Raw genomic sequence first — 576,716 nt, 5'->3', positions numbered from 1 at the left:
CACTCAGTAGTGTGTCCATGATGTTGACACTGGGGACAGTCCTCCTGTGAAGCACAAAATGTGACTGACAGGGTCAAAGCTTGCTTCAAGGAGGAAGTCTCCAAGATGTTACAGCTAGGGGTGATTGAGTCCTCAGACAGCCCTTGTGGCAGCCCAGGGGTCTTGGTCCAGAAAGCTGCCGCACCCGGTGCCACGCCAGAACTCCGGTTCTGTGTGGACTACTGAGGGCTCAATTCAGTCAGCAGGACTGATGCACACCCCATCCCCACAGCTGATGAGCTCATAGATTGGTTGGGAGCTGCCCAGTACCTCAGTACATTTGACTTAATCACTTGGTACTGGTAGATTGCCTTAACTAATGGGGCAAAGGAGAGGTCAGCATTTTCAACACCAGTGGGGCACTACCAATTCTGGGTGATGCCCTTTGGTTTGAAGAATGCCCATGCCACCTTTCAGAGGTTGGTCAACCGTGTGTTGGCTGGACTGGAGGATTTCAGTGCCTCCTACCTGGATGACATCACTGTCTTCAGTGCCACTTGGGAAGAACATCTGCACCACCTATGGGAATTGTTGGAGGCGATGCAGAGGGCAGGCCTCACGATCAAGGCAAGCAAGATAGGGCAGGGTTCAGTGGTGTACTTGGGACACCAGGTAGGGAGCGGCCAGATGGCGCCCCTACAGCCCAAGATTGATACTATTCTGGCTTGGGAACCCCCCAAGACCCAGACAGAGGTGAGAGCCTTTTTAGGCCTCACTGGATACTACACGAGATTTGTCAAGGGGTATAGCACTATTGTTGCCCCCTTGACAGAGCTGACTTCCAGGAAGCAGCCTAGGAAGGTGAACTGGACTGAAGCCTGCCAAAAAGCTTTTGATGCCCTGAAATCTGCCATGTGCACGACGCCTGTGCTCAAGGCACCCAACTTCTCACAGGAATTTGTGGTGCATACAGATGCTTCAGAGCATGGTGTGGGGGCTGTGCTCTCACAGCTAAATGAGGAGGGCCTAGACCAACCTGTAGCCTTCATTAGTAGGAGGTTACTTCCATAGGAACAGAGGTGGAGTGCGATTGAGCGTGAGGCTTTTGCTGTGATCTTGGCACTGAAGAAGCTGAGGGACTCACTTCCTGGTTCAGAACAACCACAGGCCCCTCAGATGGTTGATGCGGATAAGGGGTGAGAACCCAAAGTTGTTGAGGTGGTCCATTTCCCTACAGGGGACGGACTTCAAAGTGGAACACCGCCCTGGTACAGAACATGCCAATGCTGATGGTCTGTCCAGATTTTTCCGCCTTAGTGAAGAAAACTCCCAAAAGGGTGGGTAGTTCTCCCCACATTTCAGCTGGAGGGAACACGGGTTAGACCTGGCATCATTGGCTTGGATTTCCCCTGAATTTTTTGCCTTTGCCTCCTGTGTTTTGCCGTGTGTTGGACTTTGTTTTGCTGGTCTAGATGCTTTGGGTACTTTGTCACTGCTGTTCAGTGCTAAAGTGCAAGTGCTCCCTTTGTAAATTATTGTTATGGATTGGTGATTCCATGATTGGCATATTTGATTTACTAGTCAGTCTCTAGTACAGTGCACTGTGTGTGCCCAGGGCCCATAAATCAAATGCTACTAGTTGGCCTGCAGCACGGATTGTGCCACCCACCTAAGCAGCCTGTAAATATAACTCAGGCCTGCTATTGCAGAGCCTGTGTGCAGTCTGGTACTGCCATGTCGACCTGGCAAGTGCACCCACTTGGCAGGCCCTAACCTTCCCTTTTCTTACATGTTAGTCACCCCTAAGGTAGGCCCAAGGTACCCCTGTGGGCAGTGTGCGGTGTATGTGAAAGGTAGGACATGCCCTGATGTGTGAGGCATGTCCTGATAGTGAAATACTGCCAAATTCGTTTTTCACTATTGTAAGGCTATCTGTCCCCATAGGATAGAATGGGGAGTTTGCCCATAACATCTTATGAGCATTACTGCCCATGGGAAAAAGATAGGAAAATAAAGTTTGATATGCCTGAGCTCACAATGTTAAGATGTATCTTTTAGAGAGGGTGGTTTTTACATTCTGGGTTTGAAATACCACTTTTAGAAAGTAGGTATTTTCTTGCTTAGCCATCCAGTGTGCCTCTGCTAGGTTGTGTATTGACTGTCTAGTTTTGGAGTGACAGGAGTTGGGGATGTGCATTCTGTTCAGACAGCCACTTGGGGGGTTGAGGTGTGTCCTGCCTTTCCAGGGTGAGTCAGGGCTGGTATGAATAGAACTGTCTGCATTTAGAGTAGGGGGTGGAGATTCCTTTCACACCTGAATGGGCCTGGTTTGCCAAGGACAATGCTGTCTCCACCCCCTGCCAGGAAGCAGCACCAGAGAGGACAGAACTGGTTTTGGCTTGGTACAGGGCTTTTCTGCCACCAGAGAACAAATGATTTTTGCTGTATAAATAGTGGAGCCCAGACCCCAGAACTTTAGACTAATTCTGGAAATCAAGAGGAATCTCTGCCAAAGAGAAGAGCTGGGAGAAACTGGAGGAGGAGTACTGCCCCTTTTCCCTGTGCTGCCTGAGGCTGGCCTGCAGTGGCTGTTTCTGGCAAGGAGAGGAACTGTGTGTGTATCCTGCTTGCAAAGTGTCTCCAAGGGCTTGAAGTAGAGCTTGCCCTCTGTTCAAGAGGTCTCAGGAACAGCAAAGACCTCACCGCCCTTCTGGGCACCATCTCTGGAACCGCTGGTTTCAGTTGCTGCAGAAGAAAAGGGCAACCAACACTGTCAACGAGTCAGTCACAGGATTCTGTGTCCTGAAGGCACTGTAGAGAGCACCGCCTTGTTTTGCAACGTAACCCTGCTCTCACTGACTCCGTCAATGAGCCGCTTCTTGCACCACGTCCTGTGAGAACCACACTCCGCACCGCTTCGCTACACGCTGCACAGACGTCACTGACTCTGTCGCTGCCTGACCGGTATATCGACCGGCTCCATCGCCTGCACAGCAGCCTGCCAGCACCGCATCGAGCACCGCCTTACCTTGCATCGTAAGCCTTGGCCTCACCGATGCCATCTGGATGATCATCACCGAGCCGCTGCCTGCACTGCATCGAGAGGGCACCGCACCCTGCACCGCTTCCATTTTTGCTACACAACCGCGGCAGCTGCCCCGACCGGCTCGTACCAACGTGTCGGCCGCAACGAGAAAGGTACTATTTTTGAGTCTGTCTTTGCTTTAGCTGATCCAGCACCAACGCGGTCAGCTAGGATTGTTAGACTCTATCGTTTTCAGCGTCAAGGTCGCCCCATACGGAGCTACCGACTCAAGAGAACTGTGTTCTTCAGCTATTTCTGCAATTTAAGGGTTATTTTACACAGTAACTATTTTGACAAAATTGTATTTTGGCTTTTTGTCGTTTTTGGTCTTGTTTGGTTTAGATACAGTTTTACTTATTTTTCTAAACTGGTGTGGTGTCCATTTGTAGTGTTTTCACTGTGTTACTGTGTGCATGCAAAAATGCTTTACACACTGCCTCTGAGATAAGCCTGTCCGCTCGCGCCAAGCTACCAAGGGGGTGAGCAGGGGTTACTTTAGAAGTGTATCCCCCTTACCCTGGCTAGGAAGAAGGTTCCCTACTTGGACAACGGTGCAACCCATTGTCAACCAGAGACCCCCATTTCTAACACTCATTGACACCGGTGCTACCTGCTCTACTGTGAAAACAGCAAAGGCTCAGAATCTACTCCTCTCAGAACAAAGAATCCGAGTTTTAGGAGTTGCAAATAAACAAATGACTAATCCAGTTTCTGAAGTGGTTCCTGTCAAAATAGTGTCCTTTGAGGAGAGTCACTGATTCGTGGTGTATGATTTGAGTGCCGTCCATCTGCTTGGAGGAGATCTCTTGTGCAAGCTTAATTGCTCTATTTATTGTACCTCAAATGGAACTGAGTTTCAAACTCATAATGAAGGCATTGCCTAATGCTGAGTACCTGTGAATCCCACAAAACAACCTGACCTAAAGTCATTGGTTGGATTACTCCTGTGATTGACACGATGATTGAGCAATGTATTCTGAAAGAGATCATCGGCGGTCTATATAACTCACCTATTATGGGGTTGCAGAAACTCAGTGGAAATTACTGCATCATACAAGAGTTGAGAAAGGTTAATTCTATTGTTGTTCCTTGTTGTCCTGTGATACTGAATCCAGCTGTGATTTTATTTCAGATTCCATGTGAGGCCAAGTAGTTCTCCGTCATTGATTTTTGCCAAGCCTTCTTTTCTATATCCTTGCATGAGGATAGCCAGTTCTTTTTCACTTTTAGTTTTGGCAGCCATGTTTTGGCATGATTCCGAGTCCCACAAGGGTATGCGGAGAGTCCATCAATATTCATTCAGATACTCAAAGAATCTGAAGTCCCTGGAGATGCCCTATCACTCAGTCCTAGTCCAATACGTTAATGACCTATTGGTGGCATCTGTGAGAGGCTAGCTTAGTTTATGGTCCTCACTTATGTAAGTTTAGCACCCTGCACTAATCCAGACAATCCTTATGGTGAGTTTAGTTAGACAACCTTAGAAAGCTCTGTAAGTGCTGTGGAGAGTAGTCTTCAGGTTTAGTCTAAAAGGAGTGTAAAGCAGCTTGTTTTACCAGTGCCACTACCTGAATCAGATTTTGTGATCTTTGTTGATGGCTCCTGCTTACGAGACCATGATGGAAACCTGAGCCCACGCAGTTTGTACTGTCTCAGGTGTGGTTGAAGCATCCTGGCTTCTAGGAGTGTTTTCAGCACAAGTGGCCGAATTGATTGCTCTTACTAGAGTATGCTGTGTTGCAGACCAGCTGAGAGTGCCAATTTTCACTGATTGTATTGCTTTGGTGTTGTTCACGACTTTGGACAGTTGTGGTCACAACTTGGATTTATGACCTCTTTGGAGTCACCCATAATGAATGGTGAGAGTGTTCATAACCTCTTGCAGGCTTTACAGTTACCTGCCCAGATTGCAGTTGTAAATAAGGGTGGGATGCAAACTCTGCGGAGCTTTGCCCACTCCGTGCTCCGTTTGGAATGTGGAGTTCGCAAAACTCCACCCTCTGCCGGCAGAGCAGAGTTTCCCGACTCGCTCACTGCTGCTCACCCCGTTTTGTGCACTCTGAATATGCCCCCTCTGCCTGTTTCTATGCGGCAGAAGGGCCCATGGAGCGCCAACCCCCTTTGACCCTGCCCCTGACTCTAAAGTCATGCCCGCGTTGTACGAACTCTGACGAGTCTCCCCCCTCCTTTCCTTCGGGAAGTCACTCGCTGTACGCCGGAGAGGGCCTGGATGCTGCTGTTCTCACATAGGGTATGTTCCCTATCTTTGGGATCCCAGGGATGAATAGCGGATAGATCCTGGACCCTGGACCTGCAACCCTGCTGGACACTGATCTAATATGGAGCTGCAGGCAGGCTGAGGTAATCCAGAGGCTGGCTGCAGGAGGCAACCTCTAGGAGCTGCAGCCTAGGGAGAAGGTCTTCAAGCCACTCTACTGCCCAGACTCATTCCCAGGGGAAGTCTGGACGCAATCAGAGGCAGGAACGTCCCTTGGGCGCTGTAAGGGATAATACATGGAGAAGATGTGTGTCAGAGACAAGTTAGGAAGCACGGGAATTGCCACCTTATAAGTGGCAAACAAGAAAGGAGTGGGAATGGGGCCCCACAGGTGCCATACATCAGTTAACTGCGCTCGGAACAAGAATGTCTGTTGTTATGTAACGCGTGTGACCTAGCATGCACTGTGAGGTAACGTGTGACATGACTGTAGCTTTTTACGTTACACAACCCATTTTCATCCGCATCCTGTCGTCCACTCATCAGTTCAACACGCATTAATAAATGTTACTGCTTAATCACGTTGACACTGTCTCGGTGGTCGCTGCTTTTATTCCCCTTGGGTACTCATGTCCATTCACTTGTTTAAATAACAAAATGCAGGCTTACAGTGCGCTTTTGAAGCACCCCAGTAAACTGGGCAAAAAGTGGCAGCTGTGTGGCCTATGGCTGCTTGTTCTCATTCCCCAAGGATGGGTTAGGTTTTTGTTCAAAGTAGTGCGGAGCGGAACTCCGCAGAATTCCACTGAGTTTTTAAGCAATTCCGCGTAGTGCAACTCCATGTACTCTGCCCACCCTTAGTTGTGAAACGGCACTGACTATGTGACAGTGGGCAATAGGTATGCTGATGAAACAGCGAGATACTGTGCTCTGAATACTTACACCTTTAATGGGGAGTACCAGAAAGAAAAATCGGATGGCCCAAATTGCAATCTATTGTTGACTGTAGTTGATACTTGGTAGGAGGTTAAGAGCTTGCAAGAAGAAGTGTCAGAAGTAGAACAGCAAGGCTGGATTAGAGCAGGTTGTGTCAAAAGACATGACAATGACATTTGGGTTACAGGAGATGGAAGACCTGTGTTACCAGATAGCTTGTTACCTCCAATGACGAGATATTATCATGGACCTACAAATGTAGGAAGAGATGCCATGGTGTGCTTGCTTAGGCAAACATGGCTTAACCTAAGACTGATGGCTGAAGAACTGTGTCAAAAAAGTGTTGTGTGTTAACAGCAGAAGGTAGGTAGAAGAACAGTAGTAACACTGAGTCACATAGGGAGATCAAGAGGTCCCTTCAACAGGATGCAACTGGATTTATCGTGATGCCTGTGTGCAATGGGTTGAGATATGTCCTAGTGATTGCGTGCATTTTCTCACTCTGGGTTGAGCTTGCCCGAATAGGAGAAATGATAATCTCACAGTGGCTAAGTTGTTCTTGAGGGAGTTTATACCAAGGTTCAATTTCTTGACTTCTCTGGAATCTAAAAGATGAACTCAATTCAATACTGAGGTCCTGAAGATGTTATGTGCAGCGATGCAAGCCAAACAGAGGATCCACTGCAGTTACCGAACTGAAGCCTCTGGGATTGTGGAGCAGATCAATGGCACTTTGAAATTCAGATTGGCTAAACTGTGTGCTTGAACAGCACTAAAATGGCATAATGCTTGGCCTTTTGCGTTCATGAGTCTACCTAGTACTCCAGATAGGTGGAAAGGATTGTCATCTCATGAGATCATCATGGGAAGGGATGTGAGACTGCCAGCAGTGTCTGCAAATGCGCTTGTGAACATTACAGATGAAATTATTCTTGATTACTGCAGAGGACTGGCTGATGTGGTGCGTTGTGTGTCTCACCAGGTTGGAGAGGCTACAGCCTCGCCGCTACAGGAGTAGTGCCATGATTTCAGTCCCAGGGACTGGGTTATGGTGAAAAAGCACATGCGGAAGTCGTGTTTGGAGCCTCAGTGGTGTAGTCCCTACCAAGTGTTTCTGGTCACCACAACAGCTGTGAAGTGAGGCGGTCTCCCTGGCTGGGTTAACTATGCTCATACTCGTAGAGTGCCTTGTCCCCTTAATGATATAACAGCACCTGTTCCTGATGTGCCGGTGGTTACAGTGAGACAGAAGGAGCAGGTTACTCAAGCTGTTGGGGAATAACAAGAAGCTGGGACAGCACTTGTTCAGCCTGAGGGCGGTCTGAGAGAGTAAACAGTTGAAGTTGATACAGTAAGGTCCCATCCAGTATTATTGACTGCACCAGATTCAGACCCTGGCGAAGGGCCAATTGCAGTAGTAACACAAGTTGTCCCTGGAGACCAGTGGCCAAGAAGTTTGGAGACAGGGAGACACTGTTTATCTGAAGTGCAAGTGCGACACAATATGCCAGAAAATACTGAAGAATCTGGCCTAAGTGACAGTGATGAAAACGGTCCAACATGAGACGATCAAAGAGAGCTAGAGTACGCTGTCTGAGGTATAATTCACCTAAATGGACATACCTAACTGTCATTGACTGGGAGAGAGCATTTTGCACCTTTTGCTATAACAATTCGCATCCAACTGAGCCTCCTTGAAATTAATTTTGTGGCTGAACTGAGTTTTGATATTTCTTTGCCACTAAACAAATTGAGTCAATTTATTCTGAAAGTGATCATTAGCGAGTATGTTCTGAGCATTTATTAGAGAGAAAACTTAATAGATTTGTTCAAACTACAAAGAAGAGTACCAAGGAATAAGTCTACTAAAGGAACGTAAGGTTGTCACTTAGAACAGTGGTTCCCAAACATTTGACTCCTGAGGACCCCCATTGAGTCATCACTGGAATAGGGACCCCCAAGCAATTTGTATGATTTAAATTTCAAACATTAAAACAGTAATTCGAAAACAATAAACACACATGTGCACACAAAACAAATACTCAAATTACTAAGGATTTTAGTATATTATATTGAAAGAATTTGCAAAAAAATGGAAGGTTAGTGCTGCATCTTCGTGACTAACTTTTAAATGGTTTGTTTTATTTCGCAGTACAAGGCTCCTGCCAGGGCCAGACTGGAAACCCAAAGCAGCCCTGGCAAATGTTTTCAGACCAGTCCCCATACAGTGCACACCAAGTGCAGTGAGTGAGCCTGGCCACTACAAAGGGGGCTTTTGGAGCCCCCCCCTCCCCCAAGACAATTTAGGAAACAATGGTGCATGCATTCTACAACAAATGTATCATTATATATTGAATTGTATCAGCTTTTACAGAATAGTGAATGATGACCTTACTATGCACCAGTATACGACAATCTTTGTTTGGGTTCTTCAATGATTCCCTTATTATCACCCTCCAACAGTGCCTCTCATCTCTCCATAGCCCCTCTGTCACATGTATTTAATTTGTTTTATAGCATCTATCATACCATTGTAGGATGTCAGAGCACTTTACTTCACACACATATAGGGGCAGATTTACAAGCCCCTTGTGCCATGGGTGTGTCACAAAAAGTGACGCACTGGTGGCGCATTTTAGTGCTCATATTTCCAAGGACAGGAAAAGCCACCCTGAGTGACTTTTCCTGGTCTCGTAGATATGGCCCATTTGCACACAGCACTTTGCGAGAAAGGGGAGTTCCATGGGTGTTGCTGTGGGTGTTCCCAAGCAACACCCATGAAACCAGATTTACTAGAAATCATAAATCTGGAAATGTATCTGAATGATACTCCTCCCCAGCGGAGGCATAGAGAGGCGCAACAAGGAGAAATGTATTTATTTCTCCTAGTTTTTTTCTTCTTTCTATGCGTGTTGCGTTCTGCAGCACGCATAGAAGGAGAAAATCACCTCTGGTGATTGTTTATGTACAGGAAGGTGTCCCTTCCTGCACATAAACAATCAGTAAAACAATGACGTTTTGCAAGTTCTATGTGTGCTAATGCAGCACACTAAGAAGTTGAAAAAATGCCATTTCTGATTGTTTATGTGCAGGAAGGGAACCCTAAACAATCTCCCCACGACGCAGGCATCCTTGCACCATGGTGCAAGGGTGCCTGTGCAGGCGCATGGCAGCAGTTTGTGCCCCAACGCAGGGGGAAGCACAGAGATGCATATTGTTGTAAATATGTCGCATCCCTGTGCTTTGAAAGTGACTCAGTGCGGTGCAACCAAATGCCTTGTGGCACACACTGAGTCACTTTCCTTGTAAATCTGCCCCATAGAGACATGATTCATATGTGTAAATCAGTGTATAGAAAATGTTACATAAGGCAAAAGCGACTACAAGGTGTAGGATTCACATGTCATTCATACTGGTAGACATTTTTAAAGAATGCTTGGTCTGGAGAAGCACAAACTCAGGATTCAAAACATAACACAGTGGTTAGCATTGACTTTAACAATAAAAATGTATTTCCACCCAAATAAACCTTTTTAGCAGCATCAGGATAATGAAAAACATATGTTTCTAACTTGTATCATGCAGTTTGCAAGCAGCTCTTTGATGACAGTTAATAGGTCACTGTGCTAGATTACGATTGTCTCTTATGAACTGCACAGTAATAAAATAATCTCTGTGACAAAAGCAGTAACCTATTAACCTATGCACATAAAACACTTTTTTTAAATGCATGGTACACGTTCTTTGCAGCAGGCATATTAACCCTCTGTGCTACATTAGATAAGTCAAAGCTGCCACTGGACAAAACTCTCATCTCTCTCCAGAAGGTACATTAATCACTGACGTTATCTTGACACTTTTATTGTTGCTGGAAAACTGCTAATTCTACAAGGAACTTTGCTTTTAAAATTGCAGCCTGAGGACCCCTTGGGAAGGTGTCACGGACCCCTGGGGGTCCGCGGACCACAGTTTGGGAAAGACTGCCTTAGAAGAATACTACAGAGTAGGGCTAAGGAAATCTAATAAAAATCATTGTACATATTTTACTGGAGGAGATATTTGAACTTTGCTTTGCTGTTTGCTCAAGAGGAATCTAACTGAGAGGAGAGTGATGCAATCTTCTAGTTAAAAGGTCTGTCATCAGAGAACTCATGGAGCCTATCCCTAACACTAGTAGACGTCGACACTTATGTGTAGGAGTTTTTGTTGTTGTGACAGTAGTACTAATTGCTTTACTTGTAATTTTGAGTTTACATGGTCCTTCACATGTAGAGGAGCTTAGGTCTACAAGTGCCCCTAAAACACCACTTCCTACTGCCAATAGTTTACCTGCAATAGATGAGAGATGTTTACATGTAGATGCTTCTAGAGGAGATTATTAATTGACTGTTCGTTTAGAATTGCTTTATGACTATGTTGACATCATGGATGCTAGGGATTGCTACATTTGCATGCAAAAGCTGCTTAGGGGATTACATATCATCATCTCCCCTTGACATTTGGAGTTACTTGTAGCTTATTGTTGAGCTTATTCTATGGAAATGGTCATTTTGAGAATACTATTACTCGAATTGTGACTTGTTTATTTCAGAAGTTTCTGTGCTGAAGCACTTGAATCGTCAGCCTTATGCAAAAAACTCTGAGATAGTGGAACATTTCTTTACTCCTGCAATGACATTAGACACAGCTTATGCACATAGAAAACTTGTTCCTTAACAGGAGTAGAAAGGAAATTCATAGACTTAGTAGAAGACAGACGACGAGACATATTAGCTAAAGCAACAAATAATTCAAAAGTGCAACAATGGGCTAAAGATGAAAGTGAGCGTAGGTTAGTAGAAAATATGGCAGCATTGGCTTTAGATTGGCAACATAAAGGGAAATTGTGTATATTTATTAGAAAATCCACAACTGACACACATTTCGTAGGTAATAGTGAGTATGATCATACTTTTGAAGTTTGAGGAAATTGGAGATTATACGTAGATGGAGCAGATCCTGTTTTTCCTGGACTTTTTTTTACGTCTGTGGGAAAAATGCATTTTACAGGTTACCCAACAAATGGTATGGAACATGTTATATGGGGATAGTTTTTCCAAAGATTTATCAGGTGGGACAACTTGATGATTCAACAGGGGAACAATATGGAACAAAAAGAGGTGCTAGTTCTAGTGAAATTGTAGGAGACAATTTTGGTGCTTTGATACCATCTGTAGGAGTGCTATTCAACTCACATAAGATTAGAAAGCTTTCACCTGTAGTTGATAAGTTATCTACTAGTACAGCTAGAGGACTTCTAGTTATAGATACTGAAAGGGTTGCCATAAGATCCATGGTTTTGCTGAATCAACTTGCCTTAAATGTCCTTTTTGCAAAAGAGGGTGGAGTCGGCCAGATGTTAAAAGTTCAACAATGTTGCACTTACATTCCAGACAAGAGTGAGGATTTGAGGAAATACATAAAGAATATTACTGACTTGAAGAATGATTTGAAAGGCTATAGGCAGATGGTTTGGAAACGTAGGCAGTGGAATTGTTGGAAGCATTTTGAAATCCCTAGTGATAATTGCTCTTTGTGGATTATTCTAGTTTTTAATCTATAAAAACGTGCACAAATGAAAAAGGGAGTGAAAAGAAAGAGAGCAGATATGGAACTAGAAGATAGACAGAGCAAATACTATGGAGACAAGAACATTTTGAGGGGTTTCAGGGGAAAGATGATTAAAACAACCAGATTGTGATTTGTCTATCTGATAAGACATTGATGTCATAGCTTGATTCACCATCAGAGGGGGGATTGGTGCAGTACAACTTTGACCACTCCTTATACATCTAAAATTTCCGCAAATTTCATAACAGATACATGACATGAATGTGCATTTAGCATGTGAGTCTCCTACGGTCTAACATTTTTAAAATCAGTGTTGCACTTGGCATTATTACTAAAGTGCATTTAATGTAAGACTAGTGAACTTACACACACTATGTGCTGAACTGTATTAAATGATAAATTAATAAACCATCCTTACTTACTAGACATATATTCACTATAGAAATGAAATTCGACTTTCATAATGTGCGCCTTAATACATTGAATGACATTTACTGTTTAGATAATTGAACAGAAACCATCCTCATATATATAGAATGTGATTATTTTAGAAATGACAAAGGTTTATGTAATGTGTGCACTAATGTTTCATATATTGCATTTAACTGTATTTCTTAGTCATCCTTACACATGATTATACAAAGAATTTTCTGTATGCCAGATATAATATGAATCCAGTGTACTGACTTTTCATATTCTTTGTGTTTAAATGTGCACACACATTAAATACGCACGACTGAGTAATACTAAGTTGTCTTTAGTAGGCCTGATTAATCTACTGCATAAAATACTGTTTCCATTTTCTGCTAACCCAACATTTCTTGCAGGTATTCACAATTGTTAGTTTAAGAATAGATACATTACAGTACTAGTGATAGAGAGGTAGAGCCAGAGAAGAAAACCTTGACGAAAGAACATGGAGAGCCAGAGCGTTAACTGGAAGGCCTGTTCAGCAATGTTACAACCTAGCCTGTGTGTGAGAAGAGAATGTCGTTCCCATGTCCAGGGTGGTATACTTTGCAGATGTTGCAGTCTACAACGTGAGAAGCAGAGAAAGACAATGGACCTTTGATGATGCGAACAGAGGGGTATTACCTGAACCAGTTTGGTGTGAACACCTGGAGACTACACTGTCTGATGAAAAAGCACTTTCCCTTGGACTTTGAAAGGTTTAGGCCTCTATGCTTTCCTTGATTCTTTTGCTGGGTGTAGCTTAGGCTAACACTTATTCCTTGCCCCAAGAAGACTCTTGACCAAGCTTCTGAAATGCTGAAACCTTCCTACTTATTTTTCTGGCCAGTTCTATTTTCCTTAATGGATTGCCCTGATTTTTCAGATCTTTTAGACTTTATTACCAACTTTTTAGCTTGGACTTTATTTTAGGTGACTTAGGTTTACCCATGTATAGACAAGAAAACCTGAGATTCTTCTCTGAGCATCACATTATTTTGTTAATCTTTTGTATTGCTGTGACTGAACTTCTTGTTTGCCTAATATTGGTCCGCCTCAATTTCTTCCGGAGGTTGGTTTTGCTGTTGTTATTCTGTATTTTTATAGCATGGTGTTAAGAGTCATGGATCTTAACTTGATTCTTAATTTGTAATAAACTTTCTTGACCTTAGTTACTGACTCCTGGTCCTTATTGTGTAGACAAATGGTTTACACTGTTAATTGAATGATTGATGTAAATGTTATCTCCCATCATCTCTCAGGTTGGAGGACCAATAGTAAGAAAGTGGGCCCAGAAAATGCTGGATCAAAGACAGATGAATGACTTTATAAAGGGTAAAGAATAGAAAGACACAACAAGATGATGAACGTAGTGTTTTAACTTTTCAAACACTCACCCCGGTCAAGAGCTCTGAGTAAAATCCATTATTCTTCTGCTCACCATGCTGCACCAGTTTGGACCCAGCCATAAGCACTTCAGTCTTGACCATAGTCCCCATGGGAACAATCCAGCCCGAAATGCCAGGCCAGGTACTCCCTGTACTGGAAAACAATCATCCTGGGACCGGTTTCGGAGTATCACCCCTCATCAGCCAGGCTAGCTTGAATCCATTGGCTCAGCAAGCAAGGGATCCATGTCTGGGTATACCCTTGCCACTTAGGGCGAACACAGCAAACACAACAAGATGATGGACTCAGTGCTGAAACTTTCAAATACTCACTCCCAGTCTAGAGATCTGGCTTAAACCCATTGTTCTTTTGCTCACCATGCCGCCCCAGTTTGGACCCAACCATATGTAAATCAGGAAGGAAATTAGATTGTGTACGTTTGATGTGAGATATACAAAAGAAACAACCCAGATCTGTTACTGGGGGTGTGTCTGAAAAGTTTCAGCACTCCGTCCATCATCCTATTATGTTTGCTTCGTTTGATGTGAGAGCCAAGATTGGTGATATTGAAATGTGTAACTGTGAAGAGGTGCAAAAGAGACTGGGGAAGATTATATACGGATAGATTGTCCACATAAAGGCAATAAAGATGGGATTAGCCAGATCAGAGGTAACGATGAAAGTGGCCTGAAGATGACGTTATGATGATTCGAAGTTGGATGAGGCAAGTGGATTGTGCAGATTGGAAGCTGAGGCTTACATTTGAGCACTTTGGATAGGGAGCTATGAATTGTGCAAATTAAGTTCAGTAAAAATGCTACTGAGCAAATTAATTGTGCATGCTCTATCTGTGGACTTGCTACAATCTTTATTTTTATTGGCCAGTATGAGCTCTGGTATCCTCCCACTAGACCGTTTTAGATTTAGCCCAAACCAACTGATACCATACCTGTTGGTTGTGACTAAAAAGAGTCTTATTAGTTTGCTACATTAACAAAGTAGGTCGCACACTGCTCGTCATACCCGCAAATAGCCCCATAGAACTCTGGATAATGTAGTAGCAACGGTGAGTACGCCTATGCCACGAGTATGTCACTATAATGCCATCCCTGGACACGTGTTTCGAGGTAATTGCCTCTCGTCAGCAGGGAGCAGGTAGGTATGTGGGGTGCCAAGTAGACTGCCAAAATATTAAAGGTAAAATACCTCTACCGGCGCGCAGGTGCGGAACCAAGGCTCGTCAGCCCAAATCGCTCGAAGGAGCTTAAATACATTAACAAAGTAGGTCGCACACTGCTCGTCATACCTGCAAATAGCCCCATAGAACTCTGGATAATGTAGTAGCAACGGTGAGTACGCCTATGCCACGAGTATGTCACTATAATGCCATCCCTGGACACGTGTTTCGAGGTAATTGCCTCTCGTCAGCAGGGAGCAGGTAGGTATGTGGGGTGCCAAGTAGACTGCCAAAATATTAAAGGTAAAATACCTCTACCGGCGCGCAGGTGCGGAACCAAGGCTCGTCAGCCCAAATCGCTCGAAGGAGCTTAAATACATTAACAAAGTAGGTCGCACACTGCTCGTCATACCCGCAAATAGCCCCATAGAACTCTGGATAATGTAGTAGCAACGGTGAGTACGCCTATGCCACGAGTATGTCACTATAATGCCATCCCTGGACACGTGTTTCGAGGTAATTGCCTCTCGTCAGCAGGGAGCAGGTAGGTATGTGGGGTGCCAAGTAGACTGCCAAAATATTAAAGGTAAAATACCTCTACCGGCGCGCAGGTGCGGAACCAAGGCTCGTCAGCCCAAATCGCTCGAAGGAGCTTAAATACATTAACAAAGTAGGTCGCACACTGCTCGTCATACCCACAAATAGCCCCATAGAACTCTGGATAATGTAGTAGCAACGGTGAGTACGCCTATGCCACGAGTATGTCACTATAATGCCATCATGCGATTTGGGCTGACGAGGCTGGCAAGACCACGATCCGTGGAGTCGCCAAGGGGCAACTCAAGATCCAGCGGCGTGTGCAGCTAGACCAGATCACCTCATGTGAGGCTTCTTATACACATCCGCGAAGAGATTCGGCAATTGTCGATGGACGCGGCCAAACTCCTTTGGCGCTCCTCCGTCGCCAGGGTGTACGGATGGGGAGACAAGAATGGTTCACTCCTCCCCACCCACCCCAGAGCGAACCGCATAATACCCGCGATCATAGATCGGGACGGTTTGATATGTAACTCCTCAGCCGCCATGGCCCGGGCCGTTGCTCTGTATCACTACCAGCTATACACGGCCGGAACTCCCTCCCTGTCTCTCTCTGACATGTTACGGGCTGAAGCCAGCCAACTCTCCCGCCCAGACTCAGTCGTTCAGGAAGACCTGGACCGTCCCATCACCCAAGAAGAAATTGGGGTAGCGATTACCCTTACTTCGTCCGGCAAGACACCAGGTTCAGATGGTCTTCCTCAGGAATACTATGCCCTATACCGCGAAACGCTCACCCCTCACCTTGCTCAGCTATTCAGTGAGGCAGTGGAGAAGGGATCCTTTCCTTCCGAGACTGACATGGCCACCATCGTGGTCCTTCCTAAATCCCAGCCACCCTCCCTCCGGTGCGCGGACTACTGTCCCATCTCCCTCATAAATACGGAACTAAAATTGTACGCTATGGTACTTGCTCAGCGCCTTAAACCACACTTGCACACGCTGGTCCATCCAGACCAATGTGGGTTCATGCCATTGCATGGTACCTGACATTGTCTGCGGAGGCTTCATTCAGCCCTGGCCCACCGTAACTCGATCACTCCCTACCTCGCACTCCTCCTGGTAGATTTTGAGAAAGCTTTTGACTCGGTAGACTGGGGGTTCTTAGAAGACGTACTGACGGAGATGGGCTTCAGGCCCCGCCTTCGTGGTTTCATCCGTGTACTGTACGCACGCCCGAGGGCACATGTTCCGGTGAATGGGGTCCTATCAGAACCCTTTCCGATCTGCAGGGGGACAAGGCAGGGGTGCCCCCTCTCTCCCCTGCTCTTTGCTCTGGTGATGGAGCCCCTGGCGGCCCTGATACGCTTGAGTGGACAGGTGCAGGGTTGGGAATGGCCCACTACAGACACAGAAAAAATTGCTCTCTAAGCGGACGATGTCCTGATTTACTTGGTGGACCCCGTGAACTCAGGCCCCCACTGCCTCCGGATACTCCGGTCCTTCGAACAGGCTTCCGGCCTCCTGGCTTAATCCTGATAAATCGGTCTTGGTCCCCCTTCACGTATCCAGAGAATGCTTCGACTGGCAGTCCACCATACCGCTCCGCCGCCAATCATTCAAGTACCTAGAGATATGGGTGACTCTACTCCCTGAACTCAGCTGGGCTCTTAATGTCACTCCACTGGTGAAGCGGGCTCGGGCGGACCTGTCAAAATGGCAGTCTCTGCCACTGAATCCCATGGAAAGAGTTGCACTCTTCAAAAAGATGATTCTTCCCAGATTCCTCTACATGCTTCAAAATACCCCCCTCAATTTCCCAAGAGCATGGTTCCAGGAGCTCGACAGTCTGGCTTCCAAATTCCTCTGGGGGAAGGGTAGGTCCTGATTGGCCCTGGGCGTTTGTCGGATCCCTTCCTTTGATGGGGGCTTAGGGATGTCCCACTTATATCTATATTACTTGGCTACGGGTTTGCTCTCCCTACATGTTTTGTTTAATGGAGGATGGTCTGATCTGGCGTATAGGTTGGAACTCAGTGAGTTGGGCCTGTCCAATATCCAGTCGATGATGTATGGGGCACCGGTCCCATCCCATCTGCTGGAGGTGACGCGTTCTGTGTTCCTGGCCTGGCGGGCCGCATTGCGTCACACCAAGTTGACCCACACACTGACCCAGTGCACTCCCTTGTGGCAAGGTACCTGGCTCAGAGAGGTCAATGGGCTACAAGGCTATCGGTCTTGGGACCTTATGGGCATTTTACAACTTGGTGACGTTTGGGTGGGTGATCACATGCATTCCTTTCAAGACCTTCAGACTAGGTTTTCCATGCACTTCAAGCGCACCTCACATCCGGTACAAGACTCCCGGACCACAGCCATCCTGAGGCACAAATCATGCTGGGGGACCTGGGGGGGGGGGCATTTCCTGCATTTACCAGACACTCATTAACAATACCCCAACTTCACTTGATCGAATCCGGACTGAATGGCAGGGCTGGGTGGGCACCTTGGAGGAGGAGGACTGGCGCGATGCCCTTGTGGCCCCCAGGACAGTCACTGCTTCCGCCAGATTGCGCTTTATTTCTTATATGCCGCCTACCTGACACCGGCGCGCCTGCATCGCGCGGGGCTCAAGTCGACCCCTGCCTGCGCTAGATGCGGTCACGAGTCGGCCGACTTTCTCCACATTGTTTGGACATACCCGCGCTTGGCACGATTCTGGGGGGACATTGAGGAGGAACTCACTGAGATACTGGGGTGGGAGATCCCACACGACCCGAAACATGCGATCTTAGGCATCACAGATGGGCTGGATGGGTCCAGAAATAAAAAACTATTTTATACCATGGCGATGGTGGTGGTGGTGGCTAAGAGGGACATAGCGACTGCTTGGAAATGCCCTGATCCCCCCACCGTTGGGAAATGGCGGGCTGGGGTTGACTGGTGTGCCGCACAGGAGAAGACAATGTATGCAGTGTGTGGCTGCCCCAAGAAGTTCCGTAGGGTCTGGGGGAAGTGGTTGGGGGGCATGGTTTAATTTTGCTGAGGATGATCTTATATTTGCCCTTCTGATTTTGTACATTCTTGTCTTTTGGGTTGTCCAGATTACTGAATTCATTCATATGTTATCTTGGTATCTTGATGATTTGCTGGTGCTTTCTGTGAAATCAATAAAAATGTGTTTATCAAAAATAAAAAGGTGCATATAATTAAGACAATGTGCATGGTATATTTTTGCAAACACTAAAGCTAGATGACATAAATTTGTCCATCCTTGCAAAAGCGTAAAATAAGCTGTCTTCAGGGGCCATGGCCAAGCGGTCCGACATGGCAGACACGCCTTAGACGAGCTCCAGAGGCCCGTTTCAATAACCCTCGCACTGCGCCTAACCGGTGGGACTCATTATCCAGCCCCCCGCCCCACTGGCGACCCCAAGAAACTTAGCCAACAAGGATGGTACAGTTGTGGTCGTTGTTGGCCGCAGATTTTATCATGGTTACATACATATTGGCATGACTTAGGTCATATTGGGTTATTTGCGAACTGCCATATCTTTGGACACAAAGCCGTGCCCCCCCATTCGTAGTTTGTTGTACCTCCAGTTCGTAAATGACCCGACCCCCCCAACCAGTTCTGTTGTTGGTCCTTGGTAGTCCTTCTTTGGTCCTGTTACCACCGGGACCACCATTTGGTTGGTCACCCACGCTCTCTGCGTGTAGGGAGGGGTAGCTTTTTCTCCCCGGAGTTAGGCCCCAACTCGCTACATTTTGTGCCCTGCCGACAGGCCGGGTCTGGGCCGCGAGCGCCGTCTCCGTTTGCTACCCCCCTTTGTTGGCCAGGCCACATCACCCTGCCGTGCGGCATCCCAAGGTGAGCGGCCCTCCTCCTACACACCGCCCTGTCGGTGTGTCTCGTTAGCCAACCATCGTACAGTTTTCCGCCAACGCTCGTGTTGCTGTCCAGCACTGCGACACTGCTGCTTCGTAGGTGTGGGTGGGTGGGTTTGCAGGAATCCACGCCGGTGCGCCCCTCTCCCCGCTCCACGAAGTTAGGAGCTGCTTGGGAGAGCGGTTCCTTATATTCCCCTTTTTGCTTCCCGCCGTTCCTGCCACGCACCCCCATTGGGGGGTTGGTACCCTGCATCGCCCCCCATTGGACGAGGGGGGGGTTAGTCGCCACCAGGCTGGCCTGTGGGCGGGAGGGGCTACCGCTTGCCGCTTCCGGTCGCCGGAGGCGCCCAGAACCGGTTTTTCTACCACCTTTGGCGCGGCGCGGGTTATGGCGCCGGCCCCTGAGCCTCTCCCCCCCTTCGGGGAGGAACGGCGGCCTCTGCAATAACCCTCGCACTGCGCCTAACCGGTGGGACTCATTATCCAGCCCCCCGCCCCACTGGCGACCCCAAGAAACTTAGCCAACAAGGATGGTACAGTTGTGGTCGTTGTTGGCCGCAGATTTCATTATGGTTACATACATATTGGCATGACTTAGGTCATATTGGGTTATTTGCGAACTGCCATATCTTTGGACACAAAGCCGTGCCCCCCCATTCGTAGTTTGTTGTACCTCCAGTTCGTAAATGACCCGACCCCCCCCAACCAGTTCTGTTGTTGGTCCTTGGTAGTCCTTCTTTGGTCCTGTTACCACCGGGACCACCATTTGGTTGGTCACCCACGCTCTCTGCGTGTAGGGAGGGGTAGCTTTTTCTCCCCGGAGTTAGGCCCCAACTCGCTACCTTTTGTGCCCTGCCGACAGGCCGGGTCTGGGCCGTGAGCGCCGTCTCCGTTTGCTACCCCCCTTTGTTGGCCAGGCCACATCACCCTGCCGTGCGGCATCCCAAGGTGAGCGGCCCTCCTCCTACACACCGCCCTGTCGGTGTGTCTCGTTAGCCAACCATCGTACAGTTTTCCGCCACGCCGCAGGGAGGCTCACGTCTTCCTGCGGCTCCCCCCCTACGCTCTTGTGGCCCCCCAGCTTTTTTATTATTTTTTTTTTTTTTTTTTTTATCTGCAACCTGCCACGGCCATAGCGCCCCATAGGTTGTCCCAGAAGACCTTCATCCCTTCCTCTGATAGATGCACCCCGTCCTTGCCATATAGTTCTTGGCGCCCAGGGTGTATCAAACCATGTCTGATTGACTCCATGCCGTTGGTGCTGCAGAATTTGTGCATAGCGATGTTCAGTTTCCTTCTGGTGTTTTCAACCGCTTTATGCGACTCCGCACCCCTCCAGTGCCCCCTGCTGATCATTTCGGACCATATGATGGTCGTTCCCCTGAAAGCTGCAGATGCCTTTGTGAGGTCCTCCTGGATGGCGTGACTTAAGGCTTTCCTTCCCATTGTTGTCAAGTCATTGCCCCCGAGGTGGATGATCAGTAAGTCTGGGTGCCAGGCTGCATCTGCCAGGAGATTTCCAAGTGTCGTCGTCAGCCTGCTCCATTTCATCCCTGGTTGTCCCAGCCACCGGATACACGTGCCTCTGGGCTTGCCTGCCAGCTTGTGGCCCGTCTGCTGCCACCAGGTTCCCATCCTGGCAACAAATGAATGGCCCACTACCCACACCAGCCGGGGGCGCTCTCCTGTTGAACAATGGATTGCATATCAGACAGTCAGACAGTCATCTTAGCAGCGCTTTGTTTTTTTTTTTTTTTTTTTTTTGGGTTTTCGGTGTGCCACCCTGCCGTGCAGCATTCCAAGGTGGCATGTTGCGCCCACTCACCCTGCCGTGCGGCATCCCAAGGTGAGTGGCACGACCCTTCCCGTGGGGTTCAAAGCAGCTGTGGCCTGATGTATGTTTTGTACGCCCTGGACCCATTTCCTGAATTCTTGCCTCTGGCATTCCGTGTTGTGATGCCGCTGTCGCTGCGCCGATCCTGAACGAGTGAGGAGCGAATGCTCGCGAGGGCAACCCCGCTTTGTCAAGGGCCTGGCGCATCAATGTAGTAAATTGAAATCTGCTCAGGTTACTTCCGTCCTGATGCTTGAACAATGCTCCCCCGCCTGTTGGGCGAGCTTCCATATATCTGTGCAAGCAGCATACTGCGCATGACCTGTCGCTCTGGATGCACCTCAGCTGTACTACTGCGCCCTTTCCCTCCTGGTCCGTTTTTGACCTTCGCAGCTTTATTTCCACTGAGGCCGGCCCGGGTCTGACGTCCCCCGCTTGGATGCAGAGCTCTGCCGGCCCCTGCCTCCTGGGAGCCACTAGCTCGCTAATGCGAAAAGCACCAAAGAATGCTATGGAGAAAGCTGCTTGAAACAGGAGGAGCTCAAAGTTATCCCTTGTACACCACGCCAAGGCTTCCAACAGCCTGCCAAGTTTCTCAAAGTCTATGGGCCTCCTGCCATCAACCTTTTTCCCTTCGGCCCGCCTCCACCCTTTCATGGCTGCTTTGATGTACAGGGATGCTGTTGGGTCCTCCCCTGTATGGATCTTCGCATAATGGGCCATGGCTGCCAGGTGGACCTGTGCCCAGGACCTAGTCTTTTTGTTGGCGAATGCCCACTGTATAAAGCGCTCCGCCGCCCTTCTTGTCCCATCCCTGTCAGTCAGGGACCGGACGCCACCTATCTCCATCACTGTTGAGGCGTATTTATTGTAGCGCCTAGCCGCCTCGGGCATGAGGGCCTGGTTCACCAATATGGAGAGATCTACCCCCCCAGGTCCCACAGTTGCGCTGGGAAAGGTGTCATGTTTTCGTCCGCCCCAGGTGCCAGCTCCCTGAAACGGTCCATCTGTGACCTGGACAAGGCGTCTGCTACCGTGTTGTCTACCCCCGGGACGTGGCGGGCCTTCACATCCTGATTCCCTTCCAGCTGTAATTCAACCAACTGACGCATTAGTCTTAAGATGTTGGGGCACCTTGCCGCACCCCTGTTAATGGCTTGCACCACCCCCTTATTGTCAGACCACAGTGTTAGCTTCATGTCTTTTAGCTTACGTTTCCATATCGTCATGGCCACTACAATGGAAAACAGCTCCAAAAATGTTATGTTGCCTGTGAGACCTATTCTGTGCCATTTCTCAGGCCACTTCCTAGCACACCACCTCCTGCCGAGAATTGCCCCGAATCCTGCGCTACCCGCTGCATCCGTGAATAGGGCTATCTGTTTGGCTGTTATCCAGCCCTCCCTCCATATGAGGACGCCGTTGAAGTCTGCGAGGAACTTGTCCCACATTAGTAGGTCTTGCTTGACCCCCGTTCCCAGCCGTACGTGATGATGCTGGTGTGTGAGGCCTGAGGTCAAATGTGTGAGTCGCCTTGCGAAAACCCTACCCACCGGTATGACCCTGGCAGCGAAGTTGAGCTTCCCAATTAGCCTCTGTAGCTCCCTGAGCGTTGCTTTGTTCCTGCCGCATAGGCCTCGCACCTCCGCCCTAAAGTCCTCTACCTTGTCTTGTGGGAGCCTGGCTGTTCCAGACACGGAGTCCAGCTCTATGCCTAAGAATGTGAGTTGTGTGGAGGGGCCCACCGTTTTATCCGGAGCCAGGGGAATCCCTAGTGCCCCCGCCAGCTCTTCAAACGCCGCCAATGTGCTCCCACAGATTGGTGACTGGGGGGGACCCGTAAACATGAAGTCATCCAGGTAATGGAGTTTCCCCCCTTTCGGGTGTCTGTTGTGTAGGGCCCATTCTACAAAGGTGGCGAACAGCTCAAAGTATGCGCAAGATATGGCGCAGCCCATAGGCATGGCTTTATCAATATAAATGTCCCCTTCCCACTGGAATCCCAATAGATGAAAGCTGGAGGGGTGGACAGGTAACAGACGAAAAGCAGACTCGATGTCTGCTTTGGCCATGAGTGCCCCCCGCCCTGCCGCCTTTACCATGTCAATTGCATCGTCCACGGATGCATAGTTCACCGAGCAGGCCTCTGAGCTTAGCCCGTCGTTTACTGAAGACCCTTCGGGGAAAGAGAGATGGTGTATGAGCCTGAATTGTCCTGGCTCCCTCTTGGGAACGACCCCCAGGGGGGAAATCACCAGGCCGCTTTGCAGATGCGGTGGTAGGGGGCCCTCTATCCTGCCTAGGGACTTCTCCTTCGCCAATTTCCTGGTTACCACCCCTGGGTGCTGCCTTGTGGATTTCAAGTTCTCTGCCCCCCCCAGGGGTGGTGTGCCACTGAATGGTATCACAAAACCCTCCTCAAAACCTTTTACCAGTGTCGCTGCGTCTGCTCTGTTATGGTATTTGTTTGCTAACTTGCGCAGCTGATGTACGTTAATTGGGGACCTGGCTAGCTGGCAATCGTCCAGATCCCGCACTGCCGCCTTAGTGCTTCCTTTTCTTGTCCTTTTTGTGCCTCTTCTGCTCTTGCTTGCCTCGACACCCAGCTGACGGGTGCCCGCCCCCGCAATTGGAACATGCGTGCAGGAACTTGCATGCTGCACCCCACGTGCATTCCCCGGCATCAAATCTCCAGCAAATTGCAGGGGGGCCATTAGATGAGGATGGATTTCCCGAGCTGAACTTGGGCCTATGAAATGCCTTCCCCTTCCCTCTATAGGAGCTCCGAAAGGACTGGTCATTCCTCCCCGCCCAGGCTTTCACCTCTTTTGCCACTAGCATTTTGTGTATGAACCCAGAGACGTCTTCCTCGTTCCACTCCATCTCTGGATGTCTCTGCATCTTCAGCCTAAAACCTTTGTCATATTCCAGCCATGCGTCGCCTGGAAATTGTCTCTGAGCCCAATGAATATTAGATTCGTAAAGCCATAAATCTGCTGCACAGCGCGGGAACTTTTCTACAATGATGCACGCCATAATTCTAAATGCATCCAACCAATTGTCAAAGTTTCGCTCCTTCCTGGCGCCGCGCCTCTCCCTCTTGTCTTCCTCTTTCCTATCGCAGGCTGTGAGGTCCAACCCTTCCATCTGTACCTCTAGCAAGGAGAAAATGTCTATAAACTCCTTGCGCCATATCCTTTCTTTGACCGCCACAGGGATAAGGCTTGCCAAGCCCGTAGCTCTTGTTGTCAGGGACGCAGGGCCAGGGGATGGCCTGCTGTAGCCCTCTGCAGCTGGTGCCTCGCTCGTTGGGCCGCTTACACCGCCCGTGTACCCCCATGCCGCTAGAGGGGACACTGAATTGATCCTCGCGGTCACGGGGGCAGAAGCGTGTCTCGGTCGAAACGTTCCGGCGGTGGCGGGAGGCACACAACGTCATACGGGTGGCCCGAGGGGGCACTGGTGCCGTTGCTGCGATGCCCTGTCCTCGGCTGACCCTCGATATGTGCTCCGGCAGGAGCGGGAGCGTGAAAGTCTTCGCCAGGAGGCCGATGCTGGGGCTGGGGCTGGGGCTGCTCCACGCCGCTCGAGTTTGATGAGGGGCGCCTGGGTCGACGGAACCTCTCTGCACCTGGCAACGGCCCGAGACCCTGGATCCTTCGGGGTCGCTGCACCAACTCGGAGAGGGGCGCACCTGGTTACCGCAGTCTTGACCTTCGCCTGGTTGCCGATTTTTCACGCAGCACTTCGTCGTACAAGCAGCACTTCGTCCTTCGGCCAGGCAGAACTTCGTCCTTTCTTCTTTGCAGGAATCCACGCCGGTGCACCGCTCTCCCCGCTCCACGAAGTTAGGAGCTGCTTGGGAGAGCGGTTCCTTATATTCCCCTTTTTGCTTCCCGCCGTTCCGGGCACACACCCCCATTGGGGGGTTGGTACCCTGCATCGCCCCCCCATTGGACGAGGGGGGGGGTTAGTCGCCACCAGGCTGGCCTGTGGGCGGGAGGGGCTACCGCTTGCCGCTTCCGGTCGCCGGAGGCGCCCAGAACCGGTTTTTCTACCACCTTTGGCGCGGCGCGGGTTATGGCGCCAGCCCCTGAGCCTCTCCCCCCCCCCTTCGGGGAGGAACGGCGGCCTCTGCAATATCCGACTACCATCCTGTGCCATTAGCGTTTTTCTTTCACCCCAGGCTTCCCTGCACTGCGCCTTACTGTGCCATCCATCTTGTGGTGGTGTTTGGCGGCCGAATTGAAGTCACTGCAGCTGGCCGGTGGAGCCATCTGCTGGATTAGTGCCTGTCGCCTGGGCCCTCGCGCCCTGCGCCCCGGCTCTGCTGGCGTGTGGTGCCCTATCTGTGGCGAGAGTCCGTAGACGACCTCCCTCCCTGGTGACGACCTGGAGGGGGAGCGTGCTAATCTGGCACTGAGGACTGCCTGGGGCTGCGCAAGAGTTGCACTGTTGTTCTCCGGCACCGTGTGGCGGGGGGCTCGGGGACAGGCACGTGTCCTCCCTGCTGCTTGCCTTTGTGCTGCTTCCCGATTTGGCGGCTCAAATGACTCGGGCGGATGTGAACTGTACCCCGCCGCCCCCCCCCCCCCCTGCCGCTGGCTCTCTGTGGACACCGGAGGGAGGCGCAGAAATCCTGGGCTGACCGCGGCCAGGCCGGGCCTCAGCATGCTGCGGCCAGCAGGCTTGAAGATTGGTGACGTCGAGACCTGTGGCCTGAGCGGGACTGCAGAGGACTTTGCCTAAGGTCAGTGTGTGGTCCCCTGACCTCGGTTCTTTCCCGGGGGCCTTTGGCTCTCCCTGCATTCTGTGCTCCTGCCCACACCTCCCCCCACCTGCACTGATCGTTGGACCCCTCGAGGTCCATGTGGGGGCCTTCTTCTGCACTGTGGCCCGTTGGTGCAGTACAGCTGGCGCTACATGGGCTCAGGCATGGAGCTGCCCCCCTGCGGCCTCATTCCTAAATCGAGACCCTCTATATACATCAATACTGAGGCTGGTTGTGGCTCCTGCAGCCTGGACTCATTTCCAATTCCGTGGCCTGGCTGTAGTGTCGGGGTGGCTTATTGGCCAGCGCTGTGCAGTCGCCTCCTACCGATGACCCTGCAAGGGACCTGGCCCTTCCTCCCATCGAGTGTGGCGTGAAGAGGGGCTGCCGCTGGTGAATGCCAGGGGGCACAACCTTCTAATCACAGTTGCTGTGCAGTGCCCACCCCCACCTACAATCCTCGCGGCGCAACAGTGTTCTGGCCAGCGGTGACACCCACTAGAGGGCCGGGGAGTCGCCTACGGATGGAGGCGGCCGGACTAGGCATCAGTGCGGCTTGTGTGTGGGTTGGCTCCGCACCTGCTTCCCTGCCCGCTGGGGAGCCGCATGATACCTGCACTGCCTAATTGCTGTGGAGAGCCCTGCCCCTTCTCTGCCTCTGCTTTCGAGACAGCGCATTTGGCTACGGACATACCACCTGCTGGCCCCTACCAGACTTGACTGGCGCTGTGAAGGTTTCTTTGCCACCACCAATCATGACTCGTGCCAAAATACAGAACACTAAGCAGAGCACGCTTGATCACTATGCCGGCTCTGGGGCGCGGTCAGCGGATCCGCAGAGCCAGGTCCCTCCTGGTCCGGACAATGCTGCATTGATGGCGGCGATTACAGAGTTGCGAGACGCCCTGGAGGCCAAAATTGGAGCAGTGGGGTTGGAAGTGATGTTGATCTGCCAGGATCTCCGCAAGGCGGTGGACAGGATTACGGAGACCCGTATCTAAACCGCGGAAGATACGGTCGCATCCCTCCAGAACAAGGTATCTACTCTGGAAACTATCACTAAGGGTCTGGTGCTTAGGACAGAGGATGCCGAAGGCAGGGCCCGGAGAAACAACCTCTGATTTGTTGGCTTTCCCGAGGTGGAGCAATTTCTTACTACGTGGATCATGGGCTGGATCCCGGGCTGGATCCCTCAAGCATCTCTATCTAAGTGCTTTGTTGTTGAGCGAGCACACCGTGCCTTGACGCAAACACCTCCACCAGGGGCCAGGCCTCGACCCATTATAGCCCGGTTTCTGAACTTTCATGACTGTGATGTGATCCTCACACAGGCCAGATTGATAGGTAGGCTCCAACATGACTCCCATCACATCTTAATCTTTCCTGACTATACAAGACTGGTACAGCAGCGACGACAATCATTTACGGCTGTGTGATCTCAGACTACAATATGCACGGCTCTTTCCGGCCCGGCTGAGAGTCATCAACAACTCACGTACACTTTTCTTTGATTCTCCCGAGGAGGTCTTTGCCTGGGCGGACGAAAGACAGAAACTCAAACCACACACCCCACCACGCTTTGATTCGGAGGCATCCTCTGGGGAGGCCGGGCGACAGCTTCCCAAGCCTAAAGGGAAACCAAATCGCAGATCGCGCTCACGGCGCCGCTCACACTCTCATGGCGCTCACAGCTCCTGGACAGCCAGAAATCCGCGACACCTATCACAGTCGTGTCCTGGAGACTGAGGACCACAGACAACGTCCATATGCAGACCGGTTGGGCCGGTGAACTTTGCCTCACCGTCTTTGTTCTCTTTTCTTTCAACTATATGATGCTGTAGTGGGGCTTAAGAATGGAGACATGTTTATTAATTATGCTGATGTCACTATGTATGGGCCTACGTGAGGCCTACCGCCCTGTTCCGCTTTTCTCAGTATTTGAGGAATCTGCTATTTGTTTTGGGGACAGTTCTATGGGGAACCGTTGGTGTGGGGATGTGCCTTGCCCTCGTTGGGGCGATTGTACGACACTCAAACGACAGATACTTCTATTGTTTTGAGGTATTGGGTGGGGGAAGGGTTTTTTTTTTAAATTGTTTGCTGTTATTTGTCGTTGCTACTAGTCTCTCCGTCTTCTATACTCCTAGGGATGCCACTGTCAATCATCTTGTTAGCTCTTTCCATACATGTCACTACCGTCTATGCAGCAGACCCTAGCAGGGGCCGTGAATAGAGAACTCCGAACCCGTAGTTGGAATGTCAATGGTCTACTTGATAAGATTAAACGTGGAGCAGTGCTGAGCCAAGCGAAGAGACACAGGGCGGATGTCCTCCTCCTACAGGAGACCCACTTAGCGGGCACTAAGACGCCTTGTTTGGGTCGCTTTGCCTTTGCTCATTCGTATCACGCTGGCTTTACTAGGGGTTCCCGGGGAGTTGCAATCCTCATACATCACAGGGTACCTTTCATTCACAGCCGTATGTGGTCAGACCCACAGGGTAGGTTTATTGTGATACACAGGATTGACCCTAGTTGTGGGGTTTGGAATGATGTTATGTTCCCATTACAAGACAGGTGGCGTGCAATGCCCTGAGCCGTGCAGCCTTCAGACTCCAAGTTACTACCCCTGGCTCAGGGTCTAGGGTGGATTGACTCGTGGCGAACTGTACACCAAGACGCACGTGCCTACACATATTTCTCTAGAGCCCATTCATCCTTTTCTCGTATGGACTACATCTTCCTCTCTGAGGCCCACACCCATATGCTACTAGAAGCTGTGATCCTCTCTAACCATTCGCCGGTGTCCGTCCTCCTGTCCCTAGATCCTAGGCGCTCTCAGTTTCGGTGGCGTTTGTCACCGTGGTTGCAGCGGGATGACGACTATAGGGCACATATCCATAAATCCTTGGCGGACTACCTATTACTCAATACAGACACTGTAGAGTCTCCGGTGACCCTGTGGGAGGCAATGAAACCCACTCTGAGGGGAGCGGATATCGCCTTTTGCACCACACGACGCAGACAGAAACGTGCTGCGCTGGTTAGACTTGAGGCCCAATTGCTTGAGCTAGAGCGTGCTAGCAGGGACACCATGGGACAAGTTGCGCGCAGACAGTTGTTACATATACAACAGACATACGCCAGTGAACTCCTGAATGAAGCTCGACTCTACTGGCATGCCACGCGTAGCCGGGTACAACAGTGGGGGGACGAACTGCTAACCGCGTTGCTAACTATGCGTACCAGAAAAGCACCGGGCCCGAACGGATATCCATGTGAGTTTTTTCAGAAATATCACCTGCAACTTTTAAAACCCTATTTAGTGGCGTTGAAAGCTGCCTGGGAGAGTGGCGGTCTCCCGCCACATTGGGGACATGCCGAGATTGTTGTATTCCTGAAGCTGGGTCATCCGCCGGAGCACTTCTCGTCCTATCGCCCGATCTCTCTACTTAATGTAGAAGCTAAGCTACTGGCGAAGGTGACTGCAAACCGCCTAGTCCCTCATATTGCGGAGCTGATCCATCCAGATCAGGCAGGATTCATGCCTAACCATGCTACATGACACAATCTCAGATGTGCCCACAATGCTATCGCCGCAGTGGATAAGCTTAATACCCCCGCCGCACTCCTGTTGGCAGACATGAATAAAGCTTTTAATTCCCTAAGCTGGACATATCTCTTTGCCCTGCTTAATCGTCTCAATATTGGTCCCCGGTTTTTGAGCCTTATTCACTTGCTCTACACTGACCTAACCGCCGCCGTCCGTATAGCCGACTCGGTTTCTCGAAGCATTTCTATTGGGCGGGGCAACGTTCTAGGGTTGCCCGCTCCCCCCATATCTCTTTGCTCTTGCTATGGAGCAGCTCGTGGCTTGGATAGGCATAGACGCACAGCTGCTCAGTTTCTAGTGGGCACCCGGCCTGTCTGACCCCATAGAGCTTTATGCGGATGATGTCCTGTTTATCCTCACAGACCTCAACCAAACTGGTCAGCGCCTTCTCCGCATCAAGCAGATCTTTTGCGAAATGTCCGGCATTTATATGAACCGGGGAAAATCCTATTTGTGGCTGCTGCGGGTGGAGACCGACTAGGGGACTGGTCGCGGGATGTGGTAGTGGCCCCAGACAGCTTTAAATATCTGGGTGCATATCTTGTCTCCGACATTGGCGTGGAATAAGAACCTCACCCCCCTATGGGCGCAAGTGGGTGACGCGAATATGGTCCCATCTCCCCTTGTCTCTCTTTGGTAGATCCGCCATTTTCAAAATGATTTCCCTACCTCGCCTCCTTTATCAACACCAAAATCATCTCTATCCGATAAAACCCACATGGTTTCGCCAGCTGAATGCAATCCTGGCCCGGTTTCTTTGGGGGGAGGTGCATCGCGAGTAGCCCTGAAGACCTGTTTTCAGTCCACCCACTCCGGCGGAGTGGCCACTCCGGATGTCCAGGCATATTACATGGTCTCTCATTTATTTGTCCTTAATGACCGGTGTTATGGTGACCGCGGGGATCCGGCGTATGCTGTGGAACATTGGTTACTGGGAGACGACACTCTCCATACAGTTCTCTACTCAGGGGAGCTACTTCGAGAATTACCCCTCGCCACTAGCACAGTCTTTAAGCTCTAGAGATCGGCACTCCGACAGATGGGTTGGTGGGGGAGACTCACTAGGGAAACTCCACTGTGGGATAAAAGACAACTACCACAGCTTATGCAACTGCCAGGTTTTCAACGCTGGGGGACCATTGGAATAGACACAGTGGAGACAGTGGTATGCGGATGCACTCTTAAGTCCTTTCTCGATATCCAGACAGAATATGGTATGCCCCGCACACAAGTTTATCATTATATCCAATTCCGACACGCCTTTACCCAGTATACCTCTCATCTAATGGAGATTCCTGAATTTAATCCCATTGAGGCAAACGTTTTTATGGGTAACCTGTGGGATCATCAAATTACAAAATATATATCGCACACTTATTAAAAATACCCCTACTACATTGCACAAAACCAGGGAGGCATGGCAGCAGGACTTAGGGTCTTTGGAAGAGGATAACTCGGTGGAGGCTCTGGAATCCCCGCGCAGTGCAGCTATCGCCGCCCACCTGCGCCTTATCCAATTTAAATACCTACAAAGAGTCGACTATACCAGACATAGGCTGTGGCGTGCTGGGCTTATTGCGTCCCCACATTGTTTACGCTGTAAATCTATAGAGGGTACCTTCCTGCATACTGTCTAGTCCTGCTTAACATTATCTGGGTTCTGGAGGGGGGTATTCATATGTTTGTCTGAACTTTTAGGGTGGGACGTTACGCTCTCACCGAGGCTCGCCTTGTTGCATAATACAGAGGATATAGGTGGGAATAGATATAAGCGCCATCTTCTATTCCTTGGTCCTACTCTGGCAAAACGAGATGTCGCCCATCACTGGAAAGATGAGGCACCACCGTCACTAAGGGTATGGAAAAAAGGGCTAGACTTTTGTATGTGCCTGGAACTCCCGGTCTTTGTAGCGAGGGGATGCCCTCGTAAACATTACAAGATTTGGAAAAGGTGGGTTGATTATCGGGGGATATATCTAGAGCCTCCTCTCCCCTGACAGATGCTGAGGAACCACTGCTATGATGCTAACAAATCGATATCTACGTTGTGCTATTATTCGAAGTAATTATGGGTGGCAAGTGTTCTCCCTATTTTCAGAATTGTAGTATTTACTGAACTAAGGTAATGTGGCACTGTTGTTTTCTATTTCTTTTTCTTTCTTCCTTTTTCTTTGTTTCTTCTTTTTTCCTGTAATCTATTTTCTATGTAATCTATCCTGCACTATTGCTGAAAATGTTGACTTTCATGTAACTTACTCTGTATACATACCCTGGGTGCCCTACAAGGCCCTTGTATTGTACTGGCTGTCAACAATAAAATTCTGTTGTGAAAAAAAAAAATAAGCTGTCTTGCTGCAATGGTGATAACCACCTATAAGCATATGAGTAACACTACCTATCATTTAGAACCTATCTTTAATGTAATTATAAACACATACACATTATTCCCTACCATAACTGGTTCCTCATACATTCACATCAGACACACACTCCCTTCTTTCTCTTTCCAAATTCTAAGACTAGGATGTGTTTGTAAATTTTTAATCAGTCTCTTCCCACAAATCAAATCTCCTTTTTTCTGCATGTATCAACTTATCTTTTGATGTTATCCTGTGCTATTCTCTAATAAAATCATGCTCAACTTGAGCCATTTAACGCACATTCCGTATGTTAGTACTTCCAGTGTTAGTACTATGACATTTTAAAGGATTTCTAAAAAGTCCAGATACTCGTCAAGTATTTAAGTGCAAGTGACGGTCGACATGACATGTTTCATGCCCTATATTGTCAAAAATGATTGTGGCATTTCTTCAGGACCTAAAACAACTACTAACTATTCGGAAAAAAGGGTGGTACATATCTATATAGTAGAGTCTGTTCACCATCCCTTTCTAATTACACCATCCGTAGTCAGTACGTCATCAACAAGCAGGTTCCTCTTCTGTGGCACCAAAATCAGAAGGTACAGGGAGTCAAACAACTCCGGAGTCCTGAGACGCGCAGTGGCGTCATGACCGACTCTGCCCGTCGGTGCCTGGAGTGCGACCAACCTACACTCTGGACTCACGGACAATATTGGGCATGAAACATGTCATGTCAACCATCACTTGCACTTAAATACTTGATGAGACTATTAGCGTCTCCATATTCGAGGATAATCATGACATGGAACCCACTAATTAAAGTTAGTTCAGCGGGCTTTCATAGTTATTTTTAATCCACACACTTCCTACACTCTACTCACCTGTTAAATACACCACACGTCCCACACACACCCACTTCATCTACGGCGAGAACTACGGTCTATAAAACATCTCCGGCAAAGAGAGCCCCTGCAGGGCCTGTTGGGCATTGCAGCGCTGGCCCAACGAGGAGATGACCTATGATGAAGCATGACACATTTTGGGGGGTGTGAGGGCCCTTGCTCCTTATAGGAGCCATATCCCCCTTTTTCTTTCTCACTAGTAGGAACAGCATACCTCTTTATTCATAATTCATATGTTGTGGCGTGTATGCTGGACCTTTATTGCCCTGGGGCCACCTTTTGATGCATATAAATAGTTTGGACATCTCTAAATTGCTTTTAGAGTAATCTCTTCTTGTAATTCGTGTTCTAATTTTATATTCCAAAAGGGAAAATAACAGCATTGTTGATCTTTCCAATCTTTTACTGTCACCAACACTGAAATAATAGCCAGACTGGAAAACTCCTGGCCAGATGACAACCCCGTAGGCTGAGGGGAGAGCGTGAAGACTGGGAGAGCAAAGTTCTCAAGTTTCCAAGGTCCATATGCGAGTAGCTCCTCCAGTCCAGGTTTTTATCTTTTCAACTTGTAGTCCTGATTTATTCATGGGTCAAACTTGGCTAAAATGCCAGAATGCAAATAATAAAACCTAGTCCAAATGAGCTACTCACATATAGATGAGAGAAACCTGAGGTTTCTGGGGGAGAGGAGACAACGAGCAAGCAGAGAGTGGGTCAACCTATGAACAACCACAACAGCCATCACCCTTCAGCATCCACTATGCTGAAGGAGCTCTGAGTTTAATGAACATCTGCAACCATACAACTGCCTCTGCTCTCCAAGTCAACAGGTGCCTGGGAGAGAGGCAATAAACAAAATCCATTGCTAGTTCAGCTGACTTTCGATTATTACTTTTGCAGAACATTGTGCATGTGAAGATCCATCAGAAATTATTTATCCCGGGGCTGCCATGGAAGATCATGGGTCCTGAACCCCTTTTGGGGGTTTCATTCCTTAAAACCCAACTGTAAATTTTATCTTTATTCCCCTTAAAATATATATTTCATCAGACATTGATTTTATCAAGGGCGATTGCAGTGTCGTGTCTGAGTTGCAATCCCTCGACCACTTCTTAAAGTTAGCCTTGACTGCTCTTTACGGCTACCCTCGGAGGGTTGAGAGTACAAAGAAAGTAGTGTTGTTATTGAATTGAATTTAAATAGTATTTTAGAGTTTAGGATCACCATTGGTAAACCACAGTATCCACTATTGATACTGGACAATAGCATCCTACTGCCTGAAGTCCAACCAAGAGGGAGGCCTCTCATTCTCCTGCCTTTAGTTTATAACCAATCGCACAACCACACACATGCCAGTACTGATAACAGTTATTCTTCACTACGAAAGATCACACGACACTTGATGAGACCATTAGTTTTCATTTTATTTGTTTAACTTTCAATTTTCTTTTTTGGAAATTTGTATAGGTTTGTTTCTCTAATCAACCATCAATTTTCAATAATCAAAGAACTAAAAAATATCATACAAAACTCCACAGAGGGACACAACAATATGGTGAATTTAATTACAAATTTCACAACATCGCAAAATACACTGTTAGACACAACATTAACAATTTGACACCACAAAACACAAATAAGGTAAGCTCTAGTTCTGGTTGTTTGTGAAACAGAAAGAAAAAGCAAACCAAGCCCTGTAGGTTAGCGTTTGACTGCTTACAAAAAAAATCCTTTTGCCAGGTTAAACCCAAACAGTGAACTATTGCGGCTCACAAAAAAACTTTTTAAATGAATAATTTTAAACAAATTGCACATCTTGAACCAACATAGTACATCTTTCTTTAAAACACTTATTTGGTGAAACACCAGTCGACGAGTTTCGAACCCAGTAATGTGTTTTAACAGGGTTCTCCTCAGGACACAGAGAGCGGAAAAATTAAATGAAAAAACACACTTGTGTTAGCACTCATATTTGAACATTTATAAAATTGCATTTGTTCTGCACCATCTGTAATGATGCACACTGACCAAACAGGTCAGGCACTAGGACCAGCCTGAATGGGGACCAGGGCGGGCGGAAAGGGAGGAGCAGAGGGCTAGGGACGGCAGTTAGCCGTTAGCCCTGGACGAAGCAGGAGGTGAATAAAGGACTTGATTAAAGCTAACCCCGTGTCCGTGTCTCCTCTGTCCACGGCGATCCTACAACTGGCGACGAAGGTGTCAAGAGCCTTCACGTGTGCGTGAAGCCACCTGAGTAAGAAAAAAAAGGACCGGAGCTCGCCCTGCGTGTGGGGCTAGAGCGCGACGACAGAAGTACACACCGGGAGCCCACCCCGGCGGAAACATATCCGGAGCTCGCCCCGCGTGTGGAGGTTTGAGCGTGAAGCCCAAAGAGCCAACCGGGAGCCCACCCCGGTGGCGTCTGGCCCGGAGAAGCTCACCCTGCGTGTGGGGCTCGAGCGCGCTATCAAACGAGCCTACCGGGAGCCCACCCCAGCGGAATCTGGCCCGGAGAAGCTCGCCCTGCGTGTGGGGCTGGAGCGCGATATCAAAAGAGCCTACCGGGACCCCACCCCAGCGGCATCTGGCCCGGAGAAGATCGCCCTGCGTGTGGGGCTGGAGCGCGATATCAAAGGAGCCTACCGGGAGCCCACCCCGGTGGCAATAGTGAAAGGGGCCCAAGAAAGAAGTAAAGAACCTCACCTGGCGTGGCAGCGGTGCCCAAAAGCAGAGCCCTGGTGAGTGAGTTCAAGCGCTGTTGATCGCGGTGTCTCCGGTGATTTGAAAGACAAAATCTCGTTGCACACGAGATTCTCGCGGCGGCCATTTTGAAGTAAGGCGCGAGATTTGCCCAATCCCCTGTCAGGGACCATCGGCGGCCATCTTTAAGTCAGGCGGATGAGCCAAACAGCAAACAAACATTGGTAAATGAAACGAAAGTAACAAAAAAGCATTAGTAAATGCAATACAAGCAACAAACAAGCATTGGTAAATGCAACAGAAGTAACAAATAAGCATTGGCAAAGGAAACAGGAGTAGCAAACAAACACCGGTAAATGCAACAGAAGCAACAAACAAGCATTGGTAAAGGCAACAGAAGTAACAAACAAGCATTGGTAAATGCAACAGAAGGAACAAACAAGCACTGGCGAGTGCAACAAAACCAACAAACAAGCACTGGTGAGTGCAACAGGTGCAACAAACAAGCACTGGCGATTGCAACAAATAGTATAAACAAGCACTGGTGAGTGTAATGGAGAGCAAACAAAGTTTGTAAAAGCAATCAGCAATAACAGTTGAACAATGCCCGACCCAGCTCCCGCAAGTATGTTTGGAGCCTCATTCCTGCGCCGCCCCGAGCCCCTCGTTCTTGAATTGGGTGGGGGAATGGGTCCGCGATGGCAAGAATGGATAGAAGATTTCGAGGACTTCATGAAAGTGTCCAAGGTGACGGACCTTGAAGAACAACTGTTTGCCCTCAAGAACCTGATTGGCAAGGAAGTTGGACGAATCATAAAAGAACTGCCTGCTGAGTCCTCTGGTGCCTATGACAAAGTTCGCGAAGCACTAAATAGCAAGTTCCTCCACAAAAGGAACGTTGACTACGAGCGGTACACATTCAATCTGGCCGCGCAAGAGAAAGGTGAGCAAATGGGGGTGTTCGTCACACGTCTGAGATGACTGGCGAGATACTGTGACTTTGACAAGTTCTCAACTGAAGACGCCCTTCGGCTGAGAGTCATAGAAGGTTGCCTCTCTGAACCACTGAGACGCAAATTGCTTAAGAGAAGCTACTCGCTGGAAGAGATAGAAGAGATGACGAGAGTAGATGAACAAGCCGATGAACATGCGAAGAAAATAGAAGCCGGGAAAGGTGAGAAACGGGAACAAGAATTCAGGATGCAGTCTCGGCAAATGCATGGAAGATCACCACCACAGGTACGTTCCTCCAGATCCAAGAGGCACCATCACCAGTCAAGCAAAGGACACAAAGGCAGAACCCACACCAAGGAACGATCAGACAGACAACTCAAATGTTACAGGTGCGGCTTGACTTCCCACATGCTGACGCATGCCCAGCACTAGGACAACAATGCCGGAAGTGTGGTAGAGACAACCACTTTGAAAGCATGTGCGGGGCGGTACCCAAAGGTGATCAAAAGGTAAGGCACCGGCAACATCAGCCTTCAAGCAGTCGTCACCATGTCAGAGCAGTCCAGGATAGACGAGACTCATCCACTGGGTCGTCACAATCCAGCTGCCACTCTTGCAGGACATATCAATCTCGACGGTCGTCATCAGGAGAATCCCGATCCACATCACCAATTTCTCAAGACCGAAAGGAATATATTTATTGTGTAGCCGACCCTGATCGGCTGAAAGAGTACCCGCGATTGGACATCAGAATTGGGGCTCACCCCACCAAGTTGTGCTAGACAGTGGGGCATCACTAAACTACTTGCCCGTCACGGAATATCAAAGAATGAAATCACCTCCCAAGCTGGATAACGCACATGTACGAGTATACACGAGGATGTCCAAAAAGCCACTAACATGTCTTGGGAAATTTGCAACCGAACTGTCGCACCAATATCGCACAATATCAGCCTACATCCATGTCATCGAGGGGCCTGAGGCCGACTGCCTCCTGAGCCTGGCCACCGCAGAAGGACTGAAACTGGTTGATATCTTATACCGAGTGGCTGACAAACCAGCTATCATCCAAAAGTTCCCCAAACTCTTTCAAGGCCTGGGAAAAATGAAGGACTGCCAAATAAGACTGCACATAAACGAACAAATCACACCGGTAGCGCAGCATCACCGGAAAATCCTGTTTCACCTGCAGGAAGCCGTGGAGAAGGAGCTCCAGGATCTACTGGAAACAGGCATCATAGAAAGAACAGATGGACCGACCCCCTGGGTCTCCCCGGTGGTGGTAGTCCCGAAGAAAGGGGAAACCAGCCGAGTCCGCCTATGTGTGGATATGAGGGCGCCCAACATGGCGATAGAGAGAGAAAGACATCCAGGCCCTTACATCAGTGACATGATCACTTCACTCAACGGAGCGAAGATATTTTCAAAACTAGATCTCAACAAAGGGTACCACCAGCTAGAATTGCATGAAAGGTCAAGATATATCACGACATTCTCGACACACCTCGGGCTATTCAGATACAAAAGACTACGTTTCTGAGTGTCATCAGCAGCGGAAATATTCCAAGAGGCAATCAGGAGAACAATACATCATATTCCGCATGTCCTAAACTACAGCGACGACATCCTCGTATATGGAGCAACGACCCAAGAACACGACAAAGCACTAGATCAGGTCTGTCATGCACTCATGGAAGCCAACCTCACACTCAACAAAGACAAGTGTGAATTTCACAAACCAATGTTGAAATTTTTTGGCCACATATTCTCTGGAAGTGGCATGAAACCAGACCCAGAAAAGGTAGCAGCGCTAAACGACACACCAAGCCCAGATGACGTGGGCGACGTACGATCGTTCCTAGGAATGGCCAGCTACTGTTCCAGATACATACCGGACTACGCCACGTTAAGTTACCCTCTGAGGATGCTCACCAAGCAAGGACAACCTTTTCAGTGGTCCACCCAATGTGAAGGGGCGTTCAGAGAAATCAAAAGAACTGTAGAGTCGGCCAAAAATCTGGCCTACTTCAATCCAAATAAGAAAACAGAGATAACAGTGGACGCCAGCCCCGTAGGACTAGGAGCTATCCTAGCACAATATGAGAGAGAAGAAGATCAGCGACACATAGTAGCATACGCCAGCAGAAGTCTAACAGACACGGAGAGAGCATATTCACAGCCAGATAAAGAAAGCCTGGCCGTTGTCTGGGCGTGTGAACACTTCCACATCTTCATCTTTGGGAAACACTTTACACTAGTGACTGACCATCAAGCATTGACCACAATTTTTGGAAACCCGCGGGCAAAAATGCCACCAAGAACAGAGCGATGGGGCCTTCGGCTCCAGGAATACACCTACACCATCATCCACAAGCCAGGAAAAGCTGCAAACCCTGCAGATTACATGTCCCGGCACCCCATCAGATCCAGCAAATCAGAACAATCAATCGCGGACGAATACGTTCACTTCGTAGTAGACCAAGCGAGACCTCCGGCTGTTCCACTGGAAGCCATTTGTGAAGCGACGCAAACAGATGCCACCCTGCAAGAGGTGAAACGTCGGATTCAAACAAACAGCTGGAGACACACGCAAAGCAGTGAACAAAACAACCAAGAAATGGCGGCATTCAAACATGTCCACGAGGAACTGTCAATAGCGGCAAATGGTCTCGTCCTACGAGACACCAGAATAGTGATCCCACGACAACTCAGACAAGGGGTCATTAATTTAGCTCATGAAGGACACCGGGGCATAGTAGCCACAAAAAGAGCACTCCGTGAAAGAGTCCGGTTTCCGACACTAGACATGATGGTAGAGACAACTCTGAAAGACTGCCCGCAATGTCAGCTGGTGAGCCGTCCGGATCCTCCTGTACCACTACGAATGTCTCCACTACCGGAGGGTGTTTGGCAACACATTGCCATTGACTTCTTTGGGCCAATAAAATCGAGCCAATATGTCCTGGTCATCATGGACGAGTACTCCAGATTCCCCATAGCCCAACTATGTTCATCAACGAAAGCATCCATACCATACCGATATTAGAGGAGGTCTTTGCAGCATGGGGCATTCCCCTAGTGGTGAAGTCAGATAACGGGCCTTCATTCAACAGCCATGACTTTGCTGAGTTTGCTCAACACCTCAATTTCAAGCACTGCAAGATCACACCATTATGGCCTCAGGCCAACGGAATGGTCGAACGCTTCATGGCCACGATCAAGAAAGCCATTCAGCAAGCAGAACTCACCGGAAAGAAAATTCAAATGGCACTCAACGAGGCACTACGAGCGTACCAATACATGCCTCATTCCACCACAGGCAAATGTCATGCCACTCTCATGCTGGGACGCCCAGTGCGCACCAGACTACCAATGATGACTATGGCAGCGAACAAACAGTATCCCGACTCTGACCATGAGGAGCTGGCAGCCAGAGACAAGATAAAGAAAGAAAAGATGAAGGACTATGCTGATGAACGGCGACATGCTACGCCCCCTCAAATACAAGAAGGAGACTGGGTGCTTGCGCGACAAGAGCAGCCCCGGAAGACTGATAGCAAGTACCATGAGGTTCCGCTGAAGGTGATACAACAAAACGGAACTATGATCACTGCAGAGACTGACGGAAGAAGACTCACCAGGAATGTGACGTACTTTAAAAAGTGCGGATCCAACATTAAGGAACTACTGACTGAACTGAAAATGGAGAAGAGAGAACCAGAGACACTACCCCACCACAGTCAGGCATTGATGGAAATGGCTGACGAGAACGAGCGTGACAATCCTGAACTCCAGTCACGCCCCAGACGGGTCATCACAAAACCGTCTCGCCTTATTGAGGAACTTTAAAAAAAAAAAAAAAAAAAAAAAAGAGACAGTTGCTGTGTTGTTCATATTTTGTCTTTATTTACAGAGGGGGAGATGTAATGATGCACACTGACCAAACAGGTCAGGCACTAGGACCGGCCTGAAGGGGGACCAGGGCGGGCGGAAAGGGAGGAGCAGAGGGCTAGGGACGGCAGTTAGCCTTTAGCCCTGGACGAAGCAGGAGGTGAATAAAGGACCGGATTAAAGCTAACCTCGTGTCCGTGTCTCCTCTGTCCACGGCGATCCTACACCATCCACACATAAATTACCTCTTTTCTTGAAAGCAGATGACCTCTCCTTGACCTAACTCAGCCTCAATAATGTTAGTGTTCCGACACTAAAAAGAAGAAGCAAACTAAGGATCAAGTCTATACTACGTCGAACAAATCTCTAGAGTGACTAAGCTTATCCAACCGCGAGACAAATTGTTCAAAAAACCGAAAGAGAGAGAAAAGCACTCACTTCGTTCAAGGGACGTGCTCGCATCCCCGTGAAATCCGTCATGCAATGGGCGCATATGTCAGTCCACTGTGATTTCTTTTTAACTAAAAATAGAAAATCGGAGTTCAACATTCAATGGTTCAAAGAATTACACTGTTAGAGAGCCAAGCGCGATATGAGAAACTGATCTAAACGTACCTTTAAACCGGCGCGTGTGTGTGTCCACAGAGATTCCTAGAACTGCAGAGCGAGACATCGATTTAAACACTCAGCGGTTCTAAAAACAAGCATTTGCAATGCAATAGGTCTCGCATTTATAGGAGTTTGAGCTATTGGCATTGTAAATGACAAAGCTTTTTATTTAATTTTGTTTTTTTTAAAACATAAATAAAAGGCACAGTCATTTATAATGCCAATAGCTCAAACTCGTATAACTGCGAGACCTATTGCATTGCAAATGCTTGTTCGAAGCGCTGCGAGATTTAAATGATATAGCGCTACATACCCCCGAATAGCGCCAAGAAGCGTGTGTTTTTGACTCCCTCTGCCCCAATTATAGAACTTGCCAACATCGGAGGATTTAGAATGTAAAATTAGTAAGTATGCAATGTACGTAAAAAGAAAAAAAAAAGAGCTTGTCCCGAGGAGAAGCGCCTAAAAGCGATTCCAGGTGCAAACAAGTGTCAAATGTATTCCCTATGGACTGCTGGGGTAGTACTGTGCCCTTCAGAAGAGTGCCATAGCAGGCGCAGGGGAAAGGCTATATTGAAATAAGGCTGGGCAAAAAAATGTGTGTATTAAGGACCTGCGTTGGTAAAACAAACTGTCGGTGATCTGCTCCCTCCCCCAACAAAGTCCTCATCACACACTAAATGTGCCATGCTTGCATCTCGTTGCCTCTCAGACCCCCAGCCTCAGCACATTGTACGGTCAAAGAACCCCGTTAGGTGCTGCTCAGCTACGGCTGGTCTGCACGCACGTGAACAACAGAATGCACTCCACTTCCGTTGCACGATTCTAGGGGTGGCAAGATACGGTACAAGGTACAAGGGACGATTTTCATCAGAAAGGGGAAGGCTTGCATCACCCTTCGCCCCCATCCTCCCCCCACCCCACTCACAGAGTGTGAACAGTTCCCCCCTGTATGTCACAAAGCTCCTCCTGCGAGTATTCTTGCTTCTGTGTACTTCTTGACTCCTGCGATGGATATCGGGTGGTTTGTGTGTGTGTATTAGCACGAGTGCACACCGACTTTGGCCCAGAAGCGATAATAACTCGCTTCAGTTGCAGGATTTTTCACAGCAGGGGGCGGGGGGAGGGGGGGTCAGTGCTCAACAATTAATCTGTAAAACAGACTATTGCTGCGAACTGACCCGGGAGGGCATCCCGTGGCCATGTGAACGGAACGGCTTGAGCTGTAACAGACCCAAAGATTGCCTTTTCTCGTTGTGGCCTTAGAATCAAGGATTTATGCGAACTGAATTAATACTCGGCAGGATAACAAAACGGAGTAGGACTTCTGCGTGCGCCTGTTTGTGTAAGAGAAAGAGAATTAATAGAACCAGGAGGACATGGAGAAGAGGGGGAGAGAGATGTGGAGAATGAAAGAAATGAAGGGGGAGAGGAAAGAGGTTGAGAAGGGAGACAGAGAAGGGAGAGAGACAACAATGAGACAGAAAGGAGACGCTAGAAACTAGAAAGAAAACAAGAAGAGAAAGGGGGATATTAAGACGATGATGACAGAAAAGAGGAAAAAAATAGGAGCGAGAAAAACGAGAGAGACAAAGAGAGCGAAAGGGAGAAAGAACGCGAGCCAGTAAGACAAACTGGGAGAGTGAAACATGGGGGCAAAAGAGAACAGAGAAGACAGAGACAAAGAGGAAAAAGAAAGGGAGGCAGGAATACAGGGAAAGAAAGTGAACCTCGATTCTTATCATATTTAGCACTGGACTCAACAAACTTTCATCTATTGAATCGGTCTATACGCTATACGTTGTATTTCTAATAATAGAAAACGTGGAAATACATCGAGGTGCGCACACGGCATTTGTGCTGGCTTCTGTTTCCTTTCGGCTTAAGGGAATAAATGCTTAAATTGAGCAAAAAGAGGGTGCTAACGTCTGCAGAGATCATACAAGCAGGAAGGGGGTGGCAAATGGTGTGCACTTTCACGGACGCTTTGATGTCCTCAGTGGCCGCGCGGCTCACTGAGGACATCAAAGCGGCCGTGAAAGTGATCAGGCAGTGCTTTTCAGGCTGCCAAATTGTGCGCGCGCCCGGCGCACATGCACTGTATTTGGAGGCCTGAAAAGCACTCGTTTGCACTTCCAGATCCCCCTTTAACAAAAGCTCTCGCGAGAGCAGCGCTAAAGTGCTGTCTCAGGCGAGACCTAAAAACACCGCTGTTTGTGAGCAAGGTAGATGTCAGAAACTAATCCAAACCTACCTTACTGAAGAATCGGCATCGCACTAGGTGCACGAGACGAAGGCTTCTTGCTCTAGTGTAATGCCGGTGTCTTACCAGTAGATGTTAAGCATGAATTTCCGGTATGTTGGGGTTATGCGTATGTGGTTTGGCAAGTTACCCGAACTTCTGGGAGATGTAGTCACGTTGTGGCGGTTGTAAAAACTAACTTTAATAGAGTTGTGTTTCTTTGCTGGTTATTATTAGCAGAAATTATGGATCTTCAGTCACACTTTGGTAGTTTTGATTTATATATTTGACTTGCACATCGTGTTGTTACAAAAAATGAAGTTCAAACTTTTCTTTAAACCATCGGCTGTTTGTTAAAATTAACAAGGTCTGTATAAGTCTCCTCCACAGGACTTCCGGGAGATGTAGTCGCGTTGTTTTCATCACAGTGTTGGAGTAGTAACTCAAAACTGGCCCATCATTATCTTACAAATTGTAAAGTAATGACATTTCATTTAGTCCGTCAACTGCTGTGTTGAAGTGGACAATTAACATAGCCTCTCTCTGAGTTAATCATCTATCCAGATCTCCTCCACGGGGTCTGCTTCAGCTTGTGATATTACAGTCCACCGTAATTAATTCTCTACATGATTGTAGCCAATCCAATGGCTAATCAATGGGGCAGTAAGTATCTTTTTACGAATCCTGGATTTGTGTTGTGTAATCAGCTGTCTCACTTCTTGGTTTGTTTTCCCGATATACAATTTTGGGCAAGGGCACAATATTCCATAGACCACATTTTTTGTTTTGCAATTTGAAAAAGAATTGTGTTTACAATTAATATTGTTATGTGTGAACAAAGATTCTTCAATAGTTAAGTTACAGCATACACACATGCCACACCTATGATTGCCAACAATAGGCGGTAGATGCAGTTGTTCTTGCAATGTATATTTTAGCGATGTCTTGGGTAGTGCTGGGCTTATCACCTGGTTGCCAATACTACTTTCTTTTTTGAGTGCAAAAAGAGGTTTGGTAAATGACGTGTCTAAATTTTGTATCAAATGCCAATTATGGCTGATAACTTTTTTCAGTTGATTTGTCCGAGGACAAAATGTAGTCACACAAATTAGACACTCAGTTTTGGGTTTTTCTTCTTGTGTAAAAGTTCTTCAAGTAGTATCCACCACGCTCGCTTCATGGCATGTTTCAAAAGTTTTTTAGGATACCCTTGTGCTTTTAATTTTTCAATTAAATTTGTTGCATGAAAGGTGTAGTCCATTTTATATGAACAATTCCGTTTAATCCTTAGAAATTGTCCAAAAACGAAATTATCGCGGAGACTCCGCGGATGGTGACTGGTGTAGTGCTGTGCTTTGTTCCTGTCTGTAGGTTTTGTGTGAAGCGTGGTCATTAATCCGCCTTCAGAGGCATAGATGTCAACATCCAGAAATGTCATTCTCCAAGGATTGTGGTTTAAACTAAATTTGATATCTGCTGTTCTTTCGTTCAATCAACCGTGAAATTCAATGAGATTGTCAACTTGGCCTGACCATATAAAAAATATATTGTCTATGTGCCGGACCCAATTAGAGATATATTGGTGGAAGGGATTTTTACTGTATGTATACTTATCCTCAAATTTGGTCATTTACAATACTGCTAGCTCCAGCACAAAAGGACAACCCATTGCAGTCCCTTTGGTCTGAAAACAAAACTCATCTCCAAATTTAAAATAGTTTTTCCTCAGTGCAAAGCTTGCTAACTTCATGATACATTGTGTAGGAACTCTTTGTGGTTTTGGCCTTGTGTCTAAAAAAGTTTCAAAGGCTGATAACCCGTCTTCTTTAGTTCAATATCTGCAGACATTGGGACTTCTTGGAAACAAGCTCAACTCAGAAAGTGAGTGCCATTAGAAGCAAAACTTGAAAGGACCCCCAAAAAGGTAGGAAGGTCTGTGGGCGTGTTGACAGCACCATCCCCACAACCCAGTGTGGGGATAGTCTTTGCTATAGAGCTATGAAATATTGAATTCCATCTTTACCAGAATAAACTGTAATAAACTCTTTTAAAAATCTGGACAGTGCGTCTGACACGGTTATATTTTCATGAGAAAGCAGTCCTTAGCCCTTGACATCAGAATCACCTGGACTCCAGTTGTAACGTCCTGGCTTTCTCGGGGTTGGGACAAACAGACAACGGACCAGAGAAAGGGAGGTTAAGGAGGATTTAATAAACAGATAAACAACTACAGACAACAAAGAATACCGGTACTGGAATCACCAGTTAAAGTACGATACCCATTCACAGCTCTTCTAACCGTCCTCCGCATGCACACCGGTCCCGGTATGCTCCAACGGAGGGCACAGTGCTAAGCAGTGGCCGACAATGCCACTTGACCGCTGTGAAGGGTAGTTCCAAGGTTGTGGAATATACGGGGGGCACGTGGGAGTCACCCGGCCGGGCTCTCTACCACCTGGGAACAGCCGCTCTACCAGTTTCCCCCAGAGTACTGCCACAACACAAAGACGCTGGGAACACCTCCTAGTGTGCGTCTCTTGTATCCGGGTTTAAGTGATGATACCCAAGGTGGTGCAGAGAATGGATGGGAGCAGCCGCTCTACCTATCCCAGTTCTCCTACGAGTGTCGATGGCTAAGACGCAGAAACACCTCCTGGATAGCGTCTTAGCTCTAAGCGTGTGTTCACCCAAGTAACGAGGGTTGGGAGCTTCGGCTCGCACCAACCTCGATTTCTCCAAATTGTCAGGCCGTTGGGAGCTTCGGCTCTACCAACGGTACTTATGCCCAATGACGTTGAATACGGCTCTCAGAACGGGACAGGACACGGGCAGGAAGCACACGCCAGCACCTCTCCTCCGCTCCTTAGAATGTTCCTTCCGCCGCTCCACTCTCCAACGGGTCCGTGTACCTCAACCAGGTACTCCGGCAAAGATCAGAATATCCGACGCCGAGTCCCAGTGATCTTCTCCTTAAGTAGTACTCTCGGCGTTGTATAACATGAAAACTAGGCGTTACCCTTGGTGTTATGCAACCAGAACTCTTGAGTTGCATAACATGAAAACTAGGCGTTACCCTTGGTGTTATGTAACCAGAACTCTTGAGTTCCATGAGGCAATTGTTGCCGGAGGGCATTCTGGGAGTTGTAGTCCGCTCTCCTCCAAGCGCACCAGGTTCACGGAAGTGGCATCGTGGGAGGGAATCCATGTGCGGGAGGGGATTCCTGACAGTACATCCCCCTCCCATCAGCGCCCCCCATCAGGACCAGCACAGGAAGGATATCGACGATGGAACGACGATACCAGACGAGGAGCGTGAACCCCCGCCGCAGGTTCCCATGACTGCTCCTCGGGTCCGTACCCCTTCCATGCCACCAGATACCATAGTTTTCCCCTGCGCCACGTGGAATCCAAGATACCAGCCACCTCGTACTCCACCTCCGAATCCACAGTCACCGACACCGGCGTACGAGGCCTCACCGCGTTCGCGGGTTTCAAGAGGGAAACGTGGAACACGGGATGGATCCGCAGGGACTGGGGCAGGCACACTTTCACGTTCACCGGGCTGATGCATCGAAGGATCCTATATGGGCCCATGAAGCGGGGATGGAACACGCTACTTTTCTTGAATCTCATGTGCCGTGTAGAGACCCAGACGTAATCTCCAGGTTTGTAGACCGGTCCAGGCCTTCTCCTCCTATCAGAAAAGGCTTTATACGTGGCTTTAGCCCCCTCCAGGGCAACTCGAGAACTCATCAAGGCCTCCTTGATGCGGGCCACCCTCTTGGCTGTTGTCGGCAATCTGTCTTCCCTGACCGGGTGCAGAAACGGCAAGAACTGGGGATGATGGCCGTAGTTACTATAAAAAGGGGAGGCCTTGGTGGAACAATGTGTGGCGTTGTTGTACGCGATTTCCGCGATCCAAAGTAGGTCCACCCACTCATCCTTCCCTTGCTCTACAAAACAACGTAGATATTGTTTGAGCGACTGGTTCAGGCGCTCCGTCTGGCCATCCGTCTGCGGGTGATAACTCGTGGACATGGCAGACTTGACGTGTAACGCCGAACACCAAGTTTTCCAGAAGTGCGACGTGAACTGAGACCCCCTGTCCGACACGATCACGTTGGGTAGGCCATGTAGTCTCACTACATTCTTCAATAACAACGACGCCAGCTCTCCTGCCGAAGGTACCTGTTTGCAAGCGAGGAAGTGCCCCATCTTCGTGAGATAGTCCACCACCACCAGTATGGCCGTCTTTCCTTGATCCTTTGGTAGCCCGACAATGAAGTCCAAGGATATGTTTTCCCAGGGTTTGGTCGGTGTAGGAAGGGGTTGGAGGAGTCCTTGCGCTCTTCTGTGGTCCGATTTCATGGATGCGCAAACGGTACATGATGAACACCAATTCCGGACGTCTGTTCTCATGGCAGGCCACCAGAACTGCCGTCCTAGGCTCGCTACTGTCTTTTCGACACCCAGATGGCCGGCACAGGGAGACACGTGGCACCAGGTGAAGGCCTGTTTTCGAAGCCTAGGCGTGGGTAACAACATACATCGTCCTTTCACCGGAATCCCGTCCTTCATCTGCCACTCCTTGTGACTGTGAAGCCACCTCCGCCACATGAAGGTATGGGTCCCCTTCTGGACCCCCCTGAGGAACGTCTGTGGTTGAATCACCCCTATCACAACTCCTGGAGGGATGATGGAATGTTCGGCAACCGGCTGCGGATCCCTGGCATTCGATTGCCTCGAAAGCGCGTCCGCTTTCCTGTTCTCCGTACCGGGTCGGTATGTGATGTGGAAATTGAAACCGGAGAAAAAGATCATCCACCTCATTTGACGGGGAGATAAATGCCGCGCCGCCGTCAGAAACTGGAGGTTTCTGTGGTCCGTATACACTGTAACCACGTGTCTGGCCCCCATTAACAAATGCCTCCACTCAGCAAATGCGTCCTTTATTGCGAGTAGTTCCTTCTCCGCAATATGGTAATTGCGTTCCGCGTCGTTCAATTTACGAGACATGTACGCCACAGGATGGAGCAAACCCGACACCTCATTCCTCTGAGATAAAATGGCACCCAGCGCCACATCAGAGGCGTCCGCTTCTACCACATAGGGTAATTCCGGATTCGAGTGAGCTAGCACCGGGGCGGTGCTGAAGGCCTTCTTGAGGGCCACAAATGCTTTTTGTGCTTCCGGTCCCCACACGAACTCCTGAGACTTCCTTAGTAGTTGCGTGATCGGGGCAACCAAGCCAGAAAACCCCTCAATAAAACGCCTATAAAAGTTGGCGAAGCCTATGAAGCTCTGGACTTCCTTTACTCCTCGGGGCACCGGCCACTCCTCCACCGCTCTGATCTTGCGTTCCGCCATCTCCTGTCCGTTGGGGCTCAGCATCACCCCAAGGAATTCCACTGATGTGACGTGGAAGTCACATTTGCTGAGTTTGCAGTATAGCATGTTTTCCCTCAGTTTTTTGAGAACCGCGGATACGTGCTGTACGTGTTCTTCCTCTGAGTTGGAGTAGATGAGTATGTCGTCTATATAAACGACCACGTAGATATCCAATACCTCCCGGAACACCTCATTGAGGAAGTATTGGAAGGCGGCTGGGGCGTTGCATAGTCCGAACGGCATGACGAGGTACTCAAAGAGCCCGAACCTGGTCTTAAAGGCGGTTTTCCATTCGTCGCCGTCCCTCATGCGCACTAGATGGTATGCCCCCTTGAGATCAAGCTTTGTGTATATTTGGGCCTTTTTTACCTGTTCCAGGAGAACGCTTATGAGAGGCAAGGGGTACCGGTTTTTTATGGTTATCGCGTTCAAGGCCCTAAAGTCCACGCAGGCCCTCAATTCGCCATTTGCTTTTGGGATGAAAAAGAGAGGCGATGCGGCAGGGGATTTCGACGGCCTGATGAACCCCAGCCCTAGTAACTTATCCAAATATCCCCGTAGATGTACATTTTCGGGTTCTGTGAGCGCATACAGTCTGCCGCTTGGAACGCTAGCCCCTGGAACCAGGTCGATTTGGCAGTCGAACGGTCTATGTGGAGGGAGCACCTCCGCTCGGATTTCATCGAAGACGTCCCCGAAACTGTGATACACTCTGGGCAGCTTTACGGCCTTTTCTGCTGCCGTGGCGACCGTGTGCCCTTCGCCTACCTCACCTACGTGGGGGTCCTGCCGCATGCCGCACCATTGTTCACAAAACGGGGAAGTCATCTCAATGTGATGCGTAGGCCAATCCACCGTTGGGTTATGTTTTTGGAGCCAGGGTAGACCCAATATGACCCCGTACTGCGGGGCTCTGATTATGCTAAAATCGATACGTTCGTTATGCAGTTTTCCGAACCTCACCGGTACTTCTCCTGTGTGCTGTCCGATAGGTCCGGTCACCAGACTTCTCCCATCCACTGCATACACCTCCTCTGGTATCTGTTTGGGAAGGAGAGTGAGACCCAGTCTCCGTGCTTCATTGTAGTCCATGAACATGCCCGTGGCTCCTGAATCAACCATGGCTACCACAGGTATCCACTGGTCCTGCACTCCTACGTGTAAGGTAATAAACAAATGTCTTCGCCCTTTTTGATTCGGGCTCAACATGGAAGGGATGTGGGTGTGACTCCAAGATGCCCCTTCCCTAGACCCGGAGTCCCTCAGTTTTCCGCCGGTGCGTCCACCACTGCTGTCACCGTTTTGTTCGCTCGGTATCGTGAGGTCTTTGGCTTGGCTGGACACTCGCGTACATAGTGCCCCTTTTTTCCGCAGTAAAGGCAAAGGCCTTGCTTGCGGCGTGATTCTTTTTCAGTGGCTGTAAGGCTCGCCCTTATAGCTCCTATGTCCATGGGTTCTGTCCTGGTGGAGGAGTTGGTCTCAGGGCCACCCATCGAAACATACGATGGCAGCGCTTTCCCTTTCCTCTTGTGATCGCCCTTTCTTTCGTTCAATCTATGGTCCAGCCGTAGCACCAGGTTGATCAAGCCCTCACATGTCTTGGGTTGGGGGTCGATTTGTGCTACCACATCTTTGAGCTCTTCGCTCAAGCCCTGGTGAAACAGCGCGGTTTGTTTGGCTATGGGCCACTTGGTTTCGGCCACTAACCGTCGAAAAGCATTAAGGTACTGCACCAGATCATTGTTGCCTTGCCTCAGCTCCAACATATCTCGATCGGCAGTATACGAGTCCGCCCTTCGATCAAACACCCTCAAGAATTCCTCGCGGAAGGCTCCCCAATCACATAGGATAGGGTCGTCCCTGCTCACCAGTGGGACTGCCCATTGCGCCGCGTTCCCAGCAAGATACGAGATCAGAAAGGCCACTCTGGCTTGGCTGGTCGGAAAGGCCTTTGGTTTGCAGGACAGATGCAGTGCTACTTGAGTGAGGAATACCTGCACTGTGTTGGGGTCTCCGCTGTACCTCTCTGGTGTCGCCAAAGGAATGGCTACGGGCATCTCTACCACAACCGCAGGAGCCGTGGCCGTGTGAGAGGCACCCGCCTGTAGCGGATCGTTCTGCAGAGCGTCCAGTCTAGCCTTAACGTCTGCTGTTTCCTTTCTGGAAGCGGTGAGCTCGATTTGCATCGCGGCTAAGACGGCCAACACATCCTCAATCGTGGCCATGTCGTTCGCCCAACCAGGAGATAGTTATGGAAGAGGTCGGATATTATGTAACGTCCTGGCTTTCTCGGGGTTGGGACAAACAGACAACGGACCAGAGAAAGGGAGGTTAAGGAGGATTTAATAAACAGATAAACAACTACAGACAACAAAGAATACCGGTACTGGAATCACCAGTTAAAGTACGATACCCATTCACAGCTCTTCTAACCGTCCTCCGCATGCACACCGGTCCCGGTATGCTCCAACGGAGGGCACAGTGCTAAGCAGTGGCCGACAATGCCACTCGACCGCTGTGAAGGGTAGTTCCAAGGTTGTGGAATATACGGGGGGCACGTGGGAGTCACCCGGCCGGGCTCTCTACCACCTGGGAACAGCCGCTCTACCAGTTTCCCCCAGAGTACTGCCACAACACAAAGACGCTGGGAACACCTCCTAGTGTGCGTCTCTTGTATCCGGGTTTAAGTGATGATACCCAAGGTGGTGCAGAGAATGGATGGGAGCAGCCACTCTACCTATCCCAGTTCTCCTACGAGTGTCGATGGCTAAGACGCAGAAACACCTCCTGGATAGCGTCTTAGCTCTAAGCGTGTGTTCACCCAAGTAACGAGGGTTGGGAGCTTCGGCTCGCACCAACCTCGATTTCTCCAAATTGTCAGGCCGTTGAGAGCTTCGGCTCTACCAACGGTACTTATGCCCAATGACGTTGAATACGGCTCTCAGAACGGGACAGGACATGGGCAGGAAGCACACGCCAGCACCTCTCCTCCGCTCCTTAGAATGTTCCTTCCGCCGCTCCACTCTCCAACGGGTCCGTGTACCTCAACCAGGTACTCCGGCAAAAATCAGAATATCCGACGCCGAGTCCCAGTGATCTTCTCCTTAAGTAGTACTCTCGGCGTTGTATAACATGAAAACTAGGCGTTACCCTTGGTGTTATGCAACCAGAACTCTTGAGTTGCATAACATGAAAACTAGGCGTTACCCTTGGTGTTATGTAACCAGAACTCTTGAGTTCCATGAGGCAATTGTTGCCGGAGGGCATTCTGGGAGTTGTAGTCCGCTCTCCTCCAAGCGCACCAGGTTCACGGAAGTGGCATCGTGGGAGGGAATCCATGTGCGGGAGGGGATTCCTGACACCAGTTCTGGTATATTGGACAAAATGGAAACTGTGAAAGCAGGAAGCTTGGGGCCTCATTTATTATTTTTGTGACGTTCCCGTGGTGCAGGAGCCTGCTCCATATTTAGGGGGCAGCACTATGCCACTTTTTTGGGCTTATTGCTACCTCGTAAATATTGTTCCATTTAACTCAGTTTACTGAGTTAAACGGGCATGCAATGGATGTTGCTGGGGGCGTTCCCAGCAAGATCCATGGCTTTTTCACACTCCCCCAAATTTACAAGAAATTGCGACTCTGAGGCAGCGCCAAAAACGTATACCTCCCCAAGGGAGGCGTAAGGGAGGCACAACGAAGAGAAATATCTTTAGTTCTCATCGTTTTCCTTTTACTATGTGTGTTGCATTCTGCAGCACACATTGAATGAGGAAAAAGCTCTTGTGACTGTTTTTGTGCAGTAAGGTTTCCCTTCCTGCACAAAAATAATCATCCCTGCAACGCAGGCACCCTTGCACCATGAAGCAAAGGTGCCTGCATTGGCTCACGGCACCCATCCTGTACCGGTGCAGGTGGAAAGGACAGGAATGTGCCATATCTGATAGATACGGCGCATACTGTGGTTCCGTGAATTCTGAACCCATTCAATGAAGGTTGTCGTATCGTGATGATTTTGGTATCAGCGAACCGCGACTGACAAGTGCGGTATGCATAAGCGTTTTCGTCATGCTACACCGATGGATTCACTGTGTATTTGACGATCTAGTCTGCACCCGTGGGTTCCATTTTGTGCATAACCGCCATTTTGTGGTTGCCCTCACATAGGCTAATGACTACAGGATGACTGTGGCCAAGCGAGCCTCTAGGGACGCATACACTTTAGTTCGAGTGCGTGTTGACTTCAGTTTGACCTGAGTCAACTGACCCTGTTGCCCGAGGCTAAACTTGTTGAGCCAGTACCTTGTTAAGCAGCTGGTCAGATAGAGATCAAAGAGCAGGGCATTATTGATTCTATGGCACACGCACACACCCCTCTATCTTTCCCTATATCTGTTTCTGCTCCTTCCTTTTATGGCCTTATGGCCTAATTATTGATTTGGGTTGAGGTTTTTTATGATGGGCCCGTCCGGCCTGTTCGAACAAGAATGCTGGATTTTTGCCTTGTCATTGTGAGTAATTGATGCTAGCCAGGAACGTGGTTTTTGGCATAAAAGACGATGCTCCGCTCTATTATGTTGAGCAGTCTCCTGAGAACATACACCGTGTTGTACTTCTAGGACCTCTGTTACTGGCTGCAGCTAATAAAATTGATCTTTGATGTCAACAGAGGAATCCCGTGTCTCTGTACTCTAGGACAGGTGAACCCGAAGACTTCGGGCGTGTCCCCTGCGCCGCTGGGATTAAATCCCGGTTCTTCAGTTGGCGCCCAACGTGGGGCGACTTCAGCGGTACTGGCCCAAGCCTGAAGATCGTGAGGAGCTTCGTGTGAAAATTCTGGAGGGAGGCCTACCACTTCATCGACCCCTGTATGTCGTTGTGGTCCGAAAGTCTTTGCTGCGAAGTTCCCCGCATTCCGACGGCTACGAAGGACTGCTACCCTGACTGTCGCCCTGTCTTGGAGCCCTTTGATGACTTGTAAAGCGAGACGATAGACGGATCTTCTGGCGACGTCATCGATATTTCAGTTAAGTATGAGTGGAGCGTCTCCCAGTCCTTAGTTTGTTTTGGTATCCTTCGGGATCGCTTTGATTTGGTACCTGCAGGCCCCAAAGCCGAGGGACTCGTGTATTCACGAGGCTATCGTTTTGATATTCCCTTGAAGTTTGAAGCTAGACTAGTGAGCGAGGATGCCTGGTCTTAGCAGACTTGGAAAGATATTTTGTTATGGTTATAATAGGGATTCCCGATTGGAGGACTCGTGTCCGGTACCTCCGATTGGAACTCCGACCTATGAGCTCTATTTAAAACACGGCGTGGGCCCCATCACGTATAATGATGTATGGATTAGGTATACTAGGAAGGATGGTGTCCTAAAGTGGCCCCAATATGGTAGTTACGACACAGAAATTTTAGATAATTTAGAAGTCAGACTCTTCAAAAAGAAAGCCCGGCCGGCAATGTTTGACTCTTTCCGCCTTTGGCGAAAGGAAGCCAAACAAAAGGAAATTAAGTTAGCGAAACGAAATAAGCGTGCACGAGGTATGTCGATGGTGCAGGCTGCTATACAGTTTAAGGATAATGAGGAAGAGCAAGAAAGCGAACAGATGTTTAGGCAACGTAAATTAGCGGTAGACAAATGTTACCCAACTTTGCCGCCTCAACAGCAAGAAGAAAAGAAAGATCTTGCGAAAGATCCTTTAATGTCACATCTATTAAGTTCACCACCCCCTTATGATCAGAGTGCTACCGCACCTCCGCCACTTGTAGTTGCGCAACCCCCGGTTGTTTTACCTCCAGTGGTTCCTCAACAGCCAGCTCTCCCTCTACTGGCTACTACTGCCTCGGCGCAGCCTTCTCAAGGGCCGCAGTCTTTGCTACCTCCTTCGTCTGCTACTCCTATACCTGTGTTGTCTGTTCCCTCTGTCACTGTTCCGACTTCGGTTCCTTCTCATTCTGCTTTGTCTCCTGTTCTTTTGTCACCTTCTCCTTCTGCTCGACGGAGGATGACTGATGTGGTTGCCAGTCTTTTTTTCTCCTCTAATGGGTTCATTTGGTATGTCTCCTGTTGTAGAGCGTAAGCAATTGCGTAGTCAATTGCCTGGTCCTGATGAACGGACAGTGTTAGATCACTTGGCGCGTAAATGGGTTACCTTTCCTTCGCACTATGATCTTGAGGGTGTTATGGATGTTTTCCATCAATGGGAAGCACCGAAACAGAGATACGTATTTGATGTGATGTGTTCTTTCCTTCGTGAACCGTGGGAAGATAGCGAGGTAGGGCAGACTCCGCATGAGTTGTTCCGTGTGCGGTCCGAGTTTGCGAAAGGAACTATAGTGGGTCTTGATGTTGAAAGAGCAGTCGCGACATTGTTGTCATTTAGGAGTGAGTTTCCTTCTAGGTCATTGTTTGAGCCTGATTCTTCAGTTAGGAGAAAGGCACGTCAATACCCGATGCGTGAGGTTCCTCCCGTTTGGAGACCTGGTGATGCGAATGCTAATCCACCTGTTCTGGCACATTTCCAGCGCGTTTGGGTACATGTTCCATGGAAGCGTGCCGAAGTCCTAGCTCTAAAGCAGACTCTGCCTGATTCACGTAAAAATCCTGCTGGGTTTTATAAGGAGCTATCTCAAACTGCGGGTTCATGTATTATGAATTTGGCTGATATAGATATGTTATTTGGGAATGTGGTTCCACAGCCTATATGGAGTAAGATTCGTCATATGGATCATGCGCAGGAATTAGGAGATACATGGAATAACCTTAGAACTGCAGATGAACGACAAATAGGTGGTGCTAAACCCGAGAATGTGATTGCTGATCTCCCTGGTAGAATTATTGATTATATGAAGACTTTGATGCCTGCTATGCGTGTCAATTGGGACAAGTTGTCTGCATGCAAGCAGAAGAAAGATGAAACTGTGTCCGACTTTTTCACTCGATTTGAAGAGACATTTGCAGACCACAGTGGTCAAGACATGAGTACGGAAGGTGGTCAAAGGTTGTTCGTTGACAAGTTTGTGCATAATTTGCTTCCCGAGTTGTGCAATAGGTTGAAGGATTCTAAAAGTGCCTGGGTTGTTTCTTCGTCGGCACAGATATTAGCTACTGCCCAGTACTATGAGAATAGAAATAAGGATGAGATAGAGAAAGCGGACAAAAAGACTAAAGAACTGAAGACTAAGGTTCTTTTGCAGCAAGCATACCCGCCTCGCAATACCCAGCGTGATTATCAGCAACCCCAACAATATCAGAGAAACTCGCAAAGGTTCGAGTCTTCTCAACAGCGTTTTTCTGTAGGTCCTAATCAGTGTGCATATTGCAAAGAAGAGGGTCACTTCAAGAATAGTTTCCCCAATTTATTACAGTGCACGAATGGTGTTTCTGGTATGAGAGGTCGAGGTGTTCAACAAGCTCCACGAGGTCGAGGACGTGGTATGTCTCCGATTGCGCGTTCCTTGCCTCCGCAGAATTCGATGAATTGTTTTGATCAACAGAATGGTGCGTCTGGTAGAACGGCTCAATACTATGCGGATGATTATTACGTTGAAGGTGAGAATATGGAAGGTAACGATTGCTAGGACAGCCACAGACAAAGAGAGGGAGTCGTTTCAGTTCCAGTAGATCAGAGTGGACCTTATGTTGAAGTGATTGCATCAGGTGTGTCAGAGCCTTTTCTGTTGGATACTGGTGCCGCGAAGAGTTCTATCATACACTCTAAACTCCCTGGCGCACCTTTGTCTGGCTCAACAAATGTTTCAGTAGGTTTTTCTGGCGCCCCGGTTAGAAATCAGATTTCTAGTCCTTTGTCTCTTTCTGTCGGACCTTGTGAATTCGAAGCACCCCTCATTCTGACGACAGGTTGTGGTGAGAACTTGTTGGGATTGGACTTGTTGAAGAGATTGTATGCAACGCTTTATTGTTCTCCTTCAGGAGTACAGCTTACATTGGGAAAGAGAGTGATCTCTCCGATGTATTTGGCTAAAGACCAACTTCCAGCTGAATTGTATTCTCTTCCTGATTCTCTTTGGGCTACTGGTCCTAATGATGTGGGTCTTTTGGAGATTCCGCCTTATGTTGTGACATTGAAGGCGAATGCTAGATTTCCACGCATTCCACAGTATCGTATCTCAAGTGATGGTGAAAGAGCACTCTTGGCGATCATCTCTGATCTGATTGAGAAAGGTGTGATTGAGGAAACGAGAGGTAATGTGTGCAATAGTCCGGTGTTGCCTGTTCCAAAAAGAACCGACTCTTCATAACCTCCTGTATATAGGTTTGTGATCGATCTTCGCGAGGTGAATAAGATCGTTGTTCCACAATTCCCTGTTGTGCCTGATATCACCGCTTTACTGACTTTGATTCCGGCTACAGCCACGTGGTTTTCGGTGATTGATCTGAAGAATGCTTTCTTCAGCATCCCAATTGCCGTGGAGAGTAGAGATATTTTTGGCTTCTCTTTAGGAGGCTGAAGTTTCCGGTTTAAACGCGCTCCTCAAGGCTATTGTGAGAGTCCATCGATCTATAGTCAAGCCTTGAAGACGCAACTTGATTTGTTGGTTTTACCTGATGGTGCTGCCCTTATTCAGTATGTTGATGATCTTTTAGTTGCTGCTGACAATGAAGAGACTTGTAGAGAGGCTACTCTGTCGTTGTTACGTCACTTGTCTGATTTCCATCATAAGGTTTCTCTTTCAAAGTTGCAATACTGCCGACAAGAAGTTACCTACTTAGGTCACCTCTTATCGAAGGAGGGAAGAAGATTGACCCCAGAAAGAATTCAAGCGATTGCGAAAATAAGTGTGCCTACGACACAGAGAGAAGTGCGTGCGTTTCTAGGTATTACATCGTACTGTAGACAGTGGATTGCTAATTTTTCGTTGCTTGCAAAACCTTTGATAGCTCTTACTGTTAAGGATACTCCGAATCCTATTCCTTGGACTGACGAATGTCAGAAGAGTTTTTCAGAATTGCGTGATGCGCTGTGTTTGCCTCCTGTGTTGGGTACTCCCGATTACGGTAAACCCTTCACATTGTATGTCCACGAGAGAGAGGGATGTGCATTGTCAGTTTTGACTCAACAGTTTGGTGATAAGCAACGTCCATGTGCTTATTTTTCGTCGACTTTGGATCCGGTAGCTAGAGCGTTGCCGAGTTGTTTGAGAGCTACAGCGGCAGCGGCTGTTTCAATCCGACAGTCTGCTGGTTTGGTGATGGACAATACACTGATCGTGATGGTTCCACATGCAGTGGATACCTTGTTGAACCGTACCAAGACACAGCACTTAACTAGTGCTCGGTTGTCAGGTTACGAATTGACATTGTTAGCAAGTCATGTACATATAAAGAGATGCAACACGTTGAATCCAGCCACGTTGTTGCCAATCTCAACTGAGACAGATGATACCGAACAGCATGATTGTTTTCTTAGGACTGAGGAAGAAACGAAAGGGAGGATAGACCTTAGGGACACTCCTCTTGTGGAATGTGATGGTACTTTATGGGTTGATGGTTCGTGCTTCAAGCTTCCGAATGGTGATACGACTGCGGCATATGCGGTTACGACTTTGCATACGATTGTTGAAGCTGCTCGTATCCCACATAATTCAGCACAAGCGGCAGAGTTGGTTGCATTGACAAGAGCGTGTGTGTTGTCGAAAGGGAAAAGAGTGACTGTGTACACTGACAGCCAGTATGTGTTCGGTGTTGCTCTTAGCTTTGGACGATTGTGGAGAGAACGTGGGTTTCTGACTTCGCATGGGACCAAGATCCAACATGGTCAATTGGTGAATGAACTTCTTGAATCCCTTACTCTGCCGTTGCAAGTTGCGATCGTGAAATGCAGTGCGCATAAGAAAGTCACGGATGATGTTGGTCGTGGTAATGCGTTTGCAGACGAAGTTGCGAAAGAGACTGCGAGAGATGTGATGAATCGAATGTACTTTGCGGGTCCGGCAAGATGGGTTCCAGATAGAAGTATGTGTGAAGATACGATTGAGAGTGTGAAATCCATCCAAGCTGAAGCTACAGAGAAAGAGTTGAATGAATGGAGAGAAAGCAAGGGTAAATTGGACTCGAATGGTTGTTGGGTTGAGTTGTCAGAGCATCAGCGATGGTTGTTGCCTGATGCGTATGTACTTCCAGTGGTTACGATGGCACATGGAATGGCCCATATCAGCGTGAAAGGAATTTGTAAGTTGTTGGCCCCAGTATGGCAAAATGCTGGAATTCCTAAGTGTGCAGAGAATTTGGTCAAGAACTGTATGGTTTGTTTGATGTACAATCCTGGTAAGGGAACTCCAACCCCAGCTGGTCATTTTGCTCCTTCCACGTATCCGTTTGAGGCTTTGCAGCTAGATTTCATCCACATGGAGAGGTGCAACAATCTGAAGTATGTCTTAGTGGTTGTTTGCTCCTTTTCTAGATGGGTGGAAGCCTACCCTTTGAAGGACAATACTGCCTTGTCCACAGCTAAAGCCCTTATTAAGGAATTTTTCCCTAGGTATGGGTTGCCGAGAATGGTCTGGAGTGACAATGGGAGTGAATTTGTGGGTCAAGTGATGAGGAGAGTGTGTGATGGGTTAGGAATCCGGCAGAAGTTCCACGCTGCCAATCATCCCCAGTCAGCTGGTCTAGTTGAGTGCTACAATGGCACGTTAAAATTGAAATTGGCCAAAATTCAAGCGAGCTCTGGTCTACAATGGCCTGATGCTTTGCCGTTAGCCCTTCTGTCCACAAGAATGACTGTGCATTCGCAAATGGGTCTGAGTCCTTATGAGGTTGTGTTTGGTCGCCCGGCAAATATTTGGGGAGTGCCGCGTCCGACAAAATTTAGTGAGATAGAACACCCTGTATTGCTTGACTACCTGTACGAATTGACGGCTAAATTGCGTGTTCTGCATCAACAGGTTCATGATACTTTGCCACAGGTTTCTGAAGATCCAGGGCACCCCATTGAACCTGGTGCGTGGGTGCTCGTGAAGAATTTTCAGCGAACCAAAAACGAGCAGCCCCGCTGGACAGGACCGTATCTGGTGTTATTATCCACCCGTTCTGCGGTACGAGTGCACGGTAAAAAGAACTGTATTCACGGCGTACATTGTGAGAGGGCCCCTTTGCCTCTGCCGTATAACCGGTGGGTCCAAAAAGGACTTCCTGATTCTGAGACTGAGACCGTGCCTCGTTTTCTGTCTTTCAGCGATGCCCATTTGATTGGAACAAACACTGAGCCAGAAAGCGATAATCTTCTTCAAGAAGCTGTGCCTCCATCGAACCGTTTGAACACTGTTAAACCTGAGCTACTTTTCCAAGAACAGACATTGCCTGGCAAAGAGCGTTACAATTTGCGACCAAGAGTCGCGGGACAAATAACAAATTAAGTTCCTTCTTTGCTATTTTTTTAAGGTCAGCTCCCCTCCGAGAAACTATTTTTGATTTTTGTTTTTCGAACCACCATCCGGGTTCAGCTGTAGGGTCGCGGTGCCAAGTCCTTGGAGTGCAAGCCGAAGACGTTAGGTCGACGGTTCTGGTTGGTCTAAAGCCATTCCCTGGACCAACAGGCGCATTCCTTAGCACGGAACACCCATCCGCCGCGAGCAGCACGGTTAGATGGAGTTTTTCGGGATGGAGAGACCTACTAAAAGAATGAGCTTCAAGAGCGAAATGTGTATAATAATGAGTAGAAAACCATTTTTAATATTATGTCTGTTTATACTGTTCAGTTTAATGATGTTTTTAATTGGATATGTGACATTCTCTATTCAAGTGACATTCATGCCCACTGCACAACCCATGCCTCCTCCTACTGTCTCTTCGCATTCTTTTCACCCCCTGCCCGAACATGAGTCCATTAGGAGAATGGAATTCGCTAATAATTCCTTTGTTCAGCTTCTGCACCAACACCAGCTAGTAGTGAACACAACTAATTGTTGGGTGTGTGGCCTTATGCCCCATACTACCGATAAAGGTATTCCTTACCTGGTCCTGCCATTTAGCTACAATGGTTCTGTGTGGGCATACAGAACAATGTTCATTTATGCCCGTGAAGTTAACCCCCTACGTTCTGTGAAGGATAATCCGAAGAATAGTGCTCTGGTCAAGGGAATAGTCGACATGATTAGAGGAATAGGTTCTTATGAGACTATCCCGAGAGATGAGACGCTAGCGTATATTGGATGGAACGTTACTGGATATGGAACTAGTCTGAGTGGGAACCAGCGAGCGAAGAGATCCTCCCCGATTTGGATAGTACCCCATCAGGGTCATTACTGTCTGCAGGGCAATGACAAGAATCCTAGAGCTCAGTTAGGGAAGAGTGTTTGCATTGAGACATATGTTTTTGCATCCGAGACTTCCCCACCGTTTCTAGCAGCTAAGGGTACCTACTTCATTTGCCATGATAGAGCGTATACATGGTTGCCCCCTGATTTCTCGGGCACATGTTTTGTCTCGTTCTTGTTACCCCCTACATTTACAGCTGCGGCAGATTACCACAAGATGAGAGTCGTTAGAGGTGTCTTCAGAAAGGAAGATACCGCAGGACAAGAATTGGGAGATTTCTCGAAGGGTTTTCTGCCGTTTTGGGGACCTATGGTTAACAGCAGGAACATACGGCAATTGACGAGAGTAGTTGAGTCCACCATAGTCGAGACTGCCGGCGCCCTTAGTAACTTGACTGCTGAGCTCCAGTCGGATCGCCTTATGACTCTTCAGAACAGAGTTGCGTTAGATGTAATACTTGCAGATAGAGGAGGGGTCGGTAAATTGATCCAATCAAGCTGTTGTGTTTTCATTCCAGACAACGCTCCGACAGTTTTCCAAGCCATCTCCAAGCTACATAAGCTCTCCGAGTCCCTACATGTGGACGAAGGAGATTGGTCGTTAATGGGATGGTTCTGGGGATTGTTATCAACCTGGGGATGGAAGATTCTGATGGTCATTGGGATGGTATTAGATATCCTTTTCCTGTTCTGTCTTTGTATACAGTGTGCTCCTGCTATCTGTGCCCTTTTTGCTACCTCGTGTTCGAGGAGACCTGTCCAGAGAGAGTTACTAAGTACCAGGATGATGCTACAGCAACATCTCAATGATCTGATGAATATAGACCTGGACTCAGATTGACGTGAGTTTAGGTTATTGCCTATGTAAGGGCAAAAGGAGGGTCTGTGGTTCCGTGAATTCTGAACCCATTCAATGAAGGTTGTCGTATCGTGATGATTTTGGTATCAGCGAACCGCGACTGACAAGTGCGGTATGCATAAGCGTTTTCGCCATGCTACACCGATGGATTCACTGTGTATTTGACGATCTAGTCTGCACCCGTGGGTTCCATTTTGTGCATAACCGCCATTTTGTGGTTGCCCTCACATAGGCTAATGACTACAGGATGACTGTGGCCAAGCGAGCCTCTAGGGACGCATACACTTTAGTTCGAGTTCGTGTTGACTTCAGTTTGACCTGAGTCAACTGACCCTGTTGCCTGAGGCTAAACTTGTTGAGCCAGTACCTTGTTAAGCAGCTGGTCAGATAGAGATCAAAGAGCAGGGCATTATTGATTCTATGGCACACGCACACACCCCTCTATCTTTCCCTTCATCTGTTTCTGCTCCTTCCTTCTATGGCCTTATGGCCTAATTATTGATTTGGGTTGAGGTCTTTTATGATGGGCCCGTCCGGCCTGTTCGAACAAGAATGCTGGATTTTTGCCTTGTCATTGGCGATGGGTTGGATAACTGAAAGTGGGTTTGTCGTTATGTGATGCCTCTGTAAATATCATCCTCTGATTGGTCAAATTTGTGAGTAATTGATGCTAGCCAGGAACGTGGTTTTTGGCATAAAAGACGATGCTCCGCTCTATTATGTTGAGCAGTCTCCTGAGAACATACACCGTGTTGTACTTCTAGGTCCTCTGTTACTGGCTGCAGCTAATAAAATTGATCTTTGATGTCAACAGAAGAATCCTGTGTCTCTGTACTCTAGGACAGGTGAACCCGAAGACTTCGGGCGTGTCCCCTGCGCCGCTGGGATTAAATCCAGGTTCTTCAATACCTGCCTCTTTCTTTTGCCGTAGGGCAGCGCAGAAGGAAGACCTGCAGCCCTGCCCTACAGGAAAACCTCATAAATGAAGCCCTTGGTTTTAAATCCCAACCTCCCCATGCACTCAAAATGTGTATTTGTAAACCTTTTGATTACATTCCTCTGCTCTCCCTTTATGCAATATAGAAAGTGCAGCACATACTTTTACACTATAAATATTGAAGTTAAGCAAATATTTGGTCTTAAGCTCTTCATGTTCTTGTGCCTTTGTCATTTTATCTACCATGATGCAAGAAGGTGGAAACAGGCGGCTCAGTACAAAAAATTAGCACCAAAGAAACATTCCCAGGATAGACACCTAGCACAGTTTTATTAATGTAGGATTAGGACTTCATATTTTTTGTATCTAAATGGAGGCTAGTTGACAGGTAATATTCACCTGTCCCGCACCTGTCCCTGCTTAATACAACTTCTTAATAATATTTGGTCAGAAATTATGTCTTTGCTCTTACATTATTGGTCCAAAAAAGATGTGCAGAAATATCAAACTTCCAACAACATCACATAGTGGTAAGAAATAAGTGTTGAAAGTCCTTCAAGCCATAACATTGAATTTTCTATTTTTTAAAGACAGTACATTGGTCAATTTCAATGCTCTGCATAACAAAGGAGTCTCTTGATAGTTAGGGGTCTATTCACAAAGGTACATTTACACATGTAGATACACTAGTAGGAAATTTCTCCTACAACTTTGAGTAATTTTGCTACTTTGGGCTATTGATAAAACCTGAGTGCAAAGTTTACTGATAAGTGTGGACTTACACATACCCGCCCCCTGAAACAGGGGGTGTAGTCAGTAAAACATCATCTAGTAGTGAATTTACAGACATATTTGATGTACTGCACACTTTGCTGGACCGCTGGAATGAGGGTGAGGGGGCAGGGCTTGAAGAAGGTCTCTGTATGGAAAAGTATAGGGAAAATTAATTCGAGGTAATACAAATTTAAAAAATGTAAGTTAAATATGAATGTTTAAGAATGTTATATATTTAATTCAAATGTAGAGTAAAATAATAAAAGTGCTACTGCATTTTTAACTCAAATAATAATTATTAGAATAATTTTAAATATTAAATTATTAGCTACAAAAATACTGATAGTCATGTTCAGAATTATTTTAAAATAAAGAAAATGCTATTAATAAAAATGTTAAGTTAAAATTAATTTTAAAATAAAAGAAGGTAAATAAAATATTTGAGAATATATTAGGAATTACTATTTATTCAAATATTAATATTTGAACATTACATTTAATTTATGTATATCTGAAAGAAATGACTTTCTAAACATGGTCCAAGATCTCCATATCCCATATCGTAAAGCGTAGAGAAAAGTTTAAAAGTTTTTGAAACTTTAAAAAAATTACCAAAAATATGTCATGATTAAATATTTATGAAAATGAATTTTATGGATTTATTTTAAATGTAGCAAAAAATTAAAATATGGTACAGTACAATTAACTTTATTTATAAGCAAATAATTTAATTAAATACATTAAATGAAATGTTATTTTGAAAAGATTTTTAATACAAAAAATCCCACCTAAAGTACAAAGTTTTTTAATGAATTACAAATTACAAAACATATGCATATACATTATTTAAATTAAATTAATTGTTTTCATTTTTTTGCACTTTCAAAAAAACCAATCACTGCTTATTGTGCAGGTCTTCCTTCTTGACTTTGGGAAGAGAGTTTCTTTTATCGTCTAACTGATGAAGATGATGGATGCATAGTGAAATAGTAAGGGAAACATTCAATCCTATAAAACTCGTTTTCTGTGTCCGAGGGCAATAATATCTTGTCATCCATGTCATCTTTTACTTTACAGAGGACAAGCAATAAAAGTCTCAAGTGATTCCTGGAGGATAAACCGGGGACAAAACTGACCTGACAGTCTTGTGTAAGTCCTGTGAGGACTTTTTAAAATCTAGTGCCTAGCACTTTGGCCAATATTGTCATGTCCGTAGTGTATTGGGTCTTTATTGGGCTTCAAGATGAGGCTAATAAGAGCCCAGTTAAATTCTGTGTGGTTTCCGCCTCTTTGCAGACTTGGTAGAGAAGTGGTACCAGTATAGATTTGTTTAATTTATAAAATTCAGCAATAAAGCCATGCATACCCAGTGCTTTGTGGCAAGACATGGTTGAAATTGCAGTACAGTCTACTCTTCATTAATCTCACCCACTAATAATTGCCTACGAACATCCGACAGAGTTGGTAGCGGAATCTTTGCCACAAGCATATTTGCAGAAAGTGGATTGGCTACTGTTTCTACACTAGATAAATTCCCTAGGAATTGAGCAATGGTCTTGGCAATAGCAGTCGGATGTGTGATCAGTTTACCTTGCCGGTCTCTAATTGCACGCAAAAAACAGCTCAGCCATGCTAAAAGGCTTTCCACTCAAGTACTCCTACACCAGTACTCCTGCACAAATATTCCATATGCTCAAATTCAAGGAGTGGAGATAGAGTAATACCAAACATGGATAGCAGATTAGGTTTAATTCTAGCTGCACACAAGTGTCTGACACCTCCATCGGTTGCGCCTCTGGACGTGGATGTATTGCTGGACCATTTAAAGGCCACTTAGTACAGTGTCCTCAGCGTATTCTCATGCTCCTGTTGGATTGGACACCGGCTCTACTGCAGGGACACAGGCTTTGGATGTTTCAAATGCTTCCTCAGCAACAGCTGTGGGGACTGAAGAAGATCAGCTTTGACCGATTTACCTGATCTGAGAGATGTTACAGGGACCTTTGTCTGCAAAGGCAAGCAGCAGTGATGTTGCGTCTCCCACAAAAGATACATAAACATTTGGCTCTCCGTGTGCTGGGAAGAATTCAGCCTTTTTTCCAAAACAACCAAAATTGGAATTTTAAAACAATTTATTTTACTTTCTCACTCCTACTGAGCACCATGGCTTTCAGGCGTATTCAGATCTGTGACTGGTGGTGAGTGTCTGAAAAGTTTCAGCGCTCCGTCCATCAACTCCTTGTGTTTGCTTTGTTCGCCCTAAATTGGCAGGGTATGCCCAGATGTGAGTCCCTTGCTCACCTTGCCACTAGATTCAAGCTAGCCTGGCTGATGAGGGGTGTTACCCCAAAACCGATCCCAGGATGCCTGTTTCCAGTCCAGGGAAGACCTGTCTTGGCAGTTCAGGCTGGACTGTTCCCATGAGGGACAGGGTCAAGACTGATTTGCATATGGCTATGTCTGAACTGGGGTGGCGAATTGAGCTAAAGAATGATGATGGATTCAACCCAGATCTGTGACTGGGGGTGAGTGTCTGAAAAGTTTCAGTGCTCCGTCCATCCTCTCCGTGTGTTTGCTTTATGTATTGTCTATTCAGATATTTTGATTCTTTTAAAAGCTGTAACAACCAAGTCTGAGATTTTAGGCATGCATGATGGGGATTATTAGTCAGATTGCATCAAATTATTCTTAACTCCATCTTGTTAATGTGTTAAGAGAGAGTTCATATATAAAGGATCTATTGAATTAAGTTTATAGAAATCAATCAAATTGATTAGACTCTGGCAATAAAATGTCAACTGTAGCGACCCCACTGGTGCTCTGGGTCTTCTTTGGACGTTTGTGTAACCACTGAACGGCAAAGAAATTTATGTTGGGCTTTAGTGAGGTGCTCAAATTTTACGCATCCCAAAAAATAATCTCACCTCAATGTTCTGGATTAACAGCACTTTAGAAAACAACTTTGCAGACAGGCCTATGTAGCAAGCATTCACATAATCCAGCCTAGAGAGGATAATAGCGGCCACCAAAGTCTCTCAGTGTTATTGGGAAAATCACCATTAAGCTTGTCCTTAAAAAACTACATTTGATTGAAACATGCGGACACAACAGAATTGACTCTCACTTCAAGTAGAAGCTCCTTGTCCAGTTTGAACCCAAGACCTTTTACCATGTTGGCAGTGAAATAGGGGCCCACAGTTTACTGGAGCACAAAGCAGCACTACAAAAATAATTATGCCCACAGATAAGCATCTCTTTTTTTGTCAGGGTTCAGTTTTAGCATATTTCAGCTCTTCCAAGATTAAATTACTATTCAGGATTTGTTTGATCCCCATGGCACAGTCGATTTGAAAAAGAGCTGCATGTTGTATGCATAGGCAGTACAATCCAGATCAAGGGATTGAATACAATTAACAAAAGGTCGCATATCGATGTTGATTAAGATTATGGAGGATTCAGCAATCCCTTCATTAAATATAGATGAAAAGGAGGCCCTAATTAAGCATTAACAACAATCTGTCTAAAAAGAGGAGGACCATACCAGAGCAGTGCCTCCAAGTCCCAAGGTGTCAACTAAGATGGAGTGATCAGCAATATTAAAGGCAGCAGAGAGGTCAAGGAAAATGAGACCCATGAAATGGCCACTGTCAAGGCTCACTCTAAGCTCTCTGAGACAGCTACCACTGCAGTCTCTTTGCCTGTTACCAGGGCAAAACCCAGCGTGAACTATAGCCACTATATTATAGTAGACACAGTGATTTGATAGCCAGATAGTTTCCTCTATTTTCGTAATGGATGGATGGATGGAAGCAGTGAATTAAAATTTCATTCCAAACATGGATCGAGATGGAGTGTCTGCAGTACAGGCTCCACAACACTTAAAAGAGAATGAGTTATTTAAGGAGAACTTAAGTGCAGAAGTAACCACAGTGGCTAAATCATGTTAATTCTGACAGGGCAAATACTTTTGGGAGCTCATGACTTAATTGACAGTTGCAAAGTAAGAGTCTTGAACATAGTGAATAGTTTCAACTATGGGCACTTTCTGAAGAACACTAGCTGGATCTACTAAGTCTTCTTACTGTCCAAAGTTATTTTTGACATTATCATATGATAATTGGACTTTATCAATAAACCAAGCAGAAAGCCTATCAGTTAGGACATGGGAGACTAAATAGTGCACAAAGTAGTGAGAGACGAAAGAGTGCATTGTTCAAGTTTTATCCTGAGCACAAGGTTCGTGCTTTCTGACAGCATTGTATCCTTTCTTGTCAAGCCTTGCGCTTCTCTTCAGCTGATATACTGGTTATCCCCAGATCTGGTAAGATCAGTAAAGGCAAAAGCAGATTTTCTCTGTAGGATGCCACAGGAGTGAAAGGGTTACCCATTGTGTTGAGATCCACTGAATGTCTGAGTGTGTTTAGGAGTCTTTAAAACCTGACATGCTAGTTAGGCCTTTCAACAAGTGGTTTATTTGCCATCTAATCTAGCATAGGAGTTTGATTGCCAGCTCTTCTATTTGTTGTCCTAGTGCCAAGAAAACATTGGTAATCATGGGCCAGATGTAAGACCGTTTTTTGCGGTCGTAAACAGGAAATCGGCACGTTTGTGACCACAAAATACGTCTGCCCTATTTACAAACCCTATTTTGCGAGTCGATAACCGATTACTGACTCTCAAAACCGGGTTTGCGACTCGCCAATAGGAAGGGCCGTGCATAGGGCATCCCTTCCTAATAGCGACTCACACTTCACTTCGCAGTTTACCACCCATTTCAAATGGGTGGTAAGCCACTCGCAAATGGGAAAGGGTCCATAGGGCAACCCTTACCCTTTGTGACTGGCATTGAAAATATTTTTTAAGAGCAGGCCGTGGTCCCACCGACCACTGCCTACTCTTCAAAAATGAAACAGTAACGTTTAATTTTTCTTTATTAAATGCATCCCGTTTTCCTTTAAGGAAAACGGGATGCATTAAAAAAAAGTGCTTTATTCAAAAAGCAGTCTCACAATATGGTTGTCTGCTGACCCCAGCAGGCCACCATCCCTTGTAGTGCTAGCCATTCCCGATGGGGTTGCAAATTGCACCTGCCTCATGAATATTAATGAGGCAGGCAATTTGCGAACACATTAGGAATAGCAGACAGTGTCTGAGACACTGCTGTAAATTCCAATTTGCGAGTTGCAAATTGTGAGTCGCAAAACGAGGCAATTTGCGACTTGCAAATTGGAAGGGTCATACATCTGGTCCCAAGTCCTTTACGAGAGACCAAAACATAACTTAAAATGTCTTCAGCTAAAAAGATATACTCAACTATTGTTAGGGAGGATTGGATTCGAAGTTTGGATTGGATTCTTTAGGCCTGACTTTGGACACAAACCTAAATATGCTGGACCACATTAGTGCAACAACTAGAGGAGCCAATCACCAACTCAATACATTAAGGAAACTCAAACCTTTCCTGCCGCCTGATGACATGCAGCTAGTAGTCCAATCCCTAGTCATTTCCCGCCTAGACTATGGAATTGGGACCCTGGCAGGGCTACCTAAAGTCAATCTGGCCCCCCTACGGGCTACGCTGAACTCAGCCGCCAGACTCATAACGGTATCAAGAAAACGCAATCACATTAAACCAGATCTAACTCAACTAAATTGTCTCTCTCTCGAAGCTAGGATCCGGTTCAAGAAAGTCAGCCTGACGAACAAAGCACTTCATTAAAACACTCCAACTTACCAGGCAAAAAAACTCGAACTATCTGGTCTGAATCGGACCCTAAGAAGCTCTAACACTCTATTATTGAAACTACAAAAATTTAAGAAGAAGAAAACTTACAACTACGCCTTCTTCGGTCTTGCTCCAAGAATTTGGAATACTCTTCGAAATCAGAGCTAAACCTTCGACCGCCGCATTTAGAAACCAAGATAAAGGTCTATTCCTGAAAAACTTCCTGCAACTATAGATCTGAAGTCACCAAACTAACTTTTGCCTCTTGTTCAGCATTGATCCACCTCTCAACTGTGTAATGCTTTGACTCAATAAACCTAATTAGATCATCCTATGTGTGCTTAACTTCCTCTACGGTTTTGTCTATATATACAGCTCTCTGATACCCGATCAGGTCTTGTTCGCGCTTTATAAAACTTTTCAAATAAATAAATAAACCACCTGAATTCATAACTTTGCTTTTAAGTGAAAAGAGCACAGCCGTCACCACTCAAACTCCGCAGGCTACATCTGAAACATAATTCTCAGTGTTGGAAGTATAAAAAAAGAAATGCTGGGTATTGCTACATATTTGTTAAATTGTGTACATTAGAATCCGGAAGAAAACGATCATTTATATAGAGGCACAGCTTTGTCCTCCTACCTTAATGCTGAAAGACCTCTCCTAGGTTACCAATGATTATAAATTTTGTATTGCTAAATTGTCAAAAGTCTGGTTGAGGTAAGACAATTATCTTAAGAATATGGAAAACATTATAACAGTTGCATGTAGATGATTAGGCTAATGATTAACCAAAGAAGTAGCTTTAGAGAGAATATCCTATGGCCTCAAAGATGGTGAATCCCCATTAAACACCACATGGCCCAAATACATGAATCTGCATTAGATTGTGCACTTAACCCTTGTGCTTGAATTGTAGTGGTATTTAACATATTCTGTTTTGTATACACACCAGCCAAAAACATGTTTTTATACCCATCTCTGTGTTTTTCTGTGAACTATACGTTTACGTTGTTGTGTTCCCACGTAATCTTTCCTGCTTTTATTATTGTATGCTTAATCTATTGTATGTATTGTTTTGTTCTGTTTTCCCTGCTTTAACAAACTTTATTTGTTAAAAAGTTGCCTGTGCCATAAGAAATTTCACCCAATATCCCGTAAACCATTTCCAAATAAAATACCCTTTTTCTATTCCACAGACCTCTCCCTTTCACACTGAATTAACATTCCCAATGATCACCTGAGCATCTGGTGAGATTAGGATAACTACATAACTGACTAAACAGGGCAGCCATTTTTACTTGTCAATTTGTTTGCTATTACCATTGCTCTGGCTAGTGTTATGAGCAAATCAAAGTAGTAAAGTACATTTAACATTCACTGCACAACTTTATATGCGATTCGAAACATTTATGAAATGTTTATATTCTCAGATGTTAATTTTATGTATAAATGCAGTCTATATACTTTTACAGTTTGTCAAAAATATTTGACAAATATGTCCCAGTAATCGGTGTATCAAACATGTTTGTTTAAGTATTCCTGCTTGAAGTCAATTTACAGATTTTTAACATAATGTGAAGATTTCCCTTTCATTCTGCTCTCTGTGTGGCATATAGGCGACTCGTCTTTAAATAGGTACATCATCTTTTTTGCCATTCTATGTCTGATTTCGGGCACCATGTTTGTGAGGATGAACCAGAGAAAAGGACAAAGACACTCACTACAAGTGGCCCGATTATTTCCAAAACGTTTGGTTACCCCTGTTAGTGCATATATTGGAATTATACATTGTGAGGTCCTTATCACACCTGGTACACACACTGTGATAAAAACCCCATCCCTCATTAAAATTTGGCAGGTCAAACCTGCCAGAATTTAAAGACAGAAAAAAGCCCCGGTAATACAGGGACGTGTGCATGTTGGTGCTACAAGCATCAAACTCCACGTTATGCACTATTTTAGGGTAAAAACTTGTAATAGGTGATATTTATCGCACCTGATAAATAACTCCCCTGTGGTATAATATATCAAGCGCGATAAATATCGCATCGCACACTGGGCTATTTGTTATTTGGGCCAACTACTAATGGTGATGGCATCTATTATACCATACACAAACATAGTAGCTAGGGATTTGACGCAAAAAAGGGAGGCGACCCCAGGGGCAATAAGTATGTGACTACTTTGACTTCATGCAAAGAAATGTGGACTAACTGTAGTGACACAATAGGACACACCTGGACCCTGCACTCCATTGAGGAGGCAAATGCACTACTGTACCTTTAAGCAACATGTTAAACAGCACTCCCAAAAAACGAGGTGATAAAACAAAACCCAGCACTCTCTTAAGGCGAGGCAAGAAGACAAATTCAGGTGCATTTAAAGTGACACACACGTTTATTAATTCAATATTTTAGAAAGGAAGGCAAAATATATCAGTTAATGCAGACTCCCAAATATCAAATGAATCAAGTGCAAAACCAGAATAAAATTTAGCATGTATACATGTGGCAAAGCGCAAAGAAACTTAGAAATTATGTACATAAAGTAAGAAACACCTCACCGATCGATTATGCAACATCCTTGCCAACTCAAGCTGGAGAAGCCCTTCGACAGCCCAGGAAGGAATTTGATCGGGATCCAAGTTCCGTCTCTTTCACAGCAGTACGACTACTCTGTGATGAGCTTCTACCTGCCCCACTGAAGACCTCCAGCATAAATACCTTTACTCAACGTGAGGCGAATATTCTACAAACCTCGCCCCCTTCTATTGGAAAAAACCGAGATGGCAGTACTGGTCTGTGTCAAGGTCAAGACGGAGGCTGGCTAGGCTCCCGTATTTTGAGACAGAGCTGTACATTCCATACATTTTCTGAAAGGTACCAAGCATGCATCCCACACAACATGTTCTAGTTCACTCTGATCGGTGAGGAGCAAAAAACAAGTGAAGAACGAAAACATGCCCTCCCCACTTTGCAGCTACATCCGAGCACAGGAAATGGAATCTGTTGCACAAGATGGAATCTGCACAGAAAATGGAGTCAATTATGCCAAATGGAGCCAATGGTCAATATATCTTAATATCAATACATTGCACCCTTTGACCATTAGCTTTCATAACATAGCAGTCTAAGGCAGAGATCTTCAAACTTTTTTGCTCTGATCCCCCCCTAAGCAAAATGTTTTGAGGTCGGGCCCCCCTCCAAAACTTTACAGCAAGGATTGAGAGAGCAGGACGGACATGGCTGCGTGCAGAAGGCGTGGCTTATGAGATGATTTCAGGAGTAATTTTTCTATAGTTCATAAACCAGACTAAATTTGAGACTTATAGAACAGCAAATGCATCAAACAAAAACATGTATTGTCCCAAAAACTGCTCCCCAGAATTGGGTTTGTTTGTGAGCCCCTCACACCCTAAAGCAACTACACCTACTGTACTAATGATAACTGCAGTTCTGAGTAGCAGGCTATCTCCTCTCCATCTTTCACCTCGTCCCCATCATGCCTGACCATCACTCCAATCTTGAAACAGGCTCTCTGACCTGTTCGAAAAAAAGAGCTCCCATGTTGTATCCCTTTTTTCTGTGAGGGTGCCCTTGGTCGTAATGCTAGAAAGGAAAATAATCTCCCATGACCCTTTTTTAAAGGTAGACAGTCATAACAGTGATGCAGTGGGCCCCTCAAACCCCTGGGCCCCAGCCCTGCTGAATATGCTTCGTTAATGATAACCAACAGTGGCCACTTACACACCTGGCAGCAGTACCTGCTGCACTGATGATAAAAAAAAAAGGAAAAGGCCACTTATATTGTCCCCTTCTTTGGGGTATTGCTCTGAAGAAGCTATCTGTGGCCATTTGTAAATATAAATATTAGTCCCCATACAGTGCTCTCTATTCTGGGCCATCTATTTGACAATATCCATGAATCTCGCTCCTTTCTTCTTTCTCCTGGACCATTACTCTGAGGCCCCAGGGGTCGAGAGGATTAGGGCTCTGCATCTGAATGCAACCAAGCTGGCCTTCTACCTGCCTCCCCATGGACAACGTTATCACAGTAAAAACTGTCCCTGAACAGTTAATGCTGACTTTGAGGTGCCTCTGCCTGAAAGTGAAGGGTGTGGTGGTAGTGCAGAAAGTTAGAGAAGAAACCAGCCTTCTTACCAGCCTTATTGATTGAGTCACTTAAAGCCAGGGTCACCAGAATTATGAGTTTCTGCAGCTGCAGCGTTTTCCACATAATTATGAGTTTACCGCATTTGCTACATAATCCATCATCTGCTGCGAAATCTGCAGAATTTAGCCCCAAAAAATTGATTCTAGCTCAAATGGAACTAAAGTTACTTAAAACTTGACAGTGTTCAGGAGCAGTGGAAGGCCTTTTGCAAAGATTGACTGGTAATCTTATAGCTGCTTATTGCTGTATTTGGGTGTTAAACTGGTACTGATGAGGTGAAATATTGTTCCTAACAGCATAACCATGTGTTAAAATGTCAAATTAATGAAGTAATGCTAACCACAAAATGTGCTGCATTGTGCCTCATAATTTATTTTTTCTTGCTGCATAATTTATTCAACCATGCCACATAATGCGGTCCTCTCCTGCTGAATAATTCCAGTAGCTCTGCTTAAAGCTTCATGGTGGCAAATATTTATTCTGTTTGAGATGTAATGTTGGGGTGTTATCAGCTGAGTTCTGGAATAAGGCGAATTATGCTGAATAATGCTGAACATTTTGTGATAGCATTACTGAATGATTTTGCCGTTTTTACACTTGTTTACACTGTCCTGGCATATTTCCATTCAAAAGTACCAGTTTAATTTCCACATATAGCAATAATGCACTTAAATTACTGTGAATACACAAAACAAAGACTTTGTTTTTAGCAACATCTTTGACCCTGCCAGCGCACCCAATGACCTCTGACCCCAAGGCACTCCAATCACAGTTTTGACTTCAAGGGCACTGAGTAAATGAAGACAGCCTGGAAATGCAGCTTCCAGGGAACTTCATTTACATGTGTTTGCAGAGGCATTTGCGCCCCCATGGGAACCCATCCACGCCCCACAGTTTGAAGACCTCTGGTCTAAGGCCAACTGCTTTAGGTCGAAGCATAGATAAGAGATTAGGCACACACTGGATACAACAACATAATGATATCAAGATACATATTGCTAATGCTATCCCACCTACAACAGAGCGAAGTTTACCAAAATCCAGCAGCCACCCAAACAACCAATCCCACCTCCCTTTTTCTACATCCTGCTTGACATCTTTAGCTAACTTATGTAAAGCGTCGATGTGGGATTGAATTGACTTCGAATGATCTGAAAGATTAAAGCAACACATTCCCTCAAAGTCTGAACATTTATGATCATGTTTTAAAAGTAAATAATCAATTGCGACTCTGTTCTGTAATATAGCTTTTCTTGCCCCTCGCACATCTAATAATAATTCTGCTAAAGCAACTGATGTATGATTAATATTTTTCACCATCAAACATGCTAATTCACTAACAGCTCTAGAATTATAAATGGTTAGGCCCGGAATTCCTACTATTGAAGCAGCTAAACTAATATATTCAGACTTCGATAATAAATGAATCTCAGAATCACAATGTTCACTGAGTTGAACTGCTTCTCTCGTATTCCGGACATGTGATGATGGATCTAATGGGAACATCATGAGGTCTAATCTAGTAAAGGCACACGGTCCACCTGTAATATTGTCTGGAATATACGTAGATGTAACATTACCACATGACAATAACCATCCTATAGGCAATTTGACATGCCTGAAATGACTGGCAGCAGATACTATATTTTTGCACATCATGTGGTTTTGCATATTTCTGCATGTACTTTCATTTCTATTTCTGCATAGAGTTTGTTGATCCCATGTCATTCGGCATTTACTTCTTTCAAGTCGTATTTGAGCACATTTACCAATGATAATGGGGTCACAACTCAAATTATAGCAAATGTCGCCTTCAGAGATGTTGAACGTTATCACTTGTGTTACTTTTTTGCAATCATCATCAGTAGTTTCTGGACAAAATCGGAAAAACTCATAAGGTGACAAGTGAGTTTTCACATCTTGTTCCTCCACTGCCTCGTCTGCATTTGTGACATTGAATGTCTGCGACAGCACATCAACAGGGGTAGGTATAGCTACAAGGCACATGGAAATAATATCCATGGTGCTTTTCATGTTTGTCATGCAAAAGTACGAACTGTTGAGGACTGTCTGTGCAAGATAGGACCACACATACAGGTATTATTCATTCTCGCAAGTAACATTTATCAGCAGGCCCATGTTCCCATTTTTCCTGCCCTGGCTTTATGACTAACAGGACGTTGTCCTTTCCTGTTGCAATAACCTCTGCCTGTTCGGGGGGACCATTTGGAGATTCTACCCACACTTTGGCTCCCGGATTCTTGTCAGTAGAGCCAAACCCTCCTTCCCCACGCACGGTGAGAAGGGCTGGGACAGTCCCATTCTTGACTATTCCTCCGTATACTGGCATGATCACTATTTGAGTCACTCTGTCTCCAGATTGTATTATCAAATCAGCGTCTCCACTATTAAGTAGGATGACCTTGATTTCACCTTGATAGTCTGCATCAATGACCCGTCCAGCACTTGAATGCCCTTTAGAGACAATCCAGATCGAGGGGCAATCAAGCCAAAGTGCTCTGGTGGAAAAAACTAGTTACTTACCTGTACACTATGGTTCTCCAGTATTATCTTTCATAGATTCACATGCTTGTATCTTCCCCGTCGTCATGGTGGGAGTCTCACGGTAACAGAATGACCATAGAAGTTCTAGAAAAACTGCATAGAAAAATCCCATAGGGAATCACATTATTTGGTAACCAAACCTCATCATTATTTGGTCCAAAACTCAGCCAATCAGCTGCTAGCCCTGACATCACACTCCCCAGCAGAGCCATCATACCTCAGATTTCCAGCCCCAAGTGAGAGACAAGGAAATATCTAGAGATAAAAAGGTTCTACCTGAGAAACGGGGAGGTGGGCGGGCCGCAAGTGAATCTATGAAAGAGAATACTGGAGAACCATAGTGTACAGGTAAGTAACTAGATTTTTCTCCAGTATTGAATCTTTCATAGATTTACATGCTTGTATCAGAATAGCGAGCAGTACATGTACCTGTCATGATTCAGGGGCCGACGGCGCTGCTCCGAGGATAGGACTCCAAATCCCAGCAGCTCCCGCGACCACCCGCCGGACGAAACGTCATCGCACCCCGGGCAAGTATAAAAGGCGCGGCAACCTGGTAGGCGGGGCCAATGATTCCCGTTCGAACTAGTGAATCCTATCGGCTACGAAGAAACCCCCGAATCATCCCGCGACTCCTTGTCTTCCATCCAGCCGGTGACCCGACGTGGATATCTCGACCTCTGATCTCTCGACGACTCTGAGGAGGTAAGCAGGCTGCGGTTTCTCCGGCGCGCCTCAGCAGATCCTGAGGCACTCTCGGCTCCTCCAGACTTCCCGGCGCTCCTCCGCCCCTGGATTTCCCGGGCGTGAGTGGCAGCGCCACCTACTTCTACAGACCTCCCGGCGCTCCTCCGCCTCCCGGATTCCCAGGCGTGAGTGGCAGCGCCCCCCCGACACTTTCAAGCAGCAGCGGCTCCTGCGCTCCCGGAGTTCCTGGGCGTGAGTGGCAGCGCTTGAGTCCGCAGGCTGTCTCAAGCCTTTCCTGGCGCCTCCCCGTGAATGAACGAGGAGCGCGAGCGAGACCTTCTCTCTCTCTTCGTCCCATCCGTGAAGTAACGGAGAGGGACTCGCAGAGAGCTGCCATAGGGAAGACAGAAACCCCAGGTAGGGGGAAGAACGAAGTGGGGGTGTGGGGGAGGTAGAGAGGAGCCTGTGGCTTAACCCGTCTTCTTGTTTCTTCCAGGTCTCTCCCCTGCTGTCCCTTCCCGACCTTCCCTCGCCCACCTGTCTCCTCGTCCGAGGGTATTTCACGTGCACCGGACAGGGGTCGGATGGGCGGGGGGCCCACACATAGCATCAACGCGATCCTGAGGAGAAGAAGCACTGGGACCACGACAGAATCATTGGCCCACGAATATTTCTCCTCCTGATCTCGTTGACGCAAAAACATGGCATCACTAGACAATGTAATGGCCTTGTTGACCCAGATCCAGCTAGAATTAACGGCATCCAGAGCGGACTCAGTCGCCTTGCACGGCCGTTTGGATCGCCTGCAACGCAATCCCTTCGACGCAGGGATGCCCTCTCCTGTGACCACTCCACAGGTAGTGGTGGAGATGCCAGCTCACGTCCCCTTGGCCCCTCCGGAGAGGTTCCACGGGGATATCCAGAAAGTACAGGTCTTCCTCACCCAAGTTCAACTCAATTTTCACTGCAAACCTAAACTGTTTGCCACGAACCAGGCCCGAGTAGCATTTCTGATCTCTTACTTAACCGGGGAAGCAGCACAATGGGCGGTCCCCTTAGTAAGGCGAGACGATGCCCTTCTCTACGATTGGGACTCCTTTCGGCAGGAATTTGAGCGAACTTTCGACCGTAGAGCGGACACCTTTTCAGCCGACCATGATCTTCTCGACCTACGGCAGATCCCCTCCGATTTCCTAGGGTACATCAACAGCTTTCGCCGTCTGGTGGCAGAAACCGATTGGCCAGAGACGAAGCAGACAGCGATCTTTTATAGAGGGCTCACGGAGGAGCTAAAGGACGTGATCGCCCAGATCGACCCCCAGCCACTCACCTGCTCGGCCATGATGGAATTGGCGTCCAGGCTCGAATATCGCCTCCGGGTACGGAAAGGCGATCATAAACGAAAGGACAAGCCACCCTCGCCATACGAGCCACCCCGCTTGTCGGACGCTACAGCATCCGGGCCCGTCCCCATGGAGGTAGGGACGGTGAGAGCTTCTCTGACCCTTTCGGAGCGGGACCACCGACGAAAGCAGGGCCTCTGCCTATACTGCGGGAAGAAGGGCCATTTCCTGCGCGAATGCCCGGTGCGCCCGAAGACCGGTAGGCCCCGAACGGGTCAAACAACGGCCAGTCTCGTTGAGGGACCGGCGGAAAACCCCCGTGCTTGAAGGAAAGAGGAGGGACGCCTTCAAGCTGTCAGTTCATCCCTTCGCTGGAAGCCGATGTCACCCAGGAACCCGACCATGTGTTTATCACCGCTCAAGTGACGGTTGATGACTGCACGCTGGAGGTTAGAGCCATGATCGACTCCGGGGCCACAGGATGTTTCATGGATATCGAGGAAGCAGAGAGGCTGCGAATCCCCCTCCGTTCCAAAGACGTCCCCGAAACGGTGTATGCTGTCGACGGCAAGGAGTTAGAATCCGGTCCCATTCGACAGGTCACTCCGCCCCTGTGGGTTACAATAGGGAAAGAACACGGAGAGTGGCTCACCCTGAATATCATACAAGCCCCTCGATGCAGGATCATCCTAGGGTTGCCTTGGTTACGGCTGCATGAACCACATATACATTGGGCGACGAACACGGTTACGTTCGTTTCTCCGTTTTGTCAAACCCGTTGCCGTCTCATGAAGGAACCTCTGGGGACGGGCGACGGAACCACGCACCATGTGGCCACTGCAGCGGAGAAGGAGGTGGTCCTCCCCGACTGCTATGCACCCTATATCGGGGTCTTCGATAAGCAGCAAGCCGAAGAACTACCACCCCATCGGGAATTCGATTGCCGCATCGACCTGGTCCCAGGAGCCAGCGTTCCGTGCAGCCGGGTGTATGCTCTTACCGGTCCAGAAACCTGTCATCTCAAAGAGTACATAGACAAGTACTTGAAGCTGGGATTTATACGCCCCTCCAGCTCTCCGGCGGCGTCCCCCCTGTTTTTTATTCCGAAGGCCAACGGGGAGCTACGGTGCTGCATCGACTACCGTTCCCTCAATGCAATAACCATCAGGAATCAGTATCCCCTACCACTCATTCCCGTCCTCTTGGAACAAGTCCGGGGAGCACGGATTTACACTAAGTTGGACCTTCGAGGGGCGTACCATTTGGTTCGGGTACGCGCGGGGGATGAGTGGAAAACAGCGTTCAAGACCCGATTCGGCCTATTCGAGTACTTAGTGATGCCGTTCGGCCTCTGCAACGCCCCGGCCGCTTTCCAATACTTCCTCAACGAAGTATTGAGGGACTATCTGGACAAATACGTCGTGGTCTATATCGACGATATTTTGATCTTTTCGTCGGATCCCAAGGACCACGAAGAGCACGTACGATCCGTGCTGGGAGCCCTGGAACGACACCGACTATTCTGCAAACTCACAAAATGTGAGTTTCACGTAACCACCGTTGAGTTCCTTGGCGTCCTGCTCACCCCCGAAGGGCAGATCATGACCGACCAGAAGGTCAAAGCCGTGGCCGATTGGCCACAACCGACCTCAGTGAAAGACGTGCAGAGCTTCCTCGGCTTCGCGAACTTTTACCGGAGGTTTATCCAACATTTTTCCCAAACGGTAACCCCGTTAACCAAGCTAACCCGTAAGGGAACGCCTTTCCTGTGGTCACCAGAAGCCCAGACGGCCTTCGAGCAGCTCAAGACAGCGTTTACCTCCGCGCCCGTCCTTCGCCATGCCCAACCAGAGCTTCCGTTCCTGGTGGAAGCCGACGCGTCAGACGAAGCAGTGGGAGCTGTTCTTTCCCAGCGCCAGCAGGAGACAGGGCTGCTCCATCCAGTGGCCTTCATGTCCAGGAAACTGAGCCCGGCCGAGCTCAACTACACCATCGCGGAGAAAGAACTGCTCGCTATACGCGAAGCCTTCTTGGAGTGGCGGCATTGGTTGATGGGGGCTCGTCACCAGGTGACCGTTTACACGGACCATCGCAATCTGCAATTCTTACGGTCAGCCCGCCACCTGTCGCAAAGGCAAAAGAGATGGACGCTCTTTTTTGCTGAATATCATTTCGTGGTGACTTATCGTCCCGGGGCATTGAACAGAAAAGCCGACGCTCTCTCACGCCAAAATCCTCCATGTCTCCCTACGGTGTCTCCCGAGCAATCCATTCTCGCTCCGAATCAGGTCATAGGTAGTCTGAAGACCGAATCCTTCCTGCAGGGGGTAAAGAAAGGAATCCAAACCTTCACCTGGTCATCGTGGTTACGAAGCCACAAGGAATGGCGTCTTTTCCAGGGTATCCCCTTGTGGGGGTCCCGGGTATTAGTCCCCACGTTACGACTCCGAAAGCTCGTCTTCTCATGGTGCCATGAAGTGCCCAGCGCGGGGCACATGGGAGGGACAAAAACCCTGGAGAGGGTGTTGAGACAGTTTTGGTGGCCTACTGTCCGACCTGATGTGTTGCTATGGGTGAAGAGATGTGCGGTTTGTGCCCAGATGAAACCCGACCATCAGCGACAACAAGGACTGCTGATGCCACTTCCTACCCCGATGAATCCCTGGGAACGGATTTCCATAGACTTCGTGGTGGGGCTGCCGAAGGACCAGGGATGTACCGCCATTATTGTTGTAGTTGACTATCTTACTAAGATGGGCCACTTCATCGCCTGTAAACAAGTCCCCTCGGCAGGGGTATTGGCGTCCCTCCTGTTGAGACACGTGGTGCGACTTCATGGACTCCCGATGGGGATCGTCTCGGATAGGGGATCGCAGTTTACTGCCCGGTTCTGGAGGGTGTGGTGTGAGCAGCTTGGCATCCATTCCTCCTTGTCCACGAGCTTCCACCCCCAGACGGATGGGCAGACAGAGCGACTCAACCAAACCCTGAAACAATACCTGCGTTGCTACGCCGCTAAAGCGGCGGACTCTTGGGTTGATTTGCTCTGGGTGGCCGAGGTGGCGTATAATAATGCACAACATTCATCAACACACCACACTCCATTCTTTCTTGCTTCCGGGTTCCACCCCCGATTTGTCCCCTTCATTCTCCCCAGGGAGGCGGTGTCCCTTCCTGATTTGCAGACAAGACTCAGCACCATTCACACTGCTCTCAAACAGGCCAGGGCCAGCTTGAGGGTAGCGAAGACTCGCTATAAAGCCCAAGCCGACAAACGGCGGAGACCCGCACCAGTGTATCGCAAGGGGGAGAAGGTATGGTTGTCCACGAAAAACATCCGCTTCCGCTATCCCAGTGTTTTTCACCCGAAGTACATTGGACCGTACCCGGTGGTGCGACATGTGAACCCGGTGGCGGTGCTACTGCGGTTGCCCCCGCATCTGCGCATCCATCCTGTGTTCCACGTGTCGTTGCTGAAACCCTCTCTGTGCCCGGTGAAGAAGCCTCCTGCGCCTGTCTGGGTACACCACGAGCAGGAGTACGTCGTTCACCGTGTTCTGGATTCCAAACTGGTGAGGGGCAAGCTCTGGTATCTTTTGGCCTGGAAGGGATACGGCCCCGAGGAGAACTCATGGGAACCGGCGACGGCGGTACACGCGGCCCGACTGGTGGCGGCCTTCCACCGCCGTTCGCCCTCCAAGCCCGGAGGCTCCGGCGGTCGGGTGGCCGGGGTGAAGAGGGGTGTGCTGTCATGATTCAGGGGCCGACGGCGCTGCTCCGAGGATAGGACTCCAAATCCCAGCAGCCCCCGCGACCACCCGCCGGACGAAACGTCATCGCACCCCGGGCAAGTATAAAAGGCGCGGCAACCTGGTAGGCGGGGCCAATGATTCCCGTTCGAACTAGTGAATCCTATCGGCTACGAAGAAACCCCCGAATCGTCCCGCGACTCCTTGTCTTCCATCCAGCCGGTGACCCGACGTGGATATCTCGACCTCTGATCTCTCGACGACTCTGAGGAGGTAAGCAGGCTGCGGTTTCTCCGGCGCGCCTCAGCAGATCCTGAGGCACTCTCGGCTCCTCCAAACTTCCCGGCGCTCCTCCGCCCCTGGATTTCCCGGGCGTGAGTGGCAGCGCCACCTACTTCTACAGACCTCCCGGCGCTCCTCCGCCTCCCGGATTCCCAGGCGTGAGTGGCAGCGCCCCCCCGACACTTTCAAGCAGCAGCGGCTCCTGCGCTCCTCCGCCCCCGGAGTTCCTGGGCGTGAGTGGCAGCGCTTGAGTCCGCAGGCTGTCTCAAGCCTTTCCTGGCGCCTCCCCGTGAATGAACGAGGAGCGCGAGCGAGACCTTCTCTCTCTCTTCGTCCCATCCGTGAAGTAACGGAGAGGGACTCGCAGAGAGCTGCCATAGGGAAGACAGAAACCCCAGGTAGGGGGAAGAACGAAGTGGGGGAGGTAGAGAGGAGCCTGTGGCTTAACCCGTCTTCTTGTTTCTTCCAGGTCTCTCCCCTGCTGTCCCTTCCCGACCTTCCCTCGCCCACCTGTCTCCTCGTCCGAGGGTATTTCACGTGCACCGGACAGGGGTCGGATGGGCGGGGGGCCCACACATAGCATCAACGCGATCCTGAGGAGAAGAAGCACTGGGACCACGACAGTACCAAACTGCGTTTCCAGGATAGAACCCCATATTCTCTGCGGGCTCTGCTCCTATTTCCAGGATATTAATAATCTTATAAGTATACTTATGCCAAGATAGTTTTCAAATATTGCAAGAAAATAAATGGTTAAATAGACATAGATATATTTGCAATATGTATACAAGAACAAATATACATATCTTGATAAATACCTTATTGAAATAAATGGCGTAGAACTGCTTGTCCCACTGCTGCATGCTCTTTCCATGCTGTGTCTAGATAATAGTGTCTAGTGAAGGTGTGCGCATTTTTCCACGTAGCTGCCCTGCAAATGTCTGGCAGAGACACTCCTGCAAACAGAGCCGTAGAAGTTGCCATCTTTCTCGTAGAATGCGCGTGCACCCTGGATTGTAGAGGTTTTCCAGCTTTGACATGACAGAAAGAAATGGCCGAAGTTATCTATCTCGAAATGCTAGATCTGGACAGCGTCAAACCTTTTCTGGGACCAGAAAAAGCCACAAAAAGTTGGTTTGTTTTCCTGAAAGATTTCGTTTTGTCAGTGTAGAAATTTAAAATGTCTAGAGAGTGTATGGCTTTTTCCGCAGATGAAGAAGGATCTCTAAAGAATGTAGGTAACACTACAGGCTCATTGAGATGAAAAATGGACGGGACCTTAGGAATGAACTTTGGATTTGTTCTAAGGATAACTCTATCCTGTCGGAATTGGAGAAAAGGTTCTGCAATTGAGAAGGCTTGAATTTCACTGACCCTTCTTGCTGACGTGAGAGCTAACAGCAAGTCTGTCTTGCATGAAATAAACTGTAAATCCGCTTTATGTACTGGTTCAAACGGCGGTTTCATGAGCTGCGTAAGAACAGTATTAAGCTGCCAAGAGACTATTGGGCATTGCACCGGGGTCAACACTCTGAAGAGCCCTTTGAGAAATTATTTTATTACTCTTTGTGACCAAAGAGATGGATGATTAGGAACCCTCCTATATCTTGAGATAGCGGCCAAATGCACTTTAATAGACGTATGTGAAAATCCTGATTTAGCAAAATACAAAAGATACGGCAGAATTTGCTCTGAAGAGGCGTTAAAGGGATGCAGATTTTTAGATGCGCACCATTGACAAAATCTCTTCCATTTTGCCGTATATGTCTTATTCGTAGAGATTGCCCGAGATCGTGAAAGAATATCTCGCCATTCCTGAGAGATATTTAAAGATTGGAATTCATGTTCGTGAGGTTCCATGCTGACAAGGTTAGCGATTTCAGATTTGGGTGGAGAATTTGACCTTCGTTCATAGTAATCAGGTCCTGCAATAATGGGAACTGTATTCTGGGTGCCACTGATAACTTGAGAAGTTCTGAGAACCAAGCTTGTCTCGGCTATGCCGGGACTATGAGAATTAAGTGGCACGGTTCCGATTTCATCTTCCCTAACACTCTCGGTATCAGAGGAAATGGAGGGAATGTGTACGTGAGATGTTGTGAAGCAGTAACCACCTCCAAATCTCTTGCGCTTGTTTCAACAGGAGTTTTGACTTTGTACCCCCTTGTTTTAATAGGTAAAACAACGATGTTGTACTGACTGTTTTGAATAGAACTGTCGAATCGTGAATTCTGGGGAGAAATGCTTGTAATCCCAAGAAAATTGCCTTTAGCTCTAGCAGGTTGATGTGAAGTTGAGCTTCGCGCTCTGACCAATGACCCTGTATTTCGAGGTCTTGGAGATGTGCTCCCCAACCTTGTAGCGATGCATCTGTCATCATAACATAGCTGTGATGTTGAGGATCGAAGAGTAGACCTTCTGTCAAATGTTTTCTGATTTTCCACCATGACAGGGCCTTTTGGATCTGAGAAGTGATCAAAATCCGATCTTCGAAGGACCCTTGAGATTGAATCCATTGTTTGTCTAGAAGCTCTTGTAGAGGCCTCATGTGCAGTCTGCAATTGGGAAGTAAGGGGATACAAGAAGACATCACTAGGCTTATGATTTTCTGATTACGCTCTTCTGAAGGATAAGCTTTTGCTTCCTTTGTGCGAAGTATGGCTCCCAGAAATTGAAGGGACTGAGATGGCATGAGGGACGACTTTTCTAGATTGATCCTTAGACCCAGACGACTGAAGAGATCCATGCAACATTGCAGAGAGCGCTGGGTTTCCTGGAACGAAGTGCCTTTTATGAGCCAATCGTCCAGATATGGGAACATTTGGTGACCTTGAAGTCTCAGGTTTGCTGCTACTGGCGCCATACATTTTGTAAAGACCCTTGGCGCCGACTTCAGGCCGAATGGCAAGACTTTGAACTGGTAGTGGCGCCCCGCTACCATGAAACGTAGAAACTTTCTGTGATTTATATGAATCGGGATATGAAAATAAGCATCTAAAAGGTCTAGGGATGCCATGTAATCTCCTTTGCAGAGAAGAAGGAGTATTTCTTGCAGGGATAGCATACGAAAAGATATCTTTTTGATGAATTTGTTCAAACCTCTCAGGTCCATTACTTGCCTCCATTTCGATGTGTCTTTTTTCTTTATTAGAAAGAAATGTGAATAAAAGCCTTTCCCTCCTTGTAGACGCGGAACCTCTTCTATTGCCTCTTTTTGTAAAAGGGATACAATTTCCGCCTTGAGGGCTGACAGGTGTTCTTGCTTCCTGTGAACAAGAGGATGATTCGGAGGCTTCTGTATAAATTCCAGGATATTGCCTTGATGTATCACTTCCAGTACCCATCTGTCTGTTGTTATCGACAGCCATTCCTGATAAAAGAGAGAAAGGTAATGATCCTTGAGGTCTGAGCATGTGGCGGGCGCTTTGACAGAGGCACTGTCTTCTATTAGATTGTTGCGATTTACCTTTCGCAACAGACTTCCCTTTGGACTGCTGATGATACGGGATGTTGGAGGATCGAAATTGTTGGTGGCTTGAAAACTGACGAAACCCCTGCTGACTTTATGGCTGGTATCTGCTGGACTGATACGAGGATCTTTGATTGTATTGTCCTCTAGTTCCTCTCTTCCGAAAGGACTGGCATCTGCCCTGCTGCAGAGAGCCCAACGCTTGCACAGTGTCTGTGTCAGCTTTGATACCTTGGAGAGCATCATCAACATGTTTTCCGAAGAGATTTTCTCCGTCGAACGGCATGTCAACTATTTTCGCTTTGACTTCCAGTCTAAAAGAAGTGGTTTTAAGCCATCCTTGCCTTTGGAGAGCCACTGCACCCGCCATTTGCCTGAATGCTACAGAAGACATATCCATCGCAATATCTATGGATTCAGATGCCGCCCTAGCCCCATCTTGTAAAATGGTGGCCGCTTCTTTCTTCTTATCCTCAGGCAGATGGGCCAACAATGGTGCTATATCTGACCACATCTGCCTATTATACCCACTGATGAGGGCTAAAGCATTTGCAGCTCTAATGGATTCTTGATTCCGCTTTAAAATCGTAGAGAAAAGACTCAGTTTCTTGAACTGGAAGTGGGAGTTCAAATCTCTTTGCGGCTTTTTCCATATCATGGAATCCTCCAATATCCTGTGGAGGAGAGTTTGCTGGTGACGGCGATGGAGACGGCGTAGTAGGTAGAATATATTGATCCCATTCTATCCCAACTGGATTTTCCTGAAGAAGTTCTCCTTCTTCTGGTTGCTCTGCATCACTCTCCGTTAAATCATCCCTGATTGTAATAATTGGAGGAGATTGAACCTTTTGCACTGAAAAAGGAGGTGGAGGTTGAGTTACTTGAACTTGAGTAGGACCAGCTGAAGACTTCGAGGCTGGGGCGTTAGCTTCAGGAAAATGACGGTAATAGTCGTTGATCATGAGACGTAAGTCAGTCACCAGAGAAACTGGCATTGAGACAGACTCTTCTCTCACATCTGGCTGTGCTTCTTCCTCATCCTCATAATCATATGATTACCGAAAAGACTCAAATCTTTTCGATTCGGCACTGGACGATCTTGGAATGAGAACACCTCTTGAACCTCCTGCTATTCATCATCATCCATGTCCCGACTCTTTATTTGAAGCTGGGAAGGGCTATAAGCCACTCCCGACGACTCTTCATCCTCTGACTGCAATTCTAGCAGATTTGATGGAGGAAGCGGAGAAACTTTTGTCCATCCTGTGAAATCTGTAGATTTCTTCACCGTCGACGGTGGAAGGGACTTCAATGAAATCGATTATTTTGCCTTTGGGGTCTTAAAAGATGTCGTCGACTGAGTTCTCGTCGACGAAGAAATACTTATTATCGTCAGCGAGGTCGACGCCGCTCTTCCCGTCGACAGGGTCGTCGACGAACCCTTCTTCGATGACGTTGTTTTAGTTGTCGACATCGATGCAGCTATCGTCGAGATTGTAGTCGTCGATGAAGTCGACGGAGCTGTCGACGTTGTCACAGAGATCAGTGCCGGAGACGCCCCAACCTTCATAGACGGAGCTGAAGACACCTCCCTTGACTCTGAGGATTTCTTCAGAGGAGTGTGAGGAAGAGAAGACGAAGAAGCCTCTTTGTCTTTGGTTTTCTGCTTTTTAGGTTCCACTTTTTCCTCAGGAACAGAAGATTTCCTCTTCTTAGAAGACTGAATATTAACCTCCTCTTCAGAGTCAGAATCTGAAGTGACCTTCTTTTTTTGAAGCCACAGCAGTAAACGTGCCTCCCTGTCTCTTAGAGTTTTTGCAGAAAAGGTTCTGCAGTGTTTGCAGTCTTCTGGCACATGTTAAGGATGAAGACAGTACAAGCAGTCCTTGCAGGGCCTGAAGAGCCTCTTTTTAGAGCTTTCAGCCATAGTAGGTATAAGATGTAAAACAGTACCTTAAATCCAGAAGAAAGAACTTTCAGTTTGAAAGGTCAAAAGTTCACTCAGGAACAAAACTGAGCAAGGCTCAGGAAGACTACTTCTCACACGAAGGTGGTTGGAAATCTGAGGTATGATGGCTATGCTGGGGAGTGTGATGTCAGGGCTAGGAGCTGATTGGCTGAGTTTTGGACCAAATAATGATGAGGTTTGGTTACCAAATAATGTGATTCCCTATGGGATTTTTCTATGCAGTTTTTCTAGTACTGCTATGGTCATTCTGTTACCGTGAGACTCCCACCATGACGACGGGGAAGATACAAACATGTGAATCTATGAAAGATTCAATACTGGAGAATCTGGATTCCCATTCCTGTCTCAATGAGTGCTATATCCCTTGGTTTGAGTCTGTACAGTTTCAAAGCATGCAGATCAAGACCTGCAGCCTCCGGTGTCGCCCGGTACGGAGCCAGAGCTCCAGAAGCTGTCTCCCAGTAGAGAATGGTATTGGTGCCTACATGAGGCTGAATCTGCAAGGCTGGGGTTAGCATTCGCATCAAAGGGGTTTCTGCATTTGCTAAGGGTCTATTATTCAGTATTTGCAGTGCTTCATTTAAATGATCTCTCCAATTTTTCAATGACCCATCAGATAACTTTCTTAATTGTTCTTTCAACAATCCATTCATGCGCTCAGTCAGACCCGCAGCCTGTGGGTAATACGTAATATGAAAGACCCACTTAATGTTGTGTTGTACACAATAATCCTGCACCAATTTGCCTTTGAAATGAGACCCATTGTCACTTTGAATCTGTGATGGAATTCCATAATACAAAATCAGCAAGTCTACGTTTTCAATGTGTTCAACTGAGTAGCACGTTTACATGGACATGCTATCAAATATCCAGAGTATGTGTCTACAGCCATGCACACATTTTGACATCCTTGACTAGTTGGCAGGGGCCCAATCTAATCCATCTGTCAGATCTGTGCTGGTAATTTTCCTCTGCCTAACTGGCCTCTCACAATCTGTGGGACTGGTCTATGTCGGGTATGCTGACAAACAGGACATTGTAAGGTCGCAGTTTTAATCAGATCTAGGGGAATGTGTATCCCTCTATTCTCTGCCCACCTGCTAGTAATCATTTCTCCAAAGTGTCAGCACTTCTGATGTGCCCACTTCGCAATCCCAGCCAGGTCAGAATCTTGCGTTGCCACCTCAGCCTCCGAAATCTTAGCTTTTTCATCAGTGAGGGAATTAAACCAGCGGTCGAGTGAGTCGGTGGAACAGTGAGCATCTACATGATACACTGTAACTGTGCTTTGTGGCAACATGGTCCAGATCTCTTTCCACACTTCCTTACCCCACACTTCCTTTGTATTTATCATCCAGTTGTGGGCATGCCACATGGGAAGCCAAGTGGTTAACCCATTGGCAGTGGACCACGAGTCAGTGTATATATGACATTTTCCTGGCAATTCTTGTTTCAAAGCTTGATACACAGCATATAGTTATGCAAACTGGCTACTCTTTCCCTCTCCAGTAGTGCTCAACAATTTCTTGCTCACAGGATTGCATGACACCGCTTTCCAGTGCCCCTACATACCTGTCTGAACCATCAGTAAACCACACATGCTCCCTGTCCTCAAAGGACATTTCTTCAAATGGCTTACCCCACTTCACAGGAGACTCTTGTATCTCAGGTACATCATGCAACACCTCTGGATCTCCCATTTGGGCTTGCGCCACCTGCTCATGCAACACCACAGTGCCTTTGGGACCTACTCGGGCCCTATCCTGTATGTACCACTTCCATTTGATTATGCTGGCCTCTTGTGCATGTCCTATTCTGTGAGTCTTAAGGGAACTCATCACCCATTGTATTATAGGAATCTAAGGTCTCAAAATCACATTGTGCCCTACGGTCAATTGCTCAGTATCCACCAGGGCCCATTAACTTGCAAGCAACTGTTTTTCAAAGGGAGTGTACCGCTCTCCAGCATCTGGCAATTTCTTTGTCCAAAATCCCAAAGGCACCCTCATTTTTCCTTGCTTCTGCCACAGACTCCAATTAGCATACAGTCCTTGCACTGTCACAATCAGCTCAACATCCCCCTCACGCACTGGCCACAAATCCAAAGCGTGCTGTATAGCCTCTTTTTCTAATTCAAATGCAATTTGCTGTTGCTCTCCCATTCAACTGCATTTTTCTTTCGCGTAACTTTGTACAAAGGGGCCAAAATGTGACTCAAATGAGGGATGTGCTGTCTCCAAAAACCAAACAATCCAATGAACCTCTGGGCTTCCTTCCTATTTCGTGGCACAGCAAATTCTTTGATCTTTTATTTCACCTGGGACACCACCTCTCTGTGTCCCTGATGCCACTGAATACCCAAAAACTTCACACTTTGAGAGGGTCCTTGTGCTTTGGTGGGATTTATCTCCCACCCTTTGCTTTGCCAATGCTCCACAATCCTTTCCAGCTGAATCTGCACCTGCTCTTATGTCTCTCCCTGTATCATCACATCATCAATGTAATGGCAAAGCTGTACCCCAGGAATAACTGGTACCTCATCTAAATGCTCTGCCACCAGTCGGTGACAGATAGTAGCACTGTGTAAGTACCCTATAGGAAGACTTCTAAATGTTAATTGTCTACCATTCCATGAGAATGAGAATTGCTCTTGGCATTCAGGGGCTATTGGTATAGAAAAGAAAGCATTGGCAATATCAATAGTCACATACAAGTCCCAGGATGCTTCTGTATTCTCTCAATTAAAGTAACAGTATCTGAGACAGCGGCAGTCAAAGGAGGTGTGTGCTTGTTCAATTCGCGATAATCAACTGTCATGCGCCAAGTATTGTCACTTTTGCACACAGGCCACACAGGGTTATTCCAGGCGGTAGTGATTGGAGTCACCACCCCTGCCTCAATCAAGTCCTGTATGGTTGCACTGATCTCCTCATGCCCTCCTGGGATTCTGTACTGTTTCAAATGAATTACCTTAGTAGCCTGGGGCACATTCACTGGAGAAATCTTCCAGTGATCCACCCTTACGGCGACAATTTAAATGTACTTCTTTGATCCAAATTGATAGTACCCATCCTCCAAATAAAGTCATTCCCTTCAAAATATCAATTCCAAAACTATATTCAGAGAGGGGCACAATCAATACAGTGTACTCTCGTTTTGGTATTCTCCCTATTTTTATTTGAACCCTTGTCTGCACTGCTGGTGTCTCTTTTCCGCCTAAGCCTGTGATTGTGAAATACTGTCCTTTAAACTTTTTGGGATTTCCATATATCAAAGTGGCCTCCACTCCGGTGTCTACTAGGGCTCGGGCCTTCTGAACATTACAATGTTTCCAATGAATTTCTATGTCAACATAAGGTCTATTGTCTTTGCGAGCCCATCTCTGTAGTGGAGCTTGACCTATTTCCTAATCTGCTTTAAATCTGTCAACCTTTGCCCAGGTCACGGTTGGAGCAGCCGTGGCAGGCTGTCGCGTGATACAGATCGTACAGCCATTGCGGAGCAAACAAACCAACAGGAGCACACCAGCAGTCAAGGCGAGGATTAACGGAAGCCCGACGAAGATGCTGGAAAAAATAGAATGAAAAAATGCCGGTATCACACCAAATATTGTTTGGAACAAGGTCATAAGGCCGGAGCCCACAACTTTGAAAAAATGCGCCAAGCCAGTTGTTGACGAGGCATTGAATATAGTGTGAATCAAAGCATCGAAATGAAGTGGGAGATCAGTATTTAAAAGAGCATGCACCTTGGTGCGGGTGTTGGCTACGTGAAGAACAAATGTTTCACGAGAGGAAGTTATGGCGACTTCTTTTTGAGACAATAGAGCCCTTATTCTGCTCATCTTGTTGAATTCTGCTTTCAAGGTTGGTATGGAAGGCCAGATGGATACACTGAGTCTCCCATGCAGGGGTGGGAAAAGCACATTCTTACAACAGACTACTCGTTGAGAGACAGTTACAATGTACGGAATCCCTGCTAGCATCCCGCAACACACCTCATTATTTAAAAGCAAATAGCTACCGTTAGCTAATAACTTGAAAGTTGGTGTAATCGCTGGCACAGGATTTACCTTCAAAATGCAAGCTAAATTTGGGGCGTGAACGTTGCAAGCGCCATGCAATTGGATGTTCCTGCAAACTACTGAGTGATCAGGTGTGGAAGTGCATTCCTCTCCTTTTAAATAAACCTCTTTACCCTCTCTCAGGCACCTGTATGTAAATGGGAGTGACCGGACTTCATGTAGGAAAGCGGTACCTAGTGGTTCATATCTGCCTAAGGCATAGTGTTTCATACATGAACTGAACTTAAACAATGGAAAAGGAAGAGTGATTAACCCATGGATAAGCCACACAGCTGAATTTGTTTCGGCTACAGAGAATGGTAGGGGTTCCAACTTTTCAATATGCAATAGTGAATATGTCACATCCTTCATGGACATGAACTGTTGTTTATCAGTCAGATTAAACGGCAGGAATAAAGATGATGTATTCATGTAGTCCCAGGGAACTTTCCCAGCCTTCAATGTTTGTAAAGTTCAAGTAAACTGCATTATAGAACGCAATTGATTTTGACCATGGTATAAGACAGACATGTCATCCTGTACAATATCCACAACAGATGAAACAATATTATCTAATGTGTAAATTCTGGAAGAAAAAGTGTTAATACTATTATCAATGACAGCAAGCACTTATTCCAAATGTGCTTGATCAATAGCTCTTAATCTAGAAGCAGCCTCAATTTGAGATAATTTCCAAACTTCGTTGTAAATAGCATATACCCATCTTTTGGACCTGCCACGCACAGGACCCTTTCTTAACTTGTGTATAACCGGGGAGCAGACCCAGAAAACGATGTTGACAGGAATCTGAACTTTTCTGCCATAATAACCATCTTTGAGGATCCAGGGTGGAAATATTAATGGATGTATTAGTAATTAGGGTCTGTAGTTCATCAAGGGACATAGCTGTGTGATTATCCCAGGTTGGATAAGTGCCCAGTTCAGGAATAGTAGGGGCATTCATCTTTTTAGAAGTAGTCAATCCAAAACAGGTGGTCTTAAAAATAGTAGAATTCAAAAATGTGGTTCGGGATAAGGCACGCACGATGCAAAGCCTCGGTGCCTTGCACCTGCCATGCTTTAGAACCCCAAACAGCTTTAAGATCAATGGTATCTTTCCACAGCTCATATTCCACTATAGCTAATTCATCCATAAAGGACTTTGAATACAGTAATTTAGTATGTGTCAGTCTAACTTTGAAAGCTGACTCAGCAGACATTTTAAAATAAAAGGCTTCAGGTTTAGATACACTGAAATTGGTAAAATATGTAAATTATTTCACTAGAGTTTTGGAGCTGCCTTCAATGGGAGCTGGGCAATGTTCCCATTGTGTATAATTAACGACATTTCTAAATGTATTCGCTTTATGCAGGAAATGATTGCCATAATGTTGGTAGCAAAACAACTCTCCATAATTTGCTGAGTCTAAATACAAATCTTCAGCATCAAAAGCAGCATAATATTTCAAATCGGAAAAACTAACCTCAACGGATTGGACATCTGTGATCTTTGGGATTTGGCGGGCTGGAAAAGCAGGCAAGGAGGCCGTATATAGTGTGCAATAGTCTACTTTATTGAGTCCAAGGTACGGTGTGCAACAGGATAGAATGCGGGTCTTCTGCAGGAGGGGGTGGAAGCGATGTGGGATCCCGTCGGTTGAGGTCGTCGTCACCGAAGGTCTTCTGCTGTCCAAGTCGCCGACGTTGGTCCCAGGAAGGGGGAAGGAAGGACACCTCGGAGGGCAGTGAGACAAAAACACAGAAGGAGCCGTTAGACCTGCGGACAGTCTATGTCGCTGCCGTAACCTTCACCGGGGAGTGATAAAGAGGAGGGGGTGTGAGGAGAAGGGACAAGGAGAAAGAGGGATAAGTCGAGGAAAGATGGGTGCTTGGAAAGGGGGTTGAGTGGGTTACTATGTACAAAGCGTGAGGTGCTGTACAATGGATACCTAGAGATCCTACTAGTGTGCAGGGGTGCTAACAGGAGAGAGACTACATACATCTATGTACAAAGAACCCAAGATACACACGGGTGCTTTAGAGTGCTATACTGGAAGAAAACTGGTACTCACGGGCTCCGCCGTAACTCTCATCCGAGTTACGGCCGCTCTTCAGCCTCCTCCGGGGGACTCCACCAGTCTTCCGACCACTCTTCTGGTTCGCCGCTCTCGTCCTCTCCTTTCGTCGTATCTCCTGCCGGACTCTCCTTCCACGATCCTTCGACCACCTCTGCTTCCTGTCTTCCGGCTTTTCTGTCCCCGGCGGGGAACGGGTAGGAGGGACTTCCGGGAATCAGGGGTTGTCCTTCCGGTGGGTCGCTGTTCGGGATTGGCTCCTGTAAGAGAAAGAGGGGCGGGGTTCCTGGGGTCACCGAGGCTGTGGATGAAAGCTTGGATGGACTGTCCGAACAGGGAGGATTGAGCGGAAAGGATTCTCTGGACAGGGTAAGGAAGGGGGGCCCGACCCGAGGTAGGGGGTCTCCGTTACATTCCCTTTCCCTAGCTGTCTTTCTTGTATCCGGTGTGGATAGGGGATAGCGAGAGAGGAAGTCCGCGTTACCCTGTTCTGTGCCTTTTCGGTGTACTGTTTTGAAGCGGTATGGTTGGAGGGCCAGGAACCACCGCAGGACACGGTCATTGTGACCCTTGTTCCGGGCCATCCACTCAAGGGGGGCGTGGTCGGTGAAGATGGTAAAGTCACGTCCTTCTAGGTAGTAACGGAGACTGTCCACTGCCCATTTAATCGCCAAAGCTTCTTTCTCCACGACGGCATAATTCCGTTCTCGAGGAAACAGTTTCCTGCTGAGGTACAGGATGGGTCTTTCGTTCCCCTCGTGGTCCCTCTGTGACAGTACTGCCCCTAAACCTTGTTCTGAAGCATCTGTCTGAAGGAGGAAGGGTTGTGTGTAATCCGGACTAACTAGTACGGGATCGGAGGTCAAGGCATTCTTCAGATCGTTAAATGCATGCCACAATAGGGGAGTCGGGTTTTTCAGAATGGCCTCTGTTTTCGTGGCTTTCTTCAATAGGTCAGTGAGCGGGGCGGCCCTTTGGGAAAAATTGGGCACAAACCTGCGATAGTAACCAAGGAGGCCCAGAAAGGCCCTCAAGTCTTTTCTGGTCTGGGGGAAGGGGAGGGAATGGATGGCTTCTGTTTTGCTGCTCTGGGGCCGTATGAGGCCCTCACCCAGGAGGTATCCCAGATATTTAACGGTTTGGGCTGCCAGGGTGGTTTTGGCGGGATTAATCGTGAACCCATAGGAGCCCAAAGAGGAAATGACGTTATGGAGATGCTCCAAGTGTTGTGACCAGGTGTCGCTGTAGATAACTATATCGTCGAGGTAGGCCCCTGCATACTGAGTGTGGGGACGTAAGATATGATTCATGGCCCGTTGGAATGTGGCGGGCGCGCCATGGAGGCCAAAGGGGAGGACGAGGAACTGATATAAACCTTCAGGGGTAGAAAATGCCGTTTTCTTTCGGTCTTCTTTTCTGAGGGGTATCTGCCAGTACCCCTTACAAAGGTCCAGAGTGGATATGTACTGGGCTTTCCCTATACGCTCTACCATCTCGTCTACTCGGGGTAACGGGTATGTGTCAAAGGTTGATATCTTATTGACCTCCCGGAAGTCAATACAAAATCTAACAGACCCATCAGGTTTGGGTACAAGCACTATTGGGGAATTCCAGTCACTTACAGAGGGTTCTATAATGCCCAGTTTTAACATTTGTTCGACTTCCTGGTGTATGATCGCTCTACGGGCTTCAGGGACCCTATAAGGCCTTTGTCGGACCACTTTCCCCGGACTCGTCTGTATGGCGTGCTCAGTAATGGAGGTGTGACCAGGCAAAGAGGAAAACACCTGTTGTAAAGGGGAGAGACGATGTTGGAGGGCTACACTCAGGGACGGAGGTAGGGCGGGGTCTATGCAAGGGGAGAAAGAAAGGGGTTCCAGACCCACAGAGCCGGTCAGGACGGGACGAGGACCTTCCCATTTTTTTAGTAGGTTGACGTGGTAAATCTGGGTGGTACCCCGTGTGGGGTCTAGTTGTATTTCGTAGGTGACAGGGGTTATTTGTCGGAGTATGGTGTAGGGACCTTGCCATTGTCCAAGGAGCTTTTGATCGGAAGAGGGCATCATTAAGAGAACTAGGTCTCCCACTGAGAAGACCCGGTGTTTTGTGCCTCTGTCATACTGACCCTTCTGTTTCTCTTGTGCCTGTGTAAGATTCTGATGTACTATGTCCCTTATTAGAGACAAGTGGTTTTTGAGGTTCTCCATATATTCCGGGAGGGGGCGGGTGCGATCTGGTTCTGCCTCCCAGGCTTCCTGAGCCATATCTAATAGAGAACGAGGGGGTCGGCCATACAACAGTTCGTAGGGCGAATATCCTGTGCTGCTCTGCGTCTTGCAACGTATCGCAAATAAGGCAAGGGGTAACATCTCCTCCCACCTCTTCGCCTCCAACCCTAATAGTTTCTTTAGGGTTTGTTTTATGGTGGCATTGTATCGTTCCACTAACCCATCGGTTTGTGGATGATACGCCGAGGTGCGTATCTGTTTAATCCCTAGTTGGGAGCAGACCTGTTTCATAAGGGAGGAGACGAAGGGAGTGCCTTGATCCGTCAGGATCTCCCGGGGAAATCCTACCCTTGAGAACACAGTGATGAGAGCTTTCGCAACGTTTTGGGTGGTGGGTTGTCGTAGGGGAAGGGCTTCGGGAAAGCGGGTGGCGTAATCCACGATAACTAGGGCGTATCGGCAACCACTTCGGGAAGGTAGCAAGGGCCCTATGATGTCCATGCCTACCCTGCTGAAAGGGACGTCAATGAGGGGCAGGGGTTGTAGGGGTACCCTTGGAGGTTGGTATCTACTGTGTTTCTGGCAGACCGGACACTCTCTGCAGTATGTTTTGATGGCTTGGTGTACCCCTGGCCAATAGAACCTGTCTAAGATCGCTTGGCTGGTTTTCTCGTCTCCGAAATGTCCCCCCAGAAGGTGGCTGTGGGCCAGAAAGAGTACCTTCTCCCGAAAGGGACCGGGTATGAGTAATTGTGGTTTTTGGTGGGTCCCTCCCTTCCGATATAGCAACCCATGTTTCTTAAAGAAGTAGGGACCTACTATAAGAGGATCCTCGTGGTCTACTGCCTTGGCCCATGCTTCCTGCAGCACCGGATCCTCTCGCTGGGCTGCCCTGAATTCTCTGTCGGTCTGCCACGGGTGTTCTTCGAGGGTCACTGGGAAGACACCGGTGTATTCACGTCTCTCCTTCTTTTTCTGGGCTTTGGGTTTCGGTGGCTTGGGATCAGTCCTAGGGGAAACAGGTCCTTGAGGGAACGGGGCTTCTCCCCACCAACGAGTCAGGGAATCAGTGGTTTCTTGCAGAAGTCCTGGTAGTCCCATATAGTCGCTTCCTAGAATAGCCTGTTACGGTAGAGTGGGGACAAGACCAACAGAGAGGGTGGTTCCAGGATCTTTGGGGTGTTGGACCCGAACTTGAGTAGTGGGGTACTGTTTTGTGTCTCCATGGACACATTGAATGGCGACCGTACCTGACGTCGGCCCCAAAGGTTGAGGCAAGAGCTGGGGTCGGAGAACGCTCTGACGACACCCCGAGTCAGCCAAGGCCATAAGTGGTTGCCCATCAAAGCTTACCGGGCAGCGGAACGACGGAGGTGACGTGCCTGGGACCGAACACACATAATTCCTGGCGAGTCCCACCTCCATCGGTTCCTCCTTCTGGGGGCACAACCGAGCAATATGACCAAAACCCCCGCAATGGTAACACTGGGGTCCAGGATTATTAGGTCGGGGAGGTACGGGGTATGGGAGCAGGGGGATTGGTTCCGGTCGCCTTTGGAAAGACGGACGGGGAGGTCGGAGGTTTGTGGAGGGATGTGGTTTGGGGGGCGGATCTTCCTTACTTCGTTGGATCTCTTGTGCCCGACTATAGGCACTCGCAATTTCCACCGCAGTGTCTAGGGTAAGGTGGGCATGTTGTCGTACCCACCTTTGGGTGCCGGGCAACAAGGACATCAGAAATTGTTCTAGGTAGATTTTTTGTAACACGTCGTCCATGGTGGAGGATTCTGGTCTCAACCACCTATTAGCCAGGTCCTTAATCCTAAAGGATAGAGCTCTCGGGGTTTCCTGGGGTCCTTCCTTGATTTGCCGTAGTTTCCTGCGATAAGTTTCGTCGTCGATACCCAACCGTTCAAGGATGCATTTCTTTATGTCCCCATACGGTGTGGTACCCTGTACGTTCGCCTGTTGGTACGCCGCCTGTAATTCGCCGGTCAATAAGGGACCCAGGTAATGACCCCAGCGGTCGGCAGGCCATGCTGCAGCCTGTGCCAATCTCTCAAAATTGGTAAAGAAAAAATCGGGATCCTCCCCGGGCACGTATTTTTGCAGCACCACTGAGGGTAGGGAGGTGGTTGGTCTCTGGTGCTCCAACACAGTGGTCAGTTTTCCCATAGCTTGTTCATGGGTGGTCCCCTGACCCTTTAACACATCGTGTAGTTGGCCGCGATCGTCCTCGGCCGTCTTCAAGAATCGCTCCATCATTATCCCCATCTGCTCCTGATTCTCCGCCATTTTCTTTATTACGGCCTCCATGCTTCCAGCTAATCCCACTTCTGACACCACCTGGGATCTTTGGGATTTGGCGGGCTGGAAAAGCAGGCAAGGAGGCCGTATATAGTGTGCAATAGTCTACTTTATTGAGTCCAAGGTACGGTGTGCAACAGGATAGAATGCGGGTCTTCTGCAGGAGGGGGTGGAAGCGATGTGGGATCCCGTCGGTTGAGGTCGTCGTCACCGAAGGTCTTCTGCTGTCCAAGTCGCCGACGTTGGTCCCAGGAAGGGGGAAGGACGGACACCTCGGAGGGCAGTGAGACAAAAACACAGAAGGAGCCGTTAGACCTGCGGACAGTCTATGTCGCTGCCGTAACCTTCACCGGGGAGTGATAAAGAGGAGGGGGTGTGAGGAGAAGGGACAAGGAGAAAGAGGGATAAGTCGAGGAAAGATGGGTGTTTGGAAAGGGGGTTGAGTGGGTTACTATGTACAAAGCGTGAGGTGCTGTACAATGGATACCTAGAGATCCTACTAGTGTGCAGGGGTGCTAACAGGAGAGAGACTATATACATCTATGTACAAAGAACCCAAGATACACACGGGTGCTTTAGAGTGCTATACTGGAAGAAAACTGGTACTCACGGGCTCCGCCGTAACTCTCATCCGAGTTACGGCCGCTCTTCAGCCTCCTCCGGGGGACTCCACCAGTCTTCCGACCACTCTTCTGGTTCGCCGCTCTCGTCCTCTCCTTTCGTCGTATCTCCTGCCGGACTCTCCTTCCACGATCCTTCGACCACCTCTGCTTCCTGTCTTCCGGCTTTTCTGTCGCCGGCGGGGAACGGGTAGGAGGGACTTCCGGGAATCAGGGGTTGTCCTTCCGGTGGGTCGCTGTTCGGGATTGGCTCCTGTAAGAGAAAGAGGGGCGGGGTTCCTGGGGTCACCGAGGCTGTGGATGAAAGCTTGGATGGACTGTCCGAACAGGGAGGATTGAGCGGAAAGGATTCTCTGGACAGGGTAAGGAAGGGGGGCCCGACCCGAGGTAGGGGGTCTCCGTTACAACATCCCAATCTTCAGATCGTATGTTTTGTACATCCCCCATAGAAACACGAAGTACATTGGGGACATTAATCACCTCTGTAGGGCCATGAATTTCAAATTTTACAGCATCCCATACAATCCCATTTAACACAGGCCAGGCAGTAATATTAACAAAAGTCTGGTCCCTCTTCATGATGTGGGATGAGGAGTGGGGTGCCAAAGTTCCATCAATAAATCTAATTGCAAATCTTTCAGTTAGATAATGTCCATTCACTAGACGAAAAAAGACAACTACAAATCCAATCGATATGAACAAAAAAATAGATATAAGCACCAGCCAAATGTAAGTCCAAGGGGGAATTAAAAAATGTCTTTTAAACCAAACAGCAAAAATTAAAATTTTCGATGGGGCACTCGATGTTGTAAAGTTAGTGTCAAATGAAAAACGTGACTGGTCAACTGAACTTGATTGCAAACCAGGCAATAACACATCTGTGGGATAGGTATACTCAGTATCTTCATGGGGATCACCAGCCGGTGGAGTCAATAAAGGATTAGTAACTGTATGCATCTCGATGGCAATGTCAGGCCCTGTTATCCTTGCGACTAGGAAGTGGAGGTAAAATTACTGCTCTTGTACCCTGCACGCCAAGTACTGGAACAGGTGCACGATAAGAGGGGCCAAACTCCTTCTTGTTCTCCTCCTTCTCACAGACAAGGTCACCAACTCGAGGTAGCCAGCCAACTACCGGAATCTGAAGTGCAGCATCAGTTGTGGAGGGCAAGTGTTCCTTTGCAAGACTGTCTCGAGTCTCTTGTAGATTCTGTAACACAACAGAATGATCAACTACATCAAAGGGTGCGGCCGATGCCACCATGTCTAGACCATCAAGGTCCGGGACAAAATTTTTATGCCAAAGAGCATTTCGTATGGGGTCCGCCCACCCAGACCCCTTCTAAGGAGATTTTTAAGTGCAGGTTGCATGCTATACAATTGGCCAACCAGTTCCTGCTAGTACCTAAAACCCTAGCTGTCAAGGATTGCTTTAAGTCACGGTTCATTCGCTCCACAACAGAATTGCCCTCAGGCCTATATGGAGACGAAAATTTGACCTGGACCCCCAAAGATCTCATGGCATCCTTGTATGCCTTAGAGGTGAACGCTGGACCCAGGGCCGAATGGAGGGTACCACATGCAAAAATTCCCACAAAGACACGCAAATCCCTCATGACAGTTCGAGCATCAGCATTCCTTTGTGGCCAGACCCATAGAAAACGTGTGCACGAATCCACTGCAACTGAGATGTACTTATACGCAGTATCAGAGGAGAATGGACCGCAGTGATCCAAATAGACACACCCAAGTGGTTTATTAGATATGTACAACTGTGTTTGAGGTGGAAGCGCAGCAGTCAAAGGTTTAATCTGCTGGCAAATGTCACAAGTAAGGACAGTCTGTTTATACAATCCGCGCCACCAGTAACGTTGTAAGATAGTAACAGTCGCTGAGAGCCTGCATTGGCCGATGCCATACCTTCGTGAGCGGCTGTTATCAAGGCAAGTCTGCGGTCCGCGTTGGGAATCAACCTGTCACCGTCGTCGTTAATTCTCACATAGGGAACTTTATCAGGACTTAAATGATATGAGTATTTAGAAGGGAAACCCCGAGGGTAATTAGCACCCTTCTCTGTTGCAGCAATGGCTGCCAAGATGTCATCATCAATCTTACTTTTGGATCTTGTAACAGCTGATACCAGATATGTTGCCACTGCTGTTTTCACTGCTTTGTCAGCTAAACTGTTGCCAACAGCGTGTACACCTAGCGGCTGGTGACCAAGAGTATGAATTACATTCACGAGCGGCAGACGTTGTTTAAGTTCTGCTACTCGCACCCAAAGCATTTTATGTTTGATTGTGCTACCTTTGGAATCACGATATTCATTTTGAGACCAAAAGAATAAATTGTCGTTGAAAGATTGAACACAGTAGTATGATTCATTCACAATAAGAGTAGTCACTCGAGGATCAGCAAACTCTAGTGCAAGCACCAGAGCACGTAGCTCTGCCAACTGGGCGGTACAATCACCCAATGTCTGCGTATGCACGACATCAGACTTGAATTCTCCATTCACAAAAGTACCAGCCACTATTGCGCAGGCCGCTGAATAAGCATGTTTAGATTCCATCGCCGGTTGTGCAGAACCGTCAGTGTAAATGATACAATGGTAATCCTCAAGCGGGCGCAAGGACAGAGGAGCTGGATGAACAAATTCATATTGCAAATACTCCTGAGTCTGCAATGAGGCATCAAAGATGAAAGTGACATCCGGAGACGTCAAAGAAGTGGCACATTGTATCCAACATGGATGCAACGCTTTAGAATTCGGTACATTGGCCTTCGTCACTGCCTCAAGGGCAGGATACAAAGTGACAACCAACATGCGTTTCCCTTGTGATAGCGCGCTTTCTTTCAAAATCGCCATCTGTACTGCAGTTAACACCTTTTCTACTGTAGAAAAACGCATTTCAGCCGAAGTGTACATGTGTGACTTGTAAGCAATTGGGACCGTGTCCCCTTTATTAAATGTCAAGTACCTGAAACACACTGCCCCAGGAACAATTCTGATTACGAGGTTTGTGTGGTTATCACGTGTCAATAAGTATTTAGAAGCAAGAAGATCGGCAAAGACGCCAGGACTGTTTTTGTAGCCCATGGCTAATCTTTTAAACTGTTTTTGTTTGCTGCCAGAAGTAAAGGCTGTCCATTGACTTCTAATAGAGGACAGGTTATGGCTATAAAAGCCATTTGAAATGTCAAGTGTGGTCTTAAACCTTTTTCTCACGAGACTGTCAACGAGGGCAGAACTATGGGTATTCTGTACCACGCACGTCCGACAATGAGAGTTCAAATGCCGATAATCCAAATCTAGGCGGTACGACCCATCAGGCTTGGTTACAGTGAAAAGAGGATTATTCATGGGTGACACACATGTTTCAATTACACCTTGATATTGCAATTGTTCAAGGATTTCTGCGACGTGAGATCGAGCTTCTCGGCGCATGGGATATTGGGGTTGTAGCTGTTGCATAGACCGTAACGGAATCTCATGGCTTGGTGATAATTTATTCCACCCAACCGGAGTACGGTACAATGCCGGAGCAAGCACTTGTGCCCACTCTTCTGCAAAGTTCTGAGCTTGCTCCTTCGGCACAGTATACGCGAAAGATGGGAGGATTACCTCCTCCCCTCTGGGAGCGGCCAAAACGAAAGCTGGGGGCCAGTCCGCCTCTGCTAACAAAATGTCATATGTAGAGGTCAGATTTTACCCAAAAATCCCTTTTATGGTACGTTGTATGTCACCTTCAATTAAAAGGACTATGTCATATAGTCTGTCAGGGGGGGGCACTCTAGTGTCAGCAGTTTCTACAGTAATAAATGTGTCAGTTGCTGTCACCTTCAGATATGGACGCAGTGCTTGCCGCACTATTGAAACCTCCGCTGTGCTGTCTAACAGCGTTAGTGCCCATGTCAGGTTCCGAAGCTGTGTTCTCACTATCTGTGGCATACCTCGCTGTTAGGGCAGCAACTTTCTTTTTCTGAAACGGAGGTCGTTGACGTGCAAATTCGTCCTGCTTGCCTTTACCATCAGCCGGGCAGGGCTGCTCACGACCTTGTGGGGCACCCCGACCTCTGCCACGTTCACCTCCACCGGCTTGCGAGACAAGGATAACGTTGTTCAGGAACCTGAAATCTATCAGGAGACCTAATTCTTGTGCGATCGTGCAATTCATATGTGCGTTCAGTAGTCGATGGTATTGGTGATGCGGGACGTGACCCCCGTTTCTGTTGCTGCTTCCCCTGTTTTTTGCCTTTCCAATTTTGTTTAGGAAAAACAGGACGGTCGTCTTTTGTAGACTTAACCGTCTGCGTTTGCGGTTGCGCTGTTGATTTGGCAAAAGGCTTAACCCCCAAACTATTGCTGCCAATGGTCTTATATGCCTCCGCAATAATCCTTGGTAACTGCCGGGGTTTATCGACATTCAACAGCGCAGCTCATTCAACACCTGAAAGTTAACTGCATCTCCCTCGACGTTAGCAAGGATGAGATCACCAACTACGTTGAACACGCCGACAAGCGTCATACCCAACTCGACCGCCGCCTCCGGACTGTGCTCATCCTGTACATGCTTAATCACGGAGGGCAATAACAGTCATTGACGGTGTGCCAAAGCACTTCGCGTAGACCGCTGCAAACACTTCACCCCAGTTCTCACACTCTGTTACCTCTGGGACTAAGTCTTTCTGCAAACTAATTGTAAGGATCCTGTGTTTTTCCACATGAGTAGAATTAGGAAATACTGCTTCCAGCTGGTCAAATTTCTCAGCAAGCCAATAAGGCATATCGTCCTTACTCTGGGGGTGCTTGCCCATTACCGAATTAACCATGACGGGACGAATAGTAATCTCGGCCAGTCCAACTGGTTGCGTCGCAACCTCAGGTGTCCCCACCTGGACGTTGCGAGAGACGTATTGCAACTAAAGCCTTATGCACCGGAATCAAGGCAGTATGGAGTTGACTCAAGTCATCCAGCAGGGCTTGCAAATATCGTGGCTGCGGTGTGAACCCAGCCAAGACTGGCCAAGTGGCCCCAGGAATGGACAAGGGACCTAACCGGAGTTACGGTGTGGGGGAGGGCGCAATTGAACCAAATACGATGCTGCCAAGCAGAAATTGGAATTTCCTGCGTCCTATACGGTGTGTAATTAGCTGGAACTGCCGTAGGAGTAGGACAGTACCAACAACAGGGCCAATATCAGACCCCGGATCAGTATCAAAACCAAGATTCAGAGACCTTCAGAACCCGGAAGAAAACATACAGGCGCTAAATGTAAACAATAGCTTGAAGCCAGATAGAGTAGAAACTATACCTATCTATAATCTGTGTAAATAGACTCCTACTCAAACGGAACTGTCAGTCTTAAATAAAGGATTATCATTTGTCCCCACCACTTTGCAAAACCCAGTCGATACTAAAACAGAAATTTTACACTTCCTGAGAAAAGTTAGACTGAAAGCCTTTTTCTTAGAAAGAGAAAAAAATGAACAAATCAATATAAGTGGTCTACAAAATAAATCCAAGTTTGTCCCAGAAAGTATATTTTTACCAACTGAAATCTTGATATTTGAAGAGCAGATTTTACGAGAGTTAGATGCATTACAGAAAAAGAAAATTTTCTATAATGCCAACTGTAACAAACATGAAATCCAAGCCCTAAGAGACTTATCCAATAATACGGCTATAGTAATCAAGCCGGCTGATAAGGGGGGAGGAATCGTCCTTTGGGACACAGATAAATACGATCAAGAAATAATTCGCCAATTGTCGAATCCCCTACATTATAGAGCGCTTGAAACTAATCCTACATCTGAGTTAAAATCTGAAATCATGGAAATCACCAGGGAAGGTTTAGAAGGTGGTTGGCTCTGCAAAAATGAATTCGATTTCTTGAACAGTGACAAAACTAAGGTACCTAACATATATGTTTTGCCTAAGGTTCATAAAACTTTGATAGACCCACCAGGCAAACCTATTGTGTCGGCCTGTGGATCTATCTTAGAGCCACTAGCCAAGTATATTGATACTTTTTTGATTCCCTTGGTAAAAGAGACTCCATCTTATGGAAGAGATACAATGGATTTGATATCCAAGGTGGAAGGGTTACCTTATGACAAAGAGAAACAACTTTTGGTATCCTTCGATATCGAATCCTTGTATACCAATATACCTCAAGATGAGGCATTGGCAGTCATGGAATACAAATTGGATGAAAGAGATCGTCCTCACCAGGTCCCTACAGAATTCATAATAGCGTTAGCAACCTTGTGCTTAAAAAATAACTTTTTTAACTTTAAAGGAAATCTATATCTCCAAGTATCAGGAGTAGCAATGGGTTGCAGTTTCTCACCAGAAATAGCCAACTTGGTGATGTCCGAATTTGAAAAAAGATGGATATATGGCGACACCAACCCCTTTAAAATGAATATTGGGTTTTGGTGTCGCTATATAGATGACATTTTCATGATTTGGGCCGGAGATGACTCACAGTTAACAGACTTTCACAACTGGTTGAACTCTAGAACTGCCGAGTTTAATTTTACAAAATGTGCTGATCACGTAAGGATTAACTTTTTGGATGTGTTTATCCAGCAGGAAAATGAAATGTTAGGGGTGTGTTTATATACAAAGCCTACAGATTGTAACACCCTATTACACTTTACAAGTAGTCACCCACGTACGCTAAAAGAGAATTTGCCATATGGGCAATTTCTTCGCGTAAGGAGAAATTGCACCAACAAAACAGATTACTTCACTAATGCTGAGATACTTAAGGACAAACTTATAACACGAGGGTATCCAAAAAAATTAGTGAAAGGTGCGCTTAAAAGAGCGTGGTATACTCCAAGAGAGATCCTACTTGTTCCAAAAATAAAAGATGAAAATACTCCTTTGACTTGTGTCCTTACGTATGATCCTAAAGCAAACAAAGTCAAAAAAATTATCCAAAAGAACTGGAAATTAATTGAGACCTTAGGAATTCCGAAACCTCTCTTGCTTTGCTTTTAAAAAAGGTAAAAATATCCGGCAACAACTGGTTAAAGCAACAAGACAAACTGAAGCACCTAAAAAAGATCTTAGGAACCTTTTGAAATTGCCACCTGTGGTGGGTCATTTCCGATGCCAGAATTGTTTGGCATGTAATCTGACGGAAGATTCTAAACAATTGAATATTAACGGCCAAATACACTGTCAAAAGATTTTTTCCAATTGTAATTCAAAAAACGCAATTTATTGCATAAAATGCCCTTGTAATAAATATTACATAGGACAGACGACACAACCTATGAAGAAAGGTATACTACAACATAAATCGAGGATTAAATGTAAAGTCCAAGGGGCCCCCTTAGTACAACATTTTCAGAACTTAAATCATTCTGAAAACGATTTGAAATGGTCAGTATTATGTTTAGTTGGCTATCTAGAAAGAACAGAACTCCAAAGGAGACTAAATAGACTGGAAGCAAGGCTGATAGAAAAATACCATACTACGGTGCTGGGCCTTAACGATAAAGATGAAATGTGGTCATTACTGCAGTAGAGTATGTGCGAGTAATCTGAATGTGCATACAATATAACTGTTTTGGGACCGTTTAGGTTGTAATTCCTATATGATAGGTTCCTAATAAACCACTAGTAATAATGTGTTGTTGATGTGAAGATTGTAAGGAGTGGCGGTAACACATTGGGCTATAAGGTGTTTTCCTTTTTCGTATTTTTCTAATTTGTTATCATTTAGTAATTAACCATTGGAAATTGAACGCTATCCAATATTGGTTAAAGACAGAGATTTAAAAAAATGAGTCTCGCTGAAAAAATTAGTATCTTTGTTTTTTTTCATTTATTTAGTTTATTTTTTTATAATTTGTGCGGTTACAAAAGAATGACACGATAAGTATGTTGACAAACGTGCTCCCTCAATGGAAACATCAGTCTGTTTTCATGGTTTATTACAGCAAGAACAAAGTCTCTTCTTTGTTTTTATGGCCCCCTTTTCCGTATTTACTCTCGCTACCGCATCACGTGATTTCGGATGACCGAAACGCGAGGTATAGAGATGGATTACTGCGAGCGTGCTGTAATATATTAAGGTAAAGGAGGGTTATAAATGTACACCTTGAGGTTTAGAAGGTGGGCGAAACAATAAGAGCGAGTCCTTAGCTTAATTCTGCTCCCCGTTGTTTCTACAGAGGTGGAGCTTACGGATAACCCTATGAAATCCCGGTTCATAGTAACAAGATGAGGCGTTGAATTGCTGGAGATTAGAGAATCAACAAGGTATGAAGCATCAGGAACCACTTACGGAGTATTTTAAAGTAGGTAGATATACGTGCTGGTATTATTTACATTGTGTCGTTCTTGTGGTTTGTTATTTGTTGCAGAAAACGTCTGAAAGGGATCTGGTTAAAGGATTATCAAAAGAACACAGGATATATCCACAGAATGACCTCTACCAGTAAGTTGAGTATATTTAATAAACGGGCTCTGGATCACTTTACGTTATTTTACTCTAATGAGGTATTCCTTTGATTCTAGCGCTCTTAGATAGAAGGAACCAATAATTGGAACTCCTGCATTAGCTTTGAGAAAAAGTTTGTTGAAAAGAGGTAATATATGTCTTTTGGCATTGTTCTACACGTTTGTTAGAAAGGTTGAGGTTTTAGGGGAATTGTCTTAACCCCTTTTTTTGATTTACTTCACTTTTAAGATAAGGTTGAATATGTACACAGTGGTGTTAATTCACAATGGGGTGTGTCTGTAATTTAATTTAATAGTTTTGGTTATGGCCCGCCACCCCAGTACTTTGAATAGAATGTAACCTGTTCCGATGTTCCTATGTGTATATAGTGTATATAATGACATATGTAGAAATAAGAACTAATATACAAATTGATAAAAAGGAATATTTAATTTGTTCCTATAGGTTGAACCTTACGAAATTATATGTTCATGTGCCCTAGTCCTGATGAGGCCTAAAGATTTTCTTGGCTGAAACGCGTCGACAACGATTTTGAAGACACTTATTGGATTGTTTGTTTTTTCGAGTAGATATCAAAGAGTACTTTAACCCCTTCGGTGCCCGCCCCTTTCCCCGCCCAGTGCCGCGCCTTGCATTAGCGGGCGGAGTTCATGACGAGCTGGACTCGTCATGAGCACAGCGCCACCGCAGCCCAGGACGAGTCCAGCTCGTCATGGGCACTGAAGGGGTTAAAGAATGTGGAGATTATAATTATAAAGATCTCAAAGTGTCTCTTTAGGAGTGATCTTCGAGAGAAAGGAATGCTCTAGTAAAACAATTTCATAGGCATCCTAATTGAATGATAGGGTTGTTTTGATATGTATATGTTCAATTTCTTTGTCTTTGTAAGCTAATACTGTAAATTTTTGTGTATATATATCTAAAATATTGATCTTTATATATTGGTGCTGAAGTATAAAATAAATATACTTAGACACACTTAAACCGAAATGTTCAAAATATATTTTTTTCATGGGTTGGAATTGCCGTTGACGATCATATAAAATAACAATAATTAAGTTTATTTTGAGAAAATAAATAACTCAAGGGAGGAGATAATTTATCTATCTCGTCACCAAAATAGAGTTTACATCATTTGTCCCGAGGCATTATTTTTCTTTTCCATATGTCATATAGTCTGACAGGGGGAGCCACTCTAGTGTCAGCAGTTTTTACAGTAATAAATGTGTCAGTTGCTGTCGCCTTCAGATATGGACGCAGTGCTTGCCGCACTATTGAAACCTCCGCTGTGCTGTCTAGCAGCGTTATTGCCCATGTCAGGTTCCGAAGCTGTGTTCTCACTATCTGTGGCATACCTCGCTGTTAGGGCAGCAACTTTCTTTTTCTGAAACGGAGGTCGTTGACGTGCAAATTCGTCCTGCTTGCCTTTACCATCAGCCGGGCAGGGCTGCTCTCAACCTTGTCGGGCACCCCGACCTCTGCCACGTTCACCTCCACCGGCTTGCGAGACCGATGTTTCCTGTGAAGAACGAGGAGAACGTTGTTCAGGAACCTGAAATCTATCAGGAGACCTAATTCTTGTGCGATCGTGCAATTCATATGTGCGTTCAGTAGTCACTGGTATTGGTGATGCGGGACGTGACCCCTGTTTCTGTTGCTGCTTCCCCTGTTTGATGCCTTTCCAATTTTATTTAGGAAAAACAGGACGGTCGTCTTTCGTAGACTTAACCGTCTGCGTTTGCGGTTGCGCTGTTGATTTGGCAAAAGGCTTAACCCCCAAACTATTGCCTCCAGTGGTCTTATATGCCTCCGCAATAATCCTTGGTAACTGCCGGGGTTTATCGACGTCGGCGACGAGGCGCAGCTCATTCAACACCTGAAAGTTAACTGCATCTCCCTCGACGTTAGCAAGGATGAGATCAGCAACTACGTTGAACACGCCGACAAGCGTCATACCCAACTCGACCGCCGCCTCCGGACCGTGCTCATCCTGTACATGCTTAATCACGGAGGGCAATAACAGTCATAGACGGTGTGCCAAAGCACTTCGCGTAGACCGCTGCAAACACTTCACCCCAGTTCTCACACTCTGTTACCTCTGGGACTAAGTCTTTCTGCAAACTAATTGTAAGGATTCTGTGTTTTTCCACATGAGTAGAATTAGGAAATACTGCTTCCAGCTGGTCAAATTTCTCAGCAAGCCAATAAGGCATATCGTCCTTATTCTGGGGGTGCTTGCCCATTACCGAATTAACCATGACGGGACGAATAGTAATCTCGGCCAGTCCAACTGGTTGCGTCGCAACCTCAGGTGTCCCCACCTGGACGTTGCGAGAGACGTATTGCACTAAAGCCTTATGCACCGCAGTCAAGGCAGTATGGAGTTGACTCAAGTCATCCAGCAGGGCTTGCAAATATCGTGGCTGCGGTGTGAACCCAGCCAAGACTGGTCAAGTGGCCCCAGGAATGGCCAAGGGACCTAACTGAACCGGAGTTACGGTGTGGGAGAGGGTGCAATTGAACCAAATACGATGCTGCCAAGCAGAAATTGGAATTTCCTGCGTCCTATACGGCGTGTAATTAGCTGGAACTGCCGTAGGAGTAGGACAGTACCAACAACAGGGCCAATATCAGACCCCGGATCAGTATCAAAACCAAGATTCAGAGACCTTCAGAACCCGGAAGAAAACATACAGGCGCTAAATGTAAACAATAGCTTGAAGCCAGATAGAGTAGAAACTATACCTATCTATAATCTGTCTAAATAGACTCCTACTCAAACGGAACTGTCAGTCTTAAATAAAGGATGATCATTTGTCTCCACCACTTTGCAAAACCCAGTCGATACTAAAACAGAAATTTTACACTTCCTGAGAAAAGTTAGACTGAAAGCCTTTTTCTTAGAAAGGGAAAAAAATGAACAAATCAATATAAGTGGTCTACGAAATAAATCCAAGTTTGTCCCAGAAAGTATATTTTTACCAACTGAAATTTTGATATTTGAAGAGCAGATTTTACGAGAGTTAGATGCATTACAGAAAAAGAAAATGTTCTATAATGCCAACTGTAACAAACATGAAATCCAAGCCCTAAGAGACTTATCCAATAATACGGCTATAGTAATCAAGCCGGCTGATAAGGGGGGAGGAATCGTCCTTTGGGACACAGATAAATACGATCAAGAAATAATTCGCCAATTGTCGAATCCCCTACATTATAGAGGGCTTGAAACTAATCCTACATCTGAGTTAAAATCTGAAATCATGGAAATCACCAGGGATGGTTTAGAAGGTGGTTGGCTCTGCAAAAATGAATTCGATTTCTTGAACAGTGACAAAACTAAGGTACCTAACATATATGTTTTGCCTAAGGTTCATAAAACTTTGATAGACCCACCAGGCAGACCTATTGTGTCAGCCTGTGGATCTATCTTAGAGCCACTAGCCAAGTATATTGATACTTTTTTGATTCCCTTGGTAAAAGAGACTCCATCTTATGGAAGAGATACAATGGATTTGATATCCAAGGTGGAAGGGTTACCTTATGACAAAGAGAAACAACTTTTGGTATCCTTCGATATCGAATCCTTGTATACCAATATACCTCAAGATGAGGCATTGGCAGTCATGGAATACAAATTGGATGAAAGAGATCGTCCTCACCAGGTCCCTTCAGAATTCATAATAGCGTTAGCAACCTTGTGCTTAAAAAATAACTTTTTTAACTTTAAAGGATATCTATATCTCCAAGTATCAGGAGTAGCAATGGGTTGCAGTTTCTCACCAGAAATAGCCAACTTGGTGATGTCCGAATTTGAAAAAAGATGGATATATGGCGACACCAACCCCTTTAAAATGAATATTGGGTTTTGGTGTCGCTATATAGATGACATTTTCATGATTTGGGCCGGAGATGACTCACAGTTAACAGACTTTCACAACTGGTTGAACTCTAGAACTGCCGAGTTTAATTTTACAAAATGTGCTGATCACGTAAGGATTAACTTTTTGGATGTGTTTATCCAGCAGGAAAATGAAATGTTAGGGGTGTGTTTATATACAAAGCCTACAGATTGTAACACCCTATTACACTTTACAAGTAGTCACCCACGTACGCTAAAAGAGAATTTGCCATATGGGCAATTTCTTCGCGTAAGGAGAAATTGCACCAACAAAACAGATTACTTCACTAATGCCGAGATACTTAAGGACAAACTTATAACACAAGGGTATCCAAAAAAATTAGTGAAAGGTGCGCTTAAAAGAGCGTGGTATACTCCAAGAGAGGTCCTACTTGTTCCAAAAATAAAAGATGAAAATACTCCTTTGACTTGTGTCCTTACGTATGATCCTAAAGCAAACAAAGTCAAAAAAATTATCCAAAAGAACTGGAAATTAATTGAGACCTTAGGAATTCCGAAACCTCTCTTGCTTTGCTTTTAAAAAAGGTAAAAATATCCGGCAACAACTGGTTAAAGCAACAAGACAAACTGAAGCACCTAAAAAAGATCTTGGGAACCTTTTGAAATTGCCACCTGTGGTGGGTCATTTCCGATGCCAGAATTGTTTGGCATGTAATCTAACGGAAGATTCTAAACAATTGAATATTAACGGCCAAATACACTGTCAAAAGATTTTTTCCAATTGTAATTCAAAAAACGCAATTTATTGCGTAAAATGCCCTTGTAATAAATATTACATAGGACAAACGACACAACCTATGAAGAAACGTATACTACAACATAAATCGAGGATTAAATGTAAAGTCCAAGGGGCCCCCTTAGTACAACATTTTCAGAACTTAAATCATTCTGAAAACGATTTGAAATGGTCAGTATTATGTTAAGTTGGCAATCTAGAAAGAACAGAACTCCAAAGGAGACTAAATAGACTGGAAGCAAGGCTGATAGAAAAATACCATACTACGGTGCTGGGCCTTAACGATAAAGATGAAATGTGGTCATTACTGCAGTAGAGTATGTGCGAGTAATCTGAATGTGCATACAATATAACCGTTTTGGGACCGTTTAGGTTGTAATTCCTATACGATAGGTTCCTAATAAACCACTAGTAATAATGTGTTGTTGATGTGAAGATTGTAAGGAGTGGCGGTAACACATTGGGCTATAAGGTGTTTTCCTTTTTCGTATTTTTCTAATTTGTTATCATTTAGTAATTAACCATTGGAAATTGAACGCTATCCAATATTGGTTAAAGACAGAGATTTAAAAAAATGAGTCTCGCTGAAAAAATTGGTATCTTTGTTTTTTTTCATTTATTTAGTTTATTTTTTTATAATTTGTGCGGTTACAAAAGAATGACACGATAAGTATGTTGACAAATGTGCTCCCTCAATGGAAACATCAGTCTGTTTTCATGGTTTATTACAGCAAGAACAAAGTCCCTTCTTTGTTTTTATGGCCCCCTTTTCCGTATTTACTCTCGCTACCGCATCACGTGATTTCGGATGACCGAAACGTGAGGTATAGAGATGGATTACTGCGAGCGTGCTGTAATATATTAAGGTAAAAGAGGGTTATAAATGTACACCTTGAGGTTTAGAAGGTGGGCGAAACAATAAGAGCGAGTCCTTAGCTTAATTCTTCTCCCCGTTGTTTCTACAGAGGTGGAGCTTACGGATAACCCTATGAAATCCCGGTTCATAGTAACAAGATGAGGCGTTGAATTGCTGGAGATTAGAGAATCAACAAGGTATGAAGCATCAGGAACCACTTACGGGGTATTTTAAAGTAGGTAGATATACGTGCTGGTATTATTTACATTTTGTCGTTCTTGTGGTTTGTTATTTGTTGTAGAAAACGTCTGAAAGGGATCTGGTTAAAGGATTATGAAAAGAACACAGGATATATCCACAGAATGACCTCTACCAGTAAGTTGAGTATATTTAATAAACGGGCTCTGGATCACTTTACGTTATTTTACTCTAATGAGGTATTCCTTTGATTCTAGCGCTCTTAGATAGAGGGAACCAATAATTGGAACTCCTGCATTAGCTTTGAGAAAAAGTTTGTTGAAAAGAGGTAATATATGTCTTTTGGCATTGTTCTACACGTTTGTTAGAAAGGTTGAGGTTTTAGGGGAATTGTCTTAACCCCTTTTTTTGATTTACTTCACTTTTAAGATAAGGTTGAATATGTACACAGTGGTGTTAATTCACAATGGGGTGTGTCTGTAATTTAATTTAATAGTTTTGGTTATGGCCCGCCACCCCAGTACTTTGAATAGAATGTAACCTGTTCCGATGTTCCTATGTGTATATAGTGTATATAATGACATATGTAGAAATAAGAACTAATGTACAAATTGATAAAAAGGAATATTTAATTTGTTCCTATAGGTTGAACCTTACGAAATTATATGTTCATGTGCCCTAGTCCTGATGAGGCCTAAAGATTTTCTTTGCTGAAACGCGTCGACAACGATTTTGAAGACACTCATTGGATTGTTTGTTTTTTCGAGTAGATATCAAAGAGTACTTTAAAGAATGTGGAGATTATAATTATAAAGATCTCAAAGTGTCTCTTTAGGAGTGATCTTCGAGAGAAAGGAATGCTGTAGTAAAACAATTTCATAGGCATCCTAATTGAATGATAGGGTTGTTTTGATATGTATATGTTCAATTTCTTTGTCTTTGTAAGCTAATACTGTAAATTCTGTAAATGTTTGTGTATATATATCTAAAAGATTGATCTTTATATATTGGTGCTGAAGTATAAAATAAATATACTTAGACACACTTAAACCGAAATGTTCAAAATATATTTTTTTCATGGGTTGGAATTGCCGTTGACGATCATATAAAATAACAATAATTAAGTTTATTTTGAGAAAATAAATAACTCAAGGGAGGAGATAATTTATCTATCTCGTCACCAAAATAGAGTTTACATCATTTGTCCCGAGGCATTATTTTTCTTTTCCATATGTCATATAGTCTGACAGGGGGAGCCACTCTAGTGTCAGCAGTTTCTACAGTAATAAATGTGTCAGTTGCTGTCGCCTTCAGATATGGACGCAGTGCTTGCCGCACTATTGAAACCTCAGCTGTGCTGTCTAGCAGCGTTATTGCCCATGTCAGGTTCCGAAGCTGTGTTCTCACTATCTGTGGCATACCTCGCTGTTAGGGCAGCAACTTTCTTTTTCTGAAACGGAGGTCGTTGACGTGCAAATTCGTCCTGCTTGCCTTTACCATCAGCCGGGCAGGGCTGCTCACAACCTTGTCGGGCACCCCGACCTCTGCCACGTTCACCTCCACCGGCTTGCGAGACCGATGTTTCCTGTGAAGAACGAGGAGAACGTTGTTCAGGAACCTGAAATCTATCAGGAGACCTAATTCTTGTGCGATCGTGCAATTCATATGTGCGTTCAGTAGTCACTGGTATTGGTGATGCGGGACGTGACCCCTGTTTCTGTTGCTGCTTCCCCTGTTTGATGCCTTTCCAATTTTATTTAGGAAAAACAGGACGGTCGTCTTTCGTAGACTTAACCGTCTGCGTTTGCGGTTGCGCTGTTGATTTGGCAAAAGGCTTAACCCCCAAACTATTGCCTCCAGTGGTCTTATATGCCTCCGCAATAATCCTTGGTAACTGCCGGGGTTTATCGACGTCGGCGACGAGGCGCAGCTCATTCAACACCTGAAAGTTAACTGCATCTCCCTCGACGTTAGCAAGGATGAGATCAGCAACTACGTTGAACACGCCGACAAGCGTCATACCCAACTCGACCGCCGCCTCCGGACCGTGCTCATCCTGTACATGCTTAATCACGGAGGGCAATAACAGTCATAGACGGTGTGCCAAAGCACTTCGCGTAGACCGCTTCAAACACTTCACCCCAGTTCTCACACTCTGTTACCTCTGGGACTAAGTCTTTCTGCAAACTAATTGTAAGGATTCTATGTTTTTCCACATGAGTAGAATTAGGAAATACTGCTTCCAGCTGGTCAAATTTCTCAGCAAGCCAATAAGGCATATCGTCCTTATTCTGGGGGTGCTTGCCCATTACCGAATTAACCATGACGGGACGAATAGTAATCTCGGCCAGTCCAACTGGTTGCGTCGCAACCTCAGGTGTCCCCACCTGGACGTTGCGAGAGACGTATTGCACTAAAGCCTTATGCACCGCAATCAAGGCAGTATGGAGTTGACTCAAGTCATCCAGCAGGGCTTGCAAATATCGTGGCTGCGGTGTGAACCCAGCCAAGACTGGTCAAGTGGCCCCAGGAATGGCCAAGGGACCTAACCGAACCGGAGTTACGGTGTGGGAGAGGGCGCAATTGAACCAAATACGATGCTGCCAAGCAGAAATTGAAATTTCCTGCGTCCTATACGGCGTGTAATTAGCTGGAACTGCCATAGGAGTAGGACAGTACCAACAACAGGGCCAATATCAGACCCCGGATCAGTATCAAAACCAAGATTCAGAGACCTTCAGAACCCGGAAGAAAACATACAGGCGCTAAATGTAAACAATAGCTTGAAGCCAGATAGAGTAGAAACTATACCTATCTATAATCTGTCTAAATAGACTCCTACTCAAACGGAACTGTCAGTCTTAAATAAAGGATTATCATTTGTCTCCACCACTTTGCAAAACCCAGTCGATACTAAAACAGAAATTTTACACTTCCTGAGAAAAGTTAGACTGAAAGCCTTTTTCTTAGAAAGGGAAAAAAATGAACAAATCAATATAAGTGGTCTACGAAATAAATCCAAGTTTGTCCCAGAAAGTATATTTTTACCAACTGAAATTTTGATATTTGAAGAGCAGATTTTACGAGAGTTAGATGCATTACAGAAAAAGAAATTGTTCTATAATGCCAACTGTAACAAACATGAAATCCAAGCCCTAAGAGACTTATCCAATAATACAGCTATAGTAATCAAGCCGGCTGATAAGGGGGGAGGAATCGTCCTTTGGGACACAGATAAATACGATCAAGAAATAATTCGCCAATTGTCGAATCCCCTACATTATAGAGCGCTTGAAACTAATCCTACATCTGAGTTAAAATCTGAAATCATGGAAATCACCAGGGAAGGTTTAGAAGGTGGTTGGCTCTGCAAAAATGAATTCGATTTCTTGAACAGTGACAAAACTAAGGTACCTAACATATATGTTTTGCCTAAGGTTCATAAAACTTTGATAGACCCACCAGGAAGACCTATTGTGTCGGCCTGTGGATCTATCTTAGAGCCACTAGCCAAGTATATTGATACTTTTTTGATTCCCTTGGTAAAAGAGACTCCATCTTATGGAAGAGATACAATGGATTTGATATCCAAGGTGGAAGTGTTACCTTATGACAAAGAGAAACAACTTTTGGTATCCTTCGATATCGAATCCTTGTATACCAATATACCTCAAGATGAGGCATTGGCAGTCATGGAATACAAATTGGATGAAAGAGATCGTCCTCACCAGGTCCCTACAGAATTCATAATAGCGTTAGCAACCTTGTGCTTAAAAAATAACTTTTTTAACTTTAAAGGAAATCTATATCTCCAAGTATCAGGAGTAGCAATGGGTTGCAGTTTCTCACCAGAAATAGCCAACTTGGTGATGTCCGAATTTGAAAAAAGATGGATATATGGCGACACCAACCCCTTTAAAATGAATATTGGGTTTTGGTGTCGCTATATAGATGACATTTTCATGATTTGGGCCGGAGATGACTCACAGTTAAGACTTTCACAACTGGTTGAACTCTAGAACTGCCGAGTTTAATTTTACAAAATGTGCTGATCACGTAAGGATTAACTTTTTGGATGTGTTTATCCAGCAGGAAAATGAAATGTTAGGGGTGTGTTTATATACAAAGCCTACAGATTGTAACACCCTATTACACTTTACAAGTAGTCACCCACGTACGCTGAAAGAGAATTTGCCATATGGGCAATTTCTTCGCGTAAGGAGAAATTGCACCAACAAAACAGATTACTTCACTAAAGCTGAGATACTTAAGGACAAACTTATAACACGAGGGTATCCAAAAAAATTAGTGAAAGGTGCGCTTAAAAGAGCGTGGTATACTCCAAGAGAGGTCCTACTTGTTCCAAAAATAAAAGATGAAAATACTCCTTTGACTTGTGTCCTTACGTATGATCCTAAAGCAAACAAAGTCAAAAAATTATCCAAAAGAACTGGAAATTAATTGAGACCTTAGGAATTCCGAAACCTCTCTTGCTTTGCTTTTAAAAAAGGTAAAAATATCCGGCAACAACTGGTTAAAGCAACAAGACAAACTGAAGCACCTAAAAAAGATCTTAGGAACCTTTTGAAATTGCCACCTGTGGTGGGTCATTTCCGATGCCAGAATTGTTTGGCATGTAATCTAACGGAAGATTCTAAAGAATTGAATATTAACGGCCAAATACACTGTCAAAAGATTTTTTCCAATTGTAATTCAAAAAACGCAATTTATTGCGTAAAATGCCCTTGTAATAAATATTACATAGGACAGACGACACAACCTATGAAGAAGCGTATACTACAACATAAATCGAGGATTAAATATAAAGTCCAAGGGGCCCCCTTAGTACAACATTTTCAGAACTTAAATCATTCTGAAACCGATTTGAAATGGTCAGTATTATGTTTAGTTTACAATCTAGAAAGAACAGAACTCCAAAGGAGACTAAATAGACTGGAAGCAAGGCTGATAGAAAAATACCATACTACGGTGCTGGGCCTTAACGATAAAGATGAAATGTGGTCATTACTGCAGTAGAGTATGTGCGAGTAATCTGAATGTGCATACAATATAACTGTTTTGGGACCGTTTAGGTTGTAATTCCTATACGATAGGTTCCTAATAAACCACTAGTAATAATGTGTTGTTGATGTGAAGATTGTAAGGAGTGGCGGTAACACATTGGGCTATAAGGTGTTTTCCTTTTTCGTATTTTTCTAATTTGTTATCATTTAGTAATTAACCATTGGAAATTGAACGCTATCCAATATTGGTTAAAGACAGAGATTTAAAAAAATGAGTCTCGCTGAAAAAATTGGTATCTTTGTTTTTTTTCATTTATTTAGTTTATTTTTTTATAATTTGTGCGGTTACAAAAGAATGACACAATAAGTATGTTGACAAACGTGCTCCCTCAATGGAAACATCAGTCTGTTTTCATGGTTTATTACAGCAAGAACAAAGTCCCTTCTTTGTTTTTATGGCCCCCTTTTCCGTATTTACTCTCGCTACCGCATCACGTGATTTCGGATGACCGAAACGCGAGGTATAGAGACGGATTACTGCGAGCGTGCTGTAATATATTAAGATAAGGGAGGGTTATAAATGTACACCTTGAGGTTTAGAAGGTGGGTGAAACAATAAGAGCGAGTCCTTAGCTTAATTCTGCTCCCCGTTGTTTCTACAGAGGTGGAGCTTACGGATAACCCTATGAAATCCCGGTTCATAGTAACAAGATGAGGCGTTGAATTGCTGGAGATTAGAGAATCAACAAGGTATGAAGCATCAGGAACCACTTACGGAGTATTTTAAAGTAGGTAGATATACGTGCTGGTATTATTTACATTTTGTCGTTCTTGTGGTTTGTTATTTGTTGTAGAAAACGTCTGAAAGGGATCTGGTTAAAGGATTATGAAAAGAACACAGGATATATCCACAGAATGACCTCTACCAGTAAGTTGAGTATATTTAATAAACGGGCTCTGGATCACTTTACGTTATTTTACTCTAATGAGGTATTCCTTTGATTCTAGCGCTCTTAGATAGAGGGAACCAATAATTGGAACTCCTGCATTAGCTTTGAGAAAAAGTTTGTTGAAAAGAGGTAATATATGTCTTTTGGCATTGTTCTACACGTTTGTTAGAAAGGTTGAGGTTTTAGGGGAATTGTCTTAACCCCTTTTTTTGATTTACTTCACTTTTAAGATAAGGTTGAATATGTACACAGTGGTGTTAATTCACAATGGGGTGTGTCTGTAATTTAATTTAATAGTTTTGGTTATGGCCGCCACCCCAGTACTTTGAATAGAATGTAACCTGTTCCGATGTTCCTATGTGTATAGAGTGTATATAATGACATATGTAGAAATAAGAACTAATGTACAAATTGATAAAAAGGAATATTTAATTTGTTCCTATAGGTTGAACCTTACGAAATTATATGTTCATGTGCCCTAGTCCTGATGAGGCCTAAAGATTTTCTTGGCTGAAACGCGTCGGCAACGATTTTGAAGACACTCATTGGATTGTTTGTTTTTTCGAGTAGATATCAAAGAGTACTTTAAAGAATGTGGAGATTATAATTATAAAGATCTCAAAGTGTCTCTTTAGGAGTGATCTTCGAGAGAAAGGAATGCTCTAGTAAAACAATTTCATAGGCATCCTAATTGAATGATAGGGTTGTTTTGATATGTATATGTTCAATTTCTTTGTCTTTGTAAGCTAATACTGTAAATACTGTAAATGTTTGTGTATATATATCTAAAATATTGATCTTTATATATTGGTGCTGAAGTATAAAATAAATATACTTAGACACACTTAAACCGAAATGTTCAAAATATATTTTTTTCATGGGTTGGAATTGCCGTTGACGATCATATAAAATAACAATAATTAAGTTTATTTTGAGAAAATAAATAACTCAAGGGAGGAGATAATTTATCTATCTCGTCACCAAAATAGAGTTTACATCATTTGTCCCGAGACATTATTTTTCTTTTCCATGTCATATAGTCTGACAGGGGGAGCCACTCTAGTGTCAGCAGTTTCTACAGTAATAAATGTGTCAGTTGCTGTCGCCTTCAGATATGGACGCAGTGCTTGCCGCACTATTGAAACCTCCGCTGTGCTGTCTAGCAGCGTTATTGCCCATGTCAGGTTCCGAAGCTGTGTTCTCACTATCTGTGGCATACCTCGCTGTTAGGGCAGCAACTTTCTTTTTCTGAAACGGAGGTCGTTGACGTGCAAATTCTTCCTGCTTGCCTTTACCATCAGCCGGGCAGGGCTGCTCACAACCTTGTGGGGCACCCCGACCTCTGCCACGTTCACCTCCACCGGCTTGCGAGACCGATGTTTCCTGTGAAGAACGAGGAGAACGTTGTTCAGGAACCTGAAATCTATCAGGAGACCTAATTCTTGTGCGATCGTGCAATTCATATGTGCGTTCAGTAGTCACTGGTATTGGTGATGCGGGACTTGACCCCTGTTTCTGTTGCTGCTTCCCCTGTTTGTTGCCTTTCCAATTTTGTTTAGGAAAAACAGGGCGGTCGTCTTTCGTAGACTTAACCGTCTGCGTTTGCGGTTGCGCTGTTGATTTGGCAAAAGGCTTAACCCCCAAACTATTGCTGCCAATGGTCTTATATGCCTCCGCAATAATCCTTGGTAACTGCCGGGGTTTATCGACGTCGGCGGCGAGGCGCAGCTCATTCAACACCTGAGAGTTAACTGCATCTCCCTCGACGTTAGCAAGGATGAGATCAGCAACTACGTTGAATACGCCGACAACCGTCATACCCAACTCGACCGCCGCCTCCGGACCGTGCTCATCCTGAACATGCTTAATCACGGAGGGCAATAACAGTCATAGACGGTGTGCCAAAGCACTTCGCGTAGACCGCTGCAAACACTTCACCCCAGTTCTCACACTCTGTTACCTCTGGGACTAAGTCTTTCTGCAAACTAATTGTAAGGATCCTGTGTTTTTCCACGAGTAGAATTAGGAAATACTGCTTCCAGCTGGTCAAATTTCTCAGCAAGCCAATAAGGCATATCGTCCTTATTCTGGGGGTGCTTGCCCATTACCGAATTAACCATGACGGGACGAATAGTAAACTCGGCCAGTCCAACTGGTTGCGTCGCAACCTCAGGTGTCCCCACCTGGACGTTGCGAGAGACATATTGCACTAAAGCCTTATGCACCGCAATCAAGGCAGTATGGAGTTGACGCAAGTCATCCAGCAGGGCTTGCAAATATCGTGGCTGCGGTGTGAACCCAGCCAAGACTGGCCAAGTGGCCCCAGGAATGGACAAGGGACCTAACCGAACCGGAGTTACGGTGTGGGGGAGGGTGCAATTGAACCAAATATGATGCTGCCAAGCAGAAATTGAATTTCCTGCGTCCTATACGGCGTGTAATTAGCTGGAACTGCCGTAGGAGTGTAAGCGTGAAACGTCTTATCGTCCGCATTCACCTCCGGAAAAGTAACCCAAGAGTAAAAAAGCTCATAGGGGAACGATGCATCGGCACTCACTACAAAGATAATAGACATTCCATCGTCTGGCACCCCGAACTGCGTCAAATGACGCCGGAGAGGAGCGCGACTGTGCGCTGCAATAACTTCAGCCATAAGGACGCAGAGAAGAAAAACAATTTATATTAAACCGCAGCACAAAATGGGTCAGTAACTCAAAAAGAAACCTTTTTAATTGTCAAGCTTGAATGAACCTATAAGTCAAATACATAGGTAGGTTTAAACAGTCACTCCCGTTAACCGGAAAGGGTGTTGTGGACAAATATAAGCACTACTAAGGCGTCTCAATCATAAGACCAAAACGTTTGGTGCGCCATGTTGTGGGGATTCTGCTCATGCACAGAACTATGCGCAGGAAACGAGGACCTCAGTGAATTGTGGCGTACCAAAAAACTCACCTCAGTACCTAGAACCCCTATCCAACTAGAATCAGTGTCTCATTCGTTCTCCGTAACATATCGAAGCTACCAATGATTAGACAACCCAGAACAAGCGACTTAGAATACTCTCAGGAATGGTCCACAACGTGAGCAATCAGAGGCAAGGAAAAGTTTAAAATGTTTATTTTTAACTACGTGCTTCAAGATGCAGTACTTCGGCTAACATAAGCAAACAAATGATTAGAAATAAAACCATCAGCATTATTACAATTTCATAAAAAACAAAGGGAGAAATCATATTACAATGATAGTGGAAACAGGTCCTATAATACCTTGTGAACCACCCTTCCCTGCCTAGTAAGCAAGTTTTATTATAATAATAGAAGGTCTCTAGGTTTGAATGGGGAACCCCATACCTCAAAGATCAGCTTAGGTGAATCACATCACAGGATCAGCTCTGCTCTCTGTGTCTGGAAAGGTTTTCTCCAAGTGTGCCAGCATCATGCATGCAATGCAATATTAAAGGCACCCGATTTTCAGATATTTCCAGCTGTGTGCTTGTTGTGTCTAGAGCGTGGGCTGATCAACGTGAATTCAACAGCATTGTTATTTGACCTTGACTGTTTCTGCACACAGTGTTCAGACTAAGGTCGCGGTGCACGTCTACAGATGTCAAAAACAGACCGCTCTCATGTGAAGAAAAAGCAAGCAAGCAGTTTTACTTATAATAACAGCTATCTGTAGTGTTGTGTAAAAAAGCAGCAAAGTGACAAGATGGCGTTTAACTTCTAAAAACGCTTATGCTAACATAGCAATGTGTGCAGGCAAAACCCTGTCTTCACTACAGGCTCAGCGTCAGCTAAACACATATTCCAATTCTCACTCAGACCAGCGCAGTGAGCCCACTCATGGGCAGGCATACCATATGGGGCTACCTCCCATCCAGGTATTTCAATTGGTATCTGGGAATCAGCCTTCCGTTTTCTAGAAAACATTTTTCTTTCCCCTTCTAATTTTCTTTTCGAAGCCTGTTTGTGATGCCAAGATGTAGTAACACAATAGGACACACCTGGACCATGCACTCCCAAGAGGAGGCAAATGCACTACTGTACTTTAAGCAACACGTTAAACAGCACTCCCAAAAGAAGAGGCGATAAAACAAAACCCAGCTCTCTCTCAAGGCGAGGCAAGAAGACGAATTCAGGTGCATTTAAAGTGACACACGTTTTATTAATTCAATATTTTAGAAAGGAAGGCAAAATATATCAGTTAATGCAGACTCCCAAATATCAAATGACGCAAGTGCAAAACCAGAATAAAATGTAGCATATATACATGTGGCAAAGAAACTTATAAATTATGTACATGAAGTAAGGAACACCTCACCGATCGATCATGCAACATCCTTGCCAACTCAAGCTGGAGAAGCCCTTCGACAGCCCAGGAAGGAGTTTTATCGGGACCCAAGTTCCATCTGTTTCACAGCAGTAGGTCTACTCTGTGATGAGCTTCCACCTGCCCCCCTAAAGACCTCCAACTTTAATACGTTTACTCAACGTGAGGCGAAGATTCTAGAAACCTCGCCCCCTTCTATTGGAAAAAACAGAGCTGGCCGTACTGGTCTTTGTCAAGTTCAAGACGGAGGCTGGTCAGGCTCCTGTATTTGACTCCGAGACAGTGCTGTACATTCTGCACATTCCCTGAAAGGTACCAAGCACGCATCCCACACAAGATGTTCCAGTTCACTGATCGGTGAGGAGCAAAAAACAAGTGAAGAACGAAAACATGCCCTCCCCACTTTGCAGCTACGTGCGACCACAGAAAATAGACTCTGTTGCACAAGATGGAATCAGCACAGAAAATGGAGTCAATTATGCCAAATGGAGCCAATGGTAAATACATCTTAATATCAGTACACTAACATGCGGTAACAATGATATTATACATGTTTGCACCTTTATTGGCTAGGTATAGCGGTTAGCCTAAAGCTCTTTGTAACCAGAAACATAATTTCTATCCTGTATTAGTTATGCGATTTTATTGCATGACATGCAATTTTACGGCGTGACTCTGAATTTTGAGAAAACTGAAAAAGTAAGCTGTAAAACAGGTACCAAGTAGCATCTAATTGTGCGATAGCAAATAACTCTTGAACATAACAATGTGACTGTATTTCAAAATCGAAATTCTTGGACACCAAAAAATTGCACTGTGCTCCAGGGTCTCTGTCTTTCAGTTTTTTTTTTTACTGTAGCCTGTACACCGCAGCTAACCACCACCCTCCAGCCTGAAAGGCAGCACTATTTGATTGAGAGAAAACGTCATGCTATTTCAAACTTTATGCTACGTCGGTGAGACAAATTTGGTTACCGCACGTTTCTTTCATGAGAGCACATCTCTAAATGAATTCTGTAGAGCGTGGCTGTGAGGTTCAGAGTAAACGCTTGGACAGAAAGCATGCACAGTATTCGAGTCATGATCATCAAAAACATATTTTATTGCATTTCAAAACCAAAACTTTGTACACAGATATAATACACAATGTTTGAAATTTGCCTTTGAGGTAAGGGACAAAGTAAAAAACAAAATCCCTTGCACAATGCCTAAATTGAAGCAGAGAGGGGCACTTTCAACATATGCACTCTCAATTATTTACATGTGTGTGGAAACTGCAGCTTGTTCCAGTTTCCCTTTTTCAATCCCTGTGCTTAAAACCACAACTCTCCTGTGCTCGTACAATTTCAAAAAGAAAGGACAGTTGCGATTGGTCCTCCTTCTAAGAGCAGAGCTTACATTTTGGATAACTGCTACCCCCATTTTACCGTATGCAAACCCCCTGAATTACTTTACAGCTTATTTCATTTAACAAAGAACAAAATGATGTTTTATAACAGGGGTGTCCAGTTTTTGGTCCATTCTGCCAGATCCATGTAACTAAGATGTTGAAGGTAACCACTGACAATGAAACTGATTTATATTCAGAATAATTTGTTGTATATTTAGTTTATATGGAAAGTTGGCCTGAAATTAGGGCATGTCATGTACTAGGAGTTATACAACTTAGAAACCAGAAGCACCACTCATAATAAAAACCTCTCACGTTAAAAAATATACACCTATTCAAAAACTATGAAATGACAAATAGCAAAGCAAATAATTTACAATGTTCAACAGCTATGGCTTTAAAAATCATCTTAAACTTGGGGCCTGATTATGACTTAGGCGGTTTTACCACCAGCCCACCGCTGTGGAGGTAGAGAAACCACCGTCAAGCCGGAGGCATCCTCACTGCTGTATTACGAGTTTCCAGTGAGGCTGGAGGTGGGTGGGCGGAGGAGTCATGGCGGCAGCATGTTTCAGCCCTAGAAATAAACTGGAAGCCAATGTCAGCCATACTAGGGTGCCTCCGGCCAGTAAGGCACACTGATTCCTTGAATTCTGAAACATTGCGCACATCCGACCTGAAGGCATTGGAGGGCACTACATGAGCACCAGGTACATTACACATGGCACATTTGCCCTCGAGCATTTACTTTGGCTCATTACCTGCCTTTCCGCTGACTCTCACATGGCGGTTCCCCTGCCAGGACCAGATCGGCGGAAAGGCAGGTCGCCATTGGGATTGTGGTGAGCTGCACAAGACTGCAGTAGCAGAAATGTCGGCGATTGAGGTGGTGTTCACCTTCACTTGCTGATCGGTCAGTGGGACTGCCAAAAAGCGGCGGTGGTCTCCATCCCGCCATTATCGTATTCAGGCCCTGCGTTTTTCATGCGTAGTCACCAAGACGGTCAGACAAATATGGACACAGCTCAGATCACTGGTAGAATCATTTGTAAAATCATTAATCTGTGTAGGCACCAGCCAAAGGATTCTAGGTGTGTCATACAACATATAACAAAGGAACAGGACATTTATATATCTGACTTCTCGACTATGTAACAGGAACATCTGCTGTGAGGGTTATTAAGATCCATCAAGGATTAATTAAAATAAGGCCGAAGGAAACTTGAGTAAGCCATTGATATGTGTTGGTTCTAGAACGTCATGTTAGTATTCTATTCTTTCCCTGGTTAAAGTTTATAATCCAAACAGTTCCATGAGATAGTTTTGGTCTTTGAACTCTGTAAGGCATCTTTCTTGACTTAAAAACAAATGTGAATTTAGAGCCTTACCCAGATGCTCTATTGACTATTTTTAGATAGAACCAAACCTTCTCTAGCTCAATGAAAACTCGGGGAGGAGAAATACAGTAACTCACCAAGGAAGAATGCACCCTAAGTATGAAGAACCTCGGAGTATACAGCTCAGTAGAGCGCTAGGCACTCGGTGCCAAATCCTGGACTGATATGAATGGCCTGAATGTTGCACTGTGACCTATTCCTTTGGTAGTCAATTCTAAATGAAGATGGAGCATAAGTGGGCCTGGGACAGGATACATATATTTATAATAAGGTATTTGTTTTGTTTACAAGACCTTTAGAAAGGTTTATATAACCCAGATGTCCACCCCATCTGTAGAGCAGAAGAGAGCCCATGCATGGTAACCGTGGAATGCAATTTAAACATCATTTACATAAAATATATTACAGAGAAGCAACTCTTGCTGATTTAGCGGCAACTTGGGAAAAAATGAGTTTTTGGAGTACCAGGTGAAATAACAGTCTACTGTTTAGCCACTGCCCCCTCCCCTAGCAACAAGGTGATTTTTCAGTCCATTTGTCACAGTTTGGAGCACTCTTTCTGACTGCTGTGGGGGCACTGTACGAAGCTGCCAGAGGGGTAGGGTGCCAGAATATCATTTGAGCTAAATATCATGCCCTAAATATTTTCTATAAAATAGCTCCCCATTGCATTTAGTAATTGAGAGTCCATACCAAACAGGATATTTTATTTTCGTAAACAATATGTGGGACATGATATTTATGTCAGATAATATTTCTGTAAGGGATATTCTGACATACAACCACTAGAACTCCCTTAAAGTAGCACTAGTCCTGCTAATGGGTCAAATTTAAAGCAGCCTTCTCCAACTGGGCAGCCAACCGAATCTTACCTTCCATCACCATGATCGACTAATCACAGGGATTAGACCTTTCCAATGGTTTTCTTTTAGACTGCCTAGAGAAACCCGTTTGTGTGTTACCTTAGTCTTAGAAGTTCTGATCTTCAAACCTCTATGTTGTCAATATCCAAAAAAGGAAATAAGCAGCTGTTGAAGGCGCCTCAGAATATTGAGAGATATTTTGCATTAACAGCAAGTTGGAATTTTGATGTTTATTCATTATCTTATATTGCCAACAGTTGTATAGCACATTTATACCAACACGATGGTCCCATACTGCTTTTTAAGTCTGAGTGTGCTATATGTTTTGGGGATTACAACTGACCAAAGAAAAGGCCTTGTGCAGTTTTGTTTACTACAGACTGGACTGTCCACTGCAATCTTATGTAATTGCTCACGTTTGACATAGGGAAGTTTAATATGTCTGATTTAGAAAGATCAGAGAAAGTTTGCAAGAGTTCTGTTATCATAGTATTCATTAGTCTTAAATACCCACTTCTCAGGATTTAAATATGGTTAACACTTTTTGCAGAGCTCGTTAACTCCTGTTAATTTCCTGAACCTTAATTATGGGTCTGATCTTCAGGCAATGGCACGTAATAAGGAGAAGGACAATTACCGCCTGGTAATGCCCATTAGCATTTGTGTGACGTGCACATTAGCACTCATCCCACAACCAAAAGAGGCAAATGAGCCAACTGTTTGTGCCTCTTCTATGTCTTTTCTTCACACTCACTGAGCTTAGAATGCAGAAGAAATACATCATTTGAAGCATTCTGGTTTACAGAGCCTTTCTAAGCATTCCATAAAGTGTGATAATAATAAATTAAAACAAGTTGCGGGCAGAGACACAACATTGTCAGCACACTGAGTTACTAGAAATCTTGATTCACCTAACTAGTTGTTCATTCATACTTACTCAGAAATCCAAAACAAACACTTCATAACACAATCAAAAGTGGATTGTAATTCGACAAATGAAATATACAAGGGTACGCTTCAAAAACTTGACATATTTCCCACTCTAGTAGATGCAGCCAAAAGACTTTATTGATTGCACCAATGCCTTTGCAAAATAGAGGCTGCAATCTAGTCGAAAAACAGCTATCTCCGGCCACATCTCAGCCTTCCTTAATTATAATGAATGAATGAATGAAAAACAATTTATAACGCGCAGACTAAGCCCAAAGGCATCAAGGCGCCTAACAAATAAGATCAAAAGACACAGAGCCCCATTCACGGATATGCCTTAACAAAGAGCCAAGTCTTTAATGCCTTCCTAAAAAGGGGGACAGAAGGTTGAGTTTTAATTTCCATGGGGAGAGCATTCCACAACTTAGGAGCTAAATGGGAAAAGGACCTTCCTCCCCACCTAGCTCTCCTAAATCGGGGCACCGATAGCAGGCTCTTTCCTAAAGAGCGGAGATTTCTACAGGGGACATAGGGTACTAAAAGGTCCTTGACCCCTCCAGCTCCCCGGCCAGATATCGCCCCGTACGTCAGGCTTAAAAATAATCCTGGCAGAAATAGGGAACCAATGTAGGCTCTTCCTAACAGCAGTAGCCGAGGAAAGCTTCGGGGCATCAGTCACAAATTTGGCAGCTGCGTTCTGGACAATTTGTAGACGTTGCACCAAACCCTTGTCTATACCAGAGTAAAGGGCATTACAGTAATCAAGCCGTGAGACCACCAGGGCAACCACAATTTGTTTGCGCGCCGGAGGAGCAAGGTAGTGTTTTATTTTCCTTAAAATTTTAATAATGCCCCAGCAGGTAGCAACCGTCCTGTTTACCTGTTGATTCATGGAAAGAGAGGGGTCAATCAAGACTCCCAGATTACGGGCTGAGTCAATGGGGGTGGGACACATACCCAGAGTGGGAGGCCACCACTCAGCGGACCATACGTCACTCTTACCACCAAAGACAAGAACCTCCGTTTTTTCACCATTCAACTTCAATGAATTAAAAATCATCCATTGAGAAACTGCCTCCATACAGTTCCTGAAGCTGAGAGCAGAGGAATTGCCAGGGTGTGAGAGGGACACCATGATCTGGGTGTCATCAGCGTAGGAAACCACCTCCATCCCATAAGATCTTATTAGCTTGGCAAGTGGGGCCACATAGATATTAAAAAGGGTCGGACTAAGAGCCGAACCCTGTGGGACCCCACATTGAACAGGCCGGGAAGGAGATAAAAATTCGCCTAGTTTAACCCTCTGTTCCCTCTGATCCAAGAAAGAGGCCAAAAGATTCAGGGCCGAGCCTTCCACCCCTATCTTCCTAAGACGAGATGTTAAAGTCACTGGGGATAGGGTGTCAAAGGCTGCTGTCTAGCAGGACCAAAAGAGTAGTATGGCCCTGATCAACCTCCTTACGGATGTTATTTAGCACGACTGTAAGGGCCGACTCCATGCTATGAAACCTCCGAAGACCATGTTGGGCCTGATCAAGAAGACCAGAGGAATCCAGAAAAGCTGTCAGATGTTAATTTAAGTGGGTCTCCAGCATCTTTGCTGGAGCCGGGAGCAATGAGATGGGTCGGAAGTTCTTTAGAATTTCAGGATCCAGGGTTGGCTTTTTTAATAAAGGCTTAACCATAGCCCTCTTCCACATGGCAGGATATACACACTACTGTATTGCCCTGTTCATAATATCCAGAAGGGGGGGCAATAAGGTTTCCCTGCAATCCTTAAAGACTTTAAGAGGACATGGGTCCAGAGGGGACCCCGACTTGGTCTTACTCAACAACATGTCCAGTTGGCATAAGGCAAGCAAAGGAAAGCTGGACAAACTCGCCTTAGAGGTCCGGTTTTCAGGTCCAAGGCCAGATACCGGCAATGAAATAGGGGGAGGCAGAGAAGCCCTTTGCAATTCCAGGGCAGAGTAGATATCAGCTATTTTGGCGTGGAAGAACTGGGCGATCCTATCACAGAGATCTTGAGAACTGACAATAGGGTCGGGCATTTGCAGCGTACACAGAGAGTCAACAATTCTGAAAAGATCTCTGGGGGACGAAAGAGCGGTGGTTAACTTAGCGAAGTAATCCTGCTTTTCTTTGATTACCTCAGCCTTGTACCTTTTCAGAGAAAGTTTATGCTTCTCCCTTTCTTTATTGTCCCAACTCGCCCTCCACAGCCTCTCCTGCTTCCTACAGCCCTGCCTTAAGCGTCTTAGAGAGTCAGAAAACCAGGGGGCCGAAGGACTCTTCCTAGCAGAGTATCGTAGGGAGACGGGGGCCAAAATATCAACAGCCCTGCCCATGGAAGAGTTCAGTTCACAGGCCGCCAAGCTGACGTCTCTCACAGTGGCGATCTTGCTATTGAGAATTAGGGGAGCCAGAGTCTCATTGGAAATCAACTTATAGTTACGCTTAGGTTCTTTGCTACTAGGAACACTGGGCCTAAAGTTAGCAGGGGGAACCTGAAGCTCCAAAGGAACAGCCAGATGGTCAGACCAAACCAAAGGAGTTGGCCGGCCAGTTGAAATCCTAGGATCATTCGAGAAAACCCTATCCAGGATATGACCAGCCCGATGAGTGGGGTATTTAACCAATTGGATGAGGCCACAAGCAGACATCGCGTCCAGGAGAGAGAGGGAATCCCTGGAATCAAGGTTATCCAGATGAAAATTTAAGTCTCCCAGAATCGTCAGATGCTCACAACCAAAATAAGGTTCTAAGAGGTTAAGTAAATTCCTACTAAATTTAATTCTAGGTCCAGGTGGTCTATAAATCAAAATACCCGCAAAAGGGGCAGCGAGAGAAGAGGTTATTATAAAATGTAGGGCCTGAAAAGAATCCGAGGGGGCAGATAGGGGGGTAGTGCGACAGGAATAGGAAGTTTGGTGTAAAATCCCAAGCCCGCCTCCTCTACGCCCCACACGGTCCAATCTTGCAAGAACATAGCCATCAGGGATGGCATCTACAATATCCGGACCGGAGGAATCAGAGGCCCATGTTTCCGTTAGAAACACCCAAGAGGGCTTTCTAACCGACACAAACTCGCTGAAGGCTATATTATTCTTCACAACACTTAGCAAGGCATTAATAAGAATTATTCCCAGTTGCTGCTGGGGTCCTTTTTACAGGCCAGATCACGTTTCCTGTATTTTTCTCCCTTGAGATGCACTATCACTATTTTTGATGTTATGGGTCTCATGTATCTGGTTCACCCAAAAATACATCATATAGCATTGTGGCCACACCAGGAGTGTAACTATGTTTCCGAGTTCTAAAGAAATCTCCAGCTTCCCCTAAGTACACGGGTTCACACCTGTACTGTCCATATTTCATGACTAAACACCTGGGTAAGCTTGCAATCAGGTGTGTCCAGCCTAGGTCCAGGAGAGACAGATCCATGGACCATTTCAGGAAACCCACATAATATTCATTTAAAGAATACTGGCAAATGGTAATTATTTAAATAGTTAGAGTTTACTATTAAAATCTGGCTTGGATCCAAACTTCTGGACCTATGATGGACACCTTAGTTCTGAATCAGGACCAAATGGGCTGTAAAGTGATGATAAATATTCACACCTGGCCTGTACATATGTTTCTGGTATTAAAGCAGCTTCCATGCTACTCACAGAGGCACACCTCCATAAGAATTTCTGAGCTTTAGTACATACTGCAAAGTTAAGAACCTACAAATCTGATGTTCATCATTTTTCTCGCTAGCCCTATAGCACAGCTTTTAAGTGGAAATAATGAATGAATATTTGAAATTTAATAGGTCTAGAAACTACAGTAGTAATGTTTTGCCAATCTACAGTCACAACCAAATCATCATGGTGGAGCATTGTTATCATATGTTACCTAGCCATGTTACTGAGTCTTTTATGTTTCCAAATAACTTTTTTAGCCCTCTTTTACTACTTTCGTATCTGCAGACAGGAAGTCAGTTCTGTTGTATAGGTAAGCCTGCCTTTATTTTGTGCTAGTACTTAATCAGTTCAGAGTCTTCTCCAGACAGAGAGGGCTGGAGATCAATACGAGCAAGACTAAATACATGGTATGGAACCCTTGCAAGACGGCCAGATTGCACCCGGTCCGCAATGGTATCCAACTGGTGAGGGTCCGCACTTTTGAATATCCGGGGCTTACTCTCAACGAGCAATTTGGCTGGTCAACCCAGATTAAAAAGTCCAAACTTAGATTAGAACATTATAGTGGTGGCCTTCTGAGAGCCTTAAAGGGATCCAGCTTTCGTCCGATGACACGTGTAATGCAAACTTACATTCTGCAAGCCTTGAGGGAGTCTCTATATGGTGGGGAGCTCTGGGGACATGTTGAAGTCAATGAAAATAGTTTTCTCCGACTCCTCCCTAATCGCCCCCCAGTACTCCACTGGTAGCACTTCATTTAGATCTGGCATTCGATCACTTACCCATGAAGTAAAATGTATATCTTTGATGTACTGGGGGAGAATCTGGTCCTCAGTAGTTCTATTACCTTATCAGCGGAGCTTGGGACAGATCATGAAACTTCCCTGGGCCATTAGAATTCCATGGTTGGGGTATATTAAGAATTCACTCATAGAGATCAGGTGCAGCAAAATGTGGGCTCATCTGGAAACGTCTAGTGGCACTTAAACAAGTCTACGCTCAAGGAGCGGTATTGGAGACACGTAGATGGTAGATTGCACCAGCATGGGGGGCAGGTACTTTAACCTCTACCTTTTTGGATTTAAAGATACTTATCTTCTGGACAGGTATATGGACACTTTATATCAAGTTCTGAACAGGGACCTTGCCACTTCGATCATTTACTGTGAAGTGACGGCGCATCCTCGTTGATGCTGAACCTGAACTAAGCTGCCCGTTTTGCCCAGAGGTTAAGGAAACTGTAGATCATGTCCTGTACTTTTACCTGCAGTATAATGCACATAGGAGGAAATGGATCCTGGCGTTATGCTGTAACTTTGGCACTAGGGACTACAAAATTGCAACTAGGGTATTCAGGGCAAACGCAGCTCAACTAATTGTATTTCCTGTCTCCAGGTTTCTTCTATACATGTGGAGACGCAGACAGAAAAAGACTGCCTCACTGTTGCCCAGTAAATAGCATGTAGACTGTGTAACAGTAGATTATCAGTATAGGAATTGTTGGATGGAATTCATTTTTGCATCTTAAAATTGTTGCGATGTTCCCCAATATGCTGCTAGTTTTAACTGTGGGTATTTTAATTATTTCAATGATTTTACTTACATGTCGCGTTCACCCTATATGCTGCTAGTTCTAATTGTGGGTTTTATAAACCTCTTAACTATTTTAGATTATACATGTTGTGTTTTTATTACATGATCTATATAGTTGTAACCTAATGATTTTGCTTTTATGGCAATTGCCGAAATAAAGCTTTGTATGATTATGCTAGTACTCAATCAATGTTTATTAATATGCTGTAGCGTCCAGTTTTTTTTCAAAGATATTTTTTATTCTTTTAGAAAATATGGTCCTTTGTCAAGATCACCCTATGACATGTAATACTATTTCTACTGATGCCATCAAGTGGCACAGTGTGTGTGATGTTAGTTTTGCTACTGCGATAATTTATTGACCTTACACTGCTGCCAAAATATCAATACTAACAGGAACGTGGCTGAAAAGGAATGCTCACTAACTTAAATTACCACAAGGAGATTCAGAGAATACAAGGAGTTCTGCTAGGAGAGGAAGGGGAAAGAATCTCTTTGTAAAGAGAGCACTTAAGCCATTTGTTTACAACTATTGAGGTGACTTATGTGACATAACATGCTCTTTGAGCCCCCTGAAAGCATTACGGGAGCAATAAGACATGACCTTTGGCATTGTAGGTAGTGGACGAAAATATGTTAAAAGCAAATTAAAATCTATATAGAACTTTCAAATCTCACAGAAACTGGTGTCAGGAATCAAGAGCACAAGGAGAATCCTAGTGTTTTCTGTTGCAATTCCTTGTCACCGCGGATGTCAAAACCATCTGAAACTTTAAGGTTGGTCATCAGTTCCTTATTTGGTGCCTCTGGACTATGTGCAAAAATGGACACACATTTCTGCTCATGTGTTTGATTGATTGCAAGAAGACTGCTCATATGAAAGTTGACAGTCTAAGACATGTACCAATCCGAAGGGATTTTACAAGGTCTCAGCTACAACATGGTCTTCTCTGCGATAACAGGCAACTACAAAATGGCATCCATAAAAAGGAGGGGCTCCGACTGGAAATGGAGAGCACAATGTGGGTAAAGAGTAACCACGTAGAGATGCAATAATTTGATCTTCCTGTGAATCCTAAAATGTAAAGACTTAATATTGCACATTAGTGACATGTTTATTAATTTTCTTTCAAATGAAACATGCATATTTGCTCTAAAGCTACCCTAGAGCACATGGATCTGTGAGATGCATTATACACATGCATTTCTTAGCCCATTACAGGGAATTCACAGTATTTGGTTCAGTATTACCTACTAGTTAATAACCCTTAACCCAATTAGAAATTTTAGGTATTTTATGTCATATTGAGCCTTACAAGCATAAGATCAGAAGACTAATTTATTTTGTACTTTTATGCTTATTACAATTTCTCCCCAAAAATGCACCAATGTAACTAAGACAGGGCTACAATGGCATGCTGAAATTAATCTGGTTAAGGAAGGTTATGTTAAATACCAATGCTTCATCTGCAGTGCCTTTATAACCTTAATCAATGAATGCGTGAAGGCTGGGTTCAAGCTGTAAATACAATAGTCGCAGCAGTTCCTTTCAATGTACACAAAGTTTGGTGAATGGTTTCCATCCGGTTAGATCGCTGTTATCCAAATATTTTACATTTTTATGCTTTCAGAAACAAACTCCAAAAGCGGAAGGCTTTTCTGTCCCTCACTCCCATGTTTTTCCTGGAGATGACGTACAAAAATAAATTACACCACCCTAAATAGGGCAGGAGGTGTAATGTCCTTCCTTAGACGGTCCATACTCTGTTGGGTTGTTGGAGGAGGTTTTCCTTCAACAGAGCCAATGAGGGCACCGTCAACAGAAACCTTGTGTCCACCCATCAATAAATGAGGCTGGTTGACAGAGGGTCTGGTGGGCAAGATACTCTGTCACATTTGCGACAGAGTGCTGTGTCTGCCATACTCTAAATCAGGCCCATTTTATGTATTAAACTTATATTTTATATTACTCAGGTGAAGTGAAAAGGTCACAAAGTGAAAACAGCACTGTGCTTTGAAGTGCTGGTACAAGCAAACAAGATGGAGCATTAATGCACATTGGTAAAAATAACTGGTGACACAATTATATACTGTGTGCAATGCAATTGTATTTTTGACACATCACTGAAAGGTTTGGGGACTCAATAGCCACTGTATATCAGTGCATAATGGTGGTAAGAGTGCCAACTTATTTTTTTCATTTTGTGGATATTTTAACTGACAAACATGCCGTGCTTGTATAAGCCTCATTTGTATGTTGCACCACTGTGAATCTTTACTGACTTCTTTGTATAACTCACAGTAACTCATTTTATTTCCACCCTTATTCTTTTGACATCATTTTGATTAACCCTGCCATTTTGAAATGTTACTCAAATAGCATTCCAGGTTTTTGAATAGACATTTTTCACTTCTTTTTGAACCACTCAGATGAGAAATCATTCTACCACTGCCATTCTGCACAAATTATCACTTTTCCACCGTGGAATAAAAACACTTTTTTCAGTTTTTTTTACAATTCTATTTAAAAATCATGTTTTTTTCCTTAATTTGACGATGTTTCATTCTTAATTGGTCTTATTTTAAAATAGATCTGTCCCCTTTTTCCAGAGACTCATAATATTATTGTAAGACCCTTCCACATTCTTTACATTAAAAAAAACAGCTATGCTAGACAGACCAGAACCATTGTGAAGGAACAATTGACCTTTTTTTTATTATTTTGTCTCCATTATATTTTCCATCTGTCCTTAATAGATGCTCAACAACTATCAGTCCTGATATGGACCAAGTATTTTTGCACTAAGCTTGATAGGCCTTCAGCTGAGATCAAGTGGCCATTGATTACCCAAAGAATTCAATGATGTGGGGAAATACAGTTGTATCACACATTGTCCATAGGTGTCTCATGACGTTTTCAACGTAGAGCATACTTGCTCAACTTATTTGATTGCAGCAGTAATCAGATCAATACGCTGCCATGACTTTGCAAATTTTTCACAATCATTATGAAAGCTTAAATTTGATTAACAGAAAAGAATCGTGTAACAGTCTGTCTTTGTTCTAAATTCAGTGTGCTTACACCTCGGATCCAGACTTCAAACATTCAATGAGCAAGTGTTTAGATAGAAACCACAGTTTCCTTTGTAAGCCGATTTATGTGCTTAGCATCAATTTAATAACCAGATGAACCACTGCTATTTGCCACAACAGGAACAGTTTGCAGATATGTAGAATCACTATATATTAAGGATGTTTAGTAATATGGTAAGAGGTAAATGCTTCTGTTAAGCTGAATATTTTTGAAAGACATACATAGAATGGTGAACAAATACTCTTCAAAATCTGCAGAAATTACTTCCGTATTTTTAAGGACAGAAGAACTCTAAAATCGATTTCAGATTAAAAACAACAGTGCATGTTAATACTCAAACAAAACTTTCAAAATCCAAATCAACTCATAATTGGACTAATTACTCTTCAGATCAGGAAACAGAACTTGATTCTGCAAGGACGATCACGCCATAAGACTTGGACAAATTAAAAAAGAATTTGGGCAACTGTTTGGAGGAGATGCACATGTATGTGCATTACCGTAGAAAATTTCAAGCAAGTATCTGCCAAACTACATAAGTTGTTTCAGTAACAATGCATTTTCATAGATGGGTACATCCACGGTGTATGCTACTTTTATCCATAGGCCAAATTTGTCAGACAATGGTGAGGTAAGAAAGAGCTGCAGTATGTTACACCAAAAACCATCAACCAGATGAGGGTATCACTAAAAAAACAAAATGTGTTCCAATAGCATTAAAGTGGTAAACAAGAGGTGAACTGTCTCTTTTGGAGGTAATAAGCAAGACAAGAATGGCGCCTCATTTCTTGACTTGGAGTAAAAGAAAGGCCAGCTGTGGAGTAAAGGATAAATTATATCCTGCGAAGTACGATTTCATGGCAAAACCGTGCATGCATTCCACAGGTATGTGATTGTTATAAGCAAATGTACTTGTTCCAGCGCAGGTTCTAGTCAAGCTTTCCGTTCTCCTCCGTTTTGGTTGGCTGCTCTCCAATGAGCTGCAAAACCTTCATGCAGCCCTTAGCCATTTTAATCATCCACATGATATTCATGATGTCCAACGAAATGCTGGAGATGATCCAGGCACACTGGGGACCAAAACCCAGTCTGATGAAAGCCTCTGTCCCAAAGGTGGAATACACTCGCCAGTAATACATGGGCATGACTGCTATCCTCACCACGAAGAAGGCGATCGTCATCAATACGCCATTAACGATGTTTGATTTGGAGGATTTTGCATACCCCAGCACTTCAAGAAACCACCTGAAAGAAAAAAGTATTTACAGGAGATTACAGCATCATACTGTTGATATGGATATTTACTATGTTGAGGTAGTATCAATAAAGGAAAGAACTCTTGGTGAATTAAATTCATGATAAAAGCGTAGTCAAGGCCAGAAGCCTTAGTAACTGCCTGCTTTGAGAAGTCATCTGAACTTGTTTTAAATAGGATGTCATGGGAGCTTTTGTCGTGCTAGCCTCAGAAAACAAGAAGACTTTTTCAGTAGTTCAGGAGTTGTGGCTTGGGGGAAACAATGACCACTAATTGCTCTTGAATATTATTATCAATGTAACAGTTTGATAACAAAAGGTCCTGAATATAAAAGTAATTAGAATATTATGTAGTAAAACATAAGTTTCTTTCAGAGAATTATTTTGTGCTCTGTAGCACTGATTTATTAACTCAATGAATAAATAAAGAAGGAAAGAAAATGATACGGAGCTGTAACATTTGGTTTAAATCTTGTTGAGTCACATGCTGTGCACACCTGCTGTGTCTGTAGGTGTGGGAATGGAATTACTACTTGATCTTCTCAAATGTCTATGGGCCTGATTATAAATTTGGTGGTGTGGGAGCGGGCTACCATGCCAGCACCCGCTCTCACACTGCCAAATCTCACTGCTGGCCGTCCGGCATATTACGAGTTATCTCGTGCTCTGGCAGGCGGTCCTTTGGCGTTCCCATGGTGGTGACTGTAAAGTCCATGCCATGCAGGAAAGGGGGTGCATACACACGGGAAAAGCAGGATGTGTTCTCCTGCATGCACCCCATGGTCTTGAGGAAGCAGGGGGCCCTGCAAGGCCCCCTTTGTTTCCTCACTGCCACAGTTTTCATAGCAGCCTCACCGCCATGAAAACTGTGGCGAGCATGTGGCACTGCCAGCATATTAGGGCCATTCACAGCCACGCCACCGCTGCAGGATCCATGATCTCCGGCGGTTGCGGCAGGCCTGTGGCTGCCCCACTGCCTTAATCGTAATATGGCGGGTGGACCACCAGTCTGGAGGACCAGGGACTACCACCACGGGTTTGGCAAACTCGTAATCAGTACCTAGGTCTAATGGTCAAAATGGGAGTGTCAGACTGTTGCCTACCTCAAGAAATAAAGTGACAGAATCTCTGCTGCCTGTAGCATTGCCAGATTATTGTTTTGCCTAATTGGTTCAGGCCTTGTCATTTCTGCATGGTTCCAAACTTGGCAGTTTGCAATGAATGAGTGTTTGATTCCCCTACAACTCCAAAGAGGCGGGAGGTTGCATGTGAATCTACATTACTAAAAGCATCACACTGATTGCTACAGGAAAGTGACATCCTCTATGAGCAGCTAGTGTTGCTATAGATCATATACTAAGCATAAACTGGAAAGTAGTATCAATTGTAAAAGAACATGGGTGGTGGGTACAACAAAGTTGCAGTGGCAGTAAACTGTACACCGGTGTTTGAAATGTTATGATTATGTACAGATTATAACAGAAGATGCACACCTGGGCAAAACATATTCTGTCATTAACGTCTGCAGTGGGTCCTCACGGAGCACACCGTATAAAGGGTCTTCCTGCTAATCAAGAACAGAGCTCTTTAAATGACAAATGCAGACATTAAAAGAACCCAAACGTCAAGGCAGTTAAAGTGAAAATCAAGCTCCTGCTCAGGTGCTAGATGGTGATCTCCATGACTTATGGCAGGGTTGGGCTTTGTATTAGCAGTTTAAGTTCATGTAAGGCGTGTGTGCATAATGCAGCGGTCTTTCTGGCAAAAGCAAGTACTTTTGGTTGAAATATGATACATTTTGTCTATGCTACACAGTGAGCGAAACAGTGAGAAAGATAGGAAGTGAAGGAAAATAACGGCTTCATTAAAATTCGGTGCAAATTACAACCCACTAATCAATGGTTACACAGGGTATGGTAATTAGCAGGTACACCCACCTTCGAGATGCAAACCTTTGAATGGGGAACATGCACATTTCACATATTTTCAGTTGAAGATGCATAAACAGGTATTTTACACGGTATGCCCCAGTGTTTTGTGCAAGGTTTGACCTAGAGTAAATCCAGAGGGCAAACCTGCATGAACTGAAATGTGAATTGATGTATAAACGGAAGTATGCACTTTGAACTGAATTAGTGAGCCAAATGTGTTCAGGCCTAAGTGAGCTGGTTAAAGTACAAAGGTGAATTTGAAAGGTTAAGAGTATTAGTATTAAGTCAGAAAGCGAGCAAGAGAGACACAGAAGGATCGAAAGAGTTAGAGAAAATGTCTGAGTATAGAACACAGATGTCTCTCCACAATGCTTCAAAAAGGCAGATAAACGAGGTCACACTTACATATATATATATATATATATATATATATATATATTCACTGAAAAAAAACATAGGTTTCACACATGTTATAGTTAGCTGGACATTTCACTCGTAAAAAACCAATGAAATTCCCCCGTTATAGTTAGTTCAGCTAACTATAACTCGCGCGCCCGCAATCCACTGCTGATGACGTCACATATTACATCACTCATGACATGGTCAGTGACATCACTCATGACATCACCGATGACATCTCAAATGACATCACTGATGACATCATCCATTGAGTATGTGTTTCTGAACAATTTTAATATGTTTAATATATATAGGGAAAGGCCTGTTGAAGAATGAGTGGGTGTACAAGTGTGTAAATGTATGATTTTCTTTGGTGCGTAACTGACTCTATAAGTGAGTCATTAAATGTATCTTACTGCAGACTAGTGACTAAACTGTGTAAATGTTTGTATGTGTCTGTATGTTAGTGTATAAGTGGCGGCATGGTTTTGTGAATACCTATATAAGTGTCTATATGAGTTATTGATTGCTTGTCTCAGTATCTGTAGGGGTTCCTGAGTGTTTGTGTGGGTAGGGTGTGTGTGACTCTATGCATAGATGTGTGAGTGGGTGATTCTATGGGTGCATGGTTTTAAGAGTGCATCTGTGATGGACTGTATGGTTGAGTGAGTGTATGTATGGGTGTGTTAGGGATTGAATGTATATCTCAGTGGTACATTTGTGACTAACTACATGTGTGAAAGGCAGTATATATGCGTGTAAGAGTATATAAGTGGGTAGATGTGAGAGTGTGTGATTGTGAGAGTGACTGTATGGATGAGTGTGTGCTTGTATCAATGATTCTATAAGAGCGTAAGAATGTGATACTATTTTTAAGAGTAAGTGAACTTGAGTGTGTATAACCGCATAGGTGAGTAAATGGGAGTGTGATTATTTGCATGACTGAGTAGGTGTGAGAGTACCTCTATGGATGATTGGTAGTGTGTGAGTGTCTATATAGGTGTATAAATGCATATGATAGTTTTGTATGGAGTGACTGTAAGTATGAGTGACTATACAGGTGAATGAGTGGAGGTGTATGTAGACCGAAGAGTTAATAAGTGGGTATGTAGTTATTGGTATTGCAGTATGTATGGTTTTGAGAATGGAACTCTTAAATTTTGAGTCGGTGTATCAAAGGTTATATTAGGGTGTGAGAAGATGTGGTAATTTATCACATGGATGACGTCATCAGTGATGTCATTTGAGATGTCATCAGTGATGTCATGAGTGATGTCACTGACCATGTCATGAGTGATGTAATATGTGATGTCATCAGCAGTGGATTGCGGGCGCGCGAGTTATAGTTAGCTGAACTAACTATAACGGGGGAATTTCATTGGTTTTTAACGAGTGAAATGTCCAGCTAACTATAACATGTGTGAAACCTATGGTTTTTTCAGTGAATTTGCAAGGTTTTTTAAATGCTAATTTCTAACTATAACGTGTGTGAAACCTATGGTTTTTTCAGTGAATTTGCAAGGTATTTTAAATGCTAATTCCTAATTATAACGTGTGTGAAATCTATAGTTTTTGTAGTGAATTTCAAATGTTTTTTAAATGCTAATTTATGAATGTATTATTATATTTTTAAATATTTATTTTACAATAAGCTACCTATATATATAGTTATAGATTAACTTTATCCTGTAATATGGAATGGCTCAGTTTTTTTTTTTTTTTAATTTGGATAGAGTTGAACAGCATAGTTAATATCTTCTATAAACTTATAAACACTTTTTTTTTTTTTTTTAGTGTTTTTGTCATGCGTACGTGCTCCGTGTGCGCATGCGTACGTGCTCCACGTGCGCATGCGTACGTCGTGCGTGCTCCGTACGCGCATGCGTGCTCCGTGCGCGTACGTGCATGCGTGTGTGCTCCGTAATCAAGGTAACTATAACTTGCCATGCTTGCAACACTCATGATATGTTCTGTGACATCAATGATAACATTACTGATTGTAACTGAACTGAAATCACAGGCAACAACACTGCACATGGAGAGGGTGCAGGTTAAAGTTACTTGAAATAACTATAACTGTTGAATATCTTTGTTTTTTTGGTTTTAAACGTAATGTTTAACTGACATTTTCACCCAACTAGAACGTCACTTTAACCTTTGTTTATTTCAGTGTCATTTTAATTTATTCATATAGCGCATACTACCCCTGATGAGGCATTAAAGCACTTTTTTGTAAGAAGCATGCTACTTCGGAACACAAAGTGGATTAGAGGTGGATTAGTATAGCAAAAATACGTTTTTAATTTGAGTGGCGGACATGTTAGTTTGTTAGTTGGATTGAGAAGAATAAAGGGAGGGGGTAGAGGAGGTAAGAATCTAGAAAGTGTTACCAAGGGGATCATAGTAGTAAAATGAGGTTTGGGATGAGTTAAAGGCGGAATAGAGGGAGATTTTTAGGAGATTGTAGTAGTAAACTGAGGATTGCGAGGAGTCAAAGTAGGGATAGAGGAGGGAAGAGTTTAGTCTTGTCTGAGATTATCTGAGATCTAATTTAACATGTTGACTGCTCTAGTGATGGGAGGCCTCTGGGTAGCTATGTGCTATATAAGACTCGCAGAATAGAAAGTGTTATTTGGAAGGTCATAGCAGTAAATGAGGTTTGGGATGAGTCAAAGGAGGGATAGAGGAGGGAAGAGTATAACAATGGTTATTCGGGAGACCATGGTAGTAAAATGAGGTTTGGATTAGTCAGAGTATGGTCATATTGAAAGAAGTATAGGATGAGGAAATGAGTAGTGAATTGGAGAGAGTTGAAGGTTTGTTTCCCTACAGTGGGAGTAAAGAATTAAATATATAGATACATAACCACATAGACAGTTATACGTGTATATGGAAAATAATAAAGAGATATAATGTATTTATAAAGTCCTCTAAGTACAGTAATGGATATTTATAGACTCAGACTTTCAAATGATGCTGCACATAAAGCTAATTTATTTATGTATTTTTATAAAAAAAGAATTGTTAGAATACTTATTTTTTATTTATGTTTATTTATTTTTATAATAGATTTCCCTCCAGTATTTAAATAGTGGAGTACTTATAGATGCAATTGTTATGATCATATTTACAGATTGTGATATATACAATAAGACAGTGACCCATAAGCATATAATCCAATAACTGATATAACTTATCACACATTGAGATAGATACTAAATAAAAAAGAGACCCATTGCATCTAATCAAATAACTTATATGTAAACTTTGAAGTGACCTATATACATGTTAAACATAATATACATATATATGAAGGATATATATATTAATCATAATATATACATTTGTTAAGCAGACCTATAAGACTAACTATAAAATTTGTAACCACAAGTTTATATATATTTGCACAAAGACATGCACATATCTACATACATACATATAATCAAATTATACATGTTTACATGCACAGGCATATGCTGTACATTTGTATTGAGTATGGTGGTCATGTAGGAAATAACCAACTCTTGCATTGTCTTCTGCAGATAAGATAGTTATCCATGGATCTTATGTTTGGGAGTAATGAATTCCATAGTTTTACTGTTTGAACTTGTATACTGGGGTTTTGGAGAGTGATGCCAATCTGGAGCAGAGGTTACTTTGTTGTATGTATTTGGTGATTTTATTCCTGATTAAAAGTGGTCCTGTTACATGTATTGCTTTGAGGGTGATACAAAGCAGCTTGAAGGTGGATCTTGAAGGAATTTTCATAGTAATGAATGTTTATTTTGCTAACTTTTGTACTTGGGCGTTCATTGATAATTTGGAGTCCCTGGTAATTCCAAGGTTTCTTACTTCCTTAGACACTTTAGGAGGTGGTCCCAGATCGTGAGGTCAGGCGTAGAGTGGGTCATAATTTTTCCAATCACCACATGTGACTATTTCAGTTTTGGAAGCATTCAATTTGAGATGTGTCCATGTGATCCACTTATCAAAGGTTCTGAGGCAACTGATGATTTTTGAGTTCCCAATGTCTTTGGGGCTTTCCAGTTTAAAAAGTATTTGTGCATCATCTACATAGTTATGTTGATAATGACTTCATGTAGATACTGAAAAGGATGGGTGAGATGATAGAGCCTTGAAGGACCCCTGCTTTTGTGAAGTACGGTTTGGATGAGTAAGGAGGGAGTATATAAGAGATTTGTTCTGTTTTGAAGGTAGGATGTGATTTTGAGACCAGTCCCCTCTATGCCGGCTTCGTATAGTCTTTGGCTTAGAGGGTCATGGTTAACTGCACTGAAGACAGCTGAATGGTCTTAAAGAAGTTGTGCAGTGACATCCGTTCTGGTCTACTGTGTTTTTAAGGTCATCCCAGATGATGATGAGGACAGATTCTGTGCCTCTTCCTGGATGGAATACTATTTGGAGGTTGGAAAGTATAGAGTTATCTTCAATGAATTGTGACATCTGGGTGAATGCTGCTCTTTCTATCAGTTTGCTCAAGAAGGATCCATTTGTAATCAGTGAGTAGTTGTTTCGGTCATGCGGCTCCAGGTTTGTTTTAATTAATAATGGGTGTACGTATGCCTTTTTTAAGTGTTCTGGAAAGATTCCTGTAAAGAATTATTGATTATACTTACTGGTGTGGCAGCAGAGATAGTTAAAAGAATGTTCTTGAAGAATTATGGAAGGCAAGGGTCAGAAGGACAGCCGGCTGGCCTGCTTGCTATAACAAGACCTATAAATTCACTTTGTGCTAGTTGTTTGAAGGAATGCAGTAGCTAGGTTAGCCTACCCTTGTAGGGGATTGTTGGAAATGGGTTGGTGCTGAAGGTTTTCCTTTGTTTTAAATATGTTATGTTATTTGAATTTGTAGGGCGCACAGCTACCCCAAGGGGTTTCCCGGCGCCAGCCAGATCGGAGAATAGAAAGTTAGCAGGAGGTTTAAGAGTTGAATAGCCAAGTTTCAGACTTTTGCAGAAAAGACCATAGTCGGTCACCTTGCGCAGGGAGAGCAGAAGAGAATTCCACAAGGTAGGGCCTGAATAAGAGAAAGATCGGCTGCCCATGCGGGAGAATTTGAATTTTGGGACCGAGAACCTCATCTGATGGGCAGAGCGAAGAAGTCGCGGAGGTTGGTAATGCTGCACTCACATTTGTAGGAGTAAGGGGGCGACTCCACATTTGATTTTGAACATGTAGCAGAGGGCTTTAAATTTGATACGGTTCCCCAACGTCAACCAATGAAGGCCACGAAGGAAGTTAGCGACTGATGAAAACTTCGCACCCGACACAATTATCTGGCAGCCGCGTTATGTACTAGTTGGAGTCTTTGAAGTAATGCTTTATTAGAGCCCTGGTACAGAACATTGCCGTAATCCAGCCTGGAAGTAACAAGGGCATGGACTACCGTTTTCTGGGCAGAAAGGGGGATCATCCATATGATTTTTTTCAACCATTTTAAAATAGTGAAACAAATAGCAGAAATCTGCGTAACTTGCTGGTTCATAGACAAATGCTTGTCAATAATGTAACCCAGGTTACCAACGTGGGGTGCAGGCTGGGGCAGTGCTCCCAACTCATGGGGCCAGTGTTGAGGACCCCACAGATCATTATTCTTCCCTAAAATCATAACCTCAGTCTCCGTTCAGTTTGAGCAAATTGTTTTCCATCCAAGATGCAAATTTGCACAGACCCGACTGAAGGGCTGAGGTTTCCGACCCCTTAACCGAGGAAAGGAAGAAAATGATCTTAGTGTCATCCGCACATGAAAAAAGGGAAAGACCGGCCTCTTCTACTATATTAGCCAAATGACGGACATACACATTAAATAGTAGAAGGCTCAGCACAAACCCTTGAGGGACTCCATAAGGGGACGAATAGGAAGTAGAGTTCACTGCCACTGAGAAAACCTAAAAGGTTCGATCGGGAAGAAAGGAACCCATCCACTGTAAGGCTACACCAGTTTTGCCCACCCCTTGCAAGGCTTTCAACAAGATGGAGTGAGACACTGTGTTGAAAGCGGCGGGGAGTAGAATAACAATCAGCGCCGGATAGTTCTTTAACCACCTTAAAAAGTGTTTTGGAGCAGTTAAGGGCCTGAGAGATTTTAAGTGTAAAGAACTCTGCACGAGTAACTTTGCAGAGGGTGTGGTATTCGTTAAGGGATTTTTTGTAAGCTACTTTGTGATAATGTTTCCTCCTGGCTCTTTAAAGGGATTTACATTTTGATTGTTAGTCAGGGGGGGACATGCATTGACTGCTTGGGTGATCCAATTATGGAAAGAACCTAAGTCGGTGATTATGATCAGTTCTGCGGCTGGTTTGCTTTCCACTAGATGGTTATTTTGGGACAAAATATCCAGTTTAGCCCAGTTTCTCCTCTTTTGCTCGGCAACTAGACAGGTGGCTGGAGGAGAAGAAGCCACCTTCAGAGAGAAAACTACAGCAAAGTGATCAGACCAGCATAGGGGAAGCGCAGGGCCGCGGCTTAGATCAAGATTAGAAATAATCGGATCTAGCAGATGACCCGCAATATGGGTTGGGCCTGAGTTGCGAAGATGTTTATTCATGGCATCTAGATCAGAAATAAGAGCCCGACTCTTCGTGCAATTTGGATCGTCTAAATGTAGATTCAGATCACCCAGAATGGTAAAGTTTGCAGCCTTCAGAATGTGTGGGGCTGCTTTATCAGCCAGAGAAAGTGCCCACGGCCCGACCGGGCCAGGAGGGCGATAGATCAAGCTACCTGAGAAAGTAAAGTTAGGCGTAAGTGTTATTTTAAATAGCAGAGCTTCGCAGTCGGTGACACAGAACTCTTCTATTTTATATGTAAGGGTACTTTTATGAATGATGGCGATGCTGCCCCCCATTTTCAGTTTCCTGTCCTTCCGTATAATAGAGTAACTAGACGGAAGCGCAGCTGCCACATTAGGTCTTGAGTTTTACTGTAACCAAGTTTCAGTTAGAAAGACAGCATCCGGTTGATTATTCATCAGGAAATCAAAGATATTATTTTGATGTTTGGGCAGGGAGCGGCAGTTGATGTTGTAATATGTTAAGTTAATAAAAGAAGGGAGTGTGCCTTCATGGGAAGCCCTATTAGGTAACCTTGTCGGGTAAGGTTGTCCAGCTTCACAATTAGTGTGCCTGGCCCTTGTGTAGGAATTCCTGTTGTAGCTAGACTCAGCAGGTGAAAACCAACAATGCCAACAGCAGATGTGAGAGTCAACAGCTTTTAAGATAGTGCATTTGGGGGCAAAGGCCTGGAATAACTCAGTCAATTGTTTAGAAGCATATTCTAATCTGCAAACTTTATTTGGTCTATCCACAAAAAACAATAACATCTGGCAGGGTCTAGTGAATGTAAATAAGGTAACGAAATCTACTTTCTATCTTAAAGAGAGTAATGCGTACTATAACGATGTAGATGTTGTTGCACATGTAAGTTTCATGGGGGAAGAAATGTTGCCTTGAAGTGAATTTGAAAAAGTGGTAGATCTGAGAAATATATAAGCACAACAGTATCCATCCACTACATTCAAAAGAGGTTATAGGGGATGCTATTAAACTGTATCAGATAAAACAAGCTAAAGGAGCTCCAATGAGTGCGTAGGAGAAAAGTTTAGAAGCTCTATGTTTTCCTCTACTATTTCCAGTTGGAGTAAGTGGACGGTATGATGACTGCCCTGTGCGGTACCTGCAGTGGAGTATAGGTCAACAAGAGTATATTCAGAGGACTCCAGACTTCCATATATATGCCATCTCTTATTTGAAAGTGATTTGTCTGGATCGTCATATTCTGTTAAACCATATTCTTAGGAGAGGAGTTCATTTACAAAATATGTCTGCAAAAGACTGTTGACAAAATTCATGGAAAAGATAAAAAGCTGAAGTACAATTTGATAAGTTTTATGCATGCCAACGTGGCACCAATGAGTATTGGTATCATCGTCATGGTGAGTTGAAGTGTATGCTGTAAAATTTAGGTGCACCAACTTGGTTTGTAATCCTGAATAGTGCAGAGTATGCATGGAAGGATTTACATGACTTTTTGATAGAAGCAAACTCTAACAGGAAAGGCATCACATTGAAGACACCAGGAAAACTTTGCTCTTTGGATCCTGCAAATGTTTTCAGGGATTTTAATCACAGATTTCAAGCTATGCGGTCCTTCATCTGCAACAACAAAAAATCCACCTCTTGAAGAAGTTACTGATTTCTCTTGTGGAATAGAGTACCAAGCAAGAGGTGCTCCTAATACTCACATGCTTTTGCAGATAAAAGATGCACCTAGCTTTGGAACAGACACAGATGAGTCTGTACTTATTGTTTATGGATTTATAGAGTGCATGGCTGCCCAAAGGCTTCCCAGCGCTGCGGAGAAAGGGGTGTCAGGGAGAAGGGGAGTTATCGGGGGAAGAGCCATGTTTTTCATTTTTTCCTAAAAAGTAGCTTATCTCTTAACAGTCGCATTTCTTTTGGTAAGGAGTTCCACAGACTGGGAGCCAAGTGTGAAAAAGATCTTCCTCCCCATCTAGATCTCTTTATTCTTTCTTTCACATATGAGCATATTACATGGAGCATTCCAAAATAAACTTAGGAAAAAGACTTAAAGTAGAAAGTACTGCATTTCCAATCACACAGATGTGGAAAGTACTGTCAGGGGAAGCTTAGAGCAAAAGGAAAATGTTATACAAAATGTCATTGGATTTCCAAAGACTCTTTAGTTCAAAAGTAAGAGTGAACAGTTACATGTCTGCATTGAGACATATACTTACTTGTAAATCACCAAAAAACAAGTACATCCTCAGGAGAACAGAGTCTTCAAAATATATTGATGACTACTATCCAGTGATTATGAGAATGTGGAATGCCAATATGGATATTCAGTTTGTCGTAGATAACTCTATAGCTGTTGCTCGTTATGTTACTTCATACATAACAAAATCTGAAAAAGCAGAGATGAGAGATGTGTGGGAAAGGATCTCGGCTGAAAAGTCTAACAAAATAATTGTACAACTTCAGTTTGAAGATGCGTTCGCTCAGAGAAACTGGATCTAATGAATGCTGTGATCAGTTGAGTTCTACTAGTTTATATTCTAATTCTAAAGGAATTGTTTGGGTGAGTCTAGGCATAGGAGCAAGCCAAAACAGAGTTTTGAAATCTTTTCCAGAAATTGAATATCTTGCAGAATTTGAGCTTGTGAAAACCAACATGCTGGACACTTACTATACAACAAGCATTGGCATAGCCAATAGGTCTCACCTTTGGGACCTTATAAGTATTTAGTTATGTAGCACAATATCCTTACTGCAACAACATTAACTGTTGCATGGCTAAACACTTATAAGGTCCCAAAGGCGAGACCTATTGGCTATGCCAATGCTTGTTTTTGTTAGGCATGGGGAGATTACGTGATTTGCCCAGAATCACAGGATGTGGACTCGACCCCGAGGTTCGAACCTTGGTTTCTCAGCTTTAAGGTCGGCAGTCTAGCCGTGAGACCACATCCTCTCCTTATTCTGCAGTTTGAAAGCACAAACCAGTATCCCAGGCCTCAGACTGTGCTCTGTATGGACTTGTTTTCAGGGAATGTACCTCATTTCGTGATGCACTATGATTGGCAGGCTAGCACATAACACCTCACTGATGCAAAGGAGCCACGGTGTGTTATGGCTGAACATACGTTTGTTTAGGTGAAAGTAGCATCCACAATAACAGGGTCAAAGATTTTGAGTCTTTTTACCACTTTTTGTGTAAAAGGCTTTGGAGACCTAGGGCATCAGTATTCTAGAGATTCTTTTTATTAATTAAACAAATAAGCCATCGCCCCTACTAGTTCCTCTACACTGGGAGAGGTTGTCTCCCTCCCTTAACATATTCTCCTAGCTTTTCTACCTTTAATTTCCGGTTTCTTGACCCTCATCCGGAAATAGTTCAGTATCCACTCCAGCGTCTGCCTATCCTGAGGTTCCTGAATCCTGAGTGTATACAGATGTCTAGGAAATGTAGACTGTTACTGCACAGTTGTCTTGAGCAACTGAACTACTGGGTCAAAGGTTCTTGTGCAATGAAATCACTATGCCACGGGTGGGAGTAAAGGAGGAAGGATGAAGGTGTGATACAAGAGATTGTCCACAGTCTTAACCAGCTTGAAATACACACAGATACACACCCCACACAAATATAATCAGGTCTCATATTCACAAATATGACCTAAATGTTGAGGAAGGTCTGGGCAGTGAGCTCAACTGCAGTGCAGCCAACTTGCTGTACAAATGGCTGTATTGTGGATGCACATTACTTAGTTTAGCATTTGTGATTCACATAGGTGGAGAGACAGGGTATGTTGTCATATGCATAGCAGTCGACCTCCATTCATATCAGTGATGACACACACTTCATAGGACAGTCTTTGATGCCCCACACTATGAAAGATACCAGATTTAATTCCTACCATGCACAAAATAATGGAAACTGCTGTTGGTGTATAGAGTTATAAGAACAAAGAAACAGGCCGGAATTGACCCTACATTACACTGCATCTTCTATGGCAATGTCTACCAGGTGCAGGCAAGCAGGGGAATTGCATGCATGCAGGGCTTTAAGCCCTGCATTCATGTCAACGAGAGGTAGATAAACGTGGCCTATCTACACCCCCTTATCGTAAACAATAGGTTCATGCCAACCTGCATGTGAGCGGCATAATCTGTACACACCTAAAACAGTTCTCACACAAACAACATATTTATTAATTTACATATGTATTTTGTTTCCTTTTACAAAAGCCCCTGCTCGTAGATGTTGGGTTCATCAGAGCTCTTTGCAGAAGGTGTTTCACTTTCAGATGCAGCTGGTACAGCAGTGATGTCCAAACATGCTGTGATGCCAAGTCTGTCATTGGTGGACGAGAGTTGTAAGTCTCGATTGGCCTGTTGAAATGCCAGGTGTGGGAGATGGCCAGGCTGTTGGATAGGTCCAGGTACAAACGTATGAGGGCCCCAGTGAGGCTACACTGAGCCCACATACAACATGGTAGAAAGATGGCAACAGGTTGGTTGAATTGAGCCATGAATTACAGGTTACAGATCAACCGGCTGGACATAGGCATCCGATCATTGTGTGCAGATTGAATTGAAAGTAAACACTGTCAAGAGCGTTTGAAATGGAAAATGCAAGTGCAGGTACTCATTATGCCAAAGTCCCTGGTTTGTCCTTAGAGGTACCAGTGCCCTCCCATTGATGAGAAGCACTGGGCTCTCACCTTTAAGATTAAAGAAGTGCAGGTACTGGTAGCCTGGTCCAGTCGTTGTCGTTTCAGGGGCGTAAGGTAGGCCTTGCGGTGCAGGAGTTGGGGGCAACCTTTCAGGAGGCCCCAACCCTTCAATGGGGGCCCCATTCAGTCGAAGACCAAAGAATATCTGTGAGATACAGGAGACTCTGGGGCCCCTCATATTCTGCTGGTGGGCCATCATTTTGCATTCCACCACTGTGTGGTTTGCTAATTCACTCGCTAAAGAATGATGATGGATACAACCCAGATCTGTGACTGTGGGTGAGTGTCTGAAAAGTTTCAGCGCTCCATCCATCATCTCCTTGTGTTTGCTTTGTTCGCCCTTAGTTGGCAGGGTATGCCCAGACGTGGGTCCCTTGCTCACTTTGCCACTGGATTCAAGCTAACTTGACTGATGAGGGGTGCTACCCCGAAACCGGTCCCAGGATGCTTGCTTCCGGTCCAGGGAAGACACGGCTTGGTAGTTCCAGCTGGACTGTTCCTATGAGGCACAGGGTCAAGGCTGATTTGCATATAGCTGTGTCTGAACTGGGGTGGCAAAGTGAGCTAAGGAACGATGATGGATTCAACCCAGATCTGTGACTGGAGGGGGGAGTGTCTGAAAAGTTTCAGCGCTCCGTCCATCATCTCCTTGTGTTTGCTTGCTAATTCACTTATCATCCCTGACCCTGCGGCTCTGGGTGAGTGACACTTCAATACTCCATGAGATAAGACATGTGCTTCAGGTTCCAGCAGTTGCGCACGCATCAATTTAACGACTAAGCACAGGACCAAAACACCTTGTTGACACACATCTGATCTGAGGCCGCAACGCACAGATCCCGTTCTTAATCCAGCCACTTTCAATATTTCCTTATTTATTGGTGTTGTTAAATTACGCCTGCTTAATGTGGCGAGAAGGAAAACATTTCGCGTTATTAACGAGTCACCCATGCCCAAAGAAGACCAATTTTAATAGAAAAGAGCGTTTTGACAAAACTGTAATGTGAATGTTCGCCTCGACAAAGAAGGCAGCGATTTGTGTTCCGAAACTAAAGGATTAGGTTCTGTAACTTTGGCCACATTTCTGATACGCAAATGGTTACCGGCCACTGCAACCTCTTTACAAAAATAAAACATTTGAGCCAACTTCTTGGAAAGAAATCTCTTATCATCGATAAAACGGTTCTAACTTTTGAAAGAAAACATGCTTTATTACCAACACATTTTGACGAGCAAATAACATATCTCTACCATGCGCAGTTGGGTTTTTGCCCTGATCTCCTTCACAAACCAGTTCAGTTCTCAGAACAATGTAACTATACTTTTTGATGTCTATATTTTAGTTTAGGGACCTCGATGATTCCACAATTCCCTACCGCCACGGAATAAAACGAGAAACAAAACATTAAGCACATGTTGTTGTCCCCCAGCCCATTGTTCCTATAACAGCACAGAGTAGGTTCATTGTTCTTTTTGTTCTGCTCTGTTAATGTATTCATAAGCGAAGCTGGTGCTGAGGGCAGCTCTCCAATTAAGACAAACGAGCCACATTGAATCCCCCCCCCCCCCCCCCCCCCCCAGGACGCAGCAGGGGTGTTGGCAAAATCTAATTCATTATTTCCTGTCAGGGTCCAACTGGAACCAAAGGCATAAAAATTCAACTCATCCACTTACGGAATAATAAAGGCAGTTGTTTAAAGCGTGAAGAGTTTCTGGCACCCTCCTGGGATCTTATGCAAATTCGCCTTTCCCTGCTCAGCTACTAAACCATCCCTTTTGGAAATTAAATATGTACTTGCTTGGTGAGGAGCTGAAAGGGGAAGCGCGGGCTGATTCCCCATTAGATTTGCATTAGGAAATAAATCAGAGCTCACTGACGACACAGAAAAAGTGGATTGAAAATGCGGCACCCCATATCTGATAGAGAGACGTACACGTGGAGTGTTGTATATTAAAGAGAAGAGTGACGGCAAAAGTGAAAGCAGGCTGGCTTGCGAGTGGTGTGCGATGTGCGTGCACAATGACGACAGAGGAAAGCCAGATGGTGCCTCTGCTCGTCATTGTGCGCGTAACCGCACGCTCTATGCCAGCCAAAAAGCTGAGGTCGGCTTTTTAAAGCCCACACACTAAATGTCTTGCCAGAGTAGCGCATGCGCTGGCTCAGGCGAGACTTAAAAAAAGGCGTGTAAATCTAAAAAATGTCTCTCTATATAAAGTACTGCAGTATTACACATTTAGAAACAATGTGAAAGAACATGTGGATGATAGGAAATTTGTAGTAGTTGGATGCAATGGGTGTTTGGTGTGACACAAAAAGGTCTGTCTAATTTACCATAGAAAACTAAGTAGCCAGACTGCTGAAAAAAATAGACTTTTTCTATTTGGCAGTTTTGCAGCTGTTTCATTTTTGACGTTCTGAAACAGAATTACTAGGACAATTTGACAGCTATGAAGACTCTTTCAATGCTGCAAAAGATAGCACTGAGTGCTCAGTATTTCCAAACTACTTGCAAATGATGCATGATGAAATTCAACAGGAAGATACAAATGCTAGTTGAGGTACCTAAGAAGAGTTCACAGAGCAGCCAAAGTTCAGGTCCTCAAAGTCAGGACCCACCTGGACAACCCACCATTGAAAATGAGGCTGCTATTGCAATGAATGAGGTGGAGACTGCAATGGAGCAAGCAAGACAGGAACAAATTGGTTTGGCAGATTTATTTGGACAACTAAATGATGAGCAAATAGACATCAACATCAACAACTTCTTAACTACCAGAATATTTCCAGAAGAACTCATAAAGTCATACATTTGCCCATTACTGAAGAAAACAAACTTGGACCCACTGAACCCCGACAACTGCAGACCAATTACAAATGGACCTATCCTGGGCAAACTGATAGAAAGAGCAGCATTCGCCCAGATGTCAAATTCATTGAAGGTAATGTTATACTTTCAGACTTCCAAACGGGATTCCGTCCAGGAAGAGGCACCGAATATGCCCTCCTTGCAGTCTGGGGTGACCTGAAGAACACAGTTGACCGCAACAGGGTTCTGTGCTGCCTCTCGGCTGCCTTTGACACGGTTGACCATGACACACTGATACAAACACTCTACGAAGCAGCATAGAGGGGACTGTTTTAGACTGGATCACATCCTACCTTCACAACAGAACTAATGTCATCCATACCCCACTTTTCTCGTCCAAACCGTACTTCACAAAAGGAGGGGTCCCTTAAGGCTCTATTATATCGCCCACGCTTTTCAACATCTCCATGAAGTAATTACCAGCACTGATCAATCAATTTGACCTCATGTGCTATAATTATGCAGATAACATGCAAATACACTTCAGTTGTCTCAGAGCCGTGGATCAATGGATGATGTCATTAAATGCTTCCAAAACGGAAATACTCACGTGTGGTGATTGTAAACATTATGACCCGCTTGCTGCATGGCCTGAAGATCTGGGAACACCGCCTAAAGTATCGAAGGAAGTAAGAAACCTCAGAATGACCATGGACTCCAAGTTATCGATGAATGCCCAAGTGGACAAAATAGCAAGATCAAGCTTTGTTACTATAAAATCTCTGTGACTAATCGCCCCCCATTTGGGATTTCCACACAAGGTCCAGGCTACCATGTCCCTTGCAAACACAAGGAGATGATGGACGGAGAGCTGAAACTTTTCAGACACTCACCCCCAGTCACAGATCTGGGTCGAATCAATCATTGTTCTTTAACTTACTTTGCCACCCCAGTTCAGACCCAGCCATATGCAAATCAGTCTTGACCCTGTGCCTCATGGGAACAGTTCAGACGGAACTGCCAAGCCAGGTCTTTCCAGGACTGGAAACAAGCATCCTGGGACCTGTTTTGGGGTAACACCCCATATCAGCCAGGCTAGACTGAATCCAGTGGCAAAGTGACCAAAGGACCCATGTCTGGGCATACTCTGCCAACTTAGGGCGAACAAAGCAAACACAAGGAGATGACAGACAGAGCACTGAAAATGTTCAGACACTTATCTCCCATGTTCTGTCCAAGCTCAATTACGCCAATAGCCAACAACCATGAAAATACTACAACGGATTCAGAACTCGGTTACCAGACTACTCTTATATATAAAACTGCAAGACCACATCTCCCCTGCCTTGAAATCCCTGCATTGGTTACCGGTTGCCAAAAGATCCATGTTCAAGCTGCTTGGTATCACCCACAAAGCGATACATGGAATGGAACCCTCATCAGGAATAAAATCACCAAACACATTCAACAGAAGAACCTCCGCTCTAGAGTGGCACCTCGCCTCAAAATCCCAAGATACAAGAAAAAAACCATGGGTGGCACATTCTTCTCTGTTCAAGCAGCCAAACTATGGAACACTGTACCCCCCCAACATAAGATCCACAGATAACCAACTTATCTTCAGAAAACTACTCAAGAATTGGCTCTTTCCCACATAACCACCATAAGCAAACAGAAATACACAACATATCTCTCTGTATATAAGCATTTATTTGTACTATTGATATGTACCTATATATGTGTATTGCTTTGTATAAACGTGTGGAATGATTATGTTTAAAAAAAAGAAAAGAACATATATATTCATTAGTTCTGCTTAACAAATGTACATATTACTGATAGTTACATCATTCTGTTTTTAACATGTATAAAATGACTGTAAATAAGTACATCTTTTATAATAACTATCTACAATTGCTTCACTATTGATTTTATATATACATATATATATATATATTCACTGAAAAAACCATAGGTTTCAGGGGTGTTATAGTTAGCTGGACTTTTCACTTGTACAAAACCATTGAAATTCCCCCGTTATAGTTAGTTCAGCTAACTATAACTCGCGCGCCCGCAATGCACTGCTGATGACGTCACATATTACATCACTCATGACATGGTCAGTGACATCACTCATGACATCACTGATGACATCTCAGATGACATCACTGATGACATCACTGATGACATCATCCAGTGAATGTCTATTTTTCTGAAAATTAAATATGTTTTATATATGTATATATATCTCAAGGTCGATGGAAGAATAAATGGGTATATAAGTGTCTAAATGGATGATTTGTTTTTGAAAAATTGATTGTGTAACTGACTGATTAAGTGTATCATAGTGAATACATGGCTTAGTGAGTAATGTTTAAATATGTAAATATCTGTATCAGTCTCTCACTTTGTGTATAAGTGGCTGCATGGGTTGGTGAGTAGCTACATGGGTGTCTATATAGGTTATTAGTTGGTTTTTTGTGTATCAGTCTGAGTGTCTGCATGGTTCGGTGGGGTGTATTACGTAGTGCATAGGGGACCGGCTCCTGACCACACAGCGCAACGCCACGCAGCAGTCCTGTACCGGTTCGAGGGCTTGGAGGCAGAGCTCTTCTTACCTCTCTGGTTTATCGGTGGTAGTCTCCCTCGCCGCCTCTGTTGCACCGAGGCCGCCGTGGAGGAGGACTACAGCCCCTAGCAGCCACCCTGTGTCCCGCCCACATCCGGCGGAAAGCGCGCCCGGAGGCGCTACTTCAATCGAGGCTCCCCCGGTGGAGCGGGGGGACCGGCTCCTGACCACACAGCGCAATGCCACGCAGCAGTCCTGTACCGGGTTCGAGGGCTTGGAGGCAGAGCTCTTCTTACCTCTCTGGTTTATCGGTGGTAGTCTCCCTCGCCGCCTCTGTTGCACCGAGGCCGCCGTGGAGGAGGACTACAGCCCCCAGCAGCCACCCTGTGTCCCGCCCACATCCGGCGGAAAGCGCGCCCGGAGGGGCTACTTCAATCGAGGCTCCCCCGGTGGAGCGGGGGGACCGGCTCCTGACCACACAGCACAACGCCACGCAGCAGTCCCGTACCGGGTTCGAGGGCTTGGAGGCAGAGCTCTTCTTACCTCTCTGGTTTATCGGTGGTAGTCTCCCTCGCCGCCTCTGTTGCACCGAGGCCGCCGTGGAGGAGGACTACAGCCCCCAGCAGCCACCCTGTGTCCCGCCCACATCCGGCGGAAAGCGCGCCCGGAGGCGCTACTTCAATCGAGGCTCCCCCGGTGGAGCGGGGGGACCGGCTCCTGACCACACAGCACAACGCCACGCAGCAGTCCTGTACCGGGTTCGAGGGCTTGGAGGCAGAGCTCTTCTTACCTCTCTGGTTTATCGGTGGTAGTCTCCTTCGCCGCCTCTGTTGCACCGAGGCCGCCGTGGAGGAGGACTACAGCCCCCAGCAGCCACCCTGTGTCCCGCCCACATCCGGCGGAAAGCGCGCCCGGGGGCGCTACTTCAATCGAGGCTCCCCCGGTGGAGCGGGGGGACCGGCTCCTGACCACACAGCACAACGCCACGCAGCAGTCCTGTACCGGGTTCGAGGGCTTGGAGGCAGAGCTCTTCTTACCTCTCTGGTTTATCGGTGGTAGTCTCCCTCGCCGCCTCTGTTACACCGAGGCCGCCGTGGAGGAGGACTACAGCCCCCAGCAGCCACCCTGTGTCCCGCCCACATCCGGCGGAAAGCGCGCCCGGAGGCGCTACTTCAATCGAGGCTCCCCCCGCGTCGCGGGACGCGCGCGGGCGTCGCCGGGCTGAGCCCGGGCAGAGGGTGGGCCGTCTGTGGCCGTCAGTGGACGACAAGGGACGGGACGGGCTCACTCCCCGAGTTGACTGCTACACCATGGGTAAGCGCAAACTGCCATCATCAACCCTAGGGGGGACAGGGAAAGCGAAGGTACCCCGAATGACTACTACTTCTAACAACATCATGACGTACCTTACCTCTGCTGTAGGGAAACTTAATCAAGAGATTGCTGAAACAGAACGGGAACTAGGGATACAAAATGGTTGTTTGGCTCCTAGTAGGTCTCCACTGCTCGGCAGACAAGCTACTCCTTTGGAGCCTGTGATTAATATTATTTCGTCTAAGGATTTACCACGGCCTCAATGTCCTATAACAACCCTTGAGGTCCTTACTCCCTTGTGTACTGACACTGCCCTAAACCCCACACAAGAGGCCTCCGGTACAGCTACTAAACGTGCCAAACGGTTCTCAAAGAGACCACTTAAAAAGAATGGACCCTATCCTTCAAAATCTCGTTCGGCTACAAGTAACTTTGAATCCCGTCTAATGGATATGGTGGAAAAAGTTCTTACGGACAAGTTAGAAACTTCGCTTGTTCGTATTGCTAATGATATCGTTAAGACTTTGAGAGAATGTGTGGCGGAGATATTAGGGAAATGTGATCAGATAAGTAAATTGGCCTCTTTAACATCATTGGATTGTACTCAATCGCAAATTGTAGGAAGTACGGCTAACCACGATCCATCTATAACAGGGAATGATAACCCTTTAGCATCAAGGCCGCCTTTACCTGCACACACCCAATTACAGCCAAAACCCCTTAATACCTCCTCTCTGCAATCTAAGAATAAGAATAAGGTCCCAAGCCAACTAAGCCATGAAGAGGGTCCCGCCGTGACTTCCTCGGGAATCCCTGTTGTGAATAACGGTGGTTCCTCACAGGGTGGGACTAGGTCATGCAAAAAGCCCCGTGTTAATTTACCACCTGAGGCAACCCCGCTCGTCGCTGTATTAGTTAATATTCCCCCTTTAAAGCCGGAGGAGGAAGAGCCTCAGGGTACCCTATTAGAGAATGTTGTCATGGTGTGATGAAAATTGTACAGGGCCAAAAAATGTATCCGCCCATGTTATGACAGCGAGACGAGTCGACTGGCTAGGCCCCACGCCAAAAAATCTACCGGGAGATTGCATTATTGTAAATTCTAATAGACCTAATGTGGCTGCCCGTCTGTTTTGGGATGCTACTGACATTAAGCCAGGTCGGGTCCGTGTGGTTCCTTTGGGTTATTTTTACCCCCAGTCATACCCCCCTAACTCACCCTTATGTGTTGGTGGCCACCACGATGTTCCGAGTTGTCCAACTGACTCCTTAACTCGATCCCTACAGTTACCAGGCTCCGTCCAAAGACGTACTGACGTCACTAGACTAACAAACAGGGCTCCCTTGGAATTATCAAATAGGTTCACAGCTTTATCTCATTTAGACGAAAACGACTGACTGACCTGCCATGCTGCTCCTAAACCACAGCTGTATGGAACACCTACTGTGGACATGGGAGCCGGCAAACCAGTTAAAATCATAAGCTGGAACATTGCTGGGCTTCGCTCGAAGAGGGCGGACAGTTTATGGATTGAACAAATTAAGGAGTATGATGTTGTCGCACTTCAGGAAACTTGGGATAGGGAATGTAATTTTTGGCTAGATGGATATCTATCGTATTTTGTAGCTGCTACAGCAACAAGTTCTGGGAGAGATAGAGGGGGCCTTTTGTTGCTGATCTCTGTGAAACACATAGGAATCGCTAAAATTCTAAACACCTCTTCCCCGAATTTTTTAGCCTTGGAATTTACTTCCCCAAACAATCACAAAATTGTGTATGTTAATTTTTATAATTCCCCTTGTGGTACATATTGTAATGAAAACATTACTGCATTGGCTAAGTTTTTAACGAATTATAAGAATGGTCAAAACACTTTTGTTCACTTAATTGTTCTCGGTGATTTTAATACTCATTTGTGCCAGCTGAATGGTCAATATAGGGATAGAACTGATACTGATTTCTTGCCCTATGTACATTTTGAACACTCCTCAAAGGGTGCTGCCCTAGAAGATCTACTGTCCGATGTTGAACTGGCTGACCCAGAGTTCTTCGACACTAACGACCGGGTAGCTACCTATAGCGCCAGGAACAGCAACACTATTATAGATTTTATTTTTATCTCTTATGGGTTGTTGCAAAATGTCATTTTTTATAACGCAATTCACGCTGCTTTTAGTGATCACAATCCAGTCTTATTAGAGCTTCGTAACAATAATCCATACCTACTTAATGATAATACAAATACAAATTTAGTCCCCCCTGTGTAATTATCCGCTCAAGATCAGGGGAGAAAACTTAAATGGAATAAAATAATCCCAGAGGCTTTTTATATCTCTCTGAGGGATAAGGTGGGCAAGGAAATTAACAACTGCCTGGACCCATTAAGGTGGGGTGGAGACATTATATCCTCCTTTGACTCAATATGTCAGCAGGTAGCTGTAGACTTAACATGCAAGCCACCACGTAAGGAGCAAAAACCTCATGGTTGGTTTGACCAAAAATGTTCAAAAGCTCATAGAGACCTACTGATGGAATTGAAAAAGAGTCCTAGAGATAAAGCAGAAGTCGCCAGACTAAGGAAATACTATAAAATGACTGTTGAGTCCCGTAAAAATGTCATAAAACAAACTGCATGGGACTCCTTGTATGACAAGTCTAGCCTTAAGAATAGCTCTAAATTCTGGGAAATAATTAATTCCCCACTTTTTAATGACAAGGAAAACACCCCGCTTGATTCAAATATATCTGAGCATGATTGGCTAACCCATTTCGGGAAAATTTATGGTAATGACCTCCCTGCAGATGTCTCTGCCCCGATTGTATGTAACCAAGAAGACCCCCCACTGAGATTCACTGTTAAAGAGACACAAAAGGCTATCGAGGAGACGGTTGCTCATAAGGCCCCTGGCCCTGATGGAGTATCTGCCGACTTGTTTAAGGCACATTCTAACATCTGGTCCGTGGTCCTCACTAACGTATTTAACATGGTCTGTATAGATAACAGCAGATTACCTACCTCCTGGTCACGAGCAATTATCGTCCCGATCTTCAAGAAGGGCCAGAGGGGGGACCCTAGATGTTATCGGCCTATATCTCTATTGGACTCATCCTTTAAAATTCTAGGGAAAGTCATTTTGTCTAGGATTTCCACTTGGGCTACTAATAATGACATCATTTGTAATGCCCAGTATGGTTTCCGAACAGGTCGAGGCACCGAAGATCAGTGCCTGAATTTGCATTTAATAGTTAGCAAATACACTGTAGCCACAAAAGGGGCAATATATCTGGCCTTCATGGACCTGTCCACAGCTTTTGACCTAGTTAATAGGTCGAAGCTGTGGACAATGCTCCTGGAGTTGGGTTTAGACCGGGCACTGGTGAGCTTTTTGGCGGAGCTACACAAAGATCTAACAGCGGTTATCCGCATAACTCAAGACGGGAAGTGTTCTGCTGGCCTCAAGTCTGGCAGGGGAGTTCGGCAGGGGTGTATTTTGGCCCCAATGCTTTTTTCTCTGTATATAAATTCACTGGGTTCTTCCTTGACGTCTGCATCAGCGGACGTTCCTTGTATGAGAGGAACTGCAGTCCCGGTTCTATTATATGCTGATGATACGGTGCTACTTTCAAGGACCCCAATAGGCCTACAACACCTGCTAAATTCTTTTGGGGTCTTTATGCAAAATCTGGACCTAGTTACTAATGTAGAGAAATCCCACGTCATGGCCATAGGGAAAGGTAGTAAAAATATGAGAACACTTTTTTGTAATGGCCAAATAATATCGAGAGTGAAAGTATTCACCTATCTTGGTGTAGTGTTTGATGACAGAGGGTCTTGGGGTTCCCAAGTTGCTAACAAAGTAGCAGCCGTGAAAAGATCTTCGGCGGCTATATTGGGTTTCGCCAAAAGATTGGGTGGTAAACCAGCTGAGGCTATACTGATGATTTATAAAGCCAAAACCCTAGCCATAGCAAGGTACGGGGCAGGTATTTGGGGCTATAAAGATCTAGCACCAATCCAGAGAGAAGAAAATAAATTTCTTCGTTCTGTTCTGGGTCTCCCCCAATCTACATCATCCTTTGCAACCCATATGGAGCTCGGGATAGGGTATATTACGGATGTCTTAAACCTGGCACCACTCTTACTCTGGATTAAAACATGGCTGAACCCGAACCTTACACTAAATCATAAGATCATTAGAGACTGTATGGAGAGGGATGGAGTGGCGGACATTCTGTGGCTGACTTTCATCAAAACTTCTGCAGCTTTTTTGGGTCGCCCTGAATTATACTCGAACCCGGAAAATCTAATTAAAGAAGACATTATATGGGTAAAAACTCAATTTATTAGTCTGCGTGAATCAGAACGAGAAGCAATAGAAATTATAAAGCATACAGTTAGGTCTCATTTTTTGCTGATCTCGTCTCTGTCAATTCAACCCTATTTGACCATTGTCACCAGACACTATCATCGGTGGCTCCTAACAAAATTTAGATTTAATCAAGTTCATTTTTTGTTGGGAAATTATGAAAAGTGGTGCCACCCAAATGAAAATGTGCCCTGCGACTGTGATCATTTTTCTGATCAGGACCAGACTCATTTTGTGTTTTTCTGTTCTTTCTTCTCCGAAAGCAGGAAAAAGTTTATTAGACCGCTGCTAAGGGAAAAGGGGTTTGTACAGTTTAAACCCGCTTTGTGCTATCTCCAATTAATGGAGACCCCTTTAGTAATGTTTGGCTTAGCCAATTTCCTGATTGCCTGTATCCGGGGTAGAAGAAAAAGACTCAACCCAAATGCAGGTCCTGGTGTTGTAACCGCATATTCGAGTACTGTATGAGATAATTTTATTTAACCAGCCTATAATACATGAAATACTGGGATTATGCACCTTGTTATATTTTGTTATCAAATTCCAGCTTGTGTGGATTTATTGCTAATGTATTTTAATATTCAAAATTTTTTTACCTGCATAAAATGTTATGGAAATTTTAAAACTTTTTAACTGTATAACTGTATAGTATACTTTTATGATTTTTATTTGATCGAATAAAGTGTTTTTTTTTTACTTTGACTTTGACTAGTGCATAGGTGCATGAATGAGTGACTCACTGTTTGTATGTGTTGAAGACAGCATGTGTGCAGGACTGTATGGGTGGATGAGTGTGTGTATGGGTGTGTTAGTGAGTGAATGACTGTCTCAATAGTGTCTTTATGAGTAACTACATATGTTTTAAACTAGTATATGTGACTATTGGTGTATATAAGTGAGTACATGTGAGAGTGAGAGATTGAACGAGTTCCTGTATGAATAAGTATGTGTTTCTATAAGTGATTGTTTAAAAGACTAAGTATGTGTAAGTTTCCGTAGAAGTAAGTGTGGTGGTGTGTGTATAACTGTATATGCAAGTAAATGTATGTTTGATTCTTTATTAGCATGAGTGACTATGTGTGTGAGTAACTCTATGGATGAGTGGCATTGTGTAACAGGATATATAGGTGTATGAGTACATATGATGAGCGAGTACATGTATGAGTGACTGTATAGGACTGTTGGTGAATGAGTGGATGTGTATGTGGATCTTAGAATTACTGAAGAGGTTGTTGTAACTGGTATTGGTATGTCCATTGTTTTGAAAATGTTAGTCTCTATTTTTGAATGTGTGTATCAAAGGTTATATTAGGGTGAGAGGAGGTCTGCCACTCTATCACAAGGATGATGTCATCAGTGATGTCATCAGTGATGTCATTTGAGATGTCATCAGTGATGTCATGAGTGATGTCACTGACCATGTCATGAGTGATGTAATATGTGACGTCATCAGCAGTGCATTGCGGGCGCGCGAGTTATAGTTAGCTGAACTAACAATAACGGGGGAATTTCAATGGTTTTGTACAAGTGAAAAGTCCAGCTAACTATAACACCCCTGAAACCTATGGTTTTTTCAGTGAATTTCTGAGGTTTTTTAAATGCTAATTCCTAACTATAACGTGCCTGAAACCTATGGTTTTTTCTGTGAATTTCAAAGATTTTTTAAATGCTAATTTCTAACTATGCCTACAGAGATAGGACATGTGAAGAAAGAAGAAAAAATGCACAGAAAGAAAAAAAAGAAGTGCAGAAAGAAGCAACAGAAGTCCTCAAAGACGAAGAAAAGTGCAGGAAGAAGGATAACGTGCAGAAAGAACAAAAAGAAGAGCAGAAAGAATCTTTGTTGCAAAATCATCCTGTACCCTCAACTTTTTCAGACGGATACTGGTGGTAACTGAGTCTGACTAACCAGTCCTAGAGCCAGTGCTATGTTAAAAGACACTTAGAATACAGTGAAAACACCTACATACACTAGGGAACATTATGCGTTGGGGTCCCCCTGTGATTAGCATGACCTCCTCTGTAAGCCCCTAGTATATAATAGGGCAGGGGGATTAAAACTACCTCTTAAAACAGGCCACAGGGCGTTTTTGCACACGTTAACTCAGGCCCCGTCCCCTCCCTTCACCACTTTGTAAACACGCCCTGTGTTCGTTTTTAGTTGGGAGATTAAGTTTATTTGAATCCTGAGGGTCCCTAGGGTCCAACTAGCCCACTAGGTACCTCCAGTAAGTGCCACAGAGCTGCATTGCAGAGAGGTGTAACAAGTGGCACAGCCTGGACCACCTCTCTGCAATGCAGCTCAGTGGCGCTTACTGGAAGCACTTGGTGGGCTAGTTAGCCCCCAGGGGCCCTCAGTATTGAAGGGAAATTATATCCCCAATTTAAAACGTGCCATAGTGCGTGTTTGCACACGTCACCTCAGGCCCCGTCCCCTCCCTTCACCACTGTGTAAACGCGCCCTGTGGCTGTTCTAAGTCGAGAGATTAAGTCCCCTTGAATCCTAAGGGTCCCTAGGGTCAAACTAGACCACTAGGTACCTCCAGTAAGCGCCACAGAGCTTCGTTGCAGAGAGGTGTAAAAAGGGGCTTGGCCTCAGAACACCTGTCTGCAGCGCAGCTCCCTGGCGCATACTGGAGATGCCTGTTGGGCTACTTGGCCCTCAGGGACCCTCAGTATTGAAGAGGAATTAATTCCCCAACTTACAACTCGCCAGGGGGCGCGTTTGCAGAGTGCTGCAAGGAGGGGGCGTGGCCTCCGGCACGATGCCAGTCTTTTATTTATTTTAATTTTTTAAGAAGGGGGGCTGTGTGGTTCCCCTTCTTATTCTAATTTATTGGCCCTGATGACCCCATCCCCCAGGGCCTGTCTCCTAATTATATTTTTTTTACCCCAATCCCCAGGGCCGGCCACTGTTTTTTATTATTTTTAAAAAATATATATTTATAGACACACCTAGGACATGCTGGACAAACCGTACGTACCTATCACCATGACGATTTGAGTGATATTCATTAAAAGGCGACTATGCATACAATGAATCCACGTGGAATGTATTTACACCACTAGTGAAGCTCTGACATGTCTGATGCCCTACCGTGCCTAATCCCGGTAGACACCCTTGTCGTTTATTTATACAAACATGGGTAGCTATTGACGGGCACATTTAATACACATTCACACCAAGCCATTCAAAGGGGATTCGACAACAATTCGACCAAAACTATGTAAGAAACCCCCCTCACGGTTAATAAAACACACATCCACTGCCGGATGTGTAATACTTTTTATTTTACTCTCTGGAAAGGGGACGAACATCACTTGAGAGTCACAGCGCGCTCCTGGCAGAGCCCAATGCTGTGTTACACCCACCATTGCCTGCCGAGTGCCACACACCTCTGTGTTGTATTCCACCAGCTAGTGCATATGCTATGACACTCTCTAGCCCATGTGCACTGTAACACCACCCCGTGAATATGTCATGCCACACTTGTCTTCGCACGGGTTATATTGCCCTATCTAACGTGCCTTCCTCGATGCCTATGTTATAACGCACAGTGCTATGCCATACATATTACAATCTGGGATCCATATCTTTGTCACAGTGCATATGCAACGTTACACTCCCCAGCACATATTTTATATTACAACTTCAGAGACTAGTTAGGTTACACAACACTGCCCTGTGCATATTACACTCCAAGGCGCACATCGCATAGCACGCGCTAGTGCCTGTGCTATCTCGCGCTCTCCAATGAATCTCTCATTGCGCACAATGTATTGCATATTATATTTCACGCCCGGTTCATCTTATATCACACTTTTTGGTGCATAGTTTATACCATACACTATATCTAGTTTTCATTTTCAATCATGCTCTCAGGACTATGTTCTATATAACACTGTGTTCACCTACCCTTTTCACGGGCATTACATTTTGCGATAGGGGGTGGAGGGTCAGGGGGTGTTTCTGCCAAGTGAGCCCGGAGTCACAGTCACAAACGTCCTCTTCTTCCTGAATAAAAGTGAGATTATGCTGCATACTTGTTCATATTTTAAGTAGTTCACACAGACACACGTTTTAAAAACAATAAAGTTCCTAATACCCGCCTTCTCTGAACAGTTAGCTTGCTGCCCCATCCCCCTCCTCCCTATCCTCTGTTGTGTGAATCCATGGACTAGCCTCCTCCCTCCTGCCATGCATGGTCTGATGTGCTGCCACTGCCCTCAATTTAGTATGATGTACCAGTCCCCTCCTCCTGCCCTCCATTGCCCAATTCTATGCCCTATCATTGACCTCCTGCTTAAACTCTGTGCTTAGCTTGCTGCCCCTATTCTCCTCCCCCCTGCCCTCCGATGTCTTTGTGCATGCCCCTGCTCCATCCTTTTTGCCCACCATGTTCCATGGACCTGCCACTCCTATCTACTCTGAGTGTTCTGTTGAGCTGCCACTCCCCTCCCACCTGCCTAGCATTGTCAGATGACTGTAACCTGTCCCTGCCACCTCCACACTGCCTGTCCACATGCCATGCCCCTATCCTCTTCCTCCTGTCCTACATGGCCCATTGTACTGCCACACCCTTCTGCCCTCCCTGGTCTGTTGTGCTGCAACTGCTGCTCCTGCCTGCCCCGTGCGGTCTGTTGTGAGGCCCCTTCCCCTGAACTTTCTTGTCTGTGCACAGGTCCTGACCCTCCCTTCTATCCTCCATCGTCCTTTGTGCATGCCCCTGCACCCTCCTTCTTGCCCATCATAGCCATTGTGCTGCCACTAAACCTCCCACTTGCCATACATGGTCTTCTGTGCTGCCATGGCCCCTCCCACCTTCCCTGTGTGGTCAGTTAGCTGCCCCAGACCCCCTCCCACCTTCCCTCCATGGTCTGTGTGTATGCCATCACAGTCTCACTGTTGCTCTTCATGGTGTGTCTTGCTTCTAGTGCCCATCCTGCCTGACCTCCATGGCTATCTTGCTGCTCCTGTCCTGCCCCCTTGCCCCCAGCCCTCTGTTTACATGTGCAGACCCCTAGTCCCTCCCTCCTGGCTTGTCTGTTCCATTGTAATGCCCCTGATCCGTCCCTCCTGCCCTTTATGGTCTGTTATGCTGCAGCTTTCTCTCCTGTCTGTCCATTATGGTCAGCTAGCTACCATTGCCTCTTGCCCCTCTGTTCTCTGTTGTCCATGTGCATGGTCCTGTCCCCTCCCTCTTGCTTTCTATGGATTGTTGTGCTGTACTCCCGTCCCGCATGCCCTGTGTGGTGTATTGTGCTGCTGCAAACCCTGATGCCTGCCCTGCAGGGTCAGTTTGGTGCACCTCTCCATGTCCCTCCTGTCCTCTGTTATCCAAGTCCATGTCCCTACCCCATTACCTTCCATGATCCAATGTACCATACTTGCGAACATTTTGAACTTGGTAAGAGGGAGATTTTGAAAAAAAACTGGGGTATTGATTTTCTCCTTTGCGTTACATTGAAAAAGAGGAGATTGTAGACAGGAGACAGATCAAATAAAGCCCATTTGAGCTTAAAAACATTGGACGTTTCCTGGCTGAATCGGGTCTGTTGGCATGTATGGTTGTACTACCATTGCCTCTTCCTTCTGCCCACAATGGTCTATTACATTGCCACAGCCTCTCTTGCAAGTCCTGTATTGTTGGTTTGTTGCCCCTGCCCCCCTTTCCACTGCCCTCCATAGTCTGTTGTGCTGCCACGGCCCTTCCTGCCTGCTCAGTGTGGTTAAATTGTTGCCTTTGCACCCTCCTACCTGCCTTCAATTTTCAGAGTCCGTGCCCCTGGCCTCTGCCTCTCAACAGTATCCTAATGAACAACTAGATTGCTAACATTCTATATTTAGTACAAAAGTGTGGAACGCCTGACATCATCTTGATGTGATCAAAACTGCAATACCTAGAGCATTTCCTTTAGAAATTACATATATGAGAGGGTCTTATTGGCATCAAAATTATGGTTAGTGCTCTAAAAGACTAAAATAAGGACATATTTTCTGAGTTTTCAAATAGCGACAAAGCACTTTTAAATTATTTGTTATCTTTAGGTTTTTTTATCCAGTTGACCACTTGATTAAATGTTGCACTTAGGGGAGAGGATGTGGTGTTACTTCCAGAACTGCAGACTTTGCAACTGGGGAACCAGGTTGGAGTTTCTGCTTCAGCTCGACATTCTGTGATTCTGGTCAAATCACTTAGTCTCCCCATGTCTACAACCAAAATGAATTTGTTCTTGTGTGATGTAACCAATGCTCATGTAAAGCACTCCAATACCTGACAAGTCTGCACTATATAACACTGCAAAAACACAAAATAATAAGTGTTTTGCACGCTTCTGTCATTGGGCTATATTTGGGCTACATCTGGGTGATTTTGGGCTACATCTGGGCTCTTTTGTCTCCGGTGGCCATCTTGGGAGATTTATTTGTTATGAAGTTTCCTAATTTCCTCATGTACTGCAGTCTCCTCAGTAGGAAATGCTTTCAGTTTATTACTTTGATTCCATCATGAAGGTATTCAGATATGTCACACATTTGCCATAAATTCTGAAAGTTAGCACTCTAGTTGCTCATTAGGTCACTGTAGTAAAACTACTGTTCACCATGGAAGTCTGCTCCTGGTATTAAAAGTGCATGTTTCAGTCTGCATGTCAGAATTTTTTAATGAAATAGAAGAGGATTTGAGAAGTCACTCAAAATGTGCCCTCATTTTCTTTCTTCAGCATTAATCATAATTTCTATGACAAAATGAACCCCCTCATTGTGTTCCTTTTCAAATTAAATGTTTTAAGTGTTACCAGTTTATTCCAATCAAGATGGCTTCAGGTGTGCCATACTTTTGTCATAATGAAGACAGTAAGCGCTCTAGTTGTTTTTAAGAACACTCTGGGACATTCTGTCATTGGGCTATACTTGGGCTACATCTGGGTGATTTTGGGCTACATTTGGGCTCTTTTGTCTCCGGTGGCCATCTTGGGAGATTTATTTGTTATGAAGTTTCCTAATTTCCTCATGTACTGCAGTCTCCTCAGTAGGAAATGCTTTCAGTTTATTACTTTGATTCCATCATGAAGGTATTCAGATATGTCACACATTTGCCATAAATTCTGAAAGTTAGCACTCTAGTTGCTCATTAGGTCACTGTAGTAAAACTACTGTTCACCATGGAAGTCTGCTCCTGGTATTAAAAGTGCATGTTTCAGTCTGCATGTCAGAATTTTTTAATGAAATAGAAGAGGATTTGAGAAGTCACTCAAAATGTGCCCTCATTTTCTTTCTTCAGCATTAATCATAATTTCTATGACAAAATGAACCCCCTCATTGTGTTCCTTTTCAAATTAAATGTTTTAAGTGTTACCAGTTTATTCCAATCAAGATGGCTTCAGGTGTGCCATACTTTTGTCATAATGAAGACAGTAAGCGCTCTAGTTGTTTTTAAGAACACTCTGGGACATTCTGTCATTGGGCTATACTTGGGCTACATCTGGGTGATATTTGGGCTACATTTGGGCTCTTTTATCTCCGGTGGCCATCTTGGGAGACTTATTTGTTATGAAGTTTCCTAATTTCCTCATTTACTGCAGTCTCCTCAGTAGGAAATACTTTCAGTTTTTTACTTTGATTCCATCAAGAAGGCATTCAGATGTGTCACACATTTGCCATAAATTCAGAATGTTAGCACTCTTTTTGCTCATTAATCACTGTAGTAAAGCTACTGCTCACCAGGGAAAACTGCTGCTGGTATTGAAAGTGCATGTTTCAGTCTGCATGTCAGAATTTTTTAATGAAATAAAAGAGGATTTCAGAAGTCAAAATATGCCCTAATTTTTCTTTCTGCACCACTAATCATACTTGTTATGGAAAAATGAACCCCCTCATTGTGTTCCTTTTTAAATTAAATGTTTTAAGAGTTACCACTTTAATCCAAGCAAGATGGCTTCAGGTGTGCCATACGTTTATCATAAGTAGGACTGTTAGCGCTCTAGTTGTTCTTTGGAACACTCTGGGAAGCTGCAGTAGAACACAAAGGAATCAACTGACAGTCTCTGCCCTTGTTGGATGTACATGTTTTACTGAGATTGTCAGACTTCATTCTCACATGACTGAGAAAGATAATGTGAATTTACAGAAAATAAGCTCTCAGTTTAGCTTATAGATCACCTTCCAAACCTCTGTGGGAAAAGCATGAGAAAATATTTTTCTCTCAATCATGATATCCCAGCAGAAGGCTTTTTCACATGGTGAAATCACCTTAGAACATACCACAATTCCTAAAATGAGTATGGTACCATCAACAAATGATCTATAATGTAACTGAAGTCTTAAAACCTTCTATTAACTGCAATGCTTTTTAATGAGGTGCTATCATGTATATTGGTCCCAAGATGGCTGCCAACACTTCTTGGATGAAGTGCTGACAGCCAATCAGATCTCAGTATGAGATGTGTGGTTAGGCTCCGCCCACATATATATATATATGATTTTACTTTTGATTTTCTCAGGAACTACTGAACAGATTGACACCAGACCTGCAAAAGGCACTTCCCTGAGCTCAGGACTACCTCTCTGCCAAATTTCAAGTAATTCTGTTCAGCCGTTCGGGCTGTACCTTGGACTAAAGGTCCCTATGGAAAATTGCATGGGGAAAACGCGTTTTGGGACCCCCCTTTTTTCTCAGCACCCGCTTGACGAATCCCCCCGAGACTTTCAGGGTAGGAGTGGAGCGGAGCGCCCCACCTATTTTGAAAATGTTGCGAGGATTCGTCAACCGGCGCCAAAGTTATTCCAAATAGAATGTTGCGGATTTCCTATGGAAACACGGTCCTAACTATAACTATCTACTGGCGACCGCCAGTAGATTATATATATATATATATATATATATATATATATATATATATATATATATATATACACACAAATAATTAATTATAAGTGCAACAACACTTGAAAGCCGGAGTTTATTTAATGCATCTTTATTCTACATATACTACCTTACTTTATGCATCTAAATACCTTCCATGTACCTATGGATCTATATATTTATTACTTTTCTTCTAATTCAGCATATTCAATGCACTACCCTATTTTACACCCTATACCTCTTTCTATTACTATTTCCAATGCACTACACTATTACCCACCCTATATCTCTATCAATATATCTTCTACCTCGACTCTCTCATTCATCCCATATCACTACTATGATCCCCAAAGTAACCCTTTCTAGATTCTTCCCTTCCCTACCCCTCCTTGCATCATCTCATACCTTTTACTATTCTGATCCCCCAAAACAAGCCTTTCTAAACCCTTCCCTCTGACTCTTCCCACTCCCCCTCCGTTTTACTCATTCCAAGCCTCCTCCTACTCCTATGAGCTCCAAAACAAACAAAAATAATATTTCTAAATCCTTCCCTGTTCTATCCCTCCATTATCCTTTTCAATCCAAATAACAGACTAACATGTCCACCACTCAAATTAATTTCATATTTCACTATACTAATTCACCACTATTCCTTTGTGGGTTCCGGAGTAGCGTGCTACTTGCCAAAAACACACTTCAACACCTTATAAGGGGTAGCAAGAGCTATATAAATGCAAACCTTTTCCCCTCTTCTATTCCACCACTATCCTTCTCAATCAAAATAAGTGACTAACATAGCCTCCAATCAAATTACTTTAATATTTTACTATACTAATTCACCACTAATCCTTTATGGGTTCCAGAATAGCGTACTACTCGCCAAAAAAGTGCTTCAACATCCAGTCAGGGTAGCAAGCGCTATATAACTGCAAACCTTTTTTCCCTCCACTATCGTTCTGAAGCCAAATAACTGACTAACATATCCACCGCTCAAATTACTTTCCTATTTCACTATTCTAATTCACCACTAATCCTTTATGGGTACTGAAGTGGCTTGCTACTTGCCGAAAACACGCTTCAACACCCATAAGTGGTAGCAAGTGCTATATAAATGCAAACCTTTTTCCCCCTTCTATCCTTCCACTATCCTTCTCAGTCCAAATAACTGACTAACATAAACACCACTCAAATTACTTTCATAGTTCACTATACTAATTCACCACTAATCCTTTATGGGTTTTGGAGTAGTGTGCTATTCGCCGAAAAAGTGCTTTGACCAATCGTCAGGGGCAGTAAGCGCTATATCAATGCAAATACAATACAATATAAATGGAAATGAAAGCTCCAGTTAAGCATGTATTGCTTCATGACAGGAAAGAGTATGCATGTTCAACCTTTAAGCCTGTACAGTATGTCATCGGCCTAGCTAGTACTGGAAAAAGTTTCTTACTGATATGCTACAGAAGACTACAGACCGTAATTTGTCATGTGTGGTTACAGCACCTACTGGATTAGCTGCATACAATATCAAAGGTGTCACTTTACATCGTCATCTCATGCAGCCTGTAGAACATGACAGCAAACTGGAATACCAAAAGTTATCCGGTGAAGCTTGTCATGAAGTGTAAAGAGTGTTAAAAAAGTTTAAACTTTTAATCATCGATGAGGTGAGCATGGTCTCAAATTTAAAATGTAATGCCCGGTTCTGTCCATTTGAGAATGCAAGAAGGTTTGAGATTATGATTTGTTTTTGGAGATGTACTGCAACTCACGCCTGTGAAGGGTCAGCCTGTGTTGAAACCACTGCTCCACGATGAAACTAGGAATACTTTGGGAAGTATTGGAAATGTGAATATTTGGTTAAATTCCAAATGCAAAGAATTAATTAGGGATAAACTACAAGCTTCTGACACGGACTATGGTAATATTATGAAAGATATTAGAATGAGTGTTTTTTCAAAACAGTAAAGACATGTTCTAGAAAGTCGCCTTCTTAAAAAACATTTTCCAACAACAAAGCAGCAGAGCTAATGTTCAAGTTTAAACAAGAAGGAAAATATATTGTGTGTCTGATGCCTACATTGGAGGAATGTGCATCTTTCAAAAATATGTTATTACCACTTGATATAGCGCACGAAACATACCTGAAGTTATATATCGGCACTACGCCAGCATGGGAGCACTGAAACAAACTAAAGCATTCAGGCTTGCAGGAGTTTTTTAAATTTGGAAAAATCGGAGCAGCAACGGACGTGATACGGAAGCTGATTCCAAGTAGATGGAGACATAAAAGAAAAAGTTCTCCTATCACATATGGAGGTACGAATGCGGGAAAGGTCATGACCACTTTATCGCTTGATCTAAGCACTCTTGCCGGACTGTAGTACTGCAGATCGTCTTTGTCATATACGGGAGTGCAACCCATCACAAACTTGTGAGTGAGGCAGCAGATCTTCAACACAATACGCTTTCTGATGGGAAGCCAGTGTAAAGTGTGGGGGACGATGGGGAGTCAGCTGGAAGATTACAAACCAGGTGTGCATGCAGCCATGTTTTGCTCTTACAGGGTCATGACCAATAGGGAATCATTTGCAGGCATGAGTAAGGCATTGCCATAGTCAAGGTGGCTTATAACAAGAGCCTGCACTAGAGTCTTCCTTGAAGAGGATGGTAACCAAGTGAAGACTTTCCTCGGTAACTGCATGGTTGAAAAGCATGCCCCCAAGTAGCGGCAATCAGGTCTTTCATGGATAGGGCCTAGGTCTTGTTTAACGAACAGATTTTTAACAATGAGCCTGGTGGAGTGGGGGGCTGCCCCTAGTTCCGAAGACCACCATTCAGGGGGCCAGAGATACTGGGCTTTGCGAACAGCACCACCTCAGTTTTTCGCTGGTAAGTTGGAGGCAGTTTGCCATCATCCAGGCTGCGATCCTTTGCATACAATCAAAATCTTGGACAATTTATATAATCAGCTTGGTGTGATCCATGTATGATATCACATCAAAGCTGCAAGGTTTGTCAATCTGTGCAGGGGGGATACGTAGATGTTTAACAACGTCGGACTCAATAATGAGCCCTGGGACACCTCTTTGGTTATCGAGATGGAGAGGGACTTGAACCCAGCATGATAGTTTGAGTGTGGCTAGATAAGAATTCAGCAAGCCATTGTAGGGCAGTGCTCCCAACACCGACCTCACGCAGTTTGCACAGCAGAATGTCATGAGAGATGGTTTCAAGCCCGCTGACAGATCCAGCAGCACTGGCATGGCAGGAAAGTCTGATGGTGCCAGTGACTGCCACCTGTGCTGTGGCTGCATCTGAATCCCGATTGGAGGGATTCAGGATTTACAAGTCCTTTAAGAATATCATGAACTGTCTGTTGCCAAAGCTTTCAAACATTTTACCAAATATTGGGAGACGCAAGATGGGCGGTAATTACACAGACTCTTTGGATTTGCATTTGTTTTTTGTAAATTAGGAGACCAGACCAGAGCGGCCTTCCAGGTGAGTGGGATTTTGGCAGCATCTAAGGATACATTAAACAGTGAGAGGATGGTAGGTGTTACAAGAGACAAGAGTTTTGCGGGTAGAATGGGCACGCAGCCCCACAGGAGGCTCCTTCTTAGCCAACCAGTAGCATGCTTTGATGACAGAAAAACACACCAAGAGATGGTCCGTTTGTGCACGGCACAACCTTTTTTGGCGCCCACGTAGCCAACAAAAAGTTGGTCATCCACCCAGAACTCTTGTGTGCGCTTCAGATAGAACGAGAGTGCACGTTTTGGGTCCAGACCGTGGAGCCTCTCTTCCTCTTTTGAAGGATGCGGAGGCGGAAAGAAAAGGTGGGCAAAGTGATGGTCTGCCCGATGTGGAAGGGCGTGACAACCTTTGGCAAGAAAGAAGGACGAGTCCTTAAAACCACTTTGTCCAGATGAACAGAGAGAAAAGGAGGTTTAGAAGAAAAAGCCTGGAGCTCACTCACTCTTCTGGCAGAGGTGATAGCTACCAGGAAAGTCGTCTTTAGAGTGAGAAGACGTAAGGGACAGTTATGAAGTGGCTCAAAGGGAGCGCACATCAGATAGCTCAAGACAAGATTTCAGTCCCATTGAGGCATTTTGAAAAGTGCGGGGGGGAAACGTGAATGTAATGCCTTTCAGGAAGTGATTAACAACCAGAGACTTAAAAAGAGAAGGCTGATCTGGAAGCCTTAGAAAGGCGGAAATGGTCGAGAGATAACCCTTGATAGTGCCCAGAGCAGAGCCCTGCATGGCCAAAGAGAGAAGGAACAGAAGGACCTCGGAAAGAGGGGCAGAAAGCGGATCCACAGCCTTTGCTGTGCACCATGCCACAAATTTGTTCCACCTGCAGGAGTATACCGTCTTAGTGGAGGGCAGTGCTTAATTTGTAAAAAAAATTAGTGCCGGGGCTCTCGTCAGGAGGCCACTGCAGCTTCCACCACACATTGCTCCTGTCATGCTGCCAATGATAATACATGAAGAAGAGTTTAGGGTTTATTAATGGTCAACGTCTGAGTTTAGAACCTGTGACTGCACACACTTTGGAATGTTTTTTTTTTAAAAAAACAATAACGATGGCATGTATTTGCATACATTTCAATTCGAATGTGTAATTTTGTTTTACATACTGAGAACGATAGAGGATATCGCTGTTTACCTCAATGCCCAGTCACCTATTAGCGAGCTCCTTACTGCGTTACCTAGCAACGAGCGTTGTGTCACTCTCGCTCTGTTTTCGCGTACTGCGAACATACCGCACTAGTCGCATTAGTCCCTGAGATGGTTTTTGGATTCCACTCCCCACGATGAGACCGTCTTCATCACTAACTTAACAAGGATTAAGTACGATTTACTGTTCATTTACTCCGGAGCAGTTTATCGCACGGAGGGCGTTTCCTAGCAACGAGCGCATGACACGGTTGCTCACGCCACGTACACGCGCTCCAATTTGTTTATTAACTCACAGCGTTTTAACCCACTCGTAGACAGAATTTGAAGAGACAGGAAGCTTGCCTGCCCTCTCCCTGACCTGAAGTAATCGTTCTTCCGGGCCCATTTTGAAGGTGAGCGGATTGAACATTATGGTCCGGCTACTTTGCCTAACTCGATTGGTATGGAAGAGATTAATTTCCCTTTCACCCTTAATCTCCCCTGTTTATACAGGACCTCAGTGTGATTCACTTGATCTGAGGACACAGGACGGTTGCCTGAGCCCCATCCAACCCCCTAGTCGCTTTGGGATTTCCGATATGGGAAGAAATCCATCCCCTTTGTGGGTGAGTCCTACAATGCATTCTTATCTTTGCCCGCCAATTTTGTTAAAACGATTGGCATGAATGAGACTCAATTCCTTTCCCACCTCTTGTTTATACAGAACCTCAGTGGGATTATTTCGATCTGATGAAACAGTCCTGTACCCCATCCATTTTTCATTAGCTGCACTTGGAGTCGAATGACCATTTTGGGAAGAGATCATATCCCATTACCGGGTGAGTCCATTAGCGCATTCACAGCATTGCCGGTGAATTATACAGCCACCTATGGGCCATTCCTTATACAGTTTCATTCTCTTGATTAGAATTCTCGTTTGAATTACATCCACGCCGTACAGGATACTGTTGCTCCTGCACGAGTATCTTTCTACCCTGCCCCATCGGGCTCCCTTAGGTGAGTTTTCACCCTGCATGCTTTGAACGGTCTCAGCATCTAATTTTCCGAGCACACCTGACCATAATCCTTACTATTCCATAGGCTGTCTCCCTGTCCTGATGAAGACCCGCATTGACTAGCTAGTAATGCTACCCTGGGTTGAAACGTCGACATTTTTTCTGTGGACCAGTTGAAAAGACTCTGCATAAAGACTTACTCAATCTGTCTGCAGACTGTTTCAAATATTAGTTTTTCTGGCCTTTTGTAAATTATCAATACCTCCATAAGTCACTTTGTATATATTACGCACTTTTCACCACAGCACTGAGCACTATATGTCACTTTGTCACAAGTATAATTCACTCTGAATCCTTGACAGCCATTGAACGTGGGTATTCATAAATGATGCAATTCATAAAACTTCTTTGAATACTTTTTATGGTCTCTATGTGTGTCAATTTTGATTAATCCTTCTACAAATAAACCAATGATGGTTTAGTGCTTTAAGAAATATTCTTTACCCAACAGAACCGATTGTTATTATTTTTGTATACTGCCCAGGTTCTGAGGGATACTGGGTTACCCCATTGCTATTATAGCCAATGATAGTACCAACACAACTACTAACCATCACACTCCTACAAGTGTGACACTTAGGACGATTTCAGGCCCCCAAAGCTATGAGAATGGCTGGGGCGGCAGGTAATAGCCATTTCTAATGTATATAGAATTAAATATTAACTGTTGTTGTGGCCATCTCTAAATTAACCAGACAGCACCACCTTGTGGCAGACTGTACTAGGCCCGGTGTTGACAATTGAGTGCCGGTGCTAAGCACCGGAAACCACTGGCTCAAATTAAGCACTGTCCTTGAGCTAAGGAGCCTTACAATAGGGTGTCAAGGAAGGGTAGCTACTGAAGATATTGACATAGTATAAATATATATCATATGCATCTACCTGGAACTCATCTACATAGTGGTTATCCTAATAATTTGGCATGCACCCAGGCCTCCTGAAGTTGTGCCAGGAACCCCTGCCATCAAGGCTGGTGCTGCAATAAGGCCACTATTGGCTACTGCATTACAGTGCCAACAGAAATGGCTGCAAGAGGGTGCCAGATTACAATAAACGGTCACAAAAACAGATTTGTGGTTATGGGAGAGGGAGCGCTCTAAACATTAAAATATCATTTTGCCTTTGTTAAATTCACATCCGTCCTACCGTGCTTGTAACAAACAATGTCCAACTCTCAGCAGTTTATATTCTTGAGCCATTGACTCTGCCTAATCTTAAAAACTCTCTTTCGACTCGTTGGCTAAAAAGGAGTTTGAGCTGAAGGTGAATTTCTCCTTTGTGAAGAATGTACCTTTAATGTAAAAGACTCTTGAAGTCACACTACATGTGTCAGTAACAGGCGCATAACAAAAATAAAATGCTGCACTGTGATTATGCTAACTGAACTTTTGAAACCGCTTAGACCAATTTACCCGTTAGAGCTGGGCATTTCTGCTGAAGGTGCTAACTGCTTGAATTAGAACTTGCTTTTTTATATAGCTCCTGAACACCACAGATTTTGCGTTGTAGCACTGTAAAAACAAGTATTATGATACTCAATATATCGGCCTCGAATGGATGAAAAGTTAAGCGGCCCTTTCTGGCATTCAACTTTTTTTACCTACAATTTGCACACTGATTTCTGCAGAGGGTGCATTTACCTCCTGAGCTATTTTATTCAGTCTCACTTCAGTTTATGGTATATGGAGAACTCGTCATGTGCAGAACAGCTTTGTATAACAAACAAGGCCTCATTGTCCACTTTGGTTGGTATATGCATGTCAGGGCACACAAAGTGTATGCGCGCTGACTACGGAAGTGGAGAGAAACGGGATCAAAAACTCCAATTCCCGTCACCCGCCGATGCCGTCAGTCATGCGCGATGAAGTTGCACGTAGTAGACGTGCCGTCAGCTGAACCCGATATCAGGAGATGGCGCCTTCCCGAAGACGCCGATTATTCTGGAGATGCCCGCAATACTGGAAGTACGATCCGGGTAAGGGTGCGACTTCGCACCACCAGCTGTTCTAGTACTTTATCTTTGTCTGTGTGTGCGCCGGAGGCTTCCGGTGCATATTTCCTTGGTTCCTCCCGTTGGAGAGACACGTGATTTCCGGCGGTCACATGCGGGAGGAAGCGTTGTGTGTTTGGTGAACTCTGAACCTGTAGGTTATGAATAGCGCGTTATTAACACTCTCGCTTTGGCTTAAAAGAGAGATTGCACGTTTTGTTTACAAGTTTTACATAAGCTGCAAAGTCTGGATGTATAAGACATTTTGGTGTGAGCTTCTACACTGATGGGGATCTACCTACTCCTCGGATAATAGAGGAGACTGACCAATGAGCTATTTGAGTATTGGGAGATCAGTTAGAGACTCTGTGCATACCCCATGCCTGCAACAAACCTTGGCTGATTGTTGTTATATTCTCATCCTTTAGGGGAGATCGTTTGAGGGGGTCCGGTAAGGGCAAGCATGTTTTATGAAACAGGTATGAGTAGTATGCTCAGGCCCAGCTGATCACAAAAGAGGTTGTATGTTTCCGTGCTTGAACGGACATGTTATTAACCAGACTCATTTCTTCTATAGAATACGAATGTGCTGTTACCTTGTACTCACCCTCACATCTCGCCAGGTAGAGAGCCATTCTTATTTTCTTTTACAGGTATAGTGAGTTCCCCTTTGCATCACCTCACTGTAGACAACGCCCAGTGAAGGTATTGAATTGTATGGTGATATTGTTCTCTCTCTCTTTATCTATTTTCATGTCTCCCTCCCCGCTGTTCGTACTCTTTCCTTCCCTCGCCTAACCATCCCACTAGTCCAAGGGGATTAATTCTATCCAGACTTGGGGCTGTCAGGAGGTGGACCCATTTGAGCTTCAATCTAATCCTGAGGATAACCTGGTAGCCGTGGCAATGCAAACAAGGCTTCAGTTCTTGGGATCTCAACAAGGTAGGAGCTGGTCTTGGTGGTTACAGATTTGTAGGTGCGCGGAAAGCATTCGGACAATGTAGCGTTATCTTTCAGCCAAGTCCAGGTAAACAAGGAAATGGGGATTTGGAAAAGTGCATAGTTAGCGTCACAGTTGGAAATAGAGACGCCTGGAAGGAAAAGAAATAGTAAGGGTGCCGTGGGCCTTAATGCCAGAAATAAAACTGCATACCTCCTCAGCGAGTCCATGGGTGTACAGAGCAAGTTTTTTCCTTCCATTGTGAAATTTGAAGTCACTTTTATCCCTTTGAAAAATCAGGACCTCCAGTGCCACAATGCGAAACAAAAAATACCTGTACTTACTCAGCTGCTCACACATTGGCCCAGGGCAGGCCTTTGCTCCACTAGCACCCCGGACGCAACCCACTTAGATGCCCCCACACAACTTTTGCTGAAAATATTGCTCATACCCTCTACTTCTTTTGCATGTGAAACTGTCATACAACTCCCTCACTTATAGAGACTTTAGTGCAGAGCTGCAGGATAAACAAGCACTGGCAGGCTGCAGCTAAACTGTTTAAAGAGAGGCTGCTGCATGACCTGTACACAGGCAGCTCCATGTTGGCGCCCTGGGCCTGTGCTCAGTTTGCCCATGCTAAATGCCGGCCCTGCATGATGGACCTCTGTAGCGTGGGAGCTCTGCTGCTGCCATAGCCCATCCCATTGCATTCTTCTGAGTCACCTGGCTTAGTGTGACGAAGAAAGTCCTTTTTCTGTGCTCTCTGCAAGAGGCGTATCCGGATGCTATGAGTTTTTCCTGCAGGCCGGTGGGGTTTGGTCCACAGGACTACCCGCGCATTTAAGAATGCCATTCATTTCCACAGTTAAATACTAGTTCCATTTTTTGACAAACCAAATTAAAACTCAAACATTTTGCACATTGGGTTATATTGGATAAACAGCACTCCTGTGAAAATGTCAGTGCAAATAATCTTAGGAATTGTGAAAAAAATGTGCTCCTGTCTATATCAAAGACATTTTCTTGCGGCAATGCAAAAATGTATCTGCTTTAGATGTGTCCAGGTTGGAGAGATTTTATCAAGATAACCAAAGCCAATGAAGACCCCATTCCTAAAACCAGTATTAAAGTGATATTGCAGTGTATTTGCTACTTTTGTAATTAAAAAACACAACCCGAGTTTGCTTCGAAACATAGTCAATCGTTCACATTTAAAAGTTTAACACTACGCAAGCATAGCAAAACACATGGCCATAGTTGTCCTGGTACAATTACTGGTTGATATGTATCTTGATTAGGAAAGCAGAAAAATGAAGCGAATTGATTTCCTGTGATCTTTAGCCTCTGCAGAAAAACTTCTCCGTAATATTCAATACACAAGTGGAATAATACTTGATACACTTGTTCAATAGTACTTCATACACCGGCTCTATGCTATTGTGTACACAAGATCTGTAGTATATTGTACTGCGTCACATAATAAAAGTGGCAGTTCCCACTTTTGAAACAAGAACTCAAAGCACAAGGAGGCATCGAAAATCACACCCACCTCAATCACGGTGTGCCTCTTCCCCCTCTCCTACCATCCAAAACATACCAATAAAACTGTACAATGGTTTTTTCTCTCCCTTTCTAGTAAGCGTGCCCTGTCACCGAGCAGCAGAACTCCTCTCACCCCTCGGTTCAACTGCAAGTTAACTCAACTTCCGCTTTCGTTCTGAGGCAGAGATAATTAAGTGGGATGTTAGAAATAGAAAACAGACCATAATAAAAACAGTGTAACTAGCTGCCATCAAGCATTGGCAAGCACAACCAGTGTCCTTGAGAAAACTTAATAGACCCGTCCCTGAGAAATAAGTGCCGGTGCTAAGCACCGGAAAGCACCAGCACAATTTAAGCACTGGTGGAGGGACACCTGGATGCCAGAATAATATCACAGACTTCAGAAGGAAGGTTGAAGCGGTCAACTGTGGGCCCGGTCGCGCCGAATCTTCTTCAGCACTCTGGGCAGAAGTGATATAGGTAGAAAGGCATACAACAGACCGCAGCTCCACCCCTGACGAAAAGTGTCGCCGAGCGAGTGCTGCTCTGGAAATTCCAATGCGCAGAACTGATGACATTGCGAGTTCTCTTCGGTGGTGAATAGATCTAAACATGGCTCTCCCCACTGCAGAAAGAGACCTTGCACCACGTCCGAGTTCAGACGCCATTCGTGATCCATCATGCACTGGCGGCTGAGTTCGTCCGCCCTGGCTTTCAGAGAACTTGCCAGGTGTTGAACCACCAAGGTAATGCCTTGATGTTTCAGCCATGTCCAGAGGCGGAAAGCCTCCTGACATAGGGTCCACAACCACAACCCGCCCTGTTTGTTGCAGTACCACATGGCGGTGGTGTTGTCCGAGAACACCTGCACTACACTTCCTCGAACAGAGGGAAGGAATGCTTTCAGTGCAAGTTGGATCGCCCGAAGCTCCAAAAGGTTGATATGGAGCCAGGACTATGCCGGAGACCAAAGGCCTCTGATCTCTGCCTCTCCAATGTTGCTGCCCCATCCCAGGAGGGACGCATTCGTCACCACTGTGTGCTCCGGTTGGGGAAGGGAGAGGGATCTGCCATTGACCCAATCGCGATTCGTGAGCCACCACTGCAATTGTCGTGCAGTGCCCTCCTAGATCTGGACGTGATCGGACAGGTTGCCCCGATGCTGTGCCCACTGAAACTTCAGGTCCCACTGCAGAGCCCGCATATGCCATCTGGCATGTTGCACTAGCAGGATGCAGGAGGCCATTAGGCCCAGGAGCTGGAGGGTCATCCTGACTGAAACCCGGGATAGAGGCTGAAAGATCGGAATCATAGCCTGAATATCCCGAACTCGCTGCTCGGGAGGATAAACCCGAAACTGCGTCGAATCCAGAACCGCTCCGATGAAGGGGAGCTTCTGAGAGGGACTCAGGTGTGACTTCCGCACGTTGATGGAGAACCCCGGCAAATGCAGGAGGTCGGCCGTAGTCTGGAGGTGGGAGACAACTGCCTGGTGCGAGCCCGCCTTCAACAACCAGTCGTTGAGATAGGGGAAGACTGGAACCCCTGATCTGCGCAGATGAGCTGCGACCACCGCCATCATGTTCGTGAACACCCGAGGGGCACTGGTAAGGCCGAAGGGGAGCATGGCAAACTGAAAGTGCTCTAGGCCTACCATGAACCGCAGGTAACACCAGTGGACCGGCAGGATGGGGATATGAAAATATGCGTCCTGCAAGTCCAACGCTACCATCTAGTCTCCAGGGTCGAGGGCAGCCAAGAGCTGAGTCAGAGTCAACATCCTGAACTTCTCCTTCCGGAGGAAGCAGTTGACGTTCCTGAGGTCCAAGATGGGACGCAGGCCCCCCTTTGCCTTCTTGGGGACCAGAAAGTAGTGGGAAAAACAACCATGTCCTACTTCTGGCCCCCTTGGCCAAGAAGGCCGGGACTTCCTGCTGGAGAAGAGCAAAATGGTCCCCCAACATGCGGTGGAACTGAGGTGGCATGATCTGGAGGGGCAGTCTCGAAGGGGAGGGAGTAGCCCCTTTGGACGATTTGCAGCACCCACCTGTCCGAGGTAAAGGAATGCCAGTGATGGCACATCCTGCTGCCCACCGGCATGGGGTGTGCCCCAAAGCTCGGACTAGGAAGGTTTTGAGGCAGATGCTGCGGGAGTGGAGGTGGACTGACCCGCACGCTGACCCCCTGTCCCGCTGTGGCTGGCACCACGTCCGCGCTGAGGTTGATTCTGCGCAGGCTTTTGGCTGAACGAACGTGTCCGGGCGCCACTTCCGTGGCCACGAAAGGAATGAAAAGCAGACGTGACCGGGCACGTGGTGGAGAGGCCCAAGGACTTGGCTGTAGCCCAGGTGTCCTTAAAATGCTCCAGCGCACTGCCTTATCAAAAGGCGAGTATGTCCATAAGAGAACTTTGTAAATTCCTTGTAAAACCAGTGGACCGCAACCAGGCGTGACGACGGAGGGCCACTGTTGTGGAGATCGCCCTACCTTGTGAGCCCGCGGTGTCCAGTCGACACCTGATGGCGAACTTTGCTGCATCTTTCCCCTCAGCAACGGCTTGGGAAAGCTCTGTCTGAACCTCCTCCGGACACTGAGGCAACACCTGCGCAACCGTGTCCCACACAGCGTGGGAATAGCGCCCCAAGAGGCATGCAGTGTTCACCGACTGCAGCCCTAAGCTGGCAGATGAAAACTGTTTCTTAACGAACTGTTCCAGCTTCTTGGATTCCTTATCCGGCAGAGTGGTAGGGAATGCGCTTTGGGAAGTGGAGGCCTGGATGACCAGGCTCTCCGGGGTTGGGTGGGCGGACAGAAAAGCAGGGTCACCCGGGACCAGGCAATGGCACCTGGCCACATTCTTATCCAAGGGGACCCCCGTGGCTGGTCTAGACCAGGTGCCCATCAAGACGTCAGTTAGGGCCTCATAGAACGGCAGCAGGGGCTCCAAAGAGCTTGCCGCCGGCTGAAGCACTTCAGTGAGGAGATTAGTCTTGAGGATCACTGTAGGGCCTCAGCTGCTCTACGGAGCACCACAGTGTATGTAGCGCCCTCCTCCATAGCTACAGCAGGAGGAGAAAGAAAACCAGGGTCAGAGGAGAGGTCAAGGCCACCGGCATCCTCTAGCTCTTCCGTCCATTCCTGTTTCGACCCGCACTGCTGTGCGAGAGGGTCCTCAAACCCCTCCCAGTAGACGTCCCCTTCCTCCACTGCCCATGGAACAGGCTACGGAGGTGGGGGAATAAAAGTTGTCGAACTGTGCCAGGTGGCGCCGGTCTGGCTCCGTGTCCCAATTAGGGTCCCCACTAAGGGCACAATTGTCCAGAAAACCGGGCAAAGGCGGTGGCGGAATGAAGGGAACTCACTGTGGTGCCGGGATCGGGGTCATGGGTGGTGCCGCCGGCAGAGATCCCTGCGGTGGTGGGGCCAGCGGCAAGGGACGGCCCTCAACTGGGACCGGGGCCCGAAGGCGCGCCGGCCAGAGTCCGAGGCCTGATGAGGCGGTCCATGGCTGCAAGAAAATCTTGCACCTGGGCAGAAGTCACCGACGGACCCGGATAAGGTGGGTAGGCCGCGGGACTCACAGGCTCCAACGGCGCGGAGACGACTGCCGGGTCTCCAGCAGCTTACGGGACCGCTCCCGTAAGGCCTTCAGAGTCATGGCCAGACAGTCGGAACATGACCGGGAGTCATGGTCGCGCTCCAGAGAGGAGAGACAGATGCCATGCGGGTCAGCCACCGACATCGTACGGCGACAGGCCCCGCAGGATTTAAATCCAGGCATCCCTACGTGGCACCAGGAGTCAAAGACTCAAAAAAAGGGAAGACAAAAGTCTCAAAAGTATAGTCAAAAAGTGACTAGGGTACGTGCTCTAACCGGATCAGCGCTTGCTGGTGCATAAAAAGAAAGAACTGACGTCAGCGCGCATGGATGGTGCCTAAGTAGTCTCCGTGATGTCATCTCGGCACCTACGACGCCAGCGACGGACGCGGAGTCGCACGACGCTCCCTTCGGACACTCAGGGGTACTGCTGACGAAAACTGTCCGGATCCAGTCTGACGCCTGGGGATATTCTACGCACAGTTATGAATTTATCACTATTGTGTCTCTTTGAGATGTTTTATTCAGTCCATTGATGTAGATAATGAAAAGAAGGGGGGCCAGAACACAACCTTGTCTGACCCCCCCATCCACATTATTGGCTTTGGAAACCTCACCCCGCAACCAATCCTCACCCAGGCTTTTAAGATCTTTGTGCAGGTGTGCCAAGAAATACACCAGGGGCTCATTCAATCCATATGTCAACAGGATAGACCAAAGCTTTGACCTATTAACAAGGTCAAAAGCTGAGGTCAAGTCCATAAAGGCCAGGTAGACTGGAGAGGCCCGCGCATTGGTGTATTTACCCATGATTAAATTAAGATTGAGGCATTGTTCGCTAGTGCCCACCTTACTACGGAAGGCCAGTTGACAAGGATCTAAAATTCCATTGTCCTCAGACCACTCTAAGATCTTATTGTATAGGACTCTACCTAAAAATTTTTAAGTATTGTCAATTAGGGAGATGGGCCTATAACAATTGGGTTGAGAACGATCCCCTTTTTTAAAAATCAGAACGATAATGCTTGTGGACCAGGAGCTGGGTAATGAAGCGTGCATTAGGTTGTTAAAGACATTTAAAAGTAGGGATGCCAAAAAGTCTGGCTTGTGTTTAATAAGATTGATGGGTAGACCATCTGGCCCAGGGGCTTTATTACCCACGCTCTGATGGATCGCTTCTTTCACCTCAGGTAGGGTCATCTGTATTGTGGTTAGTGGCCCCTGCACAAAGAGGTCTGTCTCTTGTGCGGGAGCAGCATACAGTTCTGTAAAGTGCTTTTCCCAGGACTCGCTTGCGATGGTGCAGCTTGTGGGGGTAAGAAGGTGGTCCATGGATCGTAAGCCCCTCACAGCTGACCAGAATGTATCACTTTTTTAGTGTTTGCCGCTACCACCAAGGCCTCACAACGATTTTTTAAAATTTCCCCTTTCCGATAGGAAACTGCAGTTTTATACCTCCGCCTGGCCAATTTCACTTCTGAAATACATCTTGTATCAGATAATAGGGCTCTGCGCAATTGTTTGTTGGCCTCAGAGCACTCGTGATCGAACCATCTGGGGTCATGCTTCACACGAGGGGTCTGTCTTGGCAAAAACATTTTAACAGCTGAGAAAAGTTTATTAAAGTCATGAACAGCTTCAGCGAATCGGTCTTGGGCTGATAAACATGAATTTATAAGGGGCATGTTTTCCTTTACTACCGTCTGGAACAAATCATTATTATCTACGCCCCTCCATATTAGTCTCAGGTTATCGGTGGAGGGTGTTAGATTCCTGGCCCCACATTCAGAGGTGAATATGAGCCGTGGGGCTAAACTCAGCCCTATTTTAACGGGATTATGGTCCCCTTGGGTCGTGGTAATGACCTTAGCTTCCACTAAGTGGTCGGCGAGGTAGGGGGATATAAAAAATAAATCTATAGTAGAAGAACACCCCCTTCCCCTAAATGTTGGCACAGGATGGTTATTTGCATGATTTACTCCAACAATGTCCATGACATTGGTGAAATTGTGCGTGCTCAAAAACGTGGCCAACTCAGCGCCCCTAGTCTTGTTATTGTAGATGCATTATCAGGATTTATGATAGCATACGACCTACCAAGGGTGATGTATTTATCAGGTTTTGCCTATGCTGGTGAACCTTATATACGTACTAGTAGTACTTCTAATGATGACGCTTTCATATTCAGTATATATTTCTTTGGATTATTAGAGCAAGTATAGCTAAAATGATTGTTAAAAAAAATTATGGGGGGTATGGCTAGCAGCCGAGGAAAATGGCCGCAGCCTGGGGAGTCTCCATCGCCCGACTACCTTCCCCAAAGATCTGAGCATTAATCAGCCGGCATTCAGCACCTTAAAGCAGCACACGAAGGGTCGCAAAGACCCGTTCCTCTGATTCTTCTGGTCCGGAACCGATCGGACGATCCCTGTTGAAACCGCGCCCAGAAAAAGAAGTGTGGCCAACATCAAACGCTCAAGCCATGGACTGGAGTTGGCCCGGAGCCGATCGCGCAGGCAAAGCGGACTGGCAGGCACTGCGGGCGGCCCTGCCGGACTCCGACGCGGCACCCAACAGGCAGAGAGATGCGGTGAAGACGATTCTCACGGCGGTGCCGGACGAGAATAGCAGTGGAAACAGCGCAGATTGCGCTCCATAACACGCCCAGAGTTTGCAGAGGACCGGGACAGACAGATTGTGGGCCCAGGGCACGACAACGTGATAGAAGCAGCACCGGCAGACATCCTGCTGCAAGAGCCCATGCGGAAAGAGGTCAGGTGAGTGGTGCGACCTGCCTGGGGAAAAACGGTGCAGTCCTGATAGACTGTGCAGAGCGAACACTGCAGCGTCCACTCCCTTACTGCTCTTAATGTCATAAATCGTTCCACCCCTCGCCCCCCCCCCCCCGGGTGGATGCTAAATCCGGGAGCTCCAGGGCGAAGGTGAGGGTGAGGGCACACACTACTGACCTGACTGCGGGGGAGCGCTCCACAACACACAGGCACAGCTGCATTTAGTGCATGGCAGATGCACCGACCTGATACAGATGAGCAGGAAAGGGGCCCATAAACTCCGCAATCCACTGCAATACACGCGCAGCCACACAGCCTCACGGAGAAACAGCAAGGATCGGCAAGTCACACAACCCCTACTGCTTGCTTGATCCACTGGTGACGACAGGTCTGGGGTGGAAAACCCGAAAGGCCGCGTGTGCTGCGCTAGCGCACTGGCAGGCAGCGGTGAGTACCACTCCAGCCCCGGAACACTGTGAGTAAACTTGACCATGGCTGCGAAGGGGGGCAGAGGCCAAAGGGCCCGAACCACGCAAAACTCGAGAAATATGCCTACACCAAGACATAGCCGGAGCTCACTGACCAGGGGACCACCCCCACGACAAGCCCTATGGCAACACAGAAGCCAGAGGTCACGTTACAGGACATTATGACCACATTAAATAACGTCCATACCTCCCTAGATTCACGTATTAGGTCACTTTCAACAGAACTTTCATTGATACAAGCTGATTTTAATAAAATGTCCACCAGAGTGTCGGAGGTAGAAACCACTATGACGACCCTCACGAGCGACACAGCAGTTCTTAAGAAGCAAGTTTGCCAACTCAAGGCAGACAACAAAATGATGGCCACTAAACTCGAAGACCAAGAAGGCCGCTCAAGGCGGAACAACATTAGAATCATAGGCGTGCCGGAACGGACAGTTGGCTCAGCCCTTGATCTATTTGTCGTGGCTCAGCCCTTGATCTATTTGTCGAAGACCTCATCAAAAATCACCTCCAGCCGCGAGGTCTCGCCAACTACTTTTCAGTGGAAAGGGCGCACCGGGGGGGAAAACCAAGACCGGGTTCACATCCAAGACCCATTCTTTTTTTTTTTTTGTTGAAAATTTTATTGAACAATAAATCAATTACAAACATGGGCTTACAACCACCAGGGCCGGCCGCTAGATTCAGAAAGGATCATACAGATGTTAAGGCAGTAGTCGACTCCCGGGGTCCAGCCCCGTACATGGCTCCGGATAGTCCTAGGGAAGCAGGATACATAGGTTTAACATAAATAACAAATAAAAACAAAAGGCGAGGCATAAGGGCAAAAAATGTGGGTCAGGCTACATCCGGGGGATTCTACTTCAGACCTTCAAATAGCTATCAAGAGGAAGGAGTACTGATAGGTCGGGGGGGGTCACGGGAGAGGAACGTCTATATTCGGTTATTCCAAAAGTCGCAAGGAACCATCAAGGGTCAGGGGGACAAAGCAATATCGGTGTCCACTAGGGGGGGAATACAGATACCCCCACGATACGTGTTCCATTGCCCCCAGATTCTACCCCATGCCCCCGGTTTACCACGAGCCACATACACAGTCTTCTCCCTGAACATGCACCAGTCCATGTTCTCCTTCCATACGGACACGGTGGGAGGCCGCTGGGAACCCCAAAGCTGCGCTATATCTCTCTTGGCAATCATGTTCCCCAGGGCCGCCCACCGAGTCTGAGCCGCATTATAATCATTGGGCTCCCACACATTCAGGACACAGCGACGCACCTCCGGCAGCAGCGCAACCCCGGTGACTTGTCCCATGACCACATGAACCCGGCGCCAGTATTCCGCCACCTCGCGACACTCCCAAAGGATATGGAGAAAGGTGGCACTGAGTCCACATCCCCGCTTACAGAGCCCGTCTTCAGAAAATCCCATCGAGACCAAACGGGGACCCGTCACATACACCCGATGGAGAATCTTAAGCTGGACCAGGCGTAGACGGGCTGGAATGGCCACTTCCTTGGGGGACGACAGTGCGGACTGCCAGTCCTCGTCGTCCAGTTCCACCCCATCCCCCGTCCACGCCTCCCGGAGGCGCACCAAGAGGTCAGCCCGACTATTGATAAGTTTTTTATAAATTAAAGAGATAGTACTGTCGGGGACATGACCATCGAGTATGCGGTCCTCGAGGGGCGAAGAAGCCGGGATCTTGGTCCCCTCCCCAAAAACAGAGAGCAGGGCATGCCGAATCTGGGCGTAGCGGAAGAACTCCCTTTCCGTAAGTTCGTATTCGCTCTGGAGCGCCGCGAATGTTTTAACCGCACCCTTAATCCATAAGTCTCCCACTCTACTAATACCAATCGTGTCCCAACGTTCAAACCCCTTCGTTGTCCAGAGGCTTCCCAGGCGGTCGGAGGCAAACAGAGGAGTAGCACATGTTAATCGCTCACTCCAGCCCATGGCTACATTGGCCGCCTTCCAGATCCGTACCGCAATCTTAGTAGGGCCCGTGAGGGTCCGTCCAGCCGAGCTGGAGTAAAGTGCCCTGTTATAGTTTCCGCCGGGAAGCAGGAATTTATCCATCTCATACGCCGGATTCAAGCCAGGCGCATACGTGGCATGGTTAATGGCCGATAGCTGTGAGGCCCAATAATACCTGCGAATGTCGGGAAGCGCGATGCCCCCGTCGTACCAGGGGAGAGTAAGCTTTGCCAGAGCGATACGCGCCCGTCCGTCCCACACCAGTCTCCTCTGCAGACTCTCCACCTCCCGAAAGTAGGACACAGGAATGACATCGAAGGAGTTCTGAAGTGCATAGAGGAATCTGGGAAGGGACATCATTTTAAACAGTGCTGCCCGACCCAGCGGGGACAAGGGCAGCCTACACCACCGAGCCGTGTCCTCCCTCAAACGCCGAAGTGGAAGCAGGAGATTCTGCTCATAGCGAGCCACCGGGTCCATCGAGACGTATATTCCCAAGTATTTAAAGCCGGACAGAGATAATTGGATCGGAAGCCGAGGCGGCAAGAGAGGATAGACACAGGATTTAGACCGGTTGATCGTTAGACCCGAATTTCTCCCAAAGGAAGTCAGAACATCAAAGAGAACATCAAGCGACTGCCGCGGCGAGGTGAGATACAGGAGAATATCGTCCGCATACAACGAGACCCGATCCTCGAAGCCCGGGGCCCACCGGATCCCTCTGATCGAGGGCTCCCAGCGGAGCCAAGCAGCGAGCGGCTCCAAGGCAAGAGCAAAGAGCAGAGGGGACAACGGGCACCCCTGCCTCGTACCCCTACCGAGAGCGAAGGGCCGAGAGACCCGCCCATTAACCACCACCTGAGCCATGGGTCCCGTGTAAAGAAGCTTCACCCAGCCAAGAAATCCCTCCCCAAAGCCGAATTTGGTCAAGACAGCCCAGAGGAATGGCCACTCGATGGTGTCAAAGGCCATCGTGGCGTCTAAAGAAACCAGCACGGCTGGTTCGGAGAGGTACTCCGCCCTGGCGAGGGCGCCGTGAAGACGCCGCAAGTTAAGAGCGGTGTTACGGTGAGGGATGAAGCCGCATTGATCAGGATGAATCAAATCGCAGATGACGCTCAACAAACGATTGGCAAGGACTTTAGCCAGGATTTTAGGCTCTGCATTTAGCAGTGAAATAGGCCTGTAGGAGGCACAGCGGTCTCGTGGCTTACCGTCCTTGGGGATCACGACTATCGTAGCCAGACGCTGGTCGTCGGGAAGGGAGCCTGCCTCAAGGGACTCCTGAAACATACGACGGAGGAAGGGCGCGAGTTTATCCGGGCGCAACTTATATAATTCAATAGGCAGCCCGTTGGGACCCATCGCCTTGCCCGAACGAAGGGACCGAATCGCAGTTGCAATTTCATCTACAGACAAGGGGGCGTCCAGCTGCTCACGGTCTTCGACGGACAGGCCGGGCAAAGCAATATCCCTCAGCAGAAGGCAAGAGTCCTCTTCATCCCTATCAGTCACCGGGGAGTACACGGCCCGGAGGTGGTCAGCGAAACATTCCACAATCTCACCAGGCTCAGTCACACACACTCCATCCGAGACACGCAGCTCCGGGACCACACGATTCACTCTCTCCTTCTTATCCAGCCACGCAATCAACTTTCCCGCCTTGTCCCCGGCATCATACAATCGACCCTGCTGCTCCCTATACATCGTTTTGGCAGCGTCAGTGACAAGAGACCTGTATTCAAACTGTTTCAGGCTGAGGGCATGGAGCCCGTCCGGAGTGACACCCGTCTCCAAGGCCGACTCCAGCCCCGAGATGTCAGTCTCCAGCTTCACCACTGCCTCACTCTTGAGCTTCTTAGCCACCACTATCTGGGAGAGGGCGTGTCCGCGGATTACGGTTTTAAAGGCTTCCCACAGGGACATTGCGGACGACACCGACCCCTCGTTTTCAAGGAAGTATTGGTCCATAGCCTTAACAAGGCTGTCGCGAGTCGTAGGGTCTCGCAGGTACCACGGGTTAATGGGAGCGATCCGCCCTGCAAACCGCGACTCGGTGTCAAGGAGCAGCCACAGCGGGGAATGATCGGAAATACCCCGCGCCAGGTGCCTAACCTCTCGAATCCGACCAGTCTGTGCCGCGGGCATAAGGAAATAGTCTAACCTAGAAAGACTCCCATGCGCCCCAGAGTGAAAGGTGTACTGACATTGGGTCGGATGCATTAATCTCCAACTATCCACCAGGCCGAAGGTCTCCAGCAGTCCACAAAGCCATGCCTGGGCAGCGGGGAGGGCCCTGGGTGGGTGACGATCCAGGTCACCCGAAACCACCGAATTAAAGTCCCCGCCCATAAGCAAAAGACCATCCGGAAGTTCAAGCAGCATTCGACCCAAGTCCGCGAAGGTGGAGTTCTGGAGGCCCGGGGGGACGTAAACTGAGACCAGGGAAAGGGGCTGCCCCTCCCACCTCCCAGTCAGACACACATAGCGCCCTCTGTCATCCGAGATTACCCTAGTGATATCCAACGGAAGTGAGGATCGCAGGAGAATGCCCGCCCCCCTGGAACCAGTTGTGAAACCAGAATGGGCCACGAGGCGGTATCCCCCCCTGTTCATTGCATGACAAACATTGCCAACCAGATGCGTCTCCTGGATAAACACCACATCAGGAGTCAGACGACGCAAATACTGCAGTACTACACCCCGTTTGATACGATCCCCCAACCCATTGACGTTCCATGACATCAGTCTCAACCCGTCCCCCCCCATCCCCTCCAATAGATCAAAGGCCCCCCAGTCAGTAGCACAGTTCCCGAATCTGGACAAAAATCAATACCTCGCCCTGCGAACAAAAAACACACAGCAAAACAACCCCTCCTTCCCCCCAACCCCCCCCCAAATCCAACTCCCCCCACCCTGCACCCCTGCGGGCCAGAAAACCCCCCCAACTTGCAGTGTGCCTGTCGCCCTACTAACCCCATTCTACGAAAAGACCCCGGAGGAGGAAAGGGACCCGTCCCCGCCCGCCCCCCACACAGGTCCTAGTGAGACAAAATGAACAAAAGAAGTAAAACCCAGCTGAACAATGCAAAATGGCAAAATCAAGGACCAAAAGTCACTCCAAAGGGGATCCGTCACCTTCAGCGCCTGCAGAGGGCCCGGGACGGCCACCTCTGTCCGGCAGCGAGTCCAGCCAGTCACTCACGGCCACAGGAGAGTCAAAAAAGGCAGTCCGATCCTCATGTTCCACTCGGAGTTTTGCAGGGTAGAGCATAGAGTACTTTAGGCCCAGTTCACGGAGACGACGCTTCACCCCCTGGAATCCCATCCGCTGTTTCTGGACAAGTTGGGTAAAGTCCGGATAAAAGTTAATGGATGAGTTCTCATGACGAACCGGGCCGTGGACCCGTGAGGCCTGCAGAATCGCATCTCGGTCTCTATAGTGGAACAGTTTGGCCACGATAGGCCTCGGGGGGGCCCCCGGCCGTGGCCGACCGCCCGGAACTCGATGGGCCCGCTCCACAGCAAAGAACTTACTTAGGCCTGCAGGGGCCAACTGTTGGAGGATGAGTTCCTCGACCAGGAGGTCAACCGGGCGGTTGTCGGAGGACTCCGGTACGCCTATGACACGGATGTTGTTGCGTCGGGCCCGTCCCTCGAAGTCCTCCAGCCGCCGGGCCATCTGATCGTTGACCGCCTTAATGTCACCAAGCGCGGCCTGCAGGTCCGACACATCCGCACCAAGGGTGGAGGTCCGCACATCGAGAGCCTGAACCCTCTCGTTAGTTTTGGAGAGATCTGCCCGAATTAAGGTGACATCGATTGCCACCGTGTCGATTTTACGGGCCAGGGCCTCGTATTGCGTGGCGATGGTTTCCCTGATGCCATCGATGGCGCCCATGATGTCCTGCAGGGAAAGCTCCGGAGAGACGGTCGTGCCACCACCGGCGGCATCCGGGGGGGGGGGCGGTCGCTCCAGGGGACCCTCTGCCCTGAGTGTAGCGGTCCATGTTGTTGGCCTGGACCGGTCCCCCGCGGAGGGAGGCCTTAGTCTTACGCCCCTCGGGGCCCCCCTTGCCCCCCATGTGGTCACGGACACCGAAGGGGACCGCCGATCAAGAGTCGTAGGGGCACCGCAGACCAGCGCCTCACCAGGGACCACAATATAGCGGCGCGGGGGGACCCAAGGCGATGGGCACACTAGTGGCAGGTGGAGACAAGGCCTCGCGCAGAGGCCAAGGAAACACCCCGCCACATCAAATGCGTGCGCAGGCCAGCCCCCTGAAGTCCGAAAGTGAAACCGAAAGTGGTAGAGCGGCCACTGGCACCGCACTGCAGCCGCTGTTGTTCAATTACGACACGGCTCCACGGTTCACCTTCGCCCCGGGCACCTCCGTCGGGTGGGTCCCAAAAGTTCGAACAACGACAACTCAGGATTCCCAGGTCCGATTCGGGTTCTGAAAAGAGATACGTGCTCAGCCGGTCTTCATCTGCCAGATTCCATAAACCACATCAGGATATTATCAGGATAAATTCCGAGGAGCAGCAAGGGTCCGGGGAGCCCTGTGCTCACGCGACCATCTTGGATGCGCGTTAGGCTCCTCCTCCCCAAGACCCATTCTTGCTCGTATTTTCAACTACCGGTATCGAGACATGATATTACAGACAGCACGTATCGCCCCTCCACTGGTCTTGATCACAGTACTATCACAATCTTTCCAGACTACACGGCGGCAGTCACGAAGCAGCGCCGTGGATTCCTCGAGGTAAAAAAGGAGCTCCAGAACCGTGGACTCAAATACTCAATGCTATTTACCGCTAAACTGAGGGTAGAGGCCGAGAGTAAAGCATGTTTTTTCATGACGCCCGAGGAGGCTCAGGAGTGGCTGGAGGGATGGTGCCGGATCTTGAGGCCCGATCGAACTGGCAGAGGTAATGGGCAAAGTGTGCGGGACGAATCGTTGGAAGGGTCAGGAGAGACAGGAACAACGGGAAGATCATTGCAAGCGAGCGGAGGAGAGTAAGCACGCCCGTACTAACAATGAACACTGACACTGGTGGGATGGCTGAGATCAAACGCATACCTTTCTGCAAGGCCGGACCCAGAACTCAATAACCGAGTGGGTGACACTGTGACTGACGTCTCTCTAGAGAAGGTTGAGGGACCACAAGACACTTCTGAGACAATATGCCATATTACATTGAGCGCCTTACTTAATGCTGCATCTTTATTGCACTGCCCAATCAACGCGACTATGCCACTAAGGTACACAACGAAGCAAGGGGAGGTTATAAGGGGCTGCAAACGACTCTCCCCCCATCACAGTATTGGGGATGGGCACTAAGCACTCTGCGTAGTTGGGGAGGCGGGTAGTTCTAAATCTGTCATGCAGGGAGGAAGGGAGGAGGGAGGGCAGGGAGGGACAGTTAATTGGTTTATGTTTTTTGTTGTTTACATGTTTAAAACGAGCAGCAGTTGAGTATCATCACTTATGCCTTGCGCCTCTGACACACTGTCACTACATCTCCAGCGACAAACGTATGGGACATGGTAGAAACGATAGTGCAGATTGAGCAAGAGACCGGTCCACCGCTACCCCCCCTATCACTGCTCACATGGTATGTTCACGGATTTAGCGATAAGATTAAGAGGGTGCTGGTTTTACAATACTTAAAACGACATGCCCCGGCAGTGGCCCTGCTTCAGGAAACACACCTAGTGGGCTTCTCCTGTAAAGCTATGGACCAATGGGGATTCCAGATTGTGGTGCATTCCAAGTTTACCTCAGGGTCACAGGGGGTTGGTATTTTAGTGCGGAAACTATTTCCGCTTGTAATTAAACAGACATGGATGGATGAGCAAGGCCGCTTCGCAGCCATCACATGCCAGTGGGAGGGATGAGCCTATAACACAGTGTCAGTATGTAATCCCTCCAGCACTTCACTCGGTAGCCTTCCCAGCCCTTAGCGCATTTTTGCTCGCCCTTCCAGAGGGAGAACTCTTGATTGGTGGAGATTTTAATGCCATAGTCAGTGGTGCTCTTGATTGCCAACCCCCCAGAGACAAGGGTAGTGGGGCCTCCCGATTCACGGGCTTCATTGAGGCGCTCCGCTTCATAGACGCACCCCTCGACATGACAGATCTCCTTTCATTCCGGGGTACACAATAGCCTCTCCCGGATAGATTACATTCTAATGTCGGCAGACAGTCTGGGAAACATATTGGTAATCACTACCCTACCCAGAGGCATCTTCGATCATTGCCCAGTGGTGCTGAAATTCGCATGCCGGACTGCGACCCAACGCCGCACCTACCCCATATACCCGGGATATAACCCCAAAATCCTTAAAGGCATCACTACCACAACGCAACACTATTTTCACGAAAATGAGCACCCAGTCACTTCCCCAGTGACCCTTTGGGAGGCCTATAGGACAGTCGTATGGGGCCAGACCATAGCATATATTACAGGTCACAAAAAAAAAGAAGGAGATAGAGACCTTGAAACTAGAGTTGGCCCACACAGAGGGGCTCCATGCCCAAAACCCAACGAGAGTGACAGTCCAAGCTCTTAATTTTAAACAACAGGAGTATATGGGATACCTAGGGGAAGATATCAGGACCAAGCTTCAGGCTACGCAGCATAAAATATATGAGGTCGGGGATAAGGCGGGGAAACTTCTGGCCTGGGTCGATAAGAGAGAGTGTGCCAGTCAGTGGATCGCACAACTACGCACAGGTGATAACGAAACCATAACCGACCCCCAGGAAATAGTGAATAAATTAGCAAAACACTACCAGCAGGTGTACACACCGACATCCTCGACGACGGTCGAGGAAGCACAAGCTTTCCTTAAAGAGATTAAAATACCCACACTGACGCCAGAGGCATCCATGACGCTCGAAACTGACCTCACCACAGATGAGCTGCAACTAGCTATAGGAGCAATACAGTCGGGGAACTCTACAAAAAAACAGCTACCACTATCACTCCGCAACTTTTAAATATGTATGTGGCCAGCATAGAGGCAGGGGAACTCCCGCGAGATCAGCGTAGCACCACCATAGTGACGATTCATAAACCAGGGAAGCCTACCAAGGAATGTACATCATACCGACCCATATCGTTAATTAATGCAGAGGCCAAAATACTCGCTAAACTCCTGGCAGCCTGATTGACCCCCCCCATCTCACCGCCTTAATACACCAGGACCAATCCGGCTTCATGCCAAGTAGGAATACAGCCCTTAATCTGAGACGTCTACATGGTGTAATGGCGCGTATACCCTTCATTCAGGAGGCAGCTGTCATCCTTTCCTTAGACGCTCATATGGCTTTTGATATGGTTGAGTGGCCCTTCCTCTTCGCAGTCCTGAAGCATTTAGGTTTTGGCCCCAAATTCTGTGCCAGGGTGCAGCTGTTAAACTCAAAACCCCTAGCTCATGTAACGGCTGTCGGGTTGCTCCACAAGACTTACCTCTGCTTGTGCAGCGATTCCGCAGAGACGACAGGAGCGCCCGTCCCTGCACCCACCTGACCCTCGTGGACCGTAGAACCCAGCAGGGATGAGATGGACGCAGGGAAAGGAGCTTGAGTGAAAGCGGTAGGTAGGGGTGCAGGGTATCTCAGAATGACCTACAAAAGAGGAAGACTATGGTCAGTGAAGAACCCCCCAACCACCGTGGAAACACACACAGAGCCAGGTCCTGTCCTAGACTCAAGGAACTCACCCTGACTGCGGGGACGCCGGTCGCTACACGGCAGTAGCGCAGGTGAAGTGCTGAGGACAGGCTAAGAGTAAAGCAAATGTCGGTGCTTCTGCGAAAGATCAACGGAAATCCCTCAATGGCAATTCAGCACATACACATTGGCAAAATCAGCAAAGGAAAAATCAGCAACGGAAACAGAATTGGCGCTCTGCACGTTTAGGCAAACAAACTGTGGCAAATCATCAAATAGGCAAAATCATCAATGGAAATCAGGAAAGGCGCTCTGCGCGCTTTAGGCAAAACAAACTGTGGCAAATCATCAATAGGCAAAATCATCAATGGAAATCAGGAAAGGCGCTCTGCGCGCTTTAGGCAAAACAAACTGTGGCAAATCATCAGTAGGCAAAATCATCAATGGAAATCAGGAAAGGCGCTCTGCGCGCTTTAGGAAAAACAAACTGTGGCAAATCAGCAAATAGGCAAAATCATCAATGGAAATCAGGAAAGGCGCTCTGCGCGCTTTAGGCAAACAAACTGTGGCAAATCATCAATAGCAAGCTCACTTTCCACACAGACACAAAAGCAGGGGAACCCTTCAACCGCCCGGGAAGTCTAGGGGGCAAGGGTTTGGAAAACCTGAGAAGTCTGGACTGGTTCCGAAGTGTGGACGAAGGTAGAATCAGGGTTCCAGTGGAGAGGGACGGCGTTCACTTCCGTTTAGGCTTCAGGACGGGAATCTCGCTCCTCGCGGCTCGGGTACTCGAAGAGAATACGAAGCGCCGAACCGGTGGGAAACGCGGCGTATAAGCGTTTCCCCCGGAAGCGCTTCCTTGACCCTAGTGCCCCTGTGAACGACTAGACCGGTACTCGACTTCCGCCCGGAAGTGAGTATTCCGGGTCGTCTCTGTGTGTGCGTCTTCGTGGAGGGGGACGGCAAGCGCCGTAACGTGACAGAACCCCCCCTCAAAACAGGCCCCCCCCCCCCAACCCCAGGGGCTCAAAAAGGGACCGCAGGGCGAGGGCTGCAGGGGTGACTGAGATGAAAAGCACGGACCAGAACAGGAGCATGGCGAACATGGGACAAAGGCTCCCAAGACCGCTCATCCGGGCCGTACCCCTTCCAATCGACCAGGTAGAACAACTTCCCCTTGGTGCGACGAGAACCCAGGATGGCCCGGACTTCGTACTCCACATGGTCCTCCACCACCATAGGAGACGGAGGAGAGGGAACCCCGCCATCAGGGCGGACCGCTTGCAGAAGAGAGACATGGAAAACGGGGTGGATCCTCATGTGCGGAGGGAGCGTAAGTTTCATGGCCACCGGATTTACCACCTTCTCAATGACAAAGGGACCCACATAACGGGGTAACAGCTTCTTGGGGCCATGCACGTTGAGATGTCTGATAGACAACCACACTCGGTCACCCAAGCGGTATTCAGGTTCCTTCTGTCTATGAGCGTCAGCATGCGCCTTGTAGGTGTCCTTTGCCTTGGCCAACCCAAACCGAGCTTGTTGCCAGATAGTACGCAAGGCAGCATGATAGGAATGAACTGACGGCAAGGAGCAGTCCCGGGGTATTTCCCAGGCAGAGGTGCGGGGGTGACGGCCTTGGAGGCAAAAGAAGGGAGACATTCCGATGGCAGAATGCTTACTGTTGTTGTAGGCGTACTCAGCCATCCATAGGACCTCTGACCAGTCTTTGTCAACCATAAGCAGCAGGCAACGGAGGTACTGCTCCACGGTATGGTTAGTTCTTTCCGCTTGACCGTCCGTTTGTGGGTGGTACGCTGTGGACAAGCGTACGTCCATCTCGAGGATTCTGCACACCTCTCTCCAGAAGCGGGACACGAATTGCGATCCCCGGTCTGTTATGACCACTGATGGAATGCCATGTAGGCGGATTACTTCTTGCACAAAGATCCCGGCCAGGTTCACAGCTGTGGGCACCTTCAGCAAAGGTACGAAATGCGCCATTTTGGAGAGATGGTCGACGATGGTGAGAATCGTGGTGTGCCCCGTCTTGGTGGTAGGGAGTTCCACCACGAAGTCCATGGAGACGGTGTGCCATGGATACGGTGGTACCGGAATGGGACGCAGAAGGCCCACCGGAGGCTCAGAAGCGTTCTTACTCAGGAGACAGATGGTGCAGCTCCTCACATGAAGTCCTGTGTCGGCCACCATGGTCGGCCACCAGAATTGTCTTTGCAAGAGCTCAAGTGTCTTATGGAAACCGGGATGGCTGGACAACACGTGATCATGACAGAGGCGGACCGCTTCCTGCTGGCTGGGGACCCCAGGTAGATACAGCCGGTCTCCATGAAACAGCAATCCGTCCGTGTATGACACGTCTGTGCGTCCATCCGCCAGTCCCTCTAGGTCGACTTGCTCCGTGTCCTTCCGTACTTGAGATAAGAAGCCCGAAGACGTCACAACACCCTGGAAGTGTTTCTCGGTAAGGATCGGAACAGGCTCGGTGTTCTCGGCTTCGTCGTCAGCTTCTTCCAGCCGAGAGAGGGCGTCAGCCTTGGCATTTTCTTTTCCTGGCCGAAACGTGATCACGAAATCGTAGTCATTAAAGAAAAGGGTCCATCGGAGTTGTCGGGCGGTGAGAGCACGTGCTGACCGGAGAAACTGGAGGTTCCTGTGATCCGTGTAGATGGTTACGGTGTGCTTGGCGTCTTTCAGGAAGTGGCGCCATTCCTCAAAAGCGGTCTTGATGGCCAGGAGCTCCCTGTCCGATACTGAATAGTTGCGTTCCGCAGGTTGTAGTTTCTTGGAATAGAATGCCACCAGATGCAGTAGTCCAGTGCGGGTGCTCCGTTGAGACAGCACGCCCCCGATGGCATTTTTAGAGGCATCCGCCTCCACGACGAAAGGCTGCTTGGTGTCGGGGTGCATCAGAACCGGGGCTATGGTGAAACGTCTCTTCAATTCTTGGAAGGCATCGTCCGCCTTCTGATCCCAACTGAAGCGCACGCCTTTACGCAACAACCGGGTAATCGGGGCTACCATCTCGGAGAAGCCTGTAATGAATCGGCGGTAGTAATTGGAAAACCCCAGGAACCGTTGTACCCCTTTCACGGACTCCGGGGGGGCCAGGACAGGATGGCTTCCACCTTCTTGTTGTCCATTTGTATGCCCTCTGGAGTGATGACATGCCCCAGGAACTCGACCGTGGTGACGTGAAAGACGCTCTTTTCTAGTTTTACGTACAGACTATGTCTACCCAGCCGCTGAAGGACGGAACGCACGTGCTGCACGTGCTCTGTGATGATCCGCGAATAGATCAAGATATCGTCTATATAGACGATGCAAAAGACGTCTATGAACTCCCGTAACACCTCATCGATAAAGTACTGGAACGCTGCGGGGGCGTTACAGAGTCCGAAAGGCATGACCTGGTATTCGAATAACCCGAATTTAGTTCGGAAAGCGGTCTTCCATTCGTCGCCTTTTCGGACTCTGACTAGATGGTACGCACCCCGCAGGTCGAGTTTAGTATACACTGAGGCGTCTTTTACTTGTTCCAGGAGATTGGTTATCAAGGGCAGCGGGTAACGGTTTTTTATGGTGATGTTGTTCATCGCTCGAAAGTCAATGCACGTCCGTAGATCGCCCTCCTTCTTAGCCACAAAAAATAGAGGAGAGGAAACTGGAGACCTGGAATGACGGATAAAGCCGTTGACCAAATACTCGTCCAGGTAGGAGCGTAGGTGGGCATTTTCTTTCTCCGTGAGAGAATAAATCCTGCTGCAGGGCAACGTGGAACCGGGGATCAGGTCTATCCGGCAATCAAACGAGCGATGCGGCTGCAAGGTGTTGGCTCCCTTTTTGTCGAACACGTCGGCTAGGTCCAGGTATTCTTTGGGCACGGCTGCTTGGGAAACCAACCCCATTCCCTGCACGGGCAGCGATCTCGCTTGTATGGAGCGGGTCCCGAGGAGGTGGTCTTGGGTATAACAGGAATCACAACAATGCTCTGAGTCCAAGTGGATGCTTCTGGATACCCAATCAACGCGAGGGTTGTGCTTCACCAACCACGGCAACCCCAATATCAACTTGAATTGAGGAGCATCAATGACGTCAAAGCTGATGACTTCGGCGTGGTGATTGATAAAGGACATAGTCATGTTCTCGGTGTGGTGCCGAATAGGGCCGGATGTTAGGTCTGTTCCATCCACCGCCTTGACAGTCTCGGGTTGGGCCTTTGACACTGTGGTTATACCTAAGGCACGTGAGAATGCGGTGTCTATGAAACAGCCTGTGGCACCGGAGTCCAACATCGCCGTTGCTTGCCAGGTTCTGCCCTCCTGGTTTTGCAAGGAAACATCCATTCCTATATGGTGAGTACCGTCGACTACAGCAGGGATCGCGGCATTGCAATACGAAAAACCCAGAGGACGGATCCCCTTATCTACTGGGTTGTCTCGTTTCCCGTCTTCTCCGTTTTGGTGATGGGCAACGCGAACGGCCTTCCGCTCCGGGACTTCGTGGGCTTCACCGGACATTCCCTGACGAAGTGTCCGCTTTTCCCACAGTACAGGCATTGATTCTGTTTCCTCCGTCGTTCCCTTTCCTGACTTGACAAAGGACCTCTTATGCCTCCGATTTGCATAGGTTCAGGTGCGTCGCTCTGGGGACCGAGCCCTTCCTGGGTCTTCCGGGTCTCCTTCTCCCCCATAGGTAGGAAACGACTGTCACTGCTTCTTCCTTTATCTGTCCTTCGTTCTTGCAGCCGAAAGTTCATCTTCACCACCAGATCGATGAAGGGACCGATTTCCTCAGGCGGGTCAGGGAACTGCGAAATGAGATCCTTTAGTTCGTCTCGCAATCCTCGATAAAATACTGACACCTTCTTGTCCTCGGGCCACTGGGCCTCAATCACTAGCCTACTAAAGGTGGTGATGTAGTGCAGGAGGTCCTGGTTGCCTTGCTTGAGGCTGAGCAACGCGTTGTCAGCGGCTTGCACAAAGGTGTGCCGCGCAAACATACGTCGCATAGCTTCCTTAAAGGTCGGCAGGTGGTGCAGCATGGGGTCGTCGTGTTCAACCAATGCTATTGACCACTGAGCGGCGTCTCCGCCCATGTACGACAGGATGTAGGCAACTTTGGATGCATCATCAGGAAAGGCAGTGTTCCTGGCCATGAAATGCAGGTGGCATTGATGGATAAAGATGCCGTACTTGGCACTGTCGCCATAGAACCGTTCCGGTGGTGCCAGTTGTACGGGATGAGGAGCGATAACTTGGACTGCAGGATTCGGGTTGCTGGCGGCAGAGGACCCCCCAAACGTAAACGTTGGCGGTCGTAATATCCCTTCCTGCATGCCCCGGTGGCTCGGGGCGGATCCCCAAGGGTTGGTGACCCCAGATGACATCTGGCCCTGTAGGGTAGTCATGTCGTGACGTAAGCTGAGGTTTTCTGCCTGTATGGCGGTTAGCATGGAGGCAATGTCTTGCAAGGTGACCTCTGGGTCGCCCATGTCGTCTGGGCAGAATGGTAAACGTGGGCTTCGTATTCTGTCGGGTTGCTCCACAAGACTTACCTCTGCTTGTGCAGCGATTCCGCAGAGACGACAGGAGCGCCCGTCCCTGCACCCACCTGACCCTCGTGGACCGTAGAACCCAGCAGGGATGAGATGGACGCAGGGAAAGGAGCTTGAGTGAAAGCGGTAGGTAGGGGTGCAGGGTATCTCAGAATGACCTACAAAAGAGGAAGACTATGGTCAGTGAAGAACCCCCCAACCACCGTGGAAACACACACAGAGCCAGGTCCTGTCCTAGACTCAAGGAACTCACCCTGACTGCGGGGACGCCGGTCGCTACACGGCAGTAGCGCAGGTGAAGTGCTGAGGACAGGCTAAGAGTAAAGCAAATGTCGGTGCTTCTGCGAAAGATCAACGGAAATCCCTCAATGGCAATTCAGCACATACACATTGGCAAAATCAGCAAAGGAAAAATCAGCAACGGAAACAGAATTGGCGCTCTGCACGTTTAGGCAAACAAACTGTGGCAAATCATCAAATAGGCAAAATCATCAATGGAAATCAGGAAAGGCGCTCTGCGCGCTTTACTCGAAGAGAATACGAAGCGCCGAACCGGTGGGAAATGCGGCGTATAAGCGTTTCCCCCGGAAGCGCTTCCTTGACCCTAGTGCCCCTGTGAACGACTAGACCGGTACTCGACTTCCGCCCGGAAGTGAGTATTCCGGGTCGTCTCTGTGTGTGCGTCTTCGTGGAGGGGGACGGCAAGCGCCGTAACGTGACAACGGCAAACGGTCATATATCGGAGTACTTCCCGCTGGGGCGTGGAATGCGTCAAGGGTGCCCCCTCTCACCACTTCTGTTCGCCCTAGCTCTAGAGCCACTGACCGCATGGATTAGGTGGGAACAGACTTTCCGAGGACTCCATTGGGCGGGAGGTTGGGAGGACCGCATATCCTTATATGCTGATGATGTGTTGTTGTATATGGCATCTGCCAGACAATCAATCCATGTTCTCCTGAATATCTGTGACTTATATGGCCAGGTTTCTGGATACACCATCAATTTGACCCAATCGATCCTATATGTCCTTCATGGCCCACCACCGCAACTCCCGAAGGGGTGTAATCTACAAATAGCAAAGGGAAGTTTTAAGTACTTAGGAATCCATATCACACCGCTGTCGGAAGAATTTATTTTTAAAAACCTCATGCCACCTCTGGAATGACTCAAACGTGATGCGACACACTGGCAGTCCCTGCCGTTGACACTGCTTGGGAAAGCGGCACTTTTTAAGATGATGGCGCTTCCCAGGTTTCTCTATGCCCTGCACAATACCCCGTTTCTTGTTCCACCGAGTTACTTTCAGGCGATGGTGACGGCAGTGTCCAATTTACTCTGGGAAAAAAATAACGGCCCTTATCGCCATGAATAAATTGGCCAGGAGCTGGTACGATGGGGGCATAGCACTTCCAAACATACAACTATATTATTGGGCATCCCAGTTGATGGTACTTAATCAATGGATTCACGCCCTGCAAACAGACCCCGCGTTTAGAGCGGACAGACATGGGTTGGGGGAGGGAGGAATAATGAGGGCATTATACACTAGAAAGCAGACTACCCCACTGATGGGACTCACAGCACATACAGTCCAAATTTGGTATATAGCACTTAAAAAACTAAGCTGGGACGGTGTCATAACCCAACTTACCCCACTCTGGGAAACACAAAGACTGAGAAGGCTTCGGAATAGTAAGGGTTTCCACCGCTGGGACTCCATTGGAATATCAACGGTGGGTGATTTGTGGATCAAGGGTGAGGTGGCTACCTTTGTTCACCTCCAGGAACAGTATGAACTGGCGCCCTCTGAAATATTCAGATACACACAGATCAGGCATGCACTCATGGAAGCTATGCCTGCTAGTACTACACTTCCGGAATCCCCCTCCCGGAGGATAGGTTATTGACAGGCTACATGGACACCTACCGCAAACTCTTAAACAATTTACCAGATCCTATGACACCTCTACGTGAAAAATGGTCCAACGAACTTGGGGAATTAGATGACAGACAGGAGGCGCTCTCGTCCCCGTGTGAAGTAGCGATATCCTCCAGACTACGACTGGTGCAACTGAAAATACTACATCATACGTACTACACCAGAGTGACCTTACACAGAATTGGGAAGGGCAAAAATTTGCTTTGTCTGAGGAACTGGGGGGCAGAGGGTATGTTTTATCACACACTATGGCAGTGCCCACAGATAGTGCCCTACTGGGCAACAATTCTGTGAACTATTACTCAAGTGGGTGGAGTTTCAGTTCTGTCAGAGCCCAAAAGATGTCTCCTAAAAATTTGGGAGCCCACTGATCTCAATCACGCATCACAGGACTGGGCGACGCTTGGAATGATATTCGCTAAACGTAATATAGCTAAATTCAGGGGGTCACAATCCTCGCGACACACCACGACTGGTACAGAGACATGGATGGGCCATGGTGGCAGAAAAGGCGACGTATGTACACCGAGGATGCCCCAAAAAGTGGGAGCGAGTATGGGGAGCCTGGAACAAGTATAGAGGAAACATCTGTACTCCGCCTCTAACCGCGTCTGACACAGACTCTGACTGAGGGAGGTGGGTGAGAGACGGTTGATCGTAACTTTCTGCCAAACTTATGTTTTGATTGTATTGTTGTCATGACTATGTCAATGTGAGATGAGACGTGAGATGTTTATCATGCTTCAACTTGTAACCGATTTTTACTTTTGCCCTGTCATCAATAAAAAGAGTTAAAAAAAAAAAAATTGTAGTGAGTGCAATGCTCAGTGTTGCTTATTTGCATTGAGATACTGTGCCCTTTTGGGGATATTTCATACAGTCTATACAATAGTTTTTTCCCCACTGTTCAAGGAAGATTCTTTATACAGTACATCATTTATTTTACACAGGTATAAAAGCTGAGAACATTAAAAACAGGAAAAAGAAATACTTATTTTTATTGTGACTTTGCATTACAGCATTGGAAATGTATAGTGATTTGTTGCTATTATAAAGTAATGTATGTTAAAAATTCTAAGTTTATGTTATAATTGTATATATTCCAATACTAATTCATATTTGTTTTTTTCTTTTTATACAGATTAATGTGATTTGCAAAATAGTCCCACCAGTGTTCTTGTATTACTTTATATTGTGAGGGTGTACAATAAAAAATATGTATACCTCTTACACATTCTGACAGCCACTTTCACCCTCATACAGGCACTCAGACACCCTCTCATATACTTGCAGACACTCATACACCTAGTCAAAGTCACACACCCAATTACACTTCTGCAGATATTTACATTCACACTAACATACCCATACATTACTGACACACCCACAGCCACTCAGACACCCACTCACACTCCCAGTCACACAGCTATTTACACATGCAGACACATAATCACATAGACTCATACACCAGATACTCACACACAAACTCTCACACCCACACATCCACTCATATACCCATACACCCACACAGCCACTCTAACACTCAGTCACACACCTACACAAACACTCCCACACCCACTCAAATAGTCACACAACCAATTACACACCCATAGAGACATTTACATACTCACTAATTCATCCAGTCAGTCACACAGCTCCTGACAGAACCACAGAACCCACACCTCCATACCCACAGTCACTCTCAGTCACAGACCCACACAACCAATTAATCCACTTACACACCCATACTAACACTAGCAACCCAACTAACACACCCATACTGTTACTCACAGAGGTACTAACGCAGCTATACCAACAGTTAGATGGCAATTAACACTTCCATACCGTCACTCACACACCCATTTACACATGCAGGCACCTACTCACATAGACTCATAAATCCATAGACACACACACTTATTCACACAGTCACTTACACACCCACTAATACCGTTACTCAAATACCCAGAGAGCCACCTTACAGAAGCAGTGACACACCCATACAGCCACTGACATAACCACTCATATACCCATACACTCACTTGCCCATCCATTTCCATTTTAGTATTCTAGATGACACTGTAAAACATTTGCTAGGGTCTTCTTTAATACTTTATAGGTTTATTCCCGGTGGTGAATATTAAAGTAGTCACATGTACTACTTTGAATTCAATTATGCTGGGTGTGATGAACAAGTTACTTACCTTCGGTAACGCTTTTTCTGGTGGATACAGTATCTGCCTGTGGATTCCTTACCTTGTGAATATCCCCTGCGCCAGCAACATACGGAAACTTTTTTAGCAGTCCACGCCGATGAGGTCGAAGACGACGTCACAGAGACACGGCTCCGCTGGTGACTCCGCTGACGTCACCGGCTCCATAAGAAGACCTCGTCGGCGTGATGACGTCAGTTCCGCCCTTTTTTCCGTGCCTTCGAGGCACACGGACAGATTGACAGCAATATATACACAGTACATAATATACAAGCAACACACACAGTGTGGAGAATAAATAGAAAGGCAAAAGAAATAACACACTGCCTTTGATAATAACAAATATATTTTGAAACACCATCATATACTTAAGGTATACAAGGGTGGACAATGGGGAGGCGGGTGGGTCAGTGAGGAATCCACAGGCAGATACTGTATCCACCAGAAAAAGCGTTACCGAAGGTAAGTAACTTGTTCTTCTGATGGATACATCTGCCAGTGGATTCCTCACCTTGTGAATAGATTCCCACAGCAGTCCCACTCCAGGAGGAGGGTGTCCACCCTTCTATACCAGAAAGTCCTGAAGGACGGAACGAGTAAAGTGTCCGTCCCTCCTCACCTCAGTTTCTAAGCAATAATGTTTTGCGAAAGTGTGGAGGGTGGCCCAAGTTGCCGCCCTATAAATGTCCTCCACAGGAACACCCCTAGACAAAGCAGAAGTGGAAGACTTAGCTCTAATAGAATGGGCCCTAAAACCCTCTGGAGGTTCCTTACCAGCCAAACAGTAGCATATCTTGATGCACAAGACAATCCATCTGGAAAGGGTGCGCTTGTGCACCGCTCTGCCTTTCCTGCAGCCAACAAAGCCCACGAAGAGCTGGTCATCAACTCTGAAGTCTTTTGTCCTGTCCAGGTAGAAGCTCATCGCCCTCTTAGGGTCCAAGCGGTGAAGTCTCACCTCCTCCTTGGAAGGGTGAGGGGGAGGATAGAAGGTAGGAAGGGTAATGGACTGCCCCAGATGGAAGGGAGTTACCACCTTAGGCAGAAATGCAGCCCTGGTCCTGAGTACCATTCTTTCAGCATGAATGGTCAAAAACGGGGGTTTTGAACTTAGAGCTTGAAGCTCACTTACCCTCCTTGCCGAGGTGATTGCAATGAGAAAAACCGACTTAAAAAAGACAACAGCCTCAAGAGACACTTGTGTAAGGGCTCAAAGGGAGAACCCATAAGATAAGTCAAGACAAGGTTTAAGTCCCATTGAGGCACAATAAAGGGAGTAGGAGGAAACCTGTTTGTAAGGCCATTCAGAAATCGTAGAACAATAGATGATTTGAACAATGACGGCTGATCTGGCAAGCAAAGGAAAGCCGACAAAGTCGATAAATATCCCTTAACAGTAGCCACAGCAAATCCTTGCTGAGCAAGAGAAAGGGCAAACTGCAGAATGTCAGATAAACGAGCCCTCAAAGGATCAACTGACTTCTCTCCACACCAGATTACAAATTTAGACCACCTATAGGAATAGATAGATTTGGTGGAATGACGTCTGGCAGACAAAATCACATCTACCACATCAGGCGGGAGAGAAAAAGAATTCAGGTTGCTCCGTTCAATCTCCAGGCATGAAGGTGTAAGCTCTGGAGGTGGGGGTGTAGAACCTGCCCCTCCGATTGCGAGAGGAGGTCTGTCCTCAGAGGGAGACTGGGCGGTGGGCACGAGGAGAGGTGGAGAAGATCTGTGTACCACACCCTTCTTGGCCAATCCGGGGCGATCAATATAACTTGGGCCCGGTCTTGGCGAATCTTCCTAAGAACCCGAGGAATCAAGGGTATGGGAGGAAACGAGTAAAGGAGTCGTGAGCCCCAACTCAACTGAAACGCGTCCTCCAACGCTCCCTGCATCGGATACTGGAGACTGCAGAATGACGGGTAGTGAGCGTTCTCATGAGTGGCAAATAGGTCCACCCGAGGAGTTCCCCACGTCTGAAAGTCTCCTCTCGTGGTCGGCGGAGAACAGCCGAAACAGACTGTCCGCACGTACGTTCAGCACCCCGGCCAGATGATATGCCATCAGACAAATCTGATGGTCCTGAGCCCAGGGCTATAGACGCAGAGCCTCTCTGCAGAGACAAAGAGACCCTACTCCTCCCTGCTTGTTGACATACCACATCGCGCTAGTGTTGTCCGTCAGGACTTGAACAGACTGACCGCGAAGGGAAGGGAGGAAGGCCTTGAGTGCCAAACGAATCGGCCGCAATTCCAGAAGGTTGATGTGAAGCAACCTTTCCTCTGGAGACCAAAGACCTTTGATCTCCAGATCCCCCAGATGCGCACCCCACCCTAAAGTGGATGCATCCGTTATCACTGTGGCCACCGATGGAGGTAGATGGAAGGTCTTTCCTTGGGACAGATTGCCCTCCATGCTCCACCAAGACAGATCCGCCGCAGCTTCTCTGGAGATTCTCACAGACTCCCTGAGATCTCCTTTGTGCTGATACCACTGCCTGCGGAGGCACCACTGGAGCGCCCTCATGTGCCAGCGTGCATGGTTGACCAACAGAATGCAGGAAGCAAACAGACCGAGCAGGCGAAGGACCTTCAGGACTGGAAAGACCGCTCCATTGCAAAATAAAGGAATCATTTCCTGTATGTCGAGAATCCTTTGAGGAGGAGGGAATGCTCAACACACAGTAGTGTCCAGTACCGCACCTATGAACAGGTTGCGCTGAAAGGGCACCAGGTGAGATTTGGGCACGTTGATCGAGAAACCCAATTTGAACAACAGCTGAGATGTATCCTGCAGATGATGTAGCACCTTCTCTGGCGACTCCGTTTTGATCAGCCAGTCGTCCAGACAGGGGAAAACTGAAATCCCCGACCTTCTGAGATGGGCTGCCACCACTGCCATCACCTTCATGAAGACTCGGGGTGCAGTAGTAAGACCAAACGGAAGGACCGCAAACTGATAATGTTGCGATCCTACCGTAAACCGGAGATACTTCCTATGCGACTTCAGGATGGGGATGTGGAAATACGCATCCTGCAAGTCGATCGACACCATCCAGTCCTCCCGATTCAGCGCCTGAAGAACCTGCGCAAGGGTGAGCATCTTGAACTTCTCTTGCTTCAGATAAAGATTCAAGATCCTGAGGTCCAATATCGGACGCAATCTGCCGTCCTTTTTCGGAATCAGGAAATACGGGGAGTAGCATCCCTGACCCCTCTCCTGCTCTGGAACCACCTCTATCGCACCTTTCTGTAGTAACTTCAGGACTTCCTCCTGTAGGAGAAGACGGTGGTTCTCTGAGCAAGCCCCTTGACAAGGAGGGTAATTTGGAGGGAATTCCCGAAAGGGAAGGGCGTACCCATTTTCTACAAGATCTAGAACCCAAAGATCTGTAGTAACAGATTCACAATCTTGTAGAAAATGGGTAAGCCGACCCCCCACAGGACCAGCATGATCCAGAATGGCAGATCTAGGGCTGCTTTGCGGTGGAGGAAGAGGAAGAGGAGGAGGAGGAGAGCTGACGGCAATGTGTGCGACCTCTGATTCTGCCTCTGTATCCCTTATACAGAGAGCCCTGCTGTTGTTGCTGCTGGGTCTGCCTGTAGGAACGAAAGGTTGCCCTTCCGAAACCCCTATATCTTTTAAACGATCCCCTTTACTGGCATTGAAGGCCCAAAGACTTAAACGTAGCCTTGCTTTCTTTAAAACGTTCAAGAGCAGCATCTGCCTTTTTACCAAATAGTCCAGAGCCATCAAATGGCAAGTCCAACAACGTTGATTGCACATCAGTGGAAAACTCTGAAGACTTAAGCCATGCACCCCTCCTAGTGGCAACAGTAGACCCTATGACTCTTGCCACTGAATCTGCCGTTTCCAGACCACTCTGTATCACCTGGCGTGCAGCTGCCTGGGCATCCGTCAAAACCTCATTAAAGCCAACTCTATCCTCCTCAGATAGCTTTGGAGCCAGTTTCTTTGCAGAATCCATGAGCGCATGAATATAGCGTCCCAAAAGGCAAGTGGCATTTGTAGATTTAAGGGCCATACTGGCCGGTGAAAAGACCTTCTTTGCCGACTGATCTAGTTTTTTAGCCTCCCTGCCACTCGAGACCTGAGGAAACGCACCCTTATATTTCCCTGAACAAGCAGCCTGAATCACGAGGCTCTCAGGCGAAGGATGTGAAGTTAAAAACTCTGGGTCCCCTGGAGCCACCCTATACCTTCTGGCAACTGTCTTGGAAACTGCGGGAGCAGAAAAAGGCTTACGTCACACCTCCATCACAAGATCTATAATAGCCTCATTAAAAGGCAACAATGGTTCTGAAACCGTAGTAGGAGAATGCAGTACCTCTGTTAGAATGTTAGATTTAAATTCAGTTGTAGGCAACTGCAGATCCAACAGCTCAGCTGCCTTCCTTATGACTGCATGATATGGAGCCACATCCTTTGACGGTTCATCAGAAGGTGGAGTAATCCAAGCCACTGGCCTCCTTAAGTTCTTCAAAAACTTCATCCGACTCTACAAGCTCTCCTTCTTCTGCCTCTTCCAAAAGGTACCTTTGCTCATCAAGCACCCTTTGAGCCTCCCTCCTAGACCGGATTCGAACAACCGGCGTCGGCGGCACCGTGATCGAATCTGCCGGCGCCGGTGCCGGCGTCGAACGTGGATCCACAGGAGCAGCCGGTGTCGAGCGAGGTCGAGTCGGTGCCGGTGAAGAAGGAAGCAGCGTCGATGTCCTCAGCGCCGGTGATGCCAAGACGGCGCCGCCGGGAAAAATGGCATGAAAGGGGCCTGCGGATATGCCTGAGGCACTCCCAGACTGAACGCCATAGGACCCATGGGACCCGGAGGTGCACCAGTGGAGTACATGGCTCTTGAAAATACCCCGTACATTGCATTTAAATAATGCGTAGGGTCCTGACCTGGTCCAGGGAACGCAGGGTACTGATCAGGCATCACCGGACTCGGGCCAACCGGCACCGACTGTGGAATTTGCGGCATCAAAGGCTCACCGGGTACTGGAAGCTCCTCAACCGGAGCCGGGGACGGAGCCGGAGACGAAGCCGGAGCCGGGGATGGAACCGGCGTCGGAGATGGAGCCGGCGCCGGAGATGTAGCCGGAGAATGAACCGGTGAATTCACTGGAGAAGAAGGACCAGCAGGTGAATTCCGGAACGGGTGAGGGAGACACACGGCGTCAAGTAGGTGACTTCGATTTCGGAGCCGTACCCTTGTCAGAGTGACGTCGAGAAGAATGTCTCCTCTTCTTTTTGTGCTTCTTGGATTTTGAAGCACGCCCCGAAGTCGACTTCGACGCCGACCTCGATCGTGACCTGGTTCTCGACTTCCTCCTTCCTCTCTTCTCTTTTTTCATCCTCGCGATGAAGAGTTTTGCCTTTCCTTGAGAGCTTTGGAGCTCATCTTGTGACAGCAAGAGGATCCATCCACATCATGGTCTGAAGATAAACACCATACACAGTCGTCATGTGGATCCGTGATCGACATATATTTTCCACATTCGCGACAGGGCTTGAACCCTGATTTCTTTGTTGACATTCTCACGAAAAAGGACAGAGAAATCCAGAAGAAACACAAAGTAACAGTGAAGCTACAAATAGAGATTGCCGAAATCCGTTGGTGTCGACGGCGCGGAAAAAAGGGAACTGACGTCATCACGCCGACGAGGTCTTCTTATGGAGCCGGTGACGTCAGCGGAGTCGCGAGCGGAGCCGTGTCTCTGTGACGTCGTCTTCAACCTCATCGGCGTGGACTGCTACAAAAGTTTCCGAATGTTGCTGGCGCAGGGAATATTCACAAGGTGAGGAATCCACTGGCAGATGTATCCATCAGAAACATATATACATACAAAAACTCAGAAGACATTTTCAGTCCCACAGGCAAGTGGCCTTTGCCACAGTGAGTCACCATCTGAGAAAGTTTCTCAGAAAAAAACAGGAATGGTGATCACTTGTGGTGCTGATACTTTCGCAGAAGGTCCTGCTAAGGTTGATTTGCCACCTACTGACTTCTACCTCATCATTTGCTTGTATGTTCACTGATGTATCATCTTCAAGTGTTTCCACATGGAAGAAGTTCCATGGGAAAAATTGTTCCCTGTTCCATGTGATAACTGTTTCGCATAGATGTTGCACTGCACGATTTTGGCTACCACCTTCTTTTCTTCAGATGAAATGCAGAAGTGTTTCCAGACATCATTATTATTTCTTCTGTGGTGGCATATACTCTGAGGAAGACATAGTTTCACTGAAAGTAAGGAGTTTTGCATGAATGCAAAAAAACACAGTGGAGCACTGGATTCCAGTATTCTTTGTAGAGATCGGAAAGACAAATAAGTAACTTAGGGAGTTGGTTTGCAATGTGCATGAATGGGGATTTACTATAGCCAATCAGAAGTTGAGGTCTGGGTGTCTTCCTGGCAGCAGATCCATGTTGCCTTCGTAACGGATTCATGGATTTGCCAAACTTGTAAAACAAATAAGTATGTTTTAAAACACACATAGAGTTCCAGATATTACTGTATGCATATGTTTTCGCTAATGTCAATGATAACATAAGGGGCCTGTATATAATATTTATATATTTTTTTTTAATGTTTTGAAAAATCTGCAAATCCGCAGCAATTTTGTCGCAGAAACTAGTAACTATAGAGTACCCGTATGGGCCCCTTATCAAATTCGCAGCAGAAATGCAAATCTATCAAATGATTAAAAGAAGAGAAAAACATGTTTAATTGCATTTATAAAAACGCTACAATACTTAGATTACCTTGAATTGAGAATTGTTACTTATAAAGTGTATAATAATAAGAAATGTGAGAATTAAATGCATTTATAAAGCTATAAAAATTAGCATTACTAATTTGAACTTAGAAATTAAATTACAATGTATATTAAAAAAAGTAAAATTCACTGAAAAAACAAAGATTACAGGGACAATATAGTTAGGGAATAATAATAAAAAAACCAGAAATTTACTGAAAAAAACACAGGTTACAGGGATGTCATAGTAATGAAATAGTATTAAAAAATAAACCTTAGAAATTCACTGAAAATAACAAATGTTACAGGGACGTTTTAGTTAGGTTAAGATTTTACGTGCACAAACCATAGAAACTCAGAAGTTATAGTTACCTGAGATAACTACAAATTACGCCTCTGCATTGCACTTCTTATGAACATATTACAACACTTATTACATGGTCGATGACATTACTCATGACATCACTTGATGACATCATCCAGAAAAGTAAACTTCAATATTCTTCATAAAATAGAATTACATTTATTTTAAAATAATAAAAAAAGATGGGTGACAGACATACAGCAGGGGGCTCGCTGTAACCTTAACTACTACACTCAGTTATTAGCAAAGAGAGAGAGTTCTCAGCGGATAGTCCTGCCTCTTGTAAATCACTGCACTAATCACCAAAGTAATGAATCTATCCATAGAAGTTACCCTATCACAAACCACAACACCATTTATCAACATAGAAACAGGTTTTAGAGCAGACGTCAGTTTTACACATACCACTACAACACACACCCAGTACAGAGGTCTTACTGGACAGGGCACTAGTAAAATCATTCTTGATCCTAGAGAAAGGTCTGAGCAGAGACATAAGTCTATTGCAAATGTCTATTACACTGAGCTATCATCCTAGAGAAAGGACTTAGTAAATAGATGAATTCATTGCAATCTGCAACTACAATCACTGATCACAATGGATCGGTCTAAGGAAACTGGTCAGTATGTCATAAAACAAAACAGAACAATACTGACCCATCACTATGGAGTGAAATCTCAATGATCAGCTTACACTGTCACAAAGCACAACTATACACATACATTAGATGGGGACATGTGTCAGTGTAGAGGCTAGTTCACTGATAAATTGTATAGCCACTTTAAAAGCAGAATTATACTTCAGATAATATATGTGAAAAATAATAAAACTCATTAGTACTACAGAAAGAATAAGAATTTAATTATGCAGTACCTCAGTATATATTTTTCAGTGTAAAAAACGTTTACAAAACATTCACAGGATGATTTCATCAGTGATGTAATTTGAGATGTCATAAGTGATGTCGCTGACCATTACATGGGTGATGCAATATGTGCATTGTGGAGGCGTAGGTTATAGTAAGCTCAGGTAACTATAACCACTGAATTTCTATGGTTTTGTGTGTGTAAAATGTGAACCTAACTAGAACGTTTCTGTAACTTTTGTGTTTTTTTAACTGAATTTCTAAGGTAAAAAATCTGTTTCCTAACTATAGCGCACCTGTAACCATTTGGTTTCTTTCAGTGAATTTCTACTGTTGTTTAATGTTATTTCTTAACTATAACGTCCCTGTAACAATTTTGCAATATTATCTAGAATATTAAAATGCAAAACAATGTGTAAGTTGGCATATGGGTGTCTCAGTCGATGTGTGTGTGGCTGTATGGGTGCATCAGTGCTTGTGTAAATGGTTCTCTGAGTGTGTGAGTAGCTTTGTCAGTGTGTGATTGGATCTGTAAAAGTGTGTGTGAATGAGCGTCTGTTTGGGCGCATGAGTACATGTGAGTAAGTATGTTAGTAGCTGTGTGAGTGACTATATGGGTGTTTTCTTAGCTGGATGATGTCAACAGTGATGTCATTTGAGATGCCATTAGTGATATCACTAACCAGGTCATTCGTGATGTAATATGTAAGGTCATAAGCAGAGCATTGCGGGGGCGTACGTGATACCTTAGGCAACTATAACTGCTAAATTTCCATCTGGAGTCCTTGCACATTATTTTACATCTCTAATTACTCGATTCTCTGATACTCCAATGCACTTGCACTTTATCAGTGGCTCTCATTGTATCCTCAGTACTGTAATAGTCAAAGTTGCACTTGCACTTTAGCTAATGTCCCTTCAGTATCTTAGAAGGTACAATGTATTTTACATTGCCTGGTATGACTAGTCTATCGATAACATGTGTTTATATAACTTCTTATCTATTTGGATGATTGTGGACATTTGCATGCTTGTATTTAAAAATGCACTGGTAACTGGCTGATACATGCGAGAGGAATCTATGAGAATTCAGCACACATATTTATGTTGGTAATTTCAATGTGCTTTCACAGATGTATTGTGTTTATAAATATAACAGTGCAGATCGTTTACGCTGAAATGTTATAAGCAATGTGAAATCTGTTGCTATAATCAATGCGATCGCTTACAGATATAATCGTTGAATTTTATATATACAATTTCGTTTGTATAATGAACTGTTGGTAGTTTCTCGGCATTATATAGTATTCTAAGTCTGTGTTTTTTTATTGCCATGCACACTTGTAGTCACCTTTTCACAGGAAATACAGCATCGTTTTGTATTTAGCCCTTCCCGTCCTCAAGCGTGTCATGTGATCAAGCTCGCGGATGCGAGCGAAACGCGTCAGTGGCGGGCACTATGTCTGAGTAATTCCTGGATTTTATTATGCTTATCAATAAATATGCACTTTGCACTTCAGTATGATGTGTTCCTGATTTGATTGCAATGGATTTTCTCCAAGAGGTCCTCGCCAGATGATCCCTGCTCGCCCATGCATTGCGGGGCTGGAACAGTATATATATATGCACCACGGAATGTCCTGAAATTCCCAAAGAACGGGAGGGACACAGTGGAGAATAGGGGAAGGATTTATTTTCACTAAAAAAAGATTAAGGCATGACGCGTTTCGGAGCAATTTCCTTTTTCAAATGCCAGCTTCAACAAAGGCACTCCCACCAGATCTTTGAAATAGCCCCAGTCGTTCCGCCATTGGTGGCCATCCAGGTCGGCTGGGTCAAAGTTCCAAGCGGACCTGCAGTCGTGTTGACTGACTACAAGTCCCAACATGCAATTCTACCCGCATGCCAGGTAAGTTCCTTTGCTCAGCCTCTTGTGTCCCATCTGGGATACCGGATGAAATGTAGAACGCTGCTGTGATCTGAGGCAGCACGTTGTCGGTGAAAGCTATTTCCTCTCCTGAGTCCCCAACGCCTTCAACCGCATAGATTCCAGTTGCTTCTGGCCTGAAAAACAAGGATACAATGTTCCAGGATTCCTCCGTGTAGTCATGGACTGCGATGAGCAGCGGCACTTCCGTCAAGCGAGGATGCGGTGGGTCAGAGCTGTACCAATAACTTGGTGAAATGAAAATTTGCCGAAGCTGCCCAGCTGGCTCTGTCTTCTTTGTAAAGGCGGGTCACCTCAATCGCGCTCAGGGCTATATATATATAATGCTAATTACCAGTGTGCATCTGTTCTTGGCATGTAGAGCTGCAGAATATCATACTGTTGCATAGATCGCCATCTGGTGTTGGGCTCGGATGCTTGCACCTTGTTGTTGTCTTGGAAGAAGTCTTTTGTAGTCTCGAGATAGGTGACTCCTCCCTTGGACGATAGTGGGCATCGACTTCATCCTGAGATTGTTTTTTGCCATGATGGGAAATTATGGCGTTTGTAAGAAACAGAAAAGATGTCCATGTGAATGTATCTAAGTAAGATAACACTGGAACAGATACAGGTCCCGGGGAGGCGGGTGGGCGTATGATATTCTGCAGCTCTACACGCCAATAACAGAGGCATATTGGTTAGTATTTTCCGTTCGAGGCATATAAGCTGCAGAATTCATACTGTTGCATAGACTGTACAGCAGTGTCTCCCCTAGCGGTGGTCACCTGTATCTGTTGCAGTGGTTTGGAAAAGTGTCTTAAGAACAGCCTGGCCTACAGAAGCCTGTTGCTTCGCCTGCACGTCCACACAATAGTGTTTGGTGAAGGCGTGTGTAGAAGACCATGTCGCTGCTTTACAAATGTCCTCTAGTGGAATGTTCCCTAAGAATGCCACGGAAGCCCCTAGTTTGCGTGTTGAATGCGCTCTAGTGGGAATTGTTAATGTGCGTTTTGCCTTCTGGTAGCATATTTGAATGCATTTGACTATCCACCTGGTGATTCCAGCTTTGGAGATGATATTTTGTTTAGGAGGTGGACAGAAAGCTACAAACAGTTGGTTTGTCTTTCTAAAAAGTTTAGTCCTATCAATGTAATAAAGTAAAGCTCTCTTGACATCAAGTGTGTGAAGAGCTCTCTCTGCTATGGAGTCTGGGTTTTGGAAAAACACTGGTAACTCTACAGACTGATTACGATAGAAAGCAGAGATTACTTTGGGTAGGAATTTGGATTTGTTCTAAGAACCACCTTGTTACGATGTATTTGTAAGAATGGTTCTTGTATGGTTAAAACCTGGATCTCACTTACTCTTCTAAGAGAGGTGATTGCGACGAGGAAAGCTACTTTCCATGTAAGGAACTGCAATTCACATTTGTGTAAAGGCTCAAATGGGGGACCCATTAGTTTAGTAAGGACAATGTTTAGGTTCCACACCGGAGAGGGTGTCAGTCTGGGTGGAATTATCCTTTTAAGACCTTCCATAAAGGCTTTAATTGCAGGTACTCTAAACGATGACAAATGTTGTCTGTTTTGCAGGTAGGCAGCGAGGGCAGCCAGATGTAATCTTATGGATGAGTATGCAAGATTACATCTTTGTAAATGCAGTAAATAGCAAATTATGTTTTGAATGGAAGCATCTAGCGGGTCAATTTTGTTGGTATTGCAGTAAATGACGAATCGCTTCCATTTGGCTGCATAGGAAGCTCTAGTAGTAGGGCGTCTGGCTTCTTTGATAATGTTTATGCAGTCCGGTGGGAGGTTAAGGTAACCGAACTCTAGGACTTCAGGAGCCAGATTGCTAGATTCAGTTGCGCTGGATCTGGGTGTCTTATCTCTCCATGGTTCTGCGTCAGCAGTCTTGAGGAGAGACGTAGCTTTTGGTGTGGAACGACAGAGTTCGAGGAGTGTTCTAAACCACGGTTGCCGCGCCCATGTGGGAGCAACTAGGATCATTTTGTGAGACTGTTGCTTGAGCTTGCGTACTACTAGCCGAATGAGTGGGAGTGGCGGAAAAGCGTACACAAATCTGCCTGACCAGTTCATCCATATCGGATTGCCCTTGGACAACGGGTGTGGAAACCTGGCGGCGAAGGTTGGGTTTTTTGTCTTTGCGTTTGTGGCGAACAGATCTATGTGTGGGTGACCCCACATGTGGAAAAATGGTTGAAGAACTTGAGGATGAAGTTCCCACTTGTGTAGCTGCTGTGACTGACGACTCATGTAACTGCAACAAATGATGGACGGAATGCTGAATGATTCAAACATTCTCCCCCAGTCAAGAGATCTGGGTTAAATCCATCGTTCTTTTGCCCACTGCGCCACCCCAGTTTGGACCCAGCCATATGCAAATCAGTCTTGACCCTGTGCCTCATGGGAACAGTCCAGACAGAACTGCCAAGCCAGGTCCTCCCTGAACCGGAGAAAAGCATCCTGGGACCGGACTCAGCAGATCCGCAATCTGATTGTGTACTCCTGGAAGATGTTCTGCCAGAAGATATAGGTTTTGCGGAATGGCCCATCTCCATATGCTTTGCGCTAGGTGAGACAGCTGCAAAGTATGTGTTCCTCCTGGTTTCTGTATGTAGTACATTGCTGTCATATTGTCCGTGCGGATCAGGACAGCTTTGCTGAGATGTGATTGGAATGACTTTAATGCTAGAAATATTGCCAGTACTTCTAGGTGATTGATGTGGAGCACTTTTTGTTGGGTGGTCCACCTGCCTTGAATTGTGTGGTTTAGGAGATGGGCTCCCCAGCCAGTGAGTGATGCGTCTGTTGTTAGCACTATCTGTGGAACTGGCTCTAGAAACGTCCGCCCTCTGGAAAGGGTTTGTTTGTTCAACCACTGCAGAGAGCGGTATGTGCGACTGTCCACCAACACCAGATCTGTAAGTTGAGCTTGAGCCCGATTCCACTGATGTGCTAAGCATTCCTGTAAGGGGCGCATGTGAAGTCTTGCGTGAGGTACTATGAAAATGCAAGAGGCAATCATTCCTATGAGCTGCATAAACACTTGAGCTGGAAGGGAGTGTTGGGGTTGAAACTTTGTGATGAGAGTCTGCATACTGGCTATCCTGACTGAATTTGGGTATGCTAGAGCTTTGGAAGTGTCTATTGTGGCCACAGATACTTATGTAGGTGGGAGGGCTGTAGGTGTGACTTGGAGTGGTTTATTGTGAACTCCAAGTCGTGTAGCAGCTGAATTGTTTGGTGAGTGTGATGAACACACTGACTGTATGGTTTCACTTTTATCAGCCAATCGTCCAGGTATGGGAACACATGGATTTGCTGCCTCCGCAAGTGTGCAGCTACTACTGCAAGACACTTGGTAAAGACCCTGGGTGCTGTGGTTAACCCGAATGGGAGAACCTTGAACTGATAGTGTTGGCCGTCCACTATGAACCGTAGATATTTCCTGTGAGAAGGGTGTATGGGAATATGGAAATAGGCGTCCTTGAGATCTAATGTGGCAAGGAAGTCGCCTTGTTGGAGCAGTGGAAGGACCTGTTGGAGAGTGATCATTTGAAAATGATCCGACTGTATGTAGAAGTTGAGAGGTCTGAGGTCTAGTATGGGCCTGAGAGTACTGTCCTTCTTGGGGATCAGAAAGTACAGAGAGTAAACCCCTGTCCCTTGAAGCTCTGGGGAAACTGGTTCTATTGTGTGCTTCTGAAGCATGGAGAGAACTTCTTGTTTGAGAAGCGTTAGATGTTCCGTGGACATGGGGCGCTGTCTGGGTGGTATGTTGGGGGGCAGTTGCAGTAAGTTCCAGGCAGTAACCATACTGGATAATTTGTCTTATCCACTTGTCTGTAGTGATGGAATTCCAGACATCTAGGAGCTATGAGAGTCTCCCTCCGACCAGAGTGGAATGGTCTGGAGGTAGTGGAGGGAAGTCACTGTTAGTGTGGGAGGGTGCGAGTGTTACCTCGGCCTCTCCCTTTGTTATTTCCCCTGTATCCGCCTCTGAAATATCCCTTGTTGGGGGATGTTTGCGTGGGACTTTTATAGAAGGAGGAAGCAGTGTCTGTGCTGATGTTTTTGGATGCGCCCCTATAAAAGGAGCGATGAAAGGAGCCTCGTGTAGGTGGAGACTGTAATGCTGCCATTGATTATGCAGTCTAAGTATCTTTTTTCATTTTTTCCAAGGCTGTGTCCACAGCTGGGCCAAAAAGTTGTTCCTGATTGAAGGGCTGATTCAGGATAGTTGTCTGCAGTTCTTGTTTGAACCCCGAAATGCGCAACCATGCGTGCCTTTGTAATAACACACTAGTGTTGATTGATCTAGATGCAGTGTCTGCTGCATCGACGGCACATTTAATGGATGCGTTTGTTATCAACTTGCCCTCCTGAATCAATTCATTGGCTTTGGCCTTGTATTGGTCAGGTAAATGTTGCATTAGGCCCTCAAGCTCGTCATAGTGATCCCTATCGTACCTGGCAAGTAATGCTTGTGCATTAGCCATCCTCCAGTGATTAGCTGCCTGGGAGGCAACTCTTTTGCCCGACGTGTCTAGTAACTTAGACTCTTTGTCTGGAGGTGGAGCATCACCGGAGGTCTGAGAGTTGACAGGCTCTCTAGTATTGGTCATCACCAGGGAATCTAAGGGGAGGTGGTCTTTAATGTATGTGGGATCATTAGGGGCGGGTTTATATTTTTTCTCAATCTGAGGATTGAGAATCCTGGTCCTAACAGGGTCTTTGAAGACGTCTGGAGCATGTTTGATGACACCTTTCAGCATGGGTAATGTTTGTACTGTCCTCTGTGACTGTGCAAAAGTGTCTACCATGAAGTCTTCCTCAGTGGGGTGTCAGTGCATTTGGACGCCATGATATTGGGCAGCCTCTATCAATGAGCTGGCTAAACCCAATGTTGTCATCTGGGGAGATGGCCTTGTTGGGTATGTATCTAGTTCAGGAAGGTCTGGATGATCTACAGGGTCATTGTAGTTGTCCCATGTGTCCTGTGCTTTTAGTGTCATCATCAAGATCATTGTAAGGGTCATTATTTCCACCCCCAGGTCATCATCATCCTGTGGTGGTGGCGAGTATGGAGGAGGTTTGGGAGATTTTGGAGGAGAGGGAGGTTTAGTAGGAAGAACAGGAGAAGAGGGTCTTAATGGTGAAGTTGCACAGTCTCTTTTCTTCACAGGCACCTCAGGGATATGTGGGGTGTCCAATTTCCTCTTGTTTCTCGGGATATTGACAATATGACCTGTTATAGGGTCCACATGCAATGTTTTTTGCTTCGGATCGATAGGATCCAGGTGAAACAGTTCTTCCTCTTCAGCGTCTCCCTTCGGCGCCGACTTTTTCAGTTCCGAACGTGGTTTCGATTTTGGATCTGGAGCCTTTGAAGGGGGTTTTCAGTCCTTCGGTGTCGAATCCAAATTCTTTTTCGGATTTGAAGGTTGTCGATGTTTCTTCGGATCCTAGGTTTTTTGTTCTTTCGGTGCCGGATTACTCAGTGCCGTGGCTTGTTTGGGGACAGCGGGAGTAGGATGTGTTTCCGCTCTCGGCATGGACGGTGTTTTTGGGGCACCGACGTGCGGCTTGCTCGGTCCTGAGCCGCCGGAAGGCTTCTCCTTTGTCTTGGGAGCCGGGCCCGGAGGCGGGGCATCTGAAGTTTTCTTTCGGTCGTGACTATGGCCTACAGGCGAAGTCTTGACCAGAGACTTTGTTTTGTCGGGTGGGGTTGGGGCAGGGGCAGTTGTACTCACTCCTTGACCTGGAGTGATGTGGTCATCGAAGTCATCTGCTTCGCATACGATGTTGAGATCTTCCGCCTCTGGAACGTCGGGCCCTCATCGAAGATGTCTTCGGGTACCGGTGCAGCCTGTTGTGCCATAACGTGTCGTTGAGCCCGGTGATCACGAATCGTTTTCTTGGACCGGAAGGAGGCGCAGGCTTGGTAATCCTTTTCTTCGTGTTCAGGCGAGAGACAAAGGTTGCAGACCTTGTGTTGGTCGCTGTGTGGGAATTTAGCTCCACACTGGGGGCATTTTTTGAATGGAGTCCTTTCCATTAGCCATAGGCCCGAATGGCGTCGATGGGCCCAGCGGCCCGCGTCGACGACTGGAATCGAATATTTAGAGTTAGCGCGTCAAAAGAAACACGACAAAAACAATACCGTCGAGTTTGCGATGGTTTGCACGTCGAAGGTTAGGAAAACATGGTGCCAAACCGGAACGCTGAGGTTACATCCGAACCCGATGGCGGAAAAAAACAATCTGAGGATGGAGTCGATGCCCATGCGCACTATCATCCAAGGGAGGATTCGCCTATCTCGTGACCACAAAAGACTTCTTCCAAGACAACAACAAGGTGCAAGCATCCGAGCCCAACACCAGATGGCGATCTCTGCAACAGTATGAATTCTGCAGCTCATATGCCTTGAACATAAATATTTTCTTCATACACACACACACACAAGTTTAAAGAAATGTTATAGTCCAGTGAATTTCTCAGTGACAATACTAACGTTTCAAACTAATAAAAAACAGAAATTCAGCAGTTATAGTTGCCAGCTCTAACTAAAACTTACGCCTCCGCCATGTACTGCTAATGACCTCACATGACATCACTCATGACATGTCCTATGACATCATTTATGACATCTCAAATGACATTGGTGATATCACTGGTGACACTACTGATGACATCATCCAAGTTTCTTTTGGACACATTGCTCTATAAAAGTGTATAGCTTTAGAGCTCTAAATGCAAGTAGAAAATACCTCAGAATAAAAGCCATGATAAATTCTATTACAGTTACAACTCCCTTTGCTGTAAAAGTATGGGGTTGTTCACCACATTGACCCTGTACCATACACTTCATGGGTAGTGTAGTTCATATTAATAATCAACCATAGATCTATGGGAAACCCTTATTGGATAGTGTTCAATCTGTAGAAACCTATTCAGAGCAAGCCAAGTTCCTAAAAACACTCAGGGCCATATGTAGGTAAATATAATTTACCGATTCTTAAATACAGAACTTTACAGAATCGGTATTTAAGAATCGGAAAGTTATATGTAGGTAATCATTCGGTAATAATTACCGATTCGGTAACATTCGGTATACAAGAATCGGAATTTACCGAATCGGTAAATACCGCGGTGGTATTTACCGAATCGGTTAATTCCGAGGTGGTATTTACCGATTCGGTAAATACCGAATCTGAATTTACCGATTCGGAAAAACGAAATCACATGACTGGATGAAACAGCCAATCCTGTGCAACCAAACCCCACCCAACCAGGAAGTGGCCACACCCAGGCAGGTGCACACAATCAACAGACTCTGGAGAGGCTGGGAGTGCAGAGGAGAGGCAGGGAGCCAGTGCCTGATTGTGCAGCTCAAAATCACAATGTCCAGCCAGGAGACACAGAGAGATAGAGGGGAAAGGAGGAGAAAGCAAAAATTTAGCCCCAAGGAACTCCAGGTACTAGTGGAGGTGGTGGTGAAGCAGCACCAGAAGCTGTTTGGGAGGCAGTCCCTGCAAGTGCCAGAGTCGGAGAAGCGGAACATATGGCTGGGAATCCAGGCGCAGGTCAATGCTGTTGGAGTGACCCCCAGGAACATTGAGGTACTTAAAAAGCGCTGGTATGACCTGAGGATCGTCACAAAGAGGAAGATGGGGGAACTGCAGAAGGAGGCCAGCCGGACAGGAGGTGGGAGTAACAGGGCACCTGCCTTTACCGAACTGGAGGAGCTGGTGCAGTCCACAATAGAGCACGAGAGTGTCGTGGGGCTTGGGGATGCCGACAGCTCTGCCAGAGCCGCCACCCAACAAGGTAAGACGAATGCACAGCAATGTAGCCCCCCCTACCCCTATCCCACATCCCCCATTGTGAAATGAGTATCCCACTCCAGTCCATGTGTTAGTGCAGACTGGCAATGCATTATGGGAGATGTAGTCAGGGAAACCCCAACCATGAACTGAATAGCACAGAACAAGAAGGCATGGTACACACATTAGCCAAAAGCAGGCAGAGGACAATGTGAGAGTGTTACAGAAATTTATTGTGATGCTTGCAATGCAGGCCTTCAGGTACACTGAGCTGATGTTGCATTTCTGTCCACAGATGTAACATTGCGCAGGACTGCACATGCAACAGGAGAGAGGGCACACCGGCAAGACAGTACAGGGCTGGCCAGCACAAGTTCTGCCCAGATATCATTGCCACAGCCAGCATCACCACTACCACAGCCAGCATCACCACTACCACAGCCAGCATCACCAATACCACAGCCAGCATCACCACTCATGCTTGAGTCACCGGCCACATCACCGCCTGCATATGTGAGGTTGAGGAGGCGTGCAGCTGCCAGGTTGCGAGTGTTGGAGACCTCATCTGACGACAGCAGGGGCCCGGACCCAAACACCATGCCCCAGGATCGGAGCCATGCCACTGTGCCCTCCACCTCAGAGGGAGCACACACGGGTGCCAGACGGCGCCGCAGGTCGCGGGTGCAGAGTCCACCAGCACACGTTGACAGCCATGGGATGTTCTCGGGGCTCGAGGGCAACATGATGAAAATCCAGCGCCTACAAACAAAGGCAGTGATGTCAGTTCAGCGGCAGATGCGGGGACTGAAAGCCACTTTGGACAACATGGACAGGGGCATCAGTGCTATGGCGGTGGGGATGAGTGACATGGCAGCGGGCATGCGGGACATGTCCCAGTCCATCAAGCTGTTGTGCAGCAAGTATGATGCAGACAGAGCTGCACGGCGCCGGGAACGGCAGAGGAGAGACAGTCACACCAGGGCACTCAACCGGCTGGCAACTGCCACGTCACTACTCTGCAGGCGTTCTGTGGCTATGCAGGAGGGCCTGACACACTGCAGCAGCGACGTTTCTAGGGGGATGGTGCAGATCACCAGTGCACTGGAAGTGCTATTAACAAGCCAGGCGGCCACAACTGGTGCTGGGGATGCTGCGGAAAGCATCGAAACCAGCAGCAGGAGCAGCATAACCCCCCCGGTCCCAGATACACGCAGGAGCAGCAGGCGGCATGGGGCTGCCACTAGTGAGGAGGCACAATCCGTGGCATCCCACATTGTAGCGCGTGGCCGCAAACAGTAATGCTGCACGGCATAGCCTAAGACAATTGGGTGACGTAACCCTGGACTTGCTAGCAGTCATTACGCAATGTTGCCAGAATGGCATTTTCTTGGTGTTGTGGCGTAGCGCCGCATTATTAAACTACGTCATGACATCCAACAACTGGCTGTGTCCCCTTACTTACTCAGAAATAGTTGCATGTGATCTCTGCCCGTCTCTCTCTCCCATCTGTTGCTGTTGGCACTCCAGCTGCGTTGGCCTCTGGCTGACCTGACTCATCCTCATTGTCCTCAAAATCTGTTAGTTCCACCTCTGTACCTCTCTTCGTGGCAAGGTTGTGCAGCATTGCACAAGTGGCAATGATCTTGCAACAGATGATGGGTGTGTACTGGCGTGCGCCTCCGCTCTTGTGGAGGCAGCGGAACCTGCTTTTCAATAGTCCAAACGTGCGCTCCACCACGTTGCGTGTAGATTTGTGTGCCACGTTATATCGTCTCTCACTCTGGGTTGATGGGTGTAGGTAGGGAGTGAGGATGAATGACCGCAAGGCATATGCACTGTCGCCTAGGTGAGTAAAAGGGAACCATCAGTCACATGCATCAATACACTATGATTTGCAAGTATCATGGGGCGTCACTGTTACTTACCTAGCAGGTATCCTTCTCCAAATTCTCCGGCAAGCAGTCGTGTGTAGATCCTACTGTTCTGGAAGATGTAGGAGTCGTGGGTGCTCCCAGGAAACTTCGCAACAATATCAGTGATGATGTTCCCTGCATCGCAGATTACCTGCACATTGATGGAGTGGGTGGACTTTCTGTTCCTGTAGATGTGCTCAGTGGCAGCTGGTGGGCAGATTGGGATGTGTGTGCCATCAATACAGCCAATGACATGGGGGAACTGTGCCATGTGATAAAAGTCAGTTTTAGTTTTCTGCAGTTCAGCCTGTGTGTTTGGGAAGCTGATGTAGTGGTGCATTCTCTGCATCATGGCATCCAGGAACTTCCTGAAGAAACGGGACAGGCAACTCTGGGATACACCGCCCACCGCAGCTATCACCCCCTGGTAACTGCCAGATGCGAGTAGATGTAGGCTGCAGAGCACCTGCACATGTGGTGGTATGGCATGCGCCCTTCTTGTTGGCTGGTCCAGGAGTGGGTGCAGGTCCCTTATCAGGTCCATGATGGTTTGTGGGTGTAGCCTGTACCTTTCATGTATCTCTGCATCAGTCTGTTGAAAGAGTGTGATGCGCTGTCTGTAGATGCGTTCCTCCCATCTCCAAATCCTCAGACCTGCTGCCTGTAGACGTAGGCGCCTTGCAATGACATACAGAGCGGCCATATTGTCCATGCTGTTGCATTTTGGGATTGCTTATATGCACTGTTGATGCTTACCACCTGCTTTCAATCTGTGTTAATTACCGACTCTTAATTACCGAATTTCATGGATTTCTTAATTACCGAATTTACCTACATGTCTTTTTCCGTTTTACCACTTCATATTTACCACTTCATATTTACCGAATCAGAAAATATGTATTCGGTAAATATGAATCGGTATTTTAGAAATCGGTAAATATGAATCGGTATTTACCGCTTCATATTTACCGACAATTGGTTTTTGGACTCCTACATCTCACTTGACTAAATACCGGTCGGTAACGGGATATTTACCGAATTTCGGCCGTTACCGACCGGTATTTAGATACCTACATATGGCCCTTTATGTCTCTTTCAAACAATGCCCTAGTATGGACAGCTTTTATCTGTATCAAACCCTTGACAGTCACTGAAACTACATTGAGAAATTAAGTTGATATAAGTAGAGAAGTGAATAATGTGAACATTATTCACTCTTTTGAGAATTTTATTCTGTACCAGAATGTTTGCAGACAGTGAAACTCTCAAGGCAAATACAATATAGAGTCACAGAGAACATGCCTCCAGTATGTTCCCACCTTCGTAGTCATTTGTAACTGATGGTTTTAGTATGGTTGCTTTCTATGAAAACAAATTCCTGTCAGTAGCAATAATAGTCATTAGTATCCCTGGTGGATACACGGAGAAGAAAGGAGGCGGCCATAGTATATGCTGTTGATTGCTTTCGCGATAGGGGCTTGCCCGGGGTCCCTGTATCACCGCCTGCAACTGACCGCTCTTCATTGCTACCCTCATTATCTTCACTCGCAGTGGTAAGGTGTCAGCAAGTAATGGACAGCGTCTTCGGACAGAATAGGTGGGCACTGGCAGGCACTCTCAGCGAGACAGAACATATATGCGAGGACGCAAGCTTTCACGCGGCCCCATCCATCTTCTGGCTCCAGGAGGTCTCAGCAGTTCAAAAGGGTGCCAGATACATCAAACTGCCAGCATCAGACCCAGTAAGAGCAGCGCTGCAGCTGGGGGGAGGTAGAACCAGGTAAGAAGGGGGAGTGTTGGGCTTAGGTACCGCTATACTGTGGTTGAGCTCTGAGCCCGCAGAGACGGCCCGACTCGGTTTGGGTGCGGTTTGCAGGCAGGCTGGGTTTCTCCTGCCCCATTGACGCAGCAGGTTGTGCCCTGAGGCCCCAACCCCAGAGGCCAGTGAAGCATATGTGCTGTGTACTCTGTGAGCCCTCCCTTGTGCCTTGATTGTGGCGTATATTGGTGACGCCGCTGCCACATTTGCCACAGTGGGAGGACGAGTTCCTTACTATGACTGAGAAACCCTTATTCCCTTCACAGTTGTGGGCACTCTGCTGACTTACTCCCTCCTCTTTCCTGCTTTTGGCTTTACCCACTTCATCTCCACTCAAGAGCTCCTGGGTACTAGGGAAGTGAGGACAGTGAGAGATTCGAGGTCAGAGGGGGAGTTCAGGCCAGTTGATCCACTGCCACGCCAGCATCCTCACCCTCCCAGTCTCTTACAACAGCCATCTCCAGCAACAGTCAACTAGACAGCCTACAGACACAAGGAACTCTGTTCAGTTCTGGGGAGAAGCTTTCAGCATCAGCTTCAGCCTCGGGCCAAGATCCCCCGGAGAGAAGCAATGTCCCTGGGAGAGTAATGAATTGTAGAGGCAGGAAGACAAATAAAGAAGAAACCTTCAACAACTTGGTGCCCAAACCTAAATCTTCGCTAAAATCCCTGCCAATATGAACCAGAGCCTGGTCTGCCATAAAATAGGGGGGCTTTAATGGCTGCAGAGCAGATCCTTCCTTTACCTCCTGCAAACGGTTTATCTTCCCCTGTACCCCTAACAACTGAAACCGCAAATAAGCTTTCACCATTGTTTTTCGACACGCCCTTGCCTCCAATTGCATCAAAAGTGTGGTCCAGGGGGAGGAGCCAAGATGGCGACCGGAGCAGACGCTTGAGGGCCCGGCTCCGCCGGCCCTTGGCCTCGGACTATCATCCTGATTCCTATCCTCGCCGATTTTCGAGGTGCAACGTGCGCGACGACGTGCTGACCGCGCCGCCGCTTTCCCGGAGTCTGAGCCCGCCCGGATGCCGGAGCTCTTGGTGCCTTTGTTCTCCGCGCTGGACCCCTGCTCCATTGTGGCCTTGGCCGGCCCCCTGGAAGCTCCGCAGTCACTGGACCCCCGGCGCAAATCTGAGCCCCGCGGCCCCGATCCCGCCTCACACCACGGACTGTCGCCAGACGAGCCGGGGGAGAGACGCCCGGACACCTCCTTCACCTTTCACCTGACGGGCTGGAGCTATAGGGTAAGCCCCGGTGTGGCGGGTCTCCTGCCCCGCTCTGTGGCCCGCGCTGTGGAAGGCTGCAGACCCCCTTCTTCTATTGCCTAGTCGGCTGCAAAGAGAGTCCGAGGGAGGGGAAGCGACTGTTGGCTTTCACCTGTTGCGGCGCAGACCTGCGGGGAATTGCCTCCTTGTTACGACCCCCCCCCTGGCCACTGTACCGTTCAGCGGTAAAACATGGCGTTGATTGCCTGCTCGCTGCTGGGGGGTGATGCTCCGGTCTCGCCCGCTGCCCGCTTCGCCCTCCCTCTACCAGACTCCAGCTCCACAGTGCCGTCCCGGATTGCTGCCGATGTGGGGGCGCAGCTTCCGCTGACATGCGGCTCCGTTCTGGCTGCCCTGCGGGACTTTCGTCTGCAATTGTGTGTTGGCTTGCAAACGCTGAGTGAGCGGTTCGACTCCATACTGTCGGCTGCGGGTCGTGAGCGCCCCGTTTGTTCTCAACAAGACGTGGGTCTGCCAGTGCTTCTGTCCTCTTGCGGGGACGCAACGACTGGGTATAACCGTGCTACACTGGTGTCTGCATCTGGCTTTCCCGGCACCCAGGATCAATCGATCTCCTGCTCAATTGTGGACACTTTGTTTCCCCGTTCATTGCTGCCTGCTTTGTTGTTGCCTGCCTCACCGCGCCCGCAAGAGTATCCAGCTGAGCGACACCTGACGTCCTCGAGGAACCGTTCACGGTGGCCTACGGCTTCTTTTATGTGGAACTCCTGTACTTTACAGGCCAGGTCTGGATTTTATATGGTGCACAAGGGGACCTCAATAGATGATCGGCGGCCATTTTGTGACTCTACTTCTCCATCTTCTCCCAAGCGGCCATATTGTCTTTGTCTGCACGGGCTGCGGGGCCTTCATGTGGGGGCTAGTCTAATCTTACGCCCGCGATCGGGCCAGGGCTAGATTGATTTCTATCACCATGGTTTCACGGATGGGCTGGACTGGGACTGGAACTGTCTGCATATGTTGTGCGCACTCGTCGCGATTTGTCTGCCTTCATTATATTGTTGTGACACGTTATCTTCACACGACCGCCTTTGGGTGTAGTGGGTTCTCAGTGTGTGGAGACGTAGTTGGCCGGTGGATTCGGGCGCTCCGAGGTTACGTGGGCTCCTCCCCGCTTTCTTCTTTGTTTTCTTATTTTCTTTCCTTTATTCCTACTTTCTCTCTTGTCTATATTTCGGGTTCATTGGGCGACAGGCACTATGCTGGGGGGGGGGCAGGCCGTAGCCTCCGCATTGGTGTAGGGTGGGGGGGTAATTTACTGTTTCTTTTTAGTTCTATGGGCCTTTTTCTTCTATGTCTCTGCGCTATCCTTGTTTACGATTCGGGGTCCGGGTGTGGGGTGGATTGAGTGGGGGCGGCTTTGGAGGGGTGCGTATTTACTCATGTGACTATCCTGTTATATAACTGCATCGCCTCACTGTCTGAGATTTTCTATGGCCGTTTTTAATGATGCTGCTGCTCTCCCGTGTGATGAAGCCATCTTGCGGACTCGAATCTCCTTGGTTCTATCCTCTACTGACTTTTTCCTCGATAAAATTATTTTGAAAACCTTAAAATTAACCTTCACTTCTCCTTCCCCTGGTGTCAAGGATCTCTCCAGTGTATAACTCCTGAATCGTTGCTAATCTTGACCATTGATGCACAGGGGATGTAATGTTTGTCTCAGTGCTTAACCGTTTTGTGGCCGGCCTGATGGTTGTAGGCCCGTATTTGTTCTTTTAATATGCACAAATAAAGGTTTTAAAAAAAAAAAAAAAAAAAAAAGTGTGGTCCAACCTGGCAATAGAGACATCCCTGAGAGGCTGCACATTTAAACAATCAAAAAATGAAAGTGAAACTAAGTGTTGGAACCACTTCACTTCATGTAATCCTGTAAAAGGTACGCAACCATCCTGCGAGCAAAGTAGGCTCCTGGAGCAAGACTTCAGGATACGCTGGTTTCAGACACTGGATGCTACATCAAAATCTCTTGAATTCAATCGAACAAATTCCTCTACTGGAGACCCTTGCCCAAACCACTGCGGTTATCAACTCACACTGAGAATTTGCACCTGCTGATAAAAGAATTACTCAGCGAATCCAACAAACCTCCATCTATTCTGAACCAGAATCAGAACTGTGCCTGCAGTCCTATTGTGGAAAAACGACAGGAATTTCCCACTATTGTGCCCACTTTGGACACAAAAGTAAAATCTATTAAGGCTCATTTACTCTCCTTTACAACTGACACTCGTTCCAGGACTCTCCTACTTATAAAACATACAGGATTATTACAATAAAACTCCCCTCAACCAACCCCATTTGAGCACCATGTTCCAACATTGTAGTAGCAGAAATACACAGAAGACAAGCTCACGCAGACAACAGCAGGTGTGAATCACTTAACCTCATTGTGCCTGTATCAGATATAAAAGCTTTATCGTTTTCTGAAACATTGACTCTCAAACAAAAGTCCAGCACCAAACTACCTTCCGAAGGCCACCATTTCCGCAAGAAGCAAATGAAGAGACTAAGAAAACAACATAAAAATGGAGAAAAATGCAAAAGCTCAGAGGTTTAAGAGAAACCATTGCTAAATTCTTTGCCATTTTCTAACAAACACGAAATGCTTCTGCTGACAGAGTTTCAAGAATACACAAATATTTCAATTGCCCACAAGCAAGCACACACTGAACCGCCTCCTACTAAACTACAACATGAGAACCATACTACTTACATAGTAGCTCCTTCGAATCCCAAAGGAGTACAATTCTCTTTACAATTCTCTTTGCCCCCCCAAATATCTGAAAGTGTAAAACACTACCTATGCTACATATTAGAAATCACCACCCCAACCAATGGCCAAGGCACAATCTATCATCAGAATCATCAAGTGCCGGCAGCGAAACCATCCAACCTACCTCACAGTAAGAACTTGCCACATGTAACCTTTTTTAGTAGCTCATCCCAGGCTCCCATTGCTAGATCACAGATATTAAGCTACTCAGAAGGCAAGCCCTCATCACATACTGGCACTCTGCAAATGCTCTCAGATAATGAGATGAATCTAAAGGAAAACACTTAGACTGTACTCCAACCTCAATACAAATGCCAGAGTAGCAGCAACATCTTAAACAGACATGACATCCTGAGACTCCTAGCCACGCAGGAAGACTTCTGTCCTCTTCGAGTATATAAGCAGTTGAATTTAAACCAGAAAATCCCAGTGAAGCCACATTTGTAACCTGGTCTTCTGATGCAATTGCAAAGCTGGTTCTGTCAGACCACAAAGTCTTCTCAGCTTGGGGAATAAAGATATACACTGTGTTATTAGCAATTGAGGATCACAAACGAAGCCAGTCAGAAACAAACACTCACAAGGCTAGGCTGATCCTGGCAACAACCACCAAACTGCGATAGGTGCATGCAGAACCAATTACACTCTTTCCATAGACTCTATGACAATATCTGATTGGAACTGGTTATCCTGCTACCCTTAACCAAGCTTAAATTGACTAATGCAGCCTGAATAAATACTCTGCCATAACCACCAAAATAAACCACCCATCACAATAGCCTGGAAATGGGACTACCAAACCATACATTTTTGCGGTGACAAGTCCCCTCATAAGGAACCCTGGTCTACGTCCATTAAATAATGGAACATAGCAGGAATGAAAAAAGTCCACTCAGATCCTTATCTAGAAAACGGTCTGAGGAGCTTTGATGTGGCCTGTTTCCATGAGACCTGGAAAGAGGAGGAACTGCCACTTGGAAAATATAAGACATTTTTACTTCATCAGAAAAAGGCAAGAAAAATGGTCACGCAAAGGGCACCCTATCAATGTATGTGTTGCTAGGCAAGATTTTCAACTTAAGTTGCTTGGAACTTAATTAGCTGCACAAAATATTTGGAACTTTGGAAGTACCCCAGCCCAATAATCGTTCTAAATGTAAATATTAACCCTAGCTCCTCGCAAAAACAGCTAAATAAAAAGATGTTAGAAAATCTCATTATAGAATTAGAAGTATTGTATAATTAAATCCAACGAATACTCACTGGTGATTTTAATCTCAATTTGGCCAATCATCTGAGAAGTGGTATCTCATCCCTCTTTTCCACAAAACCATGTGCTTTCATATTTTCGCAAGGTGCAAGAGCGATAATTCACCGCAGATCATCAGAATGAAAAACTCCAATGAGCTGGTGCATGCACATAGAAAGATCAGTACAAAAAACACAGGTAGCCACATGCAAAGGGTCAGGTGGAAAATCCTCTTGCCAGCCCCTTATGAAGAGTGGATGTGGACCAGTAGAACATCCAACTGGGACTCAAAAGATCCAATCGCAGCATCACAGAAGACCCATTATGAACTTGAAGCAAACTTCCTAAAGTCTAATAACTGGTCCCTGCTGACACTGCGACCTAGAAAACAAAAAAGGTACTCGAGTACACTTAAGCTTCAACGTCGGGCAATGGACAAGAAAATGAAGGTGATCAATTTCTATTCAGATCCTGCATCTGAATATGGAAAATTTCAAGAGCTATGAAACGCTTATAAAAAGGCAGTATGGGCAGTGAACAGGGCCAAAGTTGACCAGGATTGGATAGCCATCGTACAATCCTGCAAAAGCAATAACTCAAAAATTACTCTGGTCGCTAATAAAGCAACTTGTCAGAGATTCCATAGGCACGGCAGTCAATAATGTCATGAAAGAAGCATGGTTGATTTACATAGGCTCTTTATATTACAGCCAGGATCAAATACTTCTCCCATACATAAAGGTCATCTCACAAAGCCATTGTTCTTTTCTCAGAGAGAAATCAAAGAAAAGATCGAGAAAAGCAGAGGTGAAGGTGACTCCGGCCCGATTTGGATCCTAGCTGCCATATACAAATAAAACTGTGATTTCTGTTTATATGCAGAGTGCATAGCAGAATCATGGAGCAGGTCCATTTTCCAAGCAATCTACAAGAAAGGCCTTTATGCTTTCCCAACAGTTATCGTATGATTGCCTGCATGGATAGAGACTCACAAAATGTTTGCCTGTGTGTTACTGTCAGAATTGGAGGACTGGACAGCAAGAGTGAATTTAATTCCAGTTATCCAAAACGGATTTAGAACTAAATCTAGCACTACAGACAATGTCGTTGTGCTCTCCATGATCATTGAGAAAACATTCTTCAAAAAACAATTGCTTTACACCTGTTTTCGTGGATTTCTCCAAAGCCTTGAACCATGTAAACCGTAACCATCTGTGGAAAAAGTTGGCTGGCTGGAACATTCCCACAAACTTACTACGTGCCATCCAACTATTCTATTCGAATAACTGGGCAAAGGTCAAACTTGGCCTGAACAAAGGCTTGTAATCCAACATTTCTATCAAAAGAGGCTTGAAGCCAGGGTAGGTCCTTGGGCTAATGCTTTTTAATCTTTTTTATATCTGACCTAACTTCACATCTAGATAAAGCTTAATCTCATCCACCAAGCTTGGGGCATTGTCAAGTGTCTTCACTGCAATATGCAGATGATGTAGTTCTAATGACTCTGACTGGAACTGGACCGATCTAATTTGATTTGCCAATTTACAAAGCACGAACAAATGCCTGAAGGCGTCAAAGCGCTAATGTGGTTAGTCTACTGAGAAGGGCAAGCGCATCATCCCTGAGCTTAAAGGGGCATTACGAGGCAAAAAGCCAGCTCTTCAAGGCCTTATGGATAGGAAAATGAGCCTCCAGGCAGAAGATGGAATAAGGGAGAGTATTCCAAAGCTTAGATGCAACCACAGCAAAAGCTCCCCCCCCCCCGCCCCCCCCGCCCCATCTTGCCCTCCGAAACATAGAAATAACCAACAGATTCTTTCCAGCAGAACGCAACTGTCTGGATGGAACATATCATTGAAAGAGATGCTTAACTCCCTCAGGGCCTGTATTGTGAAGTGCCTTAAGGACAATGCATACGGCTTTGAAGGTAATTCATTTAGAGGCAGGAAGACAATGCATGTTACAAATAGCAGCAGAGACTGAATGATATTTAGGAAGATCCAGAATGAGTCTTGCTGAAGCTTTCTGGACAAGCTGCAACGTGGCTATGGCTGTCTCAATAATGTCCAGGCAGAGTGCATTGCAGTGATCCATCCTGGCCTGCAGATGTTATTAAGCAATCTTCAGACCTACTGTATTGAAAACTATATGTCTGTCAACCTTACAGAATCTCAGGTTGTGGTGTTTGGCAGGACGACTGAAAGGAAAGGAAGTGGTCCTTAGGTGAACTACTCGTTTCGAGAAGCACATTTTACAAATACCTTGGAGTCTGGTTAGAAGATCGTTTGTCTTGTCATCTACATTTCAATTAATTAAAGCCAAGGATCGCTTCCTTGATTTCAGCATTTCAATCTTTACATCGTAAATGTCAAAGCCCAACTCTCTTGCTGTTTCTCACAGTGATAAAGGCCAAGTTTATCCCAAAAATCAGCATTGGAACAGAAGCCATCTCTGGAACGTTAGGGCCCTTTCTCAACTCTGCACAAGGTAAGGTATTCCGCCCCCTCTTTTATTGCCCTCAAAACGCTTCTCTTCCTGTTTGAATTTGGTCTAATTAATCAAGAACTAGATTAAAATGGCCCCATACTCAAGTTTATGTCTCTATTAAGACTCTCAGACTACGCAGCATTACGCTACCTGCTACAGTAGGAAACAAACTAGCCTTTTGACAAAAATAAACAGTTGGGTGAAGAAAGTTTGAATTGGCCCTGAACGACTTAAAAGCAAAAGAGCTATGTGAACAGACACTATAATGATAATGAACGGTTTTATAGAGTGCTCCTATGCCCAGGGGCATCTTGGCACTGTCTGTAATCCAACAATAGAGGCCTAGTTAGTTGCAGTAAAGTCAGGTTTATAAGGACTTTCTAATGCCCATGAGGGTAGAAGCAGACAATCTCAATGTTGAGCAGTACATCTGATAAAGCTTGTGCCTCCTCAGGAGACTCTTATGGGGGGAACAACCAGATACCTGGTGGAGCTCAAGTGTTGATATCTGGCTGGGATATACCATTTGAGGATTTTCTTTTGATAGTCTGGATCTGTGCCATTTAGGGCTTTGAATACTATACCTAGTGCTTTAAAGATGATGTGTTTTTTGATGGGAAGGCAGTAAAGCTCATTTAAGACCTTGGTTGCTGAGTGCAATTTGGTCGTGTTGAGTAGCATTCTGGCAGCAGTGTTCTGCATGATTTGCAGTTTATTCACAGAACTCTTTTGTAAGTTTAGATAGAGTCTGCTGCATTAGTCCAATCTTGAGAGAACTAAATCTGTGACCACAGTCTTTAACGAGTCAAATGGAATAAGATGAACAATTTTCTTTATGGTCTTCAAGGCATAAAAAGATGAGATGACCATGTTGATCTGATTTATATCAGCAAGTTTGTCATGCAAAGTGACACCAAGAAGTTTTGCTTTTTTTTGTAGGAACAGGAAGTGTCCCTAAATATTGCGGCCACCAAGATGGGGACCAGAAGGATACACTGTTGCCGAATAGCATCACTTCTGTTTTGGATGAGTTTAATTTGAGACAATTGTCGCTCATACAATTGCTGACTGCAGTCATGCAGTTTCGAAAGGTCTCACCTGTGCTGTGATCACTCGCAACAATCAGGTTGGCCGGGGGGGGTGGGGGGGGGGCGGTGAAATATATATTGAACAGGGCTGAAATTAATGATGAGCCCACAGGGCAGAACATAGGGCTTCAATGTAAATACACTAGGAGTCACTGATTGGATCCTGTCTGTGAAGAAAGAATGGAGCAGGGCTAGGGCTGTGTCTTTGATTCCTAACTTCCGCAAATGGTCAATCAAGAGAATGTGATTAACAGCATTCAAAGCGGACGACAAGGCTCATAAGACATGGGCTGCTCTACCACCATTATCTAACGTGGATCTTATTTTCTCAGTGGTCACGATGTGTGCTGTTTCCGCACTGTGGCCACTGCAGAAACCGAACTGAGTCACATCCAAGAGGTTGTTTGATTCAATAAATGATGTCAGCTGGGAGTTTATTGCTTTTTCAGCAAATTTGGGCGGAAAAGGAAGCTTCGATATGGGACGATTGTTGTTGGTGTCTTGAGGATCTAAATTAGGTTTCTTTATTAGTGGCAGAGCTAAGGACTTTTTCCATTGTTCTGAAATTATCCTGTACTAAACATGGTATTAAAGATTTTAGTCGGGTATCTAGCAATGATATCTGGGACAATCTGAACTGTGGTGGGTAGAGAGGGGCAGATGGGGATCGCAGTTTGGTAGTAAGAACCAGCTAACTGACTTGCTCATCGGAGATAGGTAAATTCTCCAAAGGTAACTTGAGTGTCAATAGCAAATGAATCAGTATAGATGAACAGGTTGATGGCTTGGACTGTTGGCTGAGAAATCATTGAAGATCTCCTGAACATTATGCCCAAAGAAATTCGCAAGACCATTACAAAAAGCTTGACTACCACTCACTAAGTTAACTACAGGGGTAGAGGTAAGCTTAGTGACAGTGAGAAAAAGCTCCTTGTTGGAGTTTATAGCCGATTCGATCTTTTTGGTGAAATATTCTGACTTTACTTTTATGATTAGTGTTTTGTATTTAGCAATACATTGTTTATATTCTTCCGCTATATTATAGTCCTACTGCCATACACATTTCTGCTTACAGCAGCATTGCTTGAGAGCTCCTAGGTTTTCGATAACCCAGAGCGGAAGGCTTGCTTCTCTTTGACATTTTTGGCTTTGTAGGAGCAAGGGTATATACTGCTGATTGCACCCAATTTTCGTAATCCATGGATGCTTTATCAGGATCTAATGATGGAGCAAACTCAGATTCTGATGAAAGGAGATTAAGATCTGAGGCTTGTTTGTGCCAGGGACAAGATATTTTTATATTACAAGAGATGGGTATTAAAATATTTTTTAAATCTTGAAAATCTCAGCTTTATGATCAGACCAAGTCAAGTTGAGGATATCTGTAGTCTTCAGATTTAATTTATCGAGTGTGTGACCTGCAGAGTGAGTGGGGCCTTAAATGATCTGGGATGGCCCAAAGCAGGCCATGGTAACTATTAGCTCTTCTGTGTCTTTATCTTCATTTATTTCTAGATGATAGATAAAATCGCTTAGTACTGTAAACTCAGTTTTAAGAAAAAAGGATTCCAAAAGAAGACTAATATCTTGGGAAAACATGGATCTAGGCCCAGGAGGGCGATATACAAGAAGCCAATTTAAGAGCTGATTTTTAGATAATTCAATATTAAAGATTAGCGCTTCACATTCTTAAAGGACAGCTGGTGAGAAAGAGGCTGCAAAGGTGTTTCTAGGAATGATTGCAAGTCCTCCACCTCTATTATATGTTCTATTTAGTCTGTGGGTGACATATCCTGGAGGAGTGGCTATAAAAACATGAAAAAATAGGGCGTTGGGGGGCGGGCGTGTAACTGTTCCCTAGGAAAAAATGTGTGTCAGGATGGATAATGGCAAAGGGGAACTTCCTTATTAGGACGTAGCGCCCTCACACACCCGTGAGGGTTTCATGCTTCATTATCAAGCTTAACTCCTCATGGAGTCGGCGCGGTCATATCCCACAGGCCACGCAAGAGGGCTCTTTGTTGGAGATCGTTTAAATATAGCCGCAATGGTTAGTGTGGGTGTGTGGGGTAAGTGAAATGGCAAATTAAAACTACCTAAGAGGTACCATAAGACAAATTTAATCAGGGGTCCCCTCTGTAAGAATAAAAAATTGTGCATAGATTGTGCTTTCAATTATGAAGAATGGCAACCTATCAATATGTGTAGGTCATATCTGGCCGGAAGTGGGATCTGTCCATGTATAAACGCCAGATCCAACTGCCTAAGAATTCTGAAAATTAAGTGTGCTTTACCAGAGACCTGGTACTGATCAAAGAGATGTGATTTGTGGAGCTCTTACTCTCACAATAAGCCACCATAACGGAACCGACAAGGCTAATGGGCCAAGTTAAGGCAATGTACTTTAAAGTTTAAACATCTAAGGTGGCACTGCTCACATATGAAGTAGTTGGTAACTGAATCTAGACATGGGTTGAATGTAATACAGTTCATTGGTTGACCTACCAGAAAGACATGCAGTTGCTCGCTGGAATAGGTTAGCTGTTGTAGGCGCTTAGAAATGAAACTGCCAGGGGGACGGGACCTGGCAACAGGCTTGCGTTTGGCACGCCAGTGGCGCGGACGCACTATGTGACAGGTTAAACACCCCGTCCTCAAAGATAACCATCTCCCGAGGTGTGATTTTGATTCTGCGCTTAGTAGCGTTACCAGGAAAAAGTAAGTAAAGTAATACGTAATACCATATGGAAATGCAACCACCTGCCGCGCAAGGGGAGGAGGGTTGGCTGCTGGGTCTGGCCTGGAGGGTGGGGAAAGGGACTTGTCTCTCCTTTCAGACCTCTATCTCAGATGACAGCTGCGTGTAGTAGGGTGCGGGGAGGGACTGCCTCACCTTTGGGACAGGTCCCTCAGATGGCAGGTGTGCATATTAGGGTATGTGAGGTCTGGCCTCTTTGCTGAGACCTCTCTGTAATGATAGGTGTGCATAGTAGGAAGTGGGAAGGGACTGGGCTCTCCTTTCAGACCTCTATCTAAGATGACGGGTGTGCGTACTAGGGTGTGGGGAGGGACTGTCTTAAACTTTTAGACCTCTCTCAAATTACGGGTGTGCATAGTAGGATGTGTGGAAGGACTGGTCTCTTTACTGTGACCTCTCTCTGTAATAATGGGTACGCGTAATAGGGTGTGGGAAGGGATTGACCTTTCCTTTCAGACCTCCCTCTCTCTCTCTCAGATGATGGATTTGCATAGTAAGGTCCGGGAAGGGACTGGCCTTCCCTTTCAAAACCTCTCTCTCTCGCTCTCTCAGATGACAGGTGTGTGTGGGGAGGGAATGCCTTCTCTTTTTAGATTTCTCTCTTAGATGACGGGTATGCGCAGAAGGGTGAGTGGAGGTACTGGCTTCTCCTTTCAGTACTCTCTCTCAGATGACGGGTGTGCGTAGTAGGGTGTGGGGAGGGAGTGCTCTCTCCTTTTAGATCTCTCTCTCTATCAGATGATGGGTGTGCACAGTGGGCTGTGTGGGGGGCTAATCTCCTTGCTGAGACCTTTCTCTATAGTGATAGGTGTGCGTAGTAAGATACGTGGAGGGACTGGCCTCTCTTGTGATCACTCTGTGATGATGGGTGTGCGTAGTAGGGTGTTTGGATGAACCTTAACTCTACTCACAACTCAACTCACAATTCTTCTCAAACCAATGCTCATAAACTGTAGAGTCTGATAAACACCATCTCCAATAAGACTCTTTCATAATGTAACAGTGAGTGTAGCAGAATGTATTCAAACATCTTCATACTTTCCATATTCCCACGGAGTATAGCAAGATTGTATAATTTTTCTTAAAAAAAGATTTAACCTTTTAATCATTGGAGTACTTATCTCTTACACACTTCCTCTCAAAAACAAGGAGTACAATATGCATTCCTGTTAATAGAGTGCATTGAGTACTCATCTACTCCTTATCACTATTCACAATCCCGCAATATTTTAAAAATTAGTTCAACAATAAACATTTATTATCTTCACAATAGTTACCTGTAGACACTTCCTGTGTAAATCCAGAGGGACAGCATGCCTTTCTGCTGCCAACTTGTATAGCTTTTTTACTTAATTCCCACAACACCTCCAATTTTGCACAATAAACAGCAATAGCGGCCATTTCATTTCTAACATTCCAACAGCCAGCCAACAGAGGTCGCAAGAGCCTCTCACTCCTGTGAGAGCGTGAAGGCTCATGGGAAAACTAGCCTCTGAACCAATCTCAGGGCTCCATTTTTAATTTTGCACACTCGCAGGAGGCGAGGCTGGGAGTGTGAGTGACTATATGGGTGTGTGTGAGTTGGTGTATGGATGGGTGAGTGGTTGTGTGAGTGGGTGTATGTGTTTTTTAGATTGGAGTCTGGATTCACAGATCTGCTGCGGATTCACACAGGGCTGCACTGAGTGCCGAGTGGATGTGTGAGTTCTTGTGTAGGTCTGTGAGTGTGTGCGAGTGGTACTCTGGGTCCGTGACTGCATGTATCAGTGACTGTATGAGTGTGTAAATGGGTGTAAGGATGTGTGGGTGGGCCTGTGAGTGGGTGTAGGTGTGATTTTAATTGGGGTCTGGATCCGGAGAGCTGCCACTGATTTACATGGGGGCTGCTGAGAGCTGCGGTGGATTCGTTGATCATCACATGCATAAAGAAGAACACCTGCTATCCTGATCCCTTATAGTTTTTTTTAGGTTTTATTTTCCACCCCAGGAACCGTTTCCCAATTCACTAAATGGCAGCCGCAACTTTTCTCTCATGTTGCGGCCAGCCAATCATGGCATTGCTGTTGGGTCATGGATCCACGGATCCACCACAATGGATCCAAACCACTAGATAAACATAAACCTTTTTCTTTAGTAACTCCAAAACATTATGAACAGATTTACACCAAATTACAAAAGGCACTCTTTCTGGACCAAGATCTAGCTTTCTGACAAATTTGGTCTAATTCCATTCAGCAGTTCGGGCTGTAGTTGTGTCTAAAATCCCTATGATGAATTGCCTATGGAAAACGAGTTTTGGGACACCCCCTTTTTCTCAGCCCACGCTTGAGGAATCACCCTGAAACTTCCCAGACAGCAGCTGATGTGAGTTTCCAACTGGTTCTGAAACTTTTTTGAAGATTTGTCAAACTGCGTCATAGTTCTTAGCAAAACATAGATGCAGCATTTTGTTTGGGGGGGGGCAGGTCATGGGGATATAACATTATATTAAATAGGGAGACGACCCCCAACCCCTGGGGCCCATCGATATAGTAAATGGGGCGGGGAGCATGTAGCCCCCCCCTCCCTGGGACGATTTTGACAATGGGGTACCCATCTCTTGGGGCCCAGCCATCAAAATGAGAAGGGGGACATGTGGCCCCCCTCATCAGGCCAATGTGACCCTGGGGCCCCCATCCCCCAGGGCTCTCTAGATTAATCATTTCGGGGAGGGGGGCACAGCCCCTTTCCTTGGGCCAATATCGGCCCGGGGAACAAATCTCCTGTGGCGTGGCTAATCAAACATATGGGCAGCCCCCTTCCTCGGGCACCTCATCCCCCGGGGCCCAGCCAAATACTAAAAGGGGAGGGAGGCCAGGCAGCCCTCACTTCCTAGGCCAATTACGGCCCTGGAGACCGGAAAAGCTCTTGGGGCCCAACCGATAGAAACAATGGAAGGGGGGCATGAATATATATATATATATATATATATATATATATATATATATATTTACCAACAACTGTCCTGAAGCATTAGGAGCGCACACAACTTCGCTCTGCCATTCAGCTTTAAAACATGCAGCCTGCCTTCCTGCGCCGCAATGTGTTTCAGCAGCCAACGCGTTTCAAGGTTAAACAACCCCTTCTTCATGGGCAAACACAAACGGCATTTGAAAACTCGCAGCCATTGTATTTCCGGCTCTTTATTCATTTGTAAATCTGCCCCCAGTGGGCGTATGCTTAGTGCATCTGTTGCAATGCCTGATGGGACATAAAGTCCTGGTACGAGTGTTAATATTCCTTAAGTAAGTTCAAATGTTCCATTTGTCAATTTCGTTTTTGAATTATTTCCTTAGTAGGTCATGGCTTATTCTGGCAGGCTCAATTTGCATATGAACGAAGTGCTGATCCAGAAATTAAAAGTTCAAATCGGCAGCCTTGCACAGCTGTTTGCAGTCTCCCAACTGGCAATGGTGCTGCTCCCCGCGGCCGGACCACCGTGTCAAATATTTACCAACAACTGTCCTGAAGCATTAGGAGCGCACACATATATATATATATATATTTACCCCTCAGGCACAGGGCAATGCACAGACCATGCAAAAAAAGAAGCAGAGAACTCTGCGCAGTTCTCAAGTTTAGGCGGAAAGCAGCTCCAGTATAGAGCACTCTCAACACCAGCGACACTTTAAATTTGCTCAGCTCAAATGTCTGCTTTTCTATCAAAGTCTTTAAGCATAGGATTAGCACGGTGCCATCCACACCGAGATAGAAAGGGACAAAGTCTTTTGCCACTCCGGGCACAGTATTACAGCTTTGAATTGGTAAAATACCATCCAAGCCATCCTGAAATGAATAAAAGCAACCCCTGAGACGTACTTCGCTCTCATCAGATCTCGCCAGAGAGGCACAGCCTTGTCCAGACACAAGGGAGCACCCAGTATTAGTCAAAACAACACCTTCTCAGGCCCAGAGTGACGCGCAAACAAAGCAAAAATAGAAGCTGAAAATTCTGGGCAGTTCTCAAGTTTAGGTGGAAAGCAGCTCCAGTATAGAGCACTCTCAACACCAGGGACACTCTAAATTTGCTCATCTCAAATGGCTGCTTTTCTATCAATGTCTTTAAGCATAGGATTAATGCAAAAAGTACAATTGATGGTCAGAATGCAGAACAATAACATACATTCACCCCAGTACAGAGATCTGGGCCTTAATCCATCGTTTTTGTGCTCACCATGCCATTCCATTTTGAAAAAATCTCTCTTGACTGGGGGTGAATGTTTTGACTTGTTCTGCATTCCGTCCATCAATTGTGTGTCTTTTGCTTCCTTGCCCTAAGTGCGCCGGGTATGCCCAGATGTGGGTCCCGGGGTCACTGTGCCACTGGATTCAAGCTAATCTGGCTGATGAGGGGTGAAACCCCGAAACCAGTCCTAGGATTTTTCTTTCCGGTCCAGGGAGGACCTGGCTTGACAGTTCTGTTATGTTTCATATAGGTACCCTAATATAGGCCTGTCTAATATCATACACCTTCACCTACATTACCTCCCTTATGCTACACAGTAACGAGCCTTTAAGATTGAACCTTTACCTAGTTCCAGTCCTGGGTGCAGAAGGAGGGTTTCTCTTAAACAATAGAGTCCTATAACTTCATCAATAAACTCACACGGTATTAATGAATATTCGTAAGGGTTCTTGGAAACCAGGCAGGGGCTACACCACCTACCCCACCATATCTACATACAAGGTTCATCCCATATGTCATCCTCACATCCAACAATGGCTAACACATTAGACAAGGGACGAAGGAGCCCTAGATACTTTCTGCATAAATACCGCACATTTTGCTAGAATTAGACAGAGGGAACCAAGACTTCCAGGCTGACACACTGACCAGAGACGCTGAGGCTCCTGCATGCAGACGCTCCAGCTGACAGTGGTCTGAACATCCATGGCGGGGTGTCCAACTCGAGACCAAAACGGGCTCCTACATTCTCACACTACAGGTAATGAGGTTCAACTAAATCCTAGAGGGATTTTTGGCTTTACACCTACTCACATGCTATGTACACTTAGGTACATCTAGATAGGCATGTAGGAGTATGCGCACTTTTATCATGCATTTTATATTCATGTATTTATTCATGCCAATTGCAAGATGGTATAGAACTGTACTATCCTTTTATATTCACTGTACTGCTAATAATATATATCTGCTACTGTCTAATGGCTGTTTCAGCTCATATATTCTACACGAGAATAACAACTATTCAATAAATCTTTATTGAAACACCCAGACTGTTTATTCTGTGCATCTCTGAGACAAACTAATTGAGCACGAGTGACTGAGCGAAAAATGGTGGATTGTTTCCAGGATCCTAAGGGATCAGGGTTGTTGTCATGTTCTAAGGTTGTCAGTAACTATTCTCTCCCCGATAAGAGGAGACGCTAGTGGCACTGTGAGCGAGCTAATGTAAACAGGCTAACATTTCTCAGTGGGGGTGCTCAGAACCAGTCTGCCATCAATCCCACTGTTTAGGTTATCCGAACGCGCAGGTCCTGCAGGGGTACTATAGGAACTACAAGACAGTTCAGGCTGGACTGTTCCCATGAGGCACAGGGTCAAGACTGATTTGCAAATGGCCAGGTCTAAACTGGGGTGGCCTGGTGAGAAAATGAATGATGGATTTAACCCAGATCTCTTGACTGGGGGTGAATGTTTTGATTTGTTCTGCATTCCGTCCATCAATTGTGTGTCTTTTAAGCATAGAATTAGCACAGTGCCATCCACGCCGAGACAGAAAGGGACAAAGTCTTTTGCCACAGAAATGGCAAAATACTTTGTCCCTTCCTATCAGCAGTTTTGGTGAAATGAAGGTAAGGAATATGCTACTTACCAGTATGCATCTGTTCTTGGCATGTAGAGCTGCAGAGTTGTACACTTAGCATAGATCGCCATCTGGTGTTGGCCCGGATGTTTGCAGTTTGTTTTTGTTCTTTGGACAGTCTTTGGAAGTCACGAGTTCGGTGACTCCTCCTTCGGTCCGTACTGCGCATGGGCTTCGGCTCCATCCTCAGATTGTTTTTCGCCAACAGGGAAATGATGGAGCGTAGTAATAACAGTGAGAAACCCATGTGTGTTGTATCTACATAAGATGGACTGGAACGGATACAGGTAGCCGGGGAGGCGGGTGGGCGTGTACAACTCTGCAGCTCTACATGCCAAGAACAGATGCATACTGGTAAGTAGCATATTCCGTTCGAGGCATATGAGCTGCAGATTGTACACTTAGCATAGATTATATAGCAGTACCCAACCTTAGCGGCGACCACCGGTATCCGTTGCAGTGGTTTGAAAAAGTGTCTTTAGTACAGCCTGGCCCACACTAGCTTGTTGCTTGGAATGCACGTCTACACAGTAATGTTTTGTGAAGGTGTGCGGTGTTGACCATGTGGCTGCTGTGCAGATGTCATCTAAGGGTATGTTCCCTAGAAAAGCCATAGAAGCCCCTAACTTTCTAGTAGAGTGGGCTTTAGGTGGAACAGATAATGTTCTTTTTGCCTTTTGATAGCAAATTTGTATGCACTTTACAATCCACCTAGCTATCCCTGATTTAGAGATGGGGTTGCCTTTATGTGGTGGAGAGAAGGAAACAAACAATTGTTTAGTCTTCCTGAAAGGTTGCGTTCTCTGTATGTAGTACAGTAAAGCCCTCTTAACATCAAGTGTGTGTAAGGCCCTTTCCGCAACAGATTGAGGTTGCGAGAAAAAGACAGGTAATTCCATCGATTGATTGAGATGGAAGGGGGAAATGACCTTGGGCAGAAACTTCGGATTTGTACGAAGTATGACCTTGCTGTGATGTATTTGTAGGAAGGGTTCCTGTATAGTGAACGCTTGTATTTCACCAACCCTTCTAAGGGAAGTGATAGCTAGGAGGAAAGCTGTTTTCCAGGTGAGGAACTGTAGCTCACATTTATGCATTGGTTCGAAGGGTGGACCCATTAGCCGTGTAAGAACTACATTTAGATTCCATACAGGGGAAGGTGGTGCCCTGGGAGGAATTACTCGTTTAAGGCCTTCCATAAAGGCTTTAATAGCGGGCACTCTGAACAGTGATAAATGCTGTCTGTTTTGTAGATAAGCAGCAATCGCTGCTAGGTGTAGGCGTATGGATGAATATGCCAGGTTACACCTGTGAAGATGGAGCAGATAGCATATGATGTGCTGTATGGATGCATCTAAAGGGTTGATTGTATTGTTACGGCAGTAAACTACAAATCTCTTCCACTTTGCGGCATAGCATGCTCGAGTGGTAGGACGTCTGGCTTCCTTGATAATGTTCGTGCAATCAGGGGGAAGGTTAAGGTACCCAAATTCTAAGATTTCAGGAGCCAGATCGCAAGGTTGAGCTGAGCTGGGTCCGGGTGCCTGATTTCTCCATGGTTCTGAGTTAGGAGGCATGGGGACAGGTGCAGTTTTTGATGTGGTTCCACCGAGAGCTGTAGTAGTGTGGTGTACCACGGCTGCCTGGCCCATGTTGGAGCTACCAGAATGAGTGTGAGGGAGTGCTGCTGTAGCTTCCTTACCACTAATGGAATTAGCGGGAGAGGTGGAAAGGCGTATGCAAATTTGCCTGACCAGTTCATCCATATCGCATTGCCTTTGGACAATGGGTGTGGGTATCTGGCGGCGAAGCTTGGGCATTTTTTGTTTTCGTGGGTGGCGAAGAGGTCTATCTGAGGATGCCCCCACTTTTGGAAGAATGGGTGAAGGACCTGTGGATGCAGTTCCCATTCGTGCAGTTGTTGCGTTTGTCTGCTGAGCAGATCTGCCATGGTGTTTTGTACGCCTGGAACATGCTGTGCCAGGAGAAAGATGTTTTGAGGAATTGCCCATCTCCATATGCTCTGGGCTAAGCGGGAGAGCTGGGGAGAGTGTGTCCCCCCCTGTTTTTGGATATAATACATTGCAGTCATATTGTCTGTGCGAATGAGGACTGCTTTGGCCGAAATCTGTTTTTGAAAAGATTTTAGGGCTAGAAAGATCGCCAAGAGCTCCAGATGGTTGATGTGGAGCGACTTTTGCTGTGGCGTCCATAGACCTTGCATTGTGAGGTGTAAGAGGTGCGCTCCCCAGCCGGAGAGCGATGCGTCCGCCATTAGAATCACCTGAGGAACCGGGTCCAGGAACGGCCACCCTTTGGAAAGGTTTGTGGTGTTCCACCACTGCAGAGAGTGATGGGTGCGGCCGTCCACCAACACCAGATCCGTCAGCTGTCCCTGGGCCTAGTTCCACTGTCGCGCTAGGCACTCTTGGAGTGGACGCATGTGAAGTCTTGCATGGGGCACTATGAAACTGCAAGATGCCATCATCCCTATGAGCTTCATAAACACTCGTGCTGGAAGAGAGTGTTGAGGAAGGAACGTTTGGCGCAAGGCTTGTATGCTTGCGATTCTGGCTGAGTTTGGATAGGCAATACCTCTGGAGGTGTCTATAGTGGCCCCGAGATATTGCTTTGTGTGAGATGGTAGGAGGTGGGACTTTTGGTAGTTCACCGTGAAGCCTAGCTGGTGGAGCAGTTGAATGGTGCTGTTGGTATGTTGCACACATTGGTTGTAGGACGCGGCTTTTATGAGCCAGTCGTCTAAGTAAGGGAAGACGTGAATATGTTGATGTCTGAAGTGTGCTGCTACAACTGCTAGGCATTTGGTAAACACCCGTGGTGCGGTGGTGACCCCGAAGGGGAGAACTGTGAACTGGTAGTGTTGACCGTCCACCACAAACCTGAGGTACTTCCTGTGAGAAGGGTGTATTGGAATGTGAAAGTATGCGTCTTTCAGATCCAAGGTAGTGAGAAAGTCTCCCTGACAGAGGAGCGGGAGGACTTGTTGCAGGGTGACCATGTGGAAATGGTCTGAATGTATGTACGCATTTAGAGGCCGGAGGTCCAGAATGGGCCTCAGGGTCCCGTCTTTCTTCGGTATTAAGAAATACAGAGAGTAGACCCCTAGATTTTGCTGATTGACGGGGACCTGCTCTATAGCGTGTTTTTGGAGGAGGGAGAGCACCTCCTGTTTGAGCAGTGTGGAATGTTCTTGAGACATTGGACGGTGCCTTGGTGGGATATTGGGTGGGGTAGATGTTAGCTCGAGACAGTACCCTGACCGAATAATTTGGGTCACCCATTTGTCCGATGTTATGGATTCCCATGCGTGGATAAAGTTTTGTAGTCTGCCCCCGACCGGAGTGGGATGGTCTGGGGGAAGCGGAGGGAAGTCATTGTGCGGGCGGGGTGGCAGAACGGGTGGTGTTAGTTTTGCCCCTGCCCTTATTGTTGTTGCCTCTGTAACCACCCCTTTGGTAGCCCTTCGAAAAGGTATTTTGAGGAGGGGACTTGTAGGAGGTAGAGGCGCTATCGGTGGAGTAGCCTCTGCCTGTGCTACGAAAGGATGAGCGTCGAAAGGAGCGTTTAGGGGTCTGTGATTGTAATGCCCCCATAGACTTTGCTGTGTCTGTGTCTGTGTCCTTTTTCATTTTTTCTAATGCTTCGTCCACCTTTGGCCCGAAGAGAGTTTGTTGGTCAAAGGGGTGATTTAGTATGGACGCCTGGACTTCAGGCTTGAACCCTGAGATCCTGAGCCAGGCATGACGACGAAGCAGGACACTAGTATTTATGGCTCTAGAAGCAGTGTCAGCTGCATCGAGGGCACACTTAATGGAGGTGTTAGTAATTAGTTTACCCTCCTGTATCAGGTCATGAGCCTTGCGTTTGTGTTTTTCGGGGAGGTGCTGTATAAGAGCCTCAAGCTCATCGTAGTGTGCTCTGTCATAGCGCGCAAGCAGCGCTTATGTATTCGCAATGCGCCAGATGTTTGCAGCTTGGGAGGCGGTGCGTTTGCCAGACGCGTCTAGAAGTTTGGATTCCTTATCTGGCGGCGGGGCCTCTCCTAAGGACTGGGAGTTAGCCCGCTTTCTAGCTGTGGACACAACTAGGGAATCTAAGGGAGCAGGGCCCTTAATGTATGTAGGGTCTGTGGGTGCCGCCTTATATTTTTTTTCTATTCTAGGGTTCAATACCCTGGCCCTGACAGGGTCTTTGAACACCTCTGCAGCATGCTTGGTGACACCTTTAAGCATGGGCAAGATAGCTGTGGACTTATCCTGAATGTCAAATGTATCCAGTAAGAAGTCGTCTTCCACTGGTTCACTATGCATTTCCACCCCATGGTAGTGTGCTGCTCTCTGCACTAAGTGGTGGAACCCTAAGGAGTCCTCTGGGGGAGACGGCCTGGATGGGTATAGGTCGTCCTGAGGCACATCCGGTATGTCAGGGTTTTGGTAGTCTTCCCATGGGTCTGGGGTCCCCGGTGGAGTGGGGTTCATTGGGGCGTCCGCCGGGTCATAATCTGGATCCCCGTAATCCGGATCTGGGGACGGGGTCGGGGAATGATGAGGCAAGGGTGGCGGAGACCTGGGAGGGGGAGGGGGTGGAGGAGGTGGAGGAGGGGGAGGAGGAGGTAGTGGGGAGGGCACTCTGAGAGGAGAAGTAGCAGAGTCCTTCCGCTTGGGCGGTGGAGGAGGAGCCGGTGTGTCAAGACGTCTTTTCTTGACAACTAAAGTCAATATCCCAGTCTTTGGATCCTTAAATAAAGTCTTTTGCAAAGGGTCTGGTGTAAAGAGGTCCAGTGGCACCGAATCGTCCGCTGGCGCCGATGTTTTCGGAGCTGAGGATTTTGATGGTTTCTCTGCGCCATGCCTTTTTGGAACCTCCGGTTTTTTTGGTGTCGAAGTAGTTTTCGGCGCCGGAGCGTCGGTGCCGAGGGATTTGTGTTTGTGTTTTGTCGGCACCGAGAGTCCAGGCTTCGGCACCGGTGGCTTCGGAGTCGAGCTGGGCGTCACTTTCTTCGGTGCCGGACGGTGTTTTTCGGCACCAGGCGTCGGCTGGCTCGAGCCCGAGCTGCCGTGAGACTTCTGAGGCTTCGACACCGGGCCCGAAGGTGGGGTGATAGAAGCTGTGTGCTTGGTTTTACCCAGGCCTGCAGGCGAGGGTGTAACCTGAGTCTCTTTGGTTTTGGGTGCGGGGGTGGGAGGGGGTACAGTACTCACGACCCGCTGCGCCGGTGTGATGTCCTCCACGTCGGAGTCGTCGGCCTCGGAAGCGCTGACGACGTCTTTCTCCTGCTCGGTGTGTAGTTGCCCCGAAGCTCCGGCGTCGTCTCCGAAGATGTCCGGTGGAGCTGCGGTCGATGGTGCGTCGAGCTCTTTGATCCCAGATGGTCTTTTTTGATCGAAAAGACTTACAGGCGGGGCAGTCTCTAGCCTCGTGTTCTGGAGAGAGGCAAAGGTTACACACCTGATGGAGGTCGGTGTGGGGAAATTTAGACCCACATTTTGGGCGTTTTTGAACGGAGTCCTTTCCATTGGCCGGGACCGGAGTCGAGGAGGGCCCGAAGGCCGGTGCCGATGTGCGGAATGGAGAAAAGTGCCGCTTCGAGAGATGAAGATAGATGAAGAAACTCGAAGAACGAGGATTTTCCGTCGAGGCTGGAACCGTAGAAGTTCGAAGCCGGAGCACGAAGTATCACATTCGAGCCCGATGGCGGAAAAAAACAATCTGAGGATGGAGCCGAAGCCCATGCGCAGTACGGACCGAAGGAGGAGTCACCGAACTCGTGACTTCCAAAGACTGTCCAAAGAACAAAAACAAACTGCAAACATCCGGGCCCAACACCAGATGGCGATCTATGCTAAGTGTACAATCTGCAGCTCATATGCCTCGAACAAAATGTTTTATAAATCACACCGTGGAGGATCAGCAGGACCAACAAGTCTTTTGCTGAGTTCTGATTAACTGCTGCCACCTCAACCATGAAGCAGTGACAGCTATCTTAGGACTTGGAGCACAATCCAGAACACTAAAAAAAAAAAACCCATAGGGGGCAGCAAAAGGATAGCCTGACCCCTCAGGCCTGGTGGTGGGGTCCCAGAAGGACCCTGCCTGGGGCTAAAAACGTTTTTTTTTAAAGGTGTTGCTGGAAATTGTCAGGGGATCCGCAAATCTAGGGCAAAATAAAAAAAAAGTGTGGGACCCACGCTTGTTTCATTAACCCCCTCAGGGGTGGACTGGGGCATGGTGGGCGATGCATGTGTTTTTTTGGAGCCTAATAAGACTCTGAAGAACCCATTCCCTTGGGCAAAAATGCTTAAAAAAGGAAAGGGGGCCGCTGACCTTCCTCCCCAAGCCTAGAAAGGGACTGGGGGACTCCATCCTCTGGGGCATAATATTTACATATAGGGAGGGGGCCAACTTCGACCCAGGGACTTCATCCCCCAGGGCCAATATGTATAAAAAAGGGGAGGGGGGCACGCAGCCCCTGTCCATGAGCCTTAAAACTCCCTGGGGAACCCATTACGCACGGCCATAATTAAAACAGAAGGGAGGGGGTCCTCCTTGCAAAGCCTTTAAAAGGCTCCAGGGGCCCCATTACCCAGGGCTGGCTCACTAACTGTGACCTGGGGAGCCCACCCCTGAGACACAGTCATTTTCCTGCCCACACAGGTGCCGGCAGGGCAAAGTGTGTTTGCTTCCTTCAGGCTGGAGCATTTTTAAATATGCTATCAAATGGTAGCAATCACAAAGTCGTACCCTCGCCATGCACTGCTAATTAACCCACATATTACATCACCCATGACGTCTTCAATGTTGTTAATACATCTCCAACACTTACAATGAAATTACTGATGAGAAAACTGTGCATGGCGGGGGCATGAGTTATAGTTACTTGAGATAAGTATAACTAAGAATTTCTGTGGTTTTTAGAGTTTAAAATATTACATTGTTCCTTAACATTCCACCTAACTATAACATTACTTTAACATCTGGCTTTATCAGTGATTTAAAACAAACACTAAAATTCCCCGGTTATAGTTCAATGAACAAATTATAACTTGTGCCCCCGCCATGTACTGCTTATGACCTCACATATTACATCACTCATGACAATTTTCAATTACATCATGGATGGTATAGGTATAGCCTGTGGCTTGTAGAGATGTCTTCACGATCAGTCCACTTCCTCCAGACACTTAAGCACTATTAGGTGGTCAAGCCTCTAGTATGCACACTGCACTTCTTGCACAAAAGTATTTACAGAGAGCATACTCCCTCCACACACGTTTCATTAGGTGAGTAAGCCCGTAAAATACACAGGGCCCGATTCATAAAGGGCCTCCGCATTCGTGGTAGAGGCCTTGCAGTCATGACAGGACCTCTGCAAAAAGAAGGCCCTTTTTGAATTGGGCCCACAGTCTTTGTCCTGCACTGAGTTGTTTACAGAGATAGCAGTTCCTTAATACAACCAAGCCCTATTACTTAGGCAAATTCCTACTCAGCAGTAACTTTGTCCTTTTGAGGGGGAGGTTAGACAGCAATATATATACTTTTTTTAATGTGAAATTGGTCCTGCCAGACTCCCGCTGGACCAGTTAAGTACCCATAAAAGCGTTATTCTACTGGTTTGAACCTGCAGGAGTTCCACAAGACTAATTCAATTATTCCTATAAAAAGTCTACAAATCAAATATTTTTTCTGCCTCTGGAAAGTGCTGTTGTGTTAATAGTGTGTGTGAACACGTATAGGTAGAACTAGATGCATGCTCTGATGTTGTTAAGGGAGATTCTATTCTCTTCTGGACTCCATCCCAATGATAAGACACCAAGCATGGCACAGCTGATGTTTTTGCGCACATCCCATGGTCATGAAGAAATGCAAAATTTGCTTTCTTGATATGTTTCAAACATTGGACACAATTGGGTCCCACTGCCACTTCTGCCTTTGCAATACATTAGAATACACAAAGGAAGTCCAAGGGAAAAAAGCCATCAGATGTGCTTAAGGGCCCTTCATTTGAATTTCTAGAGCAACTGCTGTGACTTTGCTGAAATTGTTGCCATCCAGTGGACAATCTTCAGATCTGGGAGCATAATTTGAAATGCTTTTAACCATAAGTAACATTTGATGCCAGTTCATACCTCTATAGACAACAAGTAATGCTCACTTGGGGAAATCCAAGCTCCTTGTCAATTACACAATTTGCGGCATGCCCCCTAGCCCAGGGGACAAAAACAATAATACACTGGAGATATGGTGGAATGTCTCAAGCCTCTCACTATAAGCAAAAGGGGACACCTTAGGTCTTATTTTTGTAAAGATTAGTTGAAGAGCGAGGTTCTGTTATGTACTGTAGGATAGTATCTTTAGAAGCAAACCTCTACTGCAAAGGCGTTTGCTGTTGATGGGATGCTGGAGAGAGGTTACGATAAGTTCAACCAATGGTTGACTCGCTCTAGTTTTTTACAGAAAGCTTCAATTTGATTGGGTACAGGGGTTGAAGGCTTGGGATACATATATTACTTGCATAACCATTGCAAGCTTAGTTTATCTCTGGTTTGGTGTGCAAATGTAAGAGATAGACTCTCTTCTGCCTCGGATCCTCAGAGGTGTCCTATTTTGAGTGCGTCACACAGCAATTCATCCCTCTATTTTCAATATACAGCTTCTTTTACAAGCACTGGAGATATAACTATAATAACTTAAGGTGTATTTGTGTGAGGAAATATTTACAGAGATACTATCACAAAATATAGTACAAAGTTGTATGTTCATTAACTCTTTGCTTATTGTTCATATTTTAAATGTTTAACTATCGGTAAATTATAATGTAATTAATTTGAGATCTGTATTGAGGACAGTTTGAAAAATGTGCAGATAAATATACTGAAAAGAATAAATTGTGTACAGTATGTATGAATTTTTGGGGGATATAAAAAGATGTGGTGTGTTTGCATGTGATTGTAAAGGGAACACATTTACTTTATTTGAGAAAGTAATGACATAGAAAAAACCTCAAAGCACTTTGTATTGGAAAAGAGGGAAGCTAATACTATATTCTAATTCCACCTATGTGGTACTGAAGTTACAGTGTGTATATTCCATTACTGTAGCTGAGTTTGTACTTCAGTTAAACTTTTTTTATGTTCCACATATATTTTATTGTTCAGATATAAACAGTACAAACAGCATCATTATGTGAGGACATATATCACTCTAAGAACTTACAGATAACAGCTTCAAATATTATAACACAAAATAGCCTCACCTTTCATTTAACAAACAAATTGATAATTTAGTAGTGTTTTTCTATGATGATTCAAATATATATCTAATATATGTTTTTGGTCAATTTTGTCTGTCAATATGGGGTTTAGACTTTTGTAAGTAAAGCTTAGGTTTATTCCATAGGGGTTTTGGGTTTCCTGAGTTTGAATTGTTGTGTGATAGAGTATTTTCTGCACACCTCATGATGCAGATTCAGGCCAAGTAAGAGAAGGATTTTTAAAAAATATTTTCATTAAACTGGAGGGGAAACATCCATTACAACACAGTCATTACATTGCACTGCTTTTACAATTTAGCTGTTACAACGCAACTGCCTTTACATCGCAGGCCACTATAACACATGTCACTACAACGTATGCCATTACAACACATACCATTACAACACAATAAAAGGTAAGTGAGATTTTTTTGTTTTAAGGTGGGTATGGGTTTTGGGGTAGATGTGAATAGTAATTTGCACCGCTACACTATCCAAAACTTTCCCTACTGTTGCACTCACTGGAGTGGGAATAGTAATTTTTACCCCTACACTATCCAGCACTTACCCTACTGTTGCCCTAAAAGTATTATATGCCTTGGAACGGTATCCGTTGTAATGGTAGTTTTAAAAAATGAGTTGTAATGGCATGCGTTGTAAAAATCATGCAATATAATGGTAGCTGCGATGTAAAAACCGCATTGTAAAAGCATGCGTTGTAATTGTTTGCATTGTAACAACATATATTCCACTAAAGTCATGAGTAATAAGTCAATAAGAGATCCGAATCAGAAAAGCCAATGTTTGAGAATTCATACCAGGGACCTAAAATGATGTGGCAAGGGTTAAGTGAAAATTGTATGAGGTATATATCCTCTACAGTTTATCTTATTTGATCCTAAAAAGAGTGAACATTAATACAATGAAAGATTCTGTGTTCTAGAAAGTGCGTAGGAGAGACATTGCCAAACATAGAAAGCTTTAAATGATTGCATCTTATACGTTGGCTCCAACACTCTCTGAATGTATGCACCTTGCTCTGGCGCTTTACATGATGCGTGTTTGTCTAAAACTGTAAACTCTAATAAAATGTGTTTATAAAAAAAAAAAGAAAGAGCGTGTGTTCTAAATCTGCATTTTCTTCTGTACATGTCAAGCAAGATGATGACTCTGATAGACACTGTTTAAATAGTCTCTCAGAAGCCAATAATATCAATTCATAGTCCAAGATTTACATTGAATTCGTAGTGGAGGAATTTTTATATTTTACCCATTGGCCTAGATTTTGATTCATTGTTCCTCTGTAGGTTGTCTAATATTTAAAGCATTACACAAGTTCCACCATTTTTAAATCATGTTTTTATTTATAATGCTATCTTGTTGTCGAGAGAAGGATAGCATCTGTTGGCCACATGTGCTTAACTAAGTATTTTCTTTACAAAGACTATGCAATCCAGTAAATGGGAACTATTTATATTCTTCACTGCTACAGCAAATTTTGAAAAGGGATAAACATTTATATTCGGTAGGTCATGATGTGAAGGAAAGGGAATATCTGCAATTTAATTCTGAATACAGAGCTTAGCCCAATCTTCCCATATGTTTTTCCATTTTTTAGGGGAGTGTGGGGGGGGGGGGGGAGGGAATTTAGCCATATGGATGACAGAAGGGAAACTTGCAATCTATTGGGGGAGTTACGATCCATGTTCAAGTTCAGACAAGCCTGTTTCAACAAGAAAGCTGTTTGATAGTTATATAATTTTGGTATTTTCACACCATTTCTTGCTTTGTTAGCCTGCAGTTTAGATAGTGCTATCCTAGTTTTTTGTTCTTTCAAATAAATGTTATTTTATTTAATGTTTTAAAGATGTCTGCAGAGAAAAATGGAAGCATAGTAGAATTTAAGTTTATTTGAAGAGAAATCATCATTTTAACACATTTTATTCTTCCCCACCAAGTACCTAATACGCTTCCATTAAAGATTTAATTTTACTATTCAGCAAAGGAATGGAGTGAAGGCAAAACGTTTGGCATGAACCTGCAGAGTGGGCCAGGTCCAACAATGGCTAATTCAGAGAGACAAAAAAAATCAGAAAAGCCCTCATAACCAGTCGCCTGGATTATTGGATTGCTTTCCTGGTAGGAGTAAATAACACTCTGTTAACTAAGTTGCTACCAGTGCAGAATACAGCCACATGGCTTATTTCCAACCTTCCCACATGTTCCTCCCCAGCCCCATTCTGAGGAAATTACACTGGCTACCTATCAGAAAGTGTTTTTTTTTTAACTTTGCTGTCTGACACACAAAGCTCTTCATAAGGTCCGCCCACCCTATCTGTTGTCAATCATGAGCTTCTATCTGCCATCTAGGCGAATCAGATCCTCGAATCAAGCGTTTTTGCTGACCCAGCGCACCCGCACTTCAAGATCAGGTGGTAGATCTTTCTTCTATACGGCTCCATATCAATGGAACAAACTCCTGCTTCATCTTCGTACGAGCTCAGACTTTACAAACTTTAAGAAGATGCAAAAAACCTGGCAGTTTTAATGTGTCTCTCCTTATTGAGGAAAATAAAAATCTATGAGGCCTATGTGTCCCCATGTGCCCCCCCGAACGCTTATGTGCACATACATGTAACCTATGTATTTCCCCTCCATGGCCTTTCTATCATGATGCTTATGCTATAACGTGGCCTGCCATCATCCAGTCTCCCATGAGAGAAACGACAAATCTGTATTGAGGCCTACACGTTTTTCATCATGTTTTCCTGCATTTTCATGAAGCTCATGTTTATGGCTCTGCCAGAGCCAAAAAGAGGTTTCATGCCTGAAAGCTACAGCTACGTATCCTTGGCCTTGCACACTTGGGCCTCAGCCAAAGGGGCCCCGACCGAGGTGTCAGACAGTATTGAGCACGGTTATCTGCTTACTCTTACTGAAACCACATTCTTGCCTGGTGAAGGAGGAATGAACGCGACCCATCTGCAAGGAGGGAGCCCAGCCCTACTGTCTCTCTTTGTGAGATTGCAAAGCTCACGTCAGTAAAAAGCCCATAGCCCCCATGTAAGGCTTCTGCAGTAAATGAAGTAAATGAAGAAATAGATGCCACATCGGCTCTTGGTGATGAGCAACCTATGTCACAAATCAGTCCCTGCTCCAGACATCGGATATCAGATAATACAAGATGTGCTGGTCGTCTTGACACTGAAGGCCTCACTAACTGAAGGCCTCACTTCCAGACTTGTTCGGTTGCATAGCAACCCTCCCCACGTCAGTTACACGTCATGCTCGAGTTGAGCACAAGTAAGGCAAAGTTCCAGTACAATTCCAGCAGATCACGCAACCCCCTCCAGGTATCCACCCACACATGACAAATTACCCATTATCATCAAGTGGACGCCCACATGGACGCCCACCTTCACGCCTACTTACACGCCCACATGCTCTTATCTCATTCTCTCTTGCTCTTTTGCTTACGTACAATTGAGAAATGTATATATACTGTACTCTGTGAATAATGTTTTGAGAATATTGAGAATACTTTTGAGTCCCTTTCCAGATCCTTTTTTGGTGATGGTAATATTCTCCCTTTGACTCGAGTTATTGGAATAAAGCCCTTTTAGAACCTGATACCACAGACTCAGCCTCTTGCTTTATGCATGATCCTATTGATATTCTGAAAAATTCTGAGAGCGTAATATTTTATTTACCACATAATGGCGCCCGAACAGTTTAATCTCTTTCCCCACACGCCGGAGATGAAGGTCCAGTTTTGCCCCCTTCCATAGCCGTGACGGACTTCAAGCGCGCACGTCGCGGGTCTTCCCGCCAACTCCCTCAGGCCAACGAAGGGGACAGACTGCGACCAGGCATCCATACGAGGCGGTGAGGAACGCAGATTGTCCTACCCAGAGCCCACCTGCGAGAGAGCTGTGTCCGAGGTATACAGAGGCCCACCAGATTCCGAAGTTCCGAAGTTCCGCGTCGAGTCCAGTCCGGTCCAGTCCAGTCCAGTTCAGTTCCGAGGCCTTCCGTTCCGAGCTACCCGGTGAGTACCATTGCCGGGGAGGCGTTCTGACGTGCACATAGGTTGTGCCGGTCAAGACGGGTTTGGGTACACAAATCCGGTCTGCACTGTTTCAGCAGTGTATCTGTACTGTTTAGCAGTATATCTAGTATGTCTAGTATATAATTCAGAATCACCTAGTTAGTGTTCCCTAATGGCCATTGTTGTTCGTTAAATGTTAAATGTTAAAATGTTTTAAATACGTTCTACATATTGTGGTGTGAATGACTGTTCATTATTGTGTTTATTGTATTAAGTGTGTTCAAGTAATAAGGTCTAAAAATGCCGCTCTTTTCAAAATTAAGACAGATCAAAACTAGAAAAGGGGTACTCGAAGAAGCTGTTCTCATTCCACCTAGGGACACTCCAGGGTACTTTATGTATCATAAGCATGGCCTAGATGCCGTATTATTTCTTGATTTATGGGTGGACTACACCAAGGATTTACCAGAAAGTCAGAGGTGGCCCGCAGTTGGGACATGGGATGCAGATTGCATCATGAGAGTAGAAGAAGAATTATGGAAAAAGATGGCCAGACAGTAACAGAAAGATGCCATTGAATTATGGCGTAAAGAATAGCATAGACGCACAGAGTAAGCGCTCAGAAAAGAAGAGAAAAGTAGGGAGGATTCAGACAAAGCCCGAGAAAACGTGTTAGTTGAGGAAGGTATCCGAGTAAAAGCAGAACAAGTAGATAGACAACGAAACACTCTTATGAAAGAGAAAATGTAGACCAGCTTGGAAGGATGCCATTGAGTTTTTGGCGCAAGGAGTCACATAGGAGGTCAGAGTAAGTGTTTCACGAAGCAGAGAGAAGTAGACTGGAGTCTGGAAAAGCCAAGGAAAAGATGTTACAGGAGGAAGTGGAGCAGGTAAAATGAGCGCAGGCTGACAGAGAAAGAAATACTGACGTTGCTGGTATTTATCCCGTCCTTTCAGAGGACCTAGCAAGAGTGGCCCCAGTAGAAAGACCAGTTAGAGTGCCACCGCAAGTACCACGATACATATAATAATGATATAGTAGCCCAAAGGTTCTTGAGCCACCCACCAAATGAACAGCGCATAGCTGGTGTTTTCATGGTCCAACATTTGATTACGTTGTCAAAAGAAAATTGAGAGGGGTGTAGCTGGAGAAGGAGCAACACCTGTGATTTGATGACACCCCTAATGTACAAAGTGCTAACGAAAAAGTAATTTTTGAAAAGTTTAGCTTGAAAAAAGAATTGTGGGTATTTCGAATTTGCAAATTGTTCAAGAATACAGGTTTGTGTTCTTGGTGGTCCAGTGAGCCAATGTGCTGGGTCAAGTCGGTAAGATTATGACCCCCTGAGTGCAAATTGTATGTAAAAATAATTTTTCAATTGAGCGAATTATTGCAGTTTTTATGGAATTGAGTAGTCTTTTTGTCTTTGACAGCTTCAGAGTGAGGAGAAGGTGGGGGCTGTGTAGAGCAGTATGTGATACAGAAATCGGAGACAGATTCTGACCTTGTAGCCAGTGTAGGTGGGGGCCGGTGAGAGGAGCAGAACAGAGGCACTGCTTAGAAAGCTGCTCTGACATCGCATCTGTGTAATGCCTGCAGCCGGAACAACAAAAAAGTTGGCTGGCAGCCCAGGCTCAGGCCGCGCTGAGGGGCTATTTTTAGCTTCTCTGATAAGACAGGGCAGCTGAGAAATGTAAGTCGAGAAAGATTCCCTTGTTCTATTCTGTGCAAAACGAGTGCCCCGGGGAAATGTCTATGGAGAAGATTTGTTTTATTTTTTAGCAATTGTTATATTGCTTCTGGCCAGAAAGTAAAATGTTGCTCTTGCTTGGAATTTTAAGGGCTATGTGCCTATATAAAAACGATTTTCAAATTCAGACATTTTTGAATTGTGGCCACAAGCTGCCACCAGTTGCATTGGATAAATGATCCAGTGGTTAAAAGTCTGTGAGGAGAGATGAGAGGTGCGTCTTCGTCTGGGACATTAGGGTACATTGTGTTGACGAAGATGCATAGCTCATTTTTATAAAAGAAAACAAACAGGTTCGTGTGTTCTTCGTTTTTGATTATTATTGCTGATTCTGTTTTTATAAAAGAAAACAAACAGGTTCGTGTGTTCTTCGTTTTTGATTATTATTGCTGATTCTGTGTGTCAGACTTGACACGGTGATTTCAGATGGGGGTGTATAGGGCAGGTAAATAAGTTATTGATTACAAGCCTGACAAATTAAGCAGGCCAGAGTGTTCGCCTCTGAGCTGTAGGTACTATAATTGCGCATCACTGCTCATTTATATATGTTAGTGTAATTGTCTATGCTTTCTGTGCTTGGTATACTGATGGCTTGGCATATGTATTTTATATATGTTTTGTTTTTGTGTTGTATTGACCAGTCTGTTTAGCGTTTAATACAAAGTTCTCCTGTGCAAGTACAGAGATGGTCGTGACGACGGCAATCTTTGCGCAGCGCTTGGCTGGAACTTGTTCACAATTACTAAATTTCACAGACATGATATTACCTTTATCATGCTGTCAAAATAGCGGACACCACGTTATCAGTGTATGTCTAATTGGTATTGGTGATGAATAAAAGAAGAAAATAGTTATGCAAGACTTAAATATGTATCACATGACTGCCTTTCTCTTATAGACAGGCAGCCTCGGTCATATGTTTCCAGATTTTATTAATTATCAACATTAACAACTGTTCTTAAACTTGGTTTTCCGAATATTTAGGTAATTTAGCATTCCTATTAGGGCCTCCTAGCATTAATATTGACTTAAGGTTGGTGTAGGTTCATGTAATAGGGACATTTGCATATGAGATGTCATTTGGCCAGCTTATGAGCTAACACAATGAGGTTTGTACATTAATTTGAAGGATTTCTCGCCGTTTCAAATACGCTGTGTATCTCCTATAATTTTGCTTACGCCCAGTAGCTACACACAGGGATTAATAGTGTTGACAAGACACAGGGTTTGATAGTGTTTGACAGCAGTGAAATCTGTTTCAGATTTCCTCCTGTCAAAAAGGGGAGGAAGGAGGAGAATATTGGCTTTCTGCTGGCCCCTTAGAAATTAGCCCCCTTAGAAATTAAGCAGAGGAAATAGGTATGGTGCTTTCCCCTTTTTTCTCATGTTTTATTGTGATCTTTCAGGGGAATTAGTCCAAGCCCCTAATACAGCTTCTACTAAAGTCCTCCCTTGGACACAAGAACACACTGTGGCATTTGAAGAATTAAATAGAGCTTTATGTCAAGCACCAGTTTTAGCAAACCCTGATTACAACAAATCGTTTATGCTTTTTGTGACAGAGCGGGATGGAACAGCACTATCTGTCCTAACACAAGATCATGCAGGAAAACACGAGCCCTGTGCTTATTTTTCTAGTACATTAGACCCAGTAGCACAGGCTTTGCCTGCGTGCCTAAAATCAGTTGCAGCAACGGCCTTAGCCATAAAACAAAGTGACTTGATAGTGCTGGGCCACCCTCTGACAGTACAAGTACCACGCGCAGTAGAGGTTCTCTTGAACCGGACACAAACACAACACCTGACTGTAGCTAGACTGACAGGCTATGAGCCAACGTTATTTCAACCACACATAGAGATCAGACGATGCAACATACTGAATCCTGCTACCCTTTTGCCCTCCAGTACAGAAAGCGTTTCACCACACGACTGTGTTGAAGTAATACATACCGTGACTAAACCAAGACAAGACTTGACAGACGTTGCACTCCCAGACCCCGACCTAACACTATAAGTTGACGGCTCATGCATGAGGACAGGGGCGGGAGAATTAGTGGCAGCATATGCAGTGACTACTGATACTGTAATAATAGAGACTAAAAGAATAGACATATTGTCAGCACAAGCAGCAGAGCTCATCGCCCTGACACAAGCGTGCATAAGAGCTAAGCACCTGAGAGTAAACATTTACACCGATTCTGTGGCGAGAAAGAGGTTTCTTGACCTCTCATGGGGCCAAGATACAGCATGGCCCCCTTATTCAAGCCCTACTGGAAGCAATACATTTACCAACAGCCATAGCTATCCTAAAATGTAAAGCACATACTAGAGCCACAGATACCATTTCCCAAGGCAATGATCTGGCAGACCGAACTGCTAAACAGACAGCTCAGACCCCACTAGACATGACAAAGTTACAGGTTCAATAAGTGTCCAAAGCCATGACAGTTAGGGATCCTTCCAAGGATGTACAAGACATACAGACACATGCTACTATGGACGAATTAAAGAAATGGTCGGAACAAGGAGGGGTACTGACTGATCAGGGTTGGATGAATAAGGGCAAATCCACATGGTTTCTTCCTGATTCGATGGTACAAGTGATTATAAATACCGCACATAGTCCTGCACACTTAGGAGAGAAAGCAATGATAGATAGCTTACAGAATATATGGTTCAACAAGCACCTGCGTGCAGCAGCGAAACAAAAGGTCAGAACATGTATGATCTGTTGCCAATTCAATCCAGGTAAAGTCATTCCGATGGAACAAGGTGGATTCCATCCACCTGACCAGCCTTTTGAAGTGCTCCAAATGGATTATATCCAAATAAACAGATGTAGAGGTTACAAATATGTCCTGGTACTAATGAAGCAGGTGTCCCTTCTGTTAGGGTATACCTGGAAATTCCATTGTGTGCGACATCCAGGAGCAGCAGGCCTTGTAGAAAGACATAATCGGACATTAAAAATTTGCGCAGACAAAGGTGTAGATTGGATGGTAGCCCTGCCGGTTGCCCTCTTTTACATGCGAATGGTAGCTCATTCTAGAACAGGCTTATCTCCCTATGAAGTGGTCTTTGGTAGACCACCAAATATGTGGGGCACTCCAATGCCTAAAAGATTACTTATGTTGATAGTAACATGCTGACAGATTACCTGGCTTCCTTGATGTCTGCACTACTCTCTTGTTGTTCGCAGGTTGCTGCCGCCTTCCCTGACAACACCCAGGTCAAAGAATACTCCATCGCTCCTGGATGGAAGGCGCCAAAGTCAGTGCTCTGGACCACGGGGACGGCCGTTAAAGTCAAAGGGCGGAAAAGATGGTTGCACCTTCACCACTCTTTTACAAAGGAAAAAGACTTTGAACTTGGATTTTGGATTTTGAACACCATTTTCTAGAGGAGACTCCCCAGCAGTTTCCACAAAGCTAAACTTAGATCTAAAAAGTCAGAACCCGTTTGATCAATTAAGTCCACTAGGTGGTGAAGCGGTTGAACATGTATTCTGGCTTGCATAAGATCTTGGACAATAACATTGATAAAAAAGAGCAAGATGTGCATCACGATAATATGTATCAGCTTAATACTACATGCTATTTTTCCTCCTATTGCCTCACTTTTACACTCCTCCACTAATGATACCATAAAGCACACATTTAGTGATCTGCCATCCCATGAGCTATCATATCGACTTGCCTTACGCAACAATACCTTTATTCAGATACTGCACCATTCACATCAGACTGCTGGGTCTGTGGCCGATTTCCCCCGTATCAGAAGGTAAAGGGAGTGTTGCCTCTTTTTCCTTTTCCGTTCTCCCATAATGGTTCTTGCGGAGCATGGTTTGCCTTAATGACATCCATCAACGGTGATGCCAAAGAATACAAAGCAATAACAAGGCTCCACAAGATTGCCCAAAACATACATCAAGACCCAGGCACGTGGACATGGTCCGGTTGGCTCTGGGGATTAATATCGGCTTGGGGATGGAAAGTGTTGACCGTCTGTGGGTTGATACTATTAATGATATTCAGTTGTTGCCTATGTCTGCAGTGTGGCCCGGCCATTTGTGGCCTGTGTGCTACTGCATGTGTTCCACATCCCTATTTACAAAGCATTGAAAATGGAAAAATAATGCTGCAAGAACAGATCGATTGTCTCATGAAAATAGACGTTACATAGGGGGTTCACTAAGGTACAAGGAGGGAATGAGGAAAATAAAAATCTATGAGGCCTATGTGTCCCCATGTGCCCCCCCCGAACGCTTATGTGCACATACATGTAACCTATGTATTTCCCCTCCATGGCCTTTCTATCATGATGCTTATGCTATAACGTGGCCTGCCATCATCCAGTCTCCCATGAGAGAAACGACAAATCTGTATTGAGGCCTACACGTTTTTCATCATGTTTTCCTGCATTTTCATGAAGCTCATGTTTATGGCTCTGCCAGAGCCAAAAAGAGGTTTCATGCCTCAGAACGCTCTGAAAGCTACAGCTACGTATCCTTGGCCTTGCACACTTGGGCCTCAGCCAAAGGGGCCCCGACCGAGGTGTCAGACAGTATTGAGCACGGTTATCTGCTTACTCTTACTGAAACCACATTCTTGCCTGGTGAAGGAGGAATGAACGCGACCCATCTGCAAGGAGGGAGCCCAGCCCTACTGTCTCTCTTTGTGAGATTGCAAAGCTCACGTCAGTAAAAAGCCCATAGCCCCCATGTAAGGCTTCTGCAGTAAATGAAGTAAATGAAGAAATAGATGCCACATCGGCTCTTGGTGATGAGCAACCTATGTCACAAATCAGTCCCTGCTCCAGACATCGGATATCAGATAATACAAGATGTGCTGGTCGTCTTGACACTGAAGGTCTCACTAACTGAAGGCCTCACTTCCAGACTTGTTCGGTTGCATAGCAACCCTCCCCACGTCAGTTACACGTCATGCTCGAGTTGAGCACAAGTAAGGCAAAGTTCCAGTACAATTCCAGCAGATCACGCAACCCCCGCCAGGTATCCACCCACACATGACAAATTACCCATTATCATCAAGTGGACGCCCACATGGACGCCCACCTTCACGCCTACTTACACGCCCACATGCTCTTATCTCATTCTCTCTTGCTCTTTTGCTTACGTACAATTGAGAAATGTATATATACTGTACTCTGTGAATAATGTTTTGAGAATATTGAGAATACTTTTGAGTCCCTTTCCAGATCCTTTTTTGGTGATGGTAATATTCTCCCTTTGACTCGAGTTATTGGAATAAAGCCCTTTTAGAACCTGATACCACAGACTCAGCCTCTTGCTTTATGCATGATCCTATTGATATTCTGAAAAATTCTGAGAGCGTAATATTTTATTTACCACACAGCGCCGAGCTACTCCTTTGGGAGGGAGTCGTGCTCTATATCGACACCGGAATAAATAAATAATACATAAATATTATCTTCCAAATGGTTCTTTGTTAAAGCAAGGTTCTTTTTAAATTCAATTCGTAAATATTAAAGTTGTTTTGCCTGCAATTTAAGCCCAGATGAGCCAATTATGCTAGGGTGGCATAAACGATGGATACGAAATATTCTTCAGATATTGAGGAAGGAATCTCAGGTGTCACTAAATCAGCCTCTTTAGTAAATATTAGGACATCAGTTGAACGTTTTAACACTATATACGTTTTAGAGATGTTTTTGATTTGTTCATTATAAAACATTAAATGGAAGGTTCTGGTGTGCATATAAAAATTATGTTGATTTGAACATGTATTTCAATTAGTGCTGGTAGAATGCTTTTATAAAACTGTTATAAAGTTTTTCTGGGTGAAAAAGGTGGTGTATAGCGACTAACTACTTGCACTATTCATTGTGAATTTTATCTGTAGTTTGAATAGCAAACAATTATACTCTATATGATGCATTATTAGCATTATTTATGCTATAGAATGTTGTAAGGGTTTCAAAGCTTTGAAATGAGAAAATGCTTTATAACTATTAATGTAGACAGATGGTGACCTATAAAGGTCCATAATTTTCTAGCATAATGTGTGGTGAGTTTATCACAATGTTATTTGCTTTCATATGTGCTTCTTGACATTTTCTCTCTTGTGTTTATTTCACAATTGTTTATGGTGAATCTAGACACCCAAGTCCCAATTAGGTGGCCATGTCCCTACTATGCAGAGACTTTGTTCTGTGCAAAGCACTTCAGAGAGTTCAGTTCCTCCAGATACCCAAGTCCTATTGGCGGACAAGCCCCTACTATGTAACCTTTACTCTGTATACAACTCTTTACATACAGTACACTCCCTCCACTCAAACCTCATTAGGTGGGCAAGCTTACATCAAGCAAAGTGTTCATCCTGTGTACAGATTTTTTAGGAAAGGCCTGTGACTGTCCCTCCACACAGCTAAGTTCCATTACATTGTCAAGCACATACAATGTTAAGCATTTTCCGTGTCCACAGCTCTTCATAGGAAGGCCAGTCTCTTCAGATACTCGAGCTCAATTATGTACAGTGTTATACCTCTGCACAGCTTAGACACAGAGAGACCAGATCCTCTAGAGACACATGCCCTTTGTTCCTACAATGGGATACATGTCTACATGTCCCATCAGAGTACTAAGCCTCTTAAATGGATAGCTTTCCCCCATGTGCTGGGGTCTTCATGGAGAGGCAGTCCCTCCAGACAATTAAGTCCCATTAGGTGGCAAGGTCCCTACTATGCACAGCCTGTGCACTTCTTTCGGCGGTAGGAAACGCCATTTACGATATGGCGCCGGACCAGGGAATAAGAAAATATTTGACTACAGTTTCGGAATGACCTAGGGGATAATATCCACATTTGGATTAAATGATTGTGGCTATCATACCACATACGACGTATGCCGTTTCTATAGTAATACCAACTGATGAGTCTTATATGACGGGAGGACAACTAACTAATAATTTTGGATTTGATAAATTGGATCACACACCGGCACAGATGGACAAGCGGGACAAATTTGTTAGTGGAATATAATGGTCCGAAGTCGCAATACAAACAAAGGCCTAAATATTTCTTTGGGACAAGGTTATCACGCCAAACCCGCCGTCTGTTTGCCTACATTACCCTGAAGAAGTCCTGGTTTTTAGGACGAAACGCGTTGGCTGTTTGCGTTTTAAAGAATTAAATAAAGAAAAAGAAAGACTTGACCAGTGTACAACGACTGTGTGGAGCCTTAGTGAATGATTATTCAGGGGACTTTCTTAAAGATTGCTGCAAAGTGGTGCATCTCCAAGTTTGTTTTCATTTTTGATTACCTCTGGTAACAGGGGAGTGTTCCTGGACAGTAAGCACTGTTGGAGAACGTGCACACAAGAAATCAAGTTCGCTTCTGTTTAATTTGTACTGGTGACTGTATTGGATTGGTGCCTGACTGGTTGCTTAGATGGTCCACTGTCCTTCTTTTTGCATTTGGCCTGTGCACTTCTGTTTACAGAGAGGCCCGTCTCTTTAGACACCCAAGCCCCATTAGGCAGCCATGTCTTTACTATGCAGAGTCTTCGCCCTGTGCAAAGCACTTCACAGAGAGTTAAGAACCTCCAGACAATCAAGACTCATTAGGTGGACAAACCCCTACTATGCACAGCCATTACAGCCCTTCGCAGAGTTCACTTCTTCCTGACACTCAAGCTCCTTAAGGAGACAAGTCCCTACTGCTCACAGTGTTCATCCTATGTACAGATTTTCATAGGCAGAGCAGTACCTCCCCAGAACAAAGCCTCATTACACAGCCAAGCACCTACCATGCACTGACTTCGCCCTGCACACAGCTCTTTATGGGGAGGCCAATGTCTGTAGACACCCAAGCTCTATTATGTGGGCAAACCCATAGTACATACACTGCTCCTCTTTGCACAGCAGAGTAAAGGAGAGGCCAGTTCCTTTAGACACACATGCCCATAAGATGATCAAGGCTGTGTAATGCACAACTTTCTCCCTATGCAGTTCTTCCTCAAGAGTTGTAACCTTTGCACAGTACTTCCGAGAGGCCAGTATCTCCATACACCTAGCTCTATAAGGTGAACAAGCTCGTAGTACGTACATCCTTTTCTCGGTGTACAGCTCTTCACGGAGAGAGCACTCCTTTCAAGCAATTTTGCCCCTTCATTTGAGAAGCCTGTACTACACACAGTGTTTGCCCTGCGTACAGATCTTCACAGAAAGGCCAGTCCCTCTACACAACTAAGCCCCTTTAGATAGACAAACACCTACTATGCACACACTTTGCCAGTGCACAGCGTTTCATGGAGAGGGCTGTCCATTGAGACACCTCAGCCCCATTACATTGGCAAGCTCCTAGCACGTACAGAACTTCCCTCTGCACAACTCAGTCATGGAGAGGCCAGTCCCTCTAGGCACGCACTTTCCATTAGATTACCAAGGCAGTTCAATGCACAGTTTACTCCCATGTACAGATCTTCAAGGGAAGGCCAGTCCTTCCAGATAGTGAGGACCAACAAGGTTGTGTACCTAATGCAAATAACATTCAATCTGTGTACAGTTGTTTACGGAGAGGCCAATCTCTCTAATCACCGAAGCCCATTAGATGGCCATGTCTTTACTATGCAGAGTTTTCACCCTCTGCAATGTACCTCAGAGAGAAGACAGTTCCTCTAGACACCAAAACTGTATTAGCTGGGCAAGATCCTACTATAAACAGCCTTTACTCTGTGTACAGCTTCACGGAAAGTCCACTCCATACAGGAAATCATGCCTCATTAGATGGAAAAACTTTACCACACAGTGTTTGCCCAATGTACAGCTCTGCATGGAGAGGGTAGTCACCGGGCACAACTAATCTCCATTACATAGTATGCAGCTTCTGCACACACAATTCACCTTGTGTACAGCTTTTCATGGAGAGGCCAGCCTCTTCAGACACCTAACCCCCATTACAAGGCAAACTCATAGTACATATAGTACTCTTCCTCTACACAGCTCTGTCTTGAAGAGGCCAGTTCCTCTAGACACACATGTCCCATTAGATCACAAAGTGTCTTCATTGCACGGTTCTTCACGAAGAGGTCAATCATTCCAGAGAATGAAGAGTCATTAGCTGGTAAAGTCCCTACAACACACAGTTTTCACCCTGAGCACAGCTATTTATAGAGAGGCTGGTCTCTCCAGACTATCCAGGTCCTATTAAATAGGCAAGCCCCTAATACGTACATCCTTTATTCTATGTTCAGCTCTTCGTGGAGAGTACTCTTCCTCCAGACACCCAAGTCCAAATAGATAGAAGTGCCCTATTAAGCATACTCTATACCTTGTATAGTAGTCTTCACTTCAAGTACACTTCCTACAGACATTGATGCCGTATTAAGAGCTCAAGTCCTTACTATTCAGTCTCTTTGTCTTCTATAAAGGTCTTCACAAAGAGCGCACTCCCTCCAGATACAAAAGATGGTTATGCCCCTACTATATACACCATACACATTAAACATAACTCTTAATGAAAAGTCTGCTCTCTCCATATACCTAAGTGGATTATTTATTTCTAAGTAGGTCTTTCACTTTAGAGGTGCTGGTGTTAATTTAATGTTATAAAAACATTTGAGATTTCTCTTTCTTTCTGTAGATATTATTTTTTGTGAAGGCTGCAATGCTGTAAAGATTTAATATACTGCTTCTTTTTAATTGCCTTATCCTTACTCTGTAGGTCTTCAAATTGCTCAAAAATGACAACAAAACAACAGAACGGAAAGAAAGGAAAGCATGGGTATTATGAAGAAGCCAGTGAAGGTGCAAGGCAGAAACTCATAGGGAAGACTGAAGGGAAAATACAGATTATTGGTAAGCGTACTCAAGCTTTTATTAAAAAGTTACTTGACAAAATAAAAATTAAAATATGATCAAAAAACACAAGGAATACTAACCTCAAATGTAGGCGCAAATAAGTAAAAGGAGAAAATGTGTTGAAAGAACAGAGATAAGCATCCTTGGGCAAGGTATACCTTTCTCAAGGATACTTATCTTCTTCAGAATTTCGTTCGTTATAGGGTGGCAAGTAATATTATGAGATCTAAAAGTCAAGTGAAAGGAAGACTAGCTGGACATAGGCAGATACAGTATGTAGAGAGTGTTGTAGAAACAGTATTTATTCAAAAGAGGAATTTGTTCATTCTTGTTCTTAATATAATGACACATAAGCATTGCTGACAAAACAACCCATTCATAAATGAAACATTTGTGTCATGGTTAAGGGAGACAGGAAAAACTTCCAGTACAGAGGCTTTCTTTAATGAGGAGAGCTATTTTCGGCAGAATAGCTTGGTGTTAGCAGTTGACACAAATGCACATGGGTATGAAATAAGAGGCACACCAATAGAAAAGGAGAAGTTAGTGCCTAGAAACAGAAAAGATGTAATTAGGGATGAGATGTTACAATGACTTCTTCCAGCTCCTCTGTATGGATGGCAGTGTAGGAATATTTGCAACATAGAACAATTAAGTCTATTGAAAAAATAATGTTCTTTATAAATAAGTACAGTAGATGAACTATAAAGCAAACTAATACGTTACAAAGTCTTGATCCCCAAAGAGTTAGGTATGTGACAACACTTTCCACCACATTTGGATGCTGCGTAATCTAGTGACAAGGTTGTCACTTACAAGCCATGAATAATGTTCTGTTACATGGGACTCGCTCCGATATGACGAGCATCACAGATGATATACAAATGACATACTTTGGTCCTGAAACAAAGCCTAAAGAAAATGAAGTGATAGTTGAGGTGAGCAACAAAGGGATGACTGGAGAGAATGTTTTAGATAGTTTCAGGAATGAAATTGCTGGATTTACTGCAACATCAGCATAAATTCCAAATAAAGTCTATGTTTGCTGCTATCGTACAAACTACAATGTGTAAACAAAAAAATGTAGATGCTTGTGAAAAAAATTAAAACAAATATATAGTCCAGTAGTTTAAACTTGATCTGTAATTAATAGTTGAGGAACGGTTTGATCTATGTGCAAGTACTGCATTATGAAATTAGACAACCATTTATCGGGCCAGTGGAGGCCTACTTGTTCTTCCTGGTTGCTGGGGTGGTACTCTATCCCCCAGCTCTCACAGCGGCAGGGCCATTTATCCTGATGCCTGAAAACCGTCTGGGCACTCCCGCATCGCAGGACGCTCTATTTCTCGGGCCAGTGGAGGCCCACTTGTTCTTCATGATTGCTGGGGTGGGACTCGATCCCCCAGCTCTCACAGCGGCGGCACAGGAGGCGGGAAGTCCTCCCGACACCTGAAAACCATCTGGGCACTCCCGCAGCATGGGACGCGCACACCCAGGCCAAGGGCAGGCCCGTCTGCGCCCGTCCGAGGCTGGGCTGTCCCTCTTGGCTCTATTTTTCTCCACCCACACTACGCTGCAAGTCTGTTACATAATATAAGCACCTGGCTTAAGTTTTACTTTCCCCTGATTACATTTTGAGGCTGCGATTACAAAAATGGCCAAACGGAAATTAATGGGAGACAAGGAGGGTACACCTGTGAACTTTCAGAACTCTACCTTGGATTCATTTTTGGTGCGAGTGGCTAGAGAAATAGACCATGACATGTCTGTGGTAGAACGACGCCTATCACTGGAGGGGGGAGTTCCTATAGATTTGAACTCGGACTTAACCTCTTGCAGGGCTTCTGGGGACACTCAACATGATAACCCACATAGGGCTGAAACAGCAATGGAGTTTCCTTCTACTACACAGGCTTGGCGCCATCATCCAGCGTCAAGGTGAAACATGCGGTGTCAACTCTGGGTGAAAGTACTACATCTATAAAAAAAAACAAAAAACTTTGGTCTCACAACAGCAAAGGGGGGGGGGGTAAATTGCAACTATAACCTTTATTGTCTAACTGAGATCTAGAGAACATAATAAGTCGCTTTGAGTGCGTGCTGTCAAAAAATCTCTCACCATTCAAAAGTCTATTAATAGTATATGGTCCCGGGAAGGCCAGGAGAGGCCAATTGGGTGTGGAGGGTCATGGACCTGGAATGGGTCTGGCTAAATATAGAGATTTGCAGCAAGATCGTCAACCAACAGTAGGTGGGTCTACCACCAGCAGATTGAGGGCAAGGTTGGATGCTCCCCGAACAGGGTGCAAACGATAAATCAAATCCTGGGCAGTTAAACAAATTAGACACTAATACACATGACACACAAAGACTACTCAAATCAGGTGAATTTACATCATCCACCTGAGAGTTCCCCTTATGTGTCCCTTTTGACAAATGTCCCTATGCTTTTGGGTAACAATCAAGAAACCACAAGCCAATTGAAAAATAAAGTGTGCCATTGGTTATCTCGCAATTCTGATTTTACAAGTTCCAGTTATCATGACATTTTATTTGTCGGAAGAGTGGGATGGATTGGCCCCCTAAGCAAATCTATCCGCAGGGATTGCATAGTGATTAACTGTAGATCCCCAGCTTTAGCTGAAAAATTGATTAAAAGTGGGGGGAAACCATGTGGATGGGGTTTTGACCAGGAGATTGTTATTATGCCACTGTTTTGTTTTATAGACACCTTAAGTTTTCAAGCGCACCAATTATATCCAATGCACGCATATGTCAGAACCTGCAGAGAGATAGGGAGCAATTTGCAGTAGAGATTAGCAATAGATATCAATCATTTAACGAGCTAGACAATCCAGACTGACTCAAACCAAGTAATGCTGAATCTGTGGTAACTCCTGCCATGATCTTAACTGGTCAACCTTAGGGGGCACTATACATAATAACTCTACAATAGAAAGTAAGACTCAAAGTTCAATCTCCCCGCAAGCACAACATATACTTGACCAAACCTTAAGCAGAGATAACCCAACAGCAGGATACTTATCTCAGGGAAGTATAAATGATGATCAACAAGTCAAAATTCTCGTGTGGAATATTGGTGGGTTAAGGTCCAAATTAAATGTCCCAGAATGGTGCAAGTTGGTGAGCAGCAGCCACATTTACATGGTTCAAGAAACCTGGGCAACCGGACAAATCCATGGGGTGGGGTATACCAAATTTAGAGTTGAAGCCAGACCATCACCCGCGGGTAGACCCACTGGAGGTTTGTTAATCTGGATTAAGACTAGCTTGGTATGCAAAATAAGTAGGCTAGAAATAGGCTCACAGGACATAGTGGGAATAGATTTGGCACCCCTTAAAGGGAATTTTAATTTAAGATTAATTAATTAATTAATTAATTAATTAGCGGTTGCCCCCAAAAACTTTTTAGGATCAATTGTAAATTTAGCAACTAATGCCTCATTATTAACAGAACGCCTTGACCTTGGCCTAAAGTCTATCACTCACTCTGCTGTCTTGAAGGTTCTTGTGTTTTGGGTGAGACTTTGGACTAGCAACACCTAGATGTTATGTTATGTCATTGGTATTTGTAACACGCACGGCTACTCATGATTATCCTGGCACGGAACCCAACCTAGATCCCAGTTAAGGATGCAGTGGAAGAATTATTATCCCTGGCCCGGCGACTGGATTCGTTTAGAAAGGTCAGGCAGTGGCATTTCAAACTGGGGTAGGGGACTCTGTGGGATGACCCAAAGTCCATGTCTAAAAAGATGCTTCCCCAACTCCAAAAAATATACTGGGACTATTTTGAGTTTACAAGCACTCATTTCACGGGACCAGGCACTTTAACTAATAGATTCTTAATAAAAATACATTTCAGTTTGATAATTACATGGATGAAGTTGAACCCCCTCAGGCACGATCACTTCATATACAATTTAGGACTGGGGCTTTCCCCCCTGAATGCTATGAAAAGTAGCTGGCCGAATGCTACTGTAATCCCACTGTGCCCGGTGTGCGGGTCAAGCCCTGAAACCATAGAACCTTTTATGTTCACTTGTCCTCACTATGTTCACATCAGAAAAAGGTGGATCATCACTGCTTGTTGATTACTGTCATTTACGCAACCCTTAGATGCACTATGTGTGTTTAGATCTGACACAACTAGGTGGCTTGTGTTTACACTATCTAGATACTTATTGTATGCTTGGTGGCACAGGTCTAGGACGTGAGTCATCAATTTAGTCATGTGTATGAATAATGTTGAGAGGAATGTAATTATTGAGGCAACTGAACTGACCTGATGCTTCTTTTGGAGGACTCTAAATGACCAATTTAAATTGTTTAATGAGATCTTAATGAATTTTAGTCAGACAAATATTACATTTATTACTTTTTAATGATGTACGGAGTCATAAAGCTTTTTATGATGGAAATATGATTGTTTTTTTCAAATGTTTTAATGTATGTTGTGAGCTATTTTTAGATGTGAATGATCATTATTGATCGAATAAACTATCTAGACAACAATAAAATGCCTGCAAGGGGCATCCACAATAACATAGAAATCTCTCTAATGCTTGCTGAACATCACCAGCTGAGAGTGTATGAGAGTATCTTCTTCCAGATTGTTCCCCTTTCCATTATGCCCCCTGTCCAAGCTATAATACAAATGCAGCCAAAAACAGCAAATGTACCACCAAGAGTTACTGAAAGGCCTAAAAGGGAAGATATAATATATCTTCCACTATATTTGAAGGAGAACATTGAAACTCTTGCTTGAGACCGAGAAGACCCACAAGTGGTTTTAGAGAATGGCGTGCCAACAAAGAACACAATAATTTGGCAGGAACTGGTTAGAATAGATCAGATGAAAAAAGATTACAATGTCTGAACATAGAAAACAAATTCTATAAAGACTGTAGAGCAACATTTTAGTTCACAGGGCACACACTATTCAAAGTCTAAAGAGAGTAGTCAGTTTGAGAGAGCGTAGATTCTGCTAAAGCAGAAGAAATGTATGAACATTATAGTACTCACCCTCTACATTTGATGAGTGATGCATTACAATGACATGAAATGAGGCAAAAAAGAGATGCAATGGTACAATGATCATCGTATCCAGATTCCTGCTTCCAAGTACAGGTCAACTAAATTATATTCTGAAGGTGCACAATTCAGACAGAATAGTGTATATCTTTTTCATCTTCTGTTTAAAACTGACCTGGCTGCTGCATGCCATGCCATAGCACATGTGCTCAATACAGGAGCATGATTTCCTGAATATGACTGCAAGCGAATTTTGCGAGAAAGTGTATGGAAATGAAAAAATTCTTGAGCACAAGCTTATGAATCTCATTGCATGTCAACATGTTACAAATGAATACTGGATCCATCAGCATGCTGAGCTAAAGTGCATGTTGCCTTACCTAGGTGCACCTAGCCGGTTCATAACACTGAGTTAATGCGGAGTATGCTTGGGATGATCTTCATGAGTTCCTCAGGCAAGCTAACTCAAACATTTCTGGAATTAATTTTTAAAGGCATGCAGGAAGTGCTCCTTAGATCCACCAAATGTCTGCAGATTCTTTAATTGTAAGTTTTAAACCATACATCGCTTCATTCATAACAAATAAATTCTTCTCCAAGTGAGGTCATTAACTAGTCTCGGAGGAAAGAATTTCAAACTATGGGTGCTCTACATATTCACAAAACTGTGTGTAAAAGGTGCACCCAAATTCCGACAGGATACTGACGAGTCAATATTGTTATTTAATGAGCAGTATATTACATATGAGATTCCAAATGAGTCTCACAACAGAAGCCTTAAGCAGCAAGTATTGCAATTTCAGTGCCCCAAAAGTTAAAAGTAATGATGACGCATATACAGAACCAAAGGGAAATACTACACAAAGTGTTGCTTTGGATTCTGTAGGCCTGTTCTCTCTAAATCTTTTATGTCTGCAAACAGACATACTATCACTGGCAAATCTTCTATGAATATGTACAATATTAAGAGAATTGAGGTTTCTGAACTAATTCATAATTACATGACAGTTATTTTGTTTATTTGGAATGCAAATACGGACATTGTTTTGTGGCAGACAATTCCATTGCTGCTGCTCAATACATCACCTCGTACATAACCATGGCTGAGAAAAACAGAAATGAATGACGTATCCGTAAAGAGATCTCAGCAGAGAAATATTTAATTAAAAATCTCTACAGCTTCCATTTGAAGATGCTTTCTCACAGAAATCTGTTCTTATGAGTCTTGTGACCGGTTGAGCTCTACTAGCTTGGAGCAAATCCATTTTATGGATTAGTTTAGGCTCACCTTCTGCACGCACAAGTGTTCAAGTTATTTACTGAGATTCAGGATCTTGCTCATTGCAATCATGATAGCACTTAGATTGTGAAAACCGACATGATGGACACTTGCTATCCAAATAGTAGTGTTCAGTTAGAGAACCTGTGCCTGTATGAAAGAGTTCAGTACTACACATATAAAAACAATGTTAAAGAATAAATTAAAATTGGCAGGTTTGCTTCCTGTAACGGTTGGTTAGTGAGACAACAAAGCAACTCACAAGCTCAGTTGCCGAAGTGTAGACAAAAACGTTTTTCAATGTCCTGTATTTATACCAATATGAAAATTCTGAAAGAAGAAATTCAACAAGAGGAAATAGTAGCAGCAGAGGTTGCAAAGGATATATCTAAAGGAAGCCAGAGGTCAGGCAGAGATAGTCAAGAACTGCTTCGACAGACTATTGTTGAAAATGAGACAGCCACAGCAATGACTGAAGTGGAATAAATTATGGAAGAAATTACGAGTGACTGTTGTTTTAGAAAATGTGTTTGCTCAACTTAATGAAGAGCAGCTACAGCTTTTCCAACAATTAACAGGATTGATTGACCATGGAATATTCTATGGCAAATCTTAGTATGCATGCACCACAATCACGCTGACAATGCTGTACACTGGTGGTCAGAAAGGTGCTGGGGAACATTTTCTCATAAAAGTGGCAACTGCGCATGTTCAAAAGGCAGATTACAACTTTTCATGTATTGTGACAGCACCTACTGGATTAGGTGCACTCAACATAAAAAGAATTGCTCTGCATCGTCTTCTCATGTTGCCAGTGGAGCATGAAAATAAACTAGAGTACCTGCAGTTATCCATTGTAGTATGTCAGGAAGTTTTGAGGGTTGCGAAAAATGTAAGCTCCTAATCACTGATGAGGATGGCATGGTTTCAAACTTAAGCTCGGCCTTTGTTGCTTCTGAGGATACGGTAGGTTCTCAGAATCGACAATGACTTGCTTTTCAAACAAATCATAAGTCTTTCATGACCTTCAGCTGACCCCTGCTAATGGTCAGCCAGTTGTTAACAAACTACTCCACAAGAAAACTATGAACTCACTAGGCAGTATTGGATATCTCAGCATATAATTACATTTCCAATATGCAGAGTTGACTACACGCATGAGACAGGCTGCAGATTTGAAGTATGGCAGAATATGCAAAGATAGCTTCTTTAGTGACTACACCTAAATCTGATAGACGCCTCTTGAGAGTTGTGTATTAGCTACTCTTTTCCTACAAATAAAATCAGCTGCTAGTGTTACCATGTCAATAAGTGGTAAATACCTTGAAAGACTAGAAACATCAGTTTCATGTATAGCTTGTTTAGAAAAAATTCTAAACCTCTGAGTATATTGCAGGACTATTTTGTGATGTAATTTGAACGTTAAGGAGGGCCTTGTCAATGGAGCCATGAAAAATGTGTTAGACGTCATTACATATCCCAATAAAATTGAGTTTGGATTAGTTTAGAACAGGTCCGACCATAAAGAAAGGCTAAAATAAATAGGTAAGTGCAATGCCACGTTCCTTTCACTCAAAGATCTCTAGGTATGTGGAGAACAATTTCCTTTGTGTTTGGCCTATGCGGTCACCATTCATAAATCACAAGGATTAAGTTTGGATGCACAATGATAAATATAGACCAAAAAGCTTTTAAAGAGGGAATGTCTTGTGTTGCACTGATGTGCGTCAGGTCACCTTCAGGGTTGTACTGTGTAGATTTTGATGAGAGCAAAGTAAATGCAGACAGCTCATGTGTTAGAGAGTACAACTGATTGAGAGGTCTGTATGTGCCTAACCTGGGTCTACACCAAATCAATGAAAAACTTGCAAGCTGTAACAAGTGTACTTTTGATAAAACCCCTGAAGGCAGGGCCATCACAAAAATGGGGATGGTGACGCAGGAGCAAAGGAAGAAGTTAAAAGTGGGAGTGGTGCAGGATATGGAAGGGTCTCAATGTTAACACTTTTAAAAAGTGAACTAAAACTGCAACAAAGTTGTAAATGTAGTATTTCAGCTACCTAAACCAACTGAGAAAATTTACGAAAACACAGACCAGCCCCAGTGCAGAACACTGTCAATTCTGCTAAGTACAGTGAGAGTGGACAAGCATGCGTCTCATTCTGTGACAGGAATTTGTAATTGTGTCGACAAATCTGTACTGGTGTGACACAATTTACTTTTAATTCCCAGGAGGATGCCCGGGACTTTCTTATGGTAGTGTTAGGCATTCTACAAAATTAACATGATCCAATTAACTAATTGTTTGGACTCTGCTATTCCTGGGGTCATGAATGTGTTAACTGTTACCTATCATCAAGAACTAACATTGATTCAGAGTGATTTGTGTACCTAACTATACCACATTGCAAATCAGTGTCATCTGATAAATTACTGAAGAAAGTTGTGCAGAATAAATCAAGTCCAGACTGTAGAGCAGCAGTAGTATCAATTTTACTTGTCATGGAGAGCAGCAAATATGTCATGATGATGCTACAAAAATGTAGAGCATATGGCATAAAAATAAATAGTGATATCACCAACATTTAAGCAGGTCAGATATCATGATACAGAAAAACATACACTACTGCCGCCATCATTTTCCATGAGGGAGAGAGTATTAGATCAGGTCCCTCACTACACAGTCTACTTGATGCACAGTTATGGATTGTCTGAATGTGACAACACTTGTCTTACATTCAAGGAGAGATTGCCAGGGAATATACCTAACTCATGCCTCCTATTTCAGGAACCAAAGCTCTAGAAAATATACAGTCAGAGGAAGCTTTATACTAAAACATATTATAAATATTGTGGCTATACATTGTCATGCAACCTCAGAAGCATGACAACCCTTTTAGGTCTTAAATTTGTTTTGAGCAACACCTCAATTACTTTTCAGTGTTATGTTAGAACACTATATATAGAGCTGTTCAAGAAATGATGTCCTTTTAGCTACTTAAAAATAAACAAACTTGTAGAGAAAATGATGTGTGGCTAATAGTGATGTGGAGGATCTGCTTTTTCTAGTTTCTATTCTGATATGCCCAGCTGTTGTGTTCTTTTTCCTTCAAAATCCAAACAATTTCTTCTGCATAGTTCAGTGATGACAATTTCTTTGCAGTGTTGATGCGCTAAGCACACTTGGGTTCTCGCAAATAATATGAGAATCTTCTCAGTGAAGCTGCACAGTTTGGGAACACAAACAAAACCCTTAAAAGTATTTCTAATGTTTAAATGTAATGCTTTTTGATAATAAAGTTAAACGTACAAGTTACTTACCTTCGGTAATGATGTATCTGGTAGAGACGATTCTAGCTGCAGATTCCTTAACGTATAATTATCCCCAGGTGTGAGACTGGAACCGGAAAACTTTCTTTGCCTCAGCATCCCTGTGCGCCGGGGGCGGTACCACGCGACTCCGCCCTGACGTCGTCCGCGGGCGTGACATCAGCGAGGTCACATAAGCCCCACCCCGGGCGCGCTGACATCAGTTTTCTTCGGAGAACTTTTCCGCGCCACAACGCGGAGCCATCACAAACAAAACTGTGGAGTATGGGAACAGTGTGCGAAAAAGCAGTGAAACAGTAAAGAGAAAAAACGAAAGATGAGGAACAGCACCAGTTGGAGAAGTACCAAGCACTAAGGGACAAAAAAGACATAGCGGGGAAAGCCATAGCAGTGAAAGAGCAGAGCACCGCTCTGAGGAACACCCTTGCAAGCTAAGGCGACATCCTGGAGGCAGAAAACATATGAAAAACGCCATAGCAGAAGAGAGACTGCAATCACAACCCACAACAGCGAAGGGCAACAAGCCTGGAACACAGGAGTAACAGCAATGCACCCCCAGACGACACCATCAAGGAGGGCCGTATCGCCTGAAAGGAGCGAAAAGGCCGAGGCACATTAAAAAAAAAAAAAACAACGTAGAGGACTGCAAAGGAATCAGAAACCCCAATCAAGTAAAAGGGAGAAGAGTAAAAGTAGGCCCCTACACTGGAGAAAAAGCAGGGCAGGGTGGAGGGATGCAGAAGCACACATGAACTAACCGACCATGTATCATAAGGGAAGGGGTGGAACTGGAACAATCAAGCAGAATGAAGCATCCTGTACGGGAAGAAGCAAAGCGAACACCCACAGAAGACAAGCCACCCGGAGGGAGGCGAGTGCAGAAAACCAAACTGAAGGTCCTCGCAGAACGGGGAGGAAGGGTAGGCCGTGAAGGAATCTGCGGCTAGAATCGTCTCTACCAGATACATCGTTACCGAAGGTAAGTAACTTGTACATCTGAGAGACTACTAGCCGCAGATTCGTTAACGTAGAATAGATACCCTAGCCATACCCAGAGTGAACCTCCTCAGTAGGAAGAAACACAGGGCCCCAGCAGGAGACATGCCACGCGGACAAGAAGGGGGGCCCAGCCCCCACCAAGCAGAAGTAAGCAAGAACAAGGCGAAGGGAAGACTAGGAGACCCCAAGCCCATTCAAGGTACAATGGCCACAAACCCTCGTAGGGACAGACAGCCGCCGAGAAGCACCCAGGAGGAAAAGAACGACCCCAACTCCAGGGAGAAGAGGTAGAACCGGAGGCAGAGCCTGCCGTAGGAAAACACACAGCTATAGTGGACAGCTGAACAGGCATCAGCCGCAAGGAAGCAGGCAAGGCAGGAACGGCTCCACAGCCAAGAAACGCAGGCATAAGAAGAAAGGCACAGGTGCGCAGCCCCAGCAGAACAAGAGGCCGGGGCACAAGGGAACACAATAAGTGCCACGGCAGTGGACGAGAACGAGCAGGCGTGCGCAGCCGGCAGCTGACAGTAGCATGGGGCAGCGCACCCAGGATAAGCCAGGCGCAGGCAGAGGCCAGGGAAATTCAGAACAATCCCCAAAGGAGGATCGTTCAATAGACTCACACCGACCCATGAAGAGAAGTGGGACCAGCCAAAAGAGAAAAAAGGAGAGTAACGGAGGACGGACCCAAGCCATCAACCAGAACACAGGAAAGCCAGGAGAAACCTAGCCCCCCTGGAACACCAGACAGAGTACGAGGCCAAAACGCCCGATAGAAAGGCAGAAAGGCCACAACACGACACCGTAGACAGCATGCCAGACTGGTCGAGCGATGTAGCAAACACTGAGAATGACAGAACCTGGAGCAGCGCAAGCTGCGCACGGACAAGACACAAGAGACCGCACCAGCGGTATACAGTGATGCCAGGAAAGGCTGGGAACCCGAAAAAGGGCGACCAAACCTTCCCAGCGCAGGACAGATCTATGCAATAGCTACAAGTACCCCACATAGGGTATGATACATCCCAAGAAAACATGGGAACACCTCTTAGGGAAAAGCCACAGACGGCTTGCGAATCAACCAAACAAAAAACATACAGAAGGCCCAACCTGAGGACACACACTGGTGTACCAACAACCAAAGGTACCACAAAAGCCACAGGGGCTGAACCAGCAGCCAATAGCACAAAGGGGTCAACCTAAAAACCCCGAAGGCACGCCAACCCACACAAAATACACAGACGGCCAACCGAACCACTAGACCCCTGCAAAAAAAGGGTTTGATAACGCCGCTCATAAAGCAGCAGAGGACCGACAAGCCAAGTTTACGGAGGGGGAGGAGGAGGACGGACCCCGCAAGGAGCCGCTTAATGGCGGCATCCTCATGGGTGTTAAACAAAAGCACCCCATCAAAGAGCAGGTCAACCAGACGCTCCCTAACATTCTCAGGGAAAACGCTATCCCTCAACCAAGCATGGCGACGGAGAGCTACGGAACTTGCCATAGTGCGGCCAAGAGCATCAGAAACATCCAGGGTCGAACGAAGAATAAACGCGGCCAACTCCCGGCCATCCATCACATGGCGCCGCAGATCAGCGCAAACACCTTCTTGAGAGGCACAAGACAGAAGGGACTCCACGGAATCCCACAAGCTGGAAGGAGCCCTGGCAAAAACACACAAAGCGTGTTGAATGCTCGCAAAGCAGCACTCGAGGAAGCGAAGATGTTACGCCCCCATGAATCCAACCACCGGGCCACCCGTGACGGAGGAAACACCAACGGTAAGGCAGGGAAATCAGTCTGCAGACGAGGACACTGGGTAGAAGGGTGGAAAGAATGGCAGACTGGAAAATGTGGAGCAGGACGATGGCGGTGGAGGAGCGATTGGGGCAGCGGATCCCTCTCCCCCAGAAGAGAATTATGGAGCGAAGCTTCGAAGGGAAGAAGCAGCTCCCGTCCACCAGAGCCCTGATGGAGAACCTCTAGCAAATGGTCCGTAGGGAATGGGGTGGAAGGGTCGCCCATGTGCAAAATGCCAGCGGCCGTGGAAATGGCCTTGGCAAAGGCTGCACTCGCCTCTGTAGGGTGTCGTGGGGGGGAAAGCAATTCCTCCGTGGGTGACGGCTGTAAACTAAGCCGGCCATCCCCGAACCCAGCTGGAGGAACAAATGGCCAGCCCTGGAATGGTGGAATATTCACGGACGAGTGGGGGAACAGAGGTGCCTCTGGGGAAGGCTGTGGCCGCGGGGACGGCGAAGAGCCCTCAATGGAAGACGCCGGGGAAAAGGTCACGACGCGGCGTCCCGTCTCCGGGGAAGAAGAGACAAAACGGGGGGCCTCTGGAGACGAGTCGACGACCCGATGCCGGCACGGCGCCATGGAGTCCGCCACAGGTGCCTGCGTGACGTCGACCAGCGCCGGAGGGGACGCCGAGACGACCTCCTTCACCACTTGCGCCCTAGGACAATGGGGCGGGGCCGGCTCCGGGTCGGCTAAAGAACGGCGCCGAAAAGGTGCCGACTCGACCTCCAACGAAGCAGCCGCCTGCGTGGAGAGGCGAGAGGGACCCGGGGACGCGCTCCGGCCCCTAGCCAGCACCCGCGGCACCGCCAGGGCCGACAGCCGTCGGCGCCTGTGCAGCGTCAGACTGAGGAGGACTCAGGGGCGAGCCGCGAGTCCCGGCGACATCCTGCGACACCACAGGGACCCCCTCAGGGGTTTGCGGCGAGGCAGAGGTGCTGTGGGCCGAAGAGGGGAACCCCGTAGGGCTGCACCCCGACGACACCACACCTCCAAAACCTGAAGCCGAACCCGTCGGCGCCGGAGACTCCACAGAAGGCCCCGCACGTGGCAAGGGATCCGCAGACGTCCCAGGAAGCCTGCAGAGCCGCAGCATAGGCCTCCATTTGGGCCCTGGTCGCCCCGACGCCGGGAAACGGCGGGTAGGGTGGCGACAAATGAGGCTGCATGTCCCGTGGAGAACCTGTGCCCGACGCTGAGCGGGGACAAGGCCTCGGGGACAAGCTATAAGACTTACCGATGGGCGAGCGACGCCCTAGGGGCCTCGGTGACGGGCGATGTCGGAATCCAAAGCGGCGATTCTTGGACCCTTCCGCGGGGGACAGACGTGGAGACGACATCGATCTGGACAACAGGGCCGAAAGGAGCTTCATCCGGCGCTCCCGCCGGGACTTAGGCTTCAGATGCTGGCAAGCGTCGCAGTCCGTGGAATCATGGTGCTTGCCCAAACACCACATGCAAATGGGATGAGGGTCCGTCACCGACATCTGACGCGCGCAAGACGAGCACGCCATAAAGCCTGAAGGCATTCGCACACTGTCCCACAACGCAAAGCGTGAAAAGAAGGCCTGAAAACAGGTCAGGAACTCGATCCGGATCCACGTTGCACGCGGAAAAGAAGGAAAATTATGTCAGCCTGCCGGGGTCGGGCTTATGTGACCTTGCTGACGTCACGGACGCGGACGACGTCAGGGTGGAGTCGCGTGGTACCGCCCCCCGGCGTGCAGGGATGCTGGGGAAAAGAACGTTTTCCGGGTCCAGTCTCACGCCTGGGGATAATTCTACGTTAAGGAATCTGCGGCTAGTAGTCTCTATCAGGTACACTTTTCAAAAACCTGCCTGAATTTTTTAGATAATATTAATATCATTAAACTCTTGATTTTTCAAGGTTGAAAGTAATCACAGCTACAGTAATTGATAAACCAAACTCAAGCCCCTTGAGGTTCTGTAGTCCTGACTAAACACAGAATTTGCTCTATACACGCAGGTCAATTCCTCACCACACCTAAACCCAGTTACGTGTATGAACCCCTAGTATGTACATGATACAGCCTGAACAGAGCTCTATTATGAGTGTAAGCTACTGCATTCCAGAGACTATGGTCTGTACAAAACTCTTCACAGAGACCAGTTTCTCACGAAACTCAAAGTATAGCATGTGAGCAAGTCTCTACTACACACAGTCTTCATCCTGTAGACTGCTCTTCAAGCAGATGCCAGTCACTTATAGGAGAGGGGACCGCAAAGGGGATTTGGTATCATCTGGCGCGTTGCTGCACCTATGCCACAGAGGGCACCTGGGCAAAGAGCAGGCCATTTGGGCCTTTCTGAGGCAGGCTGGGCTGACCCTCTTTGGTGTTTGAGTTTTGATGATTGCATTTATTCTCCATAATTAAGGACCATGGTAAAAAGGAAATCCACAGCCTCTGCAGTTAAGGATGCATCTATTTCCAATTCTATAGTGAATTTTCTACCAAATGCTATGGGTGCAATAGATTAAGAAATTGACTCTGTGGAGGAACCTTTATCTACAGCCATTAAGTCAGCCCCTGAAAAAACATCTACTAAAGCTAACAGCAAACTCATCACTCTTACCACTGTTATACCCATGTCTTCTACAGAAGAGTAGAGGTCTGAAATACGATCCTTCTGACAGCCCCCTGACAGTTCCTTGAACATCGTAGAGACCAGAAACTTTAATTCAGGTCTTAAGGGAAGCTGTGATTTGGCATGTTCTTCTCCACCAAACAAACAAAAAAAGAACGCTAAACACACCCAGTGGGGGAAAGGAAAGCTCAGGTCAAGAGCAGTCGTACCTGTAAATAAGGATACTTTATCTATACTGTGGAGAGACTATGAGGGGGTAAGGATGTCACTTCAGTCAGTACCAGATTGGAATCCTTAGACGGCCAGTTCCTAGCTTTCATAGACAGTATTATCAGCCAGTTGGGCTTTACTGAATCTCAAATATTGAAGCTGCAGACAAACAAGGTACATTCTCTCACTATGAATAAATCTGAAATTTCTACTTCAACACCCATGGATTGGACTGATCTCCATGGCCAACATACTGATTTCTCTACTCAGAGCTCGCATATTAAGAATGCTTTAGTCTTCTCAGCTCCGGGCTTTTCAACAGGGAACAATCCTTCAACTGCCCCCCTTGACTCCCCACCTGAAAAATCTCAACTATTACATCTTCTGCCTGAAGCAACCCGATATACCATTATCTTGAAAGGGTTTCCAAACTGAGACCGTTTCAGATTTAGATACACGACCAGCTGGTCAATACAGTGGCACCATCAGTTACTGAGAAGAACTGGTGCTCATTATCGGCTACATACTGACATATTCATGGTGCGAGGGATTGCGTGGTTCGGAAACATGCCAAAACACAACAACAATGGCTGCATGGCGATCAGTTTTAGAAATAAACTTGTTGCCAGTGTCTTATTATATGAGTTTTTGTATTAGATTCCCCAAAACGGTAGTAGAATTCAAGCACTCCGCCCCTTGGGTATTTTACTGTCGACCTGGCTTTTTCAGCGTGTTTACCCCCAGACTTTTTGCTTTTTGGCCTCCTGTTTTTGTTGGCTTTAGGACTCTGGGCATTTTACCACTACTAATCAGGGCTAAAGTGCATATGCTCTCACTGTAAATTGTTATTATGGATTGGTGTTTCCATCATTGGCTTATCTGATTTACTATTAAATCCCTAGTACTGTGCACTATTTGTGCATAGGGCCTGCAATTCAAATGCTACTAGTGGACCAGCAGCACTGATTGTGCCACCCACATGAGTAGCATGTAAATGTATCTCAGACCTGCCACTGCAGTGTCTGTGCGCAGTTTAGTACTGCAATGACGACTTGGCAAGTGCACCCGCTTGCCAGGCCCCAACGTTCCCTATTCTTACATGTTAGTCACCCCTAAGGTAGACCTAAGGTACCACCATGGGCAGGGTGCAGTGTATGTGAAAGGTGTGACATGTACTTGTGTGAGAGACATGTTCTGAAATACTACCAATTTCCTTTTTCACTAACGCTATCTGTCCCATAGGATAGCATGGGAGATACTTTGTAATATCTTACATGTATAACTTCCCATTGGGACAAGATGGAGAGATAAAGTTTAGGCTCTCTGAACTCAGAATTTAATAACACATCTTTTAGTAAAGATGGTTTTTAAATTATGTATTTGAAAATGCCACATTTAGAAAGAAGGCAATTTCTTGTTTAACCATTCTGTGTGCCTCTGCCTGTTTGTGGATTGACTGGTTTTGGAGTGATAGGGGCTGGGGATGTGCATTCACTGCAGACCGCCACTGGGGGCGGGGGTGAGGTGTGCCTGGCCCTTCCAGGATCACTCAGAGCTGAGCTGAATACACCTTGGCTGCATTTAGAGTAGTGGGAGGAGTTTTCCTTGCACCTGAATAGGCCCGGTCTCCCTTGCACAATGCTGTCTCCATCCCCTGTGGTCATACTGCACCAGTGAGGACAGAACTGGTTTGAACTGGGCTCGGAGACCCTTGCACAAAGAAGAACAAAGACAAAATGAGGTATAAGTACTGGACCGTAAATCCCCATTAGATCACTTCTGGACTCCAGAGGAAACTTTGCCAAGGAGCTGTGAGGAGTAGTACTGCCCCTTTTTGCTGTGTGCTTTGTGAAGTTGGTCTGCATTTTCTGCCTCTGTCAAGGAAAGGACAAAGACGAAGGTTTGCTGTGAACCTGATTTAAGAATCTCCAAGGGCCTGTGTGTGATGGCCTCCTCTTCTGAAGTCTCAGGGACACAAAGATTGCACCCCTCGCTCCCCTGCTAGATCCATATTTTACCAACAGTCTCGCTCAATATCTTAACCTTTTTTTTAACAATACCATTACTCTTAATATGCCACCCACAGTGTGTGACTACAAGGCCTCCCTCCTGCGCTCCCTTGAGAATCAATAACCCTGAGTCACTGGGTTAAGTTTATGGAACACTGTAATACGCACTGCAAATACTTATTGGTGGTGTGGATGAATGTGGTGAGACATTTAAGTGTAGTGTGGAAGCATATTGTGGATGAAATAATGCATGCATGCATTACCCATAGCACTTGTGAAAGCCACTAAAGTGTATGTGGATTGATAAGATTGTGATATTGTTTTGTTTGTGACCACAGCAACAAGCTGGTGAGGTGAAGCACTGATATATGGGGGAAATCCCAATACCATCATAACTACGAATTTGGGGGGTACTGGTGTACTGATGGTGATCAAATGATAACAAAGTTGGACATAGACAAAGGCAAAGACCGTCACTCACACCCTGGTCACAAGCAGGCTCGACTACAGCAACGCACTCTATGCCGGAATAAACAAAAACCTCACCGCAAGCTACAGAACATCCAAAACGCCGCTGCAAGACTGGTCCTCAACCTGCCAAGACACTGCCACATCTCCCAGCACCTGCGCACACTCCACTGGCTCCCCATCGAAGCTAGAGTCACCTTCAAGATGGTAACCCACGCTCACAAGGCCCTCCACGACACCGGACCAGCATATCTGAATAGCCGACTCAAATTCCACGCACCCCAAAGGACCCTACGATCAGCCCAGCTCTCCTACGCCGTGGTCCTCCGCACCAGAAAGACCAGATCAGGAGGCCGCTCCTTCTCCTTCCGTGCGGCCAGAGCCTGGAACGACCTTCCGCTCCACCTCAGACAGATAACATCGCTCCCCATTTTCGCAAGAAACCTCAAAACCTGGCTCTTCGACAGACCCCCTACTTGATGGACTGGAACCTACGAACCCCCCCCACACCTGCAGCGCCTTGAGACCCTTACGAGAGAGTAGTCGCGCTTAACAAACACCTGATTTGATTTGACATATTAACGGTTGCAATTTTGTTTTTCTTTTCTACATAGGTAATTCCTCAGCCAGACCGGTGGCAAGTAGTAGGCTTGTTCCATTTTCTATAACATTTCTAGTGCACTTGACAAATAGTACTGTGACGACGAAGGACAGACCACGGAGGCAGATGTACCGGGGACGAACGCTTTCCTACTCACCTTTCTCCCTGTCCCCTTCTTTATTTACAGAATGTGCCACAGGGACACTGCTCCTTCAATCCTGTGCTTTTTCCGCGTCACGTGACTGAGTCAGGTGACTGGCTCGAACTCAAAAGAGAGGAAACAAAGGAAGAGTCGCTCTCGTTTGGTGGGCTGAAGGAGGAGAACCGAGGAATCAAGGAAGATTACTGCCGCGTCCAGACCTTCGTCATCAGACCCCAGCTGGGAGAGAAGAGGACGACTGAAGCAGACTTGGATCCTGATCCGGATGCAGGAGCCCGGCGCTCGGGAGCTGAGGGAGAAGAGAGAGACGGGATGCCGACCCCCAGTCGGCAACACGAGGAAGCCAGCCATGGCCCAGGAGGGTCGCGGTTTGACAAGGCAGTCAACCACGATCTGAAGAAGAAGACGTAAGCTCCTTTCCCTTTAGCCTCAAAGGACAGAGAGGAAGAGAAGAGCGAGGACTGGCCTACAACTCCAAAAACCCTTGTTTTCAGTTAAAAGAATAAACAAACCATAGTGAACCCTTAATTGTTTGTCCTGGTCTGCTTCCCCACCGCGCCACAAGTACATATTGCACACACGTCTTTGGGGGAAGTAACCTCATTATGTCCCACCCTGATGAAAGCCCAGGACTCATAGAAAGCCAGTTAAGTAGGGCTGAAACATGTTGGTGTTGTTTTTAAGGTCATAGGACCATCACATCCTTAATACCTGTTTTGTATATATTTTAACCTTCCGACTCACCCCACTATTAAAGATTCCTTTAGGAGTGGGTTAGGAATTTTATCTTTAATGGTAAGCCCCCTTACAAATTATCTTTAAGTGCTCCCTGAAAGACGGTTGAGCCCACCCCGACTTTTAGGTGTCGGATGGCCCAATGATGTAGCATGTCACTACTAGAGTGAGTGAAGGCAATTAAAAGATAAGGGTATTTTCCTTTCCCACCCGCAGTTGTGGGTTGGCTCTATGTTTCTTTGATCCTCTCAGTGACTTAGTATTTGAGAGAGTCACCACTATACACATAAGAACCCACCACCCAGTTTTGGTTGTCTCATTTACAGACGTTCCCCTCATCACTGTAGGAGTACCTAAATGAGACCACAGGAACATTCTTAGTAGTCAAAGAGTATACAAAAGGGAGGACATGTCCTTTCTATCCTCGTGATCGAGGACCTCTCTACCCGCTTTGGACCTTGTGGTCCTGGAAATGTGTGAACTAGAGGCCTGATGAGGCACAACACTTGTGGGGAAAGCGCAACATATTGGCCCACTTTAGTGTCCAAGTTGTAAATAGGTTTGCATTATTAGTGTGAATCTCTAGACTGACAATCAAGTATGGTGGCAGCTTCATCCCCAAGGTATAAATTTGGGTAATATGTCCAGGGGAAGGACATTGCAAGGGTTAGGCCTAAAGATGGTCTTTCTCCCCCTTTGACATCTGGTATCAATGGACGCATAAGGTGTGATACTGTTTTTAAGTTTGCAGCATGGAATATTTCAGGACTAGGGTCAAAACTGAATAGCCCAGATTGGTTGTGCCTCATAAAAGGTCATGATATTACCTGCTATCAGAAAACGTGGTCTCTAGAACCACAATATATAGATGGATACAGCTTGTTTACAGCTGCGACCCCCTTACGAACTGGTAGAACAAAATGGGGCTTGTTAACATTGGTGTCTAAAGTTTCCTGGGAAAGTTGTACGGTTTTAACTAGGATCCCCATATTTTCAATAGTTGTGGTTTATTCACAGCCCAAATTATGTTCTATTAACCAATTTTTATTATAATAATTTCGATTCACATAATGGGGGGGGGGGGGGGGGGGGGCTCGGACCTCAACTCTGTTAGAACATTGTGCTGGGGCGCATCTGCCATAACTCTGCTCCTGTCAATGCTGGGGAACTGTTTTGGCTCATTGCACAGGATCACGTCAGACCAACAGGGGTGAGCTGCTGCATCGAGCAGCCGTTGGGGACTCCAAGTCCCAGATTTTCCTGTTGAACCACCAGCTGTCTGCAATCCTGCCTATCTGACGGCCTCACAGTCTCGCTGCGCGGAGGAAGCGCTCGGACTTCGACTCTGTTAAAACATTGTGCTGGTTGGGAATCTGTTATTATCCTGCTACCGCCAACGCTGGGGGACTGTTTTGCCTCATCGCCCAGGATCACATCAGACCAACAGGGGCTGTGTCACAGCATTGTTCAGCTGCTGGGGTAAATCCATCATTCTTTTGCTCACCACACCACCCCAGTTTGGAGTTAGCCATATGCAAATCAGTCCTTGTGGGAACAGTCCAGCCTGAACTGCCAAGCTAGGTCCTCCCTGGACCGGAAACAAGCATCCTGGGACCGGTTTCAGGGCATCACGCTACATCAGCCTGGCTAGATTGAATCCAGTGGTGTAGTGAGCACGGGACCTACGTCTGGGCATACCCTTCCCACTTAGGGTGATGTATGCAAAAGAAACTATTGATGGACGGAATGCTGGACAATGCAAACATTCACCCCCAGTCACAAGGATCTGGGTTAAATCCATCATTCTTTTGCTCACCCCACCACCCCAGTTTGGAGCAAGCCATATGCAAACCAGTCTTGACCCTGTTCCTTGTGGGAACAGTCCAGCCCGAACTGCCAAGCTAGGTCTTCCCTGGACCGGAAACAAGCATCCGGGAACCGGTTTCAGGGCATCACCCTTATTCTATCCATCAATTGTTCTTTTTACATTTGTCACCACGAGTGGAACCGGTATGCCCAGACGTGGGTCCTGTGCTATCCATACCACTGGAGTCAAGCAATCCTGGCTGATGAGGGGTGAAACCGGTCCAAGGATGCTTGTTTCCAGTCCAGGGAGGAACTGGACAGGCAGCTTGGGCTGGACTGTTCCCATTGACCGCATGGTCAAGACTGATTTGCATATGGCTGGGTCCAAAATGGAATGGCATGGTAAGCAAAAAAACTATGGACTTAGGCCCAGACGCCTGTACAGGGGTGAATGTATGACAATGTTCTGCATTCTTTCCATCAATTGTTCTTATTGCATTTGTCACCCAGAGTGGGACGGGTTTGCCCAGGCGTGGGTCCCGTGCTCTCCATGCCACTGGAGTCAAGCTATTCTGCCTGATGAGGGGTGAAACCCCGAAACCAGTTTTAGGATGCATGTTTCCAGGCCAGGAAGGACCTGGCCTGGCAGTTCGGGTTGAACTGTTCTCATTGGGCACAGGATCAAAACTGATTTGCATATGGCTGGGTTCAAACTGGAATGGCATGGTGAGCAAAAAAACAATGGATTTAGGTTCAGATCTCTGTACTGGGGTGAATGTATGACAATGTTCTGCATTCTGTCCATCAATTGTTCTTTTTGCATTTGTCACCCCGAGTGGGACGGGTATACCCAGATGTGGGTCCTGTGCTCTCCATGCCACTGGTGTCAAGCTATCCAGGCTGATGAGGGGTGAAACTCCAAAACCGGTCCTAGGATGCTTGTTTCCAGTCCAGGGAGGACCTGGTCTGGAGTTTGGGCTGGACTGTTCCCATTGGGCATAGGGTCAAGACGGATTTGCATATGGCTGGGTTCAAACTGGAATGGCATAGTGAGCAAAAAATCTATGGATTTAGGCCCAGATCTCTGTACTGGGGTGAATGTATGACAATGTTCTGCATTCTGTCCATCAATTGTTCTTTTTCGATTTGTTACCCGTCTTGGCCTGAGTATTGGGACAACTCAAGGAACTGTAATTAGCATCTAAAAGGTTCTGTCAATGGGCTGAGTTTAGTGCAATACGTTCTTTGACAATAACGCATTTGTGAACCCCCTGCTTGTGTGTTATGAGACTGGGAGATGAGGACACTTTGTGCTGTTATTAATCTATTTCCACTGTTTATTTCTGTGCAAACTTTGTGAGTTAGCTGAGATCAGTTCTTGGCGCCATGGGCAATTGCAATGCCATGGACCAGGTCCAGGGCAATGCTAAGCATTCTAAAAACGCAGTAAAGTCAGATGATAGTACCCTCGAAGAAACTGATCACTTAATAGAAGACGCTGAATCCCGAATTGGTCCAGATTATCTTACACTTAATAAATCTACGGCTGACAGTAAAATCAAAAATGTTGCTTAGCCACGTATGCCCACGGGGGGTAATTCCTAAAAAGAAGAGCCATAAGAAATCTATTCACAGGAAAAAACCGAGTCATCACCTTAACAGGGAAAAATGCAATACAATCTCAAGATATTTGGTGTGTTCAACAAACAATGTTAGACCTAATATTGCCCCTAACTGTGCCGAAGACCTAGTAATGCTACGCCCAGGCAGCTACCACACTCCCCTCCAATTTCGTGCAACAACCACTATTCACCCCTAGCCGATTTGATCCAGACTATGGCACACCCAGAGCCAGCTATCGAGCTCGCACTCACACCCCCTCACACTTCAGGAGAGATAGCTCTACTGTGTGAGCACATTAAGAAACTCGGAGGGGAAGGCTGCAGATCTTAAGACACTGGCCCTATTCTTATCTGTCACACTAAATAGAGTAAAAGTTAATGCACACCTAATTGTAGACAAACACTCAGGTTCCACCGATTTAGTGAATGACTAGTCCTCCTCTGGGAAATAGAATGCCACTGAGGTCAGGAATTAGGTGCAACAACAAGCTCCCCCTCCTGTAGGAAAACCCAGATTGATGGGGGGGGGGACCCTAGACATGCTAGACTACTTAGCTTATTGCCGCCACAAACCCATTTAATTAAGCAGTACTGTGGGGACCGGTACCCCCCCACCCTCAGGCGAAGTGTTACACACCAGTCTGAGCCATCGGCCATAGAGTCTAGCTGCTCCAAACTTTTCGTTAATATTCCTATATATACGTAGTCCTTGCACAATGAAGATGAAGAAGTGTTGATAAATAAAACCGTTCACTGAATCCGTCAGGTGAAGGGGTGCCGCTCGGTAATAAGGGAGGACATCTCGGCGGCTCGAAGGCACTCGACACACGATTCCAAGTTCAATAGCATTGAATGATTAGTTGGAGATAGAGACCTAGTTGACAACTTAGTGGCCTTTGATGCCTGAACCTCACACTTGATTAGTACCAACATATGCTTCAACTATGGTTGCCTTGAGTATACACTCCAATCTGGCCCATCCGCTCCTCTGGGTCAAGTCAACATAGGGGGCACCCATCTGAGATATTGACTGACAACCTCTGTTGCCCCTGCTTGAAAGACTTCGATCTTCTATCACCAGTGAGCCCTCGTTGACACATTGCCAATAAATGACATGTACAACTATGGCATGGATTTGTTTGCCAATGGCCAAATGGGATTGTGTAATAACCGGGAACCCCAAGTCCCTCTTAACATCCCTCAACCTTCTACCATATCCCAAGTCAAATTTCTGACATCCATGATCTCATGGAACGTAGCTGGACTCAGATCAAAGGTTGCTCTATCGGACTAGAACACCTTTATTGATCTATATGAGATCTGTTTATTCCAGGAAACCTGGTCCACTGACCCACTGCTATAACCTGTTCCTGCGATAAGTTGCCCTGTTGGTCATCCTCCAGGAGGGATGACAATGTGGATCAGACAAAGTATAGGTTACAAGATTCACGAGCTACATATCAATGGTCCCGATGTTATGGTGATACACCTAGTGATCAATAACTTCAACAACATCGACATTTACAATGTTTATGCCAGAGGAATAAGTGGAGGACTAAAATAAAAAACAATTATGTTTTTGGAAGAATACTTAGGAAATCATCATGACCATCTCTATCTAATAATTGCTGGAGATTTCAACTCCACCTTTGCGCCCCTGGATGCAGAGCACATCAATCTAGCTTTAGAGGAGGATGAGAAGTGGGGTGTCCCATGTTTAGAAGTGCCAGCCATTAAAAATTAACAGAAGCAGCGTTACAACTTACGGCATTTTCCCTCGAACAGGGACTTAGGGCAGTCAATGGAAGGTCCAAATCTGATCGGATCGGGTCTAATACATATAACAATAACCATCATACCTGTCACATTGACTATATCCTATTGAACCTGAGGCTGTGGCCACTCCTTGATGACATGAACGTCAAGGAGAGGCTGGAGAGCCACAACCAGGGACTTACATCAATCGATATGTGGCATTTTAAGTGGGCTCAGGTCTTTGACTCAACAGACGCCCTACTTGCCATAAAAGAGGACATATCATTTTGCTTCGTAGAGAAGAGTTTATGGCCATCAATTCCTGAAGATCAAGGGTCAATTACAGATTTACAGGACAGGCTTTTCAAGAAAATAAAATCATATTTCTGTATCCCTGTATCAGCAGGCCATAACTGCCCTCTTGCCCCAAAAACCTGGGTTAACAAAGAAAGTAGACCTGCATGCAATTTACTGGTTATGGCAATAAAACCCAAAGACATATCACCTGAGATGAGGAGAGGTAGGAAGAGCTCAAAATTGCTTGCTCAGCCGAAGGCTCAGTTACTTTCTGGACTTTAGTTAAGTGGGTAGTGGAGGGCAAACGCCATCCTCCAAATAAGTAATTACCCTCTAAACATGGGTTGACCATTTCTCCCACTCATACTCTGGGGTGGCCATATGAATTAACTGACATTTGCCCAGCCCCTGACAGAATTGTCATTAAAGATAGTCGATGTCCATTCTGCACTTGACGCAGTCACAGGTGGTAGAGCGCAAGGCCCAGATAGTGTACCTACAGATCTTTCCCTAGAGGATAGAAATAGTTGGCCTAGATACATCCTTGCTCTGGCTAATGCCATAGGTAGTGGTGTCCCGATACCGGACCTTTAGGAGGGGGAGGAGCTATTTCCCATATCAGAGAATTACAGACCAATCAGCTTAATCCATTCAGTACAAAAAATATTTGCACTTCTGTGGGAGCAAAAATCCAGGAATGGATCACAGACAATTATATCCTTTCTGCCCCTCAGGCAGGCTTCCGCGAGTTAGCACAATCAACCAGGTCTTTCATTTTTTGCTCCTCTACTGGCGGACAGTAGTTATCGGCAAGGGCAGCATGTATACTGCCTTTGTCGACCTTAAATCAGCCTTGACCTGCTATCCTGCAAGAAGCTTTGCTGGTATTGCAGGAACTGGGCATGCCCTTGAATCTGCTATCCCTGATAAATCGACTGCACGCAGATAATTTTGCCCAGGTGCAATAGCGTGTCCAGGGCGAGCTCACTGATTACTTCCCCATTGGCAGAGGGGTTTGCCAAGGGTGGGTTCTGGTCCCCTACTTTATTCACATTGTTTCTTATTGATGTTGTTCAGTTTTTTTCCTCTTACCCCACCAACTCCCCGACACTGGCTGGTCTGAAAATTCCTATACTGACTTTGCGGAAAACATCCTATTAATTTCATAAATCCCCAGTGGTCTGCAGCGATCGCTCCTTCGCTTGAAGGGATTCTGTGGAGTGCGAGGGCTTGTGATAAATACTGAAAAGACCAAGTACATGTTGTTTAAACAGTTCAAATCCTATAATGGCACTGTAATGTTGGGGGACAAACCAATAGAGCGAACCGAGGTTTTGAACTCCCTTGGGTATCATACTCGGCTCAAATATGCTATGGAAACCTCAAGTGGAAACAATGGCCCTTAAACACCGACAAATTACTGGTACACTAATGAAAGAGCTCAGTACTTCCTACTCCAAACCAGTTAGCCCGGTCCTACAGATCTATGATGCCAAGGCCTTGGGCTCAGTTCTCTATGGCTCAGAATTATGGGGCTTTTCAAACATATCCACCCTCACTACTCGGAATATAAATTTATGTGAAACATGATACACCTCCTGATAAGTACACCTCTAAAACCCTTGATGATGGACTTAGGAAGGAAGGTGATAGCCAACAAAGCAAGACTCCACCCAATACTATATTGGTGCAGGCTGTGGTCTTCTCCTGAGGTGGCCCATTATGCTACAGCCCTAAAAGATATCATACAAGCTGGTTGCTCTCACAAAATTGACTGGCGTCAACATGTCAAAAAAACACTGATTGACATAGGAATGCAGGAACTATGAGACAATCCACCTGACGTTCCTATACCTTCCACAGAACAAATGAAAAATTACAGTTTGCTATGGCTTTCACTAGGTGAGCTACGAGTGGTGGTGAGCACAACTTTAATGGGGAGGCTCCTAGAATTCAAATCATGCTGTTCCTTGGAAGCATATTGGACATTATATTGGTCCCACTTGATAGGAAGCTTTACTTCCAATCTAGGGTAGAATCATTAAAATGCTATGCAAATGAGCTTCAGGAACGGGTGGCGTTTGTTTGCCCTACTTACATAGGCCCACATAAAAAAAATATCAAACCTATAAGCAAATGCCTGGGGGCAAGAAGTAACATCACAGCACTGAGAATTCTAAGATCAGATTCTCGGCTACTGTTTGAAAGCTCAGTCGCAAAGTTCCTGGGCTGGATGTGGATTTTAAGATCCAGGAAGTTAGCTTTGTGTCGAGTAAAAGAACCTCTCGAGATGTAATCTACCATTAACAGAGGAGTGCCTGCTATATTTCCTTCTATTTGTTCTACCAAGTGCTCATCACTATAAATTCACTATATAACTTGCACCATTAATGTCATGTATTTAGTATCCAGTGATGATAATTACACAAAGGTACACGTGGTACATATTTTTATTTAACCATGTATGCTGTGATGCTTAGGCTCTCATACTACGAAGATCTTATGCTTATTGTACTTTCAACTATTTATATTCTTAATTGAGCTGTTTTGTGAATGCTTTTATGACATGTATTGTTGAAATAATACTTATTGAAATTAAATGATTACACAATATGGATATTGCTAACTGACTTATGAATGAAATAGCAGGGTTTGTAGGTAGTCACAGTAGCTCTGAAGCACTTTATGGATTAGACATTTTAATCTTAAATTTTGCCCATTCTCAAGTTAAGCGTTATGTGGGCTGGTGGGCCATTTGAGGAAAGCTTTAACTCATTTTTGTCATTCACCTTATGGGAAAGTATTTAATTAGCTTCGCTCTAATTAAAGTTTGCATTAGATTCCCTGTCTACCGCACCGATGTTAAAACCGACATATACTGGAAGGGATTGTTGTAGATTAATTGATTATATTCTCATCAGATACGCTGGCACTTTTTTCCGATTATACTGTAACAGAAAACGCATTTAGTTATCATAGGATACTCTCCTTTTGGTGTTTCAGAGAGAGGGTGGTTGATGACAAGAGAAGAACCTGAGCAAACGCGTACCCTTGCCAAGAGCAAGGGAGTAGTGTTGAAATGTGAAAACACAGAGAAGGAGCATCTGCTAACCACTCTGGTTACGCAAAATATGAGAGAGGTATTAAGCTGTTTAGATGGGAAAGCCAATGTAGACTATGTTATTGCCAGTTTTCTTGGGTTATGTGATTCTGTTAAGGCGATGTTGCTGGGTTGCTATAAGTCCCGGAAGCAGAAGTACATACGTTGTTTGGATGCCAATTGTTCTAAAGAACACAGGAATCGGTTTAAAGCCTTGAAGTCACAACCTAGGCATTGGGAGCGAGTTTGTTCTTGTTGATTAGCCTGTGAAAAAGCAGTTGCCATGAGGAATCAACAAATAAGTGAGGAGGCATATGAAATTCTCTTAGTGGACAGCTCTAGTAGATAGGGGAGCGTTTTGGAGGGTAATAAACATCTTGTTTTTTAATGATTCCTCTAACATGGGGTTTGATGTCGTCATCTCCCCAGATAAACTGGTTCAATCATTTTTCTGAGGTTTTTAGTGGTGGTAGTATTCCATTCATATCTTCTAGCAGTGAGGCAGTTAAGCCAGGTGGTCTTGCTATTGAATTAAAGGAGTACTTAAAGATATTAGCCAATGTCCCTTAAGCATGGCCCTAGCCCTGATGGTGTCCCCGTACACCTTTTTAAGGCAAATACAGATCTGTGGGCACCTTTTCTTAACAACACTTTGAGGGACGTTGCTAGCTCTAGCCCACCATGGTTCTGGTCACTTGCAAATATTGTGCTAATATTTAAAAAGAGCTCTAGAGGAGATCCAAAGTGCTATTGCTCCATATCTTTGATTGATACCACAGCAAAGCTAAATGGGTAGAATTGTATTGGAACGACTGGAGTCTTGGGCCAAGGATAACCAGATTATTTCTGATTTACAATATGGTTTTACCTCGGGCAGGGACATAATTGAGCAGTTTCTCAATTTTTGTCTTTTAATTCACAAATATAGAGTCATGTAAGTTGGATCAGTTTACATTGCATTCATGGATCTTAGCTCGGCCTTTGACCATGCGCATCTCAATAAATTCTGGGACATTATGACAAATTTAGGGGTGGAAGCTGAAACTATAAACTTTCTGAGACAATTGGATAACGATGTAACAGCCAGTGTTAGATACGGCCCAAATAGGGAAACAACTAAACTCTTTCAGATCTCAAGGGAAGTCAGACAGAACTGTGTAGTGGCCCTTTTTTTGTTTAGTTTGTAGATTAATGATGTGGAATCTTTTTTACTGAATTCTACCATTGACACACTGTGTATCAGTACTCTTCCCATACCCGCTCTGATTTATGCTGATGATGTTCTGCTCAAGGACCGGACCCCACTTGGGATTCAGAGGTTGCAGGACAGATTTTCAAATTTTATGTTGGACCTTGATCTTACTATATATCTGTCACAGACAAACGGTTTCAAATCCAAGTGCCTCTATATCGCAATAGATGGTGCAGGACTATGAGGCATGCAGGATTATAAGCACCATTTGCTATGCCACCTAGAATTAGGGCTCGATTATATTAATGATATTATCAGACTTCTCCCAGCTCTCTCGAGGCTGTCTATCTGGACTAATACACAAACGCCTCTCACATGGCTGATACTGAAAGATTGTTTGGGTCTGGATAAAGCTATGAAAATTCTGTGGCTAGCATATATTGAGAAATTAATTCGCAGCTTGAATATATCAGAACTGTTTGATAACCCAGATGGTTTGGTTGGCTCTTATAAGAAAGTTTTAAAGAATACATTTCAGATCAATTTCAAACCCAGAGACTACAGACTGAGACTAAAAAATCTACTGTGAGTAATTATATTTCACTTACCACCAGTTCTTGGACGGATTCATATCTTATTTGGATTCCGTACAGCTACCATATATATGTGCTGACACTATTAAGGTTCAACACTGTGCACTTTATGGTCACTTTTCCAATGCCAGTTTCTTACTTTGAGACTTTACCTATCTGTCCTTGCGACTAGTGTTTTCCCCAATCTAGGATGTACCTTTTATTATTCTGCAAATTCTATGTATACTTAAGACACTGTTTCTTGATTCCTGTCTTGAGACATGCTACTCTTAGGCAAAGCAGAGAATCCCTGATATTTATACAAACTTTACCATCAATACATGTCTGCTGGGTAGTAGCGAAATGTCGCAAGCGTGCGATTAAACTAAGGGAAGTTTTGAGATAATTCTTTCCTTGCCCTCTCAGAACCTGCTAGTTATAGATATGTTAGTTGTCGGAGATTGAACTGTCTGCCAGGATGGTGTTGGTAATCAACTAGCATATAAACACTCGGATGTTTCAGCAATTTGTAATTTTGTTATTAATGTAATGCAATGGATACATTTTTAATGTATTTTTATTGTTTGTTTTAAAAACCGAATACTGTTTATTAATCCCGGGCGAAGCTGGTGTAGTGCCCCTACGCGGAGTTCCACAGAGTTGGAAAAAAACTCTGTGGAACTCCACTCCGCTCCCTCCACCCTCCCCAATTAATTATATATATATATTTTAAAAGGCACTTACCTGCTGTGGCTGCCTGCTCCTCGCCATGGACAACGTAGAGGTTTCCAATGGACAAGGACGGCGAGGACGAGGAAGAAGAGCGGCCATGGGAAGGAGGAGGCAGCTACAGCAGGAAAGTGCCTTTTTAAAATTCTAAATTAATTAGGGAGGGTGGGCGGTCCGGCTTACTCCGCCCAGCCACGCAGTCGGATTTTTATCTTAACTCCGCGTTCACAACGGAGCGCGGAGTAGGCAAAACTCCGTAAACTCCGCTGGGTCTGACTGACCACTATGTTATAAACCAACTAATGTGTTATATATAGAAATTTGCATTAAGGTAGTAACACAAACTTGATACTATTTTTTCAAACTGTAAGGTAAATCTATCTTCCATTATTAAAAACAGACTGCTGTCCTTCTCATGTTGGAGGACTTGAGGAAATACATTGTCCACTGGTCCAGCTGATGGGCCCATGGCAAATGTGGATACCTAATCCGCGTCCTCCTCAGTGCTCGGCATGAGCAAAATGCCAGGGATGCATTACCCTTATGTGTTTGCTCATCCTTGATGTGCCAAACGATTACTTCTTAGCAGTCCCCTGTTACACTGCTCGTGACACAAAGTACAGGTGGCAAACTTGGCAGACATCTTTTTTTTTTTTTAACCAGGTGGATGTTGAAAAAATGAATAGACTACTTCAGTGTTTTAGAAGTATCCTCCTCTTCCTCTGGTCTCCCTGTTCTAATCCCACGTGTTCTTTAATTGAAAACCCCACAACATGTGGAAGCAATGCAAAAAATAAACTGGAGGGGCTTAGCATAGCAAGCAAATACATATGTTTTTCTCCGAAATGAGTTTCAAAGAGTGGGATCTTCCTGTAAATAAAGGAAGACAGGGATTATAACCAATCAGAAGTCTTCCATGTGAGTCATCAATCTCACTGTAGTCTCATGATACTCATGCATTACCACAAAAAGTGAAATTGAAATTCTTTTTATACAGAAAAATGGAAGGGATCCTCACACTCTGGGGACTCACCAGCATTTCGGCAGCTGCTGGCAGTGTATTCAGGAGCACTCCAAGCCCCAGGGGACTTTGGGACTCGTGGACACGCTCCCACTGACTCGTTCTTTAAAGCGCACCTCATACTTATGCAGCATGGGGGACACGTAGGCCACTCCCAGAACAAGGGCAGGCCTGTCCACACCTGGTGGAGGTTGGGCTTGCCCAACCCCCTTGGTTTAGCTTCTAAAGGTATACTGTTAACTTCAACTGCGAGCTAATTATAAGTATCATCTGTGACTGTAATTGACTGCCAAAACTATCTAAATCCATTTTGTTGTGTACCACAACCTCCCAGTTTGCCTACAAGTATTGTAGGATAGTTAAGTGACAGCAAGGTCCTAATATGGAGGGTGTAGCTGCAAAAGAAAAATCAGTACGTGAGATGGGTAAAACAAAAAGTTTGTGGGTATCATCAATAAAGAAATGCTTATTGCAGAAAAGCGGTAATCAATTGTCACTTTGCCCAGTGACAGTAGGACTTCACCTATTTCATAAGCTGTACCCATGAGCCAGAAGGCAGTGGAGTTAGTTAATAAAACTACACACTGGATTCAAGAGAACATTAGGTGTCTGGGCAAAATATTTACTGAAGTCCTTATGGCGAGAAAAGCGGATTGGGTTGGAAATGTGCACAATGAATTTATGAGGCAATGGGTTATTGTCCCCTTTAGAAGCCCCAGGATTGCAGATGACCTTATTCGGGACTCCTCCCAAGGTCAGAATCAATTTGGCAATATAAAGATACTGCCCCTTGGTTATTTCTATAGAGATTTGGTTAATAATTTGCAAGTACGAAGGGCCTTCATTATTCTATTTCAGCCCATTCCCATGCGAAAACCGGCCCAGGGACCAGAGGAACAAGCTCATTTTCAATGTATCGTTTGATCTCACTAATGTTGGTGAACTCTTTGACCCTTCTATTCAGCTAAGGCCAACTTTGAAAGGGGAGAGTGCTGCTCAGTAATCGATTACATTTTTGCTACCCAAGATCTGTTGGCTAGGGTTACCAGGGGCAAAGTTGTAGAAAGTATATACAGTGATCATAACCCGTTAGGTATTGGCTTACGTATCTCCAGGAAGGGGAGAGGTGAAAAGAGAGAGGACACACAATCTTTAATTGTAAAGACTAAAGGTCTCCTCCTGGCATGGAGAAACACTGACCCAAAACCCTATATGTCAAAACTGTGCTTGAACCGTCTAGCCATGGTATATAATTGCTTTACTCCTACCGATGACCATTGGGTTATGGCCAACTACTTCACCCAGTTGGGCTTAGCAGTGAGTTGTTTGTTCATGTAATCCATTAGTGTCCGGGATCACTAGGTTAAATGGTTTGCTAAACCACGCAGGAAGACCTCGCAGAATCTACATGAGGTGCTGAAGGAAAAACCTAGGAATATCAGCAAAAGTCCAATGTTACAGAGCAGAGTATAAGGCTTCCCAACGGAATAGGCGTTAAAGAGATACAAAATGAATCTTGAAAGAAGCTGGTCATGGGATGTAGAATGAAAGAAAGATGGGCTTTCCGTGCAGTGGCAAATAATATTACATCTGTGAGTGTATAAACCAATTCTGTTATCGCCACCATTAGAACTGAGGACTGGATCAATCATTTCAAAGAAGTATATGGGTCCGACACCCCCAATCAGCACAATGAGGAGGAGGAGAAGGTGCTATTTCTCCTAGCCTTGGAATTCACCCTTGATGAAATCACAGATGCTATCATTAAGAGTCCATCAAACAAGGCACCAGGACCAGATGGGGTGCCTACGGACCTGTATAAATCCCTCCTGGAACTGAATTGTGTAATTGTTTTAATGTTGTCTCCAAATCAGGACTCACAGAATCTTGGCACACTGCCATCATTGTGTCAATCTTCCAAAGGGCAAACCACTAATCACAAGGTTGTTATCGGCTAATATCACTGTTGGAGTCAGCAGTGAAGCTGGCAGGAAGAGCTGTTCTGGAGCGCTTCTTAATTTGGGCCAGGGAAACAGACATGCTGTTTGAGGTGCTGTAACGGTTGTGTGAGGGGCTTGGCACCGTAGAGCAATGCCTGAATTTGCATATGCTGATTAGCAAATATACCACTGCAAAGTAGGGCTCCATCTTCCACCCTTCACAGTCCTGCGCCTTTGGCAACGTGGTAAGATCTAAATTGTGGGAGATTCTGACTCACCTAGGGGTGGGTGGTGACATAGTGGAGTTCCTATGGGCACTCCACTATGGTTATCAGCCTCAGTAAGGTGCGGCTCATTAAGTGAGCGTTCGGATAGGTTAAAGCTAGGGAGAGCGGTGCCCCAGAGCTGTGTCCTCGCCCCGATACTGATACTTCTGCATAAAAAAGGTTTAGGCACAGCCCTGTCTGAAAAAAGGTTTGGATTCCCCTTAATTGGCAATAAAAAGGTTGCAGTCTTAATCTATGTGGATGATGCTGTATTACTTTCCAGACCCTTTAATGGACTAAATATCTTGTTCCAGGAATTTGTCATCTTTATGGGATCATTCCGTCTGGCTACCAACCAAACAAAAACGTTATTATGTATTGCGGTCTTAGGCACCAGAAGATGGGAGGAGTACATTTACAAGGTCACCCTGTCACTTCCACTCAGGAAGTTTCTTATTTGAGTGTTTTTGATGTGAGGGGTAACTGGGGACCCTGTATTGCCAAAGTGCACTAGAGATTTGTGAGTTCATTGGGTATAATTTTAATTTAGCCTCCTGCATTGGGAAAACATGGTGGCTCCTCTGCTGGAGGTGTACAGAAAAAAGTGTCTCCCTTTTGTCACCTATGGGTTGGGTATTTTTAGTTACTGCAATATCAACTCCCTCTAGGGAGAAAACAGAGTGCTCAGGCGGCTCCCGAGTGTTCCACCTGCATGTCCAATCTTTATCACGCACCAGGAGCTTGGGGTTGACTATGTGGATGATATTATTAAAATGGCCCAGCTGGTTTTGTGGTTCTCGATCCGGGAGAACCCACATGACTTATTTAACAGGGAGATCACCACTTATTGTCTATCATGTGATCAGGAACTGAGAATCCACTGGATCAAATATATCAAGGCGGAACCGACAAACCTGCAAATTCCGACCCTTCTTTCTATTCCCACTGCTATGGCAAAATCTGATATGGTTTGGGTAAAAGACACTTTTAAGGCAATGTTGTGAAGGGAGGAAATTGAAACCCCAAAAATTACTGTAAGAGAGCACACTGCGTCCCAAATTACACCAGCCTTAGAGTCATATCTAGAGTGGGTAGATAGTACCTGGAATAGAATGTTATTAACCTGATTCTGGCTAGGCTTTGTAAGATGGCACCTTGGTTTCCCACTTGGCAAATTCAATCTAACCAAACTAATATGCCCATGTGATGAATCCTCCCTTCAGAGTCTACTTAATTTTACCTTCTTCTATTAATTCTCTTCTGTTTTAACTATAAGGTTTTTAATTCCACTCATCAGGGAACATCATATCAGAAGTCGTGGTGCAGACCTGGTTTATTTGCAACAGCTTAACTCCCCATCTAACTGTGTAAATCTCTGTTCCTTTTTAAAATGTGCCATGTACAGAAGAAAAACTAAGTTGTTATAATTAGTTGGGATTTTTCTGTTGTGTGGGCACTAGCACATAAGCACATTAGGGACATCTTGTGGCTGTATTTTACCTATTAATTTATTTTGTGTAGGTTTTATGGATTGTATGTCTTTACTTTACATATACTTGTAAGTGCACATTGTGCCTTGTGAAACTCATTGCTACTCGTTGCTTGCACTTTATTTATTATTACACTATTTGGAAGAAGGAAGTATTCCATAAGGATTGCCCTTGGTTTCAGCCAGATATGATGTCAGACCCAAGAGGTTTTCTATATTTTGTCTCTTACTGATCCTTTGCTATGTATTTGCTCCTGGTGTGTTTACATGCCGTATTTTGCACAATAGACTGGTATGAGCATATCAACAATGTGATTTAGTGCACTTTTATGGTTACTTGTGTAACCGATATAAAGTTTTTGGGCTGACTGATAATCTGATCCAGTTAAAAAACCTCTGGGCCCAAAGTTATATAATCAGTCTTTCATAATAAAACACAACCTTTTAAGTTTTCTGGAAGGCAGGAAGTAAAGCCCTCTTGCACAGAGCTGGACAGATTACCAGGCGTTTCAGAGTCGGGCCTGTTTTATTGCTGGGGACCCGACAGCCACATCCCTACTTGCGGGGCTTCTAAATAAAAACAACTGGTTTTAAAGCGTACTTTAAAACTATTTGTTTTGTATTGTTTATTTAGACTGAACAGCTGATAGCCTCTATACGATTATACATCTGCAACTCAAACTAGTTGCCCTTAGTCTCTACCTTGTTTAGATGTAGTACCGCTTACACTTATAATTGTGCTAGTAGTTCAGCTGTGCATCATATGAATTTGATGATACTGAATCAAGCTTGTCTCCCGGACTACGCTATTTATATTTTATAGATACACACATGAAAATACAGTCAATGTAGCTGTATATATTTGTGGGTTCTTAATTACTTACTTTCTTTTCTACAATGATCAAGTGGTTTATTGAGTAATTGGAGGAGCAGTAGCTTGGATGGAGTCATTAGTGATGTCATCAATTATGTCATTTGAGAACTCATCAATGATGCCATTTAATATGTCATGAGTGTTGTAATATGTGAGGTCATATGTTGTACAGGGGAAGCAAGTAACAGTTATCTCACTGAACTGCAATTGGCAAATTTCTGTGTTTTTCGTTTAACTGTTTGGTTTTAACTCACTACAACACCCAATTATAACATTACTTTATACTTTGTATTTTTGGCGAATTTATAGTTTTTTTTCTTAACGTAAGCCATGATCTTATTACTATACCTAACTATAATGCCACTGTAACCATAATTATTCAGTGAACATCTTGTTTTATGTAGGGAAGGTCATTTACTATACCTGACTACAATGTCTATTTATCTTTTACTTTTTCACAAATTTCTATTTTTTAACATATTCAGTCAACACCTCCACTGCAAACAGAATCTGTCCATTCCCAATAGGTGGTTGGCACAAGCCACCCAATGTTGGTGGCCAACCCACCGCACCCGGACCTCTATGGTTAGCTTGTTACTGCTGATCCCATTGTGCTTTCCTTCTGTTCTCTATCTGTGTGATCTTGCCTGCATCTCCTGCGCTTGGTTGCAAGCTTCCTACCCATGCTCCCCTCTGACCTGCCCTTTGTTCTCTGTTTGCCCTCAGAGTTCAGCTTGCTGTCGCCCCGTGTCCCTGCCCTCTCTCGCATGCTCTCCCTGGCCAGCATGCTCTCCCAGTCCAGGGGGCAACTAGAGTGTATTTATGACATACATTTGACACACCCAAAATCATCTGGATGGACTCAAAACTGGTTCTTTTTCTCATAGATCTGTATTCTAGACAGCTCAAAGGAGGACACATTTTCTGAGCTTTCCAAGAGCGACAAAGAGCTCTTAAACTGGTTGCTATTTTTATGTTTATTAGCCAAGTTATAACTTTATTATTTCCTGCACAAGTTACTATAGTTTTTTTAGCACTCTATCACTGAGCTACATTTGGGGTACATTTGATTCCTTTTTCGAGGGTCACCATCTTGGCCATTTGTTTGTTATCAACCTCCCTCATTTCTTCATTTACTGTATTATCCTCTGTCAGAAATGAGTTCGGTTTTACAGCTTTAATTCCTTCAGCTGTACCACACTTTTGTTAAAAATACAGAATCTTAGCACGCTAGTTGCTCATTAGAACACAGTGGTAAAAAAGTGCAGTTGATCACCAGGGAGTTAACTGGCGGGTTGCAGTTGGTGTTGAAAGTGTATGTTTCACTTTGCTTGTCAGAATATTTTAATGAAACGGATGAGGAAGACATCTGAGAACTCAGAGACAATGTGTAATAATTGAGCTTTTTACAGCACTAACCATAATTTCTATGACAAAACCAACCCCCTCATTTTTTTTTTTATTTCTAAAGGAAATATTTCATGTTTTACAGCTCTAATTCAGATGCTTCAGGTTCGCAACACTTTTGTCATAAATAAGAATGTGAGCACTCTTGTTGTTCATTAGAACACTGTAGGATACTGCAGCGGAACACTTGGAATCAACTGATAGGCTGCTACTTCTGTTGGAAGTGTGTTTTACTCATGATTTCAGACTTTATTCTCACATGGCTGAGGAAGATGGTGTGAATCTACAGAAAGGAATATGCTACTTACCAGTATGCATCTGTTCTTGGCATATAGAACTGCAGGTCTACACACTATGCATAGATCGCCATCTGGTGTTGGGTCTGGATGTTTGCGCTTGTTTTTGTCCTAGAAAGTCTTTGGAAGTCACAAGGTATGTGACTCCTCCTTAGGTTCATAGTGCGCATGGGCATCGGCTCCATCCACAGATTGTTTTTCACCAGCGTATCTAAATAAGATAATACTGGAACAGATAAAGGAACAGATAAAGGAAGCCGGGGAGGCGGGTCGGCGTGTATAGATCTGCAGCTCTACATGCCAAGAACAGATGCATACTGGTAAGTAGCATATTCCGTTCGAGGCATATGAGCTGCAGATTACACACTATGCATAGATTGTATAGCAGTCCCACTCCCTAGCGGCGGCCACCAGTATCTGTTGCAGTAGTCTGAAATAGGGTTTTGAGTACAGCTTGGCCCACACTGGCTTGTTGTTTCGATTGCACATCCACACAATAGTGTTTTGTGAACGTATGTGGTGTAGACCATGTAGCTGCTTTGCAGATGTCATCTAATGGAATGTTCCCTAAGAATGCCATAGAAGCCCCTATTTTTTTTGTTGAGTGGGATTTAGGAGGAACAGTTAAAGTGTATCTTTCTTTGTAGTAGCAAATTTGTATGCATCTAACAATCCATCTGGCTATCCCGGACTTAGATATGGGATTGCCTTTGTGAGGTGGTGAGAAAAAAAAGAAAAGTTGTTTGGTTTTTCGAAAAGGTTGTGTTCTTTCAATGTAATAGAGCAATGCTCTGTTAACATCTAAAGTATGAAGAGCTCTTTCTGCGACTGTGTGTGGTTGCGAGCAGAAAACGGGAAACTCCACAGATTGATTAAGGTGGAAGGGGGAAATTACTTTAGGGAGGAATTTAGGATTAGTGCGGAGAACCACTTTATTGTGATGCATTTGTAAGAATGGTTCCTGAATAGTTAGGGCTTGTAGCTCACTAACTCTTCTTAGAGAAGTTATAGCCACTAGGAAAGCAACCTTCCATGTTAAGAATTGTAGCTCACATTTATGTAGAGGTTCAAAAGGAGGCCCCATTAGTCGTGTGAGAACGATATTTAAATTCCACACAGGTGAGGGTGGAACTCTGGGAGGAATTATCCTTTTGACTCCTTCCATAAAGGCTTTGATGGCTGGTACTCTAAATAGTGATACATGTTGTCTATTTTGTAGATATGCTGCTATAGCAACAAGGTGTAGCCGAATAGACGTATAGGCTAAGTTGCACCTTTGTAGGTGTACTAGGTAGGTTATGATGTGTTGGATAGACACATCTAGGGGATTGATGGTATTGTTATGACAATTTATCACAAATCGTTTCCACTTGGCTGCATAGCAGGCTCTAGAGGTAGGGCGTCTAGCCTCCTTAATGACGTTCATACAGTCAGGAGGAAGGTTAAGGTAACCGAATTCTAAGACCTCAGGAGCCAGATCGCAAGGTTGAGCTGAGCTGGGTCCGGGTGTCTGATCTCTCCACGGTTCTGGGTTAAGAGGCGTGGTGAGAGGTGTAATCTTTGGTGCGGGACTACTGACAGTTCCAGCAATGTGGTGTACCACGGTTGTCTGGCCCAAGTTGGATCAACTAGAATGAGAGTCAGTGAGTGTTGCTGTAGTTTGCGCACCACTAGTGGTATGAGTGGGAGAGGCGGAAAGGTGTACGCAAATTTGCCTGACCAGTTCATCCATATTGCATTGCCTTTGGACAATGGGTGTGGGTATCTGGCGGCGAAGCTTGGGCATTTGGCATTTTCGTGGGTGGCGAAGAGGTCTATCTGTGGTTGCCCCCACATTTGAAAGTATGGTTGAAGAACTTGTGGATGGAGTTCCCACTCGTGGATCTGTTGTGTTTGACGACTTAACAGATCTGCTATGGTGCTTTGGACTCCTGGGACGTGTTGGGCTAGGAGAAATATGTTCTGAGGTATAGCCCATATGTTTTGTGCCAGCTGGGAGAGCTGCAGAGTGTGTCCCTCCTTGTTTTTGGATGTAGTACATGGCTGTCATGTTGTCCGTGCGGACTAAGACAGCCTTGCCCGATTTTTGTTTTTGAAATGCTTTTAAGGCTAGGAATATGGCCAGTAATTCCAGGTAATTGATGTGGAATAACTTCTGTTGAGGTGTCCACCTGCCTCGCATGGTGTGATGTAATAGGTGAGCTCCCCAGCCGGAGAGCGATGCGTCCGCTGTCATGACAATCTGAGGAACTGGCTCTAGGAACGGTCGCCCTTTGGAAAGGTTTTTGGTGTTCCACCACTGCAGAGAGCGATGAGTGCGACCGTCTACCAACACCAGATCTGTTAGCTTACCTTTAGCCTGGTTCCATTGGCGTGCTAAGCACTCTTGTATGGGACGCATCTGGAGTCTTGCGTGAGGCACTATGAATATGCAAGAGGCCATCATCCCTATGAGCTGCATGAACACTCAAGCTGGGAGAGAGTGATGTGGCTGAAACTTGGGTAGGAGAGCGAGAATGCTTGCTATCCTTGCTGGACTGGGATAGGCTAGTGCTTTTGTGGCGTTTATTGTGGCACCGGGGTACTGTTGTGTGTGAGAGGGTTGCAAATGAGACTTGGTGTGGTTTACTGTGAACCCCAGGTCGTGGAGTAATTGGATAGTCGCGTGAGTGTGATGAACACACTGGTTGTTCGAGCTGGCTTTTATGAGCCAGTCGTCGAGGTATGGGAAGACGTGAATGTGTTGTCTTCTTAGATGGGCTGCGACTACTGCTAGGCACTTTGTGAATACCCGTGGTGCTGTTGTGACTCCGAAAGGGAGTACTTTGAATTGATAGTGCTGCCCGTCCACTACAAACCTGAGATATTTTCTGTGAGTAGCGTGTATGGGAATATGGAAATAGGCGTCCTTGAGATCTAAGGTGGCCAGGAAGTCGCCCTGTGAAAGTAGAGGGAGGACTTGCTGAAGTGTGACCATGTGGAAGTGGTCTGATTGTATATACAGGTTTAGTGGCCTGAGGTCTAGAATAGGTCTCAGAGAGCCATCCTTCTTTGGTATGAGAAAATACAGGGAGTAAACTCCCGTGTTTTGTTGGTGCAGGGGAACTAGTTCTATTGCACTTTTTTGTTGTAAGGAAATTACCTCTTGTTTGAGGAGTGACAAATGTTCTGCTGACATTGGATGCTGTTTGGGTGGAATGTTTGGGGGGTAGAGGTAAGTTCGAGACAGTAACCTGATTTCACTATTTGTCGCACCCACCTGTCTGTGGTGATGTTGGTCCAGACAGGAAGGAACTGTTGTAGTCTTCCCCCGACAGGAGTGGAATGGTCCGCGGGAAGCGGAGGGAAGTCATTGGGCAGGGGTGGAGACAGAACGGGTGGTGTTAGTCTTGCCTCTGCCCTTGTTATTGTTGCCTCGGTATCCTCCTCTGTGGTAACCTCTGGTGAAGGTGGATTGGGTGGGAGACTTGTAGGAGGTGGATGGGGTATCAGACGAGTATCCCCTGGAGTTGCTCCTGTAGGATGAGCAACGAAAAGAACGTCTGGGAGCTTGCAATTGCAAGGCTCCTATTGATTTGGCTGTATCTGTGTCTTTTTTCATGTTCTCATGGGACGCATCAACATTAGGGCCAAAAATGTGTTGTTGGTTGAATGGTTGATTGAGGGTAGAGCTTTGGACCTCAGGTTTAAACCCGGAAATGCATAGCCACGCGTGCCTGCGAAAGAAGGACGCCTGTGTTCACTGCTCTGGATGCGGTATCTGCTACATCAAGAGCACACCGGATAGAGGTGTTGGTGATAACTATACCCTCTTGTATTAGGTCGTTGGCCTTATGTTTGTATTTGTCCGGGAGGTGTTGGAGTAGGGACTTAAACTCATCATAGTGAGCCCTATTGTATCTGGCTAACAGGGCTTGAGTATTTGCGATGCGCCAAATATTAGCTGCCTGGGACGCTGTTCTTTTGCCAGAGGCATCCAGGAGTTTAGACTCCTTGTCGGGCAGAGCCGCATCACCTGTTGTCTGCGAATTAGCCCTTTTCCTAGCATTTGAGACCACCATGGAGTCTAATGGAACAGGGCCCCAAATGTAAGCTGGGTCTGTAGGGGCAGCTTTGTATTTTTTCTCAATTCTAGGATTGATGATTCTAGTCCTGACAGGGTCTTTAAACTCTTCTGTAGCGTGTTTTTAATCACCCCTTTGAGCATGGGTAAAGTGGATGTGGACCTTTGGGTGGTGTCGAAAGTGTCCATTAAAAAATCGTCTTCGACCGGTTCTGTATGTAGGTCGACCCCGTGGTACTGGGCAGCCCGGTGTATTAGCTGATTAAACCCCATGGTATCTTCTGGTGGGGAAGGCCTAGAGGGGAGATGTCCTCTTGTGGTACATTAGGGACGTCAAGCGTATTATAGTCATCCCAGGGGTCAGGGGAGCCTGGTGGACTGGGCTCATCTAGTGGCATGTTGTTGTCACCGTCCCCTGTGTCATCATATATGTCGTCGTCATCTACCGGTGTAGGGGATGGCGTAGGAGAACGAGGTTGGGGAGGTGGAGGAGGTGGTGGTGGAGGTGGAGAAGGTACCCTAAGAGGGGATGTGGCTATATCCCTCTTTTTAGGTGGTGTAGCTGGTGCAGGCATGTCCAGTGGTCTTTTTCTGGAACTGAGAGTCAATTGACCGGTTTTAGGGTTTTTAGCTAAAGTTTTTTGTTGAGGGTCTGGTTTAAAAAGCTCTTCTGAAGAAGGTTGGGTGTTCGGTGACGACATCGAGGGCTTTTTTGGTGCTGGCTGCGGAGCGGTTTTGGGCTTCGAGCCATGCGATTTGTCAGCGTCTGTGTGCTTCTTCGGTGTCGATTCTTTTTTCGGCTCCGAAGAGTGTGAGTCTGAACTTTTGAGGAGTGGCTTCTTCGTCGGCTCCGAGAGTTTTTTCGGTGCCGGGGAGTCGCTGGTTGGAGTCTTCTTCATCGGCTCAGAGTGTTTTTTCAGTGCCGGGCAGTCACTGGTTGGAGTCTTTGGTGCCGAGCGCTTCGGGGTGGAAGTAGCGGTCGGCCCCGAGGATGGGTGCGGCTTGTTTTTCGGTGCCGATGATTGGGTTTGGGCACCGGTGGCAGGCAGACTCGAGCCCGAGTCGCAGGAAGGCTTGGTAGGCTTCTTTGCGGGCCCGAGAGCGGGGCATGGGAAGCAGTGTGTCGGTGTGCACCTGAGCCCGAAGGCGAAGGTGTGACCGAAGCCTTTGTTGTTGTAGGGAGTGGGTCGGGGTCGACGTCTTTACTTACGACCCGTTGAGCTGGAGTCGCTTCTTCGACGTCGGAGTCATCGGCTTCGGAGGCGCTGATGAGCTCTTCTTCAACCCGCTCCTCTGACACATAGACGCCCTCCTGGAAGATGTCGTCGGGGATCGAACTCGATGAGCGAGTCATGGTCCTTCGAGCTCGTCAATCCCGGATGGTCTTCTTCGAGCGGAAAGAGGCACAAGCGGGACAGTCTCTGGCCTCGTGCTCGGGAGAGAGGCAGAGATTACACACCTCATGCAGATCGGTGTGGGGAAACTTCGACCCACATCGAGGACACTTTTTGAAAGGCGTCCTTTCCATGAGCCAGATGCCAAGGCTTGGGTCGGCCCGAAGGCCTTCTTCGACGACCGTAAACGAAGACTGGTAGAGATGCGCGCCTATTAGGGTTCGCGTTAGAGGCAATACCGTCGAAAGGGTGAAGGATTGCGCGTCGAAACAGGAATTGGTAACGGTTCTGAACTGGAGCGCGAGAAACACGTCCGAACCCGATGGCGGAAAAAAACAATCTGAGGATGGAGCCGACGCCCATGCGCACTATGATCCTAAGGAGGAGTCACATACCTCGTGACTTCCAAAGACTTTCCAGGACAAAAACAAGTGCAAACATCCGGACCCAACACCAGAGGGCGATCTATGCATAGTGTGTGTAATCTGCAGCTCATATGCCTCGAACATATGCTCTACTTTTAGATTTTGGAGCACCTTCCTTAACCTCTAAGAGAAAATGTTGAGAGAAAATGGTTTTCGTTCAAACCTGCTTCGTCAAATCCCAGCAGAGGATCAGTATTTTACACTGGGGAACATCACCTTAGAGTACACCATCATTTCTAAAATTAGTATAGTACCACTAACAAATTATGTATATTATGACTAAAATCTGTTATCACACTTTATATGTGCTACTTTGTGCTACCATGACAAATAAGATTTCTCTACAATGCATTTCAAGGAGGATGATGCCCCAGAGTACTGTAAACGCTGACACAACATGCTGTCCATGTTATGGCCAGCCAGTCAAGGGTGGGGGTCCCCCACGTGCCCTTTAGGGTCAGGATATGCCCACCCTACCCCTTATATATTGAATTCATTTTCAGGACACAGGGACCCTGTCCCCGAGTCCTACAATGACTGCCACAACATATTGTTTAGGCAGTAACCAACTAATCGGATTGACGTGTCCCCTTTAAAGCGGCCAATCAGAACAGATTTGACCCAGTAATCTATTTTATAAACCTAAATTACTCAAAAAACGGCTGAACATATTATAACTAAATCACAAAAAATACACTTTCCGAGTAAAAATCTAGCTTTCTGCCAAATTTGGTGTAATTCTGTCAGTTGTTTTTGAGAAACTAACACACTTACTGGATACTGTCACCAGTGATGTCATTGACGCAATTTGAGATGTCATTAAGGATGTCATTGAACGTGTCATGAATGATGTAATATGTGAGGTCATAAGCAGTGCATGTCGGGGCACAAGTTATAGTTAGCACTAATAACTGTAACTGGTGAATTTAACTTTCTTTTTTTAGTATAAAAGGTTACATTGTCTCTGAAATGTTCTTAGTTTAACCTTTGTTTTTGCAGTGTAGTTTTATGGTTTTAAAAAAAATGTAAAGTAATTTTTTTTTTTTAACTATAACGCTACTTTAAACTTTGCGTTTCTCTGTGAATTTCTTTTTTATTTTAGCGTAAAGTATTATTTTATTACCAAATGTAACACCTAGACTCACCTAGTAATTTTGAGAGCTTCATTGAAGACAATGGCAGTGCAGCAGGAAACTCAGAATAAACAACATTAAGTTAAAGCAGAAACAATGAACTTGGAAGAAAAAACTTTGGGAGGACATTTATGATCCGGATCAAGATTGTCACAAGCTGTTCAGCTGAGCATACGTAAAAATAATGACTGTGCTGCATAGGCGGCATTATATTACTTTATTAAAGTAAGCTGGGCTGCTATCAGCTTCCTTTGCTTCAACCTGGGGTGGTGTAGGGTGGCCTTGTTGTGCAGCTGCTGGTGTTCCAGAAGTGGATACTTGCTTCTCTGCAATTAAGCACAAGCTAAGCATCCTGAGTGCACACAGTTAATATGGTGCCACATTCCAGTGGTGCCAAAGCTGTACTGATTTGTTGTGCCACAGGAAAGCTCTCTATGGTGTAGCTTGCATGACACATGCTTGACAGTGAGTTTCTTTGTTCTCGGAGCAAAATCAAAAAAATGCCAGACCAGAGACACTTTGCATTTCTTGGCAGACTTAGATGTTGAAGTGCCCGTCTCCTACTCGGAATCTGAAGGTGACATATTCTGGTGTTCCCCTAAACAGTCCTAATAAATCTTGAAGAAAGATGCTGGGTGAGCTCAGGAGCAGATTTATAGATATCAACTTGCTGCTCTCAAATTCAAAAAAGAAGGGGGTCACTTCCTACATTAAATTTGACCCCAATGTCATCCAATGAATACTCTTTCATGGGGGTGCACCTAAGCTCGCAAGACTCTCACACGCCACTAGCGGGATCGTAGAAGAATGAATTTAGTATTAAGGTGGTCTAACTGTATGATGCATATGTATTATTGTTTTTTCAAAATATATAGAGGCACATTTAAATTAAATGACTGTATTGAAGTAATTTTTACTTTGTGTAAAATGAAAACTCTCACGAAAGGCCCATACGAGCCAGTCACACACACAATCCCCCGTGTGTACTCAGAGGGGTCGGAACCTACGTCTTTCACTCTTGTGGCCTACCCGCAAGAGCATGCTATGCTGTGGAAGCTAACATTAATAGACACAAGTCCTTTTAATTAATTTGTGACTACATATGTTTTCTACAAAAACAAAAATAATAGATTATCAAGATATATTATGAACACACTATTACTCATTTTGTTGATATACGATGCAGTGAGCATCCCATAAGACACTCGCCAGAGGACTGCAAGAGCGTAGACACACCCATAAAACACATTCGATTGGTTGAAATTAATGTTGTGATTTTTACAGGAAGTACCCTCTTCTCCTTACCTCATTTGAGAAAGGTTTTTGGATTCATTCATAGCTACTGCTGGGACCAGTCGTTATCTTTTCTATCTATCTCCTTGAGGACATTGTTGAACATGTCATTTTTGTCAGACTCAAACGAGCAGGCAGCATGACCAAGTACAGCAGAGCCTACCAAACCCAACAGGGCATTCCTTGCTTGGCAAATTTTTGATATTCTTGCTGGATCCAAAAAGGTGTTTGCTAAGTTAGCACATGCAAACTGTGCCATAAAGAATTAAGAGGCACAAAAGTACAAGTTACTTACCTTCGGTAATGATGTATCTGGTAGAGATGATTCTAGCCGCAGATTCCTTAACGTAGAATTATACCCAAGCGTGAGACTGGACCCGGAAAACTTTCTTGGCCCCAGCATCTCTGCGCGCCCGGGGGTGGTAGCATGCGACTCCGCCCTGACGTCGTCCGCGGGCGTGACGTCAGCGAGGTTACATAAGCCCCAATCTGGCGCACTGACATCAGTTTTCTTCGGAGAACCTTTCCGCGCCACAACGCGGAGCCATAACAAACAAAACTGTGGAGAGTGTGGGAACAGTGTGCGAAAAATCAGTGAAACAGAAAAGAGAGAAACGAAAGGTGAGGAACAGCACCAGTTGGAAAAGGGCCAAGCAAGAAGGCACAAAAAGCCATAGCGGTGAAAGCCATAGCAGTAAAGGAGCAGAGCACCGCTCCGAGGAACTCCTTCGCAAGTTAAGGCGACATCCTCCCTGGAGGCAAAAGCATGTGAAAAAGGCCATTGCAGATGAGAGAGAGAGAGAGAGCGAGAGAGAGACTGCAATCACGATCCACAACTGTGAAGGGCAACAAACCCGGAACAAAGGAGGAACAGCAATCTACCCCCAGACGACACCATCAAGGAGGGCCATATCCCCTGAAGGAGCGAAAAGGCCGAGGTACAGGCAAAAAAAAAAAACTCAGAGGACTGCAAGGGAAGCAGAAACCACAAGCAACTAAAATGGAGAAGAGTAAAAGCAGGCCCCTACACTGGAGAAAAAGCAGGGTGGAGGGACGCAGAAGCACACATGAACCAACCGACCATGTATCATAAGGGAAGGGGTGGAACAATCAAGCAGAACAAAGTATCCCGTCCGGGCAGAAGTGAAGCGGACACCCACAGGAGACAAGTCACCCGGAGGGAGGCGAGTTCAGAAAGCCAAACTAAAGGTCCTCGCAGAACGGGGAGAAAGGGCGGGTCGTGAAGGAATCTGCGGCTAGAATCGTATCTACCAGATACATCGTTACCGAAGGTAAGTAACTTGTACATCTGATAGATACTACTATCTGCAGATTCCTTAACGTAGAATAGATACCCAAACCATATCCAAAGGGGAGGAGGGCCGGCGAGAGAACCTCCCCAGTAGGAAGAAACACAGGGCCCTAGCAAGGCGAAGTGAAGATCAGGAGACCCCAAGCCCATTCAAGGTACAACGGCCACAAACCCTCGTAGGGACAGACAGCCGCAGAGGAGCACCCAGGAGGAAAGAATGACCCCAACTCCAGGGAGAAGAGGCAGAACCGGAGGTAGAGCTTGCCGTAGGAAAACACACAGTGACAGAGGACAGCGGAACAGGCATCAGCTGCAAGGAAGCAGGCAAGGCAGGAACGGCTTCACAGTCAAGGAACCCAGGCATAGGAAGAAAGGCACAGGTGCGCAAAGCCCCAGCAGAACAATCAATCAATCAAATAATTTGTAAAGCGCACTACTTACCCGCAAGGGTTTCAAGGCGCTGAGGGTGGGGAGTGGGGGGGTGCTGTTGCTACTGGTCGAACAGCCAGGTCTTGAGTCATCCCCTGAAGGTTAGAAGGTCTTCGGTTTGGCGTAGGTTGAGGGGGAGGGTGTTCCAGGTCTTGGCGGCGCGGTGGGAGAAGGATCTGCCTCCGGCTGTGGCTCTACGGATGCGTGGGACGGTAGCCAGGGAGAGGTCTGCGGAGCGGAGTTTCCTGTTGGGTACGTAGAAGGAGAGTCGACTGTTGAGATAGGCTGGGCCGGTCTTTTGGAGTGCCTTGTGTGCGTGGATCAGGAGCTTGAAGGAGATTATTTTGTCGACGGGGAGCCAGTGCAAGTTCCTCAGGTGGGGGGTGATGTGGTCGCGGCACGGAACGTCGAGGATCAGGCGTGCAGAGGCATTCTGGATTCTTTGCAGTCTGTTGATGAGCTTGGTCGGGGCTCCGGCGTAGAGGGCGTTTCCGTAGTCGAGTCTGCTGCTGACTAGGGCCTGGATGACTGTTTTCCTTGTGTCTGTCGGGATCCATCTGTAGATCTTGCGGAGCATACGGAGGGTGTTGAAGCAGGTGGAGGAGACAGCGTTGACTTGTTTGGTCATGGTGAGTTTCGAGTCGAGGATGACTCCCAGGTTGCGTGCGTGGTTGGTAAGTGCGGGGGGTGTCCCCAGCGATGCGGGCCACCAGGAGTCGTCCCATGCTGAGGGGTTGGGCCCAAGGATGAAGATCTCCGTCTTGTCTGTGTTCAGCTTAAGGCAGCTATCCTCCATCCAGTCGCCTTCATTCCCTGGTGGAGGTTGGATTTGGCGGTGAGGGGGTCCTTGGTGAGGGAGAGGATCAGTTGCGTGTCGTCGGCGTAGGAGATTATGTTGAGGTCGTGATGTTGGGCGATGCATGCGAAAGGCGCCATGTAGACGTTGAACATCGTCGGGATGAAGGGAGGATCCCTGCGGGACGCCGCAGATGATCTCGGAGGCTTCGGATCGGAACGGGGGGAGGCGGACTCTCTGGGTTCTGCCGGAGAGGAAGGAGGAGGTCCAGTCCAGGGCCTTGTCTCGGATCCCTGCGTCGTGGAGTCGTGCGCGTAGTGTGCGGTGGCAGACGGTGTTGAAGGCGGCGGAGAGATCCAGAAGCATGAGGGCCGCCGTCTCGCCGTTGTCCAGTAGGATCCTGATGTCGTCTGTGGCGGCGATGAGGGCGGTCACGGTGCTATGGTTGCTGCGGAATCCTGACTGGGAGGGGTCCAGGATGCTATTGTCTTTGAGGTAGCGGGTGAGCTGGATGTTGACTATCTTCTCGATGACCTTAGCTGGGAACGGAAGCAGGGAGATGGGCCGGAAGTTTTTGAGTTCGCTCGGGTCCGCCTTGGGTTTCTTCAGTAGGGCGTTGATCTTGGCGTGTTTCCAGCTCTCAGGGAAGGTCGCGGTCTCGAAGGAGAGGTTGATGATGTTGCGCAGGTGGGGTGCGATGGGACTGCCAACTTTGTTGAAGATGTGGTGAGGAAAAGGGTCAGACGGCGAGCCGGAGTGGATTGTGCCCATGGTCTTGATTGTGTCTTCATGCTCACGTTGGCCCAGGTTGTCAGGGGCTAGTGGTCGGTGGGGTGTGGTGGGTCCGGCATGTTGGGGCCTGTTAGGGTCGTCCGGGGGTTGAAGGTCGTGGATGTCGGCGATCTTGCGGTGGAAGAAGGTGGCGAGGGAGTCGCACAGGGCTTGCGACAGCGGGATGTCGTTGGAGCTGGGGTCGGATAGTTCCTTCACGACGTTGAAGAGCTCCTTGCTGTTGTGTGCGTTGTTGTCGAGGCAGTCTTTGAAGGAGGTCCTCTTGGCGGTCCTGATGGTTGCGGATGGCGTCTTTGTGGGCTGCCCGGCGACTTCTCGCTGTGCCATATGTTCTCCAACTTCTGGCAGGTGCGCTTTGACGCTAGGAGTTCCGGGGTGAACCAGTTGGCTCTCTTGCTGGTGTCTTTGAGGGTTTGTTTTTTCAGCGGGGCTAAGGTGTTGGCACAGTCGTCCATGCATCGTGTGAGGGTGCATGCACCATCGTCGGGGGTTGGAGGGGTTGGTCGGTGGGTTGAGTGCGAGGTTTGTCTGCAGTTGTACTTCCATGATTTTGCCAGAGCAGCGACGGGGGATCTGTAGGGTGCGGTGATGTGGGATGGGTTTCCGGAAGGTGAAGTGGATGCACTGGTGGTCGGTCCAAGTGGGTTCGGAGATGTGGCTGAAGGAGACGTGGGGGCTTGAGGAGAAGATGGTGTCGAACGTGTGTCCGGCGATGTGGGTTGGCGTCGTGACGAGCTGTTCAAGTCCGAGGTTGGCAAGGTTGTCTATCAGGGTGGAGGAGTTGCTGTCGTTGTTGTTCTCCAGATGGAAGTTCAGGTCTCCGAGGAAGATGTAGTCAGTGGAGGTCAGTGCGTGCATGCTGATGAAGTCGGTGGAGGTCAGTGCGTGCGTGCTGATGAAGTCGGTGATGGCGTCGCAGAACTGTGGTCGGGGTCTGGGTGGTCTGTAGACGAGGGTGCCTCTTAGGGTGGTCTTGGGGTCCGTGTGGATCTGGAAGTGCATGTGTTCGTCGGTGCTGAGAGTGTCGTTGGTGTTTGTTGAGACCCTGATGGTCTTGTGGACGATGGTGATCCCTCCTCCGACTCCGTTGGTGCGGTCTCTGCGGGCGATCTTGTATCCGTCGGGAATGGCTATGGCGATGTCTGGAGAGGAGGCTTCGTTCATCTAGGTCTCGGTCAGGAAGGCGACATCTGGTGATGCGGTGTCGAGTAGGTCCCAGAGCTCGACGGCGTATTTGCGTGCGGAGCGGGTGTTGATCAGGATGCATCAGAACTGGTTGTGTTCTGTCGTGGCGGGTGTCTCTGCGTCTTCGATGCAGGAGAAGCTGCAGTTCCGGCAGGCGAAGGGACCGTGGGTGCGCTTCGGGGCAGCCCTGCAGCAGATGAGGGTCCGTCCTGAGTTGAGAGCATTGAGGGTGCTGGCGTCGTATCGGAGGCGGTCTTCATGGCTGGTGCGGAGGCCAGGGGTTCTGGCGCTGGGCGCGGTCCAGGCATGGACAGGTGCAGATGGGCTTGCCTTAGGTGCGCCATTGGCGCGGCCACGCAGCGGCCGCCATTGATGGGGAGGGGGGAGGGAGGAGCAGCTGGGAGGTGTGAGGCGGGTTGGAGGGGGCAGCGAATGGGGACGGGGCCAAAGGGGATGCAGCGGAGGGCCTCGATTTCGGTTGTGACAGCAGGAACGCAGGTGGACGGGGGGAGCGACCTACCTGGCAAGGTCAAGAGGCACAGGCACAAGGTGGCACAACAAGGGCCACGGCGGTGAGCCAGCACAAGCAGGCGTGCACAGCCGGCAGTGGACAGCACCATGGAGCAGCGCACCCAGAACAAGCCAGGCGCAGGCCGAGGGCAGAGGCCAGGAAAATGCAGAACAAGCCCCGAAGAAGGATCGTTCAATAGACACACACCAACCCACAAAGAGAAATGGAACCAGCCATAAGAGAAAAAGGGGAAGACATAAAGGACGGACCAAGCCGTCAACCACAACACAGGAAAGCCAGGAGAAACCCAGCTCCCCTGGAACACCAGACAGAGGAACGGCCGAAACGCCGGACAGGAAGGCGGAAACGCCACAACACGACACCATAGACAGCATGACAAACTGTCAAGCGATGTAGTGAACACCGAGAATGACGGAACCCGGAGCAGCGCAAGCTGCGCCCGGACAAGATACAAGAGACCGCACCAGCGGTATACAGTGATGCCAAGAAAGGTAGGGAACCCGAAAAAGGGGCAACCATACCTCCCCAGCGCAGGACAGAGCTATGCAATAGCTACAAGTACCCCACATAGGGTATGATACGTCCCACTAAAACAAGGGAACACCTCTTAGGGAAAAATCCTGCAGCAGAGGACAGAACATAACGGACCTGCAGATAGAACCACAGACGGCTTGTCAATCAGCCAATCAAAAAAAACACACAGAAGACCCAACCTGAGGACACATATGGGTGGATCACAACCAAAGAACCACAAAATCCAAAGGGGCTGTACCAGCAGCCAACAGCACAAAGGGGTCAACTTAAGGACCCGAAGGCACGCCAACCCACCAGAACAGACAGATGGTCCAATCAAACAACGCCGCCCATAAAGCAGCAGAGGACCGGCAAGCCAAGTTTACGGAGGGGGAGGAGGAGGAGGAGGAGGACGGAGCCCCGCAAGGAGCCGCTGAATGGCAGCATGTGCATGGGTGTTAAAGAAAAGCACCACATCAAAGGGCAGGTCAACGAGATGCTCCCTCACATTCTCAGGGAATACGCTATCCCTCAGCCAAGGATGGCGACGGAGAGCTACTGAACTTGCCATTGTGCGGCCAAGAGCATCAGAAACATCCAGGGCCGAACGAAGAATAAACGCGGCCAGCTCCCGGCCATCCAGCACATGGCGTCGCAGATCAGTGGAGACACCTTCCAGAGAGGCAGAAGACAGAAGGGACTCCACGGAATCCCACAAGCTGGAAGTAGCCCTGGCCAACACACAAAGCGTGTTGAGCGCTCGCAAAGCAGCACTAGAGGAAGCAAAGAGGTTCCGCCCCCATGAATCTAACCATCGGGCCTATAGTGACGGAGGACACAACACCAAAGCTAAGGAAGGAAAAGCAGTCTGCAGAAGAGGGCCCTGGGTAGAAGGGTGGAAAGAAAGGCAGACTGGGTCGTGCGGAGCAGGACGGTGGCGGTGGAGGAGCGACTGGGGGACCGGATCCCCCGTGCAGGACACCCCCAGAAGAGAATTATGGAGCGAAGCTTCGAAGTGAAGAAGCAGCTCCCGTCCACCAGCGCCCTGATGGAGAACCTCAAGCAAATGGTCCGTAGGGAATGGGGTGGCAGGGTCCCCCATGTGCTAAATGCCAGCGGCCGTGGAAATGGCCCAGGAAAAGGCCGTACACGCCTCCGTAGGGCGTCGAGGGGGGGGAAAGCAATTCCTCCGTGGACGACGGCTGTAAACTAAGCCTGCCATCCCTGAATCCAGCTGGAGGAAGAAATGGCCAGCCCCGGAATGGTGGAAGATTGACGGACGAGTGGGGGACCTGAGGTGCCTCTGGAAAAAGTTGTGGCTCGGGGACGGCGAAAAGCCCTCGCTAGAAGACGCTGGGGAAAAAGTCATGACGCGGTGGCCCGTCTCCGGGGAAGAAGAGACAAAAAGTTGGAGACGAGTCAACGACCCGACACCGGCACGGAGCCTTGGCGTCCGCCACAGGCGCCGGCGTGAGGTCGACTGGCGCCAGCGGGGACGCCGAGACGACCTCATCCACCACTTGCACCCTAGGAGAATGGGGCGGGGCCGGCACTGGGCTGGTGAAAGAACGGCGCCGAAAAGGCACCGACTCAACCTCCGACGAAGCAGCCGCCTGCGTGGAGAGACAAGAGGAACCCGGGGACGTGCCCCGGCCCCTAGCCAGCACCCGCGGCGCCTCCAGGGTCGCTAGGCGGCGGCGCATGAGTGGCGTGAGGTCGACTGGCGCCAGCGGGGACGCCGAGACGACCTCATCCACCACTTGCACCCTAGGAGAATGGGGCGGGGCCGGCACTGGGCTGGTGAAAGAACGGCGCCGAAAAGGCACCGACTCAACCTCCGACGAAGCAGCCGCCTGCGAGAGACAAGAGGAACCCGGGGACGTGCCCCGGCCCCTAGCCAGCACCCGCGGCGCCTCCATGGTCGCTAGGCGGCGGCGCATGAGTGGCGTCAGCTCGGCTTCTGGCAAGGCCGCCGCCTGCCCAGAAGACCTAGGAGGACTCGGGGCGAGCCGCGCGTCCTGGCGACCTCCCGCGACACCACAGGGACCGCTTCGGGAGTTTGCGGCAAGGCAGAGGCGCCGTGGGCCGAAGAGGGGAACCCCGTAGGGCCGCACCCCGATGACACCACACCTCGAGAACCTGAAGCCGAACCAGTCGGCGCTGGGGCCGGAGCCGCCGGCGACGCTGCGGAAGGCCCCGCACGTGGCAAGGGATCCGCGGACGTCCCAGGAAGAGGAGGAGGAAGGGCCAGGAAGCCTGCAGAGCCGCAGCATAGGCCTCCATTTGGGCCCTAGTCGCCCTTGCGCCGGGAAACGGCGGGTTGGGTGGTGACGAATGAGGCCGCATGTCCCGCGGACACCCCGCACCCTCCGCAGAGCAGGGACCAGGCCTCGGAGACAAGCTGTAAGACTTACCGACGGGCGAGCGACGCCCTAGGGGCCTCGGTGATGGGCGATGCCGGAATCGGAAGCGGCGATTCTTGGCTTATGTAACCTCGCTGAGGTCACACCCTCAGACTACGTCAGGGCATGGTTCAGGGCATGGTACCGTCCCCCGGCGCGCAGAGATGCTGGGGCAAAGAAAGTTTTCCGGGTCCGGTCTCACGCCTGGGGATAATTCTACGTTAAGGAATCTGCGGCTAATAGTCTCTATCAGATACACATTACAGCTTTGACACCAAAGGTATGTGGCGCCATATGAAGGCAATGCATCCAGCACAGTTAGCTAATGCCAAAATGCAAAAAAGTCCAACGGTGGCATCGACTTCTAGTTGAACAACTTTTGCACAAGCAGGCGATCGAGTACCTCCACAAGTACAAGCTTGGGAGGCAGACTGTAATCCTGCCTACGCAACCAAAGTGCTGTACTGCCGCCTGTGCAGCACTATTATTTTTGCCTCCAAACTAAGCTGCGTTGCATAAGACAAACTGGTGCAGGATCATTTGCCTCCAACTTGAGAGCTCCTACGTTTTAAGAAGTTCTGTATTTTAGATTTCTCCCCATAAAACCAAAAAAACAAAAACATTACAAAACAGTTCTACAAAACAAGAAAAGGCTCCTTTCTAGAGCTACCCTACATGCTCAATATCCGACTATTTTATGTTACAGCTCTCTTTGCCTATTTTTTTGTCAAAAATAACTCCTGCGAGAGAGGGAGTACCTAAACGGCACCCACCTACATATATTTGTGCAACTCCAGCAAGAGTCTCACAAGCTCATACATCTCATCTCTAGCAACTGGCTAAGCAGAGTACAAAGTACAGTGTGGGAAGAGGCTGGTCTCTCTGCAGAGACCTCTTACCAGTATGGCACACATGCACAGTAGGGAGTTGGGAGGGAATACACTCCCAGCTAAGCCCTCTCCATAGAGTAATTGGTGAGCCTAGTAGGGTGTGGAGAGGGATGGATGTCTCCACTGAGACCTCTCCCTAGGGTGACAGCTGTGCATACTATGGTGTAGAGAGGGTCGGACCTCTCCACTGAGACACCACTCCAGGCTGATGGGTGTGCTTAATAGGGTGTGGGGAGAAAGGAATATGCTACTTACCAGTATGCATCTGTTCTTGGCATGTAGAGCTGCAGATCTACACACTTTTGCATATATCGCCATCTGGTTTTGGGCCCGGATATTTGCAGTTTGTTTTTCCTCTTGGAAAGTCTTTGGAAGTCACGAGGTCGGTGACTCCTCCTTTGGATCGTATTGCGCATGGGCTTCGGCTCCATCCTCAGATTGTTTTTCGCCAGCAGGGAAAGATGGAGCGTAGTAACAACAGTGAAGAAACCCATGTGTGTTGTATCTAAATAAGATAGACTGGAACAGATACAGGTAGCCGGGGAGGCGGGTGGGCGTGTGTAGATCTGCAGCTCTACATGCCAAGAACAGATGCCTACTGGTAAGTAGCATATTCCGTTTGAGGCATATGAGCTGCAGATTACACACTTTTGCATAGACTATATAGCAGTTCCCAACCTTAGCGGGGACCACCGGTATCTGTTGCAGTGGTTTGAAATAATGTTTTTAGTACAGCCTGGCCCACACTAGCTTGTTGCTTGATTTGCACATCTACACAATTGTGTTTAGTGAAAGTGTGCGGTGTTGAACAGGTAGCTGCTTTGCAGATATCATCTAATGGGATGTTCCCTAGAAAAGCCATGGAAGCCCCTATCTTCCGTGTAGAATGGGCTTTAGGGGGAACGGATAGCGTCCGTTTTGCTGCCTTGTGGTAGCAAATCTGGATGCATTTTACAATCCACCTAGCTATCCCTGATTTTGAGATGGGGTTGCCCTTGTGTGGTGGAGAGAAAGAGACAAACAGTTGTTTGGTCTTTCTGAAAGGTTGTGTTCTTTGGATATAGTAAAGTAAGGCTTGTTTAACATCTAGCGTGTGTAGAGCCCTTTCTGCAACAGTCTGAGGTTGCGAGAAAAATACTGGTTATTCTACAGATTGGAAAAGGGGAAATGATTTTAGGTAGGAATTTTGGGTTGGTACGGAGAACAACCTTGTTCTGGTGCATTTGAAGAAAAGGTTCTTGTATGGTAAGTGCTTGTATCTCACTGACCCTTCTAAGGGAAGTGATGGCTACGAGGAAAGCTGTTTTCCATGTGAGGAATTGCAGTTCGCATTTATGCAATGGTTCGAAGGGAGGCCCCATCAGCCTTGTGAGAACGATATTTAAGTTCCGCACAGGTGAGGGTGGTACTCTGGGGGGAATTATTCTTTTGAGGCCTTCCATGAAGGCTTTAATGGCAGGTACTCTGAAAAGTGATAGGTGCTGCCTGTTTTGTAGGTAAGCTGCAATTGCTGCGAGGTGTAGCCGAATGGAGGTATAGGCTAGATTACACCTTTGTAGGTGGAGTAAGTAGCATATGATGTGTTGTATAGACATGTCTACAGGATTGAGTGTGTTGTTATGGCAATAAACAACAAATCTTTTCCACTTGGCAGCGTAGCAGGCTCTAGTGGTAGGGCGTCTAGCTTCTCTGATGACGTTCATACAGTCAGGGGGAAGGGTTAGGTATCCGAATTCTAGGATTTCGGGAGCCAGATCGCAAGGTTGAGCTGAGCTGGGTCCGGGTGCCCTATCTCTCCATGGTTCTGGGTTAGGAGGCATGGTGAGAGGTGTAGCTTTTGGTGTGGTACTACCGAGAGTTCCAGCACCGTGGTGCACCACGGTTGTCTGGCCCATGTTGGAGCTACTAGGATCAGTGTGAGGGAATGCTGTTGTAGCTTTCGCACCACTAATGGAATTAGTGGGAGAGGTGGAAAAGCGTACGCAAATTTGCCTGACCAGTTCATCCATATCGCATTTCCTTTGGACAATGGGTGTGGGTATCTTGCGGCGAAGTTTGGGCATTTTTTGTTTTTGTGGGTGGCAAAGAGGTCTATCTGTGGATGCCCCCACATTTGAATCATGGAAAGGGGCTGAAATCGTTACAATTTTTAAGAAAGGGGATCGTTATGATCCAGCAAATTACCGCCCGATAAGTTTAATTGATCTTTTACAAAAAACTTTCGCCAGACATATTTTAAATAGACTTTTAACGTGGATAAAAGAGGAACAGATTTTAACTAAATACCAAGCAGGATTTAGGTTAAAAACTAGCACAGTGGATCAAGTGTTTAGATTCATGTGTATTTGCTGGAAATATATTAATATAAGAAAGGGAAGCCTGTACGTAGCATTCATCGATCTAAGGGCTGCATTTGACCTTGTACCCCGTAAGCTACTATGGTCCACCCTTAATGATATGGCAGTCCCCAGTGAGCTACTCAAGGAAATAATTAGACTCCACACAGGAAATTATGCTAGAGTTAGATGGGGCAAGGGAGGAGAAATTTCGAAAGATATCCCTGTGGATCGGGGCGTCCGCCAAGGGTGTGTGCTGGCGCCCACACTCTTCTCTTTATATGTCAATAATATACCTAATTATCTAAAAGACTGTAAACATGACTCCCCGAAATTAGCAGATGAGGCGGTCACCGCATTACTTTTTGCTGATGACACAATCCTCATCTCCCAAACCCCGCAAGGCTTACAAAACCTAGTAAACACTTTTAATAATTACTGTGTGGAAAAGGGGCTAGAAATTAACTCATCCAAAACAAAATATATGTCCATAAACCCTCAGAAATCCTTTAGAAAGAATCTGGCCCTAAAAAACCAGAAATTGGAATACGTCGAGAGTTTTAATTACCTGGGTATTATGCTGGATAGTATGCCCCATTGGAAAGGACAATTGGAAAAAAGTAATCTAATTTTAAAACAAAATCTAATGCCTATTCTAAAGGTGCACGGCAGTAGCCAATCTAAATCAATTACGCCGGCACTAGAATTATTCAAAGCTAAGGCCCAATCGGCAGCACTCTACGGCGCTGAGGTCTGGGGTTACTCCTGCAACAACACTTTTAGGAAGGAAGAGAATATCTTCATACGCAGGCTACTTAAAATACCAGTAAGAACACCGATAATTCCAGTTTTTCTGGATATCAATCTTAAAAGAACTGATCACCAAGCCACATTAAGGCCATTACTCTATTGGATTAGATTATAGACAACCCCTGAGTTGAGCGACTATAAGAATGGACTGTTAGAAATAATTAGGATTGATGAATATAAATGTATTCCCTGGCTAAAACATATTTCCCAGTGGTTTAAAAAGCTTGGGTTTTCCCATTTTTGGGAATATCCCCAGAACATGTTACCAATCTCAAAAAAACTTCTGAAATCTGCTTTCTGGGCATACGTAAAGAATGAAGTATCCACTAGCTCCACACTAGGTATATTGACACAGAAATTCTTGTCCGTTAAGGATACTCCCGTATTCGAACAATTCATGGACGAGATAAGACCACCATTAGCTAAAACACTGTATTTACAATGGGGTCTTACAGATTGCTGCAAATACTAGTAGTTGGAGGGGCAATGAAGATGATAGTGGATTGTGTACCCTTTGCTCACAAAAAGCAAAAGAAAATGATGCCCATGTACTGTTTTTCTGCCCTGTTTACAAAAAGCCAAGAGTTCGATGGATTAAACCCCTGTGTATAAACATGGGGTTTAGGTTTTTCAAAGAGGCAGAACGTACACTCAAAGCAAATACTTCACAAATAATAGTTTTCAGCTTAAGTAGATTCCTGTTTAATGTATATCTCATAAGGAATCAGAAAGGATGTAAGCTATAATATTTAAAGGCTGGTTAGATAACCTTCTTGCTTGGTCAGACACTATGAATTTTATTCCTTTCCCCTTTCAAAATGTATTATAATAATCTTTTAAACATTATCTGGCTTTTAATTAATTTATATGTTTTTAGCATAGCTGTGATAGAATTTAATGTGATTGATCTCCATCTTTATTGCCTGGAATTTGGACTGTGTATTATATATGTTCTTTTAATATCTATGTATGTTGCTTTTATAACAAAATAAGTCGAAATAAAGCTGAAATTGAATTGAATTGAATTGAAAGAACGGGTTAAGAACCTGCGGGTGAAGTTCCCACTCGTGGATCTGTTGCGTCTGTCTGCTGAGCAGATCTGCCATGGTGTTTTGGACTCCTGGGACATGTTGGGCTAGGAGAAAGATTTTGTGTGGGATTGCCCATCTCCATATGCTCTGTGCTAATTGAGAGAGCTGTGGAGAGTGTGTGCCGCCTTGTTTTTGAATATAATACATGGCCGTCATGTTTTCTGTGCGAATGAGTACTGTCTTGCCTGAAATCCTTGGTTGAAAAGATTTTAGGGCTAGAAAGATTGCTAGTAACTCCAGATGGTTGATATGGAGTAACTTTTGTTGAGGCGTCCATGTGCCCTGCACTGTGAGGTGTAATAGGTGAGCTCACCAGCCGGAGAGCGATGTGTCCGTTGTTAGTATTATCTGGGGAACCGGGTCCAGGAACGGTCGACCTTTGGAAAGGTTTGTGGTGTTCCACCACTGCAGAGAGCTATGGGTACGACCGTCTACCAACACCAGATCTGTCAGGTGCCCCTGGGCCTGGTTCCATTGGTGCGCTAAGCACTCTTGGAGTGGACGCATCTGGAGTCTTGCGTGAGGCACTATGAAAATGCAAGAGGCCATCATCCCTATCAGTTGCATAAACACTCGTGCTGAAAGGGAGTGTTGAAGTACAAATTTTTGTCGCAGCGCCTGAATGCTTGCAATCCTGGCCGGACTGGGGTAGGCTATTGCTTTTGAGGTGTCTATGGTGGCACTGAGGTATTGTTTTATGTGGATGGTGTTAGCTGGGACTTTTGGTGGTTCACCGTGAAGCCTAGTTGGTGAAGTAGTTGGATTGTAGTGGCGGTGTGGTGTACACATTGGTTGTATGAAGTGGCTTTTATCAGCCAGTCGTCCAAGTATGGGAAGACGTGAATGTGTTGTCTTCTGAGGTGTGCCGCCACTACCGCTAGGCACTTGGTGAATTCCTGTGGTGCTGTTGTGACTCCGAATGGGAGCACCTTGAACTGGTATAGTTGTCCGTCCACTACAAATCTGAGGTACTTTCTGTGAGCATGGTGTACTGGAATGTGGAAGTATTCGTCTTTCAAGTCCAGTGTGGTGAGAAAGTCGTTCTGGGAGAGGAGCAGAAGCACCTGCTGAAGCGTTACCATGTGAAAATGGTCTGAGTGTATGTGTGTGTTTAGGGGCCGGAGATCTAGAATAGGTCGTAGAGTCTCGTCCATTTTTGGTATTAGAAAATATAGGGAGTAGACCCCTACATTTTGCTGATTGACGGGAACGTGTTCTATTGCCTGTTTTTGCAGGAGGGAGATACCTCCTGCTTTAGTAATGTGGAATGTTCTTGTGACATTGGGCGTTGCCTGGGTGGAATGTTTGGGGGGGTAGATGTTAATTCCAGGCAGTATCCTGACCGAATATTTGGGTCACCCATTAGTCTGAGGTGATGGTCTCCCAGATATGAAGGAAAATTTGAAGTCTGCCCCCCGACCGGAGTGGGATGGTCTGGAGGGAGTGGGGGGAAGTCATTGGGTAGGCAGTGTGGCAGAGCGGGCGGTATTTGTTTTGCCTCTGCCTTTATTATTGTTGCCCCTATAGCCGCCTCTTTGATAACCCCTTGTGAAGGTGGACTGAGTGGGGAATTTGTAGGAAGTGGACGCGTTATCTGAGGAGTAGCCTCTAGATGTACTCCGAAAGGAAGAGCGGCGAAAAGAGCGCCTAGGATGGTGTGACTGTAGGGCTCCCATGGACTTCGCCGTATCCGTGTCCTTCTTCATTTTTTCGAGGGCCTCATCTACCTTTGGGCCGAATAGGTGTTCCTGGTCAAATGGATGGAGGCTTGTACCTCTGGTTTAAATCCTGATATTCTTAGCCAAGCATGGCGACGGAGGAGAACGCTAGTATTAATGGCCCTGGAGGCTGTGTCTACTGCATCTAAGGCACAGCATATAGAGGTGTTAGTGATTGTCTTACCCTCTTGAATTAGTTCAATGGCCCTAGTTTTATATCTTTCAGGGAGGTGGTGCATTATGTTTTCCAATTCATCATAATGTGCCCCATCATATCTGGCCAATAGCGCTTGGGTGTTGGCGATACGCCATATATTGGCTGCCTGTGACGCAGTGCGCTTTCCTGATGCGTCCAGTAGCTTTGACTCTTTGTCAAGTGGTGGTGCTTCGCCTGACGCCTGGGAATTTGTTATTTTTCGTGCAGTGGAAACCACTAGGGAATCTAGGGAAGCTGGCCCTTTGATATAGGCGGGATCTGTGGGGGCAGCTTTGTATTTTTTTTTCTATGCGTGGGTTAATGACCCTGGCCCTAACTGGGTCTTTAAAAACCTCTGGCGCATGCTTTACCACCCCCTTAAGCATAGGTAGTATGGAGGTAGACCTATGTGTGGTATCAAATGTGTCGAGGAGGAAATCCTCCTCCACTGAGTCAGTGTCCAACTCTACCCCGTGATAGTGTGCCGCCCTTTGAAGTAGATGGTGGAACCCTAATGAGTCTTCCGGTGGAGATGGCCAGGAAGGGTAAAGGTCATCTTGTGGGACGTCGGGGATATCTGGGTTATTATAGTCGTCCCATGGGTCTGGGGATCCTGTAGGGGTGGGGTCTTGGGGCACATCCCCAATATCGTGATATGGGTCCCCCTGTTCATCATCATCTGGAGACGGGGACGGAGGGCGATGAGGTGGGGGTGGAGAGGGCGGAGGGGGGTGAGGTGGAGAGGGTGGAGGGGGTGGAGGAGGTGGGGGAAGGTATTCTGAAAGGAGAGGTAGCAGAGTCCTTCCTCTTTGGAGGTGAAGGCGGAGCTGGTTTGTCCAAATGTCTCTTTTTGGAAGAGAGTGCCAAATGTCCAGTTTTTGGATCCTTGGTGAGAGTCTTTTGCAAGGGATCCGGTGTAAATAGTTCCTTTGAAAGTGTTTGGCCCGTCGGCGTCGAAGACGTCGGGGCCGATGTCTTTTTAGGCTTTTCCGTGCTAGTGTGCTTAGCACCGGATTTGGGAACCTCCGATTTCTTGGTCGGCGTCGAGATGGACTTCGGCTTGGAAGTGTCGGTGCCGAGGGCCTTATGGGGTTTGGTCAGTACCGAAGATGGCGTCGGTACGGAAGAGCTAGGTTTCGACCCCGAAGGGTTCGGTGCGGAGCTCGGTGTGGAGGTAGAGGTTGGTTTCTTTTTCGGTGCCGAAGTGTGTTTCTCGGCACCGCTCGTAGGCTGGCTCGAGCCCGAGCCGCCGGAAGGCTTACTTGGCTTCTTCACCGGGCCCGAAGGTGGGGTGTGTGAAGCAGTATCTCTGGTCTTGCTTAGGCCCGTAGGCGAAGGCGTGACCAAAGCCTTTTTGGGTGTTGGCGCGGGTGTGGGGGGGGTGGTATAGTACTCACGACCCTCTGCGTCGGAGTGATGTCTTCCACATCGGATTCATCGGCCTCGGAAGCAGTGACGAGGTAGTCTTCGGTGCGCTGCTGCCCCGGATCTCCGATGTTGTCTCCGAAGATTTCGACTGGAATGGAGATCGAGGAGTGTGCCATGTTCCTTCTGGCTCTTCGGTCTCGAATAGTCTTTTTCGATCGGAAAGACTTACAGGCTGGACAGTCTCGAGCCTCGTGTTCGGTGGAGAGGCAGAGGTTGAATACCTCATGAAGATCGGTGTAGGGGAATTTGGACACACATCGAGGGCACTTCTTGAATGGAGTTCTTTCCATCAGCCAGGACCGGAGCTTGGGTGGGCCCGAAGGCCGCCGTCGACGACTGGAACCGAAAATTTGTCGATGAGAAGGTGCGTTGATTGAGGAGATCGCGATCGAAACAATACCGCGATTTGAGGTGAGGATTCCGCTTCGATCGTCGAACTGGAAAATGTTCGGAACCGGAGCGCGAAGATTACATCCGAGCCCAATGGCGGGAAAAAACAATCTGAGGATGGAGCCGAAGCCCATGCACAATACGATCCAAAGGAGGAGTCACCGACCTCGTGACTTCCAAAGACTTTCCAAGAGGAAAAACAAACTGCAAACATCCGGGCACAACACCAGATGGCGATCTATGCAAAAGTGTGTAATCTGCAGCTCATATGCCTCGAACCTGCCCTTTCCACTGACATCCTTCCCAAGGATAACGGGCATGTGTAGTAGGGTGTGGCAAGGGTCTCAACTCTCCAGGGACACCTTTCGCCTAGGTACAAGTCTGCATAGTATGGTGTGAGAACAGACTGACGTCTCTGCTGAGATCCCCCTCCCTAGGGTGGCAGTCAAGCATAGTAGGGTGTTACTGGCCTCTTCACTGAGACCTGTCAGCTGGCATGATTAGTAGGGTGTGGGGAGAGACTGTCCTCTCCACTTATACCCCAGCCCACACTGATGGTTGTGCATAGTAGTGTATGAGAGAAGACTGCCCTCTCTGCTGACACCCCTCCCCAGGATAATGTGCATGCATAGTAGGGTCTGCAGAGGGACTAACATCTCCATGACACCTCTCCCCTAGGTGGCAAGTGTACCCAGTAGGGTGTGGAAATAGACTGACCTCCCCATTGAGACCTCTCCCAAGGGAAACGGATGGCTGTAGTAGGGTGATGGGAGGAACTGGCGTCTCTGCTGAGACATCTCCCTTAGGTGACGGGTGTGCATAGTAGGGTGTGGGGAGCTACTGGCCTCTCCCCGAGACCCCTCCCAGGGTGATGTCATGCAGAATAGCATGGGAGGGAGGGACTGACCTCTCCACTAGGCAGCGCAGTGGTCCAATGAGATAAGACCCCTCATTCACCTGGAGCTCACACTAGTTCTGTGTGATTACACTCTACTACAAACCGCTCTAATTCTCCTTCCAATATAGGAGGCCAATGCGATAGTACAGCCAAAATGAGTAGGATAAGTCATCACCCACTGAATGTGAAAAAATATGCTCTTTGTACCAGTAGATGAACATCGGTTTATAAAAATGCTTCAATAATCAGATGTATTTAAATACATTAAACAAAAATACATTCAGGAATATCTTAAACTTCCTTAGGTATCCACCTACCGTTGGTTTACAAAAGGTGTGGAGAACTCTGCCAGGAGGCGGAAATTCCCAAAATATGGCAACATCCCTTCTCCCTGAAAAGAAATTGCACAACAAGACATGATTTGGATGAGTTAAGATTGGTCATTAGCTTTCCAGCTACAGATACATCACTATGTCCACTTCAGGCACACTAAACTTTATTGACATAGGGGCCCGCAAACTTCCAGCTCTTTCTTACTCTTGTTATAAAAGCAAACAACATAAAGTTGTTGGGCTGTACGAATGGGTGAAATGGTAATTTCAGATGCAATGTTTATACAAATGTTGCGCTTTGCTTTGGCTGCAGATTATGGGAAACCATTTCTTCAGGCTGAAAGGTCTGCAGAAACAAATCAGACATTGCATATGATCTTCTAGAAAACCAATTTTCTATTGAGACACCTTCCAATAAAGGTGGCTTTTTGCTGAGATTTCTTCCACAAGGTTATTTTGCAAGCTTTATGAACTTTGTAAATCTTTCAAAGCTTTGAAAGATCTTCATGAAGCTTCCAGGGGAAGAACTCTAAGTAAAACCACAAGCGAAGGCATGATTAACATATGGCTATTTTCGCTCAAGATAATACTTTTGAGCATTGTAAGTGGAAAGTGAACAACGCACGATGATGCATATAAATCAAATGTATGTTATGTTGTGTAAGCATTTTACACAACATAACACAATATCAGTTTAATTTACTTGTACTTCTACATACTGGTTAGGCCACATTCTAGCTGGGAACATATTCAGGATGTGGTAGAACATTCCATTCTATTAAATATACGCAGGCTACACAAAAGCAATACTAAAATTTTTGCAAATTTATAAAAATGGCATGCTCTAAGCTCGAGGGTGGTAACAATGTTAACCTTTCGAAAACATACACATTTCTGCTATCTTTATTAAAGTGCTCTAATTTGTATTGTATTGCAAACCTACTCAACGCAGGTTTTGAGCTATACTTTTAAGGATGCAAAAACTTAATGCTGTTTTTTTAAATGTCATTGTTTTAAATACTCTGAGAATGCTGAAAGCAATTTGCTATGTTAGTTTTCAATCAGATATTGGAAATTGCAGGTCTGCAAAATCAGAGCCCAGACTGGAGGAGGTGTTGTTCCCTGTTCTCTTCCATAATCTTCTCTTGGTAAACTGTGAACTAATTTACCATTAGCTTTAGTAAGAAAAAGGGTGAAAAAGGTGAAGAAAAGCAAGAAGAAGTAATCAAGATTCATGAATTAAAGTTATGAAAAACGTCAACAGAGAAACAATGTCCCAACAATACCATATCACAAGAAGCAATATTACAATCACTAATATAAAAATCAGTGCAGTTTCAACAGGAGAAAATAGCAAAATTAATAAAAAGTCTTACCTGGTGAGTGCATCTGCAAGAGAATAACTCTCAATCATACTTACATCTCTTCTGGTGCATTAAGGTCTACGAAATAAGCATTTAACACAACATACCACAAGGCCAGTTCAATTTGCTAGTACTTCTACATACTGGTAAGTCCACATTCTAACTGGGAAATTATAAGTGCCCAGCATAAACCAACAGCATCAACAAGAGACAAGACAGGAGTTATAATGGTTCAACTGAATCATTTCATTGACTTCGTTTCGCTTTAAGGAGATATGTTTTGAAAATCAGTCCATAAAAGTTTAGAACATACGTGTATACAAATGATTTAAGAAAACAAGATTTAAGTACATGGTGTCTTACAACATTATATTGTAGGGTATGTTTTCAAAGTGCTCTGCAAATTAGCAAATTCCTGAACTTAAAGAGTTGCAGGGAAATCTGAATAATTTACTTAAACTCACATTTGAATTATCAGCCGAAGTCCCATTACCTTGTATGTTGACAGATATAGATATTTGCTGCAAACTAGTGAAATGTGTTACAGTTACAGATGTGCCTCTCTATAGTTATACAGTGGCTGACTCACTTATTCTTTACACATAAAGCATATAGATTTCTTTACTGCAAAACAATGTGAAGAATATTTGATGGCAGACAGTAGTTATAGAGAAGACACTTAACTGGACAGTTGTACATATGTGCAATTTACTATTTTATTCATATTTTACATATGTTGTCTCGTGTAGTAAGTCTAAATTGTATATAGCACGTTACAACACGTGCTTTTACTACGCAGTAGGTAACAACGCGGTCATTACAACGACTGCATTGTCACAACACGATGCCATTAATACGCAAGTCATTACATCGACTTGCACTTGACGGCGCTGTAACATTAGAAATGTATAATTTACTATATCAACTCCAGCCTACGCAACAGTATGGAAGGTGTTGGAATAGTAAATTATACTATTCCTTATGTTAGAGCGCCATCTACTGCAAGTCGATGTAATGACTTGCGCAGTAATGGCATCACGATGTAACAACGCGGTGGTTGTAACGACCGCGATGTATAGGTCGTTTCCCGTCTAAATTATGTAGAATATAAAATAACAGGACTCTGGTTATGCACCACACACTTACACACAATTTGCACTTCTATTTTTCTGAAAACAGGGACATCATCGTCAGGAGTAAAATACACGATAGTGAGTGTAATGAGTTTTTCAAATAATTGCTCAAAATATTTGTGACTCAGAACCTTAAATGTTTTACTTTATGAAAGATATACTTATGTCAAGTGATAGGTGTGTGAATGTAAAATCTTGTTGATACTGCAGGATAATGTATCAGTAACAGAGAAAGAAATGAAATGAAAGGGTTGGTGGGGGATGCTCCAGCTGAGAAAAGTCTTGTGAACACTCCCAAACTCACAAAGGTTTTCTCTGATGTTTCCCACCCTAAAGCACATAGAAAAATACTCCTCCAAATGAATGTAAAGCTGGACTTCCAGTGTAGGGAAGACAATGTAATATCTCAAAATTGTACAGGGGAGATAGGGAAGGAGTTGGTGCTTAAGGAAAAATATTTTTCACATGGAGAAAACTAGGTTTTACAGAATAAAGTTTTAGTTTTTACATACATACTGTAAACCTGTTCCAGGAACTGATTAAGAGTAGTGTGTGGAAGTAAAGTTTATATTTGGAAATGTACATGTCATACAGTTGTGAGCGCAATCCACTGCAATTCTATTAATTTACAAACAAGCAAACCTAGACCAAACATAGTTGTACTTCTCCACATCTGGAGTTACTTCCTAAAGGAATTACCGTAATTAGCCTCCTTTATTCACACCTTCCTTACTAACTTCCTTACTAACTTCCTTTTCCCTCCAGATTCACATTAGCCTCTTTTAAGGGACTTGTTGTGTGTGAAGCAGTAAAATCTCATCAATAAGCCCAAACCAGAAAATACAAAAAATAACTGCAGGTACTGGTGTTTGTGGTCCAATTCCGGACTGTGTTTCCCTCGTTCTAGACCCTTTTTCCCTGCACATATTAAATGTGTGTGGAGGGAAACAGTCAGGAATGTGGTAGTCCTGCAAGTTTTGTGATTCTGATTTGACCTGTAACTCTAGTAACCCGCCAAACTGTGATTACCTACCAACTTGTAATGAGGGACTATCTCCTGTACTCAGGGTACTCTTCTTCGCACCCCATAATACGTGCCCCTTGGTACCAGAGCCTTACTTTCCGGTAATAGTTCAAAAGTCCCCTCGCCCAAATCTGCTAGAGAATGAGGTGTCCTATATCACGTAAGTGATCATTCACAATAGTACTCAGAAGCTAAACTTACTTTAAGGTTTCCACTGGATGGATTATTGTGTGGCACCGTTTAACCGATTAACAGCCCATTAAAAAAAATGAAAAATGTGTAGGGTGTTCCATTTCTCCACATAATTTGTATGGGTGCAGGGTGAGTCCTGACAGAAACTGGTCTGCATAAGGACATGATGGCAACTACCATCTTTTCAAGGTACAAACATAATCTCTGTGGATGTTTGCTGATCTGACAGTGGTAACTATGATATATGCACACCTTCATTGAGAAGCACCCTCCACCTTTATAACATTTATAGTATAATTTCACCCAACATACAATAACAATAACAACAACAACAACAATAATAATATTAAATAGAACACAATTAAAAACAAGCCAAAAGGTCTTCTAAAGAACAAGTTACTTACCTTCGGTAATGCTTTTTCTGGTGGATACAGTATATGCCTGTGGATTCCTCACTTTGTGAATATCCCTGCGCCAGCAACATTCGGAAACTTTTGTAGCAGTCCACGCCGATGAGGTCGAAGAGGACGTCACAGAGGAACGGCACCGCTCGCGACTCCGCTGACGTCACCGGCTCCATAAGAAGACCTCGTCGGCGTGATGACGTCAGTTCCGCCCCTTTTTTCCGTGCCTTCGGGGCACACGGACGGACTGACAGCAATATATACACAGTACACAATATGCAGATCAACACACATAGTGTGGAGAATGAATAGAAAGGCCAAAGAAAAACACAATGCCTTTAACAGTAACATACACATTTTGAAATACCATCATCAGAATAGTAGACTAAAACATTATTAACAGAACCTTAGGTATAGAAGGATGGACAACGGGGAGGAGGGTGGGTCAGTGAGGAATCCACAGGCAGATACTGTATCCACCAGAAAAAGCATTACCGAAGGTAAGTAACTTGTTCTTCTGATGGATACATCTGCCAGTGGATTCCTCACCTTGTGAATAGATTCCACAGCAGTCCCCACTCCCGGAGGAGGGTGTCCACCCTTCTACACCAGAAAGTCCTGAAGGACGGAACGAGCAAAGTGTCCGTCCCTCCTCACCTCGGTGTCTAAGCAATAATGTTTTGCGAAGGTGTGGAGGGAGGCCCAAGTTGCCGCCCTACAAATGTCCTCCACAGGAACCCCGCTAGACAAAGCAGACGTGGAAGACTTTGCTCTAGTGGAATGAGCTCTCAAACCCTCCGGAGGTTCCTTACCAGCCAGGGAGTAGCAAATCTTGATGCACAAGACAATCCACCTGGAAAGGGTGCGCTTGTGCACCGCTCGACCTTTCCTGCAGCCAGCAAAGCCCACGAAGAGCTGGTCATCAACCCTGAAGTCCTTTGTCCTGTCCAGGTAGAAGCTCACCGCCCTCTTAGGGTCCAAGCGGTGAAGCCGCTCCTCCTCCTTGGAAGGGTGAGGGGGAGGATAGAAGGAAGGAAGGGTAATGGACTGCCCCAGATGGAAGGGAGTTACCACCTTAGGCAAAAACTCAGCCCTGGTCCTGCGTACCATTCGTTCAGCATGAACAGTCAAGGATGGGGGTTTTGAACTTAGAGCTTGAAGCTCACTTACCCTCCTTGCCGAGGTGATTGCAATGAGGAATACCGTCTTAAAGGACAACAGCCTCAAGGGACATTTGTGTAAGGGCTCGAAGGGAGAACCCATAAGATAAGTTAATACAAGGTTTAAGTCCCATTGAGGCATAATAAAGGGAGTTGGAGGAAACTTGTTTGTAAGGCCCTTTATAAAACGAAGAACAATAGGAGACTTGAATAATGACGGCTGATCCGGCAAACAAAGGAAAGCCGACAAAGCCGATAAGTATCCTTTCACAGTAGCCACAGCAAAGCCTTGCTGTGCTAGAGAAAGGACAAACTGTAAAATGTTAGATAGACGAGCCTTCAAGGGATCAATGGACCTCTCTCCACACCAAAGCACAAATTTAGACCACCTATATGAATATATAGATTTGGTGGAGTGTCGCCTGGCCGATAAAATAACATCCACCACATCTGGCGGGAGAGAGAAATAATTCAGGTTGCCCCGTTCAATCTCCAGGCATGAAGGTGTAAGCTCTGGAGGTGGGGGTGTAGAACCTGCCCCTCCGATTGCAAGAGGAGATCTGCCCTCAGAGGGAGACGGAGCGGAGGGCACGAGGAGAGGTGGCGAAGATCAGTGTACCACACCCTTCTTGGCCAATCCGGGGCGATCAATATGACTTGGGCCCGGTCTTGGCGAATCTTCCTCAGAACCCGAAAAATCAAGGGTATAGGAGGAAAAGCGTAAAGGAGTCGTGAGCCCCAACTCAACTGAAACGCGTCCCCCAACGCTCCCTGCATCGGATTCTGGAGACTGCAGAATGACGGGCAGTGAGCATTCTCGTGAGTGGCGAACAGGTCCACCCGAGGCGTCCCCCACGTCCGAAAGACGTGACGAACCACCTCCGGATGGAGCCTCCACTCGTGGTCGTTGGAGAACTGCCGACTGAGACTGTCCGCACATACATTCAGAACCCCGGCCAGATGATTTGCCATCAGACAAATCTGATGGCCCTGAGCCCAGGACCATAGACGCAGGGCCTCTCTGCAGAGACAAAGAGACCCCACTCCTCCCTGTTTGTTTATATACCACATCGCGGTAGTGTTGTCTGTCAGGACTTGAACAGACTGACCGCGAAGGGAAGGGAGGAAGGCCCTGAGCGCCAAACGTATCGCCCGTAACTCCAGAAGGTTGATGTGAAGCAACCTTTCCTCTGGAGACCAAAGACCCTTGATCTCCAGATCCCCCAGATGAGCACCCCACCCAAAAGTGGATGCATCCGTTATCACCGTGGCCACCGATGGAGGTAGATGGAAGGGCTTTCCTTGGGACAGATTGCCCTCCACGCTCCACCAAGATAGATCCGCTGCAGCTTCTCTGGAGATCCTCACAAACTCCCTGAGATCTCCTTTGTGCTGATACCACTGTTTGCGGAGGTACCACTGGAGCGCCCTCATGTGCCAGCGTGCATGGTTGACCAACAGGATGCAGGAGGCGAACAGACCGAGCAGGCGAAGGACCTTCAGAACTGGAACGACCGCTCCATTGTAAAATAAAGGAATCATTTCCTGTATGTCGAGAATCCTTTGAGGAGAAGGGAATGCTCGCCAAACAGTAGTGTCCAGTACCACACCTATGAACAGGTTGCGCTGAGAGGGCACCAGGTGAGACTTGGGCACGTTTATCGAAAAACCCAATTTGTACAACAGCGGAGTTGTATCCTGCAGATGACGCAGCACCTTCTCCGGCGACTCCGCCTTGATCAGCCAGTCGTCCAAATAAGGGAAAACCGAGACCCCCGACCTTCTGAGATGGGCTGTCACCACCGCCATCACCTTCGTGAAGACTCGAGGTGCCGAAGTAAGACCAAACGGAAGGACCGCAAACTGATAATGTTGCGACCCTACCGTAAACCGGAGATACTTCCTGTGCGACTTCAGGATGGGGATGTGAAAATACGCATCCTGCAAGTCGAGCGACACCATCCAGTCCTCCTGATTCAGCGCTTGAAGAACCTGCGCAAGGGTGAGCATCTTCAACTTCTCCTGTTTCAGGTAAAAGTTCAAGATTCTGAGGTCCAGTATCGGACGCAATTTGCCGTCCTTTTTGAAAATCAGGAAATACCGGGAGTAGCATCCCCGACCCCTCTCCTGCTCTGGAACCACCTCTATCGCACCTTTTTGAAACAGCTTCAAGACTTCCTCCTGTAGGAGAAGACGGTGGTCCTCCGAGCAAGCACCTTGAGAAGGAGGGTAATTCGGAGAGAACTCCCGAAAGGGAAGGGCGTACCCATTTTCTACAAGATCCAGAACCCAGAGATCTGTAGTTACAGACTCCCAGTCTTGCAGAAAATGGGTAAGCCGGCCCCCCACAGGACCAGCATGATCCGGAATGGCGGATCTAGGGCTGCTTTTCGGTGGTGGGAGGGGCTGAGGAGGAGGAAGAGGAGGAGGAGAGCTGACGGCCACGTGAGCGACCCCTGATTCTTCCTCTGTAACCTCTAGACGAGGAACCTTGCTGCTGCTGCTGCTGCTGCTGCTGGGTCTGCCTATAGGTTCGAAAAGATGTCCTTCCGAACCCTCTATATCTCTTAAAAGACCCCCTCGACTGAGACTGCAGGCCCAGAGATTTAGCTGTCGCCTTGCTGTCCTTGAATCGCTCCAGAGCAGCATCTGCCTTCTTGCTAAACAGGCCAGATCCATCAAATGGCAGGTCCAATAGAGTCGATTGCACATCCTGTGAGAACTCAGAAGATCTTAACCAGGCACTCCTTCTGGTTGCGACAGAAGACCCCATGATCCTTGCAACAGAATCTGCAGTGTCCAGCCCACTTTGGATCACCTGACGTGCCGCCGCCTGAGCATCAGCCAAGATGTCACTGAACCCAGTCCTATCCTCCTCTGGCAGTTTTGGCGCCAGCTTCTTAGCCGAATCCATTAGTGCGTGCACATAGCGTCCCAAAAGACAAGTGGCGTTTGTTGATTTCAAGGCCATGCTGGCCGATGAAAATACTTTTTTGGCAGACTGGTCTAGCCTTTTAGCCTCTCTGTCCCCAGGAACCTGAGGAAAAGCCCCCTTAGACTTTCCCGAACAAGCTGCCTGAATTACCAGGCTCTCCAGTGAAGGATGTGACGTCAAAAATTCAGGGTCCCCTGGGGCTGCTCTATATCTCCTAGCAATCGTCTTGGAGACCGCAGGAGCAGAAAAGGGCTTGCGCCACACCTCTAACACAGGTTCCACAATGGCCTCATTAAAGGGAAGCAAAGGCTCTGATACCGCCGTGGGAGAATGCAGTACCTCAGTTAAAATGTTCGACTTAAACTCCGTAGTTGGTAACTGGAGATCAAGCAGCTCCGCAGCCTTCCTGATAACCGAATGGTAGGGAGCAACGTCCTTAGAGGGTTCATCTGACGGTGGAGTAATCTCCCACTCAGGAGACAGATCCAACCCACTAGCTTCTTTAAGCTCTTCGAACACTTCATCCGACTCCACCAATTCCCGCTCTTCCGCTTCCTCCTGAAGGTACCTCTGCTCTTCAATAATCCTCTGAGACTCCCTTCTGGAACGAATCCGAATCATCGGCGGCGGCGGCGCCGTATTCGAATCCGATGGCGCCGGTGCCGGCGTCGAGCGTGGATCTGCCGGAGCCATCAGCGGCGAACGAGGTTGAGCCGGAGCCGGCGAGGATGGAAGCGGCGTCAACGTCCTCGGAGCCGGAGGATTCCAAGACGGCGTCGTTGGAAAGAACGGTATGAAAGGGGCCTGTGGATATACTTGCGGCACCCCCAAGTTAAATGCCATTGGACCCATCGGACCCGCAGGTGCACCAGAGGTGTACATGGCACGAGCAAACACCCCATACATCGCATTTAAGTAATGCGAGGGGTCCTGACCTGGTCCAGGGAAGGCAGGGTACTGGTCAGGCCTCACCGGACTCGGGCCAATCGGCGCCGACAGTGGAATCAACGGCGTCGCAGGCTCACCCGGGGCTTGAAGATCTTCCGGGGCCGGAGACGGAGCTGGAGACGGAACCGGCGCCGGAGATGGAACCGGCGTCGGAGTCCGAGCTGGAACCGGTGAAGCCGGAGACAAGGAGACCACTGGAGATGAAGGACCAGCAGGCGAATCCGGCACAGGAGAAGGAGAAACAGAGTCCTTCCGACGCCGAACAGGTGACTTCGGCTTAGGCGCCGAGCTCTTATCAGAATGGTGTCGAGACGAGTGCCTGCTCTTTTTTAGGTCGAGGACCGCCGGTCTGCCGAAGGCAGAACCAGAAGTCGGAGATTTAATGACTTGGAGAAGAGGGGCTTGAACCCGCCCCTCTTCTCCCCTGTTCTCCATTGGCTGGCCTCTTCAATGCTGGCCAGCCATTGGAGAAGAGGTCCCGTCACTCCGATCCGGCCCAGTCCTTTTCGGATCGGGGGGCGTGTTTTTTGCAGAAAGTCTAATTATCTCCTCCAGCCAATGGCAAGAGGAGATAACAGCAAAACACGCCCCCGAATCCGAAAACGCCGCTGCGTTTCTCCGAGGCATTTCTGCTCTGCCTCGGAGAAAGGCAGTGGTGTGCTTGCCTTTTGCTCTGCCTTGTTTTTTTTATGTATATACAGCTTCCTATTGCTGGAACTCGATCCTGAACGTATTGGAACCTTTACACGAGCACCAGTGCACGGGTAAATTAAATGATGGGTGGCATTTTAATATCACAGCGGAGCTAGGAGGTGTAATGTGCGTTATCTGAAAGGTAGATATTATCACAAAAACAAACTTCGAATTCTACATATTGTACAAATGTCACCATGGATTAAAACACCAAGGATGCTCCCAAAAGCATAAGTAAGCCAGGCTTTCCAAAATATCTGATACTATCTGATGATTGGTTGTTGCGACTGAACGACGACAGGCATCACTCCGTTTTCTAAAAGACCACGAACATACATGAAAAATACCACTTTTAGTCGGAGATTCACCACAGTAAACACGCTGAAAGGTGTGCATTCTGCTGCCAAATGTTATGCAGGGAGAACCAGAGAGCAATGGATGGGTTAGTGCACGTAAATCCGCTATGTCACGAACACGTATAACGACCTCATTGCGCGCAGCATGTGTTCATTTATAGCGGCGAGCTGTTTGAGAGCACGAGATAGGCTACTCGGGATCCTGCTTGACGGCGGCCCGGGCCTGCGGTGCAACAGACAACATAGTGGATGTGTGCTAATGGAAAGGCAGGAGGTAGCTGTGCAGAGCGACACTTGGCAAGGACCGCTGGCTCCATGACACGGAGAGACTGCATCGGGCCAAATAGCGATTTCTTACAGCAAACAATGCAACGAAAATATGCTTGGATCGGGGAAGCCGATGGTTACCTCAAACAAGCACGAGCAACGCAACAAAGGTGACTCGTTAAGGGGCGTTGCGGCGGGCTGTTTGTGAGCACGAGATAAGCCACTCGGGAGCCTGCTTGACGGGGGCCCGGGCCCTGTGGGCCCGCGCCGCAGTTTGTCAGCAGAAAGCGTGCTCATGTACCAGTCCGGATGGGCAGGCCTAAACGAGACAGGTAGGGAGCCAAAAAAGTCACTTAGACAACGGGGCCAGGAGTTACGGGCACCACTTTCCCCGTCATGTCCCTCCACGGTGAACACGATTGACCCCCTCTGGGTGATGCATCCATTCAGGGACTGAACCAAGAGACAGAAAACAGAGTCGCCGCGGAACCACCATGTCAAGCACCGGGGAGAGCTTGGAGGCCCGCCTGGGGCGAATGGATGCCATGCTGCGGGACCCTGCCAGCCAAGTCAATACCGACTGTCTGCTGGTAAGTGACCGGGTGGAGTGCATACTCAGCCGGGTGGTGGGCGGAGGATCCGGAGGGGGGGCGGGGGCAGCACAGAATATGGGCTGCACAGACCTGTACTTGCAGCTGACATCAGCCAGTGGGTTTGCAAAGTGAAGTTTGTCCCCGGCCGCAGTCGGGCTGCTTTCAATGTTTACTTTGCGTTAAGGTGGTGGGCTCAGGCGACCCCTCACTTTGGCGCTGCGCCAACTGTCAGTGCCCCTCCGGAGCGGCCCAGTGTGTTCCCAGGCCGGCCCGCTGGATGACAGCTCCTGCACGGTGCCGCCCGGGGTGTGACAGGGCGAGTCTGGCACCTGCGGGCGGGGACTGTTTACCTGCCCCCAAGCCGTGCTGCAGCTAGTGGTAGCACCTATCGGGCTCTCCCATCGACTCGACGCAAGTTCTGTGTCTGCTGCTTATTTGGACTGTAATTATCAAACCGATCATTGTTTCTGCATAAAATTACCCTAAAAGGAAACAGTCCTCGCTAACCCCCTTCAACAAGCATTTACAATGCAATGGTCTCGGCATTGGTAAAGTTAGAGCTATTGGCATTGCTCATGACATTATTTTTGTTTATGTTTTTGTTTTTAAAACATTTAAAGAAACGGCATTGTCATGAGCAATGCCAATAGCTCTAACTTTAACAATGCCGAGACCGTTGCATTGTAAATGCTTGTCTTATGTTTCTTGGCTTGAGAAGTATGTCCCGAAGTCGACTTCGACGCCGACCTCGACTTCGATCTAGACCTCGACCTCATTCTCGATCTTCTTCTCCCTCTCTTCTCCTTCTTCATTTTAGCAATGAAGAGTTTTGCCTCCCGTTCTTTAAGAGCCTTCGTGCTCATCTTCCAGCAGCTGGTACAGCCATCCACGTCGTGGTCCGACGATAAACACCACACACAGTCCTCATGAGGATCTGTGATGGACATGTGCTTGACACACTACCGGCAAGGCTTAAATCCAGACTTTTTTGTCGACATCCTCGAAAGAGAACAGGAAAAATAACCAGAATACACAAAGTATCAACGACGCTAACAACAGCGATTCCCGAAATCCGTTGTTTCGACGGCGCGGAAAAAAGGGAACTGACGTCATCACGCCGACGAGGTCTTCTTATGGAGCCGGTGACGTCAGCGGAGTCGCGAGCGGTGCTCTTCCTCTGTGACGTCGTCTTCGACCTCATCGGCGTGGACTGCTACAAAAGTTTCCGAATGTTGCTGGCGCAGGGATATTCACAAGGTGAGGAATCCACTGGCAGATGTATCCATCAGAAACAAACATTATATCTGCTACTTTAACCTGCCAAAGGAAATACTAATAGTGGAAATAGCTTACTAAAACAGAAGTGAGGTACGGTTCTATGAAACAATACCTGTTTTGGGCATTATACAAATTCTCTTTTGCACAGAACACACTAACCTTACACAGATTATATTTACTGCCTGTACATTCCACATGAAAGCAATACATCAGGATTAGAATTAATACTTGGAAAACAAAATATGAAATACTTTTTATGAACTATATTGTTTTTGCAGAAGACATATTTAACAACGTTTCGTTTGGGGAATACACCCTATAGAAAATGTAATACTGATTGAAAGCGTTGCTTTTTTCTTTTAACTTGTGGCTATGTCCAACATATATAAACTATTAGTTTATAATACATAAATGCAGCATGCTGTTATTGTGGAAGAAGGAGTGACACGCATAAGGAAAGACTATGCCATGTAAAACACATGCATTCGTTTTACAGGATGCTAGTGGCTCAGGCCAATATAGTACTCCATGCAGTTATAGCACATGCCAAGTCTGTAAGTGACCAAGAGTGAACAGTGGAGAATGTTAACATGTTAAACTCTATGAAAGCTCACTTCCCCATAAATGCATGTACAAGAATAATATTGGCATGATTCCCCATAAATGTATGTACAAGATCACTATTGGCATAATCAACCTCATTTCAACCATGAATTAGAGAAGTGTGAATCTACAGCGGATTCCTTTTTTTAACCAAATCATACAAACATTTTAGTCAGGTTAAAAAAAAGTGCAAAGGTTATTCGGCGACCTACGGTAAGAGTCTGTCTCCTGTGAGTTTAAATCCTCAGGAAGCATAGAAATGCTGCAGATACATCCTCTCACAAGCATATGAAGTGATATTATGGCAGGCAGACATTGAGATGTTTAGTTAGCGCACAATAATGGGTGTAGGAAAGCACCGGATGAAGAGCTGGTGAAAGTTAAACAATTATAAGAAATGGGGAGATATAAATTGAGGCAGCAAGAATAGATTGATGGGAGTTCATAAGTGTGGTAGTTGAAATTGTAGGAGGTGTAAATAGGCTCAATGTCAGGAGAGCAAGTAGTCCCAGCCCTGGCGCTACTTTTAAATCAAATGAGGTTATCCTACAAAGCGTATATAGCAACGACGAATGCCATGAAAAGAAAGTTATGAGTTACATTTGTGGCTCGGGAGATTGAGCATGTGCTAAGTGATTGTGAAGTTAATGGAAGAAGTGATAAGGTGACAAGAGAGCGGTCACTTAATGAGGCTTCCAGTAAAGGTGTGGTACAAGTCAGTCTTGGCAATTTCGGGGCTATTGCACAGTTTTGGAGAAGGACTGAATTATGTGTGGGCACTAGTGAAGTACCATTTGTAATGTGGGCAGAGGCATTCATAAAGGGTTATGATGTTACAAAAAGTGGACAGAATGGGTTGACGAAGAGAACATACAGAAATACCAGAGACTGTGTGCAACTGGTGAAGGCAAGTAGATCGACAAGTAAATGTGGGTGAAAGAGAGACTAGGGGTGTGTAGTACAGTTGCTCACCTACTGCTAAGTGTGAGGCTATGACCAGAAAGAAGAAACCTAAGCCATGTTTGAATCTTGGATGCTTAGTTGAGGAAATGGATCAGGATGCTGTGAAGAGGAACACAGAAAGAAAGCAAATTGGATACACAGACTACTACAATTGTGTGTGAGTGAAAGAAGTGCATGGGAAACAGGGTGATGTTGTATAAGTGGTGAAACCTGAGAAGGTGCCAAAGGGTCAGTCAGTACATTTGTAATGTTGGGGTATACCTAATGATGAGAAGGGGTAAATGGTGTCATAGAAAGAAGCACCTTGGAAAATAGACCTGTTTATGAAGGCGGGACAGTGTGTGGGCAGGTTAGATTAATAGAATACTTTAAAGAAAAGACTTAGAAAGTGGTACTCTCTCCTCATCTGAACTTTGATTGATGCTACTCGTGCATATGTTCATTGTGAAATGTATTAGTATTAGCAGTCTGTTTTGGTGTGTGTTCAAGGGGGACTTCTTTTACTTTGTGCTTGATGAGTGTAAACGTTCGCTCATTTGTATGAAGGCACCATATGAAGCTGTGCAGCATTCCATTTGGAAGCTGTGGCAGTTGAATGAGTAATACTAATAAGGAAAAACAGCTGGTTTGTCCAGGACAGGAAACGGACCCACAGCTGGTATGTCCTAGACTGTGTTTGTCCAGTCAAGTACTTTGCAAATAATTTCATGAAAATAGAAATTCCTTACTTCCGTGGAGCTAGGCCTCTCGCAAGAGTTCTATAGAATGAGGCAACATCTGATGTTGAAACCAGGTAATGCACACAAAGTGCCAAACAATATCTAGCCCATTAAGCTGTATACTCAATCTTTCAAATTAAGAATCTACAAATGGGTAAGTTCATTACCCAAGTTTTATTTTATTTTCATAGCAATCATTTTCATTTAAAATATCAGAAATGCCTTCCTTTTCCCCTACTCTTTGCGCTCACAGTTTCTCCACTTCTATCTCATACTAACCAAGCAATACAAATTTCCACTGATGTTGTCAAAAACCAGTTACTTTGCTACTTTCTTATTCCACCTATATTCCTTTCGCTACCATTCCATCATGCTGTTTAAATGAGACGTCTACTCAAGACATCTCTGTTGAATCACATTTTTCCACCTAGTCATCCACACTGTGCTTCTCCATTAAAACACTTCCAATCTATGAGTTTCTCTTTCTAGCCTTCTCCATAAATGGAAATCTGCCACTCATTGTGGCATGAATTTATCTCAGTATTCAGTTTGTTTGAGTCTGCATACGCTGTTGTCAGCTTCCCAGTTAACATATATTTACTATAATTCAAAAAATGATGCATAGTTTTGGAGGGAATAGGGATCTTTCAAATAGAGTATTCGCTTGTTAATTTTTACAAGTTCTAGACACTTGCTATCAACCCCACCTACACAATTGTATGATGTTTTTATGGTATGTTAAACTTCTTGCCGTTCTTTTCCGTTTTTCCTATTTTTAACAGTCAGTTCACCCTTGGTCACTGTCTCCCATCTTGTCTGCTTGTTTTGCTATCATAAACACAGCACTCACCAGTACATAGTAGTAAGCATATAGAGCTGCCAAGTGATGAGTTATAAAATATTTATCACCAATCGCCTTCCAGTAGTAAACAATAAGTAACAAATCTGTAAAAAAAAAGTATATAAAGTCAATATCGTATAGGGAGGAGGGTGAAAAGAAAGTGCATTTTTGGCCGATTCTAAAATGAGCCAATCCAAATGAAATAAGAGCACAGTTTACATAACAGATTTGATATATGGCCAATTCAAACAGAGAATTGTTTGTAATACATGCATGATTTGGTTGAAACTAATCTCTTAAAAGTATATTTGTATTACATGGATGAAAGGTTCTCAGCTCATAAACGTCCATGTGCCACACAACTTATTTGTTAAATGACAATGTCTGAGGATGATTTGACAAAGAACTTTAAACGAAAAAGGAGAACACTGCCTGTTTCTGAGAGAGCATTGTTCCTGGTACGAAAGAAAAAAACACAAAATGAAAAACAGGGAATGAACAACCACATGTGTTAATTATATTTGATTTCTTCCTGTTTCTGCTGTTTGTATTTTAGTACTTTTACATAAACATATATCCTCATGCACTAGACATTTTATCATGCATCATCTAGTACCTATAAAGGTTTTTTGTGAAAAAGTGTCTACAATTCTTACATTAACCAGTAATTTACAATAGCAGTTTGTACCCCCATGGTACGTATTGATCGGGTTGCTCCTCCCTTCATCTCTTAATATTAGAAGACTTACAACAGAAACAACAATCTTTGCGACTTAACTACTGATTCAAAAGCCCAAAACTTCAACCTCCTCCCCTCTCCATGGTGACACTCTCTATTGTGCCTCCAAATTCTCATATATGGTCTTGCCAGTTTATCCAGAATTTGGTCTGTTTCCAATACGTTTCTTCATTGTATAAAGCAGTGGTTCCAGAACTTTACAGAACCACAACCCACTTTTTAAAACTGCAGACTTTTACGAACCACCTACCTTTAATGCATAAGAGGAGGGCCGATTTTGGAATGTAACTAAACCATTGGTTGGTACCACATTGTTATTTACAAACAGTACACTTTCCATTGAAATGACAACTAGCTTTGCAGACATACAGCTTTCCTGATTAAACTAAATAGCACACAAATGATAATATTTGGAAATTGGGTTTCAGTGAATATTAATCATTTGTGCATCATCAAGTAAAGTTCTTCATTTGTTTTGATTATATTAAAATCTGTTTCCAGCACACTTCAGAATTACAATAAATGTGCTTCATTTTTGCTGTTCTAACTGCTGAATGCATAGTTAATTTATTTGCATTTTGTTGTGTGTTGCAAAAATGGACATCCTACAGCCTTTCCTTTCACATTCCCTGTACTCCAGCAAGATTGCCACATAATTCACTTTAAAAGCTCTATTCACTTTGCAGTCAGAGAAAGAAAAGAGGACACCAATCTTATGTTAAAAGAACAATCAGCAATTCATCAGAATACGGAGCCTAACATTTGGCCTCTGTCTCTGAAGCACTGGCAAATGTGACAAGATAAACACAGAATTTAAAGGCATCTTTATTTATTTCTCGGACTTTCCCAACTTACCACAAATCAGCTTGCGAATACCCACAGTTTGGTAAAAGATTTTATAAAGGATTCAATACCAGTCAAATTAGTACACGTCTCTTAATCTTGGGGCATGTAACGTATCTGCATCAATTTTCCATGTGTAATAAGTCTGGCTGCAAAATGTCTGTAAACTTATCTCTTTCACCAGATGGCTTGACAATTTCTCCCTTGCCATGGTTTGGCAAATTTTTGTGCGCAAGTGTGTTACTAATGGAGGCGTCATTCTCACCATTTTGGTATCTTCCAGTAATTGAAAGATATGCTTACATTCTCTCACCATTGACTCCCAGGTGTCAGGTCTCATGCCCATAATTGTCACTTTTGGGGTTTCCGGTATTAACAAGACTATTTCTTTGATTGGGGCTAATCCCTCTTTCTAAAAGAAGGAACTCCAGGACATGGCTACCAACATATGCACTGGGTCTCCTTCCTGAATCCCTCCAGCATCCAACAGGATAATCTGGGGATATTTTGTGTAGCCTATCCGGGGTCATGTACCAGCCCGGCATCATCTTAATGAACAATTCCCTATGTAGTATTAATTTGTTGTAAGTAAATGTCATGCCAGTCTTTCCAATGCTTCTTGTCATTTTTATTTTCCCCATTGTGCTAAACCACTTGCTTTTGTATTTGCTTTTGTATTTCCATGATTGTTGCTCCTTTGGAGTAGATATTAATTTTTATATTGTTGTAACTAACCCTTAAATGTCGGTGCGTGTATGTATCTATGTATATGGTGTTCAATAGCGCAAATCTAGCCAAAAGGTGGCTATCCACTGTGCTGAGTCAAACCCAAACATGATAGCAGAGGTAACTGGGTTGTGGATGGTGAATTAATTGCGACATCGTTTTTTAAAGAGGTAAGTCTTCAACACTTTCCTAACTTGGAGCAGCGTTGGCCGGCTCTGATCATTACATAGATGTTTCAGATGCTGGGTACATAGATGAAAAAGGCCCGATGATTTAATTTGTCTTTTTTACACTTCTTAAGGGTGCAGTCTGTTGGCGTCCTGGGTGTGGGTGTACTGAGAACCACCAGAGATGGTGAGCTTGACTGTAAGATGAGGGAGGATGCTGGTCATGATGGATCTGTAAATGATGCAGGCTGGAAAGGGGAGCCAATGGAATTCCATCAGGATGGAAGTGAAGTGATCATATTTGCTTAAGGTCCTGGATGAGAAATGATTCAGCATGCAGGATGCCCCTAAGGGTGCTAGTGTTGAGTCTAGGAGGCCGGTTACCAGGGTGTTTTAATCCTTACTATTGCTCTTCTATGATATGGGTGTAGTGCCCAGTATCTAAGCTGATAATTCTGGTATCTTACATTCTCTACAATCTAAAATAATTTGTACAGCTCTCAAACGAGTGATCTGGACTTCTTTACACAGATCTGCTAGTATTCTACAATATACTTCCTTCAAGGCTTAACTAGTTCACCTATTATTGCAAATATGATGTCTTGACTGCCGACTTTTGAGAGTTAATGGGGTTAGGAAAGTCAGTGATCCAATCCAGACGGCCACTGCTATCTACACCTTCAGGACTCATATCAGGGGCAGCTGGTACCCTTCCAAAGAGGTGGGGGCAAGTGAAGTGCATTACCACTTCCCAAAAAACAAAATAAAAATCACCCCCTCCCTCCAAAACCCCAAAGTAAAACACCTTTCCGCCAAAAGCCTAAAATAAAATACCCGCTACCTCCAAAAGCCCAAAATAAAAGACCTCCCTCGAAAAACTGAAAAACAACTACAATAACATTTTAAATAAATGGTACTTAACCATAGATGCACGTCCAACTTGGTGCTCCACTTCTGAATTTGCAATTTCCTGTGGAAGTCGAGCTCCCCTAACCAATCCAGACGCTGCTCTCATGCTACTGACCATCATTCGAGAAGCACCTGGATTGGATGGAGCAGGCTCCTTCAGGTTCTGGAGGCCTGTGCTTGGTCTCCACACAGCTGGGTAGAGAGAGCTTTAAAGTGTGCATGTCACTTTGGTAGGCACAATACAGTCAGCCAAAGTGACATGCGCACTTTGCAGTGTCTGGCCAACCACTGCTTTAGTCCTCCATGGTGCCAACTGGCAGTAGAGGACACACCCAACAGGTCTCTGGGCTCAGGGTAGACTGGCTGCTGCAGTGTGCACATCGGTAAATAATAAAAGTGCAATAAAATCTTTTCTTTGCCATTTTATTTTCTCCTGCGTGGCTTGTGGCAGACGGGGGGGGGGGGGGGGGTGGAAAGGGGGTGACGCTCCCCGGCCCTCATGAAGAAACCACCGCTGGTTCATATGCTTGCCTCGTCGTCAGTTTGTTTTTCATTGCTGCGTTTTCCTCCGTAGCATTGATCCTGCCACTGCTCCAGTTTACTGGTGCACATCATCAAGTATTCACCTAAAATTATCAATTGGCCTGCCCTGTGGGAAGTCCAACACCTCTGCTCCCCACCCCATGCAGCCAGTGATATCGTCCTTGACAGATATTGAGAGACTGACCTGTCTATACTAATCAGAAGGCCCTGGAATACTCATATTAATTTAGGTACCATCATACTTTTTATTGCTGTGTTCAACTTAACCATCAAACATACAAATGTTTACATTGGTCAAATCTCTTTTTCTATCCTCAAAAAAACAAACCATGTTAGCTGCATGGAGGTCTATTACTTTGGATATGATATTTAGCCCAAGGTTTCTCCTAAATCAATGATACATTGTGGTGGGAGTCTGGATCTTTATGAATTCTCTTTTGGTTGCTTCTACCCCAGAGGCAATAATAATGATTTATCAGTGGTCACCTTATGCTTTAATATTTTGACAAATATTCCTAGTAGTATCACTTGGTGTGGTATCAACTGTTATGGGTTAGTTACGTATAAAAGTATGCTGTCCGCAAAAAGAGAGAGCTTATTTCGGATACTGCCAAAGTCTAACGCCTTGATTTCTTTTTGCCTGCAAGTAGTCATCGCTAGAGGTTGCATCGCTAGTACGAACAGTATGGGTGACATTGGGTGTCTCTGCCTCGCTCCAATTTGGATATTAAAATCTTTTGAATATTCTGATCCCACTGCTATTACCATCTTCATGCAGATTTCTCCCATACCATATCTTTCATTCACCTACCTGAGGAATGACCAGTTCACCTTTTCAAATGCTTTCTCTGCATCCAATGGCAACAGCAGCTATGCTATCTTTTTTTAAAATTGTTTTGACAAGATAAACTGTCCTTCTGATGTTGTACAGGGTTGCCCATTTACTACAAACCCAGATTGGTCTTCATGTTTGATGTCTGGTAATATGGACACCAGAATAATGGCCAATAATGTGCTGTATATTTTATGACTCATGTAATAACTTTATTTGAACGGGACGCCTTTTATCAAAATCATGTTGCTACAAAATTCAAATAAAATATCAATTAAAATACCTGAAATGAGGTAGCCTGAGGTTACAGCGACGTTCAGTTTTACCAGGAAGGGGTCCCCCCTAAAAACACATTAACACAGAAGGGCCATTATACGGAGTGATATAGATCTAAACCTACAGTATGCATTACACATATACATTACACAATAAACTGACTCTGTACACAACACCGAGAATTTGACAGACAGTAAAACAATGGCATGAAAAAATGGAAGGACTCACATTTCCACAGCAGGATCAAATTTTCAGTGTAGCTGCGCGTCCATGACCCAAACAAGAACTTGAGACGTTTGCAGCTTTTCACAAATATCAGATCATTACACCTATCCTCAACATCAAAAATGACATATTTTTGTGGACAAACGTGTTAAAATAGGAAAACAAGAAAGGTGAGGCTAGCTTTGGAGGGGCAGATTTTAATTCAATGCACAGTCATCTACGCGTTTATAACACTACTTCCTTCATTCCAAATGTGTCGGGAATGTAAAATTGGAGACAGATTACATGAGGCCTCTAGGAAAATTTTCATTAGGTATTACTCGAAGGCACGAGGAAACACCCAGGTGGTTTTACCACATGATAATTGCGACCATGTTAGAATGAAGCTGTATCTGTGTTTATGTATTTTATATATTGGAAACCATGCAGTGATTTGATAACAGGGTATGAGGACAGGTCTCTGGATTGGGTATGATTCAGAATCTTATACAATAAAGAAGAAGGGATTTCTGTTGATGGGCCATATGCCCTGCTTGAGAGTCAATGCAGTGTTCCATGAAGTGGTGAATTTTAAGTTCCTATCTGAATGGTAGGAATGATGGTGCAAGCTCAATGTGAGAGGAAATGTTGTTCCAGATCGTAGTGTACAAAAAATAATAACCGTTGCAGCCATTAATTCATAAGCAATAAAATGAAAGTAACACACAGACTTTATTCAATGTGTTGCACTTGATCATTTTTGTTGTAATATCTTTGAGTATTCTTTCCAAATTAACACCTTTATAAGTAAAAAGCAATAAAAGGCACAATAGACTTTTTTAACTGATATGTGCAAACTTAACATATAATGAGAAGTGATAAAATATGCATTAATAATAAATACTAATAGATTCAGCCACAGGAATGTCTGAACATTATTAATACAGGAAATTGATACATTCACAAAATAAAGGTACAGTTCAAGTGGTACCTAATGATGGCAATGTATTTCTTTGACTCGAACACCATTTGCTACTAAATTGACAACAGATTTAAAGTCCATCTAATGAAATCATGCTCCGCATAAATTATATTGTGCAATTAATTTCAACCTTCGATGTAAGGGACAAAGTTCAAATGAAGTCTTCCTCAGGCCAAGATAAAGTTGCCTTTCAGGACATTTTGTGCAAAACTAAATCTAATCAATGTTCTTATTTATTAAAACTACTGTAAGAACATATGTGGTCAAGTAACTAACCATTCATACCGGTAACCATCCTTTGGATGGAACACTGTGGAGAGAAGCAAAATAATTCCTTAATTAACAACCAACTTTCTGTAAATATTTTAAGGTGCGAGACCCACCACGTGTAATTCCCTTTGTTAGTCTTACCTGGGCACTTTTTAAGACTCAGAACTGAAATGGCAGGAAAAATAACGTATTGTATATGTGTACAGGAACTGACATAAAATGAATACAATGTTGCCAATGTGGGGTTGCTATCATCATGTGTGCCTGTACTACTTGCAAACGTGTACGGGTCTCTGTTCTTCCAAAGCCGCAGTAGACGGAAAAGCCCCCACGTTCCTTTGTGAGTTGTCAGAGTCCTTCGTTCAATGTGCAGTCAGTTGTGTTCTGTGTTTGGGGTGAACAGAGTGAAGCTCAGTTGTCCATCATAGTCCTCTTAGTCAAGGGTGTGGACAGAGTGCCTCAGCATTGCAAGTTGTCACATAGTACGTACCGGTGCCAGTCTACGCTACTGTTTGTGGACGCCCAATGTGATAGTACTTGTGCATCATACAACTTGGTGAAGGTATGCAAGTGCCGTTTGGCCAGGAAGCATCTTCTGCAAGATTGTGTGCCATAACTCAGCTCATTGGTGGGTTTCATACACTATGGGTGAAGAACACCAGCCTTTCACAATGGGATACGGGGCCCTATTCATCTGCTGCTGTAAAAAGAACAGAGGCCATTAGAAAGTACACATGGCAGCCTCCCCCATGTAAATTTCAATACACTTCTACAATATGGTAATTTTTCAGCCTTATTTGAGTCTTAGTAGGTGTCCAGGTGAGACTACCATATGGAATCACGGGTATTGGACTTTGAAGGGTCTCATACCATAAAAGATTTTAATAAAAATGTGTTTGCTAATTAAGACGCCATTCTATCTTCTCCCCACAATGTTCAATGTCAAAGGATGGTCACGGTTATTAATGGTTAATTACTTGATTCGATATGTTCATAAGGTAATATTAATGTACAAAACCATTAATTACGTGTTTTTGCACAGTGTCCTAAAAGGTAACTCTTTTTTTGCCCAGAGGAACAGCTCATTTGAACGTTGTCCCTTACTTCAGATGGCAAAATGCATCAGTAAGTTATAACTTAGGAGGAGTAGGATTACATTAGATGGACTTCAAACCTGTTGTAAATTTGGTAGGAAACAAAAATTTGAGATAAAGAAACACAGTGCCCTCGTTACGGACCACATGAACTTTATCTTTATGTTGTGTATGCATGTGATGCTACTAGGAACAGTACATTGACCATCGACTCCATTTTGTATAACTGATTCCATTTTCTGTGCTCTCATGCAGTTGCAGTGTGGGGAGGACATTTTTCCTCTTTATCCGTTTTCGCTAAAAACAGTGCAGAGTGAGCAGGAAGATGTTGCGTGGGATGCGCGCTTGGTGCTTTTCACGTGGTTGAGACCTTTTTTGCCACAGTAATGTGCTGAATGTACAGCTCTGTCTCTGAGCCAAAACATGGAGGTGTGGGCAGCTTCCGTCTAGACCTTGACACAGACTGGTACGGTCAGCCTTGGTTTTACAATAGATGAAGAGTGGGGGAATTCCTAGTAGTCTCTCTCCGTGTTAGTAAAAGGTATTAAAGGTGGGAAATCTTGGCGCTTAGACAGGAGCTCGCTGTGGAACAGACGTGTTGCCGCTGGGAACTTTGAGGGTCCTGATCGAGATTTCTGCCTGACTGTCAAGGTCTCCTCCAGACCCTGGCCAGAATGTTGACAGATCTTTCGGTGATGTATTGGTTTTATTTACCTCATGTATATAAACTATAAATGTCATTATTCTGTGTACACATTTCATACTATTATTATCTGCTTTCTCGCGAGTGTTATATTATTACTTATGTTGTTTCACCTGTTTCATTTGACATCTGGGAAGGACTTTCTGCTAGAGAGTTTATATTAATAAAGCCCCACACTTTATTTTGAAACTTCCTTTTAAAGGTTCATTCCCCTCATTTATTTTTTCAGTGCAGAATCTCTTCTTCTAGTGTTTCTTCTTGTTTTACCGAGTGCCTCATCTTGGGAATGCTGAATTTCTTTTATTTGGGAGTGTAAAGCAAGACAATGCATCAATTTCTTCTATTAATATTATACACGGCATTCCTGTGGCAGAATTCCTAAATATTTAAGATTTGCTATTCATGTATGTTGTAGCTGTAATCATTCTATTTTATGTGTACACATGTCAGTTCAAAAACGTATTGTGTCTTCAATTGTTTGCTACCTCCAAAGGAACTAATTTAGAAAGAATACCCAAACATAATAGAGCACAAAAAGATCGAGTATACCACATTGAATAAAGACTGTATGTTACCATTACTAGACTGCTTATGAATTTGTGGCAAGTGTAGGTTATTTTGTTTTACGTTATGTAGCGAATCCCTCCCTATAAACCAGAACAGGACCCAACCACCTATTGATAGTTTTACACATCTTAGATGGCAGCATGTGAGGGCCATATTACAAAAACTAAGAATGAATTCTAAAATATGGACTGTCACTATCTCAGCCTTACATAAATGTAACTCATCTTGACTAGCACCTATTCACACTATCAAGCAAGGACCACTGGAGTTAGAATAAAACATACAACCATCCATATAAATATAGGAAGTGAACTTGACTGGATGTAGGAATTAAATATATTTTAAACGTTTTGGTGGTGATATATTTAAATAAGGTCAACATTTTTATGAGCAATATTTTTGAGTCTATGTTTTTGCCGTCTGTTTTCACAATAAACCTTTTAATGCACAGAGGGAGAAAGCTTATTTTTCCACTTCTTAATTTTTGAGTATGGTGATATCGCAGCTCCTTCTATTACAGAGCCAGCCAGAAGTGGCTAACGTTTCACCCAGAAATGCTGATATACCACTTTGCTGTTTTGTGGGTGATGTAGCAGATTCTAAATATAATGTATGCCTCGTAAGAAAGCCAAACATTTAAAGTGTATGGTTGGGCAATTAACACCACAGAGCGCAAAAAAGAAATGTAGAGTGCAACAGATTTCAACAGTTCAAAAATATGTGTTTTACAATGTTATTGTTAGAGAATGTCAAAGCAAAATGCATCAAAGAACTTAGAAACAATTTTGAAAGATACAGCCACTTCAAAAACACAAATTGTACACAGAACAAACAATAGCATCAAGAGTTCCACTCTCGCACATCCGAACAAACTAAAAGTGCTTGATGTGTTTGACTTCTACGTAAAAAAAGATGTCATTTTTTTTCACCTATCTCTTTAATACTTAACAAAATAAAATAAAATGTTTATAGGGGTTGGCTGGACCTCTAAGATGGTCTTATAACTCGTTTGAGCCTAGCGGCATGTCAACGTCTTAACAAATGATCAGCAGTGGTTCCTCATCATGGGCTTCAGAGCACAGCCATCCCCCCCCCCCCCGCCTCCTGTGAGGCCCTTGTGCATTTTTCAATTTAGCAGTGTTTTGTTCATGAACACCACCAGTGAACAGGTAAGTCTTCTGTAGCTCGTTTCCAGGCTCCGGATGACAGGAGGAGGCTGAGGTGTGATCCAGCTAGAGTGTTGTTTCAAAATACAACACTCTAGCTGGATGTCTGATTTGCACATGTCTGAAGGGTGCAGTTCAACTACGATATCCTCATACAGGAACATTTCATGTTATCTAGCATACATACTGTGCATGACTCAGGCAGCACAGTATATCTGCTAAAATGTGGGTGTCAGGGCACACATCAGTGCATCCCTGGCGTCAATGAAAAGTCAAACAGAGCAGCAGGGCCAGGTCCACACAGCACTATCTCAGCTTCTTATTGAGCTGCGCTTCCAGTCCTATGAAGACGCTAGGAGAGGGCTTGAAATGGGTCTTCCTCTGAAACCTGGCCCTGCTGCTTTGTCTGATTCCTCAATAGGAATCGGAGATTCAGCGTGTATGAATAAGTGAAAGTGAGTACGAGGGAGATAATGAAGGAGAGCAAGTGTGCTAGGAATAGTGTTTGACTGGAGGTTGAGAGAGGGAGTGCAAGTGAGTTAGGGTGGTAGCTATCAAAGGTGCAGCAGGTGCAGTTGGAGTCATTGAGTGTGTGTAAGTGTGCTACGAAGAGAGAATGAGAGTCAGCGAGTAGGAGTATGTTTGTGTGTGAAGAAAAGTGAGTAAGAGTGAGTATGAATGGGAAAGAGTAAGTGAGAGAATGTGAGTTAGAGTGAGTGAAGAGGATGTGAGTAAATGAGTGGGAGAGAGTATGAGTGAGGCAAATTTTGAAAAAAAAACTCCTGCTCGGTTTAACGACCCACAACTTTCAAAGATCACCAGCTGCCACGGCAAATAATAGAGAAAACAGGCAGATAGTGAGTCCAGAGAGAATGTCACGGTGCAATGATCTAGAAGCATGCTTGTGTCACAGAAGCAGGGGTGGCAGATCCTCAAAGCAGCACTAAAAGCCTGTAACAGTTGTAATCAAGCATAAAACTGAACCTGCGTCTCACAGGTGGTCAGCCAGAAGAACACCCCGAACAGGAAACATCCTAGTTGAGGTCCGTGGATTGCATGCCCTGACCTCGTAGAACAAACTCCACCATGTGTTTCCTGCATGGCCCACCATAGTTTTCGCTATGTTGGTCTAACTATACACGTTAAAGTCCTAATTTTTCCTTTGCACACGTTACTACATAAACACGTTCTGCTTTTGTGCCACATTTTATTTTCACACAAAACCTGCATATGTTTTTGCGTTCTGTTCTTTTCCTGGGATAGCCTGAATACCATGGACAAGGTCAAACAACAATGTGCCTTGTGATAGTACATAGACATAACAGAAGAATGCCGCTGTTGTTTATGCGCATACATGTCTTATCATATAGATGAGCACATGAGCAAAAAACAGACACATGTTCCTGAGTTCTAAGAGAAGAGCGCTGTGTCTGCTGACATGTAGAGCGTTCAGCTGTGCATGCCAAGTTATGGGGTCCGCCAGTAATCCAAGAGATCTCAGATATATAATCATTTAGCTTCATTAGCAAGGGAGGATGAGGCTTAGTTTACTCTGGCCTAAAAAAAGACATGGCTTTTCGTGAAATATGGATTACTAACCATGCTAATAGTATTTTTAGCATGCATTTGTTTTCTAATTGTGGCATGTATACTGCATTTCAAAGCACAATATTTTAAATAAATAATTTAAACTTCCTTTGTATCTCTTGGTTATCTTATTGTTAACAAGTATGAGTGAGAAAGCAAAAAGGTGTTTCTCATTACCACGATCCCAGATAGGGTCGAGAGTGTTGTGTTCTGGGGTGCCAATTCACTTGTTTCTCTGGTAATGTTAGTTGGGCAAGTGAGGCACTACAGCTAGTCGGACTCAGACTTATAGGTACTGAGGTGGTAGGGTGACTCAGTCCCTACATGCTGATGGTCTATGGCTCTAAGTATAGTACTGTTCTAAGAGCAGAATTCCTGCAACAAGTTGACATCCTATTTGAGGTTCGTGGACTGCACGCCCTGCCCTCATAGGAGAAACAAGGATCTGGGGTGCCCTCCTTTGACAATGCTTCTCCTGTAGGAACTTAGGCAGTGGCTACTGATGACAAGCACATAGCCGCTAATTTCACAGTGTGACATTAACAGGTTTTCGGTGTGCCTATGTGTGACATGTCATCATTTGTGAGAGTTTTGGTGACCCTTCATGACGAATAAAATCAAACACTTATGCCTGTTATTATATATGTTACCGATATTGACTCCCTGATATTCATTATGAGGGATTAGTTGCAGCCCTGGCCTGCCTTCCACCTCCACTCGCTCCAATGGCAGACTGGAGTTCTCAGCAGTCTGTGCAAGTTGGAGCCTGAGCTCAGAGTATTACAAGATTGAGTTTTGCTTGGTGGTCAATGGTCAGTTCAAGGTTCCAGTAGGTGGTGCCGATCAAGTCACAACACACATCCAACTTATGCCTCTACCTGCAGTGTTATACAGGAGAGAGACTGGGGCTAGCTAACAGCCACATACCTGCTGAAGAGAATACAGTCCATGAATTCAGCAGCCGACTCATCCTGGACTTCCCTAAATGGACCCACACCGCCCCCCACCTCAAGAAGCTCCACTGGCTTCCCATTCAGAAGAGATGCCAATTTAAGATGCTGATCAACTCCTAGAAGGCCGTTCAGAAACAAGGAACAGCATACATCAACCACCACCTGAACTTTCACCAACTCTCCAGACGCCTGTGCTCCACTTTCCTCTCCCTTGCTAACACTCCCCACATCCGCCAAAGCAACAGTGGAGGAAGCTACTTCTCCTACCTCATGGAGAAATCCTGGAACGACCTCCCCCTTCACCTACGTACCTCCTCTCTTCTGGAATTCAGGAAAAGAATGGCTGTGCAACCGAACCCCTAAGCGTCTGGATGTCTTCGCAGGTGATTATTCAAACTCTATAAATCCTGTTTGATTGATTGACACAACTGTGAGAGCACTGATGGTGAGCTCACCTCTCCTCAACTCCAGACAGCAGGGCTCATTCTGGCTTAAACACTGCTAAGTACAGAGCACTTCGTGCAATGTGAAGGCAAAGAGAGGCTCCTAAATTTTGCATTTCAATGCAGTGATGTGGGTACCTCCACTGGAATGTGTTACTCTAACGTGAAGAGTGTGTCAATTGGCAGTGCTGCAAGCGTAATCCTGCATTTGATGCAGGCCCTAGTATGTGCTCAGATAGCACAAGTAGCTTTTATAGCCTTACCTCCACTGCGTCTGGACAAATAGGGAGATGATGGGGCATTTTCGAGACACCAAGCCTAACTGTCCATGTACTTATGGGTCCTGCATTATAACAAGACGATTTAAGAAAACGCACCTGGACCATGTAATCCCATTGAAAAAAAATAAAACTACTCCTTAGCTATTGAACAAAGTGATCACTCAGGTCAGATAGATATCCTCAAAGGCAACTGGACTCTCTGCCACAGTGTTTCTAGCTGCAATATACACTAAACTGGCACGCTAACCAAATCTGAACCATAGAAAAAGACGCTTTGGTTCACTTTTATACAACCGCTAAGCATAAATATTTATCAACTGAATGAGCTGCAAAATTAGCACAAAGGGTAAAGTAACATCACAACCTGCTATGTACATTCTCAATTTCCAGGACTATCGACTCACCCTACACATCTGCAGTGAAGTTCTGAAGAAAGTAAGAGAAAAGCCACCATTTCTGTGTTCTCTTGCAAGATACGTAGACAGAGCTAAAAGCAGAAGATATTGGGAGATATTTCCACACTGGATTAAGATCTAGAACAAGTTGGTCAAGACAAGCTAGAGCTTGATGCTAGAGCTTGATGAGCATACCTTATCTGCTTTGAAGTTGGAATCTGAAGCCATAATCAGACTTAAAGAAATGGTGTGAAACCTCGAGCATAGAGCCTGATAGGACAACATCAGGGTGCAGAACGTGGTGGGAGACACTGAGGGGTCAATATTAAAGACAGGTAAAAGAAACTGGCACATGTGCTGGACTTAAAAGAGGGCGAGGATGCTCCAGAGTCCTTCAAGTTGGTCTCACGAAGGAACGAATAAATAACAGACATAGTGACATAATTGCCAAGATGGCATCCTGTTAGTACAAGAGTTGCTCATCAAAGAAGCTTGGAAGAATTGACCTTTCAGAAAGACGCTATATAGTTTCTACAAGATCTAATCCAAACAACACTGACCAAAAAGAAACTTGTCCAACCAGTTAAATGGATCTGGATTAAAGGAAGATAAGGTTCCACTTGACATTTCTTAAGCAAATCCAATTTCTAACAGATGGAGAGTCTCACTTGGTTACCAAACCAAAAGAGAGAGTGTTGATTCTGAACACGGACATACTGCAAAACTTGAGGGAGAAATACCTTAAACTCAAACCATTACAAACCACAGGTTAAAAGGAAGATGGTTAGAGAACGTAACAGTCCAGATCCTTCAATGGGCGAAGGTTCAAAGATCAACATAAAGACTGATAGGAGTCATGCATTCAACCAAAAGAACCGACATATCATGAACCCCCACTGAATCACTACGAAGACGGGGACCCTCAGCCTAAGCAATTTATATGATTCGAACCTCGAAACAATACACACAAAAAAACAGAAACAAGTACAAGTCAAAGAAATAAAAAATATCATAATTTGTGCAATTACAAACACAAATGTACAGAAAAAAATCGAAGTTCATTTTTATTTAAAGGTTGGAGCATTTCATAATTTGATTTTATTTCTAAAACACAAAGCAATATGCTAGACTCTAAAATATGAATCTCTTTTTTAGCTCTAATGCATGCTCTCTTTTTGTTAGAGTATCACAGGGTGTCTATTGCAGCCACCAAATTTGCATGCTAGATGTATTACTTCAGGTGCTACCAAGAATCAAGATAAAATTACCCAATGAACTTTTATCCCCCAAGTTCAAGATTCTACACAGTTACAGAACATTTAAAAATGTTAAATTGTGTCTTTCCATGTAGGTATACTTTAATAATCTGCTATTATCTAATTCTTTGAACCGCTGCAGACCCCCTGAGTAGGTGCTGAGGACCCCCAGAGGGGGTCACATAACATAACAGAGCTTTCCCTTCAGAAGTCAGAAATGTACTGTGAGTTTTTAGGCATGCATATTACACCCCAAATACCTGCCCTTTTTGGAGCAAATATAATGCAACTCTTGAGAACATAAAGACTCATGTGTGGTACAACCATGTTATGTTATGTTATGTTACGGGGATTTATATAGCGCACGATTACCCAAGGGTGTCCTGGCGCTATCCATTATTCCTGAACGAGGGAACAGAAGTTTCAACACTACCCATTGAACAACCAGGCCTTCAGGCTCTTCCTGAAGGCCAGAAGATCAGGGCACATTCTAAGATAGGGCGGAAGGGTGTTCCATGCCTTGGTGGCTCGCAAAATGAAGCTTCTTCCGCCCCAGGAAGCCTTCCTTATCCGTGGTACTATAACCAACCTGGCTTCCATTGACCGCAGCGTCCTTTTAGGGTGATACCATTGGATGTTTTGTTTCAGGAACTCCGGGCCAATGCCCTGAAGCGCCTTAAACACGATACAAAGGGCTTTAAAACAGATCCGCTTCCTAACAGGAAGCCAATGCAGTTTACTAATTTCTTTGTAAATAGGCGCAAACTTAGCTGTGCCGGACAGTAGCCTAGCTGCCGCATTTTGAAGCATTTGCAATCTATTCATATGGCATTCCTGTAGGCTCATATATAGACCATTACAGTAATCAATCTTGGCCATCACGAGAGAAGTAACTACTGTACCATCACATCTAGTAGTGATAACACTAAAGCGTCCTTATCCTGCTCAGCTCTTCCCAATACATGTAGATGGGTGGACTTTTTAGACGTTGCAGAAGCTTTTAGATGTTCTTGATATGGCAGAAGATAACAACTAGGCTCTCGAGGAAGTGGCTTTTGAAATCTACAGTAATGGTAGGTAAAGGAATACTAGAAATCAGATACCAGTATAAGGCTGCACAACTATAGATCCCAAGTGACGTAGAACAGCAGGCACCCAATAATCACTAGGTTCATAAGAACAGAGCATCAGCTGGTATGGTTTTATAGCACATCTTCTGGGTCCACAGGCATGCCAGAACACTGTGATTTGCCTGGTGCCTAATCTCTAAAATGGTTGTGGTTGTGAAGATTAGGGATTCAAGAGCGAAATCAAGGGTACTAACAATATTTCCTACACCTCTTTAAAGCTATGCAAATGTTACCCCAGCTTATGTGGAAACCTGGTATAAAACATTTACAAGAAAAGTAAGGATCTAGACATTGTCTAGTGAAGCAGTTAAAAAGATTAGTAACAACCTTTGAAGATTTCAATGGTATAGTATCTAAACTATGTAAAGTCCTTGCTAATTTGGTAGCACATGGACAGTGGAGCTAGATGAATAGGAGGGAAATAATGAGGAATAAAGATATACCTCAGGGCGCATGGAAATCCTTGTTGAAAGATAAATATGTAAACAAAAAACCTCCATTGAGATCATGATGAGTTGGTATCTCACACCAGACAAACATGTTCAAAAGTAATAGCGACAGATGTTGGGGAGAGAGTGTAGAGGAATGCAACCCACTTCACGTACGGTAAAATGTTTCTGAACTTTCAATTTTTTGTGAGGTTGCCAGACCCTAATGACCCAGGAGCTTGGGGGGAGGAGGGTTAATATGAAATGGGAATCGAATTCCTACAAAACATAGACTGGCCATTGATGTTTCAAATAATGGTATCAGCAAAACTAGTATTAAACAGAAAGCAGAAACATGAGGCAGTACTAATGAGCCACTATCCTGTTATTTTCCAAGAACAACAAGCAAGAAAGAAGTCCATACCTGGCTCAATGACGATGGCTTCAAATCCACCTTTTAGCCAAGTCATATGGATTTTTTACTGGATAGCAATCTCACCCACAAGCAACACATTGCCAAGAAAAACTTGACAGCCTGGAACTAGCTCTCTCTACTAAGGAAAGTGAAGTGTTCCTTCCAGAAGGTTACTGCAGAACTGTTGTTCAAGCCGGAGCCCTCTTGCTTCTAGATGGGGAAGTACCCTATCTCTGGCCTCCTGGAATCCACACTGGCACTGCCTTAAGGGCATCATAAGCGTTGCAGTTTATCTCATTCATGAACTGAAGAAATATGACCACATCCCCCCATCCTGGTGAAACTCCAGAGGTTCCCCTTGCTGACCCTCGCCATCTTCAAAACTAGCGGCATCATTTACAAAGCCATCACAACGAGCAACTCCGCTTATCTAACCGAAAAGCTCCCCCACATCCAGCACACCTACCGACTAGAGTCAAAGATGAGTAAAAAAGAAAAAACAAGGTAAAAGGCCCTTCCCGTCAATGCACCTAGCACCTAATCTATATGGAACAAAAGACCTAAATAGAAGCAGGGTTGGGGTGCTCCTGATGCCAAGACTTGAAAACACACCTCTTTAAAGAAGACTAAGTTACGATGCAGTAACAGTACACTTGTGCTTCCAGAAGTCAGTTGCCTCTCCAATTATTCAATGCTGGTATCTTTGCTCTAGACCCGGTAGAGAAATCCGCTTCCTTTTGGCTAGGTTTGCACTATACAAATAACCCATACACACATAATACAAACACATTTATTTGGCTGCCAGCTTTGAACTATATGAACAAAGAATGTAGAGAGGTTTCATGTCCTTCAAGGCGAGATCTGTACATTGATTTGATTAACCCTGAAAGAATTATGCTTAGACACAGTCTCACAACCGATCATCTAACCAGACTACAATAAAGGCAGTGTATAGAGTCAGCTAGCCTATCCATAAATGCATGGACGGTCTGAAAGGTGCGGGGGATAGCTTAGTTTCTCTTTGCAAAAAAAATCTCTGAATGTAAATGGGCTAAATGCACATCATGGTGCAGAAAAATATGAACTGTTTAATAATGATATCATTAAAGTACTTTATTTCGGTCGAGTGACCATAAAAGTGCAAGGACAAATTAATACATTAATACATTAAAAAAATAGCAGCCAAAGTTGATACACAATCGCATTTTTCGATAAAACATTCAGTTAGTCTATTATAAAATCCTCTCTAAGGGCGGTAGAACTATAAGCAACATAAACCTCAAGAAAAGACCCAAAACTAGGCTAATAAGGGTCCGCCATGTTGATTACCTACTCCATACCAATCTGAGGATAACCTAATCTTAAAACTGCCCTAATTAATAATTATATGATTTTCGGTGAATGACCATGAAAGCAGAATTGTAATTTCAGTTAATATCTCAATAAAAACAATTTAAAAGAAAAAGGAAACAGCATAGCCGAAGCAGATTTTGCAAATATTTCAAAAATATAATTTCTGATAAACTGATTATAAAATAAATATAACTTGTGTGGAAGTGTTTGTAAAGTTGTGGCCTAAGATGATGTTCTTTTCCAATAGCTGGCTCCAATTTTAAAACTTTACTACAGAATAATGACCATATTAAGATGTCATATTAGTTATTCATGACCAGGCATCATCAACATACACTACTTTATGTTTAAGGATACTGATATGTCATTTTTTGTTTCATTGATTTAGTTTAGGCTGGGCGCTTGGAAGAGTGACTAGTTTTCCATATCAGAATTTTTTCAGAAGCACAGAAAGATGGATGCTACACTGAAGCCTGGGCCAAGTGTTAGTAAATAAATTTCTTTATTTATGCCTTAATTTATTTAACGGCACCTAACAGCACCAGCATGTTACTTTCTAGCCACTTCATGGCATCTGAAAGTTTGAAGGTGTAAAAAATGTGAATGACTTCCAGTTAGCCTGACCACTACCTTGGTGATCTGTCGCATCTAGGCTCAGTTGATGTGCCTTCCATTGATGCTGTGCGGTATTCTGTTGGGCCAGGTCTGTTCACGTTGATACTCTTGGAGGGATCATCATCTTCAGAGGAAAACGCTCTTCAGTAAAGGCTAGCAACTCTTCTAGGTGCAAACAGGTAATGAATGTAGCAGTGGAATGGACTGAACAGCTTGCTTTGTAAACAGCCCTCAGAGTTTTTATAGAGCTAATGTACATGGCTTCTAGTGGTAGCTTCAAAAGGAGAAAAAACATGGTCACCCTGATTGAAATATCTGTGCATGGGAAAAGGTAATCAAGAGGGAATTCATGGGGAATGGTACTGCATCATAGTAAGTCTCCAGGGAGCCAGAAAATGAACTAAAGAAGAGGCAGGATTCAGAGGTTCTCCTTTTTCAAGAAGGTTGCTTACAAGGGTCCACAGTGATTAATTAGCCTTAACACCACATGAAGCGCTGAACGTTAATGCCTGGGATAAACAGTGGAAAACTGGTAGGCAGAAGGCTTACGGGTTCAAGATTGTGCAACTAGATAGGGTACCTCACAGGAGAAATCTACTGCAAAGAACTAGTAAATTTGTAGCTGGTAGATGGGTTTTAGGATATTAACAGACAACACCACATGAGTACCAGAAAAATAAGCAATGCCACAGTAAGAAGACTACTATAGTGACATATTGTATACCTATCTGTACATGAAGACTTAATTGATAATCTGTGGATAAAACATTATATTTCACTGTACAGTCATGATATTTAATTCCAAACCACATTTGGTATTGGTGGTAGGAGTGACATATAAAAGATCGCAGTTAAAACAAAAAGCAAGTGATTACAAAAGCCAAATCCATCAAACAGTATGATTATTCCATCATTGGGACACCAACCAAAGAGGATAACATTAAAAGAAGACACAGTATAAAAATATAAATTGAAATAGCATTTCTTACCATACCGGGTCAGCATTCACAGCATCATCAAAGCATAAAATATATAAACAGAAGAATCCAACCACCAATGCATGGAATGAGGACACAGTGCTGAAAAAAAATGCAGTGGTTAGGACTAATGAAATTCGTAGTATTCCAAGTTATGTGTGTATAGAATATCTGCATAAATATTAAAGTCACATGTTAGAAAGAAGCTATGCATTAGTGGCCCTGGATCTAATCTACTGTGACCTATAGACTTGCAAGCAACAATTACTTACACCATATCAATGAGGAACAGTTCCTCATGCTTGCCCCTGAAACCACTGTCCCTAAACTTCAAACAGGTGGCTTGTGTTGTCTCCCTATACTTGATCCGTGGTTCACAGTAGGGACCCAGAGATAGATGCAACACCCACATTCACTAACAAGGTTATGCTTTTTCTGAAGGTCCCAGTGGAGAATGTGCGAATTACGACACACTGACAGATCCTGTACAAGAGTCCGGACAGATTTCTCTAGAAAGCTACTGAGGTACCTCTTCCTTTTTTCTTTTTTTCCTGTTTACTCTCCTTTTGATTTATTTTTTCTATTTTCCTTTCTGTGATGTGTTCTTCTATTTTAGACTACCTTCCCCTGTATATATATGTTCAATTGGGTATTGACATAAAACCGCTAATTTGACTGTAATATTACAATCAATGGAGATACAACTAGGTCTCTCATAGATTAAAGACATGGTATTAGCGTTCAGCCAGAACAGTCTATAAGGATTTCCATTCGTAGATGTGTTGCACATGGTCTGCTGAGTGATCATCACTATTAGATGGGGAGCAACTGTGACTAATATCCCCGTATTTCAGGGGAACAGGGTCAAGGGAGTTTTGTAGAGCATAGAGCAAACGAGGGAGGAACATCATTTTAAATAGTGCTGCCTTGCCCAGAAGTGAGAGGGAGAGAGATTTCCAGCTGGTTATATCTCGCTTTAAGCGAAGCATCGGAGGAAGGAGGTTGTTTTGGTAGTGAAGTGCAGTGTTCGAGGAGAGAAATATTCCTAAGTATTTGAATCCCGTGGTACTAATCTGTATTGGACAGTCCCTGGGCAGGGTGGGCAAGTCTCCCTGAAGGACGTACAGGCTGACTTCTCTTTTTGCTCAGCTTTTTCAAATCTAATGTTCAGTTCTCAGTTTTTGTCATCTGTGCTCGAAGTCTACTATTCTAAATGTACTGTCCTCTCATTCACCATTTTGATTTCTAACCTAATTGTTCTCATTTCTCTCAAGGCAATACCCAAGCCACTCAGGTGATGTGTGCCTAATGACACATGGTCGTCTATCTTCAGGGTTTGCTTCTGGCCTCTCATGACAAAGACATCCTCTCTGCCCTCCTTCTTAATGAATTCCTGTTCAGGTTTTCCAAGACATGCTGACACACAAATTTGTCTAAAAAATATTCGAATTCTATACTCGAGCCTTCTTGTCTGAATTATTTACACTGCATGCTCTCTGAGTAGCAGTGTCCAGCTGGAAGGGACACTGACATGAGGGAAACCATTTTCTCTCCAGGGAGAAATATCATGCCAGTCAAATCCAAGACCACTCCAAACTCTTGTAGTCTGTTCCCAAAATACTCCTAATGAGCACAATAGCACAGATTCCACAGTCCTCTCCACAATGGGATGGCTGCTGTTTCTCAAGCAGCAACCTAATTGATGTCACATTCCACCCTCATGGATTTGTCACATTCTCTTTCAGTCAATATGTTGTCCATTCTCCGGAGAGCACAGGAAAGGCCAGAGGCAAAAAAATGATGTGCAGGATCTAACAGGGTATTGAGGCCCATGGGGTTGAAGGAGGAGACACACTCATCTCTAGACTGAGCAGCCCACCACTAACCCCAAGCCCATGTAACTTTACCTACCTCGTCACCAGCATTCCCCAATCCCCAACGCACCATGCACGTTTCACAATTAGCAACTTTGAGACAGATATGTCCGAGTAATAGGATGCTCTGTCATGTAACTGTCCTCTGGTCAAACAGTTCTGGATAGCCCTCACTTAGCGCCTAGCAATTTCCCAGGCCTGGCTGCCCTTTAAGCGCGATCAGCAAGATTCTTGTGAAGAATGCAACAGCTTGTCAGATGGTAGATCAAACCTCTTCCTGTGCCCGTTTGAATCTTGTCTATAATTTTGCAATCAATGTGACTTTCGTTTCTAGGTCTCGCCTAGCGACGCGTCGCGAAGCGCTGTCGCTAGCGAGATCTATTGTTGTCGACTTGCCTCGGAAGGGGGACAGGACATGTGCACGCGCACAAAAGGATTGCAATTGTGAACGCGTTCGTGAACGCGTACGACGGCGTTAGATTAACTTGCAGGAGAGGGGATGTGCACATGTACAGCTGGCGCCGCGTTTACGCACCCCCTGCTACCTTGTTCTGATTAGTTTTCAGGGCCAATGTGTACCTCACTGTAGAAAAACGTATTTTCTACTGAATGTTCTAATTCCCATTTATAAGAGATGACTTCTTGCCTGCTTAGTTTGCCTACTTGTATATTTTATCCTAGAGAGAGATACATCACTCTGAATTTCCCATTGCCAAGTCACTTTCATGTGGTAATGTTGAGTGTGAGTAGGATTTCGGTCTCCCTTGTTTGATTAGATAGAATACTGTGTAATATCCACGTGACTGGTCTGGAATCTCGACCTCCATTCGGGAAGATAGAATGAAGAGAGCGAGGGCCGGGATTCCAAAGGAGTCAGTTGGATGTAGAGGTGTCCCCTTCTTGATGAGAGAACCTCAACACGAACTGTTGAATAAATATATTATAACTTAAGTGTGGCGGTTCAAGTTATTGAAGATACGGCACTGGTGATGAGCGGGATTGAGGAGGGGACCCCTGCGCAGAATGTGGAAGTCGCCGTGGCAGCATAGAGGTATCGCAGTGACACCGTGGTGGCTGTTTTTTCCGGCGGCATGGAGGATTGCACGCTGTGACAGCACAGTGACTGTGGTATTTGACGGCTGCGGTGGGTGAGTCTCGTTGCTGCTGACTTCAGGTTCAGGTTTGGGCAGGCAATCAAAGTGGCCAGGAGGCAGGGCACACGCACTATCGCGAGCCAGTGCACAGGAGTCCGCTGAGTGATGCATTGGCCGGCGAGCGTCTAATGCAACGACGTTGCCGACAATGAGAAATAAAGAAAAGTGACGCAGCACCACGCCGTGGCGGCCATTTCACAGCATAGGGCAAAATCTCTAATTAAGCATTGAGATCACGCTGTAGTTACATCGTTGAGACGTTTTTCAAGTGGAAATTTGTTACATTAACAATTTATGTGAATTAGCAACAGTGATTCACACACTTGGAACATGGAATTAAAGAATGAATGATAATCTTGCACCATAATACAGAACCAGTATCATCAATATATATATAATATTTTTCTTTCTTGCCTACGTAAGACAGGATTTGACCCTACATTTATTTTAGTTAGTGGGTTATATTAATTTTAAGACTATGGAAGGAATCAATGCCCCAGCACCTTTTCTGTCTGATCCTGGTGAACCTGTTCAGGAGTGGGAACAATGGAGAGAAGGGGTTGAAGATATCTGGAGGCAAATGAAGGAGAAATGTACTGAAAGAAGAAAATTGGCAATTTTAAAACATTATTTAGGGTCGGAAGGAAGAAGAATTCTACTACATTTGACAAAAAGTATTCCAGATGATGAAAGCGAAGATGACTCTGATGTTTATGAAATGGCTGTTCAGCAATTGGAGCTACAATATAAAACAAGCATTAAAAATGCAATAGGTCTTGCCTTTGATTAAGTTAAAGCCATTTGCTTTGCTAATGGTATTGTATAGCAAAGCAAATGGCTTTAACTTAATGAAAGGCGAGACCTATTGCATTTTTAATGCTTGTTAACTCAAATGCTGCTCGTGTATGACTTGCCCAGTCATACGACTAGCTCATGCCTGGAGAAATCGTTGTGTTGTTCTGTATTGGGTTGCACAGTAAACAAAACGAACTCACAGCACTGAGGGGTAAAATGTAACAAAGCAACAATGGTAAAAGGAATACATTGCTGGTACATCACCAAGTAATAATTTACCGTGAATTCCATTCAATTTTCTGCTTAGAGTCCAGCCTTTTAAATCCAGACGTTAAGCGAGATGAAATCCAAGCGCTAACGACATGGAACAGCAGCTGAAACACCACAAAGCTTGTTACTGTAATGCCAATTGTAAGCTTGCTGAAGGTCGGCATGATTCACAAGATCTGAAACTGGAAGAGAAGATATACTCAGCAATTGCTTTGAAGTCAACTACATACTCACTTTTAAATTAACGTAAGAAGATTATGTGTCAGCAAGCGAGTCATAGTCACAACCAAGTTTACTATGCAACATTAATGATTCTCTTGTTCAACGTTGAAAGATTTTTTTTTATAGAGTAATGTTATTGACATGAGACCCCAAAGTTTAACTTTTTTTTTGTCTATTTATATCCATCTTAAAAAATATAACGAATTTTGTGCCAGCTCAAGTCACTTTGCTATGTCACTTCTCCAACTCTTAGACTGTGCAGTCTTTTTAACAGATTTTAGTCCAACAATATTTGTACATACTAAGGACCCAATTAAGAGCGCCCTGAAGGAAGGTGACATTTTTATCACAAACAATAGAATCCGAGACCGGGCATTAATTTAGTGCAATAAATAGCCCCTATTCCTGGGTTTGGAGAATAACAAGCAGATATTGGTGCTTTACAGCCCCAAATCCTCATGTCCCTGTATTTACCAGACATTTTTTCTCTAGCAAATTTCAGCAGATTTGATCTCTAGGAATTTACTTATGGCAAAGTGTGGGGATGCGGTGTTTGATACGCCAATTTTATTTGCATTCAAAATGCTTTTACTAATAATGTGCAAAGCTTATGTTTAAGTAAAACATATGCTAAACGCATAATTTGTAGTAGGTAATCATACTTAAATGTTATAGGCCTAAAAATGAATTAAAAGTGCTGATTTAAGTTAGCCTAACTGTTGACACCATGCTAAAAGAATACTTCATTAACATTGAAAGGCTTGTTTTTCACATTGAATAGGTATTTGTGCACAATGTGTTTTTCTTTCTTTCTAATGCTGTACTTTTCCATAAGCCTTCCGTTAGCTAGTGATTAGTGTTTGTATTAGACAACTGATAGTGAGTTCTCACCGACAGAGGTGGTGACGGGAAGAATGACTTATGGGAAAAGATGTCTGGACCGCAAAACATCAACGATGTAACTTTTCAAGTTTTGATGTCTGAAAGCCTATTGTGCACCCGAGTATATGGGGAGATTGCTTATTCTTAGGAGTTTACTGAAATTCTATTGGAGGATGAAGAAGACGAAAGAAAATAATGTTGCAACATAGAATGTGTGTGTTTATATTAGTGCAGGTTCCTAGAGTAGCAGTCAGACTGCTATATTTCCCAAATTCTCTGAATGGATACTCGCCTGCGAGTTTCTGATGCCTTTTCTTTGAGAGGCTGCCTTACTTAGCTTATACTGAACTGTCTGCTAACAACTCGAACCAAGAATACTTTTCAGATTATTATGCAAAGGCTGTATGCTTGTGCACTGATTCTCTCATCAGTACTCCTTATGGGTACCTGAACTTACACAGTTTTCTCGCTCAATATTCCAACTTAATTTAGAATAGGGAATTTTCCATTATGGAACATGATTGCTGTATTACTACTATATTAACTGTGATTCTAACTAAGTTTGTTCTATTTTATAGTCAAATACCAATTGATGGATTACATTGACTTTTAATGCTGAAATCTTAATATCTAATGAATAAACAGAAGATAGAATAAAAGATGTGAAAATAAAACCCATTAACTCACACTAATTCTCTTAATTAACAGAACTGAAAGTCTTTAATGATTTAATGCTACATAGATGATTGCTCCTTACCTTCTCCTTGTTAATGAGCAAAGGTCCATACGACCAGTTGCAGGGATTAATTAATGATTACACTTGAAGATTTTTATATAGAAAACCCCACTCCCTTAATAGCAAACACATACTTCTGATACAAGTCTGGTAAAAGGTGTTACTATACACATCGAAATTGTCTATGGCAAAGTGGCAAACAATTGCTGTACATACCAACATTTCAACATGCTACTTGCATTAGTTTTTGATATATAAATGTTCACTGATTTAACGTGGTGATTATTCCACAGCAAGTTACTTTATGTTACTGCTATAAAAATCAACTACTGACACTTAGTTGCAAAGCAAACATGAGATCTAAAGTACAGTCCCTAATCTCTAAAAGTGGTCCTTTCTGTAACATACTGTTATTCAAAATGACACACTTCATTTGGTTATCAGAGCTGCAGTATATATAGTTTCACAAATATAGCTCACCGAATTAGGTCTATACATTGAAACTAAGCCCAGTTAACATGGCAACATAATGGAACACAGCAATACTTCAGAGACAGAACGTTTTAACTAAATGTGCGAAGAGGATTACTTGGCGGTTGATGCAGGGCTTTAAGTGGGATGAAAAAAGTGAGGGGTCACTGAAAGGGGCACGGCCTATATAATTAAGGGTGTGGCTTATGCATATATACTGAAATGTGCATATAGTACCACCCTACCCCCTCATTTGCATTGAGTCACTCCTGCAACTGGTATACATGACCATTGGTACGTGTGCTTTGCAGAGAGTCCAAGGATTGGATGACCACGTATTCAGAACACCTTTTCGCCCTTGAGAGGCACTGAGAGAAACTTGCGCTGCCTTCCGCCACAATTCAATTGTGCCATGTTATAAACACCTAGATATGACTTAATTTAAATTATACACTAGACAGGAGTAATATACTGCATGAAAAAAATTAACACAACATCCTGGAAAAAGCAAAAAACCCAGAGAGAATGCAAGATAAGTAAACCATGTGAACCATTAACAGGAAAGACATGGATTACCGTAAAAAAGAATTGCACTTGTTAGGAAAACGATCAGTGTTTTTGCACGAAAAGATAAAGACATGACTACTGGGCCTGAAAGAGACCCGTTTCAATGTCCATTTTAAATCACCCCTGGGCCGGGGACCCGGAGGGACCCAAACCACTTAATGCCCGGAGAGGATGGTAATGCTCTACAAGTAATAATGTCCCTATTATTATTATTAGATCCAGAAATAGGTTTCAGTAACTTACACCAGGGCTTAACTATTGGTAAGTATGACTCAGAGCAAAAACACAATAAAAATCCCACTCCAATTTCTAACAAGCATTTGCAATGCAATAGGTCTCGCATTTGCGAGTGTTTGAGCTACTAGCATTCTAAATTATAATGCCTTTTATTTATGTTGGTTTTTAAAACATATAAATAAAAGGCATTGTCATTTCCAATAGCAATCGCTTAAAATTGCACAAATGCGAGACCTATCGCATTTCAAATGCTTGTGTTCATAGTATCCAAACACGAAGGTACCCAGCTCGATAATGAACTGTGTGGCTATTGAGGGGAAATCAGTTAATTCAATCAGCCCAGTGTTTGTCTTTCATTCGAGGCCACAACTGCGCTGAAGATCTCGGGAACTGGGGTCCAAGTGAATAAACGCTTCACATTCGATGGCATATGTATTGTGCGCCGAATCCGATATGATACCTATGATGTAGTTTTCTTTTTTCTCATGGATCATCCTTAATTATATCTTTATTTCATGGTTGGTTGAGGTGTATATAAGACCAATAGCGATTGTGAAAAACGCACATTGTTAACTGCAAGAGATCAGCCTAAACTTTGAAGTGAGCTATATTCGAGCTCTCACAAAGCAAAACTATTTAGTGGAAAAATAAATATTAGTTGTCTGGCGAATCTTGAGCTTATATTTAGTAGCTGTGATTATCTATCAAACTACATCTCTCGTTGTCTTGCCAACACAATGATATTGTGATCACAAAATCTATCTTTCTGTACGGAAAACATTCTTTACCAACTGTACCACTGTCCCACCAAAAAGTAAGGGTGGGGTGGGGGTTAAAAAGGGCGTGGTCTGTATAATTAAGGGCGTGGCTTGAACATATGAACTACACTTTCCAATGAGTGCTGCCCTACCCACAAGTTTGCAGAGAATCACAAGTGCAACTGGCATTGCTTTGGGCACTCTACAGAGAGAATGAATGAAACCAGCAGAAGGTGCACAGTCCGTGGCAGAACAGAATAGCAAAACAATAGTTAATGTAGAGAAACGTACATCGGCGTAATGTCCGGCACTAACGCATGCGCGTTTCAATCAGCACTTGCCCTAGGCGCATGCGCTTCACTGTACATAGACGCTGCTTCAGTGCAAGTGAACGAGCAGCTGAATTCAATTTAAGACGCACGCGTCTCACACGAGCGCTATTAATAGCAGCCTCCCCGTCCTGCCGATACCTCCCAGACAGCTTGCGAGTTAGTCAGAGGTATCGACGGACAGGTGAGGAGGCAGGCTGCGTGTGCTCTGTGCTGACTTCATTTTAAATATACTCCTGAACTTAGAACTGGTGGGTTGATTTCTGGCGATAGATTCCAGGGTTGGTTTCTCTTTTACCCATCAACATTCTTTTATGATTACATCTGCCCCTGGTCATACTAGATGCCTGACAGGCTCTTCTCAAGAGACATCGACTTAACTACACAGACCTAGTCATGAGGTCTTGGACCTGTCTCTTTAAAGCGCGCATACAGCTGATTGTAATTTCAGAACGCGCACGTCCAACACGATCGCTACTAAGTAGCACCCTTTCTGTCCTGCCAAACGCCTCTCAGACAGCCTGCAAGTTAGCCAGAGATGTCGATAGATAGGCAAGGTGGAAGACAGCATGTTCTATGTTTTGGTTGTTGGAATTCTGTTGACAGCTCTTTCAACAACTGAATAACAATCATTCATAGTTATGTTTGACCCTGGTCATACTGGATGTCTGATAGGATGTTCTAAAGAGACATCACCTTAACACTACTAGACTTTTATGGGCGGTCACGAGGTCTCGGACTTTTTTAATCAATTTTGGTTCCTTTTTAATTTGTTTAAAATATGTGTGTTGAGCTTTGAGCAGATGGGTATCCATTGGCAATCTGTCTGGTTTCTTTCTCCACATTTAAACAGAGCGGTGCCTCCTTCTCCGAGCAGTCAGCCGGGTGAGGTGAGGCTGTTCTCCCACACAAAGCTGGGTGAGTCTTTTTCAATTTTCTATACAAATTTAGTATTTAAAAACATCATTTTGGAGTTTAGTTGTTAATCTGGGTGATGCTGAATCAGCTTTGCCTTGTGGCAATCAGTAGTTGTGTTTTGATATGCATGAGGTTCATATATACTTTTCTTTTTTAGGAATGAAGACATCGTTCTTACGCTCTAGTTTGAGCCTTTTTTGGTAGGGTGGCAATCGCCACACCGGTATCCCACACTCACATTTGGTATATGGGGTTAGTTATATCACCTTATAATTAGTTTTGCAGTAGCTCTTTCTTTTGGTCCTGATGAAAGCCGGGTTAAGTCACCGTAACGGCTGAAACATGTCGACCACACTCTCACATGAACCAAAGACTAGCCTGTAAAAAATATATAACAGACTATAGGTTCTTTTAGACATGAAACTTGGTTGATCCACATTAAACATATTTTTTGACCAAGTATTCATTTTTAACTCCACTTCACTTTCTTGCACTGCACATCACTGGAGCCCTCAACTACTTGGGTACACACCCTGGCAGGAGTGTATTCCTTTTCCGGGTATCACTGGCCGGTGCACCTAGGCAGAGTCCCTGGGGACCTGCATATACGGGCCTAGACAGTGATTCCCAGGAGTACCAGATGACGATGCTCCGCCAATAAGGGTGGGCTGATGGACTCCTATCTCCTGTGAGGGGTTGCCCCAATTACTTGTAGGATCTCCTGCGTTTCTCTACATTAACTATTGTTTTGCTATTCTGTTCTGCCACGGACTGTGCACCTTCTGCTGGTTTCATTGTGTCTATTTGGGATTGGAGGTGTTTCAGTCCTTAAACCAAGTCCCTTATTTTGACCCTCGTTTAAAATTTGTTGTTTGGTTCTGAGAGCAGCCACGGCTGCGGGTCATTATTGATTTTAGACTCTAGGAATCTCTAGTAGTCTGATACCGCTCGCCTTTTGTTCTTGACCTCGTGTTCCTGCTCTATAATGGCTGACTTTGCAGGCCTAGCCTTTGATGATGAGACCTTAAGTAACATCCTATCTGATAATCCCAGCATCCTAGACTCCTTGCCGGAGATCACAGGGAACCCCAAGGATGACTGGGCTACTTTACTCAACCTTAGGAAGAGTCAATCACGGACCGCAGTTCATGGCCTTGTCATGGCGGAATATCTACGTGGGAAATGTGCCCCTACTGGACTGATCGTGACGAACGCTCCAAGATTGTTCCTCACAGACAAACAGTTTGTACGAGACTGGTCACTTATAGCCTGGCGCTGTACCCGTGACTGGCTAATTCTTATTATTAGCACGGCGAAACGTCAGGCTGATGCGATTCTCGTAGAAATTCAAACTTTGGAAGGGCAGATTAAAACCACCATCACAGCAGCCCTCTTCAAAAAACAAATGGATGAGACAAACAAAACAAATAAAGAGTACAGAGATAACATCTTAATCAATAAGATCGACAAATTTAAGAAAGATCTGGCCCGGTTTACATGGGAAAAGATATACACATACACAAGTGACACCTATGTAGCCCCCACATTTAAAAACAAGGGGAGACGCTACGGATCTAATTATTCTTCTTCTGGGTCCGAAGGGGGATCTGATGATTCTGACTCAGGTGCTACAGGAGCCCCACAGGGTAGAGGGAGAGGTCAGTCCCGGAGATACAATAGAAGGAGGGGTAATCAGAACTTTTACCCTAATCAAGGTCAATGGTGGCCACCCGCACCTTGGGGTTACCAACCGCCCCCCTTTCCACAACAGATGCACACCTATCCACCTCAGCAGCAATTTTTCCCAAATCAGTCTTTTTTAGAACAGGGACAGGGACGCAGCAGAGGCAAACGGAGAGGGACCCCCACGGTCCACTGGCAACCAGACCAGACATTTCCCAACACTCGGAGCAGGCGGGGCAATCAACAACCACCAACGAACTCGACCAGCGAGTAGATGACCTTGTAGTCAATCTCAGTTCTAAAATCCTCACCATCGATGAACAAAATGTCCTAAATAGGGGCTTGGGTTTCGTTCCCACACACTCAGGTGATCCTTTCACTCTGAGATGTGAAATTGAAAAAATTTTTAGGAAGATTCGGTTGCATTTCTTTTTTAAAGAAAAAGATCCTATAGCACCAACCCTAGACAACGAGACCAGTATTGTGAACACTGGACTTCGTCCTAAAAGTACTTTCACGCCTCTACCCCATCAGGTCCCCACACAAGTCTCTACCTTTGAAAAAGCGGTTGTTCATGATCTGATGACTTTGCACGACACCCGTCCCCATGCCTTTTTTAACTTCTCTAAGAAAGAAAAGACTGCCCTCAAAAACTTTACCAAAGACACGTCGATTACTATCAAACCGGCAGACAAAGGCGGGGCGATAGTCCTGCAGGACACTGTCATCTATCAGGCAGAATGCCTTAGACACTTATCGGATTCTAAATCCTACCGGGCCCTAGAGTCAGATCCCACATCTAGACTCTCCCGAGAGATCAAACAGCTGGTTGAGGAAGGGGAGGCAGAGGGATGGATAACTTCACATGAGGCTAAATTCCTGGTGACCAGCAACCCAGTGATGCCCTACTTTTACTGCCTCCCCAAAATTCACAAACAGCAACGACCGCCTCCTGGCCGTCCCATTATCTCTGGGATCGGTTCATTACTAGAACCTCTGTCCAAATTCGTAGACGTGTTTTTACGACCTATGGTCAGTGAGATGCCAACTTACCTTAAAGATACGGCAGACGTTCTACGACTCTTACCTGAGATAGAGTTCAACTCTGACACCGATCTCTTGGCCAGTTTGGACGTAGAGTCACTTTATACGTGTATTCCCCAGCAAGAGACCCTCGACGCCATCAGAGGCCTTTTGGAAGCACGTTCTCTGGACAGTATCACCCCTGTGCCTTTCATCATGGATTGTGCCAGACTAGCCATGATGGAGAACTACTTCAAGTTTGAGGACCAGATCTTCCTCCAGACATCTGGGACTTCAATGGGCAGTGTTTTCGCTCCTAGCCTCGCCAACCTCTATGTCCACCTATTCGAACAGGACTTTGTACTCAACCACAGCAACCCGTATCGTCATCATCTGTTGCTGTGGAAGAGATACATAGATGACATCCTTGTGGTTTGGCGGGGCACAGGTGACGAAATTCATGCTTTTCACTCATGGTTAAACCAACAGAATGCGTATTTGCGCTTCACCATTGAGTACAACAAACATCGTTTGGCCTTCCTGGATATCTCTATCTTTGTTCACGATAACTCACTGAGTTCTGAACTATATAAGAAACCCATGTCCAGAAACTCTTTGTTGTCCTTTAACAGCCATCATCCGAGGGCACTCCGAGAGAACCTTCCAGTTGGCCAGTTCCTGCGGGTTCGCAGGAACTGCTCGACCAGACAACTGTTCGACAAACATGCTGAGGCACTTGCCAGACAACTAGAATCACGGCAATATCCGAAACGTCTGGTGCGTAAAGCCTGGAAACGGGCGTCTAATAACAATCGTGATGCCCTACTGGACACTGACGCACCCAAGACTACTAATGAGAGACTCACATTTGTCACCACTTTCTGTACTATGTCCAGCCAAATACAGAAAACAGTACGGAGACATTGGCAAATATTGAACATAGCGGATGGCAAGATCTTGCCTCCCTTATTTGCCTTTAAGAGGGGTCCTAGTTTGCGCGACAGTCTGGTTCATACCAGACCGTTGTCACATCCCACAGGTGAGACCAACACTTTGTGGTCACTACCCCCAGTTCGTGGCCACTTTCCCTGCGGAACTTGTAGTGTCTGTCCACAAACCACTAAGACCACCTCAGTGGACATAGGCACAGAACGTCCCTGGATATTACGCAACCACACGAACTGTAATTCAGAATGCGTAATTTACAGAATCACGTGTCCATGTACCCTACACTATATAGGGTACACCACACGGAAAGTGAAGCTCCGCATAAGCGAGCACAAAAGTACCATCCGCTGCATGAGACAATCCACCCGGATGACGGAGCATTTCCTAGCCAAAAAACACAAGGCTGAGGATTTAAGGTGGCTAGTACTCGAACGCCCGTTTATTCCTCAACACATAACGGACGTTGCCCAGTTCTTATTTTCCAAAGAACAAAAATGGATTTTTAAGTTGAAGACTGACACCAAAGGACTGAACGACAACATACCATGGGCTTCGGTCTATACTTGAATCAGTTAGACTGTCTCAGTGTTAATCATTCTAGTAAACACTGATGTTTGATCTAGTTCAGTTACTCTATCATCAAGAGTAGCCTCTCTCAGCGGGAGGAATAAGCTCCCTTATAGCCTCGTGGGCACCCAAGGATTCAGTCGATATACCTTTTCCTAGAGACATCGCTATCTGTCTACTGAACCGATGCCATTACAACATCCCACAGTGTGCAGATATGTTTAGCTTCACGAGATCTTGTTCTGTAGCCTAGTGCACAATGACACTACATGTATTCAGCAAGGGATTATACATTACCAACTGTCCCACAGTCATGGTGGGTAAACCACTCCTTGTGCCTTTTCTAGGACTTAACTTATTCATGTCTAATGAATGAATAACTGACACCTGACCAAATCGCCAGTTGACATGATCACTTTACCTTTGTCCAACACCATTGATTAGTCATACTCAAGTGCCCCTATTGATTAGCACTAAAGACTGGGCTTCTCATCTTCCCGGAGTATTGTGATGTCTCACGCAGGCGCGGGAAGACTCCATTACTCCCCGAGTGGGGATTATAGATTACATATTACCACTGCCCCATAGTCATGGTGGGTAGATCACTCCTTGTGCCTTTTATAGGATTTAATCTATTATTGTCAAAAGCACCAATAACTTACACCTAACAGGAGGCACTAAAGACTGAGCTTTCCATCTCCCCGGTGTGTTACGATGTCTCGCGCATGCGCGGGCCGACTCCATTACTCCCCGACGCATGCGCGTTAGACATACGAGGTCCCCATTAGTGGCGCGATCTATACCACACACCGCACCTTAAACGTAGGCGGACTTATTCTGTGGTGATTCGCCTTGTTGTGATTATTTTGATTATCTCGTAACACATTCTAATTTGGACTGGCTAGGTACATCGGCGTAATGTCCGGCACTAACGCATGCGCGTTTCAATCAGCACTTGCCCTAGGCGCATGCGCTTCACTGTACATAGACGCTGCTTCAGTGCAAGTGAACGAGCAGCTGAATTCAATTTAAGACGCACGCGTCTCACACGAGCGCTATTAATAGCAGCCTCCCCGTCCTGCCGATACCTCCCAGACAGCTTGCGAGTTAGTCAGAGGTATCGACGGACAGGTGAGGAGGCAGGCTGCGTGTGCTCTGTGCTGACTTCATTTTAAATATACTCCTGAACTTAGAACTGGTGGGTTGATTTCTGGCGATAGATTCCAGGGTTGGTTTCTCTTTTACCCATCAACATTCTTTTATGATTACATCTGCCCCTGGTCATACTAGATGCCTGACAGGCTCTTCTCAAGAGACATCGACTTAACTACACAGACCTAGTCATGAGGTCTTGGACCTGTCTCTTTAAAGCGCGCATACAGCTGATTGTAATTTCAGAACGCGCACGTCCAACACGATCGCTACTAAGTAGCACCCTTTCTGTCCTGCCAAACGCCTCTCAGACAGCCTGCAAGTTAGCCAGAGATGTCGATAGATAGGCAAGGTGGAAGACAGCATGTTCTATGTTTTGGTTGTTGGAATTCTGTTGACAGCTCTTTCAACAACTGAATAACAATCATTCATAGTTATGTTTGACCCTGGTCATACTGGATGTCTGATAGGATGTTCTAAAGAGACATCACCTTAACACTACTAGACTTTTATGGGCGGTCACGAGGTCTCGGACTTTTTTAATCAATTTTGGTTCCTTTTTAATTTGTTTAAAATATGTGTGTTGAGCTTTGAGCAGATGGGTATCCATTGGCAATCTGTCTGGTTTCTTTCTCCACATTTAAACAGAGCGGTGCCTCCTTCTCCGAGCAGTCAGCCGGGTGAGGTGAGGCTGTTCTCCCACACAAAGCTGGGTGAGTCTTTTTCAATTTTCTATACAAATTTAGTATTTAAAAACATCATTTTGGAGTTTAGTTGTTAATCTGGGTGATGCTGAATCAGCTTTGCCTTGTGGCAATCAGTAGTTGTGTTTTGATATGCATGAGGTTCATATATACTTTTCTTTTTTAGGAATGAAGACATCGTTCTTACGCTCTAGTTTGAGCCTTTTTTGGTAGGGTGGCAATCGCCACACCGGTATCCCACACTCACATTTGGTATATGGGGTTAGTTATATCACCTTATAATTAGTTTTGCAGTAGCTCTTTCTTTTGGTCCTGATGAAAGCCGGGTTAAGTCACCGTAACGGCTGAAACATGTCGACCACACTCTCACATGAACCAAAGACTAGCCTGTAAAAAATATATAACAGACTATAGGTTCTTTTAGACATGAAACTTGGTTGATCCACATTAAACATATTTTTTGACCAAGTATTCATTTTTAACTCCACTTCACTTTCTTGCACTGCACATCACTGGAGCCCTCAACTACTTGGGTACACACCCTGGCAGGAGTGTATTCCTTTTCCGGGTATCACTGGCCGGTGCACCTAGGCAGAGTCCCTGGGGACCTGCATATACGGGCCTAGACAGTGATTCCCAGGAGTACCAGATGACGATGCTCCGCCAATAAGGGTGGGCTGATGGACTCCTATCTCCTGTGAGGGGTTGCCCCAATTACTTGTAGGATCTCCTGCGTTTCTCTACATTAACTATTGTTTTGCTATTCTGTTCTGCCACGGACTGTGCACCTTCTGCTGGTTTCATTGTGTCTATTTGGGATTGGAGGTGTTTCAGTCCTTAAACCAAGTCCCTTATTTTGACCCTCGTTTAAAATTTGTTGTTTGGTCACTCTACAGAGAGGCCATGAATCGGATGTCCATGTGTTCTGAACACCTTTTTGCCCGACTGTCAGGCATTGAGAGAAACTCGCATTGCTCACCTCAGTGGTGGCCCCTGTAATCACCTGGATGCAGGTTCAGCCCTTGCTGGGACAGCGATCGGGGCATAAAGATATGCGACACCCTCGCTGCTGCTGGGGCAGCAATGTGCCCCTTTCGTGTTCGCAGCTCAGCCCCTGTCAAAATACAGCAGTGACTGATTTTTGATCCCCTGATGCCCCCCGCCCTCCCAACTCACCTGAAGCCATGTTGTTTGCTGGGGGAAGGGGGTGGGGGGTTGGTGTGTGGCGACAGGAGGTGAGAGGGAGATGGAGATGGATTGGAAGGGCAACAAAGTGGGCTGACAGAGTGTCAAAGTAGCGCATGCAACATGTTGAAAACTAATAAAAGTGCTTCACGCTGAATCACTGGCATCAAACATTTCCGTGATACATCACGCGCCGGGTTCTGTAGTGAGCAGCAGGTGGGGATTCACAGTTCACGCCCCCTGTGCACCTCCCCAGGACACACTGGCTCTTACCGTCACTCGCTTCAACCCAGGGTCCCAGACAGCTCAGCAGGGCGGGGAGGAGGCCGGACACTGCCACCAGGGAGGCCACTACACAGATGATTTTCACAACAGCAGCTCGCTCCAGTCGGTGTCCGAATGTGTTCTAAGCTAGCTTCAGAGCAGGTGCAGCGAACTTGAGAAATACACCAGATTGATAACTAATTCTGTTGGTAGAAGAGAGAGCTGGGGGGCTCGGGGTGGGCCTGTGCAAGAGGTAAAGGATTCAGCTGCGTTTACATAACCTCTTGTTTGCCTCAATCAAATCACCACGCCATCAATGTATGATCAATATACGAAACATTAGACCAGTAGGAGAGTGGAGAGCGTGCTCATGTACGAGTCCGGATGGGAGGGGCCTAAAGGAGACAGGGAGGGTACAAATAAGTCTCACTTGCAATGAAAAGTGAGCGTTCAGCATAAATTGTGACGCGCGCCAATCAAATGCATGGGTGGAGCTTCCACCCCACTTCCGAAAGCAACCCGACGACAATTGATCTTGCAGAGCGATCAGCGCCTGTGCTGCAACGCTAGGAGAGACCTAAAAATAGAGACATTTTACTGAATAAAAGACACCAAAATGACAAAAATCCTATAATGAAAACTGGAGATTTTAATTTTTAAAGTTTGAAACGAAGGCGGGAAAGTTTCAAGCAGGCGTAGTCCGATATCCGTGAATTGGAAGGTCTTCTGTTGCTCTCGGTGAAGATTTTGGAAAGTGGAAGCAAAGGATTTTCCCAGATCCTACCAGTCCATGACTGTGAAGAAGGTATTGCTGGGAACTGGCTTCCTTTAGCCTGCAGCGAAGGTCTGTATCATGTATTCGGATTTTAGCTCTGCATTCTAATATGCAAATGAAGGCTAGGGTGCTCCCTCAATGGGACTAATGTTACACAACTATAGTACTGTGGATATTTCTCTTATTCTATTTTTTGATTTTACAACTTGGTCAGGTAGGAGAACCTTATCTCTCTTCCTTTTATAGACTCCTCTATAATTAGGAAGGGGTAGGCAGGGAGTTCTGGGAGCACTGATGAAAGCCAGGTGACCTATTTGAGCAACACCTTATTCGACTGAAACATGTTGGGAGTATAGGATGTCAAAACCATTACCTTTTCATGGGACATCCTGTGTTTGAGTTTTTAAGCATGATAAAAGTACTCATTGAATAAAAATATGTGCCGGGTATTCTCATAATCAATTTTATTTGAGTTGGATTTCTGCATTTGCTTAGAAAATCGATTATGTAAGAGCTCCCACACCTGGTTTTGCCCATCCAGGTGGCATTGACCTACTTGGGTGAGAGGACATACCAATGATGAAGCATGCCACCATTTGGTGAGTGAGGTGTCTACTTTTAACATTTCTTTAGCCCTGTAGGATAGGTATCATTCAAGGTACTGGAACTAGTGGTACCTACCCATGCAAAAGAGTATTTTATGTTATCTGAGTTTTTCATTATTGCACTTATGTATAAATTGCAAGGCATTCTTCGCAGTTTTAATTTTACGTCTTAAAAATAAAGGTTTTACATATTTTATGCACTGAAACTAATTTGTGGTACATACAAAAAGTACATGATTTAAATTCTGAATTCCCCTGCAATGTCTAGAAGTGAAGCAGATCTAGGGGAGGGGTTAAGATGTGGCTTATGTTTGCTGGTAGCAATCTACACTAAATCCAGGAATTTTCAAGCTTCCTTGATACTGAAGTTGACATGCCTAAAGAGATGTACCAGGTCGAACACCAGAAAAGAATAGCATTAACAGTACATATTTCTCCTAAGTGAGTAAACGTTGCAACCTGCTCTATGTCAGGCAATCACAAACTGCTAAATAGGTTGTGCTGCAGAAGATCCTCACGCTTCAACCATTTTTGAATTACGCCTCCATGCTCAACAGTTTTTAGTGAGGCACTCTTTGGCTCATTCTGTATATGCTATATGAAGATTAAACTGTGAGGCCTTGTGTATGGGAATTGTGCCAGTAGGCAGTTACTAGTTAGTATCCATGGTGGATTATGAATGTGAGGTGTTTAAAGTCTGGAACAACCAGAAATGTGGCATGGCCTAAACTAAATTCGAGCACTAATTAACTCAGACTACTTTATCTACTTATTCAAGATTACGTTCTTGGAAAGTTTAAAGATTTTTTATAATCATAGGCTTTGTTCATAAATTACAAAGTAATTATACACTCCAGACAGTACCTCACATTATAATTCCTCAGGCAACATAAATTTCTCAAGGCATTTGGCAGCCTATGTTTGCGCCTTCTTCATGAATATATTTCCATTAAATAGATACAATTTGTTCAGAAAAAACAACACGAAACCATAGACCTTATTTTCCAAATTTTCGTAAACATGTCATCTTAATCATAAGCGATTCTGATACCCCACAATGTTAAAACAGCAAATAATTCTGATACTGTACAGACTTTAAATGAAATGTATTAATACTAATCATGTTTATCCAGAACTTAATTAGAGAAAAGTCCAATGGTCTACTCGACCAACACACAAAAAATGTGTCATGTATTGGCTCAATTGTGTGCTAAGTTAGTTCCATATTGGAGGGACTACTGTTGTTGGAACTAGGCTGGAACTTAAAGTACACCTCTCGGGTTTAATACATTCCAAGTTTCTCACAACTGGCTGGTCATTTAAATTTTTGATTGGCAAGCACCCAATGGACTCTAAATGGACAAAGGGAGATACAATGGGATTCCCACTGGGCAGAAAAAGAGCTGATGAGGGTTCAGTCACACAGATGCTTTGGGGGAAATTTTGGATAGCAGGGCTGCAAGATTCTGGTGACTGATGGTAATCCATCTCCATCAAGATGATGTCCTCATAGACTTTGGTCAGTCAGCTCTTGTTCTTTGTCGACTTGGGGAGGGACCTGCTCATCTCCACACACGTTGAGGAACAGCTCCCACTTCTTTTAAGGCAAACATACAAACTTCCAGGTCACAACAGAAGGGAATCCGTAGAGTTATGGCCAATTCCTGGCCTTGAAAGAAACAGCAACTAGCATGCTCTGCCTCTGGCAAATAGGTATCTGGGCACATCAGCAAAGTGTCATTCTGCATCTTAAACTAAGTACACCTACTCAAAAGATGCCAGTGTTTATCCTACTTTTGAGATACTGACAGGAACGCTTAGTAAACCAAACTTGATACTTTGTCCAAAATACATTGTCAGTGTAGAGTACATCTTTTGGTTGTCTGGAGAGGCAGAGAAAGGATTAGCCACAACTGGTCAAGCTATGTGGCTTAACCAGTAATTAAATGCACACTCCCTCATACATTGCCTCTTTGTTGCTAGGCAAAGCTCAAAACAATATAAAGGGGGGCGGGACGTTTAGGTAATGTTGGCAGGGAAATATAATTCAGCCCACCTAACATTTACAGGATCTCCGAAGTTGACCCACAATTACAAAGTTTTTCCATTACCACAGCCACCAAGAAAGACAACCTTAAGAGTAACTATCATTTTATGCAAGCACTCAACTAATCCTACTTTAGGACCTTTCACAATCCAAAATCTCCCAGATATACAACATATGTGTAGCATGACACGCACAAACCAGCATGCAAGTGCATGTGCACATGCACAAAAACATCCAGGGGGGAAAGTAAGGCTCTGTAATGCTGGACCACCCGGTCCAAACTCCTCGCTCATCCCTGAACTGCATTTTTCCTTGGATGTTCCAGTTCCATTCCCAGTCCTTGCACCAGTATTGCTCCTGTCCTTACACTAGTTCTGCTGCAGTCCTGCATCAGTCCTCAGATCCAGTCTGCTGTCCCAGGATTCAGCTCTAGTTATCAGCCAAATTCAGCCTACAAGCTCCTGCTGTGTATTCGCCTGGAAGGTTTTTACTGACTGGGTTTTCCTCCCCGGGGCTCATTCCTATGGCACTTGGCCTGATGTTTCCCAGTGCCAGCAGTATCGTGGTTACAGGCAGACCTGGACCAAGAAGGTGGGTCAAGAGAGGAGTCATCTTTTTTATTTTTTTTAATTTTATTTATCAGTTTCAAAAAGAACAAAGAGCAAGATAAAGGCACAGTACATGGCATTCAGGTCGACATTGAGACATTACAATGAGGCTGTTAATTCAGATTGAAACATGACAAAGCTACAGAGACAATCCTAAGGAGGGTACTTCGCTGGACTAAACTATAGAAGTAGGGGCATCTCAGAAGCACCTGTACCAGGAGGAAACAGTAAGATAAGGGAATATGTTGCCTCACAGAGGAGTATAACGCATACACATTCCCCCCCTCCCGAAAACAAGGATCTCATATAGTGGGGACAGACGCCAAGTAAGTTGTAAGGGGAGTCCAAATGTCCAGAGGTTTCGAAGACATAGGCAGTTCTTCTGCATAACATGTGAACTGATCACGACAATAACTCAGGTCCTGCAGCCATAGTTTAGTAGTAGGGGCTTTCCTACTCCCCCAACACATAGAAACTCTCAGTTTGGCCATCAATAATGCAATCGCCACAAACCTTCTGTGCGTAGCCTTGACACAAGTGACCAGGCCTAAAAGGCACAACTGGGGAGTACAGGTAAGAGGAAGGTCAAACATGAAGTGTATAATCTTTACAACAGAGTCCCAATAGGAGTACAGCCTAGGACAGTCCCCTGCCAAGTGATAAAAATCGGCGTTAAGCGCACCACATCGCCTGCAGGCATCTGAGTCGCGCAAACCATACTTATACAGCTGGGCAGGTGTATAATACAGCTGGTGTAAATACTTAAAATGAACCATCCGCAAATTAGTGTTTGCTGTTAAGTGCCCCGTCATGCGGCAGCATTCACCCCAGTCATCCTCAGATATGGGCTGTGGTAAAACTGCGTTCCACTTATCCAATGCAGTTAATCCCAATGGGGCCACCTGCCTCTGTGATACCCGATAAAATCTAGTGACCAACTTCACCCGAGAAGTGGTGGTATATAAAAGCTGCAGTGCCTCGAGCGCAGGCGGCTCCGCAGGAAATCGTGGGTACAGCGCCCGCATAGCAGACCGCAGTCTAGTATAAATAAAAAGATGCATAGCATTGACACCGCTGCTCTCTGCCACTGCCGCCAAGGCAATGAATTGGCCGCCAGGAAACACATCCGCCATTGTGAACAGGTTCATTTCTTTAACAGGCTTTAGGGCACCTGACTCAGTAGTAACCGAAAGATCGGTATGGTGCAAAAGTGGCATATTGGGTGCATACAATGGTAACTTCTGCGCTCGCTTTCCCAGGTCTCGCCAGGCTTTTGCCGTAGCTTGAACTGTGTCAAACTCCCCCTTATCAAAAACTGTATGTGTGTTCCCTATCATGGCCTTGAGTGGTATTGGGTGAACGGCTCCCGCCTCTACTGCCACATGAGGAATGTAAGCAGGATCCGGCTGCCAATAAAATGCATAGTGGGCCTGCGCACATAAGTAGTAGAGATAGAAATCAGGCGCTGTGAAACCCCCCGCTCATAAGGTAACGTAAGTGTCTCCCATTGGAGGCGAGATTTCTTGCCTCCCCATGCTAGCGTAATCAGGAGGGAGCGAAGTGTAGTAAAAAAATGACGCGTCAGTGGAACAGGAATATTTTAAAAGAGATACAGAAATCGCGGAAGTACTACCATTTTTATTAACGCTATGCGGTCAGCAAAGGACAAGGGGAGCTTGATCCAGCGAGCTATTTGCCCCTCGAGCCGTGTAATGGCTGTGCCATAGTTGGCCCGCACGCCACTTGTGGATCTCTATGGAGCCATATACCCAAGTACTTCATTGTATCGGTACACCACACCAAGGGGAAGTCCAAGTCTAGAGGAGATGTGCAGTCCGTAAGGGGGAAGGATCATTGATTTGGACCAATTGATACCAAGACCAGAGAACCACTCAAAACGGATGTATTCTCTAATGAGGGGTGCCAAGTGTAAGGCAGGCTCATGCACGTACAGCACCATGTCATTGGCATACATGGATACTGCCAGAGGGCGCTGGAGGAAATCGCAGAGCAGCCAGAGCATAGCGCTGCCGCAAAATGCATGCCAGTGGTTCCAGAATGAGTGTAAATAGTAAGGGGGACAATGGGCAACCCTGCCCTGTGCCGCGATGTATGTGGACTATATCAGATAAACCACCGTTGACCCTCACCCGTGCAGTAGGACATGTGTAAAGCAATTTTACCCAATTAGTAAAGCTAAAGGGTATAACCATGCGATGCAAAATAGCAAACATATAAGACCAGGAGATAGAATCGAAAGCCTTGGCGGGGTCAAGGAACACCGGTAGAGTGGGCTCCAAGACATGCATAACCGCAAAGAGCGTCCGCAGATTATGTGGGGTGGAGCGAGAGGGAACAAAGCCAGATTGATCCGGTAGCACCATGACCGGAAGGAGTAGCTGCAATCTGGTCGCCAGAACTTTAGCTAAAATGTTTACATCAGTGTTAATCAAGGAGAGCGGTCGATAGGAGTCACACCGGTCCATAGGTTTGTCCGGCATGAGGAGTGTGACCACAAGTGCTTCACGCAGCGTCGGTGGTAGGCACCGTGTCTCATACGCCTCTTCGTACATCTGGAGCAGGCAAGGCGCAAGGACATCAATATAGGTCTTATAAAATTTCTCCGGTAGTCCGTCGGTGTCAGACGACTTACCACTGGGCAATGCTGTGATGGCATCCCGTATTTCATCTAAAGTGATAGGATGCATTAAAAACTCATGCTGATTCCTAGAGAGCCACACCAGCGCTATATCATCCAAATATTGTTGCAGCTCTGCTTCATCTGCAGCTTGCCGATGAGCATACATGTCTGTAATATTTAGCAAAGGTCTGACGGATATTTGGTGTGTCATAATGTACTACGCCATCAGCATTGACCGCACTAACTATATACATTTTGTCACGAGGTTCGATGATACGGGCAGCTAGCGCTCTACCGGGTCTACCACCCTCTCCATAGTATCTGGCCCAACTCCTACGGGACATATGCCGTATCTCCTGGTCAGCGACTTCATTGTACTGTATAATTTTCTCTTTTATGAGCGCGAGCACAGAGGGATCAGCCGTGGCTTTATATTGGCGCTCCAGCCCTTTCAATTCTCGTTCTAGGGAAGACATGGTGCCTCAGAGCGATTTCAGCACCCCCGCCTGTAGGCTGATACAAGCGCCACGTACGGTCACTTTAAAAGCTTCCCAGAGTGTCCCCACCGACTCCACCGAACCGGCATTATGGGAAAAATAGTCAGCGATAGCCTCCCGGACACCCTCACAGAATACTGAATCCAAAAGAGAAGAAGACTGCAGCCGCCATTGAAAAGGAGGGGGATTATAAGATGGTAGCGCCATACGAAGAAGCACAGGGAAGTGGTCTGACAGTGTTCTGGGCAAGTGCATTATCTGTACTGTCCAATCATTAGCGTCTTGTGTGACTAACCAATAATCTATACGAGACCAGGCTCGCCGCCCATAAGAGTGACACGTGCCCGCCCTGTCACCTGGGTGCCTCAACCTCCAGATGTCTGTGAGCCCCAGTGTTAGTATAGCTTCATGCAGTGAAGCCGCAGCCCTCTTGGGAGTAGGGTCCGACATAGACATTCTGTCCATGGCGAGGTCCAGAGTCACATTAAAATCACCACCACAGATAACAGTGGAAGGAGGCAACTTGTAAAGTTTACCCCACAACATGTCATAAAAGGCAGGATCATCGATATTCGGGCCATAGACATCAACTATCACCATCGACGTACCATGTAAAGTCCCTTGTACTATTATATATCTTCCACCGTTCATCCTCCTCTACAAAAAGCGGGACAAAGGGCGTCCCCTTTTTAATCAGAATCATTACAACCCGGGCGTAAGAGGAGTAGGATGTGGCCAGCCTTACCCCAGCCCACCTGGTGGCAACATTAGACACCGTCCGCTTAGTCAGGTGAGTTTCTTGTAAGAGGGCAATCTGGACGTGGTGACGATCCAGATAAGCTAGCACCTGACGGACTTTTCTCGGATTGTTAAGCCCCCTAACATTCCAGCTTAGCCAGGATATCGTCCTATCAGCGGATGCAGTCATAATCTACCCCCATAGCACTCATACATGTGATATTGCCTGTAGATTGCCCTTGTATGTGCCATACCACACCAATGCAATGTCGCCAATGCACAATCATTAATACATTGTTCCCCAACTGCCCCTCCCACCCACGCCAGCAGTGGAAACCTGCTGTGACCCCCCCCCCACGTTCAACAAGTAAGAAAAAAACACAACTATGTTACATAGCGGCACAAGAAAGCAAAGAAGAGCTGTATACAGGTAACATTGCAACCAAAGCCCCTAAAGGTGCTCTAACAGAAGGAACAACTTTGTGGGGAATTCCCATACGGTGGAGCGCTAGGAGCCTGTGGCACCCCGTGGGAACAGGGTGGGCCGAGATACTAAGTGACTGGCTGCTCAAACAGAAAGCCGTGCTCAATAAAATGGCTTCAGAACATTAACGCCAATCACCACCCCCATATCATGGCGGAAAGCCCAACTGTCCCACAACATAGAGCAACAGATAAGGCCAAATACCTCACAACTCGAATAATAATTTTTGTTTTTTTTAAAACATACAGTCTCGCTGTTGTATAGTAGTCACACATCACACCAAAAAAGGTATCACAGCATGAGGTACATGTGGAATTTAGCAATCAACGGAAAAGAATGCACATTTCGGAATGCAGAACAACACCAAGCTCATACAGTCAGCCATCAGAGTCCGAATCTCCTCCCTTCTCACGCCTGGGCGAGTGCCGCTCCAGCTGGCGAATGTACTGAAGGGCGTCCTTAGGCATTGTGAAGATGCGAGCCTTCCCGTCATGTTGGATTCGCAGGCGGGCAGGGTAGAGCATAGCATATTGGATGTGCAGGGACTGCAGTTTTTTCTTAACCGCATGGAATTCCCTGCGCGCCTGTTGCACCGCCACCGTGAAATCAGGGAACAGCTCCACCTTCATTCCCTTATAGGTCAGGCTACCTTTCTCCCTGGCCAGAAAAAGCGCAGTGTCACAATCACGATAGTTTAGCAGCCTTGCTATAATGGGTCGGGCGGCGCTCCAGGCACTGGTCGGGCAGCTAATGAGCGGTGGGCTCTTTCTACAATTAGCACTTTCGAAAACTGGTCTGCCCCCAAGAGAGTTGTGAGAAGCGTCTCCACATACAATTCCATAGGCCCAGTGTTGGTAGTTTCCGAATTGCCAGTTATGGGTAGGTTGTTTCTACGGGACCGGGCTTCGATGTCCTCATTTTTGGCTTTTATAACCTCCAATAGCTTCTCCATGCCTGCACAGGACGCGCTAACCGCTTCAACCTGATCCTCTGCCGTAGAAATGCGCTGCTCAGCCTCAGCCAGCTGAGCACCATGTTTATCCAGCTTGGACGCCATGTTATCTATGCGCAGATTCAGGTGGTCGATTTTAGCATCAATGGTGTGAAGACTCTGCTGCATTGACACCATCATCCGCTCCAGTTTACCACCGGAGCCAACTTCAAATCCGTCTCCATGTCAGAGGCAGTCGGGGTATGGGACTTTGGGATCTTCTTTGCCTCAAAGTTCAATTTACTTTGCCGTTTGTCTGTTCGCCCCATAGTTAGGCGAGATGTCTGGCGGGTACACACACTGAAGGCGGGAGATACCAGATAACACTCAAAAATAACACTGGAAGCAAACACTATTCCAACCAGCTCTAGCAGTAGTGAAGATGGGCAATTCACACACTGCCTAGGCACGTCACTATTTACAACATCAGAGCCAACATTCCAGGTTTAGCATAGCCATAGGCATAGAGCCGAGTCCCTTATAGCCACCAGCGCTCCTCCAACAGCCAGGCAACTGCAGCACAGCAAGGAGGTCGCTAAGGTACACACACTGGGAGAACCTGAGCAGAACATAAGCATCCTGTATAGACCGGTGATGTTATAGATTACACCCCCCGGTTAATACCCAGTCAAGCCTCCGCTTAATAGGAGTATAGCACCGCTATGAAGCAGGCCAAATGGAGCCAGAGCAAGCAAATGGTGCCCAGAGAAGAGCCCGCCCACAGACACAATTATGAGCGCAGCCCCACAGCCGAGGATCCCGGGGAGTACAGGTCCAACAAACCAACCTGGCGCCCAGAGGTCGCAACTAATGAATGCCCAGCCTCAAAACACCATGCGGGCCTACAATGTCAGGCACAGGCACCAAATCCGCTGAATCCCGCCTACGCCAGGGCCAAATGTTTATACTTCCAATGCAGGCGCTAAATCCGCTTGCACCAGACAGTGAGGACAGGCAGATTCCTGAGCGGCAGCCTGCAGAACGTCCGGCGGCCTCGAGAAGAAAGGATGCCTCAGCGCGGGGGGCCGAAACTCACCCGATATCTCTCAGCGGGCCCAGCAGAACAGGAGCAGCAGCCGCGGTCGATGGGAAAGGCCGCCCAGACCGCCTCGCATGCACCCCGGCAGCAGGTCCAATCCTCCGCCCACCTCCACAGCCAAAACGCTCCCAGCGGGGAGCGCATCACCACACCGCAGCTGATCAGGCGAGAGGCCGCAGATCTCTCGCAGCGGGCCCAGCACAACAGGAACAGCAGCCGCGAGCGATGGGGGAGGCAACCCAGCCGCCCAGACTGCCTCGCTTGCACTCCGGCAGCAGGTCCGATCCTCCGCCCGCCTCCACAGCCGAACCGCTCCCAGCGGGGAGCGTGTCACCACACCGCAGCTGATCAGGCGAGAGGCCGCAGATCAGAGAGACCGCCTCCGCACCGCAGGCCCACAGCGGCAAGGGCTTACCAGCGCTTCAGTAGATAGCGCCGATCCCAGCAGCTAGGCAGCACCTTCCCAGCACACCAGCCTGTACGCTGAGCCCCAGCCTCAAATCCTTCCTGCACTGCTCCGGTACAGCGGTGAAACTTGATGCAGGTCCCAGGGGATGACAGAGCTAAACCGCCATATTATGCCACCGACCTCCCAGAACGAAAAACTGCGGCAGCAGGCCACCAATCTGCAGGTAAGAGACCTCCGAATGTTCAACTGGGGGTAGAGATTCTGGATCAGCGCAGCGAAGCCACAGATGGTGCCAGGTAGACAGGATAATAGGCGGATAATAATCTCGGCCGGCAGAGCGGCACTAAAGTGCGGCCATCTTACTCCGGACTCTCTAGCGCCCCCCTAGAGAGGAGTCATCTTAATTCAAACCTTGACAAATTGCAGCACCATAGATGTGAAAAAGAGATGGATCCATCTCAAGCCTAGGCCTATTCAACAACAATCCCAGAAATTACAACTCTTGCAAGATGAGAATTTGCCCTTAAGAGAGGTCCTAACTACAAGACTCTGTGGACCTCCCATCTGTCTCCCCATCCACTCCACATATTTTTATCTAGGGACCTGAATAAGGTGAAGGAATTCCTTGATTCTTTAACTATATTTGCTCAAGATCAATCTAAAGTAGGCTATCTGATTGGAGCGTTGGCCTGGGCTATCCCTTGCTAACTTCTAACAATTCCACTCTCGCTGACTACCAAGACTTCATAAGAGCCTTTAAAAAGATGTTTGAAAGGCCAGATTTGGAACCATCTGTTGAGGAAGCCCATTGTTATGTACGGTAAGGATGTTCTGGCATTTTTACCTATTTCATTAGGTTCCGTCAACTATACACAGAGACTGCATGGGTAAATAGAACCTTAATAACTGATCTGAAGAGGGCTGAAGGAAGAGATGAAGGCCGAGCTGATAGAGTCGGCTTGCATCACCTTGTTCTCTGAATTGGTAGGCTCAGCTCTACTGTAAAGTCTTGGCCCAGTGTTTCCACACCTGGAATTCCCAAGCCAACAGTTTGCAGAACTAGTAAATCAGAGCCTTTAGATATTAGATAACCTAGAATGAACCAGAGCAGTAACCTCCCCCAATTTATAACTAGGGGTGCCCCAGTAATAACAAAGATCAAGAGGAGTGCTAGTAATGCCATTAGCCACATTCCTGCCTCCAGTGTAGCAGTAAGACCAGCGCAATCTGATCTTCTCCTGCTGCTCCCCCAAGCATCCTAAGTAATGGTATGAAACCTAGAGGTGCTTTGGGCACCGCCCCTGTTGTTGGTGGAATAAGGGGCTGTCTTGTATTTTCTTGTCATTACACAGACCTCCCTGCATCCGAACAGTAATTGAGCTTTCTCACGTTTATAGTTTATTTACAAAGAAAAACACAACATCTCTTTCTATTTTAAGACTGCTCCTATGAAATTGTTGTTTCATTATCACACAAGGCTGGTTACACCTTAAACACACCTTAGCATATTTTAACAGATTATAATTTATTATTATTATTATTATTATGATAATTGTTGTCATCATCGACATTATTACATTGACAACGAGGTATCCTAGCAAATGTGAGGTGAAACCGCATTGTGAGGAACAATGGGCTAAGGAAAGGGTTGGCATGTCTCCCGGCGCTGACACCACTGCTACCCAACAATGTTGAAGGCCCATTTTCTCTATGCATAGTTCTCCGTTCATATTTGACATTAAGAACCTTCCTATATGCAACTGTTTCAGCAAGTGAATGGCAGCTCCTGTTAATGCATCCACATCACACTAATTAAACAGACATTTAGCAATAGATGCAAGAGGGATTCCCATATTTTGTGAAGCCAAAGTGGATAGCGGTTGGTCGGTTCAAATGAATGTTGTTGCAGGCTGTAACATGAGTAAAAAAAACTGTTCAACAATAAAAGGTAAAAATAATCTGGCATAAAAAAAAAAACTGGTAGAATTATATAAATACGCCCAATGTATGATATGAAAATTACTGTGCAACATACACCACAAAGCAAACAGATGGTGATGATGGACGGCGCGCTGAAACTTTTCAGACACTCACTCACTCCCAGTCACAGATCTGGGTTGAATCCATCATCGTTCTTTAGCTCACTTCGCCACCCCAGTGCAGACCCAGCCATATGCAAATCAGGCTTGACCCTGTTCCTCATGAGAACAGTCCAGCCTGAACTGCCAAACCAGGTCTTTCCTGGACTGGAAACAAGCAACGTACACCACAAACCAAGATGAAAGCAAGCAAACTCACTAAATCCGGTGGCTTTCAAAATCATCCAGCCACTGTAATGGCAAAATATGAAAACTAAAACATCAAGGGCTTCTTTTGGGAATAATAACACTCAAAGCTCCTTGCGTAATAATGCATTTTAGAGTAAGAAAGAGTAGTTCAGCCGACCGAAGGGAGGCAATCTTGAAGCTTAACAGCATCCAAGAGCGTTTACACATTTCTCAATTCATGGTGATGTGGGGCTGCGGCTAGAACTGCTTAATGCGCACTCGAAGATGCTGGCTTGATTGAAAATAGAACAACAAAATCAACCCATGTAAACCGTGTCAAAGGTCCATGGTTTAAAGCACAGTCTACATCTCTTCAGACAAAAATGGTAATATTTAAATACAAATGGGCATTACTGTACGAGGGTCAGAAGTAACATTTTTATTTTAGTAATTTAGTAGAGCATGAGCTTGATGTTCTTAAAGTGATGCATAGAATATTTACATTGTAGCAGGAGCCATCTTGAACAACCATTTTAAGGTCCCTCTTAAATACAAATTTGCTGGAAATGGGAGTTCCTGGTTGAACTAGGATTACAAGATCTACAGATTGGGAGTATTTCACCCAGAGACTGCCTGCTAATTGCAGGTGAAGTCTGTGAGTGGGGCAATTACTGCCCTATTTTGTTTGACTTTGTAACTGAAGAACAGACAAATGAAGCGATTAGCCCCGAATCCCAAGAAATGTGGTCAAGTGCTGATGTAGGGATTCGAATCCAGATCTCTGTGGTGCAAAATAAGCAAACTAGGCCACCTGACTACATCTCCTCCATCTACGTCTGGATTATACAGGCAAGCATTATGAATCATTGTGGTTCTGCAGGTTGCAAAACTGACCACGATTAAAATCTTGTTTGGTTGGTTCCTTCACAAATGTCAATATACCAAAGAAGTGTGAAATAGAATGACATTTATGTCTTATCAACCATTGCTTGTTGTAATGCTATATACTACCACTGACGTGTATTTAATAAAAAAGAAGTTAAAAAAATAAAATCTTGTTTGGTAAATAAGGTGTAAAGTATTTAGCCAGTAATACTGTCCTGTCGGACATACTTGGATTTGGCGTAGTAATTTGAGGAATAACCAGCAGAAACATTGTTTCAACAATAATTCCACAGTTAATGTCCCGCAGCAAAAAGCTGCAGGAGACATTTCTGAGAATTTCTGGGAATGTTTGACATTACCTTCTCATCTACAGATATTACATTTGCCGCTCGAGGCTCTGACCTTGTTGCACGCTAATTGGGATTACCTTCAGAACTCTCTCTTTCGCTGGGAAGGCTGCTACGTCCAGTGAAGGGAAACTCTGCCCCTGGAAGCCGGAATTCACTGCTCTCGGGACTGCGAGGACCAGGGTGCTGAGCGCAAACATCATCAGCAGCACCTGGGACCTCTTCCCGCTCCTCCCCCACTAACTATATTAACTATATTACGCCTCGCGGCCCCCGCTTCGCGGGAGCCGCTCGGAGGCTCTGACCTTGTTGCACGCTAATTGGGATTACCTTCAGAACTCTCTCTTTCGCTGGGAAGGCTGCTACGTCCAGTGAAGGGAAACTCTGCCCCTGGAAGCCTGAATTCACTGCACTCGGGACTGCGGGACCAGGGTGCTGAGCGCAAACATCATCAGCAGCACCTGGGACCTCTTCCAGCTCCTCCCCCTCCCGCTTACTCCTTGATTAGTACATTCACGCTCACACGCGCTAGCGGGACGCGCGCGGGACGTAGCCCGGGGCGAAGACCGGGCAAAGAGCGGGCCGTTTGAGGCCGTTCGAGTACGGGAGAGGCAGGGACAGGGCCAACCTCCTGTCCTACTGAGAGTCCTCAGGCAAGGATCGAGGAATAGACTATCCATCATGTCTGTCAGAGAAACCCGGAGCAAAACGGCGCAGATTGCAGCAAAGCCAACAGGTACTTTGGACTTGTATTTTGCCAAGGCTGGCTCTTTGCTGATTGATGACATTACAACTTTAGAGAGGCATATTTCTCTCGAAATAGACTGGGTCAGAAGATCGTCACTGGGACCCCTCAAACATGCTACCTCTCCAGCACAACTGCTAGAAAATGATACTCCTGGGGGGGGGGGATGGGGGGGGGGGGGGGGGGGGGGACTTGGAACCTTGGCACCTGTGGAGTCAAATATTTCGACACTATCCATGGTAGACTGCGATATTTCCACCTCGGTAGATTCTAGCATACTACCCCTTCCACTTCCCAGGCTTCCCACTGCCCAAGCTACTCGCAAACCAAATATTGCCAGCGAGGCACTTCCTATCGATAGTACTAACCCTATCATACACCCATCGCAGGGGGATCGGGAGGGAGCAATCCCAAAAGGAAAAAGAAGGGCTCAAACTTTAGGAGGGCGCAGGCCAAAGATCCCAAAGTACAACCCCAGGGGGGGAATAAACCATCAGGGTGCGGTTTGCATGGGGCGGGATATACCCTTAACCCAGGCCAATAGCTTGCCTAGCCTAAACACTACACCACGGGTGGAGGGTCTCTCGCTCTTCGACATAAAATCCCTTATGAATGAAATGCTTACCCCCGTAATAGATCGCCTAGCAAAATTGGAATCATCCATAACTAATCTCCAAAAAGGAATTGATCACCTAGTGGATGCTTCAAAATTAGCTAGTGCAAATATAAATTCCACGTCAGTACCCCTACCCAGGGAAGGTTGCGGTTCACAAAAGTCTGCTGATCCCCACCTTCCCAGACCATCCTCTTCCCAAACAGCCAGGCCCACAAATTTATCTCGTAATCCCATTTCTAGCCCCAGTGGTATGTCAACACTATCCCCAACACGGATGCAGGGTCAAGATACCAGACACAGGCTAGTCAATCTGCCGCCCGAGTCAGCTCCATACACAGTTATCCTAGTGGGTGTTCCCGAACTAAAAATACCCAATAATGAGCCAGTGGTGGCATTGAAAAACAAGGTCATTCACTGGCTCTCAAAAAATAGGCCTCTCCCTTTGGGTATTAATAGTGAGGTCCTCACGGTGAGGAGACTTCCGTGGCTTGGAAAAACCAAAAAAAACAATAAAGGGTGACTGCGTATTGATTAATTTCAGGGACCCTTGCACAGTATCGCATATATGCAGCTGGCCGCACATTACATCAGGGTCTTCTATCCAACCCCTCCCCCTTTCATTCTTCTACCCCCCAACAATTATCGAACAAGTTGAGGAAGGGTGGGATTTTGTATCTAGGAGAAATGGGAGTAGGGGTCAAGGGGCAGGTAGGGAGTACCCGACCACAGGCTGCCCTTGGCAAGATCATGTTCTAACCCATAATCGTTATAGTATTCTAGATATGGTGGATTGACCGTCGGCGCCAGAGGGTGGTGGTCCCACGAGCAAAAATGAGAACAAAGTACTTAGCAGCCAATTAGTACTTCCCAAACAGAAGGAGCATTCTATGCACACTAAAACTAACGGAGAGGGAGGCCTAGGCATTACTCACTCTATCTCTATTATACCATCTGAGCGGATTATTCATGCCAGTGATCATGGCCTAACCCACTTTCGGAGGATGGACCTGAAAGAGGTGGTATACCCCAGTCCACCCCCCGTAGAAAAAAAAAAAAAAAAAATTCCTCTACCCTTAGGATTTTATCTTGGAATGTGGCGGGCTTAGCCAACAAATTGAATGACCCGCTGTGGAGCTCTTTTATTGAGCAGAAAGATATTTGTCTGCTCCAAGAGACGTGGGCAAGAGAAGACATTACCCACACGGGTTTTGCAACATTCTCATTACATGCATCCTGGATGGGAAGAGGGCGCCCTTCGGGCGGCCTTTCAATATGGGTGGCTACCGACCTGGGTTGCAGGGCTGATGTATTTCCTACTAACACGGCAGATATTCTTGCTGTATTACTGGAATGGCCAAATGCCCAAAGTCTCCTGCTGATTAATATCTACTCCAGGCCAATTAACATCACTCAGGAGTCACCCACTATTGCAGAACTTGCTCTGGTTTTGAACGCCGTAACAGAGGGCACCCCCTATCTCATAGGAGGTGACTTCAATTGCCACTATGAGCCTCTTCTAGGCACTATGGAAGGCTTGGCTATAGAGGAGGACCTTCTGTGGCATATACCGCCTCCACAGGCTCCGGCCCCAAAAACTTGGTCCCCCCGGCCCTACAAATTACCTCCTTAACTTTGAAATATGGCCTGCGGGCCTGCAATGGAAGGTTCAATTCTGACATCCCGGCAAGATGCACTTTTAATAGGATCGGCAGTGAGTCAAGGTTGGACTATGTTATGGTCCCTCTGTCTTCCTGGTCATACATCAAAGATTTCTGGGTCACTAACAGGGACGACAGTGATCATAACGCACTCAAACTAAATTATAGTCATCACGGCCTCATGGACAGGGGAAAATTAAGGAAGCCAACTCAGGAGAGTTTGGTCCTTGAGAATAATCGGCGTAGAGTTAAGTGGGAGCAAATATCTTCCATCCGGCCAAGTTACCCAGCCTATATGCACAGGTAGTGCCCTTATTTGAAAAGGTTGAGGCGCTCATGACAAAAGGCTCTACCCCGGACATTTAATCCCCAACTGGGACAGCTACATGCTGCCCTTGTTAAAACCCTTTCCGAATTTCTAACCAAAAAAATGACCAGGTCTTATGGAAAAACATCTGGCACTCTCTGGTATAATGGTGGTTGTCGTAAGGCAAAAACTGATCTCTTGAGTTCAATAAAAGAAGGAAAGGGCAGTGAGAACGTTAGGGCAAGGCGATCAGCTTATAAGTATTTGACCTCTAATGCCAAAAGTGAGTGGGAACATGACAAATGGACTAAACTCACCAACTTTTTGGCCTGTGCGGACTCGCGCAAATTTTGGCGCTGTGTCAACACTGGTTCAGAGGAATTGATATCAGCCACAGAACCTAATATTTCAGCTAAGGTATGGCAGGATCATTTTCAATCCCTCTATAAATTACCTGAGGATGCCAGGGCTAATTCAAGTCAATCTCACTGCCCTGTTGAGACTGGTGAACCATTTACACTTAAGGAGGTACGTGCTGCTGTTCTTGGACTCGCATCAGGAAAGACCCCAGGCTTAGATGGCCTGCCGGGTGATCTGTTTAAGCAGGAACCAGATGTCTGGTCCCCCTTCCTTATGATTCTCTTTAATGCCATCCTGGGAGGCATGGCTATGCCAGGTACTTGGCTGGGCGCAGAGATGGTCCCAATTTTTAAAAAGGGCTCGCCTCTGCTCCCAGCCAACTACAGACCTATTAGTCTTATAGATGTGCCACAGAAGATCTTTGGCAGACTAGTTCTAAATCGCCTCCAGGAATGGATTGAAGACATGGCGATCATGAGTCCTTACCAAGCGGGATTCCGAAGAGGTATTTCCACCACTGACCAAATCTTCCGTTTAAATCTTTTATACTGGAAGACGGTGCTGATAGAGGGCGGCAGTCTTTACACAGTCTTTGTGGACCTTCGTGCCGCCTTCGACTTGGTGCCCAGGGACAAATTATGGGTGGTGTTAATGGACCTGGGGGTCCCCGATGACATTCTCTCAATTTTGAGAAGATTGCATCGGGGAAATTTTGCCAAGGTAGGATGTGGAAGAGGAGGTACTTTATCGGACGCCTTCCCCGTTGACAGGGGGGTTAGACAAGGATGCGTCCTTGCTCCGACCCTTTTTTGTTTATTTGTCAACGGGGTAATAAACCATCTCAGCGCCCTGAGTAACATCGATGCCCCAAAGTTGGACGGCAGCAGGGTTCCCGCAATTATGTTTGCGGATGATACCCTGCTGCTCTCCAAATCCCCTATGGGTCTACAACGGGTCCTGGATGGGTTCACGAGTTTTTGTGTGGATCGCGGTTTGGAGATCAATGCTGCCAAAACCAAATATATGATCTTCAACCCGCACCCCACTTCACGCGCGAGCCCTACCATAGGGTCCTCTAGACTAGAGAGGGTCTACACCTTTGAATATCTGGGGATAGTTATTAATCAGACCATGACCTGGAAACCACACAAAACAAGGGCAAATATGAAACTGACCCAGTTGGTGGGCGGAATTGCCAGGATGACCAAAGGACTGACCTACAGGCCCTTCGGCCCACGTATTCAAATATATAAAGTGCAGGCCAGGGGGGCTGTCACTTATGGAGCAGAAATCTGGGGACACACGTCAACGCAGAAGCTCCAGGTAACGGAGAATACTTTTCTCATGCAGCTGGCAGCTCTGCCTGTAAGTACACCTCTTCTGCCACTCAGATTAGATTTGGGCCTAAAACCAATCTCAGAGGAGCTGGGCCTAAAACCCCTAACTTTCTGGTGCAAAATTTGGTCATCACCGGAACTCTCTAAATATAGAGCAGAGTTGATAGAGATCTTGCGCCTTTATAAGAATACACAAATACCATGGTTAAGTTATATAAAGCACACTTGTGAGCTACTAGATAGACCAGATTTGTGGCACGACCCTGAGACCGCATGCCCCAGGGTCTCACGCAAACTTATTTCAAAGGCTTATTATGAGTACTGCCTACGAAAGGCCACATTGAATGTGCGGGAGGGGTCTCATACCGCTAAATTTCTGGCCTTCAAAGACTTTTACCATCTAGAGCTGACTTTAAATGATATGGGCCCGCCACTCACAAGAAAGCTTTATTTGCAATGGCGCTATAATACCCTCCCTCTTAAGGCGCACACGACACTTTGGGTACACTCGGACCATACGGCCCTATGCCCTTTTTGCAAACATACACAAGAGACGGATTTGCATGTAATATTCTTTTGTCCAGTGTACCGAAGAGCAAGGATCTACTGGCTCCGCCCTCTTCTTAAAAATTTGGGCTTTAGACAGTACTTCCCTGCTTTTAGAATATTGAAGACAGATCTCTCGGCCCCTATCGCCTTTGCAGTATCGAAATTTCTGACGTCCATGTGGTTTACTCGTACGCGCCACCTCAAACTGTTACAGGAGATGAATTAATGTGATGTTTTATTTTAACTTTGCAAAGTTCAAATTTTAACTGAAACATGATCTTATTTATTGTTATGATTTTATTGTACTTTTGTGTACTCTTTTAAGGTCTGAGTGACCGAAATAAAGATAAATGAATGAATGAATGAATTTGCCTATTCCTTTAATAAAGGAGATGGTTTGATAATGGTAACCCGATTAGCAGACACTTATTCTGCTCTGAGAATTCTTCCTCATTTAAAATTGGACCTTTGGGGAGAGCATTCTCCTGTCTGAGCTAGGCTAGGCCATAAAGTGTAGGATGTGCACTCCCATATGAGGAGCCTTAACATCTGCAGGGTCCGAGATCCTCCCACCACTCACTGTACCCTAATTGCATCTCTTACAAATCTGATTGCCTGCTCCGCTTTCCACATTGTTCTCAGTCTCAAATGTAAGAAGGCAGGCGGATTTTTCCAGGCACTTCGTTCAATCGCAGACCTTCATCTTTTTTGACAAAGAAATCATCTACTCTCTATTTATTGACAAAAATGTAAAACTGGTAGGACTACTGATTGCTGCGCCCCAGGGCCCCTATATAGTAAGTCTTTCCCTCGTAAGTCACTAAGCCCTATTCATTCAGTCACCCAGTGACTCCTGTTCCCCATACCCGACTGCAGCAAGCACGCATACACTGTTGGGTGTACAAACATACAAAGGTGTGTATGAGCCATGGTGTGCGATGGTGCAGATATTTTGGCATCAGAACACGTAAAGATTGCTGAGCATTATATGGGGGAGATATGAGGGGTAGACCGAATTTTATGTGTGCGGGCCACAGAGACCTTGATGGGAACGAGTGGAACAGAACATCCTCTTATTTCATTAAGCTCGTTTTCTAAACATTCAGGAATGTTGAAATAAATGCCAAGGTCACTTTGACGCACAATTCTCATTATTTCTGGCATTTGTCTACAAGATATTTACACGATTGTCCACAGTTAGCTCTACAGATTTTTCCAGCAGAAATTTAAAACACTTAAAAAACTTAAACAGATTTTCAACTTTTTTGGCAGATCTGAACTGCCTATACGATACGCAGGAGTTCTCTGAGAGCCGAGTCTGTACTCAGACACCATTCTCCTTTAATTATCTTTGGTTTAGATAGATTAACTAATCCATTTTTAACTTTAAGGCCGAGATTATGCCAACAGTGTCATCTGAACGATTTTTGCGGCCTCAGGACTCACAACTATTTTGAATTGTATTGCCCATTTCCTGCTAATTCAAGCACACACAACGCCAAACAGTATTGACTCATACCTTAGATTTTCATAAAAGGTGTCACATAAAAACTGCTGAAATAGGTCTTGGCTGGGTACCAAAAATCCTTACGATAACCCTGGATAGAGACAGAGCTTGTGGTAGAGGTAAGCAAGAGAAGTTTGAGAAAGAGAAATAGAGGTGCTATAGAGAGAGGTTGATATAGAAAAATCACTTTCCAGCTGGACTCCTTGGAAGATGGGGCCCTGGCCAATTGCCCACTTTGCCCATGCATTGATACTGCTCTGCATTCCACCCTTAACACGTAGTCCGGGTTAGACTGGCACACACAGCAATCTGCCAGTGCCAGAATAGCTGGTCTGACAAGTCAGTGTGTATGTCATTTTTGGGCTGTTTTATGGTCTGGTGGGACGGTTTCTACGGTTGATTCCTCTAGTATTACCAAAAACATTGCCTGCAGCAACCACAGATAACTTCAGTCTCACATACCTTGCAAAACACCTATACAGGTTGGCTTTACAACTTCAAAACTACCCCGACTTGCAAATGAGGGCCACTTTCTTAGCTATCTGATTCGCTACTGGGGGGCACTTTTTAGAAGCCCGGGCCTATTTACTGTCCCAGCCCGACCCTGCAAGTAGTATTGGTTAATCTTACATATATTTCCTTGAGCTCAGGGCCAATCACAAAGAGCCCCTCACCCACCACAGACACCTGGAGATACCTCGAATCTTGACAAGCACTGAGCCTCGCTATCGCAAGGGCTCAACAGAGGATACTGAACGCACAGCAGCTACCAGTCAGACTACTCCAAGTCTGCCTGCCTTACAATGGGTGATAAGACACCACTGCACCCAGGGCGAGTGGGGAAACATTATAATTAGTACAATGAACTCGCCACTTGATGCCAAGGACTGCTGTCTCATTTGCTGATGCTGAATGTAGCCTGGAGTACTTTGTGCACTGCATTCCCCCATTACTTTGGCCCTTTTTGCACCTTGCCACTCTTACCCTGACAGGGGGTTCCTACAATATTGCCATTTGTTCTCCCAGTTTTCACCATTTCTGCTCCTACATAATGAAACTCTGTTCGAGATCCTTTTAAACAATTTTTAACAAGAATTGGCAAAGCCAATAGGTCTTGCCCATGCTTTGCCAATGTGTGTTAGCCATGTTATACACCAGCACAGATACTGTTCAGCAAGGCTAAAAGTTAGTGGCGTTGAGTAGAGTGAATTGTTGTGGAGTGGCGTGGAGTGTCATGGAGTGGCATAGAGTGGTGTGGCGTGGAGGGTGTAGAATAGAGTGGAAGGGCATAGAGTGGGGTAAAGTGTTGTAGCGTTGAGTGGTGTGGAGTTGAATAGAGTGCTAGTGTCATGGAGTGGAGAGGTACAGAGTGGAGCAAAGTAATGGGGAGTGGCGTAGGAGAAGTTGCGTAGAGTGGTGTACAGTGTCGTAGAGTAGTGTAGCATAGAGTGGTGTAGTGTAGTACAGTGGAATGGCGCAGAGTGGAGTGGCGTAGAGTGGAGTGGAGCAGACTGGCGTGGAGGGAGTTGCGTAGAGCATCGCAGAATGGAGTAGATTGTTGTACAGTGGAGCAGCGTAGTGTGCAGCAGTGTAGAGTGGAGCGGCGTAGAGAGGAGTAAAGTGCCAGGGGGAGTGTCATGGAGTGAAATAGAGTGGAGTAGCATCGAGAAGAGTGGCCTAGAGTAAAGTGTCAGAAAGAAGAATGGTGTGGAGAGGTGGGGCATAGAGGAGAGGGGCAAGGAGTACCGTGGAGTGTCCTAAAGTGGAGTGTTGAAAAGTGGAGTACAGTGGCATAGAGTGCACTTGCGTAGAGTTCATTGGCCTAGAGCAGAGTGCTGCAGAGTAGAGTGGAATAGCATAGATTGCAGTGGCATAGACTGCAGTGGCATAGACTGCAGTGGTGTCAAGTGCAGTGGTGAAGAGTGCAATGGTGTCGAATGGAGTTGAGTGGAGAGGGCAGTGGCGCACAGTGCAGTGGTGCAGAGTATATTGTTTCAGAGTAGACTGAATTGGTGTAGAGTGGAGTGGTGTAGGGTGGAGTGGCACGGTGCAGGGTAGAGTGGAGCAGCGTAGAGTAGCATAAAGTGTTGCAGTGTAGCATAAGTGCCATAGAGTGGCATAGAGTGGAGAAAAGTGTCAGAGTAGAGTTGCATAAAGTGGAGTCACCTAGAGTAAAGTATCAAGTGGAGTGGCGTAGAGTGGAGTGGAGGGGCACAGAGTATTGTGAAGTGTCTCAGAGTGGAGTGTCGTTGAGTGGAGTACAGAAGCCTAGAGTGCATTGACGCAGAGTGCACTGACGTAGAGTAGTGCAGAGTAGAATGGGACAGAGTAGAGTGTAGTGGTGTAGTGTGTAGTGTGGAGTGGCGCAATGTGGGGTGGCACAGAGTGGAGTGGCATAGAGTGGAGCAGAGTGACAGAGTAGATTGTTTCAAAGTAGAGTGAATTGGCGTGGAGTTGTGCAGGGTAGAGTAGAGTGGAGTGGTGCAGGGTAGAGTGCAGTGTGTGTAGAATAGAGTGGTGCAGAGTTCAGTGGTATAGTATTCAGTGGTGCACAGTTGATTAGAGTGGTATACAGTGGATCTCCGTATAGCGCAGTGGTGTAGAGTGTAGTGGTGAACTTGCATTGGTGTAGAATGCAGGAGAGAGGCATAAAGTAGAGTGGTGCAGAGTAGAGTAAAGTGGCATAGAGTGCAGTCGTGCAGAGTAGGGTGGCGTAGAGACGGAGAGTGCAGTGTTGCAGAGTAATGTGTCAGAAAGTGCAGAGGTGTAGAGTTCATTAACGTAGAGTGCAGTGGTGCAAAATAGAGTGGTGTTGAGTGGCGTACAATGCAGTGGAGGATAGTGCAGTGGCGGGCAGTGCAGTAGAGGAGAATTTTGCAGACTAGGGTATAGTGGAATAGAGTGCAGTGGAGCAGAGCAGATTGGCATAGAGTGCATTGGTTTTTAGTAAAGTGGCATCAAGTGCAGTTGCATAGAGAGCAGTGGTGCAGATAAGATAGCGCAGAGTAGAGTGGTTCAGCGCAGAGTGCAGTGGAGCAGAGTAGATTGTCTCAGAGTAGACTGAATTGGTGTACAGTGGAGTGGTGCAGGGAAGAGTGGAGTGGATTGCAATGAATTAGAGTAGAGAAAAGTGCAGTGTCAAAGGATGCTGTGGTGCAGAGTGGCTTAGAGTGGATTGGCCTAAAGTGTAGTAGTGTAGAGTGCAGTGGTGTAGAGTGCAGTGTGGTAGGGTGGAGTGATGCAGAGTGAAGTGCAGTGCCTTGGTGTAGAGAGCAGTAGAGTGGCATAAAATGGAGTGGTGCAGAGTAGAGTGCAGTGGCACAGAGTGCAGTTGTACAGAGTAGATTGGTGTAGAGTTCAGTGGAGAGGAGTGCAGTGTTGCAGAGTGGAATAGAGTGGCACAGAGTGGAGTAATGTAGAGTTGAGTGGTGTAAAGTTAAGTAGCATAGAGTGCATTGGCGCAGAGTGCAGTAGTGTAGCGTAGAGTGGTGCAGAGAAGAATAAAGTGGCATAGAGAGCAGTGGCATAGAGTACAGTGGGGCAAAATAGAATAGGGTGGCACAGAGTGCAGTGAGTTAAGGAAAATGGTGTAGAGTGGCATAGAGTGCAGTGGTGTAGAGTATTGTAGAGAAAAGTGACGTGGAGTGCAGTGGTGCAAAGTAGATTGGCATTGTGTGCAACGGTGTAGAGTGCACTGATTTTGATTAAAATGCTGTACAGTGCAGTGGTGTAGAGTGAAGTGGTTAGGGAAGACTGACAGTGCAATAGTGCAGAATTGTGCAGAGTGGAATGTTACAGAGTGGAGCAGAGTGGCATAGAGTGCAATGACGTATAGTGCAGTGGGTTAGAGTAGATTGTTTCAGAGTAGAGTGAAGGGGCGTAGTGTGAAGTGGTGCAGTATATAGTAGGGCAGTGCAGGGTAGAATGCAGTGGGGTAGAGTGCCGTAGAGTAGAGTGACAGACTGCAATGCCATACAGTGCAGTGGTAGATTAGAGTGGCATACAGTAGGTTGGCATACAGTGAATTGGCGTAGTGTGGACTGGCCCATAGTTGAGTGCTTTGGTGCAGAGTGCAGTGGCATAGAGTGCAGTGTGGGAGAGTAGAGTGGTATTGAGTGCAGTGGTGAAGAATGCAGTGGTGCAGAGTAGAGTGGCGTAGACTGCATTGGCATAGTGTAGACTGATGTAGAAAGGAGTTTAAGTGCGGTGCCGTAAAATGGAGCGCTGCAGAGTAGAGTGCAGTGGGTTGGCATGGTGCAGAGTAGAGTGGCGCAAAGTGGTGTAGCAATCTGCCATTACAAACAATTGCTAAGGCTAAAGCCGAGTACTATGAGGAAATCATCCTACAAGCACCTGATAGGGTTCGAACCATTTTTAATATAGTGAACAATCTATTCAATCCTGACAGTGCAAAAAACAAGATTGTAGCCACACAACAGCTATGCAATATCCTTGCAGTATTCTTTGAGGAGAAAATAAATACAATTATTGATGGCTTGGACCATAACAATGATGCTGGGATGAACAATGTAAGTTGTCCATCAGAATCAGCGACAATAAAGAAGCAGAATGAGGGAGTAGACAAAGATAAACAGGCAACCCTGGTTCAGCTTCAGGTCCCTACGCAGAAAGAAATCAATAAAATAGCTTTTAGTGTCTCCTCTGGATCGCCACTAGATCCCCTTACGCATAGGTTGTGGAAAGAGTTTAATCTTGAGATATTTCCTCGGCTTCACCTTATCTGCTGTCAGTCACTGAGTAGCGGTATGGTCCCTGGATGTTGGAAGAAGGCAGTGGTGACCCCTTTACTGAAAAAAAGCCACACTCAACCCTCTCTGCCCAGCTAATTATAGACCGATATCTTTGCTGCCTTATCCAGTAAAGATCCTGGAATGGCTAGTTAGCAAAGCTCTGTCACAATTTTTAGAAGAAAATCTCCTATTAGATGAAGTTCAATTCGAGTTTAAGCCTGCACACGGCACGGAGACAGCCTTGGTGACAGTCCTGGATGAGATGAGAATGTCTGCTGACACTGGCCAAGCGGTCATACTAGTATTACTGGACATGTCAGCCACATTCGATAGGGTCAATCATAAGATTTTACTCGAAAGGCTTAAAGAATTTGGAATCAGAGGTACGGCACTCAATTGGTTTCAGTCATACCTGTCAGACAGACAGCAGGCAGGGGCTATTCCACCGTTTGTATCCAGAAATAATTCCATAAAGCACGGAGTCCCTCAGGGATCAGCAATAAGTCCGATCTTATTTAACATTTATCTACGCCCACTTATCTCTATTATCAAATCCTTTGTAACTAAAGTAGTGAACTGTGCTGATGACACACAGCTTGTCTTCTCATTAGAAGGCTCCAAAGCAGTATCTCTGGAAAGATTCCATGAATGTATGCTAAAAACTTCACAATGGCTCAAGGACAATTCACTACAATTTAATGGAGATAAAACAGAAATTGTACACTACACAGCGAACAAAATACCTTGCTCTCTCCCAGATGACTTCTGGCCTATTCCAACAGACAACCCACTGACTTCTAAGACAGTGCGTAACCTGGGGGTACTGTTCGATAGCAGTTTGCAGTTAGATTTGCAAGTGAACAGAACAATCGGCACCTGCATGTCTCTGATTAAAGCCCTACGAAAAATACTTCAGCTGCTGCCATTTTCTGCCAGGGCACAGGTGGTGAGGAGTGTCATTCTGAGCAGGCCGGATTACTGTAACGCCTTGCTACTTGAAGCACCATTGTCTCTGATCAAAAAGCTGCAGCGAATTCAAACAATTGCAGCCAAGCTAGCATTAAAGAGACAGTGTAGGTCTTCTGCGTCGTTATCCCTGAAGGATCTCCACTGGCTACCGATTTTGCAGAGAGTACAATTTAAATCACTCTGCATTGTTCATAGAGCAGTACACAGAGTGGGACCTAGATCACAGCAGAGCAAATTCTCCTCCAGAAACCTCCGCTCATTCTCAGCAAAACTGGTGTGCACAGCCAGATTCAAGAAAACCTCGGATGGGAGGCAGATCATTTAGCTCTGCAGCCTCACGTCTGTGAAATAAACTACCAATTGATCTCAGACAAACGGAGAATCTGCTGAATTTTAGAAAGAAGCTAAAAACATGGCTCTTTCCTAGGGACTAACGTTACCCAGTCATAGCTTTATACCCTTCTGCCCGCATGATTATAAATATGTATAGGGTTCATGGGGTAATCTCTGCGCCAGGATACCCGTTGGGTGATAGAGCGCTATACAAATCCTACATACAATACATACAATACAATACAGACAGAGGGGGGGCAGAGCATTTGGTGTAGCAGCCTTCTGTCTCTGGAATGCTTTGCCCCTGAGTATCAGACAAAATAATTCTCTACTTCCTTTCAGAAAAAGCTTAAAGACATGGCGCTTCCCTATGGATGAGTAAAATGAGCCCTCTAAATCTGCAAATAGGTTATTTGTTTTGCCAATACCATCTTGGTAAGTCGCAGCGCCAGGCTACCCGTAGGGTGACAGTTTTTGCGCTATATAAGTCTACAATACAATACAATACAACATACTTTTAATTGAAATGAACATTACATTTGTACAGACATATAGTTCTACTGATAAAACTACACAGCCCACAAACAATGTGTGGAAATGACATCACCTAGTGTATTGATTTGTTTTGATCATATTAAAATATTAATTTCCACTATCAGAATGACCAAAAACTGTGCTTCATTTGTGCTTTCCTAATTCAGATTATGAAATATCTGCACAGTTTATTTACAGAAATTAAAATGTTGTTGTGTAATAGAAGGAAATAACATTATACAGTCTTCCTCGAGCACACCCCCAGTTACAGCATGATAGTCACATACATTCTCTCACTTTGAAGTTAGAGAATGAAAAGAAAACATCAAGCTCCCTCAGAGGATGGAGCCTCACATTTGACCTCTGACTCTGAATGTACAGCAAATGTAACAAGAGATCTAACGGCCTGTATATAGAAAGGAGCACAGATGGAAGAATACAAGGAACTCTTGTAAACAAGCAAATGTGAGCTACGAACCACAAAGTCAATGATAAGCAATGGGTGGAATGCATTCCCAGGGAAGCTTTTCAAATGTCCCAAAGATGTCTTTAGCAAACCAAACAGCTGGGCTGTCTAGTAGGCTTCGACCTAAAAATCACAAATAATTAATAAAAACGTGTTGAGACCTAAAAATCAACCAACATATGTTTTTGTCGAAGTGCACTCAATGTTATAAGCGGCAATCTTTCTATGCTTTCCAGCCAAAGGGCTGGAGGTTTTTCTGCTGCTGCACCGACTTCAAAGTAATTTTTTTATTTTTAGTTGAGACCATTGAAAATATAAAATGGGTCACTAAAAATGTAAAAGTGCCTCTGAATATTGATGTACTGGCAAGAGTGAAATCTGGGTGTTCGCATCCACACAAATAAAGTGGTTTTGTTTTACAAAATTGACATTCTAAAAGTAGAAAAACAAGAAGGGTTACAAAAAACAGGTCAAAGGCGAGATTCTGAAATAGTGAGCTGACTGTAATGTCTAAGAAAAGCAAGGGGTGTGACACACCCCTTGCTTTTCTTATACATTACAGTCAGCTCACTATTTCAGAATGTCACCTTTGGTGAGTATGCAGTTCCTAAGGGGGCTGACAATGACCTTGGAGTTAGTGCAAATAAATGGCTACCAAGAGGGAGGATGGGGGATCCTTCCTTTCGGAATTAGGGCCCTCACACACCCAGCCCGCTGGGTGTCATGCTTCATCATTGGGCATGCTCCTCGTCGGGTCGGCGCTGCAATACCCGACGGGCACCCTCAGTGGGGGCTCTTTAGCGGAGATCTTTTATTCCTTGCCGTATGGTGAGGTGTGTGTAAGGGGCCCTAAAGTGTAGAAGTGCAGTGATGTGGTTTCTAAAAGACCAAGGGCCAGATGTAGGTGGCTAAATACCGGTCGGTAACGCCGAAATTCGGTAATTTTCATCGTTACCGACCGGTATTTAGCCATTCCTAATGTAGGTAAGGAATCGGTAAATAAGGAATCGGTAAATACCGATTCCTTATTGCTCTTGCATTTAAGGAATCGGTAAACCGATTCCTAAAATGCAATGTAGGAAGCACATTAAACAGTGCTTTTGAGCCTTAAGAAATCGGTAATTACCACCAACTTCAAGTTGGTGGTAATTACCGATTTCCTTAAAAAAATCACTTTTTTATTTTTTGTTAAGTGCCATGTGGCACACATTCATGCACCTAGGGCATGTATGTGTGCCACATGTGCACACATGCACATTTCAGGGGTGCAACAGGGTGTCCTTTTGACACCCTGGCACCCTTGAAAGTGCTCCCGCTATTAGCGATTCGGTAATACCGAATCGCTAATAGTGAAGGTCTCCACATTCATTCCTATGGGCCTCCAAGCCCATAGAAATGAACGGGTAGGTATTCCTTATTACAGAATCTCAATTACCGATTCGGTAATAAGGAATATTAAGGATTCGGTAGTTTTTACCGAATCTTTAACTACATAGGAAATACCGATTTCTTAATAGCAAATCGGTAAAATTCGCTATTAAGAAATCGGTATTTCAGATTTACCTACATCTGGCCCCAAGTGAGTTAAAACGGGGACATGGGAGGATCAGGGCAACTCATTTTAATAATCCTGTCTCCCACCCTGATTAAAAAGAGTGATGGCGACTGTCTATAGTGATGTTATAGGCGGTTGCGCTATAGTTTATGAGGTCAACGTTTTTCTTGCCCTAGTTGTCCAGGAAAGGATCAGGTGGCAATTCTTCAGGACCTAACTAAGAGTTAGAATCTACACTGAATGACTGGTAATGGGGTGTAGTAATCTAGATATTACCAGTGTAGTAGCACCAGTGGCGTGTGGTGTTCGTGGGTGCTGTAGCCAATCTAGAATGAAAAACAAATATAAAAACAGTCATTTGCAACATGACTTTGCTGTAAGGATTCCGTAAAACCAAAGCATGTCAGCAACACCTTTATGAGTTACCATTGCATATATCATAAGCATCATGTGGGATTTAGAGCATTACATAAGCAATAGTACACTATATGTATAGTGCGTGTGGTACACATGAAATCATTAAAAGGGTACTCAGGCAGCAGTACAGTAAAAACCGAGTCACAGTTGGTTGAGATGTCAAAACCTCACCTAAAATCTAATCAAGACTGGCCCCATCGGATAGCGGCATGGAGTGGACACGTTGATTCAACGTGTGTCCTAGAGAAAGGGGCCAAGGTGAGGTTAAAAGGGTCATAGGAGGATTGAAGGTTGACCCAGAGTTTGGTTGTTGCAAGTGCGGGAGTAGATACGTGGCAATTTTCCAAACAATAGGCGGACAGTCAGCCTTAGGGTAGATGAATCAGGAAGCGCCGGAAGCTGGGGGTCCTGGAACGGATGAATGCCAATTACAGGAAGCTCGATGGCTTAGTGGTGCTACCAAGGACCCACGACCAGGATCCCCAGCTTCCGGTGCTCCCTGATTCATCTACCCTAAGGCTGACTATCCGCCAATTGTTTGGCAAATTGCCACCTATCGACTCGCCGAACTTGCTCATGATGTTGCACCGTCAGCATCTTCACTGATGACCAATTGACCACCCGCCACCGGCATAGCCACAACCCGATTGCATGAAGCCTCTTATGTTCTCAGGCAACCAATTTCTGTCCTGATGAAGATCCCATTATTGATGTAAACGGGATTGAAACGTCGTCGACCTTTTAAACACCGTGCACACAAATTATCTCTGTACAACTGTGTCACAGCTGTGTTAATTATTTCGCTTGTTTCAACTTACACAATTCTCAACAAGCTCTTTGTTTTGCCTGAATGTTTTGTTAATGTTTTGTTCTCTCACCTATAAGTCACTAATTCTTCACAAACCACTTCACTTCTATGTCTCTGGATACAGGATTGTATCCCACTGCTTATTATCTTTTGTTTTGATTACTAAGAATTGATTCTGTTCTATATTTAATTTCCTTTATTGTCCTCCGACAAGGACCGCTGTCCGCTAAACACTTAAAAAAGGGAACAACACTCAACCACTTTTATTGAAAAGGTAAAAACTTACCATGAGTTTTTCTTGCCCAAATAACCATTATTTTCACCTAGAAATGCATATGCCAATGTAAAAGACTCTGGGACTGGTATGATTTGCATTTAGAGAGAGTATGAGGCAACTAATTGATATGCTAACACAAGAGACAGGCAAGACTCAGTAATGTTGGTCAAAAAATCACAGGGGTAGCTGGTTTGGATGACACCTTTTTTTCTTTGGGTTAAAGCGAATTTTATTGAACATTTGTTGCTGTGGTCTAGTTATAAGTGAAAGATGACAGGCACAAACGACTAGTTAATACATTTAGCAAAAATTAAAGGTCAGAGTTGTTTAATCACAAAGGGATAGTAGTGGCATCACCTCAACGGCACTCTGTCCTCAGAATTGGTACCGTTCTAGTTGTGAGCAGTTGTGTCACTGCTTTAACCTGCCCTAGATCTGCTATGCTCACCCATCAGGACTATCTACCTTTATCACCGGTTTGTGTTGTTCTATTGTACATCTGGCAACCAACAATTAAGCCCTATGCAACTTTAATTCATCATTCGACATTTCTACATAAGCCTTCGGCTAGAACATTTCTTATTTGGAATGTCTTACTTATGTCGGTTGGATTACTTACTTGGACCGACATACCTACTTAACCTATCAAAGATTTTTCTGAGCTCTACTGTTGAGAACTACATGACTTTTGGACTACCTTGGGCACACGGATGAACATAGGTGTCTATGGTTTTTTAGAACATTAATCTGGTACTCATCAGTTCCACACATCCATATGACGGGACCTATGAACTTGTAAGATACGATCCATTTTAACTTGGTTGGCCTGTGTTTTCTAGTTAGGCACTGGCAGCACCAAAACATCAAAATTCCTGTCTGGTTATTATGTGGCAGGTTGCCTTTTCTCGAGTGGGTGTCAGATAAGCTTGATTATATGCAGAAACAGAAATATCACCCATGATAAACATGTGTCTCCTGTAACTTCCCCAAATAACTTGGCAACTGTTTCTCCCTGCCCTTCTCACTGGGTCCTCAAAGTACCAAAGCCAATTTCCTTATGTCAGAATTGAGAGCGGAACACGGTCGTTTATGACACATTTTACTGCCACAGCACACAGTTCTCAGTGTTCTTATCTAGTTGACAGTAGCAGCATCTCTCGCTTTTCAGCTCAAATAAGCTCTGTATTTAAGCAGCTGCAGGTCACCGTACGCAGGTTCTACGCTGAAGTTACCATCATTTGGTTTCCTTGGCTTCCAGACGCTCCCTGGCACTCCTGGACTTCATCTTTTAGCTTGTGGTTACTTCAGGCAGAGAACACAGATTCAGGTTCACCTTGTTGTCAAGATTTTATCATTGTTACATACAAGCAGTGTAAAGTGAATGCTGTCTGGTTCCTCCACCGCCATTTCATTCCAGTAACTCATGTAGTAGACTAGAATGTAAAAAAGACCTGGAATACATGTTAGTACCAGCCCTAGGATGCACCGAGCTAGCAAAATTAATGGCAGCCCCTGTTTTAAGAGATAAACTAAAGGAGGGTAATTGGCACGTGCCACGCCTACACACCACCTCATTAGGAGGTGGGGAAAAGGAAAAATAATCCTTTTTTTATAAGTAACCCTCACCCATCCTAATAGTAGCATGCTCCATCATCGGGTTCACCCCGCCCCCTATAAGTCAGGGTGGGCTCGACCATATTCCAGGGAACTCTTTGTATATTACTGTATAGGGGGACGTAACGTGTAAATAAAAATTCCACATTAACTCCCAGAGTATCCCTTTATTCGCGGGGTGGATGGGAAAGATTAAAAATTAACTGTGAAAGGGAACAAGAGGATACTATGGTCCTATGACCCTTATAGCGCCAATATGTTTCTGCCCTATACTACTGCCCGTTCAAGGTCACGGGCATTCGTCAGGGTGGGTTTGTTTTTCTAGTACTCCTGACCTACTCCAGGCACTTGGCGATTACTCTACCCAATAACGGTTTTGAAAATATTGACTCTAACAATACATTTTACATCACTATGTATTAAATAGATTGGTTCTAAAGCAACAGATTATACAGTCATTCCTGAAGGAAAATATTTGAACTAGTTCAGCATCCCTCCTGCAGTTCAGAAGCAGCTAAAGACCCCTCTCTTCAAGGGTAACTATTGCATACACAACAGAACTCAACTATTAAAAGCTTCTCTATACACGAGTCTGATTCGTAACCCTGTGCTCTCACCCTTGTTCAGTCCTTCTATGCTCCCCACTTTTCACAGCAAGTAATGCACCACAGCCAGGCCAGTTTCCACAATTTCGCTTATGTAAAGACCCATTGTCAAGCCAGTCTCTACAGTCCCACTACATAAAGTACGTAAAACACAGGTGTCAGGCCAGATTCCATAATGCCCTTCATGTAAAACACCACACACAGCCAGGCTAGAATCTACAATTCCTGAAGCACCGTTCCAAGTCTAGTATCCACAAAGGCAGAGAATGTAAAGGACCATCCTGCATCCGTTCCCACACTGCTCCAGTATTTAAGGCAAGCTCCCTGGGCCAGTATACATAATAAAAAAGGGTCCGTATTTAAAGTTTGGCGGACAGGATACCATGTCACAAAAATAATGGATGTACGGTCTGCCATATTACAAGAGCATTAAAGCCTATGGCACTTGCAACATGGCAGGCAGAATATCTGCCATTTTAGACAGAGTACGGCATCCACCAAACTTTAAATAAGGCCAAGATTATGTAAGGAACCATCCCCTACCAATATCGATGGTCACTCAGTTTATAAATTTAATCAAAACTGGACGAACCCAGTGGTGTTGGTACGATCACTGGTAAGCAGTGCTTGAGGACCCACTAGGTGAGTAAAAGGCCCCTCACACACCAACCTAGTTGGTGTCATGCTTCATCATAGGGGCCCCAACCGGGTGGCCGAGCGCCTCCCTGTTTTGCTGCAACGCCTGACTACAGCGGAGCTGGTGTGGTGTAATAGTGTGATGTGGTGGAAGTTTAAAAATATCACTGAGAATCCTTGCCGAGGGAATTTTATTAGTGGCGGCTCAGGATATATTAAAATTAAGGTTATGTGAAGCAACTACGAAAAGGATTTAATTTCTAGTAGTTGACTATGTGGTTGGTCTACATGTTTCAGCCCACCTCAGGATGTGCGGGGCTTTCTTCAGGACCAGAAAGTGCAGTGAGTGGCAAAATAGAGCCACGTGGATGGTGAAAAAAATTAAAAAGGTAATTTACCTACACACTCACTAAGGTGTGTGGAAACGGTATCGGCTCAGTGGCAGACACCGCAGCGAAAAAAGACCTGTGGGAAAGAAGAACACAACACACTGACACATATAGCAAATGATGCTAAAAATCGCAACAAATATAAAATGCAATCTTTTACTGGCTGTGAGAAGATCAATGTTTGCAAGCAGTCGTACCTGTGGTAACACACACTCTGTGACATGCGACTAATGTCTGGTGCTGGTCGATGTCAAGTGATAGTTCACATAGGGCGCATCACGCCCGTTCTATCGGTGGGGTCAGCAGATTGCGAGTGGACTGCCCTCGTGGGGTGCCTGGTTGGTGTAGCAGGCAACTTAAACGGTGATGCCGTGTAGCCACTGACTGGAATGGTCGGGCTGGATCGCAAGGAGTGAGCGCTAGTGCGATTTAGCATGCCGAATGGCTGTGTGCGTACCTAACAATGTGCTCGGTACAGTAGTGGGGAAATTTCCCCTGAGTGGCGCGCTACCAAAGAAAAATAAAATAAAGGAGAGAATTACACTATGGCTGATATTGATCGCTGATCAGGAAGGGGAGGAGTGCGCTCCTCGAGACACAGATTCTGTGAAAGAACGAAATATTGTCAGGCATAAGCACTGGGTAGAAAATGGCCCGGCAGATCCAGCAATGAAAAGCGCGCGTCACCTTACTTGGTCAGGAAGCAGCACCCGCTTGGCACCTACTGTGGTCTCCCGGATCCTGGATGGTGAGGAGTCCAAGTTTGTGGGAGTATATAAGGAGACTGGGGCCATTGCGTACGTGTTGAAGGACCAGTGATCGCTGGGCGGGGCAGAGCAGTCTGCGCATGTGCCGGAATGGAATGCTAGTTACACGAGAGTGCTGGATGGAGGAATTTGTGGCACGCATGCGTCCAAGATGCTGTTCAGACGCGCATGCGCAAAGGACCGGGAATGTAAGAAGAACTCACGGGGAGCTCGTTGAAGTGCTGAAACAGAGGTGTTGGCAGCAGGCTGGTGTTTAGGCAGTGGCTGTTATGCCTATAAGTGAAAAAATCATTTGGGAGAATGTGAATGGTTTCAGACATGAAAACCCGTGTTGTAAATACTGTGGGTTAGGTCAAAGAGAAGCGGGCACGTAATTAGGGTCTCCTCAGACTGTTCCAGGGGATATTATCGTTTAACCCAATTGTATGGCTAGAAAGGCGATAAATCCATCTTTGTTCCTGTTCCAAAAGGCGGCTCTGAATGTTGGGTAGGTTGTTATCTAGGGCCTCCAGAACGACCCATCTCATGTCGTTGGTGGTATGGCCTTTCTCTAAAAAATGATTCGTCATTTTTGTAATGTTTTTCTTGCAGCGTATTGTGATGCGATGTTCGCAAATTCTGGTTTTCACCTTACGGGTGGTCATGCCAATATAGATGAGATTACATGGGCACGTTATTCGGTACACCACATTTTCAGTATTACAGTTCGTGTGTTTGCGAAGTTCCCATGTTTTGCCGGGTTCAAGGTTCAGGCATTTGGTCGTTTCAGTGATGTGGCAGACACTGCAGTTGCCGCAGGGGAAATGTCCTTTGATGTTGGGAAGACCCCAGGCGTTGAGGACCGTGTTGGTGGGTCTGGAAAGGTGTGGCAGTCTTGTGGAAACAACAGTGTCTTTTATGGTGCGGGCTCTTTTGTTAGATAAGAGGGGAGGTTCCCAATTAAGTTTGCCCGTGTTAAGTATTCTCCAATTCCTTTTGATGATTTGGGCAACTTTGTGTGTCACTGTGTTGTAGGTAGTCACGCATGTCAGTGGCGGACTGGTGGGTTCTTTGATGTACATGTCCAAAAGACCTTCACGGTTTTGATTCCTGGCCCTTTTGTTGGCTGCCTTAGTTATTTTTTGTGGGTAACCTCGTTGGTGCAGCTTCTGGCAGAGATCAGTGGCCTGTGTCTTGTAATCCTTGATGTCACTGCAATTCCTGCGGAGGCGGAGGAATTGGCCATACGGAAGATTTTCACGGAGGGCTCGGGGATGGAAACTGGTAAAGTGCAGTAAGGAATTGCGGGCCGTAGGTTTAAAGTGAGTCTTACTCATAAGGCCTCCCGAGGCTGCTTTTATATCCAGGTCAAGAAAGGTAGTCTGGTACCTGTCTACGCTGTGTGTGAATTTAAGATTAGGGTCACACGTGTTAATCCATTCGCAAAACGAGACCAGAGATTCTTGTGATCCCTCCCAAATCAGAAGGATATCATCAATATATCGCCTGTAAAACTTGATTTGGGGAATGCGTGGCATGCTGTTATTGAGAAGGTATTTTGTCTCAAAGTGAAATACATACAAGCCTGCTATGCTGGGGGCGAAAACGCTCCCCATTGATGTACCGTACTTCTGTAGGTAGAGCTTGCCCTGGTATTCAAAGTAATTCTCTTTGAGCGCTAAGGTGGCGCATTTCAGTACAAAGGAAGGTGGAGTTCTGTGTTGCCAGTTCGAGTCTGTAAGAGCCTCTTCCAATAATTTCAAGGTGTCATCTAGGGGGAGACTTGTATATAAGCTCTCCACGTCGAGTGACATGAGAAAGGATGTGTTTGGGTCGTAGGGCATATCTGCTAGAAGTCCTAGAAGGTCCTTGGTATCTTTAAGATATGTGCTGGTGGACTGAACCAATGGTTGCAGGAACTGGTCACAGAAACGTGAGAGACGTTCCAGTAGGGATCCGATGCCCGAAACGATGGGGCGTCCAGGGGGGGGGGGGGGGAATTGGTTTGTTCTTGTGGATTTTTGGAACCGTGTAAAAATATGGGATTTTGCCTTGTGTGGTGGTGAGGAATTTGGCCTCGTTCTTTGATATATGGCCAGAGTGTTCCGCATCGTCCACTGTGGATTGTATGCGATTTTTCAAGGTGGGGGTAGGGTCATGTGTGAGTAGCTCATAATTCTTGGTGTCATTTAGTAGGCGCTCACATTCATGATGGTAGTCATCCTTGTGGAGTATGACCGTGCCTCCCCCTTTGTCCGCTGGTTTGATGACAATGTCTGGGTTGTTTTTCAGAGACATTAGAGCCATGCGTTTTGTTTTGCTGGTGTTTTGAAACGTGTGGGGTTCTTTAAGTGCTTCTATTTCCTTATACACTGTCTGCTCATATACCAAGATCTCAGGTGGTATGGAGCACGGTGGAGGCATAAATGAGGACTTGACTCTGAGGGTGGTGTCCCCCTGGTCTTCTGGATCAGTGGTAGTGGGGGCGTTTTCAAAGAAAGCCTTGAGTTTGATTTTGCGGAAAAATTCCGCCAATTCACAATGTAATTTAAATTTATCCAATTTGGTTGTGGGGGCATACCCGAGGTCTTTTTCTAGGATGGCTGCTTCTGCGGATGTAAGAACATGGTTGGAGAGATTAGTGACAAGACTCAGCGCGTGCTCGGGCCTCGTTGTTGGTCTCTGGTTTGGCTCCTTGTCTGGGCACCTTGCTGCGGGTTGTCTTGCCAATGTACTGTGTTCCCTCTGCGTCTTCTTCCACGTCCTCGTCGGCCTCTTCCTAAAAAAGACTGTGGGTGATTTTGATTTAGGTATGGCGGTGGGGGTCCAAATGGCGGGTTCCAACCGTATCCGAACTGGGGGTGCACCGGTTGGTACAGAGGTGGGTAAGCCATGTTGGGTCCCTGGGGTCCGTGAGGCCAGGGTGGTTGCCATCCAGGTTGTCCATTTCTCCCTTGCTGGCGTCTGCGGTAACTGTTGTTGCTAGAGCCACTACTTGCGGATGAGTCATCGTCTGATGAATTGCCTGTTATGTCAGCACGATGAGGTGGTTGATAATCAGCTTCGGCATAGGGGTACGTCTTGGCGTAAGAGAATCTTTTGAGATCCTTCTGGAATTTGTTAATCTTACTTTGTGTAAGGCCTTCTTTGTATTCGTTGATTTCTTTGTTTGTTTCGTCCAGTCTTTTCTTAAATGAGGAAAGTGTAGCTTTGAAATGAGTTTCTGTGCCTTGTATTTCGATGAGAAAGGCATCTGAGAGGCGTTTGGATGTTTGGATGATGAGAATCATCCAGTCACGGGTGCATCTCCATGCTATTTGTGCCCAATCTTTTCGAAAGGTGGGATCTTCAAGGAAGATTCGTGGGGCATTGGTGACAATTAAGCCCCTAGGTGCGGTATTGTTCCGTAGGTATTCGGTCAGAATGACTCCGTGGAGTATAGTTCGTATTCTGTTGCGTTTTTTTTCATTGAGATTTTCCCAATCTGCTGTTTGGGCAATGGATGATGCTAGATTGAAATCTGCCAGTAGGGGGGGATTGTCAAGTATGCTGCTGACGTCGTCCAACGTAAACCCTAAACCTGGATTTTCAGCCATAGTGAAAAAAGGGAGGGGGGGGGGGAAGGATTTAGGAAGCGAGCGTCGTCAATAGAGGAGGCTCTCACAGCTGTGCGCTGCGAATAAATGGAGAGAACAATGAGAGAGCTAGGGAGGCAAGGGTGCGTCCGTATCCCCTGTGGTATATATAAGTTTAATCAAAACTGGACGAACCCAGTGGTGTTGGAACGATCACTGGTAAGCAGTGCTTGAGGACCCACTAGGTGAGTAAAAGGCCCCTCACACACCAACCTAGTTGGTGTCATGCTTCATCATAGGGGCCCCAACCGGGTGGCCGAGCGCCTCCCGGTTGTGCTGCAATGCCTGACTACAGCGGAGCTGGTGTGGTGTAATAGTGTGATGTGGTGGAAGTTTAAAAATATCACTGAGAATCCTTGCCGAGGGAATTTTATTAGTGGCGGCTCAGGATATATTAAAATTAAGGTTATGTGAAGCAACTACGAAAAGGATTTAATTTCTAGTAGTTGACTATGTGGTTGGTCTACATGTTTCAGCCCACCTCAGGATGTGCGGGGCTTTCTTCAGGACCACAAAGTGCAGTGAGTGGCAAAATAGAGCCACGTGGATGGTGAAAAAAATTAAAAAGGTAATTTACCTACACACTCACTAAGGTGTGTGGAAATGGTATCGGCTCAGTGGCAGACACCGCAGCGAAAAAAGACCTGTGGGAAAGAAGAACACAACACACAGACACATATAGCAAATGATGCTAAAAATCGCAACAAATATAAAATGCAATCTTTTACTGGCTGTGAGAAGATCAATGTTTGCAAGCAGTCGTACCTGTGGTAACACACACTCTGTGACATGTGACTAATGTCTGGTGCTGGTCGATGTCAAGTGATAGTTCACATAGGGCGCATCACGCCCGTTCTATCGGTGGGGTCAGCAGATTGCGAGTGGACTGCCCTCGTGGGGTGCCTGGTTGGTGTAGCAGGCAACTTAAACGGTGATGCCGTGTAGCCACTGACTGGAATGGTCGGGCTGGATCGCAAGGAGTGAGCGCTAGTGCGATTTAGCATGCCGAATGGCTGTGTGCGTACCTAACAATGTGCTCGGTACAGTAGTGGGGAAATTTCCCCTGAGTGGCGCGCTACCAAAGAAAAATAAAATAAAGGAGAGAATTACACTATGGCTGATATTGATCGCTGATCAGGAAGGGGAGGAGTGCGCTCCTCGAGACACAGATTCTGTGAAAGAACGAAATATTGTCAGGCATAAGCACTGGGTAGAAAATGGCCCGGCAGATCCAGCAATGAAAAGCGCGCGTCACCTTACTTGGTCAGGAAGCAGCACCCGCTTGGCACCTACTGTGGTCTCCCGGATCCTGGATGGTGAGGAGTCCAAGTTTGTGGGAGTATATAAGGAGACTGGGGCCATTGCGTACGTGTTGAAGGACCAGTGATCGCTGGGCGGGGCAGAGCAGTCTGCGCATGTGCCGGAATGGAATGCTAGTTACACGAGAGTGCTGGATGGAGGAATTTGTGGCACGCATGCGTCCAAGATGCTGTTCAGACGCGCATGCGCAAAGGACCGGGAATGTAAGAAGAACTCACGGGGAGCTCGTTGAAGTGCTGAAACGGAGGTGTTGGCAGCAGGCTGGTGTTTAGGCAGTGGCTGTTATGCCTATAAGTGAAAAAATCATTTGGGAGAATGTGAATGGTTTCAGACATGAAAACACGTGTTGTAAATACTGTGGGTTAGGTCAAAGAGAAGCGGGCACGTAATTAGGGCCTTTTACTCACCTAGTGGGTCCTCAAGCACTGCTTACCAGTGATCGTACCAACACCACTGGGTTCGTCCAGTTTTGATTAAACTTATATATACCACAGGGGATACGGACGCACCCTTGCCTCCCTAGCTCTCTCATTGTTCTCTCCACTCAGTTTATAATGCATGGACTCCAGAGCAGTATTCATAATACCCATGATTTGACAGTAGCAGGCACCTGGAGCTGAAGAAAAAGCTCTAAGTGAAATTAGCTGAGGCCGATGGAGGTTACACAGCTACCCAAGCTACAGGGTGGCTTTCTACCAGATGGTTCTTCTAACATGGGTGGTTATCTGCAGAAAAAGGAAATCAAACTGGAGTGAATCACAGGCTGGGTCAGAAGCTTCATATCAACTAAAGTGCAAGCGGATGACAAAGTATGCAAGATCCTCAAACTGGCACAGCAGATTTTTCCAGTCAGTTCTCCTAGATGGAGCTCCATTCAGCAGCTTCCATTACAGACATTAAGGCTTTTAAACAGCTCTCAGTAAGGAAATCATAAAAGGAGGGAGTCTATCGGATCGGATATGGCTTCAATCCAGAGTACAGAAGTTCAAAAGTAACTAGCTTTTCAAGTAAAATTAATAGTACTTATGTTTCCAGAGAAAACACCAAGCTCTCCACTCCCACTGCAAGTTCCCCATCAAAATCAGTAAACATAAAACCACAGACTGATGCATACTGATCAAGGGGATAGGATTTACTTTCACTAGAGACCAAAGAGCAGAAGGTGACAGACAAACCAACAAATAAGGAAACAGACATCATCATCAATAGGTAGGTCTGCCAAGGGAACGTCAGACTTATCTCGGTGAAAGGCAAGAAAAGAAAATCAAACAGAGAACACCTACACAAGAAACCTCACAGAACTCCAAACGCCCTGGTCTGCCACAGAGTATCCGAAAAGAAAAGCGGCAAAACATCGAACCATTCTTCTCAGAGGTACCTTACCAATTGACGAGATTCATTACATTGTTGTAGAAGGAGGGATATTGATCAAACCCAATAAAAGTCAGACTTAAAAGAATCATCAACATTTCTGTTTTGAGGAGAAATACTGAAGAAGGGTAATTTTGGAATGCTGGAGCTGTACAGTTACAAAAGACAAGTTAAAGACAAGACGCACTGGATACATTTTTATGACATATTTATACATCAATATGGCACTGACGGGGTTTACTAGCATTTAAACTTTCTCCATGTGTAAAACAAAACTAATGGATCTTCCTGGAGAATGCTTGACAAATTGGGCACAAAGCCATGGTAATGAAGTGAAAAAGAAGCATGAAATTGTCCATTAACGTTGAGAAAACAAAATAAACGGTCTCAAACCAAAAGGAAAAGCTGCAAGCCGCTTTCAAGGTCTACAGAACATACCCGAATCAAGTATCCACCTACAGATATGTTAGTATCCGATTGGATGACAAAACTAAGTGGTCTCAACAGCAATTAAAACAAGCATTTACAATGCAATAGGTCTCGCAATGACATTGTTTTGAGCTATTGGCATTGTAAATGGTATTGTTTTTTTTTCCCCTTCGTGAAGCATTAATCAAATGGTGTAATGCAAAATGAGTTTAGAAGAAAGAAAACAAGAAGCTGCGACTTCGGAAGGTTGTTGTGGTCAGGAATTCACTGATGTCAGAGTGGTGTAGGGAAGGGCACTGGGACATTAACATCGGCACTGCGAGCGTGGAAAAATGCCTATGGCACTTGCAACACAGCTTTTTCAGTGTACAAGAGCATTTGCCAATACAAAAGCAGCACACATTTCAGATGCTGACTGCTGGTATCAGCACAGACCCTCCACCATTAACTGCTGCTTTTGAGCAGTAAACCTGCAGCCTCACTGCACCTCCCCACAGTCACTTACCTCGCCGATCTCCCAGGCTAGCCTAAAGCTTCACAAATTCAATCCCCTTCTGCCAGTATTCACAACCGAAACTCAATGCTGAAAGTTAACTACAGCTGTGGTGCTTAAAAAAAGTGTGGCCACGTGAGAGGGGTGGTGTGGGGAACGACACGGGGAGATTAGAAGCGGCACACACAGCGGGCGCCAAAGCTAACAAGCACAGGAGACCCCATCCCAGGTGCCACAGGGGGCGTGGCTCTCAGAATTAATGGGTTGGCGCCATTCCTGCAATAGCAGGAGTCATTAGCACACAAGGGTGGCACATAGGGGATAGCGGCACCGGTCCGGCAGTGGGGGGATGCGTATGCTTAGAGCGGCCGACTTTAGAGCGGGAGGGGAATTAGGTTTGGATCTCGGTGTGAATCAACATCCTGAGATTAATAAATCTCATCAGTAACACGAAAGGCAGCACTCCGTCTCTGGATTAGAGGCACTGGTCCGGCAGTAGGGTAGGGACAGTGGGTGGCGCGCTTGTAGACACACGCGGCCGGCGGAGTGTACATAGCCATGTCTGTCAATGCGCCGGCGACAGTTTACCTAGCACTTCACCTAGGGAGGGATGCCTCGTAAGGACTGTATGGAACAGTCCAATAGAACACGAATATTAATATATATGTATATATTAATTTATATATATATATATATATATATATATATATATATATATATATATATTATTAGCTACTGGCGGTTGCCAGTAGATAGTTGTAGTTAGGACCGTGTTTCCACAGGAAATCTGAAAATTCTATTTTGAATAACTTTGGCGCCGGTTGACGAATCCTCGCGAATTTTTCAAAATAGGTGGGGCGCTCCGCTCCGCTCCTACCCTGAAAGTCTTGGGGTGATTAGTCAAGCGGGGGCCGAGAAAAAAGGGGGTCCCAAAACGAGTGTTCCCCATGCAGTTTTCCATAGGACCTTTAGTCGAAGGTACAGCCCGAACAGCTGAACAGAATTACGTGAAATTTGGCAGAGAGGTAGCCATAAGGTCAAGGAAGTGCCTTTTGAAGGTCTCGTGTAAATCTGTTCAGTATTTCCTGAGAAAATAGCATTTAAAACCATATCAATATCTATACGCGCGCACCGTGCGCGCACTGTGTGTGCACCCTGCCATGCGCGAGCGCAATTCCAATTGGTTGTTAGATGTCAGTAAACATTCGAATCGGTCGAAATCAGGAAGTGGCGGCCGCCATTTTGTCTCTTGCAGTCTGAGGCAGTGAAAAACAAAGGTGGAGAACATGAAAAGGGGGCAGGGTGGACAATTTCTGACCCCCTAGCCTTTGTCAGGGGGTCACTGAAGGACCCCCAAGGTTGAAAAAAACATTTATTTTTTTGTCGAAAATGCGCGGGGTGCGCGCACGGAGTGCGCACGGCACGCACAACGCTTCGTGGGTGCTCGCTGCGTGAAGAGCACCGAGTGGCCACAGCGTGCGCACGGTGCGCGCACGGTGAAAAACCTGAAAAAAAAAATATTAATAAATACATAACTTAGCATTTAAAAAAACGTACAAATTCACTTAAAAAACCATAGGTTTCACACATGTTATAGTTAGCTGGACATTTCCCTCGTAAAAAACCAATGAAATTCCCCCCGTTATAGTTAGTGCAGTCAACTATAACTCACGCGACCGCAATCCTCTGCTGATGACGTCAGATATTACATCACTGATTACATATGTGTCTTTCTGAAAAATAAATATTTTTAATATATGTATAGCTAAAGATTAATGGAAGAAGACATGGGTAAATAGGTGTCTAAATACAGTGATGTAATATCTGATGTCATCAGCAGAGGATTGCGGTCGCGTGAGTTATATTTGCCTGCACTAACTATAACGGGGGAATTTCATTGGTTTTTTTTTTAGGGAAATGTCCAGCTAACTATAACATGTGTGAAACCTATGGTTTTTTTAGATAGATAGATAGATAGATAGATAGATAGATAGATAGATAGATAGATAGATAGATAGATAGATAGATAGATAGATAGATAGATAGATAGATAGATAGATAGATAGATCTAATACTGAACAGTTACTTTACTAAATGCATTGGTGGGAGTGCTGCTGTAGAACAGAGGGTTCTTACAGTGCCGCGAAAGCACACTCGCTACATAAAAGAAGGCGCTCTCTTCCGGGGTTTTTAAGTTTGTTATTCGCTCCATTGCTTTAAGACAAATGGCAACCTGCCAACAAACAATAGATATCAATATAGGCTATTTTCTTGCACAAAAGGGCACCAATATTTCCTTCTTGCTATTTTTGCACACATGGGATTCAACCCAGGATTCTAATAGAAATTACATATCAGCTGGAGGAATTAACACATAGCTCTTACTACGGGCTTATTTATACAGAGGCACCTAGTCCACAGCTTTCTTTACTCTATGATTCCTACAATTTGTACCAAAGCCATTTTTGTCAAGTTTTGCCTCCTTTTGCACAATGCATAGATGGAATTAGATCGGTGACTATTTGGCATTACAGTAATTTCAATGTCGCAAGTTTACATAAGCATGTTTTGCACAAATAGGATTGTTATTTTTTCCTATATGCTATTTTTGCACTTTATTTTATACTTAGGGATTTAACCCTAGTTGTACTCTAATTTCAATAATTCGAGTATGAATTTGTCATAGGCTCTGAACACTGAACAGTTTTATATTTCTTTGATTGTAGCCATGACCATGTTAAATGTAAACAGCGTTATTTTGCACAATTGCGCTTTGCACATCAATGCCGGTTTTTGCACAATAAGAAGTCACCTGTTGGATTGTTGATCAAAATATTGCAAATAATTTTCCATTGTAAAATATTTCTTTTCAAAGTATTGAGCCATAGAATGTCTACCATTTCATTTGGAACTAAGTCACATGGTCTGATTTGTAAACCTGCACTGTCACTTTAAAAGATGTGGTCTGACATTTACACATTGTCATGTGAACAAGGCTCGGACGAGCCGAAACGTTATGGTGACATACTGCACAAAATAAATTAAGCCGCACTTATCTACTGGTCCGTGTTCGTATGTGCTGTGCTGCTGCTCATCCGCGGAGTTCGTGATATATATATACATATATAAATATTCACTGAAAAAACCATAGATTTCAGGGGCGTTCTAGTTAGCTGGACTTTTTACTCGTACAAAACCATAGAAATTCCCCCGTTATAGTTAGTTCAGCTAACTATAACTCGCGCGCCCGCAATGCACTGCTGATTACGTCACATATTACATCACTCATCACATGGTCAGTGACATCACTCAGGACTCTCAGGACTATGTTCTATATAACACTGAGTCACCTACCCTTTTCACGGGCATTACATTTTGCGATGGGGGGTGGAGGGTCAGGGGGTGTTTCTGCCAAGTGAACCCGGAGTCACAATCACAAACGTCCTCTTCTTCCTGAATAAAAGTGAGATTATGCTGCATACTTGTTCATATTTTAAGTAGTTCGCCCAGACATACATTTTAAAAACAATAAAGTTCCTAATACCCACCTTCTCTGAACAGTTAGCTTGCTGCCCCATCCACCTCCTCCCTATCCTCTTTTGTCTGAATCCGTGGACTAGCCTCCTCCCTCCTGCCATGCATGGTCTGATGTGCTGCCACTGCCCTCCATTTAGCATGAAGTACCAGTCCACACCTCCTGCCCTCCATTGCCCAATTCTATGGCCCATCATTGACCTCCTGCTTCGCCTCTGTGCTTAGCTTGCTGCATCTATTCTCCTTCCCCCTGCTCTCCGATGTCATTGTGCATGCCCCTGCTCCATCCTTTTTGCCCACCATGTTCCATGGACCTGCCACTCCTATCTACTCTGAGTGTTCTGTTGAGCTGCCACTCCCCTCCCACCTGCTTAGCATTGTCAGATGACTGTAACCTGTCCCTGCCACCTCCACCCTGCCTGTCCACATGCCATGCCCCTATCCCCTTCCTCCTGTCCTCCATGGTCCATTTTACTGCCACACCCTTTTACCCTCCCTGGTCTGTTGTGCTGCAACTGCTCCTCCTGCCTGCCCTGCGCGGTCTGTTGTGAGGCCCCTTCCCCTGAACTCTCTTGTCTGTGCCCAGGTCCTGACCCTCCCTTCTATCCTCCATGGTCCTTTGTGCATGCGCCTGCACCCTTCTTCTTGCCCATCATAGCCATTGTGCTGCCACTAACCCTCCCGCTTGCCATGCATGGTCTTCTGTGCTGCCATGGCCCCTCCCACCTTCCCTGTGTGGTCAGCTAGCTGACCCTGACCCCCTCCCACCTTCCCTCCATGGTCTGTGTGTATGCCATCATAGTCTCACTGTTACTCTCCATGGTGTGTCTTGTTTCTAGTGCCCATCCTGCCTGACCTCCATGGTCATCTTGCTGCTCCTGCCCTGCCCCCTTGCCCCCAGCCCTCTGTTTCCATGTGCAGACCCCTATTCCCTCCCTCCTGGCTTGTCTGTTCCATTGTAATGCCCCTGATCCGTCCCTCCTGCCCTTTATGGTCTGTTATGCTGCAGCTTTCTCTCCTGTCTGTCCATTATGGTCAGCTAGTTACCATTGCCTCTTTCCCCTCTGTTCTCTGTTGTCCATGTGCATGGTCCTGTCCCCTCCCTATTGCTTTCTATGGATTGTTGTGCTGCACTCCCATCCCGCATGCCCTGTGTGGTGTATTGTGCTGCTGCAAACCCTGATGCCTGCCCTGTAGGGTCAGTTTGGTGCACCTCTCCATGTCGCTCCTGTCCTCTGTTATCCGAGTCCATGTCCCTACCCCAATTCCTTCTGCCTACCATGATCCAATGTACCATACTTGCGAACATTTTGAACTTGGTAAGAGGGAGACTTTGAAAAAAAACTGGGGTATTGATTTTCCCCTTTGAGTTACATTGAAAAAGAGGAGATTGTAGACAGGAGACAGATCAAATAAAGCCCATTTGAGCTTAAAAACATTGGACGTTTCCTGGCTGAAACGGGTCTGTTGGCATGTATGGTTGTACTACCACTGCCTCTTCCTTCTGCCCACAATGGTCTATTATATTGCCACAGCCTCTCTTGCCAGTCCTGTATTGTTGGTTTGTTGCCCCTGCCCCCCTTTCCACTGCCCTCCATAGTCTGTTGTGCTGCCACTGCCCTTCCTGCCTGCCCAGTGTGGTCAAATTGTTGCCTCTGCACTCTCCTACCTGCCTTCAATTTTCAGAGTCCGTGCCCCTGGCCTCTGCCTCTCAACAGTATCCCAATGAACAACTAGATTGCTAACATTCTATATTTATTACAAAAGTGTGGAACGCCCGACGTCATCTAGATGTAATCAAAACTGTAATACCTAAAGCATTTACTTAAGAAATTACAAATATGAGAGGGTCTTATTTGCATCAAAATTATTATGGTTAGTGCTCTAAAAAACTAAAATAAGGACATATTTTCTGAGTTTTCAAATAGCGACAAAGAACTTTTAAATTATTTGTAATCTTTATGTTTTTGTATCCAGTTCACCACTTGATTAAATGTTGCACTTAGGGGAGAGGATGTGGTGTTACTTCCAGAGCTGCAGACTTTGCAACTGGGGAACCAGGTTGGAGTTTCTGCTTCAGCTCGACATTCTGTGATTCTGGTCAAATCACTTAGTCTCCCCATGTCTACAACCAAAATTAATTTGATCTTGTGTGATGTAACCAATGCTCATGTAAAGCACTCCAATACCTGACAAGTCTGCACTATACAAAACTGCAAATACACAAAAAATAAGTGTTTTGCACACTTCTGTCACTGGGCTACATGTGGGCTACATCTGGGTGATATTTGTGCTACATTTGGGCTCTTTTGTCTCTGGTGGCCATCTTGGGAGATTTATTTGTTATGAAGTTTCCTAATTTCCTCATTTACTGCAGTCTCCTCAATAGGAAATACTTTCAGTTTTTTACTTTGGTTCCATCAAGAAGGCATTCAGATGTGTCACATATTTGCCATAAATTCTGAATGTTAGCACTCTAGTTGCTCATTAGATCACTGTAGTAAAGCTACTGCTCACCAGGAAAGTCTGCTGCTGGTATTCAAAGTGCATGTTTCAGTCTGCATGTCAGAATTTTTTTATGAAATAGAAGAGGATTTGAGAAGTCAAAATGTGCCCTAATTTTTCTTTCTGCAGCACTAATCATAATTTCTATGGCAAAATGAACCCCCTCATTTTGTTCCTTTGTAAATTAAATGTTTTAAGTGTTACCACTTTATTCTAATCAAGATGGCTTCAGGTGTGCCACTCTTTTGTCATAAGTTAGACTGTTAGCGCTCTAGTTGTTCGTTAGAACACTCTGGGACATTCTGTCATTGGGCTATACTTGGGCTACATCTGGGTGATATTTGGGCAACATTTGGGCTCTTTTGTCTCTGGTGGCCATCTTGGGAGATTTATTGGTTATGAAGTTTCCTAATGTCCTCATTTACTGCAGTCTCCTCAGAAGGAAATGCTTTCAGTTTTTTACTTTGATTCCATCAAGAAGGTATTCAGATATGTCACACATTTGCCATAAATTCTGAATGTTAGCACTCTAGTTGCTCATTAGATCACTGTAGTAAAGCTACTGCTCACCACGGAAGTCTGCTGCTGGTATCAGAATTTTTTCATGAAATAGAAGAGGATTTGAGAAGTCACTCAAAATGTGCCCTAATTTTTCTTCCTTCAGCACTAATCATAATTTCTATGGCAAAATGAACCCCCTCATTGTGTTCCTTTTTAAATTAAATGTTTTAAGTGTTACCAGTTTATTCAGGTGTGCCATACTTTTGTCATAAGTAAGACTGTTAGCGCTCTAGTTGTTCTTTAGAATACTGTGGGAAGCTGCAGTAGAACACAAAGGAATCAACTGACAGTCTCTGCCCTTGTTGGATGTACATGTTTTACTGAGAATTTCAGACTTCATTCTCACATGACTGAGAAAGATAATGTGAATTTACAGAAAATATGCTCTCAGTTTAGCTTATAGATCACCTTCCAAACCTCTGTGGGAAAAGCATGAGAAAATAGTTTTCTCTCAAACATGATTCATGATATCACAGCAGAAGGCTTTTTCACATGGTAAAATCACCTTAGAACACACCACAATTCCTAAAATGAGTATGGTACCATCAACAAATGATTTATAATGTAACTAAAGTCTTAAAACCTTCTATTAACTGCAATGCTTTTTAATGAGGTGCTATCATGTATATTGGTCCCAAGATGGCTGCCAACACTTCTTAGATGAAGTGCTGACAGCCAATCAGATCTCAGGATGAGATGTGTGGTTAGGCTCCGCCCAGATATATCTATCTTTTTAACTCGACCGCTGAGCCTTCCCCAAGGCGAGGTCGCCCCCACTCCGCTGCTCCTGCTTGCCGCCTGAGCCTTGCTGCTGACTGCCACCTGCCTGAGCCTTGAGCCTGCTGCCCCGCTGCTGCCTACTTCTTTGCTCCCCTCTGCTGCCTCGTTTCCTTTTCCCCCTCTTCTCTGTCCCCCTCTGCTGCCTCGTTTTCCTTTTGCCCTTAATGCTTCCCCTCTGCTGCCACCTCGTCCTTTCTTCCTCCTGCCTGCCCTGCGTACCCCTTACCCCCCCTTCTGCTGCCCTCCCCCTCCCTTGGGTCTCCTCCGCCGGACGACCCAGCCGCCGCAGAGCCGCCCTGTGAGCCCCTTCCCGCCACAGACCGCCGCCCCCCCGCCCATTGGCCGCCCTGCTCCCGCCACCCAGCTGACCCGCCCTCCCGGCTTCTCTCTTAAGACGCCCCCAGAGCGACCGCGCAGCGGGAGCGCCGACTGAGCGCCGAAGGTGCGCCAAAGGTAAGCCCGTCTGCGCCCGTCCGCGGCCGGACTGCGCCCAGCGCCAGGACCCCTGGCCCCCGCAGACCCCAGCCCACCTGCCGGACGTACGACGCCGCCACCCTCAACGCACTCAATGCCGGCCGAATCCCAGGATGCTACCGAGCCACCCCGAGACGCACCCACGGACCCTTCTGCTGCAACGCCTGCAAGTTCACCTGCATCCGGACCAGCACTACTCCAGCACCGACCAAGACGAGCAACAGCAGCAGCCACCTGAAATGCATTCTGCTCAACACCCGCTCCATCCACAGACACGCCATCGAGCTCTGGAACCTGCTCGACACCACCTCACCAGACGTCGCCTTCCTCACGGAAACCTGGATGAACGCCTCTTCAGCGCCCGACATCGCCATAGCCATCCCAGACGGCTACAAGATCATCCGAAGGGACCGCATCAACCAGACCGGAGGAGGCATCGCCATCATCCACAGGAACACCATCCGCATCACGACCAACACCGACGACACCCCCGCACCCGCCGAGCACCTGCACTTCCAGGTCCACATCAACCCCAAGACCACCCTCAGAGGCACCCTCATCTACAGACCCCCGGGACCACGCACACAATTCAGCGAAAACATCGCCGACTTCATCAGCCCGCATGCCCTCCTCTCCGCTGACTACATCCTCCTCGGGGACCTCAACTTCCACCTGGAGAACAACAACGACCGCAACACCACCACCCTGCTGGACAACCTCGCAAACCTGGGACTCAAGCAGCTGGTCACCACCCCCACCCACTACGCCGGGGACACACTCGACCCCGTCTTCTCATCCAGCAAGGACATCGCTTCAGCCACGCCACCGGACTCCACTGGACGGACCACAGCTGCGTCCACTTCAGCTTCAAAAAGAACACGATCCACCACTACCAGCAACAGGTTGCGCGCAGAAGCTGGAACAAGATCACAGCCGACCAGCTCGCGACCTCCCTGAGCATGAACCCTCCCACCAGCGCAACGAACCCAAGCCAGGCGGCCACCAACCTCGCGAAGTGGATCAGCAACTGCGCAGACGACCTCGCCCCTCTGAAGACCCCGCCTAGCAGACCCGGTAGCAAGAAAGCCCCATGGTTTACCGATGAACTCAAGAGCTCCAAGAAGAACTGCCGAGCCCTCGAGAGAACATGGCGCAGAGACCCAACACCGGACAACATGACTGCCCTCAAGCTCGCCACCCGAAAACACCACCAACTCATCCACGCCACCAAGAAAACCGCATTCAAGGAACGACTGGACAACAACGCACACAACAGCAAGGAACTCTTCAACATCGTTAAAGAGCTCTCCAACCCCAACGCCGGAAACAACAAAATCACCCCTTCGCAAGACCTCTGCAACTCCCTCGCCTCCTACTTCCACAACAAGATCGCGGACATACACAACAGCTTCAGCACTCAACCGACGCACGCCACGACCGAACCACCGCCCCCCACCACCACCCTCCGCGCCTGGACCCCGATCAGCACCGAAGACACCGTCCGCACGATGAACTCCATCCACTCCGGATCTCCTACCGACCCCTGCCCTCACCATGTCTTCAACAAGGCCGACGCTGTCATCGCACCCCACCTGCGGGACATCATCAACACCTCCTTCGACACCGCTACCTTCCCGGAGAGCTGAAAGCACGCCGAACTCACCGCTCTACTAAAGAAGCCATCAGCCGACCCCACCGACCTCAAGAACTACCGCCCCATCTCGCTGCTCCCGTTTCCTGCAAAAGTCATTGAGAAGACCGTCAACAAGCAGCTGGCCGCCTTCCTCGAGACGAACGGTTCCCTCGACCTCTCGCAGTCTGGCTTCCGGGCCAACCACAGCACCGAGACCGCCCTGATCGCAGCCACCGATGACATCCGAACACTGCTTGACAACGGAGAAACAGCAGCCCTCATCCTCCTAGACCTCTCCGCGGCCTTCGACACTGTCTGCCACCGTACACTAGTGCAGCGACTCAGCAACGTCGGAATCCAGGAAAAGGCAATGGAGTGGATCACCTCCTTCCTCGCCGGAAGGACACAGAGAGTCCGCCTCCCCCCGTTCAGATCTGAAGCCACCGAAGTCATCTGCGGCGTTCCTCAAGGCTCCTCGCTCAGCCCTACCCTCTTCAACGTCTACATGAGCCCCCTCGCAGACATCGCACGCCAGCACAACCTCAACATCATCTCCTACGCCGACGACACCCAGCTGATTCTCTCCCTCACCAACGACCCCGCCACCGCCAGAGCCAATCTTCACGAAGGGATGAAAGAGGTAGCCGAATGGATGAAGAACAGCCGCCTGAAACTGAACTCGGACAAGACGGACGTCCTCATCCTGGGATTCTCACCCTCCGCCTGGGACGACTCCTGGTGGCCCCCCGCCTTAGGCAGCGCACCCAAACCAACAGACCACGCACGCAACCTGGGCTTCATCCTGGACTCCTCCCTCTCCATGACCAGACAAGTCAACGCTGTCTCCTCGTCGTGCTTCAACATCCTGCGCATGCTACGTAAGATCTTCCGGTGGATCCCCACCGAGACCAGGAAGACGGTCACCCAGGCCCTTGTCACCAGCCGTCTGGACTACGGCAACTCTCTCTACGCCGGAACCACCGCCAAACTCCAGAAGAGACTCCAGCGGATCCAGAACACCTCAGCACGACTCATCCTGGACATCCCTCGTCGCAGCCACATCTCCGGACACCTGAGAGACCTGCACTGGCTCCCGGTCAACAAGAGAATCACCTTCCGACTCCTCACCCACGCACACAAAGCCCTACACAACCAAGGCCCAGGATACCTCAACAGCCGCCTCAACTTCTATGCTCCCAAACGCCAGCTTCGATCGACCGGCCACGCCCTCGCCGTCGTCCCCCGCATCCGAAGAGCCACCACAGGGGGACGGTCCTTCTCCTACCTCGCCGCCAAGACATGGAACTCCCTCCCGACCCACCTCCGCCTGACCCAGGACCACCTCGCCTTCAGGAAGCAACTCAAGACCTGGCTGTTCGAGCAGTAGCGGACCCCCCTCCCCCAGCGCCTTGAGACCCTCTGGGTGAGTAGTGCGCTATATAAATGATTGATTGATTGATTGAACTCTAATTTTCTCAGGAACTACTGAACGGATTTACACCATTTAAGCAAAAGGCACGAGTCTGAACTGAGGACTACCTCTTTGCCAAACTTGGTGTAATTCCGTTAAGCAGTTCGGGCTGTAGCTGCGTCAACAAGTCCTATGGGAAAATGCATGGGGAAAACGCGTTTTGGGACCCCCCTTTTTTCGCGGCCCCCGCTTGACGAATCACCGTGAAATTTTCAGGATAGGAGCGGACCGGAACTGGCCAAAAGTTTGGAAAATTTCGCGAAGATTCGTCAATCGGCGCCAACGTTATTCCAAATAGAATATTGCTGATTTCCTACGGAAAATTATTTCCTATGGAAAATAGGTCCTAACTATAACTACCTACTGGCGACTGCCAGTAGGATATGGATATATATATATATATATATATATACACACACATATATATTATCTACTGGCGGTCGCCAGTAGATAGTTATAGTTAGGACCGTGTTTCCATAGGAAATCTCAAAATTCTACTTTGAATAACTTTGGCGCCGGTTGACGAATCCTCGCGAAATTTTCAAAACTAATGGGACGCTCCGTTCAGCTTCTACCCTGAAAGTCTCGGGGTGATTCGTCAAGCGGGGGCCGAGAAAAAAGGGGGGTCCCAAAACGCGTTTCCCCATGCATTTTTCCATAGGACCTTTAGACACAGCTACAGCCCGAATGGCTGAACAGAATTACTTGAAATTTGGCAGAGAGGTAGCCATAAGGTCAAGGAAGTGCCTTTTCTGGTGTAAATCTGTTCAGTATTACCTGAGAAAATAGCATTTAAAAGCATATCAATATCTATACGCGCGCAGGGTGCGCGCACCGTGCGAGCACCCTAACGCGCGCGAGCGTAATTCTGATTGGTGGTTACATGTTAGTCAACGTTCGAATCGGTCGAAATCAGGAAGTGTCGGCCGCCATTTTGTTTGTTTTCAGTGCGAGAGTGAAAAAGGAAGGTGGCGAACGTGAAAAGGGGGCAGGGTAGAGAGTTCCTGACCCCCTAGCCTTTGCGGGGGTGCGCGCACCGTGCGCGCACGGTGAGAAACCCCCCAAAAAAAAATTTTTTTTTTTTAAAACGCGTGGTGCACGCACCGTGCGCGCACGGAGAAAACCAAAAAAAATAAAAATAAATTTTTAATACGTAGTTTATTGTAAAATAAATATATAAAAAAAATAATAATACATAAATAAATTAGCATTTAAAAAACCGTACAAATTCACTGAAAAAACCATAGGTTTCACACACGTTATAGTTAGGAATTAGCATTTAAAAAACCTTGCAAATTCACTTAAAAAGCCATAGGTTTCACACATGTTATAGTTAGCTGGATATTTCACTCGTAAAAAACCAATGAAATTCCCCCGTTATAGTTAGTTCAGATAACTATAACTCGCGCGACCGCCACTCTATCACAAGGATGATGTCATGAGTGATGCCACTGACCATGTCATGAGTGATGTAATATGTGACGTCATGAGCAGTGGATTGCGGGCGCGCGAGTTATAGTTATCTGAACTAACTATAACGGGGGAATTTCATTGGTTTTTTACGAGTGAAATATCCAGCTAACTATAACATGTGTGAAACCTATGGTTTTTTAAGTGAATATATATAAATATAAGGTTTTCTGGGGGGTGCCTGTGAAAAAAGAGCAATACATAAATAACAAGTGTAATTGTCGCAGGACACTGTGGTGGCTTTGTACCAGTTACTTTACTAAATGCATTGGCGGGAGTGCTGCTGTAGCACAGAGGGTTCTTACAGCGCCGCGAAAGCACATTCGCTACATGAAAGCAGGCGCTCTCTTCCGGGGTTGTCCGTCCCCTGTCCAAGAAGGGATTGCTGTTCTGGCTCAAACCCGCAGGGGGAGAGGACTCGGTGAGCCGCTTGTGTCACAGTTGGGCAGAGAGTGTGTACAGTTCCACTGGGCGGATGGGTGCGGCTGCATCCTTGCTAATACTTGACCCCTGTTCTTCGTAGGGAGAATTCAGGGTAGTCGGTTGTGGATCTGGGCAGGGATTCTTCTTTTTATCCATTTCCAAGTGTTGGGGGACGTATGATTTCATTATTAGGGACAATCTGTTCAGGAAGGACTTCACTTGGGATCTTTCTTGCAGGGCTGACACACATGCACAATCTGTGGGGTGTTGAGTTTGACGGACAGCTACAGGTTGCTTGTAGTTGCTCATTAACCATAGTATTATGGTGAACAAATCTAAATTTTCAAATCCAAAGTCAAAAGGTAATGCAGCACAATAATATATACACAGACAAATAAGTATCAAAAAACAATTATCATTATTTATTTCTCATAATGTATATAAAAGAATTTTCTACACATATATACACACATTTATATTCAACGCCTTTTCTCTTAGCCCTACTAATCAAATAAGGATGCTTTAAACAATTTATCAAACCAGCATTCCTTTGAAATGAAGATCACTCTCTTAAAGAGACTCAAAGGTTCATCCGTTCCACCATATGAAATAATTAAGGCTGAAACGCGTCAACATTCAAATTGAAGACACCCATTTGAAGTCAAATATGATTAAATAGATACAAAGAGTACTCCAGAAATATATGGTGGAACGGATGAACCTTTGAGTCTCTTTAAGAGAGTGATCTTCATTTCAAAGGAATGCTGGTTTGATACATTTTTTCAAGCATCCTTATTTGATTAGTAGGGCTAAGAGGAAAAGGTGTTGAATATAAATGTGTGTATATATATGTAGAAAATTCTTTTATATACATTATGAGAAATAAATAATGATAATTGTTTTTTGATACTTATTTGTCAGTGTAATACTTTGGTTAAGAAGAGATAACTAAACTACCTCTTCATTGAATAGCATTTGTATCGATTCCTTGGCATTATATCACTTTATGACTTGTTTAATCACCCAGATGCCAAAGGGTTAATTGGGTAAACCCCCTTAGTTTTCATGTAGTTGCTCATTACACACAGTACAAAATGTTGTTGGCAACGTTACGGCATTTTGTGGTGCATTTGTATACAGAGTTATCACTGTTTGTATGCAGGGGGTGTGCATGAAGGCAGGCGCATCCACACTGATTGGGGTTTGGGCGGAGACGGGAGCAGTGGGGGCAGGGGCAGGGGGCCCTCAGTTGGGCAGCTGTGAAAGAGGCAGCAAAGTGTCTGGTTGCGGGGTCCAGGCGGGGGGTGGCCGGGTAGCGAGGCCACTCAGGAGAAGGAATTTTTTAGATAAGGAAAAGGGGGTGGGGCCGGCCATAATCCATGGGGCGGTTCCTCACACCTGGTTAGTACGAAGGGGGAGTCACCCAGGCGCCATTCCGACAGTGGATGGGGTCTTTGGTTGCAGACAATGTTGGTATACGATAATACAAAGTAGAGCGAAGTTCTAGGACAGGCACTGGTGCCCTCGGACGGGTCGTATTTTGAAGGTTTTTTCCAGAGAGCACCAATTTCATGGCGGCCTGGATCTCACCAATGGGTGTAGTGATTCGCTTGTGGTGGAGGGCGCCTCTGGGGCCACCCGGTCCAGGACGTCTCCATTGATGGAGTCAATGATCTTCATCGCACTGGGGGTAGAGGACCAGAAATCGGGGTGGACCCGATTGGGCATTTTGTGGGTGGGGCTGGAGTGGCTCCCCCTTTACTTTGTGCAGTGCCACAGACCGGGACAGCTTGTTGTCGCTATCCTTGGTCTTCGTGGCGCTGCGAGACAGGGGCGTACATCAACGGGAATTCCAGGGGACAGCTGCTGTGGAAAACTACCCCGGAGTCAATAAGATGCAGGTGGCATGCCGCGGATAGAGGCTCTAATCCGGCAGTATTGTAGGGCAGGGCTTTAAGTGGGATGGGAAAACTGGGGCATCTCTCACATCGATGTGCCGTCACTGCAGTCCGGTACATGTATTTAAGGACATCGTTTAAAACACGTTGGTTACAAATCTGTGCTTGGCATGGTGTGCCACCAGACTTGTGTTGTGCTGTTTCTGTCTTTGCAGCTATAGATACAAGACAATCGGTAGCATCGTACCTACAACAAGTCAGGACAATCGCCTGTGCCAATGGTTGTTAGCAGCAAGAATAAATCAGTAGCAACTATGGCTTGTATGTATGTTGAAAAAGCATCCACTTAAAGCCCTGGTGACACCATGACAATGTTGCTGCTCCTCAGTTTCATAAAGAGAAGAGAAATCCTGAGAGAAAATGACTCTCTTTAAAGGATTCCCCTACAATGCTCACCTGGCATAATGTCATGTGGTGCCTACCGTAGCGGTCAACAGGCCGACCACGGGGGGGAGGGCTGTCTGGGGCCGTACTAAGGGCGTTGATACACTGAAAGAGGCGAGTGAGTTTGCGCAGGTGGGGGCAGAGTAGACGGTCACCTTGGGGAGAGGGGGTGGCCCCTCAAGACAGGTGGCGGTACGGATTCAGGGGAAGTATGAGGCAGTCCCTTGAGGCTTGAAGGCGAAAGTAACAACACACAAACGGAGGTGGGGTGCGGGTACAGCTTGACTAGCAAGGAACTGCAAATAATGATTACATTTACCAAAGTGCCGAGCATTACATGGTCTGGCGTCAATGTCCAGGCGGGTGGGTGGGGTCTTTGCTTTTGGCATAGGGGCGTGCATGCAGCCGCGGGAGGAGTGTTGGGGCTTGAACAGAGATTGTCATCCGGCAGATGCTCAAGCAAAATATAGAGTGGGTGGAAGGGGAGACCAAAGAGGTGCAGGCTGCCGAAAGATGGTGGGGGAGGCAAGTGGTGGTCGTGATTAATAGCGTGGAAACATGATCCGTCACGTTAGCAGCGTGACCTGCTTATGGGGAAGGGAGTGATCCGCTTGAGCGTTCAATGCAAGCAGAGCATAGCTGCAAGTCAAGTGGGCGACATGTTAGCAAAAAAAAAACGACCGCCCTTCAGAAACATGACACGTGGTTACACGCCTCCAAAGATAAGAAAGACCGTCACGACAGCCATAAACCAAGCCATCCAGTCCAGATGGGGCGTCCCAAAAGGCGAAAGGGCGGCAACCAAAAAAGCTCATTTCCAATGGCAGGCCAAAGTTTTGCATAAACGGTGACGCCAGCCAATAGAAATGAGGGGCAGGTTTCAAGTCAAGGGTCTCCAACCTCTTCCATAATAAGAGCTACTTATGTTCAAAGGAAATCATCCTGAGCTACTAATATGATCAGTGCTGTAATAGTGACCATGCCAGACAAGATTACATCAGAAGCCACCCCATAAGATATTACCAGGCGTGATCACCTCAGTGCCATTGGACAGTGTTGCCAGCAGTAATATAAAAAGGCTTTTTTAATTCAGAATGCCTCTACATGGGTAATACATGACAGCGATAGCTGCAATGCTGCTGGCACCCAGGTACTAATATTAGTATTGTTGCATGATTTATCATCAGCTTATGAGTTCTAAAGACATTTTCATCTTGAAAAATACTCTTTTTAATTCTGAGATACATCTATTAATTTGACCAAAGTACAGCTTCGTATTTAGGGGCTGAGCTGCACACAGGAGAGGTACTTCCAGGTATCAGGAGCTCCCGAGCTAACCGTTGGAGAAGGCTGGTCCAGTGCCTACCCTAGGCGTGGCTTTTATGTATTAAAAAGGAAGGTTTGGACCTGGCAAATGATTTATTTTGCCAGGTCAAAAGGGCAATTTAAAACTGCACACACAAGCTGCAATGGCAGGCCTGAGACATGTTTAAAGTGCTGCTTAAGTGGGTGGTACAATCAGTGCTGCAGCCCACCAGTAGCATTTAAATTACAGGTCCTTGGCATAGGTAGTGCCACTTTACTAGGGACTTAGAAGTAAATTAAATATGCCAATGGGGTATAAACCAATTCTTTCATGTTTTCAAGGGGTGAGAACAAACACATTAGCACTGGTTAGCAGTGGTAAAGTGCGCAGAATCCTAAAGCCAGAAAGACACAAAGTCAGTAAGACAGGTTTGAAGGTTAAACTTTAGGGGGAAAACCATGCCAAGGATGCAAGGTCAAACACAGAGGTTGAGATTACCCATTCATTTTGACTTTGTGTTTAGGCTCAAGAGCTGTGTTTAGGACTAGGCTTATGTTTATAGCTGTAGAGAGGAGGACTCCAGGAGGTCTCTTCGGATTTCTCAACCCCTCCGCACCTCACCCCCCTGATTTTGTTATCACCTATGTTCTAATGCATTACGAAAATCAGATGTTCAAAGAATTGCTCACTTGAAATGAAGAAATATTTTACATCTGGAAGCTCACTTGAAACTAAGCAATAAATCATCTGAGAAACGTTTTTTTAACCACCCCCATATTTCCACCGTCTCCACATTAACCACATTTAGGATGTGCCACAGGCTTCATCAGCTATTTCTCACCCTCTGAAATGACTTTGGGGCACTAATCAAACAAGAGGATCGTAAGCTCATGTGAACGTGTTATAGTGCTGATGACTCAATTTCTGGGAACTATTCACAGAGGGATGATAATCTAAAATGGTAGCCCAGGCCCACATTACAGATTATGTAGTATGTGCTTATAAACATACGTTATCATGCTAACATTATATTTCTTATGGTTTCTGATACGCTAAAAGACTGAAACAGAGGTGTGTTACAAATAACATGCATAGGTTTAAGGCAGGTTCATCAAGTATATAAACCAAATTGGGGATGTGGATGATCACCAGGTTTATGAATCAATTCAGACAGATAACACAGTGGCAAATCAACGATGAAATGGGGCAATCACTATTTATATAAAATTAGTGGAAAGGAGCACCCTGTTTACAACTCAATAAGGGTGAATTGTGAAGGGTCTACAGCAATGGTGGGGTGGGGCAACTGACATGTATAAATTAATAAGGAGTAGGGACAAATGAGCACATACACAAATCAATTATGGGGGAGGGTGGATCACAATCTGTATAAATGTATCACGGCGGGCAGTGTTGTGAGACATTGAAGTTTTCTGAAGAAGCTTTCAGTATCATGATAAAGTAGATCACCTGTGTAAATACTTGCCAGAGACCCTCAGTAATTTCTAGACCTAACAAACAGACCCCTCCACTCACACAGTGAAACTATTTTGAAAGTTGCCAAGATCAGCAACATCTTCAAGCTGGCATCAAGATCCAGTCCAGTTACAATGCAATTCCACCTAAGAGCAGAGACCTCGGCATAAGCTCAACTGTGGCACCAACAAAATAAACCTCGATGTCCGACTCTGATGGGTCAACCATCCGTTTTGCTTTTACCACTTGGGAGGAAGTTAAGAACATTGTCAGGTTATCCCAATTCTTAAATAGAACAACATGCTACACTGTGATAAGACAACGTTTTATGTGGTGTGAACACCACCTAGGTTTACAATGCCTGGTAACATGAAAATACTAAGCCACATGTAGGTGCCGGGGGATGTGGGGGCACTGTTTTAAATACACATCTGCACTGTGGTTAGTGTTTCTAACTGGACTTAATCAAGACACATCTATTATGTGTATTCCTTAAGAAAAATTGTTTCAACTGGTGGGTTGGGTGCATGGCGCAGGTGGACCAGAGAGGAAAAGGAAAACAATTCTATGTCAGGACCAGAGGTGAGGATTATGCTGATCTCTCTTCGCTTTAATATTATAAAACTTCATAGCAGCCAGAAAGATATTCAAACAAATCTTTAAATCATTAACAGGAAAAAAAACTCCAACTCCCATCATCCAGGGAGGAACCCGAGAATATAGTCCTTCCACTGTGTCCATTGACAACAGCACATAGTCCCATGTTTGTGTCCCTCCTCCCTCTTTCTTCGTGCTTCGCAGCCAGTTAAGTCGATTTTTCTCTTCAGACTTGTTTATTTTAGTGAAATTGTATTGTCTCCTCTACTTTAGGGCAAGTGTAATTTGGAAAGTATTTGAATGCTTTCCCCCTGTTGTTTCTGTATTGCTGCATTCTTTTTGGATACCTCGGCCGGCCGCGGGAACACTCTCCGCTCCTTACGCGGCCGGCGCCCTGCTGGTTGCGGTGCTGCTGTCAGCCCGCCAGGGGGACTCGCTTGTCTGGTTGGTCTCGCACCACGGCTCCTCAGAAGAGGAGCCACGCTGCGAGAGAAGACTTCATTGAGCCTTGTCCCCCACTGCCTCCACCTTCACACATGTGTTAATCGGGTTGTACTCCCTGTATTTTGTTCTTCGTACGCCCCGGCGGGGGTCTGTAAAGTGGGTCTGCACGTGATTCACGCTTACGAGCGTTTACTCTGTTGCACGAGTTTTTCATTATAAACGCGCTGGGAGGCAGCAGCCCCGTCAGATTTTTCTGAGGGCTTCAGCGCGTTTCAAGGTTGGTGCAAACCTATTTGCGGTCCTCGGGACTGCCCGAAAGTTGCTCAGTCCTCTGGTCTGCCTGATATTTGGTTTGGTTGCCCAAGCATGTTATTTACAGTGCTAAGCACATATCTATTATATTACTTGGGAAATTATCATTACCTTTTCCATTGGTTGCTTTTATACTCACCTTTGTTTCACTCACTCATATTGTAGTAATGAAGTCCCAAACTGAGCATTATGAGGAGGAGGTCCAGGGTTACTTACCTTGGGATGACGCCTTCTACGAGGCCGTGGACTACTCCATCTATAGGGTGGTGAATGAGGTGGATGGCCCTATGGAGCAACGCCTTTCAGCTAGGACTGTCCAAGAATGCACAAAATTGACGAAAGGGCACGCAGAAATTCCTGCGCCCCAGGTTGAAAAGACTGGGCAGGGCCCCCCACCATCCAAGAAGCAGTGTACCGAAGGGGTGGATAAAGATGCATTTGCGTGCCTAAAAAGCGCTTTCCTGGCTACGTTATCGCCGCCCACCCCTGCCCCCCCACCGGCGACCGATCCTCAGGGCACCCCAGATCCGGCTTCCCCTGATACTGACATTGACGACCTTCAAGGGGATATGGATGATGAGGCGGACCCATCACGGCCTTGGCGCCCGGCCCTTGCTCCTTTCACCACGCTGGAGGATGATTCTAGTGTGTTGAATCCTGATGACATCATGCATCCCCGGTCTGCGGCCTGGTTTCCCGGCGACAAAGTGGCCAAATTTGTCGCGGGTCGCCTCCGTAAGCCCCTAGAAAAGAAGGCTCAGGGTTGCCTAAAGGACGGAGTGCCCAAGGCCGACCTTGGAGGATAAAATAGCTTGTACGCCAGATTTGGATTCTAAAATGGCCACCTTTCTGGCCAGATACATGAAATATCCGTGGAATGGTATAGATAGATCCTGCCGATCTTGTCAGGATAAGCTCCTCAACGCCATCGGTCCATGACAAAAATCTTGGACATGGCCGAGGAAGCTAAAGTCTCAGGATCGGTCATCTCGTCCGAAGTCCATTCCAATTGGGCCCAACGGGCCATCATTTTTATGGGCAATGCTAATTGTGCCTTATCAACGGAGCGCAGTCGCTCGCTGTTAATCAATCTTGACCCTAAGCTTGGGGATTTGGTCTCCTCAGAGGCGGGGGCAGTGGCCCAAGGGGGTCTTTTTGGCGACCCTTTTGTTAAAGAGCTGGATAAATTTGTTGCAACATTGACTTCGCTGGACACAGCCCAGTCCAATATTAAAAGGGTCTTCAACCAACGGGTTTTCCACAGGGCCGGCCGAGGCAGGGGCCGCTCGCCCGGCAAGGGTTTCCATCAGAATCCCCCACGGGGACAAGTCTCTGGTCACAGGCAGTATAACTACACCGAAATTACACCAATTTCTATCCAACACGAGGACAGCGCTTCAGAGGCCACGGAGGTTTCAAGAACACTGACGGAAGAAATACCAGCAGTAAGTGTTTTCCAGCAGCCCACGTTCGCATCGGGGGTCGATTAGCGGCCTTTCGGGATGCTTGGGCGACCTTTACTTCAGACGCATGGGTCTTACAGACCGTTCAAGGTTTTCATAAAGAGTTTTACGAGAATCCTCAGCAAAAGGTCTCTCCTTGGCCAATATCACTCAATCCCCACGAGGCACAGTTGATCGACAAAAAGGTTTCCGCAGTGGTCCGCAAAGGAGCCATTTGCTGATCAACTCTGCATCCTCATGGTTCCCTCAGCAACATCTTTTTGGTGGACAAGCCCGATGGTATACTTGGACGATCTTCTTCTTATGGCGCAATGCCCTTGGACCTTATCCAGACAGCTCCAGCAGACGGTCTCCCTTTCACAAAGCCTAGGGTTCATCATCAACAAGGACAAATCGGTTCCAAACCTTCTCAAACAGTGACGTTTCTCGGGTTTGCAGTGGATTCCATCCACGCGACTCCGAGCTTACCGTCTCGGAAAATGGCCAAGATTCATCACGAATTGCGTCAAACGATTTCCAGACCATACACCTACCTCCGGCAACTGGCCAGACTGGTGGGCCTTCTGTCCTCATCTATTCAGGCGATCTACCTGGGGCCCCTACATTATCGAGCACTCTAGAGCCTCAAGGCGTAACATCTGAGGAAAGGATTGTCGTACGACCATTCAGTTCCCCTCTCAGCAGAGGCCAGGGAAGAGGTCGCATGGTGGTTGTCTCATATGGAGGCGTGGAACGGTCGGGTGATTTTCGGCTCGGTTCGAGACCGTATCATAGAGTCCGACGCCAGCAGGTCAGGCTGGGGCGCTCGGTGCGGGGATTATTCCACTGGAGGCGTTTGGTCATTGGACGAGCAAGACCTTCATATCAACTGCCTGGAACTTCTGGAAGGCTCTTTTGCGGTTCGATGTTGGACCAAGGACAAGGTGCAGTCCTGTGTCCTTCTAAAAATGGACAACATCACCGCGGTTCTTTAAATCAACTGGTTGGGAGGTCCCTGATCTCTGGCTTTAGCGAACCAAGCGAAGGATTTTGAGAGTTTTTGCTTGGCACACCACCTTTCAGTCACGGCGGTATACCTTCCGGGCCGGAACAATCAGATTGCAGATTCCAGTCTCTGGAAACTGGACCCTCAGATCTTTCAGTGGGTGGAAGCACTATGGGGACCGTTCTCGGTAGACCTCTTTGCGTCACGTCTGGACCATCAGGATCCTCGGTTCTTCAGTTGGAGACCGGACCCGATGGCTCTGGCCACAGACACCTTCCTTCAAGATTGGAGCAAAGAGAGGGGCTACGCGTTTCCTCCTTTTTCAATGATCACTAGGGCAGCGGCCCAGATTCACCGGTAGGGGCAGAAGTGACCGTGATAACGCATTGTTGGAGATCGCAAGTTTGGTTTCCGGTTCTACTGGAACTTTCTTCGGATTCTCCAATCCTACTCCCCCAGTTTCCTCACCTACTTCTAAACCCAGACGGAGTTCTGCATCACCTGGTCACCCAGGGGCTACTCCAGCTCACGGTGTGGCGACTTTCAGGCAATGGTGATCTTTGCTGGGCCTTTCGAGACCGGCTGAGGCCCTCTTGTCAAAGGCTTGGGCGGATAGTACCACAAAACGTTATCGGTCCGCCTGGACGAGATGGGTTCGTTGGTGTCTTCGACGTAGTTTGGATCCCATGGTCGCAGGTGTCGTTCCGATCTTGAATTTTTTGGCAGACTTGGCTTCAGAGGGGCTGGCGTATCGTTCGATAAATGCGATGCAATCGGCAATTTCGGCGGGGCATTCCCCGATAGACGGAGCTCCAGTAGGGAAACACTCATTTGTCTGCAGACTTCTGCGGGGTATACGGCTCTCTCTGCCTCCGGAACCACGCTATTCAGTCCTATGGGACGTCAATCTCGTATTGAACCTCTTTTTGACCTGGCAACCGAACAGATATCTTTCTTTGAAGGAAATATCATCCAAGCAGGCAATGCTTCTATGTCGAGTCTCCTATAGGAGAGTTTCTGATGTCCGAGCATGGGACATCTCGGCGAGGACTTTTTCCCCGGACGGGGTAGTGTTCACAGTAGGACAACGTACTAAGTCTCATACCCAGCTTTTCAAGACACTCCAAAATTATGTGTGGTGGATTGCCTGAAGGCGTATGAAGAGATAACTCAAGAACTCCACCCTCCGGGAGAACGACAATTCCTTATTGCTCTCAAGAAACCGCATAAGGCTGTCTCTTCCCCCACTATAGCCAGGTGGGTGCGTTGGGGCATGCAGGAGGCGAGTATTGACACAAATCAATTTGGATCCCATTCAGAGAGGGGTGCCATGGCCTCTAAGGCGTTTGCGCTAGAGGCTCGTCTAGAGGATTTAATGCGAGCAGCGGATTGGTCCTCAGACTCAACATTCAAAAGATTTTACTTTAAACCGGTTTGGGAAGTGGCTCAGTTAGTGGTAAGTAAGCTTTAAACTAGCATAATCTGAAGCCTCCGGTCCTGACATAGAATGGGGATTTTCCTAGCACCGTAAAGGTAAGTTACAATTCTATTAAGGCCACGGAGGCGAGGATTATCCCTCCTGGGGCACAGATGGTGCGAACCCACCCATATGGTAGTAAGTAACCAATTCATATTTTTGCAATGTGACCTTTGTGTAATGTTGGACATGCTCTTTCGTTATTGAATTCTTGTACAGCAATTGTCGGATTTGTGAGTTGCATACTACTTTAGTTTCCTGGAGCCCTTACGTTGTCTTTGTTTTTTCAGGAAACAATGGTTCAAAACAGGACCAGTGATGATTTGGCGTGACTTGCGCAAAGAAAGAGGTAGGAGGGACACAAACATGGGACTATGTGCTGTTGTCAATGGACACAGTGGAAGGACTATATTCTCAGGTTCCTCCCTGGATGATGGGAGTTGGAGTTTTTTCCTGTTAATGTTTTAAAGATTTGTTTGAATATCTTTCTGGCTGCTACGAAGTTTTATAATATTAAAGCGAAGAGAGATAAGCATAATCCTCGCCTCCCTGTCCTTAATAGAATTGGAACTTACCTTCACGGTGCTAGGCAAATTCCCATTCCCCACACACATGCCCCTCGCGTAGTGGTGCTATAACCATTTTGAGAGGGAGGTGGTAAAATGATTTCAAACTATGTACCTATTTGTTAGTCATGCGTGGGAAAAGCGTGGGGAGGTTAGATTAAAATACAAGTGTCCATGAACCAATAAGCTTAATAACAAAATATAAATCAAAAAAGGAATAATTAAATAACAGAGTCACCACCTCAACGTGCCATGCTCGATAATCACCTCACCACACAATCTACAAATTATATTTCTATCATAAATTAACAATGCTGCACAATTAGAGGGATTATTCGTAAGTGTGCCAAGTCAGTGTGACTGCAGTGTAAAACAACAATCATGCACTTGAGCGGTCTGAGAAATAGCGCTTTCTGTCTGTTTCAGAGTTGTAAAAGGCTGTTGTCACCCCTTGCATCTGTTTCAGAATAGTAGCAAACTGCAATCACCCATTACGACTGTCACAAGCATACTATTGTGTTTTAAAGATGTGGGGAAAGTGCTGTGCCAATTTTCTGTATAATTTAGGAAGATGTTTTCACCCCCTATCATCTCCCAAGTATAAACTGTGTTTGTATCTTTTACTACTTTTTGGAACTCCTTCACGGAGAGGCAGTCAGCATTTTCCGCACAGATTTCTTTCCTGGCTGGGCAGGGCCTCTGCTCATTCTTCCCATCTACCTGCCTTTGTTGCCCCTTCGCCCATGATCACCTCCATTATCTAATCCCACCTCAAACCAGCCTTGATTTCAATGTACAGGGAAGACAGATTAAGTGCAACTTTCATAGGTGACTTCCATGTTTGGGCTTACTAGGATCAGGTGGCATTCTTGGCCAGAACCACTGCAAGATTTCATCCACCCTAATAACCTTCCTTTCATGCACTCAATCGTGGTGCGACCCCACAGACTGATGTATGTGTGGTGTCTGATTTTAACATGGGTTAACAGGTTTCCTGGGTCATACACCACTGCTATTGAGTAGACCTACAGACCCATGTACTGTAAGTCTGTGTTTTACTTTTCCGTGTATCTGATCGATTTCCTTCATTCACAGTCTCTGGATTCCTTGGTTGCATCTCTGCCACAGATTGGTGTACTCCCGAGACAATATACTATTGTGGACCCGCAAACTTCAAAACATCCAGAACGCCGCTGTCAGATTAATCCTCAACCTGCCTCGACACTGCCACATCACCCAGCACCTGCGCACACTCCAATGGCTCCCCATCGAGGCAAAAATCACCTTCAAGATTCTCACCCACACACACAAAGCCCTCCACAACACTGAACCAGCATACCTGAATAGCCGACTCACATTCCACGCACCCCAAAGTACCCTACGATCAGCCCAGCTTTCCCAAGCCGTGGTCCCTCACACCCGGAAGTCCAGATCGGGAGGCCGCTCCTTCTCCTTCCTCGCGGCCAGAGCCTGGAACGTCCTCCCACTCCACCTCAGACAGACGACATCACTCCCCAACTTCATGAGGGACCTCAAAACATGGCTCTTCGATAGACCTCCTCCTTGATGGACAGGACCCTGCGCCTCATCCCCCCCCCCCTTCCCCCAGAGCCTTGAGACCCTCACGGGTAAGTAGTCGCGCTCAATAAATCAGTGATTGATTGATTGATTGACTGCATAATGCTTAGTCCTATGGATTGCTTCCTGCTATCCCATGGTAGACTCTTCAGGCATACTATAACTGGTTGTACAAAAGTTGCACCTCTGTTAGTCCTGGGTGGGCCAATCAGAATATGCAATAGCCTGTTGCATAATGCCCATATGTGCGGGATAGTCCCTGACATACCAGGGTTGACTACTCTGAGCTTAAAGTAGTTTTCATTGCATAATAGCTAATCTATGCCATGGCTGGGTAGACTTGGCAAAACACTTGCTACAGCTAGTGGTAGAATGTCCAATCCTTAGGATAAACCTCACCCACACTGGGTTGAATTGTTCAGACATTTACTAAAGTTGGTCATACAATGACAGCTTCTCTGTCACTACACAGTGGAGCCATCAAAGCATAAGCTATGGCTTTTAGTATAATGCCCATTTTGATGTGTTGCTCCCTTAAGCTTCTTGGTGAATTCCTCAGGGCATAAAGCAATGTGGCTGGTTGCATATTACCAATTTCTACAGATGGACCCTCTTCTACTCCTATTGATTGACTAAAGTATACAAAAAAGTGATAGGTGGAAAGCTTGGATTAATCTCAGCCACTGGTAATTACTCAGGGTTGCAACCCAGTCCATCATTATTTTGAACACCATGCCGCCTTAAGTTTGGACCCAGCCATGTGCTAATCAGTGTTGACCCTGCTCCAATGGGAACAGTCCAGGGCAAACTGCCAGGCCAGGTCTTCCCGGAATCGGAAAACAAGAAGTATGTCACCCTAAGTGGGATGGGTATGCCCAGACGTGGGTCCCGTGCACACTGTGTCACATGAACTGGGCTATACTTGGCTAATGAGCCCTAATCAGAGTGAAACCTGTCCTAGCTTGCCTGTGTTCCAGTTCATGAAGGACCTGGCAGTTCAGGTTGGACAGTTTCCTTTGAAGAAGGGTCAAGGCTGATTTGGCTGGGGCCAAACTGAGGTGGCATGGTGTGCATTATAACGATGGACTGGGATGCAGTTCAGAGTAATTACCAGTGGCTGAGGTTAATTTTAGCATTCCATCCATTACTTTTTCTATGCTCCTATTGATTGAGGATTGCATTCAATAGGATTGCACCCTTCATCTTCAAGCTCTTTACTGTGTTCTATATTTAATGTGGTGTAAACGTTACAATATAGACAACTCCAAGATGTTAGGTTCCAAGATAGTAGGTATCGGCATACGTGATCATATTTTTTCCTCTCACTTTCTTTTTCATCATGCATATAAACAGGTAAAGACCGACTGTGACAGACTGCACAGTCACTGACTAACATGCATGACACCAACACACCTCCACACAGACTACACTGCACTCACACACCTTCTATTAAGTCATACATTAGTATTTAATCCATACACATCCTATTGCTCACACCTTTTCACTTTAAATTCATACATAGATGCAACAACAAAAAAGCACAATGTGAGTGCCTCTCCGGTCTCCTTGCATTTCAAAACATTACTATAAGATCTAGAGTTTTTAGTGAGGTGAACTCTCCCACCAACACAAAACTACCTCCTAGTTAGGAAAACTATTTCTTTAGACAGTCTTGCCTATTCACAGATTTCCTTTGAGAGGGTCTTTGGCGTGCGTCCTTACAGCGAGCAGATTCTTTGGTCACTCAGTGCAAGTTCAGTCTTTGATGCTGAAACTAGCATCTTCATCTTCCACATGAGAGTTCTTCCTCCAGATACATGCTCACAGTGAGTGGGAGTTGGTTTGTCTCTCACTCCCAAGTTCCAGCAAAGATTTGTTGAACAAACCAGAGCCAAACAAGTTACAACTAATCGGCGTTTCAAGACCTATCCTCTTTGGTGCCCTTTTGTGGGGCCTCCCTGAAATCAGTTGAATCTGAGCCTCTTCTGAGCCCACACTTCTTGATTTGGGCAGAATTAACTTCACCCACAGTTCAGCAGTCTTGCGTCTGCTTCCAAGTTCTGTACCTCATAGGTTCATGGTCTGGCTTTCTCCTTGATGTGTTCACATTTTCAGCCATATTCTGTTCTCTTTGAAGCATGCAGAAGACTTGCCTCCAGTGACTAATGGGCTTTGCACAACCTTCAACTATTTGCTTCTGGTCAGGGATGGATGTCCGATTCCTTCCCTACACCCTAGCAGATTTAACCACATGAAAGTTGCAGGTGTGGGGAGTGCTAGGTGGCATAATCCAACATATATCCTGCCCATACACGAACAAATGAGATCTAGACGTGTTGTGAGGACCGAGGAAACCCTCTACCTGCTAGCGGTGCCCTCCTGTTAAAACGAGAGAACGTCCGGATGGAATAACGCTTCCTGGCTTTGATAGCGCCTGGACAGATTAGGATACTGCTTAACACGAGATCGCGTCTTCCACCACACAAACCCCAAGTTGTCAATGCGGCAATCAGGTCGCTGAGATCGAATCAGCACTACGGAGACATAAACCACCACACAAGTAAGGCCGGAGACTGACCCCCCTTGGTGCATACACCTCCGTTTGCTGCGCCGCGTTTGATGGGCAGAGCGCAAGAGAAACAAGATCAGGGGTGGAAGGCCGCAACGGAAACTGCTGCTTGGAGACTAGGGCAGCCGTTGGAACCATTTTGAGCGGCGCTGCAGCGGCAAATGACAAAGTGGTTTGCTCATCCGGCGATATAAGAAAACTGGAGGCCAATACCTTATACTGTATAACTGCCTGCGCATATGGTAAAACCCTAAGGGAAAAAGAAGCAGGCCCGATGGTGGGGAAGGAGCTCCAGAGGGCAGACTGCTATAAGACATTAAATGCCTGAGAACTCAGGGCCACGGTAATAAATACGCTTCAACTAAGCTGTTTTTTTCCAATTATCTCCACGAAAAGCAGTCACAGCTGGTGTGAATAGTGTCACTGCAACACAGCGAGATACCCCCCCCTCCCAATGCGACACCAATACCGTGGTATGTAGGAGTTCCACCCTACACCCTTCTACCCCCAGGAAGTAACCCTCGGCTGATTATTGTACGATTACTTAATTTTCGAGACTGTAATATGGCTCTAAAGTTGGCCCGGGAAAACAGACATTTGAATTTTGATGGCAACGAATTCAACCTATACCCTGACTTTACAGCCGCAGTCCAAGAGGCGTGGAAAATACTGTGTCAGGCACAAATCGATTATGTTTTAATGTATCCTGAGGCTATGAGTCACACATCAGGGTAAGCAACACTTTTTATTAATACACAGCAAGTTGACTTCCTCAAGCACGTTAAACGACAAGTTTCACCACGGACAACACAGAAAAACTCGTCTAGATCTTCATCTCCAAAATCAGACTAGAATTTAAAAGAAAACCCCAAACTGCAACTTGGTCCCGGGGATGTAAGAAACAATGACTGTTCACTCTATATTGTTCTGGTTCTGGGAAAGAACAAAACTCTAAATTACTTGGGGATCACCCTCCAGACTGAACAACACAGTGCACGAGATTCATGAAGGGCACTGCTAGGGCGCTGTTATTTGGAAACGTGGAAGGGGAGGAGAGAGGAGTGGAGAGGAATGGGTAACAAAAGAAATGGGACTATAGTACGAACTGTGACGGGCACCTCTTCCCCCCCAGAATACTGGTGGACATTTCACTATATGGAAGGGAAGGGAGAACCCTCGTGTGCCCCCCTAGAGCAGCCCCCTAGAGCAGCCCCAAGGGCATTCCCCTGTATATTTGGGTAGCTTGAATAAGGTTGTTATGGGTTGGTCTTTTTGTTTGGGAGGGGGGAGGGAAGAGAAATGCCAGCATGTTTGGGTTGGTGTTGTGTGGGAGGGTGGGAAATTCAAAGTAGGCATGATATGACATGGGTAGATTCAATGATGCATGTACAAAGACAAATGGCAGTAATTGATATGGAGATCTCATCAGACATTATATAAAGTTTGATTTATGTCTCGAGACATCACAGCACTTAAAATACACCTCCTAACATGGAATGTCAGGGGACTAGGAGATCCACGAAAGGGTGGACAAATATTAGCATACCTGGATAGGCACCATATTCATATCGCTATGCTGCAGGAAACACATTTTGATCCCTGTTGCACTCCCATGTTCGCCGATAAATGGTCTGCACACAGGGTTTTCTCCTCGTATTCATACTCCAGGAGCACAGCGATTCTCATTAAGAAAAACACCCAATACACTCCAGGCAGAATGAGTTATGACTCAAAGGGGAGATACTGTATGATGTGGGGCAGGTTGGGATCGCATTTCGTCACACTAGTGTGCTGCTATGGGCCAAATGTGGATGATCCTCACTTTTACACTGAATTATGGGGAAAGATTCTTGAATTGGGTTCCACACATGTAATATGGGGAGGAGACTTCAATGCGGCATCATTAAAGCCGGTAAATGACAGATCTAACCCTCTTCCGCACTATTACACCAGCACACATGGTATATTGCTGGATAAGTTTTCCGATAATGGTCTGCTGGATGCATGAAGACACGTACACTCTGCAACCAGAATAGGCAAACACTATACAACGATGCACTCAACATGGGCGAGACTAGACTACTGGGTGGTGACCCAAGGCATAGGACCATGGATAGATAATGCAGAGCATCTGGCTAGGACATACTCTGATCACGCTCCAGTCCGCCTGACATTATCCCCTCCAGCACTGAATACAACTCCTAGGAACTGGAGGCTTATTCCAGAGGCATTATTAGACACTGTATTCCAAGTCAAACTGGGACAAGAAATCACTGATTTTTTCCAAAGAAACATGGGCTCAGTCATATTACCGGGTACAGTATGGGTGTCCTTTAAGGTCACGATGCACGGATTCTGCATTGCGAAAAGCTTTGGGGTCTTGTGAGATATAAGACGAAGCCTGCAGCAGCTAGAAGAGAAGCTAAAGAGGCTGGAGGATGAAGTGGAGAGTGATACAAACCGAGCACAGCAAGCACTGTTTAGAGATAAGCTCTCGGAATATAGGAGAACTGCAGAGTGGGAAACCTGCTTCGAGGGAAATACTTTGAGGCACGTAGATACGGGGAAGGGGAGCGACCAGGCAGGGCCCTAGCAGGGGGAATTCGCAAACCTCGCTTCTCTCGTTATGTGACTGAGATTTCAGATGACGATGGGGTGTGGCACAGAGACAGTAAAGATATCCTTAACACCTTTACCGCATACTATACCAACTTATATAGCACTCTGAGGCAGCAACCACATGATTTGTCAGGCTACCTGAGTGACGTAGCAATTGGATGGCTGGGGGATACACAAAGGGAATTCCTAGAAGCTCCATTTGAAGAGGATGAAATCCGAGCCGCGATTATGCAAATGAAATCTGGCAAGGCCCTGGGGTCAGATGGTCGCCCGATAGACTTTTATAAAAACGTATATTAACCAACTGATTCCTATATTAAAGAGGTCTTTGAGCAAGCCCAAGAGACTGGCACTCTTCCATATTCCATGAGAGAGGCACTTATCACGTCACTCCTGGAAAAGCTGCAGACATATGCAATTCGAATAGGCCACTCTCCTTGATCGATAATGACGCAAAAATCCTTGCTAAAGTGCTGGTAAAGACTAAGCCTACTGATGGAAAAACTAGTGTTGCCTGACCAGGCGGGATTTATTCCAGGGAGAGCGACATCCCATAACCTCCGCACACTGTTTTCCAAACTACAAAATGTAGACCCCAAATTGGCGGTCTTTTTAGATGCCACGAAGGCCTTTGATTCGGTCGAATGGGACTACTTATTTGGCATACTGCAATGCATGGGAATTCCGATGGGGTTTCTAACGTGGGTACGCCTCTTATATAACTCCCTGATAGCTGAGGTTCTTATTAATGGACAGATCTCATTACCCTTCCCAGTTACAAGAGGCACGAGACAGGGGTGTCCACTCTCCCCCCTACTCTTTGCACTCACGATCGAACCTCTTGCGGCCAAAGTGAGACAACACCATCAGGAAAAAGCTCTCCTCTGTCTAATGCGGCAAATACTCATCTCCTTATAAGCAGATGATATCACCCTCTATCTTAGGGACCCTCAAAAGAACCTAAATCCAATTTTGAGAGAGTTTGTCCGGTTTGGATAACTTTCTGGAATACATATTAACTGGGGGAAATCTCAGATATTTCCACTCACTACTTTCGCGACACCATTCACTCCCGACTTCCCAATAGTATGGTGTGACTCAGAGGTGAAATACTTAGGAATACATATCACAACAGACCAAGAGGAACTGATGCGGTTAAATTATGGTAAAGCCTTGAAAAACATTACTAGTTGTGTCCCGACGTGGATCTCACTTCCATTATCTATGGCAGGACAAATCTCTCTCATCAAAATGGTAATCCTCCCCTGACTAATGTACTTATTTATGAATATCCCCTATTATCCTGGCAGACATTTTTTTATGGCTCTACGCATCAAGATGATTAGACTTACATTGTCATGTGCCAAATCTCACCCGCTGCACACTCCGTAAGGCTAACGAACCAAGAAGCCTTTTGGGAGAGGACCGTTGTCCATCTCCGCGAGATGTGGGAGTTTTGGAGGACCTTAGATCCCGAACTACCCTTCACGGCCTCCTTCGCTACGCGCGCGCACAGGAAGTGACGCAGCGCGGGTCCGGACGGCTACGTAAGCCGGAGCCGGTAGAAGGAACAGGGCAGATTATTCCGGACTTGCAGGTGGAAGCCGAAGGAACTTCGCGATACGGCTCCAGATCACCCGGGTGGGGGTAAGGGTGTCGATGACACCGCCTAGAGTCATTTCTGGTTATTAAACGCTAAAGCGCCATCGGCTAATACCGCTGTGCAGAAACCACAGGTACTTTGAATAAGGGTGTCGGTGACACCGCCTAGAGTAATTTCTTGTTATTAAACGCTACAGCGCCATCGGCTAATACCGCTGTGCAGAAACCACAGGTACTTTGAATAAGGGTGTCGGTGACACCGCCTAGAGTCAATTTCTGTTATTAAGGACACCAGCGCTAGCGGCTGCTATCGCATCGTTGTGACGATAGAAACTTCTGCACATCTTTTGCTACGAAAGCGAGGGAACTCGCAGATCTCTTGTTTTGGGACATTGGATGCGGGGACTGGTATTTCCCTACCAGGTGGTATATCTAACCTAAACTCCACTTGTACCTTGAATAGGTATTGGTGATTAAGATGATTAGAGATGCATGACCAATGACTTCCGTAATCCACCAACATATGTGTTTTATGTATGTATTGTTTCGCCTTAGCAGGGGAGATATGAGAGGTGCTGAGGACAGAGCGTAATCCTTTCTTCCCTTGTGAGGCCCACAGTCACACGTTGTATGGTGGGTAAGGTATGCCTTGTAGAGGAGTGTTTCAATATCGCAACGGTGAAGAGCTTTGTTTACGTGTATATGTTTATTTGTTCACAGTTCATCCTCTGAGTATTACTCGTATGTGATACGAGTGACAGACAAAACCAGGTAGCGCTTAGAAGGTCTGATGACGACACAATCGTCCTTCTTGTTGTAGCTGCCCCAAAAGAGTTATTTTTCTTTACAGGTAGATACACATATGTTGCCACAAGGAAGGCGTGAGATAAACTGTATTGGTGCCACGCTCAGAGTGTCTTAACTACTGTTTCTCTCCACAGGTCTCCCTCCCCGCTGTTCCCTTCCTTTCCTTCCCCCGATTGACCCCCTTTAATGTCCCTGCTTTTATAGCAACTCGGAGATTAAGGTTGTAAATAGGTGGACCCCAATTGAGCAACGAACCGATCCTGAGAGGCCTCTGAGGGACCGTGACATACATGGGGCGGCAAACAACGTAGGTTGAAGTGGGACGTGCTTACTAGACCATATTCCCAAGGGGGCTTTGATGTTCCCGATTTAGAATTATACTATATTTGTGCACAGCTCACTGCATGCATTATTGGTTCCATCCCCCTAAATACATGCCGCATGTGGCAGTAGAACACTGGCTGGCAGACCCAATACTCCTTGAGGGTTCTATATTGAGTATGTATAAACCTCCAGAGGCTGACCAGACATCCGTCATATGCACAGTGAAAGCTTGGCAGCAGATAGCTGAAATGATGCAAGTTCCTATGTTGTCCTCAATTCTGCTCCCTCTAGTGTACCACCCGAAGATGCCAGAGCAGCAAGAAGACGCCTTCAAAAAAAACTAAAATCAAGTTTGACATAACATGTTGGGGTGACCTCTATCTGAATGGAAAATTCCGCACAATACAGCAGCTTTTCACTAAATCAACACCCTACCTATGGAGATTTTTTTATATGTTCCACTGAGACAAGGGACTAAAGAGTACACACCCTTGAAGAACCACAAGAGTTACTCCCACTGCATATGATGTTAAGATGCGAATCGGCTGCACACGCAGTGTCAACACTATATCACAATATATACACCAATCAAGTCCTACAACAGTGTACCGCAGGGGCAAAATGGGCAGCAGACATTGGGCAGGAAATAACAGACAAACAGTGGGCCTATTGTTTTACACAAACAGAACCAGTTTCATCCGGCAGCCACTTACGCATTATTCACTATAAATTCTTACACCTCACCTACTACACTCCCGTTAAAATGTATAAATACAAACTGCGTGACAATGACCAATGTAAAAGATGCAGGATGGCAGAAGCAGATTTTCTGCATCTGACATGGAACTGCAATGGCGTTCAGGAATACTGGCGGCAGTTGCTCTTAGCATTAGAACAGATGACTTCATGCTCAACTGAAACCTCACCCAAAGTAACCCTTCTAGGGTACACAGAAGGAGTCGCGGTTGCATACCATCAATTCGTATTGTTCTGCTAGCCAAACAAAGAATTGCATGTCATTGAGGATGGGGGGAGGGCTCCTAAGTTCAAGGATTGGTTTAGGTACATGATTTTATGGCAGGATCAAACACTTACTTATGCTGAATTACTCCCATTGGCTGCACGCCCCAGAGTTATATGGGGTCCCCTCAAAACATATCTCGTCACACCCAGCAGATATTACGATCAACAATCAGGCAGGATAAAGTGCACTAGTTGCACGTAGACTACGGATGAAAAAGGAACCGGAGGAACGCATAGATGATCAGAGGCATAATGTTACAATTTTGAATGTGATGAGCAAGAAGCATATTGGAAAGTTAATGAACATGATCAATGTATTACAGGCCTATATCCTTTATTGTACTATGTAAACTGTTATGCAAACCATGTGGATGCACATAATGTATAAGTATATATCTGCATAAATCTGCCCATGCATTTTATGTACTGCCATTGACATATGGTTAATAAACGTAATTAAAAAATAGAACAAAAAAAAAATAATTAAAAATATATATATATATATATATATTCACTGAAAAAACCATAGGTTTTAGGGGTGTTATAGTTAGCTGGACATTTCACTCGTACAAAGCCATTGAAATTCCTCCGTTATAATTAGTTCAGCTAACATAATACATCACTCATGACATGGTCAGTGACATCACTCCTGACATCACTGATGACATCTCATATGACATCACTGATGACATCATCCAGTGAATGTGTCTTTCTGAAAATTAAATATTTTTTATATATGTATATCTGAAGCTCGATGGAAGAATAAATGGGTAAATAAGTGTCTAAATGGATGTTTTTTTTTGTAAAATTGTTTGTATAACTGACTGATTACGTGTATCTTAGTGAATACATGGGTTAGCGAGTAATGTTTAAATATGTAAATATCTGTGTCAGTCTCTCACTTTGTGTATAAGTGGCTGCATGGGTTGGTGAGTAGCTACATGAGTGTCTATATGGATTATTAGTTGGTTTTTTGAGTATCAGTATAAATGTCTGAGTGTCGGTATTGTTCGGTGGGGGGTATTACTTAGCACATAGATGCATGAATGAGTGACTCACTGTTTGTATGTGTTGAAGACAGCATGTGTGCAGGACTGTATGGGTGGATGAGTGTGTGTATGGGTGTGTTAGTGAGTGAATGACTGTCTCAATAGTGTCTTTAGGAGTAACGACATATGTTTTAAACTAGTGTATGTGAGTATTGGTATATATAAGTGACTATATGTGAGAGCGAGAGATTGGAAGAGTTCCTGTATAAATAATGATGTGTTTTTATAAGTGATTGTTTAACAGAGTAAGTATGTGTACGTTTCTGTAGAAGTAAGTGTAGTGGTGTGTGCAAGTAAATGGATGTTTGATTATTTATTAGCATGAGTGACTATGTGTGTGAGTAACTCTATGAATGAGTGGCGGTGTGTAACCGGATGTATAGGTGTATGAGTACATATGAAGAGTGAGTACATGTATGAGTGACTATATAGGACTGTTGGTGAACGAGTGGATGTGTATGTAGATCTTGGAATTACTGAATAGGTTGTTGTAACTGGTATTGGTATGTCCATTTTTTTGAAAATTTTAGTTTCTATTTTTGAATGTGTGTATTGAAGGTTATATTAGGGTGAGAGGAGGTCTGCCACTTTATCACAAGGATGATGTCATCAGTGATGTCATTTGAGATATCATCAGTGATGTCATGGGTGATGTCACTGACCATGTCATGAGTGATGTAATATGTGACGTCATCATCAGTGCATTACGGGCGCGCGAGTTATAGTTAGCTGAACTAACTATGACGGAGGAATTTCAATGGTTTTGTACGAGTGAAATTTCCAGCTAACTATAACACCCCTAAAACCAATGGTTTTTTCAGTGAATTTCTAAGGTTTTTAAATGCTAATTCCCAACTATAACATGTCTGAAACCTATGGTTTTTTCAGTGAATTTCGAAGGTTTTTTATACGCCAATTCCTAACTATAACATGTCTGAAACCTATGGTTTTGTCAGTGAATTTCAAAGGTTTTGTAAATGACAATTTTTAAATGTATTATTTGTTATATTTATTTTATTGATACTGATTTACTCAATTTTTTAAAACTCTTTATTTTTAGATATTTTATTTTTTAAATGACATAATTACATTATACATTACTTTACAAAATATACTTTCTCAGAATGAATTACTTTAGTATAAATACTTTGCAAATAGGCAATAGACTTTTAAGTACAGTAGTTACAGATATTGCAATGGGCAACACAATTTCAAACACAATGTAACATTCAGCACAATGGGAATTTCTAGTTAAATGCAATTAGTTACTTTATGGATTACTTTTCTAATCACAGGACTGGATCCTAGATTCAGTCCTGGGACATCTGCTGTAAACAGTTGAATAAAAGCGTTTTGGTAACAGTAGTGATTTTTAAGGAATATTATTGTATTTTAAAAGTTGACAAACTTTTTCACATAGAATCACCAATGTTATCTTATTGGAGGAAATTCACTTAGCAGGTAAGTAGTGTTATCGTTACTTTTTCTTACTCAGTGGTGGATCCTGGATCCAGCACTGGTGCATCTCCTGTAAACAGTTGAAAGATTGATTTAAGTCATACAGGCGATTTTTAAGGAATATTTGTAGTTTGTGAAAATCGACACTTAGAAACTTTTCTGGTGAAAACCAGACAATGGATTCCTATGGAAGGAAATACAAGTTACTGGTAAGTACGGTTAGAATTACTTTTCAGGGTCAGTGCTGGGCTAAAAGATGCAGCACTGGGTTCTCTCCTGATAACAGGTGAGTAAATCATAATTCGTAGTTCAGCTGATTTTAGAGGAATATTTTAAAGTTCCAAAACTCCACACTTAGAAGAATTTCCAAGTGAAACCAATCAATGTTAGCCTATGGAAGGAAATTCATGTTACTGGCAAGTACGATTATAATTACTTTTCAGGATCAGTACTGGGCTCAAAGCTGCAGCACAGAGGTCTCTCCTGATAACAGGTGAGTAAATCATAATTCGTAGTTCAGCTGATTTTAGAGGAATATTTTAAAGTTCCAAAACGCCACACTTAGAAGAATTTCCAAGTGAAACCAGTCAATGTTAGCCTATGGAAGGAAATTCAAGTTACTGGTAAGTACGGTTATAATTACTTTTCAGGATCAGTACTGGGCTCAAAGATGCAGCACTGAGGTCTCTCCTGATAACAGGTGAGTATATCGGAATTCGTAGTTCGGCTGATTTTACTTCGGTCCAGTATATATAGAGCCACTTTCCTACACCATCCCTCCCTTCACCACTGTGCAAACACGCCCTGTGGCACGTTTTAAGTTGGGGAAACTATTCCCCTTCAATCCTGAGGGTCCCAAGAGTCCAACTAGCCCACTAGGTACATCCAGTAAGCGCCACAGAGCTGCGTAGCAGAGAGAGGTGTAAAAAGGGGCATGGCCTCTGAACACCTGTCTGCAACGCAGCTCCCTGGCGCATACTGGAGATACCTGTTGGGCTATTTGGCTTCCAGGGACCGTAAGTATTGAAAGAGAATTAATTCCCCAACTTAAAACGTGCCACAGGGCGTGTTTGCACAGTGGTGAAGGAAGGGGGTGTGGCCTGAGGTGACACATCTGCAAACTCGCCCTGAGGCGCGTTTTATGTTAAAGAATTAATTCCTCCTCAATCTTGTGGGTCCCTGGGGGCCAACTAGCCCACCAGGTACCTCCAGTATGCGCCAGGGGGCTGCGTTGCAGAGAGGTGTTCAGAGGCCACGCCCCTTTTTACAACACTCTGCGACGCAGCTCAGTGGCGCTTACTGGAGGTACCTGGTGGGCTAGTTGGCCCTCAGGGACCCTCAGGATTGACAAGGAATTAATTTCCCAACTTAAACCGTGCCACAGGATGTGTTTGCACACATGTGAACTCAGGCCCAGCCCCCTCCCTTCACCACTGTGCAAACGCGCCCTGTGGCGTGTTTTAAGATGGGGGATTAACTCCCCTTGAATACTGAGGGTCCCTGGGGTGCAACTAGCCCACCAGCTACCTCCAGTAAGCGCCACAGAGCTGCGTTGCAGAGAGGTGTAAAAAGAGCTTGGCCTCAGACCACCTCTCTGCAACACAGCCCCCTGGCGCATACTGGAGGTTTCTGGTGGGCTAGTTGGCCCCCAGGGACCCCCAGTATTCAAGGGGAATTAAATCCCCCTCTGCAAATGTGCCAGGGGGCGCGGTTGCAGAGTGCTACAAGAAGGGGGCGTGGCCTCCGGCGCGATGCCTGTCTTTTTCTTTTTTTTTTGTGTTTAAGAAGGGGGGCTGTGTGGCCCCCCTTCTTTTCCTAATAATTTGGCCCTGGGGACCCCATCCCCCAAGGCCTGCCCCCTAATTAATTTTTTTAAATAAAAAGCTTCAGGAAGGGGCCCGCGTGGCCCCCCTCCCGAGGCCATTATTGGCCCCGGAGACCCCATCAACCGGGGCAAGGCCCTTTAAAAAAAAATATTTTGCATATAGGAGGGGGGCTGCCTTGCTCCCCTCCTTAGGCCATTTATGGCCCTGGGGACCCCATCCACCGGGGCCTTTTTATTTTTCTTTTTTTATTTGCGGGAGCCGGCATTGCTTTTCCACACGGGGAGCTGCTAAGATGCAGCTCCCCCTGTGGAAAAGCAATTTGCTTTGCTATGACAGGGCGGAAGCCGCGAGGCTCCCGCCCTGCCATAGCAAACTACAGTGTCCCGGGGTGGGCACCCTGGGACACTGCAGGAGCCGGCTCTGGGGCCACAACAAGGCTCCAGGAGGGGGGCCGCGTGGCCCGCCTCCCATATTTTATGTCCCGGACCCCCTAATTTGAATCTTTAGTGCCCCGGGGAGGGGGCGGTCCCTGGGGCGTGTGGGGGGCTTGAGCCTCTCCACACATGGTATTCATTTTTTTATTTTGAAAAAGCCCCAGGGGGTGGCGGTCCCCGGGGCTGCGGGGGGGAAGAGGGCTGTGTGCCCCCCGCAATGTTAATAAAGTCGAGCCCCGGGGGTTGGCGGTCCCCGGGGCCCGCCACCCCACATTAAACTATTAAGCCCCAATTATTCATACTTTGCCCTGGGGGGTGGCAGTCCCCGGGGCAGTGTGGGGGGGATTGGGCCCCCCCACACTTTATTTTTAATATGCCCCTGGGATTTGGCCCCCCTGGAGGCTAATTAGGATAGAAGAGCGGGAGACCGCGCTTCGTTTTTTTTTTTTGATCGGCAGGATCCGCGCACCCAGCGCGGATTTTGCCGATTTAAAAAAAACAAAAACATTTTGAGGGCATTGGGGGTCCTTATGGGACCCCCTGAGCAGGCCTAAGGGGTCAGGGTGTTTCTACCATGCCCCCTTTTCGCGTTTTGTGCGTTTTTTTATTAGGTTTCTTGTGCCTCGGTTCGACAGCAAATTAGCATACAGCTCATGCACGGAAGGGTGCGCTTAGGGTGCACGGATCCAGCGCGGCCATAGATATATATGTGATTTTGATTTTCTCAGGAACTACTGAACAGATTTACACCATTTAAGCAAAAGGCACAACTCTGAACCAAGTTCTACCTTTCTGCCAAATTTGGTGTAATTCCATTTAGCAGTTCGGGCTGTAGCTGCGTCTAACGGTCCCTATGGAAAATTGCATGGGGAGAACACGTTTTGGGACCCCCCTTCTTTCTCGGCCCCCGCTTGACGAATCACCCAGAGACTTTCAGGATAGGAGCGGACCGGAGTGGGCCACAAGTTTTGAAAATTTCGCGAAGAATGGTTAACCGGCGCCAAAGTTACTCCAAATAGAATGTTGCGGATTTCCTATGGATAATAGATCCTAACTATAACTACCTACTGGCAACCGACAATAGGTAATGTAATATAAATTATATATATATATATATATATATATATATATATATATATATATATATATATATAATGAACAGGTTGGGGAAAACAATCGGATATACATACTCTAATTCATCAGAAGTGTTTGCAAAAACAAATAAAGTAAGCATTGGCAAAGTTTAAAAAAATAAAGGTTGCAGGTGTGATCCCAAGCTTCGCTCTCCAACACCATATAATATAACAAATCTAGCAGCGGTTGTGAGGTCTCTTCTCGGATCCTCTACCTCCTGCCACTCTCTAGTTTCCTACAGGTTTTTCACTTATTGCCAAAACCCAATTCAAAGAGTTCAAATATCACAACTCTTAGCAGTAAAAAGTTGGATACCCCTAGGAAAAGTTATTTACATGGGTTTCCTCCACTAGCAAGCCAATGCTGTTCTCTTAAACCAAACTCCTTAGAAAACCAGGCCCAGGATAAATATCTTGTCTTCCCTATTCTCTTCAGGGAACCCTTGGAAGCTACATGGTTGTGTAAGGCTGCCCAGCCATCTCCCACACAATCCTTTCCAAATTAGTATCGGTCTGTGTGCTACTATTCACAATTTTAGCAAAGGGAGCAAACATGCCCCCCCTCCCCCCGGGCGATGCTGTCTTAGTACGAAAAATAGGTAGGTTTGTGCACCAGCACAATTAAACAGATTGTGGGTTTTAACAGACATCTACAAGCCCTCCTATATGGAGTCTTTTAATCTCCCTTCACAATTTACAGGAAATACCTGCAACAAGAATCCAACTGGTGAACTCTCAATGTGCAAAGCCAAGATACCAGCCACCCAGACAAAAAAAAAGAAACTGGCAGAGAACACAACAACAGGGGTGAGATTTCTCATAACCACCCATAAAAGCCTTGTGGCAGGCACACACTCCCATCTGTAGCACTCTCAAGAAGTAACTCGCTACCCCTAAGCAAATGTCCTTTTGGCACCTTGAAAGGAATAGGACATGCAAACAAAATGCAGCTTCAATACAATACAATGAAGTTGCCACCTGGAAGTCTGCAGAAGACCATTGACTATGTCAAAGAAAGATCTTGGTCACTTGGCACATGACCAGCCATCAGTTAGTGACCATTCCTGGTCACTAAACATCCCTTTCCAAAGGACTTTGCCCACTGTCTCTAAGTTGGAAGAAAATATAGGAGAATCTATGTGCTTTTGATACCGCAGTTTTTTAAGAGCCTCCTACAGAAATCTGCAGAGACCTGGTCGAAACAGCTCACAGTTCAGCCAAATTAAATTCAGACTCATCTTTCTCAAGTTGATCAAATAAGTTTCACCAAGTAAGGACATAATTATACCTAATGCAAAAGTGTCAATATACAATTGCTCGGGGGCGCTAGAGGGCGCACGGCAAGATGGCCGCACCCTAGTGTAGCTCTGCCCGGCTGAGCCACTATCCAACAAAAATCCGCCAACAAAACCCCTACTTGGTGTGGGGTGTGTGGTGTTGCCCTACTGCCTGCTTTGGGAGTAAAGAAGTGTGCATTGGACCGCCACAGCATGTGTATTCCTGCCTGTTGCTGCACTGGCGAGAGCTCGCAAAATGGCGATCGCTGAGCTGCCCTGAGACGTGGCTCACCCGCCGGAGCCCTTATCGTGTGGGTTGTGAAGTGGTTGGGAGAGCCGCGGGTCGCATCTTGGCGAAACGCGCCGTTCGGCTGCAACATCTCCAGAGCTGGAGAGCTCTCTGCAGAGGAGAAGAATGCAAGTGCACCAGGTGCTGGCTGCGAGGGCGCGGAGCTCAGGACTGAGCACAGAGTGGTCAGATGGCCCGACTGAGTATCCTGAGCCCCGGGCTGCATTGATGGAGGCCGGCTGCTGTTTGGGACGTTCCTGGTGCCGGCGGTGGTAAGTGGGGTGCGGCCCTGTCTGGGCCTGTGGCTGCAGCGGCGGGTGTGGGCCCTTGGCGGGTGTCACGCCCTGCGAGCTGCGGTGGGTGCCGGGGAGAACGTGCAGGCACCGGGGCTGTTGGTTCCGGACACCGCATGCGGGATCGGCTGCCGTGTAGCCTTCTGCTGCCGGCTGAGTGATTTGGATGGGTGCTGGGGCCTGTAGCCACACTGCTTACGAAATGGTTTGATGTACTGTCATTGCTGGCTGCAAGGACTGGCCAACTCCACAGTTAATCCACGACTAGCCATAATATTTGCATATGAAAAGACCTTTATGCACTGCATTTTGAGGCTGTAGGACCTTGTAAATATGGTACTGCGCTGTTTATTGGCAGCACGCTGGGTTGCATTTCGGGTCTGATGCTCCAGGTCTGTGAACTGTGAGGTTGTGTGCCTAGTGTCTCATGGAACATTTCGCGAGCACGGTGGTGCATTGCGTGGAGGGCTCTGCGGGGTCCCTGTGGCTGGAACCTATTCCACCTGTGGGCCTTTGAGTATTCCTGGCCCGCGCTGGTTTTCTCCCTCTCAGGCAGCACCCGTGTGAGAGGTGCCTTGGGGCTCTGGGGCCTGTGGAGCCGATTTCTGGGATCTCTCCTTCCATTTGCTTCAAATGAAGTACCGGACTGCAGTGTACGCATTTTTCAGTGCTGCTTGTACCTTGTTTACCACTAGGAAAAGTTGCGCGCTCAATAAGGGGCGGATATTGGGAGAACTGATAAATCCAAACCTCGCCTCACGTTTGGAGGGTGACAAATGCAGGACAGTGAAAGGTCTCTTTTGGGAGAACCTGACGTTTGGCTATGACATTTTGTTAGCCGAACAAGATCGGCTGCCAGCATTCGTCATGGATTGCCCTAAAGTAGAAACTGTACTTTTACCGGCATTCTCAGACCATATTCCCAAGCACCTAAAACACACATATGTGCAGGACTGGGCAGTAGCCCAAGTCGCTTCATTATACAAAAACCATGTTGGATGGGATGAGGATTCAACCCACCACATAATTCCTTTAAAAAATTCCAACTGCACAGAGACAGTATCCCATAAAGCAAGAAGCTAAAAAAGAGGTCAGGGAGATCTTAGATCAACTTGAATACCAAGGGGTGATTGCACCTCATCGATGAATAATCCTTTGTTTCCGGTCATGAAACCTGACAATTCATACAGTTTAGTTTTAGATTATAGACATTTAAACACTTGCACAAAGATATTTGCAGTCCAAAATGCACACAGTGCCGCATTAATGAATAATATTGTGCAGAGAAAATATAAAACGACCCTTGATATCTCAAATGGATTTTTCTGCCAAAATATAGCGCTTGAAAGCAGGTATCTAACAGCATTCTCCGCGCTAGGCTCCCAGGGTCAACTTTGCAGACTCCCTCAGGAGTATAAGAACAGCTCGGGGTTGTTTTAGGCCAGAGTAAATGACTTACTTCAAAATTTGGACGAAGTGGAATTGTCCTATGTGGATGACATTTATCTAACAGACAAGGACCAAGAGAAGTACTTGAGCAGAGTGAATACCATAATTTGGGGATTTGCATCTGAGGGCTACAAATTCAACTTGAAAAAAAACCTAAAATTGCCCACCTCAGTGTCCTGTTTTCAGGATATGAGCTTTCAAGTGAAGGGAAAAGCCTGGCGGCCAATTTTTTTAGTAAAGTGCGCGCTGCTCCAGCCTCCAAAATCATTGAAAAATTTACAATCAATCCTGGGATTTCTAAATTTTGGTAGAACATACATTTTGGATTACGCAGAAAGAGTAAAACCTTCCTACCAATAATTAAAACCTGATTTTTCAGTAAGACAATGGACACAGGAACACACAGATATCCTTCGATCCCTACAAGCTGACATGATAGCTTCCAAACACTTACAGACACGAGTAAACATACGCAACCTGGTGATCCGTATAGTTGCGGGTCAATCTGGGTACACCTATCTAACATATAATGAAGGTGAAACAGTACCAATTGCATACAAATCACATTTGTACACAAATGTTGAGATGCGTTTTGCATCTACGGAAAAGATTCTAACAGCTGTACAGACTGCTGTAGTGAGAAAAAGAGCACTGGCTCAGGGCAAACGAATAATAGAATTGACTCCAATTCCAGTCTTAGAGGCTGCGACAAAAGCGGGCGTTCCTAACCCTAAAGCATTACATCCGATATGGATACAATGGGCTAATTCTCTCACTGAAACAGATGTGGAATACAGGTATGACCCAAATCTAAACACACAAGCATTTCTGCAATACGAACAAGAATATACTCTACCATACGAAATAATGTCTCTAGATCAATATGAATATATAATTTACACTGACGGATCAGCTCAATTGGCCATAGGAAGTAAGCAACAATATAGTGCAGCATGCGCAATCATTAAAGGTCGCATGCGGGATGGAAAGTTGCACAAAAACAAAATCTCTAGGAGACTGCACAGCAGGCAGAGTTAAAAGCCTTGATACTGGCATTGGTAAATATGGATCGAGAATTCCCCACACTAATGGTGTGCGATATATTTTTGTGTGTACAGTCATATAATGAATATTTGCAGCACTGGATACATAACGGGTTCAAAGATGCAAATGTTGGCACAATTAAGCACAAAATGCTATGGAAAAAAGGTAGTGGAGTTGAAAACCGAACTACCGAGAGCTCACCCGATACATACACTGAGTCATCAGTGTGATGGCGTTCATGTTGAAGGGAATTCATTGGCTGATGAAGCCACAAAGGGGGCTGTACGCACGGCTTCCGTAACTGCAATCACTCATTCTAAAACGAGAATAGACGGTGAGATTATGGTGGCCGTCATTGTTTCATGCAAAAACAGCAAAGCAGTACCAAAAAGGTTTCCACTCAAGTACTCCTACAAGTTAGATGCCAATAACATTCCATTTGCTCAGATTACTGGAGTGGGGAACAGAGTAATTCCAAATATGGATCGTAGGTTAGGTTTAAATCTAGCAGCACACAAAGGGGTAGTTTCTGCACATGAGAGGGTTACGGCGACTGTTTCTTTATTAAAACAACGCTATTGGTGGCCCGGGTTAACAAAGCAGACTAAAGACTATATCTTGAAATGTGACATCTGCTAGCAGATGAAAGGTTCCACCGGAACACGTCCAGCACAGACACCATTATTAAAATCTGACAAACCACTAGCATGTGTTTACTTGGACCACTGCGGCCTCTTACAAAGAGATGGGGCTTACAGGTATATCATAGTTGCAGTGGATTCCTGCTCAAGATTCCTATGGGTGTGGCCCCAACGCTCGGCTGACGCTCGAACTGTTATAAAAGATTTGCAAGTCTTTATAGGGACATACGCTATTGGCACATTACATTCTGACCAAGGCCCTGCATTTAGCTCTCGGGCTTACAAGGAGGCCAGGCAAGGATTGGGTGTAGCACTGCAGTACTCCTCTCTGTACCATCCCGAGGTAAATTCGGTTGTGGAGAGGAAAAACCGAGACTTAAAGCAATGTTTAACAACTAGAGTATCTGGCATGGGTGAGAGTTGGGTAAAACATCTGTATGGAGTGCAGCGAGCATTGAATAACATGCCAAGAAGTTCTCTAGGGGGGTCACTCCATATGAGGTTCTATTTGGGACAAGAATGTGGGTAGCTGATCTTGATTGTGAAGGCGCCGTGGCGGATGAAAAGCTTTTTGACATCCATGATTGTTTGGCTGTTTTACAGGATCTAAATGAATCCGGGACACAACAAAGTAATGTCCAAATGAAGCAGACCGCCTCTGCGGAAGTCAAATCAGTCACCGCAAGACCTGTCTGGATCCCAAAAGTCATCAACATGCCTCAACAAGAGCAAACTATGATTTCCACAAATCCAGATGCAATACCAACAATCGAACTGCTTCTGGCTACTTTATAAACGTTGATACGTTTTCTTTGGATCCAAGTGAACCTGAAACGATGTCAGCCAAAAATTGCGCAAGCAACAAATTAAAGACTTTCTGAACTGTCTTAAAAAGACTTACCTGGTATCACCGTGGGTAGAACTAGGGGTAATTACCGGGATACTTTTCTTTCTTTTCTGGTTAGGCTTAGTAATCGTTTTTAGCATGCTTGTTAATGGAGAATACCTTCGACAAAGCTCTGCAGCCCAAAAGGTGATTCTAATTTTAAAACCACACCAATCATCTCATCGAGAACAAAGAGACTTGTCATCAGTGAACATTACAGCAGTTCCTATACCTGATGGTATAGTTTTGGACAAAATTGATCTCGATATATTTGGTCCGACCGAACCTTTGAGAATTCCTCATTTATTTAAAATATCGTTGAGTGAGACCATTACCTCGAGTACATTTGCCGATTAATGGGATTTTGAAACTGTAAATGACATGTTGTCTGATATAGAAAAATCTTCTGCATTTTCTAATAGTGAAACTTTGGAAAGCACATCAGATTTGGAAACAATTTATTGTTATCAACACTATGGTCATATGGTCATCATTTTCTGCATAACTCTGCTAAACCTAGAAATGTATTCAATTACCACCAGTGGGAAAATTGTCCAACACAGCCAAAAAGCAGTTCAAAAACATTTGTACAAAAGTTTCCATATTTTTCAGGGTTTAATATGTCTGACCCAGCTTCATATTATTATACGGCAGCACCAACATCAGCACAGAAAAATATATTACCAAACAGATTTTCTCTGCTTCCTTTATTGCCCAGTTATCTGAACAAGGTTTTGACTTATGGAAAGACACCATAGACTTAAAATAAGTCTGGGGTACTAGAGAATGGCAAGTTCAGGGAACGGAAGCTTTGTTTAGAGCAAGCCTTATCCCTCAACAGATCATGTTTTTGAACGACAGTGCAACAGGCGTCTTGCTTTGGACTAGCCAAGAACAAAGACTTGAACACACCTTGGCTGCAGACTCCATCAAACACCGAGGGTAACATAACATCACAGAAAGAGATTACAGTAGATGACATTATACAATACAACAGAACAGAACCCAATTAGAAGAAATGGTTGATTTGGCCCACAGACACCAATAGTTGTCAGGCAAGATTCATGGGTAAAACTAAAGGGTTCAGTATCCATAGGCCAGATCAACGTTATGTACAGAGAGAACATTCAGGGGTAGTGACATCCTATGGTGTTGGGAAGTTGTGCCTTGATTGGCTAAAAACATCAACACTCACAAAGGTGACACAACACTTATCCTTACTTTCACAGGATGTGGATCTAAGGGATTTTTTACTAGGTCCCAGGAAACCACGTCAGAAATGTTTCATTTATGCTGTCTACAATGAAATATGGAAAATATCCCAACAAGAGGCCGCAGAGAGATTACGTGAAATAGACCATATAAATCTAGAAAATTCCCTAGCAGTGATAGACAATGGGTTAACTACATCGACCTCCAGGATATATTCCTTAGGCAACATTGTATCTTCTGCGACATAGAACAAGATTTGGCCATATTACAACAAGGGCAATCTCAATTACGTTCTATTATGTTGTTAAGCTGGATGCTGCAATCTTTGTGTGCAGGCTATATGCCTTGGCATTTTATTAACAGCAGGTCTCTGTTCTTTGAATGCAATCTAACAGATAAACAGATAGAAATGGCACAAAGGGGAGCAAAATATACAATGCTACATATCGAAAAACTGGAAAGCTTAGCATTTACAGTGGCAGAATTACCGTCCACAGAATGGCTAATCCATGGCCACATAACTCTACCGGTCACTACTTTTCAGTTTCAGTATTGCCTTGAACAAAAGCAGGCAGGCAGATATGAAGAAATGGGTAAGGAATACATTAAGGAATCATGGGTATTACCATACAGATTGCGATGCCGGAGTGGGGATCGAGAAGTGTTTCTAAGTGGTACGAACTGTAAGAATGTTTTACGTGGATCACTCATATGCCAGGATATAATGCTGCACGGGGCTTGTAATGTTTCTGTAGCAAACCTGTCCAGTCATTTGAGGGGTGCCCCAGCTGCAGGGATTACTGCAGCATTCAGGGTACTTTCAAATGGGAGTTAATTGATGTTGAACAGTCAAGGCTGCTGCAGAATGCTCCTGGGCATCGCATATCTGGTAACCGTGAGCTCCAGGGTTACTTGTTGTATGTAAGTATTGTTTTCACCGACACATACAGTCAGAGAGGTGCCGTTATGGCCTTCATGGAATGTTTCTTTAATACGGTTTGATACTCTAAGCAGTATGAAAGCCATGCTTTTACAGAAGTCTGTGCCATTAACCTTCGCTCGAGAGACTTTTGATCTCTAGATCGCAAGGTCTTCGGCAGAGATACAGGCGCTTATTCATGCAAACTGCCCTTTCAATTTCGCAGAATTGGTAAATCGGATCATTAACATGTCTGATACGACAGGCATGGTCCACCTGTTTAAGACCATAGGTTCTGGACTTTTGGGCACCTTTCAGACGGTACTTGGAGTTATACCAAACTTCATACACTCCGTATGTATTCTGAAGCATCTTTGGAGGACTTCCGCTCATACTGTTTCTAGTAGCAGGTATCCTGATTGTTTTCCATCTGCTACGCAATGGACGTCCCAGGCACCAAGGAGATGGAAAATGCACTCCTGGAGCATAAATACCGTGACAGCATGGTACAACATCTAGGCACGCCTCGCCTAAGAGAACTAAGTGCATCTTGGGTCTTGTCATTTCGACCAGTCTGGATGGACTGCATCTTAGCTGTCCTCCGATGACTGTTTTGCGGAGAAGAACCTGTGTTAGACCTTTGTTTGACACTCCCATCTTGTGCGCATCTGGACATGAATGCTTTACTGGACCCGATAATGGCCAATGTTCTGCAGTGTCCTCAGCGTATTCCGATGCTGATGGTGGCATTCCTTGGGCCCCCACAGGTAGTAATAGCACCTGTTGATATGGACACCGGCTCCTCCTCTGACAATCAGGTTTGAACGGCGCACAAGCAGCCCCAGCACCGCCAGCGGACAGTGTGGAACATCATCTGTGCTCAATTGACGTACTCTGCGTGGTGTTACAGGGGCCGTCTACTGCGGAAGCAAGCAACAACAATGTTGCGTCTACCAGCCAGGACACAAACATATGACTCATTGGGCTTGTCTTGTACTGAAAGAAATTGACCCTTTTTTAAACAAGCTCAAATTTTGTAATTCAAAAACTAAATTGACATTCCTTTCATTTATTGGGCAAAGATGGCATTCTAATGCTTATAGTGGTTCGGACTATAACTACGGACTTAGGCTTGCAAACATTTTTTTTTTTTTTTAAATTACGTTCTTTAGAATTTTTTAGACGTTTTAAACATTTTAGCAAAACAAATGTTATAAACTTTGTGCGTACTAATATCTAGTTAGGCTAGTAGTACGCTAATAAGTTACATATGTCGTCCAGTCGGAAGAGGAATGGGTGATATATTCCATATAGGTACCTGTTATAATTTTCTTCAAAAGAAAGAAGACACAGTGCAGGTAAGAACGTGCTTCTTTATTCCACTCACCCAGTCTCTTTAAGTGTATTAGATATCAACAGTTTAACACAAGCTCTATCGGAACGTTCTACGAGGAAGGGAAGGCGGGGGCGCGGAAGGTACGAACAGGACATGGGAAAGAGGTAAATTACAACACATCTCCATTCCTTGGAAAAGTGGGAAGAAACATGGCAAGGAACCAAGGTGAACACAGAATGTACAAAATTGGTTAAGTGTCATGGACCAATCTATCTCCACTCCAAGTCTGTCCATTGTCAAGGTGAACCACATTTTTGCTAGCTTTGATCACTCTTTGAGAAGGCAGAGAATTACTCACACCTGGTTGAACATGAGTGTTTTTTTTTATCACAACAGGTGTGTTGGGATGAAGATCAAGCTCTTTAACTCCATGTTTCTGGTCATACCATTTTTTTGTTTTTTATTTGATGTTGTTGAATTTTCAGTTGCATTTTTTCTTGGTTGTATTAGATATCAATATTCTAACACAAGCTCTATCGGAACGTTCTATGAGGAAGGGAAGGCGGGGGAGCGGAAGGTACCAACAGGACAGGTGAAAGAGGTAAATTACAACAGTACCCTTTATAGCCGCAGGTAACATTGCAACCTCTCACCTATATTCTTCCCTACATTACATACATAACAGTTCTTAGGCACTGACCTTTTACCTAGATACGACACTGCATTCAGAATGCGGGTTTTTCTCTAGTTCAAATCTCATACATTATGCATGCATTACGCTATTTAATATCTACATGCACCCCTTGGAAGATATTGTGCTGAGACATAGGTTAAACTGGTGTCATATGCCGATGACACACAGTTGATAGTTACCCTGGAGCAAAAAGAGGCAGGAACGGCATCTGACTTCAAGGTATGCCTGGGGGAACTTGCCAATTGGATGAAGCTCAGCTGTAAGATGGAGGTTATGGTAGTAGGTAAATAGCCCTCTTTATGGTCAAATCTATGGTGGCCGGAGGAGCTGGGACCGACTCCGACCCCCAAGGCTAAGGTCAAGAATTTGGGAGTATGGTTCAACGACACCCTCGCTTACTTAGGGCAGATATCAGCTGTGGCTGGTGCCTGCTTTGGCATCCTTAAAATGTTGCGTAAAATCCTGGATCTACTCCCATTAGATGCCAGACGCACCTTTGTACAGGCCCTTGTTACGTCCCGTCTAGATTACTGCAACATCCTGTACCTAGGGGTGACTCAAAAAAAATCTGAACATCCTGCAGAAGTTTCAGAATGCCTCAGCTCGGCTGATCTTGAATATTCCTAGGCGGGCTTCGATGGCGGAGGCCTTGGGGAAATTACACTGGCACCCCATACAGGCCAGAGTTACTTTTAAGGCCTTGCGTTTCAGCCACAGGATCTTCAATAAGAAAGGTCCTAGCTTCCTGCACCCCCTTCTCACCGCATATAGACCTGCACGTTGCCTAAGATCCTTGGGCACGGCAAAGCTTACTGTGCCCAAGGTTTGGCAAGTACGGGCTGGTGGGAGCTCTTTTGGCATCCTTGCGGCTAAGTTCTGGAATGACCTCCCGGTTGAGTTAAGGACGTGCCCGTCTGAGTCTCTGTTCCGGTAAAAACAGCATCCCCCGGGGGCCGGAAGTAGGCCTTTGCAGCGGTTCCCTGGGGGTCTTTGGCTGTAGGGCGGGTGGGCAACTCTGGCCATCTGTCAGGCATTATTGGTGTTCTAGCACGGGGACACTTAGTTTGGAGTAACCAGGCGCTCTATAAACTGTACAATAATAATAATAATGAGGGTTCTTGGAAGCACAGCAGGACTAACATCTCCTGTATAATATCTCTGTATAAAGTTCAGGCCCAACGTCATCCTTTAAGCCGACACAGTAACACAGCAAGGTAGGACCCCTGGGGAGACCCATGGGTATATATACATCACATCTTGCTTAGAAGGACAGAGGAGACAAAACTTCCTGGCTGACACACTGACCAGAGATGCCGAGGTTCCCGCATGCAGACGCTCCAGCTCGCAGTGGTCTAACATCCCTCGCGGGGTGTCCAAGTCGAGACCAGGACGGGGTCCCACATTCTCTCATTTTCAGGTAATGGGATTGACTAGATCCTAGAGGGATTCTTGGCATAAAACCTACATAGATGCTAGGTACATTTAGGTACATCTAGTTAGGGAGGCATCGTAGGAGAACGCACTTTTTATCATGTGTTTTATATACTCATATGTATTCATGATTATTGCAAGATGGTAGAACTTTACCATCCCTTTACTTTCATAGAACTTCTAATCATATATCTCTGCTACTGTTTAATGGTTGTTGCAGCTCATCTATTCTACACTAGAATAACAATTGTTCAATAAATTCTTATTGAAAACGCCCAGCCTGTTTATTCTGTGTATCTCTCTGAGACAAACTAAGTGAGTACGAGTGACTGAGCGAAAGGTAATATATTGTTTCCACGATTCTGAGGGATCAGGGTTGTCATGTTCTGAGGTAGCCAGAATCTATTCTCTCCTTGGTAAGAGGAGATTCTATTGGCACTGTGAGCTAGCTGATACAGACAGGCTAAGATACCCGGTGTGGGTGCATGGAATCACTCTGCCACCAGTCCCACAGTTTATGTTATCCAAACGCGCAGAACCTATATAGGTATATAGGAACTACACGACACCACCACTCCTTGGATTTACATATGCCCGATATTAGTCCATTGTGGGGTAATATTCTATGAGTGAAAAGACTTACAATTGCATGGTCATCGTTGTGAATACACTGTAGGGGGCTGCTGTACCTATCTGTTCATCACTGGGGCACGCTGAACTGATCTTATTGGGCTCACACTGTTGGGAGACTCATTGTTGGCATCGAGGGAGACCTGTCTTCGCCTGCGGGGGTAACCACTGCAGACAACAGCTGCTGGGGCTACGCGTTCCACAATCCCCACCTGCAGCCCCATCTGGCATTCATCAAGCGAAAACTAAAGCGCGCAGTAGTTCCACAGCACGAGCCGTGTCCAAGCATAGCGTCCGTGGCCATATTAGGTTCACCCTCTTGGTATTTTGTTTCTCCTGCTGCTTTCAAGGTAGGCTCTATTTCGTCTTGTCCTTCTTCTGAGAATTTCTAATGTTTTTTGCTATCACCATCCAACATGTCAACTATGGGGCCTTCCTCTAATGGCTCCACGGGTGTTGTCTCGTCTCCCTTAATACATTTGTATTCAAGCAACATGATAGGTGCTAATTGTAAGGATCTTGAACTGATCGAAACCTGTACAGATGCCATGCCAAGGATGATTAATGTCCCGTCCCGTCCAGTATCTCTCCCGATATTGGAGGGAATTGCTGACTTACCAGGCACCACCTTGCTAGCTTAACAACAAGCTACTTCTAATCCCTATGCAAACTCCAGTGTTGTGCACGCCACCACGGATGATATAATCAGTGCTTGCCCCACGGGATCTCCTTTAATTGCCACTAAATCACCTCCCCCCCAAAACACAAACGCAATAATAAAGCCAGAAAGGGAGAGGCTAGGCGCCGTAAGACTATTTCTAAATCAGCTTTTTCACCTGCCTCATTGTCTCCATCATATGCCCCTGGTCACATTTTTGATACAGCCATACATACTGTGTGCAAATCCTATTTTGACAAAGCGGAATTACAGCTGAAGGAACTTCAGTCTTCCATCTTGCCATATCAGACGCTTTTAAGCAACAAAGTGTAGGTCCTGTTTGGTCTCATGAAAAGTCCAATCAGCCTCACTCTCATCAGCTAATGCAACCTAGAATTTATCACACATGCCCCACCCCAGCCCCCAGCCTTCCTACAAATCCCAGTTAATCAAATCCTTCATTGCTGGCTCAAACTATTCCGCCGACTGTTCATCACACTGAGATCAACAATTCACAGGGTTTCTATCCCAAGGTCAACTTGTAACATAAAAACTGTAGGGGTCTTGAAGATCAATTTAACTCTTCGACTGTTCATCCTATTGAAACCAACAACTTACAGGGCTGTCTCCAGCGATAAACAGCAGCAAGTGAAAATTAGGGGCCCTTATACTATGGAAGCCTGCCACCCTGATCGCCTTCAATTACCTTCTGAGTGTACCCTATACATCATTGTTCTCACCGGTGTGCCTCCATTATGTATTGATAACGAGGAAGATTGGTTCTCCCTCAAACGAAGAGCTGCCCACTGGCTTGTGTCCAAATACTGTTGGGGTTCGAATTGGATTGATGACATTATCACTGTGCGCAGGGTGGGTTATGTTCCAAAGTCTCGCCCAAGAGACTGTTGAGTTGTTAATTTCAGGCATCCATGGTTAGTAGGTAGTTTACTGCAATGCTTGAACATTGCAATTCCGGAATATGCAAAGATCCGTGCACTACTTCTTGGCTACTTCTACAAGTAGGTCACCAGGGTGTGTGGCAGTGCCTCCTAGTAATATTGCAGCCCCTTTCACACATGCAAACCGCTTTGCTCCGCTGTCCAGTCTTTCAGATAATGACTGCCTTTTATTCCCAAGACCCACGATATATGTCCACCTGATGCCTATGTCTGACGTGGTTCCTCTAGCTGAGCCCATTTAGCAGGACATTATTGCTCCCATTATTGCTCCCAGTCCTCTCTCAGCGTCCAGGACTGATGGGTTATGTTTTGTTTCCTGGAGTGTTGGATGCACAGCCAAAATAATGCACAATGTGGACTGGTTAGATACCATCAACCAGTTTGATGTGGTGATCTGTCAAGAAACTCAGGCCTTAAAAAAAGTTTATTGCAAGTGGTATTGTGTTTCTGGTATAACTTCTGTGTCAAGCTGCCCTATGGGCGAGGTAGGAGTATTAATCTCCCTCAAGCTAAAAACCACAAAAATAGCTGTTTTACAGTCTATCTCATTATATTAGACTGTGGCATTGAGCCTTCCTGGCTTTCCCACTTTTCTTTGCTGAAATAAATAGTAACTGGAAAAAAAATCAATAATTTACCCGATTTTTAAAAAGGGTGACAGAGGAGATCCTTCATGTTACTGGCCAATCTTACTGATGGACTCCTCTGTCAAAATGCTAGGAAGGGGAATTCTCAAGAAAATAGAGGCGTGGGCAGAAGACAGGGGCTTCCTTTCGGAAGTACAATATGGTTTCTGATCATGTGTGGGTATGGTCGAACAGTACCTCCACCTGCTCCTGAAAACAGGTAAGTACGCCAAGGCAGGCTCTTTACATCTTGCCTTCATGAACCTGTCAAGCATGTTCGAACTCATGGAAACTGGCAGGTGGTGGGAACTCATGAACCAAGCCAGGATGGACACCTGCCTCGTGGAACTGCTTATGCGCATCCATTGGGATACTTTAGCCAAGGTACGTTTTGGCCATGATGGAGAGTGCACACCTACTTTCAAAGTTGATAAAGGGGTCAGGTAAGAGTGCATTTCAGCTCTGTTTCTTTTTAGGTCTAACCTAGCGTTGCAGCGCGAATGCGCTGCCATCGCTTTGCGAGGCATGCAGTATATACTGCAGTGTGGAAGCTTCGTGGAAATTCCACCCACTCTCTGCCCATTGGCTTTTGTCTTAAATGCTGCCTTCCGATTGGTTTGAGGCTTGTTAGTCCCTCCTCATTCATCATTTGTATCCTTCCACGGCTATTGGCCCCTTTACTCCTGACACTATTTTCTCTTAGGTCTCACCTAGCGTGGCAGCGCGAATGCGCTGCCATCGCTTTGCGAGACATGCAGTATATACTGTAGTGTGGAAGCTCCACCCACTCTCTGCCCATTGGCTTTTGTCTTAAATGCTGGCTTCCGATTGGTTTGAGGCTTGTTAGTCCCTTCTCATTCATTATTTGTATCCTTCCACGGCTATTGGCCCCTTTACTCCTAACACTATTTTCTTCCCTGTCTGTCCCCACCCCACCGCCCCCTCCCTCAGTCTGTGACTTCTCACGCTCCCCCGCCCCCCCACTCCTGTTTGTGTTTTCTTGCCTGCCGCCACTTCCGTTTTCATCTTCATTATTGCCACCTTGAAATATGAGAGTTCAAGATGCGTGCTGTACAAAAACTTCTCGTGTTTAATGAACTAGATTTTAATATTACTCTAAATATAATAAGACTCTAGGCAACATTCGGGGTATGCATGGCAACTGACGCCTCTTAGTTAACAAATGGCATTGTTGTCCGGCAGGAGGAGCGGCAGTGTTTTAACACATGCTTAAAACGAGCACTTTTAATAACTTCCTCTCAATTCAGTGCTATAATCTTGTGTACGGAGGTGACGTGCTAAAGAAATGCACTTTTTTGAACTCTGAAGAAACATTATCACACATTTACATCATGTTTACTGTATGATTAACATGCCGATCATTTTCACGGCTCACCCACTGGCTCGTATACGCTTGGCTCGTCTCCGGCTGGCTCTACCTGTTAATTAATATATTGGCTCGCGCACCTTTAACAAAGAGAGATGAATGGATACATGACAGTGAGCCCGGTAGATAGTAGAGAAATAGACTGGTGCAGACAAACAGACAAAGTCAGTCCCCATTGCCTCACGTCAGAATCATCACTTTCAATAAGCTGGAAATCCGCTGGCAACTCCCGCATGCCCCAACCTCATCCCCCCTCACCTATTCTTTGCAGAAGCGGCAGATTCCGAGCTGTGCCCTGCTGGTGCAGAGGAGCACGGCAGAGTCTGTGGAAGCGCTGGGATCCCTAGCCTCTCCGGGCGGGCACCTAAGCCTTCTGGATGTCTTTACACTCAGGATAAATGAATACATTTTGTTCTGTGCTTTAGTCGCCCCTCTGTGAGCACTGTCTGGTAGATGAAGCTCTGTGTTAATAAACACATTCAGATAGGTAGTTGTGTACAAACAAACAACAGCCACAATACCCTATGTTTTGAACGTGTAGATACCTGCTCATTGAGTACCCCATTGGCTGATCATTCCATGGCACTACCAAAATTACATTTGGACACATTTGCTCAACTGTAAAACACTCCCTTCTATGGGTCATTTAACAACTCAGGGCTTTGGGGTAAGGTAACCTACTTTGGATGCTGTGTAAAAGGGTAAATACAAAAATTAATGCAATGAAACTAAGCAACCAGTACTGTCTATTCTGGCATTTTGTTTAGTTAATGTCGATTTTCTCATAGATGCGAGTAAAGTACTCTTAATATCTTAATGAAATCAGCACGCTTTTAACTAATAGCACCGGGCGACCTTTGACAACTAGGCAATGAATAAATTTTCATGTACCCCGAAGCCCCCCTGCCCCCCCGGAAAACTTCATTGCCTTCCAGTGTTTGGTGGATAACCAAGATGCAGGAGAGTGAGTCAAATAGTCTAGAAAATGAAAGAGAAGCCAGGATTCGGATTCACATACTCCAATCCCGATCGCGTTGGTTAGTCTGTAAGCACTACTTTTATTAATGAGTTTCGCATTAGTAAAGCACCACGGTGTGCATGTGTGGCGACACTTCACCCATGAGGTACGTGCCAAGCAATTGTTGACATAATCCACACTTTGCGTCTTTTTCAATATATTTATTACGAAGTGCAGGACCTTACCAAGGGATTTTGCACACTACATACATTCACTCCAAAACTAAAACTTGTAGGTAAAAAACATTGCCATTTACAAAGTCAATAGCTCTAACTCACAAATGCGAGACCTATTTGCATTGCAAATGCTTGTTTATAATCATTCCCTTGGTCGAACTCTACAGTCTAAGTGTAAAGACCTGCCTAGAATTGGGGACCAGACTGTGCACGTACTAATGTATGCTGACAATGCTGTGCTGCTCTCCGGCACAGCTAACGGGCTACAGCTATTGTTAGACTAATTCAATGATTTTATGTTGAATTTTAACCACAAAAAGTCATTTATTATGACCTACGGCACCAGAAATACTCCCTCACTTAAGAATACCATGGACGGTATTGCTATCATGAAAGTTTCAAACTTTAATTATCTAGGGGTTTTGTTAGACGTAAATTTTAATTTAGCCAAACTTCTGGACCAGAGAGGGTTTAAATGGAACAGCCCAGTCAAAGCCATTTTTAGGTTATCAAGGAAACTCAAGCAAAATACGATTAAAGACATCATCTCTCTATAAACCAAAATGTCTTTTATTGGGTACCTACGGGGCAGGTGTCTGGGGGTATGTAAATTGTGACTGTATACAAACTTCTAAAAACAAATATCTCTCAAGTTTGTTGGTAGTCCCCAACAGCCCCGCATCTATCATTACCCATATCGAGGTTGGTTTGTTGTATATTGAAATCAGATCAAACTAGCCCCACTATAATTATGGGCAAAAATCTGGGAGTTCGCCTGTCACTAATTTCTCCCATCTTGAATTATCACATTGCAATAGTTTAGATCGTGGTAATAAAATTGCTTGGTTGGCATCCGTCAGGAATTCCTTCTCAGATCTGGGAGTCCCACACCTTTTTCACTCCCTCATCGAAATAATTGGGAATACAAAGACCTTGATCTGTTACCTCTTTCAGTCAAATAGTGATCTGAAAACGTTTAACAAGACTCGGTTGATGGATACTGTATGTTACCATATGGAATTTCCTAAGAGCAGGTTGAACCTTATTTAGTGTGGATTCCTAATCGGGAGCCCAGGTTTTATTTAACACGCTTTAGACTGTGCAATGTCCATTTCCTGGTTGCTTTCCCTCAACAGGGCAGTTTGTTTCCAATTTTGCCCCGTTGTCCCTGTGACAAAACTAGTCTGCAATCTACAATGCACTTTATGTTTTTTTGTAGTTTTTACACAGTTCCTAGAATCCAACTTTTACGTCCCATCCTATGACTGACCAATTGTAGATAGGCTTGCTCTGCCTATAATTTTAGCAATGTTTGACTTTTGTACTTATCTGCAATGTTATAATAGTTTTTTTCTTAATTCCTTAAGGATCAGGAGAGATATTAAAATATCGGCGAATTGCCAGCTTTAAATTGTTTTTATTGCACCCTTTGTTGTTCTTAAACTGTATTTTTTGTACATACGCTATTATTATTACTTTGTGACAATTAGATCTGTGATTTAATATGCATATTACTATGGATATGGGCTTCTTGTTAGCACTGGCATCTGAATTTTATTTTATTAATATCTGTGTTTTAACATGTTTTTTAGTTTGTTTTATTCTCGTTCATGGTCAAGCTGGCTGAATACAGTTTTATTGACGTTATTGATAATGAATACACGGCACTTGTAAATCAAGTCATTTGTTTGTGTAAGACCGATTTACAAGCACAAATGGCTCTGCGAACATGGCCCTATTGGTACATATGTACACTCCATGAAACCCTGTGTGGTAGAAGTCAACCAAATCAAATAAAGGACTAGGTTTTTACAGCACTACTTATGTAGGTATGAGCTTTATTGTGAATTTCCATTACAGTAGCTAGTACCAGATCTTTAAAAAAAAAAAAAAGTATTACACTGGCACCACTAACCAACACCATGTTGTCTTTGAGCAGTGGCTTTTTCAGGGTTATTATATGGGCCGTGGCCGTGCTGGTGGTATTCCTCAAAAGTGCAGGCCTGCTGGCAAAGCTAGACTTCTAGCTATGTGCTTTTACCATGTTCCATGTGCAAATCCCTCTAAAAGTTATGGGGAGCATCTGAGATGAATACCGTTTTCTCTGTTTCCCTTTCAGGAGGTGCTGACACTCTCAGCTCTTCCAACCAAGCCCTTAGGTTATTGGCCTAAGTGGCAGAGTCAGGCAGGTATGACCTTTGGTGTTTGTTCACTGGTGCTGATCATGGATGGTTCCAGGCTCAAAGACCACCCTTGAACTGGGATTAGATTTATTCTGGTTGGAAGAATATCTTGGCTACGTCTGCTGGCAGATGGAAGGGAAGTGCTTTTGGATCCATGGTGCTAAAGGCATTCTTCCAAACCACCCTTGCAATATTCTAAAACATTCCTTATATTTACAATAATATAGCTGCATGGATAATGTATTTCAAAGTCTTATGAATAGATACAGCTGTACCTTTCTCCAGAGTATGTGAAAAGCAATCTCACTACATTGCCCCCCTCGCAACCACTGTCAGAAAACAAGGACTTAACAGTCTCATACGCCGACGACACCCAACTCGTCCTCTCCCTCACCAAGCGACCCAACATCACCAGGCACAGTTTCCAAGAAGGGATGAAGGATATCGCATCCTGGATGAGCAGCAGCTGCCTGAAGCTCAACTCGGAGAAAGCAGAACTCCTCATCCTTTTATCCACCCCCTCCGCATGAGACAACACCGGGTGGTCCCCCGCCCTGGGAAATCCACCCACCCTTAAGGACCACGCTCGAAACCTCTGCATCATACTCGACTCTTCGCTCACCATGAACCGCCAAATCAACGCTATGTCCTCCACATATTTCAACACCCTCCGCAAGACCTTCAAATAGATTCCCCCTGATTCCAGGAAGACCGTCACCCACACACTCATCACCAGCAGACTGGACTACATAAACGCACTCTAAGCCAGAATCAACAAAACACTGCTCCGCAAACGACAGACCATCCAGAACGCTGCAGCCAGACTCGTCCTCAACATCCCCCGAGATGACAATATCACCCAACACCTCTGCAACCTCCACTAACACCCCATCGAAAAAAAGAATAACCTTCAAACTGCTCACCCACGCCTACAAAGCCCTCGACAACACCAGACTCCAATACCTCAACAAAAGAATCTCTTTCTACACCCCCAAGAGAAACCTCCGCTCTGCCAACCTAGCCCTAGCTACAGCACCTCGCATCCACAGGACCAGAGCAGGTGGCAGATCCTCCTCCTACATCGCGGCCAAGACCTGGAACGAACTCCACCTCCACATCAGATTAAGCCTGACACTGCACCTATTCAGAAAGGATCTCAAGACCTGGCTCTTCGGATAACCACGGAGCTGCTCTAACCCCCTGCCCCAAGACGAATTGAGCCCCTCACGGGTGAGTAGCACGCTTTAAAAATCCCTGATTGATTGATTGCAAACAAAGCGTTGTAATCCCAGTGAAACCTCCCCGCTGTTCCCATTTTAGCCATTTCTATTTATACTTTTCAGTCCACTAGTGGAAATTCCAGTTGACCAGTTAAATACAGTTTCTACAGGATCCAATCGTGAAATATATATATTTTTCTTTTTGGGGGGGGGCACTGGATTACATAAAAATAAATAAATACAAACAAAGTAATTAAAGCTGCCATATGGCCCATTTGTCTTGTGTGGGACGTTCAGTCAGTCCTAGCTTGTTAGCCCTCTGGATTTGCATTTTTTGCTTCGCAGTAATTTTTCCATTCCTTTTTATTGTCATCTACTTATACATCAATTAATTTAACATTTCTTGCATGAATAGTCATATACGTGTTCAATTAATGAAGTTTACAGTGTTGATGAACGTCTAACAGTGTCATTACACAAGAGCATTCCGCATTTATAAACTATCAGATATCAATGTTGTGCTATAAATCAATCTATTTGGCTCTATATTATTCTTGGACTCTTAATTGTGCCTTTACCACAGATTATGACCCAGAAATTTCGACTTGAATTGAGTTTTTCAAACAAGTCAGGGATAGCAGAAAGTGATATGACATCACTTGGAAGCGACAGTCTCACTAACAAGTGTTTCATTGATATTTAAAACGGAGAGGGTCTATTTGGAATTGCTCAATAGGACTTTTGACTGGGGTTAACACATAAAAATCATAAATCCCCAGTCCTACATTTTCGAAAAGTCATTCCACTTTTTGGAAGTCTAAACATTTTCATGACTTAATTATATGAATATATGACCTCCGCAACAAACGAATGAAAGTTACTGACCGGTCCCTCTCTTCGATGTGTTTCATTCAGTCTAGGAACAAAAAACGGAAGGAGAAACATCTAATGGGTTTTATGTTTTTTTAAAGTCCTAATCTGGGCACTCTGTGTACAGAGGGAGTCTGCGACCGCGAAACATGCAATACAAAACTTTGGACTTCCGCCGGTTTAAAAATGCTTCTGGGGCTCCAACTTTGCAAATCTTATTTAAACGCAGTGCATACTATCTTTGGATGCATTCGCCTTTCCGAGGTAATGTTTTGGGAGGTTTGTACCGGTTTCTGTGTTTAAAAACATTAAAAGTGACTTACGTGAAATACTGCAAGCACGTTACGAGGGCGGAGAGGTGTTCATCGAGGAAGGCAGATAAGGAATGCAGCCCCGCTGCAGTCAGAGCCGTCCGGTCACTTGCTGCAGTGCACGCTGCAATGTGGTGTGGCACTCCGCCCTACAATGTTTCCGTGGCAGCCCCACTGACTGCCCAACGTAACCCCACGTCATCGCATTCCTGTGCACTGAATTATGTGTGGTGTTCCCAAGAACATTCATTCATTCCAATATGACTTCTGAGAGGAAACACTAAAACCGTGCCTGCCCCTTTAAGAAACCACCGTAGCTGGCTACAATCCAGGAAGCGGAACTCCTTTAAAAACGTGGTTAATACTAGGAGGTATTTGCAATTGCACTGGGTGAAAAAGAAAAGGATGGAAAACAAGTTAGTCTGGGAATTAAAGTTTGGAGGATACCAACATTTAATTCAGCTGAACTCTGGTTCGAAAGCTGCAACCTTAATTAGGATTGTCCTCCCCGAAGAAATACACATATTTCCGTTTGTAATACGTCTCAGAAAACAAACAATTCCTTATTTGTTTCGCGGTCACGGATAAACATAAAAAATGTAATCAATAAGAGTAATATTAAATAAAAAAATAAACATTTAAATTTAGGACGTATATTTCATAAAACCAGGATCTACAGAAAAAAATACAACATTGAAACTAAACATATTCAAGAGATATAAAACGGTTAAATAGTCCATAAAGTTTAAATTAAGAAGCCCATATAAAATACAAAAAATAATTTACCAGCATCCCTACTAACTAACAGAATATATATCTACAAAACACAACGTTCCTCCCCCTTATCTTTTGTATGATTTTTGGCAAGGGCGTTTTGAACCCTCACTTTAGAAGCTATAGCGGCGGGGTGGAGTTCTCAATGCACCTCTTCTGTCTGTAGCTCAGCAGACAAAGGCCTAAAAAGGTGGGTGGGTAAGTAAGTGGATGGATGGATGGATCTGTAAGTGAAAGGATGTGTAAGTGAAATAAAGGGTGTATGGATGGGTGAGTGAAAGGGTGGATGGAGAGATGGCTGGATACATGAATGAGTGAAAGGATGGATGGCTGAGTGAAAGGGTGGATGGATGACTGAGTGAAAGGGTAGATGGATGGATGCATGAGTGGATGGATAGCTACATGGATGATAGAAGGGGAGAGGGTTGAGTGAAAGGGCAGATAGATGAATTCATCAAAGGGTGGGTGGATGAGTGAAAGGATGGATAGATGCAGAAGGATGGATGGACAGATTTGATGGCTAGATCTGGGGATGGATGGATAGATTTGGACGTGGCAATGTGCACCCCCTTCTAGCAGCTATAATGGTGTTGGAGTTCTTGATGGGCCTCTTCTGACTGCAACTCGGCAGACAAAGGCTCATAATTGTGGAAGAGTGGGTGGGTGTTTGAGTGTAAGAATGGATGGATGTGTGAGCGAAAGGGTCAATGGATGGATAGATGAATAGATGAATGAGTGTAGCACTCACCCGTATTCTCACCCCCAAACGTGCCTGTTACCAGAAAGCGATAGGGTTTGTTTCCGCGTTTCCCCGATGTCAGGGTTTCCTGAACTACAAATCCCTGCAGGCACTGGGGCGCATCCAAAGACCTTCACTACATAAGCACTTCCGCTGGAGGCGGAAGGTGCTTGTCAATCATAGAGCTTCCGGATTTTCGAGGCGGAAGGTGCTCCCCGCCGGATTCCAGCGAGAAGCATTTCCGCATTCATTCCTGTGTCGGGCCGAGTCCCGCGTTCCCGTGGAAGCAAGCCTTTTTCACCGGAGGGTAAGAAACGCTATGGAATCTGGAAGGCAGAGGCTCAAGCATATCTGGTGAGCCGAGCGGGTTTCTTTTTTCAACAAAAACTTTATAGAGACTCATCCAGGTCGTGTATATTCCCCGTTTGCCTTTCCCCTTACCCAGAGATTATATCGGGACTGCACTACGCAGACACAGACGCTAAGTGCCTTGCTGCCGTTCTGCCATGCATAGACTGCTTTAATACTTTCTCCACGAATTCCCCAAGGAGGGGATACTCTTTTGATTTTAGGAGCAACGCTATCGCTGTGACTGTGCAAGTGCGGGTGCTCACGAGTAGATCCCTTCAGCTGGTCTCTGACGTAGTGGGTGTGAGGTGTGAATCACATCACGAAGAAGCCTGGTGCGGTCCTACGCACGTTAAACTCTAGGGCTAAGTTTCGAATAGTACCCACGCACTTTAGTGACAATAACTGGAACAGTGTGGTAACCCCGGGTAGGGGTATGAACTATATGAGGCAGTCAGGGGAGTGCCGAAGGATACAAGATTGATAACGCAGGACTTGAGGTAAATCCCAAGACATCACCGTTCTGGTGGGTAGGCATAAGGTCTTGTACTTTCGCTACACTGTAAGAGAGAATTCTTCTGTTTACCTACTGTCTCTTTCATCCTAGGTCTGCAGGTATCTATCTTCCAAGAGAAGATTACATCCCCGACATTCATCCTGAAGAGCTCCTATCACTGACCTCATCTTTGTTATGTTATCCACTCCCCTTTTTCCCTCAGGCCTGATCTCAGGCAGCTAGGTTGCCTTCCTCTGCTGGGGCTTAGGCTGTCGGGAATCAGGGACTTACTAATCTCCTATCGTCTCTGCTGGACTCTACGATGCAGGTTAGTGGCATATGATTGGCTTGGGCGTTACTGACAACCTGGCATACATGACAGATTGACAAGCCCACGTTTACGCCCAGCCCAGATGATGGATACCAGTGTAGTGCTCACCTCTCTGCTGGAAAGCCTGACGGCTCTGCAGCAAGAGGTTCAGACGTCCCAACAAGAAAATCAGAACATGCAGAGAGAAGTTAGCTCCTTGCGGAGAGAGGTAGCGGGTCTTTCTCGCAGGGGTCAGGGGGAGAGTTCTTACATTAGACAAGCAACATTACCCCCTCCTGTTTCTACTATCCCTAACCCGCCTTCTGGAGGGGGATTTTTCACCACCCCTTATACCCCCGCACCTACAGACACGGTTCCTACGGTTCACGTGTTACAGAACACCAGCATTCCTCTAGCCCCACCTGAACGCTTTTATGGGGATCCTAAAAAGTTTGAAACATTTTTAAATCAGTGCAGGCTTAATTTTCTCTGCAAACCAACAGTATTTCAGGGAGACGCTGCAAAAACGGCATTTATGATGTCTTATATGGGGGGCAACGCAGCCAGTTGGACCATCCCATTGATGGAAAGAAACGATCCGGTCCTCCATAATTTCACGGACTTCTGTCTAGCCTTACAGAAACTGTTCGATAGAAAATCCCACATGTTGTCGTTGGATCGTGAATTACTCACGTTACGACAGGGATCACAAGACTTGCTCACCTACATAACGACTTTTAATCGGTTGGTGGTGGAGACCGAGTGGCCCCCTGAAAAAAGAATAACCCTGTTTTATCAAGGATTTAGGGGGGAGCTCAAAGATGTCCTCGCCCAAGTTGTGCAACTGCCACAAACATGCGAGGAATTGATTGACTTAACCGTCCAGTTGGATTATCGCCTCCTGGAGCGAAAAGGGGACAAGAACAGAGGGGAGAACCGATTTTCCTATACTCGGCCAAAGAATGTCACGGAAGAATTAACTAAAACCCTAGAGGGAGAAGAACCCATGCAGCTAGGAGGACTCCGAGGCCCCCTTACCCCAGAAGAGAGAGAAAAACGACAGAAAATGAAACTGTGCCTCTACTGTGGCAAGGGTGGCCACTTCATTAGAGAGTGCCGCGCTCGGACGCCGATCAGCGGCAGAAACCCTGTTTCTCGTGTACAGGCCGCTATAAAACAAGACGAGCCGACGGAAAACTAATACGTCCGAATCAGGTTGAGGTCTCTGGTTTGGGCGTTCCACGTGTCACGATCTCATCAGTGCTAGCTAATACCCTGCAATCGGCCGTAGCCCATCTGAATATAGGGGTGTCCCTATGGCTCACGCCCCAGAACGTGCTAAAAGTGGACGCGCTGCTGGATTCTGGACCCACAGGAAACTACATCGACCAAGAGTTTGCCCGAAGACTGGGGATCTCCAGCGAAAAGAAAGACATCCCAGAACACGTAAAAGCGGTAGATGGAACTACCCTCTCTTCCGGTCCTGTGATATATCGGACACTACCTCTTCAAATGACAGTGAGTCCAGACCATCACGAGTATATACAATTCGACCTCATAGATGCCCCTCAATTTCGTCTTATCCTAGGAATGCCGTGGTTGACGTTACATGACCCTGAAATCAGTTGGCCCGATCGCACTGTGAAGTTGGCTTCGGTTTATTGCCAAGAACATTGTAAACGCCAAAGTGGCTGGGGTATTGATGGAGAAGAAACACCTGCCACATATTTAGCGATCGCCTGCGCGCAGGAACGGTATTGTTGCTCCACTACCCTGCCTGATGACTACCGCCTGTATCACGATCTGTTCGAGAAACAAAAAGCAACTACCCTACCTCCTCATCGAGAGTACGATTGCCGTATTGAACTGATACCTGGAGCACACATTCCATGCAGCAGAGTGTACTCATTGACGGAACCAGAAACACTTTATCTCAAAAAATACCTCGAAGATAATCTAGCATCAGGATTCATCAGACACTCCTCCTCTCCCGCCTCTTCACCTCTTTTCTTCATTCCGAAGAAGGACTGCGAAGAATTGAGGACGTGTATAGACTACCATGCATTGAATAAGATCACCATCAAGAACCGGTATCCTCTTCCTCTCATACCGGTATTGTTGGACCAGTTAAAAGGGGCGAGATATTTCACCAAGCTTGACCACCGCGGAGCTTATCACCTTCTCCGAGTTCTCAAGGGCGATGAGTGGAAGACCACCTTCCGAACCAAGTTCGGTCCCTTCGAGTACAGGGTGATGCCTTTCGGGCTCTGCAACGCCCCGGCAGCCTTCCAATTTTTCATGAATGAAGTGCTGCGGGGTTATCTGGATACCTTCTGTGTGGTATACATAGATGACATCCTAATTCATTCAGCAACCTACCAGGAACACATAGTCCATGTTAAAGCTGCGTTGGAGAGGTTACAACATCATTCTCTATATGCTAAGCTGGAGAAATGACTTTTTGATGTTCAGGAGGTCGCGTTTTTGGGATACATCATCAACGCCCAAGGATTCCAAATGGAAACCAATAAGGTAGAAGCCAGGGAGAGGAGCCTAGCGCGCGACCAAGATGGCCGCGTAGGTGCGAGGCTCCCGGGGACCTCCGCAACCTCCTACGACTATCCTGAATTAATCCTGTCTCGGATGAGGGGAATGTGTTGGTGAGCCTGAGCTGAGGTGGCACCCGTTTCCCGTTGTCAAATCGGACCTCGGACACCGGAGTAAGCACCGTTTGAAGTCTGCGGCCTTCTCCTCGCCAGACCCCGGATTTGCGCTGAGGGGTGACCCAGTGACAAAGTGAACAACAGCGGCGGGCCGGGCCTGGCGAGTCGCGTACCCCGCACTTTCACTTTCGCTTTCGCACCCCCTTGCCGTCTCTGCAGGGTTGGGTCGCGGGGCTCTTTGTACTGGTGTGGTCTCGCTGGGAGACTCGGCCTGCCCGCCGGCTGTGACCCATCCCGCCGATCTGGGGTGCCCCCCCCGGAGCTTGTGGCCCTGATTGCTTGCCCTTCACGACGTGGCTGGTGCGACCGGGGGACTGGTGGCCATGGCCACGAAACAAGATGGAGATCGGGCAAAGACCAAATCGACCCGGCGTGGCACCACCCCTCAGGCCAATAGTATGGACCACTACACCCTCCAGAAGGGATCTCCCGGCGGACCGCACAAATCCCCTGAGGGCCCTCCTGATGCCCCGGACCTCCCCACGGATCTGACTCTGCGGGATGTCATGGGCCCATCGCCGAGATGAAGGCCTCGGTGGGCCAGCGGTTCGACACACTGGCACAGAAGATCGACTCGGTCCTCGTGGATGTTGGCCTGGTGAGGGCCGATCTTTCCAAGACCAATGACCGAGTTGATTCTTTGGCCCACACCGCATCGGGCCTTACCACTGAGGTGGCGGTACTACAGGCAGAGGTGCGCCGGCTTGGTCAGGCGACCGCGCTTATGGATCGGCGCCTGGAGGACTCCGAGAGTCGGGCCCGGAGGAACAACATCCGCATCATTGGGGTGCTTGAGGGACGGGAGGAAGCGGCGGCGGACCTGTTTGTGGAGGACCTGATCGCTACCCATCTCCAGCCACGGGGGCTGAGTAAATTCTTCGCTGTGGAGCGGGCCCACAGGGTTCCCGGGGGAAGGCCGAAGGTCGGAGCCCCTCCGCGGCCTCTCATTGCCCGGATCTTCAACTTTCGGGACAGAGACGCTATCCTGCAAGCATCCAGACTGCATGGGCCGGTTAAGCTTGACAATATGGAGGTGAATTTTTACCCCGATTTCACCCCAGTGGTCCAGAAGCAGAGACTGAGCTTCCAAGGCGTCAAGCGCCGTCTTCGGGACCTGAACCTTAAATACGCTATGCTCTTCCCGGCCAAGCTGCGAGTGGAGGTAGAGGGTCACACGCACTTTTTTGACCGTCCCGAAGCGGCCGGAGACTGGCTGGACACTCTGTCTGGGGATCGTGATCCGGGGGGCGGGGGGGGTGGCGGGGGGAGACGGCACTCTGGATCGGGATTGAGGGGGTAATATTGGACTTCGCTCTGGACAAAACTGATGCCACTCTCGCTTAAGCGTCTGGTTGTATAATTTCCCCTCCTATGGAGGTTGTGTGGGGTCTACTGGGGGTTCTCCTTCCTCCTCTAGGGGGTTTAGCTAGTCTTTACTATATATATGGGGCGACAGGCACACTGCACGTTGGGGGGGCTGTTCGGGCTCATGCAGGGGTGCAGGGAGGGGGTGTTTTGTTGGGATGGGTGGGCAGGGATGGGGGGGTGTTGTTCGTTTTTACCACAAGGCAAAATTATCATTGTACTAGCTCAATAGTGCTCTCGGGGGGACAAATGGTGGCTTCTGTTTATGATGGGGGGTAGGGAATTAACTCTGTTGTCCTGGAACGTGAATGGACTGGGGGACAGGATAAAACGAGGGGTCGTCCTGCAGTTCTTGAAGCGAATTTCGCCCGATGTAGTTTTTCTGCAGGAGACGCACCTCATTGGCAATTCCTTCTGCGCCATGAATCGGCGTGGCTATCGCCTGGTAGCCCATTCGGGCTTCACGTCTGGCTCAAGGGGTGTGGGCATCATGGTTAAGAACTCGCTCCCGTTGGAGATTGATGAGGTGCTCCATGACGACAGGGGACGTTACGCGGTCTTGGTGGGAAGGATGGAGGGCAAAGTGGTTGTATTTGTGTCAGTGTACGTCCCGCCGGGGCTGCAGTCGACTACCTTTGCGGACCTGGGGCGCCTCCTCCTTGGCCTTCCGGGGGGGATTCTGGTGGTGGGGGGGATTTTAATGCGGTGGTTTCCGGGACTGTGGATCGTCACCCCCCTAGGGACCTCCCCCGGGCCCAAGCGTGGCTTTCTGGTCTATTGGACACTTTGGGGTTGGTGGACTGCTGGCGTTTAAAACATCCCACCCAGCTACAGTATACCTTCCATTCGGGGGCCCATGGTAGTCTCTCACGACTAGATTATGTCCTGGTCCCGGCGGCCTATGTTGGGAGGGTGGGAGAGGTGCGCCATTTGGCACGGGGTATCTCAGACCATTCCCCACTCCTGCTACACCTGGATCTTTTTCCGAGGGGTGAGGGTAGGGTGGTCCCGATCAATCCCTGGTACCTGCGCGACCCCACCATTCGCGCTGAATTGATTAAATCCCTCCAGCGCTATTTTGACGAGAATGTGGGGTCCGTGCCTTCGGCTGTCTCACTGTGGGAGGCATTCAAGACAGTACTACGAGGAGAGGCCCTGTCCCTTATTTCCCACACCCGGAGGCGCGAGCGGGAGGAGGTGACCCGGGTGGAAGCTGAGATAGCCGAGTTGGAGGGTAATCTAGAATGTGGGGTGACGGATGCCGTATTACATGTTCTCCAACTCAAGCAGGCGGCCTATAGGGCCCTCGTCACGGAGGCGGCCAGGGGCCTCAGTAGAGAGCAACAGGGGAGACTGTATGATGTGGGTGATAAGGCTGGTAAATTGATTGCGTGGCTGGACAAAAAGGAGAGAGCGAATCGTGTAGTCCCGCTGATTGAGACAACGGACGGTGTGTGTGTGACTGAGCCGGAAGAAATTGTCTCCTGCTTCGCGGATTATTTCCGTGGGGTCTATTCCCCGGTGTCTTCCCGCTCTGAAGAGGACTCCCGTGCCCTGCTCAGGGATATCGCGCTGCCTTCCCTTTCGGAGGAGGACAGAGTGTCGTTGGACGCCCCTCCAACCTCCGACGAAATCGCCCTCGCCATACGTTCGGTCGCTTCCGGCAAGGCCATGGGTCCTAATGGTCTCCCCATCGAGTTGTACAAGTTGCGACCGGATACGCTGGCACCACATCTCCAATCGATGTTCCTGGAAGCTCACTCGGTGGGCTCCCTCCCGCTGGACCAGCGTCTGGCTACAATCGTGGTTATCCACAAGGAGGGGAGACCTCGGGACCGGGTTACATCCTATCGGCCCATTTCGCTACTGAACGCGGAGCCCAAAATTCTCGCCAAGGTCCTGGCCAATCGGCTGGTCGGCGTGGTGGGCGAACTGGTTCACCAGGATCAGTCCGGCTTTATTCCCCAGCGTAACACGGCCCTTAACTTGCGGCGTTTGCATGGGGTACTCGCACGTGTTCAGCACATACGTGAGCCGGCCATTTTGGCGTCCTTGGACGCCACTATGGCGTTTGACACGCTTGAGTGGCCATACATCTGGGCGATGCTTGCGAAGTTTGGCTTTGGCGCAGGGTTCATCAGTTGGGTCAAATTGCTGTATTCGGGCCCATTGGCGCAGGTGGTGGTGAACGGTAGAGTATCGGCTCCGTTCGAGTTGGGCCGGGGCACGCGGCAGGGCTGCCCCTTATCGCCGCTCCTTTTTGCGCTTGCCTTGGAGCCCCTGGCGGAGTGGCTGCGGTGGGAGCCTTCCATCTGTGGTCTCCGTTGGACCCCCAAGTATGAGGACCGCGTATCCTTCTGTACCTAGCTTCCCCACGTAAATCACTGATAGTACTGGTTGATGTTCTACATTCATTTGGTCGTAACTCCGGCCTTGTCATCAACTGGGCTAAATCGTGCGTGTATGTTCTCTCTGGGGAGGCTCCTATTCTCCCGCGGGGCTGTCCGTTCCAGATCGCCCCGCAGGGATTTCGGTACCTGGGTGTCTTCATTACTCTGGACCCGGAGGCCCGGTATGAACGGAACTTGCTTCCCCCCCTCCAGCGCCTGAAGGTAGACGTCGCACGCTGGCGGCGCCTGCCGCTTTCGCCGCTCGGCCGGGCGGCATTGTTTAAGATGATGTCTCTGCCGCGTTTCCTGTACGCTTTGCAGAATACCATGGACCTCGTCCCAGCGCGCTACTTCCGTGAGGTGGAGAGTTTGCAGCGCCGCCTGTTCTGGGACGGGAGGCCGCGTATCGCCCTGGCGAAGCTGACGCTCCCATGGTATGACGGAGGGATCGCCCTCCCGGATATCAAACGGTACTATTGGGCATCCCAGCTGGCTGCGATTAATCACGGCCTGTACGGGCCCGCCTTAAACCCGGCATACGAAATGGATAAGAAGCTATTCCCGGGTGGGGACTATAATCGAGCGCTCTACTCCGGCGCGCCCGACGCTCGGCTGACCGGCCCCACGCGTGTCATGGTGCGTGTGTGGCACGCGGCCAATGTGGCGATGGGGTGGAAGGACCGTCTGACCCGGGCAACACCACTATACGCGTCCGAGCGATTGGGCTCCCTGTGGACCTCGAAGGGCTTCGAGAAGTGGGACATGATAGGCATCAGTAAAGTGGGGGATCTCTGGACGAGGGGAGGATTCAAAACGTTCGAGATGCTGCAGACGGAATTCCAGTTGCATGACAGGGAGTACTTTCGGTATTTGCAGATCCGTCATGCACTGGGCTCCGTCTTCCCGGACGTTGCATCCATCCCGGAGTATTCCCCCCTGGAGGATAGAGTGCTGGATGGACACGTTCCGGACAGCACGATCTCACTGATCTACAAAAAACTGATCAATTACCGCTCAGGATTGCTGACTGCCCTTCGCGAGGCTTGGGTTGCCGACGGACTGGAGCTGGACGACGAGGACTGGACCTCTGCGGTGGCCTCCCCGAAAGAGGTGGCCATACCGGCCCGCCTTCGCTTCGTCCAGCTCAAGATACTCCACAGAGTCTACATGACGGGGCCAAGGCTCCTGCGTATGGGCTATGCTGTGGACGGGTTGTGTAAATGTGGGTGTGGTGCTTTGGGGACCTTTCTGCATATACTGTGGGAATGCCCGGAGGTGGAGCAATTCTGGCGTGGTGTGCATGAGGTCCTGCGTGTGGTTACGCATGTGGTGCTGCTACCCGAAGCGAGGAGATGCCTGTTGAATGTGTGGGAACCTACCGACTACTCGGCGCCACAGACGTGGTGGGTGACTCTGGGATATATGGTGGCCAAGCGTGATATTGCTCAACTGTGGGGATCCCAGAGGTCCCCGACTGTCTCGGCCTGGAAGGAACATATGGACTGGTGCATGTTTCGGGAAAAGGTGGTGTATGTGGCGAGAGGTAAGCCTGGGACATGGGTGAAAGTATGGGGCCCCTGGAACACCTACCGCGGGGGGATTTGTGCTCCGCCGTTATTGCCCGATCCGTCGCCTGCCCCATCCCCCTAGCCGATCCATCTTCCTTCGCTCCGGGCATTGAGTTTACCCAGCCCTAGCCCTGATCTCTTCCCTTTATTGACACTCCCATGGACTGGTAGGGTCCCCCTTCTAGGGGAGCACATGCTGCTATTTCTGACTGTGGATTGCCTTGTGGGTTTGTTTTTCTGGTTGTTCTTTCAGTTTAAAATGAAACCGTATAGTGTGGTCCGGATGGTGTGGCTATCAACGCTGTTAACTCCTGTGCTTCTTCCTCAGCCGCAATGCACGCTCTACAATGTGTATCATATGCTCCTTTTGTTTACTAGCGGCCGGCCGGAAGGTTGTAGGCCCATCTTTGTATATTTTTATGTGTTTTGTAATAAACGGTTTAAAAAAAAAAAAAAAAAATAAGGTAGAAGCCATCACTCAATGGCAAACGCCACAGAATATCAAGGCCGTGCAAAGCTTCCTTGGTTTTGCCAACTTTTATCGGCGCTTTATTCAAGACTTTTCAAAGGTGATTCGCCCCATCTCCAGCTTGTTAAGAAAAAATGTTCCTTTTGTATGGGGAGAAGAGGCAGCACGATCCTTCCAGGAGTTGAAGGATAGATTCACACAAGCCCCCATCCTACGTCATCCTGATCCACAGCTCCCTTTCATTCTGGAAACGGACGCTTCACAACACGCAGTGGGAGGGGTACTATTCCAGCGTCATCCGGAAACCGGACAATTACACCCTGTCGCGTTCTATTCCCGAAAACTCACTCCGTGTGAAGTCAATTATACCATCTCGGACAAGGAACTACTAGCAATAAAGAGAGCATGTGAGGAATGGCGACACTACCTCATGGGGGCGCGGCACACGGTGGAAATCTACACGGATCATAGGAATCTGCTGTTTCTTAAGACGGCCAGAGCGCTGACCCCTCGCCAGTTGCGATGGACCTTGTTCTTTTCAGACTACGATTTCGTCATTAAATACCGGCCTGGGCCCCAAAACGGGAAAGCAGATGCCCTTTCTCGATTGGGTGAATCAGACAACACCATCTCTCAAACCCTAGATCCTCCACCGTGTATACTCACTGAGAACAAGCAACCCAGACCCACGATAGCACTCCACACCTCATCAGACTTCCTTGAGGATGTGAGGGTGTCTTTAGCAGAGGTGGACGTGCAAGCCTGGATTCAAGAAGAACCAGAAATCAGGTCAGAAGTGGAGGAGTTGGCACATCACTACCATGCGCTGTATATTCCTCATCCTAGTCAGCAGCAGCAAGTTTTACAATGGGCTCACAACTCTGTTTTGGGTGGCCATCTCGGAACGTATAAGACCATCGCTTGTGTGGAACGGTCATTTTGGTGGTCCGGACTGCGAAAAGACGTCCAGGACTACATCAAGAACTGTGCTATCTGTGTACAAGGAAAAGCCAGACATGTGAAACCAGTAGGGCTACTCCGGTCCTTGCCTATTCCCCCACGACCTTGGCACACCATATCAATGGACTTTATAGTTGAAATGCCCCCCTGCGAAGGGAAGACTGTAATACTGGTGCTGATTGACCACTTAACCAAGATGGGTCACTTCATTGCCTTGGGGCGGTTACCCACATCAGAGGAACTAGCATTGGTTTTTCTACAGCATGTTGTCCGTGCTCATGGGATCCCGAATGTCTTGATAACTGATAGGGGGACACAATTCACATCACGCTTTTGGAAAGCTCTCTGCAAAACATTAGACATTGATGCACGTCTCTCTTCCAGTTACCTCCCCCAAACAGATGGCAAAACTGAACGCCTAAATCAAACCATGGAACAATATCTCCGCTGTTTTTCTCTGCAAAACTCTATACACTGGCCCACCTTGTTACGGATGGCTGAGTTCGCATACAACAACGCCACACATTCCACTCTGGGTTGTTCCTCGTTTTATTGTATTTATGGTCATCACCACAACATGCTCCCGTTTGAATGGACTGTCCATTCTCCCGTACCCAGCATACACGAACATCATCCACACCTTAGAGCAGTATTAACAGAAGCCAAACAAAACCTAGCAGATTCCCAGGCCACTCAAAAGTCCTATGCAGATAGAAAAAGAACAAGAGAACCCGAGTATCAGGTGGGGGACAAGGTCTGGCTGTCTACAAAAAATCTACACTTAAGGGGAGTGAATAAATTCAAACCAAGATTTGTGGGGCCCTATAGCGTAGAAGAAATCATAAACCCTGTAGCCCTGCGGCTGTCATTACCTAGTGCATGGAAGCTCCACCCAGTCTTCCATGTCTCCCTACTTCAACCATGTCTCCCCAGCACTAGATTACCAGCAAAACCACAACCCCTAGAAATAGAGGGTCAGGAAGAGTATGAGGTGCAAGAAATTCTGGATTCTAAGTTAGTCCGAGGAAGGGTGAAATATCTAGTGGACTGGAAAGGATTTGGGGTGGAAGATAGAACCTGGGAACCTGAGGAGCATTTGCATTGCCCAGAACTGGTAGAACGGTTTCATGAAGAAAACCCAGGTAAGCCCAGGCGACCGCCGAGTCGTCGGTCCTTGAGAAGGGGTACTGTAGCACTCACCCGTATTCTCACCCACAAACGTGCCTGTTACCAGAAAGCGATAGGGTTTGTTTCCGCGTTTCCCCGATGTCAGGGTTTCCTGAACTACAAATCCCTGCAGGCACTGGGGCGCATCCAAAGCACTACATAAGCACTTCCGCTGGAGGCGGAAGGTGCTTGTCAATCATAGAGCTTCCGGATTTTCGGGGCGGAAGGTGCTCCCCGCCGGATTCCAGCGAGAAGCATTTCCGCATTCATTCCTGTGTCGGGCCGAGTCCCGCGTTCCCGTGGAAGCAAGCCTTTTTCACCGGAGGGTAAGAAACGCTATGGAATCTGGAAGGCAGAGGCTCAAGCATATCTGGTGAGCCGAGCGGGTTTCTTTTTTCAACAAAAACTTTATAGAGACTCATCCAGGTCGTGTATATTCCCCGTTTGCCTTTCCCCTTACCCAGAGATTATATCGGGACTGCACTACGCAGACACAGACGCTAAGTGCCTTGCTGCCGTTCTGCCATGCATAGACTGCTTTAATACTTTCTCCACGAATTCCCCAAGGAGGGGATACTCTTTTGTTTTTAGGAGCAACGCTATCGCTGTGACTGTGCAAGTGCGGGTGCTCACGAGTAGATCCCTTCAGCTGGTCTCTGATGTAGTGGGTGTGAGGTGTGAATCACATCACAAAGAAGCCAGGTGCGGTCCTACGCACGTTAAACTCTAGGGCTAAGTTTCGAATAGTACCCACGCACTTTAGTGACAATAACTGGAACAGTGTGGTAACCCCGGGTAGGGGTATGAACTATATGAGGCAGTCAGGGGAGTGCCGAAGGATACAAGATTGATACCGCAGGACTTGAGGTAAATCCCAAGACATCACCGTTCTGGTGGGTAGGCATAAGGTCTTGTACTTTCGCTACACTGTAAGAGAGAATTCTTCTGTTTACCTACTGTCTCTTTCATCTTAGGTCTGCAGGTATCTATCTTCCAAGAGAAGATTACATCCCCGACATTCATCCTGAAGAGCTCCTATCACTGACCTCATCTTTGTTATGTTATCCACTTCCCTTTTTCACTCAGGCCTGATCTCACGCAGCTAGGTTGCCTTCCTCTGCTGGGGCTTAGGCTCTCGGGAATCAGGGACTTACTCATCTCCTATCGTCTCTGCTGGACTCTACGATACAGTTTAGTGGCGTATGATTGGCTTGGGCGCTACTGACAACCTGGCATACATGACAATGAGTGACAGGGCAGTGTAAGACTGGATGAGTGAAAGGGATGGGGGATGGACGGATGGATTGATGAGTGGAAGGATGGATTGATGAGTGAAAGGATGGATAAATAAGGGTGGATGGGTGAGTGAGCGAAAGGAAGGTTGCTGGAGTGAAAAGATGGATGGATGAGTGAAAAGGAGGATGGCTGGGTGGATAGATAATTGAGCAAAAGGATGGATGGAAAGGTAGATGGAGGAAAGGATGACAAAGGCTGGCTGGAGGGATGGATGACTGAAAGGGTGGAAGGATGAATGGATGACTGAAGGGGTAGAAGGATGAATGGATGGATAGGTTTGAGGGATAGGTTTGAATATGGATGGGCGGTCTTTCATCCATTCTGTTGAATGGTGAAAGACTGAATGATGGATGACAGGATATAAAAGTGAAATGGTGGATATCAGTAGGTAGATGGAAGGATGAAAGGAATAGATAGATGCTTCGATGGAAGAGACAAGAGAGCTCTTCTGTGGAGGGTTGTGATGACCTGCTTTGCTTGCATGGTGCAGAAGAGCTTTGGTTCAAAATAGGGGTATTTATAATCTCTGACTACTGCCTTGATTTTTTGTGAAACTACATAAAAATATGTAACTGTTATTCACGCCAATATTGACTATCCTATAGAAAAACACATTCATACATGCAACAGACACTTGCCAGCTCTATTTTTGGCTACCTAAAAGTCACCCTGGATTGAATTAGAATGGACATTAAAGATGACTTTTACGCTATGTTATGGATTCTTCTAAAGCATACACTCTCCAATGTGACTTCTTGGCACTATGGAGGAGAGCTAAAGGGCAAATAGAAAAAAATGGACAGGGTGTACTGCTCATAGTGGACAAGGAGTGTCCCCACCAGACGTGATTTTCGAAAGGCACTACATACTTTTGAAAAGACTTAGTGATTTTTTCCCGCTACATGCTTAGATACAGTTCAACAGCTGTACAGACTTTGTTGTCAAATATTCACACTTACCCCTAAACACCCTTAAAATAACTTCTGCAAACGTGAGCTAGAGTTCTGGGGGCGCACATAATGGAAGGGGCACTACAAGAGGAGGGGACATTGGACGCAACCACCCAGGGAAAAGGCTAAAGCACGAACTGATAGAAAAAATGGAACGTGCAAAAACATGCACAGCCCCAAAAGCACACAGAGGTCCAACAACTAGACAACCTTGCTTTTTAAGGTCAAACTTACGAGAGCTTGCACTAGCGTCTCGCTTGAGAGACACTGTTGTTAACAAAGGACTTGGAGCCCGCCCATTGCTTACCATTTGTTGGCTTGCATGGCACTCTTCTTTAAAGCCTCGTAATCTGTCAAAGCAGGTCTAACATAATTTCCGTTACTCTCTGTAGAGCAGGGACCAAGCACTGATTGATTCAACTTAATCAGTGACCGTCCGCTGCTCCTGACGTGATTGAAGTACTATTTTGTTCTTCTTAACTATTAGTGCCCTGCCAACAGAAGGCAGGTGACTGGCAAAAACGTACCCAACAGGACAAACAAAACTGCAAAGATTTATTTTCTATAGTTAACTTTCTTTTATTTTGCCATATCTACCTTTCTCACTATGCACTCATGTTTTCTTTTGTTTTTGCTCAAAAGATGAGGACTATTGTACTGCAAAGCGACGTTGTGTCTTTCTAATGTGTAATTTCTGAAATGATGCTTTAACATGTAATCGTGAAGTACACACTAATCCACCCCGCTCCAATCTGCTCCACTCCAATCTAAGCCCTTTTCACCCCTCACACAAATCTGCCTTACTCAATCCAATCCACCCCAGGCCAATCCAATCACCCCACTACAATCCAAATCACTCACCCCAATTCAATCCACCACACTATAATCCGTCCAACCCACCCACTCCAAACTGCCCCACTCCAATCCAAAACAATCTTCTCCACTCCAATATTCCGCACTCCAACCTGCCCCACTTGAATCCAAAACAATCTGCCCCACTCCACAACAATCTGCTTCACTCCAGTCCAAAACAATTATCTCCACTCCAGTCTGCAACAATCTGCCCAACTCCAATGTGCAACAATCTGCCCAACTCCAATCTGCCTCACTCCAATCTGCCCCACTCCAATCCAAAACAGTCTGCCCTACTCCAGTCCATAACAATATACCCCACTCCACCTCCCCACTCCAATCCAAAACAATCTGCCCCACTCTAATCCAAAATATTCTGACCCACTCCAATTCAAAACAATCTGCTCCACTGAATACAAAACATTCTCCCCCACTCCAATCCGCCCCACTCCAACCCGCCCTACTACCTCAATCAACTCCACCCTATTCCACCCCACTGCACGTACGCTACTCCATGCTACTCCACTCTATGCACTGCACTCTACGACACGCTCTGCCACTGAACTACTTAACTCTACTCCCCTCTACTCAATTACACTCTTCTCCCCCTACTCCAATATACAACACTTTATTTACTCCAACAAATCCAGTCTACGACACTCTACTCTCCCACTTCACACTAGGACACTCCACGTCATTAACTTTTAGTCATGCTGAACAGCAGCCACACTGGTGTACAACATGGCAAACCACATTGCCAATGCCAATAACTCTTGTATCTGCGAGACCTATTGGCTTTGCCAATGCTTGTTCGGCCTTCTTATATGTTCTTGAGGGTCTTAGCCCCCACCCACGAGTGTTGCAGCCCAGAGGTGACTGCATCATGGATATGAGCTGCGCTGGTCTGCCATGAAAGGCGAGGAATTTGCTCCTGCGCTGGATGAAAGAGAAGTGTTTACTATTAGGGAGAAGCCATGCATTACCTGAGTGGAGGGGTCCGTCTACACCCTACAGCGACGTGCAGCCCGTGGTCATGCCGCGTGCAGCAGCAGAGCGGGGCGCAGGGCTCTCCTCCTCGCCGCCTGCTCTCATCAGCTGCCGCAGTGTGAACCAGTGGCAGGGATGCTTGGCGCGGTGACTGCTGCCGCGGGAGAGAGAGGGAGCCCCTGCCAGGCTACAGGGAGCCCCAGCACTGCTCTTCCTGGGCGAGGAGATTGAGTTACTCGCTTGCCGTCTTAAAGGGGCCGGCGACTTGTACATCGGCTGCTCCCCGGCATCCCCCTTCCGCTGCCACCCCTGCCTGCTAGTGAGTCAGCAATGGTTTTCGCTCAATTCGGTTTTTCAAATATTAGCATAGGGTTTGATCTCGGGGCCTAAAGATGCAGCATGCACTGCTTGCTGCACATATACCCCGCCAGTCACCCTGTTTAATTATTAATTATGCACATTCTGCACATTGTAACAGGGGTTGTCGTCTTTCTCAGATAAAGGTTGCAGCTGTTCGTTCATGTTTGAGATTATGAAGGGGCCAGACGCGGGTACTTCAATAATAATGTCTAAGATTGTAATTCTTCCTCTGTTCCTTTTTATACTCAAATAGGATTAGTTTAGACAGCGTTAAAATAATTTTGAAGTTGTTTTTACATGTATTTGCTGCGTTTCTTTTATTTTAGATAAAGGAAAAATATAGAAGTTAGTTCTTTTTCCTATTTTCTACTGGACTTGATGTGAAAATACTGAAAATATGGACAAGGTGACAAGTGACAACCCTAAACACTCCGCTGGTGCAGCTCACTGATGTTTGATGCTTGCAAACAACATTTATATCAATTGTGCTTCACTAACGCGTAAATAATTCCCACTGGGAGGGCTCTGACAAGGAAATACTCGTATTTTCAATTTGAAAAAAGCAAACATACCCACCCCCCCCCCAAATAACTTTGGCCCCACACTGCCTTGGAGCGTTGGTGGGAGATACTGCCACTGAGTTCACCCTTCTGCCCAGAAGTGATTGTTCCTGTCCCCCAAAATGAGATTCTTCGCACCCCCACCTTGAGTCACTCACAGTTACACCGTACATTTCTGTCGGTGGTGGCACTTCATGCAGGTTTGACCTGCGGATCATGGTTGGTTAGTGGTTTGTCGCTCTAGGTGGAGTGCGCTTGCACGAGCCACCGAGTGGGACACCACTCGCTCTTCTCTCTGGTCCAGCTGACATTGATCGTATTCTACAGTAGATGTGCCAACTTGCACTCAGTCAGGGAAGTGCAGGCAGAACAGAGGGGTGACTTTGCAGTGTTTGTGGTCAAGTGAGTTCTGCATCGCGGGTTCTTTATTGAACCCAGGCAGCACCCCACTCAAACAAAGCCAAGAGCCCACTTCAGTAAAAATGGTGAGTCAGTCAACATCAGATGTCCTCATCCTTGAACCAGGGGCCGCATTCCTCTTGCCATAGCTCAGTCTAATGTAAACACCGACTGCAATCATAAATCAACGAGCTAGGCACACAATTCTAGTAATGGGATCACCCACTAAGCACATTGTGGTCCTTCAAGGGGGGCCCTAGAGTGCGACCACTATCATGGTCCAAAACACACTGTAGTTGCATTCAGGTCTCCTGCACCTCACCACTGATCGTGAGTGATGAAGGTTCTTGCAGGGTTACAGCAGCCATTACAGCTCGCCTCTTCCTCAGCTTCTTTGCTGTTCTGCAGGGCACCTCATATCCAGCAGTTAGACCGCTCCTTCATTCAAGGCAGGCTCCAAGGCAGCTTCTCTTGGCAGGCTGTCGAGCCTTCCTAGGTTTTAGTCCCGAATCTGGTAGGGTAAATGGCAGTAGACATCTCAGCCCTGCAGCACAGAAGAGTTTCTTAATCTTTACTAGTATATAACCCTGGGTTCTCGTAGCGGAATCTTTGATAGCCAGTTTCCTTTAACCTAAAACGCATTACAAATTGAGGCTTACGCTAATTAAAGTTGTTTTTACAATATCCTCCGTCTTGTATTAGTATCATCAGTATCATGTGGCAATTGTTGTTCTTCGTGTTCCAAATAAAGAACTGTAAAGCCCACACTAACAAACCGAGAGATGTTCCCAGAGGCCTTTTTCTCTCTGTACTCAAGCAAGAATGTTCCATCTGTCCCAGGCTATCTTCTTACAATGTATCAATCGGATTACCGAACTAACTGTCAAAATGTCTGCAAATTCAATGTAGTACTCCTATGAGAGAATTCTCAAATGTATTCTGTAGTAAAATATTTCTTATTACTTTTTTTCCTATTGGAGCATGAGAAATCACGTATCCATGTAGAAAGTATGAAAGTCTTTATCTAAAGTCGTACAAAAGGATGCGTCGATTTCTATGTGGGAGAGACCCTTTCTCCCCACCTTAGAAGTAAAACTATGCTGGATTTTATTTAGAACCGTACCAAGTTCTTTGTACTTATGATTTGCATGCTTTGCCACTAAAGATTTCCTATGGCATACTCTATGTAACCTGCCCACTAAACTCTTGTATAAAACATTGAAACAATCACCCTTGTGTGTCATTCTTATACAAATGATTTTTACCTGCTACTAAACTAAATTGATTTAACTGCAGTGATGGCTCGGGTCAGACAGCAACAAGTCTGTATCGAGACTACACAGCTCCCGATGGTAGTTGTTGGTGAGTCCCATGAGCTTGATTTTGACAGATCTTAGCATTGGCTGTAAGTTTCTGCCCTATCTTTATACTAAATATTGAGCCATGAGTTGTGTTAGAAATTAGGTTTCTGGTTGGCAGAGGTATGCACCCTGTCCAAACAGGAACCACAGTTCTAGTCAGGGTACGTGAGATACACAATAAAAGTAAACCTGTGCTAACCCTCTGGCTGTTTGGCACAGAGCAGTCAGGCTAAACTTAAGAGGCAATGTGTAAAGTATTTGTGCAACACAATGAAAACACCACATAAAGACTCCACATCAGTTTAGAAAAATAGATTATGATTTTATAAATAAAACAAGACCAAAACAACATAAGTCCAATCAGTAAAAGTCGAGATATGAATTTTTAAAGAATAAAAAGAGTTCTAGCGCTTAGAAACAATAAGCGCCCATAGGGGTAATCTGGTCACGCTCGAGTGGGATAAAGTTAAGAGCTCAGGCCACCCACGATGGAGCACAGGCTAGCTACAGGACCCCATGCAGGGCCCAGTGAGCAAAAGTACCTTAATCCTTGTTGCTGTATGAGGTGCGTTGATGAGGGTGCTTTGAGAGTGCATCCTTGACCCTGGGGGAACCCTGGTTCTAGCCTCAGGAAACCAACTCCCAAACCTAAGTACTTACCATTAAGTCACTAACCTTGTTGTCTGCCATAGGACTGCATTTAACTGCTTTCTTGTGAAAATTGTTCGAAGTGTGGAATTGGTTTGTATGAAACTCCGAGAAACTGCAAATATACAAAAACTGATTTACTTACCTTTTCTCTAGTAAATGTCCCATTGTGGTATCTAGGCATATCACACTGAGTAGAAAATGTAACTTAAAAAGTAACCTGAAAAGTAACTTGAAATGTAATCTGTAAAGTTACTGAAAAGTAATTTAAACTGCTTTACAAACAATTATAACAAAATAATATGTTTATACAAACAAATTAGTCTGAATTCAGTCTTTGAGTGTGTGACATAATTTCTTGCCCGAGTGTGTACAATAAATGATTAACACTACCCTGTCTGCTTCGAAATGACCTGGAGATCTCATTTTGGTATAGTATATACAGAGGCCGCTTCCTACATTGATGGATCAGCGGTGGGGTCTATAACCTTGCATGATTTGGAATTCTCAATTTTTGAATTGACAAATTGTTCCAAATTACTAAAAGTCTAGTTAGGGCCTTGGTTAAGTTCTTTGAGAATTTTAGAAAAAAGCTCACTGTAGTTAGGGGTTAAAGGGTTAGAAACATTTTGTAGAATGTCCCTTAACAAGAACCCAGTTATTAGTGAAAATATCACCAATGACATAGAGAGCCTGGTTGAGGAGCTCAACCTCACCCCTTATCTCCAATTAGAATTTAGAGAGTTAAGGTCTCTCTATGCAAACTTAAAAACATTACAATAGGGTCCCATCCCTCCAAACAAAAGCTCTAAGAGCTATTGGCAGGGTATGCTAAGGACAATCCCCCCGAGCAAGGTAAAGACCTCGCAGATGGGGAAGAGGATGGAGAGGATGAGGATAACTTCCAACCTCTCTTCCTAGGGGGAACAGGGTCCCTGTACCCCTGACTCCAAAGATTCAACTCACAGTACCTAGATCCCACACAGGTGAGTCCGGTGCGTCTGAGTCCATTGAGAACAGCCTCAATGAGGAGACCAACCTTTTAGTGAGGATGACCAAGAGATTAGATCTAGAGACCAGACTCCTGGCTCTAGAGAAAGAAAGAGCAGAGATAGGTTTATCTCCCATCAATGGTGGCAGCAACATACTAAATAGGGACAGAGAGCAATCTTATGATCCTAAAATCCCCAATGGGAATGTCCCCAAATTTGAGGAAGGTGATGACATCACCAAATGGTTCACAGCTTTTGAGAGAGCTTGTGAAATGAGAAAAGTGAGGAAGTCACACTGGGGGGCACTCCATTGGGAACTGTTCACTGGTAGCTGCAGGGACAGACTCCTGGCCCTTACAGGGGCAGATGCTGGGTCTTATGACCTCATGAAGGACACTCTGGTTGAGGGCTTCGGACTCACAACTGAGGAATATAGGATTAGATTCATGGGGGCTCACAAAACCCATAACCAATCCTGGATTGACTTTGTAGATTACTCAGTCAAGCCACTAGATGGATGGTTAACTGGAAATAATGTGCATGATTTCAATGGACTTTACAATCTTTTTTATGAAAGAACATATTTTGAGTAATTGCACTAGTGAATAAGGTACTTACCTTCGGTAACGCTTTTTCTGGTGGATACAGTATCTGCCTGTGGATTCCTCACCTTGTGAATATCCCCAGTGCCAGCAACATTCGGAAACTTTTGTAGCAGTCCACGCCGATGAGGTCGAAGACGACGTCACAGAGACACAGCTCCGCTCGCGACTCTGCTGACGTCACCGGCTCCATAAGAAGACCTCGTCGGCGTGATGACGTCAGTTCCGCCCTTTTTTTCGTGCCTTCGAGGCACACAGACGGACTGACAACAATATATACACAGTATACACAGTACGTAATATACAAATCAACACACCCAGTGTGGAAAATAAATAGAAAGGCAAAAGAAATAACACAATGCCTTTGACAGTAACAAATACACTTTGAAAAACCATTATTAGAATTGTCGGTATACAAGGGTGGACAACGGGGAGGCGGGTCGGTCAGTGAGGAATCCACAGGCAGATACTGTATCCACCAGAAAAAGCGTTACCGAAGGTAAGTAACTTGTTCTTCTGATGGATACATCTGTCAGTGGATTCCTCGCCTTGTGAATAGATTCCCACAGCAGTCCCCACTTCCGGAGGAGGGTGTCCACCCTTCTATACCAGAAAGTCCTGAAGGACGGAACGAGCAAAGTGTCCGTCCCTCCTCACCTCGGTGTCTAAGAAGTAATGCTTTGCGAAAGTGTGAAGGGAGGCCCAAATTGCCGCCCTACAAATGTCCTCCACAAGAACACCTCTAGACAAAGCAGAAGTGGAAGACTTAGCTCTAGTGGAATGAGCCCTTAAACCCTCTGGAGGTTTCTTACCAGCTAAAAGATTAGCATATCTTGATGCACAAGACAATCCATCTGGAAAGGGTGCGCTTGTGCACCGCTCTGCCTTTCCTGCAGCCAACAAAGCCCACGAAGAGCTGGTCATCAACCCGAAAGTCTTTTGTCCTGTCAAGATAGAAGCTCACCGCCCTCTTAGGGTCCAAGTGGTGAAGTCTCTCCTCTTTCTTGGAAGGGTGAGGGGGAGGATAGAAGGTAGGGAGGGTAATGGACTGCCCCAGATGGAAAGGAGTAACCACCTTTGGCAGAAAAGCAGCCCTGGTCCTGAGTACCATTCTTTCAGCATGAAAGGTCAAGTACGGGGGTTTTGTGCTCAGAGCTTGAAGCTCACTTACCCTCCTTGCCGAGGTGATCGCAATGAAAAAACCGTCTTGAAAGACATCAATCTCAAGGGACACTTGTGCAAGGGCTCGAAGGGAGAACCCATAAGATAAGTTAAGACAAGGTTTAAGTCCCATTGAGGCACAATAAAAGGAGTAGGAGGAAACTTGTTTGTAAGGCCCTTTAGAAATCGTAAAACAATAGGTGATTTGAACAAAGACGGCTGATCCGGCAAGCAAAAGAAAGCCGACAAAGCCGATAAGTATCCCTTTACAGTGGTCACAGCAAAGCCTTGCTGAGCAAGAGAAAGGGCAAACTGCAGAATGTCAGATAAACAAGCCCTCAAAGGATCAATTGACTTCTCTCCACACCAGAGAACAAATTTAGACCACTTATAGGAATAGATAGATTTAGTGGAATGACGTCTGGCAGACAAAATTACATCTACCACATCTGGCGGGAGAGAGAAAGAATTCAGGTTGCCCCGTTCAATCTCCAGGCATGAAGGTGTAAGCTCTGGAGGTGGGGGTGTAGAACCCGCCCCTCCGACTGCGAGAGGAGGTCTGCCCTCAGAGGGAGACAGAGCGGAGGGCACGAGGAGAGGTGGAGAAGACCTGTATACCACACCCTTCTTGGCCAATCCGGGGCGATCAAGATGACTTGGGCCCGGTCTTGGCGAATTTTCCTCAGAACCCGAGGAATCAAGGGTATGGGAGGAAACGCGTAAAGGAGATGTAAGTCCCATATCAACTGAAACGCGTCCCCCAAAGCTCCCTGCAAAGGATACTGGAGACTGCAGAATGACGGGCAGTGAGCGTTCTCGTGAAACAGGTCCACCCGAGGAGTTCCCCACATCCGAAAGACGTGACGAACCACCTCCGGATGAAGCCTCCACTCGTGGTCTGCGGAGAACTGCCGACTGAGACTGTCTGCACGTACGTTCAGAACCCCGGCCAGATGATTTGTTATCAGACAAATCTGATGATCCTGAGACCTGGACCAGAGACGCAGGGCCTTTCTACAGAGATAATGCGACCCCACCCCTCCCTGCTTGTTGACATACCACATCGCGGTAGTTTTGTCCGTCAGGACTTGAACCGACTGACCGCGAAGGGAAGGGAGGAAGGACTTGAGCGCCAAACGTATCGCCGGTAATTCCAGAAGGTTGATGTGAAGCAACCTTTCCTCTGGAGACCAAAGACCCTTGATCTCCAGATCCCCCAGATGAGCACCCCACCCTAAAGTGGATGCATCCGTTATTACTGTGGCCACCGATGGAGGAAGATAGAAGGGCTTTCCTTGAGACAGATTGCCCACCACGCTCCACCAAGACAGATCCGCCGCAGCTTCTCTGGAGATCCTCACAGACTCCCTGAAATCTCCTTTGTGCTGATACCACTGCCTGCGGAGGCACCACTGGAGCACCCTCATGTGCCAGCGTGCATGGTTGACCAACAGAATGCAGGAAGCAAACAGACCGAGCAGGCGAAGGACCTTCAGGACTGGAACGACCGCTCCATTGTAAAATAAAGGAATCAATTCCTGTATATCGAGAATCCTCTGTAGAGGTGGGAATGCCCGACACACAGTAGTGTCCAGTACCGCCCCTATGAACAGGTTGCGCTGAGAGGGCACCAGGTGAGATTTGGGCACGTTTATTGAGAAACCCAATTTGTACAACAGCTGAGTTGTATCCTGCAGATGATGAAGCACCTTCTCTGGCGACTCCGCTTTGATCAGCCAGTCGTCCAGATAGGGGAAAACTGAAATCCCCGACCTTCTGAGATGGGCTGCCAGCACCGCCATCACCTTCGTGAAGACTCGAGGTGCAGTAGTAAGACCAAACGGAAGGACCGCAAACTGATAATGCTGCGACCCTACCGTAAACCGGAGATACTTCCTGTGCGACTTCAGGATGGGGATGTGAAAATACGCATCCTGCAAGTCGATCGACACCATCCAGTCCTCCTGATTCAGCGCTTGAAGAACATGCGCAAGGGTGAGCATCTTGAACTTCTCTTGCTTCAGATAAAGATTCAAGATCCTGAGGTCCAATATCGGACGCAATCTGCCGTCCTTTTTCGGAATCAGAAAATACCGGGAGTAGCATCCCTGACTCCACTCCTGCTCTGGAACCACCTCTATCGCACCTTTCTCTAGTAACTTTAGGACTTCCTCCTGTAGGAGAAGACGGTGGTTCTCTGAGCAAGCCCCTTGGCAAGGAGGGTAATTTGGAGGAAATTCCCGAAAGGGAAGGGCATACCCATTTTCTACAAGATCTAGAACCCAAAGGTCTGTAGTAACCAATTCCCAATCTTGTAAAAAATGGGTAAGCCGGCCCCCCACAGGACCATCATGATCCAGAATGGTGGATCTAGGGCTGCTTTGCGGTGGTGGGAGGGGCTGAGGAAGAGGAGGAGGAGGAGGAGGAGAGATGCCGGCCACAAGTGCGACCCCTTATTCTGCCTCTGTACCCCTTATACAGAATGCTCTGCTGCTGTTGCTGCTGGGGCTGCCTGTAAGTACGAAAGGTTGCCCTTCCGAAACCCCTGTACCTCTTGAACGATCCCCTTGACTGGGATTGAAGGCCCAAAGATTTAGCCGTAGCCTTACTTTCTTTAAAACGTTCAAGTGCAGCATCCGCCTTCTTGCCAAAGAGTCCGGAGCCATCAAAAGGCAAGTCCAACAGCGTTGATTGAACATCAGGGGAAAACTCCGATGACTTAAGCCACGCGCTCCTCCTAGTGGCAACAGAAGATCCCATGACTCTTGCTACCGAGTCAGCTGTGTCCAAGCCACTCTGTATCACCTGACGCGCTGCCGCCTGGGCATCCGAAAGGACCTCATTAAAACCAACTCTATCCTCCTCTGATAGTTTTGGGGCTAGCTGCTTCGCTGAATCCATGAGCGCATGAATATAGCGTCCCAAGAGGCAAGTGACATTCGAAGATTTAAGGGCCATGCTGGCCGAAGAAAAAACCTTCTTGGCCGACTGATTCAGTCTTTTTGCCTCCCTGTCGCTCGGGACCTGGGGAAACGAACCTGTAGATTTCCTTGAACATGCGGCCTGAACCACCAGACTCTCAGGAGACGGGTGAGAAGTTAAAAAATCTGGGTCCCCCGGAGCTGCCCTATACCTCCTGGCAATGGTTTTCGAAACTGCCGGAGCAGAAAAGGGCTTATGCCACACCTCCATCACTGGCTCTATGATGGCTTTGTTAAAGGGAAGTAAAGGCTCAGAAACAGCAGTGGAAGAGTGCAGCACCTCTGTTAAAATGTTCGGCTTGAATTCAGCTGAAGGCAACTGCAGATCTAAAAGTTCAGCCGCTTTTCTTATGACCGCATGGTATGGTGCCACATCCTTTGAAGGTGCATCAGAAGGAGGAGTAATCTCCCATTCAGGAGACAAGTCCAGGCCACTAGCCTCCTTCAGCTCCTCAAAAACATCATCTGACTCCATGAGCTCCCCTTCTTCTACCTCCTCCATTAGGTATCTTTGCTCATCCAACACTCTCTGAGCCTCCCTCCTAGACCTGATTCTTACAACCGGCGTCAGCGGCGCAGTGATCGAATCCGACGGCGCCAGTGCCGGCGTCGAATGTGGATCCACAGGAGCAGCAGGCGTCGAACGAGGTCGAGTCGGCGCCGGTGAAGAAGGGAGCGACGTCTTCGGCGCCGGTAGATGCCAAGACGGCGTCGCCAGAAAAAAATGGCATGAAGGAAGCCTGAGGATAGGCTTGAGGAACCCCCAAAATGAAGGCCATAGGACCCATAGGACCCGAAGGTGCACCAGAGGGGTACATGGCTCTGGAGAATACCCCGTACATTGCATTAAGATAATGCGTGGGGTCCTGACCTGGTCCAGGGAACGCAGGATACTGTGCAGGCATCACCGGACTCGGGCCAATCGGTGCCGACGGTGGAATCTGCGGGGCCGCAGCCTCACCCGGAACTGGAAGCTCCTCAACCGGAGCCGGGGACGAAGCCGGAGCCGGAGATGGGACCGGCGTCGGAGATGGAGCCGGCGTCGGAGATGGAGCCGGAGAATGTTCCGGTGAAGCCACAGGTGAAGACGGGCCAACAGGTGAATCCGGAACGGGTGAGGGAGATACAAAGTCCTTACGGCGCCGAGTGGGCGACTTCGATCTCGGTTCCGTACTCTTATCCGAGTGACGCCGAGAGGAATGCCTCCTCTTCTTCTTGTGCTTCCTGGATTTGGAAGCATGCCCCGAAGTCGACTTCGACGCCGACCTCGATCTCGACCTCGATCTCGACCTCGATCTTATCTCCGGCCTCTCTTCTCTTTCTTCATCCTCGCGATGAAGAGCTTTGCTTCCCTCTCCTTGAGAGCCTTTGAACTCATCTTGCAGCAGCAAGAACATCCCTCTACATCATGGTCCGATGACAGGCACCATACGCAGTCGTCATGTGGATCCGTAAAGGACATATGCTTCCCACATTCACGACAGGGTTTGAATCCTGACTTCTTTGTCGACATTTTCACAGAAGAAGACAAAGAGAAGCAGTAGAAAAAACAAAGTAACAGTGAAGCTACAGATAGAGATTCCCGAAAAAAGGGCACTGACGTCATCATGCCGACGAGGTCTTTTTATGGAGCCGGTGACGTCAGCGGAGTCGCGAGCGGAGCCGTGTCTCTGTGACGTCGTCTTCGACCTCATCAGCGTGGACTGCTACAAAAGTTTCCGAATGTTGCTGGCGCAGGGGATATTCACAAGGTGAGGAATCCACTGGCAGATGTATCCATCAGAAGAGAAGTTACATCAACCTCTGATAGACCTAGGTCTAATTTCTCTCCAAGAATTGGGAAAGAAGGCAGACCACTGGGTCAAGATTAAGGTAACAAAAACAGCCACTGGGGGTGACCAAAAGAAAGGGGTTACCAAACCTCCCCAGGGGAAAGGGGTGGGAACCCCAAAGACAAAAAGCCAGAGTCTTCTGAAGGGTCCCAAACTCCTGCTCAGGGGGGTGGGTCCTAAAACTCTTCCCAGTCCTATGGTAGGTACAAAGGGAAGACCTTTGATCCCCAGAAGGCCTGGTGTTTCAACAGTAAGAAGTTAGGACACTTAACTGGAGAAGCTACTTGTCGCAACAAGAACCCCCCTAGTCCTCCTCCAGTTAGTACTGGTGTAGCCAATCTCCAGATGGGATCAACAGTGTACCCAGAGCAAATCAGGGTTCACAATGAAGCAGTTCTAGTCACTGAGCGTGAAGTTGAGTTTGCCACTTTAGCTGTGTGGCCTCCTAACTTAAAGAAGTATTTACAATATCCTTGGATGAATGAGACTAGGATAGAAGCCCTGAGGAATACCGGTGCCAGTGTCACCATGGTGAGAGACACACTGGTGTCCCAGAGCAACACCTAATTGGAAAATTGTATCCAGTCACCAACGATGGCAGTGTTACTACTAACATTAGACTGGGGGGGCTATTGGCCTGAAACAGGAGGTGGTCTCTCCAAAACATCCAGCTGCCTGTCTGCTTTGAAATGACCTGGAGACCTCAGCATGGGCTGAGGTAGAATTGAACACCCACGCAGCAATGCTGGACATCCCTGAGATTGTGTGTATCAAGACTAAAGCACAGGGCCAAAAACAGGGCGAAAAAGAAATGTTGGAGCTTGGAAGAAAGGCCCAATCTTCCAAGAGGAAAGGTAAGAAGACTGGGAAACCAGCTTCTGTACAGCAAATGATTCAGGACCCCTCACCTCAGGGAGAGGACTTGGAAGCCCCAGAGGGAACTGAGCCCATGGAACTTGACCCTTACCAGGTTGAGCTCTTAGGCCCAGGTGGAACCCACTAGGGAACAGCTGTGCCTTCGACAGCAGACCTGTCCAACCTTTGAAAGCCTGAGGCAGCAAGCTGCTGCACAGGAAAAGGGAGATGTCAGTGGGACCCACAGAGCCTATTGGCAGGAGGGACTTATGTATGCTGAGGCCAGAGACCCCAACACTGGTGCCACTAGGAGAGTGGCAGTGCCTCAAATGTACAGAGAGTGTGTACTTACTTTGGATCATGACATCCCCCTAGCTGTGCATCTTGGCCAAAACTATACTTGAGAAAGGCTAGTTAGCCACCTTTCCTGGCACCAGATGTCCCAGAAAGTAAAGGAGTTTGTAAGCGCCTGTGTCACCTGTCAAGCCGGTGCCAAAACAGGTGGATACCCAAAAGCCCCCTTTATTCCACTAGCAGTGGTTGGGGTTCCCTTTGAGAGGGTAGGTGTGTACATAGTGGCTCCACTTGAACCTCTCACAGCCTCAGGAAACACTATTATACTGGTGGTAGTGGGTCACACCACCAGGTATCCTGAAGCAATTCCCCTTAGGACTACTACAGCTCCTGCAGTAGCAAAGGACCTCATTTGTGTCTTCACCAGGGTAGGGTTTCCTAAAGAGGTGGTGTCAGACAGAGGATCAAACTTCATGTCTGCATACCTCAAACACACGTGGAAAGAGTGTGGAGTGCAGTACACGTTTACCACACCCTATCACCCACAAACCAGTGCTCTTGTTGAAAGGTCCAACATGACATTGAAGGGCATTATCATGGAGCTCCCTGAAAAACCCAAAAGGAGGTGGTATGTCATCTTGCCATGCTTGCTTTTTGCCTACAGGGAGGTGCCTCAGAAGGGAGTAAGGTTTTCCCCCTTTGAACTTCTGTTTGGCCATCCTGTTAGGGGACAACTCTGTCTTGTTAAAGAGGGTTGGGAGAAGCCTGTCCAAGAAATCAAACAGGATATTATGGACTATGTACTAGGCCTAAGGTGCAGAATGGCAGAGTACATGGAAAAAGCTTCCAAAAATCTTGAGGCCAGCCAGGAGCCCCAGAAGCACTAGTATGACCAAAAAGCTGCACTGGTGGAATTCCAACCAGGACAAAAGGTGTGGGTTTTGGAGCCTGTGGCACCAAGCAGCCTCCGGGACAAATGGAGTGGCCCTTACCCCATCTTAGAAAAGAAAAGTGAGGTTACCTACTTGGTGGACCTTGGCACAAGCAGGACCCCTAAAAGGCTGATCCATGTGAATAGCCTAAAGTATTCCATGAAAAGGCTGACATAACCATGCTGATGGTTACTGATGAGGATCAGGAGACAGAGAGTGAACCTCTCCCTGACCTCCTCTCTTACAGCTCCAAAGTTCGGTCAGTGGTAAGCCTGGGTGGTAACTTCTGCTCCGCTCGCGGAGTTTGTGGAGATTTCCGCACTCAGCGTTACATGGAGCTTGCGGACTTCCAAAAAGTGTTTTCCCTAGCTCGCGTTCTTCAACGTCTAGTTGGTTTCTTGCCTGAGTGTGTACAATAAATGCTTAACACTACCCTCTGATAAAGCCTTACTGCACGCCCACACTACCACAAATAGAGAGTAAGGTATTATCTACTTTTACCTCTGCCTACCTTTGGGGTTCCACTGGACTCTGTGAACACTATACCTTACTTTGGTATAGTACATACAGAGCCAGCTTCCTACAGGGTGAAGTTGGACGAATCCTGTGAGAGATACCCCTCTAATGTCCTGGTGGAGCCCTTGAATTCACATCTGCTATATGGGCTCTCCCCAACCCACCATCTTATACACTACTTAAATGAAGCAAGTAACTAAATTGATTCCTATGAGGATATGGCCACTTGTGTTCCACATGCTCCACACACAGATCCTTTACATACACAGGCAGGTACACAAACAAACTTAAGATCCATGTCTGACATGAATATGCGAAGGACCAAGTGGCAGGGGACTGGCAGACCACTTTGACATTGTGGGAGAGGTCAGGAGGTAACACTGTCTGGCAGGGACAATAACAAGCATTTACAATGCAACGGTCTCGGCATTGTTAAAGTTAGAGCTATTGGCATTGCTCATGACAATGCCGTTTCTTTAAATGTTTTAAAAACAAAAACATAAACAAAAATAATGTCATGAGCAATGCCGATAGCTCTAACTTTACCAATGCCGAGACCATTGCATTGTAAATGCTTGTTCAGAATATTTCGACTGATAGGAGTGAAATGGTGTAAGGTTGATGATACTCAAGTGTCTGGGGTTCGGGCGAAATAATACGTCAAGCGCTTATAAATGTCCAAATGTATCTTTTACGTGATGGACAACGTAGGGGGGCCCTGCCGCCCATCTCTTTCCTGAACAGAAACAAATGTTTGGGGTCATAATCCCAGCCCGTAGCGCGTGGGCACTCTATGGCGCGCGGCCAAGCCTCTCTGACCTGACCTTAGGGTTAAGGGAGACTTGTGGCGTCACATCCCGTGGAATGGTGGCTGTGGGGCACTCTGGTGTGCACGGGGTTTCATTTTATTTCGATTTCTGAAAAGCGCTCTCTACCCGTGAAATGGCTGCTCGTGCGCATCACAATAAACTACCATTAAGGTATAGATGTCGCACAAATGTCTTTGACCTTACTCAGGGTCTTTAGAGACAAAAAATGCACTCTGTGTTGAAAGTTTATATAATAATTCACTCGAATGCTGTCATTATATAATTAGCATCGTTTACTCATCACATTCTTCTTTATTACCTGCATCGAAATGTGAACACTGCATTGAGCTGCTCAGACTAATACCCGCCACGTCCCATGATATTAGGTAAATGTTGCCTTATTTGAAGCCATGGGTGCTTCTGCCGCAAATATAAACCATTTAAATTGATAATCATGCGTTATGTATGGAAGACAGTGGCGACGTTTTTTTTTTAACCCATTGTCCATCAACGGGTGCCTGTGAGGTCCATTTAGAATGCAAGTCTACAGTGAAGTCACCATTTGGTGTCACCCTCAGACCCAGCATCCATTTTGTAACTTGAATCATATGTGCATTGAATGAACATAGTATGCGTGAAACTTGGGGGAGGGGCCGGATGAGAGAAGGTAGCATTTCTCCTACACTACCCCTCCCACCATTCCCCACCGTCGACCATCACCCAACGGCACTTTGGCATCCACGGTCTGCCCGCCGCCATTTTGATATATCTGCAGCAACGACATTAAATGCCACAAGGAAAACTCTAGAGTGGGCGAGGGGCGGGGCCTTTTCAGAATGTTCTTATCTCTGCATTCCCCGTATATTACAATTTGATATTTAAATTGAATGGATGGATGGATGGACGGATGGAAAGACAGACGGGCGAGAGGAGTGAATGCCTGCTGGGCGAATGTGTGGATTGGGGGAACAGCAGACAGGTACACAGAAGTAGATTTTAAATAATACAACTGCAAATACATGTAGTATTTACATTTTGGTAACTAAAGTGTAAATTTGTGTAACGAAGACACGTGTGTAAATATACAGAAACAGTCACGTGCATACCTATTTCTGAAGAGATGTCGTCTCCTTACACACGCGAGCCAGAATCAAAGGTGCAAATTATTAAAAATATTTACAATAATCTACGTCACTCTAAAATTATGTGCCATATTGGAACGTTATTATTTCGTTCCGTAGCCGAGTCCTTTGGGTGGAGATTCATACGATCTCACGCAAGCATTTACGCACTGAAAGTGCTTCGTTTTACGAGTGACTTTATTCGATTCACGGAGCTATTTCGGAAACTGCAAGGGGTGTCGCCTAAGAGAAGGTCGTTGTCCACCTGTGGTGGGGGCCAGGGTGATGTCCGCCACCAGTTTCATTTGCCCCCCATGAGACCTCAGGGCTCACCTGTGAGCACTTGAAGGCAGACATATATGGAAACTGCTATAGTGTATGGCGTGCAGTGCCGAGGACGTGGCGTTGCGCAGGAATATTCGAGGCAATGTGTTCTACGCTTCTCTAGTCAGACGGCAGTTGTTGTTAGCGCCTAGAGACCCACGGTGGGCTATCTGCTTGACTCCTCATGAACACCTGCAAGGGCATCGGAGATGGTAGAGGGGGAGTCTCGTGGTATCCTAGTTCGTGTGTGTGGGGGGGGGCCGGAGGCGCGAGAGGGGATGGGGGAGGCGGTGGCTCAGTTGTGGTCAAAGAAGCCCGCCCCACCTGCTTGGCATTGCAGAGACACCTTCTAACGCTCCCCCATGAGGGGGTGGACGTCCGCACATGGGAGGGGAGCAACCCCGGGCCCACGTAGGGCAATGTTACCTGGATGTATTTGTGACACCCGCCTGCCTCAGGGTGAGGGGTCGTGTAGGCTGGCCACTGCTCTCCTCACAGCCCTGGGGTAAATGCGGGGTCTCGGTGGTGGCTGGTGTGGTGGGTTGCCCCTGAGGGTACAGCGCCGAGCACGCGCACGGACAGGCTCTGGGGCGTATGACAGGACTGGTGTGTGTGTGGGGGGGGGCGGGGTAGGATCTCTCGATCAAGGGGGTAAAGAGCTGACCGTGGAGGAGTATTGTGCTGACTCTAAGAGCGCACCTTTGGTGTCTCGAAGGGCCCCGAGGCTGGGGGTGATGAAGACCCCTGAGTGGTGGACCATCCACGTGACACCTTCAGTGTCCCTTGGGTGGGGGTGGTCTGAGTGTTAGACTTGGGAGCAGATGCGTGGCACGAAGGATAGAAAGAGGAACAAGCCGAGGGCACCGGAAGACACCACCGCCTTTCTCCGAGGCAGAGCAGAAATGCCTCGGAGAAACGCAGCGTCCTTTTTGGATTCGGGGGCGTGTTTTGCTGTTGTCTCCTCCTTGAGACTTCTTGCAAAAAACACGCCCCCCGATCCGAAAAGGACGGGGCCTAATCTGAATGACTGACCTCTTCTCCAATGGCTGGCCAGCATTCAAGAGGCCAGCCAATGGAGAACAGGGGAGAAGAGGGGCGGGTTCAAGCCCCTCTTCTCCAAGTCATTAAATCTCCGACTTCCGGTTCTGCCTTTCGGCAGACCGGACGTCCTCGACCTAAAAAGGCCTTCTTTACCAAACGTAAATGGTATTGCTGTCACCACTGTCAGTCCATTGTCAGCCCTCTACAGTCTGGTCAGCTGACATTAGCAACACTTTGCAAAGAGAATGCACATGATGTACCCCTCCAAACCAGAGAGCCCAGCTCTAGATCTCAATCCTGGTCACTAAAATGTAACAAGCACAGACGCATGATCATAGTGTGTGCTGAGACAGAGGTTAAAAAGCAAAAGATACTATGATGAACTCGAGACAAGAGTGCGCTCCCCAGAATCATGGAGCTGATCATTCTCTTTCCCTACAGTTTTTCCATCACCAGGCTTATCACAGAGCTGTGAAGAATGGCCTTTCTTTTTTTTAAATTACCTAAAATTTTGCTACTGGTAAGCAATTGCATCCCTCATCTGAGGTGAAGCGATACGTACATTTTTTGCATTCCGTACTATAGACACTAAAGTTGAGAGTTTGATGGCCTATACTCCTAAGACTACATTTGTCTCTGATTCCAGCATAAGCTGTTATTAGTTTCTGTGTATGAAGGGCACCTGTTAAGGCCATACTCTGTACACATGATAGTTTGGGCTGGTCCCAATGTGCACTGGTTACAGTGCCTGGCCATAGGCCATATCCTGTCCCCATAACAATGTGCACTGGTACCGGATTGCTTTTGTGAATCCAGGTGATTTTGATGTATCATATTGTCCACTGCTCCTATAGATGCAATGTTTTTTTTAACGTTTTATTGAAATATAGTAATACAGTACAAATAACATCTGCAGTTGATAAAGTTTTCGAGGTTCCTCGATTAGTCCTAGTGATTACATTGATCTGTTTAACATCTGTCTTTCATATCATTGCACATTACATATTTCAAATTCCCCATTGTTACAGCCATATCAGATAATCTAGTAAGGGGGTTGCTTGTCCATAAATCTTTATTGACATAAAATTCTGCCCGTGTATTTGAAAAAGTCTGCAGAGTCAATCCGCTTTGTCTACAGTAGCTAAATGGTGTCAGTAGAGGCCAAATATCCTGTGCCCTGTATTTCAACTGCTGCATATCTCCAAATATTTCATAATTTGTATTCCACACAGAAACATTATTTAGCCGTCTGGCGACAGTAGGTCCTAGACCTCTCATCCAGTGCATTGCAATTTCTCTTTTGATTAGCAGCAACATTACTGCCATCAGCTTTCGGATTCCTTTGGGAATCTTCTCAACATACCCCAGCAAATCATTGTTCACGGAGCATGCCCACTGTCCCACACCACTATCAAGTATTTGGAGTCCCTCTGTCCAGAATGTTTTAATTTGTAAACATTCCCATGCTAAGTGCTTAAACTTTTCTTGCGTCATATGACATCTAGGGTATTCATCTGATCTGGAGGGGTCTATCTTATTTATTTGCCCAGAAATTAAAGTGCATCAGCTTTAGCCTGTAGATCATTGAGATGGTTTGCAGCTATGCACAGCAGTAAGCCCAATTGTGTATGCCCCAAAGGTCCCCGAGGTCTTCGTCCCATAAAGCCATTGCCGCAACATTCGTCAGGGTTATAAGGTTTTTGGATAGATTATATGATTTTGAAATCCACCTCCCACTGTATTCCACTGTAATCACCTTCGCCAACAGCGTAATTTCTATAAATTCCCATGGGAATGGCTGATACCAGCCTTTCACTGCATGTCTGATTTTGTGGTATATGAATGTGTCTAGTGGGCTTTGTGTTCTGGGGGCCGTGAATTATGTCAGGGATATCAATTGGCCACTACCAAAAAGCTGCCCCATAGTTATCAGTTCATGTTTACGCAAAGTATCCATAGCTAGTATTTCAAATGTTTAGGTTGAGCCTCTGCAGTGCATGCGCTGCTCTGCGAGGCATGCTGTATTCGAGTATGGACTTGAAGCCCTGCCCAATCTCCGCCCATATTTGTCATTGGCTTGTGTCATTGTCCTTCGTCTATGCTGGGTCCTGATTCGCTAACAGGCTTGTTAGTCCCTACTTAGTTCCTTGTCTTCATTCGTAACCTCCCATGAGGACTGGCCCTTTTACTTCAGTTGTTACACGGTGAGGCTTTTTTAGTCTGTAAGCACTATTTTCTTTAATGAGTTTCTCCTACTGCAGGCACGACATGCTTTCCTGCAACGTTCAGCCTGCCATGCACACTTTCACTTTCCAAGCAGCCCAGGACAATGGTGGCCACTTCTTTGAAATGCAATAGGTCTCGCATTTACAATAGTTTGAGCTATTGTCAAATAACAATGCCTTTTATTTATGTGTTAATTATCAAATCAGATAAATTAAAGGCATTGGCATTTATAATGCCAATAGTATAAACTCTCGCAAATGCGAGACCTATTGCATTGCAAATGCTTGGTTTGGTATGGCAGGGTTTTCGGTGGCAGGAATGTGGGGACAGTAGAGAGTAGCCAGCCCTGCCAATTCACTCAGGTCTCAGCAGGCCTTGGTCGTTAGTGTAGTGTGTCAATTACTTACCTGTGGTGTCTGACCGGTTGCATTAAGCATATTTCAGACAGCCCATTTTAATTGTTTTCATTTCCACTACTAGGTGAGGAAGAGGAGGGCTGTTGCCGGTACCAATAAATCTCCTTGGGCAACCATACAAAATCTTTCTGGACCCAGGGATTGCTAGAACTCCCTTATCTAATGATTGCGCCGTGATCTCCCATCTCAAGCGCACCTGCATCCGTTTAACTACCCATTTTAATCTTTGGGACTTTCTTTTAAGGTCGTGGCAAATAATTTATTTTAGAGGAATAGGGATGTTTATTAACATAGATGCATTGTTGAGATATTATTTTCTGCTAATTTCGTATTACGTGTGAAGTTCCTGCTCCCAGTCACAGCTATGTATGTCCCTGGTTCTGCCTGTTGCTGTAATCGGCTTCAAGTTCCCATGGTTCAAGACTGTTTGGTCCCCGCTGTCTAGTGTACCGTGCTATGGAAGAGACTGCCTATGACCTTCACTCTATGTGTGCCCTCTTGAGCGCCCCACACAAAGCCTCTAGAGCCATCCCACCCTGTGTGCTCCCCGTGTCCCACCTAAATGCATAGGGAAGACCACTGTGCCCCAGCCATCCCCCACATGCAGTTATCCTTGCTAAGCTTTTTGTATAATGTCGGATCGTGGTTTATAGTTTCAGAAATGGCAATTAAATACTTCCTGACCTTGGTCTGCTTTTTATTTTGAATATTTTTTAAATTGGTACTCTCCTTGTACGGACAAAAGTAACCATCGTGTTTTACTTTGTACCTGAAAAGCCCTTTACTTTATAGTTTGCCAACGGTTTGTGGGCTGTCTGACACAGAGGTACCCCTCAAACTATAAACTGGTGACCCTTATCACCCTCTAGTCTTAAGATTGGTGCCAACCCACCTGTAACTCCCTCTTCAATGCCCTGGCTGGACGAAGCATCCACAAGCGAGGTCTACCAGCTTTCCAATATAAATTACGACCACAGGTTTGGGGCAGATGGGTGACCCTTGGGGTTTATTTTTTCAGAAATGCAATGCATCTCATCATTGTGTGCTGCACTGCAACAACATGCTTTGTGACAATTAGAACAAAAACACACATTAAAAGGCTTTGCAAATATTGCCAGTTCACCTGTCATTAGAGTATGCCATCATAATTTGTGAACATTTATTGTGCGAGAAAATTGCGTTTGCAATATGTAAGGTGGATGCTGCTCACAGATAACATGCCCATATTTTCCTTTGAGTTCTCCTTTGTTACAGGATTGCTGGGGGAGTTCACATGGTTTTCCATTAGAGTAGTTTCAAGGAAGATGTACCTGGTCGAGTGTATGGAGGCAGCGACCAGTACAGTGAAGAGTGAGAAGATGACCTTCCCAGACTCCCCTTTAAAGAGTCAAGGAAAGATGGATTGAGTGACTCTTCAAACTTCAGAAAAGCACCTATTGTTTTCGGCAGCGAATAGCTGCTCAACCTCTTGTATTTTTGTATATAAACTAGAGCTGACGCAACTCAAGGATAATTTTTTGGACCTGGACCTACATGAACCCTGTTGCTATCAGTGAGAGAACACCAAGGCATTCAGAGCGTGGAACCTACATGTTGTCCACATACTTCCAATTAGGGTTAAGCCGAGAAGCACTTTTCAAGATCTGCAGGCCTGTCTTACTGCTGTCTTTGCCAGCACAGAGGTCCTCAGTCATACCAAGGAGTCTATAGTAAGGAGCATTTGCTGTGCTCTTTAAAGAGACGAAGGTGGGCTGCACAAGCGATCAATTGCTAAATGTGAAGGTGAGACTGGGTTATGACGCTGACTTGTAATAACATTCCTCTCTGTACCATCTTTGTTAATATCGGTCATTTGCAATGGTTCAGGCCCTAGATAGGAAGCTAGCAAGATGGGCCCCAGAAAATTTTGGCTTGCATCCCTTGTCGAGGGTTAGACTGGTTACACTACCTCCAAACCAGGAGGCAAGTAGGTATTACTTGTTCCAGTAAGCTCACAAACTCTGAGACACTTGTCAACTCCCTTTGTAGGTGCAACAATTACAGTTTCGATTGCTATTATGTTTGCTTTCTCGCTGTGCAGCTTTAGATGTTCTTCAGCATTTGGGTTGCAAACCTTAAGTGCTACAAAGTGCGAGGGGCGTGGCCAGAGAGGCCAAAATGGCAATGTGCTCTCGAAACGGAGCTCTGCACCAATACCCCTTCAATCCTGTCTTTTATCCGCTCTGCCATCAGCTGTAACCTAATGACAGTGAGACGCGGTGTAGACTGCCACGGGACATGGTCACCTCGTGAAGCATTTGCCCAAACACTGAGAACAGCGGTTGGTGACCTGCGGACTGGGCGGGCCACTCGGTGCGAAGAGGAGTCGTCCTGGTCCTGTGCCATGGCAGATGGAGCTGAGGAGTGCGTGGTGAGGAGTGGGCTGTCTGCACAATCCCCCCTCCGGTTACGGGACACCGCGCTCCCCGTTGGAAGTGGTGACCAATCTGCCCTCGCCATGCGGGGCTGTGCAAGCTGTCAGCTGCAGCCCCGGTAGTGAGGTGGGGCCTGCCGGCGCTGGTCTCCCTTCGGGCTCTGTAGCCATCAGGGCCCAGTGCTCACAGAGGGCCCGTCCACCATCTGTGTATGAACGCGGCAGAGGCGCCTGGTCGTTTCCCCCATGTGAGAGGTCCCACATGGCTGTTGTGAAGACTGGGGGCAAAATGGGGGGCTTGGGGGTGGCATTCTAAGAATGTCCACCCCCGGGCAGCTTCGGGCATGTAATCGCCCAGAACGATCACGCGCAGGCGAGGCGCCTGCATTAGAACGCGGCAGATTCAAACACCGCGTTCTAATTAGCTTTCAGTTGGGGTTCCTGAGGCCAGGTAGGTGGCAGGACGGCCGTTTGCCTCTCCCACCCTCCCTTTATTCGGGTTTAGTTGTCCTACACTTTAGGTTAGTTTCCTGGGTTCTTACGGAGGCACCAAGACCTTCATCATTGTAAATGAGGAATTTTGAATATTTTCCTCCCATTCGGTTAATAAATCTGGATCTAAATCGTCAAAGTTTGGGAACGTTAAGATTCTCAGTCCTCTGGGGACCTTCCTATTGTCCAAGTATCTTTTTAGGGTTACTCCGTCCCACCATTTTGACAATTCACTTTTTTTTAGTCTTTCTAATCTCTGAAATTTTGATTTAAGACCATCTTGTCCATTGACCCTTGCTTACGGAGGCTTTCTTTTCTTTCAGGCAGATTTGGACGGGATTGAGGCAGGCAGGAAGGGTTGAGCCAGGCAGAATAGCTTAGGACAGAGGGAAAACAGAGGAATGAGGCAGGAGATAAGAAGGGGGACAAACTAAGGGGTTGGGATCGAGGTACAAGGTGCGGAAAAATTCATGGGGGATCAATATGGGGAAAAATTCATGGGGGATCAATATGGGGAAAAATTTATGGGGGATCAATATGGGGGAGAAGTCATGGGGGATCGATATGGGGGAAATTCATGGGGAATCGATATGGGGATATTTCATGGGGGATCAAGTAGGGGTGGCGGGATGGGCAAAAAAAACTGAATTGTTTGTTGCTGAAATAAAAGCAACCTTTTACCCCCATCGGTCTGTGATGTTGTTCATTGCCGAGTCGTTTTGGGACTGGGAAGGGCCTGCATTACGGCTCCAAGAGACGGAGGAGGAGGCAGGGACGTGGAGGCCTGTGTTCCTGGGGCGGCTTTACTGAAGTGAGGTAGGCCCGGAGGAAGGAAGAGGTCCTCCCCTCGAATACTCATTGTGGCACAACACCATCTGGGTCTGGAGTCCTGCGGTGGAAAAAGCACTCCCCAGGAGACCTACATTAAAGGAGTGCAGCAGATGTTTCTTTGTATGCCTAGTTGGACCTGCCCCTCCTATGTCCTATGCCTGAGACACTGTGGCCAGGTAGGCTTCATCAGGCCAATGAGGAGGGCCTGTTGAGAGGAGCTAACCCAGGGGGGGTATTCTACTACCTGACTGGATTAAGGGTACTTTCATTTGCCATACACTGGGGCCAAGAATACCTCTCAAATCCACAACTGCTGAATAAGAAAGAATCATTACTCATCATTCTTCACTGATTGTACGGGTGGAACACTGCTGATTCTTACTACCTGGGGCTGCATGTGCTGCCTTACACGCTCGACAATACTGGTGAGTGCAAGTGGGCCCCCTGCTGGTAAACTATACTGTCAGGAGGCCAATGGGGAATGGACTGAGTTGGCCCACCTGAAGCACGGCCCTATGCCACACTAGACACCCCCTAACCTTGGCGGCATCGTAATTACCCTGGAGACCCCACCAGACCCTCTGACATGGGAAGCTAGAGATACACCCTCGAGGCCTGGACTACCTCAACCCCAAAGACAAGGTAAGCTGGATTGATACACGAAAGTGGTAACCCCCATAATGAAGGCAGAGCAGAATACCTCAGCTCTACCAGATTACACAGCCCTACTATTGGCAATCCAATCTTCATGGGAAGCCCTTGAGGGATTCATAGGAGAGGTCCGGTCAGTGGTGACTCTTCTACGTCCAGATCTGCGGAACGTGTCGGAGAGGGTGACCAGGGCATAGACAAGGATCTCTGAGGTTTAGGACACAACCCGTGGTCTAAGAAAGGAGGTATTGGAACTTGGAGTGGTCGTAAGATACCTCAACTGGAGAGTGGACTATGCGGAAAACTGTGCCAGATGATACCATCTCTGCTTTGTGGGATTTCTGGAGGAGGTCAAAGGATCAAATGCTGGGTCCTTCCTGACAGGGAGTTTACGGGCCTCCTTTCCAATTGAACAATTCTCCTCATGCTTTATCATAGAACGCGCCCATAGGACCTTGACTCCCAAACCGACCCAAGAGCCCCCCGTCCGATGATAGCACGCTTCTTGAATTTCCTGGACAGGGATATGACTGAAAGCAGTTAGACGCCTGGGAGACGTCTGTAATGAGAACAGCAGAATTATGATATTTCCTGACTACTCTCGAGAAGTTCAAAGACAGCATCATACTTTTGATTCTGTCACGGTCAAACTGAGAGCCCTACAACTTAACTATATGCTGCTGTTCCCTGCAACACTCAAGGTAATCTTTGAAGGGAAAGCATTCTTCTTTCACTTTCCAGAGGAACCTTGGACCTGGCTGGAGGATCACTCGCCCCAGAAAAACACAGAAGATAGCCGGAGAGGTGGAGACACCCCATACCCGGGAGGTGTAAGGCTCAAGATGCGCTGATATGGAAGATAAAGTAGAAGTTGACCTGATGGGTTGTGGAGAAGAGGGACCCCACTGGCGGTAACCCAACAAGGAAAAAGACCTGGAATATCCTCGGACATGGAAGGAGACACCCTTAATACGTAAAAAAAAAATCAAGAACATTGAGATTGTTGTAATCGGACTCCTCAAGATTCTGACGGGAGTTGCTCCTCGGACACGGATAGGCCACATCCATTGGCTCAAGCAACTACATTGCTGGAAGGGGGTCAAACCGGGACCGAGTCCCCAGTAAGGTATGACAAGCTGAGTCAAACCTGGCAACTAAATGGTGGCATGGAGACAATATTGCAAGGGTTGGGGATAATTGAAGCCTTCACCTCGCCCCTTCAGACTCTGCAGAGACTCATTGGAGCAGACGCGGTGTAACATATTGTAATTGTTACTGTTTTCCACTACTTTTACAGTTTTTAAGTAGTAAGGGGAGGAAACTAAGTGGGTTGGAGGAGGAGCTATAGCCCTCTCTGGCTCGTCCCATAACATGATTGCCAGGTTGTTGAGTTGGGGGAATGTGCGGAAGGCGGGGAGAGTAATGTTGGGGTGGGGGGAGTAATGTTGGTTAAGGAAGGTAAGTTATGGCTACAAGTGGGGCATGCATAGAAGCTACGTAGATGAGACAGTGAGCCCCAACGTGCGAAGTCCAAATATCACCACGAAACATGAATGGCAGGACCAGGCAAATTAGACATGTCTATGTGTTCGATAATGTCATGGAATGTAAATGGTCTTGGTAATAAGGTCAAGAGAGGGCTGGTGGCCAGATATATTAGGAGGCACAAACTTGATGTATTCTTCTTACAGAGACCCACCTACGAAGCACTTAATGCAGTTTCCTAGGGAGGAGGGCCTACACGACTCTGGCACATGCAGGCTTTACTACAGGGTCCCGTGGGGTGGCCATCTTAGCCTGGAAAACTCCCCCTTTTCACATAGAGAAAACTTGGGCTGATATAAATGGGACACACGTGTCAGTAAAGGGGCTCTAAGATAGGAAAGCTGTTACGTTAATTAGTGTCTATGCCCCTCCAAGACTCCAGAGAGTGACATTAGACGCAGTGGCAGGGATCTTGTTGGAAGTGGGCTCCTCTTTACACATTATTGGGTATGACTTTAATGATGTGCTCAACCCCAACCCTGACCACACTAATCATACGAAGGGACCGCAGAAAGAAATAGCCCTGGAAACCTTTGCGATGACCATGGGCCTTTTAGACCTTTGGCGTCAACAGCACCCCTTTGATCGTACATACTCATACTACTTTGGAGCTCATTGAGTGTTTTCCAGATTGGATTGCATTTTTGCACCAGCGAGTGAAATAAGAGGGTTGGAAAGAGCTGAATACTTAGCTAGGGGTCTCTTTGACCACTCCCCGCTCTGGTTGACATTTGGGGTGTAGAAAGATAGAAGGGCGACGACTTGGAGACTAAATGCTTGGGAACTCAAAGATGCCAAAGTCGCTTAAGAAATTAGAGTGGACACAGAACTGTACTTCACTGAGAATAAGAACTCAGTAACGTCCGCCGTTATCCTCTCGGAGGCCTATAAGTTGGTGTTTAGGGACAAGGCACAAAATATCATAGCCCATAAAAAGAAACAGGAGGTACGAGATATGGAGGGATTGGAGCAAACCCTTAAGGAATTAGAAGAGAGGCCCGGAGCCCGCTCGCACCCCAATGCCCTGAGTAAGATTGACATAGTACGTAGAGAATACCTGTTGTTGGCACAGAAAGAAACCAGGACTATGATCCTGTCTCAGTAACACCGTCAGTATGACATGGGAAACAGCAGGGTGGTTGTTGGCATGGCTGGGCAGGAAGGCAGTTGAGGCTAGATGGGTAACTTAGACCATAAGAGAGGATGGAGGCTCCTTTTCTACGCCCGAGACATTGCAACCAAGTTCGCAAGATATTACACGGCCTTCTGTAACATGCAGCCCCAAGCAATAGATATCCAAATAGAGGAATACCTAGCAGAGGTCCCGGTCCCCACCCTGTCAGGAGATGAAAGGGAAACACTAGAGAAGGAGATGGGGTTATCTGAAGTCTTGGCTGCCATTAGTCCATTAAAGACTGGGACAACTCCAGGCCCTAATGGTATATCAGGGGAGCTTTTTAAAAAGAACACCGGAGTCTTAGGCCCACATCTGCTCAAGATGTTTTGGGAAGCTAAAGAAATGGGAACTCTACCTCCAGACCAGCGTAGTGCCACTATTGTAGTGATTCATAAACCAGGCAGGCCGGCGACGCAATGTGGCTCTTACCGGTCAATATCTCTACTCAATACCGAGACCAAACTACTAGTCATTATACTGGCTAATAGACAGATAACAGTGATCAGTGGTTACATACATACATTACATTTGGACAAATCGGGCTTTATGCCCTGGAGGTCAACCAGACTCAATCTCCGTTGATCGTACAATTGGATTGCACTGTCTGATACAGGAAAGTCCCCACATAATCCTGTCATTAGATGTTGAAAAAGTATTCTATACATTGGCCTTTTCTGAGACAAGTACTGGTAAAATTCGGGTTTGGTCCAAACTTTATAGCCTGGATTGACCTACTCTATAACAACCTGGTGGCCAGAGTTAGAGTAAATGGTGAAATGTCAGCTGAATTCTCCATAGAGAGGGGCACAAGAAAGGGTGCCCGCTATTACCCCTTTTAGGAGCCCTAGTGTTGGAATCCCTGCCACTCATAGTCAGGGCCCACCCGAGTGTAGAGGGTTTCAGACAAGCAGAGGACGACCTAAGCGATGAACGGATATTGCTATACGCAGACAATATCCTTCTATATGTATCTAATCCATTGGTGTCACTCCCGAATATATTGCAGATCTTTGATAGCTACGGGGCACATGCAGGATACCAAATCAATTTGAATAAGTCCAGATTATACCCAGTGGCTGGCCCATTCAATGAACAGAGCTGTCCCAGACAGCCTCGTATTGACAGGCGGGGATTTAAATAGCTAAGTGTCCATGTGACCTCTGACGTTGAAACCACAATATTCGGAGGGTGACTCAGGATTTCCACGAGGACGTAGAAAGATGGAGAACGCTGCCTTTGACGACATTGGGATGGCGGCTATGTTCAAGATGGCGTCATTTCCGAAATTCCTATATGCCCTCCAAAACACCTATCATAAGATCCCTGAGGACATGTATGCTAAGATCGATAGTGAAACCCGAATGTTAATGTGGAATGGGAAGCATCCTAGAGTGGCATTGGGGACACTCCAGAGGAACCAATACAATGGAGGTATTTCGCTCCCCAAAACATGGGTGTATTACTGGGCAGCACATCTAATACTTTTCAATGAGTGGGGATATCAGTCTGGAAATCACCCAACTTACGCGCTAGAGAGGACCTAATTTCAGGTGCATTCATACTTACATTACATCTACGGGGGTAAGGGGTCAAATAGTTTATTGACCACAAATCAAATGACCATAGCGGCATGGAAGATGGCGGAAAGACTAATGAAAGGGGAAAAGAGACTATCACAAGAAACGCCTTTATGTGTAGGAACACAAGTAAAATAATTTGGAAAGTTAAAGGATTTTCAGAAAAGTGGGACATCATTGGCAACTCCAAATTGGGGGACCTTATAGAGAAGGATGCACTGATATCCTATAGCTCCCTGCAGCAGGAATACTGTTTACAAACTACCCAATATTTTAAATATCTGCAATTAAAACATGCCTGGCAGGCAGAACAGATAGTGATAGAGGACCTCCAGGAATATGCCCCACTTGAAGGGAGGCTCATCCAAGGAGAATTAACTTAGAAAGCAATATTGTGGACCTGTAAAACTATCCTAAATAATGCCCCTGACACACTGAAAAAACTGAAAGAAACCTGGGAAAACGAGGTGAGCAAATTGAACTCCACAGACTGGGAGGTGGCAATCAAATCCTGACTGCGACTTATTTAATTTAAATTCCTCCGCAGAGTATGCTCTGCTAAGACCCACCTTCATAGGTTTGGTAGGGCTGCCACACCCAACTATTTGAGATCTGGAAATGAGATAGGGTCCTTTTTACACACAATATGGTCATGCCTACTGGCACAAGATAAGTGAGGAACTAGATACTTGAAGTCACCCTACCGATAGACCCTAAATCTATCCTGCTTGGAATACCCACAGAAGTGGACCTACCCAGAAGAAAGCTCCTCCTTGGAAATCTGGGTTTTGTAGAGGCGAAACGGGACGTGGCACGTCACTGAGGAGCCCCTGAACCACCCACCCTTTGTGCATGGAAGCTGGAATGGACCCTTACATGGCTGCTGTCAGGGTTAAATATCAAGCAAGAGGCTGCCCCTGGTTTAAATACTATAACCTCGATATGAATGGAGGTGACACAGAGTTTTCAGCCGTACAAGGCCTCTGAAGGCCTAGGTCATAGCCTGTTAAGACTTGTACTTGCAGAAGATAGAACACTTGGGTTTATAGTGACAATGTACTGCATCACTGATTTACTAAAGGCTCTGTATGCTCTTCCCTATGTACCTTTGTTGATGAATATGCTGTTTTGTGACATGTCATGTTCATGTGACATGAAAACTGAATTAAAACATTTTAAAAAGAACTAAATGTTACAAAGTGAGTGCTAAAAGCAAACTTATTTTGGTGGGAAGATTGTGTTTTCAGCTTTTGTTACAGTATCCTGTGTTTCAGATGCTGTTGGCGAACATTCGCCATTTTCAAACTTTTTGGCAGAAAACCACTCCATTTAATTAGTTCTGTGCTTTTCCTTTCAGAGTTTTGCAAATGTTAAATCCTTGCAAACATTAGAACTTAGTGAATATTAGAATGTTATTGATTTTGCATAAACAGTGTATGAACAGAAGCCCAAGCATCATGATGGGGACTTTTGTGTTTGTATTGTATATTTGTAATGTCTGCTTTTGGAAACTACCATTTATACTGTAAATATATACTCCCACTATGATATACCATTGAAGCCTTATCACGCTTCACCACCTCCTTTGAGATAGATCCTGAGTGGCAGTTCCTCCTCAGGTGCTTTAGGGTGCAGCCCTGCAATCTGTGATTCACCATGTAATGCTGTGAACATTTGCCCCCATCACTACTTATTTAACTTAGCAGCGTTCATGCAGATGTTTTCATGAGCGCTGCCATGGGATGTATGACGTTACAACGCACACTTTTACAACGCATGCACTTACAACGCATTTTTTACAACGCATAATCCATTACAACGCATGACATTACAACGCAGGACACTACAACGCATTTTAAAAAAATACCTTTACAACGCATTACCATTACAACGCATACTACCTTTACAACGCATACCATTACAACGCATAATATTAAATTACATTTAAGGTAAGTATTAGATAGTATAGGGGTAAAAATTACTAATCTAACTCCAGGGGGTGCAACAGTAGGTTAAGTGTTGGATAGTATAGGGTTAAAAATTACTATTCTAACTCCAGGGGGTGCATCAGTAGGGTAAGTGTTGGATAGTATAGGGGTAAAAATTACTATTCTAACTCCAGGGGGTGCAACAGTAGGGTAAGTGTTGGATAGTGTAGGGGTAAAAATTACTATTCTAACTCCAGGGGGTGCAACAGTAGGGTAAGTGTTGGATAGTGTAGGGGTAAAAATTACTATTCTAACTCCAGGGGGTGCAACAGTAGGGTAAGTGTTGGATAGTATAGGGGTAAAAATTACTATTCTAACTCCAGGGGGTGCATCAGTAGGGTAAGTGTTGGATAGTATAGGGGTAAAAATTACTATTCTAACTCCAGGGGGTGCATCAGTAGGGTAAGTGTTGGATAGTATAGGGGTAAAAATTACTATTCTAACTCCAGGGGGTGCATCAGTAGGGTAAGTGTTGGATAGTATAGGGGTAAAAATTACTATTCTAACTCCAGGGGGTGCATCAGTAGGGTAAGTGTTGGATAGTATAGGGGTAAAAATTACTATTCTAACTCCAGGGGGTGCATCAGTAGGGTAAGTGTTGGATAGTATAGGGGTAAAAATTACTATTCTAACTCCAGGGGGTGCATCAGTAGGGTAAGTGTTGGATAGTATAGGGGTAAAAATTACTATTCTAACTCCAGGGGGTGCATCAGTAGGGTAAGTGTTGGATAGTATAGGGGTAAAAATTACTATTCTAACTCCAGGGGGTGCATCAGTAGGGTAAGTGTTGGATAGTATAGGGGTAAAAATTACTATTCTAACTCCAGGGGGTGCAACAGTAGGGTAAGTGTTGGATAGTGTAGTGTAATATTATGCGTTGTAATGGTATGCGTTGTAATGGTAGTATGCGTTGTAATGGAATGCGTTGTAAAGGTAGTTTTTAAAAATGCGTTGTAATGGTATGCGTTGTAATGTCATGCGTTGTAATGGATTATGCGTTGTAAAAAATGCGTTGTAAAGGTAGTGCGTTGTAAAAGTTGCGTTGTAAAGGTTGTTCCCCCTGCCATGCGCAGGTCAGCCCTTTGGTCTCTACTCCGAGATCCTGATGACAGGAGGAGGAGGGGTTTAGCAATAAAACATCTGCAGAGTGTTGTTTAAAAACACAGTCCTCTAGACGAATATCTGGGTTGCCTAAGTGAAGGGTCTACGATCTCCTCATACAGGCACAAAACATTTGATTTAGCAGACATACTGCACATACCTCAGCCAGCACAGTAGATCTTCTAAAATGGGTCTGTCAGGGCACACTTTAGTACACCGCTGAGGCCAATGAGGAGCCATACAGAGCAGAAGGGGCAGGATCCTCAGCACTGTCCCAGCTTCTTATAGGGCTGTGCTTCCAGACCTATCAAGATGCTGGGGGAGGGCTTGAGGTGGGTCTTCCCCTTAATCTTGGCCCTGCTGCTCTGTCTGGCTCTTTGGGAATCTTGGTTTGCTGATTCCAATGTCCAGCACCAGATTCCTGCTTGGCTGCTGCCATGAAGCCTTTTGAGTTGCCAGCACAGGCATTAAAGTTGGTAAAAAACATACTACAGTATTGTTTCTCTGTGCATGAAAGTGTGTTTGTGAGGGATTGAGAGAGAATGAGAATGAGTGACAGTGCATGTGTTCAATCAATCAATCAGTAATCTTATGAAACATGACTACTCACCCTTTAGGGTCTCAAGGTGCTGATGGGTGTGGGGGGTCTGTCATTCAGTTGAGGAGTCAGGTCTTGAGGTCCATCTTGAATCACAGCAGCGATGGAGATTGCCGGAGGTGCAGAGGCAGAGAGTTTCAGGTGTTTTCAGCAAGGTAGGAGAAGGATCTTCCTCCAACTTTGGTCTTGAGGATCCGTGGGATGGTGGCTAGGGCCAGTTGGGCAGATTGGAGATGTCTGGTGGGAGTGTAGAAGGAGAGGCGGTGGTTGAGGTATGCAGGCATAGTATTGCGGAGGGCTTTGTGATTCTTTTGTTGACAGATAGCCAGTGAAGGTCTCTCATCTGGCCGTTGATGTGGTTGCAGCGTGGGAAGTTCAGGATGAGTCTGGTGGAGGATTCTGGACGGCCTGCAATTTTTGGGAAGATTCTGGTTGGTGATGGCATAGAGTGTATTGCCGTAGTTGAGTCTGCTGCTGACGAGCACATAGGTGACGTTTTCCTGGGCTCGGTGGGGATCCACTTGAAGATCTTACAAAGGAGGAGGAGCATGTGGAAGCAGGAGGACAAAACGGCATTGATTTGGTGGTTCATTGAGAGCGAGGAGTCCAGGATGATGCAGAGGTTTTGTGCGTGGTCCGTGGGTGTGAGTGGAATTCTGTGCGCTGCGGGCCACCAAGAGTCATCCTGGCGAAGCAGGAGGAGCCCAGGATGAGGACTTCGGTCTTGGAGGAGTTAAGCTTGAGGCAGCTGTCCTTCCTCCATGTGGCAACTACCTTCATCCCGTTGTGGAAGTTGCTCTCTGCGGCTGTGGGTTAGTCTGTGAGGGAGAGAATCAGCTGGGTGTAATCGGTGTAGGAGACGAAGTTGAGTCCGTGGCTTCTGACGATGGCTGCAAGTGGGCCATGTAGATGTTGAAGATGGTGGGGCTCAGTGAGGAGCCCTGAGGCACTCTGCAACTGATCTCTGTGGGTTCTGACTTGAACAGTGGAGCCTGACTTTCTGCATTTGGCCGGTGAAGAAGGAGCGGATTCATTCTAGGGCTTTGTCGCGGATGCTGGCGTCGTGGAGTCTTGCCCAGAGGGTGTGGTGGGAGGCGGTGTCGAAGGTGGCTGAGAGGCCCAGGAGGATGAGGGCAGCAGTCTTGCCTCGGTCGAGGACAGTGCAGATATCGTCCGTAGCGACAAGGAGAGCGGTCTTGGTCCTGTGGTTGCTTCTGATCCCCAATTGGGAGGGGTTCAGGATCTTGTTCATTTCGATGAACTCGGAGAGTTGGGCATTGATGGCTTTTTCTATGACTTTGGCCGGGAAGAGGAGCAGAGAGAGATGGGTCTGTAGTTCGAGGTCCGTCGGGTCGGCAGAAGGTTTCTTTAGCAGGGGATTGAGCTCTGCGTGCTTCCAGTCTTCCGGGAAGGTTGCGGACTCGATAGAGCAGTTGATGATGCGGCAGAGTTCGTGTGCAATGGAGGTGCCGGCTCTGTTAAAGATGTGGTGAGAGCAGGGATCCGAGGGGGCTCTGGAGTGGATGCTCTTCATGATTCTGAGGGTGCCAGCAGAGGTGAGGGTAGTCCAGTTGGTCAGGGTCTGCAGGGGACTGGAGCCATTGGGTGTGGTGGTTGCGGGTGGGGTGGGTGAGTCTTGGGTTGTGAAGCTGTCGTAGATCTCCTTGATCTTGCGATGAAAGGTGGCAAGGTTTTCGCAGAGGTTTTGAGATGGGGAGATGTCTCTGTGCTGGGTTTAGTGAATTCCTTGACTAAGGCAAAGAGTTCTTTCCTGTTGTGTGCATTGGCGCTGATGAATTCCTCGAGGGCTGCTTTCTTTGTCGTTCTGATGAGGCTGTGGTGTGCGTTGATGGCGGATTTGAAGGCTGCGTGGTCTGCCTGATGTTTCGGCTCCTCAATCTTTTCGCGAGCCATCTGCAGGTGTGCCTGGACTCTTGGAGGGTGGAGGAGAACCGGCTAGCTTTCCTGGAAGGCGGCTTGTCTAAAGGGTTCCTGAGAGGAGCCAGTGTGTTGGCGCAGTCGAAGATCCAGCGGAGGAGGTTGCGTGCTGAGGTGTTGGCATCCGTGGATGTCTGTGGTGGGGTCTTGCTGAGAGAGGAGGTGAGCTGGTCTTCGGTGGCCTTGTTCCAGCTTCTGCAAGGATTGCGGTGGGCGTGGTGGCGTGTGGTGGGTTTGGTGAAGGAGAAGTGGATGCATTGGTGGTCAGTCCAGTGTGGCTTGGGGTGTGACAGATGGAGATATTATTGCTTGTGGGGAAAATGGGGTCGAGCGTGTGTCCTGCTGAGTGGGTTGGTGTTGTGACCAGTTGTTTGAGTCCGATGGTGGTGAGGTTCTCCAGTAGGGATGAGATGTTGTGATCTTCGAGTTTGTCCAGGTAGAAATTGAGGCCTCCAAAGAGGATGTAGTCTGTTGAGGCGAGAGCGTGGTGAGCAATGAAGTCGGTTATAGCTTCGCTGAAGGGGGGCAGGGTCCGGGAGGTCTGTAGATGAGGGTGCCATGGAGGGTGGAGGTGTTCCATGTTGGGTGTGTGTTCGTCGGAGCTGGTTGTATGGCGGAGGGTGTTTTTGTGTACTATTACGATGCCTCCTCCCGGTCGGTTGACGCGGTCCTTGTGGATGATTTTGTATCTGTCAGGGATGACTGTTGTAATATACGGGGCTGAGCTGGAGTACATCCACATTTCTGTGAAGAAGGCGTCGTCAGGGGTTATTGGAGTCGAGCAGGTCCCAGATCTCCACAGCATGTCTTTTGATGGAGCGGTGTTGAGTAGGATGCATCTGAGGTGGTCTGGTCCGGTTCTTGTGGGTTGTGCGTTTGGTGGGTCTGGTGTGTGGAGGCCGGTGAAGGTGCAGTTGCGGCAGGAGAAGGCGCCCTGGGTGTTGTTCGGCAATGCGAGATGGCAGGTGGAGTGGCGTCCAGTGTTGAGGGCATGGAGGGTGGTGGCGTCGTAGCAGTGGATGGTCCGCTGCACTGGGTGCAGTCCAGGCCCGGACGGGCGCAGACGGGTCAGGGGCAGCAGCTACCAGGCAGAGCTGTGTGAGAAGGGAAGTAGTGAATGGACAAGGTCAGTGAGATAGCTTCTTTCACCAGGCAGCGGCCACCATTAAGTAGTGTGAGAGGGAGGGCTGGACAGCAGGGAGGTGGGAAAGCGAGAAGCGGCAAAGCAGCTCTGGAAAGAGGCGGGGACGAGGATCGGCATGGGTATGGAGAGTAAAAAGGAGCAAAATGAGAGTGACAGAAAGTGAAAGAAAGTGACAAAAAGCAGAAAAGATGAAAGGAATGTAATAAAAGAGATAAGTGGAGAAAAAGACAGAAAGCAGAGAGACAAAGGGTAGATTAACAGCAGAGCAGATATGCTCCCCACTGGACCACCAGGGATGAGGTGCGGGTGGGTGCCTACAGGTGGAGGGGGGCCTCGAACACACAGGTCTGCAAGGGTCGGGGGCAGAAGCTACCAGGCGGAGTTGTGCGGGAAGGGAAGCAGTTCACTGACGAGGTCAGTGAGATTGCTCTTTTCACTGCGCAGCAGCTGTCATTAAGTAGAGTGAGCAAGAGGGCTGGACAGCTGGGAGGCGGGAAAGTGGTGCTGGAGGGGGCAGGCCGCAAGGGACAAGCAGCGGCAGGGACACAGAGAGAAAAAAGGCACAAAAGGATAGAAAGCGACAAAAGTGAAAGTGAAAGAAAGTGGCAAAAAGCAGAAAAGATAAAAGAAAGGTAAAATAGAGATCAGAGGAGAGAAAGGCAGAAAGCAGACAGACAGAGGGCAGAGCAGCAAAAGAGCAGAGATGCTCCCCACTGGACGACAAGGGATGAGGCTCAGGTGGGTGCCTGCGGGTGGAGGAGGGCCTCTAAAACCCAGACCTGCAAGGGCCAGGGGCAGCAGCTACCAGGCAGAGCTGTGTGGGAAGGAAATCAGTTCACTGACAAGGTAAAGTGTTAATTTAGCGTATTTGAGAGTGAAAGAGCTTGAAAACCAATGAGTGAGTCTGAGTAAGTATGAAGAAGTGAAGGCAGGGGAGTGAGAAAACCCAATGTGAGTGAGTTGGAATGTGTGAGTGAGGATGAGATTGTGAGAGGGTGTGGAAGGGAGTTAGATGTAGCCAGTGGTTAATTTGAGCCGGTGGTTTCCGGTGCTCAGCGCCGGCACGTATTTTACATGCCCAGGTTCTAAAGGTTTTTGTCTCCAGGTAGTGGTGGTCCAAACTGAAAATAAAATTAAAGATGTAACTCGCTGGATGAATCACTTGGTAAATCTTTCGGGGCTCCACGTTAATCCAGGAACTAGGCAATGCCGTGATGATGTAATCACCCCTGACACGGTGACCAGAAGAACTTCTGTTCTCATCTCTTTTTAATCTTTTTATGGCCGATCTCCCAGCCCATTTTAATACTATTAATTCGCATTCACCCTCGATATACGGTAATGAAATTAAATATTTGCAATATGCTGATGATACCATCTTAATGAGCCAAACCGCTATAGACCTAAAAAGGTTAATTGATTCCTTTAACTCCTATGTCATACAAAATGGATTAACTATTAATATAAAAAAGACAAAACTAATGACTATGGGAAAGGGTAAACCGAGAATAAAAGAATGGAATATTAACGGCCTGGTGATTGAAAATGTTAAAACATATAAATACTTGGGTATTATTTTTGATGACGGACTGATATTTAGGCAGCATTTTAATAAACTTGAAGCCAGGGGTTTATCCCTCGCTTTTGCTTTTAGAAAATTGAGAGACAAATTGGTCTGTCCTAATTATGAACATTTAATGAGGGTGATGAGAGCTAAATTGATTCCATCTTTAGATTATTGTTCCATCATCTTTAGGGGCAAAGATGCAAAATTGCTTGATGATATAGAAATTAGGACATATAAATCTGTTTTTAAGATACCTAAATATATTAGTCGTGCCAATATAAGATTAGAATTTGGTTTGAAGAACCAATTATTGACACGCCAATCTGTATTTTTAAAGTCTTTATTATCATTAGTCCGATCAGAGGAAGGATCTTTAGCGAAGTTGTGTTGGCTCGAAATTTCAGAAGGTGAATACTCGAGAAGTTGGCAGTCATATTTAAATGATTGTTTAAGCAATTATAAATGCTTAAAATTAGAAGACGAAATGAGGAGTAAAACTGTATTTAAGAAAGAAATGAATCAAATGGCTGCTTTGCTTAGCACTATAGTGGACAAGGATGACCTAAGAAAAAAAACTCATTTTTGGACTATAGCTAACTCTTTTGGTAGGTTATCCCCCCAACTTTATTTGTCATACCATTTGAGACCTTTGATTAAGAACAAATTTATTCATTTAAGGTTGGGTAGATATCCAACAAAGGATGGAATACCAAAATGGGAAAGTTAATGGTCATCTAATGTCTGCAGGCTCTGTGGGTTAACTGAAGAAACCTTAATGCATATTGTAACAATATGCCCAGGGCTAACAGATGCTCGAAAGTCTATCCTTAAACCAATTTTTAACAAATCGGGAGTTAGAACATGTAGGAATGCAATTATTGCCTGTTTAAGTGGTGATGATATTAAATTTGTTCATCTCTTTATTAAGTTCATCACTATTGTGGAAAAGAAATTACAAAAAATAGCTGCTTGAAGAATAATATTACACGACTATAGAGTACCAGCAACTTAATATAATTTAGGAGTTTGTAGACAATTATTAGAGATAACATTCTTTTTTTTTAGTTGGTATGATCTCTTAATGTCTACTTATTGAAATTATGAAACGTGTTACTATTAGAAGTTATTGTCGCTCACAGGTCATATTATATCAACTGTGTTACTGCTAAAATATCTGACGTTAAAACATGTTACTCTAATTAGATGTAGTTACAATAATATTTGCTGCTAACATAAAGCTCCTTAGTAAGCACAATGCACTTTATAGTAGTTTATAAATGGATAATAGTAAAAGGATCTCAATTGTAATATCTGCTGCTAATATATGTTACTTTAGAAAGATGTTGCTAAAATATTTTTTGCGGTTAGTAAAAGGTATTATTGTAAGCATAATGCTTTTTTTTTTTTTTTTTTCATTAAACATGAAATGATATTAGTGAAATAATTGCAAATTACAATAACTGCTGCTAATATATGTTGTTTTATTTTGTTGCATTTTAAATGGTAATTATTGGAAGTATAATGCACTCTACTGATTATAAAGCTTTTTAATTACTGTTCTATGTAAAGGTTTTAACGTTAGGTTGAAAAATTGTTAATTATTAATTTACAAGTAGTGGTTCTTTTCAAAGGTGTTTTTATTTTATTTTTCTGTGTGTGCACATGATTGTAATGATTTTAATTAATTAACAAATAAATTACTACTACTACTGTTCTCATCTCAGTGTAGTCTACCTGTTCATCACAGCGCCTGGTGCACTATATTGCTGTCTTGGTCGTAGCCTCCCATTTGACAAATGTGTTTTTTCAACTCTTTTTTATTAAAGAATAGCAGTGTGACTACAGAAGTACAGGCTGTTGAATATGCAAAACTTACATAACTGTACATAATACCCGGTGTTCCCATTAGATAATTGTTGCTGGGGGCTGGCTCACAGCTGAGAAGGGGCAGGGAAGTTTTGGAAAGAGCTGGACGAATTTGGCAGTCGGGGCATGTGCAGGAAACAAACGGAAATGTGAACTTTGCGCTTGCTGCATTACCAGTGCAGCTGTAAACTATCTTCGAGGTACTGGTGGTGGCCGCAGCCACTGTAACTTGTACTCTTCTCGGACTGAGTAAGTGACCCTCCCCCTTTCTTCGCGTGCTGCTTGCACTGGCTGCACATGGATGTTTTCTATCTTTCGTTTGATCTGTACCCTCTCCCTCTTGAGATTCCCTCTAGTTAAGTTGGGGCTCACTTCTCTCCTCCCATCACTCCATATGGCCTCCCTCATCTCTACACACAGCTCTCTCTTGTCGGGATCTCATTACTGTTTCACGCCTCGCCCTTCAGGCCATCTCGGCTCTTCTTTTCGGAACTCCGTCTTCGGGCAGGCTAGGCGCCACCTGTTGGTATGCTTCTCTTATCGGCGACTCTTGCTATGGGCTCTTCCCTCTCCAGTACTCCCTCTCACTCTTTTCAGTCTGTCTTCATTTGAACCTACTCTTATCTTAGTCAGACTGTGCTATCTCTCTCCATCGTGCTGGCACCTCACTGTAGGTGGAGGCTTGCTCTCCAGATTCTCCCTGATCCATTGGCATTCTTTACTCTTTCCATTCAGGCCCTCTCATTTCTTGCAACGGCCGCCTTGTGGCTTGCCACCCCAAAACGGCAGGTAAGCGTGGGTGGAGGCCGCTGCCCCTAAATCTCAAGCTGCCTGGGGTGGACCACCCCGCCTTTCTAAGGCCACTGCCCTCCACCCCCATTTGTACAGTCTGTCAGCCTCACTCTGCAGGTGTGGGTGCAGAACAGACACTGATGAGGCAGGATATTTCCACAGAATGCCTTTGGATAAGAATGATTCAGGGGTGTAGCAATGAATTGTGCAGTAGGTACAGTGGCACTGAGGCCCAGAATTCTTTAGGGCCCTCAGCACCCAAATTATACCAGTATTTTACTACCTAAGTGGGAGGACCATTTTCCATGATTGCATAAAGCTCATGTCACCCTTACTATACCACTGGAATAACTGATATAGAGCATGTAATCTAAAGTGTGGGATGGCTCAGAGAGTTATGGTTTCACTGCTACAATTTGTATATATTTAGTCTGCATGTCTTACATGACTGGATCACGTTTCATTGTTCCAAAAACCTAATAAAAAGTGTGGCATCTGGTTATATTACCATCTGCGGCCGCTTACATAATGCAAATTAAAAAAAGTGACGCACTGCAAATATACATCGACCAGTACAGAAACAACCCAGGCATTCAGAAGCGGCGGGCTTCTGAAGAAAATGTGAGCCCTGGCACCTGTTCTTTTACAAACTAAGCACTGGGGGTGGAGCTATTAATGATGCAGGTGCTGCAGGGGCCAAGGACCTCAGGAATCTATTGAAACCTGTTTATTAAAGAAGAACATAGTTTGCATAGGGAATTATGGCATGCAAAGACCTGCACATACTAACCCCAGTGCATGGCTGCACACCGTAACTTGTGGGTATTGTTGCAGTGGCAGTCTGCACAGGTTATGGATGCAGGCTGTGCCTTCTGAACAGAAGCGCATAGACTGCATATCTGCAGTACCCACATAGTATCTCCGCAAATTCCCTGAAACAACTTCTGTAGAAAATACACTATGTTTATGAATACGGTTATGATAAAAAAAACATCAAAAACCACAAATCCCATTGATTCCGTTAGTTATACAATCACAAACTCCCTCAAGTGCACCTAATGATTTCACACATGGCGTCATACATTTATCACTAATCTCAGAATTGTTCAGCTGGCCGAGGACAGCAGAAATAAATGGCAAGTCTTCCGGTCATGTCCAGTGTGTAATGGCATAGGGCATAGCAGAAGACTGTATCCCACAGGTACTGTGCAATGCATCTCAGTCTGAATCTACGAGAAGGGTAGCATGACTAGTGATGTCATATGCCAAACCAGCATCAGAGTTCTCACCTTGCTTTGTCACTACATTGCACAGAATACATCTGCATGCCATGCCCCGTGCAAATTGGTCATGTCTTGTAGGATGTCATCAGTGCAAAATACTGGAAAAAAGTGGCAACAAATTGCGATTCTCATATTAACATGACTAGAGAATCTGAATTTCATTAAAGACACGGAGGCTGACATTATGCATTTTCCTTTAATGCAGACCCAAGCAGCCGCATACATCACATTAGATAAAGTTCAAGCAGATAAGTCAACTTTACTTCCTCTTATTATACTGTCTTTATCTTGTCCTAACCTTTATTTTTCAGGGTGTGCCTGTGGCGTGGCCTTCACCCCACCCTTCCCACACCCTCCTCCCTACCAATCTCCAATTTATGGAGATTTCCAATTTTTCTCGCCCTTCCCGAGCGTATGTGTTTCATATACTTCATGTCTTAATTATTATGAATTGCTTGCGCGCCTTTTTAATCATTTCTTTTCAGTGTTTTAGCCTTTAAATAATTACGAAGTTTGGCCAAAATACCTTTTTAATCACCGCTCCTCACCCCCATCGCTCTTACGAGCGTACTTCCCCTCACGGGCTCACCGGCTCAATTTCGGCCCTTACTCCCAACCTGGACAATGAGGCTTTTAAGAAAATGCTCCACATGGAGGTTAAATCCTGCATGATGGAAAGCTTGTCCCAACTAATGGCATCCAAACGTTCACTTCCAATAGATGACGTCACTGAGCCTATCAATCAATCAATCAATCAATCATGGAATTTATATCGCGCACTACTCACCCGGAAGGGTCTCAAGGCGCTTGGGGGAGGGGGTCTGCTACTGCTCGAACAGCCAGGTCTTGAGCTGTTTCCTGAAGGCGAGGTGGTCCTGGGTCAGCCGCAGGTGGACGGGCAGGGAGTTCCATGTCTTAGCCGCCAGGTAGGAGAAGGATCTTCCTCCGGCGGTGGCTCTCTGGATGCGAGGGACAACGGCGAGGGCGAGGTTCGCGGATCGTAGCTGTCGGGTGGGCGTGTAGAAGGTCAGGCGGTCGTTGAGGTACCTTGGGCCCAGGTCGTGGAGGGATTTGTGTGCGTGGGTGAGGAGTCTGAACGTGATCCTCTTGTTGACAGGGAGCCAGTGCAGGTCTCTCAGGTGGCTCGAGATGTGGCTGCGTCGGGGGGCGTCCAGGATGAGACGGGCGGAGGCGTTCTGGATACGCTGAAGTCTTTTCTGAAGCTTGGCTGTTGTACCGGCGTAGAGGGTGTTTCCGTAGTCTAGTCTGCTGGTGACGAGGGCCTGGGTGACAGTCTTCCTGGTCTCGGTCGGGATCCATCGGAAGATCTTGCGGAGCATGCGGAGGTTGTGGAAGCAAGATGAGGAGACGGCGTTGACTTGTCTGGTCATCGATAGGGAGGAGTCCAGGATGACGCCCAAGTTGCGTGCGTGGTCCGTTGGCTTGGGTGCGGTGCCCAGGGCCGGGGGCCACCAGGAGTCGTCCCATGCGGAGGGCGACGGTCCCAGGATGAGGACTTCTGTCTTGTCCGTGTTCAACTTCAGGCGGCTGATGTTCATCCATTCGGCGACATTTTTCATCCCTTCGTGTAGGTCGGCTTTGGCGGTGTCGGGGTCTCTGGTGAGGGAGAGAATCAGCTGGGTGTCATCGGCGTAGGAAATGATGTTGAGGTTGTGTTGGCGTGCGATGGCAGCGAGGGGTTTCATGTAGATGTTGAAGAGAGTAGGGCTGAGCGACGATCCTTGCGGGACGCCGCAGATGACTTCGGTGGCCTCAGAGCGGAACGGAGGGAGGCGTACTCTCTGTGTTCTGCCGGAGAGGTATGAGATGATCCATTCCAGAGCATTCCCCTGGATGCCGGTGTCGTTGAGGCGTTGGACTAGGGTGCGGTGGCAGACAGTGACAAATGCTGCGGAGAGGTCAAGGAGGATGAGTGCCGCTGTTTCACCTTTGTCGAGCAGGGCTCGGATGTCGTCGGTGGCTGCGATGAGGGCGGTCTCGGTGCTGTGGTTGGCTCTGAATCCGGATTGCGATGGGTCGAGGGATCCGTTCGTCTCGAGGAAGGCGGCCAGCTGCTTGTTGACGACCTTCTCGATGACTTTGGCAGGGAATGGAAGGAGCGAGATTGGGCGGAAGTTCTTGAGGTCGGTCGGGTCCGCTGTTGGTTTCTTCAGTAGTGCGCTGAGCTCGGCGTGCTTCCAGCTCTCCGGGAAGGTGGCTGTGTCGAAGAAGGCGTTGATGATGTCTCGGAGGTGGGGTGCGATGGTAGAGGCGGCCTTGTTGAAGACATGGTGGGGGCATGGGTCGGTCGGAGATCCGGAGTGGATGGTGTTCATCATGCGTGTCGTGTCTTCGGGGGTCACTTTGGTCCATGTCTGGAGGATAGCGGCGGGGTGCGTAGGTTCGGTCGATGGGTGCGGGGTGGAACGCCAAAACTGTTGTGGATGTCGGCGATCTTGCGGTGGAAGTACGAGGCGAGGGAGTCGCAGAGGTCCTGCGAGGGAGTGATGTCGTTGTTGCCGGTGCTGGGGTTGGAGAACTCCTTGACGATGTTGAAGAGCTCCTTGCTGTCATGGGCGTTCTTGTCCAGTCGCTCCTTCAAAGATTTCTTCTTGGTGGTGCGGATGAGCTGGTGATGTCTGCGGGTGGCGAGTTTGAGGGCGGTCATGTTGTCGGTGGTCTTGTCGCGGAGCCAGGCCTTCTCGAGGGGGTGGAAGCAGGACGTTGTGACTAGCAGGCTCGCCGATTTTTAAAGGTTGGGAGTAAAAGTAAAAACACCCCCAAGAAAACCTACAGTGTGGCTGACAACGCTTAAAGAAAAGAAGACAGCGTTGTCAAGATTCAGGCTGCCACAAGATATTGCAGGCTCTAACTGGTATCAGGACACCACTTGAAAAGGTGCAGGGAAGGACAGCCTGAACTTAAACATTAGGCGAAAAACCTATTGGCTCAGCTAAACAATTGAATACAGGCGGTGCATATCGAAAGACGTACCTGCTTTAAGACACCATTGAACATGTGTCAACGTGACTTTTTAAAAAATTCTATGACTCCAAAGACTATGATGCAAGTGGTCTAAAATCACAAAAGTTGAGAGGTGATAAAGTCGTCCTGAACACCCACAGAAGGACTTCAACCCCTACACTTAAAAAAGAAGAACAAAACTTTGGTTTTAAATTCTCGTCCGTCCTGAGGAAGGTGCTACTATTGTAACCTATGCACCGAAACGCGTCAACAGTGGGACTTTTTAAAGCATATGAAATGTATTTGTGTAGTATTTAATTTGCAATTTTGAAAGTACATGATTTGAACTGTGTGTGACTCTGAGATAGATACCGTAATACGGAATTGTTAGATAGCATATATAAGACTGTACCAGAGCACCCAATCAGAGTATATATTGAATGCAATTTTAAAATATGATTTTATTGAACATAAGTGTTTTCCTATGAAAAATAAATTTTGAGAGTAACAAAAAGTATATTCTAGTCTGGAGTAATAATATTTGTCCAGTGTCACAGTCAAAAATCAAAGGTTATTGATCTAAATGTGTAGGCCTCATGGTCACCAACTAAAAGAGTAATACACAGAAAGGAATCTTTTTTGATAAACTTCTCGAGGGTGCGGCAGGCCTTCTTGGAGTCCTTGAGTTCGTCGGTGAACCAGGGGGCCTTCTTGCTTCTGGGCCTGGTGAGTGGGTTCTTCAGTGGGGCGAGGTCGTTGGCACAGGAGGTCAGCCATTGCGTGAGGTCGAGGGCTGCTGTATTAGGGTCCGTTGTCCTGACCGGTGGGTTCTGGCTGAGGGAGGTGGTGAGCTGGTCGACGGTGATCTTGCTCCAGTTTCTGTGGGGAACCTGCTTCGGGTGGTGGTGGACCGTGTTGTTCTTGAAGCTGAAGTGGACGCAGCTGTGGTCAGTCCAGTGGAGTCCGGTGCAGTGGCTGAAGGTGACGTGCTTGCTGGATGAGAAGAGGGGGTCGAGCGTGTGGCCGGCGTAGTGGGTGGGGGTGTTGACCAGTTGCTGGAGTCCGAGGTTGGCGAGGTTGTCCAGCAGGGTGGTCGTGTTGCGGTCGTTGTTGTTCTCCAGGTGGAAGTTGAGGTCCCCGAGGAGGATGTAGTCGGCGGAGGGGAGGGCGTGAGGGCTGATGAAGTCCGTGATGTCTTCGCAGAACTGTGCGCGTGGTCCCGGGGGTCTGTAGATGAGGGTGCCCCTGAGGGTAGTCTTGGGGTCGGTGTGGATCTGGAAGTGCAGGTATTCGGCGGTGTTAAATGCGTCGGTGGAGTCAGTCGAGATGCGAATGGTGCTTTTGTGAGCGATGGCGATGCCCCCTCCGGTCTGGTTGTTGCGATCCCTCCTGATGATCTTGTAGCCGTCCGGGATGGCTATGGCGATGTCGGGGGCTGAGGAGTCGTTCATCCAGGTTTCCGTGAGGAAGGCGACGTCTGGAGATGCGGTGTCAAGGAGGTTCCAGAGTTCCACGGCGTGTGTGTGGACAGAGCGGGTGTTGATCAGGATGCACTTGAGGTGGTTGCTGTTGTCCGTCTTGGTGGGCGTGGTGCCTGTTTGGAGGCAGGAGAAGTTGCAGGATCGGCAGACGAAGGGTCCATGGGTGCGTCGCGGGGACGCTCGGTAGCATCCGGGGGCTCGGGCGGTTTTGAGTGCGATGAGCGTAGCGAAGTCGTAGGTCCTGCGGGGGGGCTGGCGGTCGCGGGGGCCAGGGGATCTGGCGCTGGGCGCGGTCCAGGCGCGGATGGGCTTACCTTTGGCGCACCTTCGGCGCTCAATCGGCGCTCCCGCTGCGCACATCCGCTGCGCGGTCGCTCAGGGGGCGTCATAAATAAGGAGCCGGGAGGGAGGGTCAGCTGGGAGGCGGGAGCGGGTTGTCCAATGGGCAGTGAGGGGAGGCGGGACTGCAGGCGGAGGCGGGAGCAGGAAGGAGGAGAGCGGGTCAGCGGCGGCGGAAACGGCGGGAAAAACGGAGCTGAAGTGACCGGGGCAGCGGCGTCGGTCAGTGGGCGAGGAGGGGCAGCAGCGGCAGGAAAGCGACAGGCGGAACCTGAGAAGCAGCAGGCAGCAGGCAGGAGGCGGCGGCGGCGTGAAACCAGGTAAGTGGCGTCAGGCGGTGGTTACAGGGTGGGCAGGTGCCAGGCAGCGACAGGTAGGCAGAGCAGTGGAGAGGAGCGACCGGCTGTGGGGGCACAGGGGTCACACTGACCAGCCCGCTACGGTCCCCTTAAATAAGGAGCCGGGAGGGAGGGTCAGCTGGATGGCGGGAGCGGATTGTCCAATGGGCAGTGAGGGGAGGCAGGACTGCAGGCGGAGACGGGAGCAGGAAGGAGGAGAGCGGGTCAGCTGCGGTGGAAACGGCGGGAAAAACGGAGCTGAAGTGACCGGGGCAGCGTCGGCGGTCAGCGGGCGAGGAGAGGCAGCAGCGGCAGGAAAGCGACAGGCGGAACCTGAGAAGCAGCAGGCAGCAGGCAGGAGGCGGCGGCGGCGTGAAACCAGGTAAGTGGCGTCAGGCGGTAGTTACAGGGTGGGCAGGTGCCAGGCAGCGACAGGTAGGCAGAGCAGTGGAGAGGAGCGACCGGCTGTGGGGGCACAGGGGTCACATTAACACAGTCTCAGTTTGATCCAGAACCAAGGAGCAAGAGATTAAGAAAGAACAAAAACCTTGACAGGAGCAATTTCTGAGGTCTTTGCACCTCAACAAACAATGGAGGTCTTGGCACCTCAACTAACAACGGAGGTCTTCGCACCTTAAATCCCCAAGGTGCCCATGGCGGCACAAAAAATTCAGGTGCCCTTCGCGGCACAAGGTTTCAAAGAGCTCCTTACATTGTGGGAGATGACGATTCAAACGCTTTCCCTGAATTTATGGACGAATACGTCCTTGATCTTAATGACGATGAAGAGGGATTCGATGAATTGACAGAAGATCTCCCTTCCTCCTCTAAGAGTACCATCCTTAACCCACTAGGAGAAGAAATGTTCTCTCCAAACAATTTAAAACACCCTAGAATCTCTGATTGGCTACCATAAGAGCATGTGTCAAAGTTTATAAAAAAGTGGATTAGAAACCTCCTAGAGAGAGAAACACGAAATGTGCTTAGAGCTGAGTGCTCAAGACCTTCCTTAGAGGACAAAACATGTTATACTCCCAACCTGGACCCAGAAATTATTAAATTTTTATTTAAACTTGGGTGTGACCCAAGAAAGGGAATGGAAAAGACACTCAAAGGTTGTCAGGATCGTCTTCTGGATGTCCTGGGTCCGCTAGCCAGAATTCTAGCTTCAGCAGAAGAGAGCCACATTAACGGTACTCAACCGGTTACCGAGATAATTAGAGGCTGGAGCCAGAGAGCTATCATCCTCCTGGGTAATGCTAATACCAGCATTAATTCGGAAAGACGTAGGATTGTCCTTATGAGGATAAATCCCAAATTGAGCGATTTGGCCGACAAAGAGCCCTGTAAGAGCCCTAAATGACTGCTGTTTGGTGAGGACCTCATACAGTCTTTGGGGAAATATGTTTCCACCTTCACTACACTTGATAAAGCGCAACAGAATATGCACAAAGTTTTTAATAACAACCTTTTTGGACGGGCTGGAAGACGGGCCTCTTTTCTGGGTGCTTCAATCAAAGGTCCTACTCAAGAGGCCGTGGCTATGGGAGAGGATACCAACAACAATTCAATACTCCTCAGTTCTACCCTCAAAGAGGTAGAGGCCATTGAGGCAGAGGATTTAGATCACGTGGAACAGATCATTCCAATTCATCCTCAGGTGAGTGTTCTCCCTTCTCCTTCTTCCCCTTTAAAGGTGGGCGGCAGACTCAGACATTTTTTAAACAATTAGAATTTAATTACTCAAGATTCTTGGGTTTTAAATACGGTGAAAGGTTTTATGATAGATTTCACACATACACCTATTCAGACATCTTTCCCGAAGGAAATTCACCTGACTCTGGACCAACAAAAGATTATAGAGGAAGAGATCTGCTCTATGATCCAAAAGGGTGCAATTTTAGAAGTCCCAATCGAACAATTGGGCTTCATAAGCAACCTCTTTTTGGTAGAAAAAAAGGGCAAAGGATGGAGACCCGTCATAAACTTGAGAGACCTGAACAAGTTTCTGACGTACAGACATTTCAAGATGGAGGGCATCCATCTTCTCAGAGATTTACTACTAGAAAAAGACTGGCTAGTCAAACTAGACCTGAAAGATGCCTACTTCACTATCCCTATGGCAAAGATTCATCAACCCTTTCTCCAGTTTCTTTGGAAGAATCACTTATACCATTTTCAAGCACTCCCTTTCGGTCTTTCATCCGCCCCTTGGTGTTTCACCAAAGTTATGAGAGCCGTCAGATCTTATCTAAGATCAAGGGGAGTTTGTCTAATCATTTATCTGGACGACATCCTTATTATGTCCCAAGATGCCTATCAACTGGTCCAGGATCTGAACTTCGCGATGAATCTCCTAGAGAATCTAGGATTCATCATAAACAAAGAAAAATCATGTCTGACTCCCGCAAGGTCCATAGAATTTCTGGGATTCACGGTAGATACAATACGTTGCCTTCTTCTACTTCCCTCAAAGAAAATCTAAAAAATCAGAAAGGAAATAAGGTATGTTTTGAAACATCAAGACCTATCCCTGAGGGAACTTGCCAGACTCCTAGGCCTTCTCTCGTCTTCCATCCAAGCCATCTTTCCTGGACCCCTCAACTATCGGGCCCTTCAGAGGATCAAAGCAAGAGCCCTGAGATCTGGACAATGGTACGGAGATCGGATTTGCTTGGACCAAGAAGCTTGTTCAGAATTGAGTTGGTGGCTGAACAACCTAGACGCCTGGAATGGGAAGGCAATCTTTGGTCCAAAACCAAATTTGTTTCAGAATCAAATGCGAGCCTTCACAGCTGGGGAGCCTGCTTACTCAATCAGAACACTGTTGGCCTGTGGTCTCGAGAGGAATTTCTTCACCACATAAACTTCCTCGAATTGACTGCTGGTCTCTACGCCCTTATGAGTTTCAAACATTCTCTTCAAAGAAGGTCCGTCATTCTAAAGATGAACAACATGTCAGCAGTGGCTTATATCAACCGACTGGGCGGGACGAAATCTGCGGACCTATCCAATCTAGCCAAGAAGCTTTGGATGTTTTGTCTGGAGCACAAGATTTCGCTGAAAGCGGAATACCTTCCGGGAAAGGCGAACTTCTCTGCAGATTGGAACTCGAGGTTCCTCATGGATTACAGAGGTTGGAAACTGAATGTTTATGTATTCAATACCCTGAACAAGATCTGGGGGCCCCTGGAGATAGACTTGTTTGCAAGCAGATTGACCTTCCAACTCGAGAACTACTTCAGCTGGATGCCCGACCCGGGTGCTCTAGCTGTCAACGCCTTCCTTCAATCTTGGAAGGAGATCCAAGGTTATGCCTTTCCTCAGTTTGCCATGATTCAGAGGGTCCTACAGAAAGTGAGACAAGAACAGTGTTGCCTCTTATTGATAACGCCTTTCTGGCCTTCTCAGGCTTGGTTCCCGGCCATTCTAGAACTGACTTGCAGTCCCCCCTTTTTGAATTCCTTTCCTAGAGGATCTTCTTACAGACGTAGACAGTTGAATTCATCTCCTAACTCTGAACGGGAGTTTATTCCTTCGTGCCTGGAAAGTGTCAGGAGATCCAATGAAATTTCAGGCCTTTCGGGGACGGCTTCAACTCTCCTCAGAGAATCTTGAGCACCAGGCACACATTACAGATATAACGATATCTGGAAACTATGGATACGTTGGTGCTTGGAAAGGAAGCTGGATCCCTTGGAGGCCCCTATTGTTGACATAGTCAATTTCCTTGTTGAACAATTTGAGAGAGGCCTGAGTTATAGATCTAGCAATTGTTTTAGATCTGCTATTTCCGCGGGTCATGCCCTCATCAACGGTAAGACTATTGGTAAAAATGTCATTATCTGTAGAGTCATGAAAAGTATCCGCTTGAGGAGACCTCCTAAAGCCAAATATGAAACTCTTTGGGACGTTAAACTGATTTTCGATCTCTTCAATAATTGGCCTTCAAATTCTCTTCTTAACAGGAAAAACCTTTCTATTAAATTAGCCACTCTTTTGTGCCTAATCTCTTGAAGGAGAGCTTCTGACATCAAAGCTTTCAAAATTTCTAGACGTTCTTACAATATGTTTGGTGTGAAGTTTGATATTCATAAGAGAACTAAAACTATGTCTGACTCTATCTTTTATCCTCGTTTTGATCTTTGTCCCAACCTCTGTGTTGTGGAGTGCATGATAGAATACGATCGCAGTATGTTTCAGCTTCGTTCACAGGGTGTTAATCAATTGCGTATTTCCTTTGTTAAACCCTACAAAGGGATTAGCTCCTCTTGTATCGCTAGATGGATCAAAACTGCTATGAGTCTAGCTGGTATTGATTTAACCAAATTTCAAGCTCATTCCCTAAGAGGTGCTATGGCCAGTAAATCTCTCTGGTCTGGAGGTAAGTTGGATGACATCCTTAAATCTGCTGACTGGTCTAATGCCAGTACCTTTGCACGTCATTATTGTAAACCTATTGAACACATTTCTGATGTTGTTTTAGAAAGCTACCAACATGCATAATGTAGCCTCCGGTCTTGTAATGAAATTGCGATTCTCATATTAACATGACTAGAGAATCTGAATTTCATTAAAGACACGGCGGCTGACATTATCCCTCCCTCCCACCCTCTGGTGGTACTTCATTGATAATGTTACTTATTACATTTTATTGTAATGCACTTTATACTTGTGTATTGTCTACGAATTTTTCAAAATTTCTTTTCTCGAACTAATTCCCTTCTCTTTTCAGGTAATACTTAATTGCTGCTTTTACCACCTTATCAACGATGGATCCCTTTACTTCGTTAATTCCTTTTCACCATTGGAATCCTTCTTCTTCCTCCTTCATTTGTTCTACTTCTGAAGATTATCTTGAAGTTTGCCGTCTCAAGTTCTTTATGGACTGATCTCTTGTTCATTTAAAAGAGGCTGATTGTTACTGTCTCATGGCATTTATGTGTTGCCTTTATTCTATTCGGAACTTTATCTATTGTGATGTATGCGGCTGCTTGGGTCTGCATTAAAGGAAAATGCATAATGTCAGCCTCCGTGTCTTTAATGAAATCCAGATTCTCTAGTCATGTTAATATGAGATTCGCAATTGCAAGTGGCTATCGAGCAAAGTCCTCTACTCCATGACCCCCATTCACAAATATGACCTGAAAATGGCAATCAATGAACCTGGATTCCTATTTTGTGAGCCTGCAATGCTGTTGTTTATTTTTTTCTTTCATCCAGACGAAGTGGAGGGAGATTCCCATCACCTCAGAAAAGGATGAGGACTCAACAAGTCAGTATGGGTTTTACAGAATGCACCTCACTTTCCTAGCATGGTTTCCTAAGGCTCTACATTCTGCCCAATGCGCCCTTTCTCATCACTGCAAGATACCATTTAAGACGGAGCGTGATGACAGATAGATCTACGTCTGCCGGGAGGAAATGTAGATGGCCATGACAACATCATCAGTTGTTTAGACCACATACAACAATGGATGAGAGAAGGTGTCCGTTGCTTAAGCTACCTAAAACATAAATCCTTTCTTAGGAGGACAAGACAGCACATCTTTACCGCTCTGCAGGCTTCCAGCCCATAAACTGCCGCCTCCAACAAATCAGAAAACAAAGACTCTGGGGAATGGATTTGGCTCAAACCTCTGATTCCCCAGCCCCTGGTCAAATAGGTCAATTTGCACCTCTCCTTGCACTGTAAAACTCTTGCTTTCTTACAAATCACTTGTCAAATGGAACCGACAAGATGACTGGTCTTAGGATAGATGGATTACTGTGAAGTGATTTATGTAGGTCTTCTAAAGAATGTGTCTGACAGATTCCTGAGACTCCAAATTCAAGCCGCCAAGAAGTGCCTAAGCCTTGGTATGTCTGACCATTCCAAGCTGTGTCTGAAAGTGCTCCTTTTGACTTTCAGCGGAAGCGAGGATTAAATTCAAGTCACCGTGCATAATGCACAAGACGTTTGGAACGAAGGCCCACATACTTATGAAATTGGCTTCTCATGATATCCCTTTTATAAAAATTTGGTCAGAAACATCACACAACATCATACTTGATTAATCACCATGCCTTTGGCCATCAGAAGCAAAGAGGACGTTACTTAGGAGTGCTGGGTCAACATCTATGGAATGTCTTGGACATCCAATTCAGAACTCAAACTAACTACCTATAGCTCAGAAAACTCCTCAAAACCAAGCACTTTCAGGTTCAGACACATTTGCCTAGGGCAGTACCAGGTTAAGGAACTGAGGAATATTGGGTATGGCGCCCATCACTTTCCACTGGACCTTAACAACCCTGGTATTTTTCTCCCCACTCCATGCACTATGTGTATATTCTTCCTACTCCTATCTATAAGGGTACCACTTGAAACTATCACAAGATGAGTCGGTGCGGTACAAAACAACTAAATAAATGAATAAAAAAATATAAAACCCTAGACAAGCTCTACGTGAACGTGCCAGAAGGCTAAGTAATTGGTGCACGTGTTCTATACAAAGCTGTGTAAAACAGTGTAACAATTAAAATCACGCATTATAAGGTCTGCCATTGACCTGTAGCAACACCACAAAAAAATAGGACAGTGTATAAATTAAGTGTCAGGTAAGGGCTAATTATGCGGCGTAATGTGGCACATGTTCTAATAGCGTTACTTCATTATTTTGTCATTTTTACACATGCTAACACTCCTGGCCAAAGGTTTCACCTCATCAATACCAGTTTAACAGCCACAAGCAGCAAAAAGCAACAGAAAGATGACCAGTTAACCTTTGTGAAGGCTTATCCTTCACGGCAACATGTGTAGCTGCGTTTTGTAACTTTTGATCAGTTTGAGCTAGAAACAATTTTTTGGTTAAAATCTGCAGATTATGCAGCAGGATTATTCGAAAAGCGCTGCAAATCTATAATTATGCAGAAAACGCTGCAACCACAACATCAAATAATTCCTGTGGCACTGCCCATTGGGCACCAAATCTCGGTCACTGGGCCATATTTCCTACAGTCTGAGAAAACACTTCAAATGTGGCAAGCAACGGCCTAACATAAAGGTCCTGATTATCAAGTGACAGAATAGGATGGGGCATTTACTGCACCCTCTAAACCCCAATACCATGCGTTGAGGTATTACTGTGAGTAGAAAATGCCTCTTATTCTCAGTTTTTTAGCCCAGGAAATGAGGCATAAAATGTGTATTCGTTATTTAATTGCACCAATATCCAAATCTTTTGACTTTTTACTAGTACATTTACACTGCAAGCATCTGAAAGGGGCAGACAGCAGAGTGCGAAAAATATTGCATAACCTGAAATTACCATCCACGTGCAAACTCCGGTTTGCAAACACAGGCCCAGATTATAACTGGGGGTTAAATTTGAACCCCTAGGCACATTTTCGAATTACCTTTGCGTAGCGAGATAATTGTCACTCTAATCCAACCGACCCGAGCAAGGAAATGTATGCAGTTTTATTTTGTCTACAAGTTTATATTTTGTGAGATTTTCTGTGCTCAGTGCATTGCGCAGAACACAAAAAACGTAGTTTATATTGAGGAGAACCATTTTGTTACCATTAAACAATGATAAATACAAGACAAAATATTGTGCAAATCATTATTTTCACGAATGCGGCAAACTGAAGTAATTTTCAAAGGATATTTAAAAAACCTTTGCCATTTTCTATATCACTGTCTAATGCAAGGCTTAGACATTACAAGGACAAATAAATGTAACTCTAGGGTTCTACATGCAGGGTGGGGTACTGCCTGGCGCAAGTCACACCTGAGAGGCACAAGGCTATTAAGGGAAGGCCTCACGAACATGGAAAGCAGGGCAGGATTTAGCTATCAGCGGTGCAGAAGGTGCAGTGGTACCGGGGTGCACGGGTTAGTGCGGTCCACCACACCCTCGTTATGACTCTGTTTTATTACTCTATAATGCACAGTGTGGTGGGCCCATTTACCATGTCAGCATTAGGGCCGATGGTTCCCCTTTCACGTTAGTGAAGCAGGGCGCTGTTCCCTTACTCTTATTTATTTTTGAATTTTATGTAGAGTATTGAACAATACAGCACAGAGGTAGTTAAAACAGTCTCAAAGGTATATAAGAATCCAGCATTAAGGTAACGGCGTTTGTGACAGATTAGAGACTGAGCAAGTCAGGAGGCCTCATCAAAGGGTCTTGTCGATTGGGGTTGGATCCTTGGGATACACTGTTCAGTTTGGGAGCGTGTTGAAGTAGTTGTTGAGTAGTAGAGGTTTGAGTTCTCGTTTGAAGCAAGAGAAGGAGGGGTTGCAGCCGAGCTCCTTAGGTAGTGAGTTCCAAATCCTAAAGCACGCCTGGGCATTTTTCTTTTTCAGTTTTGGCGGGATGAGTAAAAGTCAGTTGGAGCTTCTCAGTGCCCGTCCTCTCCCTGCTCTGAGTCATAAGTGCCACAACTATGCAGATTATCCACCATGACACAGTGTGGTGGTACACTATGTGGTATCACATCCCACAGAGGGTATCACCACATGGGGTTGGTCCGGATTGTCTCAACTTCAGTGCCTGCACTGGTATTTCAAGTACTGGCAAACTTTTTTTTTGCATATTTGCCCATTTTAGCACTCCAAGCGAAAACATGAGGGCTCCCCAACATTTTTTTTACTGTGACTTTCTGCTCCTCAATGTTCATTAGTTCTGAGACGTAACCAATCTCAGACTTACAGAGCACAGTTGTTGAGGCCAAGGAGCCAACCTCTGAATGGGCAGTGAATAAGGGCGGCAGCATATTGCTGGAAAGACAGAGGTCCTGATTATAAGTGCACACTAAGTTCTGGTCCCTTCCGCAAGGATCGGAATTTTGAGCAAAGTGGCTTTTACCACATGGGTTATTCAACCCGGGGTGGGTTTTATAGTGCATGTGGTGATTACAGAATTTTGGACAGTTTTCCCTAAACAAATTCAGGGAGGTGAAACCTGCCTAAATGTGAAGGAGAAAAGATCTGCAAAAAAGGCAAAATGTGAGAATTTGTCTTGATAAATACAGCCTCCGCATAGTATTCCTCATTTGCAGGGCGATAACTTGGAATATTAGTTATTTATTGCACCCAGTACATTTTGACAGGAAAAAAAACTAGTCAAAGAAACCTACTGAGAAACAGCTGGAAAATGGGAAAAACGCACAGAAATAGAGGCAGTCAGGGCCGGCTTTAGTGCTGGTGGCGCCCTGTGCGATAATGTTTGTTGGCGCCCCCCCCCCCACAATGACCACCTCCACCACGGATTGTCTCACTAGCACCCTTTAACCTCTTCAGCGCTGCGCGGATTCCCGCGCGGTGCTGAAAGTTCTGAGCGCGGGCGGGGCCATGACGGAACGGTTCCGTCATAAGCACAGCCCAACCGACGTGCATGACGGAACCGTTCCGTCATCGGCGTCGAAGAGGTTAACAATGACCAAGTCACCATAACCACACTCTCTCAGATGCATTGAATTAGTTATATAGCGCCACTCATACCAGTGTAGGGTGTCCGAGCACTTTGCATCACACACACATTACACAGAGACAATCAATCATACGTGTGTAAATCCGTGTGAAATGTTACATAAGCCAAAGGACTGAAAGTGTAGGAGTCACATGTCATCCATACTGGTAGGCAGTATAGTTTAAGAGTGCTTGGTCAGGAGAAGCACAAACTCAGAGTCGAAAAAGAAACAGCATAGTTGGGAGTTTTCCTTAATAATAAGAATCGATTTCTAGCCAAATTCACCCTTTTTGCAACATTAATCAATGTTCTAATAATGTATACTTTGCAGTGTGTATGTAGTTCAAAGGTGAAAGTTAATAGCTCACTATTCTATATTAGGACTTTAAGTTATAAATTGCAAGTAACAAAAGGATGTCTCTTTTGAAAGCAGTAACCTGCTGATCTGTTTACATCATACGCACTCTGTAATCTACTTGGTACACGTTCTTTGCAGCAGCTTCACCGAAGTCAAAACCTCAACTTTATCTCCAGGAAGATAATTAATCACACGAGTTTTCTTGACATTTATGTGAGGCCTGGTAATTGCCGGCGGAAAGAAACGCTGCAGCAGGTGTTTCAAAAGCTTAATAAACGTTTAAACAGGGCGCCCCCAGGAAGCCAGCACCAGGCAGTAATATCTGATGTCACACGCTATGCCTCATTCTGGCTTAGAAAAACTTGAAAGAGGAGGTATTTATCACACAGGCTAAATAGCTACCATATAAACTGGTGTAGTAAGAACCAAAATCTACAAGCTACTCCCCAAGAAGTCGTAATTGACTGTTTTTTATCGCACCCAAAACATTCTAACTCCGAGAAAGTCAGATTTAATCAGGTGCGACAAATACCACTGACTGGCCTGTTCGTGTCGAGGTTCTTGTAAGAAGGGCCTGATTCCAAAGTTTCCATATATTGAAACACATGCAAGAAGAATACTGAATTACACTGACTTTGACAGCAAAAAAAGATGCATTCATTTGAGTCACAAGTGAATTGCATTCCATCACTATTTAGCTTGCTTGTGCCATTTTCGTGCTCTGTTTTGTTTCTCTCCCTGTACTTCGAGTCATTGATACCTCGTACACCCACAGACGCCCCACCCCCTCCATTGCTGCGGGGCCGTTCTTGACCACGCTAAAGGGGAGCTACGGGGTTTCCAGAGCAAACCCATAATAACCTAGGCACAGGCATCTGGGCAGTGCTCATTAAGCCGACGAAGCCCTGGTGTGCCCGGGAACCTTCCAAGTAGCATAGGCAGGATTCCTTGGTCCCGGTACAAGCACTGACTGCTATTGGGGTAGTAAACTACAACACTTATCAGGATTCAATGGGCAAAACAGGGCTTTGTGCCCCGGTGCCACTGCACCGGATGCACCAATGACAGCTACCCTCCTGGTCCTTCTGCAAACCCATCAAATGCTGCTTCGATGAGCTGTTCAGGTTATAGAAGTGAGTGAGAGCAAGGGAGAAATGAAAGGGGGGAGGAGATCCAGAAAGAGGAACACAAATGGATAAATGGAGAAAGAAATTGAGTGAACAGAGATGAGAGAAAAGGGGTAAAGGAATAGATGTTATTGTTCTGTCACCGTGGGACTACTTGAAAGAGCTAGTGGGGCGCAGTCTTCTCCCTATATTTGCCGTTTCTATGGCACTTTGCAACAAGTGAATTGCCTTTTGCCGCTTTAATAATGAATGGATTACTTATTTGGCAACTCAGTGAGATAATACACGTTATCTTCTTTAGCAGGATGAAATACGGATTTGATATACCCCAGACCTGAACCTTTCCCAAGGACTGCCTCTACCTCACATCGATCTGTCAGACACGGCTCCACACTAGATGGAGTTCTGTCCCTACACGCTCCTGTACGAAAACCCTTCTTTTAACACCAGAGGGGGATATTTCCACCCCCTCGGATTCGCTCCCTCCCACCAGAGGACCTGGCTCTACTTTGGCCTCCAGAGCTTCCCATGACCTACCGTGAAGGGGCTGTCTCTGACCCTACAAACGCCTGCTTCTGTTCCACTTTCACCGCCCACGTCTGCCGCTCACATTCCTACCCTGAACGCTGCTCGGGCCCATCCTCAGTATCTCCAGCTTGTTCTCCAGGCCCATGGTGGAGCGGTCCACATGGACGCAGCTTGTACGCAACCACGGAGAGAAACGTTGCAAAGAGCCCCACTAAAACTCCCATCACCACGGCAACGGCGCTCCTGTCGCGTGAGGTCATAGAGCCAGAGGACATTAGAGTTGCCAGGGAGCAGCGCGCGAATGTCACCAGGAGTGACGTCACAAGCCTCGATGATGTCACGGCCAGGGCGAACAAGGTAACACACTGTGGTCGAGTAGGCCTGCTGTGATGTGAAAGAGGGACAACTTCACTGTCTGTCCGCCCAGGCCACTCTTCTGGTCTGTCAGCAAACAGACTAGTCAGATTTGGGAAGAGAGATTTCTCTCTATGACAAAAGCTGTGAAATGCATCTGGGTTCTGTCACAAGGCTGGCACTCTGCAGGCAAGCGGTGTGAACACCTCTTTCGACTGTGCCACTTGCCCAGCGGGGGCGCGCTCATACCTGTGCTCAGACCAAATGAGATAGGGAAGACGACGGGTGGCAGCACCAGTTTGCATAATATTAAAATCTGTATGTTACCAGATTATTAAAATTAAGATCATTTTCTCATAGATTTTTCACCCATCAGGATTTCACGTTAGAGTGCCTTGTGTCAGTTTTGTAGCCCGTACGTACAGGGGCGCAACTGTACCTCAAGGGGGGGCTAACACTCCCAGCCAAGGCTGGCCCTAGCACTGGTCGCACACGGTGCAACAGTCTTTTTTGGCGTCCCTTCCCCCATTTCCTCCTTCTCCATGAATTCCCTCACTACCACTCACCAACAATGCACCACATCTCTCTGTAACACCTTTCTGACAAGCACTTCATTTTTTTATAGCCCTCCTCATAGTTTACTCCCACTCAGTTCTGTGATCTGCATGGTACATGTTCTTTGTAGCAGGCACATTAACCCTCTGAGCTGTGTGAGTGGCAGGAGTAACCATGCGAGTGCACGTGATCGATGCAACAGTATGAGATTAGGGTAAGAGGAGTGACGGCAGGGTGAGTGAGGTGACCATATGAATTTGGATGCAGATGTATGTGCAGAGTGGGACGAATGAATGCATGGTTAGTGATTGGCTTGTTTGAGTGAGATTGCAGATTAAGCAATGAGGGGGACAGGTGAGTTAAGTGTAACATGAGTGCAGGGTGAGTAGCAGTGGCGGCTCCTCTGCTATGGCAGAGGAGCGTCGCCCCACTGCTTTCTCGCAGTGCGAGAAGCGAAAACATGAAATAGTAATAACTTTTAGTTATACCATTTTATGTTTCCTTTGCCAAAGGGCGTGTGGGCGGGCTGATCTGCTTACGGAGCAGGGCAGGGGAGGAGTGTTTTGCCCACTCCTGAGTGCGCGATTACTGTTTGGTCAGCCCTTTCAGGCCGCCCAAACCAGTAATGCAGACTTTCCCCTTCTCCATGCAGGTTGCATTGCAGCCTGCATGGAGAACATGCCCACCTATCCAGCCTCTCGCTGAGCGCCGTGTCACGGCGCTCAGACCAATCACAATGCTGCATTGCAGTGTTGTGATTGGCTTAGGGGAGGGAGCCTGGTTGCCTGCTTCCTGTGCCTGTCGGAGGCAGGAGAGCAGGAGCAGAGAAGATGCGAGACCCAGCATTGAGGTAAGTTTTATGATTTTTTTAAAAATGACACCCCGTGATCCCCCCCTGAACCCGCCCCCCACCCGCGAGCCTTTCCGGCCACAACTGGTGAGTAGTGTGCTGGTGTGACTGCAGGGTGAGGTACAGGGTGAACAGCGCAAGTGCATTGTGAGTGGAGTGATCACTGTAAGTGCTGGGTGAGCGGGTGAATGGTGTGAGTGCATGGTGATCAGTGTGAGTGCATTGGGATCGCTGCAAGTGCAGGGTAAGTGTGAAAGTGAAGGGCGAGAATGAGGAGTGTGTTGTCTGAATGCAGGGTGCATTAACAGACACTTAAAGTAACTCAGCATGTTATTCACGGCAGCGTAGGGTTTCAGATACAAGTTAAACTATTGCTATTATGGCATTAATCAGGGATTGAGGGTGAGGGAAATTATTTTGATGTCCCAGACGGTACAAAAATAAGCAGTCACCTAAAGCCGCATTTTCAGAACTTATCTGTGCATACTTCAAACAACAAATATAAATAGAAAGCACTTTTAATTGTGTTCTAGGGCTGCCTGAATGATCCATGACTGATAATCAAAGGGAACAAAGACAAAAAAGTCACATTACAAATGAATACATACTTTTTTATTTATAACCCTATTTAGTGTCAAGATGGGGTCTTTGCAGGCTCTTTAAACAACACATGGCTGGCATTTTTCTTTAGCAACACTACTTTATATTCCTTTTCATGACATCCATTGTCACACTACGGGCAGTAAATGCAAAATACAAATGTAAGGAATAGGCAGAGAAAAAAAACCAAAGCCTCGGATACCAGTTTTACAAAGGTACGTAAATATGCAAATGGTCTTTAAAGACCTGTGAAAAACTCGGGTGTGCCGGAGTTAAGACTGCAGACACTGCCCAGCCGAGCCCACAGCATCTCGAGCTGCATCAGCCCAGGCTGAGACACACAACGGGGGGGGGGGGGGCCGTTTCAGCCCAATGGGCGTTGTGCGCCTACGTTTTTACCAAAGGGCGTTGTAGACACTACATTTTTGTGGGGAAGTAACAGGTTCAGCTTTCAAAGAGGTGAGCCAGAGGTCTAGCTTGACTCCAAGAGCCAACTAGCCAAGCCATCAAAAGGAATAAACCAGGCAACAAATGTAATGAAAATATATGATGAACACTTCAAAATGAAAACAATGTATTTTTTAACATTTTTCAGAGTCACTTCAGTACATACGATTATATCACAGACTTGAGTGACAGTGAAAGTAATATTTTTGTATACATGAGACATTCAAGAATATCCCAATGGCCGGTCGATGCTGCCACAAGTTACCAAATATGTGTCTGTTTGTCGTGTTATATATATACATAGCAAACACAATAAAATGAAGGACAGAGTGCTGAAACATTTCAAAAACTCACCCAGTCAAGAGATCTGGGTTAAATCCATTGTTCTTTTGCTCACCATGCCAACCCAGCTTGGACCCAGACATATGCAAATCAATCTTGACCCTGTTCCCCATGGAAATGTCTAGCCCGAACTGCCAGGCCAGGTCCTCCTTGAATCAGAAACAAGTATCTTGGGACTAGTTTCGGGGTATCACCCCTCTTCAGCCAGGCTAGCCTGAATAGAGTGAAACAGCGAGCAAGGATCTTGCTGTGTTTGCTACTGGCTTGGCAGTTCGGGCTGGACTGGTCCCATGACGAGCAGGGTCAAGACTGATTTGCATATGGCTGGATCCAAACTGGGGTGGGATGGTGGGTAAAAGAATGATGGATTTAACCCAGATCTCTTGACTGGGGTGAGAGTTTGAAACGTTTCAGCAGTCCGGTCCTCATTTTGTCATGTTTGCTATGTTCGCCCTAGGTGGCCAAGGGTATGCCAAGACGTGGGTCCATTGCTTGCTGTGCCACTGGATTCAAGCTAGCCTGGCTGAAGAGTCCCAGGATTCTTGTTTCCGGTCCAGAGAGGGCCTGGCCTGGCAATTCCGGCTGGACTGTTTCCATGAGGAGCAGGGTCAAGACTGATTTACATATGGCTGGGTCCAAAGTGGATTGGCCTGGTGAGCAAAAGAACAATGGGTTTAACCCAGATATCGTGACTGGGGATGAGTGTTTGAAACATTTCAGCAGCCCAGACGTGGGTCCATTGTTTGCTCTGTCACTGGATTCAAGCAAGCCTGGCTGATGTGGGGTCATACCCCGAAACCGTTCCCAGGAGGCTTGTTTCCGGTCCAGGGAGGATCTGACCTGGCAGTTTGGATTGGGCTGTTTCCATTAGGAACAGGGTCAAGACTGATTTGCATATGGCTGGGTCCAAACTGGGGTGGCATGGTGAGGAAAAGAACGATGGGTTGCAGAGGTGTTTCCCGACAAACTTGGCTCTTTCTTAATCACTTCTCAATGCAAAATTTACATAGTGTTGAAACTACCTCAAAATTCATGTCAAGCGTAGATTAGGCTACAACTAGGGCTGACATGGCTTTGAAAACATGATTTCTAAAATACAATCATAAACAGTGACGTGCTCATAACCCCTCCCTCAAATACGACATCTGGTAAGAAATGAAGCCAGGACCTGCCAACACAAACAACTCAAGGACGCTTTATGTGACCACCACCCTTACATACTTGTGGGCCAAAGGTCTGTGGGTATCTGATCTCCCATACACCACTTTCAAGATGCTGAATAAACTGGCAAATCAAACATTCTTTGCAGCAGATAACTTAACTTTCAGAAAAAGAAGCCACGCATGGTAAGTAATCAATTCCTATAAAGCCCCTCACCCTCAGAAATACTTAGCAGATACTTTTCAAGTGTATTACAAAATAAGGCTAATATGAGCCTACTTTGGACTCCTCCCTTCTCTTGATTTTCTGCCCAATGGATGGAACATCCAGCCTTGCAGGAATGCCGGCTCTGTTACATGCAGCAAGAAACCTTGGCTCATATACTATATAACTGGTCAGTTTTAACCAATGAGCACAGGTTATGCCTCTTCTCAATCAGTTCTGGATCTGCACCTGCCATCATGCCATTACTTTTTGTCTGCAAGGAGAGCATCCTTCAGTGGCGACCAGACATGTTGTTAGCTAGGTAACCCAATCGACTGCAACCTCCCCTTATGGCAAATCACTAATAACCAATGAATGCAGTGAATGGCTGCTCTTTTCCTGCTATCTTTGAAACTAGGATCGGCGAGGATTCTGGCATCCTACCTTTGAACTCTGCACTTTAAAAAAAAAAAGGCATTTTATTGCTTTTTTGTGTTAATATTTTATCTTCAACGCAATAAAATAAGAGACTCTCTTTTATTGTTGTTTTACATGAAATGGTTTTAGTTAACTGAAATAAAATCAAAATCATCATAAACTGTATAAAAGCTCTGTATTGTAGCATAAATAAACAACAACCCCTCCACTCACTGCAACAACTGTGGTGAGACAGTTGGGGAACTCACCTGGATAAAAGAATGCAATGCAAACTAAATTCATAGACCATCTATTGTTACAAAATAAAAACAAGTCAACAGATGTGAAAAAACTCGCCTGGTTGAGAGAATGCAACACATTCCTTGAGCGTTTATTTTTCTGAACTATAAACACAAGTCTGCAGTTGAGGTGAGAAACGAGAAATATGTCCCGCTTGGACAGAGTCATTTTTAATACAACATGAAATATATTCTACTCCCCAGTAAGGAAATGCAAATCAAGACGATTTGATGAAGAACTTGGAAAAGGATCTCTCTAGCCTCAGTGAAGTTAAAAGTGCCATAAATTCCTACCCCATTTGTTGACAGGACGGACCAGACTGACCAGATGTTTGTGAGAGACCATGGTTACCCAGATATAGGAATACACAAGGTAACCAGAGGGCGCCTCCAGACTGGGCAAACTAGAACAAAAACAGGACCGACCAGCATCTGAAACATAGAAACCTCCCCTCAAGAATTCTCTATACCAACCTCCACAAACAACAGTATCTCAGACAATCAACACAGCTACATATAAAACACAGAAGCAATGTATTGTCAACCAGTTGGTGCAGTCAGAGGTCAATTCAGCTCCGGTATGCTAGAGGGGTGGCTCTTTCATGTCGGAAAGAGGAGCGTCACCCCACTGCTTTCTCGCAGTGCGAGAAGCAGAAACATAAGATGGGATCACTGACATAATATCGACTACAAAAATATAGACTTACAAAAATATCGATGCCAAAATATAGAATACCAAAATATCGAATTCCTATCTCCAAACAGGAAAGTACAAAAATATCGAATCCAAAATATCGTTGTAAATAATATAGTTAGTCAAAATATCGAATTTTTTAAATGTTTTAAAAGTAATGTAAAATTAATGAAATAATACATATAATTAACTGACACATACTTAAAAATACTTAAATAACATTAAAATTAATAAATAATTAATGTAAGTAAAAAAAAAATTTATACATATATATTAACGTAATATTTATTAAAAATATTCAATATTTTCTGCGTAGGATAGCGGGCGGGTAAAATTTACTATTACCACTCCAGTAAGTGGAATAGTAGGGAAAGCGTTGGATAGCGGGAGGGTAAAAATGACTATTCCCACTCCAGAGAATGCAACAGTAGGGAAAGCGTTGGATAGCGGGAGAGTAAAAATTACTATTCCCACTCCAAAGAGTGCAACAGTAGGGAAAGAGTTGGATAGCGTAGGGGTAAAAATTACTATTCCCACTCCAGAGAGTGCAACAGTAGGGAAAGCATTGGATAGCGGGAGGATAACATTTACTATTCCCACTCCAGTGAGTGCAACAGTAGGGAAAGTGTTGGATAGCGTAGGGGTAAAAATTACTATTTCCACTCCAGAGAGTGCAACAGTAGGGAAAGCATTGGATAGCGTAGGGATAAAAATTACTATTCCCACTCCAGAGAGTGCAACAGTAGGGAAAGCGTTGGATAGCGGGAGGGTAAAATTTACTATTCCCACTCCAGTGAGTGCAACAGTAGGGAAAGCGTTAAATAGCGTAGGAGTAAAAATTACTATTCCCACTCCAGTGAGTGCAACAGTAGGGAAAGCATTGGATAGCGTAGGGGTAAAAATTACTATTCCCACTCCAGAGAGTGCAACAGTAGGGAAAGCATTGGATAGCGTTGGGATAAAAATTATTATTCCCACTCCAGAGAGTGCAACAGTAGGGAAAGCGTTGGATAGCGGGAGGGTAAAATTTACTATTCCCACTCCAGTGAGTGCAACAGTAGGGAAAGCGTTGGATAGCGTAGGGGTAAAAATTACTATTCCCACTCCAGTGAGTGCAACAGTAGGGAAAGCATTGGATAGCGTAGGGATAAAAATTATTATTCCCACTCCAGAGAGTGCAACAGTAGGGAAAGCGTTGGATAGCGGGAGGGTAAAATTTACTATTCCCACTCCAGTGAGTGCAACAGTAGGGAAAGCGTTGGATAGCGTAGGGGTAAAAATGACTATTCCCACTCCAGTGAGTGCAACAGTAGGGAAAGCATTGGATAGCGTAGGGGTAAAAATTACTATTCCCACTCCAGAGAGTGCAACAGTAGGGAAAGCATTGGATAGCGTAGGGATACAAATTACTATTCCCACTCCAGAGAGTGCAACAGTAGGGAAAGCATTGCAAAGCAGTAGGGTAAAAATTACTATTCCCACTCAAGTAAGTGCAAAAGTAGGGAAAATAATAAATTAATATTTTGTTAACAATTAATTAATTATTAATACCAAATCACGTATTACAATTAATTACCAATCACACAAGATTTAATAATTGATTATTTATAAATGCCAATATATTTTTGTTTAATTAATTACCTATTAATAATTAATTAACAACCAATTGTTTTTCAATAACAAACATTAATAAATGCTAATAATACCAATTAATCATTAATTAATAATATATTGTTTAACGATATACACAAATTATTTAAATAATTCATTTTTTACAATTATATTACTTCCCACCATATTCCCCTATAAACACACTACCCACTACAAATATTAAATGAATACAATTAATATAATTATCAATTAAACAATTAATACACATTAATTACCAATTAATACAAATTATTTACCAATTAATAATTAATCAACAACCAATTAATTTTCAATACCAATTAATAATTAACTAATAACAATTAAATTACTTCCCACCCTATTCCCCTATAAACCCACAACCCGCTACAGAAGTAAAACGCTAAATTAAATTAAAGATATATTAATTAACAATATACACACATCAATTAAATAATTAATTATTTACAATTATATTACTTCCCACCATATTCCCCTATAAACACACTACCCACTACAAATATTAAATACAATTAACATAATTATCAATTAAACAATTAATACAAATTAATTACCAATTAATACTAATTATTTACCAATTAATAATTCATCAACAACCAATTAATTTTCAATACCAATTAATAATTAACTAATAACAATTAAATTACTTCCCACCCTATTCCCCTATAAACCCACAACCCGCTACAGAAGTAAAACGCAAAATTAAATTAAAAATTATTAATAATTCCAATAAATTATTATTTAATGTATTATAATTAAATTACTTCCCACCCTACTCCCCTATAAACCCACAACCCGCTACGGAATTAAATTACACAAAAATAAAATAACATAAAATTCATTACTTTAAAAATATTTTAACATACATTACAATATTAATACATACTTTTAACACATATACTAACACTTAAAACACTATAAAAAATTCGATATTTTTAACAACTATATTATGACTGTCGATATTACTTACTTCTATATTATTGCAATCGATATTTCTTACCTGTTTTTCGATATTCTTCACCACTATATTTTTGCAAGTCGATATTCTGTCCATTCGATATTAAAAACTCGATATTTTTTTTTCGATATTATGTCTAGTTACCCATAAGATGGTATTTTAAGTACCATTTTATGTTTCTGCTTCTCGCACTGTGAGAAAGAAGAAGGCGGGGTTTGGTTGGGGGCGGGCGGGCCTGCTCCAGGCAGGGGAGGAGTGGCTTGCCCACTGTTGTGGGCACTGACTGTTTGGTCGGCTCCAGGGCCGACCAAACCAGTCACACGCACTGTGCATTTTCTCTATGTAGGCAGCCTACATAGAGAAAATGGCCTCCCCAAAGACACCTGTGGGGTCGGCGTCTCAGCCAATCATAACGCTGTCATTGCAGCATTGTGATTGGCTTAGGGGAGGGAGGCTGCCTGCGGCTGCTTCCTGTTGTAGGACGACGCAAACCAACGACGCGAGACGGGCCGGCAAAGGTAATTTAATTTAACTTTTTTTATTTTGTATTAATTTAACCTCCCCTCCTGCACGACCACCTCCCCACGCGCCCCCCGCCCCCTCACCAGCGAGTCATACCGGCCGCGACTGTCAGAGGACACTAAGGAACCAGATAAAGTCATACATGTCTCCAGTCAATTCAAGTATCGCCTGTTATGAGCCAGATGGCATTAGTTTACACTTTTCTTGTGTCTCCCTAAAAGAAAACTTTAACAGGCATGAAGGAGCTAACTGTCGTGCTCAAACGCTCTGTGCAGAATCCGTGGGTTTTGTAGAGCCATGTTCATTGTCAAACTGTCCAAGCCCATGTCTACAGAATAAAAAAATGCAAACATCCTGTACCACTAGACAGCATTTAAGCCAGTAACCCAAAAAGACAATTATAAACATTTACTTAGTTCTAACTCCTAGTTATCAGTAGGACTTATGAGTGGCCCCTTAATTTTGATGGTGCTGTTAACTGGAGTTACCGGCCCCATCTAAGTTGTATTGGAACATCACATGTTGGAGCTATTTCACCTGGAGTTCTCACCTCCTGCAAGCAGGCAAACTATCTGGGCAAAATACTGGGGAATGAATGCAGGCAGTGCGATACCCATATGCTAATACCCCAAATCTCATAATACCTACTTCCTGCTGCCCCTTCACAGAATTACTGGGACCCCTGGCAATGTTAATTCCTGCAAGAAGGGGGTGGTATAATGGGTTCTACATCGGGCCACATGTAATGAGGGCCTAGTTATCTCACAGTCGCAAGCTGCCTTAGCAGGAGGACAAAATAAAATGATTATAACATAAGTTATTATCATTTTAGTTTTTCCTTTCTCTTGCTGCTTAGGAGGAGAGGCGACGCTCCTTCGCCTTAGCGGAGGAGCCACCACTGTTATCTCAAACCAGTTATCTCTAAAAACCTTTGAAAAAGGTCCTTTTAAAAAATGGGGAAGTTGTGGGATTGAGTGTAGGTGGGGATGAGTTTCGAGATTTTTGTAAGTGTTTCTGGGAGCTTCCATTTACCAAGTTGCTGTGTGTTCTGGGGCAGTTGTTTTGTGACGAATAAAACCATGTCTAAAAAGTACAGTCTGCTACACCTCCGTTTATACAATTGGAAATCTGTTCATAGAAACAAGTTCTCTGGAGATTACTGAGGTGCATAGCTAACCATTTATAATGATTCTGTGGACATAGCAATGACAATGAGAAATGCGCATAAGAGTAATCAGTTAAAGAGGGGTGGTGCAACACAGTTAAACAAATAAAGTATCAAAAAGGAATCAACCGTGAAGCCTAAGTGGGGGATATAAGCAGCAGGCAAAGCAGGAGAAAAGCTCTCCGGAGAGAAGGTATGGTGGGGTGCACTTGTCGGAAAGTTTCAGCCTTGCGAGTATCGCTTAGACAGTG

At 45.9% G+C, this 576,716-nt stretch overlaps 1 protein-coding gene across 3 annotated transcripts; it reads right to left on the bottom strand.

Annotated features, from left to right (window-relative positions):
• Positions 1-124,220: 124,220 nt before the first annotated feature.
• Positions 124,221-566,571, bottom strand: TLCD4 (TLC domain containing 4). Of its 3 annotated transcripts, none has more exons than XM_085601497.1 (7): positions 566,260-566,571; positions 374,724-374,896; positions 370,634-370,723; positions 355,810-355,868; positions 350,777-350,871; positions 335,280-335,353; positions 124,221-137,346 (listed from the first exon to the last, which is right to left on the bottom strand). In XM_085601497.1, exons 2-7 carry the CDS (start codon positions 374,876-374,878, stop codon positions 137,031-137,033), a joined length of 789 nt encoding a protein of 262 aa, XP_085457623.1. In that variant the 5' UTR covers positions 374,879-374,896; positions 566,260-566,571; the 3' UTR covers positions 124,221-137,030. The 3 variants fall into 3 exon arrangements, with proteins under 3 accessions (XP_085457623.1, XP_085457622.1, XP_085457621.1); XM_085601496.1 differs by lacking the exon at positions 566,260-566,571 and adding an exon at positions 509,261-509,690; XM_085601495.1 differs by lacking the exon at positions 566,260-566,571 and adding an exon at positions 491,883-492,160.
• Positions 566,572-576,716: the final 10,145 nt, after the last annotated feature.

The sequence above is a fragment of the Triturus cristatus genome, chromosome 4_2 (assembly GCF_964204655.1).
Source record: "Triturus cristatus chromosome 4_2, aTriCri1.1, whole genome shotgun sequence".
Classification (NCBI taxonomy): Eukaryota; Metazoa; Chordata; class Amphibia; order Caudata; family Salamandridae; genus Triturus; species Triturus cristatus.
The sequence above is the reverse complement of the archived record's forward strand: the minus strand, read 5'-3'. Positions and strand labels throughout refer to the sequence as shown.

Excerpts from the sequence above, each read along its gene's own strand:
- TLCD4 (XM_085601497.1), bottom strand. The coding sequence starts at position 374,878 with ATGCCGACCTTCAGCAAGCTTACAATTGGCATTACAGTAACAAGCTTT. Across the intron at positions 335,354-350,776 it reads ATGCTTACTACTATGTACTG|GGAGAAGGGATGTTGCCATA; the intron begins GTGAGTGCTGTG and ends ATTTCTTTTCAG. Across the intron at positions 137,347-335,279 it reads ACACCTTTTGTAAACCAACG|GTGGTTTCTTGAAGTGCTGG; the intron begins GTAGGTGGATAC and ends TTTTTCTTTCAG.